The sequence below is a fragment of the Tachypleus tridentatus genome, chromosome 3, assembly GCF_004210375.1.
Source record: "Tachypleus tridentatus isolate NWPU-2018 chromosome 3, ASM421037v1, whole genome shotgun sequence".
In the NCBI taxonomy this organism is placed as follows: domain Eukaryota; kingdom Metazoa; phylum Arthropoda; class Merostomata; order Xiphosura; family Limulidae; genus Tachypleus; species Tachypleus tridentatus.
In genome coordinates, this window is record NC_134827.1 from 39,170,678 (window position 1) to 39,747,393 (window position 576,716).

A 576,716-nucleotide genomic window follows, 5' to 3' on the forward strand; every position below is an offset into this window, starting at 1 on the left:
TAAACAAACTGTAGATTATTATTTTATGGAACACTTGGATTAGGGTAAACAAACTGTAGATTATTATTTTATAGAACACTTGGATTAGGGTAACCAAACTGTAGGTTATTATTTTATGGAACACTTGGATTAGGGTAAACAAACTGTAGATTATTATTTTATAGAACACTTGGATTAGGGTAACCAAACTGTAGATTATTATTTTATGGAACACTTGGATTAGGGTAAACAAACTGTAGATTATTATTTTATGGAACACTTGGATTAGGGTAAACAAACTGTAGGTTATTATTTTATGGAACACTTGGATTAGGGTAAACAAACTGTAGATTATTATTTTATGGAACACTTGGATTAGGGTAAACAAACTGTAGATTATTATTTTATGGAACACTTGGATTAGCGTAAACAAACTGTAGATTATTATTTTATGGAACACCTGGATTAGGGTAAACAAACTGTAGGTTATCATTTTATGGAACACGTGGATTAGGGTAAACAAACGTGCTGGACTAGACATTATTTTACATACAATCTCTGTCTCAGCTAGGAACAAGTAGGATATTACATTCGGAGACATTGACCCTTCTTTGTCACCAATAACCTGTTACTGAACAAATCATTTCCAGTTATTTACTGATTTATTATAACCATCTGTTCTGTCTATCACAGATGAGACTGTATTCAATCTGTCATGAAATGTAGCAAGTGTCAGTAGTAATGTAATTATTTATACGATATTCAAATAAACTTTACGATAATTAATCACACCCATCTTACATTATTCTGACTACATATGCAATACCTGATTTAAAATGTTAATAATAAACAATTCCAGGTGATAACATGAAAAATATTTTATTCAAGCAAAAACTTGTATTACAACTTATTACATTTTTGACATATCTACAATAAAAGATCTTTTCAAACCTCATTCATTCCCATTTCATTAACTGTCTACCAACTTACCGGTCGGTTTGCAAGAGAACAGACACAAAATATGTTGAGAATATTATGAAAATTGATGCTTTCAATTGAACTAGAATAACTACTGGATGCCTAATAGAAAGTTTGAAAAGTGAGTGGACAATGGAGATTATCAAAATATCAGAGCTGATAGTAACCATGACGAGTCAAAACATTAAATGAATTAAACCAAGGACGAAACCCCTCCTAAAATGGTATTTCTTGAATCAGCAATGGTAGTGATAAACTGCCACGGTGGAATGGAAGACAGTCTTATCTGCCACTCCTAAAGTGAAGAGAAAACCCATGACATTGTGCACCTGGGGTTGGAGACAACTCTAAGTCGAAACAAAATATTTGGTAAACCACAGGTCTAAGAAAAGCTATTTAACAAAAACAATGGAAAGATTAGCGGATGGAACTTAAACTATACAATCATCTGCAACACATTTCTAACCAGAATTCAGCTTAGTCCTTTTAGAAATTCTACCATCGACATAACCTGTGCACATATTAACATCTTGAACATTTGGTTATGTGTAAAACATATGAAACCTCAAACTACAATCAATAAAAGTACATACATCTTGCAGTACAATTCTGATGATCATGCTTGATTTTAGAGTTTCAATTCCATCATAATCTACTCTCAGTAACATCAAAGAATAAATAAAATTGATTATTCGTCTTCACCCTGCTATACTTGCTGTTACGTAGGAAGTTAAGACATCTGCAAAATCTAAATTTATTTTAAACATAAGAAAAATGATGAATCCAGAGTTTCATCTATACAGATAAGAGTAACTCTAAGTTACATACAACAAAATCCACTTGAGTAGTGAAGTAACAGTTGTCAAGAGAAACTCCAAAACAGAATTTATATCATGTTGTAATCCAAATCTTTTACACTGAATTAGCAAACAAAACACGTTCATTTTCACAAACTATGAAAATATTAAATATTTCATAATATGTACATGTTTACAAAGTGTAGATGGCAATATAGCATTTCAAATGCCTCTTTTTACTTGTATAATTCATAAAGAAACATCTTTAAAATAAGAAACCTGACAAATGCCACAAATCATTACATAACACTAACTTACATTAACTGGCACAATAAAACCTGACACAAGCCTATTTAGAAAGAAAACTTATTGATAAAACACCTATCTGATGTTTTTAATTTCTTACAGCTAACAAGCACCAACTTACAGGCCTTAATGGTAAATATTCTACAATGTCAGGAAACTCCCTTCTACCACATGTTTATGTTAAAAGTTAAATCTTCTAAAATCTTTCAAGTTAACACTGATAAAAAACACTGATTACAAGTAGAAACATGTGACTACGATGAACTGTAAATTTTCTTTATTAAATATTTGAAAACTTGAAGAAATTTCTAAGCCTTTAACAAAACTTTTAAATTCTTTTATATTAAACTTTGTACCAAGATGTTCATGGGCAATTTACACAAGTTTTATACCCAGAGGTCAGTGGGAAACTTACATGTTTACCAAACAATATGTCCTGTCACAATTTACCCCAGTTTTAAACCCAGATGTCTGTGGAAAACTTACATGTTTACCAAACAATATGTCCTGTCACAATTTACCCTAGTTTTAAACCCAGATGTCTGTGGGAAACTTACATGTTTACCAAACAATATGTCCTGTCACAATTTAACCTAGTTTTAAACCCTGTAACCAGGATGTTTGTGGACCACTTGTATTAGTTTTCAATAATAACTCATAATAAAACAATCAGATACAAAACACACATAATAACATCAGATTTCTCCCATCTTTCAACTTAAAAAATGTAATAAACATAGTATTTATCATTATCCTACATCATTGAGATTTGTAACAATGTTTTTATTTTAATGTCTGTTGATGTCAACTATTATCATGTTAACCAAATTATTCATTATAATCTTCTGATACTTGTGTATGTCCATAAGTTGACAGTAATTTTACTAACTTTATCTGACAATTCTGTCTGTTGGACAGTAGTTCAGGCTGTATGTTAAGTCTTCTTTGATACATCTGTTTGTTGGACAGTAGTTCAGGCTGTATGTTAAGTCTTTTATGATACATCTGTTAATTGGACAGTAGTTCAGGCTGTATGTTAAGTCTTTTATGATACTTGTGTTTGTTGGACAGTAGTTCAGGCTGTATGTTAAGTCTTCTTTGATACATCTGTTTATTGGACAGTAGTTCAGGCTGTATGTTAAGTCTTTTATGATACATCTGTTTGTTGGACAGTAGTTCAGGCTGTATGTTAAGTCTTTTATGATACATCTGTTTGTTGGACAGTAGTTCAGGCTGTATGTTAAGTCTTTTATGATACTTGTGTTTGAAAACATTGTTACTTGAAACATCACTCTCACCAAAATATGCAAAATATGATTAAACCCACAAACTACGAGACATCACATAAATAAGGACTCAATGGTGATGACCTAGTTTTTCTTTCAATACAAGGAAAGATGTTCACAAAAGTGTCTAACATTTCATTCTACAAAAGACAAGACTTGAGGTGTCTCTAAAATACTAAACATCCAAATAAAATCAAATAAAAACAAACTAACAATATAAAGACAGTAAACTATATGTACAAATAATTATCTATGTTCTAAAGTATCTTCTGTGAACATAGATCACATATGAAGAACAAAATTGGATTTTTTCACTCATTTTAACGATGCATCTTGCTCGTTACAAAATAATAAGTTTAGCCACTAGAAAGACTCATTAAGAAAATGTTAAACAGATAATGTGGATACAAAAAGTGTAGTTTTGGGATGGTCAACAAAAACATTTTAGAATTAAAATGATGTTTAAAAAAAATAAATTTTAATTTCATAAATGATTAGGCTTAGCATTAGACTTCCCTTTTCACTTCCTCTTGTTCTCCATCTTGAATTCAGTAAGCTGTTTTTAATATCACTCCTGTGAGAGTTATGTGTCATGTGAAACATGCTTTCTATTTATGTGGATTACTACACAACGAGAACCTGCTTACTTTTACCATCATTTCTGGACTTCTGAGAATAAAACTGATACAGGACTAAATTAAGCACAAGCAACAACCATTATTATTAAACATTTAAGATTGCAACCTATAGTGCAGAGAAGGCAGACAGTTACAGGAACAATGGTAGACCATTTCTTTGTGATGAAACTAAATCAGTGTAGGAGGGTGATTGATCTGAATAGTACCCACAAGACAACACAACAAAGAGACTATAGATGTAGCACTTCTATTAGCCTATACCTGTTCACCACAAAACATCAGCATCAAATGGAGGACATAACAGTGCATCAAGAAAAAGTACCCAAAGAACAAGTCAACAGAGTTACAGATATCAGACATATATCACATCGTAACTAATGCAACCTACTCTTCAAGTCAACAGTTACAGATATCAGACATATATCACATCATAACTCATGCAACCTACTCTTCAAGTCAACAGAGTTACAGATATCAGACATATATCACATCGTAACTCATGCAACCTACTCTTCAAGTCAACAGTTACAGATATCAGACATATATCACATCGTAACTCATGCAACCTACTCTTCAATTCAACAGTTACAGATATCAGACATATATCACATCATAACTCATGCAACCTACTCTTCAATTCAACAGTTACAGATATCAGACATATATCACATCGTAACTCATGCAACCTACTCTTCAAGTCAACAGCATTACAGATATCAGACATATATCACATCGTAACTCATGCAACCTACTCTTCAATTCAACAGTTACAGATATCAGACATATATCACATCGTAACTCATGCAACCTACTCTTCAAGTCAACAGTGTTACAGATATCAGACATATATCACATCGTAACTCATGCAACCTACTCTTCAAGTCAACAGAGTTACAGATATCAGACATATATCACATCGTAACTCATGCAACCTACTCTTCAAGTCAACAGAGTTACAGATATCAGACATATATCACATCGTAACTCATGCAACCTACTCTTCAAGTCAACAGAGTTACAGATATCAGACATATATCACATCGTAACTCATGCAACCTACTCTTCAAGTCAACAGCGTTACAGATATCAGACATATATCACATCGTAACTCATGCAACCTACTCTTCAATTCAACAGTTGCAGATATCAGACATATATCACATCGTAACTCATGCAACCTACTCTTCAATTCAACAGTTACAGATATCAGACATATATCACATCGTAACTCATGCAACCTACTCTTCAAGTCAACAGTGTTACAGATATCAGACATATATCACATCGTAACTCATGCAACCTACTCTTCAAGTCAACAGAGTTACAGATATCAGACATATATCACATCATAACTCATGCAACCTACTCTTCAAGTCAACAGAGTTACAGATATCAGACATATATCACATCGTAACTCATGCAACCTACTCTTCAAGTCAACAGCGTTACAGATATCAGACATATATCACATCGTAACTCATGCAACCTACTCTTCAATTCAACAGTTGCAGATATCAGACATATATCACATCGTAACTCATGCAACCTACTCTTCACGTCAACAGAATAGATGTAGGAATTCTCTAGTAGGTTATTGCTTCCCTAATCTTTGATTAAAAAGTAACTAGTAAAACCAGTCTATCAAAATAAAATATAATTAACTAGAAATGGTGACCTAGAAACAAAACATAAAGCTAATTTAATAAAATAAAGAGCACATATCTTACTTGAAAAGCCACTTAAGGTAATAGGAAGTCAAAATAAAACTTCCAATGAGAATATTTCAGTATAGTAACAGTACGAGTTATATTTCAAAGTGCAGGGTCTGGTGGAAATCTTCATTACCATTTTCAGCTATATTCATAGAGCAGTACACTACGGTAACTAAGAAAACAACATTGACTGTGCAAGTAATAGGAGTGAGAAGATAACAACACATATAAACATAACTTGTATGGTGCAAACACACGAGGTGACCAAAGTCCAAGCAATCATAGCTGAATAACAACACACAACCCTCACCAGACACAGAGATAAACTGAATCAAGCAATCACAACCATATAACAACATACACAACACACAGCCCTCACCAGACACAGAGATGAACTGAATCAAGCAATCACAACTATATAACAACATACACAACACACAGCCATCACTAGACACAGAGGTGAACTGAATCAAGCAATCACAACTATATAACAACATACACAACACACAGCACTCACCAGACATAGAGATAATCATGTTTTGAACAATCTACCAATGACCGATGACTATGGTTAACAATCTTTGGTCAAAAAAATAATGTCAACTATAAAAATAAAAGCAGGTAAAGAGAATATCTGTCAGATTTGTTTAAAGATTTAGTCAGAAAGATTACACAATAACAAGGATTACTGGTCACACAAACAGGCTTAATCAATTTTAGAACTGTTGGTATGTTTGTTTTATAACAAAGCCACATTAATCTATCTGCTGTATACACCATGGGGAATTGAACCCACAAAGGAATCATTTAGGGAAGAGCAACCACAAAAAAATCATCTATAGGAGAATAAGCCAAAAGGAAATCCTCTAGGGGAGAATAACCACAAAGGAAATCCTCTAGGGGAGAATAACCATAAAAGGAAATCCTCTAGGGGAGAATAACCATAAAAGAAATCCTCTAGGGGAGAATAACCACAAAGGAAATCCTCTAGGGGAGAATAACCACAAAGGAAATCCTCTAGGGGAGAGTAACCATAAAGGAAATCATCTGGAGGAGAATAACCATAAAGGAAATCATCTGGAAAAGAATAACCATAAAGAAAATCATCTGAAGAAGAATAACCATAAAGGAAATCACCTGGAGGAGAATAACCATAAAGGAAATCCTCTAGGGGAGAGTGACCATAAAGGAAATTCTCCAGGGGAAAGCAACCATATAAGAAATTCTCTAGGGAATAGTAGAAAATCTTATGAAAATTTAAAGTATGTCTTAGTGACACTTAGAAATTCATAATTAATAAAATCTTGGTTTGAAAAAGAAACATGAAAAACAAAAATGAAGTGATACTAGACAACTAGAAGAAGGAAGACTTAATATATCAAAACAACAATAATAACAGGTTTTTTAAAAATGAATATTCATTTCATTATATTTTTATTATAAATTTATTATTATTACATTGTAATTGTAGACAATATGACCAAACCTCAGATAACACATACAAACATACAGTTATAATTTTAAACTACATCAGTTGTTTGTGTTAAGACTGGGCATCTGTTTGATAAATGTTTACCTCTTGATAAAGTAAATAATTTCTGTTTATTTCTTTTCTTTAAACATCCCAAAACTCTAGTCAACATCAAACAACTAGACTTCTACAGCATTAAAATCATGTTAAAATACTGTATTTCAATTATTAAGTAACTGCAAAATTAAAACCTCCCAAATCAAACTGACACACGATTTCTACAAACTAAACAACCATAGAGAAAATAACTCTTTCAAAATTTAAAATCATCTGGCTGAAAACAAAATGAATATAAACATATAGAAACAAGCAAATCGATAAAGTATGGTATGGTGAAGAAATGGACAAGGAACCAGTTATAGTATTTATTTATGAAAACAATAACTTTCTCTTATTTCGATACAGTGATACCGGAATATTTTCCAAAGTTTTTACATAACAGAACTTTTCCTGCAGTTAATTCACTAAATACAAAATAACCTGTAATATAAATAACCTAACTGTAATATTAGATATTATTACTTCACACTGAAGCCAGAATCATTTATAAAAACATTATTTATATTGCATTTAACATGTTAAAGCTACTGAGGCTTACAGATACCATCCATGATTTTGAACTATTAACAAAACAGAAGATAGGCAGTTAAATAGCTAACATTTTCGTAATGCACTGATAACTTAAAAGTTTGGGTAACGTCTTGTGGTATCAAACAAATTCTAACATAGCTCTCTAACTTCTAATCCAGAGTTTAACTGAAGGAACATCTCCTCTTGTCTGTAGTTAGTCAAGTGAGAGATGAAGCAGAGTGGACAGTACTGAAGAAATAAGGTGTTCATATGTTAATAAAATACTAATATACTCTGTAGTTAGTCAAGTGAGAGATGAAGCAGAGTGGACAGTACCAAAGAAATAAGGTGTTCATATGTTAATAAAATACTAATATACTCTGTAGTTAGTCAAGTGAGAGATGAAGCAGAGTGGACAGTACTGAAGAAATAAGGTGTTCATATGTTAATAAAATACTAATATACTCTGTAGTTAGTCAAGTGAGAGATGAAGCAGAGTGGACAGTACTGAAGAAATAAGGTGTTCATATGTTAATAAAATACTAATATACTCTGTAGTTAGTCAAGTGAGAGATGAAGCAGAGTGGACAGTACTGAAGAAATAAGGTGTTCATATGTTAATAAAATACTAATATACTCTGTAGTTAGTCAAGTGAGAGATGAAGCAGAGTGGACAGTACTGAAGAAATAAGGTGTTCATATGTTAATAAAATACTAATATACTCTGTAGTTAGTCAAGTGAGAGATGAAGCAGAGTGGACAGTACTGAAGAAATAAGGTGTTCATATGTTAATAAAATACTAATATACTCTGTAGTTAGTCAAGTGAGAGATGAAGCAGAGTGGACAGTACTGAAGAAATAAGGTGTTCATATGTTAATAAAATACTAATATACTCTGTAGTTAGTCAAGTGAGAGATGAAGCAGAGTGGACAGTACTGAAGAAATAAGGTGTTCATATGTTAATAAAATACTAATATACTCTGTAGTTAGTCAAGTGAGAGATGAAGCAGAGTGGACAGTACTGAAGAAATAAGGTGTTCATATGTTAATAAAATACTAATATACTCTGTAGTTAGTCAAGTGAGAGATGAAGCAGAGTGGACAGTACTGAAGAAATAAGGTGTTCATATGTTAATAAAATACTAATATACTCTGTAGTTAGTCAAGTGAGAGATGAAGCAGAGTGGACAGTACTGAAGAAATAAGGTGTTCATATGTTAATAAAATACTAATATACTCTGTAGTTAGTCAAGTGAGAGATGAAGCAGAGTGGACAGTACCAAAGAAATAAGGTGTTCATATGTTAATAAAATACTAATATACTCTGTAGTTATGACTAAAACTATTGTTGTATCACATTCCAAGATATCTAGATAAATTAGAAAGATCCATAAACTCTCTCATCCGTTATTTAATCAGCTATTTTCTTTGGTATTCATAGATACAATGCACTCAACTTGAGTCAGAGCATTGTTAGGAGTTGTCATCTGTGACATGTTAGGACCTGTTATCTGCTACCCACATATTTGTAACAATTTCATAACACCACTAACCAATCTTGAATTTAAAGAGAACTGTATCTAAACTGAAATTACTAGACACTGAATGACATACAATCTTTAAACAATATATAAACATCAGTATGGCAACCATCGGTGACGAATTTAAAGTTTCAGAATCTTGGAAGTATCAACTATTTTACAAGAACCAATTTCTGTGTATCAGCTTTCTGGATAAAACCCACTGACTACAGAGCTATAATAAATGGTATTTGAAAGACATGTGCTTGTGATTACAAATCTATTCACTGTGAAGACAATTAAAGCAGAAATACACAAATTCAATAATGTTACTTCTTTGTACATCAAAGTTACTAATGTTATAAAAAAATAGTCGGTAGACGTATCCGTTTGCACAAAAAAAGTGATTCTTGCTCTAACCTTTAAGTAGATCACCAGTTCACTTATTCATCAGCAATCTACTGACAGGGCGTTTTGGTTTAATTTGCAACCCTCAGTGTAAAGGTGAAGGTGATGAAATATTAAACAGTGTGTTACTAATATCCCAGGAAGAGCTTCTAGAAGAATAAGTCTATTTCAATACATGTCACTTACTACTACACTTGAAGAAAACAAAGTTCACTGAACTTATCGGAGAAACCTCTATAGAAAATAATAGTATTTTATGTTTCCAAAGTATAAAAATTATCTTATCAACAATAAAACATCATAACATGTTTTAAAAACACCAAGATATTACTAAATAAAAATGGCATGCTATGAATATATTTTAAAAACATCAAGATATTACTAAAGGGAATTGGCAAACTACTCATAAATTTTAAAAACATCAAGATAAAATTGGTAAGCCACAGAACCAACAGGTTTCAGCTGTTAACAAACAATCATATAAATTAATTTTTGATTTAAATAAAAGTTCAGGAAAAAATAACAGAGCACATGTAAATAGAATAAAATCTAAAACATCTGAAGCATGTGACAGTCTAAAGTATCCGTGGGCTCACAACTATATCATCAAAACAATTACTTGTAAGACAATTTACATTTTCAGTTTTATCACTTACAAGATACACTTTATTGTTTTTTGAATTACAAGCTACATGGAATACTATAGCAGAAATAAAAGAAGTTACAAATATAATAAAGCATAGACATTAAAAACTATTATATACACTGTTATGATTATACACCGAGTGACGTAAACTCTCCCACGGAATAAGTGTTTCCATTTACTGTGCATTATCTCTGTTCAATGTTTATCAACAGCTGCTCATCTGTATTATACTCTCCACCCCCACACGAGGATTGTTTTAAGATAAAACATTAACAAAATGTACTCTTGAACTCAAAGTGAACTTAAAGAAAATCCAATCTTTTAATAGCCATTAGCCAGCTTGGCTCTCCTCTGCCTAGCCACATCTCGCATGTTGGGAGAAACTGTCTCACTTTTAGAAGCATGTCGTGGTGTTCTACCATCCATCTGAGCTCCTTTCTTATAATCAGACTTGTAAAACTCACTTTTAGTGTTTACTTTCAGGTATCTTTTCTGTAAAGTATACAAAACAGTTAATATTTGTTTCTACGATTGATAATCTTGTTTATTTCCAGCTCTCTAGAGCACAGAAAATATGGACAAAGAATATACAGTAACATTTCAATTATCATACATATGTATATATAAATTATTCCTATTTAGAAATAAATTATTAAACTTATTTTTCTTAAAATATAGAACAATAAACCAAGAAATAAAGCAAACAATTATCTCTTCTCGGTACAACCTTTGTACTCGGTTGTTGTTGGACATAGGTTGCTAAGCCTTTTAAAATTTCACACATGGAAGATATCAAAATTTTGTTTAGGTTTTATATATACAGATAAATAACCAAAAGATCATGAATAACTAACTGATACCATAGAATTCCACTGTAATTTATTAACCTTCGTAACTAAAGTTTTTCTCAGATTTTATAAAATATGAAACTTTGAGCAGACTAAAGACACAACCTACCTCATTGAAAACATGGATCGAAAATGTATGGAAGTCTTTTCAAAGATTAAAATGGTGGGAAAAACCACTCTGTGGACACTTTAAACTATTGACAGGTTAATCACATGTCACATACTGTGGTAAGAGCATATAAGAAACTGTTTCAAAAAATTGAAAGAAATGAATGGGGCCATTGTGTTTGATTCAATACATAAGCCATATCTCAGTAAATGATATAAGGTACTTATTTTATATTACACCTTGTAAATATTGGTAATTTGAGTTCCTGACTTCTACAAAATTATAAATTTGACACCACTACCATCTAATTTTAAACAGCTCTGCATTAAGTGTACCACGTGATTCATTAAAATCTACATTTAAATGTGTTCTTTGAATACTTACTTTTAAATTAATAAATTAATTCATATATAATATTAAAGGTTGAATTAGAATCCACAGTTTGATTCCAAACTTACATGAAATTGTAAAATGGTAGTTCAATAAAATTTTGAACGCAAGTCAACAAATATGATGACATGACATTTGAACCCTGACCTGTCATGAAAGGGTTAACAGTGTTTTGATGCATCAAATTTTCTTTAACTATTTTGCTTGATATCCCTTCCCAAACTTCACTGAAGTAAACTTTCCCTGGTATCCTGAGGATCTCTTATGTAAGTCCTGGGAGATCCTGATGAATTTGTTTCCTTCTGTGTTGCTTCTGAATGGATCGGATATGTTTGGTCTCATACCCTACTGAATTTTGTTCACTTTTAGTAAAATATGTCAATTTTTCACAATTTTATGTTCATTCCAGCACATTTTTTGAATATCTCTTTATTCAACAATATTTAACAGAAAATCTCCATATACTGTTAATTAATTAACATATTTAATTGATTAATTAAGAATTGGAAGATGATGATACTGTCAAGAGATATTCAGGAAACAAAATTATGGGACTTAAGGACTATAGGGCAATTTTTGGGTCAAATCTAGAAATAATACACAGACGCACACCCTCAAGGTCTCCTTCATATCCTTAAAAAGTTTCGGGTCTCTAGGTTCTTTCCTCTTGCAGCTATGGTGGTCACACATGCACACACATACTTTTATTATTATAGATGGTACTGTTCCTCATTTGTCCTTATAACTGTATTCGTACTTTTTATAAATATCTAAAAGGTTTATTGCAAATAAGATAATAAAAATATAAGAAAATAAATACAGCAATTTAAAAATTAATATATCATATTGACTCAACTGAGATTTGAATAAGAGACTTCAAGATGATGGTCGAGCCCATTAATCATTGCGACCACCCAAGTTTTGTAACCAATTATTAACAAACAGTACAAATCTTTATTGTAAACTATCATGTCACTTAGGTTTTTCCTAACATTTTAGTGTCTTTCTCTAAACATAAGAAATTAATAATTTTAAAACAAGTTACAAAAAATCTCCACTTGAGAGTGACTTTAACAAGATTCTATCAATCCAGAATCAAACATTACTGATGAAGAGAGCATTACAGACAGATAGGTCAATTCAAATATATTTCAATAATAAAATATTGTCTTCTAAAACAAAACAAAAAGGAAGGCTAGCTAGTAGCTGTTAGATAACTTGCTTCCCCAAAGGAAGGCTAGTTAATAGTTGTTAGATAATCTGATTCACCAAAGGAAGGCTAGTTAACAGTTATTACATAACTTGGTTCACCAAAAAGGAAGGCTATTTAATAGTTGTTAGATAATTTGATTCACCAAAGGAAGGCTAGTTAACAGTTATTACATAACTTGCTTCCCCAAAGGAAGGCTATTTAATAGTTGTTAGATAATCTGATTCACAAAGGAAGGCTAGTTAACAGTTATTACATAACTTGGTTCACCAAAAAGGAAGGCTATTTAATAGTTGTTAGATAATTTGATTCACCAAAGGAAGGCTAGTTAACAGTTATTACACAACTTGGTTCACCAAAAAGGAAGGCTATTTAATAGTTGTTAGATAATTTGATTCACCAAAGGAAGACAACCTGAACACAAATTCAGAAAAGGGTTAATCCAGAATAAATATAGTATGAAACGGTAAAAAACAGAGACGACACTTACCTCTTGCTGTTGTTTGGAATACAACACGCATCCATAAACACAGAGCACACTTAGCAGCATCTACAATCAAAAGCATACAGCAAATAAACATCTTGAGAAATTATAATCAGTGATGTCGAGAAAACCCACTTGTAGAGAAATATATATGCAAAATCGGCCCGTTTGGGTTGAGATAATATTTTACATAGAAGAGCAAACAACGTTCATATAACATTATGATCAACTATAAACTTTGTGTCACAACCTTCGTGATTGGGACCCTTAAGAAAATATTTTACATAGAAGAGCAAACAACGTTCATATAACATTATGATCAACTATAAACTTTGTGTCACAACCTTGGGACCCTGATTGGGCACCCTTAACATTATGAAACTATATTTTACATAGAAGAAAATATTTTACATAGAAGAGCGAACAACGTTCATATAACATTATGATCAACTATAAACTTTGTGTCACAACCTTCGTGATTGGGACCCTTAAGAAAATATTTTCCTGACTAATTTGATGCCACTATACACAACTTTCAAATACAAAACTAAAACATGCATTAATTATAAAATTAGCAAAGTTTCAGTGTCTTAACTATGAACAATTATGACTCACCAAGTTACCAGTGAAAACTTACAGTGTGGTTACAATACTTATATTACTCACCAAGTTACTAGTGAAAGATTACAAAGTGTGGTTACAATACTTATATGACTCACCAAGTTACTAGTGAAAGATTACAAAGTGTGGTTACAATACTTATATGACTCACCAAGTTAAAAGTGAAAGATTATAGTGTGATTACAATACTTGTATGACTCACCAAGTTAATAGTGAAAGATTACAAAGTGTCGTTACAAGACTTATATGACTCACCAAGTTAATAGTGAAAGATTATAAAATGTGGTTACAAGACTTATATGACTCACCAAGTTGATAGTGAAAGGTTATAAAATGTGGTTACAAGACTTATGGCTCACCAAGTTACCAGTGAAAGATTATAAAGTGTGGTTACATTATATGACTCATCAAGTTACTAGCAAAAGACCTCAAGGTTGGCTAAATAGTGCCACACACTTTTAAGAATATAAAGGTACAGGCAGTCATACTATGCCCACCAGTAGTAGCATGAATACAGTCATGGCCTCCATGACTGAAATATTTGTTGACTGGTCAGTAACACACACAAAAAATCACAACACTTCACATTTCACTGGAAGTTGTATGTAATACTCTGAAGAAAGTACATGAAACTGTTAATAATGGAAATAGAGGTGCAAATCTAAAAGTTTCCAAAAATGATACCACATGTTTAAAATGGAATATCAAATGGTCAAATCCAGATACTACCAACATTGTTGTAGTAAATATGGGTGCGAATGTTATCTCACGTACAGTAACAGGCACGTTAGCAGAGAGATATCAGTGGAAAGGTAGATATTTGGAAACACTACTAATATGAGGTACTTGTTCTCCAACAATCAATAGCAGTTTGTTTGATGGTAGAGAGAGAAATAGTATCACACTCATTGTACATGTACATTCAAGCAAAGTAGAGGACCAGTACAACATAAGAGTGCACTTCAAATGATGGCAGTTTGACTGCAAAACGTACAGGCAGGTTCTACTCCATAATGATATACCCACATGAATACAACTCATCAGATAACAATTCCAGCAAGAAAATAACCCCAAGCAAATGGAAAATGTGGTGAAATAAAATCTTCAAGATAAAAAGCCCAATGGAAAACTCACCACCATTGCTTGGCTTGCCCAAAGACTTCAGATGAACATTGTTTGTGCTAATTAGGCTTAAACAAAAACTTAGATACTCAAAAGGAGACCACAATGTGGCTGAATACTAGGGAGTAATGCAGGTAACTCATAGTGGTATTCAACAATCATACTTTATTATTATATCTGTGATGATGCTGTGTACCATCTACACATCCAACATTAGCTCCTGTTGTTTACAAAACACATCCAACATTAGCTCCTGTTGTTTACAAAACACATCCAACATTAGCTCCTGCTGTTTACAAAACACATCCAACATTAGCTCCTGTTGTTTACAAAACACATCCAACATTAGCTCCTGTTGTTTACAAATCTTTCATGTGCACTGCGAGTTTCTACAATTATTTCTATTATTTCAAGATGATTAAAAAAATTCATAGATTAAACCTTAAATGTTTTAATAAAACATAAAATAATTCATAGTAATAGGTCTATTACAGTATTATATGATATTCTACCTAAAATTATTTTCAAAACCATTTCTCATCATAGTGTAATGTAAGAGGTAAATAAACAGATAAAATGAAGAACAACCTTAATATAGATAAATAATCATTCAGGAGTTTGGTCTCACCTGAATAAGGAGCCACAGGAGCATGTTTTTTATTTGTGTCTGGGCAAAAAGTTCAGAACCAAACTTGATACAAATTATTGCTTCAGTCATCATAATAGCACTAGAATAGAAAAAAAAAAACAGAATGGTCACAAGTGGCCCTATGAACATCTATTTCAGCTATTAATATCAAACACGTTTTTACATAAAAAATGCTTTTGATGAGTATAAGGGCTGCATCTCCTCGTTATAACAATATTTTATTTTTAATGCTATGTACTTCTGATATGACCTACAAACCAATTTCTAAGCAGTACTAACTTTATTATAGTGCTGGTGTTAAAATTATATTCAAATTTCACAAGAACAGATTTGTTTTATGTTGAAAGTCTGCCCTTCTTAACCCCATTTGCTTATTAAGTTAATGAAAAATTAATACCTCTCAGTGCTTACTGACACAACTAACCTAGGCCTAAGAAACAGAAGCATAAGTTATAATTATTGAACCAAATTTAACTATAAAAAACAGCTCTCTTTGCACTTAGAAGTTGAAGTGATATAATTAAAGGATAATCAAAACATAGTATTGTCATCCAACTTCTCACTAACCAGAGTTACTTTCAAAAAACAGAATTCTTTAAAACTTATCTAACTTAACAACATGCTAAACAAATGAATTAATTGGGTTAAACTTTTAATGATGGATAAAACTGACATATACAACCTTCTGGTTCACTATAAAATAACCAAATGGACACCACTTGACTATTTTTTAATACTTAAGTATTCACTTACCAAACTGGTTATAAATATTTAATTGTTTTATTACGAGGTCTCTGATGATCCACATAACAAGTGAAATAAAAATATTAAAAACAACACATAAAATTAATAACATTAATCATAACACCCCGATATTTTTAATACAGAAAATAAGGAATTTGATGTAATATTTAGACTGTTATTTATTATGAGTACTGAACCACAACATAATATAACATTAGTAGTAACCTGCATGAAAACAAAATGATGATTTGAGGGATAATTCATCAAGTTACATATTTTACACAAAAAAACAACTGTTCTCTGTCATATCAAGCACACTTCAAAATGTTAAACCAATAATTATCTGACATAACAGCATAAAACATCAACAAAGGTGGACATTAGGAATACGAAAATAACACTATATATATTATCACAAAGCTACCATTTATCTAATATCACTGACAAAAAGGTAACATATCTTATTAACATTTCTCACTAGTTGTTAGACTATACTTACCATTCAACTACCACAATATATCACATTAATCACAAGTTGTTAGTCTGTATTTACCATTCCATTCAACTACTACAATATATCACATTCTACACAAGTTGTTAATCTGTATTTACCATTCAACTACTACAATATATCACATTCTACACAAGTTGTTAGTCTGTATTTACCATTCAACTACTACAATATATCACATTCTACACAAGTTGTTAGTCTGTATTTACCATTCAACTACTACAATATATCACATTCATCACAAGTTGTTAGTTTGTATTTACCATTCAACTACTACAATATATCACATTCTACACAAGTTGTTAGTTTGTATTTACCATTCAACTACTACAATATATCACATTCACACAAGTTGTTAATCTGTACATTCAACTACTACAATATATCACATTCTACACAAGTTGTTAGTTTGTATTTACCATTCAACTACTACAATATATCACATTCATCACAAGTTGTTAGTTTCTATTTACCATTCAACTACCACAATATATCACATTCTACACAAGTTGTTAGTCTGTATTTACCATTCAACTACTACAATATATCACATTCTACACAAGTTGTTAGTTTGTATTTACTATTCAACTATTACAATATATCACATTCTGCACAAGTTGTTAGTTTGTATTTACCATTCAACTACCACAATATATCACATTCATCACAAGTTGTTAGTTTGTATTTACCATTCAACTACTAAAATATATCACATTGTACACAAGTTCCATACTACAAGTTGTTAGTCTGTATTTACCATTCAACTACTACAATATATCACATTCTTCACACTACAATATATCACATTCTTGTTAGTCTGTATTTACCATTCAACTACTACAATATATCACATTCATCACAAGTTGTTAGTTTGTATTTACCATTCAACTACTACAATATATCACATTCTATCACAAGTTGTTAGTTTGTATTTACCATTCAACTACTACAATATATCACATTCTACACAAGTTGTTAGTCTGTATTTACCATTCAACTACAACAATATATCACATTCTACACAAGTTGTTAGTCTGTATTTACCATTCAACTACTACAATATATCACATTGTACACAAGTTGTTAGTCTGTATTTACCATTCAACTACTACAATATATCACATTCATCACAAGTTGTTAGTTTGTATTTACCATTCAACTACTACAATATATCACATTCTACACAATTTGTTAGTTTGTATTTACCATTCAACTACTACAATATATCACATTCTACACAATTTGTTAATTTGTATTTACCATTCAACTACTACAATATATCACATTCTACACAAGTTGTTAGTCTGTATTTACCATTCAACTACTACAATATATCACATTCTATACAAGTTGTTAGTTTGTATTTACCATTCAACTACCACAATATATCACATTCTACACAAGTTGTTAGTCTGTATTTACCATTCAACTACTACAATATATCACATTCATCACAAGTTGTTAGTCTGTATTTACCATTCAACTACTACAATATATCACATTCTACACAAGTTGTTAGTTTGTATTTACTAATCATCTAGTATGATATATCCTACATTTGACCAACAGTCAACACACTACTTGAATAAATTTATAAATCAATATTATCTTACCCAAACATCCAACACTGGGTACCAACTCTTTTGCATCGTGTATCCGTAACGTAACTGTAGTACTGCCTGGTAGAACAATAAGACATTTTTATATTAATTTCAAGGTTAATGCTGCATTACTTAAAGCTACCTATCTAAATATACATTAAAACATATACCAACCATTCATACCAATGAAATGTTTTCCAACTTAAGTAATACTGATCAGATTGACAAATAACAGGAAATCCAACTGCAAAAATGCCATTACTAGTACAAGGTGTAAATAACATTTCTAGGATAGTCCATTTCTGTTTTGGTTTTTCATTGTCAGAACTCTCCAGAAATCAGGTACAGAGTGGTTATAAAGTCTAGCTCCTGACTCAAAGGGATGTAGCTAAAACTTGACTTTACAGATGGTGTTGAAATTCAGAGGGTGTGATTTTCATATTTCAAGGAATCATGCACCAAAGCCAACCCGACAGGAAATTTATTTTTTTCACCATTACCCACACATGAAGAGGTCATCTCCTGTGAATTTCAACTTCATCTCAAACAGATTTAAGTCTTTACTGCCATTCTGTCCTTGACTGAAGTACCTATTAATTAAACAACTTGAGATTAAACAAAAGTGTTGAAACAATAAACTCCTGGTATTCTTGATACATTGTTTAGGCAGAGTATTCAAGATGAAACTTTGTAGAATGGAGTGCCTGTTGTAGAGACACAAGTGCAGAGGATGGCATTTTTCGAACGTCTTCCCCTTTTCGTTATCGTCCACCTGAAAACGAAAGACAGAAGACTTTCAAAACGTCATCTCTTCTCTACAACACACAGTTGCCGTCCATTCTACAAAGATTCATCAATAAACTCCTGCTTCTGCATTTTGAGCATTTCAAAACATCAACGGATAAGAATGATTAAAACAAGTTTAGTTTAAAATCAGTATCATAATCTCAATACCTAAGTGTTGGAGCCACAACCATTCCTATGAGACATATCCTTCCCACACTCAGAGCATGTCCAGGAGGTATTTCAAATATGTGTTTCAGAAAGAAAGTGTTCAATTCTGTAACCTGAAAAGGAGGCAGCTGTCTTAGGGTAGCATAGTATAATTTAAAATGAATTTCTGAAGTTATAAAATGAATTATTAATTAATTACATTAATTAGAAAAGGTTTTAGTTTTTTACCCAAACTTTGTTATAAATACATATCTGTAACAATAACCAAAACTACAAGGAATCAAATGATATCTGATGAAGTACAGATACGTTAACTTTTTTTTTTTATATAGTTTGATATATAGAATGTGATCAATACGTCCTCATTATGAGTAACAGTTAAATGACTGCAGTGGATTACATCAGAACTTCTAGAAAACTTCCTTATCCACTCATGGCTTTGGGAAGAAATTTTCTGAATTTCCAGAGATTTCTATACGGTTTTTTTATTAAGTGGTTTACTGCTCATAACTTAAAGTGTCACAAGTCGGCTAACAGACGTATAATATATTATAAATAATACACAAACACACATCTACATAAATTGTTATGTAAATTAAACAACAAATAAACTGTTTGCAAACAAATAACCAAAAATAGGAGGAGCAGAAAGTGTTCATACAGTTCAGAACGTGTGAAAAAAGTAATATTCCTGTAAAAAGTTTGTTTAGTTTGGCAAATAAACTACATTATACCATTGCAGAACTAGACACTGGGTTCATAATTATTGGAATTTAGCCAGCAAAAAAATGTACTTCCAGTAATTTAGCGCCGTCTCCGTCATTATCAGCTTGGTCATCATGGTGAACAGGAAACAACTGTCCAGTGATTTAAAAAACTGGATTATTGTAAAATACAAGTCTCGTGTGTCTCTTTCCGGTATTGCTACACAACGTAATGTGCCGAAATCTACTGATCAAAACATAATTGCCAAGCTTAAGCTTACAGGATCAACTGCTAACCTCCCTCGTTCCGGACGCCCCACTAAAATTCCAGAGAGAACCAGAAGGAAGGTTCTCAGACAAGTTAGTAGGAACCTTCGTTTAACACGTAATGACATACAGAAACTGGTAAGGGTAACTCAAGTTGAAGTAAGCACCTTAACAGTTACGAACATGTTATGCTCTTCTAAATTCAAAGCAGGCCGTCCTCGTAGAATTCCATATTTAAAGCCTGTTCATTTAGAAAAACGATTGAGGTATGCAAGAAAGCATGTAGATAAACCCTTTACCTATTGGAAGAGTATTCTTTGGTCAGACGAGACTAAAATCGAGCTTTTCAGCCACAATGATGTTCGCAATATTTTCCGTAAGAAGGGGGGAACAAAATCTTCCAAAGAACACCGTCCCTACAATTAAACACTGAGGTGGCTCAATCATGCTATGGGGTTCCTTCAGCTCTTCTGGTGTAGGCAGCCTTCACCGCGTCAATGGAATCATGAAAAAAGAAGAGTACGTTGATATATTAGGTACTTATATCAAGAATGATGCTCGGAACTTGCAGCTTGGGCATCGTTGGATCTTCCAGCATGACAATGATCCCAAGCACACATTGAAATATGTGCAATCCTGGTTGCAGAGGAACCATATAAGCGTTCTGGAGTGGCCATCACAGTCACCCGATCTCAACCCAATTGAAAACGTTTGGCATGAGTTGAAGACCAGGGTTCATCATCGTCATCTGAAAAAAACTTGCAAGAGTTGGAAGCCTTCTGTAAAGAAGAATGGAAGAAAATACCAGTCGAGTACTCTCAAACGATCATGGAGGTCTATGAGGAAAGATTGCGCCAAGTAATTCACCTGAAAGGCTACACAACTGACCATTAAAGTAGACGCACAAACACTTTCTGCCTTTCCTATGTTTGGTTATTTGTTCATAAATAGATTATTAGTCATTCAATTTACATACAAATTTATGTAGATGTGTGTTAATATAATATTTATAATATACTATACTTTCATTACCCTAATCATGATACTTTTTAAGTTATGAGGAAGAAAACTATTCACAATGCAGAGGTACGAACACTTTCTGTCGTAACTGTACTTTTAACAATGCTTTAGCTTTCAACAAATATTCTATGATTAGAATAGATTGGGAACAACTGATCTAACACAAGTAATAGACACATGCATTTCTTCCTGTTTGAAAATGTATAATGACTGTACACAGTCCTAGCCAAACAGCCCACATTGGCTAAGCTGATGCCATATACCGATTCTCTGTCAACACAATTGTGCAATAAAAGTAAATATGTACTGATTATGTTCTACTGCTTCGTTGTAAACAAGAGAATTTCCCTATCTAGTTTGAGACACATCACTGAACTACAATGACCTCCACTCAATACAGCAACCACTGCTAGTCTAAATCTCCTAACAGTTATCCAAATTTGTAATTTAAAGTTTAAAACACTGGCTTAGAGTTTTAGTTGCAAATATCTGACATCCATATGCAGCAACATATTATAAAAATATCATACTACAATGTATATATGCTAGTTTAGGCCAACTGAAATTAAAGTAGTGGAGCTACAGTAGTCAAAAGGGTCACACAAAGTTGTCAGCTTGTCTGTGTGTATAAATAACAGCTCACTGTGTGGCCAGTGCATTGGCAAATAACAAGATCACAATTCAAAACTAATAAATATAGAGGGCCATTAGTGGATCCAAAACAGCAGGGGTTGTGACAGACTTAACAGTTGCACTAACAAGCTCTAGGAAAACTCATTTTATGGATGCTTTCAAGTAACAGTGTAACAGCACCAATTAAATGTGAAGGATATATATGGATACATTTCATTCAGTGTAATGATCTAATTAAAATGCAGTTAATAAAAGAAAACTTTATTTGTAGTATACATGTGGTTTAGTTCTTTGTTTTTACTGGTTTTAACTTGTGAAATATTAATGGTTTGTTCTTATATTGTATACAATAAAAAATAATCTAACACACAAATCAATATTAACTAATTAAATTTGTTATAAGCCTTGTCAGTAGTATCATTCACTGTAGTTTGATATACTTATAAAGAATAATATTTGATATATATTTTACACTCAGATGTCAGACATATGCCGTAATTCAAATCACAATCTAATCAAAGATTTTGATTCATATGAACATGAACACTTACTTGCCAAAAAATCACAAGTTCAGACACGGCCAAAAATCTCATGTAGGTACAGTTTGGATCTAACCACCTGACATGGGTCCAACTGCAAACGAAAACTTGATCTATTTGCACAGTATTCTAACACAGTAATTTAAACTTGTTGCATCAAAAATATGTGTGTGTATGTATGTAATTTACTATCCAATTAAATTTGCATTAGAAATCCTGAAATTAAATATTAGCTTGTTTAAAGACTGATTGATTTTGCCAAGAGATATTAACATAATATTAATCATAATACAGTTATACAACAAAAACAGTTAAAGCAAAAGTGGTGCAATACCCTGAATTACTGTTATACAAGAGTTGAAAGATAGTTCAGCCCTCTGGTGGTGAAACATACAATGAGAAAATAGAAAATTGAAATAATATAATCAAATAAAAATGTAATAAAAATTACAGAAATTAGGATCTTTCATTTATTCCCTTTTGTGTATTTATTCTGATTTGTGTATTGTAGCCGGTGACATACATCTTTTACTATCAAATAAGCAATATTTACCATACAACATCCTCTTATTAATACTGTGTCATCTGATGTTTCCTTCTTGTTTCACTTTCACATCAACCATCTTAATTGTACAAAATTATTCACACTTATTAATACTTCACAAAAGAAACATAAATATTTAAACTGAGAAGTTACAGTCCTTACATCAAAGTACACTTATCTCAGTCTATGTTACAGTCCTTACATCAAAGTACACTTATCTCAGTCTGTGTTACAGTCCTTACATCAAAGTACAATTAGCTCACCTTATGTTACAGTCAGTACACTTATCTCAGTCTATGTTACAGTCCTTACATCAAAGTACACTTATCTCAGTCTGTGTTACAGTCCTTACATCAAAGTACAATTAGCTCACCTTATGTTACAGTCCTTACATCAAAGTACACTTATCTCAGTCTGTGTTACAGTCCTTACATCAAAGTACACTTATCTCAGTCTGTGTTACAGATCTTACATCAAAGTACAATTAGCTCACCTTATGTTACAGTCCTTACATCAAAGTGTACTTATCTCAGTCTATGTTACAGTCCTTACATCAAAGTACACTTACCTCAGTCTATGTTACAGTCCTTACATCAAAGTACACTTATCTCAGTCTGTGTTACAGTCCTTACATCAAAGTACACTTATCTCAGTCTGTGTTACAGTCCTTACATCAAAGTGTACTTAACTCAGTCTGTGTTACAGATCTTACCTCAAAGTGTACTTAACTCAGTCTGTGTTACAGATCTTACATCAAAGTACAATTAGCTTACCTTATGTTACAGTCCTTACATCAAAGTACACTTAGTTCAATCTATGTTAAAGGCCTTACATCAAAATAGTTATCTCAGTCTATTATAGTCCTTACATCAAAGTACACTTAGTTCAATCTATGTTACAGTCCTTACATCAAAGTGTACTATGGTATGAGAAACTTCATAATTTCCAGTATAATAAGTGTAAAGTTTTGTTTCTGAGACACTTATAAATAAAAAAGACACTGAAATTACACATGCTCAGTAACACTATTTGGTTATGTAAGTTAAATTCTAATAAAGCCAATGATGTAACCTACACGTCTTACATCGTGGAGAGACATTGATGGGTCAAATTTGCCAATCATAAATTTCCTGCGGCCACTTCAATTTCTGTTGGTTAATGGTTATATTTTCCATGACACAAATCGTAAACTAAGAGCAGTTTAGTATTAGTAGGTTTTATGTTTAAATACAATCAGTTAACAAATTAAAGAGTTGATATAACACCATCAACATGTCTACTAAACTGTAATCTTAGCTTCAAAACTATTTCTATAGATCTCACAACTTAAGACTTAGAAAACCTTACCTTTCTTTCACAGACCGCATGGTACTAACCCTTTGCATACATGTGAGGTCAAAGTACATTTGACATTTCGTTTTACACAGTGTAACTGAACATGGTACGATATTATGAATTTGATGTTACAGTTAGACTATTCATTTTACCCTACATTACTGATTTTGCAACAAGAGTAGAAATCAGATACAATATAAAGTGATACTGAAAAAAAAATGCAGATATATTTTGAATGTTCTAGAGGTTATACAAATGCACTCTGTACAATTGACAAAAGTACTTTTCACGTGGACATAACCCTGTATTCAAACTTGCCAAAGTCCGAGTGAAACTGACATTGTCAATTCCTAACAATCCTTGAGAATAAATATTTTTTATAACATGTTTGAGTTTTGTGTACAACAGACATGCACTTTTGTCTAAAAGCTCACCACGCTTTATGTACATACACACAGTAAACTTAGAACTACATGTCAAAATTCTTTCTCCAGTACATGACTGGTCCATTGGACTAACCCCTTATTGATATCAAATTAAGCAAAACACTGACACATAATATTCAAGGTTTACTTTCAACCTAATGTAGGTGCAGAACCTTCAATATTTTAGTACAATAATATGGATGTGTCGTGCAGCTACACATGATAGATATGTAGTTTTCATTGACTAAGACCAAACTGTCATTCTGAAACAGCTTGAAATGAAATACTGTTGAATAATATCTCAAGAAATGGTAACTTTTATCTTTATGCTAAGGTCAGTAAATGTCCACAAATAATATTCAGATTGTGTTTTTTGTATTTCTTATTAGAACTGATCACTTGACTTGCACACCTGCATATCTTGTAAAACATTTCTTGGTTGTTTAACAAGTTAGAGCAGCAGAACAATAAAAACCATATGAAGTACACATGGCAAACATGAGACAAAGGAGCGAACAGAAACTTAATCAGTATTGAGAAATTAAAAAAACAGAACCAATTATAGTTCATGTGTACTAGCAACTAAATAACAGGTCAAACTGATTTTCTCTAACATGTATATAATACTTAGAGTGACCTCAAAGCTCTGAAATTATTAATTTTCATCCTATTTCAGCTAAAACTGGTTCTCAGGTATAATAAATTCTTCAGAAATGGGGAAAAATAAAACTTAAATATAAAAAGTATAAAGTAATAATAATAATAGAAGTGAAACTGAACTAATTTTAAACAAACTAACCTTGCAGGGGTAAACTGCAGAGCAGCACGGCGAATTTTCCCTGTTGTTGTTTGAATGTCTCTGATGAAATAAAGAAAACAGACCACTTGGTAACAGAAAAAAATATTTACTCAGGATATGAATGGTTTATAAAATAAAGGTTGAATGAACTGTAGTATAAATAGAAAAATAAATTTTCTAAATTATGCATAAGGAAATAACTTAATCTCAAGTGATGAATCCACCTTAACAACTTTCAAAATACAAATAATATGAAATTATTCTTACAACTCAATAAATATACTTCAAAATTACATGTTTGCTTAACATTTCAACAGAGAGACATCACAAAACAGAGAGACATCACAAAACAGAGAGACATCACAAAACAGAGAGACATCACAAAACAGAGATACATCACAAAACAGAGAGACATCACAAAACAGAGATACATCACAAAACAGAGAGACATCACAAAACAGAGATACATCACAAAACAGAGAGACATCACAAAACAGAGAGACATCACAAAAGTTTGAGTAATTTATGCTAAACTATGCACAAACTAAAACTGGAGAAATACACTCCAATAAAGTGTAATCCAAATACACTCCAATAATGTGTAATCCAAATACACTCCAATAAAGTGTAATGCAAATTTTTGAATACATTGACTGAAAAGTAAATTTTGTAAAATTTGCAGCATTTTAAATATATTAAATTTGATCTGCAGTAGGTGTAAACAAAACTTGAATATATCTTTACTCAAGAGATAAGTTTTAATTTATTTTCAGTCAACACTCTGATGTTTAGTTTTCTTAATTTCAATATATTTTAAACATCAGTGTATCTAAACCATAAAGGACATAGTTACCAACACCTAGATTACTGAAAATCAAAGTTTTGCACTATATTTCCAGCTACATATTCTCAAACTTAGAAGTAAAACTGTAAAGTGGTCCGAGTTACATCTCAATTCTTTAGTACAAAAGTTAACATTTTTTTAAATTGAAAATGTGTTTCCAACAAGACCTACTTCCCCTCACACTACAACTGTTACTTAACTGCTAGAATTTCTTCCTTTGCCCACGGGTCTGATTCTTTTCTTCCCCACTACACTACCCATGACACTCTCCACCTAAGTCAATGCACCCTCTATCCTCAGTCAGATGATGTTGTCACTTTTTCAAGACTCACCCAATCCACAGTTTCTTATCAACATGAGTAAAGCTCAAGGCAGGATCCCTTTATGCTTTACTTATCATAGTCCACAAGTGGTGGTCCAGCACAGTACAGTGGATCTGTCTCTAGGTGGGTCTGATAGAACATATCACTTCTACAGAGCCTGTTGCAATCCACAAGTATATTGTGTTAATGGTTACTAGTGTGGAATTGGTTTGACTAAAGCACACCTGCCTAAGCAACATTTCCCACAGAGTGGGATTCTATGAAAAGAGATAAGGGACACTGGAAAGTAAAGACAATATTACTAACAGACACTCACATCTCCTTGTCACCTAGCAGACATGGTTAAGATAGCTACAGAAGACTGTTTAAAAAAAAAACCCTAATAAGAAAATAATGACATAAAAATATTGGAGGAGGTCCACATACTGGCCTACACAATGTCCTCCCAGCAGGTTATTCAACCAGGAGGATAAGGACATAGAAATGTGATGAATCTGATGAGACATGACTTGCAGAAATGTCTTCACCTCCAAAAAAGTCCAGAATATGCAATATGGATTTTTTTACCCACTTCAACAAATTAACTATGAATAAATCACTGTAAATTGAAAGATCCAATAAACAAAAAGTCACTGTTTAGCATTAGTATGGACAGTGTAACACTTCACTGGACTTAACTAATTATTGGTATCCTATCAAGTACTATGCTGAGAAATAGCAGATGGGTGAATCAGTGAAAAAAGATCTGTCCCTTCCCTGGCTGCTAGTGTCTTGGGTAAGAGTGACGTGTGTAGATATATGAGGATTTAGGTATAATAAATAAAGTGTCCTGGCACATACAACTCTGACTTGTGATGTTCACAAGCCAGCAGTATAACCTTAAGGGTATGTTTAGCTAACAGATCAAACAGATGTTGAAAAAGAGTGCTCAATACCACCTTAACAGTCCAGTTAGATAACTGAAAAGGTCATTTGGGGGTGAAGGATCCAGAATGACTTGTAGAAAATGAAGAGCACTGGGGACTCAAGTCATTTTGTGTCAACTCTCTAAAGGCAGCCACATCATATAAGGTGACTGTGAAAGATGTGAAACTCTTATCAGAAAGTCAGGTCAACAACAAGTTATGGTTAGCACTTTGCATATGAAGTGAGCTCAACATCTCAATACACCATTGTCTGTGTGTTTGCCATTTCCATTGAACTATGCAAAGACTTAAACAGATACTTGGCAACCTCAGAAGTTAAATCTCACTGCTGTAGAAAGAACTAAATAAATTCCATACATGAAACTTGAGAATCAGGATGGCTGGGTGTAAGACGTCAGATCACGGCTACTGCAACAGAGATAGATCAAGAGAATTGGAAGAGGTGGGTACCCCTGGAGACACCACAGAAGCAGAAACAAGGATTGAGCTGACCAATCAGTGTTATCAACAGGGGTTTGAATGGAACATATCAAGTGCTCTGTATAACACATAAATCTGTGGGAATGAATACAAGTGCAACCCTGTCCAGACCTAAGTGAATGAATCTATTGCCCATGACCTGAAGTGAGGTAGCCAAGATCAAGATATCAACAGTTAAGTGTTCCAGTGAGGGACAAATACATTAATCTCCATTGTCCAAATCAAGTGCAAATCCAACAGAAAACCTTGTGATGCAGCATCCATTCTGTCAGGGTTAAGACATCTGATCTGCCACCAACTTCATCAACCCCAGAACATGGCAAGTTAGCAGGATGACATAATGGAAGTTGCCCCAATAAAGAAGATCCAAGTTTCAAACACAAAGAAACTTGTACCATGTGTTCTCTTCATGGAAAATGTAAGATACTGCCATGGAACAGCTGAAGTAAAATATCATAATATTTCCCCTTAATAAGTACAGCCCTAGAGACATTATTCTTTAAAGGGTAAGAAGTTCTCAACCGTTTTGTAGGGAAGTGTAGTTCAAATAGTGGTGAAACTATGACTCCTTGTAGAAACTGAGGAATGTCAAGAAGCTAACAACAACAGGGATGAATGCAGACAGAGGGCACAAGATTTTGATCTGAAAGATTCTAGAATACCTGCCAAAAATCAAGGATAAGAGAGAAGGGGCTTCACGTAAGTCACGGAGGGCAACGGCAGATAGAATAATGCCCTCCACCAATGCATTTCTACTCCACAAATAAGTGATAACCAGCCAATTGACTAGCAAAAGTGCAGAGAGATGACAATCAAACCAAGGAAGATGTTAACAACGGTCCAAACTCATCGCCATAAAGAAGCTGATAATTAAACCAAGGTAGATGTTAACAATGATCCACACTCATCATCATGAAGAAGCTGATAATTAAACCAAGGTGCATGTTAACAATGGTCTCAACTCATTATCATGAAAAAGCTGATAATTAAACAAACGTAGATGTTACGAATGGTCCAAACTCATCATGAAATTGAAATGGCAATCACTTAGAGGCTTCCAACAACAAAGTTGAAAAGATAAATATCGCAGCACCAAAGTTAGACAAATCCTAAGAAAAATGTGATGAATTCAGTTTCATCAGACTCCCTTCTGAATTCCCAAATGTCCAGGAGCAATTCTATTATTTATATATAAAAACAGCTCATTTGGTTTGAGAAAATGTTTTACATAGAGGAACAAACAATGTTTTGACCTTCTTCGGTCATCGTCAGGTTCACAGAGACAGAAAGAGGTAACTGACCGGAAGCTGACTACATGTTTGAAAAGGGTTGTGTAACTAAGTGTTGGAATGTAGAGGGCGCGCTTAGATGTTTGAATACATAATTTTATATTATCTATTATATTATTTTTAATATACGTATAAAGGTGTTCCTTTGTATTGGTTTATTTTGGGTTTGAGTTGTTGTATAAGTAAGGCTTCTTTAATTTATGTTTGTTTCTTTATTTAGTATTTGAATGTTTTCTATGGTTATGTTGTGTTTATTTGACTTGCAGTGTTTGAAAACGTGTGAAGGTGACATTTTATGTTCTCTGAATCTGGTTTCCATTTTTCTACTTGTTTTTCCAAAATAGAAGTTGTGGCAGTTATCACATTGTATTTTATAAATAATGTTGGTGTGGTGTTTGTCAGTGGAGTTTTTACATAGTATAGACCTCAGTTTTGTGCCTGTTTTTTGAATAAATTTGGTATTAACTGGAGTGTCATATTTTGTTACTAGTTTTTGCCAAATGTTGGTTATTTGTCTGCTGATGTCGGAAATTAAAGAAGCCTTACTTATACAACAACTCAAGCTCAAAATAAACCAATACAAAGGAACACCTTTATACCTATATAAATAAATATAATAATAATAAAATAAATAATATGAAATTATATATTCAAACATATAAGCATGCCCTCTACATTCCGACACTCAGTTACACAACTCCTTTCAAACACGTGGTCAGCTTCCGGTCAGTTACCTCTTTCTTTCTTTGTGAACCTGACGATGACCGAAGAAAATCAAAACGTTGTTTGCTCCTCTACGTAAAAAATTTTCTCAACCCAAATGAGCCGTTTCTACTTATAGATTTTTCTCTACAAGTGGGTTTTCTCGACATCACTGATTAAGTCTATTATTTGAGAGTCTAAATAAACAACCACCTGACAGTGGCGAACTAAAGCATGTTGTTCTAACAAAGATGGCAGACTAGACATAGTAGTCCCTTCATATAATTAAACAGTGAACCTTCCTGCTTGATCCACAACAACAGGGGCTAAAGGAAAAGAACTAAATATTCGATCTCAGATGTTACTGCCATCATGAAAGATACACACTCAAAAGGATCAAGGAAAAGACACCAAACGACACACAGTTGGTTTGTCAATTAAAGAAAATGAAGCCAGAAGGGGATTATTTCAATTTGGCCTCTTAAAAATCCAATAAAGCAAAGTAAGGCACTGGAAAAAGCAAAGCACCCGTGAATTGATTATATGTCAACATCTCATAATGAATCAAGTCACACACAGATTCAAATGAGAGTGAACACTCATCCCCTCAAATTTTGAGTGAAGCTAGATGTCAGAAGTGGGATAGAAGTCTGATTAGCCTCCATGCTGGAAACAATAATACACATATCAGCTAGCCAAGCAAACAGGGGGAAAAATAAATTTTTTAATGAAAAACAACTAGGTAATGTTAAGAACACAAACTATCTCCATCAGCTGTAGTACAGAGAAACCCATTACTGAATGCTTTGTTGAGAAAAAGTTATAATGTTATCTGAATGAGGTGCTTATATATAGTACCAAAACAGAGAGCAACTGACCTAGATGGAGAGTGTTATGAAACAGATGTGAACAAGGACAATTGATAGGGGAATAAAAGACTGGAGCAAGTGAGAAAAAATTACACCAATGCTTAGATGGGCAAAGGAAAAAAAAACCCAAGCAATCAAGTAATAGCTGTAGTGTAATAAGAGGTAAGTATGTTTTGGAATACATGCTGTAATGTATTAGTGAACATGCACTACTGTTATAGATACAAAACCTGTGTCAGTGAACATGCAGCACTCTTACACGTACGACACCTGTACATGTACTGGTGTTATACATGTTTTGGTGTTAAACTCACTTGATGCTTTCCCAGTTGTAGGTTCTCATTTCTAACTTCCTACAGATGAACATTCCAAACCAGATCCCCAAACCATTACATAACAACACATCCAGAATCAAAGCATCCCACCAACATTCAATAAAGTTGGGTAACAAATGAGCAAAAAATACCTGCAATCAGAAATATATACAGATATTTTAATAAATATCATAAACCACCACTATACCAGTTCTCTAGCTATACCTAATACCAGATATAATAAGTACTCTGTTCAAATTTTGTGGTAAAACTTCCTTGTCAATCAACACAAATCTTCTTTAAGTATAGGTTTTCACCTTTTTATCACCATATTACTCTTTTTACCTTTACCATAAACTTGTCTTATGTCACTGACAGCAGTTCTTTTTTCAATACTAGGTTACAAAATTTTTACCTTCCATTACCACAATACTCACAATTTCTCTGTAATGTTACTTCTGACATACCACACTCCAAAACTGCCCACTATCTAAATTGTGATACTCACTTCTGTTATTTCCCATGTAACACTGATTGTCCAGCAAATTCCATAGTTTCTCACTAACATGGCTTTCATAGCCCAGCCAAAAAAGTGACCAAAAGCAAATACATCTACGTGGCTCCAAATCCTCTCTAATGTGACATCTGAGCAGTTCACTCCATATTCCTTTAATAAAAAAAATGGTCTATTAAAAAGTAAACAAATTACAAAATTATTGCAGAAATGCTTCTAAAGACATGATTAACATATGTAAATTAAAATACTTCATATATAACTTCAAGATTTATAATTTTCATACACTGAAAATGTATTTCTAATAGTTACTTACTTCCTCTCACATAAATAGATATTTTTGTTCAGTTTTACCCTCTATATGTAAAAATATTTTCAAGCACGCCACAAGCTTTCTGCTTTTTCTTTCCTCCATTGGAAATGATTCATTCCAATGTGTCTCTCATACAAATTATCCAGTGATATTCCTTCACCAATGAAAGTGTCATACACTCCTGTTATGCATTGGACTCTCTCAATTGAATTATATCAAACTATCACTTCTTGTTTTGGTAAAAAATGGGATCACTGGTTTCATTGTGGAAGAAGTGTGACTGCAGATAAATATCTATCAGAAATACATTTTCAGCACATGAAAATTATAACTTCTGATGTGGAACGTCATCTCCCTCACGTAATTAGCTAGAATCCCACAGTAAACAGTTGGAGGGGCAGATGTTAAGGTAGACAAGAAGTATCTTTCAAAATCACCTGAAGGACAAACCTTTACATGAGACAGTCAGATCTGAAAATCTGATGTGAGGTGAGGATCATACCAAGTTTAAGAGAATGGAGGGTGAGACCCCCTGATTCTGGAACAGGGCACATGTTAAGAACAGAAAATGAAATGTACTGAACTGGAAGCCTGACATCTGGTATCAAAAGTTGAACCCAACTGGTGAAGTTGAAAGGAGAAATACCACAAACAGAAGATGGTTGCCAAAGGATAACAAGGCAGGAATGAACCCCATGGATGGATCAGGCCAGGGATACAAGTGGAAAATGTAAGGAAAACAAAACTGGCAAAAAGGAGTTACTCTCTGTAGCTGCCAAGGTTTGAGGGAGGAAAAAAATAATCCAGATAAAGGATGAGAAGATGTGCAAGAAAATAAACAGTACATGAAACATGATGATAAGTAAATCACATTCCATAGCCTAACATTACATGAAACATGATGGTAAGTAAATCACACAGACAACTTCCATAGCCTAACAGTACATGAAACATGATGATAAGTAAATCACACAGACAACTTCCATAGCCTAACAGTACATGAAACATGATGGTAAGTAAATCACACAGACAACTTCCATAGCCTAACAGTACATGAAACATGATGGTAAGTAAATCACACAGACAACTTCCATAGCCTAACAGTACATGAAACATGATGGTAAGTAAATCACACAGACAACTTCCATAGCCTAACAGTACATGAAACATGATGGTAAGTAAATCACACAGACAACTTCCATAGCCTAACAGTACATGAAACATGATGGTAAGTAAATCACACAGACAACTTCCATAGCCTAACAGTACATGAAACATGATGGTAAGTAAATCACACAGACAACTTCCATAGCCTAACAGTACATGAAACATGATGATAAGTAAATCACACAGACAACTTCCATAGCCTAACAGTACATGAAACATGATGGTAAGTAAATCACACATAGCCTAACAGTACAACTTCCATAGCCTAACAGTACATGAAACATGATGGTAAGTAAATCACACAGACAACTTCCATAGCCTAACAGTACATGAAACATGATGGTAAGTAAATCCACAACAGCCATGACTTCCATAGCCTAACAGTACATGAAACATGATGATAAGTAAATCACAGAGCCAACTTCCATAGCCTAACAGTACATGAAACATGATGGTAAGTAAATCACACAGCCAACTTCCATAGCCTAACAGTACATGAAACATGATGGTAAGTAAATCACAGAGCCAACTTCCATAGCCTAACAGTACATGAAACATGATGGTAAGTAAATCACAGAGCCAACTTCCATAGCCTAACAGTACATGAAACATGATGGTAAGTAAATCACAGAGCCAACTTCCATAGCCTAACAGTACATGAAACATGATGGTAAGTAAATCACAGAGCCAACTTCCATAGCCTAACAGTACATGAAACATGATGGTAAGTAAATCACAGAGCCAACTTCCATAGCCTAACAGTACATGAAACATGATGGTAAGTAAATCACAGAGCCAACTTCCATAGCCTAACAGTACATGAAACATGATGGTAAGTAAATCACAGAGCCAACTTCCATAGCCTAACAGTACATGAAACATGATGGTAAGTAAATCACACAGCCAACTTCCATAGCCTAACAGTACATGAAACATGATGGTAAGTAAATCACAGAGCCAACTTCCATAGCCTAACAGTACATGAAACATGATGGTAAGTAAATCACACAGCCAACTTCCATAGCCTAACAGTACATGAAACATGATGGTAAGTAAATCACACAGCCAACTTCCATAGCCTAACAGTACATGAAACATGATGGTAAGTAAATCACACAGCCAACTTCCATAGCCTAACAGTACATGAAACATGATGGTAAGTAAATCACACAGCCAACTTCCATAGCCTAACAGTACATGAAACATGATGGTAAGTAAATCACAGAGCCAACTTCCATAGCCTAACAGTACATGAAACATGATGGTAAGTAAATCACACAGCCAACTTCCATAGCCTAACAGTACATGACACATGATGGTAAGTAAATCACAGAGCCAACTTCCATAGCCTAACAGTACATGAAACATGATGATAAGTAAATCACACAGACAACTTCCATAGCCTAACAGTACATGAAACATGATGGTAAGTAAATCACACAGCCAACTTCCATAGCCTAACAGTACATGAAACATGATGGTAAGTAAATCACAGAGCCAACTTCCATAGCCTAACAGTACATGAAACATGATGGTAAGTAAATCACAGAGCCAACTTCCATAGCCTAACAGTACATGAAACATGATGGTAAGTAAATCACACAGCCAACTTCCATAGCCTAACAGTACATGAAACATGATGGTAAGTAAATCACAGAGCCAACTTCCATAGCCTAACAGTACATGAAACATGATGGTAAGTAAATCACAGAGCCAACTTCCATAGCCTAACAGTACATGAAACATGATGGTAAGTAAATCACACAGCCAACTTCCATAGCCTAACAGTACATGAAACATGATGGTAAGTAAATCACAGAGCCAACTTCCATAGCCTAACAGTACATGAAACATGATGGTAAGTAAATCACACAGCCAACTTCCATAGCCTAACAGTACATGAAACATGATGGTAAGTAAATCACACAGCCAACTTCCATAGCCTAACAGTACATGAAACATGATGGTAAGTAAATCACACAGAGCCAACTTCCATAGCCTAACAGTACATGAAACATGATGGTAAGTAAATCACACAGCCAACTTCCATAGCCTAACAGTACATGAAACATGATGGTAAGTAAATCACAGAGCCAACTTCCATAGCCTAACAGTACATGAAACATGATGGTAAGTAAATCACAGAGCCAACTTCCATAGCCTAACAGTACATGAAACATGATGGTAAGTAAATCACAGAGCCAACTTCCATAGCCTAACAGTACATGAAACATGATGGTAAGTAAATCACACAGACAACTTCCATAGCCTAACAGTACATGAAACATGATGGTAAGTAAATCACACAGCCAACTTCCATAGCCTAACAGTACATGAAACATGATGGTAAGTAAATCACAGAGCCAACTTCCATAGCCTAACAGTACATGAAACATGATGGTAAGTAAATCACAGAGCCAACTTCCATAGCCTAACAGTACATGAAACATGATGGTAAGTAAATCACACAGACAACTTCCATAGCCTAACAGTACATGAAACATGATGGTAAGTAAATCACACAGCCAACTTCCATAGCCTAACAGTACATGAAACATGATGGTAAGTAAATCACACAGCCAACTTCCATAGCCTAACAGTACATGAAACATGATGGTAAGTAAATCACACAGCCAACTTCCATAGCCTAACAGTACATGAAACATGATGGTAAGTAAATCACACAGCCAACTTCCATAGCCTAACAGTACATGAAACATGATGGTAAGTAAATCACACAGCCAACTTCCATAGCCTAACAGTACATGAAACATGATGGTAAGTAAATCACAGAGCCAACTTCCATAGCCTAACAGTACATGAAACATGATGGTAAGTAAATCACACAGCCAACTTCCATAGCCTAACAGTACATGAAACATGATGGTAAGTAAATCACACAGCCAACTTCCATAGCCTAACAGTACATGAAACATGATGGTAAGTAAATCACACAGCCAACTTCCATAGCCTAACAGTACATGAAACATGATGGTAAGTAAATCACACAGCCAACTTCCATAGCCTAACAGTACATGAAACATGATGGTAAGTAAATCACACAGCCAACTTCCATAGCCTAACAGTACATGAAACATGATGGTAAGTAAATCACAGAGCCAACTTCCATAGCCTAACAGTACATGAAACATGATGGTAAGTAAATCACACAGCCAACTTCCATAGCCTAACAGTACATGAAACATGATGGTAAGTAAATCACAGAGCCAACTTCCATAGCCTAACAGTACATGAAACATGATGGTAAGTAAATCACAGAGCCAACTTCCATAGCCTAACAGTACATGAAACATGATGGTAAGTAAATCACATGAGCCAACTTCCATAGCCTAACAGTACATGAAACATGATGGTAAGTAAATCACACAGCCAACTTCCATAGCCTAACAGTACATGAAACATGATGGTAAGTAAATCACACAGCCAACTTCCATAGCCTAACAGTACATGAAACATGATGGTAAGTAAATCACACAGCCAACTTCCATAGCCTAACAGTACATGAAACATGATGGTAAGTAAATCACACAGCCAACTTCCATAGCCTAACAGTACATGAAACATGATGGTAAGTAAATCACACAGCCAACTTCCATAGCCTAACAGTACATGAAACATGATGGTAAGTAAATCACACAGCCAACTTCCATAGCCTAACAGTACATGAAACATGATGGTAAGTAAATCACAGAGCCAACTTCCATAGCCTAACAGTACATGAAACATGATGGTAAGTAAATCACACAGCCAACTTCCATAGCCTAACAGTACATGACACATGATGGTAAGTAAATCACACAGCCAACTTCCATAGCCTAACAGTACATGACACATGATGGTAAGTAAATCACAGAGCCAACTTCCATAGCCTAACAGTACATGAAACATGATGGTAAGTAAATCACAGAGCCAACTTCCATAGCCTAACAGTACATGAAACATGATGGTAAGTAAATCACAGAGCCAACTTCCATAGCCTAACAGTACATGACACATGATGGTAAGTAAATCACACAGCCAACTTCCATAGCCTAACAGTACATGAAACATGATGGTAAGTAAATCACACAGCCAACTTCCATAGCCTAACAGTACATGACACATGATGGTAAGTAAATCACACAGCCAACTTCCATAGCCTAACAGTACATGACACATGATGGTAAGTAAATCACACAGCCAACTTCCATAGCCTAACAGTACATGAAACATGATGGTAAGTAAATCACACAGCCAACTTCCATAGCCTAACAGTACATGAAACATGATGGTAAGTAAATCACACAGCCAACTTCCATAGCCTAACAGTACATGAAACATGATGGTAAGTAAATCACAGAGCCAACTTCCATAGCCTAACAGTACATGACACATGATGGTAAGTAAATCACACAGCCAACTTCCATAGCCTAACAGTACATGAAACATGATGGTAAGTAAATCACAGAGCCAACTTCCAGCCAACTTCCATAGCCTAACAGTACATGAAACATGATGGTAAGTAAATCACACAGCCAACTTCCATAGCCTAACAGTACATGAAACATGATGGTAAGTAAATCACACAGCCAACTTCCATAGCCTAACAGTACATGAAACATGATGGTAAGTAAATCACACAGCCAACTTCCATAGCCTAACAGTACATGAAACATGATGGTAAGTAAATCACACAGCCAACTTCCATAGCCTAACAGTACATGAAACATGATGGTAAGTAAATCACAGAGCCAACTTCCATAGCCTAACAGTACATGAAACATGATGGTAAGTAAATCACAGAGCCAACTTCCATAGCCTAACAGTACATGAAACATGATGGTAAGTAAATCACAGAGCCAACTTCCATAGCCTAACAGTACATGAAACATGATGGTAAGTAAATCACACAGCCAACTTCCATAGCCTAACAGTACATGAAACATGATGGTAAGTAAATCACACAGCCAACTTCCATAGCCTAACAGTACATGAAACATGATGGTAAGTAAATCACAGAGCCAACTTCCATAGCCTAACAGTGGTAAGTAAATCATGAACACATGATGGTAAGTAAATCACACAGCCAACTTCCATAGCCTAACAGTACATGAAACATGATGGTAAGTAAATCACAGAGCCAACTTCCATAGCCTAACAGTACATGAAACATGATGGTAAGTAAATCACACAGCCAACTTCCATAGCCTAACAGTACATGAAACATGATGGTAAGTAAACAGTCACATGATGCCAACTTCCATAGCCTAACAGTACATGAAACATGATGGTAAGTAAATCACAGAGCCAACTTCCATAGCCTAACAGTACATGAAACATGATGGTAAGTAAATCACAGAGCCAACTTCCATAGCCTAACAGTACATGAAACATGATGGTAAGTAAATCACAGAGCCAACTTCCATAGCCTAACAGTACATGAAACATGATGGTAAATCACAGAGCCAACTTCCATAGCCTAATACATGAAACATGATGGTAAGTAAATCCAAGCCAACTTCCATAGCCTAACAGTACATGAAACATGATGGTAAGTAAATCACACAGCCAACTTCCATAGCCTAACAGTACATGAAACATGATGGTAAGTAAATCACAGAGCCAACTTCCATAGCCTAACAGTACATGAAACATGATGGTAAGTAAATCACACAGCCAACTTCCATAGCCTAACAGTACATGAAACATGATGGTAAGTAAATCACAGAGCCAACTTCCATAGCCTAACAGTACATGAAACATGATGGTAAGTAAATCACACAGCCAACTTCCATAGCCTAACAGTACATGAAACATGATGGTAAGTAAATCACAGAGCCAACTTCCATAGCCTAACAGTACATGAAACATGATGGTAAGTAAATCACACAGCCAACTTCCATAGCCTAACAGTACATGAAACATGATGGTAAGTAAATCACAGAGCCAACTTCCATAGCCTAACAGTACATGAAACATGATGGTAAGTAAATCACACAGCCAACTTCCATAGCCTAACAGTACATGAAACATGATGGTAAGTAAATCACACAGCCAACTTCCATAGCCTAACAGTACATGAAACATGATGGTAAGTAAATCACACAGCCAACTTCCATAGCCTAACAGTACATGAAACATGATGGTAAGTAAATCACACAGCCAACTTCCATAGCCTAACAGTACATGAAACATGATGGTAAGTAAATCACAGAGCCAACTTCCATAGCCTAACAGTACATGAAACATGATGGTAAGTAAATCACAGAGCCAACTTCCATAGCCTAACAGTACATGAAACATGATGGTAAGTAAATCACACAGCCAACTTCCATAGCCTAACAGTACATGAAACATGATGGTAAGTAAATCACACAGCCAACTTCCATAGCCTAACAGTACATGAAACATGATGGTAAGTAAATCACAGAGCCAACTTCCATAGCCTAACAGTACATGAAACATGATGGTAAGTAAATCACAGAGCCAACTTCCATAGCCTAACAGTACATGAAACATGATGGTAAGTAAATCACACAGCCAACTTCCATAGCCTAACAGTACATGAAACATGATGGTAAGTAAATCACAGAGCCAACTTCCATAGCCTAACAGTACATGAAACATGATGGTAAGTAAATCACAGAGCCAACTTCCATAGCCTAACAGTACATGAAACATGATGGTAAGTAAATCACAGAGCCAACTTCCATAGCCTAACAGTACATGAAACATGATGGTAAGTAAATCACAGAGCCAACTTCCATAGCCTAACAGTACATGAAACATGATGGTAAGTAAATCACAGAGCCAACTTCCATAGCCTAACAGTACATGAAACATGATGGTAAGTAAATCACACAGCCAACTTCCATAGCCTAACAGTACATGAAACATGATGGTAAGTAAATCACACACAGCCAACTTCCATAGCCTAACAGTACATGAAACATGATGGTAAGTAAATCACACAGCCAACTTCCATAGCCTAACAGTACATGAAACATGATGGTAAGTAAATCACAGAGCCAACTTCCATAGCCTAACAGTACATGAAACATGATGGTAAGTAAATCACAGAGCCAACTTCCATAGCCTAACAGTACATGAAACATGATGGTAAGTAAATCACAGAGCCAACTTCCATAGCCTAACAGTACATGAAACATGATGGTAAGTAAATCACACAGCCAACTTCCATAGCCTAACAGTACATGAAACATGATGGTAAGTAAATCACACAGCCAACTTCCATAGCCTAACAGTACATGAAACATGATGGTAAGTAAATCACACAGCCAACTTCCATAGCCTAACAGTACATGAAACATGATGGTAAGTAAATCACAGAGCCAACTTCCATAGCCTAACAGTACATGAAACATGATGGTAAGTAAATCACACAGCCAGCCTAACAGTACCAACTTCCATAGCCTAACAGTACATGAAACATGATGGTAAGTAAATCACAGAGCCAACTTCCATAGCCTAACAGTACATGAAACATGATGGTAAGTAAATCACAGAGCCAACTTCCATAGCCTAACAGTACATGAAACATGATGGTAAGTAAATCAGCCAACTTCCATAGCCTAACAGTACATGAAACATGATGGTAAGTAAATCTTCCATAGCCTAACAGTACATGAAACATGATGGTAAGTAAATCACCTAACAGTACATGAAACATGATGGTAAGTAAATCTTCCATAGCCTAACAGTACATGAAACATGATGGTAAGTAAATCACACAGCCAACTTCCATAGCCTAACAGTACATGAAACATGATGGTAAGTAAATCACAGAGCCAACTTCCATAGCCTAACAGTACATGAAACATGATGGTAAGTAAATCACACAGCCAACTTCCATAGCCTAACAGTACATGAAACATGATGGTAAGTAAATCACAGAGCCAACTTCCATAGCCTAACAGTACATGAAACATGATGGTAAGTAAATCACACAGCCAACTTCCATAGCCTAACAGTACATGAAACATGATGGTAAGTAAATCACAGAGCCAACTTCCATAGCCTAACAGTACATGAAACATGATGGTAAGTAAATCACAGAGCCAACTTCCATAGCCTAACAGTACATGAAACATGATGGTAAGTAAATCACACAGCCAACTTCCATAGCCTAACAGTACATGAAACATGATGGTAAGTAAATCACAGAGCCAACTTCCATAGCCTAACAGTACATGAAACATGATGGTAAGTAAATCACAGAGCCAACTTCCATAGCCTAACAGTACATGAAACATGATGGTAAGTAAATCACATAGCCTAGCCAACTTCCATAGCCTAACAGTACATGAAACATGATGGTAAGTAAATCACAGAGCCAACTTCCATAGCCTAACAGTACATGAAACATGATGGTAAGTAAATCACAGAGCCAACTTCCATAGCCTAACAGTACATGAAACATGATGGTAAGTAAATCACACAGCCAACTTCCATAGCCTAACAGTACATGAAACATGATGGTAAGTAAATCACACAGCCAACTTCCATAGCCTAACAGTACATGAAACATGATGGTAAGTAAATCACAACTTCCATAGCCTAGCCAACTTCCATAGCCTAACAGTACATGAAACATGATGGTAAGTAAATCACCTTCCATAGCCTAACAGTACATGAAACATGATGGTAAGTAAATCACACAGCCAACTTCCATAGCCTAACAGTACATGAAACATGATGGTAAGTAAATCACAGAGCCAACTTCCATAGCCTAACAGTACATGAAACATGATGGTAAGTAAATCACAGAGCCAACTTCCATAGCCTAACAGTACATGAAACATGATGGTAAGTAAATCACACAGCCAACTTCCATAGCCTAACAGTACATGAAACATGATGGTAAGTAAATCACACCAACTTCCATAGCCAACAGTACATGAAACATGATGGTAAGTAAATCATTCCAGCCTAACAGTACATGAAACATGATGGTAAGTAAATCACACAGCCAACTTCCATAGCCTAACAGTACATGAAACATGATGGTAAGTAAATCACACAGCCAACTTCCATAGCCTAACAGTACATGAAACATGATGGTAAGTAAATCACAGAGCCAACTTCCATAGCCTAACAGTACATGAAACATGATGGTAAGTAAATCACACAGCCAACTTCCATAGCCTAACAGTACATGAAACATGATGGTAAGTAAATCACACAGAGCCAACTTCCATAGCCTAACAGTACATGAAACATGATGGTAAGTAAATCACACAGCCAACTTCCATAGCCTAACAGTACATGAAACATGATGGTAAGTAAATCACACAGCCAACTTCCATAGCCTAACAGTACATGAAACATGATGGTAAGTAAATCACAGAGCCAACTTCCATAGCCTAACAGTACATGAAACATGATGGTAAGTAAATCACACAGCCAACTTCCATAGCCTAACAGTACATGAAACATGATGGTAAATCACAGTAAATCATGAAACATGATGGTAAGTAAATCACACAGCCAACTTCCATAGCCTAACAGTACATGAAACATGATGGTAAGTAAATCACACAGCCAACTTCCATAGCCTAACAGTACATGAAACATGATGGTAAGTAAATCACAGAGCCAACTTCCATAGCCTAACAGTACATGAAACATGATGGTAAGTAAATCACACAGCCAACTTCCATAGCCTAACAGTACATGAAACATGATGGTAAGTAAATCACAGAGCCAACTTCCATAGCCTAACAGTACATGAAACATGATGGTAAGTAAATCACACAGCCAACTTCCATAGCCTAACAGTACATGAAACATGATGGTAAGTAAATCACAGAGCCAACTTCCATAGCCTAACAGTACATGAAACATGATGGTAAGTAAATCACACAGCCAACTTCCATAGCCTAACAGTACATGAAACATGATGGTAAGTAAATCACACAGCCAACTTCCATAGCCTAACAGTACATGAAACATGATGGTAAGTAAATCACATGATGGTAAGTAAATCACAGAGCCAACTTCCATAGCCTAACAGTACATGAAACATGATGGTAAGTAAATCACACAGCCAACTTCCATAGCCTAACAGTACATGAAACATGATGGTAAGTAAATCACAGAGCCAACTTCCATAGCCTAACAGTACATGAAACATGATGGTAAGTAAATCACACAGCCAACTTCCATAGCCTAACAGTACATGAAACATGATGGTAAGTAAATCACACAGCCAACTTCCATAGCCTAACAGTACATGAAACATGATGGTAAGTAAATCACACAGCCAACTTCCATAGCCTAACAGTACATGAAACATGATGGTAAGTAAATCACAGCCAGCCAACTTCCATAGCCTAACAGTACATGAAACATGATGGTAAGTAAATCACACAGCCAACTTCCATAGCCTAACAGTACATGAAACATGATGGTAAGTAAATCACACAGCCAACTTCCATAGCCTAACAGTACATGAAACATGATGGTAAGTAAATCACACAGCCAACTTCCATAGCCTAACAGTACATGAAACATGATGGTAAGTAAATCACACAGCCAACTTCCATAGCCTAACAGTACATGAAACATGATGGTAAGTAAATCACAGAGCCAACTTCCATAGCCTAACAGTACATGAAACATGATGGTAAGTAAATCACACAGCCAACTTCCATAGCCTAACAGTACATGAAACATGATGGTAAGTAAATCACACAGCCAACTTCCATAGCCTAACAGTACATGAAACATGATGGTAAGTAAATCACACAGCCAACTTCCATAGCCTAACAGTACATGAAACATGATGGTAAGTAAATCACAGAGCCAACTTCCATAGCCTAACAGTACATGAAACATGATGGTAAGTAAATCACACAGCCAACTTCCATAGCCTAACAGTACATGAAACATGATGGTAAGTAAATCACAGAGCCAACTTCCATAGCCTAACAGTACATGAAACATGATGGTAAGTAAATCACACAGCCAACTTCCATAGCCTAACAGTACATGAAACATGATGGTAAGTAAATCACAGAGCCAACTTCCATAGCCTAACAGTACATGAAACATGATGGTAAGTAAATCACACAGCCAACTTCCATAGCCTAACAGTACATGAAACATGATGGTAAGTAAATCACACAGCCAACTTCCATAGCCTAACAGTACATGAAACATGATGGTAAGTAAATCACACAGCCAACTTCCATAGCCTAACAGTACATGAAACATGATGGTAAGTAAATCACACAGCCAACTTCCATAGCCTAACAGTACATGAAACATGATGGTAAGTAAATCACACAGCCAACTTCCATAGCCTAACAGTACATGAAACATGATGGTAAGTAAATCACACAGCCAACTTCCATAGCCTAACAGTACATGAAACATGATGGTAAGTAAATCACAGAGCCAACTTCCATAGCCTAACAGTACATGAAACATGATGGTAAGTAAATCACAGAGCCAACTTCCATAGCCTAACAGTACATGAAACATGATGGTAAGTAAATCACAGAGCCAACTTCCATAGCCTAACAGTACATGAAACATGATGGTAAGTAAATCACACAGCCAACTTCCATAGCCTAACAGTACATGAAACATGATGGTAAATCACACAGTTCCATAGCCTAACAGTACATGAAACATGATGGTAAGTAAATCACACAGCCAACTTCCATAGCCTAACAGTACATGAAACATGATGGTAAGTAAATCACACAGCCAACTTCCATAGCCTAACAGTACATGAAACATGATGGTAAGTAAATCACACAGCCAACTTCCATAGCCTAACAGTACATGAAACATGATGGTAAGTAAATCACACAGCCAACTTCCATAGCCTAACAGTACATGAAACATGATGGTAAGTAAATCACACAGCCAACTTCCATAGCCTAACAGTACATGAAACATGATGGTAAGTAAATCACACAGCCAACTTCCATAGCCTAACAGTACATGAAACATGATGGTAAGTAAATCACAGAGCCAACTTCCATAGCCTAACAGTACATGAAACATGATGGTAAGTAAATCACAGAGCCAACTTCCATAGCCTAACAGTACATGAAACATGATGGTAAGTAAATCACACAGCCAACTTCCATAGCCTAACAGTACATGAAACATGATGGTAAGTAAATCACACAGCCAACTTCCATAGCCTAACAGTACATGAAACATGATGGTAAGTAAATCACACAGCCAACTTCCATAGCCTAACAGTACATGAAACATGATGGTAAGTAAATCACACAGCCAACTTCCATAGCCTAACAGTACATGAAACATGATGGTAAGTAAATCACAGAGCCAACTTCCATAGCCTAACAGTACATGAAACATGATGGTAAGTAAATCACAGAGCCAACTTCCATAGCCTAACAGTACATGAAACATGATGGTAAGTAAATCACAGAGCCAACTTCCATAGCCTAACAGTACATGAAACATGATGGTAAGTAAATCACACAGCCAACTTCCATAGCCTAACAGTACATGAAACATGATGGTAAGTAAATCACAGAGCCAACTTCCATAGCCTAACAGTACATGAAACATGATGGTAAGTAAATCACAGAGCCAACTTCCATAGCCTAACAGTACATGAAACATGATGGTAAGTAAATCACACAGCCAACTTCCATAGCCTAACAGTACATGAAACATGATGGTAAGTAAATCACAGAGCCAACTTCCATAGCCTAACAGTACATGAAACATGATGGTAAGTAAATCACAGAGCCAACTTCCATAGCCTAACAGTACATGAAACATGATGGTAAGTAAATCACAGAGCCAACTTCCATAGCCTAACAGTACATGAAACATGATGGTAAGTAAATCACACAGCCAACTTCCATAGCCTAACAGTACATGAAACCATAAGTAAATCACAGCCAACTTCCAAGCCTAGTACATGAAACATGATGGTAAGTAAATCACACAGCCAACTTCCATAGCCTAACAGTACATGAAACATGATGGTAAGTAAATCACAGAGCCAACTTCCATAGCCTAACAGTACATGAAACATGATGGTAAGTAAATCACAGAGCCAACTTCCATAGCCTAACAGTACATGAAACATGATGGTAAGTAAATCACAGAGCCAACTTCCATAGCCTAACAGTACATGAAACATGATGGTAAGTAAATCACACAGCCAACTTCCATAGCCTAACAGTACATGAAACATGATGGTAAGTAAATCACAGAGCCAACTTCCATAGCCTAACAGTACATGAAACATGATGGTAAGTAAATCACACAGCCAACTTCCATAGCCTAACAGTACATGAAACATGATGGTAAGTAAATCACAGAGCCAACTTCCATAGCCTAACAGTACATGAAACATGATGGTAAGTAAATCACACAGCCAACTTCCATAGCCTAACAGTACATGAAACATGATGGTAAGTAAATCACAGATGCCAACTTCCATAGCCTAACAGTACATGAAACATGATGGTAAGTAAATCACAGAGCCAACTTCCATAGCCTAACAGTACATGAAACATGATGGTAAGTAAATCACAGAGCCAACTTCCATAGCCTAACAGTACATGAAACATGATGGTAAGTAAATCACACAGCCAACTTCCATAGCCTAACAGTACATGAAACATGATGGTAAGTAAATCACAGAGCCAACTTCCATAGCCTAACAGTACATGAAACATGATGGTAAGTAAATCACACAGCCAACTTCCATAGCCTAACAGTACATGAAACATGATGGTAAGTAAATCACACAGCCAACTTCCATAGCCTAACAGTACATGAAACATGATGGTAAGTAAATCACACAGCCAACTTCCATAGCCTAACAGTACATGAAACATGATGGTAAGTAAATCACACAGCCAACTTCCATAGCCTAACAGTACATGAAACATGATGGTAAGTAAATCACAGAGCCAACTTCCATAGCCTAACAGTACATGAAACATGATGGTAAGTAAATCACACAGCCAACTTCCATAGCCTAACAGTACATGAAACATGATGGTAAGTAAATCACACAGCCAACTTCCATAGCCTAACAGTACATGAAACATGATGGTAAGTAAATCACACAGCCAACTTCCATAGCCTAACAGTACATGAAACATGATGGTAAGTAAATCACAGAGCCAACTTCCATAGCCTAACAGTACATGACACATGATGGTAAGTAAATCACACAGCCAACTTCCATAGCCTAACAGTACATGAAACATGATGGTAAGTAAATCACACAGCCAACTTCCATAGCCTAACAGTACATGAAACATGATGGTAAGTAAATCACACAGCCAACTTCCATAGCCTAACAGTACATGAAACATGATGGTAAGTAAATCACAGAGCCAACTTCCATAGCCTAACAGTACATGAAACATGATGGTAAGTAAATCACACAGCCAACTTCCATAGCCTAACAGTACATGAAACATGATGGTAAGTAAATCACAGAGCCAACTTCCATAGCCTAACAGTACATGAAACATGATGGTAAGTAAATCACACAGCCAACTTCCATAGCCTAACAGTACATGAAACATGATGGTAAGTAAATCACAGAGCCAACTTCCATAGCCTAACAGTACATGAAACATGATGGTAAGTAAATCACAGAGCCAACTTCCATAGCCTAACAGTACATGAAACATGATGGTAAGTAAATCACACAGCCAACTTCCATAGCCTAACAGTACATGAAACATGATGGTAAGTAAATCACACAGCCAACTTCCATAGCCTAACAGTACATGAAACATGATGGTAAGTAAATCACACAGCCAACTTCCATAGCCTAACAGTACATGAAACATGATGGTAAGTAAATCACACAGCCAACTTCCATAGCCTAACAGTACATGAAACATGATGGTAAGTAAATCACACAGCCAACTTCCATAGCCTAACAGTACATGAAACATGATGGTAAGTAAATCACACAGCCAACTTCCATAGCCTAACAGTACATGAAACATGATGGTAAGTAAATCACACAGCCAACTTCCATAGCCTAACAGTACATGAAACATGATGGTAAGTAAATCACACAGCCAACTTCCATAGCCTAACAGTACATGAAACATGATGGTAAGTAAATCACAGAGCCAACTTCCATAGCCTAACAGTACATGAAACATGATGGTAAGTAAATCACAGAGCCAACTTCCATAGCCTAACAGTACATGAAACATGATGGTAAGTAAATCACACAGCCAACTTCCATAGCCTAACAGTACATGAAACATGATGGTAAGTAAATCACACAGCCAACTTCCATAGCCTAACAGTACATAAATCACAGAGCCAACTTCCATAGCCTAACAGTACATGAAACATGATGGTAAGTAAATCACACAGCCAACTTCCATAGCCTAACAGTACATGAAACATGATGGTAAGTAAATCACACAGCCAACTTCCATAGCCTAACAGTACATGAAACATGATGGTAAGTAAATCACACAGCCAACTTCCATAGCCTAACAGTACATGAAACATGATGGTAAGTAAATCACAGAGCCAACTTCCATAGCCTAACAGTACATGAAACATGATGGTAAGTAAATCACACAGCCAACTTCCATAGCCTAACAGTACATGAAACATGATGGTAAGTAAATCACAGAGCCAACTTCCATAGCCTAACAGTACATGAAACATGATGGTAAGTAAATCACACAGCCAACTTCCATAGCCTAACAGTGCATGAAACATGATGGTAAGTAAATCACACAGACAACTTCCATAGCCTAATAGTACATGACACATGATGGTAAGTAAATCACACAGCCAACTTCCATAGCCTAACAGTGCATGAAACATGATGGTAAGTAAATCACAGAGCCAACTTCCATAGCCTAACAGTACATGAAACATGATGGTAAGTAAATCACACAGACAACTTCCATAGCCTAATAGTACATGACACATGATGGTAAGTAAATCACACAGCCAACTTCCATAGCCTAACAGTACATGAAACATGATGGTAAGTAAATCACAGAGCCAACTTCCATAGCCTAACAGTGCATGAAACATGATGGTAAGTAAATCACACAGACAACTTCCATAGCCTAACAGTACATGACACATGATGGTAAGTAAATCACACAGCCAACTTCCATAGCCTAACAGTACATGAAACATGATGGTAAGTAAATCACAGAGCCAACTTCCATAGCCTAAAAGTACATGACACATGATGGTAAGTAAATCACACAGCCAACTTCCATAGCCTAACAGTACATGAAACATGATGGTAAGTAAATCACAGAGCCAACTTCCATAGCCTAACAGTGCATGAAACATGATGGTAAGTAAATCACACAGACAACTTCCATAGCCTAATAGTACATGACACATGATGGTAAGTAAATCACACAGCCAACTTCCATAGCCTAACAGTACATGAAACATGATGGTAAGTAAATCACAGAGCCAACTTCCATAGCCTAACAGTACATGAAACATGATGGTAAGTAAATCACACAGCCAACTTCCATAGCCTAACAGTACATGAAACATGATGGTAAGTAAATCACCTTCCATAGCCTAACAGTACATGAAACATGATGGTAAGTAAATCACCTTCCATAGCCTAACAGTACATGAAACATGATGGTAAGTAAATCACACAGCCAACTTCCATAGCCTAACAGTACATGACACATGATGGTAAGTAAATCACACAGCCAACTTCCATAGCCTAACAGTACATGAAACATGATGGTAAGTAAATCACAGAGCCAACTTCCATAGCCTAACAGTATATGAAACATGATGGTAAGTAAATCACACAGCCAACTTCCATAGCCTAACAGTGCATGAAACATGATGGTAAGTAAATCACAGAGCCAACTTCCATAGCCTAACAGTACATGAAACATGATGGTAAGTAAATCACAGAGCCAACTTCCATAGCCTAACAGTACATGAAACATGATGGTAAGTAAATCACAGAGCCAACTTCCAAAGCCTAACAGTACATGAAACATGATGGTAAGTATATCACACAGCCAACTTCCATAGCCTAACAGTGCATGAAACATGATGGTAAGTAAATCACACAGCCAACTTCCATAGCCTAACAGTACATGAAACATGATGGTAAGTAAATCACCTTCCATAGCCTAACAGTACATGAAACATGATGGTAAGTAAATCACAGAGCCAACTTCCATAGCCTAACAGTACATGAAACATGATGGTAAGTAAATCACACAGCCAACTTCCATAGCCTAACAGTACATGAAACATGATGGTAAGTAAATCACCTTCCATAGCCTAACAGTACATGAAACATGATGGTAAGTAAATCACACAGCCAACTTCCATAGCCTAACAGTACATGAAACATGATGGTAAGTAAATCACACAGACAACTTCCATAGCCTAACAGTACATGAAACATGATGGTAAGTAAATCACCTTCCATAGCCTAACAGTACATGAAACATGATGGTAAGTAAATCACACAGCCAACTTCCATAGCCTAACAGTACATGAAACATGATGGTAAGTAAATCACCTTCCATAGCCTAACAGTACATGAAACATGATGGTAAGTAAATCACCTTCCATAGCCTAACAGTACATGAAACATGATGGTAAGTAAATCACAGAGCCAACTTCCATAGCCTAACAGTACATGAAACATGATGGTAAGTAAATCACCTTCCATAGCCTAACAGTACATGAAACATGATGGTAAGTAAATCACACAGCCAACTTCCATAGCCTAACAGTACATGAAACATGATGGTAAGTAAATCACCTTCCATAGCCTAACAGTACATGACACATGATGGTAAGTAAATCACACAGCCAACTTCCATAGCCTAACAGTACATGAAACATGATGGTAAGTAAATCACACAGCCAACTTCCATAGCCTAACAGTACATGAAACATGATGGTAAGTAAATCACACAGCCAACTTCCATAGCCTAACAGTTCATGAAACATGATGGTAAGTAAATCACAGAGCCAACTTCCATAGCCTAACAGTACATGACACATGATGGTAAGTAAATCACACAGCCAACTTCCATAGCCTAACAGTACATGAAACATGATGGTAAGTAAATCACAGAGCCAACTTCCATAGCCTAACAGTGCATGAAACATGATGGTAAGTAAATCACAGAGCCAACTTCCATAGCCTAACAGTACATGAAACATGATGGTAAGTAAATCACAGAGCCAACTTCCATAGCATAACAGTACATGACACATGATGGTAAGTAAATCACACAGCCAACTTCCATAGCCTAACAGTACATGAAACATGATGGTAAGTAAATCACAGAGCCAACTTCCATAGCCTAACAGTTCATGAAACATGATGGTAAGTAAATCACAGAGCCAACTTCCATAGCCTAACAGTTCATGAAACATGATGGTAAGTAAATCACACAGCCAACTTCCATAGCCTAACAGTACATGAAACATGATGGTAAGTAAATCATCTTCCATAGCCTAACAGTACATGAAACATGATGGTAAGTAAATCACAGAGCCAACTTCCATAGCCTAACAGTTCATGAAACATGATGGTAAGTAAATCACACAGCCAACTTCCATAGCCTAACAGTACATGAAACATGATGGTAAGTAAATCACACAGCCAACTCCCATAGCCTAACAGTACATGAAACATGATGGTAAGTAAATCACACAGCCAACTCCCATAGCCTAACAGTACATGAAACATGATGGTAAGTAAATCACACAGCCAACTTCCATAGCCTAACAGTACATGACACATGATGGTAAGTAAATCACACAGCCAACTTCCATAGCCTAATAAGAGAAGAAAATAAGTCTCAAGAGAAAGATGAATCATGAAACACGTGGAAAGAGGTTCAAACAGAGACAATGGAGGACCACATTAACATCCAAGTTTGGAAGAACAGACCACCACAGAGGACGGCAAATCCAGAAGGAATGTATCAACAAGGAGAACATAGAAGAGATAAATATCCTAGAGTATCTGGAAAAACCAAAAGGTGTGGGATAAAGCCATCTGATAATCAGTAATCAAGGAAATATACAATTCCTAATCAAAAAAGCCTATCAAGAAAATCAGTAATACAAGGAACAGTAAGACAATCAGCTGAAAATTCTTGACACAGAGACCAATAGCAGAAAACAACTTATTTACACCAATAAACTTCCATGGAGGAAGAGTGAACAGACCAGACAAGAAACAAAGCTATGCACAGGAAAAGTCAAGGCAACCATGTTTGAGCCAGCTGGCAAGGAGTAATAAGTACTTGACACTGGAAGGAATGGATGATCAAAATCATCCAGTGACGAAGGTAAATGGGAGGATAAACATTTTAGTATTTGTTGGTCCAATCCTAGTTGAAAGTACTAACAGTCAGGGTAAGAGGATGAGGGGCTGAAGATGAAAACATGGGTAATTTGTGTTGAGGTGTGTGGCGAAAGCAGTGATGTAAGGAATACCCCATTGAAAGCAACACCACTGGAAAACATGAAGATTGAGAAACCACTCTGTCAGATAGATTTTGTCTCTATGTGAAAGATAATCCACAGCAAGACTGAAAGAACCCAAAATGTGAAAGGCAATGATGTAAATATCTTTCAAGTGAACCGAGAAAATGAAGTTCCAACATATAAAAACAAAATTGATCAAGAATGGGTGCCACCCTGCTGATTGAGATAAGGAACCACTGTGGAATTGTCAGAATGACTTATTACTAGATGATGGTGGATGGAATGATCCAATTCCTGAAGTGCAGCTAGAAGCTCCAGAGCATTGATACAATAAGACTTTTTATCTGCAAACCAACACTCTGAAGCCTTCTGTTAATCGACCCATTCCCTCTAGCTCTAAAAGGTAGCATCCGTGAAAGTGTGTAAATCTGGACAGGGATGAGGAAGCAGGATACCCACCAAAGTGTAAATCTTGTCCAATCACCAACTCAGATTGTCAATTATGTTAGGAGGAAGGGTAATAAGAGCCTGCAAAGAATCCCATACAAGATTCTACTAGTCATGAAGAACTCCCTGATGAGCACAACCTGAGAAGACAATTGTGGCCATAGAATATCACATCCATAAAAGCAATAAAACCTCACAAGCTGTAAGAATATATTGAACTGAAAGCTAAGTTAAATGAAGTCAAAGAGAAGGATGAGCCCAACTGACACTCATGTTGAAAAAAACACCCAAATGGATCAGATATTGGGTAAGTTGAAGGAAAGGCTTTTTGATTAACCAGTCCACTTGAATTGCCTCCCAGAACAGCTGAAGAGTATCACAGGCAAATTCCTGTTTAAAACAAGCTAACAGCAGCCAGTCATTCATATAATAATGAAAATGCATCAATAGAACATGAAGATAATGAAGAAAAGTCCAAACCACTCAGCAAAAACCATATGGGGCTAAAGCAAGCCCAAAAAGTAAAGCACAAAACAAAGATAAGGTTGGGACTGCCAAGCTATTAGGATATGTAAGTAAGCACTTGCAACATCCATCTTGATGATCTAAATGCCTGGAGAAAAGACCTACCTGAGGGTGAGAAATGATTCTGTGATAAAATGAGGGAGATTAACAAATTGAATGAGGTGGGGCAAATCTATGATAGGCTACTAGTCTCCAGTTTTCTTGAGGATAACAAACAGCCTGGAATAAAAGCTAGGAGAAAAATTATTCACAAATCTGACAGCCTGTTGAGACAGAAGGTATTAAGCTACCTCCTACTGACACTAGCTGGTAATGGGATCCTGAGTCAGAAGGAAGGAAATCAGTACCTATGACAAAACATGTGGAATGGAATTGTGGGACAAGTCCATCTGATAGAACCCAAAACAACCCATTGATCTGTGATGAAAGATTGCCAAAAAGGGACAAATTTGCACAATCAAGTATTCACCTGTGCTTCTGGTATTGTGCCGATCTACATTGAAGAAAATAATGAGATAATAAACCAAGGAACAGGTAAGGACTGAGAAGGACTAGGATGTGGAATGGAAATAGGTGATTGTTATGGTTCCAGTCGAGACAAACAAACTACCAAAGAAGAAAGGAACATGGCTAAAGAAAAGGAATTATGCACAATCCCTAAAATAAGTAGGCAGCAAATAACCCAGATCCCAACAACACAGAAACCACATGTGTAAGACAAGAGCTAAGGATGACAAGTGAGCAAATGTGGAAGTAAGAAGAGAGAGATGCACAGCCTTAGAAAGGTAAATAAATACTACAGAATTGAAGTAAGAGTAAGAGAGAGGCACAAAAACTGGGCATGGGTTAAACATACCACAAAATCAAGGAGTGCCTCTTCCCCTCAAACTGACAAAATAGACTCCAATTGCTGAAAATCTAGAAACTGACAGTCAGCTTGATGGTAAGCCAAAGCAAACTTAACCATAACCAATGGGGGCAAGGCATGCTAGTCCCCTCAACCAATTGGGAAACAAAATGCTTGGCATGAACCCAAAATATCTGAGAAAGAGTGGAAGACTAAATAAGAAGTCACACGCAACAAAGAAAGAAAGGAATTATAAGAGATCGGGACAAAACATTACATACCTCAGAAATCATGTCTAAAAATGCCTCATTAGGCCTAGCAGACTCTGCAGGTGGGACATGGGAAGACACAGCAAAATCCAATGATGGAAAAAGGATATCAAAATTGTTATCACACTGAACAAGTTTGGCTTGTTCTTGAAAAAAAAGTGGGCAAGCTATGGAAACAGTGGTTGACCCATCTAACAGTCAATATCTTAGCAAATAATCACAGATATATCTAACAATGGGTCACCCCCACCTGCCACCAGTGGAAAAACACTTGTAGGAGGCACTTCATGATGAATAATAAATCAACAAAATGTGTCAGAGAGACACCATAATGATAATAAACATCTAAACCCACACACCATGAAATAAGAAGTGATACCCTGGTACAACTGAAGGAGTCACATGCATAATGAGAATGCCTGGTACTCTTGTCGGTGGAGAGTTTTAACATAATAATTTACATGAGATACACATTGGAATGGCGGTCTCATTGGCCAAGGTTTGTCACATAACTTGCATGAAACAGACACTGGAATGCATCATTTCCAACAGAGGACAACACTTGCAAGTAACTTTTAAAGTAACTGGCAAACATCTGGCAATGGACAAAGAAGTCAGTAAAAACTTCAACATATTTTCACACTGATTTCAATACTTCACTAGTTTCTAGTTAGCTTACTGTAATACTTCACTAGTTTCTAGTTAGCTTATTGTGTTACTTCACTAGTTTCTAGTTAGCTTACTGTAATACTTCACTAGTTTCTAGTTAGCTTATTGTATTACTTCACTAGTTTCTAGTTAGCTTATTGTAATACTTCACTAGTTTCTAGTTAGCTTATTGTGTTACTTCACTAGTTTCTAGTTAGCTTATTGTATTACTTCACTAGTTTCTAGTTAGCTTACTGTAATACTTCACTAGTTTCTAGTTAGCTTACTGTAATACTTCACTAGTTTATAGTTAGCTTACTGTAATACTTCACTAGTTTCTAGTTAGCTTATTACTGTCACCCATGCATCTTTATTACTCTTCAAATTTTACTCATCAAATGTTATAACGGGTCACTTTAGCTTTGTTTCACCATTGTTATGACGGGTCACTTTAGCTTTGTTTCACCATTGTTATTAAGGGTCACTTTAGCTTTGTTTCACCATTGTTATGACGGGTCACTTTAGCTTTGTTTCACCATTGTTTAGGGCTTTAATAAGTTAATTAAATCTAATAAAATACCAAGTTATGCTGATGTTATGCAAATTTAACTGAAATCCCAAAAGCAATAAGAAATAATGTATCTTCCAGGTTTTAACAAAATGATTACAGAATGATCAGTTTTAATGTTTATTATATTAAACTTATTAAATATTATTGTTGTAAATAATAAACACAGTTTATGATAATTTTAAACATAATAAAAAAGGTGACTGCATACCCTTTAACAATAACAAATTAACTAAATGTTTAATATTATAATATATAGGTTTATATACATGTTTGTACATTTGTGAATATGAATCAAAATCAACTTATAAGATCATTTATTGAATAATAATAATATCTCTATAGAGTTCTGTTATAAAAATGGTCTTGTAATAAGACTTACAACTGTAAAAACAATGAGTTATCTACGTTGCTGTATAGAGAAATAATTACCAAACTGTCCTTCTATAGTCCAGTGTTTTATTTGGTTATTAGAAATATTAATATGAACTTCTGATCAAAACAACATAACTACACAAGTTAGAACTGTAAATCTACCCAGTAATTAACATTCTGTTCTTGTGTTCTTACTAGTAACGACTAAAATTCAGTGTTTCCTAAGTTGGATATCCTCATCTATTAGCACTATTCTCAGATGTAATCCTGAAACTATTAAGCAACATTTAGCTAGCCTAGGAAATTTACATCAGTCCTATATCCACACACTACATTTAAAATAGAAAATAATAATTTAATTAATAAAAACAAATTTGTGAAACACTATAACGAACACTGTGAATGAATGTAACATCAAGTGTACATAAACAACAGTGAAATGGGGAGCATCTACCTAATTCAGAGTAACATTTGTGAACAAAGTTTAAGAGGATTAATCTACAAAAGTAACTCAAATTTTGTAAATTATTCAAACAAGACTTTCTATACAAGTGTTAGCTGAACTAAGTAGATGCTCCCCACAGCACATTTGTTTATTCATTGTGACAACTATCTAAGTCATATATAAAGTATATATTTGTATGTAAGTACATCTGTGTCTGAATACATGTCATTAGAATATCACTTGACGACATAAATACTTGTAATGTTTTGTCACCAGTTCGGGGTTCAATGTATCGTTCACTATCTTACCTTCTCAGAGTCTATCTTGAATGTAACAAGATCTGGATAAAACCAATACATAATTGACTTAACGGTCTTGTAGTTTTGAAACAGAATGAACAGCAGGCTCATTAAGTAGAGAACACTTAATCCTGATAAACAGAAATAAAATAAATAAACAATTTATAACATCTTTTTTTACAGATGTAATTTACATATTAATAAATGAACACTTAATCCTAATAAACAGAAATAAAACAAATGAACAACTTATAACATCTTTAGTACAGTTGTAATTTAGATATTAATAAATGAACACTTAATCCTAATAAACAGAAATAAAACAAATAAACAACTTTTAACATCTTCAGTACATAAGCAATTTACATATTAACAAATGAACACTTATTCTTGATAAACAGAAATAAAGCAAATAAACAACTTACAACATCTCTAGTACAGATGTAATTTAGATATTAATAAATGAACACTTATTCCTGATAAACAGAAATAAAGCAAATAAACAACTTATAACATGTTTAGTACAGAAGTGATTTTGTTGTTGACTAACATCCTTCAAAAAAAATTCCTGATAAAAATGTTTTTATAATTGAGACCATAATAAACACAAAATATCACAAACACAATTTGTGTTCTTCAGGAAATTTAAAAGGAAAATACATAAATCTTGGTTTTCACTTTAACTAAAGTTTCAACTTAAACAAGATAACACTTGAATCCACCAAATAACCCATGTCATTCTGGATCACCTCAACATCCTTACTACATTTAGAACTAGAATTTAAGAGAATGAACTGAGCTCGTACAGAAGTGATACTGACCAAATTTACTAACTGTATCTCTATGAAAGTAAGGTTTTATTAAAGAAGAAGTGATACTGACCAAATTTACTAACTGTATCTCTATGAAAGTAAGGTTTTATTAAAGAAGAAGTGATACTGACCAAATTTACTAACTGTATCTCTATGAATGTAAGGTTTTATTAAAGAAGAAGTGATACTGACCAAATTTACTAACTGTATCTCTATGAAAGTAAGGTTTTATTAAAGAAGAAGTGATACTGACCAAATTTACTAACTGTATCTCTATGAAAGTAAGGTTTTATTAAAATGTCTCGAGTACACACAAGTCACATACTTAGTTTCTGTAGTGCATATTGATCTACAAAAAACTTATTAATACTAGAAATAAATGAACTTATAACACCTAAAGAATCCGTAATGCCAAACATTGGATGTTTAATTAAATACCAACAATATTTGGGTGTTAGAAGGTTGTTTATTTCTAGTGTTAACTCATGTTTGTCACTAAAGTTACGTCTGTCAACTAAATAGTCAGTGTTTAACTCTGACAAGGACAGACAAACTGGAGTTAAAGCTTGTCTTGGTACAAAGAACAAGCATAACTTAGTCTATTGTACCATTAATATAAAGTTTTTAAATAACCTTTAGAGCTTTAAAAACATGCGTCAACGGTTTTCTTCAGTGTTCCTCTATATTGTACCTGATATTTACTCTCTTCCACCCGAAGTGTTGCTAAATCAAAAACATGAAGTAAAATGAACAGTTGATAACTCTGGAATAAGATACTTAATACTGTATTAAATTTCATCCTGTAAACATTTGTACAATGTGCACTTTGACCTCACCTGTGTTTACAGGGATAACGTTAAATGTGTTAGTCACTGAATAATTATTAAACATCTAATACAAACCTGCTAACATTTTTGATAAGAAACTCAACATAGAACATACAAGAAGAAAAAAATCCTAGCTAATATTTAAAGACAAACAAACTGAATTTATCATAAAATGTTTAAACGTCACGGTCTTCAATACTCACCAAACACCATTCTCCATATTGCTGGATGTGGCCTTGTAAATGGACCTTTAACAAATAAAGAACAACCAGTTACTTAACATTTATAGTAAACTAAAACTGAATCATATCTGTGAAGATGGAAAATCAACAGTTTGTCTCAAAGTTTCCCAATAACTACACCTAACCTTGGTGAGAATTGTGAAATAAAAAGAAAACTCTACATGTAATACAGAACATCATCCTCAAATCTTTGTCACTAAATTTTAGGACTATCACTTAATGTCCACTCAACAACACTATTTTAATTATGTTTTTACTTTAAAGTTATTAAATTTTATTCTGATACAGAAATAAGTGTGAAGACAAGCAGTTTTCTGAGTAACATTAAGTTGTTTAATTTAACTTATGATTGACTTATCAAATTAAACTGTATCTGAAATAAAACACCTACAACTCATTACGATGAGGAACAGAGAATTACATAATGGTTTGTCACCACTCTGACTCGACCAACATTGGTTCCAATACAACCAGTCATTAGGGCTAACAGAAAATAATCTATCCTTAGACTTTTCACAGTTTAAAAAAAGAACACAGAGAAGGAATTTAGATAGATTTATAAGTAATAAGGGTACTCAAGTAGCTTTTATGTTGTTCAGATATGATTTGAATAGCATCAAATTAAGTTATATTATGAAGACATTATTTGAAAAGCATCTAATTAGGTGTTATATTCTTAAGACATGATTTGAACAGCATCAAATTAGGTGTCATGTTGAACAGCATTGAAGTAGGTGTTATATTATTAAGATTGATATAAACACCACTGAAGTGGGAGTTGTATTATTAAGACTTGATTTAAACAGTAATACAGCAGGTATTGTGTTGTTAAGAAATTATTTTAACAGTAATACAGCAGGTATTGTGTTGTTAAGAAATTATTTTAACAGTAATACAGCAGGTATTGTGTTGTTAAGAAATTATTTTAACAGTAATACAGCAGGTATTATGTTGTTAAGAAATTATTTTAACAGTAATACAGCAGGTATTATGTTGTTAAGAAATTATTTAAACAGCACTACAGTAGGTATTGTGTTGTTAAGAAATTATTTAAACAGCACTACAGTAGGTATTGTGTTGTTAAGAAATTATTTTAACAGCACTACAGTAGGTATTGTGTTGTTAAGAAATTATTTAAACAGCACTACAGTAGGTATTGTGTTGTTAAGAAATTATTTTAACAGTAATACAGTAGGTATTGTGTTGTTAAGAAATTATTTAAACAGCACTACAGTAGGTATTGTGTTGTTAAGAAATTATTTAAACAGCACTACAGTAGGTATTGTGTTGTTAAGAAATTATTTAAACAGCACTACAGTAGGTATTGTGTTGTTAAGAAATTATTTTAACAGTAATACAGTAGGTATTGTGTTGTTAAGAAATTATTTAAACAGCACTACAGTAGGTATTGTGTTGTTAAGAAATTATTTTAACAGTAATACAGTAGGTATTGTGTTGTTAAGAAATTATTTTAACAGCACTACAGTAGGTATTGTGTTGTTAAGAAATTATTTTAACAGTAATACAGCAGGTATTGTGTTGTTAAGAAATTATTTTAACAGTAATACAGTAGGTATTGTGTTGTTAAGAAATTATTTTAACAGTAATACAGCAGGTATTATGTTGTTAAGCCATTACCTGAACAGCACTACAATAAGTGTTGTTAAAATGTTATATGAGCAGCACTACAGTAGATGTTATGTATTTAAGATATGATCTAAACATCACTACAGTAGGTGCCATATTATTAAGACTTGATTTAAACAGCACTACAATAGGTGTTATGTTGTTAATGCCAGCCATGTAAGAGCTTTTTGTATATAATGTAATGTTTTTATTAGAATAAAAGTTTTAATACCCATACCAGTAATCTTTAGAATACATAAAGGACAGTCTGTTTTATATAGATGGTTATTAAAGGACAGTCTGTTTTATATAGATGGTTATTAAAGGACAGTCTGTTTTCTATCGATGGTTATTAAAGGACAGTCTGTTTTCTACAGCTGGTTATTAAAGGACAGTCTGTTTTCTATAGATGGTTATTAAAGGACAGTCTGTTTTCTATAGCTGGTTATTAAAGGACAGTCTGTTTTCTATAGCTGGTTATTAAAGGACAGTCCGTTTTCTATAGCTGGTTATTAAAGGACAGTCTGTTTTCTATATGTAGAAGAAACCTTCCTTCTGGAAATGAGAAAATAATTTTCAATGTAGAAAAGCTGAGAAACAAAATACTAGACCTGTTTATAACCAAGTGATGAAAATTACCTCGAATTATATCTGGAATTCCCTTCATCTGTGAAAAACTAAACAATAAAACATGTGAGAAATATCCACATGGTCTTAGAGTTAAACAAAAAACAACAAAACTGAAACCACAACGGAAGGTAGAACCACGAGAAATATAAACTACATGTTTCACAGGACCAATAATTTCATAAGCTGAAGGGTGATAAAATTGTCCTGCAAATCTCAGAAACATATCATCAGAAACTGATGAACCAGAACAACAGACATTAAACTTAACATATTGGAATTATATTTTTCATGTACCAAAAACAGAAACAAATAAATTCAGTTTACTAAAAGCTAAGTTAAATGTAAGATAGTAGTTATATTTATCAGTCCATTACTAATTTTACATACAAATACATCAACAAGCACATGAGAAGTAACAACACACCTGAAATGAACTTACCGTTTGGAAACGTTAAAACGCTGATGATGAGGAAGAAAAACACGACACAGGAAATACCACTCCAGATATTATCTTCCAAACTTTTTTCATCATCCCTGAAGAAATAAAATTTTCATTATCTTCAACAACATATGATGTAACATTGGTTGATAAAATATTCAAGTACAGATATAATCAAATACAACAAGAGTAAAAAAAAATTGATGTAACACACATCAAGGTTATACCTATCACAAATTATTATCAATGCAATGTTTTGTTGTTATAACAAAGTATTTCATTACAAGTATTATTCTATTCACCTTCCACGTCTAGGATACACAAACATCTACATTCATCATTCATATCTAGGATACACAAACATCTACATCCGTCATTCATGTCTAGGATACACAAACATCTACATCCATCATTCATGTCTAGGATACACAAACATCTACATCCATCATTCGTGTCTAGGATACACAAACATCTACATCCATCATTCATGTCTAGGATACACAAACATCTAGATCCGTCATTCATGTCTAGGATACACAAACATCTACATCCATCATTCGTGTCTAGGATACACAAACATCTACATCCATCATTCATGTCTAGGATACACAAACATCTACATCCATCATTCGTGTCAGGGATACACAAACATCTACATCCATCATTCGTGTCTAGGATACACAAACATCTACATCCATCATTCGTGTCTGGGATACACAAACATCTACATCCATCATTCGTGTCTGGGATACACAAACATCTACATCCATCATTCGGTGTCTGGGATACACAAACATCTACATCCATCATTCGTGTCTAGGGATACACAAACATCTACATCCATCATTCGTGCCTAGGATACACAAACATCTACATCCATCATTCGTGTCTAGGATACACAAACATCTACATCCATCATTCATGTCTAGGATACACAAACATCTACATCCATCATTCGTGCCTAGGATACACAAACATCTACATCCATCATTCATGTCTAGGATACACAAACATCTACATCCATCATTCATGTCTAGGATACACAAACATCTACATCCATCATTCGTGTCTAGGATACACAAACATCTACATCCATCATTCAATAATAAAGATGTTATACTTAGACTGGTTTCACACTGCACTTTCCACTTGAAGAATGGGTAATTTCACACTTCTCCTGACTACATGAAAATTACAAACTGGGTCACATTTTGGAGTCTCTATGAACTAGAGATTTGTTACTGCGGTAAAGCCTGTTTCACATTGTCGGTTGTTCAGGTTGCACACATGTGTATCAATGTATATAATTAAAAGAGAGCAGACTACATTAATTCGAATGCTAGAAGTCTTTAGCACAAATACAAGGAACATCAGACATTAAAAATCCACTGTCCTTATAGAGTTGGTAAACTCGCTGGATTGCAACTGTATACAGCCACCCAAACAGTAGTTTCAAATTATTTTGCAAGCCAGCAATGTAAGTGACCTGTACGTATTGGTAACCACTCTACCCAACTTAAACTGGTACACCATAACAGAGAAAAGGTTTCACTCTGATTCCTTCACAAATTAATTTCCAAGTCAAGGAATACTGGTGAAAACATATCATTATAGTGACACAATATTATCTTCAATGTTTATGATGTACCTAGGTTTCTCCTATAGCTGGTAATCACAGTTAAATAGGGTTGGTGGAAACATGACCATACAAGTCTATGTATGACTTGATGTATGATGCAACATTTCATAGACCTGCTTATGACTAAAATTAGTCATTAATTATAATTCAGTGAGAGTAAAGGATGATATGAAAGCTTTATAGTCTACCAAATATTTTACATGTCATAAATAACTACCTCCCCAAAGTAAAGCTGGTGTTTACTGAATAAAGAAAGATAAAACTCTCCACTAGAGGGCACTCATTGATCTCTTTGTATTACCTAGCCATTCTAACAGTGTTTAGTGAAGTCCCTCAGTTACATGGACTGTTATGGATTAGATGGCTAATGATAACACAAGCAATATTTTTCAAATTTTTTTACACCAAGACAAAATCATCTTACTTTAGTTGGACATATATAAAGTTGAAACGAGCGAAAGGCAATACAACCACTTTACAGGATTGTGTAAGTACAAACCAATCAACACATTGTGTATCATATGAACACCCTTCATACAGCAAGAAATACCCACAAATTTAAGGGCATTTTAAAACTTTACTAATTCATTATTTATGGTCTTATCTGTATCATTAATGTATATAAAACAGAGTAAAGACCAAAGCACTGAACCGTAAGGTATTCTACTTCTAATATAAAAACAGGTTTAATCTAACTGAACTCAATATCTTTTTTCTCCAATTCACCCATCCTAAATTCTAATTCACTAGTTTTCCCAGCCTCTGCCAATAAGATTTTCTTAGTTCATCTTTTGTGGCCACTGTATTAAAGGTTGTTTATTTAAAGTGGTTATCATCCTTCCATGACTGCTACAACGTTTAACATTCAGCAAAACTTTTCCTTTATATAATATTTAACTGCATGATTTTACAAATCTTAAGTTTCTATCAATTTTCCTCACAACAGAAGGAAGATTAACTCATCTACAATTTCTAGAACATTCTCACATTTCTCAAATAAAAATAGGAGTAACAGTGGTGATTATCCAATTCTTTACCATCAGCCCACTGTTTAACAACTTTCCAAAAATGAGAGAGGTTTGGACGTCTGATGTTTGATCCTTCTAAAACCTCAGGAGAAACACTGCTTGGTTTTGGTGCTTTATTTAATATCAGTTCTTCACCTTACCACCAGGTGGGTAATATCTACATTATTCAGCCCCAATATTCAACTTACAATGCTTAATGGTGAGAAAACTTCATTAGTAACATCATTAAAAAAGAAAAATTGAAAACCTCCACCCTCTCAGTGTTCAACTAATATCTTGTGTTTAGCAACCTTTAATCTACATTTCAACATTTTGTTTCCCTTTTCTAACATGCTTAAACATTCTTCATGTTAACCTACTTTTAACATTATCTACAAGCTAGTTATCATATGTCATTCTAAATTTTCTAACGTATTTTTTAACAACATTCCTTTCTTTCCTATAAGTTTTTAAATCTTCTGTCTTATCTCCCAATCCAAATCTTTCAAATGTACAGCATTCATTCTCAGTTTTCTTTATTTTTAACATGCAAGTTAAGTGTGATCCTCCAAGTTATCAGTTCTCTCTTTATGAACATGTCTATCTTGATCTCAAACCAATTTATTTTTTACATTTTCACATCTGTTCCATATCACCTTTGGACTGATTGCTCCAATTCTCTTGTAATAAATCTTGTATCGTGGACTCATAATTGGCTTTGTAAAAACAAGGAACTGCATTTCTTGTTATCTCAAATTGCAAACAGATACGCTGCCTAAAACTGACTGGTCAAAAAAAGTGCACTAGTACTAATAGTTTAATATTATTCTTATGTACAACAATCAGTACTATATTAGCTATTATTATTATTAAATTAAAATACATTATCAATACATATGAATATCATAATCCACAGTCACTATATTATCATTAAGGAATATCCAATACTACTGTTGTATTTGCTAAGTACTTAACTAAAGAAATAATACATGCAAATTTATAAAATAGTAAATAAATCGCCACTACTGAAGTCTCACTGCGGTTTCCTTCATTAGGCCTAACGCCTTACTGATATTAATATACACTAATAGTAATACCGCACCAGATAACTCCTAAAACGATGTTTACAATTACATAAAAATTTGATGCTTACCTTGTAAACGCAAAATATAAAAGTGCTCCTACTGAAACTGTCAAAAGTGTTATCGTATGTGGTTTATAAAAGAATCCAATTGAAATATCATCAACAGGTCTTTCGTTTATTTCGGTAAAATGATCTGATACATCAGATCCGGTACTGTAGCTTCTCTGTCTACCAGCCATGTTTTCTTCTTCCACTCCAAGTACCATAATTTCCCTCCTTCAGCCTATTATCACGCTATACAAACGCTCGCACTCTCTTATGCCCTACTGCTAAACGACGGAAGGAATTGTTCACGTTGCTGTTTTGCGTCTATGGAATCCTACCTTAGGCCTAGGCGTTATTACTCAAGATGTAAAAACGATATTCTGATTTCTGCTTTGCAAAAAAAAAAATTAGAATATAAAAATGTTTTCCAAATATTGTAAACATTTATAGTGGTTTATATTCTTTTACAAAATACGAAACTAAACGTTTTATGTTTTTTGTTGTTTTTTTTATCATGTACGCACCATGACGCATGATACTGCATGAATATCTAGCTGCTCACACTCTTAGGCTTAATGAAATATACTGTAAGATTAAAAGTAAAAAGAAACAACAGAAAATCTGACAGTATAGGCACCGCCAAGTAACGTACACTGTTCTAAAACCCATCTTTCATATTTATATTAAACATATATGTGTGATATATATATATATACATCTCAACTTGAGTTGTTGAAACAGTCACACACTGTTGCCATGGTGATTCTATTCCAAAGATTTCTCCGAATAATCTTGTTAGATTTGTGGGGCCTGGCATGGCCTAGCGCGTTAAGGCGTGCGCTTCGTAATCTGAGAGTCGCGGGTTCGCGCCCGAGTCGCGCCAAACATGCTTGCCCTCCCAGCCGTGGGGGGCGTTATAATGTTACGGTCAATCCCACTATTCGTTGGTAAAAGAGTAGCCCAAGAGTTGGCGGTGGGTGGTGATGACTAGCTGCCTTCCCTCTAGTCTTACACTGCTAAATTAGGGACGGCTAGCACAGATAGCCCTCGAGTAGCTTTGTGCGAAATTCCAAAACAAACAAACAAACAGACTAGCTGCTTTCCCTCTAGTCTTACACTGTTAAATTAGGGACGGCTAGTGCAGATTGCCCTCGTGTAGTTTTACGCGATATTGAAACTAAACCAATCAACTCTTATTAAATTATTTATGGAACCGTTCGGCACTGTTAAAGTAAAATAAAGATGGCGTACACAATATGTACATAAAAATTCAAGATGCAACGCCTGTAGACTTCTGATTGCAAAATCGGTCAATGGGAAACGCGTTGTCCTTGCACACTAGATGGCTTATGGAAATCAAGTTGGAAGAAATGGTGTCTTTTTGACATGAAACTCTTACGACAGTTTTTTCAATAGAAACTGTGGTGCATGGTAGAATGTGGCGACAGTAAAGCTCAAAAAACTGATAACCAAACAACTTCTACAGTTCGAGTTAAAGGAATAAATAAAACTTTAACCAATCAAGAAACGTTATTAGAAGAAAGTCCATAGTTTTTCAATCATTTAGCATTATCTACCAACATCAATCTCACGTGATATATTTTTCTGTACACGTTTATCTGGAAACGAACAAATTATACAAGACGTCTAGCAGGCAAAAACCATGGAACCACACCAGATAATATATGTATAATAAAAATGTACAAAACATACATACGTCCGGCCACAGAATATGCATGGCCGTCATGGATCAACATAGCACCTAAATACTTAATTATATTACAAACAATTCAAAACTCATTGCAAACAGCAGCCTACAAAACACCACAAAGAACATCTACATTTGTGTACAATTGTACAAACATGCAAACTATTGCCGATAGACTCTTGCATATTCCATCGGCGTAGCAAGCTTTCAATGAGTTTGTACAGATATTCCTGAGTGATTGACTGCCATCTTTCTTTGAGTACTTCAAAAGGTTCATCTTCCGTGTTTGGTTTGCGATCTTTCATTATTCGGTTTAATTCAACCCATAAAATTGTCAGTCCGATTGATACCATATAATCGACTTGGCGATTCTATAACCTCCATTCTATTATTTCTGGCCCAACATGGCCAAGCGTGTTAAGGCGTGCGACTCGTAATCTGAGGGTCCCGGGTTCGCATCCCGGTCGCGCCAAACATGCTCGCCCTTTCAGCAGCGGGGGCGTTATAATGTCACGGTCAATCCCACTATTCGTTGGTAAAAGAGTAGCCCAAGAGTTGGCGGTGGGTGGTGATGACTAGCTGCCTTCCCTCTAGTCTTACACTGCTAAATTAGGGACGGCTAGCACAGATAGCCCTCGAGTAGCTTTGTGCGAAATTCAAAAACAAACAAACAAACAAAAAATTATATTATTTCTAATACATCTTTTAACCACTCTACAATTGCAGAGAAACTTGTTTGATCATTTTGTAGGATAACTGGAAAAAAAAAAGATCTTCAAAACTACAGCAGATGCACAAAACTTTTTATGAGAAAATGTAGCTAAAATCGTGAAAAGTTTACGAAAGCCAGTGTTAAAATTAAGATTTTAGATCCATTTTGGACAAACCTCGTCGAATGAGTTGTAAAAACTTATAGTTTTACGTATTTTTCTGTTATCTAATAAAATATACAACAAATTAACAACATTTTCAAGAGGGCCTGTTTTTCGCCTGCCTCTGTATGTGTTGTAAAATGAGTCAATTAAATGACCTACATCGTAACTTTGATAATAGACGTCATATAACACATTACAAAGCAGAAAGCCATTGGACGTAATACTTATAACATTAATATAAAACATGAAAACTCTTTTTCAAATAAGACTTGTCTTTCAAACTAAGTGACACATCATATACTCTTCAAAAAAAGAAACGCAAAAGGGATATTTTTGTTAATTTAAAGAGAAATATATGTAATAACGTTACAAGCTCAGAGTATGTGATGTTACACGTGTTAAGGCACTGATTGTCAGACCAAAATGACAATAAAAGTTGTGCACTTTGAAAACGGAGGAAAACATCGGATTTTTCGCCAAAACGCATTCGTGTCCAATAAATTTGTTTGAGAGATCTGCATGTTCTGCAGGTGCAACATGTGCAAAATCCTATAAAAGTGACGGGTTCTCGGTTTCCATAGCTCAGTGGTAAGCCACCGACACGCAATACAGTTACGCCAAGACTGACTGAAGCACAATGCAACAACGCCATTGGTCACTTGGAAGCAGGCGAATCTCGATCAGATGTTGCCAGAGCTGTGAATGTCCACCCAAGCACCATCACAAGGCTATAGAATCGTCACCAACAACATGGATCAACTTGTGACCGTCCACGATCTGGCAGACCTCGTGTGACCACGCCCGCAAAAGATCGTTACATCCGGTTACGTCACCTTCGGGATAGGACCACCACTGCGACGTCTACTGCCTCAACCATACCAGGGCTGCGTAGGATTTCCGATCAGACCGTACGCAACCGTCTACGAGATTTTTAGGCCCCATGTGCAACCCATCATGGTGAACGTCAACGACGTTTTCAACATGACAACGCCCGTCCTCACACAGCCCGACTCACCACTGTCTTCTTGAGACACTGCAACATCAACGTTCTTCCCTGGCCCTCCAGATCACCAGATTTAAACCCCATCGAACATCTTTGGGACGAGTTGGACCGACGTCTGCGACGGCGACAACCTCAACCGCAGACTCTACCTCAGCTTGCAGCAGCTTTGCAGGCTGAGTGGACTGCCATTCCACAGGATGTGATTCGTCATCTCATCGCTTCCATGGGCAGGAGATGCCAAGCAGTTATTAATGCTCACGGGGGGGCATACTTGTTATTGACGTTGAGTGACGTTAAACTTCAACTAGTGAGCGTGGACTTCACCTTTGCAGACTTTGGATGTTCAGCAGTGAATGTGCAAAGTTTCACACATGTCATACAGAACTACCCAGAATAAACTTGTTAACAATATGTCTCAAATTTTGCCTTTTGCGTTTCTTTTTTTTGAAGAATATATGTCAGAAAAATGTTTAATGATGAATAACAGGACACCGTAGCAACAACGAATATTTGATGTTCAGTAACAAACATTTAGTTCTTGGACTTTCGGAATATACATATTGTACATCTCGTATTACAAATTTAAGGAACATTTGTAGTGTCATATACCTTAAGAGTGTCATACAGAACACCATACAAACCTTATAATACATTATCATTGTACATGAGACAATAATATCATAACGAAGACTATACAAACCATACGACACATAATTATTGGGCCCACCGCTAGTACAGCGGTATGTCTTCGGATTTACAACGCTACAATCAGGGGTTCGATTCCCCTCAGTGGGCTCAGCAGATAATTGGATATGGCTTTGCTATAAGAAAACACACACATAACTATTGTGCGTGTACAACAGTGCCATATAGAATACCGTATGAACAAAATAACATATAACCATGGTATAATACTGTCATATATGAAACCATGTAAAACATTACCACCGTACATGGTATAACATTGCCATATAGAAGCCTGTACAGATCGTACATTGCACATGATGCAACAATATAATATAGAAGTCCATATAACACATTAAGTATAACAATATTATATAGAACTCCATATAAACTATATAACACATTACCATCGTAGATAGTGTAACAGTGTTATTAGCAACCCATTCAAAACGTATAGCCCATTACCATTGTAGATAGTATAACAGTATTATATAGAAGCCATACAAACCACATTAATATTGTACTTGGTATAACCATTCCATACTCGAAAATAGCATCAAACCAGCAATAACGTATTCTAGTTTTAACACCAGATTATACCACTATGTAAACTTTGATTTTTGTCTACCACCGGAACTATATTCTAAACGATGTTATTACAGGTTAAGACCGGGCAACGTAAGGGCGCAGATTCTTGTGGCTCCAGTTTGCCACCAGTCAAGCTATCGCTGGTCTATGATTATTAAATACAATCCGTCAATATCTGTTGCTTTATGTCACATACCTTATCTACGAATCAGTTCTGTTGTTTTCCTCTGCGATCACTTTTCGAACAATATAATACCAAACATGACTTTTACAGTGTAATGTAGCGTATTAACGTCTATACAATACCTTACATGTGGAGTAACATTAACATGGCCATGTGGTTAAGACGTTCGACTCGTAATCTGAGGGTCGCGGGTTCGAATCCCTGTCACATCAAACATGCGCGCCTCTTTTAGCCGAGGGGCGTTATAATGTGACGGTCAATCCCACTCTTCGTTGGTAAAAGAGTAGTCCAAGAGTTGGCGGTGGGTGGTGATGACTAGCTGCCTTCCCTCTAGCTTTACACTGCTTATTAGGGACGGCTAGCGCAGATAGCTCTCAAGTAGCTTTGCGCGAAATTAAAAAAAACAAACAAACAGTGTCCCCTAGTGGCACAACGGTATGTCCGCAGACTGAACAACAGTAGAAACCAAGTTTCTATGCTCGTGGTAGGCAGAGCATATTGTGTAGCTTTGTGCTCAACTTCAAATAAACAGGCAAAATGACTTTCAGTGGTTATACAGCGCCGCCTACATTCTAGTTAAAGTATTAATATTTTATGCCTACTTTTACAGGAAATTACGTGATATGACAGAACAAATACTTATTTTTTCAGGCAAGGTTTTACTGCGTGAAATAGTTGTTTATTTTGTCACAATGGTTCACGAGATTTACCTGACATCATGAGATGTTATACAACAATCGACATGTTAACCGATAACGTAACAAATTTCATAAATAAAGAAACACACTGAAGAGGACAAGCAGAAGTTTTGTTATTTGTATAATAAATTTCGTGTTCTTCTGTAGTAATAGTGGTTCTAAAGTTTATTTCACAGTTCTCTGTATTTGATAAGCATTTTGTTTAAGTCGAGTTTTTAATGAATTGCATTTTTTAGTACTAATTGTTTTCTCTAATTAGTGCTATTTCTACTTGGAACGTCGTGAGTGTGAAATATGTTTATCCGGTGAGAACGGGTTAGTGTAAAGTTATGGCTGTATTAATTCTTCAGTTGTCTTAAAACTTGTTATTATTCGTTCTTGAATTGTGTTGAGTTTATTATTTTGTTCTATGTTTAAGTGTTGAAATTTGTAATTTTCATACGAAGAGTGGGGAACTGGTGTAAGATAACAGTTGAACTCTACACCGAAGAACAACTCGAAGCTATTTTTAAGTCCTAGACATGGTAACGTGCTAAATGTTTTGGTATAATTTGCCAAGTAAAGCTTGAGATACATAGAGGTTAGAGACATATATTCAACGCGTCTGTTGATGTTGTGCCAACTACTCAGTACATTAGTAAAACTAGCTCGGAATCGGAAAACAACGCACGAAGTGGATTGTGCAACATCGTTTATGACAAGTCTTTCTTTTGCAAACAGGTTTTCATATTGCGTTTCAGAAGATACTGTCTGCGGTAAGATTTCGAAATTTTCAGTATTAAATCATAAAATACACATTCAATACTTGGTTAATCAATTACCACACTCGGTGAGTTTTCAAGGCACGCGTATAGTTTGGCCTAAGATTAACACAAAGTAAATGTGGTGTTTAGGGATGCTTGAGTCGCAACCCGTAGGGACTTTATAATGTAACGTTCAATCACACTTTTCATTTGTAAAAAGTAATCCGAGAGTTGATGGTCGGTCGTATTTACTAGCCGCCTTTCCTTCAGTCAATCTTTTCTGAATCAGGGAAGGCTAGCTTTAGAGTAATTTTTCCACAAAGTACAGCGAAAGAATCAAATAAATTAGCAGGCTTAAAATTCGTTAATAAGTGTAGGATTATCGCCGCCATAAATATAATTCAACAGTCACCATGATGAAAGTAGATATTAAACGAAGTGTAGTTTTTTGTACAAGATTCGTTTTTTTTTGTTTCACATAAAATATCAGACGTGAAAGATCTCTAAAATGCAAGTCTTGTTGTACAACTACAAATTATTTTGCTACATTATCTCTCATACGACTTTCTCTTCCCTACAACATAAGCTGAATCACTTTTCCCAAAATACAAATAAAAGTAGGAAACCTGTTTCCAAATATGACAGAACATCGAGTTGTTTTGGCAAATAATCGAAGATGGTTCTTTATTGAAACAATTATGCGTCAAAATGTCAGTAAGTCACATCCACACTTAACAAACTGTCGTGTAAGAAATACACACGGTCTTTGTACAGTTTTGTTGTTGATACGACAGAAGGTCTATATTGGGTCCAATAAACAGAAATTATTGACTGTATGAAAGCAGGTACAAGTTTAAGCTCCATGACTGAATCGAATGTACCTGAAAGTGCCTCACGTGAGTGTGACGTAGTCTTCATTTCAAACTATTTCAGTATCTTAGCGACAGCCAATGACGAACGTAGCAGGTTTGCTGGTTATATAACTGAAGTCAGAAATCAACATATCATACAGTTTTGTTCGGTGGATTTTGATATACATATAATTAATTGTCATGTAGTTAGACACATGCACCAGTGGAACCAGAGAAGTTTTATCACAGTTTCAAGATGCAATAGAACGTGTAATCACTTAAGCTAATCGAACACTCACGGCTACTGAGTGCAAATGTTGCACAACGAGAAAAGAACTGGTTGCGCAACTGTTTTTCCTACAACTCTTTTGGCGCTACGTGTGTATCAGATAGTTTACTGTTCAAACATACTGTGTATCACAGAAATAGTTGAACTTTGAAAACACCAAAGGTATATTCATACATTACCACGAGGTTCACAACACGGAAGTGCAGATGAATTGTCTCGCCAGATGGCTAGATCCTATCCATTCAGTGAATGTTCTGATCCTGGACACCATATGAGAGCTGAACCTGCTTCTCCTATAATAACGACAAGCCCTGTCTTAGGAAACTCTGCTAGTGGATGGATACCATGATTAATGTTTTAGGAGTTGCAGGAGAAGCAACTGAAGGTCTCACGTATAGCTAGCATACTCCTTGTTATACAGCAAGATAAAATAGTTCTGATTCAGATTGAGGAAAGTAAAGTTATGTTAAAGTAAAGTAATTACGTTAGATGAAACCATTGTATTATTCTACTCCAACAAAGGTGGAGGTAATAAAGTTAGATGAAACCACTGTATTATTCTACTCCAACAAAGGGAGAGGTAATAAAGGTAGATGAAACCACTGTATTATTCTACTCCAACAAAGGGAGAGGTAATAAAGTTAGATGAAACCACTGTATTATTCTACTCCAACAAAGGGAGAGGTAATAAAGTTAGATGAAACCACTGTATTATTCTACTCCAACAAAGGGAGAGGTAATAAAGTTAGATGAAACCACTGTATTATTCTACTCCAACAAAGGGAGAGGTAATAAAGGTAGATGAAACCACTGTATTATTCTACTCCAACAAAGGGAGAGGTAATAAAGTTAGATGAAACCACTGTATTATTCTACTCCAACAAAGAGAGAGGTAATAAAGTTAGATAAAACCACTGTATTATTCTACTCCAACAAAGGTGGAGGTAATAAAGGTAGATGAAACCACTGTATTATTATAGTCCAACAAAGGTGGAGGTAATTAAGTTAGATAAAACCACTGTATTATTATAGTCCAACAAAGGTGGAGGTAATAAAGGTAGATGAAACCACTGTATTATTATAGTCCAACAAAGGTGGAGGTAATAAAGGTAGATGAAACCACTGTATTATTCTACTCCAACAAAGGTGGAGGTAATAAAGTTAGATGAAACCACTTTATTATTCTACTCCAACAAAGGGAGAGGTAATAAAGATAGATGAAACCACTGTATTATTATAGTCCAACAAAGGTGGAGGTAATAAAGGTAGATGAAACCACTGTATTATTATAGTCCAACAAAGGTGGAGGTAATAAAGGTAGATGAAACCACTGTATTATTATAGTCCAACAAAGGTGGAGGTAATAAAGTTAGATGAAACCACTGTATTATTCTACTCCAACAAAGGTGGAGGTAATAAAGGTAGATGAAACCACTGTATTATTCTACTCCAACAAAGGTGGAGGTAATAAAGTTAGATGAAACCACTTTATTATTCTACTCCAACAAAGGGAGAGGTAATAAAGATAGATGAAACCACTGTATTATTATAGTCCAACAAAGGTGGAGGTAATAAAGGTAGATGAAACCACTGTATTATTATAGTCCAACAAAGGTGGAGGTAATAAAGGTAGATGAAAACACTGTATTATTATAGTCCAACAAAGGTGGAGGTAATAAAGTTAGATGAAACCACTGTATTATTCTACTCCAACAAAGGTGGAGGTAATTAAGTTAGATGAAACCACTGTGTTATTATAGTCCAACAAAGGTGGAGGTAATTAAGTTAGATGAAAACACTGTATTATTATAGTCCAACAAAGGTGGAGGTAATAAAGGTAGATGAAACCACTGTATTATTCTACTCCAACAAAGGTGGAGGTAATTAAGTTAGATGAAACCACTGTATTATTATAGTCCAACAAAGGTGGAGGTAATAAAGGTAGATGAAACCACTGTGTTATTCTACTCCAACAAAGGTGGAGGTAATAAAGTTAGATGAAACAATGTATTATTCTACTCCAACAAAGGTGGAGGTGATAAAGTTAGATGAAACCACTGTATTATTCTACTCCAACAAAGGTGGAGGTAATGAAGTTAGATAAAACCACTGTATTATTATAGTCCAACAAAGGTGGAGGTAATAAAGGTAGGTGAAACCACTGTATTATTATAGTCCAACAAAGGTGGAGGTAATTAAGTTAGATGTAACCACTGTATTATTCTACTCCAACAAAGGTGGAGGTAATTACGTTAGATAAAACCATTGTATTATTCTATTCCAACAAAGGGAGAGGTAATAAAGTTAGATGAAACCACTGTGTTATTCTACTCCAACAAAGGGAGAGGTAATAAAGTTAGATAAAACCACTGTATTATTCTACTCCAACAAAGGGAGAGGTAATAAAGGTAGATGAAACCACTGTATTATTATAGTCCAACAAAGGTGGAGGTAATAAAGGTAGATGAAACCACTGTATTATTATAGTCCAACAAAGGTGGAGGTAATTACGTTAGATGAAACCACTGTATTATTCTACTCCAACAAAGGTGGAGGTAATAAAGTTAGATGAAACCACTGTATTATTCTACTCCAACAAAGGGAGAGGTAATAAAGGTAGATGAAACCACTGTATTATTCTACTCCAACAAAGAGAGAGGTAATAAAGTTAGATAAAACCACTGTATTATTCTACTCCAACAAAGGTGGAGGTAATAAAGTTAGATGAAACCACTCTATTATTCTACTCCAACAAAGGGAGAGGTAATAAAGTTAGATAAAACCACTGTATTATTCTACTCCAACAAAGGTGGAGGTAATAAAGTTAGATGAAACCACTGTATTATGCTACTCCAACAAAGGGAGAGGTAATAAAGGTAGATGAAACCACTGTATTATTCTACTCCAACAAAGGGAGAGGTAATAAAGGTAGATGAAACCACTGTATTATTATAGTCCAACAAAGGTGGAGGTAATAAAGGTAGATGAAACCACTGTATTATTATAGTCCAACAAAGGTGGAGGTAATTAAGTTAGATGAAACCACTGTATTATTCTACTCCAACAAAGGTGGAGGTAATAAAGGTAGATGAAACCACTGTATTATTATAGTCCAACAAAGGTGGAGGTAATTAAGTTAGATGAAACCACTGTATTATTATAGTCCAACAAAGGTGGAGGTAATTAAGTTAGATGAAACCACTGTATTATTATAGTCCAACAAAGGTGGAGGTAATAAAGGTAGATGAAACCACTGTATTATTCTACTCCAACAAAGGGAGAGGTAATAAAGGTAGATGAAACCATTGTATTATTATTGTCCAACAAAGGTGGAGGTAATTAAGTTAGATGAAACCACTGTATTATTATAGTCCAACAAAGGTGGAGGTAATAAAGGTAGATGAAACCACTGTATTATTCTACTCCAACAAAGGTGGAGGTAATAAAGGTAGATGAAACCACTGTATTATTCTACTCCAACAAAGGTGGAGGTAATAAAGTTAGATGAAACCACTTTATTATTCTACTCCAACAAAGGGAGAGGTAATAAAGATAGATGAAACCACTGTATTATTATAGTCCAACAAAGGTGGAGGTAATAAAGGTAGATGATACCACTGTATTATTATACTCCAACAAAGGTGGAGGTAATAAAGTTAGATGAAACCACTGTATTATTCTACTCCAACAAAGGGAGAGGTAATTAAGTTAGATGAAACCACTGTATTATTCTACTCCAACAAAGGGAGAGGTAATAAAGTTAGATGAAACCACTGTATTATTATACAACAACAAAGGGAGAGGTAATAAAGTTAGATGAAACCACTGTATTATTATACAACAACAAATGGAGAGGTAATGAAGTGAAATGAAACCACTTTATTATTCTACTCCAACAAAGGGAGAGGTAATAAAGTTACTTAAAGCTACTCTTTTACTTTATAACGGCCCCATGGATAAAAGGGCAAGCATGTTTGTCGTGATAGGAATTTGAACCCGCGACCCTCGGATTACGAGTCGAGTGCCTTAACCACCTGGACATGCCAGACCACATCTGGAGAATGTTGGATGACATCTATTGGATCAACACATTTCATATAACATATAGTGTATCAACAGTACGTACAACTGATAGCTAAAATTTCAAAAACTACGTTTCTAAATTACTTTACAAGCTAAAGAGTGATTTTTTCCAAGAAATATATCACATTCATTTCACAAGAATCCTACACTTGATCTATTTGAGTGGCTAGAACTCTATAATATCACATAATCCTCACAAGATAATTTTCTTGTACGTCTGACACGCATCATACCAGTTTATACTGGTATACAATATAATAACAGTACAAATATTGATCATTACTTTTAAAAATTTTAGCTGAAAAATCTCAGTTCAACTGAGTTCTGTCAGTGATAATTTATTTTTTTTACACCAAAAGGAACTCATGAGTTTAACGGCTCACAGATAGCAGCACATTACTTGATGAGAGTTCCTGGCCCTTATGTTCAGAAAGGGTTAAACCCAAAGGGGTTAAAAGGTAATGTGAACAGTAACAAAAGGCACTATTTTGTAATCCGTTATTGTATATGTTAATATTTAAAGGAGTTAAATATATTTGACAATCTGCATATCTAAATAAATACATGTATGTGTCTGACACTTGTGTAAAAGCACTAATTGAACTAATTGAGGAGTTTTGTATAATACTAATAGACAGGGGCGTAGATCCTGAGGGGGATGGGGGATACTCCCCCTTTCATTTTAGGTGGGGGTATGGTGCATACAATCATCCCCCCTACAGTTTGGTCTGTTGAATTGTTTTATTGCATCACAGGCCTACAAAGTGTTTGTTCTTGTGATTCTCGTGTTCTTACCAATCGAATTACATAATTAAGCCTAGATATAGACTTTTTCAGTAGCCGAAGTATACATCTTTAATATAGGCGTGCTTCTAAGCTTTTCGATCCAAGCGATAGTTCGTAAGTATCAGTCAGTAGGCCTAAGTATACATCCAACTATCGTGGCAACAAGATTACTCTGTGATTGCATGTTTACAGTTTTCAGGTTCACGTAATCAGAGATTACCAATTTGCAAATTGAACAGTCCACATAAGTGGTTTCAAAATCATCCCCCCCCCATCGGGTGTAAGAAATCTACGTCCCTGCGAATAGATCAGTTGCACGAGAAACAAGTCAGTTAAGCCATTTATGAAGAGAAATAAGTATTTGAACTAATGTTAAGACTTAGTGATATCAAGTTAGTTGTAATTACTGACCTGTAAAGATTCAATGTTCATATTATTTTCATTAATACTCTTGAGATAATGTTTCAATTTCGACTCTGAACTATTTATTAAAGCGCACGGATTTGTAAATATTTTCTTAACATTGTTTCAGTACAAGATGCATGAATATTCAGGCTATAAGTGAAACTATCTAAGCAACACCGTTGTTAGTATTAAATTTATAAATATAATTTCCCTAAGGAAAAATAATGAAAATGTCGGTGAATCATAAAGGTTAGCATTACTTAACCTAATTTAATAAATGTGTGTTGGATTTAGCTTTACTGTCTCTACCATTTTCATGGCTGATGTCTGCATAACAACCAGGCAGTAGTGGAATAAACTGGAGGTGTAAGCATGTTGTCCATTGTTACAGGAATGACACACAAGGGCGGTAAACCTAACGGGGTACTAGTCACGTGGAGACCCAGTACTAGTCACGTGAACACCCATTACTAGTCAGTGAAGACCCATTACTAGTCATGTGAAGACCCAGTACTAGTCACGTGGAGATCAGTACAAGTCACGTGGAGATCAGTACTAGTCACGTGGAGACCCAGTACTAGTCACATGAAGATCAGTACTAGTCACATAAAGATCAGTACTAGTCACGTGAAAACCCAGTACTTGTCACGTGGAGTCCCAGCACTAGTCACGTGGAGACCCATTACTAGTCATGTGAAGACCCAGTACTAGTCACATAAAGACCCATTACTAGTCATGTGAAGACCCAGTACTAGTCACGTGATGATCCAGTACTAGTCACATGAAGACCCAGTACTAGTCACGTGGAGACCCAGTACTAGTCACGTGGAGACCCAGTACTAGTCACGTGAAGACCCAGTACTAGACACGTGGAGTCCCAGCACTAGTCACGTGGAGACCCACTACTAGTCATGTGAAGACCCAGTACTAGTCACATAAAGACCCATTACTAGTCATGTGAAGACCCAGTACTAGTCACGTGATGATCCAGTACTAGTCACATGAAGACCCAGTACTAGTCACGTGGAGACCCAGTACTAGTCACGTGAAGACCCAGTACTAGACACGTGGAGACCCAACGAAGTTCACAGTTGCTAGAGATATTAATGATCAGAGCATGTTACTTTATCTAGGTAGTCTGTAAATTATTCTGTCTATAAAGGTTGTTTCTGGAGAGAAATAATGGTCGTAACATGACAGCTATGGTCCCCATTCAACGTACACCTAGCTGACTTTTTGACTAATTGAATTTCACTAACTTTGCGTTATCAGTCTAGGCTTTTACTATTTAGGATCACATTGTGAACCAAATTGGCCATTAGGTCTTCTGTGAATCAGTGATGATCTCCGTATTATATACTGAAGCCCTTTTTATTTCACAGATTACAGTGGAAGGAAGTAACTACCATGATAAACAACAGTGTGCTTAAAGCATTCGTAACTACCATGATGAACAACAGTGTGCTTAAAGCATTTGTAACTACCATGATGAACAACAGTGTGCTTAAAGCATTCTCCTCATTGAGGAAAAAAATATTTGAGGGTAGTCCCCAGGAGCCAAGAAATACCCTCACAATCGATGTGGCGATGTCTATAGATGAAGATGTGTTATTTATTGGTATATTTAATAGAAAACTTTGCAGTCACTGTTGTTTGGCTACCTCTGAAATCTCCAGGGGTCAGGCAGCCCATGTAAAATTTTGACTAGCCAAAGGAAACCAAATCAGTCTTGTAGATACCCATTTTGCAGACAAGCACAACAACTGTGGACGTTTTCAACACTTTACTTTTGAAGAAGCTGTCGAAACAACAACATCCATCTATTCATTATCCAGTGTACAACATCCATCTATTCATTATCCAGTGTACAACATCCATCTATTCATTATCCAGTGTACAACATCCATCTATTCATTATCCAGTGTACAACATCCATCTATTCATTATCTAGTGTAGAACTACTTTGACAAAATATCGTCAGATATATATACCCCTCTCCAATGGAACCATTACATTTAAAAGCCAAGAAAGATGGTTCTTGAGCTAAAGTCGACTGGATGGTAGTATTGGTTCCAGGAATGTGTTTCAAAGTTGAGGGACAAATATTATGCCACAGTCTTAGAGACTTTAATAATCACTACTGGTAGAGTAACCAACCGTCACATATCAGTGATCCAGTCTGACACAAACAAAACTAAACAAAGTGTCAGGTGAAAGAAAGAACCTCTATCTCGTTGGAATTTAAACCATCACCACTCAAAATGACTCACTCACTAGTGTATTTGTACAACTGACTTTACAGCAGGTTTCAGTATCAAGACACCATTGTTAGGAGATAAACTGAAAGTGGACAGTATCTTAGTTCTTATACAGTCACGAGGAAGACTAGTTGCATCGATGGAGCACTTTGTCTTCCCAACTGTAAGTAGTTTACCAGTTATGTGCAGAACAGCCACGGCCTCAGGAAACTTTGACTTAAGTCAGAGACATCACCTGCAACAATTTGGCTACCAGTCGTAGGCTAGTTACTGGTTTGGAGTTTCAAGATTGAGTGAGGGCAGTTTGACCTCGTATTTACCATTGAGTGAATATATATTTATAGTGTTTTATTATTTTTGAAACTCAATTAAAGTGCTACAGGAGCAGATGTAAATATGCTTTTCTTGTTATATGATTTCTTTCATTCTACGTTTCATCATTATTTTTGAGGGTATACTGTGGTATAGTCATTCAAAAGAGAGACTTACAATATGGCTTATATTCAGTTCCTATAACGAGTTTTGTGTATATACACACATACAATGTACTATGTTTTGTAAGATATAACAAAATTTGGATTTGTATTGTGATTCCCTCTGTTATATATGTTACAGGGTTTTACTTATCCTTTAACACAGACCCGGTAATCAGTAGTACTGTGATCTGAGTTAGAGGATATCTTGTCATCTGTTATATATGTTACAGGGTTTTACTTATCCTCTAACACAGACCCGGTAATCAGTATTACTGTGATCTGAGTTAGAGGATATCTTGTCATCTGTTATATATGTTACAGGGTTTTACTTATCCTCTAACACAGACCCGGTAATCAGTATTACTGTGATCTGAGTTAGAGGATATTTTGTCATCTGTTATATATGTTACAGGGTTTTACTTATTCTCTAACACAGACCCGGTAATCAGTATTACTGTGATCTGAGTTAGAGGATATTTTGTCATCTGTTATATATGTTACAGGGTTTTACTTATCCTCTAACACAGACCCGGTAATCAGTAGTACTGTGATCTGAGTTAGAGGTTATTTTGTCATCTGTTATATATGTTACAGGGTTTTACTTATTCTCTAACACAGACCCGGTAATCAGTATTACTGTGATCTGAGTTAGAGGATATGTTTTCATCTGTTATATATGTTACAGGGTTTTACTTATCCTCTAACACAGACCCGGTAATCAGTAGTACTGTGATCTGAGTTAGAGGTTATTTTGTCATCTGTTATATATGTTACAGGGTTTTACTTATCCTCTAACACAGACCCGGTAATCAGTAGTACTGTGATCTGAGTTAGAGGTTATTTTGTCATCTGTTATATATGTTACAGGGTTTTACTTATCCTCTAACACAGACCCGGTAATCACTATTACTGTGATCTTACATCTCTTTTAAAGGGTCTCTTTTTTTCTATTCACACGTATCATTATGTTAGTCTGTGCTTACACCTATTTTGAAGGGTCTCTTTTTTCTATTCACGTATCATTATGTTAGTCTGTGCTTACACCTATTTTGAAGGGTCTCTTTTTTCTATTCACGTATCATTATGTTAGTCTGTGCTTACATCTCTTTTAAAGGGTCTCTTTTTTTCTATTCACGTATCATTATGTTAGTCTGTGCTTACACCTATTTTGAAGGGTCTCTTTTTTCTATTCACGTATCATTATGTTAGTCTGTGCTTACACCTATTTTGAAGGGTCTCTTTTTTCTATTCACGTATCATTATGTTAGTCTGTGCTTACATCTCTTTTAAAGGGTCTCTTTTTTCTATTCACGTATCATTATGTTAGTTTGTGCTTACATCTCTTTTAAAGGGTCTCTTTTTCTATTCACGTATCATTATGTTAGTCTGTGCTTACATCTCTTTTAAAGGGTCTCTTTTTCTATTCACGTATCATTATGTTAGTCTGTGCTTACATCTCTTTTAAAGGGTCTCTTTTTCTATTCACGTATCATTATGTTAGTCTGTGCTTACATCTCTTTTAAAGGGTCTCTTTTTCTATTCACGTATCATTATGTTAGTCTGTGCTTACACCTATTTTGAAGGGTCTCTTTTTTCTATTCACGTATCATTATGTTAGTCTGTGCTTACATCTCTTTAAAGGGTCTCTTTTTTTTCTATTCACGTATCATTATGTTAGTCTGTGCTTACATCTCTTTTTGAAGGGTCTCTTTTTCTATTCACGTATCATTATGTTAGTCTGTGCTTACACCTATTTTGAAGGGTCTCTTTTTTCTATTCACGTATCATTATGTTAGTCTGTGCTTACATCTCTTTTAAAGGGTCTCTTTTTTTCTATTCACGTATCGTTATGTTAGTCTGTGCTTACATCTCTTTTAAAGGGTCTCTTTTTTCTATTCACGTATCATTTCTATGTTAAAGACATTTCTGTTATGTATTTTGTTCCTTGTTCATAAATAAGTTTATATTAATTCTGTACTATACTTCGTAATTAAAAGATTTTTGATTATATAAGGGTTTTATTTGTTTTGGGGCTGTGATGTATTTGTGGTAAGTAAATGTTTCAGGAGAGAGAGATGGTTAGTAAACTCCTTGATCGGAGTGAGAGTTTCAAATTTATTGGTTTCAAGGTGAAAGTTAATTGTTATATTGTAAACAGTCTTGAATTAAGGAAAACACGAATATGGTATATGAACATATAAAGCATTTCTACCTTCTATTATTTGTTCTATAGATATGCACGCGGTCTGGAAGACCATCAAACTGCTTTCTTTCTACCTACCATTGCTCCTTTGTTGTTCTCGAACTGTACAACGCCTGTTCCACCCATGATGGGTATTGTTCAATACTGCATATTGTGTAAGAATGTCTATAATAGTCTCCCTCAAAAATTGTTAGATGACATCTCTACTGCTGTTCTGATGAGAGTGGCCATTCATGTGACTAGTGCTGGTCGTCCTTGGTAAATGTGAGGTTATTTGCAAGTTAAAGTATGTTGCATTTAGTTAGCCTAGTCTGAATCAGAATCCTAAATAGCCAATCACTGAAGATATTTAGCCAAAGCAGTAGTACATTACGCTCATTCAAACACTGTGTTTGTATTTAGTGTATGGTAAATATTGTACACTATGTGTTATACTTTGTGTCCAACCTTATTACTCCATTTTAAATCAACACAGTTGGTAGAGATTTAGTGTTACTTTGAAATCAGTACAACTATTTTTCAGGCAAGCGAAACGTTTCTGCAAATATCAACTGATTACTTTAGAAACGTTTTTAGCTTAAACTGAAACATGTAAAGACATATCATTTTAACAATCACAACCTATTTAAGCTGGGCTAAAACGATGAATCTCATCTAACAATACCTAACTCAAGTATCACCAGATTCTATCTGCAGAATTGTACATCGCTTTGTGGCACAATGGATTTGTATTTTTGTTTGTTTTGTAACCTTTTGTTTAAGTAAATTATTTGAAAACTGTATATTTTTAAAATAAGATTCAAGCATATGTTCTTTTTTAGATACAATGGCTGCCATACCTTATGCAGTTCATAATGTGAAAAAGATCCGAGAATGTTTAAAACATCAAAAAAATAAACAAACCACTTTCTCTGAAAATGAACCAAAAGAACTCGACTGGAATGATCAAAGTTTAAATAATGGTATGTGACTTGGTCCTAAGTTATGTAGTTTTAAATTAACGTTTCTTAAGTTATTTTTAAACAATCGTGGTTACATGCTTTCTTTGTCAGATGTCAAAAACCCGGAGCTCATCAGCATCGAGTGTTTTGTCAGTAGATCGGTCCAATCACAGTTCGTTACACGATTTAGCTCTTTCTTCAGCTGCCAGTAAGTCCTCACTTGTTGACCATCAGTCAATGTTGTTCAGTAAGCAAAACCACATTAAACTATCTGCTATGTCCACCATGGATAAGTTTAGCATTGTAAATTCGTAGACTTACTACCGTCACACCCATTGTAAATCTGTAAACTTACTACTGTCACGCCCATTGTAAATTCGTAGACTTACTACCGTCACACCCATGGTAAATCTGTAGACTTACTACTGTCACACCCATGGTAAATCTATAGACTTACTACTGTCACACCCATGGTAAATCTGTAGACTTACTACTGTCACACCCATGGTAAATCTATAAACGTACTACTGTCACACCAGGGAACTGTTGGACATCATCTGACTTTATAATCCTTTTCTTCTTTTTGATCTTCTCCCAGAGATCCTTCCTCCTGTCATCTCCTTCATGAGGCCATTCCTCACAACACATTCCTAATATATATGTTCACAAATATTGACTAAATCCGCACTTCTAAACCTTCTAGTCTCTTCATGTCTTCTTTACATATCGTCCACATGTATACACTACCATTCTTCATATGTAATTCATTTTCAGTTAGATCTTCAGTTTTCTCTCAAAACATTTATTAGTATTTTATTTTTATATTCTGGAGGTTTTTTTAACCATCACAGTTACAATTCTCATTTCTTTAGAACACCAACCCTGTGATGTCATAAGGCTACTTATGTAGTAAAACTTTTTGTCCTCTTTCAACTTTTACCTTTGACAGGAATGTTAAGGATCGTACCTTCTTTTCTTGCCACCCGTATCACTTCAGCCTTTTTCATGTTCATTTTCATTGCATAATATTTTGTTGCTTCGTTTAGTTTCGTAACTGAAATTCGTAACCCTTATTCTACATTAATCAGCACTGCTTTTTCATGTGTAAACATGTAAGATATTACACTTTGTCCTCCAATAATTATTCCTTCAGTCAATGTTTTCTCATTGTTCCTTCACCATTATCTCTACTTCGAAGTAAAAAGTGTTGATGACAATATGTACTTACACCTCTTCTGGTTACTTCAATGTCTAATTCATCTTCACCTATTCTTACTGTTGCTGTCTGACTCGTGTGAAAAGCCACAATCAGTCTTCTATTTTCCAGTCCATACCAACAATTCTGAGTACATTGAACAAAATATTCCAGTTTACTCTTTCAAGTGGTTCTTCAAAATTTGTGAAATAGATAAATACATCTCTGTTAAAGCCTAAATCTCATTCCATAAATAGTATACATTACTCTTGTTTTACGTCATTTCCAAAGCCTAAATCGATTTTCACTATGTATGTCTTTGCTTTGTTTTTAAAATAATTGTGATATATATGTTTTCAGATTAATTATTCTGAAATTTTGGAGGTCAGTTTCGATTGATTTGTTTGAAATTGTTATCACTACCAATTTCATAAAGTCTGATGATTATACATTTCTTTGGTACATTTTGTTGCAGAGTGCGATGGATTCACTTATTGTTCCTTCTTCAAATAATTTTGTACTTTTTCAATGAATTTCGTCAATACCTTCTGCCATCCCGGTCTTCATACCGTTAAACGATGTAGTAATTTAAATCTTAAGCCTAACAGAATCTTTATGTTTTAGTCCACCCTTTCTACCTTTTCTATTTCAAGTCTGTCTAACTTTTCAATACTTTTCAACGTACTCTTTCTGCCTTTCTTTTCTTCTTGAGTTAGGTTGTCGTAATTTGTTTCACTGTTTTATACAGTAAATTTAATCTTTTTTTTTCTGTATTGCTTTAACTGCCAGAATTCCCTTACCACCATATTGTATTTTGTTTGAATTGTTTTTATTCTCATTTCATTGTTCTTCTCTCTGGATTCATTTTTTTTATTAAATAAACGTTTTTTCATACCTTTACATTAGCAGTTTTTTTTCATACCTTTACATTAGCAGTTTTTCGCTCCTTTACATGAACAGTTTTTCGCTCCTTTACATGAACAGTTTTCGCTCCTTTACATAAACAGTTTTCGCTCCTTTACATAAACAGTTTTTCGCTCCTTTACATGAACAGTTTTTCGCTCCTTTACATAAACAGTTTTCACCTTTACATAAACAGTTTTTCACTCCTTTACATAAACAGTTTTCATTCATAAACAGTTTTTTCACACATAAACAGTTTTTCATTCCTTTACATAAACATTTTTTCATTCCTTTACATAAACAGTTTTCCTTTACATAAACATTTTTTTCATTCCTTTACATAAACAGTTTTTTCTTTTACATAAACAGTTTTTTCATTCCTTTACATAAACAGTTTTTTTCATTCCTTTACATAAACAGTTTTCGCTCCTTTACATAAACAGTTTTCGCTCCTTTACATAAACAGTTTTCGCTCCTTTACATAAACAGTTTTTTCATTCCTTTACATAAACATTTTTTTCATTCCTTTACATAAACATTTTTTTCATTCCTTTACATAAACATTTTTTTCATTCCTTTACATAAACATTTTTTTATTCATTCCTTTACATAAACAGTTTTTTTCCTTTACATAAACAGTTTTTTTCCCTTTACATAAACATTTTTCATCATTCCTTTACATAAACAGTTTTCATTCTTTCTTTTTTTTCATTCCTTTACACAGTTTTCCTTCACTTGTCTTTATCCCTAATGTTATAAACAACAGAGAACTCGTTCATTGCCCATTTTTATTTCATCACTGCATATTTAACCTGTTCCATGATTGTTCCTTCTTTCTGTCTGGCCCTGCATGGCCAGATGGATTAAGGCGTTGGACTCGTAATCTGAGAGTTGCGGGTTCGAATCCCTTCACACCAAACATGCTTTCCATTTCAGCCGTGAAGACATTATAATGTGACACTTAATCCCACTATTCGTTGGTAAATGAGTAGCCCAAGAGTTGGCAATGGGTGGTGATGACTAGTTGTCTTCTCTCTAATCTTACACTGCTATATTTGGGACGGGTAGAGCAGATAGTCCTCGTGTAGTTTTGCGCGAAATTCAAAAGAAACCAAAATTCAAACAGTTTTTCACGTTTTTCATTTCTAGTTCCCTGACTGTAACCACCATTATCTTTACCATCTCTTCCTTTTCCTACAGCTACATTCCAATCTTTACCATCTCTTCCTTTTCCTACAGCTACATTACAATCTTTACCATCTCTTCCTTTTCCTACAGCTACATTACAATCTTTACCATCTCTTCCTTTTCCTACAGCTACATTACAACCTTTACCATCTCTTCCTTTTCCTACAGCTACATTACAATCTTTACCATCTCTTCCTTTTCCTACAGCTACATTCCAATCTTTACCATATCTTCCTTTTCCTACAGCTACATTACAATCTTTACCATCTCTTCCTTTTCCTACATAGCTATACATTACAACCTTTCACTTATCTTTTCCTTTTTTCCATATAGCTACTTATCCTTTTATCTTTCTCTTTTCCATAGTTACATTATAACCTTTAATTTATCTTTTCCTTTTCCTAGCTACATTATAATCCTTACTTTCTTTTCCTTTTTTCCTATAGCTATATTCCACCTTTACCTATTCTTCCTTTTTTCCTATAGCTATATTCCATCTTACTTATCTCTTCCTTTTCCTATAGCTACATTCCATCTTTACTTATATCTTTCCTTTTTCCAGCAGCTATATTAACCTTTACCATCTCTTCCTTTTTTCCTATAGCTACATTATTAACCTTTACTCATCTCTTTCCTTTTCCTATAGCTACATTATAATCCTTATCATCTCTTTTCCTTTTCCTACAGTTACATAATCTTTTACCTTTATCTCTTTCCTTTTTCCTATAGATACATTATATCTTTACCATCTTCTTCCTTTTTCCTACAGCTACTTATCTTTACCATCTTTTCTTTTCCCATAGCTACATTCCATCTTTACTTCTTCCTTACATAGCTACATTCCATCCTATCTTCTTCCTTTTCCTAGCTACATTCTTCCATCTTTTTTTCCTATATAGATTCCATTTACCATCTTACTTCCATTTTCCTATAAGCAGATTCTTTTTCCATATATTACATTACTTCTTTACTATCTTTTTCCTTTTTCCTACAGCTACATTATATCTTTTACATATATCTTTCCTTTTTCCTACAGCTACATTCCAATCTTTACCATCTCTTCCTTTTTCCTATAGCTTATTACAATCTTTACTCTTTCCTCTTTTCCTATAGCTATATTCCATCTTAATATTATCTTTCCTTTTCCTACAGCTATATTCCATCTTTTTTTATCTTTTTCTTTTTTCCTATAGCTATATTTCCTTTTATCTTCTTCTTTTTCCTATAGCTATATTCCATCTTTATTATCTTTTCCTTACAGATACATATCTTACTTATCTTTTCTTTCCTATTTCTACATTCCATCTTTACCTATCTTTCCTTTTCCTATAGCTACATTAACCTTTATTTATCTCTTTCCTTTTTCCTACAGCTACATTCTCTTTACTTCTCTTTCTTCCTTTTCCTATAGCTATATATTATATCCTCCTTTTATCTTCTTCCTTTTTTCCTATTTTAGCTAGCGTTACATTATACATCTTTTTTCTTATTTTTCCTATAGCTACATTATAATTTTAATTATATCTTCCTTTTTTCCTATAGCTACATTATAATCTTTACGATCTTTTCCTTTTCCTATAGCTACATTACATCTTAATTATCTCTTTCCTTTTTCCTATAGCTACATTACACCTTATCATTATCTCTTCCTTTTCCTATAGCTACATTCCATCCTTTACCATCTCTTCCTTTTCCTATAGCTACATATTCCATCTTTAATAGATCTCTTCCTTTTCCTATAGCTACATTCCAACCTTTATTTATCTCTCTTCCTTTTTCCTACAGCTACATTCCATCTTTACGATCTCTTCCTTTTTTCCTATAGCTACATTACAAACCTTTACCATCTCTTTCCTTTTTTCCTATAGCTACATTATTAACCTTTACTCCTTCTTCTTCTTTTTCCTATAGCTACATTATCTTTTAATTTATTACTCTTTCCTTTTTCCTATAGCTACATTATAATCTTTACTTTATCTTTTCCTTTTCCCATAGCTACATTATAACCTTTACCTATCTTCTCCTCCCTTTCCTATAGCTACATTATTAACCTTTACCATCTCTTCCTTCCTTCCTATAGCTACATTATAACCTTTACCATCTCTTTCCTTTTCCTATAGCATTATAACCTTACCTTTATCTCTTCCTTTTTTTCCTATAGCTATATATTCCATCTTTACGATTCTCTTTTGCCTATCATAGCTTATCTCTTCCTTTTTCCTATAGCTACATTCCATCCTTTACTTGATCTTTTCCTTTTTCCCAGCTCTTATCTTACCATCTTTTCTCTTCCTATTTCCTATAGCTATATTATATCTTTACCATCTCTTCCTTTTTCCATAGCTAATATTCCATCTTTACCTTCTTCCTATAGCTACATTCCAATCTTTACCATCTTTTCTTTTTTCCTAGCTAGCTTACATATCCACCTTATTACCATTCCTTTTCCACAGCTACATTTCCTATAGCTACATATCCATCTTTTATCTTTCCTTTTTCCTAAGTTATCATTCCCCTTTTACCATCTCTTCCTTTTTTCCTATAGCTATATTAATCTTTACCTATCTCTTCTTTTTCCTATAGCTATATTCCTAATCTTTTATCTTTTCTTCTTTTCCTATTATCCTATATTACTTATTACCTTATTACTTATCTTTCCTTTTTATAGCTACATTATAACCTTTATCATCTCTTCTTTTTCCTATAGCTACATTCCACCTTAATCTTTAATCTTCTTCTTCCTTTTCCTATAGCTACATTATTCCTTAATCTTTTCTTCCTTTTCCCTATCTTCTTCTTTTTCCTATAGCTATATTATAATCTTTACTCATCTCTTCCTTTTTCCTATAGCTACATTACATCTTTAATCTTTCCTTTTTCCTATATCTTTTTTTTCCTTCTTTTCCTTAGCCTATAGCTACATTATATCTTTTACTTATCTTCTTCCTTTTTTTCCTTCTATTAGCTATATAATCTTTACCATCTCTTCCTTTTTCCTATAGCTACATTAATCTTTACGATTCTTTCCTTTTTCCTATAGCTACATTATTACATCTTTACCATTATCTCTTCCTTTTTTTCCTATAGCTACATTACATCTTTACCATCTCTTTCCTTTTTTCCCTAGCTACTATTACAATCTTTACCATCTCTTCCTTTTTTCCTATCTAGCTACATTTACATCTTTCCCTTTTCCTACAGCTACATTCCATCTTTACCATCTCTTCCTTTTTCCTATAGCTACATTACATCTTTACCATCTCTTCCCTTTTCCTACAGCTACATTACATAACCTTTACCATCTCTTTTCCTTTTCCTATACAGCTACATTACATAATCTTTACCATCTCTTCCTTTTCCTACAGCTACATTACAACCTTTACCATCTCTTCCTTTTCCTACAGCTACATTACAATCTTTACCATCTTTTCCTTTTTCTACAGCGACATTACAATCTTTACCATCTCTTCCTTTTCCTACAGCTACATTACAATCTTTACCATCTTTTCCTTTTCCTACAGCTACATTACAATCTTTACCATCTTTTCCTTTTCCTACAGCGACATTCCAATCACCAAAAATAATCATGTAACTATTTCCATTTTCTGCATCAAACTATATTTATCACCTTCTCATTGTGGATAGATGTGGGCATTAGACCTGAATGATCAGAACGTTTTCCTACATATATCCTTTGCTGTCGTCTTATCAGGCACTCCACCTTCTCCTCCATGGCTTTCTTACACTCCAGCATAGATGACTCTTACACCATCACTGTCGAAATCTTTCACCCATCTGCTGTACATCACAGAGTCCCAAAATGTCCATTTGGATGTGCATAGTTTATTTCTTGGTACTTCCTAATTACCCCCCACCCTCCACATTGTTCTAACGTTCCGTGTTCCATGATTAATGAAGGTTTATTTCTGTTTGCTCCTGGAAGAATTTCGTTTCTTGACGACCTGGAGAGTTTTATTTCTTCTCCTACTAGATGCAACTCCCTCTACGAGCAAATTGGGATATTGCGTTTATTTCAAAATTATTATTCCTGATATGTGTCGTACTGGAATCTTTGACAGTGTTCTCAAGGAATTAAAAAGTAATGACAGTGGAACAGCTCTCTAAATACAGGATTTTGTAATAACGAGATAAAGAGAACTGTTTCTATATACACCAAATATTATGAGAAATACTTACACGGACATTGACCTGAAAGGGGTCACAAAAGCGCGGGTTACTCTGATCTCATGCAGTGATTATTTTAACATTATCTTGTAACTGCGACCACTTTACCGAGACCATTATGATCTGCAATGATAGAGAAATTGTTTGGACGCACCTGACTCTTTCTGGTTTTTAAGACTTAAGACCCAACAAGGGAAGTGTATGTGTCATATTAGATAGTGTTCAGACAGTTTTCGCTTCCTTTTCTCAAAAAACTAAACTAAACTAACGTGGCAGGGGTTCAGTTTAGAGAGAGAGAAATCAGAAGAGTTCTCTCTCCAACTGGGGTGTTCAGGAAATTTGTAGTTCCTCTTCGTCCCCTTACGTGAGAAATGTTTTAAAATATCCATGGAATTTTTACTTTATTTTTAACATTTCAAAAATATTTGTGAGTGAGAGGAAGGACGGGAGAACTGAACGAAAGCAGCGAAAGTGAAGTGAGCCAGACCTTGGCTCGAGGATGGAGAACCCTGGCGGCTGGCGAATTGGTTTTTAAAATTTACTGTAATTGATTAGATACCCTTGACTGGGTAAATGGCCCTTTTCCGAATGAGGCTGGGACTTACAGGTCCGATGCCAGAGATTTTGCTGTGGGGAGGGGGGGAATGGGAGTACCCCGAGAAAACCCACTTTCACGGCCTGGGCGCCGAATAATCTACCCAGACCGTGCCCGGAAGTAGCTGGGAAGAAAAAAGAAAAAAAAAAACAACTGATGAACTATGTTGGTGGTATACTTGGAAACTGTTAGCTGCAGTCTTCTAGATCGGGTGGTAACTTCATTATGAACTTGTTTCCACACTTGAAGCCCATTGGTGCAACTGAGAAACGTGGTCTTGGTGGTGGAACTACTGGCTGTTCTTCCGTGAGTTGTTCTTCGCTGGTCTGTGATGCTTTGTTTCTTCTCGAGATTTTGGTTTGAGTTTTCTGCGTGGAGGTAGATTGTTTTCAGTTTGTGCTGTCGAAGATGGTTATCTTCGTAATGGTTTGAGTCTGGCTGGTTGTTAAATTCTGTGGAACTAGGATTGAAGTCTGGCAGGAACTGTCCTTTTTCTTTCTTGAACTGCTGGAACTTGGCGTGTTGCTAACAATGGGTGTTGTCGTCTTCTGAGTTGGGTTGTCTGAATCCGTCTTCATGTTTCTTTTAATACGGTCTTGACTCGGCGGAATTTTGGTATTTTCATGTTGGAAGATTTCCGTTGGTTGTTTGCGATATCTGGGTGCTTGGTTTGAACCATTGTTGAGTGGTCGTCGATGTGGGCGTTCGGCTCTAAAATGAAATATATGATAATAACAGCCATCTCGTAAAATACAGTCGGCACTGTACTTCGATGTTGTCACTATCTTCATGAAGTGTGTGGGATGATTACTGTTCTTAGAATAAATTCGATGAACTGCGTATACCTTGGCTTGAATTTGGGGTTCTATGCTTTGTCTAATTTCTTCTGGTTGAATTGATGGGTCGACGCCCCTGAGGAATACAGAATAAAGATTGACTGGACTTTTAGTAGGGGAACAGCTCACTTTCAATTCAGTGTTCCATGGCTGGCACAGATAGGTTTGGTCTGCAGTAGTGGCTGGTTGGATGAGGATTCCTCCCCGGCGTAAAATACGGGTCCTGGACGGTTCGATGTTCGCCCCAGGCTTGGCTCGGGCGATAAACGTGGCGACTTGGTACGGCGTGAGGTTCGGCGGTAAGCCGTCGACGATTACAGGCGGCACTAACGGCCTGACTGGCGAGGATGAACGTTTCGTTCTGAATAGCATATTGGCACGTCTGACTTGCTCGGTGACTAGCTCTGGACTCTCTCCCCTTTTCTCAATAGATGAGCTGAACCTTATATCCAGAACATAACTAGCGCTATCTGATGGGAAATAATTAATGTTTCAAATTTAAAAGAAACATGAAATGTATATTTAATTATTACAATCTAATCTAACGTTTTTAGTACTGATAACGTTACGATATTGTTATAAGCTGTTTTTTTTATGTTGTAATTTGTTAATTAACTAGAGGGCGTTGAAAGAGAGCGTAGAACAACTAGAAAGTTTTAAACAACCCAAGGTGTTCTGGCATGGCCGAAGCTGTATTATAAATATAAGACAGTTCTGAAGTGTGTAGAATGATGTTAAGATAGATAATTGAATCAGTCATGGTGTTTTAGGGTAGTATTTGAGCCTGTCTTTGCTAAAGCATATGAGTTGCTTTGTACGAGTGAGCTGATATTCGCTTTGCATTAATTAACGTAATATGTAACGTTGGCCTACAACAAGCCACGACAGTGTACTAATGTTTACATTTGTCGAAACATTAAAAAAGGAAATAAATAAGTTCACTATACCATGGTTTACGTGGACCAGACTTCGAATTATTTTCATCAGGTAATGATAAAAAAGGCCGCCGACGAACGAACGCCATAATAATATTTATTTAGTTGTGAGCACTTTTTTTTAAGCTAGCGCGCGTGTATGTGTTTTTCTTATAGCAAACAGCGCGGGGAATCAAACCCCTGATTTTAGCGTTGTAAATACGTAGATTTATCGCTGTACCAGCGGGGGACTTTTTAAGCTAGTGAAGCATGATTGTAATTAACTGTACTTGCTATAAACACCAGTATTACTCTTATTAAAGCTACACGAGGGCTATCTGTGCTAGCCGTCCCTAATTTAGCAGTGTAAGACCAGAGGGAAGGCAGCTAGTCATCACCACCAACCCTTGGGCTACTCTTTTACCAACGAAGAGTGGGATTGATCGAAACATTATAACGCCCCCACGGCTGGGAGGGCGAGCATGTTTGGTGTGACAGGGATTCGAACCCGCGACCCTCAGATTACGAGTCGCACGATTTAACACGCTTGGCCATGCCGGACCGCTATAATACTACTCTTAGGGCTTTGACAATGGTGCATGAGGTTGTTATTTAAGTAATTTTGAAATTAAAAGTTTCTAAAATCAAACACGCACAAATTATCTTCATTGCAAGGAATAAACATAAAACTTCAGCTATATAATTAGTAAGTGTTTACGAAAGCGATTCTTACCGAACAGCTGATAGTCATTACCTAACAACAAAATTATTGGGTAATTTTCCATTTTCTCCAAGATCCGAGACATAAAATGTAAAATCATGTTTTAAAAAGATAAAAAAATAAATTCTTACGTTTTCTTTCTCTTAAGAACAGAAAATGGTATTTGTAGGTCATTCTGTCACACTCCTTGCACACGGTTATCGATATATTTGTAGGTCATTCTGTCACACTCCTTGTACACAGTCATCGGTATATACTCTTCAAAAAAAGAAATGCAAAAGGGATATTTTTGTTATTTTAAAGAGAAATATATGTAATAACGTTACAAGCTCAGAGTATGTGATGTTACACGTGTTAAGGCACTGATTGTCAGACCAAAATGACAATAAAAGTTGTGCACTTTGAAAACGGAGGAAAACATCGGATTTTTCGCCAAAACGCATGCGTGTCTAATAAATTTGTTTGAGAAATCTGCATGTTCTGCAAGTGCATCATGTGCAAAATCCCTATAAAAGTGACGGGTTCTCGGTTTCCATAGCTCAGTGTTAAGTCACCGACACGCAATGCAGTTACGCCAAGACTGGCTGAAGCACAACGCAACAACGGCATTGGTCGCTTGGAAGCAGGCGAATCTCGATCAGATGCTGCCACAGCTGTGAATGGCTACCCAAGCACCATCACAAGGCTATGGAATCGTCACCAACAACATGGATCAACTCGTGACCGTCCACGATCTGGCAGACCTTGTGTGACCACGCCCGCACAAGATCACAACATCCGGTTACGTCACCTTCGGGATAGGACCACCACTGCGACGTCTACTGCCTCAACCATACCAGGGCTGCGTAGGATTTCTGATCAGACCGTACGCAACCGTCGACGAGATTCTTAGGCCCCATGTGCAACCCATCATGGTGAACGTCAGCGACGTTTTTCAACATGACAACGCCCGTCCTCACACAGCCCAAATCACCACTATTTTCTTGAGACACCGCAACATCAACGTTCTTCCCTGGCCCTCCAGATCACCAGATTTAAACCCCATCGAACATCTTTGGGACGAGTTGGACCGACGTCTGCGACGGCGACAATCTCAACTGCAGACTCTACCTCAGCTTGCAGAAGCTTTGCAGGCTGAGTGGACAGCCATTCCACAGGATGTGATTCGTCATCTCATCGCTTCCATGGGCAGGAGATGCCAAGCAGTTATTGATGCTCACGGGGGGCATACTCGTTATTGACGTTGAGTGACGTTAAACTTCACCTAGTGAGCGTGGACTTCGCCTTTGCAGACTTTGGATGTTCAGCAATGAATGTGCAAAGTTTCACACATGTCATACAGAACTACCCGGAATAAATTTGTTAACAATATGTCTCAAATTTTGCCTTTTACGTTTCTTTTTTTGAAGAGTATATTTGTACGTGATTCGGACATGTTTGTTGCACAAAATGATCAATATTATAATAAACCTGATTCAGAACAGAAAGAATAACAAACGTGAAAATTTTATAGCGATTACTTTCTGAAAGTGTTACATAAATTAACGGGATATGAGATTCTTGTAAAACGAACATTTATATCGATACCTGAAAAACAAAGGTTTATAATTGTGAGTGCATAGAGATGTTTAAAAGTCTGTTGGTGAGCTAATCCTATCAAAACTAACAAATCTGATCCTTACTAGAGAGCGCCTCAGCAGTATGTCTACTGACTTATAGCACCAGAATCCGGGTTTCGATATCAATGGTGGACAGAACACAGATAACTTATTGTATTTCACTACAAACAAATGTTAATGGAGAAATTTTTTTAAGTTCTATCAAAATCTTCTTTTTGCGTTAGTTGCCGAGCTGTATAATCTTAGATAAATTACATCACGTGACACTTTGTTCGTTAGACCTTATAATATTAACTGGAGTATTTTTGTTGTTATAAATTATAGATTATTAGCTGTCGGAAATTATGTAAATTTCTAATCAATAATGGGTTATCCAAGGTTATGAAAAGTTGCTTCCATCATATGTAATTGTAAAATACGCAAAAACGCTCGTAAAAACGAAAACACAAAATATGAAACCGCAAGTGTTCATTTATCCTCTCACGGATAAAAAAAACAAAAAAACCCTTCATTCCAAATATGGCGAAGAATCGTCAACAAGGAACTGTAAAAAACGCATCCATCTACCCCCTGCGAAATAGTTACATAAATATGTATTAGAGAGTTATAGCTATTTAAATAAAGCGTATTGATAAAGACGCAATAATGAACCGTTAATTAAATTAAATAAATTATTTGTGGAGTGTTATGATCGTTTCTATTCATAATAAATTATTAGATAATAATTTATAACATCTATTGATGAAAATATACATGTACGATAACCTGTGTCAAGTTTTGCAGTTCACGTCACCTAATTACAGTGACAAGATGATGAACAGTATCTGGGGTCTTTACAACAGATTAGCCTCTCATTCCTTCCAGAAAAACATAGAAGAAATAGTTTCCAACTTGGACTTGACTACTGTCTCCCAAAGAAGGTAAGTTTACCGCTTAAAAACATGAAGTGACAAAAAATGTAAGTATTATTTAATATTTTCTATTCTCGTTGAAAGTTTTCTTTAAACTTTGTATCTGTTGCTTCATTCATTCAGTTGGGGCCCGGCATGGCCAAGCGCGTAAGGCGCGCTACTCGTAATCCGAGGTTCGCGCCCGCGTCGTGCTAAACATGCTCGCCCTCCCAGCCGTGGGGACGTTATAATGTGACGGTCAATCCCACTTTTCGTTGGTAAAAGAGTAGCCCAAGAGTTGGCGGTGGGTGGTGATGACTAGCTGCCTTCCCTCTAGCCTTACACTGCTAAATTAGGGACGGCTAGCACAGATAGCCCTCGAGTAGCTTTGTGCGAAATTCCAAAACAAACAAACAAATCATTCAGTTGGATAACAAAGATTTTTAAATTCCATAATTTCAGCTAATAATATGCTACTGTCCTTACAACTCTATTATTTAATGTGATGATTAAGAACCCACTTTTCAGAATACAAAAGAAAAATTTGAAGACAGCTCGAATGATGGTTATATTATCTTGTTGAAACGTTGTACATATGTTTTATTTATTATCTATTCAAGCTGGCTTTAAACTTTTGTATCCATTTGAGTATTTTCAAGAGAGGTTTTCAGGCTTTACAAATTTCTTTGCTAGGACGACTGTTATCAGTTAGGCTTAATGCACTAGGCCTGGCTTCTGATAAGTTTAACTGAATGATGAAAACAGACCAGAAACGTTCCTGTAGAAGTATATTTTTTGTTTTTCTGTTTGGATGTAGAAGGATTCTTTCATATTTCCTTTCCTCCTCGGATGTAAAAAAAACAACATGATTTATTTTTTTATATAGCATTAATCCAGTTTCTTGTATAGTCAGATATCGTGGGTTACTGCTGATAAGTCAGTAGGACTGAGTATTTCACTCGCCTGTTGAAATTTAATTTTTAAATTCTATATTCTTTCTTCAGTTTACAAATGATGTAAGTTGTGTTTTCTGTTCCTTGAATCTAAGTATTAATATTTGTATTAACTTGATTCACCATACTTTTGTTTTGTTATAGTTTACATTATTTCCTCTAGTGCGGTGGTTCCCAACTAGGGATAAGAGATAGCGTTCCAGGGGGTGTAAGATAACATTTGTTTTGACCACCTTCATTCTTAAATAAATAATTACTGTGAGGTGTGCGAGAACATATTAAAATGTTTCAGGGGTGCAGGGCATAAAAAAGGTTGAGAACCACTGTTCTATATTAGTCTACATATCAAATAAAAAGAAACTGAAACGATGCTTTACATATGTGTAATTTAAAAATGGTTTCACAATCAAGGTTCCTCACAAGATAGGGTTTAATAGTAACCAAATGAAAGCCACTATTTTAAATTATAATTATACTAGTGTGGAGACTTGTATTCTCTCATTTAAAAAATTCAACTTTCTAATTTACAAATAACCTGAATAAAAAAGAAATTTTGATAAAATTATTTGAAGTCTTTAACTTTTTCAAACCAATTTTGATTCCTCATGCCAAGAACACTGAATATTCACCAATTTAAGTGTTTATGGTCCCAAAGATAATTTTGAAGTCCATAAAATGTGTTTTCGGTATAGAAGATGGCAGTTTCACAAATATACTGAGATGTATATAGAAACACAACCACCAATACATAATTCTATAAAAACATTAATATCTTTTTAGGTTTCTTTTTTACTGATATTAATCAGAAATAAAACTGTTGTTCTGATTACATGTTTGAAGAGACAGACCAGTTTAAATATGTGTAAACTTTTACAGGTTTCACTGAACTCTAAACCCTGAGTGTGGAACAGATGTATGGATGTTTCATGTGAAACATTATTGGTGTTGAAAGAAGATATTGACTGTAATTAACTTTTCAGGGATTCGGTTGTTTGCAACTTAGGTATATAAGTATCTTAACTTATTTATAAAACAGAACTGAAAAACAAACATTAGCATGGTGTACTTCACAGTTTAGTAAGTATGATTCTAATTCATATTATCTTTATATAATCAGTGTAGATATGTGGTTCACACTATACTATTATAAATCAAAATGTACATACAGAGCATTTTCTCAATATACACCCACACAGTCAGCTTAAATATACATTAACAAAACCAGTTAACACATAACTCATACAGTCAGTTTGAATATATTTACAGAATCGGTGCAACCCAGTCTGACGTGAATTACAATTAGTCTGTACTATCCATGTCCTGAGTATAAAGTCTATCATAAGAGATACATTAAACCAACTTAGTCTGTGTATATTTTAACCATGTTTCTGGGAATGTTCAAGGTTATACACTTCAGTATTACCTTTTGACAGTACCACTTATACAGTCAGTTAATAAGAGAAGCATATTTCTAGCTTCTCACAAACTATGGCTTCAGTACTCATACTGAATATGTATCTTAGCTAAATTGTGAAGAACTTATCACCTAAATAACCACTGACACTGGTGCTACATACATAATACATTTAACAGCTTACTAAAATGTTACCTAGCAAGGAGGAACCTTGGATGTTTCATACAAAACTTTTTAAAACGCCAAGACACACACACGTGTGACATTTATAGTGAGGCCTACTGTGATTGAAGTCATTACCAAAAAGTGGATGTTTTTATTTATATGTTTTTTAACGATAAAAGTCTGTTCTATTTTGTTGTTAATATTTATGTATCGAATGATTTAAATAAAAATGAAGACTGTTTACTAACAGAAAACTTGCATTTTCCATAAAGGAGATTATATCTCTAAACAACATTCATCATGACTGTCCTCTTGTTTTCAGTCTACTAGTAACTATAATAGTTTTACCTGTCGTTTAAGAACAGTTTAAAGTTAATTATGGTACTAGTGAAACCATTACAATAACACATACAGTCATCTTGACACTTGTGTACGAATGACTTGGTTTTACAGTAATGTACCATGTAATTCACATTTGAGTGACACATTTTGTAAAATTCATGTTAAGCACATTATTTAATGTACTATAAATTTGTAAAGAGCCAATTAAATGTGGTTTGTGAGCTTTCTTCATGGTTTTAAAATAATGTTTAGGTAGAAAAACTTGTATACATATGTATTATATCACAATACAAAACGTGATATCTATACATATTACAAGAACATTTAAAATGTAAATCTTTGTCAAAAACGTTTTTTACTTCTCAACGGGGTTATTTATTACAAAAAATATACCACTTGTTAGAACAAAAACAAAAGTGACATAATTCTGGAAGTAAAGGGACTTTCATAAAGGTTCATGTCACTCATTTTTTGAAATTAAAAAAAAAAGAAACGTGGTCAGCTTCCGGTCAGTTACCTCTTTCTTTCTCTGTGAACCTGACGATGACTGAAGAAGGTCGAAACGTTGTTCGCTCCTCTACGTAAAATATTTTCTTAACCCAAATGAGCCGTTTTTACATATATATAAAAAAAGACATTTATACCTATTAGCCATGAATGTGGCAGAAAAACTATTTGATATAAAACAAAGTTCGGCTAATATGAAATTCCACAAACATAACATTGGGAGCAAATGTGTTAGATGTGAGGAACATCTAGAAATGTATTTTTTAATGGAGACATGCCACATTTTGTAACTTGATACTTCGAGTTGAAACACGAGGATCGTGTACTACTGTTTAGTGACCAATCTTGTTACGGTATGATGTATCTACCAAATTGTGTTTCGTTAAACTACCAGTAAACAGGATTAGGTTTTGATTTAATTGTGAAACAGATGTTTCCTTTTTTAAAACTAGTTCTCAAACTGAACACTTGAAATTTAAATAAGTTAATAATGAGATTCAGGAAATTAGGAAGACAGAAGTTAACTTTCACAGAAAAACTTTGAAATATTTATATGAATCAGATGTTATGTAAACCAAAGTATACTAATTCTGGAGACACCAGTCTATATCACCATATCAAGCCATGCATCATCTAATAATCATACACCTTGACAATAAGCTTGGTTTCCACTGCACAAGAATCTGCTATAAGACTTGTGTTCAAATCACACTACTCCTCTAACAATGCACCTAGGTTATGAGGAAAATGGTGTCGACAGTCTAATCCACAGAGACTTCACCATAATATCTCCACATGGAACAACGCGAACATCCAGCTCTCTGGTGTGTGATGGTTAAACAGAAGGTAAGAATGGAAGGTCTATCTTTATGAAATCATGCCCTATTGGTCTAGCCTTCATCTGGATAATTTTAGTTATTGTAGTACATTTATCGCTGACTGTTGTATTTGTACAGCTGAGATATGAGTTATCGAACATCTCTTTGATGGTCCAAGTCCCTTAAGTTGATCAGTATTCCTTTATTTTCCAATGCCACTGTGGATAAAGGTTTCCCCAATACTGGAAATTCTACACCCACAATCTGAAGTACATAAATGTGTGAATATTCTGGGTCAGAAAGTTCTGATACATACCCTTTCCAAAAACAATATCTGATTATACTAATGTATCTCAGAATGGCTGGTATGGGTATCAACACTGTTAAAGCAGAAAACAACTGGTTATACCACTTTCATATTGTTACTTTATATTGTTTGTAGTCACACGACTTGCTGGTTTATGTATTTAACCCCTGTGGTATAAATTCATAGGAAGTCAAACTTCAGAAGACTTTAGCCAAAACCATAGATACAAGCTGTATAGTCTTAAAATGTTACATTTTTGTATGTAGCATTTACTTTAACAATTTTAGGATTATTCAAGATGCTGTTAAAGATATTCTATGAAAATATTGGTGACTGATAAGAGGTGTAAAGTTCTAATTGAAACAACTGGTAGGGTTGAAAGTTTACCTTCTTGGAAATCAGTGTGATGAAACTATCACCCGTAAGACATTTCCACCCTCCACAGAATGCTTTCTGTGGAATATTTAGAAACTAGTACAATCATAAGACATGATATATTTTTTTGATTAATAGAGACACTTTCACACAAACACACCACAAAGGTTCTTCCTTTACTAACCAAATGTATAACAGTTACATCTGTCACACTCTACAGCCACTAAATTATAAACCACACATGCATCCTACATTACTGACATGATATAGAAATTAAATATAAATTTCTACTTAATGCTGCTATTAAGAGACCATAGGACTCAAGTGTACACATCTTTTTGAAGATGTTATTTAATGTCCTTTTATAAAATATAACATCTTGAGAATCAACTACCATAGGAGATAAACACGTTTTGACCAAAATAACATTAAAACGTCGCTGACTCTTTTCTTCGTTTAATTTTTTTTATTCCTGTTCTCCGATACTCTGATCGTTCGTCTAAATATTCCTCTGTGCACTTTTTCCGAAATTCAGTGTCGTTATACCTGAACAAACCAAACGAAAACACCATCTGGTGACTAACAGTATATTTCAGGTACTGTTTTGTTATTCACAGTAAGTTTATGATTCATTCTTTAATAAGTTATTTTAGAAATTATATTTTCTTAAATACATGTTCCAATAATTCATTTTCCTATCATTCAGTCTCTCTAAAACAGAGTTCAGGATGTATTACACAACATTTGTTAATTACTCTGTAACAAGTCACAGTATCCTGATAAACTGATGCTGTTTAAAACAATTAAGTTTGGTCCATTTTAGTTTAGAGTAGTTCAGTATTTTTGTAAATCAAATGATTTGTTTGTTGTTAAACACAAAACTACATAACCTATCTGGAGTTGTGTTTACCACAAATATTAAATATTTAACATCCTAAGTCTCTCGACTTCCAGGTGAGCCATTGGTGTACAGATTGATGAATGAATGTTAGCATTCATCAGGGAAACTAATCTAATACAAGAAAGATGACTTACCATTTTGTGAGACAAGACAGGGAAACTAACCGAATACAAGAAAGATGACTTACCATTTTGTGAGACAAGACAGGGAAACTAACCTAATACAAGAAAGATGACTTACCATTTTGTGAGACGAGACAGGGAAACTAACCTAATACAAGAAAGATGACTTACCATTTTGTGAGACAAGACAGGGAAACTAACCTAATACAAGAAAGATGACTTACCATTTTGTGAGACAAGACAGGGAAACTAACCTAATACAAGAAAGATGACTTACCATTTTGTGAGACGAGACAGGGAAACTAACCTAATACAAGAAAGATGACTTACCATTTTGTGAGACAAGACAGGGAAACTAATCTAATACAAGAAAGATGACTTACCATTTTGTGAGACAAGACAGGGAAACTAATCTAATACAAGAAAGATGACTTACCATTTTGTGAGACAAGACAGGGAAACTAACCTAATACAAGAAAGATGACTTACCATTTTGTGAGACAAGACAGGGAAACTAATCTAATACAAGAAAGATGACTTACCATTTTGTGAGACAAGACAGGGAAACTAACCTAATACAGGAAAGATGACTTACCATTTTGTGAGACAAGACAGGGAAACTAACCTAATACAAGAAAGATGACTTACCATTTTGTGAGACAAGACAGGGAAACTAACCTAATACAAGAAAGATGACTTACCATTTTGTGAGACAAGACAGGGAAACTAACCTAATACAAGAAAGATGACTTACCATTTTGTGAGACAAGACAGGGAAACTAACCTAATACAAGAAAGATGACTTACCATTTTGTGAGACGAGACAGGGAAACTAACCTAATACAAGAAAGATGACTTACCATTTTGTGAGACGAGACAGGGAAACTAACCTAATACAAGAAAGATGACTTACCATTTTGTGAGACGAGACAGGGAAACTAATCTAATACAAGAAAGATGACTTACCATTTTGTGAGACAAGACAGGGAAACTAACCTAATACAAGAAAGATGACTTACCATTTTGTGAGACGAGACAGGGAAACTAATCTAATACAAGAAAGATGACTTACCATTTTGTGAGACGAGACAGGGAAACTAACCTAATACAAGAAAGATGACTTACCATTTTGTGAGACAAGACAGGGAAACTAACCTAATACAAGAAAGATGACTTACCATTTTGTGAGACGAGACAGGGAAACTAACCTAATACAAGAAAGATGACTTACCATTTTGTGAGACCAGACAGGAAACTAACCTAATACAGGAAAGATGACTTACCATTTTGTGAGACAAGACAGGAAACTAACCTAATACAAGAAAGATGACTTACCATTTTGTGAGACAAGACAGGAAACTAACCTAATACAAGAAAGATGACTTACCATTTTGTGAGACAAGACAGGGAAACTAATCTAATACAAGAAAGATGACTTACCATTTTGTGAGACAAGACAGGGAAACTAATCTAATACAAGAAAGATGACTTACCATTTTGTGAGACAAGACAGGAAACTAACCTAATACAAGAAAGATGACTTACCATTTTGTGAGACAAGACAGGAAACTAATCTAATACAAGAAAGATGACTTACCATTTTGTGAGACAAGACAGGAAACTAACCTAATACAGGAAAGATGACTTACCATTTTGTGAGACAAGACAGGGAAACTAACCTAATACAAGAAAGATGACTTACCATTTTGTGAGACAAGACAGGGAAACTAACCTAATACAAGAAAGATGACTTACCATTTTGTGAGACAAGACAGGGAAACTAACCTAATACAAGAAAGATGACTTACCATTTTGTGAGACAAGACAGGAAACTAACCTAATACAAGAAAGATGACTTACCATTTTGTGAGACAAGACAGGAAACTAACCTAATACAAGAAAGATGACTTACCATTTTGTGAGACAAGACAGGGAAACTAACCTAATACAAGAAAGATGACTTACCATTTTGTGAGACGAGACAGGGAAACTAACCTAATACAAGAAAGATGACTTACCATTTTGTGAGACGAGACAGGAAACTAACCTAATACAAGAAAGATGACTTACCATTTTGTGAGACGAGACAGGAAACTAACCTAATACAAGAAAGATGACTTACCATTTTGTGAGACGAGACAGGGAAACTAACCTAATACAAGAAAGATGACTTACCATTTTGTGAGACAAGACAGGGAAACTAATCTAATACAAGAAAGATGACTTACCATTTTGTGAGACAAGACAGGGAAACTAATCTAATACAAGAAAGATGACTTACCATTTTGTGAGACAAGACAGGGAAACTAACCTAATACAAGAAAGATGACTTACCATTTTGTGAGACAAGACAGGGAAACTAATCTAATACAAGAAAGATGACTTACCATTTTGTGAGACAAGACAGGGAAACTAACCTAATACAGGAAAGATGACTTACCATTTTGTGAGACAAGACAGGGAAACTAACCTAATACAAGAAAGATGACTTACCATTTTGTGAGACAAGACAGGGAAACTAACCTAATACAAGAAAGATGACTTACCATTTTGTGAGACGAGACAGGGAAACTAACCTAATACAAGAAAGATGACTTACCATTTTGTGAGACGAGACAGGGAAACTAACCTAATACAAGAAAGATGACTTACCATTTTGTGAGACGAGACAGGGAAACTAACCTAATACAAGAAAGATGACTTACCATTTTGTGAGACAAGACAGGGAAACTAATCTAATACAAGAAAGATGACTTACCATTTTGTGAGACAAGACAGGGAAACTAACCTAATACAAGAAAGATGACTTACCATTTTGTGAGACGAGACAGGGAAACTAACCTAATACAAGAAAGATGACTTACCATTTTGTGAGACGAGACAGGAAACTAACCTAATACAAGAAAGATGACTTACCATTTTGTGAGACAAGACAGGAAACTAACCTAATACAGGAAAGATGACTTACCATTTTGTGAGACAAGACAGGAAACTAACCTAATACAGGAAAGATGACTTACCATTTTGTGAGACAAGACAGGAAACTAACCTAATACAAGAAAGATGACTTACCATTTTGTGAGACAAGACAGGGAAACTAACCTAATACAAGAAAGATGACTTACCATTTTGTGAGACGAGACAGGGAAACTAACCTTATACAAGAAAGATGACTTACCATTTTGTGAGACGAGACAGGGAAACTAACCTAATACAAGAAAGATGACTTACCATTTTGTGAGACAAGACAGGGAAACTAACCTAATACAAGAAAGATGACTTACCATTTTGTGAGACACGACTGTAATTCCTCATTCACCTTTTGACATTTCACAACCATCGACACCCCTGCTTCTTTACAACAACTCTCAAAAGCTGTAAAAAAAGTTCACATAAAAATTGATAATAAATAACAAGACACATAATATATGACAAAAGGCCTTTAAGACATAGAAATGATAAAGTTGTATCTTCTTTCATCCAAAGTGTTATATATCTATTACGTATAGTCTAGTCATCACTTAATTTACACTAGACAGGCTTAATAGTCTGAAATTATGCAAATATTGAAAGATATTCTATAAAATCTTTATATCAATTTGTAAGATCTCAAAATTATCTCTACCATGGATTATACTTATAATAAGAGTAAATTACTTTATATCCATCAAAAACTGTTTTTCATTTTTATGCCAATAAACAGCAACAAGTTTCAAAAGTTAAGACTTGACTCGTGTTTAATAGAAACTAGATCACTCTACAAACAAAATTAAACCTTAACAGAATGTTTCCTGTTCCTGAGCAGTTTTAAAACAGTTATAAAAATAGTCCAATTACCGAATAGGCACAAAACAAGCTAACAATTTGAAAACACTAAAGATTTATAAAGCTCTGTTTAATTCTATATATAGATTTTAAGTATCTAACATTAATCAAACATGATATTTTTACTACAGTTGAAAACAACTGCTACTGACTTTATATTTTAATGTTTTATTTGAATAAAATAACAAATAGAATGGTCAAAGTTGCTAAAATATCACACAATTTATTTATAATTTTTTAAACTTATGTTTCTAAAGCTCCTGTAAAAATTCTATATGTTCAAGAAATGGACTGGAAGAAAATCCTTAAAAAGGAACATAACCGAGTTAGGTTTTATATTTAAGCACAAGTGGAGTGAATAATAGAACAACAGCAGATGTATGTCTACAAATTAATTTACAGAAATGAATATAAAAGAAAAGCCAGTCTGTAAGTTACCTTAACTGAATGAGACATTAAAAAAAAACACAATGTTAGTTTGTAAACTGATGCAAGCTTTCTACAAACATCTCAGTTGTTGTGTCTAGACACATGCTGATGTCTCAATGTATCTCGTGTAAACAAACAAGGGTACCTTTCACTACTTCAACACAATTTTCTCTTTTCGCTTTCTCTCGCATCTTCTGTGGAATGAGAATCTCTTGCTCGACATGTCTTAGACTTCGATCGTTTGGATCTCCTGAACAAGAGTATAATAGTCTTATTTCACATCTCTTACTTTTAAACCTGCACAATAACATGTGAAAATTATTCAATGCAAAGTACAAAATTGTATATTTTGTTATAAGACTGCACTAGAGCTATCTATTGTTTTTTTCATGTTATAAAATACTTTGGTATAATTTATTGTGTTCTAGGTACAATAAAATCGAATGTTTTTAGTTTTACCAAAACTGAAGATAAAAAACAGAATTTGATGATTTGATTTTTAAAAAAATGATCAAATTATTTTACATGTACATTTTACAAACTAATCTCACATTTGGTCTTTCCAATTCTAAAACACAGAAATCCTCATGTGATCCTTTCCCAACAAAACAGTACCACAAGAAAGGAACAAATCACACGTTACTTATAAATAATTAACAATTTTTTGGACTTTGTAAAATGAGTGATATATAAAGACCAAAAATCACACCTTAACCACAAGTTACCACTACACCACATAAAGATGTAACTACAATCATATTAAGCTGCAATTTACACCCCTTTTTACAAATTTTCAGTGGAAGCAGGCAGTGATGCTTTAAAACAATTCTAAAGCATGACATAAATTATTATTATTTTACTTCCTCTATGCTATATCTAGGGTTAGACATAGGCTAATATTAGTTATAATAAACTATCCAAAGAGCAGATGGTTACACTGATTTCAACATGAAAGTTAGATCTGAGGTACTTAATGCCTTATGTGTTGTGTTACGACCTTCAGTCAAGTTGCATAGCTTTAAAGTTACACTAACTATAAAACTTACTAATGAAACAAAAGAAGAATCTAGAATATGTCAACCACACCATTATATCTAGTATCAGTCAGGCCTATCACACAATAACAAGGTTCATCAGGCCAGTTGGGAAATGCAGGAATGACTGATTTGTGTTACCCAACTACAATAACAACTTTTATATTGTGTTAATTAAGTGAAGTGTAATTATTCCAATTTAATGTATTTACACATTAGAATTATGATATTATTTATTTATTATTCCAATTTAATATATTACTCTAATTTTGGGTAGAGTTGTCCCAAAACTAGAAGCTAGTTCATTCTTACTTTTCAAAAGTTCTATTAGAGAAGCTTTACAAAAAATAATTTATTGAAATGTAACAGAATGTGAACACAGATTAACCAATTTTACTTTACTTAGTATTCAAGGAATTTACCTGTTATCTAAATAACAGAAAATGTGTGGACTGAGTAGAATTATATTTTAAAAGGAATGTATCACACAAACATTTAGCTACAAAATCTACACTAACAGTGTTGGAAAAATCTAGTTAATTGTAGTTAGGGTGACCTGACTCTTTGGGGTCCTGGTGTTCATTTCTGTCAGTAATCTGTAACATGTTTATACTTTTATTCAGTCATTTCAAATTGTGAATGAAGAGATACTGGTTTTCTATTGGATGAATGAACTGTGACTCAGTTAAAAATAACACAATACATTCTGTTATTTCCTCCAAAGCTGGTTCTATGTTTGTTGGATATATCAATAATAAAGTGGTTTCACACATACAGACAGTTGAATGCAGATGGGTTTCACACTCAGTATTCACTTTTTCAAATTGTGAAATATTTAAAATAACTCAAAGGTGAATATGAGTGACAACTGCTCACTATTTTATGTCAAACTCCTAGCCAAAAACAAGTTACCCAAACTTCTTGTAAAGATATTTTTGTAGAAATGTGGATTCTTATCTCATGGTAACTCTTGCTTGTATGTCAAACTCCTAGCTAAAAACAAGTTACCCAAACTTCTTGTAAAGATATTTTTGTAGAAATGTGGATTCTTATCTCATGGTACCTCTTGCTTGTATGTCAAACTCCTAGCTAAAAACAAGTTACCCAAACTTCTTGTAAAGATATTTTTGTAGAAATGTGGATTCTTATCTCATGGTACCTCTTGCTTGTATGTCAAACTCCTAGCCAAAAACAAGTTACCCAAACTTCTTGTAAAGATATTTTTGTAGAAATGTGGATTCTTATCTCATGGTACCTCTTGCTTGCATAACACGAGTTCATAATTTTCTCTTAGAAAAATGAGGTATTCTAGTTCTGAGACCTCAAACTTTAAGGTTTGCAAATCTGTTCACCCTAACTGTAGGGTGGTTGGATGTGTGAAGTCACACTGGACTTTTGTTATTTGTTGAATAGCCCAGGAGTGACCTTTGTTTTGTCACATTTACAGTAATGATATTAATAGTAATAAATGATTCAAGTTTACTAATAAGGTTAAACTCAAGTCTGTGAATGGTCAAAGGTCATGGTCTATCCCGTACGTTTTCACACTTGAAGGTGGTACACTCATTTTCTGGGTAATAAGCTTAACAGCAAGTGATTTTAACATTCTGAGGTGTAATTCGTCTCAGCAATTGACACTGACAAGAAAAAAACAAAACCAGGTGGACACAATATAACCTTTGTTTAGACAGTGGCTGGTAACATTACTACTGCAAACATACACTGACTTTCTATTCAACTCCAGTGGTATATCCAGTACATCCCTGGTTGCATTTCACATGTGCAAACTTGCACACAAATAAAGTACCTTGTATTTAAAGTTGAAAAGTTCTTTTAACCTGGACTGTTTCTAAAGACACATCTTATCTGAACATGCAAGTAGAGCTGTTTGATAATTTTATGTTAATCATGCTTGAAATAGTGCTTAAGTACGATATTGCTAAAGTCTCCATTTTGATTCCCAAATGGACAGATTAAGAGAAATTTGAAAAGAAACATCTACAGTTTCTGTGATTTTTATTACAAATGTTAGGCCTACTAGTTTCTAATGTTTTACTAGCTTTCTGCAATTAAAACACAAGTTTTAATAGTGTGTAATGCATGTATAAATAACACTTCAAGTAATCTTGCATCCCTTGTCATCAGGCCCAACTGTTTATTCTGGTACTGAGACAAAGGTCTCAAGTTGTGGAAGAAGAAAAATAGATGTAAATTGCCATTTTTAAAACATTTGATTCTGAGTTAAAAATTAAAAGACTGTGAAGGGTTTGTAGTTTATGGGTTTTTTTCATAACATACAGAATATCAGTTGTTGTTAGGATTATTATATTTAGAAACAACAATGGAAAACAATTTCTTTTAAACTTGTTTTTAATGTTCTCACTTCTGGTTTGAAAAAGTTAAGATCTGTTGTTATTACTCCTTGAAGTTAGCTTTCTTACAAATAATTTGGTATTCTTTTAGAAAGTTTAAATCCAGAGTAAAACAGAAATTACTGCCAACAACACACGAACATCAGATGAGAGTAACATGTACAAACTCAATGCTTTGTACACTATACAACTGATGAACTTAGAAAGCCAACCTCTGGGTAAGAACAATCAATACAGATAATATTAACTTTTATTCCACACATTTGTAGAATAATTACCTTAAAAGACACAAAGGTTTATTTATAGCAATGTTATAGAAATGTATGTTTTATTCAAAATGGCTGCTTTTCTTGTAGTACAATTTCACACTTGTTAAATGGGGGTTGTGCCTTAATCTAGGCATACATTTGGTTATTACTATTCATTATATATAGAGAACTTAGTTACAGAGAAACTACAAATACACTATATTCCCAAACAAATCTTCAGCTGCAGCTTAACATTTTACATTTCAAACTAATGAGATCAAATAGTCAAAAGCTACAGTAAATCATCATGAACCATTATCAGCTAGCTACTAGCTAAGTTTATTATCACTACAATGTATAAAGTTAGCTACCATATTAGGTAATTTTTTGCTCATAGTTAAACATAAAAAAACCAGCAAACAAGATAAATGCAAATTTGGGAATTTAAAAACCTATAAATAGGGATTATAAAGTAATCAATCAAACCTGGACATTGAACATTCTGTAGACTTAAACTACAGATCCTTATTTTGACTCCTTGCTGTTACAATACATTTGGTGGAGTCAAAGTTTCCAAATTTTTATCTTGTATTAAATAAACATAGTGAAAGGAACAAATACTTCTTTCATCCATCATTCTCAAAGCAACAGTAATATTGTTCTCTTTCAACTTTTATAATCGGTTCATATGGAATTAGCCGATGATAATGTTACTACCAAACCTTTACTTATTTCAATAATTTACCAAAATTGTATTTCTTGTAGATATTCAAAACAAGTAAAATTTAACAAAATAATGCCACTTATCTCAAGGTACAAAAAGCAGTAATAGAGAAAAAATATAATTTATAATATCCAGGATTTAATACCTTGGTTTTCAAGTACAGTAATATATCACTGACTCTCACTGGTCTTCATTTTTTGTAATGAAAGTTTACAAGAGACCACAGGTGAACAATTCTTACTATGGTAGGTTCCGAGTCTTTAAGTAGTGTAGATTCCTACATCTCAACTCTATTATTAATTTTCATCACTTTTATAATCAGTAACCTACACCCTGAATATTTAACAAAAAATGTGAATTTTAACCCTTTACTTATGTAAAAGGACTAGAGCTGATATAACAGCAGTTGATATATATGTAGATATTGATGTCATGATAAAATACATATCTAGATACAGAACCTTTACAAACAGTTTGTTGTAAAATTTAATCAGAAACAGATGTATAATGTTAAGAGCTTTAAATTATTAATGTAAGCAAATGTCTCATACAATATGAAGTAATTCTAGAAAGAAAAAAAGGATAATTTTGATTTATTTTATACTATTGATGGTGATTACAAGGCTGGTCAAATTGACCAACTTCACAGAAAATTAGGGTAGTGAATACAGTAAATAAAATATGAAGATTTATTGAAGAAAAAAAAATCTGTTACTTTTTTGGATGCTCAGAAGTATTTTTAATCTTAACATGAAAATCTTGTTATACTCCGAACAGTGACTACTTTGACTTCACATCTTAAAACATCATTTTCTAGAAAAAGTCTGAATTTTTTTCTGTACAAAAGATTTGTGTTTACTGAAAGCTTGTCAAATGTCATAAACCATTAGGAAACAATGTATCTATACAACAGCATCACAGATTCACAAAACAATCCTTATATCTTATCACCACTCCTATAGAAAGGACTAGAGCATGTTTCTAATGAATAAAAATGTTTTGCAAATATCTGACTTTAAAGTTAAATATTTCAGGCAGAGGCAATAGTTACATGGTAACCTCAGTTATAAACCTTTACAAAGAGGTTTTGCTCGCCGAGTGAGACATAAACCAGAGCTATATTCAAAGGTTCATTAACTAGTCGAGCATTTAAAGATAGCTCTAAATATTCAGAGGTGGCATTCGAGCAGTGTGATTTTTTTGTTTCTCTTGTTAACAGAAACAGTTTGACAACATCTGGATAGTAAATATACTTCAAATGTCACTGACATGGAAATTGAATCTTTTAATTTGTGTAATGCACCCACTATGTAAAAAAATTGTTGTAATGAAACAACAAAGCAAACTTTATACGGTTCCTTCCATACATTGAAGCAGAACATTATGGTAAATCACATGGAGGTTAAATTAATTGGTTGCATTGCTTTAATAGAATGTCTGAATCCCTAGTGTACAAAATATAAGAGAAGTGTTACGGTAGAATGTAAAACCTAAAATATAAACTAATGTTAATAATTTTATGTTAAAAAAAATTGTGAATGTTAACCTGATGGAAACATTAACCGTAATAAAAAGTTGTATTGTTTAAGTCAGCTGCATTTTAACTGGCTGCAGGATAGTGTTGTCAAGTTATACAAGTATCACACATAGTACTGATTATACATAAACCATGTTCATTTGTTATCTACTTATAACCTGAAACAAGACTACTGTTCCATATAACATATTTTAATCTACACGTGAATGTTTCATTTCATCTATATGGATTACCTATACGATAAAAGTGTCTTTGATCAAATATAAACTTTCATCAATAAATTATTCAAATTACTACTACCGAAGGGTCAAAACTTTGTTCAATGAGGTAATGTGACCCTTCGAAGGTCAACATTTATCTTCACTACAGACCTAATATACAGAAACATAATTTTTAATTATGATTTAGTAATGTTTAACCCTATGAAATTTCAAAATACAATTATACTTTTACTTGCATGTATAATATATAAATATTGTATCACAAATAAGTAACACAGTGAATAGTATGGTGAAGTTACAAGGTTTGAACTACTTCTTGTATAGGTGGATTAGAAAAGTCCTAGGCTTACAGAGAAGTGTGACCGTAAACTGGAAATATTAAAGAACCCCACACTTAATGCAATACAGGACCATGGTATTTGTCTGTACAAGTCTATATAATCAGTCTAATTTTGACTAGGCATAGTCTAGATACATTTTACAAGGTTTAAATATTTGACTTTTCTTATTGCTTGTACAGTAATTCCTACTGATTAAATAGTCTGATTAATAGCTAGTTAAGACTTCTTAAGTTCAGTCAACCAGATTTTCAAATTATAAAACTGAGATACGATCAGATTTACAAAAAAAATATAAACAACTGTGTAAGTAATATAGTTTATTAAGTGAAGAATATTATATTACTCTTGTTACAAATACATCTCTAACAAGATAATTCTTCATGGCCAGAAATTTGTTGTAAATATCTTAGCAGCTGTCACTTGGGGTTCACCTTTCAATTACACTGACTTTACATTTGCATTCAGTTGTTTCCGTTTGTCGGGTACGAAATCTTTTGCTCAGTTATAGATGTAACAGTCATCACATCATCCTGTAGCCAACTTCAAAGGAAACAGCTACATCAAGTCATTCCAAGCTGTGTGATAATTAACCTGCTTGGTTAAACACCATTGTATTAAGTTATGGTAGTCAGTTACTCAAAGTATTGAATAAACCTGGTCACACAGATGTCTTCAAAGGGCACACCTAAATTCTAGAACATTCTAAAAACCAGGACCATACCAACCAAAGTGGAATTTCATAAAAATAAGACAAACTGTTTTGATGGTAATATTTCTACAATTAATTCCAACAATAACATCTACTTAATATTTGAAATTAAACATATATATATATATATATTATTACTTGAGTAAGAGTTGCAGTTTGTTTAATTTTTATATCTCTACATAACCATTGCCTAACGAGAAATTTTACGATGCTTCATTTCAAACTGTTTGCTACATAAACACTGGTTAATGACCTTCAGAAGCATATATCCGATTTAAATTAAATATACAAGTTTAAGTAACTCAGAAGACAGTTCTACTTTATTCAATATTGAGTGTTAGTAACAATAATAATAATACCTAACAATTCAACTAGATAGGAAAACTCAATTTATTATTACTTCACTAGTTGTAAGTTACATACTGTGTTTTAGCAATGTAGTGTTACTACATATCTAAGCCTTAAATCTTAATTTAAAAATGTTTAGATTACGTTAGCGCTAAGGCCTACATTAGTCTGTAGGAAAACAACGATAAATAGTTAAAATATTTACTTGTGAAATAGTCGTTTTTTAAAAACATTTACCTAAACCCATTGGTCCTCCAGAAAACTGAGGTGGCAGTACACCTTCTCTGTAATGTTTAATTTCTTCTCTATCAGTTTTATTTTCATCTACGTTAGCCATATTTTCGTTTAAAATTTTCATGTTTCATACTGTTATATCCTCTATAGTTCCAGTATGTTTACTAGAGGGAGATGTTGGTTGTAATGATGACGCAACAATCGAGAGCTTCATCCCAATATTTGAAAACAAAGGAGTTATAAATGAATCCTACAAATGTAAGCAAACTTGCAGTATGTTTTCGATTAGAAAAGTACCGGTTATTCAGCGAAGAATTTAGTTTCCGTAAAGCGTTCGTGTCAGTATTAGTTGTCGCATATATTTCGTTACTCGATCTATTAACCGTGAAATTGCACAAGTTTATTTCTACGTTAGTCGTAGCAATGTAAGGGAGTAAATCTTTCTTGAAAGTGAAAACCTTTCTGGTTTTCTTACAACATATATAAATGTGAAAGTAGCCTGGTGTAAACATGTTTTACAAGGAACTGTTTAATTTGTTGTCTCAAGATGGACTAAACTTGGTCTACCCCCTGCAATAAAAGAAGAATGGTACTATACTCTTACATCAAAACGTTGGTTCCACACAAATTCACAAGTTGGGCTTCAACATTAGCTATGCTCGGATTTTGCAACTAGAGAATCAGCTTGTCCCTTCAGTCTGTGGCAGTCACTGTTTCTGTATTTCAACTTACATATTGTCCCCTCACCATGGGTGCCTTACATACTGACAAAAAATTACATATTTCCATTTCAGTGTTATTTGTCTTAACCCAGGATAAGGAAAACCTGTGACCCCGTGTTTCTTTTATAATTTAACAAAATGTGGTAAAACATTGGCTTATTTTGGAAAAGAAAAGAAATCTTCATTGGAAGCTTTTTATTTCAACTCTGATGTCTCATAGGCCTTTAAACTCATGATACAAGATCTTTTACACTCACCTGGCCGTAATTTCTGAAAACTTTATGCTTTTGGAATCCTCTCCAGTTGCCATCTATGACAAGACTAGTAAGTTGGAATTTGTGGATGAGGAAATGAGGGAGTTATTTTGCCAGAAGAAAAGGCCCGTGAAAAGCATCTCTTCTAACCAAGATGGGCTTGATATAGCTTTCTAAGAATGCCACTTAACAAGCAGATATTTAGAATACTAGTAAGTTACCAAAACGGTAAAGTCTAATCCCAGAATGATGGGGCTGGACATTGGCTGAAGAAAATTTATCATGTCTTCCATCCAGTTGGGAAGATTCTACCAATAGCATGTAGTAAACTGTTAAATTTCATATGTAAAACTTATAATGAATTCAGAGGAAGACACATTTGTTAGAAGACATGCTGAAAGGTACAGAACTCTTTACTTATAAGTGTGAAAAATAAACAAACCTAGAAGTAGTTATTATGTGTTTCATAGCTTCTCTTATCAACGAGAAACCATCAAACTGTTTAGCTAAACTTAAATACAAACGCAGATCTAGCATACACATTGTATACTATCAGCCTGTTTTTGCACCATAAATGTGTTAGTTATACCGCGATGTCGAAAATTTTCCAAATGAAAATTAATTATTTTTGTAAGTTACATAAAGACGAGTTTTGTTAAAATTTTATCCTTTCTCTCTGTTATTATTTTTATCATAAACATAAGAAATGTCAGTATTCATACTCTTTCACCTCGTGAATTATGGTAAAAAATTGGCACGTGACATATTAAGGAGCCCGAGCCCTCTACGACGGGTCATATTAAAATAAGTGAGAACAATCTGAGTCGGGCTCGGCATGGGCAAGCGTGTTAAGGCGTTTGACTCGTAAGCCGAGGAACGCGGGTTCGAATAGCGGTCGTACCAAACATGCTTGCCCTTTAAGCCGTGGGGGCATTATAATGTGACGGTCAATCCCACTATTTGTTGGTTAAAGAGTAGTCCATGAGTTGGCGGTGAGTAGCAATGACTAGTTTCTCTCCCTTAAGTCTTACACTGCTAAATTAGAAACTGGTAGCGCAAATAGCCTTCGTGTAGTTTTGCGCGAAATTCAAGCCAAACGAAACTCACCAGTGTACAACTTCTGAGTAGACACGTGTTGTGATTAAAGTACACACTATATTTGATGTAAAAACATCTTATTAAATGGAGCAGAAGAATAGTTTGGAAGAAACACTGATGAAAGGGACTCGTGCTGACAAATGTTAATTAAACAGATTTAGGGCTAAAGTAAGTAAAATAAAACAAATAGACTGTGTTTTGTGGAGATAGAATTATATTTAACAGTGAAATTAAAAGTAGCAGCGAAACTGAAACAAGAACTTGAAGCACACACAAAATGTTACTCCGAGAAACCAAACTGACGATATTTCAAAGTTCATCCTCGGACCTTCACAATTAAACCAGGTCGTCCTGAAAATGTTGAAACTTATTTCACGGTCTGCACTATTTTAATAGCAAATTATTTGGAAAAAATTAATCATTAATAGTCTAGACGTATCCCTGCTTCACGTGACATAATTTCACTCACTGAGAATGACATCTGCCACCAGCCAATGTAGAGGAGCACCACATAGGGCTGAATTAGCATATGGCGGAATTACTAAATCCTATTTGGCTTGGCGTGGCCAGGTGGTTAAGGAACTCAACTCGTAATCCGAGGGTCGCGAGTTCGAATCCCCGTCACACCAAACATGCTCGCCCTTTCCGCCGTGGGAGAGTTATAATGTGACGGTCAATCTCACTATTTGCTAGTAAAACAGTAGCCCAAGAGTTGGCGGTGGGTGGTGATGACTAGTTGCCTTACCTCTAACTTTACACTGCTAAATTAGGGATGGCTAGCGCAGATAGTCCCCGTGTAGCTCCGCGCGAAATTTAAAAACAAACAAACAAACAACTCCTATCTATAACTCAAAACAGTTTAAAGGGTTTCGTTAATATAGTAAAATATGTGCTATAGGAGAGTCAGATGTATGATGTTTTTTGCATAAAAATTTAAACACATGTTCACCTGTATATTCTACTGAAACATTCTAACGGGATGTTAGAAGTATAGTAGGGATTACTATACTTTTGCCATTTCTTTCCATTCGGAATTATTATTTTATTTCGTCAAAACATCTACAAATATCTGTATATGTTCGTGTGTCATACATGTGGTTTTACTGCTTTCATGTGCCTGTTTTAGTATTGCATGAGGGCCGAGTGTGGCCCTGAGGCTGGAGTACGCAAACAAAAAATCCGAAGATTAAAAGTTCGCGTCCCTGCCACAAAAATTCGCTTCACACGCTGTGAATGCGTTATAAGAGTGACGGTTAAGTCCCACTTTTCGATCAGACAAGAGTTGGCGGTGGGTGCTAGAATGTAGTTGTTCTTTCTCTAGTCTATCAATACAAAGTTAAGAGCGACTATGTGCAGATAGCCCTTTGTGTAGCTGCACGCTATAATTCTAAAAGAAACAAAGTATTGTATGTAAATTTAATGTGATAAAGCTGGGCACGGTCTTGTAAGCCCTTTTTTTAACTCAAGAGAGAAACGCGCCCTTTGCAGTTCAATCCGTTGAAGTGATTTATCTGAACGGCTCAGATCAATTTCAAGGAATTTTTAAGCACTCTAAGAATATTTTAAACACATTTCGGAAGCTAAACTCTATATTAAAACCAACAGAATTTGTCTAAATATATTTTAAATTCCTATTTATCTGTTCAACATATAAATGTAGACTATAAAGAAAAACATGGCTTTGTTTATTGTGCTCGCTCAGCAACATTATTATTTAAAATTATTAAATTATTTAATATTATTAAAATTAGATATATCGTATTTTGTTACCATAATAATTTCAAGTACTTAAGAAAATAAAAAAGACCCCTTTCAAGAACTTTTAACTTCTTGAAATTTCATCTTCAATGTCAAGGACTTAATAGGATACATATACACTCTGGGTATAACTGTTGTCCGTTTGAGGATTTTGACTTTCTTGTACTACAGGTTGAAGTGACTTCAATTTGATGTAAAGTTTAAGTAATATGATAAAGAATTATTTTTTTCTGTTTGAAAAAAACGAAACCTAAAACAGCAGTGTATCGTAGCAAAATCGAAATATTACTGAAAGTTCTGTATGGTTAGAATTTGTATACAGTTAGTAGAAATACGATGCAATTGTTTTAATAATCATTATAATTGTTAATTACGAATTGCTCCCTTTCTCCGGTAAAAAAATGAATAACGTCGCTGCAGTGGTGGACGTCTGAGTAACGCAATATAAGCTGTGACTCGTGTATTTTCAGGCTAACGATTGGTGTTCTGTGAAATTATGTCCGGTAATTATTTTAAGTCTTTGTTTTCTTTATATTTATATATATTCTTTGACGTGTTTTTATTACATATTCACAGGCGTAGAATGCTAAATCAAGTACCTCCATTTAAGCTTTCGTAAGATACAGTGAAGAGAATCACGTTTTAATTGGTTGAAGAGACTACATAAGAAAAAAACTTAAATCTATAGGATTTCAAGCCTGCTTCACGCGAGTCATTCTTGAAATCTGAATTACATTAATAAATGTTTAAAGTCCGAAATATATATTTACAGTTTATTACAGGGTATTCTGAATTAGGTTTAAAGTTGTAAAAATGTTAAGACTGCTACACTCTTGTAAAGATAAATATTTTTATTTAAAAAATAAAAAATTGTGAGAGATAATCAGAGATGCCGGTTCTACAAATCACGTGATTAGCACCACTTTCTGCTAATACAGTCCTCTAATTTCAGGTCAAAGAAGCGAACGCAGACTAAACCTTTTCCTCAAATTTCAATTGTGTTTATTAAAGAACATTAAATACAGCGACTAACTTCAATGCCTCGTTGGTGACCTGTTCAACATCGTTTATTCACACTACATCAAAAGGTTCCCAACCTTTTTTATGCCACGCACCCCTCACAGTAATTATTTATTTAAGAATAAAGGTGAAGGTGGCCAAAACAAATTTTCATAATTAGTTTTTAATGATATATAAACAAAAACGAAACATTTGGAAAAGAAAAAATATTACAACAAACTAAAAGTTGCGTAAACCCTACATGGCCTACAAAAAATAAATTTTCATCCATACATGAAATGAAATTTCTTTGAATTTGAAATGTTCAAATGTTCATAAGCCAACTTAAATTTAATGACTCTTTTGTTCCTGTTTATTTCTTACGAGTTTTTCAAAGCGTGGCACTTTGTTGCTGACAGCTATCTGCAAGTCTACCTGTGCACCCAAGTGATTTCTAGATTTTGTCTTGATTTACAAAAGAGCACTAAATCCAAACTCACATAAGTATGTCGTCGGGAATGGGATGAGCACATTTAGTGCTTTTTCACAAAGTCTTGGAAACGTGTCCATTGCCGAACACCAATATTGTTCCGAAGCTTTGCTTTCAAACTGCATTTCAAGAACTCGATTTGTGTACAGTTCAATAAGATCTTCCTTCAGTTCTTCATCATCCGACATATTATCCAAATTGAAGGAATATGGATTCATAATCCATTCTTCAGAAGTTTCCACTTCTCCTCCAAAATATCCATCAAATGACTTTGATAGTATTTCCAAATGATCCACAATTTCTTCACACACACATGGACTCATCCTCACCTACCATTTCTTTATGTGATGGAAAATTTGAAAGATTCCCTCTTTTAACTCGTCGATACCAAAGATGTAACTTTTCTTTGAAAGCATTTAACTTTTTGCAGCATTTTAATATGTTTATGTTTTTCCCTTGAAAAGATACACTCAGGTCATTCATACGAGTGAAAATATCACTCAAATAGGCTAGCATTTGGTTGAATTCTTGTGATTCTATTTTTCCGGGCAGATCATAGTCACGTCCCTTCTGAAAAGTTTTGACTTCTTCTCGCAGTTCAAAGAAGCGCGTTAAAGCTCTCCCACGTGACAGCCAGCGGACTTCTGTGTGGAAAAGCAAAACTGAATGCTCACTTCCTAAATCTTCACAAAGCGACTTGAAGAGGCGGTGGTTCAGAGCACGATCCCTAATCCAGTTGATGATCTTCACAGAAGTGTCAATGACCTTTTTCAACTTTGGAGGCAGTGTTTTTCATGCCAAAGCATGTCGATGAAGAAAACAGTGAGTACCTTGCAAGTGCGGAATCTCTTGTTTCATCAGTGCAAGAAATCCTGATTTATTTCCTAGCATAGCAGGGGCAACGTCGGTACACATAGAACCAATAATTTGGATATCTAAGTGATATTTCACAAAGAAGTCCTTCACACACTGGAAGACATCTTTGTTTTCAGATCTTCACAGGACAGGAAATCTTCCATCATGGCACCATCATGACATACCTCACTAGTGCAATGAGTTGATTGCAATTTGCAACATCAGTTGTTTCGTCCAACTGGAGAGAGATTTTCAAGGGACTAGCCCTGATACCTGCGATAACTTGGTCCAAAATGTCCGAACTCAAATCACCAATTCGGTTTTGAATAACATTATTTGATAACGGCACTAATTTAAGTTTGTTTGAGGCTTCTTTTCCCAGAACAATTGTTGTCATTTCTAATGCACACGGTTTTATCACCTCTTCTGCAACTGTATGGGGCTTCTTTGTTTTGGCTACTTTATACGCCACGTGGTATGAAGCCATCAGCAATGGTTTGTCAGCAGATATAAAACCTAATTTTGGAAGAGTTGCTCGAGAGTTAAAGCTGGCCCTTCTTCCTTTCAACGATTCAACATCATGGCCTGCTCCACAGCTGCTCCACCATGCCTGTTGCTGAAGTGTTCCTGCAGCTTAAATGGCTTCAAATTTGTATTTAAAAGGACAGCGTCACAAAGCATGCACTGGGGTTTTTGCAGATCCTCAGTTGTTCCGATGCAAGTGAAACCAAACTTCACATAATCATCATTCTATTTCCTTTTCTTTGACATAATGAAGTTTTTTTGCACGAACACAGAATCAACAATGCACTGACTACCATAGCATCATGCATTGGTTTATATACTCTGCGAAACTTTCTAGAACATTCTCGAACATACGTCACATGACGTCATCGATTAATTCTGGATACCTCTAGAAGTTTCTCGAGTCACGATCATGTGAATACATAACATAAATAAATAATAGATACTTTAAGACGGCGTTCACGAACGTAACCTAATTAGTTGTGCCGAGTATTTAGGTCACGTTTACGTTTCGTGTGTTGTTTGTTTACAGTTGTACATTAAGATTTCGGTCTGCGCCGGTGACGGTAGAAACGATATTTTATCGTAACAAAAAGCTACGTCTGTAACAAGAAAAATAAGAAATAAAAGTCGAACGTAATTTTTTAATATATAGGACAGCACTCTTAATATAAACAAAACTGAAATGTTATCTCGCACACCCTGGAACGCTATCTCGCACCCCTGGTTTGAAATCATTGTACTACATGTATATCCAACCTCCCATCACTCTACCCCAGAGTTAGGTTTTCTTTTACCTTAAAGTGTTTTGCTTTTGGAATTTTCCGCTAAGCTACACGAGGGCTATCTGCGCTAGCCGTCTCTAATTTAGCAGTGTAAGACTAGAGGGAAGGTAGCTAGTCATCACCACCCACCGCCAACTCTTGGGCTACTCTTTAACCAACGAATAGCGGGATTGACCGTAACATTATAATACCTCCACGGCTGAAGGGACGAGCATGTTTGGTGTCGCCTTAAGGTATCAAATCACTCTATCTATCAGTTGTTTACTTGTTCTCTTGTGGATCAGATGTAAGTCAGTTTGCTTATAAGGCTAAAAGTCGTATGTTTATGAGTAGCACAGATAACCAATTGTGTACGTTAAGACTAACAACCATTTTATTTTTTAAAAGTTATACATTTAAATCAACCTTATCAGGTGTTACTATCTGTCAGCAATTAAAAAGAGGAGTTAAAACTAATATATGCAAAGTATAACAGAACATATGTAAAAACGGCTGGTATGGGCAGAGAAAACTCTTAATATGTCAGAAAGTTTACCCTAATATCAAGGTATAATGCTTTTATTTCGTTATACTGGTGACCTATAATAACTTACGTATATGCACTGCTAGTTAAAAGCGACAAGACGAGTCCAAAAATGTTTTCTTATCATGAGTTTATAATGTAGACGAATATATACTTAAGCCTTGAAACTGAATAATGCACGACAGTAGATTAATAAATAAATACAAATATAAACATGAGAGAAAAGTAAGTCAATATATCCCGAAACAGTCCTACTTTGTCTGGTGTTTTTGGTCGCTAGGATATGAATGTGGATACAGCATCATTAATATGTAAATAGCTGATGAATTTTTATAAAAGAAATGGCGCCACATGAAATGACGTGTTTGTTGAGAGTATAAACCAAAGTATAAATTCATCAATGTGGATAAAATGAAGAATTACACAAAGGTTGATAACGGCCTTCACAATATCCATTGAAAGAGTCATTATCGTCTGACACGTCCAATGCACTCCATCCTTTCTGCAAACTATCCATCAGTCATCTAGTGTGCGAGAACGACGGGTTTCCTCTTATAAAGATCAACAAGTACTACAAACGTGTCAGAGTATTGCTTTGTTGAAGTAACATGAATACAAATTTCACTCTCTAGGTCATTCATGTGTAGGCAAAGACTGAACAGACACATTCTAGACGCAGTTTGTGAACCTGACTTGTGTCACTTTGTTTAGATAACATACGTCTTGAGTATGTTGCATGCTGTTACTAACACTGCTATTACTCCCTAAGCAGTAACCACCAATGAGTGTACCCAGTGTCATAAACAACACCATTAACAATATATGTTTAATAACCATCAACACGGTATAGGTAGTGTCGTGACTAACACCAGTATTATATAATATCTAGGTAGTAACCATCAACACGGTATAGGTAGTGTCGTGACTAACACCGTTATTATATAATATCTAGGTAGTAACCATCAACATGGTATAGGTAGTGTCGTGACTAACACCGTTATTATATAATATCTAGGTAGTAACCATCAACACGGTATAGGTAGTGTCGTGACTAACACCAGTATTATATAATATCTAGGTAGTAACCATCAACACGGTATAGCTAGTGTCGTGACTAACACTAGTATTATATAATATCTAGGTAGTAACCATCAACACGGTATAGGTAGTGTAGTGATTAACACCAGTATTATATAATATCTAGGTAGTAACCATCAACACGGTATAGGTAGTGTCGTGACTAACACCAGTATTATATAATATCTAGGTAGTAACCATCAACACGGTATAGGTAGTGTCGTGACTAACACCAGTATTATATAATATCTAGGTAGTAACCATCAACACGGTATAGGTAGTGTCGTGACTAACACCGTTATTATATAATATCTAGGTAGTAACCATCAACATGGTATAGGTAGTGTCGTGACTAACACCGTTATTATATAATATCTAGGTAGTAACCATCAACACGGTATAGGTAGTGTCGTGACTAACACCAGTATTATATAATATCTAGGTAGTAACCATCAACATGGTATAGGTAGTGTCGTGACTAACACCAGTATTATATAATATCTAGGTAGTAACCATCAACACGGTATAGGTAGTGTCGTGATTAACACCAGTATTATATAATATCTAGGTAGTAACCATTAACACGGTATAGCTAGTGTCGTGACTAACACCAGTATTATATAATATCTAGGTAGTAACCATCAACATGGTATAGGCAGTGTCGTGACTAACACCAGTATTATATAATATCTAGGTAGTAACCATCAACATGGTATAGGTAGTGTCGTGACTAACACCGTTATTATATAATATCTAGGTAGTAACCATCAACATGGTATAGGTAGTGTCGTGACTAACACCAGTATTATATAATATCTAGGTAGTAACCATCAACATGGTAAAGCTAGTGTCGTGACTAACAGCAGTATTATATAATATCTAGGTAGTAACCATCAACACGGTATAGGTAGTGTCGTGACTAACACCAGTATTATATAATATCTAGGTAGTAACCATCAACATGGTATAGGCAGTGTCGTGACTAACACCAGTATTATATAATATCTAGGTAGTAACCATCAACATGGTATAGGTAGTGTCGTGACTAACACCGTTATTATATAATATCTAGGTAGTAACCATCAACATGGTATAGGTAGTGTCGTGACTAACACCAGTATTATATAATATCTAGGTAGTAACCATCAACATGGTAAAGCTAGTGTCGTGACTAACAGCAGTATTATATAATATCTAGGTAGTAACCATCAACACGGTATAGGTAGTGTCGTGACTATCTACCAGTATTATATAATATCTAGGTAGTAACTACCAACGTTATTAGACTGTGGTCTTTAAGTAGTAAGTAACACATTTTTAGATTTAAGTGGATAATTAAACACAAGTTTAGCTGCACTGTGGTAAAGTGATCATGATAACATTGAATCTTATATACTCCCGCTGTTTCCCATATTATCCACTCTTGTAGAGAGATTGTAATGTTCAAGTTAATGACTTTTATTCCTTGTGTCTGGTGACATAAAACTCCAAGTAAACATGTAGTTGTAGGTTCATACCCTGCTTTCAATGAAGCTTATTTATTGTTTTAAAATTCTGTTCGTTCTTTTAAAAATTGTAATAAAGTTTTCTTTTTGTCAATGTGTAGACAGACTGAACGTTTTAGGGTGGATACTTTAGAATTATCTTTATTGCTATGTATTTCACGTTTGGTGGATAGGTGTCGCTGTTTAATTAGTTTGAATGTCATTTACTTAGCCTTACCTTTTTTAACGTGGTTATTTCGTACAGTGTTATAATATGTCGGACACGCTACGTGAAAAGCCTTTTATGAGAACTGCAGTGAAAATTAGTGGTAGTTAAGATTACCATTAAAGAGAAAAAAATGAAACAGTAATTGAAATTGTAGATTTGGACAGAAAGGTTCAAGGCACGAGTTGCTTGTTTGCACCTAAAGTTTTATGTTTTTAGAATAAACCTGTATAAATAATAAACGCTACAACTTTCTGGTTTATTTTTTATTACATTCAATATCGACTGAGGTGCCATCTATACATTATACCAAAAACTAATATTTCTCCACAAAGTTTGTACGCTTTCATTACTAACATTGTTCTTCATAGAACCGTATAACAAATGTTTGTAGCTATTAGTCATTAGTTTATGACAAAATACAGATAACATCTCCCACATAAATAAGTGAAAACATTAAGTTATGGCTTTTAAGCTAATAACAATAAAGTTTTTAGCATTCGTCGGAACTGGATTAGTGAGAAACACGAAAATAAACTTTAAAAAAATTACCAGTTCTTAAGTTTCTCGTCTGATTTAACAAGAAGGTCATTTGAGAGAACTAATTCATTATTTATTATTTGAGTTTTTAAATCTATAGAACGTCAGATTTTTATGTGTTTTTTTTTTAAAGGAAAAGATTTATATTAAACCATAGACAACATTTTCATAAAATGAACATATAACATTACACACACACATATATATATATATGTTACACGTAAAATCGAAGATAGAATCTGTGACGGAGTGACCTAATGCTTTCTTTTGATTGGTCGCACCCATTGCTGTGAGCTACATTTTTATCTTTTCGAGGGTCATCAACACAGCTTGGACAGGCAAACAAAAGAAATACAGTTAGGCCTCTTATAACAGTACATCTGTACATGATGTTTATGTGTTTTTTGTTATTAACATTATTTAAAAACCTAAGTTATTTTCGGTTATTTTATTGGTGGTTATAAAGAACTTTAAAACCACATTAATAACATATACTATTGTTGATCAGGCAGTCGCAAAGTGCTTACACTTAGCAACGAATTTTCATTTGGATTCTACTATTTTGACAATTTAGCCCAATCACAAATGTCTTATTTCCCTCTGCCAATGGCCCGGCATGGCCAAGCGTGTTAAGGTGTTCGACTCGTAATCCGAGGATCGCGGGTTCGAATCCCGGTCGCGCCAAACATGCTCGCCCTCCCAGCCGTGGGGGCGTTATAATGTTACGGTCAATCCCACTATTCGTTGGTAAAAGAATAGCCCGAGAGTTGGCGGTGGGTGGTGATGACTTCCCTCTAACCTTACACTGCGAAATTAGGGACGGCTAGCGCAGATAGCCCTCGAGTAGCTTTGCGCGAAATTCAAAAACACACAAACAAACAAACCTCTGCCAATTTCCTTCATAATCTAAAGGAGCAGCAGATAAACATTTGAAACTGAGACTTCTGCACGTATTGTCATATTTAAGTACAAAATACATCATCACTACACATTATCTGTTAGTCAACTCAAATCAGTAACTTTACAAAATCACAAAGCCATGCATGGAAAACTGAGTTGCAGACGTCTTAGCTAAGCCTGAAATGTAAATTAATTTTCTAAACTCTATTTTTTTTTATTAAATTACTCTTAAGGGATTCATAGTGATAAATATCGTATTTCTAGAGTGAAATATTCCACTGACTTCTGTTAAATTTCTTATCAGTTTAACAATTCTTGCAAATCCACGTTCGATTTAACAGATAACACGATCAAAAATGTTATCGGAAAATGAAAGTAAATACGTATTTCTTAAGACATCAGTAGTGACAGTCAAATTATCGAAACTGTATTTCTTAAGACATCAGTAGTGACACTCAAATTATCGAAACTGAACAATGATTCCAAATTCTACAACTTACACAGGAAATAGCTTTGTACAGATGAGGATTCTGTTTGAAATAGTATCTATCAGCCTCCTGTATCGTAGTTAGAGAATATATTATCGCTACTCTCGGCGTAGTGAACATAAAAGTACTCGTTGTCAGGGGGAAGCCTGAGTTGGTGTTCGTTAAAAGTGGTGAATATGTTAGTTGTACTTAAACCTGTCACAATTATACATATTATTACAGGAACGCAGTTTCGTGTTTGTTTTTAACACTGACAATGTTTACAAATATATAATAACATGATAAATAAATCTCTAAATGTTCTCCTTCTTTATAACAAGATTGTGAAATTTGGAATTTTTTTAATAATTAAAGTTTCAAAACCAAAACGTTCGAGAAATTGTGCATTTCATCAACATGAAGACATTTATCTTCATACGTACGATATAATATATAGAGAGATAATACAGAAAACACATTTTAAATTTATAGAACAACTAGCATGGTCAACTTTTAACTTAAATAGTATTTCTTTGTTAAACTAAAAACCTACACAATGGGCTATCTTTACAGTGCCCACAGCAAGGATCGAACCTTCAAAATGAAAGTTTATCTCTTGAGCTTACCGCTGAGCCATCGGGTTGGGGGGCACATCTTTTACGCATAATGATATTCTTACGGTGGTAAACATTCACGTGCGTGTATAAACTGAAATAGATTAACAGGTGTGGATAGATACTGGTTGACATTTTGTGTCCAGCTTGCATCGTGCTGTATCTGTTCTTTTACATGTTCCATCTCCTTGTCTATCCAGAATATTTGATCTAACGTAAGTCTAACGGCAGAACAAGATGCCAGTTTGAGAACGTGTCACTAGAGTAGGAATACAACGTCAGGATGTCGATTAAAAGTCCATTAAATATCGAATTTTATTATGAATGTTTTTACACGAGTCACAGTGACGTATTACAAGTTACATTGTCTGTTGGTTCCTCAAATACGGAACTGACACGTCAGCTGTGATTTTTTTTATCGACATTAGACATATAACATTCTTTAAAATTATTTTTTATTGGCTTTTACCTGGCAATGAGCCAAATTTTTTAGCACACCCACATGACCAGAAATATGCTACTGACATGGTGTGTTTACGGCACATTATTTGAATATTATTTTTCCGAGTTAAGTTCTAAATAGTTTCAGAATAACTAATAAAAACGATTTAACTTTTTGTAAGCTATTAACACTTTTTTTAATCCAACATTTACTTGGTTTTTCTCCATACGTTCCTACAGTCATCCCAACAAAATCATGTAACGATGAATTCTCACATACTATAACACGGAAAGCGCCACCATACGTCCAGTCTTTGTACTATAACTTTGTAATTTTAAGTGCCGATCGCATTAATATCGTTCTTGTGTTTATGACCAACTATTAAAATATATATTTAAGAGGCAAAAATATCTGTGTAGATAACAAACGTATGTTTTTATATATCCAAAGAGAAAGTTAGGAATTTTTTAAAAAATTATGTACAAAAAATATGTACTCTACTTTGTTCAGTGTGAAATAACGTTTAGCAAAACCTGGAATACATTTATCATTCGGAAATGAGTTAACATTAAGAAGGAAAGTCTCTTTACAAAGTTGAAGGTAAAAGAACAAATATACGTATGAAAAACACTGATCACGAGACAACTATCAGGTACTTTTGTGGTACAATATAATCGTAGCGCGACAGTCAACATGTAGTGAAAACCTAAAACATGTTAAGTCTGCTCGTGATAAAACACCAGTTTGTACGTGGAGAGCATAACTGAAAATCTAAGGCACAGTTTTAGGATGTAACTTGTAGGCACTTTCTGTCATGTGTTAATGCGATCTAGGAATTAATTAGTTTTGAGAATTTCAAGTTTGTAATACAGACTGAAAAGATGTATACATTGTTAAAGAACGAATAAAACACGACATATTACAACAAAAAATATAAGTTTGTAATTAAGTCGACTTTCCACTGTTATATGTTCATCTGAAAATACTTTATGTAAGTCTAGAACCAGTTAGCAAATCTCGTTTGTTCCAATGAATCTGTAATGGCGAAACATTGGCTCAAATAAAAATTATGTTTTCTGGGGTAATTGTTGTTCTTTTTAACAATTGATTATTTACATTCTCAACAAAATCAAGGTTTCAGGAAAGGAGTAACAAACTAATTACTGAATTTTGTTATTATAAAATAACGTTATTTTACTTATTTGATTGTTTTCTCAGCTCAAAGCTACACAGTTCAATTAGCTATGTCCATCACGGTGATTCCCCTCAGTGGACCCAGCAGATAGCCCGATGTGGCTTTGCTATAAGAAAACACACACACACACACACAACACCATCATGGCGAAACGAATGCCAAATTTAGTGTTGTAAGTCCGTAAACTTACCACTGACTCAAAACTATAACGAAATCTGGCCTGCTACTGAGGGCGCCAGGTCAAAACTGTAAATAACGAAATCTAGACTGTTACTACGACTGCCATGTGAAACCTAAACATTTGTAACGAAAACTGGACTGTTACTGAGGCCTTCATGCTAAACCTAAACAACTGTAACGAGAACTAGACTGTTGCTTAGGTCTTCATGCCAAACCTACACAACTGTAACGAGAACTGGACTGTTGCTTAGGTCTTCATGCCAAACCTAAACAACCGTAACGAAATATGAAGTGTTACTTGGGCCACCATGTCAATCCTAGGAAAATGTAACGATTGTTACTAAGTGTCCAACTCTAAACAGTTTCCTATTTCTATTTAGTGACTTATAATTAAGCAACTGAATTCTGTACATATCACACTGCATGATGATTATAATTACAAATAAAACAACAAAAATATTTACAGGTATTCACCATGAAATGCACCAGCTATTATAGACAAGCATTGTTGTCGATTTACTTTCTAGGTTTCGTTCAAAAACACCCTGGATTACACAAATCGAACAGGCTTACCCATTGTATAATAACTAAACTGTACCTAGCTTAAAAATTGAATCAATCGTGGAAAATGTAAGCATTACGAATATAACTCAAGCATCTGAAAAGTGTACAAAAGCCACCTAATTTCTAGTTCAAGATTTAATTGTTATTCTAGGCATAACAAGGTGTAGTAAAGTTCCATAAACAATCAACAGATGGCGACAAAGAACATCAACCACTCTTACGGCTTTGTGTTGTTCAATTCTGAGAATTATATTAATTTTATAGGAGATAAAAATTACTAAAATTAAAAATTCACGTTGAGAGAATATAAAAACAAACGAAAACCGGAAAGTTAATTGACTTTCCAAAAACTTAGAAAATATAAATTTGTTTTATGTAAACTTATACTGTCAACTAGTAGTAAATAAGTTACCTTATACACTTAAGTAACGTTACAGTCATATCCTTAAAATAAGTACACCTAACGGAAGAAGACGTATCTGACACATCGCTAATGGCGAGTACGTATGAATGGTTAAACAGTTACATCACAAATGATCAAAAAGACGTTCAATGTAGGTTGACAATACAAACTAACGTTCGTACGAGAGGTGATAATATAAATGTGTATCATTCAGCGAGGGGTGGACTACATCATTGATAATATGTTAATTTTATCTTATTTATCATTCAGCGTGGGGTGGACTAAATCATCGTTAACATGTTAATTTTATCTTATTTATCATTCAGCGTGGGGTGGACTAAATCATCGTTAACATGTTAATTTTATCCTATTTATCATTCAGCGTGGGGTGGACTACATCATCGTTAACATGTTAATTTTATCTTATTTATCATTCAGCGTGGGGTGGACTAAATCATCGTTAACATGTTAATTTTATCTTATTTATCATTCAGCGTGGGGTGGACTAAATCATCGTTAACATGTTAATTTTATCTTATTTATCATTCAGCGTGGGGTGGACTAAATCATCGTTAACATGTTAATTTTATCTTATTTATCATTCAGCGTGGGGTGGACTAAATCATCGTTAACATGTTAATTTTATCTTATTTATCATTCAGCGTGGGGTGGACTAAATCATCGTTAACATGTTAATTTTATCTTATTTATCATTCAGCGTGGGGTGGACTAAATCATCGTTAACATGTTAATTTTATCTTATTTATCATTCAGCGTGGGGTGGACTACATCATCGTTAACATGTTAATTTTATCTTATTTATCATTCAGCGTGGGGTGGACTACATCATCGTTAACATGTTAATTTTATCTTATTTATCATTCAGCGTGGGGTGGACTACATCATCGTTAACATGTTAATTTTATCTTATTTATCATTCAGCGTGGGGTGGACTACATCATCGTTAACATGTTAATTTTATCTTATTTATCATTCAGCGTGGGGTGGACTACATCATCGTTAACATGTTAATTTTATCTTATTTATCATTCAGCGTGGGGTGAACTACATCATCGTTAACATGTTAATTTTATCTTATTTATCATTCAGCGTGGGGTGGACTACATCATCGTTAACATGTTAATTTTATCTTATTTATCATTCAGCGTGGGGTGGACTACATCATCGTTAACATGTTAATTTTATCTTATTTATCATTCAGAGTGGGGTGGACTACATCATCGTTAACATGTTAATTTTATCTTATTTATCATTCAGCGTGGGGTGGACTACATCATCGTTAACATGTTAATTTTATCTTATTTATCATTCAGCGTGGGGTGGACTACATCATCGTTAACATGTTAATTTTATCTTATTTATCATTCAGTGTAAGGTGGACTATTTCATCGTTAACATGTTAATTTTATCTTATTTATCATTTAGCGTGGGGTGGACTACATCATCGTTAACATGTTAATTTTATCTTATTTATCATTTAGCGTGGGGTGGACTACATCATCGTTAACATGTTAATTTTATCTTATTGATCATTCAGTGTAAGGTGGACTACATCATCGTTAACATATTAATTTTATCTTATTTATCATTCAGCGTGGGGTGGACTACATCATCGTTAACATGTTAATTTTATCTTATTTATCATTCAGAGTGGGGTGGACTACATCATCGTTAACATGTTAATTTTATCTTATTTATCATTCAGCGTGGGGTGGACTACATCATCGTTAACATGTTAATTTTATCTTATTTATCATTCAGTGTAAGGTGGACTACATCATCGTTAACATGTTAATTTTATCTTATTTATCATTTAGCGTGGGGTGGACTACATCATCGTTAACATGTTAATTTTATCTTATTTATCATTCAGCGTGGTGTGGACTACATCATCGTTAACATGTTAATTTTATCTTGTTTATCATTCAGCGTGGGGTGGACTACATCATCGTTAACATGTTAATTTTATCTTATTTATCATTCAGAGTGGGGTGGACTACATCATGGTTAACATGTTAATTTTATCTTATTTATCATTCAGCGTGGGGTGGACTACATCATCGTTAACATGTTAATTTTATCTTATTTATCATTCAGAGTGGGGTAGACTACATCATTGATAACATGTTAATTTTATCTTATTTATCATTCAGTGTGTGGTGAACTACATCATGGTTAACATGTTAATTTTATCTTATCAACTTAAGGCCATATTATTGGATCCTGGCTTCTTGTGTGTGAGCTTCAGAAAGATACGGGATATGATAAACACCAGGGGTTATTCCGTGAAGAGGCTGGCCGAGATGATAGGCATAACCCGTGAGAGGCACGTAAGGGTTACCCCCAGGCGCTGTTGTTCCGGTAGGAATCGAATACGTCGCATCCAAACCGTTGGTGAAGTGAGCCGGGTATACTGCTGCATAATCATAAAAGGGCGTTGTAGCAGCCGAAGATAGCGGGGAGGGCGGTGACACCATCAAACCCGCTGTTGCTGAACCAAAGGGGGAAGGAAATAAGTACTGGGTGGGAAAACTGAAATAAAGAAAAAAACATAAAACATAATTGGTGGATATTTTCAATGACAAATTATACAAAACTAGGTACATAGTAAAATCTAATGACAGTATAATAAACTTTTGCAGTTGAATAAAGTGTTTGTTTTGTTTGTTTTCCAATTTCGCACAAAGCTACCCGAGGGCTATGTGCTCCAGCCATCCCTAATTTAGCAGTGTAAGATTAGAGGGAAGGTAGCTAGTCATCACCACCCACCGCCAACTCTTGGGTTACTCTTTTACCAGCGAATAGTTGGATCGACCCTAACATTATAACGCCCCAACGGCCGAAAGGGCGAGCATGTTTGGCGCGAGGGGAATGCGAACCCGCGACCCTCAGATTAGAAGACGCACGCCTTAACACGCTTGGCCATGCCGGGCCTTTGAATAAAGTGCAAACGTCTTAAGTTACCTGAACAAACTGTGGTATTATTGAAAATATTAAGTTTATTGTATCTTACATGAACACAACTATCCGTGTTTCTAGCGAGTTTAAGAAAACGGGATTTTTAAAAACAGCTTCTAACAGCTCCACTTCGCCGTAATTAATATCACGGTGTCTTTTGGTATAGCAAGTAATTAGCTGTAAACACAATGGTTGTTTGTGCCGGAGTTCATGACGTCTGAAACTTAGTTTGGAAGACCTTATACATTCATATTCGTTCTTCAGTTTTGTACTGGCACACACACAAACGTCAGTTTGTACTTGTGTGACGTAAGCTTGGTCAGTAATATGATTTGCTCAAGATACTTAATATTTTTGTACAACTACCCAATAGTTAATTTGTCTAATAAAACATCCACAGAAGTGTTATAATATTCTTTAATAGATTGTTTAGGCAGAGTATTCGTGGTGAAACTCTGTAGAATGGACGGCAACTGTCTGTTGTGGAGACACAGAGGACGATTTTTCAAAAGTCTTCCACCTTTCGTCTTCAGAAGACTTTCGAAACGTCTTCCTCTACACTCGTGCCTCCACGACAGGCAGTTGCCGTCCATTCTTCAAAGTTTCATCAGTGTTCAAGTCCCCCGCTAGTACTGCGGTATGTCTGCAGGTTACATCGCTAAAATCAGGGGTTCGATTCCCCTCGATAAACTCAGCAGATAGCCCAATGTGGCTTTCCTATAAGAACACATATATAATAGTGTTCTAATATTGTTGTAACGGTTTCTATCGTTGGGCGGGTTCTTTCTGATTATTCTGTACAAAGTTGAGTTCCCTTAACGAAAGAATAAATGTAAGGAAAGCGTTTCATTTCTTCATATTCTGTGACGTAACTAACGATAACAAAGAAATAGGCCTCGCTTCAAAATAAATAACAATTGTCTCTAACTTTCTAACATATGCCCTGTATCTAGAACTTCACTGCTTTGTTTAAACAAAAATTGGAAGTTTATGACCTAAACTAACACAAATTAAATACACATTTAACAATGTACTACAAATAACTGAGCTACGTTATCAAACTGTTAAAAAATAGAGCCTGTAACAACATACATGGTTTGAAAGGACGTGTTGTGTTTTATGTTTCGAAACATGTATTTCTTATTTTTTAGATAAATATTTCACACTTAATATGAAAAATAATCCGATGTGTGAAACTTTCTTTAGAAAACCAATATGTAGATTAATATTACTTCTATATTTAAATGTGTAAATGTAGTGATCTGTGGGAACTGGAGCCAAATAACACACTTTATCAACATCAGGATACGGTTAACACCCACTAAAATTAGGGGTTCGATTCCCCTCGGGGGACTCAGCAGATATCCCATTGTGGCTTTGCAAAAGGAAAACACACACACAGGCACAATATTTCAATCGCCCGCTGGTACAGCAGTAAGTCTTCGAATTTACAACCCTACAATCAGGGGTTCGATTCCCCTCTGTGGACTCAGTAGATGGCCCAGTGTAGTTTTATCATAAGAAAACACACTAGCTGACACATTCATAAACACAAAATAATAACACTGAACAGACCAACCCCTGAATCACTCAATATTCGCTTATAGAGGTGATTGTTAGTTTTATATATTGTAAAGTAAGTAACTTAATTTTACAAACACAATCCAGTCAAACGGAAGTTACTGTTTAACGTGCATCATCAAAAGTAATTGTTGTAGCCTTCTGTTTACGTAAACAACGTGGCATAGCTTTAACATAACAGACTTATAATGTATTTAAAACATCGCTTGTTTATAACCTATAGAATTTTGTCCATCGCTGCGTGAGCTTGTTTTTTAAATTTCGCGTAAAGCTTCACGAGGGCTATCTGCGCTAGCCGTCCCCAATTTAGCAGTGTGAGACTAGAGGAAAGGCAGCTAGTCATCACCACCCACCGCCAACTCTTGGGCTACTCTTTCACCAACGAATAGTGGGATTGACCGTCACATCATAAAATAAAAACAATAGAGAAGGTTAAACATAAACAAATAAAACAAAAACTATAGAGAAGATTAAAAATATACAAATAAAACAGTAGAAAATATTTTTTAAAAAGTGGGAAAATAGACAAACGAAGTGAGAGACAAAAGGTAAAGGAAATGAAAGCATAATATATTACATAATGTACAACGAAACAACTGGTCATGAAAGAACAAAATCTTCAGTAATAACAAACGAAGCTACTCGAGCGCCACCTGTGTTAACCGTCTCTCATTTTGAAGTGACAGACAAGAAGGAAGGAAGTTAGTGAACTTCACCCACTGTCAACTCTTAGGCTGTTCTTTTTATCAGTAGATAGTGGGATTGACTGTAACATATAACGCCCTCATGACTAGAAGGGTGAGCAGATTTCGAACTCGTGACCCCCACTGGGGTATGTCAAGGTAAAATAAAGTTTAAAAAAATGCACTAATATATACACGTATTTGTAGGTAGGTTTACTGTTTCATTACATTCTGTTTACATGTGAAAGTCGAATTTTCGATTTTTATCTTAGTTTCATTTCAATCGACTGATATTTTCACATAAAATATCTTCAGTGTCAGAGGAATGTGTGTTTTTCTTATAACAAAGCCACCTCGGGCTATCTGCTGTGCCCACAGAGGGGAATCGAACCCCTGATTTTAGTGTTGTAAATCCGTAGACTTACCGCTGTACTAGCGGGTGGCAGTATCAGAGGAATCACAAGAGACTTGCAGTAAATAAATTCAGCGAAACAGGTGAAGTAAAACGAGCACAGGCCCGGCACGGCCACGTGGGTTACGGCACTCAACTCGTCATCTGAGTGTCGCGGGTTCGAATCCCAGTCGCACCAAACATGCTCGCCCTTTCAGCCGTGGGGGCGTTATAATGTGACGGTCAATCCCACTATTCGTTGGTAAAAGAGTAGTCCAAGAGTTGGCGGTGGGTGATGATGACTAGCTACCTTCCCTCTAGTCTTATACTGCTAAATTAAAGACGGGTAGCGCAGATAGCCCTCGAGAAGCTTTGTGCGAAATTCAAAAACAAAACAAAACAAAACGAGCACAGCAATCATTTTTAAAATGCCTGAAATTAGATAGATAAGTTAAATCAAAATAATGTTCGAATTTTTGTCTGGAATTTTGAACTTAAATAAATCGTGTAGTTTCGTTACGTCTCTTTATGCACCCAAGGACATGAAACAGATACGATTTATTCTTCACACTGTAACAGTTGATGATTGACCAGCTTGTTAATATAAATAGTAGGCCCTCAAAGACTTCTGTGTTGTCGTATTGAAGCTGGATCAATGAGTGCTGGAACTAGGCGAAAAGCTTCGTCGGAAGTAGGTATAACTAATATGATGTGGATTAGGATTCAGACAGGCCTTGGCCTGAAGTTTTCTACCAGGCCTATCAAGATCGTGACTAAAAAACAACAACAAAAAATTGGACCTCATAAAGGGCCCTTTTTGAGCCCGAGGTCTGAGATTACAGGTCGAATCCATCCACCCTTTTAAATGTTTAAATAGTAACACACACATATGTATGAGTGTGGATTGCGCGTTCTCATTGAAATAAGTTTATAACATGCGTTAGACAGTAGAGGGAAGGAAATATTTCGAGAAGCCCCCGGCCCCCCACTAGTACAGTGGTAAGTCTACGGATTTACAACGCTACAATCAGTGTTCGATTCCCCTCGGTGGGCTCAGCAGATAGCCCGATGTGGCTTTGCTCTAGAAAAACACAAATAAACAAACACGATTTCGAGAATTATAAGGAACTCGGGGTATATAGAGAAAAAGCGAATATTTAGTACTGGTTGTTTATATACGTTTTAGTTGAGTACTTTGAATAAAATGTGATTTGGAAAAAGTACTGACAGAGATGAATAAAACCCTACAACCCGAACGCTTCCGAAAGGTGGACCTTCCTTCTTCAGGGGCAGATTGGTAATCTGTTTTGTCCCTGAAAAATAAAGGTCCATCTTTCGGAAGCTATAAATATAGGGTTTTTATTGATCTCTATCAATATTATTTTAATCTACATGTTTTTCTAACATCAACACTATAAGAAATATAGTCAACATTGTTCTAAACGTTCTTAAGTAGCGGGGAACTTGCGCCTTTTTTACGAGATCTGAACAAAAATGACGTCACAATAATATCGCCTGATTACAAAACTGTACTGTTAGTTTGTGGGAAAACAAACAATTGTGGAACATATTGACTTTACCAACAGGCCGGTTCTGTTACCTTAGAACTCTGGTTTCAACTTTAGTGTCAACATTCTTTTAAAATTTGGTAATCTAATAACAAGATGCACGCGCACGCAGCTCGCGACACTGTTACATTCCAGGTTGAGATAACTGTCACCAAAATAGACGCTAGCCAGTCGCCAGCAGAAGGAAAACAAAAAGTAGGAAGTAGTTTAGCACGAGTGTTAGCAGTACGTGGCGACTGAAACAAAACTTTGGGAAGACTCACCTAGAGGGCGTTAGTTACCACTTAAATACAAGAATAAAGTGTATTTTTCAACTAAACCTCCCGGGAGTAAATTACTTACATAGTGGTGTATACCCTCGTGAAACAACATTTTATGCCCTGAATTAGAGCTATTTAAGGTACTATGCCGCAAATAATTATCTAGATCTGCGACGTCTGGAAACATTTACATATTCTACAATATCTCCTGTATGCTAAATCCGAAACCAAAACCCATTTTTTCTCCATCACGTACCTATTTTTCACAAAACACGATATGTACTTTTACATTTTCATTGAAATAGTGTCATATTTTGTTACGATTAAAATGTTGACAACCACTGGCTATAGATTTCTCTAGACCAATCACGACGTGAGTCTTGCCGATCGTTCTAGAACCCACAAGAAACACACCTATAGTATATAAACGGTTAACATACCTGATGACGTGTCATTTATAGAAAATATTTGTGCGTGAACTCTGCCATTAAACTTTTCTTTTCAATATTATTCATTCGTCACTATGGCAACAAAAGGTTGGGTAAATGGCCCACACATATTCCGTTATAGTTGTGGTAAATTTTGGTTAGGCCTCAGGTTAAAAAACTGAGTTCGGATGGACAGTGCGAGAGGACAATGAGAAAAATTAAACAAAGAACAATGGATTGTTTTTATAGTTGTTATTTACAAATATTTAGGAAACAACATGGACCCAAATTACGAAAATACTGTCAATTATGCTTGATAACCTCAAACAGTTGGGCTGTAATATGAGCTTGGAAGTTCATTTCTTACATTCATATTTACCTGAATATCACGTGATATGAGCATTTCATATGAAAAGTACTGGTGGCTATATCATATGGACACTTCATATAAACTGTCCTGATGTTTAAACTATTAAAGCGTGTTCAACAAAAGAGAAGTACACATACATACAAATAACCAGTTTTAATAACAAACTGTGTATTACTGACAGTTCGTAACCATGGAAACAGTAACAAAGAACGAGCATCTCATTACTTCAACTTCTGGTTTTCTCGACTCAAATCTCACGTTAACACAAATAAATTGGTTTGCATAGTTTCAATTCTATTGAACTGGATGTATTTGAACAGTTGTTAGTATTTTCTACCTTTGAAACCCATATCAGAATTTGAAAAAAATAAATAATTGTAACATGTTTATACGCCACATAGCGGACGTTGTTGTAACTAGTTTATTAATTCATATTTCTACCATTCTGGTAAGGCCGAACTTGGGCCAACAGTTAGTGTGTTGAACTGTAGATATGCGGTTCAGTGGTTCGCGTCCCGTTATTACAAAACAAAAAACACCCTCCACAGTCTGCGGCCATCAATGTGTTAGAAGAATAACACTCAAATTCCACTATTTGATCTTAGAAAAATATTCAAAAGTTGGCTACCTAGGTTTTAGTCTATCATTTCAAACTAAGAGCTGACTATAAACACAGATAATACTCGTTTAGTTTTACATGAAATTCAACAAAAACAAACTATTATGGTATGGTTGAGTTTCTCTCAGTTCTATGACACATCAAATCAGCATATGTGTCAAGATTTATACATACATATGTTTATTACGGATTAATCTCATGGATTAATAGTAAATGTACTGATAACCCTTTGGTGGTTTGTGACTATAGCAAATGTATTGATAACCCTTGGATGATTTGTGACTGTAGTAAATGTATTGATAACCCTTGGATGGTTTGTGACTATAGTAAATGTACTGATAACCCTTGGATGGTTTGTGACTGTAGTAAATGTATTGATAACCCTTGGATGGTTTGTGACTATAGTAAATGTATTGATAACCCTTTGGTGGTTTGTAACTATAGCAAATGTATTGATAACCCTTTGGTGGTTTGTGACTATAGCAAATGTATTGATAACCCTTTGGTGGTTTGTGACTATAGTAAATGTATTGATAACCCTTGGATGGTTTGTAACTATAGTAAATGTATTGATAACCCTTGGATGGTTTGTGACTATAGTAAATGTATTGATAACCCTTTGGTGGTTTGTAACTCTAGTAAATGTATTGATATCCCTTGGATGGTTTGTAACTATAGTAAATGTATTGATAACCCTTGGATGGTTTGTGACTGTAGTAAATGTATTGATAACCCTTGGATGGTTTGTGACTGTAGTAAATGTATTGATAACCCTTGGATGGTTTGTAACAATAGTAAATGTATTGATAACCCTTGGATGGTTTGTAACTATAGTAAATGTATTGATAACCCTTGGATGGTTTGTGACTATAGTAAATGTATTGATAACCTTTGGATGGTTTGTAACTATAGTAAATGTATTGATAACCCTTGGATGGTTTGTGACTATAGTAAATGTATTGATAACCCTTGGATGGTTTGTGACTATAGTAAATGTACTGATAACCCTTGAATGGTTTGTGACTATAGTAAATGTATTGATAACCCTTGGATGGTTTGTGACTATAGTAAATATATTGATAACCCTTGGATGGTTTGTGACTATAGTAAATGTATTGATAACCCTTTGGATGGTTTGTAACTATAGTAAATGTATTGATAACCCTTGGATGGTTTGTGACTATAGTAAATGTATTGATAACCCTTGGATGGTTTGTGACTATAGTAAATGTACTGATAACCCTTGAATGGTTTGTGACTATAGTAAATGTATTGATAACCCTTGGATGGTTTGTGACTATAGTAAATATATTGATAACCCTTGGATGGTTTGTGACTATAGTAAATGTATTGATAACCCTTGGATGGTTTGTGACTGTAGTAAATGTATTGATAACCCTTGGATGGTTTGTAACTATAGTAAATGTATTGATAACCTTTGGATGGTTTGTAACTATAGTAAATGTATTGATAACCCTTGGATGGTTTGTAACTCTAGTAAATGTATTGATAACCCTTTGGTGGTTTGTAACTCTAGTAAATGTATTGATAACCCTTGGATGGTTTGTAACTATAGTAAATGTATTGATAACCCTTGGATGGTTTGTAACTCTAGTAAATGTATTGATAACCCTTGGATGGTTTGTAACTATAGTAAATGTATTGATAACCCTTGGATGGTTTGTGACTGTATCAAATGTATTCAGATCTCTGAGCTTGTTGTCACTGTGGTAAATGTATTCAGTGTGTCTTTTGACAGTTGATAAGAAAGCTTTAACTGCATATGTGTAAGAACTAACAAAAGGGCACCGTCTTAGAAAACACCATAAGACTGTTCTCGATCTCAGATAATCCTTTATTCTGGCCATGCACAATAAAAGAGTTAACCATCTTGTTGATTGTCAGTTGAAATGTGATGATCTGGACTTACTGATTGTCAGTTGAAGTGTGATAATCTGGACTTACTGATTGCCAGTTAAAATGTGATGATCTGAACTTGTTGATTGTCAGTTGAAATGTGATGATCTGGACTTGTTGATTGTCAGTTGAAATGTCATGATCAGGACTTGTTGATTGTCAGTTGAAATGTGATGATCTGGACTTATTGATTGTCAGTTGAAATGTGATGATATGGACTTGTTGATTGTCAGTTGAAATGTGATGATCTTACTGATTGTCAGTTGAAATGTCATGATCTGGACCTACCAATGGCACCTACATTTATTAGGATGATTACATAAAAAGATTCATTGACAAGAACCTCGACTATGAAAACTTGCGAGGCACAAAATGTTGGTGTTTCATAAGAAGAAGTATATGAAACGTGTCAGTAAAAGAAAAAGAACGATATGATTTGTAGGACAGAAAAAATAGGCTACTCCAGAAACCGGCAAAAGTAAGAACATTAAATAGTTTTGTTTTACCTGAAGTAATAAGAAATACAAAACTTGTAACATCTTTTACAGAAAAGTTACGTGGATTAGTTTCTAATGTCTTTTGGAGAGACAAGGAAACCTATCTCCACTTAACGTTTCCATTAGTTTCTAATCAAGAATGTAGCACTGGAGTTTCTTTGCTTTAGAAGATGATTGACAAAGTTCAAGGTTCCAATGAAAACCCGCTTTAAATCACTTAAATACAATATTCCTCTAACAGCAGTTGTTTTATTTTCTGATTTATTATATCACATAAGAAATGAGGCATGTAGTATTCATTAAGAATTACTTCAAGTCTTCCACTTTACTTTAGAGTCGAAGACATCACAAGTTGTTAATTTTGTGTATCAATCAGATTGCTGCACTTAAGAAAGCATTCATAACTGCAAGTAAGTTTTAGAGTGATGCCATAGTTATTTTGGCTTGATCTCAACATGTGGGTTAGATATGACAAGTGTTCATGTTATTGGTCACCGTATATAGCCAGAAAAAGGTTTCAAAGGTTTATGTACTGAAAAGCATCCATTGTATTTTAAATTACACCTCTTCCATCACAGAGATTCAATTTTGTTTTAATACTTCAAGTATTTTTACTTGGTGATGTATAATTTTAAGGACTTAACAACATATACAAGTATCTTGAGGCCAATCATATATTTTGTTACAAGAAACAGTTAAGGGAAGAGCCTTAAAACTGATCAAATCATTTGTTACAAGAAACAACTATGGGGAGAGTCTTGAGGACAATCAAATCTTTTGTTACAAGAAACAACTGTGGGGAGAGTCTTGAGGACAATCAAATCTTTTGTTACAAGAAACAGCTGTGGGGAGAGTCTTGAGGACAATCAAATCTTTTGTTACAAGAAACAGCTGTGGGGAGAGTCTTGAGGACAATCAAATCTTTTGTTACAAGAAACAGCTATGGGGAGAGTCTTGAGGACAACCAAATCAATTGTTACAAAAAACAGCTATGGAGAGAGTCTTGAGGACAATCAAATCAATTGTTACAAGAAACAACTATGGGTAGAGTCTTGAGGACAATCAAATCAATTGTTACAAGAAACAACTATGGGGAGAGTCTTGAGGACAATCAAATCAATTGTTACAAGAAATAAAGAAAATTAAATATTTTGTTACGGAAACAGCTCGACAGGGGCGTTCTAAAGGAAATCAAATACTTGTCCTTATGAAAGTCCTAAAGAATCACATGTTCATCCATGATAGTTAAATTCCAGCGCATCAAATGTTGAGGGACTTTTCATGTATTTCGTTAAACAATTATTTTGACAAGGGAATCATTTAAGATTTTTTTTCCAGCAGCAAAAACTGAAGACAAGAAATATTTATTTGACTCAGGGGTTAAATGTGTGACGAGAGAAGTTATCGTGGGTAATCAATACATTTTTATGTTGGTGATGGTCTAATATAAAGAAGAATTTCCAGTTGCTTAAACTGGTACCTGGTGACACCATAAAGTTGTCAAAACATTGTACCTTTGTAATAGTTTCTTTCAAGTTACCTCGAAACTTTAGTTTATAAAATATAAGTTCCACCTTATCAAATTTGAATTAACCATAATAAAGAATAATTTCATCACAACTATTCATTATAACACGTTTTACCATTTTGAATAAATGATTCAGTTATTCCATGTTTACAGCCCTAAGCTACTTTGCTCTATAAAGTTAAAGTTCCTACAACCTTCTAAATCAGCGAGAATTGTGTATATATCGACAAATGTGACAACAGAACTGAAACTTGAGAGTATTTTCAAACACAAATAAAACTGTTTAGAGATGATATCATCAAAAACTCTTTTTAACCACCTGGCGGATGAGGCCCTCAACTAGGAAGTTCAAGACCTCAAGACCAAGATGAGGCCCTCAACTGGGAAGTTCAAGACCTCAAGACCAAGGTGAGGCCCTCAACTGGGAATTTCAAGACCTCAAGACCAAGATGAGGCTCTCAACTGGGAAGTTCAAAACCTCAAGACCAAGATGAAACCCTCAACTGGGAAGTTCAAAACCTCAAGACCAAGATGAGGCCCTTAACTAGGAAGTTCAAAACCTTAAGACCAAGATGAAACCCTCAACTGGGAAGTTCAAAACCTCAAGACCAAGATGAGGCCCTTAACTAGGAAGTTCAAGACCTTAAGACCAAGATGAAACCCTCAACTGGGAAGTTCAAGACCTCAAGACCAAGATGAGGCCCTCAACTAGGAAGTTCAAGACCACAAGACCAAGATGAGGCCCTCAACTACGAAGTTCAAGACCTCAAGACCAAGGTAAGGCCCTCAACTGGGAAGTTCAAGACCACAAGACCAAGATGAGGCCCTCAACTACGAAGTTCAAGACCTCAAGACCAAGGTAAGGCCCTCAACTGGGAAGTTCAAGACCTCAAGACCAAGGTAAGGTCCTCAACTGGGAAGTTCAAGATCTCAAAACCAAGATGAGGCCCTCAACTGGGAAGTTCAAGACCTCAAGACCCGACATTTACACAGTTTTTTAAAATTGAAGCCAGACAATACCAATATTTTATTTTATATTAAATATGGTTTCAGAACGAATGTTTACCAAAGTTGTTTTGTTTTTATCATTTATCTACCTATAATATTAATGATAAAATCACAAAATTCAATGTCGTTCTGACATCAGTGGTTTATTTAATTAGGATTTTTAATTATATGTTAATCAAAGCGATTGGACGTTTCTCAATTTGTATAACATGCACTCATCTTCCAGAAGAACGTTTGGGAGAAACGTTATGACAACTGTTTACATAATATAACCAACGTTTACCTAGCCCTATTCTGTAATATAATCAACCTGTATAGTGTTAGATCAAATGAGAAAATTTGGCTAAATGAACACCAGTACTCGAATAGTTGAATTTGACCGGCACTCTTATGGCCCAATAGTGCGAAATTCAATTATGTGTCAAAGTAACGCGAACCATGAATTATTGGATTCAGAGTCCGGTACGGTAACCACTGGTCCACGGCCGTTCCTTAAGATTAGCTATTTTCACTATTCCGTGAACGGTAAATTTCGTAAGCCCACCGGTACTTCAGTTACTATTATTCAAGTCCAATCTACTCTTTAAGGCAAAACCATGTTTTAAATCATTGTAATGACATGTATAAATCTCTCGGTTCGATTGATATATTCGAGTTTTCTATGCACCAGCAACTTGTGTGTACTCAGCTGATTGTATTGTAACAATATCGTATAGAAAATAATAGTTTTATAAAACCATTGTTTCCAATGAAGACGATTTTCCTTCGTAGAGAGAGTTTCGGTAATTTTCAACCTAAATAAACATTGTTGGGTAAATACATTATACAGACAGCATGTTCATAAATAAAACAATTTCTCATAACATATTGGAAAGGACAGATAATTTATGTAAAGACATACATCCCTCGTTTTTATTTAACTGGCATCGCAAATTACGAGTCTTTATTGTAAACGTTCTGTAAATAACTAATTGGGTCGGAACGAAAATTGTTCAACTACAACAAACAGCTAAATAAATGTTCGCTTGTATAACTCGCGTATAAACAACAAACATACAAACAAAACAAGCTGACTTAAAGAATGAATCAGTGAATTTGAATAACCTGGTTAGAACATCTACTGTACGCGAACGAAAAGAATAAAAAAAGACAGTTTAGAGGTTTTGTTTTTATTTGAATTTCGCGCAAAGCTACACGAGGACTATGTGCGCTAGTCGTCCCTAATTTAGCAGTGAAAGACAACAGGGAAGGCAGCTAGTCATCTCCACCCATCGCCAACTCTTGGGCTATTCTTTTACCAACGAAGAGTGGGATTGACCGTCACATTATAACGCCCCCACGGCTGAAAGGGCGAGTATGTTTTGGCGCGACGGGTATTCGAACCCGCGACTTCCGGAGTGCGAGTCGAGCGCCCTAACCGCCTGGCCTTGCCAGGCCCAAATTCGACAGAGAAGAGAATGAACGCACGTGACTACAAGAACTGTAACACGTTGGAGACGTTCCAGGTCTTTTTAATACAACGTGGTCTCAACCTCTTTAGTTTCATTTTAAAATAAAAACATAGTTACGATCAGATAACACTTTATCTTCTGCTGTTCGTCTAAACAGTGTCTTACTTATGTATCCACCTTTACCTGATTTTCTCTTAAATACGTGTCTAACAACCAATAACTTTCTCCATCTTTTGTTTGTTCCTTTTTGTCTCTTGTTTTATCCAATAAAAGAAAACATATATTTTAGTGCCAAAGTACTATTGGTTTGTGTTGAAAACATTAATTACAACAGACAGTTGGTTAAACCTACACTAAAAGTCTGAATCATGTAATGTGTGATCGATCAGTTAGATCTCAGTATAAATGACATAAAACATTATAATGTAGCTTTTCTGTAAACACGACGACACATTTCCAGACTATAAAAGCAATCTGTGCACAAAAAATACAATAAACCAGCAACATCTCCACCAATTTTTTATAGAATAATAAAAATTAACTAGATGGGTGTGTGTTGTTATAACAAAGCTACATCGGGCTACCTGATGCGTCTATCGATGGGAATCGAACCTTAATTTTATCATTGTAAATCAAAATACTTACCGCTGTCCTACCGTCGGACATGAAGTAGATAAGAATCATGTAGTGATTAAAGAAATATTCACATTACTAGATGTCTAAAAATATTATATATTTTATAACTTTGTAAAATTCATTAAATTACAATCAACCAGTAAATAATATTTGTGTATTCAACCAGTAAACAATATTTGTGTATTCAACCAGTAAACAATATTTGTGTAATCAACCGATAAACAGTATTTGTGTATTCAACCAGTAAACAATATTTGTGTATTCAACCAGTAAACAATATTTGTGTATTCAACCAGTATACAATATTTGTGTAATCAACCAGTAAACAGTATTTGTGTATTCAACCAGTAAACAATATTTGTGTAATCAACCGGTAAACAATATTTGTGTAATCAACCGGTAAATAATATTTGTGTAATCAACCGGTAAACAATATTTGTGTACTCAACTGGTAAACAATATTTGTGTAATCAACCAGTAAACAATATTTGTGTAATAAACAAGTAAACAATATTTGTGTATTCAACCAGTAAACAATATTTGTGTAATCAACCAGTAAACAATATTTGTGTAATAAACAAGTAAACAATATTTGTGTATTCAACCAGTAAACAATATTTGTGTAATCAACCGGTAAACAATATTTGTGTAATCAACCGGTAAACAATATTTGTGTAATCAACCGGTAAACAATATTTGTGTAATCAACCAGTAAACAATATTTGTGTAATCAACCAGTAAACAGTATTTGTGTATTCAACCAGTAAACAGTATTTGTGTATTCAACCAGTAAACAATATTTGTGTATTCAACCAGTATACAATATTTGTGTAATCAACCAGTAAACAATATTTGTGTAATCAACCAGTAAACAGTATTTGTGTATTCAACCAGTAAACAATATTTGTGTAATCAACCGGTAAACAATATTTGTGTAATCAACCGGTAAACAATATTTGTGTACTCAACTGGTAAACAATATTTGTGTAATCAACCAGTAAACAATATTTGTGTAATAAACAAGTAAACAATATTTGTGTAATCAACCAGTAAACAATATTTGTGTAATAAACAAGTAAACAATATTTGTGTATTCAACCAGTAAACAATATTTGTGTAATCAACCAGTAAACAATATTTGTGTAATCAACCGGTAAACAATATTTGTGTAATCAACCAGTAAACAATATTTGTGTAATCAACCAGTAAACAGTATTTGTGTATTCAACCAGTAAACAATATTTGTGTATTCAACCAGTATACAATATTTGTGTAATCAACCAGTAAACAATATTTGTGTAATCAACCAGTAAACAATATTTGTGTAATCAACCAGTAAACAATTTGTGTACTCAACCGGTAAACAATATTTGTGTAATCAACCGGTAAACAATATTTGTGTAATCAACCGGTAAACAATATTTGTGTACTCAACCGGTAAACAATATTTGTGTAATCAACCGGTAAACAATATTTGTGTAATCAACCAGTAAACAATATTTGTGTAATCAACCGGTAAACAATATTTGTGTACTCAACCGGTAAACAATATTTGTGTAATCAACCAGTAAACAATATTTGTGTAATCAACCGGTAAACAATATTTGTGTAATCAACCAGTAAACAATATTTGTGTAATCAACCAGTAAACAATATTTGTGTAATCAACCGGTAAATAATATTTGTGTAATCAACCGGTAAACAATATTTGTGTACTCAACTGGTAAACAATATTTGTGTAATCAACCAGTAAACAATATTTGTGTAATAAACAAGTAAACAATATTTGTGTATTCAACCAGTAAACAATATTTGTGTAATCAACCAGTAAACAATATTTGTGTAATAAACAAGTAAACAATATTTGTGTAATCAACCAGTAAACAATATTTGTGTAATAAACAAGTAAACAATATTTATATAACAATATTAAATAAGCGTCTGTTGAGTAAACACTTATAGGCACGCTAAACAGTTTTCACAGAAATATGAAAAGTGCCCCTGGTGGCAAGTCTGAGGGCTAACAGTTTTCTTTTTTATAATCCTATTTAGAAGAGCAACAATATCCCACTGTTTAGCTCTCGGCTTGAGAACAAAGATTCAAAGTTGGATGGTTAAGACTGTTTCTCTCTGTATTTAAACCTAAAAAAAAATAATCCATCTGAGCAGCACCGTCTGGTGGCGATTTCAGCGTCATTCGACATTAAAAATCAGGGTTTGATAACATAAGATAGACACAACACAGGTAGCTCTATATTTATTTTAGTTTTGTCCTTAAAAGAAAAACAACTTACCTCAGTTGACCTGGGAGTAGTGTGGGGTAACCAGGCCTGATGGGCACAGAGAAGTCTACATAAAGATGGAACAAACCAGTCAGGATTATATGAAACCACTTTCATAATTGGTGTAGAAAAACGAAGTACTTCAAACAATTTATATTCCTTATCTAATACAATGCTCTGCAACAGTAATTTATACAATTAGTTTATCTATCTTACTTATCTTCCCATTATAAACAATATATGTATGTTTCAGAAGTCAACACAGAATGGTTGAGATTTGGAAGATGCTCTTTATATCAGTTTCCAGGCTGAAGAAGTAATGGTTGAGGTATTACTATTATATCAGTAATAACACTAGGTAACACAATTTTTACTTTTTCTTGTTTCTGGACAGAAAGTGTTATTTCCCAATTCCTTATGCCTAAAGTAAATGGAAAAGACCTATTTCTCTCTTCAAACTTTGCTTTTGTGACCTGGGAGTGTATAACAAAAACATGATGGGAGACTATATTAGGGGGCTCATACGTGAAAGTGATTTACATTATAGTCACAAATCTCGAAAAACTACTCACTTCTAAACATTTTTGTATAACTTTAGTATAAATACATGTAAATCTTGATTCATATGTTGTTTCATTCAGACCTTATGTAAATGAAAATGTGCAAATTTGCCTGTTTTTACATATAAAATAGGTTAATTTCTAAATTTCATTATCCAGATCACAAAAGCAAAGTTTGAAGGGAATAATGGCCATTTTCTGTACTTTTACAACATAAGTAATTAAGAAATAACACATACTATCCAGAAACAAAATTTGTGTTACATAGAGTAACCAGAGCTGTCGTAACACCCAATGTAAAGAAGACAGAACAATATAAAAGAACTGGAGGGAAGAGGAAGGGAAGGGTGAGGGAGGTATATCTTTGTTTCGGTGAATTACTAAAGACAAATATTATGTTTTATTTGAAGACAGAACAATATAAAATAACTGGAGGGAAGAGGAAGGGAAGGGTGAGGGAAATATATCTTTGTTTCAGTGAATTACTAAAGACAAATATTATGTTTTATTCAGAAGAGAGAGAACAATATAAAATAACTGGAGGGAAGAGGAAGGGAAGGGTGAGGGAGGTATATCTTTGTTTCAGTGAATTACTAAAGACAAATATTATGTTTTATTCAGAAGACAGAACAATATAAAATAACTGGAGGGAAGAGGAAGGGAAGGGAGAGGGAAGTATATCTTTGTTTCAGTGAATTACTAAAGACAAATATTATGTTTTATTCAGAAGAGAGAGAACAATATAAAATAACTGGAGGGAAGAGGAAGGGAAGGGTGAGGGAGGTATATCTTTGTTTCAGTGAATTACTAAAGACAAATATTATGTTTTATTCAGAAGACAGAACAATATAAGGTCACTGAAGAGAATATTTTTAGTTGTTAGAAATAAAACATGACACTTACAAGTAAAGAGACTGAAAGAAATACAGAATAAAGAAAAATATCCAAGTGTTAAATGTTACTACACAAAAGTAGAGTCTGACATTAACAATGAAGAATACTGAGAACAAGTGTAGTCTGACACTAACAATGAATGATACTGAGAACAAGTGTAGTCTGACATTAACAATGAAGAATACTGAGAACAAGTGTAGTCTGACACTAACAATGAATGATACTGAGAACAAGTGTAGTCTGACATTAACAATGAAGAATACTGAGAACAAGTGTAGTCTGACACTAACAATGAATGATACTGAGAACAAGTGTAGTCTGACATTAACAATGAAGAATACTGAGAACAAGTGTAGTCTGACATTAACAATGAAAGATACTGAGAACAAGTGTAGTCTGACATTAACAATGAAAGATACTGAGAACAAGTGTAGTCTGACATTAACAATGAAAGATACTGAGAACAAGTGTAGTCTGACATTAACAATGAGGAATACTGAGAACAAGTGTAGTCTGACACTAACAATGAGGAATACTGAGAACAAGTGTAGTTTAACATTAACAATGAGGAATACTGAGAACAAGTGTAGTCTGACATTAACAATGAGGAATACTGAGAACAAGTGTAGTCTGACATTAACAATGAGAAATACTGAGAACAAGTGTAGTCTTACACTAACAATGAGGAATACTGAGAACAAGTGTAGTCTTACACTAACAATGAGGAATACTGAGAACAAGTGTAGTCTTACACTAACAATGAGGAATACTGAGAACAAGTGTAGTATGACATTAACAATGAGGAATACTGAGAACAAGTGTAGTCTTACACTAACAATGAGGAATACTGAGAACAAGTGTAGTATGACATTAACAATGAGGAATACTGAGAACAAGTGTAGTCTGACATTAACAATGAGGAATATTGAGAACAAGTGTAGTCTGACATTAACAATGAAAGATACTGAGAACAAGTGTAGTCTGACATTAACAATGAAAGATACTGAGAACAAGTGTAGTCTGACATTAACAGTGAGGAATACTGAGAACAAGTGTAGTCTGACATTAACAATGAAAGATACTGAGAACAAGTGTAGTCTGACATTAACAATGAGGAATACTGAGAACAAGTGTAGTCTGACACTATCAATGAGGAATACTGAGAACAAGTGTAGTCTTACACTAACAATGAAAGATACTGAGAACAAGTGTAGTCTGACATTAACAATGAAAGATACTGAGAACAAGTGTAGTCTGACATTAACAATGAAAGATACTGAGAACAAGTGTAGTCTGACATTAACAGTGAGGAATACTGAGAACAAGTGTAGTCTGACACTAACAATGAGGAATACTGAGAACAAGTGTACATTAACAATGAAAGATACTGAGAACAAGTGTAGTCTGACATTAACAATGAGGAATACTGAGAACAAGTGTGGTCTGACATAAACACTGAACAATACTAAAACATGTAGAGTCTGATATGAGCATCCACAGGTGTTTAAAATTTATAAGGCGATATGAAAACTAAAATACACAAGTGAAAGTGTCTAACTTGATCTGAATAAAGATATAAATTAACCAGTAAAGGCAGTTTGTTATGAACAGTACAAGAAATCACGTAATAAGTGGATCAGAACATAAACCATGAACTAGTGCTGTCTAACATTAAAATATGTAAACACAGCATCTACGAAACTTTCAGGCTTAGCATTTATTCACCATTCGTTAGGCTTCCTCGCGGTTTAGCCCCTAGGTACGCGAGATTCACATTGGCCTTTCTTCCATCAATGATTGGATTGGCATCTCTTACAGCCCGTTCAGCTGACTTCCGGTCAGCCATGGTCACCTGTGACAGGACAAAACCATAAAGTTTTTAGATTAATTTAAACAACTACGAACAGTTGCTAAAATTGTGGGATTAAGGTAGTCTGTATTAACTTTACTATTATAAACAGTAGTTAAAATGGTAGGCTTAAGGTAGCCTGTATTAAGTTTACTATTATAAACAGTTGTTAAAATGGTAGGCTTAAGGCAGTCTGCATTAACTTTACTATTATAAACAGTTGTTAAATGGTAGGCTTAAGGTAGCATGTATTAATTTTACTATTATAAACAGTAGTTAAAATGGTAGGATTAATGTAGCATGTATTAAGTTTACTATTATAAACAGTAGTTAAAATGGTAGGCTTAAGGTAGCATGTACTAACTTTACTATTATAAACAGTAGTTAAAATGGTAGGCTTAAGGTAGCATGTATTAATTTTACTATTATAAACAGTAGTTAAAATGGTAGGATTAATGTAGCATGTATTAAGTTTACTATTATAAACAGTAGTTAAAATGGTAGGCTTAAGGTAGCATGTACTAACTTTACTATTATAAACAGTAGTTAAAATGGTAGGCTTAAGGTAGCATGTATTAAGTTTACTATTATAAACAGTAGTTAAAATGGTAGGATTAAGGTAGCATGTATTAAGTTTACTATTATAAACAGTAGTTAAAATTGTAGGCTTAAGGTAGCCTGTAGTAAGTTTACTATTATAAACAGTGGTTAAAATGGTAGGATTAAGGCAGTAATGAAGCTAGTAGAACATAAACATATAAACATTACTGGCTACATGTGAAAAGCTATGAAACGTAAGTCTCACAAAGTTGCACGTAAGTTTATTAAGAAGTCAAGCTTGTAATGTAGAAATTCACCATACAAGTTTCTGTTTGTGATATTTATTTTCTAACTAACAATATCGTCTGTATTTCAATTAATAACACTAATTTTGTATACAACGAAAGGAAAACGACTATCTGAAAAAAGAATTTTCTTCTACAACTTAGAAGCAAAATAGAATTCACAATTTTTTTTATATGGCACGAAAGTTATATGATAGGCAAGGTTCCAAGAGGGTGTTCAGAGAAAACCTTTTTTTCTGTTTTTACACGCGGTGTTGAGAACGAGACTGTTGATTTTTCTCAGGTTTAGGAATGGCGTGTTACTTAGTGGACAAAGACGTTCAGTGAAGCCTAATAGGTCTTTATTATAAGTGTTAAAAACTGTTGTGTCTCAGCACTGAGCTTTTAACAAGTCGATAACTTTTTGTAGTTGAGTGTTTAGGTTTCCCAACACCAATGACCAGATTGTCACCACTAGTAATTAGGATTATTTTCTGTGATGGGATAATCACCTAGACAACCGAAGATTATAGGGTTTCACGCTGTTCGACTAGCAACAGACTTATACCCTACACTCGCTTCGCTTCCAGCAGAAAAATAACAAAGTGATCGAAACAATATCAGTGTAAACGTAGGCTTAACTACAACTAATTTGTCATGGGGAGGGTGGCGTTTATGAAATCCTCAAAATGTATGCATGAGTTTCGTTCCATAAGACTTTCTGTGAATAAAGATCTTTAATAGCATATATTTAAATTTCTGTTGTTTTTATTATGTTTAAAGAAACAACAAAATTTAACATTTGGAAATGATCAGGAACTTGGAGAATTACTTCAGTGTTTTTTCTTTGTTGTAAAGACTATCTGCGCTCTTCTCGTAGTAGGTATCGATAGCAAATTTTTAGGGTTAGAAGCCCTCGAAATTACAGTTAAATTACCGGAGAGTTGGGGTGGATTTAATATCGCTAGAAGTCTGACGAGCAGTAGAATTAAAATCCAACGGTTTAATTTAAATTCACAATCAGTCAAGACATTTATACAGCAGTCTTGTTTTTGTTGGCGTTCTAAACCTTCACCTGCGCACGTGTGGATTGTGTTACACACAATACGTGTGTGCATGCGCTATACACAGAACTCTTTTGTTTGTTTTTGAATTTCGCACAAAGCTACTCGAGGGCTATCTGTGATAACCGTCCCTAATTTAATAGTGTAAGACTAGAGGAAAGGCAGCTAGTCATCACCACCCACCGTCAACTCTTAGGCTACTCTTTTACCAACGAATAGTGGCATTGACCGTCACATTATAACGCCCCCACGGCTGAAAGGGCGAACATCTTTGGTGTGACGGGGATTCGACCCCGCGGCCTTCAGATTACGAGTCACATGTCTTAACACGCTTGGCCATGCCGGGCCTACACAGAACTCTCGTAAAATCTTTAGCTAAAGAAACGTTACAACATAAATTCCGGTACGGATTTTTTGAGTTTTGAGAGATACCTAAGATTTATGTGAAAAACCTGCTACATCAATGCAAACAGGTGTTACAGGTAGTATCATAGTAGCTTAGACTGACATGGAGTGTAGCTTTATAATCTCTTACAATAATATTCAGTGTAATTTTATAACCGTTTAGAATATTCAGTATAGGTTTATAGCTGTCCAGAATACTGTTCCTTATAGTGCTATAACTCCTTGGAATACTATTTTGTGAAACGTCTTACTGCCAAAGTCGAAAACATGATGGGAGACTATATTTGGGGGATAATAGGTGAAAGTGATTTACATTACAGTCGCAAATCTCGAAAAACTACTCACTTCTAAACATTTTTGTACAACTTTAGTATAAATACATGTAAATCTTGATTCATATGTTGTTTTATTCAGACCTTATGTAAATGAAAATGTACAAATTTGCCCGTTTTTACATATAAAATAGATTAATTTGTAAATTTCATTATCCAGGTACAATACTGTACAATACGAAACCAGTTCAAGTTTGGTTTACAATATTGTACTATACGAAACCAGTTCAAGTTTGGTTTACAATACTGTACTATACGAAACCAGTTCAAGTTTGGTTTACAATACTGTAGTACAAGAAACTACACATTTTTTTTCTGTTATTTTTACAATTATGAATATGAAATTATTAAATATTTCTTTAAGGTCTAACTAATTGAAATAAGTAAAGGTTTGATTTATATTTAAATCAATTATACTGCAATATCTGTAACAATAACGATGTAGAACATTAGTGATTGTATTGAAGGTAAAATCAATATAAAATATTTTATTGATTCTGTGACTCCAATGGTTGCCTACTTTAGCCCCGCCTATTATCACCTGATAACCAATCAGTGAACTAAGCGCGCCAGAAATTGTCACCATCTCTAGTTGTCTAAACACTTAACTAGTAACAATCCAGCAGACCGTCTACATATACTTTACAATCCATTTGATGGATCGTTATTAATGCTGGGACTATTTAAGGTTCCACGAATATAGTAAGAGTTGGACATAATTTGATTGTAATTTTAGTTTATCTACACGCATCTATCTCGTGTGAAAACAAAATAAACGTGTTTCCATTTGTTTCTAACATCCCAAATATCCTCAAAGCTAAAATTACAAATACCTTGAGTTGAAAAAAACAACAAAAAACACGTTAATTGTGAACAGAAAGCAGTTTACTGACACAAAAAGAATCATTTTTATGAGCTACAATGTGGATTATTGTAAATATCCGTCATGACGAGAAACCCACTTGAAATAAAAATGTATCTCAGAACGACTGGTATGGGTATTAACAGTTTTACTGATAAGCAGAGAACAACGTTTCGACCTTCCTAGGTCATCTTGAGGTTAAGAAAGAGAGAGTTTGCAAATATCCATTGTCGGTTCAAATAACTGAAACTACCTACATATAAATGGCCTAAGTATAGGGAATCCCGTGTCACCAGTTCTAGCCAACATTTTTATGACATAGATTGAATCTCAAGCGATCAGTTCAGCCTTACACCCACCATTATACAGGTATGTTGATGATACAAATGCTGGATTCCTATTTACAGAACACACAGTTTTTCAACCACGTTATCTCGATACAACCCAACATTAAGTTCACCTGTGAACAGGAAAAAAATAACCAAATATCATTTCTTAACCTCAAGATCACTAGAACTGATACACAATACAAAACAGAAATCCACAGAAAAATAACCCATACTGGACGATACATTTCCTGGGACTCAGCACATGAAACAAAACAAAAACTGAACATATTAAGAAACCAAATAAACAGACACAAAACTATGTTCACCTGATAAAATTAACAATGAAATCAACAAAATAAAACAACACTTCATCAACATCAACAAATCTCCTTAAAAAACCGTGAAAAACATTATACACACACCTAGACCAACAACAAACAAACAATAAATCCCAAGATACAACAAACCACAAAACTTTATACTGTTGTATACCATATGTTCCCGACATCAGTGGAAACATAACCAACATTTGGAAAAAAAAACTTATAATAAAACACAACATTCCGGTAAACACCAAATTTATTCAAAAAACCAGGCACAAAACTAAGGTCTATAATATGTAAAAACTACACTGACAAACACCACACCAACATTATTTATAGAATACAATGTGATAACTGTCACGACTTCTATATTGGAGAAACAAGTAGAAAAATGGAAACCAGATTCAAAGAACATAAAAAGTCACCTTCACACGTTTTTCAAGACTGTAAATCAAATAAACACAACATAACCATAGAAAACTCCCAGACACTAAGTAGAGAAACAGATATAAACAAACGCAAAATCAAAGAAGCCCAACTTATACAGCAACTAAAACCAATATACCTATATCAATTCATAATATAACATTTAACTGCAACGCCCCATACAATCCCGTAACCGTTTATACTCTCATCTCTAACATATGTGTCCGGCAACGGTCACTTGCAAACTCTCTCTTTCTTAACCTGAAGATGACCTAGGAAGGTCGAAACGTTGTTCTCTGCTTATCAATAGAAGTTAATACTCATACCAACCGTTCTGAGATACATTAGGCCATCTTGTTTTTTAACCTAAAAATGACATAAGAAGGTCAAAACGTTGTTCTGTACTTTATTTTGATTAATGTTTTAATATCCATACCAGCCGTTGTAATAATATACTGTTACAATATCTTAGTGTGTATAGATGAATAAATCGAGAATGACTCAATAAGGTCCTATTTTGTATAGTTAATACATTAAGTATGACTCTTATAAAGTTCTAGTATGTATACTTATTCACGTCGAGTGTGACTCGTACAATGTTCCATTATGTGTTATTAAATACGTCGATAATATTCTAGTATGTATAGCTAACTACATCGAGTATGATTCTTATAACGTTCTAGTAAGTATAGTTAAATACGTCAAGTATGATTCTTATAATGTTCTAGTATGTATAGTTAAATACGTCTAGTATGATTCCTATAATGTTCTAGTAAGTATAATTAAATACGTCTAGTATGATTCTTATAATGTTCTAGTATGTATAGTTAAATACGTCTAGTATGATTCTTATAATGTTCTAGTATGTATAATTAAATACGTCTTGTATGATTCCTATAATGTTCTAGTATGTATAGTTAAATACGTCTAGTATGATTCTTATAATGTTCTAGTATGTATAGTTAAATACTTCTAGTATGATTCTTATAATGTTCTAGTATGTATAGTTAAATACGTCTAGTATGATTCCTATAATGTTCTAGTATATACAGTTAAATACGTCTAGTATGATTCTTATAATGTTATAGTATGTATAGTTAAATACGTCTAGTATGATTCTTATAATATTCTAGTATGTATAATTAAATACGTTTAGTATGATTCTTATAATGTTCTAGTATATATAATTAAATACGTCTTGTATGATTCTTATAACGTTCTAGTATGTATAGTTAAATACGTCTAGTATGATTCTTATAATGTTCTAGTATGTATAGTTAAATACGTCTAGTATGATTCTTATAATGTTCTAGTATGTATAATGAAATACGTCTAGTATGATTCTTATAATGTTCTAGTATGTATAATGAAATACGTCAAGTGTGATTCCTATAATGTTCTAGTATGTATAGTTAAATACGTCTAGTATGATTCTTATAATGTTCTAGTATGTATAGTTAAATACGTCTAGTATGATTCTTATAATGTTCTAGTATGTATAGTTAAATAGTCTAGTATGATTCTTATAATGTTCTAGTATGTATAATTAAATACGTCTAGTATGATTCTTATAATGTTCTAGTATGTATAATTAAATACGTCTAGTATGATTCTTATAATGTTCTAGTATGTATAGCTAAATACGTCTAGTATGATTCTTATAATGTTCTAGTATGTATAGCTAAATACGTCTAGTGTGATTCTTATAACGTTCTAGTATGTATAGTTAAATACGTCTAGTGTGATTCTTATAACGTTCTAGTATGTATAGTTAAATACGTCTAGTATGATTCCTATAATGTTCTAGTATGTACAGTTAAATACGTCTAATATGATTCCTATAATGTTCTAGTATGTATAATTAAATACGTCTAGTATGATTCTTATAATGTTCTGGTGTGTATAATTAAATACGTCTAGTATGATTCTTATAATGTTCTAGTGTGTACAGTTAAATACGTCAAGTATGATTCTTATAATGTTCTAGTATGTATAGTTAAATACGTCAAGTATGATTCTTATAACGTTCTAGTATGTATAGTTAAATAGTCTAGTATGATTCTTATAACGTTCTAGTATGTATAATTAAATACGTCTAGTATGATTCTTATAATGTTCTAGTATGTATAGTTAAATACGTCTAGTATGATTCTTATAATGTTCTAGTATGTATAATTAAATACGTCTTGTATGATTCCTATAATGTTCTAGTATGTATAGTTAAATACGTCTTGTATGATTCCTATAATGTTCTAGTATGTATAGTTAAATACGTCTAGTATGATTCTTATAATGTTCTAGTATGTATAGTTAAATACTTCTAGTATGATTCTTATAATGTTCTAGTATGTATAGTTAAATACGTCTAGTATGATTCCTATAATGTTCTAGTATATACAGTTAAATACGTCTAGTATGATTCTTATAATGTTATAGTATGTATAGTTAAATACGTCTAGTATGATTCTTATAATATTCTAGTATGTATAATTAAATACGTTTAGTATGATTCTTATAATGTTCTAGTATATATAATTAAATACGTCTTGTATGATTCTTATAACGTTCTAGTATGTATAGTTAAATACGTCTAGTATGATTCTTATAATGTTCTAGTATGTATAGTTAAATACGTCTAGTATGATTCTTATAATGTTCTAGTATGTATAATGAAATACGTCTAGTATGATTCTTATAATGTTCTAGTATGTATAATGAAATACGTCAAGTGTGATTCCTATAATGTTCTAGTATGTATAGTTAAATACGTCTAGTATGATTCTTATAATGTTCTAGTATGTATAGTTAAATACGTCTAGTATGATTCTTATAATGTTCTAGTATGTATAGTTAAATAGTCTAGTATGATTCTTATAATGTTCTAGTATGTATAATTAAATACGTCTAGTATGATTCTTATAATGTTCTAGTATGTATAATTAAATACGTCTAGTATGATTCTTATAATGTTCTAGTATGTATAGCTAAATACGTCTAGTATGATTCTTATAATGTTCTAGTATGTATAGCTAAATACGTCTAGTGTGATTCTTATAACGTTCTAGTATGTATAGTTAAATACGTCTAGTGTGATTCTTATAACGTTCTAGTATGTATAGTTAAATACGTCTAGTATGATTCCTATAATGTTCTAGTATGTACAGTTAAATACGTCTAATATGATTCCTATAATGTTCTAGTATGTATAATTAAATACGTCTAGTATGATTCTTATAATGTTCTGGTGTGTATAATTAAATACGTCTAGTATGATTCTTATAATGTTCTAGTGTGTACAGTTAAATACGTCAAGTATGATTCTTATAATGTTCTAGTATGTATAGTTAAATACGTCAAGTATGATTCTTATAACGTTCTAGTATGTATAGTTAAATAGTCTAGTATGATTCTTATAACGTTCTAGTATGTATAATTAAATACGTCTAGTATGATTCTTATAATGTTCTAGTATGTATAGCTAAATACGTCTAGTGTGATTCTTATAATGTTCTAGTATGTATAGCTAAATACGTCTAGTGTGATTCTTATAACGTTCTAGTATGTATAGTTAAATGCGTCTAGTGTGATTCTTATAACGTTCTAGTATGTATAGTTAAATGCGTCTAGTATGATTCCTATAATGTTCTAGTATGTACAGTTAAATACGTCTAGTATGATTCCTATAATGTTCTAGTATGTATAGTTAAATACGTCTTGTATGATTCTTATAATGTTCTAGTATGTATAATTAAATACGTCTAGTATGATTCTTATAATGTTCTGGTATGTTTTATTAAATACGTCTAGTATGATTCTTATAATGTTCTAGTATGTACAGTTAAATACGTCAAGTATGATTCTTATAATGTTCTAGTATGTATAGTTAAATACGTCTAGTATGATTCCTATAATGTTCTAGCATGTATAGTTAAATATGTCAAGTATGATTCCTATAATGTTCTAGTATGTATAGTTAAATACGTCAAGTATGATTCTTATAATGTTCTAGTATGTATAGTTAAATACGTCTAGTATGATTCTTATAATGTTCTAGTATGTATAGTTAAATACGTCTAGTATGATTCTTATAATGTTCTAGTATGTATAGTTAAATACGTCTAGTATGATTATTATAATGTTCTAGTATGTATAGTTAAATACGTCTAGTATGATTCCTATAATATTCTAGTATGTACCGTTAAATACGTCTAGTATGATTCCTATAATGTTCTAGTATGTATAGTTAAATACGTCTTGTATGATTCTTATAACGTTCTAGTATGTATAGTTAAATACGTCTAGTATGATTCTTATAATGTTCTAGTATGTATAGTTAAATACGTCTAGTATGATTCTTATAATGTTCTAGTATGTATAGTTAAATACGTTTAGTATGATTCCTATAATGTTCTAGTATGTATAATTAAATATGTCAAGTATGATTCTTATAATGTTCTAGTATGTATAGTTAAATACGTCAAGTATGATTCTAATAATGTTCTAGTATGTATAGTTAAATACGTGAAGTATGATTCTTATAATGTTCTAGTATTTATAGTTAAATACGTCAAGTATGATTCTTATAATGTTCTAGTATGTATAGTTAAATACGTCTAGTATGATTCTTATAATGTTCTAGTATGTATAGTGAAATACGTCTTGTATGATTCTTATAATGTTCTAGTATGTATAGTTAAATACGTCAAGTATGATTCTTATAATGTTCTAGTATGTATAATTAAATACGTCTAGTATGATTCCTATAATGTTCTAGTGTGTATAGTTAAACACGTTGATTATGATTCTTTTAATGTTCTAGTATGTATAATTAAATACGTCAAGTATGATACTTATAATGTTCTAGTATGTGTAGTTAAATACGTTTAGTATGATTCTTATAATGTTCTAGTATGTATAGTTAACTACGTCTTGTATAATTCCTATAATGTTCTAGTATGTGTAGTTAAATACGTCCAGTATGGATCTTTTAATGTTTTAGTATGTATAGTCAAGTATGACACTTGTAAAGGTCTAGTATGTGTTGTTAAATACGTCGAGTATGACTGTTATAATGTTTTATTATGTATAGCTAAATACGTCGAGTATGACTGTTATGTTTTATTATGCATAGCTAAATACGTCGAGTGTGACTGTTATAATGTTTTATTATGTATAGCTAAATACGTCGAGTGTGACTGTTATAATGTTTTATTATGTATAGCTAAATACGTCGAGTGTGACTGTTATAATGTTTTATTATGTATTGCTAAATACGTCGAATATGACTGTTATAATGTTTTATTATGTATAGCTAAATACGTCGAGTATGATTGTTATAATGTTTTATTATGTATTGCTAAATACGTCGATTATGACTGTTATAATGCTTTATTATGCTTGGCTAAATATGTCGAGTGTAACTGTTATAATGTTTTATTATGCATAGCTAAATACGTCGAGTGTGACTGTTATAATGTTTTATTATGCATAGCTAAATACGTCGAGTGTGACTGTTATAATGTTTTATTATGCATAGCTAAATACGTCGAGTGTGACTGTTATAATGTTTTATTATGTATAGCTAAATACGTCGAGTGTGACTGTTATAATGTTTTATTATGCATAGCTAAGTACGACGAGTGTGACTGTTATAATGTTTTATTATGCATAGGTAAATACGTCGAGTGTGACTGTTATAATGTTTTATTATGTATAGCTAAATTCGTCGAGTGTGACTGTTATAATGTTTTATTATGCATAGCTAAGTACGTCGAGTGTGACTGTTATAATGTTTTATTATGTGTAGTTAAATATGTCTAGTATGTCTGTTATAATGTTTTATTATGTATAGCTAAATACGTCGAGTGTGACTGTTATAATGTTTTATTATGCATAGCTAAGTACGTCGAGTGTGACTGTTATAATGTTTTATTATGCATAGCTAAATACGTCGAGTGTGACTGTTATAATGTTTTATTATGTATAGCTAAATACGTCGAGTGTGACTGTTATAATGTTTTATTATGCATAGCTAAGTACGGCGAGTGTGACTGTTATAATGTTTTATTATGCATAGCTAAATACGTCGAGTGTGACTGTTATAATGTTTTATTATGTATAGCTAAATTCGTCGAGTGTGACTGTTATAATGTTTTATTATGTGTAGTTAAATATGTCGAGTATGACTGTTATAATGTTTTATTATGTATAGCTAAATACGTCGAGTATGACTGTTATAATGTTTTATTATGTGTAGTTAAATACGTCAAGTAAGACCCTTATAATGTTTTAGTATGTGTAGTTAAATACGTCGAGTATGACTGTTGTAATATCCTAGTATGATTCTTATAATGTCCTTGTATGAATAGTTAATTTCTTCGTGTACGGCTAGGTCAACTTCAAGTCATGACAATACCAAACTTTGGGTGAAGTACGTCTACCTATTTGTTCCATTATTTGTTCTAAAAACCAGCTTTACGTAAATACAAAATTGTTGTTATCAGTCTGCCTAGCAGGGCTTAGTCTAGTAATCGTTGTACAGGCGTTCTTCACATATGTACCATACATATTAGGCCAATACCGGTGTGGTAACTACCCCACATCAAGTTGGGCTGTCTGTCCATCTGTGCACGCATTTCTTCCTAAACGAGTCGATCAATCCAGACCAAACTGGATAAGCTTGGTTGTTCAAACCTAAACATAACTCATATTATAGTTTCACATATATTGGAAAATGTAAATTTTGTTCAGAATAAACTAGTATATCATTGCTGCAGAAACTCTTGTAAATAGTTGAGATTGAATAAAACTTACACAAAAAATTATAAATACATTTCTCATTACTTTCGCTTGTTTCTCATGATAATCAAAAGACACGACAATAAAACATTTAGCAACTGTAATGCTTTACACAAGTATTTCACGTCATTAGGATATTCTTTACGTAGAATATAGTTTTCTGTGGAACCAATACTCAAGATTATTATTATATTTCATGCATTAAGTGTATGCAGTTCAGGTAGTAGAAATCTTGACCACATCACTACTGTCAAATAGGCTGCTTTGAAGGAGAACTGACGTAACTGCTTTGCCATTACTGCCAAGTTTCTCGACTCGACTGTTACATCCCATCCTTTTTTCATCTGTTTTCCTCCTCTTGCAGTATGGAGAATGAACGCTTCTGAATATCCTCACAGAGAATTCGCTCTCTTTTTTTTGCCAACTTGTTCGAGTTTTTTCATGTTTTCAAGAGAAAAGAAAGACAGAGGTATGCAGTCTACTCAAAATAACCTAAAAATGTTTAAGTAAGTACATCACAAGAGCTTGAAAAATAAAATCCATTATAGAATGAGAGTTGACTTTTACTTGTAGACTGTCACAGGATCTGTTTGGATTACACCAAAGGTGGGACTGGGAACAAAACATCTCTGCTTAATTTTAAGATGGATCATCTAACGGATGCCGTAAAGAAGTGAATATTTAGTTCTACTACTGGAAAACATCACTATTATTTGAAATCTCAATCTTACAGAAAGTATGCCACGAGGTAATAACTAAAGAGTACATTCTATATTTGTTCTAAGTGAGGGTTTCTCATAATATGGCACTGTCTACCTTGTCTCATTAATATAAAACCTTTATTAATTTGTATCATTTGTCTTTTTTCACAACGATCTATAATTTCACACACGTTTGTCTAATATAAAAGAATTTAAATAGAATGAATCCATCAAGGCAACTCAATTTCTATATTCACTACAGCTTATAACTCGAAACTTTAAGATAACGCTGCTCTGCACATTGATTGAATTACGACAATTTTCTCCCATGTTCTAACCAATAGAGTTCATTTGTGCGTGTGTTTGAAGCACAGTGGACTATGAGAGATTGGAATGGAATTTGGATGTTTTTCCTTCTCCAATCAATTACCAATTTCGTATTTCCTAACAACTCTTTCAGCCATCTTTTGTAGTCATAAGAATCTAGTTTGATACAAAGCACATAAAAAGTCTTTAGGTTTGAGAAGTTACGTGTACGCAAAATATGCAGAGTAAACGAAGTCTAGTCTTACACTGCAGTTTTATAGCTAGTTTTAACTTGTAATAACAATACTTTCACAAATCCACTACTATTATTCATCTTCAGCTTTTCTATGTTGAAATGTTGTATTTTTGAAATAATATTACATAGGTTTAATATAGTGTTATTGTTGTAACGTGGTCTATTGTTGGAAGGGTATTTCTGGAGTGCTTGGTAAAAATAAAGCTAAAATTAATCCACGTAACATTGAATATTACTTTAGCTTTTCAGTTATGTTTACTGTAGAATACATTCACTGGTAGGCCTAGCCTCAGAAACAACATTTCAACAAGAATTCCGAAACTAATTTACGCCTAACTTATAAATAAAGTTACATGCAGCACGTGTGCTCACTAATCAATGAAAAACAGCAAAGACTATGTACATCTCACTGACTAACTAACTGAACCAAAGACGAAGAGATTCAACAACTTTCATAACCTAACTCAATAACTAATTAACTCAAATCAAAGATTAATTAACTTTTTTAATACGAACATCTAAATTAAAATATAAAAATATAGCTTGAACTATAACCGTGGTACTACACTTTACTTACATATTTTGACCACATTACACGCTTTCTGTTCGACACGAAACAAGGTCGTGAAAAACAAAAGTAAGACACTAGGGCACGAACAAAATGAAAAACATTTAACTATGTATAAGACAATGTCACAAAAACTGGACAAATTATGGTTATAAATAACAGTAAAATAGAGAGAAAGAAGACGTTATCTCAAGTATCGAAATTCTGTTTATTATGACTCGGTCATGGCCAGATGGTTAGGGCACTCGACTCGTAATCCGAGGGTCGCGGGTTGGAATCCCGGTCGCACCAAATATGCTCGCTCTTTTAGCCGTGGGAGTGTTATAATGTGACGGTCAATCCCACTATTAGTTGGTTAAAGAGTAGCTCAAGAGTTGGTGGTCTTACACTGCTAAATTAGGGACGGCTAGTGCAGATAGCCCTTGTGTAGCATTGCGCGAAACTCGAACTAAACCTGTTTATATAAAATGTAAGTAAAAAGATATTTACTTTTACCTAATAAATCGCGTCACGAAAGTACAAGGAATAAGAGTTAATTTATAAAAATACAAAACACAACATCAACTAACACTATTCTGAAGATTACAAAGAAAAGCGATTGTTTGAGATACGTCGCGCAATATATTCTGTACATATGAAATTTGTTTATAAAACTCCACTTGTTATACGAGTCAGTAAATACATCACTGCTTTTTCATTTTTTTAGTTCTCCAACAGATATTTTTTATAGATGTTCCGTACGACTACAGGTAAGTTACTCTGATGATTAGCCTAATGTCTGTTTTGTTTTCAAGAAACACAAGTGGTCACCGCCTTATCGGACAGAAAAATTCATGGATATATACATTTGGTTCTGATCTAACAAAGAAGCACATGTGCTGAGTCAATAACAAGCCCGACAACGGAATGAGCCATGATACACAAATGTAGTCCACTAAACTTACAGACTTTTCTGAAAAGACAAAACGTCAAGATGAGAACAGCTTTTATTGCCGTTTCAGTTCCTCCAATTTTATTACTTTCTATATCCATTTCTTTGAGGTTATTGCCTCAAGGTGACGCTTCTGTTTCGTCTTGTCGATGTAGTACACATCACTTCTTGTCCGTTTTATTGTTTGTTTCTGAAATCTTGCACAGAGCTACTCGAGGGCGATCTGTGCTAAATTAGGGACGGCTAGCACAGATAGCACGGCTAGTAAGACTAGAGGGAAGGCAACTAGTCATCACCACCCACCGCCAACTCTTGGGCTACTCTTTTACCAACGAATAGTGGGATTGAGTGTAACATTATAACGCCCTCACGGTTGAAATGATGAACATGTTTGGTGCGACCGGGATTCGAACCTGCGACCCTCGGATTATGAGTCAAACGCCTTAACACACTTGGCCATGCCGGGCCTCTTGTAGTCCCCCGCTGATACAGTGATAAGTTTTCGGATTTCAGCACTAAAATCAGGGGGTTTAATTCCCCTCGGCGGACTCAGCAGATAGCCACTTGTGGCTTTGCAATAAGAAAACACACACACACGCTCATTGTAACAATGCTTGAAAAGCTAACTCATGAAGTGTTCTATGACTAAACTAATAATAAACAAAAATAAATTAATTCTAAATGTCAGAGCTAACAAAATTATTTTTGGTCTGACTTTTCCAAGTTTTTATTTCAAAAGTAAGAAAAATACTCAATGCTTAATAACAGTTTCAATTAATACTGTGACAGGATAATATGAATTATTAATTTAAAAACAATGCTAAGTCCACATTCTGAGAAGCAAAACGTTTTACTTCTTCAACAAGTTTTATCAATTACACTGTTTCACGAAATAACGATAAGCCTAACATCACAAAATAACGATAAGCCTAACATCACTAAATAACTATGTCTAACTTCACAAAATAACGATAAGCCTAACATCACGAAATAACGATAAGCCTAACATCACGAAATAACGATAAGCCTAACATCACAAAATAACGATAAGCCTAACATCACAAAAAACGATAGGCCTAACATCACGAAATAACGATAAGCCTAACATCACAAAATAACGATAAGCCTAACATCACTAAATAACTATAAGCCTAACATCACAAAATAACGATAAGCCTAACATCACTAAATAACGATAAGCCTAACATCATTAAATAACGATAAGCCTAACATCACAAAATAACGGTAAGCCTAACATCACAAAATAACGATAAGCCTAACATCGCGACATAACGATAAGCCTAACATCACAAAATAACGATAAGCCTAACATCACAAAATAACGATAAGCCTAACATCACAAAATAACGATAAGCCTAACATTACGAAATAAGGATAAGCCTAACATCACAAAAAACGATAGGCCTAACATCACGAAATAACGATAGGCCTAACATCACGAAATAACGATAGGCCTAACATCACGAAATAACGATAAGCCTAACATCACAAAATAACGATAAGCCAAACATCACAAGTAATGCTACTTCATTTATTTCCTCATTTTACAGAACGTCACTTCTTCCCCAGATAAACTCAATATTTATGAAACTAAAGTAACAAACTAACCAATTCATTAACTAATCCATCTCTGATAAATATTCAGTAAATCAATCAACAATAGAATCTCGCGCTTTGTTTGCGCCTAACACGCATCTGACAAACTGAAATACAGGCTTTCGGAAAGTTTTAAACTGTTAATTGTAATGGAAAACTTCTTATAAACAAACAATAATACATATATATAATTACAGATAGTCGCTTACAACACTATAACCGGCCCGGCATGGCCAGGTGGGTTAAGGCGTTTTCCTCGTAATCCAAGGGTCGCGGGTTCGAATCCCCATCACACCAAACAAGCTCGCTTTTTTCAGCCGTGGGGACGTTATAATGTTACGGTCAATCCCTCTATTCCTTGGTAAAACAGGAGCCACTCACCACCAACTCTTGCGCTACTCTTTTTACCAACGAATAGTGGGATTGACTGTCACCTTATAACGACCCCACGGTTGAAAGGGAGAGCATGTATGGTGTAACGGGAATTCGAACCCGCGACCCTCGGATTACGAGTCGAGATCCCTAATCACCTGACCATGCAGGACCTAAGTATCACCATATTAATATAAATAAAATATGAATATAAATAAACTGAACATAATCAAATTAAACGTTTCAAAGGAATAAACAGTTCAGTGTCTCATGTGGAAGTACACGTTTAATACTGAGCAGTTTTCAAATGTCCATTATCAATTTGTGATATCCGTACGTTTCACATCATCATTTATGGTCGCTTCGTGTGAGAACTAATGGATTAACTTCATCAAACTATCCATTTAAAGTGTGACTTGATTATCGTCTCTTTGTGAGAAAACTAATGGATTAAGTTCATCAAACTATCCATTTGAAAGTGTCACTTAAAAGTGTAAGACAAGAGGGAAGGCAACTAGTCATCACCACCCACCGCCAACTCTTGGGCTACTATTTTACCAACGAATAGTGGGATTAAACGACACCTCATAAAAACGCCCCCAGGGCTGAAAGGGCGATTATGTTTAATGTGACAGGAATTCAAAAATGTGAACCTTAGATTGCGAGTCGATAATAGTAACCAACCTCCCATGCTGGATAAACGTTTCACTTGATGATTAACCTTGCTGGTTAAAGGTCAAGGTCAGAAAGTTACATTTCTATTTCCGGAACGGAAAACAAGTTCAAGATGGTACTGATAGATGTGTCACAATGTCAAAGATACAACTTTAAGCTTTGATATTTGACCCCTAAACAAATTATTCTTAGGGCACGGTGAACTATTAAACATCTAATTGTTAGTGAAAAGCAATGGCTTTATTTTTTATCTCTTGATAATAAAAATTAGTAAATTTTAAAAGCTATGACAGTGAACCTATATATGTATACTTAACTTGTATGTTTTACATTTAATTCGGTTTTGCTGAATTATCGCAATATCAAAGTACCCACCATAAAACATTACAGAGCCTAGTCTATATCGAATCTAACACTAAAAGAGGTTACCTGATGTTCTTTACTGCGTGTTCTACTGGAATAGTAACAAAGTTAGAAAATTTGAAAATAATTCCTTTCCCAGTTAAGTCCACCTTTATTAAATTGGTTATTCACTTGGAAATATTCTAAGATAGATAAACTGAAGTGATTTTTAACTTGAAAATGTTAGGGCACTCGACTCGTAATCCGAGGGTCGCGGGTTCGAATCCCCGTCACACCAAACATGCTCGCCCTTTCAGGCGTTATAAGGTTACGGTCAATCCCACTATTCGTTGGTAAAAGAGTAGCCCAAGAGTTGGCGGTGGGTGACGATGACTAGCTGCCTTCCCTCTAGTCTTACATTGCTAAACATAGGGACGGCTAGCGGAGACAGCATTTGTGTAGCTTTGGGAGTGAATTCAAAACAAACAAACTAGAGACGTTATGTCTCGTGTGTGAAGGGACGTGACTCAGCCTCATGTGTAGAAAAGCGGTATTTTTATTAGTTCCGTGGGCTTAAACTCAACTCGAGGGTTATACGGGCAATGAACATGTCGTTCTTAATTTTGAGGTGAGAGACTAGCTGGAAAGAGCTAGTCAGCGCCATCTACCGCCAACTCGTAGGATACTCTAATCGAATAAAACGATATCAGGTCACTTTTATAACACACCTACAATCTCAGTGTATACTTGTGTGTGTGTGATAACGGGTTGCGAACCACAGAACCACTGATTGACAGCCCTATCTAGGCGTAGTTCTGTGCTTTTAAGCCTCAGTTTTGGCTCAGTAAATGTAGTTTCCGCGTCTGTCTTTCATGTACACGCATGAGCAGGGGGCGTAGATTCTGAGGGGATGGGGAGTATATATCCCCCCTTCATTTTAGGTGGGGGGTATGGTGAATACAATCATCCCCCCATACAGTTTGGTCTGTTGAATTGTTTTATTGCATCACAGGCCTACAAATTGTGTGTTTGTTCTTGTGATTCTCGTGTTTTTACCAATCGAATTACATAATTAAGCCTAGATATAGACTTTTTCAGTAGCCGAAGTATACATCTTTAATATAGGCGTGCTTCTAAGCTTTTCGATCCAAGCGATAGTTCGTAAGTATCAGTCAGTTGGCCTAAGTATACATCCAACTATCGTAGCAACAAGATTACTCTGTGACTGCATGTTTAGTTTTCAGGTTCACGTAATCAGAGATTACCAATTTGTAAATTGAACAGTCCACATAAGTGGTTGCAAAAATCATTCCCCCCATCGAGTGTAAAAAATCTACGTCCCTGCGCATGAGACATGCCACGACTACACAGGTTACTCGGACATTTGTTTAAGAACCTGTCTCACATTTACTGGTACTTTGGTTAAAAGAATAGCTACACTAAAATTTGTTTACGTTCACATCAAATCGGTGGACGACACACCAACTTTAAATATCTGGCGTTACTCACTACCTTTCTAAACCACATGTTCCACAAACTCGGTGAGGCACATGACAGGCTTAACATATCTCTGTTAAGTATTTTGCAACTGAAACGTTTTGGAAAAATTAATCATGAAAAAACACGATTAAACTATACGAATAACGCACTTGCAAATATATTTTGAAACAAACTGAGGCAGATACAATAGAACCATTACGCAAGACGCTAGGCAGTTTAAATATTTATCGGGCAATTTTAAACGTTAGGCCTAGAGTATATGTTGAGTTTTGCGTGTCTCTTTAATTATCCATCTCAACCGTGTTGTCGTAATAAAACTATATATATTATAAATATCACAAACTAAAAATACGTTTTTATAATCGTATGCGTTAGGATAACCTTTCTTCACACTTAAACTTTCGTCTGATGGTGTGATAAATACATACTACACTGGGTTTATCCATCACGTGTCTATTATCTCCAAGTGATAATAAAGCCACAGTACACTGGGTTTATCCATCACGTGTCTATTATATCCACGTGATAATAAAGCCACAGTACACTGGGTTTATCCATCACGTGTCAGTTGTCTCCAAGTGATAATAAACTTACGATACACTGGGTTTATCCATCACGTGTCTACATCTCCAAGTGGTAATAAACCCACGGTACACTGGGTTTATCCATCACGTGTCTATATCTCCAAGTGGTAATAAACCCACGGTACACTGGGTTTATCCACTACGTGTCTATGTCTCCAAGTGGTAATAAACCCACGGTACACTGGGTTTATCCACTACATGTCTATATCTTCAAGTGATAATAAACCCACGATACACTGGGTTTATCCATCACGTGTCTATTATATCCAAGTGATAATAAAGCCACAGTACACTGGGTTTATCCATCACGTGTCAATTGTCTCCAAGTGATAATAAACCCATGGTACACTGGGTTTATCCATCACGTGTCTATTATCTCCAGGTGATAATAAACCCACGGTACACTGGGTTTATCCATCACGTGTCTATATCTCCAAGTGGTAATAAACCCACGGTACACTGGGTTTATCCACTACATGTCTATATCTTCAAGTGATAATAAACCCACGATACACTGGGTTTATCCATCACGTGTCAATTGTCTCCAAGTGATAATAAACCCATGGTACACTGGGTTTATCCATCACGTGTCTATATCTCCAAGTGATAATAAACTCACGATACACTGGGTTTATCCATCACGTGTCTACATCTCCAAGTGGTAATAAACCCACAGTACACTGGGTTTATCCATCACGTGTCTATATCTCCAAGTGGTAATAAACCCACGGTACACTGGGTTTATCCACTACGTGTCTATGTCTCCAAGTTGTAATAAACCCACGGTACACTGGGTTTATCCACTACATGTCTATATCTTCAAGTGATAATAAACCCACGATACACTGGGTTTATCCATCACGTGTCTATTATATCCAAGTGATAATAAAGCCACAGTACACTGGGTTTATCCATCACGTGTCTATATCTCCAAGTCGTAATAAACCCATGGTACACTGGGTTTATCCATCACGTGTCTATATCTCCAAGTGATAATAAACCCTCCAAAGATAATGATTACAGTGTCACCAGTAAGTCGTCACTAAAACCTTTTTCCTCCCTGACACCATGGTCTCCTTCATATGGTTCTACTAAATAAACTTTGCATTCATTAGTTTAGTGGACAGCTGTGAGAATCACATTGTTTGCAACCATCACACACTTCCCTTTGATTCTTACGACATTTTCTGGCACATTATTTTCTCCACTGCAAAGATCCCCGTTGTGCAATCTATATTATAGATTCAGTGTCAGGTCCCAAGATAATAGAATATCCGTTGAAAGGTTTTGAAACTTTAGAGGATTTGGCTGCTAACTTGCCTACAAAATTTAAGCCAGAAAAGTGGAAATGGTGAGGTTAAGTTAGTACTTAAGTCGACTGATGCGAAAGCTTATAAGCTCAATCAGAAAAGTTAGGGCTAACAAAAGACTTTGGACGAGAGCTAAACGAACGATGCTAAATCTATTTAACAACATAAACATTACAGCGATAGTTCAACCACAAAGGTTACTACAGATACAGAGAACTGTGCTCGAATTTTATAAACGTTGTATTCGTAGACATAAATATTGCTAAAGAAACAAGCATCTGGATTCAACACTCTCACAGACAGTTTTGGTTGTTATTACGTGTATATATATTTATATATACAAATATTGTTTAATATACATAGACTTCAACACTATATACCCTGATGCTTTTACTTGTTCATATATAGTTCAAGATATACAATTTAACAGTGGTTTGGACTGTGCACAGGATATACGGTGAGGTTCTATGTTATATATGGTAGCATTCTTCTGTGGCAGCTTCTACAGATAGACAGATAGTTTTCCTCTCAATATGCGTGAAATTAGCTGTCTCATTTGACAGACGAATCTTAACTACTGCGTTTTTTGTTAGTTTACACCTTATTATAACAGCCTGTCTCTGAAGTTGTGGAAATGGAGAGATATGTTTATGTCGGTCAGATTACCTTCCTAGAATATAAATATTTATTTCTTTAACAAAAGACATGTTTCTTGCGTATATCTGTAGGTTTTACGTCTGTTGTCACTTTACTAAATAACACAACACTACCTTGCATTAACAACAAAAAACAATACGTACAAAACCGTAACCTCGACTTTTTCCTGTCTGTCTGTCTGTTATGACAACAGCCTCTTCAATTTTCCCGAAGACTTCAAAGAACTGTCGGAGAGATTTGTCTGTGGTGTGATAAGGCAACCCTCCGACGAAAATTTTAGTGTACGTGGTGTCAACGGCTTCATTGACGTGTTCTTGTAATGGGGTTTCCGACATGCTGTCTTGTAACCGTTCACTGGACGAAGTAATGATCTAAACTGTTTTACACTCGTTATCGGTTATATTTTCCCGGGTACAAATACTTGTCTAGAAAGTTTGGCCTTGGTGCTCTAAAGATCTAACTAGATGGCTGGCTAGTTAATTGAAATGTGACATCATAATACATCAGGGACAGTACGAAGGCACTTTTACTCGAGGCCTAAGGCCACAACAGCAACATCACCACTTAACACTGATTCTCAATATGTAGTAACAGTAACTCACACCGTGAGCCTTTTAGCGGTACTTTAATCCCGCCCTACCACGCTCTCGACATCTGGACCTGTCCTATCACATATCGCCACGAAATCGAAATTTGGCGGCAGAGTCACGCGCTCACAGTTCGTGCGGGAAGCGAGAGCTCCCGTGTCACGCTGTAAATAAAGAAATCAATATGTCATTCTAAAAAACAAACAAACAGAAATCTAACTTAGAGACTAGCGTTAAAATTTAATATAAAGTAAGTATGCCGTCAAACTATCATTTTGTTATGTTGGATGTCCTATGAAGTTACAGATAGTCTAAAAGTAACTAATTTAGACAGCAATTGTTCAATTAACATACGTGTGTGTGTGTTATCTACACGTGAAGCCCTCTCCCAATATTTTAAAAGTAAACTAAGTCGAGATTGGTTGACATTCTCACTAACAGCAGTATGGAAACACCCTCCGTCAACCACCAAGTATCTTTGTTTTATTTCATAGTAACAAAGTTTGGTAAATTATTAAATGATAGATATGGACGTATGAGCGACAACAAGTTGAGAGGCTAGGACTAGTTTCTGTAATCCGTAACAAGTATAGGCCCAAGTAAAGAGTGATTCAGTGGAAGTTACATCGTACAAGCAATGATCATGTTGTAACAAAGAGAAACGTCAATAAACGAGAGGAGAGATATATACGTGAAATTATAACGGCACGTTCGGCTGTTAAGAAATCGATAGATTTTTATGTTCAGCGAGTAAATTAGAACCGTTTGCTAAACAACCAGAACAACTAGGAATGAGATTATGGATCTGGTGTGATGCTGAAATTATCATTGGCCTAACATTCCTCATCCTAATAAAGAGGTTGCACATATTATTCTCTACATTCCGGACAGCAGTCCAATATCAGAATTACTCTATCGCAGTGAAGTCTCTTTGAGTTGGAAATTCAATGTTTACAAATTACGGGGAATTTGGACACATTTACATGTCTGTACAGTGTAATTCAGTTTCTTAGTAATTAGGTCCAATTACTGCGTTCGTCGTGGTGTCTTCAGAATGCGAAATGTTTCACATGACAGCCATGTAATTACTGTAAAACAGCAAAGTTGACAGGAAAGTTACTGTCGTGACATTTGGGATTTTTTTTCTTCAAATATATAATTATATTTATTTAGATATTTGATATCAACACTATTAAAATGGATTGGAAATTTCCTATCAATTTGTAATATTTATTGTATCAGCGCTTTGTATATGATATAAAACAAGAACCATGTGTGATACTGTGTCACGTTACTGATACAATATTAATAACCGGAACAGTTAAAAAACAACAACCACGTGTGATACTGTGTCACGTTACTGATATGATATTAATAACCGGAACAGTTAAAACACAAGAACAACGTGTGATACTGTGCCACGTTACTGATATGATATTAATAACCGGAATAGTTAAAACACAAGAACCACGTGTGATACTGTGTCACGTTACTGATGTGATATTAATAACCGGAATAGTTAAAACACAAGAACAACGTGTGATACTGTGTCACGTTACTGATATGATATTAATAACCGGAATAGTTAAAACACAAGAACAACGTGTGATACTGTGTCACGTTACTGATGTGATATTAATAACCGGAATAGTTAAAACACAAGAACCACGTGTGATACTGTGTCACGTTACTGACGTGATATTAATAACCGGAATAGTTAAAACACAAGAACAACGTGTGATACTGTGTCACGTTACTAATATGATATTAATAACCGGAATAGTTAAAACAAGAACAACGTGGGATACTGTGTCACATTACTGATGTGAAATTAATAACCGGAACAGTTAAACCACTAGAACGACGTGTGATATTAATAACCGGAATAGTTAAAACACAACAACAACGTGTGATACTGTGTCACGTTACTGATGTGATATTAATAACCGGAATAGTTAAAACACAAGAACCACATGTGATACTGTGTCACGTTACTGATATGATATTAATAACCGGAATAGTTAAAACACAAGAACCACGTGTGATACAGTGCCACGTTACTGATGTCATATTAATAACCGGAACAGTTAAAACACAAGAACAACGTGTGATACTGTGTCACGTTACTGATATGGTATTAATAACCGGAATAGTTAAAACACAAGAACCACGTGTGATACTGTGTCACGTTACTGATGTGATATTAATAACCGGAACAGTTAAAACACAAGAACAACGTGTGATACTGTGTCATGTTACTGATATGATATTAATAACCGGAATAATTAAAACACAAGAACCACGTGTGATACTGTGTCACGTTACTGATGTGATATTAATAACCGGAATAGTTAAAACACAAGAACCACATGTGATACTGTGTCACGTTACTGATATGGTATTAATAACCGGAATAGTTAAAACACAAGAACCACGTGTGATACTGTGTCACGTTACTGATATGATATTAATAACCGGAATAGTTAAAACACAAGAACCACGTGTGATACTGTGTCACGTTACTGATGTGATACTAATAACCGGAACAGTTAAGACACAAGAACAACGTGTGATACCGTGTCACGTTACTGATATGATATTAATAACCGGAACATTTATAACACAAGAACCACGTGTGATACTGTGTCACGTTACTGATATGATATTAATAACCGGAACAGTTAAAACACAAGAACCACATGTGATACTGTGTCACGTTACTGATGTGATATTAATAACCGGAATAGTTAAAACACAAGAACCACGTGTGATACTGTGTCACGTTACTGATGTGATATTAATAACCGGAATAGTTAAAACACAAGAAACACGTGTGATACTGTGTCACGTTACTGATGTGATATTAATAACCGGAATAGTTAAAACACAATAACAACGTGTCATACCGTTTCACGTTACTGATGTGATATTAATAACCGGAATAGTTAAAACACAACAACAACGTGTGATACTGTGTCACGTTACTGATATGATATTAATAACCGGAATAGTTAAAACACAAGAACCACGTGTGATACTGTGTCACGTTACTGATGTGATATTAATAACCGGAATAGTTAAAACACAAGAACCACGTGTGATACTGTGTCACGTTACTGATGTGATATTAATAACCGGAATAGTTAAAACAAAAAAAGAACCATGTCTGATACTGTGTCACGTTACTGAGTTAACTGGTTTAGTTTTAATTTAAACTAAATTTCCTTTCAAAATATTCGTTTAACTCTTCCAGTTTCCTCTTCATTATTGGTTTAGCTGGAAAGTCACAATGACCAACCAGTCTTCATTGTATTATCGCAACTGGTTGAGTAAAGCGTGACATTGGCCAGTTTTTACTTCCTTATTCTAATTAGTTTAGCTTTTGCATGACATAAATCAGTTCCCACTCATCAACTGATTTAATTCGAGTGTAACATGGGTCAGTCCTCACTCCATCCAATCAATTCATTTAACTGGGGGAAATGTCATTAACCAGTCCTCACTTCAGCATGTTAAGCAGGGCTATGACACTAGAGTCCTCATCTTGATAACTGCTTTAGATCAGGATATAGCAGCCAGTTCTCACTTCATCGCGATAACTGATTTAGATCAGGATATAGCAGCCAGTTCTCACTTCATCGCGACAACTGATTTAGATCAGGATATAGCAGCCAGTTCTCACTTCATCATGACAACTGATTTAAATCAGGATATAACAACCAGTTCTCACTTCATTGCGACAACTGCTTCAGATCAGGATATAGCAGCCAGTTCTCACTTCATCATGACAACTGCTTTAGATCAGGATATAACAACCAGTTCTCACTTCATCCTGACAACTGGTTTAGACTTGTGGTAATTTCTCGGAAGAAAACTTAACGATAAAACAAAACAAGAAATCGTAATTCACATTATCAAAGTATTTCTACTGGGTGTAGATGACTAATTTCCATGGGCAGGACATGTAGTAATACAGATACACAAGGCCACTAGTTCACAACCAACTGGGTGTAGATGACTAATTTCCATGGGCAGGCCATGTGGTAATACAGATACACAAGGCCACTAGTTCACAACCAACTGGGTGTAGATGACTAATTTCCATGGGCAGGCCATGTGGTAATACAGATACACAAGGCCACTAGTTCACAACCAACTGGGTGTAGATGACTAATTTCCATGGGCAGGCCATGTGGTAATACAGATACACAAGGCCACTAGTTCACAACCAACTGGGTGTAGATGACTAATTTCCATGGGCAGGCCATGTAGTAATACAGATACACAAGGCCACCAGTTCACAACCAACATTTTATTTTAAACTTCAGGTAAGGATAATAAATGTCTAATTTTACAAACCAATCTATCTAATAGCTACAATAAAATTAACATGACTCCTTACGTCGTCTCCTACACCTATAATAATGTCTATTTATTCATCCTTGGCGAGATCCTGACGTCACTTCTCTTACAGAAAATGCAAATTGTTATCAACAGACCAGCTTCTCGCCCAGTATTGTTCCTTGGTGTTAATAAATGACATCTACTTTTTTTACACACTTTATTTTAACAACACATTACAGTGTTTTCACAGGCCTATCTCTATCAGTGAGATTACAAAAATCAGAAAACTATATATACTTACTAATTATTCCACAACACTTCAAGAATTTAAGTATTGCATGTACTGGTATTAAAATTAAACAATATCAGACTTTTATTTTACTTTGACAGAAAATTATATATCTAATTACCTGACAGATTAATTTTGTAAAATATGAACCATACGAATAAATTGACAGAGCTATGAGAAGCATAGCCCTCTGGCGCGGGAAAGTGGAGTTATAAATATTGTTTAGTTTTAATTACAAACTGACGACGAAAATATAATATGAAGTTATTTTTATTATTTATCATGAAAGCTAGGTGGAAACACCTTTATCACATTAAAAACCACACTGTCACAAAAATTAAAATCTTAAGATGAAGAGAGAGAAAAAATATTTTAACGTAACTCAAAACTCTAATATCGTACCTAACTTTAAGAATAGTGTGAACGTTGAACCTCGTAAATATTGTTAGAACCCCATCTGGTGGCACTTCATTTGTGTAAACAGATGAACAAAAACTTGAAACAAATCAACTACACACATCTTAACGTTTCACATCAAACATGAGAAACTTACAGTTATCAGGTTGCATAAAAGCGACCTCTGGTGAACCGAAGAGGTATAAATCCACAAAAATTGTTTCTTACGTGAATTAGTATGAACTGTTCTCACACGAACAGCTCTGACAATATTTTTACCGAGTTTTTTAACGGATTTATGAACTGTACTTTTAAACTGACATAAATATTCGTACAATTAGGTTTTTTTATAAACATTTTCTATATTTCACCGATACACAAAAATAGAAAAAATGACACATCTTTGTCCTGTTAATACATCAGTAAGACAGTGTAAGGTTACATGGTTTCAATAAATGCTTAAATTATATTTATATGTTTTGGTTCTTTACTTTCCGTCCATTTCTTCACAGCCGACACTGTTTGAACTCTGTACAAACAATGCCCAGAAGACACGCTCGACACTGTCTGAACTGTGTACAAACAATGCCCAGAAGACACGCTCGACACTGTATGAACTGTGTACAAACAATGCCCAGAAGACACGCTCGACACTGTATGAACTGTGTACAAACAATGCCCAGAAGACACGCTCGACACTGTCTGAACTGTGTACAAACAATGTCCAGAAGACACGCTCGACACTGTCTGAACTCTGTACAAACAATGCCCAGAAGACACGCTCGACACTGTTTGAACTCTGTACAAACAATGCCCAGAAGACACGCTCGACACTGTTTGAACTCTGTACAAACAATGCCCAGAAGACACGCTCGACACTGTCTGAACTGTGTACAAACAATGCCCAGAAGACACGCTCGACACTGTCTGAACTCTGTACAAACAATGCCCAGAAGACACGCTCGACACTGTCTGAACTCTGTACAAACAATGCCCAGAAGACACGCTCGACACTGTTTGAACTCTGTACAAACAATGCCCAGAAGACACGCTCGACACTGTTTGAACTCTGTACAAACAATGCCCAGAAGACACGCTCGACACTGTTTGAACTCTGTACAAACAACGCCCAGAAGACACACTCGACACTGTTTGAACTCTGTACAAACAACGCCCAGAAGACACGCTCGACACTGTCTGAACTCTGTACAAACAAGACAGTCAACTTAAAAAGTACAATGTATTAATATTTTATGTTTGTAATGTACACTTTCTAGGCCATACACATTTATATTTAATGTGATCAAACACTTGGAACGTACTTCATGTATATACATAATACGCGCACACACATAAAGAAACTCAAATTTCCCAGTGCACAAAAAAAAACAACCTCAACAAAAACTCGAAATGATTTTCAAATTTGGGAAAACTTGTGATAGTATATTTCTTAACTATTAGATATTTATACAAGACATATCTGTTTAAAGCCAGTGAACCTGAAATCGAGGTACTGTGCATTATATACAAACAACTGTGTGTGTGTTACAACTACATTGTTAAAGTTATTCCGACATGTTAGTTTGGAGAGTTACTAAGTTAGGACTGAAAATCAACACAAACAATGCTATCACAGTTTATCAGACTTGGTGCTTGAAACATATTACACTTTACGCTGTGTTCTTCCGCCGGCACTACTTGACAATTATGAGCAACCCAATATCCTAAATAAAAACTATAAGCACAAAATACAGGGTCGGAGGAAAGCGAGTGGGTGGAAAATAGCAAGACATAAGAGGAAAAGTTGCAAGAAGAAAAGATGCGATCAATCTGTGCTGGCCATCCAATTTATTGGTTAGGTAAGTGTTCATGTGGTACAAACAGTTATTAATCCATTTTGATATTACGGTAGATGTAACGCACAAACTGCAAAGAAGCGAAGAAGGACACAGTTCCAAGTGCTAAAAAAAACACGTAACAGATTAGAAGCGTGTTGCCGAAAAACTGGACAGCCTGGAGTGTTCCGTCCATGTTGGATCTACGGAAGTAGTAGAACATAGCGTATATAAAAACAAATACAGCTGTGGACCTGTAAAAAACAAGACAAAGAACTTATCAGTTACTGTTGAATATACAGTTATCTAACTGATAGAACTTATCAGTTACTGTTGAATATACAGTTATCTAACTGATAGAACTTATCAGTTACTGTTAAATATACAGTTAACTAACTGATAGAACTTATAAGTTACTGTTAAATATACAGTTATCTAACTGATAAAACTTATCAGTTACTGTGGAATATACAGTTATCTCACTGATAGAACTTATCAGTTACTGTGGAATATACAGTTATCTAACTGATAGAACTTATCAGTTACTATTAAGTATACAGTTATCTAACTGAAGAAGACGTCAAGAACTTATCAGTTACTGTTAAATATACAGTTATCTAACTGAAGATGTCAAGAACTTATCAGTTACTATTAAATATACAGTTATCTAACTGAAGATGTCAAGAACTTATCAGTTACTATTAAATATACAGTTATCTAACTGAAGATGTCAAGAACTTATCAGTTACTGTTAAATATACAGTTATCTAACTGAAGATGTCAAGAACTTATCAGTTACTATTAAATATACAGTTATCTAACTGAAGATGTCAAGAACTTATCAGTTACTGTTAAATATACAGTTATCTAACTGAAGATGTCAAGAACTTATCAGTTACTGTTAAATATACAGTTATCTAACTGAAGATGTCAAGAACTTATCAGTTACTGTTAAATATACAGTTATCTAACTGAAGATGTCAAGAACTTATCAGTTACTATTAAATATACAGTTATCTAACTGAAGATGTCAAGAACTTATCAGTTACTATTAAATATACAGTTATCTAACTGAAGATGTCAAGAACTTATCAGTTACTATTAAATATACAGTTATCTAACTGAAGATGTCAAGAACTTATCAGTTACTATTAAATATACAGTTCCACTACTGATGTTTCTATTAAATAACAATTAATTAAAAATTAAATTGAAATCGCACTACTTATGTCACTAAGTGTAAAGGCAACCAATGAAAATGCATTTTTCAAACTAATAATACCATTAGCAGATGTGGTGAAGCCATGTTTTCAGAACCGATGAATGTATGTTTTTAGAAGTAAACAATACTAAGTTGTTAGAAGCGATGAAGCTTTGTGTTTAGAACCGATAAAGGTGCATGTTTAGAACAATTAGAAATGAACAGTGTCACAAATTGTAAACAGGTGAGACAAACCCACCTGCTCCACGATATGAATGACTTTTGAAGCTGTGCTAACACGTCTTGTAACTGAATAACAAAGATACTGTATACACACAAAGGAAAAATATGGTAAGTACTGACACACAAAAATAACTTCAAAGGTAAATTAAAATATTCCATCAGTAAAAGAAATTGAAAAGGTCGAAGTTGAACTTATAGGAGCTGGAACAACGCATGTGTAATAAGTGTTAGAGTAGATGCAGTGGGCCTGTAAGCCTGTGATTTAAGAAAAATATATGAACATGTGCAAAGGTTGGTTGTTTGAAGGTAAACACAAAGGTACACGGTGGGCTGTCTCTACTCTGAGCAGATGGACCACAGAGAGTTAAATTACTAGAAAGAAAAACACACAACTGACCACAACAACTATGTCAAAACTGTTTACATAAAAATAAAAACATTAACTTATTCTTTTATAATAAAGGAATGGATGAAGTACAGCAACCACGTACAGCAATCAGCGTGTAACTCTAATGTACTGCTATTTCAGAGTTTCATTCTGACCTGTCCGAAGTCACTAGTTTCATTCTAAACTGTCCAAGGTCATTAAACAGAGAAAAACAGATAACTAAAGACAAGAAATACAATAAACCAATTTAATAAACATAATGGTACAGACATACACTGAACGTTTCATTAAAGTATAACAGAAACGTTTATTTGTAAAATTAACAGAAGGCACCGAAACGCAAGGCCATTGTCTAACATCCTGGATATTACGATTGTTGTTGGTGGTGTTTTTTGTACAATACTGTACACTTCAGGATTTTATATTCAAGATACTTTTAATTCTTTATAATATACAAATAGAACCTTTCAGCTGAAATGACCACGAAACCAATTTAAAATAAAATAAAATTATTGGGTTACTGATACGTTAAACCGCCTCACTTTGAATCACTGCTTTAGTATCAATGCGCTGATCCAACACAGATATTGAGAATAACAGTTTGCACAGAAAGAACACTTTGGAAAGACAACCAAACACTACAGTCTTATTACTGCTACTGACGCCTTACCTTCTTACTATAATTAAATTTTCCACAGACTTCAAAACTATTTTTTAAAGAAAGTAACTGAATCACAGATTTGCTTTGTGATTGGCTAGTGAAAATACTGTCTGGTTACGGTGTTTGTTGTTCCTGACTGTTTTGAAGTGTAACATTAACATCTATATAACATTCACACACTCTAAACACCTCACAACAGAAACGACTATCTCTAACCGTCTAATTTTACTTCATGAAACCAAAGCGCAATGCCAAAAGAGTGACAACTCCATAAATCTCTTTGTTATACCGAACAGATAACTAATCAAGTGCCACGCCCACACCACTGGATGTTCACATAGTGAGGTTCATAATGACAAATTTATTTTACACTATCCTGAGCTGACCTTGTATAATCGTACAGAAGTCAAAGCTGTTTATTACATTCCTATTGGAGCGTCAGAAGTCACCCTGACGGCTCCCATTGTAAAGACACAGAGATATTGGGAAAATGTCACAGAAGACAATAGGAATAACATCCGACTGTTTTCTGTGGCTCGCCGCCAGGATTCCATTTTCTTCTTTCAGCTAAGAAAAATATTCCGAGTAACGTATTATCGTCCAAGTTTATAAAAACTATTTACAGACGAAAATAAAAGCAGCACACTATAAAGTGAGCGGCAAACGGTAGTCTGGCAAGTGAAGAGAGTAGTAAAAAAATCACCCTATATCCCAGCGGCAGGGGTTCGACTATACAAAACACCATACTGACGACAACATGAGAAAACCTTGTTACGTACCAGCACGTGCGTGTCAGTTTATTTCTTAAAAGTAACAGACACGAGATCGCGGGTAAACCATACTTAGCTAGTTAATCACCTGAGAGGCAGGACCTTCTAAACACTGTAGTTAGTCGTAAAGAGAACAGCTGGACAACACACCACAGGATCTTCTAAACACTGTAGTTAGTCGTAAAGACAACAGCTGGAGAACACACCACAGGACCTTCTAAACACTGTAGTTAGTCGTAAAGAGAACAGCTGGACAACACACCACAGGAAGTTCTAAACACTGTAGTTAGTCGAAAAGAGAAGAGCTGGACAACACACCACAGGATCTTCTAAACACTGTAATTAGTCGTAAAGACAACAGCTGGACAACACACCACAGGATCTTCTAAACACTGTAGTTAGTCGTAAAGAGAACAGCTGGAGAACACACCACAGGATCTTCTAAACACTGTAGTTAGTCGTAAAGAGAACAGCTGGAGAACACACCACAGGAACTTCTAAACACTGTAGTTTGTCGTAAAGACAACATCTGGACAACACACCACAGGATCTTCTAAACACTGTAGTTAGTCGTAAAGAGAACAGCTGCACAACACACCACAGGATCTTCTAAACACTGTAGTTAGTCGTAAAGAGAACAGCTGGACAACACACCACAGGAAGTTCTAAACACTGTAGTTAGTCGTAAAGAGAACAGCTGGACAACACACCACAGGATCTTCTAAACACTGTAGTTAGTCGTATAACTACTGGTATAACGATGACAAGATGACAACCATACCTGAAGTCTACCTACTGGTATAACAATGATATGATGACAACCATACCTGAAGTCTACCTACTGGTATAACAATGACAAGATGACGACCATACCTGAAGTCTACCTACTGGTATAACAATGACAAGATGACAACCATACCTGAAGTCTACCTACTGGTATAACAATGACAAGATGACGACCATACCTGAAGTCTACCTACTGGTATAACAATGACAAGATGACAACCATACCTGAAGTCTACCTACTGGTATAACAATGACAAGATGACAACAATACCTGAAGTCTACCTACTGGTATAACAATGACAAGATGACGACCATACCTGAAGTCTACCAACTGGTATAACAATGATAAGATGACAACCACACCTGAAGTCTACCAACTGGTATAACAATGATAAGATGACAACCATACCTGAAGTCTACCAACTGGTATAACGATAAGATGACAACCATACCTGAAGTCTACCTACTGGTATAACAATGACAAGATGACAACAATACCTGAAGTCTACCTACTGGTATAACAATGACAAGATGACAACAATACCTGAAGTCTACCTACTGGTATAACAATGACAAGATGACAACCACACCTGAAGACTACCAACTGGTATAACAATGATAAGATGACAACCATACCTGAAGTCTACCTACTGGTATAACAATGACAAGATGACAACAATACCTGAAGTCTACCTACTGGTATAACAATGACAAGATGACAACAATACCTGAAGTCTACCTACTGGTATAACAATGACAAGATGACAACAATACCTGAAGTCTACCTACTGGTATAACAATGACAAGATGACAACCATACCTGAAGTCTACCAACTGGTATAACAATGATAAGATGACAACCACACCTGAAGTCTACCTACTGGTAAAACGATGACAAGATGACAACCACACCTGAAGTCTACCAACTGGTATAACGATGACAAGATGACAACCACACCTGAAGTCTACCTACTGGTATAACGATGATAAGATGACAACCACACCTGAAGTCTACCAACTGGTATAACGATGATAAGATGACAACCACACCTGAAGTCTACCTACTGGTAAAACGATGACAAGATGACAACCACACCTGAAGTCTACCAACTGGTATAACAATGATAAGATGACAACCATACCTGAAGTCTACCTACTGGTAAAACGATGATAAGATGACAACCACACCTGAAGTCTACCAACTGGTATAACGATGATAAGATGACAACCACACCTGAAGTCTACCTACTGGTAAAACGATGACAAGATGACAACCACACCTGAAGTCTACCAACTGGTATAACAATGATAAGATGACAACCATACCTGAAGTCTACCTACTGGTAAAACGATGACAAGATGACAACCACACCTGAAGTCTACCAACTGGTATAACAATGACAAGATGACGACCATACCTGAAGTCTACCAACTGGTATAACAATGATAAGATGACAACCACACCTGAAGTCTACCAACTGGTATAACAATGATAAGATGACAACCACACCTGAAGTCTACCAACTGGTATAACAATGATAAGATGACAACCATACCTGAAGTCTACCAACTGGTAAAACGATGACAAGATGACAACCACACCTGAAGTCTACCTACTGGTATAACGATGACAAGATGACAACCACACCTGAAGTCTACCTACTCGTATAACAATGACAAGATGACAACCACACCTGAAGTCTACCAACTGGTATAACAATGACAAGATGACAACCACACCTGAAGTCTACCAACTGGTATAACAATGACAAGATGACAATCATACCTGAAGTCTACCTACTGGTATAACAATGATAAGATGACAACCATACCTGAAGTCTACCAACTGGTATAACAATGATAAGATGACAACCATACCTGAAGTCTACCTACTGGTATAACAATGATAAGATGACAACCACACCTGAAGTCTACCAACTGGTATAACAATGATAAGATGACAACCACACCTGAAGTCTACCTACTCGTATAACAATGACAAGATGACAACCACACCTGAAGTCTACCAACTGGTATAACAATGACAAGATGACAACCACACCTGAAGTCTACCTACTGGTATAACGATGACAACCATACCTGAAGTCTACCTACTGGTGACAAGATGACAACCACACCTGAAGTCTACCAACTGGTGACAAGATGACAACCACACCTGAAGTCTACCTACTGGTATAACAATGATAAGATGACAACCACACCTGAAGTCTACCAACTGGTATAACAATGATAAGATGACAACCACACCTGAAGTCTACCAACTGGTATAACAATGATAAGATGACAACCACACCTGAAGTCTACCAACTGGTATAACAATGATAAGATGACAACCATACCTGAAGTCTACCTACTGGTAAAACGATGACAAAATGACAATCATACCTGAAGTCTACCAACTGGTATAACAATGATAAGATGACAACCACACCTGAAGTCTACCAACTGGTATAACAATGATAAGATGACAACCACACCTGAAGTCTACCAACTGGTATAACAATGATAAGATGACAACCATACCTGAAGTCTACCTACTGGTAAAACGATGACAAGATGACAACCACACCTGAAGTCTACCTACTGGTATAACAATGACAAGATGACAACCACACCTGAAGTCTACCAACTGGTATAACAATGACAAGATGACAACCACACCTGAAGTCTACCAACTGGTAAAACGATGACAAGATGACAATCATACCTGAAGTCTACCAACTGGTATAACAATGACAAGATGACAACAATACCTGAAGTCTACCTACTGGTAAAACGATGACAAGATGACAACCACACCTGAAGTCTACCAACTGGTATAACAATGACAAGATGACGACCATACGTGAAGTCTACCTACTCGTATAACAATGACAAGATGACAACCACACCTGAAGTCTACCAACTGGTATAACAATGACAAGATGACGACCATACGTGAAGTCTACCTACTCGTATAACAATGACAAGATGACAACCACACCTGAAGTCTACCAACTGGTATAACAATGATAAGATGACAACCACACCTGAAGTCTACCAACTGGTATAACAATGATAAGATGACAACCATACCTGAAGTCTACCTACTGGTAAAACGATGACAAGATGACAACAATACCTGAAGTCTACCTACTGGTATAACAATGACAAGATGACGACCATACCTGAAGTCTACCAACTGGTGACAAGATGACAACCACACCTGAAGTCTACCAACTGGTGACAAGATGACAACCACACCTGAAGTCTACCAACTGGTAAAACGATGACAAGATGACAATCATACCTGAAGTCTACCAACTGGTATAACAATGACAAGATGACAACAATACCTGAAGTCTACCTACTGGTAAAACGATGACAAGATGACAACCACACCTGAAGTCTACCAACTGGTATAACAATGACAAGATGACGACCATACGTGAAGTCTACCTACTCGTATAACAATGACAAGATGACAACCACACCTGAAGTCTACCAACTGGTATAACAATGACAAGATGACGACCATACGTGAAGTCTACCTACTGGTATAACAATGACAAGATGACAACCACACCTGAAGTCTACCAACTGGTATAACAATGATAAGATGACAACCACACCTGAAGTCTACCAACTGGTATAACAATGACAAGATGACAACCACACCTGAAGTCTACCAACTGGTGACAAGATGACAACCACACCTGAAGTCTACCAACTGGTATAACAATGACAAGATGACAACCACACCTGAAGTCTACCAACTGGTAAAACGATGACAAGATGACAATCATACCTGAAGTCTACCAACTGGTATAACAATGACAAGATGACAACAATACCTGAAGTCTACCTACTGGTATAACAATGACAAGATGACAACAATACCTGAAGTCTACCAACTGGTATAACAATGACAAGATGACAACAATACCTGAAGTCTACCTACTGGTAAAACGATGACAAGATGACAACAATACCTGAAGTCTACCTACTGGTATAACAATGATAAGATGACAACCACACCTGAAGTCTACCAACTGGTATAACAATGACAAGATGACAACCACACCTGAAGTCTACCAACTGGTATAACAATGACAAGATGACAACCATACCTGAAGTCTACCTACTGGTATAACAATGATAAGATGACAACCACACCTGAAGTCTACCTACTGGTATAACAATGATAAGATGACAACCACACCTGAAGTCTACCTACTGGTATAACAATGACAAGATGACAACCACACCTGAAGTCCACCAACTGGTATAACAATGACAAGATGACAACCACACCTGAAGTCTACCAACTGGTAAAACGATGACAAGATGACAATCATACCTGAAGTCTACCAACTGGTATAACAATGACAAGATGACAACAATACCTGAAGTCTACCTACTGGTAAAACGATGACAAGATGACAACCACACCTGAAGTCTACCAACTGGTATAACAATGATAAGATGACAACCACACCTGAAGACTACCAACTGGTATAACAATGATAAGATGACAACCACACCTGAAGTCTACCAACTGGTATAACAATGACAAGATGACGACCATACGTGAAGTCTACCTACTGGTATAACAATGACAAGATGACAACCACACCTGAAGTCTACCAACTGGTATAACAATGACAAGATGACAACCACACCTGAAGTCTACCAACTGGTAAAACGATGACAAGATGACAATCATACCTGAAGTCTACCAACTGGTATAACAATGACAAGATGACAACAATACCTGAAGTCTACCTACTGGTAAAACGATGACAAGATGACAACCACACCTGAAGTCTACCAACTGGTATAACAATGACAAGATGACGACCATACGTGAAGTCTACCTACTCGTATAACAATGACAAGATGACAACCACACCTGAAGTCTACCAACTGGTATAACAATGACAAGATGACGACCATACGTGAAGTCTACCTACTCGTATAACAATGACAAGATGACAACCACACCTGAAGTCTACCAACTGGTATAACAATGATAAGATGACAACCACACCTGAAGTCTACCAACTGGTATAACAATGATAAGATGACAACCATACCTGAAGTCTACCTACTGGTAAAACGATGACAAGATGACAACAATACCTGAAGTCTACCTACTGGTATAACAATGACAAGATGACGACCATACCTGAAGTCTACCAACTGGTATAACAATGATAAGATGACAACCACACCTGAAGTCTACCAACTGGTGACAAGATGACAACCACACCTGAAGTCTACCAACTGGTAAAACGATGACAAGATGACAATCATACCTGAAGTCTACCAACTGGTATAACAATGACAAGATGACAACAATACCTGAAGTCTACCTACTGGTAAAACGATGACAAGATGACAACCACACCTGAAGTCTACCAACTGGTATAACAATGACAAGATGACGACCATACGTGAAGTCTACCTACTCGTATAACAATGACAAGATGACAACCACACCTGAAGTCTACCAACTGGTATAACAATGACAAGATGACGACCATACGTGAAGTCTACCTACTCGTATAACAATGACAAGATGACAACCACACCTGAAGTCTACCAACTGGTATAACAATGATAAGATGACAACCACACCTGAAGTCTACCAACTGGTATAACAATGACAAGATGACAACCACACCTGAAGTCTACCAACTGGTGACAAGATGACAACCACACCTGAAGTCTACCAACTGGTATAACAATGACAAGATGACAACCACACCTGAAGTCTACCAACTGGTAAAACGATGACAAGATGACAATCATACCTGAAGTCTACCAACTGGTATAACAATGACAAGATGACAACAATACCTGAAGTCTACCTACTGGTATAACAATGACAAGATGACAACAATACCTGAAGTCTACCAACTGGTATAACAATGACAAGATGACAACAATACCTGAAGTCTACCTACTGGTAAAACGATGACAAGATGACAACAATACCTGAAGTCTACCTACTGGTATAACAATGATAAGATGACAACCACACCTGAAGTCTACCAACTGGTATAACAATGACAAGATGACAACCACACCTGAAGTCTACCAACTGGTATAACAATGACAAGATGACAACCATACCTGAAGTCTACCTACTGGTATAACAATGATAAGATGACAACCACACCTGAAGTCTACCTACTGGTATAACAATGATAAGATGACAACCACACCTGAAGTCTACCTACTGGTATAACAATGACAAGATGACAACCACACCTGAAGTCTACCAACTGGTATAACAATGACAAGATGACAACCACACCTGAAGTCTACCAACTGGTAAAACGATGACAAGATGACAATCATACCTGAAGTCTACCAACTGGTATAACAATGACAAGATGACAACAATACCTGAAGTCTACCTACTGGTAAAACGATGACAAGATGACAACCACACCTGAAGTCTACCAACTGGTATAACAATGATAAGATGACAACCACACCTGAAGACTACCAACTGGTATAACAATGATAAGATGACAACCACACCTGAAGTCTACCAACTGGTATAACAATGACAAGATGACGACCATACGTGAAGTCTACCTACTCGTATAACAATGACAAGATGACAACCACACCTGAAGTCTACCAACTGGTATAACAATGACAAGATGACGACCATACGTGAAGTCTACCTACTCGTATAACAATGACAAGATGACAACCACACCTGAAGTCTACCAACTGGTAAAACGATGACAAGATGACAACAATACCTGAAGTCTACCTACTCGTATAACGATATGATGACAATCATACCTGAAGTCTACCTACTGGTATAACAATGATAAGGTCATGAATAGTGCCCACAGAAAACATACAATGATACGACCCAAGTCAGCAAATGGGAGTGTGGTGAAAACATGGTAAACAAAATAAATCAGGAACTACAAGTATGGTAAAACGGTGGTAATCATATTTACCTACAGATTAACATAATTTTACAGTATTAGATGAAACACAGTCCGTGTAAGGTGGGAAAATCCTATAGTCAAATGAGAGCTTATTACAAAACAAACGTATTATGTTGTTTGTATACAGAAGAGGTCGAATACTATAAGAAAAGATATTACGTACAATAGTATTAAAACCATTTACAATACAGTTGGTTGTTCGATTCCTTCAGAGCAAAGCCACTGTTGGGTTTACCAAGCCCGGGACATCTGTGTTGTAAGTTCGTAGATTTACCACTGTCTTATCGAGGGACAGAGCTTTTACCTCTCACTCAACATAGTGAACCTACATTTTAAAAACACTTAGCGCCCCCATTAGTAATTTATTCTTAGGAATTACTTAAAAACCTCGTCTACCGAGATAAAAACGATTTATCACACACTACAGTAATTTTGGGGGGGGAATCCAACCCTCACCAGTAACCATCTCAAACAGTATTTCGAAATTAACCCAACTTTATATAGTAAGCACGTGGCGACTTCACTTTCTAGACAGTGAACTACCACGTGACGTCAAGGTGGTCACCAGCACTATAAGTTAATTACCAGTAAGTGAACACATAAAAAGTTCCTTTAATTTTAAAACTGTTTAACAACTGTATAATTAAAAGCTTGAAAACGCACATCTGAGTGGAATACCTGTAACAGAAGGTAATATATTATTAAAAACTTGTAGAGACATTACTGTGAGTTTACACACGTATATATATACACAAAAAACTACGGTGAGAAGTGACGTCACATTTCTGTTACCCTCATACAAACTATTACGTGGTCGGTTGCTAAGTTCCCTAGAGACACACAAATCCATTTAATCCAACTTGTTGTTTCTATTTATGTATCTTACAGATCACTAGGTGTCTCCAACGCTGTTCAGAATAAAGACATAAATCGTGTTAACAAAGTTTAATGAGTATTCATCCACGCCTTGCTAACCAACACGTCGCCATTACACATAAAACAAACGTGCTCTTTTGCAATTACTTTCTAACACTAAACTAGTAAAATGTCATGTCCATACACGAGTACTTATTTTCTCTAGAAAGAGACCAAACGGTTTTAAAACTTTGAAGCTGTTTTACAACGACCTACCCGCCTCTTTGTTAGTTATATCAGTACAGAACTAAAAAGAGGAAAATACCTTTTATCATGAGATCTTTTCTAAAACCATTTCAATGGAGAATTTTAAAAGTAGCTGGTTCTATATCTTACATCAGACACGTTCTTTAAATAAATGTTACTGTTAAACGTTAAATAAAAGCTACTCAAAATGACCAGTGTTAGACCTAGTGTGAATAAGTCATTTTTTAAATGGACATCTCTGATGGACTGTCTTTGATGGCAACTGGCATCCAGTCTCATGGTAAAACCATTAATGATTTTATGTTCCAATATTTTGCATCTTTTGTGATTGATGACCTGAGTGGTTTCGTCTTGCACTGTATTTTCTTATCGGGCACTGACCACAAGTGTCCAAGGAAGTCATGACAAAGATTAACTGTCGGCATGGGACATTATACTGGTTCTATACCAATTTCAATATATTTTGTTCTACAGAAATGTACATCTCCAAGCTTTTCATATTTTGAGGACCTTTCGATTCGGATGATGAAAGACAATTTGTCCCTTCAACAAAAACCAACATCCACCTCTAACCAACGATATACGACTTCAATCCTAATTTTTCCTCGGATGTTACCTTCACGATACATTTCTATACATTACCATTACGCAATTACGAACGCCAACATTAAGTAAATACTGGGGTTCCAAAGAGTTTCGATGAGATTTGCAGCTTTGATATAAGGATTCGTCTGAAATGATAACCGTTACCATGGTAATAAGAATTAGATATGCACGTTGTTATGATGACCATCACGTAACATACATTTTTCATGTTGTTCGACTCTTATGTTCAGTTTCAGAATAAAACTACTAAAAAATTAAAAAATATTCCCAAAAGTCTCATAAAATAAATCAATTTGAAGTATCCAACTTGGACTGTCATGAAAATAGCAAATGTGACATTTAAGTTATTATTTTTTTATTGTTTTATACAACAATAGCACTTACACTGTTTCGTAAAGTAATACACGTCTTTATACACTGAACGTCAAAAACGTCTGAGACTCTCTGGTATTTTTAACCACTGGACAGCATCAAAAGAATTTTGCCTTGGGTTTTTTTAAAACGAATTAAATAACTGAATTTTAACTTTTATAATACGCCCACAACTGAAAGTTCTGAACGTGTCTCGAACCCAAAATTCTTACGTCGCCAGTCTTGTAAACTTAGTCATCAATCAAAATACTAATAAAAAAGTATTCTACCAACAGCTGTTGATAAATAAATCAGTGCAACAGAACAGAGAATATTTATAGACAACTTTTGGTAGCAAGAACATGAAATAATTACGCATGCGCATAAACTTGTAAATGTTCTTCGATACAAAAGGCTTTGATTTAAAAAATCAAAATATTTTTAGTATAATTAAAAATGTAAAACAAACGTTGGCTGGGTTACTGCGGATCAGTTAAAAATAGTCAACAACCTGCTTTTGACGGCTTCGAGACAAAGATTCCTCGTCTCTTGCACCAAAAGCACTGTTAAAAACACGCGAGTACTTCACGTGGTAGCATAGCAACTAACACGGTGGCACAGATTGGGTTAAGTAATCCAGGTCGCCAATGGAACCCGTATTTTGATTAATGGAAAGTGCTATTTGTGTGCTGTTACCGAAAAGGAGTTTTTTTTTTTTTTTCGTGTTAAGTTTTGAGGCCAATATAGCGGAAGCATGTATCTAGTTAACAATCGGTTTCTTCACCGAATCGTAAATACTGACGTGAATCTAACAGAAGAGACTCTTTGTGCAATTTCTTAACATTTGAAAGACCTAATGTGCAATTACATACTTACGATAATTCTCCATACCGGAAGTCTGCCTACAGCACGAGCTACCAGACAAGTGTAACAAATTGCTCAGTGGCAATGGGCCAGTTGAATATTTGGTCGAACACAAATCGTCTTTAATTATCAGACGCAGCCCTTCTTTATTTGGCAAATCGCCAGATAATAATACAATGTCGAGCTGCCAGCTCCACGTGTTAAATAATAGAAAAATAGCAGAAACTGTAAACTTTAGTCATTTGAATATGCGACGCACTTTTTAAAGTATACAGCGACCTCTTTTCCGGAGTAAAGGAAAATTAAAACAAAAATACCTTAAATTTTATTTTATATATGGCGCACGATGGCGCTTTACGTAAGTCATGTTGTGCTTTCACAAAACATCTTTTAATAGATTCTGCAACCAGCAATATATTCACTTAAATATAGTGCCATCTTAGTTTTACGTCTGGTAAATACGAACAATAATAAAGTTCCTTTAATTTTGGCGACCGAGCCTTAAAAAATAGACCGGTCCGATTTTTCTCCCCACAATTTCATCCATTTTTGTTTTCACAAAACAAAATGACCATCCTGGTCATTTCACAACATTGACCTTTCCTTTTCCAAACGTTACTTGTAATTTTAGGATTGCTTCTAAATTATATAAAAATCAAGAAACATTTTCTACAAAACATATAGACGACTTATGGGACTGTTTACTTCCATTAGTAATATACTTCCGGCAAATGCGTGTAGGGATATGCGTAGTGAACGTAACCATGTGAGCCTTTTCCGGTACGTTGAGTAATGGCGCCGCCATCTTCTAAGAAAAGTGGTCTAGTTTTATGATGCTGTGTTTGTTTTTGAATTTCATGCAAAGCTACACGAGGGCTATCTCCGATAACCGTCCCTAATTTGGCAGTGTAAGACTAGAGGGAAGACAGCTAGTCATCACCATCCACCGCCAACTCTTGGGCTACTCTTTTATCGAGGAATAGTGAGATTGACTGTCACATTATAATGCCCCCACAGCTGAAAAGGCGAGCATGTTTGGTGCGACTGGGACTCGAACCCGGGGCCCTCAGATGACGAGTCGAACGCCTCAACTCCATGATGCAGTGTCACTGATACTACAGGTATGTGAAATTTATTTATAAAAAGGTTACCACAGGATATGACCCCAGACCTCTTCTGAAGAGATTCCTTTGTCAATTGTTACTGCTGGCAACCTGAAGGAAAACGTATCTTACCTACTTTTCCCGTACTACAGAGCAGGTAAGATGAAACAAGGTTCGATCTAATGAACAACGAGTGAAATAAACTTTTAATATGGAAAAGAATTAATATGATTTCCATATCACTCACAGTTGGTCCACGTACAGCCCGTTTTTAAGAGAGTATTGACGAGTCGTGTTAATTTACGACTACAGCCGGGTTAGCAAAATTAGTGTCACGGTTGCTGTCCTGTAAGGATTTCGTAGAAGTTCACTACACGAACGGAAATAATGAAATGTGTAAACTTACGATACTCAAAGGAATTAAAACAATGGACCTCACAAACTTACGATACTCAAAGGAATTAAAACAATGGACCTCACAAACTTACGATACTCAGAGGAATTAAAACAATGGACCTCACAAACGTACGATACTCTGAGGAATTAAAACAAAGGACCTCACAAACTTACGATACTCTGAGGAATTAAAACAATGGACCTCACAAACGTACGATACTCTGAGGAATTAAAACAATGGACCTCACAAACTTACGATACTCAGAGAAATTAAAACAAAGGACCTCACAAACTTACGATACTCAAAGAAATTAAAACAAAGGACCTCACAAACTTACGATACTCAAAGAAATTAAAACAAAGGACCTCACAAACTTACGATACTCTGAGGAATTAAAACAATGGACCTCACAAACTTACGATACTCAAATGAATTAAAACAATGGACCTCACAAACTTAAAATACTCAAAGGAATTAAAACAATGGACCTCACAAACTTTAGATACACAAAGGATTTAAAACAATGGACCTCACAAACTTACTCTCACAGGAATACAAAAAAAAAAAACATACCAAAAAACCTGAGCATGAAGTCAGTGAGAAAACATGAAAATAATTGTGGAACCACACACCTGAAATATCTGTCATAAAAGTTCTATATACGTATATATATTATAATCATGTTTAACATAGCTAGAAGATCTGATTTTCCACATATATGCTATTGTGAGAAACCACGTGCTACCAGAGTACATTAAATTAGTTCGAAGCGTCACGTAATCTTATTATTTTTTATCAAGTGATGTTAAAAACTTAATATAATATGCTGTGGGAGTACTGCAGATTTAACGTGTTGGTTGGAGTACTGCAGATTTAACGTGCTGGTTGGAGTACTGCAGATTTAACGTGCTGGTTGGAGTACTGCAGATTTAACGTCCTGGTTGGAGTACTGCAGATTTAACGTCCTGGTTGGAGTACTGCAGATTTAACGTGCTGGTTGGAGTACTGCAGATTTAACGTGCTGGTTGGAGTACTGCAGATTTAACGTGCTGGTTGGAGTACTGCAGATTTAACGTGCTGGTTGGAGTACTGCAGATTTAACGTGCTGGTTGGAGTACTGCAGATTTAACGTGCTGGTTGGAGTACTGCAGATTTAACGTGCTGGTTGGAGTACTGCAGATTTAACGTGCTGGTTGGAGTACTGCAGATTTAACGTGCTGGTTGGAGTACTGCAGATTTAACGTGCTGGTTGGAGTACTGCAGATTTAACGTGCTGGTTGGAGTACTGCAGATTTAACGTGCTGGTTGGAGTACTGCAGATTTAACGTGTTGGTTGGAGTACTGCAGATTTAACGTGTTGGTTGGAGTACTGCAGATTTAACGTGTTGGTTGGAGTACTGCAGATTTAACGTGCTGTGGGAGTACTGCAGATTTAACGTGCTGTGGGAGTACTGCAGATTTAACGTGCTGTGGGAGTACTGCAGATTTAACGTGCTGTGGGAGTACTGCAGATTTAACGTGCTGTGGGAGTACTGCAGATTTAACGTGCTGTGGGAGTACTGCAGATTTAACGTGCTGTGGGAGTACTGCAGATTTAACGTGCTGTGGGAGTACTGCAGATTTAACGTGCTGTGGGAGTACTGCAGATTTAACGTGCTGTGGGAGTACTGCAGATTTAACGTGCTGTGGGAGTACTGCAGATTTAACGTGTTGTGGGAGTACTGCAGATTTAACGTGCTGTGGGAGTACTGCAGATTTAACGTGCGGTTGGAGTACTGCAGATTTAACGTGCTGTGGGAGTACTGCAGATTTAACGTGCTGTGGGAGTACTGCAGATTTAACGTGCTGTGGGAGTACTGCAGATTTAACGTGCTGTGGGAGTACTGCAGATTTAACGTTCTGTGGGAGTACTGCAGACTTAACGTGCTGTGGGAGTACTACAGACTTAACGTGCTGTGGGAGTACTACAGACTTAATGTGCTGTGGGAGTACTACAGATTTAACATGTTGGTTGGAGTACTGCAGATTTAACATGTTGGTTGGAGTACTACAGATTTAACATGTTGGTTGGAGTACTACAGATTTAAGATGCTGTAGGAGTACTACAGACTTAATATGTTGTGGGAGTACTAGAGACTTAATATGTTGTGGGAGTACTACAGACTTAATATGTTGTGGGAGTACTACAGATTTAACATGATGTAGGAGTACTACAGACTTATTAAGCTGTGGGAGTACTACAGATTTAACGTGTTGTGGGAGTACTACAGATTTAAAGTGTTGTGGGAGTACTACAGATTTAACGTGTTGTGGGAGTACTACAGATTTAACGTGTTGTGGGAGTACTACAGATTTAACGTGTTGTGGGAGTACTACAGATTTAACGTGTTGTGGGAGTACTACAGATTTAACGTGTTGTGGGAGTACTACAGATTTAACGTGTTGTGGGAGTACTACAGATTTAAAGTGTTGTGGGAGTACTAAAGATTTAAAGTGTTGTGGGAGTACTAAAGATTTAAAGTGTTGTTGGTTGGAGTATTAAAAATTTAATGGATTAGAAGATGGTCAAAAATTAGGTTATTTAGGGAAAAGTTTGAATCCAAGGGCTGACTGACCACTGAACAACTTCCTTCATTTTCAATAAATATAATAGTTACACCTTTCACTCATCTTTTTAACATGTTCAAATTCTTTCGGTTTGTTTGTAGTTAAGCACAAAACGGCAGAATCTGTACTTTTCCCACCTCGGGCAGCGAAATCCAGCTTCCACCATTATCAGTTTGCAAACACATTGTTGTGACCCTGGGGCATGTTTGACAAGTAACATACTTGAAATGTTGAAAGAAAGAATAAAAAATGAATTTAAAAAAACATTAAAAACTTATTGTTCATTCTTGTGTTACTTTGGAGCAAAGTGTCAAAAAATTGTCGTTTTTTATGTTGTTATACTTAGCACATTAAAATATTGTTCCTTTTACACTTGTGTCGTTTTGGAGGAATGTGTTGTAAACATAATTACACCCTTCATTAAATCTTCATTATTACAGTATTTAGTAACTGAAGTCTATACACGAGCTAGAAACTAGCCTTATCAGTATGGACCCTTATGTTTTTGTTTTATTTCATATAAGTAGGAAACAGATGTGCTACTCTGGTCACATAATTTGTTTGTTTGTTATTGAACTTTAAATGAAGTTATTCCAAGCTTACCTGAACGAGTTGCATATATCTCAGCAAGACAGAGAAGACAGCTAGTCAACATTACCAACTGCCAATGAATAATGGAATTCACCATTATGTTATAACACCCACACAGCTGAGAAGGCAAGCATGTTCTCGGACGGCATTTCAACCTACTCTCCTTAGACTGTTAGTTTGAGTACCCTAGTCATTAGACTAAGTGTATAGTTATATAGTAAATCTGACAGGGATAAGTCAACCGAAGAAGAGACTCACTTGATACGATGAGATTGCAAAGTGGTTAATGCTAGCATTAACAAGGCTATAGTATGTAGTAATGAACAACAGAAAATTAATGGTCACAATTGTGGACTTTTAAATTATTTATATTACAAACTATTTTTGGGTTCATTACTTTGTTGATCACGGGTCCTCAAGTGGGTTCATTACTTTGTTGATTACGGGTCCTCAAGTGGGTTCATTACTTTGTTGATTATGGGTCCTCAAGTGGGTTCATTACTTTGTTGATCAAGGGCCCTCAAGTGGGTTCATTACTTTGTTGATCACGGGTCCTCAAGTGGGTTCATTACTTTGTTGATCACGGGTCCTCAAGTGGGTTCATTACTTTGTTGATCACGGGTCCTCAAGTGGGTTCATTACTTTGTTGATCACGGGTCCTCAAGTGGGTTCATTACTTTGTTGATCACGGGTCCTCAAGTGGGTTCATTATTTTGTTGATCACGGGTCATCAAGTGGGTTCATTATTTTGTTGATCACGGGTCCTCAAGTAGGTTCATTATTTTGTGTATTACAGGTCCTGAAGAATGTTAAAAAAAGCCAGTTTCCAGGAGCCCATATCAGAGTTGTATGTTCTTATAATGACTAATTTACAGCCTACTACAACTGTACAGCTATAAATATTTATTTACAGCTTTTAGTAGAATTTTGGACCTCTTGATATCTGCTGGGGTGTATTCTGTTAAAGTGTTGTCTGCATTCTACTTAATACAATGTTAACAATGTAGGTTTGAGACACTTCCTGTTACTGTTTAAATATTCCACCGATATTTTAGGCTTAATCCAACCAGTAAAATAAATACCTTACATAGCTGAAGATGAAGTGATTTTACGATAAAATGGTTATAGCTTACTGTCACAGATACTTGTACAAATGATCTGTTTTGCCCGAGCAAAGAAAAAAAATGTACTTTAAAAGAAACACTTTACCATATCAATACTGCAGATCTGTTGCTGTAAGTAAAATATACAGCACATTATGGAATAGATGGCACTCTTATGAACAGCCTGTTTAAGTAGATCAACATCATTGAAGGATGACCACATCCTGTAGACAAAAATGCTGACTAAAAACTGGAAAATAAAGGTTAAAATTATTCAAATGTTAACTGAACATGTTAAAGAAAGACATTCCAAGTTATGAAAAAGAAATAATGGTCTGTATACTGTAAAGATGCAGACAAAACTGTGTAGGGAATGAAAGGTGTTACTTAACCCTGAAACAAGAACTTGATACAAGTCATGTAAGGATTAAGAATTTCAGTTTTCATATTGAATAAAAATGAAAATAATCTCTCATGGAGAAAAAAAAATCATGAAAACAGGGACTATTGTTCAATATCACGACCCCATTCGAGAGAGAGAGAAGTCATGAAAACAGGGACTATTGTTCAATATCACGATCCCATTCGAGAGAGAGAGAAGTAACGAAAACAGGGACTATTGTTCAATATCATGATCCCATTCGAGAGAGAGAAGTCACGAAAACAGGGACTATCATTCAATATCACGATCCCATTCGAGAGAGAGAAGTAACGAAAACAGGGACTATCGTTCAATATCACAATCCCATTCGAGAGAGAGAAGTCATGAAAACAGGAACTCTTGTTTAATATCACGATCCCATTCGAGAGAGAGAAGTCATGAAAACAGGAACTATTGTTTAATATCACGATCCAATTAGAGAGAGAGAAGTCATGAAAACAGGAACTATTGTTTAATATCACGATCCCATTAGAGAGAGAGAAGTCATGAAAACAGGAACTATTGTTTAATATCACGATCCCATTAGAGAGAGAGAAGTCATGAAAACAGGAACTATTGTTCAATATCATGATAACAATCAAGACAGAAGAGTCACAATCCCATTCGAGAGAGAGAAGTCATGAAAACAAACAGTTACTTTTAGGTCTGTTAACGACATTTCTTGAAGGGAGTTTGATCCTCTGAATCCTTATCTTTATGAGACTGGCAGTTTCTGTTAAACATACATCAAGAAATGTCAATCAAAACTCAATTTTGCTTTTAAGACAGCACGACATTAGATTCACAATTGTCTGACTTAACAAAATGTAAGTTTTTAGAATCTTTTTAAAAACTTGCACAATTTAGTTACTGATTCTTCTGTATTTATATATTGGTCTAAACGTCATTCAGACGATGGCCATCATTAGAAATTCCACCAGCAAATGTTCATTAATGTTCTATTACAACATGATTAGGCCCAGCATGGCCAGGTAGTTAAGTCACTCGAGGGAAGCAGATTCATATCCCTGTCACACCAAACATGCTCGCCTTTCAGCTGTGGGGGCATTATAATGTGACAGTCAATCTCACTATTCCTTGATAAAAGAATAGCCCAAGAGTTGGCAGTGGGTGGTGATGACTAGCTTCCTTCCCTCTAATCTTGAGCTGCTACATTAGGGACAGCTAGCACAGATAGCCCTCATGAAGCTCTGTGCATAATTCAAACCACACAACATGATTAATTTATCAATGATAAAATTTTCTTTCATCTTGGATAAATTTCAAAGTAGTTTGGAGAGAGTAAAAGATTCTCGGATGGCATTATCCAAGTTAGGCAGTTCTACAATAGCTGTGTAAACAATGGTAAAAGTGTCACAACTACTGAGCCAATGAAGTAATTTCTTCAAAATTTACAATTTTAATAAACTTTGGACATGAGTTGGTCCTCTAGTAGACCTTTGGATTCTTCACACCTGTGAAATATCATGAAATATTCTCCCAGACTTTAAGCTTTTGGAACATTGTAAAAATAACAATCAATCCCTTAACAGAGACTGTTGGTGACAACGGGCTGTTGACTGGCTGCCTTCTCTCTGGTGCAAACTTCAAAATTAATGATGTTAGTAGATAACACTGCTGTAAACACAAATTATTTGCTTTATATTTATCTACATTTGGTACTTTTCTTCTGTGAGCTAAAGTTCACACTCAAGTTTATTACAATAAATGTTATTTAAACGAGATAACTCACCCAGCAGAACAGATTGAACGCCACCACCAGCGATAGTCTTCTGCTGACAGCTGGAAGTAAGTGAGGGCAATAGAAATGCAGCCTGTAACACTGATTAAGATAATGGACACGATAAACAAGACCCCGTACAAGGTGTACGGCTCTCGACCCCAAACTGTAGCAAAGATGTAGTACAGCTCCACTGATACAGCACTGAAATTTAAACACAAAAGAGAAGTGAATTACTTGTTTAAACATCTGTGTCATACAAAATGGATTTTATTCTGGGAAGTTTGACACACTGGATTGTTACATACAAAGCCAAAATACAAAAAGTAAAATGTTTACATTGTACTGTGACTCCTATATGACTAGTCACATAGTAATAAATTCAACTGGTTATTATTCATGTGATTAAATGCTAAGAAACTATGTAGTACACAATAAACAAGACAATCTCTCATTTACAATCCTTAACCTTTCAAGACTGGTACAACAATATTAACCTGTAATAACGAATAGCTGGAGCCCAATCTATTTAAATATATGCACACAACCCAAATTACATGATACCAAAGTACTTATCAGAAAACCTACCTTACAAATGACTAGTCACAGATGATACATGTATTATAGGGTTTATACTAGATTCACTTAATATATAAAAAGTTATCTTTTTCAAATAGTTCATGTACATTCAAGATCTTCTAACTGAGCTATTTGTCACCAAGAAATCTGTCATATTTTATTGTGGAGGATTTCTACCCTTCAGTTACTCACCAGGAGAGATACAAATCCTCCAATAGCACAATGTGACATAATTGTTTAGTAACAAGAACTTTCACTTACTGACCTGAAGGGTTAAAAATCCTCCAACAGCACAATGTGACATAATTGTTTAGTAACAAGAACTTTCACTTACTGACCTGAAGGGTTAAAAATCCTCCAACAGCACAATGTGACATAACTGTTTAGTAACAAGAACTTTCACTTACTGACCTGAAGGGTAAAAATCCTCCAACAGCACAGTGTGACATAACTGTTTAGTAACAAGAACTTTCACTTACTGACCTGAAGGGTTAAAAATCCTCTAGCAGCACAATGTGACATAATTGTTTAGTAACAAGAACCTTCACTTACTGACCTGAATGGTTAAAAATCCTCTAGCAGCACAAAGTGACATAATTGTTTAGTAACAAGAACCTTCACTTACTGACCTGAAGGGTTAAAAATCCTCCAACAGCACAATGTGACATAACTGTTTAGTAACAAGAACCTTCGCTTACTGACCTGAAGGGTAAAAATCCTCCAACAGCACAATGTGACATAATTGTTTAGTAACAAGAACTTTCACTTACTGACCTGAAGGGTTAAAATCCTCAACAGCACAATGTGACATAACTGTTTAGTAACAAGAACCCTCACTTACTGACCTGAAGGGTAAAAATCCTCCAACAGCACAATGTGACATAACTGTTTAGTTACAAGAACTTTCACTTACTGACCTGAAGGGTTAAAATTCCTCCAACAGCACAGTGTGACATAACTGTTTAGTAACAAGAACTTTCACTTACTGACCTGAAGGGTTAAAAATCCTCCAACAGCACAATGTGACATAACTGTTTAGTAACAAGAACCTTCGCTTACTGACCTGAAGGGTTAAAAATCCTCCAACAGCACAATGTGACATAACTGTTTAGTAACAAGAACCCTCACTTACTGACCTGAAGGGTAAAAATCCTCCAACAGCACAATGTGACATAATTGTTTAGTAACAAGAACTTTCACTTACTGACCTGAAGGGTTAAAAATCCTCCAACAGCACAATGTGACATAACTGTTTAGTAACAAGAACCCTCACTTACTGACCTGAAGGGTAAAAATCCTCCAACAGCACAGTGTGACATAACTGTTTAGTAACAAGAACTTTCACTTACTGACCTGAAGGGTTAAAAATCCTCCAACAGCACAGTGTGACATAACTGTTTAGTAACAAGAACTTTCACTTACTGACCTGAAGGGTTAAAAATCCTCCAACAGCACAGTGTGACATAACTGTTTAGTAACAAGAACTTTCACTTACTGACCTGAAGGGTTAAAAATCCTCCTACAGCACAATGTGACATAACTGTTTAGTAACAAGAACCCTCACTTACTGACCTGAAGGGTTAAAAATCCTCCAACAGCACAATGTGACATAACTGTTTAGTAACAAGAACCTTCACTTACTGACCTGAAGGGTTAAAAATCCTCCAACAGCACAATGTGACATAACTGTTTTGTAACAAGAACCTTCACTTACTGACCTGAAGGGTAAAAATCCTCCAACAGCACAATGTGACATAACTGTTTAGTAACAAGAACCTTCACTTACTGACCTGAAGGGTAAAAATCCTCCAACAGCACAATGTGAAATAGCTGATCGGTACCAGGATGTTGAGGGAATCTCTCGGGGAAAATTCTTTGTTCGACAAGAAGCATCAAAAGAGCCCGATAAATTTTTCCCAAATATTGCTCCTAACACTGTGAGTGGATAACCAACTACAGACAAACAAATGTAACTAAATGTTAATACAAACAGTTTTTGTTAAATATGAACTTTTACCAGATAGTGAGTGACCTGATGCTAAAAATTACGATACAACATTACATGGATTTTAGAACAATCAATATTTTGTTGATGTACGGGTTATTCAGACATAACAGTGTGTGAAAAACCGTAAGTGTTGAAATGTCTCGAACCTAATCCTGAAAAACTGTCTATCAATATACGAAGATGACATTTTCCCAACCACTAATAATATATATCTAATTTTAAAAACACACATGTACTGTACTCATAATAACTCAAATATATTCTTAAAAATTTAAGTATTATAACCAATGAATTCAAATGAACCATTGTTTTTTGGTCATTAACAAATTATAAATGAAATAAACATCACTGTGTATATATACATATTCACACACACATTGATTATCTACTTTCTAGCAACAACGCAACTATATTCATGATGACGAGAAATCCACTTGAAGTAAAAATGTATTCTCACAGTCTTCAGGTCAACCTAAAGATGACCCAAGAAGATCAGAACATTGTTCTGTTCTTTATTTTAATTAGTTATAATATCCATACCAGCTATTTTGATAATACATCTCTAATGATGCCTACTACTAGCTTGCTTTATGAAACAAACATTTGGAATAAATATTTTATATGTTTTTAATAGAAAATATTACACTGTACTTCTATTAAACTTATTGCACTCTGGACTCCTTTCAGATGTTAGTTTGTTGGTCCAACTTAATGGACTAATGCTCCACCTACAACAGGTACTTCATTGTTACAGATATAAGCTTTCCAACTCACTGCTTAGGTCCTATGGGAGGAATAGGGCACCTTTTAGAAGTTATGTTTCCAAAAGAACTCTACTAGTTTTTAAGGGCATGATGGGGGGTAAAGTTCCCATAAAACTATTGATTTCAAAGTTTACCAATGGATTTTTTTTTTAGAGCAATTGTTAGTTTAAGAAAGTAGGAAAACCACTAATATTAACGTGTTACCTTCACATAACCTGACAGGCTTAAGAAAGACATACAATTCAATAGAATTTCAGGAAAAATAAAACAAGAAATGACAGCTCTACGACAATGAGAAAGAAAAATCTCACAAGTGAAATCAGTAATTCTGTTACGTCTACATGTTTAGAAATTGTACAATAAAAATACATTAAGTTTAGCTTTTAATATCAAACTGCAATTTTCACCATTTTCAAACATGACAAAAACAATTAACCAAACATTTGAAAAAAACAAAACAGGTTTTCTATTATGTTTTATCATTACAAACAGGAAGTCTGCTCTCATAAATAAAATTCACAACCTGAGGGTTAAAATGAAATACAGAAGTTTGGAGTTTTCTTTTTATCAAAGTAAGTGTTAAAATCATATCAAAACAATATACTAACTTTAAATATCTAAGTCCTTATTTTATTTAGCAGATTTGAAAAGGATGGGATTAGTTTTGTCCCATACCTTCATAACTACATAAAATAAAGGATGGAAAAACATTATAAAACCAAAGCTTAAGATACAAACAAGTCTATACCAAAAACCTTAGCTATGTATCTTTCACTGGGACAAAATCTCAATGTTTTCACTTACTATAGCTTTCCTACACTAAAACTTTAGTTCCATTTAACAAATATTTTGTAAGAATTACAGATTTATGGAACATTTTTACAGGTAACTGATTAAATTGTAACAAGTTTTGATTTTCGTACAAAGCTACACGAGGGCCATCTGCCATCTATAATTTAGCAATGACTGACAGACTAGAGAGAAGACAGCCAGTCATGACCACTCACAGTCAACACTTGGACTAATTTTTTTACCAATAAATAGTAGGATTGCCTGTCATGTTATAATGGCCACATGACTGAAAATATGAGTGTGTTTGGTGGGACAGGGATTTGAACCTGTGACCCTTAGAATGAGGGTCAAGTGTCCGAACGACTTGGCTATAATGGGCCAATTGTAAAAAGTAAGAATGCAGGAAAATCTTGCACTTTCATGTAAGTGGCTTAAAACCATTTGTAATATGTGTCCACTAGGTGGAGCCATGTGTAACATTTCTTTACTATTTATCCAAATAAATTATGCTAAAAAATTTGTTTGCAACTTACCAAAAATCCATATTGCCAGCAGAAGGATTATAGTTGTATACGGTAAAGCCTGTGTGGAATTATAAGCCCATGCTATACTGTTTTGCACACTCCAAATAACAAAGAATGGAACTGTAAGAAAATAAATATATAGACATACAAAACTAAAACATTAAATTGTACTCTGTTATTTTATTAAAATGTTTATTCAGTATTTAGTGGAAATTATTTTAATGAATATTTCAACAAAATATTTACTTGATACAACAAAAACACAATGTGTACCACACTGAGGTTTTTAGTGTTGAAATGTCTTCAAAGTCACTTTTGGGATTAAAAAAAAACAAAAAACATACAATAAATTGAGTAAAACCAATATACTAGATAATATACAGAACCCAACCAACCAATACCCAGTATATTATCAAACCAATATACTAGATAACATACAGAACCCAACCAACCGAAACACAGTATGTTAAACCAATAAACTAAGTTATACAAAAATCTTACCTGCAAAAACACAACAGGTTAAATGTACGTTAGACACCCATTTATCTTCTCCCATCTGCTTGTACATTTTTGCAGATATGTAGCCAGCAATACCTACAAGGAAAATAAAAAAAACAAAAACATCCCATACTACCTTAACATTCATTGATACAAACTGTCAACATAGAAACTATTACCAAGCAATGTGACAGTGAACTATACATTATTATTAGATTAGAAATACACATAGAACACTAAATTATAATGGACCATAAGGACAACTACTTACATGACGTAAAGGCATACAACAAACAAGCTGCTGTGTTCATAGATCCATGATGGTGGACATTGAAGATGTCAAACAAAGCCATCACCATGATTCCAAATGCTATGGCCAAAAACTGAGACCCAACTCCTACAGAAAAAAAGAAACCATTCAAATTCTTTATAGCTTTTTTAAGTATACTGTGTAATAACAGGTAGAGTTAGTTGTAAGTTACTATTAATACAGTCTTACACTTTTACAAAATAATACTTAAAATCATATTTTTAACTTTTCCAGAATGGAATCGTTACTTATTAAAGTTTTACACAATCTTTCAAACTGTCCATTTATCTTAAAATTAAGATACATCAAGCATTTTAACAGTCTTTTAAAAAACATAAATGCTGAAACCTAATTTATCAAAATGCATTTGTAATGAAATACCTTCAAGATTGTTGAGTCATTCGAATAGTGTCATCACTCATTGTAAACATGACTAACAATATTAAGAAGCTTTACTGCATGACTAGTGTGTGGACTATTGTAGGAGATGTCTGCATAATACACTTAATAATTTATTATTATCCATGTTATCAAATAAGTACACATGTTGCACAACCAGAGTAGCATACTAGTCCATTATATTCACTGAAATAATCATTTTATTGAAACCAAAGTCTTATCTAAAGAATACTAAATGCATTCATTGGTTTTTTGCATAAACCAACGTCGCATTTCAATCACGTTGTTATTCATACGTATCTTAATTTTAACACAAATTTAACACAGGTCACTCCAAGAACTTCTGGATAGCAGTTATACTTAATAAAAAAAAAATCTCTTGTGCAAGGTCATTCTCAAAATAATTGTTGTAAACTAGCGCTTACAGTGAGTAAAGGTGCTTTATGGTCAGTAATGATCACCTCTTTTCACATCCTGTTTGACCCCTAATTGATCCTCTAAAGTTTTCGTACAGACTATTGCATAATGCAACCATATGAAATGCACATAACAAACAGACATTCAGATTCAATGCACAAGCACTCAGGTAAATGATTAGATTTGTCTTAATGAAAAGCCATCCTAATTAACAATCCAGATTGTTAATATTCGCACCACATGTTTATTTCTACAGTAGAAACAAGTTTCTTATAGTTTTCCAAGCTGTGTATTTACATGTTAAGGTTACTGGTATCTGTGGCAAAACTACTAAAGTCACATGTTGCCATCACTTGACCGAAAGGAAGGCACACATTCTGCGGGACTTTACAACAAACCATCTCTGCAATAAAACTACAGACTCTCGCCTAGAGGGCACACAAATCTACAGACTCTCGCCTAGAGGGCACACAAATCTACAGATTCTCACCTAGAAGGCGCACAAATCTACAGATTCTCACCTAGAGGGCACACAAAACTACAGATTCTCGCCTAGAGGGCACACAAAACTACAGATTCTCGCCTAGAGGGCACACAAAACTACAGATTCTCGCCTAGAGGGCACACAAAACTACAGATTCTCGCCTAGAAGGCACACAAAACTAGACTGTTGGAAATATGTTGTGATATGACAAATCTGAGTTTGTCTTATTCCTGTTATCAAAATCTCTAACACAGGTCAATCCTATGCTCTTAAGGTTTAGTTAATTTATATTTCCCAAGGGTCACACATTAATTAAACAACCAACAGTATTTCATGCTTCAACATTTTCATCAATATTTAATTTACTTTAGTTACATAATCTAGTTTCCTTTTTGTCCATTAGAAAGTTTTAAGACCACTGAAAGTAGTAGTAAGTATAAAGATAGTGTTCCAACTCGAGTAAAATTATTGTTGATAGAGTTTGTCTTGCTGAGTTTAAATCAAAGTGCAAACAATTTCAGGAAATATATACTACAATGAAAGTCTAACTTAATAATAACTTTAAACAAAATTTGAATGGAAAATGTTTAATGGTGCTCTTAACTCCAGTGTTTTATATAACACGATGTGTGATTTTGTCATCTTTAGATCTCACATAAATGTACGATGTTTTAAACAGCACACCACGTGACGGTATCATCTTCACAGAAGCACGTTTTATACAATACACTACGGGTTTCGTTACGTTTAGTATTTCTTACTGAAACGTATCATGTTTGTTTTGCTTTTGTTGCTTTATTGTTTAGTTCTAAAAATCTGTTTACGAGACAGACCTACAAGTTAATGAAATAAAACTCAAGTTCAGTAATTTAGAGTAAAAAACTTGAATTTACTAAACTAAATTTTACATGCAATTTTATTTTGTAACATTACAAACACTGACATCTGATACAACTGAATGTCACAGTTATTCACGAACGTAACAACGATACAAATTAGGCATCTTTATTTGGTCTTAGTTCAAGACAATGCCAACATATTATCTTACATACACAATTAACACAGCTGCATGAATAGACATCCAATTAACTTTACATGTACAGAACTGGCACATTAGACCAAGTCTCTACTGAAAAATTAAGGCTGGCTATAACTTTGAGCGTACCTCTAGGATATTTGGCAAACTAAGTAATTACTGAAAGTTCGTTGCTTAGAAAAAGAAATTGATTTTTCAATAAAGTTCTTTTTATTAGTCAATTGTCTAGAAATTCAAGGAGACACTCTGACTAATCTGATTGCAAGGTGATTTTTCTGTTAAGAATAAAAAAAATATTTTGCTCTCCTAATTTAATATATATAGTTTTTAATATTTTATCCATTTTTGTTTCTATTTTTCTACCCTAATATAAACTATAATGAAATTAGGAAGACAGAGTAAAATGAATAGCTGATAAATACAAAATAAGTCTAAATTATTATAGGTTTGTTTTCTGGAACTACATATTTTAACAAAATATTATACACCAAGTTATTACTACACTCAAATCTGAATTCATACGGGTTTATTGTTTCACAGCTGCATCTCAGGACATGTTGAAATCCATTTATCACAGGGGCACAGCTTTGTATAAATAAATTAACAAAGACAGACGTCATGTGCTCATGCTTATCTTGGATAATTTTCTATTTACTTTTATCTATCTAAGTTTTCTTATCTAACCCAATACGTTTATAGTTTTTATAACTTAGTTATTTTTGTAACAATGAATAAATAATTTATTTAAAAAACAAGACACTCACTTCTGTAAACTTGTATTTTTTCTTGACATCGGGATGTCTCAAGGCATTTTAAACCCATCTTTTGTTTTAAATTTCAAATACGCAATTTAGAACACGAAGTTTCTTAAATGACAAAAATAGAATGTCCTAAAAGTTCTATAATTTAATTATATATGTAACCTTTCTTTCTTTGTGAACCTGACGATGACCGAAGAAGGTCGAAACGTTGTTCGCTCTTCTACGTAAAATATTTTCTCAACCCAAATGAGCCGTTTTTACATATATATTTCTCTACAAATGGGTTTTCACGACATCACTGATTATACTTAATTTTCTAACTCAATAAATAAGTTGAGAATGTCCATAAGTTGCCTAAGTGAGTTCATCTCTTAATAAAAATCAGGACAGCTAACACTGTAATAAATTCAGGAAAGTAAATTCTCTTTTTCTATTGGCTAGAAACAATGCAATATCAATTATCAGAGAGAATTACTGGGATTATTTCAAAGATGTGATACGAGAGGTGTTGGATATTGATTTGATTTCCTTGTTAATATTTTATTGAAGGAAGGAATTGGCTTAAAATTATGGTTCAGCAATATTTGTAATATAAGTGTGTACTTTATGCCAAAGTCAGAAAATAATAAGAAAATTTAAAATGGTCAATATGCAACAAAGAAATGCCCTATGATATAAATAAGTGAGGATTTTGTGGCTTAGTTAAGATACATCCAAATAAACAGTTATATCCACTGACTGTGAAATAATAAATTACACCACAGCTACTAAAAAAAAAAAAAAAATTTTCTTTCACTGCAACGTGGGAACATTTTCCTATAACACGTATGTGCTGCCATCTGTGTTTTACACCATGAAATCTGGATGTTTATTGATTTATATTTGAGTAATTTATTGGAGAACACCTTTTGTCTAATTATCCACAACTGTTTAACTCGTTATTTCTCACTATCAAGTATAGTTTTCAAGGAATATTACTGTCAGATATAGAAAATATATCTTCTTTCAATACTGAAAAACTATTACAAAGGGTCATATTAATAATTTTATTTTTTGACAAATAATTGACACATTTTTGGGGAATCACCCTGAAAATTAATTGCACAGTGAAAATGTTAAATATTTTGTTTTGAAATTAACACTTCTATGATACTAAAATATAATTTTATAAACTACATTTTCATGCAAACTTTGCTAACATACATTGATAATAAAATTACATAACTAAATTCTAAACACAACTCTGTGAAAAGATTGGTTAAATGCACACTTTGACTCACCCAGGTCTTGTTAGGATAATTAATTTAAATACTTTGACTCACCCAGGTCTTGTCAGGATAATTAATTTAAATACTTTGACTCACCCAGGTCTTGTCAGGATACTTAATTTAAAACTTTGACTCACCCAGGTCTTGTTAGGATAATTAATTTAAATACTTTGACTCACCCAGGTCTTGTTAGGATAATTAATTTAAATACTTTGATTCACCCAGGTCTTGTGAGGATAATAAATTTAAATACTTTGACTCACCCAGGTCTTGTTAGGATAATTAATTTAAATACTTTGACTCACCCAGGTCTTGTCAGGATAATTAATTTAAATACTTTGACTCACCCAGGTCTTGTCAGGATACTTAATTTAAAAACTTTGACTCACCCAGGTCTTGTTAGGATAATTAATTTAAATACTTTGACTCACCCAGGTCTTGTTAGGATAATTAATTTAAATACTTTGATTCACCCAGGTCTTGTGAGGATAATAAATTTAAATACTTTGACTCACCCAGGTCTTGTCAGGATACTTAATTTAAAAACTTTGACTCACCCAGGTCTTGTTAGGATAATTAATTTAAATACTTTGACTCACCCAGGTCTTGTTAGGATAATTAATTTAAATACTTTGATTCACCCAGGTCTTGTGAGGATAATAAATTTAAATACTTTGATTCACCCAGGTCTTGTGAGGATAATAAATTTAAATACTTTGACTCACCCAGGTCTTATTAGGATAATTAATTTAAATACTTTGACTGACCCAGGTCTTGTCAGGATAATTAATTTAAATACTTTGACTCACCCAGGTCTTGTCAGGATACTTAATTTAAAAACTTTGACTCACCCAGGTCTTGTTAGGATAATTAATTTAAATACTTTGACTCACCCAGGTCTTGTTAGGATAATTAATTTAAATACTTTGATTCACCCACGTCTTGTGAGGATAATAAATTTAAATACTTTGACTCACCCAGGTCTTATTAGGATAATTAATTTAAATACTTTGACTCACCCAGGTCTTGTCAGGATAATTAATTTAAATACTTTGACTCACCCAGGTCTTATGAAGTTAATGCATGTCTAAGTTAACAACATAGTTGTTGCATGCTACACTAGACTGTATTATTGAACTTCCAGAACACAGTGAGGGGTAAATAAATACAAAACTATAAATATTAAAAAAACAATAATTATAGATAATTTGTATAAACATTGTACATAAAGGTCTATGTAACTCTTGTAGAAATGCCTTTCATAAAGATACTGTTACCTAATACAGCACAAAACAAGCTTTTATAGGGTGGAAAACGAAAGACATCTGTATAAATAATCTTCCATCCGTACTCATCAGCATCCATTTCTTTGTCTTCGGTGTTGTAACGAGCAAAGTCGTTCTTCAATATTCGAGTCTGGAATAATCAATACCAAAAACCATCTAATTAACACTTGTAATGTTACATGACAGAGATCCAAATATGGAACAATCACTACCAACTCATCTCATGTAACACTTGTAATGTTACATGACAGAGATCCAAATATGGAACAATCACTACCAACTCATCTCATTAACACTTGTAATATTACATGACAGAGATCCAAGTATGGTAAAATCACTACCAAATAATCTCATTAACACTTGTAATGTTACATGACAGAGATCCAAATATGGAATAATCAATACCAAAAACCATCTAATTAACACTTGTAATGTTACATGACAGAGATCCAAATATGGAACAATCACTACCAAATCATCTCATTAACTCTTGTAATGTTACATGACAGAGATCCAAATATGGAACAATCACTACCAAATAATATCATTAACACTTGTAATGTTACATGACAGAGATCCAAATATGGAACAATCACTACCAACTCATCTCATTAACACTTGTAATGTTACATGACAGAGATCCAAGTATGGAACAATCACTAACAAATAATCTCATTAACACTTGTAATGTTACATGACAGAGATCCAAGTATGGAACAATCACTACCAAATAATCTCATTAACTCTTGTAATGTTACATGACAGAGATCCAAGTATGGAACAATCACTAACAAATAATCTCATTAACACTTGTAATGTTACATGACAGAGATCCAAGTATGGAACAATCACTACCAAATAATCTCATTAACTCTTGTAATGTTACATGACAGAGATCCAAATATGGAACAATCACTACCAACTCATCTCATTAACACTTGTAATGTTACATGACAGAGATTCAAATATGGAACAATCACTAACAAATAATCTCATTAACACTTGTAATGTTACATGACAGAGATCCAAATATGGAACAATCACTAACAAATAATCTCATTAACTCTTGTAATGTTACATGACAGAGATCCAAATATGGAACAATCACTACCAAATCATCTCATTAACTCTTGTAATGTTACATGAAAGAGATCCAAATATGGAACAATCACTACCAACTCATCTCATTAACACTTGTAATGTTACATGACAGAGATCCAAATATGGAACAATCACTAACAAATAATCTCATTAACTCTTGTAATGTTACATGAAAGAGATCCAAATGTGGAATAATCAATACCAAAAACCATCTAATTAACACTTCTAATGTTACATGACAGAGATCCAAATATGGAACAATCACTACCAAATCATCTCATTAACTCTTGTAATGTTACATGACAGAGATCCAAATATGGAACAATCACTACCAAATCATCTCATTAACACTTGTAATGTTACATGACAGAGATCCAAATATGGAACAATCACAAACAAATAATCTCATTAACTCTTGTAATGTTACATGACAGAGATCCAAATATGGAACAATCACTACCAAATCATCTCATTAACTCTTGTAATGTTACATGAAAGAGATCCAAATATGGAACAATCACTACCAACTCATCTCATTAACACTTGTAATGTTACATGACAGAGATCCAAATATGGAACAATCACTACCAAATTATCTCATTAACACTTGTAATGTTACATGACAGAGATCCAAATATGGAATAATCAATACCAAAAACCATCTAATTAACACTTGTAATGTTACATGACAAGAGATCCAAATATGGAACAATCACTACCAAATCATCTCATTAACACTTGTAATGTTACATGACAGAGATCCAAATATGGAACAATCACTACCAAATCATCTCATTAACACTTGTAATGTTACATGACAGAGATCCAAGTATGGAACAATCACTACCAAATCATCTCATTAACACTTGTAATGTTACATGACAGAGATCCAAGTATGGAACAATCACTACCAAATAATCTCATTAACTCTTGTAATGTTACATGACAGAGATCCAAATATGGAACAATCACTACCAACTCATCTCATTAACACTTGTAATGTTACATGACAGAGATCCAAATATGGAACAATCACTAACAAATAATCTCATTAACTCTTGTAATGTTACATGACAGAGATCCAAATATGGAACAATCACTACCAAATAATCTCATTAACACTTGTAATGTTACATGACAGAGATCCAAATATGGAACAATCACTACCAAATCATCTCATTAACACTTGTAATGTTACATGACAGAGATCCAAGTATGGAACAATCACTACCAAATCATCTCATTAACACTTGTAATGTTACATGACAGAGATCCAAGTATGGAACAATCACTACCAAATCATCTCATTAACACTTGTAATGTTACATGACACAGATCCAAATATGGAACAATCACTACCAACTCATCTCATTAACACTTGTAATGTTACATGACGGAGATCCAAATATGGAACAATCACTAACAAATCATCTCATTAACACTTGTAATGTTACATGACAGAGATCCAAGTATGGAACAATCACTACCAAATTATCTCATTAACACTTGTAATGTTACATGACAGAGATCCAAATATGGAACAATCACTAACAAATAATCTCATTAACTCTTGTAATGTTACATGACAGAGATCCAAATATGGAACAATCACTACCAAATCATCTCATTAACACTTGTAATGTTACATGACAGAGATCCAAATATGGAACAATCACTACCAAATAATCTCATTAACACTTGTAATGTTACATGACAGAGATCCAAATATGGAACAATCACTACCAAATAATCTCATTAGCACTTGTAATGTTACATGACAGAGATCCAAGTATGGAACAATCACTACCAAATCATCTCATTAACACTTGTAATGTTACATGACAGAGATCCAAATATGGAACAATCACTACCAAATTATCTCATTAACACTTGTAATGTTACATGACAGAGATCCAAATATGGAATAATCAATACCAAAAACCATCTAATTAACACTTGTAATGTTACATGACAAGAGATCCAAATATGGAACAATCACTACCAAATCATCTCATTAACACTTGTAACGTTACATGACAGAGATCCAAATATGGAACAATCACTACCAAATAATCTCATTAACACTTGTAATGTTACATGACAGAGATCCAAGTATGGAACAATCACTACCAAATCATCTCATTAACACTTGTAATGTTACATGACAGAGATCCAAGTATGGAACAATCACTACCAAATAATCTCATTAACTCTTGTAATGTTACATGACAGAGATCCAAATATGGAACAATCACTACCAACTCATCTCATTAACACTTGTAATGTTACATGACAGAGATCCAAATATGGAACAATCACTAACAAATAATCTCATTAACTCTTGTAATGTTACATGACAGAGATCCAAATATGGAACAATCACTACCAAATAATCTCATTAACACTTGTAATGTTACATGACAGAGATCCAAATATGGAACAATCACTACCAAATCATCTCATTAACACTTGTAATGTTACATGACAGAGATCCAAGTATGGAACAATCACTACCAAATCATCTCATTAACACTTGTAATGTTACATGACAGAGATCCAAGTATGGAACAATCACTACCAAATCATCTCATTAACACTTGTAATGTTACATGACAGAGATCCAAATATGGAACAATCACTACCAACTCATCTCATTAACACTTGTAATGTTACATGACAGAGATCCAAATATGGAACAATCACTAACAAATAACCTCATTAACTCTTGTAATGTTACATGACAGAGATCCAAATATGGAACAATCACTACCAAATCATCTCATTAACACTTGTAATGTTACATGACAGAGATCCAAGTATGGAACAATCACTACCAAATCATCTCATTAACACTTGTAATGTTACATGACTGAGATCCAAATATGGAACAATCACTACCAACTCATCTCATTAACACTTGTAATGTTACATGACGGAGATCCAAATATGGAACAATCACTAACAAATCATCTCATTAACTCTTGTAATGTTACATGACAGAGATCCAAATATGGAACAATCACTAACAAATAATCTCATTAACTCTTGTAATGTTACATGAAAGAGATCCAAATGTGGAATAATCAATACCAAAAACCATCTAATTAACACTTCTAATGTTACATGACAGAGACCCAAATATGGAACAATCACTACCAAATCATCTCATTAGCTCTTGTAATGTTACATGACAGAGATCCAAATATGGAACAATCACTACCAAATCATCTCATTAACACTTGTAATGTTACATGACAGAGATCCAAATATGGAACAATCACAAACAAATAATCTCATTAACTCTTGTAATGTTACATGACAGAGATCCAAATATGGAACAATCACTACCAAATCATCTCATTAACTCTTGTAATGTTACATGAAAAAGATCCAAATATGGAACAATCACTACCAACTCATCTCATTAACACTTGTAATGTTACATGACAGAGATCCAAATATGGAACAATCACTACCAAATTATCTCATTAACACTTGTAATGTTACATGACAGAGATCCAAATATGGAATAATCAATACCAAAAACCATCTAATTGACACTTGTAATGTTACATGACAAGAGATCCAAATATGGAACAATCACTACCAAATCATCTCATTAACACTTGTAATGTTACATGACAGAGATCCAAATATGGAACAATCACTACCAAATCATCTCATTAACACTTGTAATGTTACATGACAGAGATCCAAGTATGGAACAATCACTACCAAATAATCTCATTAACTCTTGTAATGTTACATGACAGAGATCCAAATATGGAACAATCACTACCAACTCATCTCATTAATACTTGTAATGTTACATGACAGAGATCCAAATATGGAACAATCACTAACAAATAATCTCATTAACTCTTGTAATGTTACATGACAGAGATCCAAATATGGAACAATCACTACCAAATAATCTCATTAACACTTGTAATGTTACATGACAGAGATCCAAATATGGAACAATCACTACCAAATCATCTCATTAACACTTGTAATGTTACATGACAGAGATCCAAGTATGGAACAATCACTACCAAATCATCTCATTAACACTTGTAATGTTACATGACAGAGATCCAAGTATGGAACAATCACTACCAAATCATCTCATTAACACTTGTAATGTTACATGACACAGATCCAAATATGGAACAATCACTACCAACTCATCTCATTAACACTTGTAATGTTACATGACGGAGATCCAAATATGGAACAATCACTAACAAATCATCTCATTAACACTTGTAATGTTACATGACAGAGATCCAAGATTTGGAACAATCACTACCAAATTATCTCATTAACACTTGTAATGTTACATGACAGAGATCCAAATATGGAACAATCACTAACAAATAATCTCATTAACTCTTGTAATGTTACATGACAGAGATCCAAATATGGAACAATCACTACCAAATCATCTCATTAACACTTGTAATGTTACATGACAGAGATCCAAATATGGAACAATCACTACCAAATCATCTCATTAACACTTGTAATGTTACATGACAGAGATCCAAATATGGAACAATCACTACCAAATAATCTCATTAACACTTGTAATGTTACATGACAGAGATCCAAGTATGGAACAATCACTACCAAATCATCTCATTAACACTTGTAATGTTACATGACAGAGATCCAAGTATGGAACAATCACTACCAACTCATCTCATTAACACTTGTAATGTTACATGACAGAGATCCAAGTATGGAACAATCACTACCAAATCATCTCATTAACACTTGTAATGTTACATGACAGAGATCCAAGTATGGAACAATCACTACCAAATAATCTCATTAACACTTGTAATGTTACATGACAGAGATCCAAATATGGAACAATCACTACCAAATTATCTCATTAACACTTGTAATGTTACATGACAGAGATCCAAATATGGAATAATCAATACCAAAAACCATCTAATTAACACTTGTAATGTTACATGACAAGAGATCCAAATATGGAACAATCACTACCAAATCATCTCATTAACACTTGTAATGTTACATGACAGAGATCCAAATATGGAACAATCACTACCAAATCATCTCATTAACACTTGTAATGTTACATGACAGAGATCCAAGTATGGAACAATCACTACCAAATCATCTCATTAACACTTGTAATGTTACATGACAGAGATCCAAGTATGGAACAATCACTACCAAATAATCTCATTAACTCTTGTAATGTTACATGACAGAGATCCAAATATGGAACAATCACTACCAACTCATCTCATTAACACTTGTAATGTTACATGACAGAGATCCAAATATGGAACAATCACTAACAAATAATCTCATTAACTCTTGTAATGTTACATGACAGAGATCCAAATATGGAACAATCACTACCAAATAATCTCATTAACACTTGTAATGTTACATGACAGAGATCCAAATATGGAACAATCACTACCAAATCATCTCATTAACACTTGTAATGTTACATGACAGAGATCCAAGTATGGAACAATCACTACCAAATCATCTCATTAACACTTGTAATGTTACATGACAGAGATCCAAGTATGGAACAATCACTACCAAATCATCTCATTAACACTTGTAATGTTACATGACAGAGATCCAAATATGGAACAATCACTACCAACTCATCTCATTAACACTTGTAATGTTACATGACAGAGATCCAAATATGGAACAATCACTAACAAATAATCTCATTAACTCTTGTAATGTTACATGACAGAGATCCAAATATGGAACAATCACTACCAAATCATCTCATTAACACTTGTAATGTTACATGACAGAGATCCAAGTATGGAACAATCACTACCAAATCATCTCATTAACACTTGTAATGTTACATGACTGAGATCCAAATATGGAACAATCACTACCAACTCATCTCATTAACACTTGTAATGTTACATGACGGAGATCCAAATATGGAACAATCACTAACAAATCATCTCATTAACACTTGTAATGTTACATGACAGAGATCCAAGTATGGAACAATCACTACCAAATTATCTCATTAACACTTGTAATGTTACATGACAGAGATCCAAATATGGAACAATCACTAACAAATAATCTCATTAACTCTTGTAATGTTACATGACAGAGATCCAAATATGGAACAATCACTACCAAATCATCTCATTAACACTTGTAATGTTACATGACAGAGATCCAAATATGGAACAATCACTACCAAATAATATCATTAACACTTGTAATGTTACATGACAGAGATCCAAATATGGAACAATCACTACCAAATCATCTCATTAACACTTGTAATGTTACATGACAGAGATCCAAATATGGAACAATCACTACCAAATAATCTCATTAACACTTGTAATGTTACATGACAGAGATCCAAGTATGGAACAATCACTACCAAATCATCTCATTAACACTTGTAATGTTACATGACAGAGATCCAAGTATGGAACAATCACTACCAACTCATCTCATTAACACTTGTAATGTTACATGACAGAGATCCAAGTATGGAACAATCACTACCAAATCATCTCATTAACACTTGTAATGTTACATGACAGAGATCCAAGTATGGAACAATCACTACCAAATCATCTCATTAACACTTGTAATGTTACATGACAGAGATCCAAGTATGGAACAATCACTACCAAATAATCTCATTAACACTTGTAATGTTACATGACAGAGATCCAAATATGGAACAATCACTACCAAATCATCTCATTAACACTTGTAATGTTACATGACAGAGATCCAAGTATGGAACAATCACTACCAAATCATCTCATTAACACTTGTAATGTTACATGACAGAGATCCAAATATGGAACAATCACTACCAAATCATCTCATTAACACTTGTAATGTTACATGACAGAGATCCAAGTATGGAACTATCACTACCAAATCATCTCATTAACACTTGTAATGTTACATGACAGAGATCCAAATATGGAACAATCACTAACAAATCATCTCATTAACACTTGTAATGTTACATGACAGAGATCCAAATATGGAACAATCACTACCAAATCATCTCATTAACACTTGTAATGTTACATGACAGAGATCCAAGTATGGAACAATCACTACCAAATAATCTCATTAACACTTGTAATGTTACATGACAGAGATCCAAGTATGGAACAATCACTACCAAATCATCTCATTAACACTTGTAATGTTACATGACAGAGATCCAAATATGGAACAATCACTACCAAATAATCTCATTAACACTTGTAATGTTACATGACAGAGATCCAAATATGGAACAATCACTACCAAATAATCTCATTAACACTTGTAATGTTACATGACAGAGATCCAAATATGGAACAATCACTACCAAATAATCTCATTAACACTTGTAATGTTACATGACAGAGATCCAAGTATGGAACAATCACTACCAAATCATCTCATTAACACTTGTAATGTTACATGACAGAGATCCAAGTATGGAACAATCACTACCAACTCATCTCATTAACACTTGTAATGTTACATGACAGAGATCCAAGTATGGAACAATCACTACCAAATCATCTCATTAACACTTGTTATGTTACATGACAGAGATCCAAGTATGGAACAATCACTACCAACTCATCTCATTAACACTTGTAATGTTACATGACAGAGATCCAAATATGGAACAATCACTACCAAATTATCTCTAACACTTGTAATGTTACATGACAGAGATCCAAATATGGAATAATCAATACCAAAAACCATCTAATTAACACTTGTAATGTTACATGACAAGAGATCCAAATATGGAACAATCACTACCAAATCATCTCATTAACACTTGTAATGTTACATGACAGAGATCCAAATATGGAACAATCACTACCAAATCATCTCATTAACACTTGTAATGTTACATGACAGAGATCCAAGTATGGAACAATCACTACCAAATCATCTCATTAACACTTGTAATGTTACATGACAGAGATCCAAGTATGGAACAATCACTACCAAATAATCTCATTAACTCTTGTAATGTTACATGACAGAGATCCAAATATGGAACAATCACTACCAACTCATCTCATTAACACTTGTAATGTTACATGACAGAGATCCAAATATGGAACAATCACTAACAAATAATCTCATTAACTCTTGTAATGTTACATGACAGAGATCCAAATATGGAACAATCACTACCAAATAATCTCATTAACACTTGTAATGTTACATGACAGAGATCCAAATATGGAACAATCACTACCAAATCATCTCATTAACACTTGTAATGTTACATGACAGAGATCCAAGTATGGAACAATCACTACCAAATCATCTCATTAACACTTGTAATGTTACATGACAGAGATCCAAGTATGGAACAATCACTACCAAATCATCTCATTAACACTTGTAATGTTACATGACAGAGATCCAAATATGGAACAATCACTACCAACTCATCTCATTAACACTTGTAATGTTACATGACAGAGATCCAAATATGGAACAATCACTAACAAATAATCTCATTAACTCTTGTAATGTTACATGACAGAGATCCAAATATGGAACAATCACTACCAAATCATCTCATTAACACTTGTAATGTTACATGACAGAGATCCAAGTATGGAACAATCACTACCAAATCATCTCATTAACACTTGTAATGTTACATGACTGAGATCCAAATATGGAACAATCACTACCAACTCATCTCATTAACACTTGTAATGTTACATGACGGAGATCCAAATATGGAACAATCACTAACAAATCATCTCATTAACACTTGTAATGTTACATGACAGAGATCCAAGTATGGAACAATCACTACCAAATTATCTCATTAACACTTGTAATGTTACATGACAGAGATCCAAATATGGAACAATCACTGACAAATAATCTCATTAACTCTTGTAATGTTACATGACAGAGATCCAAATATGGAACAATCACTACCAAATCATCTCATTAACACTTGTAATGTTACATGACAGAGATCCAAATATGGAACAATCACTACCAAATAATCTCATTAACACTTGTAATGTTACATGACAGAGATCCAAATATGGAACAATCACTACCAAATCATCTCATTAACACTTGTAATGTTACATGACAGAGATCCAAATATGGAACAATCACTACCAAATAATCTCATTAACACTTGTAATGTTACATGACAGAGATCCAAGTATGGAACAATCACTACCAAATCATCTCATTAACACTTGTAATGTTACATGACAGAGATCCAAGTATGGAACAATCACTACCAACTCATCTCATTAACACTTGTAATGTTACATGACAGAGATCCAAGTATGGAACAATCACTACCAAATCATCTCATTAACACTTGTAATGTTACATGACAGAGATCCAAGTATGGAACAATCACTACCAAATAATCTGATTAACACTTGTAATGTTACATGACAGAGATCCAAATATGGAACAATCACTACCAAATCATCTCATTAACACTTGTAATGTTACATGACAGAGATCCAAGTATGGAACAATCACTACCAAATAATCTGATTAACACTTGTAATGTTACATGACAGAGATCCAAATATGGAACAATCACTACCAAATCATCTCATTAACACTTGTAATGTTACATGACAGAGATCCAAATATGGAACAATCACTACCAAATAATCTCATTAACACTTGTAATGTTACATGACAGAGATCCAAGTATGGAACAATCACTACCAAATCATCTCATTAACACTTGTAATGTTACATGACAGAGATCCAAGTATGGAACAATCACTACCAACTCATCTCATTAACACTTGTAATGTTACATGACAGAGATCCAAGTATGGAACAATCACTACCAAATCATCTCATTAACACTTGTAATGTTACATGACAGAGATCCAAGTATGGAACAATCACTACCAAATAATCTCATTAACACTTGTAATGTTACATGACAGAGATCCAAATATGGAACAATCACTACCAAATTATCTCATTAACACTTGTAATGTTACATGACAGAGATCCAAATATGGAATAATCAATACCAAAAACCATCTAATTAACACTTGTAATGTTACATGACAAGAGATCCAAATATGGAACAATCACTACCAAATCATCTCATTAACACTTGTAATGTTACATGACAGAGATCCAAATATGGAACAATCACTACCAAATCATCTCATTAACACTTGTAATGTTACATGACAGAGATCCAAGTATGGAACAATCACTACCAAATCATCTCATTAACACTTGTAATGTTACATGACAGAGATCCAAGTATGGAACAATCACTACCAAATAATCTCATTAACTCTTGTAATGTTACATGACAGAGATCCAAATATGGAACAATCACTACCAACTCATCTCATTAACACTTGTAATGTTACATGACAGAGATCCAAATATGGAACAATCACTAACAAATAATCTCATTAACTCTTGTAATGTTACATGACAGAGATCCAAATATGGAACAATCACTACCAAATAATCTCATTAACACTTGTAATGTTACATGACAGAGATCCAAATATGGAACAATCACTACCAAATCATCTCATTAACACTTGTAATGTTACATGACAGAGATCCAAGTATGGAACAATCACTACCAAATCATCTCATTAACACTTGTAATGTTACATGACAGAGATCCAAGTATGGAACAATCACTACCAAATCATCTCATTAACACTTGTAATGTTACATGACAGAGATCCAAATATGGAACAATCACTACCAACTCATCTCATTAACACTTGTAATGTTACATGACAGAGATCCAAATATGGAACAATCACTAACAAATAATCTCATTAACTCTTGTAATGTTACATGACAGAGATCCAAATATGGAACAATCACTACCAAATCATCTCATTAACACTTGTAATGTTACATGACAGAGATCCAAGTATGGAACAATCACTACCAAATCATCTCATTAACACTTGTAATGTTACATGACTGAGATCCAAATATGGAACAATCACTACCAACTCATCTCATTAACACTTGTAATGTTACATGACGGAGATCCAAATATGGAACAATCACTAACAAATCATCTCATTAACACTTGTAATGTTACATGACAGAGATCCAAGTATGGAACAATCACTACCAAATTATCTCATTAACACTTGTAATGTTACATGACAGAGATCCAAATATGGAACAATCACTAACAAATAATCTCATTAACTCTTGTAATGTTACATGACAGAGATCCAAATATGGAACAATCACTACCAAATCATCTCATTAACACTTGTAATGTTACATGACAGAGATCCAAATATGGAACAATCACTACCAAATAATATCATTAACACTTGTAATGTTACATGACAGAGATCCAAATATGGAACAATCACTACCAAATCATCTCATTAACACTTGTAATGTTACATGACAGAGATCCAAATATGGAACAATCACTACCAAATAATCTCATTAACACTTGTAATGTTACATGACAGAGATCCAAGTATGGAACAATCACTACCAAATCATCTCATTAACACTTGTAATGTTACATGACAGAGATCCAAGTATGGAACAATCACTACCAACTCATCTCATTAACACTTGTAATGTTACATGACAGAGATCCAAGTATGGAACAATCACTACCAAATCATCTCATTAACACTTGTAATGTTACATGACAGAGATCCAAGTATGGAACAATCACTACCAAATCATCTCATTAACACTTGTAATGTTACATGACAGAGATCCAAGTATGGAACAATCACTACCAAATAATCTCATTAACACTTGTAATGTTACATGACAGAGATCCAAATATGGAACAATCACTACCAAATCATCTCATTAACACTTGTAATGTTACATGACAGAGATCCAAGTATGGAACAATCACTACCAAATCATCTCATTAACACTTGTAATGTTACATGACAGAGATCCAAATATGGAACAATCACTACCAAATCATCTCATTAACACTTGTAATGTTACATGACAGAGATCCAAGTATGGAACAATCACTACCAAATCATCTCATTAACACTTGTAATGTTACATGACAGAGATCCAAATATGGAACAATCACTACGAAATCATCTCATTAACACTTGTAATGTTACATGACAGAGATCCAAATATGGAACAATCACTACCAAATCATCTCATTAACACTTGTAATGTTACATGACAGAGATCCAAGTATGGAACAATCACTACCAAATAATCTCATTAACACTTGTAATGTTACATGACAGAGATCCAAGTATGGAACAATCACTACCAAATCATCTCATTAACACTTGTAATGTTACATGACAGAGATCCAAATATGGAACAATCACTACCAAATAATCTCATTAACACTTGTAATGTTACATGACAGAGATCCAAATATGGAACAATCACTACCAAATAATCTCATTAACACTTGTAATGTTACATGACAGAGATCCAAATATGGAACAATCACTACCAAATAATCTCATTAACACTTGTAATGTTACATGACAGAGATCCAAGTATGGAACAATCACTACCAAATCATCTCATTAACACTTGTAATGTTACATGACAGAGATCCAAGTATGGAACAATCACTACCAACTCATCTCATTAACACTTGTAATGTTACATGACAGAGATCCAAGTATGGAACAATCACTACCAAATCATCTCATTAACACTTGTTATGTTACATGACAGAGATCCAAGTATGGAACAATCACTACCAACTCATCTCATTAACACTTGTAATGTTACATGACAGAGATCCAAATATGGAACAATCACTACCAAATTATCTCATTAACACTTGTAATGTTACATGACAGAGATCCAAATATGGAATAATCAATACCAAAAACCATCTAATTAACACTTGTAATGTTACATGACAAGAGATCCAAATATGGAACAATCACTACCAAATCATCTCATTAACACTTGTAATGTTACATGACAGAGATCCAAATATGGAACAATCACTACCAAATCATCTCATTAACACTTGTAATGTTACATGACAGAGATCCAAGTATGGAACAATCACTACCAAATCATCTCATTAACACTTGTAATGTTACATGACAGAGATCCAAGTATGGAACAATCACTACCAAATAATCTCATTAACTCTTGTAATGTTACATGACAGAGATCCAAATATGGAACAATCACTACCAACTCATCTCATTAACACTTGTAATGTTACATGACAGAGATCCAAATATGGAACAATCACTAACAAATAATCTCATTAACTCTTGTAATGTTACATGACAGAGATCCAAATATGGAACAATCACTACCAAATAATCTCATTAACACTTGTAATGTTACATGACAGAGATCCAAATATGGAACAATCACTACCAAATCATCTCATTAACACTTGTAATGTTACATGACAGAGATCCAAGTATGGAACAATCACTACCAAATCATCTCATTAACACTTGTAATGTTACATGACAGAGATCCAAGTATGGAACAATCACTACCAAATCATCTCATTAACACTTGTAATGTTACATGACAGAGATCCAAATATGGAACAATCACTACCAACTCATCTCATTAACACTTGTAATGTTACATGACAGAGATCCAAATATGGAACAATCACTAACAAATAATCTCATTAACACTTGTAATGTTACATGACAGAGATCCAAATATGGAACAATCACTACCAAATCATCTCATTAACACTTGTAATGTTACATGACAGAGATCCAAGTATGGAACAATCACTACCAAATCATCTCATTAACACTTGTAATGTTACATGACTGAGATCCAAATATGGAACAATCACTACCAACTCATCTCATTAACACTTGTAATGTTACATGACGGAGATCCAAATATGGAACAATCACTAACAAATCATCTCATTAACACTTGTAATGTTACATGACAGAGATCCAAGTATGGAACAATCACTACCAAATTATCTCATTAACACTTGTAATGTTACATGACAGAGATCCAAATATGGAACAATCACTGACAAATAATCTCATTAACTCTTGTAATGTTACATGACAGAGATCCAAATATGGAACAATCACTACCAAATCATCTCATTAACACTTGTAATGTTACATGACAGAGATCCAAATATGGAACAATCACTACCAAATAATCTCATTAACACTTGTAATGTTACATGACAGAGATCCAAATATGGAACAATCACTACCAAATCATCTCATTAACACTTGTAATGTTACATGACAGAGATCCAAATATGGAACAATCACTACCAAATAATCTCATTAACACTTGTAATGTTACATGACAGAGATCCAAGTATGGAACAATCACTACCAAATCATCTCATTAACACTTGTAATGTTACATGACAGAGATCCAAGTATGGAACAATCACTACCAACTCATCTCATTAACACTTGTAATGTTACATGACAGAGATCCAAGTATGGAACAATCACTACCAAATCATCTCATTAACACTTGTAATGTTACATGACAGAGATCCAAGTATGGAACAATCACTACCAAATAATCTGATTAACACTTGTAATGTTACATGACAGAGATCCAAATATGGAACAATCACTACCAAATCATCTCATTAACACTTGTAATGTTACATGACAGAGATCCAAGTATGGAACAATCACTACCAAATAATCTGATTAACACTTGTAATGTTACATGACAGAGATCCAAATATGGAACAATCACTACCAAATCATCTCATTAACACTTGTAATGTTACATGACAGAGATCCAAATATGGAACAATCACTACCAAATCATCTCATTAACACTTGTAATGTTACATGACAGAGATCCAAGTATGGAACAATCACTACCAAATAATCTTATTAACACTTGTAATGTTACATGACAGAGATCCAAATATGGAACAATCACTACCAACTCATCTCATTAACACTTGTAATGTTACATAACAGAGATCCAAATATGGAACAATCACTACCAACTCATCTCATTAACACTTGTAATGTTACATGACAGAGATCCAAATATGGAACAATCACTACCAAATAATCTCATTAACACTTGTAATGTTACATAACAGAGATCCAAATATGGAACAATCACTACCAACTCATCTCATTAACACTTGTAATGTTACATGACAGAGATCCAAATATGGAACAATCACTACCAAATCATCTCATTAACTCTTGTAATGTTACATGAAAGAGATCCAAATATGGAACAATCACTACCAAATCATCTCATTAACTCTTGTAATGTTACATGACAGAGATCCAAATATGGAACAATCACTACCAACTCATCTCATTAACTCTTGTAATGTTACATGACAGAGATCCAAATATGGAACAATCAGTACCAAATCATCTAATTAACACTTGTAATGTTACATGACAGAGGTTTGATTTTAATCAAACTGGCATGGTTAGCTACAAGTGAATACAGTTGTAAGTGAATGCATCTGATAGTATATAATACTCTATACATGTATGTAAGTTCATAGATCACAATAAAGAGCAGAGTTTCTTCAAACACAGTTGAAAATGTTCAATCAAGTTGTGTAACATCCGTAACTGTAAACACATCTATATATGAACATTGAAGTAAAACAATAAATCTGGTTTGTTACAGTTATGTTTACAGAATCTTGTAGTCGACATTCACTGCAAGCCAAACTTGAGAAACTAAACAGTTTTTAGTGAAGGTCCTCTTACTTCGCTCCAAAAATACGACAAGCAGTAGCAATGTTCAATAAAACAGAAAGACTTTATCAAGTTAGACCCCATACTTAAATCATGACCAAGATATATCTCTCTGTCTCCACATAACAACCAGAACAGCCTTGAGAAGAGATATTCAGGTTCAAAGAGAAGATTTAATATCTGTGGTTTATCACAGGACCATTAGTTCTAATAACATTAAGTCTCAGAAATTCACTAAATATAGCAACAAGAAATAAACACTCCAAGAAATAACAGATGACTTCAGGTAGCATTAAAATACAGTGACATATGCACATACTTACTAAAATACAGTGACATATGCACATACTTACTAAAATACAGTGACAAGACACACATACTTACTAAAATCACAGTGACAAATCCAATCAACAAAACCACCAGCACTGCTGAATTCATAATAGAAAGCCAATGAATCTGCAAGATAACAAATAAATTAGAAATAAACGTTCATTCATAGTATGCCTTACTAACAGCATAAATAAAACTTTGAATAATACTTCTCAATTTCATTCATAATATTATGTTCTCAAATTTGAAAGTAACTGTATGATTCACTGTTTCCTTAAATATGCACCTCTGAACTCTGCCACAGTGTTTGTTTTTAATTGAATTTCACACAAAGCTATATGAGGGCAATCTGCACTAGCCATCCCTAATTTAGCAGTGTAAGACTAAAGGAAGGAAACTATCCATCACCACTCACTGATAACTCTTGAGCTACACTCTTATCAAGAAATAACGAGATTGACTGTCACATTATAATGCCCACACAACTGAAACGGCGAGCATGCTTGGTGTGTTGGGGATTCGAACCCACAACCCTGAGATTATTAGTTGAGTGCCTTAACCACTTGGCCATGCCAGGTCCTGTCACAGTGACAGAGAAGTGGAAGCTATATTCAGAATTCAGGATAATTTAACTTTATTCTGATATAATTTGTTTGTTTTAGATACTTGTGCAATGTTACTGAATGACTATCTTTATACACCATTACTAATTAGGAACTGATAGACTAGGAAAAGCAGCTTGTCAGCTCTATCTACCACCAACTTTTAGGTTGCTCTAAGTTAATGATATAATTTGACTGCCATTCTTATAATACATGTACAACAGTCTAACACTGTACCCTAGAAATCCTCAGTGACATAAAATGAAATGTATTTCTATGATAAATCCCATGCCTTAGTTAGATGTGAATTGAAATGTGGAATTAATCAGCCTTCACATAAACTTTATCAATATTTACATACCAGAGTTTACAAGGTTGTATTAAACTATGTCTACACTTATAATATTTACATACCAGAGTTTACAAGGTTGTATTAAACTATGTCTACACTTATAATATTTACATACCAGAGTTTACAAGGTTGTATTAAACTATGTCTCCACTTATAATATTTACATACCAGAGTTTACAAGGTTGTATTAAACTATGTCTACACTTATATTTCTTGCACCAAATTCTGTGCACAGTTCCTAACTTCTATAAATAGTTTTCATATCATGAATAATATAGTAATTATTACACTTATATAAATTTAACAAAAATATCCAGTTAGTTGTAGTAGTTGCAAAGGTGTCACAAAATATTATCTAGTTAGTCACTACACTTTTGGGTAATTAGAACACTAAAATAATGAAAGTAAATGAACAACGATCAGTTTTAAATTGCCGGAAAAAGCAGAAATGTACCATCATAATCATAAAAGTTAAATGTCTGTTAGTTAGTCAGGCAGTCACGCTCAATTTCTTGAGTCTAATTCTACTTTTTCTTCTATTGTACTTTATTTTTTCATTGGCCGTTCCAAGTTTAGTTGAATTAAATTGGTACCATAGGAGTGAACAGCAACTAAAGTTTGGCACTTTTCACACCACATAAAAACTAAAGGTTTATTTAGTACCGATTGGTACTTTTCACACTACATAAAAACTAAAGGTTTATTTAGTACCGATTGGCACTTTTCACACTACATAAAAACTAAAGGTTTATTTAGTACCGATTGGTACTTTTCACACCACATAAAAACTAAAGGTTTATTTAGTACCGATTGGTACTTTTCACACCACATAAAAACTAAAGGTTTATTTAATACCGATTGGTACTTTTCACACCACATAAAAACTAAAAGTTTATTTAACACCGAGTGAAATTAATTTGTTAAGTGAAGAAGCTCTCAGTGATGATAAAGTATGTACAGTTAATGTGGTTTTAATAGGACTACTGCAGTTATACAATTGATGTGATAAGATACAAAGTGAACAGTAACTGCTGGGACAGGTATCAGTAATGGAACCAACCACTCTTTAGGTAAAGCAGATACTGTTAACAATAATTTTTGGTATCCCGAGTTTAAAAGGCCTTTATTTTTCTTATATATGTTTAGGGTGGCAAAATTGTAAGTGCACATTAGAGGATTGAAACCTACAAGTTTTGGTTTCCCTCCATTTTTTATATGCTTTTATACCAGTCATATATAAAACTTGTATATTCCTCTACATAACTGATAGAAGCTGTTCTGCATCTGTAATGACGTACCTCTAACGTTTAGGGAAGAAGTCGTTGATAATGAAGCTTCCTTGATTTTTTCTGCATAAGTCAATCTAAAAAATACACACAAACAGTCTTTTAAACAATTTGAAGACAACTTTCATCACAAGCAAAACAGAGTAAATTATTACTATACAACATTAACACGTCTGTGTATTTTACATAGAAGGAAACACACGTATGTATAAGTACTAAGTACTGTTTTTTATTCTGTATGAATACATTCTTTTTACGTTTAGGTCAATACTAAATTCTTTTACAAAGAGATGTGGTAAAATACATTATTACAAAAAATATATATTAATTTTATTAAATAAAATATTGTTTTTTTTTATTACAATGTGTGAATTAATTTCAGTTTTACATAGGTGTTCATTAGTGTTTTAGAGTATCTGGTGATAATTTCTAGAACTGATCCAAGACTTTTCATTTTATATCTAGTGCAACATTCAGTATATACATAAAATATTAACCTTAATATTATATATATTTTGCAATTTTTTACTTGTCTAGTGGTTTTGTGTATCAACAAAAAATAATTTAAAGGAAAACAGTCTATTTTGATACAATTCAGTATATTGTGTTAGGTAAACTTAAATCCATAATTAAACAAAACAGCCTACCCTGATACAATACAGGTCACCGTGTCTTTGGTAAACTGGAGTCCAGATTAATTAAACACTGCTTACTGTAATGGGATCCAGTTCACAGAATAAATGTGTGGTAGGTAAACTGGAGTCCAGATTAATTAAACACTGCTTACTTTGATGGAATCCAGTTCACAGAATACGTGTGTGTTACATCTACTGGTGCCTCCAAGTTGTCTAGCGAGAGAGGAGAATGATCCTTTGTTGACACATTAGCTCCAATAATCTGAAAATAATATTAAAACATTAAAATTGGACTCTCAAGAATTCATTCTCCGATGATTCTCTTATATATCATAGAAACAAGTTCCTTCCATAAAATCAAGGAGGAGAGAATAATGTTGGTCAAGACACAACTTCTGCTATGTAATCAGGAGAGAATAATGTTGGTCAAGACACAACTTCTGCTATGTAATCAGATTTTTTTTATATCTCATGGGTATACACTTGTTAATGTTAATAGGGTCTGTATGAGATTAGAACTTGTTTATAGTTATTTTTAAGGTAACATGTTTAACAGTTGCTAAATAATGACCATTACTAGGCAGCCATCACTACGGTACAAGAAACATGTTGATAGCAACAGGAAACAGAGTTTACTACAATTGCAATGATTGTAATGTTGGAACTAGCATTACATAAAGTTTAAATGTAACCGAGAACCTTGGTCTCCTACCTGACATTCCAGAGTGTAATCCTAATCACCAATTTTTATGATAATCAGTTTTAATTACCTTAAAATGTGAATTCGTCTTTTAAATTAATTAACGTGTGTCTTAGTTTTGGATCAAAAAATATCCTCACACATGAGTGAATTCATCATCTTTCTGTCATCCAGATTAACCACACAAAAAAAGATTGTTTGTTTGTTTGTTTTTGAATTTTGTGCAAAGCTACTTGAGGGCTATCTGTGCTAGCCGTCCCTAATTTAGCAGTGTAAGACTAGAGGGAAGGCAGCTAGTCATCACCACCCACTGCCAACTCTTGGGCTACTTTTTTACCAACGAATAGTAAGATTGACCGTCACATTATAACGTCACCATGGCTGGAAGTGTGAGCATGTTTAGTGCAACGGGGATTTGAACCTGGGACCCTCAGATTATGAGTCGAACGCCTTAACCCACATTGCCACAAAAGAAGAATTTCACCTTAATTGTACAAGGTTTTATTAACCCAAAATACGACCGATGAAACGATATTTACGTACATCTGTACACATAAGGAAATCTAATTCTTATAAAGATTATAGAAGTACACCAGAAACAGACACTTTTATTGCTTGCAATGAAACTTGTAGTAAAATCAGATGACTTTTATAGGTTTGTAAATTTAAAAAAAATTAAAATGAAGACAATGGAGTACGATTTACATCAAATAACAATTAACGTACCTCGTTCTCATTGTATTCAAATTGATGTACCTCGTTCTCATTGTATTCAAATTAACGTACCTCGTTCTATTGTATTCAAATTGACGTACCTCGTTCTATTGTATTCAAATTGACGTACCTTGTTCTATTGTATTCAAATTGACGTACCTCGTTCTATTGTATTCAAATTGACGTACCTCGTTCTCATTGTATTCAAATTGACGTACCTTGTTCTCATTGTATTCAAATTGACGTACCTTGTTCTCATTGTATTCAAATTGACGTACCTCGTTCTATTGTATTCAAATTGACGTACCTCGTTCTATTGTATTCAAATTGACGTACCTCGTTCTATTGTATTCAAATTGATGTACCTCGTTCTCATTGTATTCAAATTGACGTACCTCGTTCTCATTGTATTCAAATTGACGTACCTCGTTCTATTGTATTCAAATTGACGTACCTTGTTCTCATTGTATTCAAATTGACGTACCTCGTTCTATTGTATTCAAATTGACGTACCTTGTTCTCATTGTATTCAAATTGACGTACCTCGTTCTCATTGTATTCAAATTGATGTACCTCGTTCTCATTGTATTCAAATTGACGTACCTCGTTCTCATTGTATTCAAATTGACGTACCTCGTTCTCATTGTATTCAAATTGACGTACCTCGTTCTCATTGTATTCAAATTGACGTACCTCGTTCTCATTGTATTCAAATTGACGTACCTTGTTCTATTGTATTCAAATTGACGTACCTTGTTCTATTGTATTCAAATTGACGCACCTCGTTCTCATTGTATTCAAATTGACGCACCTTGTTCTATTGTATTCAAATTGACGCATTCAAATTGACCTCGCTCTATTGTATTCAAATTGACGTACCTCGTTCTCATTGTATTCAAATTGACGTACCTCGTTCTATTGTATTCAAATTGACGTACCTCGTTCTATTGTATTCAAATTGATGTACCTCGTTCTATTGTATTCAAATTGATGTACCTCGTTCTCATTGTATTCAAATTGACGTACCTCGTTCTCATTGTATTCAAATTGACGTACCTCGTTCTATTGTATTCAAATTGACGTACCTCGTTCTATTGTATTCAAATTGACGTACCTCGTTCTATTGTATTCAAATTGACGTACCTCGTTCTATTGTATTCAAATTGACGTACCTTGTTCTATTGTATTCAAATTGACGTACCTTGTTCTCATTGTATTCAAATTGACGTACCTTGTTCTCATTGTATTCAAATTGACGTACCTCGTTCTATTGTATTCAAATTGATGTACCTCGTTCTCATTGTATTCAAATTGACGTACCTCGTTCTCATTGTATTCAAATTGACGTACCTCGTTCTATTGTATTCAAATTGACGTACCTCGTTCTCATTGTATTCAAATTGACGTACCTTGTTCTATTGTATTCAAATTGACGTACCTCGTTCTCATTGTATTCAAATTGACGTACCTTGTTCTATTGTATTCAAATTGACGTACCTCGTTCTATTGTATTCAAATTGACGTACCTTGTTCTCATTGTATTCAAATTGATGTACCTCGTTCTCATTGTATTCAAATTGATGTACCTCGTTCTCATTGTATTCAAATTGACGTACCTCGTTCTATTGTATTCAAATTGACGTACCTCGTTCTATTGTATTCAAATTGATGTACCTCATTCTCATTGTATTCAAATTGACGTACCTCGTTCTATTGTATTCAAATTGACGTACCTTGTTCTCATTGTATTCAAATTGACGTACCTTGTTCTCATTGTATTCAAATTGACGTACCTTGTTCTCATTGTATTCTATATTGAAAGTAAGATGAGTCCACAGGTGTAACTTGTGGGTATGTGGTAAAAAACCCCCTTCTTCCAAGTGTCCAATAAATCCACGAAGTGGAAGATCATCTATAAGTAATTTTTTAAACTAAGTTTTCAAACAAAATATTTTAAACTATTTTGATACAGTAGTTACAAAACAGAAACTGAAGTGTAAATAGAAAAATCTGATTAAATATTTTTTAACTTGATTAATAAAACAGTTCCTGCTACTTTCTTAAGCCAGTTTGAACACCAGCCAATATGAATTTATAAAAGAAGCTTTTGAATAAGGAAAACTTGATTTTAAGATAAGAATTATAATTTTAAAGATAAGAAGATAATTCTGGAGAAATGAAGAAATAATAAAGATGAATGAGCTATAAAACTAATTAATTAATGACTGAAAGATATTTACTCTTATTAAGTGAGCTCCATTATAAAGGTATTGGATGAGTGAGATTATAAACTGTTACTCATTACATTCAGATTTAATGAAGGTTATGTTGTACTGATGTTATTTTTTTGCTTCACCTAACTCTAATGAGCCCAATTTTACTAATTTACAATATATCATTTGTGAGGTTAATAAAGTAGCTTTTGTATTTTATATTATGATGTAATAAAGTTAGCTAAATGCTAGTTGCAATTTTAAAATTCACCAATATGGCTTATTTCATAATTTGTCATACCTATAAATTATCATTATGTTATTTATAAATTTATTCACAATGAAGCCAACATGTTCAACAGACGGATTGCATTACTCAACAATTATATCAGTTTATTATAATCATTTTGTCCAATTATATATGTTAATTATTTGAACATAAAAATACATATCTTCAAGGATTTGGTTTTTAACTGTCAACTTAATATCCACACACAACTAACTGACTGCTGAGAACATTGAAGATTTGAAACCCACACCCAAATTATTGTATTTAACTCAGAAATATACATACAGAAAACTTGTTTAAAATAAGGAATAATCACTTCTATAGAACTTTAATCACAAACAACTGGTGAATAACAAACCTATGTGAAGACAACAACTGCTGTTTTTATAAACATTTTTATTATACTATCCACAATCCATGACTGGAGTGACAAAATTAGATACAAGCTCCTACTCACATTACAAAGTCACCAGATATTATAGTGGATGCTACTTGTTATAGAGTCCTAATACAAATTTAAATTTATTCTTAGAAGGTTTTGAGACATACTAAACAGCAGTTTCATTCTGATGTCAAGTGTACAATTTGTGGTGATCTTAATGCTGTTATATTCTAAATGGATTATGAACACCTCTACACTTAAACTTTGCCCAAAACATGTTGAGAGAGATTAACATTTTCCATATCAGAGTTATCAAATATAATTCAGTTACTGATCACTTATTTAGGGTGTAACCAGGTATAATTATTGCAGTCAACAGTGTCCACTTCTCTTATTTAAATAATCCTATATAATAAAAGATATTTGGATTTTAAAAATTAACAGAGAAATATTTGGAAGCAAAATATACATAGTACAAAATGTATACTGGTAACAATGAATTATTTTGTTGGTTTTTTTTATATATGTGTTAAACATTTTATTCATATAAACTTGAGTATAATCCTTATATACAAGAAAACATTATACAATCTACTAAACCTAAACATTTATATAATTAAAAGAGTAATGCGTAAAGCTTTTAAAACTAAGTTATGCAAACATGAAATAAGGAACAATGGAATGAATCACCACATGCACTGGGTACTGGGAACTGATCTGTTAAGTTAAGAGTTTTAATATCTCATTCAGTACTCAGATTTTGATAGTGATAGTATCATTAGACCAAGTTTCTCTTACAAGATAAGACATTCACTTTGTCATTTATATCACACCATTTGGCTCAGAGTATCTTTTGAACTAGAGATATTTGGTGTGTATCATGTGTTGTAGATTAGGCTTAACCTTGTAGTCACTGAGACATTCCATATAATCTTCACAGAACTCTTTGTACTTAAACCTCATATTCAAGTAGTTTAGGTAGGGCAACAGAATTGATTCTTATTGGTTTCACATTTTTAAACTTCATACATTCAAACAGAAAACATAAAAACCAAAGAAATATTTTGTACGTGAAGCATAAGTCCCCCCCCATATGTTATTGAGGTTGTCAAAACACAAAACAAAAAATAATTACAGTGGTACCTCGGTTCTCAAACAATTCGGTTTTCGAGTATATTGTTTTAGAAAAAAATGTCTCAGTTATCAAACATAAACTCTGTTCCCGAACCAAGCTGTCATGGCCCGAACCCCCGAAATAACCCTAACGACCCTTCAACTATTTTCAGCCCAAGCCAAGCTTGCCCAAAACATTTTACCCTCACCTGTCGCTCAGTCCACACTCCCGCTAAAATCTGCTGTGAACGATCTCATTTTGGTTTTTTTCTTTTTCTAAATATTCTGATTAAATAAGCAACCATGGGGTCAAATAAGGATAATGAAAGCAGCAAACCAAAAAGAAAAGTTGTTAGAACCACAATAGAGGTGAAAAAAGATCTCACAGCAAAGCATGAGAATGGAGTTCACGTGTCTGACTTTGTTACACAGTTTGGTATGGTGAAGTCTACAGTCTGCACTATACTGAAAAATAAAGAGTTCATCGAAGGAGCTGATGTTGCAAAAGTAGTGACAGTGCTTACGAAACAAAGATCACAAACAGTGGAAGAGGTAGAAAAACTGTTGTTGATTTGGGTAAACATAAAACAGTTAGCTGGTGATAGCATTTCCAAGACCATCATTTGTATGAAAACAAAACAGTTGCATGCTGACCTCCTGAAAAACACCCCTGGAATGAGTGCTGATACAAGTGATGCCTTTAAGGCTAGTAGGGGGTGGTTTGAAAAATTTAGGAAGAGAAGTGGCATACATAGTGTGGTGAGACATGGGGAGGGTGCCAGTTCTAACAAAGACGCTGCTGATAAATTTGTTAGGGAATTTAAGGACTATGTAAAAGCTGAAGGTTTTATTCCCCCACAAGTGTTCAACTGTGATGAGACAGGCCTCTTTTGGAAGAAAATGCCAAAGAAGACCTACATCACCAAGGAGGAGAAGTCACTGCTAGGACACAAGCCAGTGAAGGACAGGCTAACTCTATTGTTATGTAGTAATGCAAGTGGGGACTTAAAACTTAAGCCTTTGCTTATGTACCATTCTGAGAACCCGAGGGTTTTTAAGAAAAATAATGTCTTGAAAAGTAAACTAAATGTCATATGGAGGGCTAATAGTAAAGCACGGGTAACCAGGCAATTATTTATGGAGTGGGTCCATAAAGTGTTTGCCCCAAATGTAAATAATTACCTTAATGAAAAACAGTTGCCACTCAAGGCCCTTCTTGTGATGGACAATGCACCTGCTCACCCACCAGGCTTGGAGGACGGTTTGGTGGAGGAGTACAGCTTCATTACGGTGAAGCTCTTGTCCCCTAACACGACTCCTCTCATTCAGCCCATGGACCAGCAGGTCATATCAAACTTTAAGAAACTACAACAAAGCACTGTTTCAAAGGTGCTTTGAAGTGACCTTTGACACAGAGTTAACCCTCAGAGAGTTATGGAAAAATCATTTTAATATCCTCCATTGCATGAGGATCATAGACAAAGCCTGGAGGGAAGTGTCTTTGAGAACCATGAACTCAGCCTGGAAGAAATTGTGGCCAGACTCAGTAATAGAGATTTTGAAGGCTTTGAGGCTGAGCCTGTTATCGAGGATATTGTCTCACTAGGCAAGTGTATGGGTTTGAATGTGAGTGGTGATGATGTGGAGGAGTTGGTGGAAGACCACAACGCTGAGCTCACCACGGAAGAACTCCAAGACCTTCAGAAGAAGCAGCAACAGAAGGCAACTGAGGAAGTGTCTTCAGATGAGGAGGAGGGAAGGGTGGATGTTCCTAGTCCACTAATCAAGGAAATGTGTGGAAAATGGGGAGAGTTACAAAGTTTTGTGAAAATATTTCACCCTGACAAAGCTGTAGCAAACTGCAGCATAAACCTTTTAAATGACAATGCCATGTCTTACTTCAGAAACATTTTAAAATGCAGGCAGAAATAGGTCCAGTGAGTCTCAAGCAGGTTGTAGCAGTGCAAAGAGACAGAAAGAACCCCAGAAGGAGAGTCATCTGACATTTTTATGGAAGGTGACTCCCCTTCCAAACAATAATAACCCTCCTACTCTGCACATTCCTAACCACCTTTCACTTATGCCATCAGCTCTCCTCAGCACAGGTAAAGTACAGTTAAATTTTCATTTATTGTGTTTATAGTTTTTGTGGTTGACTTTATGCATGCAAGTATTATTATACAGGTATAAATAAGCAATATTTTTACTTAAAATGCTTCATAATGTGTAATTTTTGGAGGTCTGTAACTGATTAATTTAATTTACAGTATTTCTTATGGGAAAAACTGATTCAGTTTTCAAACAGCCTTCTGGAACAGTTTAAGTTTGAGAACCAAGGTGCCACTGTACTTGCAGTTTAAAGAAACATCAAAACAAGTTATTACTCTGAAGTTAACAAAAATTATTCACAATGAAACAGATGTACAAATTTACTGTAACACTCAAACTACAAATTCAGAAGATGTGATTGGTGGGTTGATTCTTAAATAAAACTTCCCTATACTCTAAGTTCTTAAAACTTATGAAAAAACATCTGAGCTCTTCTGATATTTGAAATTTAAATTAGATACCCATGTGTAGCATGAAATTCAAACAGATTTTAATGAACAGCTATAAATCAATATAAGCCAACTGATATCAAAGCTTAAGAAACACATACAGTATATGAACATAGAATAAAAAAATCTCCAAGATCTATAATGACTAGAATGCACTGAATTATCAGTTGAGTGTTATCACTATTAACAAAATTTCAACAAATACTGGCTGTTCCAAGTAAAAGGTGTACAGAAACAATTCTATCTTGTAGCCACAAATTATGTTCCAAAAATGATGGATAGTTGCAAAAATCCTATTTTTTTTTTATAAAGGTGTGCTTTAAAAAAAGAAACAAAAAAAAAATACAACAAATGGAATGTAAAAAATAGTTCATTCATTTAAATATACTTCTTAAAATTTGTTCATCAAAACCCTTTGTCAGACTTTGCTATATCCAGTTTCTCCAAAGATTTTATGTAAATTAAATAATGAATAAGACTTCATGTATCTCAATTGATTCTTGCAAGAAGATTAAAATATCTGGTCCCATTTTTTAACCCATTAGTAGCAGATGCAGCAAAAAAAGCATTCAGAAGGTTATAAAGCTGTCACTGCATTCTTTTTTAAACAAAAAGTTGATCACAACTTAACAAATCACAAAACAACGGTTGATCACATCTTAACAAATCACGAAACAACAGTCGATCACATCTTAACAAATCACGAAACAACAGTCGATCACAACTTAACAAATCACGAAACAACAGTCGATCACAACTTAACAAATCACGAAACAACAGTCGATCACAACTTAACAAATCACGAAACAACAGTCGATCACATCTTAACAAATCACGAAACAACAGTCGATCACAACTTAACAAATCACGCGAAACAACAGTCGATCACAACTTAACAAATCACAAAAACAACAGTCGATCACAACTTAACAAATCACTAAAACAACAGTCGATCACAACTTAACAAATCAAATAAAACAACAGTCGATCACAACTTAACAAATCACTAAACAACAGTCGATCACAACTTAACAAATCCGCGAAACAACAGTCGATCACAACTTAACAAATCACTTAAACAACAGTCGATCACAACTTAACAAATCATTTAAACAACAGTCGATCACAACTTAACAAATCACGAAACAACAGTCGATCACAACTTAACAAATCACGAAACAACAGTCGATCACAACTTAACAAATCACGAAACAACAGTCGATCACAACTTAACAAATCACGAAACAACAGTCGATCACAACTTAACAAATCAATTAAACAACAGTCGATCACAACTTAACAAATCACGAAACAACAGTCGATCACAACTTAACAAATCACGCGAACAACAGTCGATCACAACTTAACAAATCACTTAAACAACAGTCGATCACAACTTAACAAATCATGAAACAACAGTCGATCACAACTTAACAAATCACGAAACAACAGTCGATCACAACTTAACAAATCACGAAACAACAGTCGATCACAACTTAACAAATCATGAAACAACAGTCGATCACAACTTAACAAATCACGCGAAACAACAGTCGATCACAACTTAACAAATCAATCGCGAAACAACAGTCGATCACAACTTAACAAATCACGAAACAACAGTCGATCACAACTTAACAAATCACGAAACAACAGTCGATCACAACTAAACAAATCACGAAACAACAGTTGATCACAACTAAACAAATCACGAAACAACAGTTGATCACAACTAAACAAATCACGAAACAACAGTTGATCACAACTTAACAAATCACGAAACAACAGTTGATCACAACTTAACAAATCACGAAACAACAGTTGATCACAACTTAACAAATCACGAAACAACAGTTGATCACAACTAAACAAATCACGAAACAACAGTTGATCACAACTAAACAAATCACGAAACAACAGTTGATCACAACTAAACAAATCACGAAACAGTTGATCACAACTAAACAAATCACGAAACAACAGTTGATCACAACTAAACAAATCACGAAACAACAGTTGATCACAACTAAACAAATCACAAAACAACAGTTGATCACAACTTAACAAATCACGAAACAACAGTTGATCACAACTAAACAAATCACAAAACAACAGTTGATCACAACTTAACAAATCACAACAACAGTTGATCACAACTTAACAAATCACGAAACAGTTGATCACAACTTAACAAATCACAAAACAACAGTTGATCACAACTTAACAAATCACAAAACAACAGTTGATCACAACTTAACAAACCACAAAACAACAGTTGATCACAACTTAAACCACAAAACAATGGTTGAACATGACTCAAGATATAAAACAATAGTTGATTACAACTCAATATATTATTGCAGTGGCTGTCCATGACTCAAGAATTATTGTATAATGGTTTAACAGGACTCAAATTATAGCACAAAAACTAAACACTCTACACCACGAGAAATGAACACTCCTTCCAAGAACTGAGAAGTACATCTTATCTCTCCACAAGTCAGCACAGCCTATGTCATACCTATCACACAAAATTATGAATCCCATTTTTCTTTAACCAAATGTATAAGAAGTCATCCAATGGATGGAGTACTGACTATAATTCTGAATTTATATATTTACAAGAAATGTAACAAGTTTGTTATTAAAGTGTACAGTTCTGTTGTACATAAAAAAAATACGTATTACAACAGCACTGTCCTTAAAGTATGCAATGTATTTCTGAACTGGTAACATCAGTCTGAATCTGAAACCAACAAGGTGGACTGCAAGATGATGTTAAGATAAAGTTACTTTTGGCTATCATGCACTTTACACTCATGTACTCCTTTGGTAAACTGACAATATGGAATAAAATGAATAACTGATACTTCTGACATAAAACTCTGTTGAACTGCACTCTGTAAAAGATTATGACATGTGCACTTTGACCCCACCTTAATACACACAGGGTTAAAACTAATTATAATGTGAACTGCAGTAATAAAAATAAAATCACTATCAACAGAAATATAATGTGTTAAATGTGTTATGCAATAAACACTAAGATATAAATTTTAGCCTGATTCTGGTATAAAATACACTCTTACGTAAACCTTGGAAAGATGACTCTTTTGTTCTCTGGTACTCAAGCAAAATACAGTAGAACATTACAGCTGGACTGAAAATCACCAAACTTACTGGTTAATCATACTTACCAAGAACAAATTCAAAGTAATAGAGTTCTTCCACTGCACTTCTGATTTTCTCCAAATCCTTGTGGTCCATGCGGACTGTGCACAACTTTGCATCCACAATAGGAACTGTAACAAAATTTTTTGATGGTTACTTAAATAGTTAGTAGTTCATTAGGCACGTTTTGTATCACAATATCAGCAAATGGAATGAAATCTGGAGTAAACAGGTAGGAAAAAAAATGACCAAATCTTTTATTTGGAACCATCACTATTATTATAATTACATTTGGGGATGATATGTTAGAGATAAAAGTGACAATTCAAAAATAAATTTTTTGTTTGGGTATTATTCTGCAGTATCCTCTTTTGTACTCCCTTATATTGCTGTCATTAGGATGGATACGTCTGATAGTATTTATAATATACACAAATGACTGGTAAAGAAATATGTAAAAGTAAAAACAAATGTTTATATTCTATTATTTTATGTTAAGATTATCTTTAATTATTCCCATACTAATTTTGGTCAGTTAAGATAACCACAAGTTTTGTAAATTTGATATAAAAGGACTCATTTTGTAAATGACAACAATAACTTGGCATGCTATACATACACACACACATACAAAGTATATACCAACTTATCACTCTATAGATAAAAAATATCTATTTCAATCTTTACTTTTATTGAAATCACATTATTATTTGAATTGAAACTCACTTTACTATAAGTTTAAGTTCAATTTGTTCCTCAACTGAATATTAATATTGGGAATGTATCATCTAACGTTAAAAACAGAATCACTTTACAACAGTATCATTATTGTTTTGTTGCATGTATCAAGGATTCTCTCATTTTCTGGTTACTCCCATATGCTGTACCTCATTCAGAAATGTACATATAGATAATTATTGTAAGGCAGTCTTTAACAATGAGTGCTTTCTTTAAAGTAGAGGTCATGGTCTGGAGATCCTGTGGTCATGACCGAGAAATCATTAAATGAAATATTGTTACCTGTGGTTTCAGAACATGAATAAATGGACGAGTGGCAGGATTTTGGTAGTGGAATGTTGGTTCTGTTGGATATTCTAAATTATCACTGACTCTAATTTTTAAGTGGCATTTTCTTCTGTCAATGTACGAGACCTTACAGTCACTAAGTGTATATTTATAACAACCCAAGACTGTAGAAGCTAAGGTACTAAGGGTAAGTCTGTACACTATTATAAGCTGAATTTGAGAATGGAAGTTTTTGTTTTAATTTGAGAAGGGAATTGTTTTTTTTAATTGGTAGGGAATGAGAACCCATTAAAAGAAAGAAAAGAATTAGGGACAATGTGTACATTGGTTGATGGCTAGAAGTAGGGAATCTTTAGGGACAATGTGTACATTGGTTGATGGCTAGAAGTAGGGAATCTTTAGGGACAATGTGTACATTGGTTGATGGTTAAAATTTGTTGTTTGGGAAATTAGTGTAATCTCCAGAAAATCAGTCGTACCCATTATTTGACATCTACCTATGTAGAAGGGAAAGCTCTTCGTGTGAAATGAAACAATTAGAACAAATATTAAAACATCTGTTTAATAATGATATAACCAGATTACATTTGAAGAAGCAGGGGATAAAACTATTGAAACTAGTGTACAAGCAAGTAAAAGTTATTTTACGATAACGAGAGACAGAAAAATGTTTACCTTCTACTGGTAATCCTGACACCTGAAAAATGGTAAAGAATCACTCTCCAGGAGTTCAGATAAGAATCTGATATTGCAATGTTGGGAGTTAAAGTAAGATAGAAACTTGGAAATGTGGCTTGATTGTCAAAATAACAAGTGTCATCAATATGGCATTCATAAAGGACAGGTTTAATTCACATGGAGAGTTTTCTAGCCACTTGTGTTCATGAAAGCACAGAAAACTGTTAGCTATCATCAGATACAGCAGGGATCCCAATGGCAATTCCATCTACCTTGGTCATAAATGACATCATTAAAGAGGAAATGTTTTACCTCTGTGGAGAGGACAAGAATTTCCAGGAATTGTTTATAGGTGAAACCATGATACTGTTCAGTGACAGTGGGAAAGAAAAGGTCCATGGTTAAATTTGAAGTTTCACCACAAGATATATTGGAAAATAAAGATTCATTATCAAAACTGGCCATAATATGTTCATCAGCAAAGGTAAGAGTCAGTAACTCTAATTTAGTTCAAGGTGAGGAGTTTCAGGTTAGGAATAATAAATTTGGACAGGTACCCAGTTTTGTGTACTTTTGGTAGGACAAAAAAATACCAAGTTTGTTGTTACATAGGGCAATTTGTTGAAAGTCATTTCACCTCTAATATTTTGACTTTTTTTGCATCTTCATGAATATAAAATCTTATATTTTCTCTCAAAGGTAGTTATAAAAAGTCTATTTTTTTTTAAATTTACTAAGCTGATGGTTTATTTTACCAATATACTCAGGTTTTTCATAATGGCAATATTTGTCTGGTTTAATGTCATTGTTTTTAAAACAGAGTTCAAAGGTTTATAGTTCAACATCATTTCTGACCTACGGTTTTCTTTCCATAAATCCATAGCCAGATAATTACAACAGTAGCCTTAACCCTTTCAGCACGGTTGCCGACCACAGTCAACTTGAAGGCTCAGTGCAGCAGGCGACCTTCCTTTATTCCTGTTATTCATATGTATTAAATTTAACATATATAGTATTGGGTACAATCACTGAACATTTCAGGGACTTTTGTTGAGTTATTGCTGAGATATCATGCTTTTAGTACTGATACCGTAATTAGTTGAAGTATCAAACATATATATTCAGCACTATGCCAAACATTAAAATGTGTTATTCAGTGCTGAAAGGGTTAAGCCTTAATGTAATTACTTTAATAACATGAATAATTCTATCTGTCAAGTGTACAGATGTAAAAGAACTAACCAGTATCCCAATACAAAATTCAATGAACTAATTAACACAAACCTGTATCCCAATACAAAATACAATGAACTGATTAACACAAACCTGTATCCCAATACACATAAAATAAATTGTTTCTTTTCTAATTTAACCCACCTGTCAAAACTTTACTTTTTTCAAATCCATAAAACAATTTTTTTTTGGTATCACAAGCTCAAGAGGTTGTATACTTTCACATGATCAAAATTCAAGTCCACTATTGGTATTCAACACATTAACCAGATATAATATTGTTTTATACAGGCATTGTGGAAAGATTTAATAAGATAGATGTTTTGATGCATATGATAATTTATTTGTGTAAAGTTAATTAATAAAAGCTAAACAACTCTACATGTTTCAGTCTTGTGAAGACTGAAGATGTGATAAAAAAAACCCATCTGAGCAGCTTCTTGAAGTAGGAAGTGATGTGAGTGACTGACTAGGATCTTGTCCAATGTGATAAGAAACCCCATCTGAGCAGCTTCTTGAAGTAGGAAGTGATGGGAGTGACTGACTAGGCTCTTGTCCAATGTGATAAGAAACACCATCTGAGCAGCTTCTTGAAGTAGGAAGTGATGCAAGTGACTGACTGGGCTCTTGTCCAATGTGATAAGAAACCCCATCTGAGCAGCTTCTTGAAGTAGGAAGTGATGGGAGTGACTGACTAGGATCTTGTCCAATGTGATAAGAAACCCCATCTGAGCAGCTTCTTGAAGTAGGAAGTGATGTGAGTGACTAACTAGGCACAGAAAGAAGCAAGCAGAAACCTTCCATCCACGAAATCATGAGTCGTAAGACCCAGTAAATGAACAACTCGTATAAACTCATTGCACATGAGTATACCTATGGAGAGTAAGTAATACACACTAAAAAACTAACTACAGATCTCCTGGGGAAAATGGACAATACCTCACACCTCTCAGATTATGAAAAAGCACCACAGAAAGAAACTTTACACATTAGATTCATTCTACCTCAGTAAAATTGTAACTTTAAAGGATAAAATTGTTGGCCGAACATAGTACATGTTAACTATAGCTTGTGTTTCATTTGCAGACATCAATGACCCTGAGAAATGGGACAAGTGTCAAACTAAGTGTTAATCACCTTCCATATTAAATTTTGAATTCATATGAACAAAGGATAATTCAGAAAGCAAACATTTAAAAAACAATGGAAATGAAGTACAAAGTAAAGCTTGAAGTCAATACATATTGAACTATAATGGTAAAGATCTACACCATTATAGATGGTACAGTATGATTGGTCGAGCATAGTCACATCATCAAAACATGGCAAAAAAAATATGAAATGATATGAAAAGACTGATGAGCTGTTGAAAGTTTTAACAATACTTGGAGATCAAATCAACGTAGAGAGAGTTTTCAGTGAGTAAGATGGTACTGTTTTGGAAGTACACATTATTTGAAACATAGTAACTTATTTGCTTAATATTACTGCTTTGGTAATTCAACAAAAATTGAAATATTAACTTAAGAAGAAAGATCACAAACCTAATATCTTGTTCACTGGGTAAAAACAAAACGATTGTTTCATTATGTTCCTAAATTGCTAACTTTAAACATTAACAAAAGTAATAATTTATCAACTTTCCAGGCATTTTATGAAATTCTTAAGCATTACAATGTGAAATAAGTATGTTAGCTATTTAGCCTGTAGTTCAGTGTTACAATGTAGTAACTATGTGTATTAAAATATTGTAACTATTCTGGAATATTTCATAATAAAAATTATTCTTACATTCTACACATTAATTACTTGGACCATGAACTTACCTTTAAATTTTATATCATAATTAGAAAATGCCATTCTGTCACCATCAAGAACTTCCCCCAAAGTTAAGCTCTTGTGCTGAATCTATGAGTGGTTAAACAAGAAATACAATTATATGTCACCTTCCTGAACAAGGAATACAATTATGGTTTACCTTACTGAACAAGGAATACACTATACATTACATCAGTCAAGACACAAAAATAAATCCCAACTTTTAAAGCAATAAATATACAGAATGTTTTTATTATTAATTGTTATCATACATGAAAGGAATGCCATGCTAGCAGAGACTGTTATCATACATGAAAGGGATGTAAAACTGGTGGAGGTCGTTGTGAGATTCAGAAGCAATGTAAAACTGGTGGAGGTCGTTGAAGGAATGTATGGTCAGAAGGAATGTAAAACTGGTGGAGAAGGAATGTAAAACTGGTGGAGGTCGTTGTTACATTCAGAAGAAATGTAAAACTGGTGGAGGTCATTGTTACATTCAGAAGAAATGTAAAACTGGTGGAGGTCGTTGTTACATTCAGAAGGAATGTAAAACTGGTGGAATTCGTTGTTACATTCAGAAGGAATGTAAAACTGATAGTTTCTTATTATATTTAGAAGTAATACAAATATAGATGTCATTACAGTAAATATAGTTTCAATTGTTATTTGAATGAACATGAAACTCATGCAAATTGTTATATGTAAATATGTTATATGTAAATAAGCAGAAAACCAACCCATGTTGTTATTTTATTTAAAGTAAACCATGCTCAAATTATTAATATTTTTGGATTAATGTAATCCTAATTTGAATGTTTTTTTTTATTTGTTTATTTATTCAGGTGAAAGTAGACCAAGCTCAAGTTATCATATTTAATGCAATCCTAGTCTGAATTATTACATTATATTAAATGTAGCTTTAATAGTTATTAATTCTGCTAGAATTACTATATTTAGAATACAAAACTTCCTTGAATTGTCCTATGTTTAAATGAGAGTAAGTACAGGCTGAATTTTTATTATATTTTAAATGAAACTATAATTGGTTTAAGATATTAGATAAAAGGCCTCATACAAAAAATATATTTATACTAATATAACTTCAATTTTTTGTATTTAAAGTAATTATAGTTGAAATTATTACTATATTTAGAAAACAGCAAGTTATTCTGCTGAAATGAAAGATGATGGGAGGCAACAAAGAACTTGTATAATCAATTAATTAATTAACGTTCTTATAAACATAATAAACCATCACAGTACAGCATTTAACTATGATGTACATTCATAATGCATCACAGACAGTTTAAAATGTACATAACCAACATGTCTGATCATTGGGTTGTGATAACCATTTCAAACAGGTGAATCAATAAATCACTCAAGTTTTATTACATCAGGCTTGTGATAACCATTTCACACAGGTGAATCAATAAATCACTCAAGTTTTATTACATCAGGCTTGTGATAACCATTTCACACAGGTGAATCAATAAATCACTCAAGTTTTATTACATCAGGCTTGTGATAACCATTTCACACAGGTGAATCAATAAATCTCTCAAGTTTTATTACATCAGGCTTGTGATAACCATTTCACACAGGTGAACCAATAAATCACTCAAGTTTTATTACATCAGGCTTGTGATAACCATTTCACACAGGTGAATCAATAAATCACACAAGTTTTATTACATCAGGCTTGTGATAACCATTTCACACAAGTGAATCAATAAATCACACAAGTTTTATTACATCAGGCTTGTGATAACCATTTCACACATGTGAACCAATAAATCACACAAGTTTTATTACATCATTAAAATCAACGTCTTGTCTTTAAGTAATGAACTTACAACAACTACCTAGAAGTTGTAACTATGGAAATACAAGTTTAATTTGTTGATGATTAATCTCTCAATGATTAGTTGTCTTGAAACTTCTCATTGGCTGTGGAGCATTATACATAGCATTGTTACATTCTCAGCTCTGAAACACAGTATCATGGTTCCTATGTCAATTATAGACAGAATTTTCTCCACCAGTGGAATAAAATATTATATAAACTTGAATACTGAAACTATGGAAGTTACACAAAGTTAACCTTGATAGTTCCATCAGCTACTTAGTATTAAAGGTTCAGTTATTAAATATGTCCTACAGTTTCATAACCCCATAACAATGAAAATTTAACTAAGAAATAACAAAAAACATTCCATTTATATATACAGAAAAATAAATGTTTAGTTATACACAAATGAATCCTGAAACAGATGTCCTTAAACCATTCAAATACTATATTTCTTTAAAGCTACATAAGGTAGTTAAAACAACAAACAGAAAACTGCACAATTTCAGTTACTAGCTTTCTGTAATGCATAAATAGTTACTGGATGTTTCTTTCCTTCAACACATATGGACAGTTGTACTATTTCTGTCTCAACATCTGTTCTAACGTAGTGTTCTTTATTACACACCCACACCAGTATATGTCAAGTATCCCGTCTGTAAGTTTATCCTCAGCGTTACACTACAGCAAGTATAATCAATTAACACTTTTTTCATGAAGACTAATCAGTTTCTGTGGTACATCATGACGTGCTAAGTTTCACGAGTACAAAACTTTCTAACGAGTTAATCTTGGCCACAAGATGAATAACCATTTAACAGTTCTATGACTCAACCACTTTAGCACATGTTTCAAGAATCAGATACGTTACACACTAAATCTCAGATTTTAAAGTATGATGCCCTCCAATGGCTTAGCATAACAATGAATAGAAAAACACTAAACATCAGGTTTCAATATTTACACCGAGCACACAACTCAGATAGCCCATTGTGCAGCTTTGTGCTTAACAAGACAAATAAATATTATGATTTTAAAGCATTATTAATTTTCTGTTTGAGATGTATAACAACAAATAAAAGGTGATTCATTTTCTACAATTATATCTTCCATACATAAGTTCAATTCATCGTTAATGTTTCCAACAAAGAAAGTCTAACCCAAAATTCAATCTTTATTAACACGAGTACATGATGGAATATATCTTTCCTTTAAAAACATTAGGTTGTAAATAACAAAACCTTTAGTGAACAGTTTATAGTATTTCAGGATGAAATCAATCATATTTGCTTGTTTGTAATATTTTAAAGCATGGACTACTGGTCTTGAAATTGGTTATTTTTGTGGACTTTAAAACTTACTAACCTTTAGCAATAATAAAAAGGTCCATATATACAAAACATGTCCATTTGGATAAACTTTAAACAAATTTCATTAAATGTTTCTGGTGAGAAGTGCCAGTAAAACCAGAATATTTATTATGCAGTTCTAACTAAATCTTTTACACAAAATATTAAACTGTTTGTTGTTATTCAGGACTAAAAAGAAAGAACCATATGCTTCATCTACAAATTGTACAGACTTGAATAGGCACATTCAGAAATATTGTTGACTTTTAAAAGCTCAGAAATTATTCTTTGGTTGTGAATTACACACACACTCAATATCTCAAGACTGTGAATGACAAAACTTTGGTTACTAAGCAACTAGACAATGATATCAGCCCATTTCAAATACATTAGAATATGGTATGTTTGTAGAAATGATATCACTTTTAAATGATGTGCAATGAGAGTACAATGTAACAATAACACATTTACTCTCACCAACAGTGTGTTCCTGGAATAATGTAAATTAAAAAATACAACACTTCCACGTTTATCAGTTTCTTTTAATATTACTATAAACACTTTTCCAAACAGTTTCAAGTTTCTCAACTTATCTCTTTCACCAAAGAAATGTTTTTATAATGTTTCTCAAGTACCTTAGGTTATACTTAAATGTTTGCATCTGGTTTACAAACTGTTCACCACATAATATAATAAACAGAATTTTGATAGATAAAAAAATTCTTGCCTAAGGAAACTAGCACTTGTTATCTGTATTGAAAGATTAACACTTTTCCATAAAAATTTCTTTTATACTATAACAAAATGACTCAACTTCTGTGTATAGATATCAGAATAAGTAACGTCTTTCAATCGTGAAAAATTTGATTACAAATTCAAATGATAGGATCCCCTTCCTGAAATGGAATTTTTGAAGACATTTATATTATCCTAAGGGACACCCCATGTGATATGCATATCCTTCAACACATAACTTGCAATAACAGCCACATTCAAAATGTTTGAACAATGCCAAAGCTGTACAACTGACGAGTCAATTCTAACAATTACAGTCCATCTTCAGCCAAGTTTAACAGCAGTTATTCCATTCATCCTGAGCCTGTGAGAAAATATTGATAAAACATTTTAAACTGGATTTCTTTCCTCCAGGGTAGTAGATCACCTGTTCAACCCAGAAGAGATAAATCTGTACCATGTGCTGAGACCAGCAATAAATGTATTTTAATGTGTACACATCCACAGCAGTAACCTACAATTGTTGAAATAGGCAGAATTTTCATTGGGTTTATAAATAAATTTATTCCACTGCAACCTACTATCGTGTCTCCTTTCAGCTGCAGTCACGTAACATGAGAAGAATAGAGCCCTATCAATCCAGACTTTATCAGTGAGCCACCCCCCAGTCATTATGAACAGATTACTGGAGGGCTAGATTTGAATATTAATGTTTCTGTATGAGGGCCTAGATATTGGTAACATCACATTGCTATGATCATTTTATGCACAGCTAGTTTATCAACCTCAGGAAAAGGAAAAAAGGAAGTGACAATGTCGTGCTACCATCAACCAGTGTACAATTTATACATACACATCTACTAGAGTGAGGAACTCACAATGTACATACCATAATACTTAAGAGTAGTTGCATCTTTAAATAACTCCATCAAGCTAAACTCATATCTCCTCTTTACATTCCCGACCTTTTAACTCGTTAAGATTAGCTAGTTTAAAATTAATGGCCCGACATTCTTACATTCCCAGCATTTTAACTCATTAAGATTAGCTAGTTTAAAATTAATGACCCTACAAAGCACTGAAATCAGCCATAAGTCTTATTTATCGTACAACTTCTCCCATTACAGTCATAACGTTTCACATATTTTTGAGAGAAGTTACCAGCACAGACTGTCAAATGATTTCTATAACTACTTTCTTTTCAAAGTATTCCTAAATCGAAATAGGAAAAGCAGTCTCTAATTCTGCTCCCTTGTAGATAAACTTCAATTACACACTGAGTGAGATACGAGGAAACCATTTTCCCTTACTCTTAGGTAATTACAATAATAATCATTTCTTGTTAAGCAAAAACTCTGACAAGCTGAAACAAAGTTTTCTATCTCTAGTTTTCACCACTAATATCATCCACAATATATTAAGGAATGATTATAATGATATAACATATGGTTCAGAAAACTATACCAATTAATGCATTAAGATATACCACTTTACAAGTTTTACTTTCATGTTATATCAAACACCAAAAACAGTGTTTCAGTTAAATAATACTTCCTATTGTTTGTGAAATAATTATTTGTATTATTTTCACCAGAAGTTCTTTACATATACTTTTACCAAGATACTTGATGAATATTATTTCATCTCAATTTCAATAATCATTTTAGAAAAATTGGCATTTATTACACATTTAATTCAGTTCAGAATTAGGATTTTATTTTAGATTACAGAACACACCAGAGACATGTTTAAGTGCAGCTTGCATAGACTGCAGGACAGACCAGAGACATCTTTAAATACAACTTCCATAAACAGCAGGATACACTTGAGACATATTTAAATACAACTTCCATAAACAGCAGGATACACTTGAGACAGATTTAAATACGACTTCCATAAACAGCAGGATACACTTGAGACAGATTTAAATACAACTTCCATAAACAGCAGGATACACTTGAGACAAATTTAAATACGACTTCCATAAACAGCAGGATACACTTGAGACAGATTTAAATACGACTTCCATAAACAGCAAGATACACTTGAGACAGATTTAAATAAGAATTCCATTACTGAAAATGAGTGAGCTAATTTTCAGAATAAACCATAGAATCCTCAAAACATTGTAATTCAAGTTATATTTGTGTGCTGTTGATAATTAGGTAATCATCAAAAAATATAGATTATAATCAGATTTTTTTCTTTTAAACTAAGAGCTTACCTTATCTGGTCGACAAACAGGGAGTTGGTAATAATGGTAGGTTTCATGGTTGTTGAAGTAAGGCCCCACTTTGTTTACATACAAAATAACCTGAAAAAACAATGCAAAACAAAAGATCTACATTAACACAAAACATTTTAATTTATTTAAATATTCATGAAATAATTGTTTCAAATAAATTTACATGTTCACTTGTTCAATTATATATTTTATTTATGCAATATTGGGATTACAGTTAACATTTTCTTTTATTATCAATACAATTAATGACATGACTATGTTATAGAAGTTTTTAGTTTAGGAATGCGACTGGTGGTCAACAGACTGTTGTCCTCAATGCTTTGAATTTGTTTAAAAAATATAAGTACTCAATGTCACCCAGTAAAAGCTAATATGTTCTGAAGCACATTATATCCCACATGTAATATACACAGAAGATTCAGAGCTTTCAATTGTTTAACCATGAGAAGTCTAAATTTTGATGCACAAATTCAGTCAATGACTTGTTTTTCATACTGTTATAGGTCCACCATGTAGCTCAATCACAGTTCACTGATGTTTTGGTAAGTTATTGATAGTTCCACCATGTAGCTCAGTCAAAGTTCACTGATGTTTTGGTAAGTTATTGATAGTTCTACAATATAGTTCAAACACAGTTCACTGATGTTTAGGTAAGTTATTGATAGTTCCACCATATAGCTCAGTCAAAGTTCACTGATGTTTTGGTAAGTTATTGATAGTTCCACCATGTAGCTCAGTCAAAGTTCACTGATGTTTTGGTAAGTTATTGATAGTTCCACCATATAGCTCAATCACAGTTCACTGATGTTTTGGTAAGTTATTGATAGTTCCACCATGTAGCTCAATCAAAGTTCACTGATGTTTTGGTAAGTTATTGATAGTTCCACCATGTAGCTCAATCAAAGTTCACTGATGTTTTGGTAAGTTATTGATAGTTCCACCATGTAGCTCAATCAAAGTTCACTGATGTTTTGGTAAGTTATTGATAGTTCCACCATGTAGCTCAATCAAAGTTCACTGATGTTTTGGTACCATGTTATTGATGTTTTGGTAAGTTATTGTTCCACCATGTAGCTCAATCAAAGTTCACTGATGTTTTGGTAAGTTATTGATAGTTCCACCATGTAGCTCAATCAAAGTTCACTGATGTTTTGGTAAGTTATTGATAGTTCCACCATGTAGCTCAATCAAAGTTCACTGATGTTTTGGTAAGTTATTGAATGTTCCACCACGTAGCTCAATCACAGTTCACTGATGTTTTGGTAAGTTATTGAATGTTCCACCACGTAGCTCAATCACAGTTCACTGATGTTTTGGTAAGTTATTGAATGTTCCACCACGTAGCTCAATCACAGTTCACTGATGTTTTGGTAAGTTATTGAATGTTCCACCACGTTTCCACCATATAGCTCAATCAAAGTTCACTGATGTTTTGGTAAGTTATTGATAGTTCCACCATGTAGCTCAATCAAAGTTCACTGATGTTTTGGTAAGTTATTGATAGTTCCACCATGTAGCTCAGTCAAAGTTCACTGATGTTTTGGTAAGTTATTGATAGTTCCACCATGTAGCTCAGTCAAAGTTCACTGATGTTTTGGTAAGTTATTGATAGTTCCACAATATAGCTCAATCAAAGTTTACTGATGTTTTGGTAAGTTATTGATAGTTCCACCATGTAGCTCAGTCAAAGTTCATTGATTATTACTAAATTATATATTTTTTGTATAACCATGGTAAAACATTTATAAGATAAGGAATATTCTATCAAAAATAGAGAACATTTCTGATAGTAATTATTATAAAAATATCTCATGTTTTTAGTATTAGTGTAGAACAGATATTATATTAGTTAGCAATTTCCACTTGATATGCTTTCTATCAGTATATACGAACTGTATTTTATATTCCAGAAGTAATAAACTGGTGTAAATTTTTAAGTAATTAAAAAAAAAAAGACAGAAGTAAAAAATTATGGTTTTACAACTCAAAGTAAGTACTTGACTCTATAATATAAATATATTACGAGCTGTAACATTATTTGGGGACTGTTGGACTGCAAGTTTGTCACCCTACTTTAAAAAATCTTTAATACATCCACACTACAAAAGGACATTTTTAAGCTGTTGATGCACAATAACATAACTTGGTTTTTCAAGGACAGAAAAACTATCACGCAGGTCAAAACCAAGCCATCTGTTAAGCCAAGTATATAAATAGATGGTTTATGATATACTCAGTCCAGGTGGCCTACAGCAGATTGAAAAACCACAAGATGTGTAAAAATAAATGAAAAACCTTTATGAAAAGAATCTGTCCTAAACAGGTTTTGAATCTCAGACCATCAGCTTACAACAGTGTTCTAATCTACCAGGTCTCATGTGCTCTACAGATAAATCCGCTGTCATAAGTACTATGTATTATTACAAAGTAAACTTAAAAGCAAAATGTTATTTCATATGCAAATAATTTTAATACACCAAGACAATGTTTCAACACTTTTTTTGTAAAGAATACTCAATCTTCAACTCCAGGCAAAAGCTTCTGATCTCCTTATATTTTAGGCTAAAACAAGGATTACTGAATGAAGTAGCATATACAAATAGCTACCATTTCATGTAGGCTTTCTTGTAACTGTATTCTTTCTAGAGAACAAGCTACCCGATCTTTGTTACAAACAGGTGTTCAGTGTATGGACAACAGAGGACTATTTGGTTCTTGAAGAGTGTCTTTACAAACCCACACTTGACAAAAGAAATATTTATACCCATATTTTTTCAGGAAATCATAAAATATTCTCTTAAATCCTGTGAAGTACTCATTTTTATTACTGCTGACAACAATCCAGCACCACCTTAGAAAAATAAAATTTGTCTTAACAAAAGCCTAGCATGTATGTTGGAAATCTTAAACTTGGGTCCTCTCCTTCTGTTATCCTCAGAATAACAGTCCAAAGAAATCAGAGCCTTTATCCTACCAATACCTTTCAGTAAGATCTCAAGAGAAAATATCAGATCCTAATCTGTCCATGAAAGATAATCTTTTCATTTCCAGAATCTTCCTCTGAAGATTTTTCCAATAAATCAATATCTTTTTCTGGATAAGGACAACAAACCAACACTGTGCTCCAATGAAGCCTAACTAGTTATTTTTAGAGGAATAATTATCTTTTTTGACATATAATCAAAATATACACTATTAGTTTAAATACTAACAACACAGCACTCCACTGATAGCTGAAGTGATTTACAGCTACAAATAAGATTTGTGGGCTTGAATATTTAGCAGCTGTTCCTCAAAATAATAACAATAATAAATGTAATCTCATTTATGCAAGATAGAACCGAAGCACTGAGAACCAAATACAAGGTGTAGGCCCCATGCACCAGTGTCCAGCAATGCCCCCTACTAGTTCCTAAAGGTATTTAAGATAAAATTTAAAAGAAAATTAAAGCAAGTTATTGAGTTAACAATTAAAAATACTAACGTATCCAAACTTAATTCTCCTGATACACACAAGTTATCTGCTTGTTAAATATCGTTACAATTTACTTTGAAACAGCATTAACAAGTTTTATGCATATTTGAAAAATTTTACAAAAGTTACTTAAATGCTTTAAAAATATGCAACCCTTAAAAGGTTTTAGAAAGTGGACCTGTCTTCATCAGGGCAAACCAGTTTACATATGATGAAGAAAACTCCACCTTTCAAAAACACTCATGTTAAAGGTTTTGTATCATTTGTTTTATATTTTGTGCAAATCTACAAAGGGTTATCTGTTCTAGTCACCTCTAATTTAGCAGTGAAAGACTAGAGGGAAGGCAGCTAGTGATTACAAATTTGATGCAGAGTTATTACCTTTTCATGTTATCCTAACTTACTGATTTTGTAAAACTGTATGTATTAAAGAAAATACCAGACAAAACATATATATTGAAAACACTTTAGATATGCATTTAGGAGGTTGGAACAGTTCTGTGAATAATGTAATTTGAAAACTGACAGTGGATAAAACCATTTTCATTATTCTCATGAAAAATATCCTACACCCCAATTTGCTACAATCCAAGTCAGACTAATGTTTGACTCTCACAGACATTTATCTTTTAATTTTATTGTGTATAATATATTGTACTGTTTATCAAACACTTATCACATTTTATGAGGTTAACTTAGTAAGTTCAGAACCAGTAAATACTATTTTACCAATATATGGTCAATTTGACTGACTGAACACGTGAACAGTACTTAACAAATAAATGTAGTTTTAACAACATAAAGTTAGAAAACCTCACAAAAAAACAAATTAGCTGAAAAGACAAGTTGGTAATTTACCTACTGACAACAAATATTTAAATAATTTTTATATATTAATATTTGGTTAAGAAATTTTAGCTAGAAAGTCGTGTCTACTGTCCATAAAATGTAGTAAACTTAGATGATTTGATACACATAATAGTGTTCCAAATAATATCAGAGAATACAAGTAAGATGACAATATTTTGTACCCCCAAACAATTGGTGGTAAAGAATGAATGCCACAGAAATAATTATAAATAAAAATTAGTTCTAAAAAATTGAATTAAAAGGTACTAAAAAATTTGGATTTAAAACACAAGAGCATGAGGCTGGATAAGGCATTGTTTACTAATGGCATTCTGGAATATGTTCCAAAATGGTCACTTGTACTTTTAAGTGTTTTTGACACTGACACAATATGATACTTATAAGTGTAAAGTAATAGAAAATGTAGAAGGAGGGGGGGAGGGGAGGGGGGATCATCAAATAAGTAATCTATATCCTCAGTTGGCTTGTGTGTGGCTTTAAGTCTCTTTAGTAAACAGTATGTGTATACATAAACCTCCCTGGCTGTTGACTTGTATCTTCCTGCAAGTTAGTACCAAATTCTCTAGCTAATTAGGATATTAAACAGAATTAAAATATTATTTAAATCTTCAAGGTATCAGAAACAAATAAAAGCTGTACCAATGACTGGTGTTTAAATGTTTCTCACCAATAATCACAATGATAATATCAGAGACTATAAAACTGGATTTTCTTATCTGTATTGTAGATAAAAATTAAGTATTTAAAATATTAACTTCCTACTCTTAATCTCTTCCATGGACTTTTTTTTTTTCAAAAAACTGGTAGATGTCATAGATACATAACAAATGTTACAGAATAATATACCAATACTTTACAATTTAAATTTTGTGTTTTTATCTGTAGTTTACATTTATATACATTTAATAATTTTGAAAATCACTTCATAAAATATAGAAATTTACACTTTTATCTCATTAATTTTAACTTAAATGCAATTGTTAATTCACACACATACATTGCAAAAAATATACCTGAAATAAATTACAAACTTAAGATAATTACTCCTTAAGTTACACTGCAAAGAAAAAGAAAAGATTAATGCATATTTGCATAACTTCTAGTTTTAATATTCAAGTCACTATTACTAATCTTAACAATCCTGAAATATAAAACAATTTATGAAAATCTCAATGTATTAATAAAAAACTAAATATTAACATTTGTGCTTTGAGTCCATTTTAATGTTTTTTTCCATTAATTATAAAAGTTAAATGCCACTACCAATCAATCAATGTCAATACTGAACTTTTAACTCAAAGTGCCTTATTTATGAGGAATTTGGTTGTGTCTGCACACCTTCTCATGATAAACTTTAACAAAATGTTATATTTTCTTGTAACTTTACACAGTTTCCCATACATCTTGCAGGATAATTCATTCTACAACCCATTTAAAAACAACCAATAACAAACTTTAGTTACCACTCTCAAGATACTTCATATTTATCAAGTGTCTCTGAAACCACAACTAGTTACTGAATAAAGGTGTATTTTCCTATTTTACATATGGCAGTAATATAAAAATAAATATGTATTATTACTTACAATTATTAAAACTGGAACTAAACCACACAGTAACGAATGTTTATAATGCTGTTGAACATTTCTGACAAGCTTGTGATCATATTTTTCAAGGTGTTAAGGAACAAAAGGTTAAAGTTGAAATTACAGTTTTAGGTAACATTAAACAACATCAATATCTGACACAATATATAAATTAAACTAATGCATTTAATTATCACATTTCAATAACTTTCTGGAATAAACACAGATAATTAACTCATTTTTGAGTTCAAATTAAAAAATGAGCAAAAATGTGAAATGAGTCAAATATGAAGGGATGCATTCACTTTCCTTGATGTGTTTCAGATGTAAATATTTCATTTACTTGTTTTGTTCAACATTTTTCACATTCTCTTCTTATATATTTATATATTTGCACTCTTGCATTTTCATTGTCTCAGTCACTAATGAAAGATATTATGAAAAACACGTATCAACATTTTACACTGACAAAGAAGTCACATTAACATATTACTATAATTTATTAGTTTTAGATTCTCACTTCTTGATCCTCAGAATAAATCGCTGTGGCAGATTTGAGTTTTTAGTTACATTAAACTGGATTTAGCCTAATAATAATAATATGCGTTACTTTACAGATTGATAGTAATACAACTGATATTCACCCGCTAAAAAATAGAAAATGCAATTATATATATATATCAAACCTTACTTCTACATTACTAATACCAGTAGAGCAAGAGACGCACTATCCGAGTGTCACTATCACTGTATCAGTATAAGATTCCGAGTAGGCTTAGTTGTAAATAATAATACAATAATGTATTTCACGTATATTAACAGACTAGCAAAATTTTGTTAAAGTACAATACCTTCTCTCCATCTTTATAAGTAGAACCATTAACTACTGAAACACCTATAAAAGAAAATAATAACATCAATTGCACAAAAGTACGGCTTTTAAATCCACTAGTTCTCACACCCTCCATTGCCAAACACAACATGAGGCATACTCGTCAGCATAACCTCAAACCCCCTAAGATTTGGTTTGTAAGTCGAGAGTATTCATTTTCTCTCTTATATTCTTACGCCTGAATTTTAAAAAAATATATCATATTTCAACAATTCCTGTTACAGTAATATCGAATTAATATTAAGTAGAGTTTGGGATTGTTTCCATGTTTCTTAAAAGTTTATGGATTTATACATTTATAATTATTAAGTGAATCCCTTTTCTATGCGGATGTATATATCAACATTCACTATGTGGAAGAAGCTGTCATTCAGCGGTTGAATGTACGATGGGGAAAACGGTGGTATAAGTTGCATGTGATAATCGTAATGTAAACATTATTAGAGATTAGGAGGTCGGAGTCAGACGATGGATTTTCAGTCCGCAATGGAAACGTTTGCAGAAGCGTGGGTTGCGGCTAATACTCAGACCCCTTTAACAGAAGCAGCAGTTGAAGCTCAGGTGAGAACCCAGACTCAAAGAAAAAAGTACTTAGTAGCCTAGCTTGTGAGCCATTGGCTTTGTACAAATGAAACGTTAGTTCAGACTTCAGTAGTTACACGTTCAGTTGGGCCTAGCGTTATATTACTTATAATGATTAGGATATTATTGATGTGGTCAGTGTGTAATAAATTTATACTTTATTTCTAATATTGCCCATATGATAAAACTAATTGTATATGGCACTAGACTTGTAAATTTAAGTAAAAATTTGATGTAATTAGCTTTCCACAGTATTATTAGTAATATTAGTAACAAGTTACATATTACTGTAGTTGTACGTGCCGTTACAAACTTAGTGGTATAGAAATTAGAAACGTATGTTTCACAGCCAATGTAGTCTACAAGCTCACAAACCTACAGTTTAATTGATTCTTAGTTTTACAAATCAAATTGTAACTCTTAGAACTTACTGGTTTTTCAAACTGATGTTGATTTATTATTTAGTACGATGCATTTTATCACATGTTTTATTAGATTTTGTAGATTAAACTATTATCTATGCTATAATTTTAATATTCCATTACATAGTAGATAACATTTCTGCCAAGTAACTAATCTCAAGATAATTGATTTTTGCCAATTTGCAAATCTGGTTATTGAAATTTGTTCAAACTGAGTTGTTGTAGCCAATGTGCAGATGTTAAATATTTGAGTTGAAACATTGATGTGCTTAACTTTAAGCAGTAAATAATGAAATAAGCAGTAACAGTGTTATAGGTAGAGTGTATGAAACGTACATATCGTATTAACTTTATTCTGTATGGTTATAGTTGATCTAACATCTTAACTAAACCACGTTTGACGAATCACAGTAGATTAATTTTAGAAATGTATAGTTTTGACTACGAACATAATAATAAACAATACAACGGTCTAAACAGTGAATATAACACAAGCTAATCGTAATCTTACATGTTCATGGTCTTCTCCAACAACAGTAGGAAAACACTTAAATTAGCACTATACCTATTTCACAGCTGTCACCCCAACAACAGTGTTGTAACTTTTGTGCAACAATGAGATTCCTTCTAGATCTCATTTGTTTCCACTGATATTTTAAATCCCTTTTCCAGAGTTCATCATTCCAAAACTTAAATATACTTTCAATTGGCAGGTTATTTGTTTTCAAGTACATAAGAATTTAAGTTAATTTTTAAGCTACAATGTTACTTTAACACTGCTTATATTCTTTCTATAAAAAGGGTATTATGATTAAACACTGTACTGTGAAAAGAGAGAGGCTTTTCTGTTCTTAGGTAGGTAATTATGATTGGTTAGAGAGACTGTTAGCTCTTTCAATTTACATGTTGACTGAAAGTGTGAAGCTTTATCAGTGTTCACAGCCTGTCAACACTGCCTGCCTTCCTCTCAAGTAAGAACAAAACTTTTTCTGTATTTTCATATTACAAGTTTACAGTTTTACGTTTTTTTATAGTAACTTATTAGTTCTCTAACTAAATCAGTTTGTGTAAATTCCAACTAAATTTTGTTTCACAAAATTAGTTTCTAAGCAGTTTACCACTTTCAGTGATTGTGAATGTTTGTTCTTGGAAAGCTGCTGAGATTGTTGATATAAATAATTTGTTAAAACTTACAAAAGATATCTTAGTGTCAAAGGTTTGAGAACTTTAATGAACTGCAGCTGCCTGTTAAATAAAAGTGGGATGACATTTTGGTCTTCTACGGAAGATATTGGTGTGAAAGCAAAAATGTTGTGTTGTTATAATTCCACGGGCAGTTGCAGTCCATTAAAGTTCCAATGAAATAACATGTTCCAGAGTCACTTTGATGACTACTCACAGTGATGCCCAATGTAACTTAGTATGGATCTGTATATTCTGTAACAGTTTGGTTACTGTTAAGAAGACATATGGTAGACAAAACTATCTGTAAATTTTAAGTATTTTTTTAGCTTAAATCATCGTAACTATGTATTCTAGTAGCTTGTCTCTACACTCCAGTTTACAATAAGGGGACTAAAATTTCTTGTCATGCTCTAAATGAGGTTTCCCCAGAATCTCATAAAATGAGTGAATTGTTCTCAAACTGTAGGTTGCTTGAGGCTCTAAAGAGGTTTTCAGGAACATTGGCAAGATGCTCCAAATCTCTTTTCAAAGGTTTTTTGTTTAGATACTGATATATTTGTAGAGGGTCACTTCATTTTTTCAACCTCTTCTCTCGCTCTGATTATTTTTCAAGGAATGTATTTCACCTTTTCCTAAATTCATTTTTAAATTTGTGTAAAAACCTACATAAGTTTATCTGTACATAGCTATCCTGATTTTGAACTTAAAAATTAGATGGAAATCAGTCACACCTACCCACTGTTGTTTCACTGAAAAGTGGAATTAGACTCACTCTTATGGATGTACTTGCAGCCCCAGACAACAAAATGTTTATGCAGCAGCTGGCTGTGAACCATGAATCTTTGATTATACAGTCTAGGCTCACTAACAAACTGACCAAAGAAGGTCGAAACTTTGTTTGCTTCTCTACATGGTGCTTTCTCCATTCATACCAGCCATTTTTACATATAAACTTTGCCACATCTGGCTCTTCTCTTTAATACTCTACAGTGTTTTTAAAGTCATGAAGAAACTGTTATAATTTATTGCTTTTAGATGTAAATTTCATACAAGTAAAACACAAAACTGTTTGTTGTAACTGAATACTTAGTTGAAAACTTTTGTCAATAATCACAACTAATCTCCCTCCTTTTGCACAGCAGCAGTATTTCTCTGCGACAAGAAGTAAATCCTTTACAAATTTAACAATTCCCCTTCCGAAGCACATGACTTTATATTTCTTGACATTTAAAGAGTGATGCACAATCTTATTGTCACTTGCCTTACCTTGAGGAAAGAAGGGTACGAGGTGGTGTACAAGATTATACAGGAGATCTAAAGGATATAGACAATAGGATAAGAGGGCACAAACTTAAAGTTTGGAAACAGCACTCTAGTCTCCAGTTAAGACTGTTTTGCTGCTCCAAGATATTAGAGAATAAGTTGACATGGACAGTAGTGAAGGCTGGCACCTTGTCAGACGAAGGGAATTGGTGAATTGTTTTCTTCGGGAAAGGTTGTACAAGAACTTATTTTTTATATGTTTATTTGTTCCAGTTTCTAACAACTTTTTAATAAATTAAACATTGTAATGGAATCAATGTCTCTCAGTGTCTTTAAAATTGTTAGTAATGAATTTGGAAACACTGCTATATAAGAAGCTGTGAAGGGTCTGGCAAAAGCTTTACAAAGTCAGTTGGTGAAATATAAAAGAAACCCACCATAGATTCACCAGGAAGAAGTGTAACATATCTTTTTGGATGATGTAAAGTATTTTGGAAGGTACTGCACTATAGGTTAGCTGAAAAAATCGCTTTGGTAGAGGTTTAGGAAAGAGTAGTTTTATACAATTGATTGGTGATTAGATGAGGGGAAAGTAAAAATGTTACAGTAAATGGAGTTCATTCAAGCTAGATGCTTGTTGTTTGAGTCAGGGGTCAGTGTTTGGGCCTTTCCTTTTTCATATATACATTCATGATACTGCTGTAGTCATAACTAGTAAATTAGTTATATGTGTTGATGACATCAAACTTTGGATATTTCTTACATCTATATCACAGAATGACTTGGACATGACTTAACAACATCTTAATTATAGTATTGCAAGGTGATACATTTGGGTCATCATAGAGAAATATGTGTGGACTGAGGGTGTCTCTCTGGGAGTTTCAGAGGTGGCTTTTGCAAGTGACCTGGGAACAAGTAGTTTGAATTTCGACTAACTTTTTCTGGTTTGTTTGTTTAGTAAGTCGGCTGCAATAGAGGATCATTTTTAGCAGCCATCCCCAGCCATTTTTCTTCAGTTAGTTAATAAAGTTTGTGAGATTTTTGGAATCTTCTATTGTATTTAACCCTACTCCTTTCTTGTTAGCATGAAGAATGGCAGGAGAGTACTTGGCTTTTCAGCCTTTTACTGAAAGATTTGCTGGTCTGTTATGCAATGGGATAGATATGCCTTTTCCCCCATGCTCATCAAATCAGCATCCTTTAGCTTGTTACCACCAGATGGAGGCCTGTTTAGATTCTCAGTGGATGGAACCCCTTTTGGACCTGTGATCCATGATCAGTTTAAACAATCAGTTTTCTTGCATTGATCTTATGCTCACAACTGCCCTGAGATATTTTTCTTTAACTTTTGCTTGAATCTTGTAAATGTTCCCCTCAGCAATTTGAGGATAAGTTGCTAACTTTTACTTTAGTCAGACTTTCTTCTTCCATTCTTTCTTTGGTTTTCTGGCTGGTCTGTTGTTGGGATTTATTGGTAAAGATGCTTTGTTAGAAAGTGTTCATTTATCATCTTCTGGTTTTGGGAAGTTACAAGAAGCTCCTTTTCTCTATCCCATGTTATTTGTTGGAGTTCCAAAGACATTGAGACTTTAGAATCCTGAATTGATACTGGCAACTTATATTCTTCTCTATTATCCTTGGCTTCTTTCTGGTTCTAATTTAGGAACACATGACCATATTGTTTCCAATCCTTTTCCTTTGGTCTCTATAATATAGTCCAGCCATATTCTTGAGGGTTTTTAACTCTAGCAAGCCAATGGTAACAGGGGTGATGACCATTCTTGGGGCAGGGGAGCATGATTATATCACTTCCAGGCCAAATGGAGCTCTTTTACCAGGGATCCATGGGTACTCCAGGTTCTGGTTTCAGGCTTGGTCATTTAGTTTACATCATCTACACCATTGTCTGCTCAATCTGTTTTTACCTCCAACAGATCCATGGCTTGTTGAGTTCCAGTCTCGGCCCAAAAGAGAGTTGTTAGTCAAAAACACAGAGGGTTGATCCCATTCTTCCAGGATGTCATTCACATTTATATGTGAAACTAAAGAAGACAGGAGGTTGATGTACAATCATTTGTCTATCTTGACTCAACCAATTTTTAGATCCACCTCACTTCACTGTAGAATCTTTTCTCACCCTATGATAGCACTTTGCGCCAGGTCTCTGGATGACCAAGTTCAATGTTAATGACACTTATTTCCAAATTCCCATAGCAGAATCTTACCAAATATTACTCAGGCTTATGCACAAGGGTCAGGTGCTACAGTTTAAGACTCTTTTTTTTTTCTTGCATCTGCACTTTGTTTTTTCTGTGGAGTTGTGCTTGTTACCTGTACACAAATCATTATGTATGAATACTTTCTTCTGGCTCCATTCTGTCAATTAGCAGAACTGCACTCCATATTCTCCTTTTAGAAGCCACAAAAGCAGGCTTTCTTATCAGACTGGAGAATTCTACTTTGTTAATGATGCAACATCTTGTCCACTTGGATGTGTTTTTCAATACTTATTTAAATCCCACTCAACTAACCTCTTTCAGGCTTCAAGCCATGGAAAGAGCTGTCAGGCTTTTACTTCTGTCTCCTACTGTACAAGTGGTTCTTTCTCCTTTGTGGATGCAAGCATCCTTTGGGAGGAGCCCATACGAGACTCATTGACTGGGTGGTTTGATCGGAGCAATACTATTATTGGGGTACTCATTCCACCCCCTCATCTCAAGAGCAATTATTGGGATGAATTGTTTGTGTATAGTACTTAGAGAGAGGGAGCATTGAAGTTAGTGGAGAAATTTGTAAATTAGAATTTGTCTATGGCAATAGGATGGAGACAAAGCATTCTTAATGTTTAGATGGGTAAAGGGTGAAAACCCTCGAGGTGAAGAAATTGTTTGTTTGTTTTTTATTTCGCACAAAGCTAAATGAGGGCTTCTACACTAGCCGTCCCTAATTTAGCAGTGTGAGACTAGAGGAAAGGCAGCTAGTCATCACCACCCACTCTTGGGCTACTCTTTTACCAATGAATAGTGGGATTGACCATCACATTATAATACTCCTACAATTGAAAGGGTGAGCATGTTTGGTGCGACAGGGATTTGAACCTGTGACCCTCAGATTATGAGCTGAATGCCTTAACCCACCTGGCCATGCTGGGCCTGAGGAAATAGTTATAGTGTCAGTAGTGGTGAGTATTATTGGAAACACATGTTCAGTTTAGGCAAATGTTAACTTGTACTGTTAGGTTAAGATCTTTTAACATATTCTCTCTTGAGCAAAGAAAGGTGAGAAGTGACTTTATTGAAATTTTTTGATTATCCATGTGATTAATTAATAAAATCCTCAAATTTATTTGCTGTATTTTGAAGATGAACACATAAGTTTAAGTGTTGGAAATGTAAGTTCCAGATAAGATAACATGGTGACTGACTTATGGAGTTTAAGAGAGGAATTGACCTCAGGAAAATTGAAAATTCAAGGTTAGGTGAACGAGAAGAGTCTAGTAAGATGAAATCGTATATGTTGTCCATATGTTTGGTTAAAATTAATAATAAACAACAAAGTTCTAAGATAGTTCCATGAAAGACTTGTATTGCATTCTCTAAATTAGAAATGTATCCATTTGTTACATTTTTTTTTTATGACTAATTTTTTATTCATATTTCAGCTCTCAAAAATGAAAGTAATTTGATTCATGTATTTGAAATTCATACAGGATTGGTCAGTTTTTTTTTAAAGAGGGGATTGTTTCACTGGTCAAATGGAAAGGTTGAATGATAAAACTGTAATATCAGAAGCAACAGATTAAATATTTGTGAACCTAATGTAGATTTGCTTTTAAAATTGTTTTTATTATAGATGTAAGTTTATAATTAGTGTTTGAATGATGTGGTTTTCACTGTTATTTTAGTTTGTGAAGTGTTACATTATTGAGATTGTTATACATATGTGTAGTACTGTGTTATGTATATGTTTGTGAAGGGCTCTATTGTATTTACATTTTGTTTATTTATTACTTGGAGTTCCAGATTAGGGAGTTGTTACAGGTTAGATGTGTCTTCAATACCTATTGGTCATATTGGTTTGTTTTGAATGACATTCCATATGTGATACTGGGAAGTGAAACTTCAATACAGAAGATGTTCTTAAGTTTATGGATCTTTATTATGTAGATACTTGTCACCAAAACATGTTTTATTTTAATGTCTTTGCCTCACTTTTATTTGCTTGTTTAGTTTGACTTCATCTGTTCGAATTATCTCTGAAAATAATACTGACTGAAGTGTAAATTGTTAAACACCAGTATTAAGTTGTTTAAACATAATGATAGTATTAAAGTTCAGATAGCACTTGTGTAAATTGTTAAACACCAGTATTAAGTTGTTTAAACATAATGATGGTATTAAAGTTCAGATAGCACTTGTGTAAATTGTTAAACACCAGTATTAAGTTGTTTAAACATAATGATAGTATTAAAGTTCAGGTAGCACTTGTGTAAATTGTTAAACACCAGTATTAAGTTGTTTAAACATAATGATAGTATTAAAGTTCAGGTAGCACTTGTGTAAATTGTTAAACACCAGTATTAAGTTGTTTAAACATAATGATAGTATTAAAGTTCAGATAGCACTTGTGTAAATTGTTAAACACCAGTATTAAGTTGTTTAAACATAATGATAGTATTAAAGTTCAGATAGCACTTGTGTAAATTGTTAAACACCAGTATTAAGTTGTTTAAACATAATGATAGTATTAAAGTTCAGATAGCACTTGTGTAAATTGTTAAACACCAGTATTAAGTTGTTTAAACATAATGATAGTATTAAAGTTCAGGTAGCACTTGTGTAAATTGTTAAACACCAGTATTAAGTTGTTTAAACATAATGATAGTATTAAAGTTCAGGTAGCACTTGTGTAAATTGTTAAACACCAGTATTAAGTTGTTTAAACATAATGATAGTATTAAAGTTCAGATAGTACTTGTGTAAATTGTTAAACACCAGTATTAAGTTGTTTAAACATAATGATAGTATTAAAGTTCAGATAGCACTTGTGTAAATTGTTAAGCACCAGTATTAAGTTGTTTAAACATAATGATAGTATTAAAGTTCAGATAGCACTTGTGTAAATTGTTAAGCACCAGTATTAAGCTGTTTAAACATAATGATAGTATTAAAGTTCAGATAGCACTTGTCTAAATTAAACACCAGTATTAAGTTGTTTAAACATAATGATAGTATTAAAGTTCAGATAGTACTTGTGTAAATTGTTAAACACCAGTATTAAGTTGTTTAAACATAATGATAGTATTAAAGTTCAGATAGCACTTGTGTAAATTGTTAAACACCAGTATTAAGTTGTTTAAACATAATGATAGTATTAAAGTTCAGATAGCACTTGTGTAAATTGTTAAACACCAGTATTAAGTTGTTTAAACATAATGATAGTATTAAAGTTCAGGTAGCACTTGTGTAAATTGTTAAACACCAGTATTAAGTTGTTTAAACATAATGATAGTATTAAAGTTCAGATAGCACTTGTGTAAATTGTTAAACACCAGTATTAAGTTGTTTAAACATAATGATAGTATTAAAGTTCAGATAGCACTTGTGTAAATTGTTAAACACCAGTATTAAGTTGTTTAAACATAATGATAGTATTAAAGTTCAGGTAGCACTTGTGTAAATTGTTAAACACCAGTATTAAGTTGTTTAAACATAATGATAGTATTAAAGTTCAGGTAGCACTTGTGTAAATTGTTAAACACCAGTATTAAGTTGTTTAAACATAATGATAGTATTAAAGTTCAGGTAGCACTTGTGTAAATTGTTAAACACCAGTATTAAGTTGTTTAAACATAATGATAGTATTAAAGTTCAGGTAGCACTTGTGTAAATTGTTAAACACCAGTATTAAGTTGTTTAAACATAATGATAGTATTAAAGTTCAGATAGCACTTGTGTAAATTGTTAAACACCAGTATTAAGTTGTTTAAACATAATGATAGTATTAAAGTTCAGATAGCACTTGTGTAAATTGTTAAACACCAGTATTAAGTTGTTTAAACATAATGATAGTATTAAAGTTCAGATAGCACTTGTGTAAATTGTTAAACACCAGTATTAAGTTGTTTAAACATAATGATAGTATTAAAGTTCAGGTAGCACTTGTGTAAATTGTTAAACACCAGTATTAAGTTGTTTAAACATAATGATAGTATTAAAGTTCAGGTAGCACTTGTGTAAATTGTTAAACACCAGTATTAAGTTGTTTAAACATAATGATAGTATTAAAGTTCAGGTAGCACTTGTGTAAATTGTTAAACACCAGTATTAAGTTGTTTAAACATAATGATAGTATTAAAGTTCAGGTAGCACTTGTGTAAATTGTTAAACACCAGTATTAAGTTGTTTAAACATAATGATAGTATTAAAGTTCAGATAGCACTTGTGTAAATTGTTAAGCACCAGTATTAAGTTGTTTAAACATAATGATAGTATTAAAGTTCAGATAGCACTTGTGTAAATTGTTAAACACCAGTATTAAGTTGTTTAAACATAATGATAGTATTAAAGTTCAGATAGCACTTGTGTAAATTGTTAAACACCAGTATTAAGTTGTTTAAACATAATGATAGTATTAAAGTTCAGGTAGCACTTGTGTAAATTGTTAAAAGTTCACCAGTATTAAGTTGTTTAAACATATTATGTTTATAGTATTAAAGTTCAGAGCACTTGTGTAAATTGTTAAACACCAGTTGTTGTTTAAATAATGATAGTATTAAAGTTCAGGTTAAATTGTTATAAAGTTGTTTAAACATGATAGTATTAAAGTTCAGGTAGCACTTGTGTAAATTCTTAAAGTATAAAACTTCTTTTTAAAATTACAGTTTAATAAATACTCAGTTTAATGACTGTTGTATATAATAAATCATTATGTTTTTATAATAATTTTTACTATGATAGTAATGGTTTGACAGTTTATGTTTAATATGTTATTAAAAAGAAATTATAAAACTAAGAATATTAAAACATTTTGAAGATAACTTGTGAAGAAACATGTTTTTGAAATGTATGTTTATTCTGCAACTTTTATGATTGTTACACATGATATGGTTGTACAGTGCATACATGAACTCAAAACATGTGTATCCATATCTGTTGTTGTAGCTTTGGTTGTACATGTTTCGTGTAGAAAACTTAACACTTCAAGTCTTATGTTATTGTTTCTATTCAGAAACAATGTGTAGCACAAACAGATCGAGTAATAATTTTCATGGCCTGATCTGTTGATAACAATCTGAATTCTCATGATATTTGTTTGTATACTGAATATTGTCTTCAGTATTTTCCTTCTGTTAAATAGGATTCGGTAGTATCTAAAATTTGGTTGTGGTTGACTGTGAGGTCTTTCTCTACCTTATCCTATTCTATAGCTATTACTAGCATACAGCATAAATAGATCTTTGCAGTTTTCTTTCAAGTGCTATATATCATTTCAGTTAATAAGCTGTTCATATATTTATATTACACCATAATGATAATGCCTGAGAGAAACCATTTGATAGATTGCATCATAATTGTGGTGTTTTATAAGTTGGGTTAGATATCTGTGAGCTGAAGTAACTTGAATACCACAGCCACTCATTGTACTTCAACATGTACCCCCCTTCCAAACCATCATCACTTTCATGAGAACCCCATACCTGAACAGCTGATTTATAAAGTGAATAAAAGCAGTTATTGACATGAATGAGCAAGTTAGTCAAATTTTAAAATGTTTTAATTTAACAACAGTTAAATGTTTTCTGTTTTTAAAGATAATTTGATCTTACTTTCACAAACCATCTTTAAAAGAACACTGGGTGTCCATGAACTACAGGTAGAGAACCACTGCTGAAAACCAGCATTTCTCATTCTAGCTCATCACCCCCTTTTATAAACTGTCATGGACCACTTAGCAGCAAGTAGAAGAAAATCCATTAAGATTGAAATATGAATATTTTGTTAGTTTTTGTGAAGTCCCATAGACTGAGCAGGTGCTATTTCATGGACTAAATGTTGAGAAAAACTACTCTATCGGATATCTTAGATTGCTCTAAACGTAAAGAAACTACTCTATCGGATATCTTAGATCGCTCTAAACGTAAAGAAACTACTCTATCGGATATCTTAGATCGCTCTAAACGTAAAGAAACTACTCTATCGGATATCTTAGATTGCTCTAAACGTAAAGAAACTACTCTACGTAAAGAAACTACTCTATCGGATATCTTAGATTGCTCTAAACGTAAAGAAACTACTCTATCGGATATCTTAGATTGCTCTAAACGTAAAGAAACTACTCTATCGGATATCTTAGATCGTTTTAAACGTAAAGAAACTACTCTATCGGATATCTTAGATCGCTCTAAACGTAAAGAAACTACTCTATCGGATATCTTAGATCGCTAAAGAAACTACTCTATCGGATATCTTAGATCGCTCTAAACGTAAAGAAACTACTCTATCGGATATCTTAGATCGCTCTATCGGATATCGTAAAGAAACTACTCTATCGGATATCTTAGATAGCTCTAAACGTAAAGACACTACTCTATCGGATATCTTAGATAGCTCTAAACGTAAAGACACTACTCTATCGGATATCTTAGATTGCTCTAAACGTAAAGTACTATATTACTATTACTACTTGATTTATCAGTTTGTTTCTTTTCTGTGATGGGATAGCCAATTAATGTTTTGACAAAAAGAAATCATGTGACCTGACTTGTTTATCTTTATGGCTGTACATTTTAACAGATTAGTCATATGTGGAATATACAGTTTACATGCACTTAATCTCGGCAAGATGCAAATAACCAAGATTTCTTTTGTATATTCATAAAATGTGTACTTCATTAACCCTTTTTAGGTAGGTGCATATGACAGTTTCTACTTTAGGTAACAATTTTTGCTAGCACAAATATTATTTAGTTTTGTGCCTTATGATAATTAATTAAAAATGTTCAATAAGATAGTTTTTCATGTCAAAATTTTGACTTGAAACAATGAGACAGAGGCATATGTATATATTTTGTGTACATACTATAGAGATGTCTGATATCACAGTAGTAGGCTTAACTTTACATTATATAAGGTAACAAATGTGTTTTGTTGTGTATTTATTTTCTTTTAAAGATTTTACATTGCAGGCAGTGAAACGTTTGTTAAGATGCTATTGGTCTTCATTGTTGAATGTATAACAGATTATTTCATGACATAATTTTTATTCTTTTTTCTAACAACAAATTACTAACCTAACAACACACTATCACCATTACCATTTGTAATGTCATGTTATCCTTGTATTCAATTAAAAACAATTTGTTCAATTTTATAAAAATCATTTCTCCTTACCCACGTGTTCGTACAGCACATTCAGTGTTTATTTTCATGTTAATTAACATTCTCACGTTATTTTCACGTGACACTTTCATTTAGTTTTAGGTTTGTGAATGTTGTTAATAATGCCCTCGCACAGCTCAACTCTCGTTGTATTCAGGTGGAAACACTGAAACGGCTGAACATAATTATTTATCCATTTAAACTCCATCTTGGAGGAAGGGAAGTCCATTTAAGTTCTTTTAATCACATTTCATCAAAACCAGTTTCTTACAACAACTTGTGATACAAGATATGTATCACATAAGTACAGATTATACAAAATACATACCTGGAGATACTTTTAATTACATGGAAACAAAATTAGTGTGTACGAAAGACAGTAGAGGGCATCAAGATTTGAGTACTTGATTTTTTAAAATTTTTAATGTTTGTCCAATTAGTCACCTCCATGTTGACAGACATCACACACTTGTGTAATATGAAAGTTAATGGGTCTTACAAAAGCAATATTTAAGTAGCATAACTTCTACTTTGATATTTGTTTCTTTGACCAGTTGAAATTAGCACTTGTTTTGTAATATAAACTTTCAATCAGAGCAGACTATGTACTTGGCTAAAAATGGACCTGGTAACCAGTATGGTTGATTTAATATATTTTTTGTGTATCTACTAATAAAGATTAATTATGACCTATTTCATGTGTTGTGCCTGTTTGGTAACAGTGCTTTCAGTCATAATGCCAGTTGTGATTTGTACTGTTTATCAAACTGAGATTTGTGATCCATGTTTTACTCTCTTTACTCAATAGTTCCACCAAACTGTTTTATTTTCCTTCAAGTGATCAAATGAAACTTTATTCAAGTAGCTTCTGGAATATTTACACACATTATCAGATCAGGAATATTTACTTTTATTTTTTCTTTCTTTTTTCACATATGAAATAATAAAACATCCCATTGATAGTTAGTTAAAGTAATGATTGTTTTTCTTTTTATGTCAACAAAAACTCTCTGTGATAAAAATTATGTGGATATCTGCAACTATTAGTTACTTGGCTAGTGTTTACTGGCTACAAAAATATACTAATTTCAAACATTTAAAGGTGAGTTTACATAGTTCCTGTTACAAACTAATGTATTTTATAGCCAACATATTCCTACAGTGGATGTTGATTGTATGTCATTATCTATGTAAGTAACCAAAACTTGTCACTGTCTATTGAAAGGCACTACAAACAAAAATTCATAAAGATTTGGCTATTCAAGATTCTAGCAATAACAAAACTAATTGTGGTATGTATAACAACCATTTCTTTATAACAGAACATAACATGAAGTAAAAATTCTATCCTCTCAGCAGTAACACAACTTCCACTAGGACTGTATGTAAGGTTTTGATTCTATCTTTATTGATGTCATTTGTTTATGTTGCATTGGGGAACTGGAGTTCTTAAAATGTTTTGTTTTCAGTAAATATACATATTGCAGTTTATATTGTTAACATTTATGAAAGTTTTTAGCTCAGAATCATTTTGATACATCACTAAAGAACAAGCTGAATATTTCCTGTATTTTCCAGAAATTCTTCTGTTTTGTGACATATTTTTTTTTATGAGATTTATCATTATAATTAGTAGTAATTGGTAAAAACAACCACCCTTAGGGATGTGATAGTATGCGAGAGTTCTTGTGGTTTTAACTTCAACACTTTTTTTTTTCCCTGCATTAAAAGGGAACCAAACATTTTAATATTTAAGATACATGTTAAAGTAAATGTTTTGGTGAGAGAAATGTATATTTTTATGTAATGCATACTTTTGAAATTCTGAACAAAAGACCTAGAAGTAATTATGGTAACATGTTTAGCTTTTGTTTTGGAATTTTAGTGACCTACAGTAGCTTGATTAATCATTGTATATGTATTTCAGATCAGGATACTATAAATGTAAAAGAAACTTAATAAAAAAGACCAGACATAATGTATATAATGGAAGTGGTAGGTTTATATTTACATTAAGGTTGAAGTTATGTTTGTGACATCATCATTTAGTGTATTTAAATGTTGTGTCAAGTGCCTAGTGGTTGGGAAAATTTGGCATATTTTAATGTTGTGTCAAGTGCCTAGTGGTTGGGAAAATTTGGCATTTGGGGTTGGGAAAACTTTGTATATGTTAATGTTGTGTCAAGTGCCTAGTGGTTGGGAATACTTGGCATATTTTAGTGTTGTGTCAAGTGCCTATATTTTAGTGTTGTGTCAAGTGCCTAATGATGCAAAGTTAATGGTGAGTATGTCTTTGTTTTAGTTGTTTGTCATTTTAAACATGAATGCATGTTAAAACTGAATGTGTAAGTGAAGCATGATTTATGAATATTGAAAAATCCAATATATATTTTGCTACTTGTAACTATCCAACAGTTGGCTGTGATTCAGCTTTCTCACTGTATGTTTCTTTGTTTTAATGTCCCACATTAAATATGAAATCATGAATGTGTCATGGTGCATATTTTAACATCCAGAGTTTCAAATATTATGTATGAATCAGTCACCTTGAGGATTATGTTACTGATTTTGTTATGAGGGAAACCAGGTTGTCATATTTGGTTTTCTTTTGATGAGGACATGACATTGTACATGCTGTAATTACATATGATTTTAATTATTTTTCTTTGTGTTAGGGTGTGTTAGGTAACCAGGTAACAACGGGTACAGCCCACCACAATGGTCCTACAATGACCCTTCAAGACTTAAGTGAGAGACGAGAACATGTCCAGGAGGGTAGTGAAAGTGGAGGGTCATCAGGTCTTCGTAGTCCATCAAGTCATCTGCCATCTTCAAGTGTGTTTGGAGATTTTCGTTCTTCTCATCATTCCAGAACACCGTTGCTTGGACCAGGTATTTATTACCTCCATACAGTATACTCTTTATATACCTTTGTTTCTGAATTAAGCAATAATCTGTTTGGCATGTCTTAGGAAAAATTGGACACACATTTGAGTTACTTCAGTTTGTAGTAGTGTTGTGGAATTCAGTCACTTTATGGAGGAAGAACTGTTACAGAAATGTTGGATTTCGGTATAAATAATGTAATATTAAAGGACAAGAATGGATCTTTTGGTGCATCTAAGCTGATGTATATACTAAATTGAATCTTTAGAAAAAATTCTAAAAGCCAGCCCATATAATTGAAATATTTATTGTTTCCTTTCAAACTCTTTCAAGTTCACTGTATCTGAAGGCAATCTGTTCTTAGCTAAACATAACTCGTTTATATTTTTGACCCATGTTCTACTGTTTTCACCATTAAGTATGAAAACAGATGCATTAAGACTACTAATTCCTGAACAATCTTAATCAGATCTCTAACTCTTAGTCTTTCAAGAGAAAATAAGTTCAGATATCTTACCCTATCCTAGTAGTCCTCTAAACCATTTCAAACAATTCAATGTGTCCTTTGAGGTCTGGAGATTTGTATCCATTTCATCAAAGTAACAAAAGTAATTGTATTAAGTTCAAGATGTCACCAGATGTATATGTGTACAATGATAGGTATTTTAAAACGTGACTCAACACACATCCTATTAGATTTACTTTTATGATTTAGGTAACACTGTATAGAAAAGATTAGCTGGTAGTGTTTCATAAGTATCATTTCTGTTACCTACAGTTTTATACAAACCTTGGAGCAGTTAAGACTATTGTGTATTTCTTTTTTTTCAATATTTATCAGTAAAATCTCATGAAAGATAACATATGTAGATAGTAGAGATGAAAATACCTTTTGTGTAAATGAAGCCAGGTTTTATTTATGAAACTGACTAGAAACAAATGTTGTAAATCAGTAGACACGCACACAAAAAGGAGAAAATCAGTAATGATTACAAAGCATTAAATCATCATTTGCTACCCCTTACTGCTACTAATATTTACAACCATAATCCCAGTAATGTCTCGTGGGGTTTGGCCAGCTTAGGAGATTAAGGGCAGTTCTGCTTATTGATGATGCTGTTACACAACTGTTGACAGTTATGGAACTGAAGAGTGAAGTCATGTGTGATACAGCTGGCAAGTTTGATGCTTACTGTTGAACTTGTGCTATGCACCTTTTGCATATCTTACTTATCTGTGTGTTTTAATATGTTTAGAGCTTGAGATTACTGTTTGCTACAGGATAATTTGTAAGTTTTGTGTCACAAATAATTATTTTAGAAATGAGAATGTTACAAGTTAAAGTGAATTTTGATAGGTTAAATTATTCCCTTAAATGGTTGGATGTGTCAACTTAATGTACCTGCTGTATGGTTTGTTTATATATATATACTGGATAGTCATATAAATGTGAATGAACCTTACTGAGTATGTATCTTCTGAAAAATAAAATATTTTGTGTGTGATATTCACATGAATTAGGAGCTTTGAAAAGATCAAATTTTTCAATGATACATTAAAAGAAACATTTAGAAATGTTTACATTTCGTGATATTGTAGCTAATTACATTTATATTCTAGATTCTTTAAGGTTTTCCATTAAACTTTTTTAATTTTATAAAACTATTTACAATCACTAGCATATAATAAATGTTTAACCAAAATGTTTCATTTATAAAAAATTTAAACCCACTTCTGTATTTTCATTTGGTATCTATTTAGTTAACATTTATGGAGACTTTCTGTTTTGCTCACTCATGCATTCACTTCGGCCAATAATGCTTAATGTAAATGTGGCAAAACAATAGGCAACCATCTTGTTAGAGCAGAACTAGACACAAGCATGTGTGATCTGACTAAGCCTACCTCATCTCGTTCCACAAAAACTTTCTTTTCCTGTCCAACTGGAACATTAAAATTATGTATAAAATTAGTTTTTCATAATCTACACAAACATCAGGACTGTACTTCTGGCAGAACCTGTTCACAAACGTCCTTTCTCAGAGAAGCACATAGCCATCCTAAACTTTACCATTTTTTTCTTGTACCACTGAACTAAAATCCATAATTGGCTTTATCAATTGAAATAAAAACACAAAACAAAATGTTCATTAAATATTTAGGTCATTACACTTCTGGCCAAAATTTTAAGGCCAATGAACAGAAAGAAAAAATATGCATTTTGCTTTGTTAGACTTATTTAAGTGAGTAGAGCTTCGAAAGATGAAAATAAGAAAAGGAAAAATGAAAACAAAAAACTTTTTTAGCATTTAATAGGGAAAATGTGAACACTATGAAATTAGCCTAAATACTAGCTGGTCAAACGTTTAACACCATACCAAAAAGAAGTCCTAAACGGGGTAGGAAATGCCCAACAAGAGGTTTCAGTAATGACTTGCACGGCCGTCATTGTGAATAACTTCAAACATTCACTTTGGCATGGTCGATATAAGCGTTTGCGGAAGGCTGGCTGGAATGTTATTCCAAGTGGTGAAGAGAGCTTCACGAAGATCATGCACTGTTTGGAACTGACGTCCATTTCTCTAGACTTCCCATGCCATTCACTCCCAAACATTTTAAATGGGGTTCAGTTCGGGCGAACAAGCTGGATGGTCTAAAAGAATCACGTTATTCACCATGAAAAAGTCCTTTATTCTGCAGGCATTGTGGAATGCAGCATTGTCCTGCTGAAAGATCCAGTCATTTCCACACAAGTTAGGAGCTTCAGTCAATAAGGATGCTCTCTCCAACATGTCAATGTAGCAAGCTGATGTTTAATGCCCCTGTATCACCTGAAGCTCCATTGTTCCATGGAAGGAGAAATCACCCCAGATCATGATGGAACCTCCTCTACTGTGTCATTTAGAAAATGTCTCCAGTGGGATATCCTTATCATGCTATTAACATTGGAAGCCATCTGGACCATCCAGGTTAAATTTTTTCTCATCAGAGAACAAAATCTTCATCCACTTTTCTACGTCCCATGTTTAATGCTTCTCAGCAAAGTTTAACTGAGCTGTTTTGTGGTGTAGAAGAAGGCATAGCCTTTGAAGATGTTTACGGTTTTTAAAGCCTTTCTCTCGTATATGCTGTCTTATTGTTCTTGAGCTGCATTCTGTGTCCGTAAGGGCCTTAATCAGGTTCACGATCAGTTGGTGTCTTGCCGGACAACCCGTCAAATCCTCCTACTCAATGCGCGTAAAATTTTCTTGGACCAACCACATGAAATTCTCTTTCCATATCCCTCAGGGTCTTTTAAGAAATTTGGAACAGCAGTTTTACTACGCCCAATCTCACCAGCGATGACACGTTGAAAGAGATTTTGCTTTTGCAGCTCGACAATTCTGCCACGTTCAAACTCTGTCAACATTTTAGCCTTTGCCATGTTTTTACCCAATGTAATACAGGAGATGTCAGTGGGAGATGTTGACAATGCTAATGCTTGAACACAAATGACTAAATTTAGTTACGTGTTTACTGATTAACACTTCGTTTCAGTACGGTCTTAAACTTTTGACCAGCTAGTATTTAGGCTAAATTCATAGTGTTCACATTTTCCGTATTAAATGCTAAAAGGTTTTTTATTTTTATTTTCCCTTTTCTTATTTTCATCTTTTGAAGCTCTGCTCAAATAAGTGGTTGAGTCTAACAATGCAAAAGGCATATTTTGTCTTTGTTTATTGGCCTCAAGATTTTGGCCAGCAGTGTATTTTATCCAAGCAATTACACTTGCACTGACTTTGTTACAAGCTCTGCTCAAATAAGTGGTTGAGTCTAACAATGCAAAAGGCATATTTTGTCTTTGTTTATTGGCCTCAAGATTTTGGCCAGCAGTGTATTTTATAACTGTTTGAAACTGAGATCCAAGCAATTACACTTGCACTGACTTTGTTACAAGGTCCAAATTAGGACTATTTTGTTCAGAATTATTTAAACTTTCCTCTTAGGTTCAGGAGTTGATTGGGACTGTCGAGTCACTGAACAAAATCTCAGTGGACCAGTGCTACTGACTAACCTACTGTACATATATATATATATATTAGTATTTGCCCAGGTCATTTTAGGTTCCCAGTCTGCTAATGTTCAGGGGACTGTGAGTGCCATATTGAACGTACTGATACATAATGAAATCAACCAAAATTACTTTGTTATGTTGAGAACAAAATTGTGTGAAAATAAAATTTTTGTCTGTTGAATAATTTTATTCTCAAACCCATGTTTTTTGTGCAAGTCATTACATAAGCTATTCTGTTATGTCCCCAAATTTTCCACCAGTTTTCTTCTGCAGTATCTTTCAGTTTTTTAACAGAACCTAGCATGGCTGAATGGTTAGAGCAAATAACGTGTAACCTTTGGCTACAAGTTCAAATGCTGTCACTGAATGTGCACCACCTTTCCTCTGGTGGGGAACTGTAATATGAGAGTCAATTCCACTTTTCATTGGTAAAAATCAGTGTAAGAATTCATTGTGTGTAGTTTTGACTTGTTGTATTTTGTAAATTAGGCCTAGCATGGACAGGTGTTAAGTAGTTTTAGACAAAATTTAACTAACAAATAATTCTTCATAGGGTCATTTTTCAATAACTACTACTATAACATGTGATCTATATATATACACACACACACACACACACACACACACACACACACCAGTTACTGATGTCGTTCCTTTGTTGGGAACTGTATCATCTGTAGTGATTCTTATTGGTAATGTTTTTGCTTAAATTTTATCCTACTAACTCACTTTATCAACAATATTTTAAGGAAACTTCAATCCTTTTAAAGCAGAACCTATCCCTAACACTGTAATTATGGTGAAACTTATCCTGAACTTAATCTCTTCTCTGTCAGAAGTTTTTTAAGTCTCGAGTTTATCACATCTTTGTTTCTACATTGTCCAGTTTTCTATGTTTAACATGCTGCGAAGTCATTAAGGTGTTTTAAATTAGCCCTGTTTTTCTAACTTCAGGGAAAACTTGCTGTTTTTCATGACTTGATTTTTTACAGTGACGATCTGATTTCTGTTCCTATTTCTCCATCTACACAATATTTATATTTCTCATTAGGTGGTTTTATTTCATCTGAAAATCTATCGTAAGAATGTTGCCAACTTGCTATCCTTACCAGGACGAGCATCGTCCGTCTTTGTGGGGGTTTCTTTATTATTGCAATCTATAGTCTCCTTGAATTAGTCAGTTTTCTACAGCAGCTTATGTACTTGTGATTTATGTTTGTTTCTCTGTTAAACCTGTATTTTAATTATAGTTCTGAGAGTCAGTGCTGTCTCTGTCCACTCAAAACTAATACTTTTGTTTCCTACATCTCTAGTATAAGAGTTTTTATTATATTTCTAGATCTGTACAATAATTTTAGAATTAAAATCAAATTTGTTAAGTACTCATTAAATACAGACGTCCGTATAGACTTCTCATTTAATGAGAGTTTTGTCTCCACTGTTAGTAATGTGTTGTCTACAAAAATTCTCTAGAACTGGTTGTTAATTGTAAATTTATTTTTATCTTTCCTTCTTTAAAAGTCATTAAGTAAACACAAATTAGTCAAACTGGATTGTTTCAAATTAACTAACCAGAATAAATAACCAGAAACAAACTGGATTGTTTCGAATTAACTAACCAGAATAAATAACCAGAAACAAACTGGATTGTTTCGAATTAACTAACCAGAATAAATAACCAGAAACAAACTGGATTGTTTCAAATTAACTAACCAGAATAAATAACCAGAAACAACATGGATTGTTTCAAATTAACTAACCAGAATAAATAACCAGAAACAAACTGGATTGTTTCAAATTAACTAACCAGAATAAATAACCAGAAACAAACTGGATTGTTTTGAATTAACTAACCAGAATAAATAACCAGAAAGAAACTGGATTGTTTCGAATTAACTAACCAGAATAAATAACCAGAAAGAAACTGGATTGTTTCGAATTAACTAACCAGAATAAATAACCAGAAAGAAACTGGATTGTTTCGAATTAACTAACCAGAATAAATAACCAGAAACAAACTGGATTGTTTCAAATTAACTAACCAGAATAAATAACCAGAAACAAATTGGATTGTTTCGAATTAACTAACCAGAATAAATAACCAGAAACAAATGGATTGTTTCAATTAACTAACCAGAATAAATAACCAGAAACAAACTGGATTGTTTCAATTAACTAACCAGAATAAATAACCAGAAACAAACTGGATTGTTTCGAATTAACTAACCAGAATAAATAACCAGAAACAAACTGGATTGTTTCGAATTAACTAACCAGAATAAATAACCAGAAACAAACTGGATTGTTTCGAATTAACTAACCAGAATAAATAACCAGAAACAAACTGGATTGTTTCAAATTAACTAACCAGAATAAATAACCAGAAACAAACTGGATTGTTTTGAATTAACTAACCAGAATAAATAACCAGAAACAAACTGGATTGTTTCGAATTAACTAACCAGAATAAATAACCAGAAAGAAACTGGATTGTTTCGAATTAACTAACCAGAATAAATAACCAGAAAGAAACTGGATTGTTTCGAATTAACTAACCAGAATAAATAACCAGAAACAAACTGGATTGTTTCAAATTAACTAACCAGAATAAATAACCAGAAACAACATGGATTGTTTCGAATTAACTAACCAGAATAAATAACCAGAAACAACATGGATTGTTTCGAATTAACTAACCAGAATAAATAACCAGAAACAAACTGGATTGTTTCGAATTAACTAACCAGAATAAATAACCAGAAACAAACTGGATTGTTTCAAATTAACTAACCAGAATAAATAACCAGAAACAAACTGGATTGTTTCAAATTAACTAACCAGAATAAATAACCAGAAACAACAAAAAATGTAGAGCACCATGGAGTGAAAAACTTGCTTAGTATTATTTCTCGGAGTTGGTAGTTTGAAATGACAAGAAAGAACGAAACTTGGTTCGAAAATTCAGGGAAGACGAATGGAGTACAATTTAATTGAAACAGATGAAAATGTAATAGATTTTAAATTGATGAAACTAAATAACCTGGCTGAATTATTTAAAAAACAAAAGTAAAATTAAACATAGAGCAAGCTGGATTTAATTACATGAAAACTGGAGTACATATAAGAGTGTAATTTAAAAGAAGTGGATTATAACCTTAGTTGTGTTTCCACAGAGAGACATGCTGTCTTTGTTCTTCTAAACACTTTTTAGTTGATTGCTATTGTTGGACTTCATGATGAATTGACTTTAAACTTGCCTAGACCTTGATTCAGTATGCTCGGACCCCTTTTTGACTTTAAACTTGCCTATACCTTGGTTCAGTATGCTCGGACCCCTTTTTGATTTTAAACTTGCCTATACCTTGGTTCAGTATGCTCGGACCCCTTTTTGACTTTAAACTTGCCTATACCTTGATTCAGTATGCTCGGACCCCTTTTTGACTTTAAACTTGCCTATACCTTGGTTCAGTATGCTCGGACCCCTTTTTGACTTTAAACTTGCCTATACCTTGGTTCAGTATGCTTGGACCCCTTTCTGAAATTATTTTAATATATGAATCATCTACAGGACAGTTTAGTATATAATGGCCATTTACACACTGCCAAGAAGGAATTTGATGGCTCTGTTGTTTGGTGGATAGTATGACAAGAAACTTTGGTCTTGTGATGTTTGTTAATAGTGGGCTGTTGAATTAATTTGTTATTATATAACACATTTTAATCAAGTGTGTATTTATATCCTTCACTGAGATTTCTTATTGACAATAGAAAAGTGTTTTTATTTCCTCTCTTAAGTTGATTTCAGTTAGCAGTGTTTTAAATCTCAGCTGTCAGTCGAGCGATGCGCAAATGAGAGATAAACCCTTTGAGCTGTAATAGTTGATTTAAAAAAAAAAAAAAGTGATTATCCAGAAAAATAGTTAACTTCAGAATACTATGTACTTTGTAACTTAACAAGATGTTTGTGTAAACATTAGAAACTTGTAACAAGAAGACAAAGTAGAAAGTGTAGCACTTGGCAACTAACGTGATAACTCAATCTAAATACTAGTGTGAAATAACTGGAAAATGTGGCAAATTGTAAAATTTGTAATGACAAAAGTATAATGTGTTGTCGTGACGGCTTACATTTCTTACAGCATATATTTGATGATAGTCATATATTCATGGTATACTGTAAAACATACGATGAAGATTGAATTATAGTTACTGAATATTTTAAAGATAAAGACTTGAAAATATCACCATAATAGGGTGGAGGGAAATCCACATAAAGTAGTGGGTGTTTGTACAAGTAATTTGGCGAAAACCTTAAGTGGCCGAAATGTATTTAATTCAGCACAAACTTGGCACACAATGAAATTATTGGTGATTACGAGAAACCAACTTGAAGTCAAAATGTATCTCAGAATAATATGGGTATTAACACTGATTGACAAGCAGAGAAATATGTTTCGATTTTCTTGGGTCATCTTCTGATTAAAGTGAGTTTGCAACTGATCGTTTTTGTCGGGCACGTCTTCGTAACCTAACATATATTGCAACGCCCTCTACAATCCCGTACCCATTTACAATCTCGTCCCTAAGGCATGTGCCCGGCAATGGTTAGTTGCAATCTCTGTATTAACCTGCAGGTTACCTAATAAGTTCAAAACGTTGTTCTCTTCTTTATTTAAATAAAAGTTTTAATACTCAGACCAGCTGTCCTGAGATGCAATGAAATTATAACCACGTGGTTATATTTTATCACCAGATGGCAGTAAAAACTAAAATACCGTTTGCAGGGATATACTATACCCCGAAACATTTTAACGTTTTCTTTCAGACTTCCTTTTTTCTTCATAATTATGATATACGTTTCTGACTGCACATATTTTAAACTAAACACACATATATATAGTTTTATCGGTGTACGTGATCAAAAGCTTAAAATATCTGATCTGTATAGAAAATGTCGTATATAGTAAAGATTTAAAACCGTGTAGTTTTACTGTACCGCGGATGAAGTGAATTCCGGCCTACCTTTTATACACCCAGTTTTGTACCTGTTAAACATAAAACGAATATGATTTATCTTTTAGTCGCCTTACCCGCCACCTGTTGAGTTCTAATGGCTTTAAACAAATTAAATCGCGAGATTAATGTATTTCAGACATCAGAATATTAGAGATAAGGTGGAAAGTTTAGTAGAAGAATATAACGCATTCTCTTTTGTGTTTATTAAAGAACATACCATGAATAATGACGTCATAGCTGTTATTTATAGGTTTGATCCCTTTTTCATATTTTTTTCCCTCCCAGTTCGAAGTAGAGTGGATTAGTTTGGGGTGGAGAGTATTTGGTGAAATGCATGATCTGTTATAATGTGCTCTTAAATATTAACATTTTGTTCTGTTGTCGGAGTTAGACTTTCAGAAACAGTTATTTTAGGTTTACTGTTGAAGTATTGAGTTTCACACCCACTGGATAATAGTTTTAAAAAGCTTGTGTGAAGCCAACACAGATAAAACTGTAGGCTTTAAACCGCGCGCGTCCTGTTTTGTTGTTAGGTTTAGGGAAAAGCGTGTTTGTAACATGTAAATATGGCGGGACACTAGTTCCTACAAACGTGATGAACGTTTTTAATATTCGGAAGACGAATACAAGCTGGTTCCGCTGGTTAATACAAGCTGGTGGTGTGACAGGTTCCTCTGGTTTTAGTGTGTCAGTAAATATATATATTTTGGATCTTGGTTTGATTGAGGGTCCATCATTTTTCTTGTGATTTTTGTTTATTAGTAATTAGTATTTTGACCGACGATTTTTATGCTTGTAACCACGAGTGAAACGATCTGAAATACACTCTGGTACTGTGGTGGTCTGCGTGTGGCCAACAAGGATTTTGGTGCACCGGTGATGTCTATAAAATACCCGTCCCGCTTCTGAACATGAAGTGGGCTGTTTTTGTCTTCCATCGCTCAAATTTACGCGCAGTAGCATTATATCCCTGATAGGGAATAGAAGGCCGTATCCGAGGGGTCACGGGTTTCAACCATTCTCCTCACAATTTAATAGTGTGTTGTCTGTTGGTCAACATTAAAATGGCTTCACATAAGGGAAGTTTAACGTTGTAATTTCTACGGTCGTGACGTCAGTAAAACGTGCACATGCCACGAATCACGAGAATAGTTATGTATTACGTAGGCTACAAAATGACACGTGAACTTTAAAACCAAGAAATAAAAATAATTTTGATTTTATTTACTCTCGAAATAAAACAGTTTCGAGGGCCCTGCGGAAACCCATCTATTAGTAACATATATTGTGTAACAACTGTGTGTGGGGTGAAGATTGGTGCAATTGATCAAAATTAACTACGAAGTAACAAACTGACATTAACTCCTGATTCCAGGATAGTGGCCCTCTATAACTGGACAATACTTTATCCTATCAGTAACAGAAGGAATCGGGTAATTCATGTTTATTTTTTATTTATATTTTGTAGTTGTTGAAAATCAAAAGTTTATATGTAACAAAACATTTTTATCCCATCCATTCGGTGTCTTGGGTAGTTGACATTTTTACGCTTTTATTTGATTAGAATACCACATCTGTGTTATGAACATAATAAAATAATAACAGAAAACCCAATCATGGTGTGGTGAAATAACATGGTGGACATTATCATGATATAAAACACTATTTAGATTAGGTATTATTACTTATTTTTTGAGGGAATATTTTATGACTGTTTAGTTCTGCTCATAACAAGAGTCAGAAGCATTTATTTTAAAGTAAATGTTATGACAAGTTACATAAATTGGTAAGAGACATTCGTGGTGTATGTGACTCATTGATGTCGAGATTATTGAACCTCGCATGAAATTTATTGATGTCGAGGATATATAGCGACCGAGCAGACGATTGAGTACTACAGAAAAGTAATGAGATGAGCGGGAAAAGTAGACAGAGCAGACATGGAGTAAAGTTACAAGAAGGCCAGAGAAAAGTTAAACGGAAAGTTAATCGTCACAGATTTGGAAGGCCTAACGGCTCGTATATTAGAATGAAAGAGACTAAAAGAATATTTCATGAGAGAAAGTTTTGAAGTAACCTTCGTGGACTTCAACAAAGGAACAGATGATTCCAGACTATTTTAGAGCTGTAAGATACAACCATGGTACCAAGACGATAAAATAAGAAAGTTGTGTCCGGATAGTTTGGCGACAATAACAGAGAAAAATAGTTGGGATTATCAACTGAAATTCTAAAGTAATTGAATAGTCCTAAATGGACTTTTGACAAGAAGAAGAGGAACTATGTAGTGTTTATGACATGCGTATGATATCTATTATATAAATAATGTTGTATATACGTTTAGATAGTTCCGAATATAATATTTTGAAAACAGGTGTGGAGTGAGTGTTGTTCATTGATTTTTGAATTTATCGCCAACATATCACAGACACCCACTGTAGAAGAATTCTAAGCCCAACAACATAGTGTATGTATTTTATAATATAAAAAAAGTATCAGTATGAACCTTTAATTGCCAGTTTGCGAACATAACGTATTACAGACGTGTTGACACCTCTGATGCCAAGTCTCAACATGTCCTTCAGGTTACATTGACCAACTTAAGGCGTGGCGTGACTTGTTTTTTTGTTTGGAGCGTTCTGTGTACTCTATGTTATGACTAAATTTGTTCAAGTAGTTTGTGATTTTAGTAGATTCTCAACCACTATTATGTTGTACCCCAGTCCATCTGATGGACTATGGTATTTAAAGAGAGGCCTAGTTTTTATAAATAAGGAAAGCAACAGAGATAGGTTTGTTTGTTTGTTTTTCACCGCTTTAGAAGCCTACGAATTATAACCCCGGTTTTTCACCGGTTTAGAAGCCTACGAATTATAACCCCGGTTTTTCACCGGTTTAGAAGCCTACGAATTATAACCCCGGTTTTTCACTGGTTTAGAAGCCTACGAATTATAACCCCGGTTTTTCACCGGTTTAGAAGCCTACGTATTATAACCCCGGTTTTTCACCGGTTTAGAAGCCTACGTATTATAACCTCGTTCGTTTCTATTAAATTATTGTAGTCTGCCCTGGAATATGAAGTTTTTGATTAAGTTCAATGGAGTAAAATTACCATTACCATAAATTAAGGTAACCTGGTTAAATATTTGATAGTTAATATAAAATAATGTTTAGTGTTTACTTTCTAGTTGCTTAGTTGATAGGCATAATTAATAAAATTTATGATGAAGTACATTGTAACAAACAGACCCACACCTTCCAGATGTGTATCAGAGAAAATACCCAAAGGTAAAAACAACTCGAGTTACACTTGTAAGGCACAATGCACCGTACACAGATACAAGTTTCTTGGTAGGAACACAATCGTAAGGCACAGCACATCATACACAGATACAAGTTTCTTGGTAGGAACACACTCGTAAGGCACAATGCACCGTACACAGATACAAGTTTCTTGGTAGGAACACAATCGTAAGGCACAGCACATCATACACAGATACAAGTTTCTTGGTAGGAACACACTCGTAAGGCACAATGCACCGTACACAGATACAAGTTTCTTGGTAGGAACACACTTGTAAGGCACAGCACATCATACACAGATACAAGTTTCTTGGTAGGAACACAATCGTAAGGTACAATGTACTGTACACAGGTGTTTCCTAATAGGGACACACTTGGAAGATGTAGAACATTGTGCAGAGATGGTCGTTTTCCAGTACATTAGTTTTTGACTACTTACGTGAAATAACAATCTTCTAGTGGAATAAAATAACGGCTTTCACATTCTGACTGTTCGTTGTTAAACTGAGAATATATGACCTTTCGTGGTACCACAGAAACATCGTTTCGAGTGTTAGCATGTCCAAAGTGGTTACCAACTTTACATGTTAGGACTTGTCTAGATAAGTAACCAATTGTAACCTCATGTTATCGCGAGCGGCTCCAGAATGATTTCGGACTCTTGTTTCATGGTTGGGAATCTTTGAAACATTTCTCTAATGTAGCTTGGTGATTATGCTCAATTCAGTTTTCATTGTTAAAAAAAAGTAGCCCAATAGTTGGCGGTGAGTGATGTTGACTAGTTACCTTGAGTTTGTAAATTTGCTCGTGAAACACCGACTATGCTTCAACAACGCAGTTTCAACAACTGTTGTAAGGACTAAACAATAACAAAAAACAAATTTATTGTCGTTCGCCCAGAATTATTCCTGAATATTGTTTAATTGTTTGGCATCTCTGAAACAAATTACTAGCTGCAGTTTCGTATTATAGTTAGTCCAAAACAATTTCTTATTATTATTTTACATCTTGAAACAAATAATTAGCTGTAATATAATATTGTTCAACCCACACTGTTTCTAACTATTGTGCTATCATTGGAAATCTCTGAAACAAACTGACATCTGTGATATTAATGTTCCTCCGGTGAGTTCTCTCACTCACCATCCCATATTGTGTCTTCCCGGATGAGTACAGTGATAAGTTTACGTTCATTTAAAAATGCTTTCCATTGATAATGTGTATGTTTGTTAATAACAGTATTTTCTAAATAACCACTAGTGATAATCTGTAGGTTTCTCGTACCTTTCAGTAATAGCGTGAAACCTTTGTCTAATCAGGATCTTAACACTGATTATTTCGTCTATAACACCGGTTTCATAGGAACATATTGTTGTTTTCTATTTTTTTTTCTGATTTTTACACAAGGAAAGGAGATTATTTACTGGAGTTTGAAGGAAAGTTTTGTTGTGAAGATTCAGGTTGAGGAAACATCCATCGTACTGTTACAAAAGCTTAATGTTTTGTTGTGAAGATCCAGGTTGAGGAAATATTTATCGTACTGTTACAAAAGCTTAATGTTTTGTTGTGAAGATCCAGGTTGAGGAAGTATCCATCGTACTGTTACAAAAGCTTAATGTTTTGTTGTGAAGATCCAGGTTGAGGAAACATCCATCGTACTGTTACAAAAGCTTAATGTTTTGTTGTGAAGATCCAGGTTGAGGAAATATCCATCGTACTGTTACAAAAGCTTAATGTTTTGTTGTGAAGATCCAGGTTGAGGAAATATCCATCGTACTGTTACAAAAGCTTAATGTTTTGTTGTGAAGATCCAGGTTGAGGAAACATCCATCGTACTGTTACAAAAGCTTAATGTTTTGTTGTGAAGATCCAGGTTGAGGAAATATCCATCGTACTGTTACAAAAGCTTAATGTTTTGTTGTGAAGATCCAGGTTGAGGAAATATCCATCGTACTGTTACTAAAGCTTAATGTTTTGTTGTGAAGATCCAGGTTGAGGAAGTATCCATCGTACTGTTACAAGAGCTTAATGTTTTGTTGTGAAGATTCAGGTTGAGGAAATATCCATCGTACTGTTACTAAAGCTTAATGTTTTGTTGTGAAGATTCAGGTTGAGGAAATATCCATCGTACTGTTACTAAAGCTTAATGTTTTGTTGTTTAGTGCTTGAAAGAAATGAACTGGATGTTTATGCAACACCAACATATAAATAACGTATAGTTGTTTTTAAGGTGTGTTGACGAATGAATTAATATCTATTTATCAATGTCTGTGTCTAAATGGTTTATTATTGTCAAAGCTTCTTAGTTCAGTCGGGAAGCAGCACCAGCTACTTTCTGCAGGAAATAAACTCTACATTTCTGAGGAACAGTAAAGTATGTAGAAAACTGGCTTAACATTAAACAGGATTAGTTTGGTGCAGGGGAACGACATCGGAGACAACCTTCAGGCTCGAAATGTCCATTGTCTTCCCCTGCCATGCATCTGATATTAATTCACCCGCTGGATTAGGAAGTTGATCTGTCAGTCTTACACGGAAGATTTCCATCGAATACCGTAGACTCCTCAGGTTTAAGGTTTTTCTTTCTGCATCAACTGCTTTAATTTCAACATTTATTGTAACTCTGCGATTCCAGGTTTCACGTTTCGTTGCTATAGGCCAGATGGTTAGGGAACTCAACTTGTAACTTGTGGTCGCGGGTTCGAATCTAGTTCCACCAAACATTCTCGCCCTTTCAGCCGTGAGGGCATTATAATGTAACAGTCAGTTCCGTTATTCGTTGGTAAAAGAGTAGCCCAATAGTTGATGGTGGGTGGTGATGACTAGCTGTCTTTCCTTCTAGTCTTACACTGCTAATTTACTCTGGTGTAGCTTCGCGCGAAATTCAACAAACAAACGAAACTTTGAAATCTGATCAAAAGAAATCAAACCGTTGCTGTAAAATCACGTTGTTTGTTTTGAGTCCGTTATGAAATTCATCTTATTAAAATATTTCGATGAGAGAACACCGAAAGATGCGTATTCTTTCTATCCCGTAAGGTCAAAATAGGAACGGCTAACAAAGATGACCCTTGTGTAGCTGTACTCAAATATCTGAAACACATTAAATACCAGTCAGAAGTTGATACCATTATGAATGAACAAGGACGTTATGATAATACCCGATAGCAATAGAGCAGTTTTATTAATGTTGTGATCCTGGTGGTCGTTGAAGAAATTTATACCAAGGTCAAAAGGTAAGTAGACATTGTGATGAACCCTAGCAACTCCAACTCCGTGTGCATATGTGTGTGGGCGTGTACGTATGTACATATCTTATTGTGAAATGTTTTCATCCAATATCTTGGGATGAATACTACCAATATTTTAAGATAGATGTAAAGGAACTAACTGCTACGTCAGATCACGTAATAACTATAACAAACATTGTTTGTGAATTTAAATGTTTACGTTCTCTTGACTCGTAAATGCATGTACGTTTTCTTTGAGAAAAAAAACACCATGTCGCTTTATCGTAAAAAATGCTGAAATTAAAACCCGCGTTAATTGCGCATGCGTATAGTAAACGCATGAGAAAGGTTAATTATAAAACTGGTATTTCAGACGGAGTACTTTTCTAATAATAATAAAAAAAAAATCTGATGAAAAGTTACGAGTTTGAGCAGGGCACGTGATACTGGAGTATTCATCGTTTAGTTTATTAAAAAAAAGTTTTATGTACAATCATACAAAATACCAAAAATAGCGTCATGGAAGTATCGTTCTTATAACTGATTTTCTCCAAAACGTTTTCATTTCTTCGCTCAGATCACGTTTATGTGTATAGTACTCGAGCCAGACCAAACAAAGCGTGCTTGTTTCTATTCTTCGATTACGAAAGACGCCTCATATGTACAACTATGAACAAGCTCAAACCATGTTTGCCTTAGTTATAGCTGAAGAATAATTTCATCAAGTTTTATCTAATGTGTAGATGTTTCTCTGCTTTGATTACGCAACCATATTTGACGTAAAGGTGTAATATTTTTTGGACCTGTATTGATTTCCAAATAACGAACTACACATGGCAACCTGGGAAAGCACGTGGTTACTGTAACTGAAACCGTTAGCCCTGTTGGTTCTTTTTGTTATAACCGTGAGGAATATGCTAAAAAACAAAACAACAACGGAATAATTATGCGTCTCGGAACAGCTGGTATGGGTATTAACACTTTTATTGACAAGCAGAGAACAACGTTTCGACCTTCCTAGGTCATCTTCAGGTTAACAGTGAGTCTCTATACAGTAATGTAATGTCTGTCGTGAGGGCCGCCTCCTTGAATAGTTTCTAAGCAACTGTTTATTTTAGGACCGCATTTTTATTTCAAGTGGGTTTCCCGTCATCAAGATAATAATTAATCGCATTACATTTCCTTTCAAAATAAATATAATAAATTACGATAGTAACTAAGTTATAAGTTCATAAAAAGTACTATGCTAAGAGACGCGATACGCTAACCCTTGGTCACTTGAACTAGCTGTAAGTTTTAAACATATGTTAAATGTATTGTGATATTTATTTGTGATTTACGCGTAAAACAAGAGGAAATCCTCAGTAGCCGCGGCTGTAATTAGATCTAAAATCGGCCAAGAGATGGAGGTATGAGAACTTTCTACTAGAAAAAACAAACTCAGAGGCCGTACTGTGATCTGCTGCTAATTAAAATAGGGTGTCATGGTACATTGTATTCTCAGTGTTTATTGCTAATTATCTGTGATATTAATTAAAATAATGGCATGATATGCTAATTTGCATTATTTATTGTTAATGGCCCCTGTTTTATTAACAATTAAAGTAATGTCATGATATGCTGGATTAACAGTGGACTTCAAGCTTGTGATAAGTGGTTATTATGACATCATAAGATATAACGTATTATTGGACTAGCTTATCTCGGCTTTTAACTTTGAACGAGTTATATCTGTGTTGTGTGTAATATCAAGTGTTATCCACATTACAACTATGTATTGGTGTGGAAATTGATGTTTTATCAGTGTTTTAACATCGTTTTGTTTTCACCATTATTTCCTTTCTTATATTACCATTTTACCACATAACAAATGTGTATTGGTTAGTGTTTTAACATCGTTTTGTTTTCACCATTATTTCCTTTCTTATATTACCATTTTACCACATTACAACTATGTATTGGTTAGTGTTTTAACATCGTTTTGTTTTCACCATTATTTCCTTTCTTATATTACCATTTTACCACATTACAGCTATGTATTGGTTAGTGTTTTAACATCGTTTTGTTTTCACCATTATTTCCTTTCTTATATTACCATTTTACCACATAACAAATGTGTATTGGTTAGTGTTTTAACATCGTTTTGTTTTCACCATTATTTCCTTTCTTATATTACCATTATTACCACATTACAACTATGTATTACATCGTTTTGTTTTCACCATTTTTCTTATATTACAATTTTACCACATTAGAACTATGTATTGGTTAGTGTTTTAACATCGTTTTGTTTTCACCATTATTTCCTTTCTTATATTACCATTTTACCACATTACAGCTATGTATTGGTTAGTGTTTTAACATCGTTTTGTTTTCACCATTATTTCCTTTCTTATATTACCATTTTACCACATTACAACTATGTATTGGTTAGTGTTTTAACATCGTTTTGTTTTCACCATTATTTCCTTTCTTATATTACCATTTTACCACATTACAACTATGTATTGGTTAGTGTTTTAACATCGTTTTGTTTTCACCATTATTTCCTTTCTTATATTACCATTTTACCACATTACAACTATGTATTGGTTAGTGTTTTAACATCGTTTTGTTTTCACCATTATTTCCTTTCTTATATTACCATTTTATCACATTACAACTATGTATTGGTTAGTGTTTCGGCTGTTGGCTAGAGTAGAATGTACTTTGAATGACTTGCTAACAGCTGGTGTTAAAATGATGTTTGATGGTTGTGCTGTAAGAGGTTGAAAGTTTCACCGTTTATTCGGTAATAACAACATCAGAACATAATGTGTAGGAACAGTTTATCTGAGATAAGGGTCCTGACTGGTTTCTAGTCTTATCTGAAAGTCTCTGAGCTCGGTTCTTTAATGTGATCCAAGACAAATAAGTACAGTTGTACAGGTAAACCATCACAACCTCTGTGGACGGGGTGAAATATTGAGCCTTGCACCAGAGAGGGTTCTGTAGGGCAAAGCTTAGATTTAGTGGAGCTTAACTCCTCCAGGCTGGTGACTTCAGCCACCAGCAGATAACACTTGTAGTGTCAGTGATTAATTCAGCTTTAATGACCATATTCGGTATTGGTAGATACACCCAGCCAATAACCAGAGATCAGAATCCGGCGGACAAGTGCGTCTTGGGCTCAACGCACAGCAAAGTACCTCGTGACATCCCGTAAATCATACAGATGGGTTGTAATCTCACCATCGCAGCCCGTGTAATGGGAAGTCTTTTTAACACGAGCTGTCCACCATTCTGGAAGTCTGCCGAACGTAGTTAGTTGGCGACTTATCTTCCGCTCCGATCATATGACTTTTCTCCTTGGTTTTGACAGGTGAACAGCACCCTAATCCACGCCCGCTGATCTGCGTAGTCGGAAGGCTTTTCTTTTTTCCTGCTTATCACTAGGTCGGGCTTTGGTGCTCAGATCTCGGAAAATTAACTTTCAGCAATTTTTAAGATTTTTCTTCGTCGGTTGATGACTTTAAAATACTCCAGCATGAACCTTGTAACATCAAACCCTCACTTGTCTCATCCTACTTAATGCCTGCAACGCCAGCTCCAATGTTAACGTGACAGTTATAAAGAAATCTATCCGTTATCGCTTGTTCTACAATAAAACTTGTATTTGTTTCTCTAGAACCGAACACGTGGTGAATAATGATAATAAAGACACATGTTACTTGTTTGTATTTCCCATTTACTGAATTTAAGTTATTATCTGTGAAAGATTAGCAAATGTATTTCTTTGAAAGTGTTTTCCAATGTTTTATGACCGCTGTGTCCGTGCTCGTTTCTAAACGGATCTGTTTTTACATTTCACAACAAAGTCTGCAAGTGAACGAAACGCCACGTGTCTTCAAACCACACTATTTTAAACAATTTATTACCACACCTTAATATTAGAGAGTACCTTTAATGTAGGTTACACTTAGATGTACACCAACAAATATGAGTCCTCAATCCACGAGGTTACTGGTTCGATATTTCTCCTTTATTCCATAAGATTTAATCTAGCTTGACACACTGCTTGCTATTTATTGTAGGACAGATCTATATTATGTTGAATAAATAATCTACATAGTTCCGGTTATTTGTTACAGTACAGTACTATATTACATTTAATAAATAAATTAATATACATAGTTCCGGTTATTTGTTACAGTACAGTACTATATTACATTTAATAAATAAATTAATATACATAGTTCCGGTTATTTGTTACAGTACAGTGCTATATTACATTTAATAAATAAATTAATATACATAGTTCCGGTTATTTGTTACAGTACAGTACAGTACTATATTACATTTAATAAATAAATTAATATACATAGTTCCGGTTATTTGTTACAGTACAGTACTATATTACATTTAATAAATAAATTAATATACATAGTTACGGTTATTTGTTACAGTACAGTACAGTACTATATTACATTTAATAAATAAATTAATATACATAGTTCCGGTTATTTGTTACAGTACAGTACTATATTACATTTAATAAATAAATTAATATACATAGTTCTGGATACAGTACAGGACCATATTACATTTAATAAATAAATTAATATACATAGTTCCGGTTATTTGTCACAGTACAGTACTATATTACATTTAATAAATAAATTAATCTACATGGTTTCTGGTTACAGTACAGGACCATATTATATTTTATAAATAAATTAATCTACATGGTTTCTGGTTACAGTACAGGACCATATTATATTTAATAAATAAATTAATCTACGTGGTTCTGGTTACAGTACACTACCATATTATATTTTATAAATAACTTAATCTACGTGGTTCTGGTTACAGTACAGGACCATATTATATTTTATAAATAAATTAATCTACGTGGTTCTGGTTACAGTACAGGACCATATTATATTTTATAAATAAATTAATCTACGTGGTTCTGGTTACAGTACAGGACCATATTATATTTTATAAATAAATTAATCTACGTGGTTCTGGTTACAGTACAGGACCATATTATATTTTATAAATAAATTAATCTACGTGGTTCTGGTTACAGTACAGGACCATATTATATTTTATAAATAAATTAATCTACGTGGTTCTGGTTACAGTACAGGACCATATTATATTTTATAAATAAATTAATCTACGTGGTTCTGGTTACAGTACAGGACCATATTATATTTAATAAATAAATTAATCTACGTGGTTCTGGTTACAGTACAGGACCATATTATATTTTATAAATAAATTAATCTACGTGGTTCTGGTTACAGTACAGGACCATATTATATTTTATAAATAAATTAATCTACGTGGTTCTGGTTACAGTACAGGACCATATTATATTTAATAAATAAATTAATCTACGTGGTTCTGGTTACAGTACAGGACCATATTATATTTAATAAATAAATTAATCTACGTGGTTCTGGTTACAGTACAGGACCATATTATATTTAATAAATAAATTAATCTACGTGGTTCTGGTTACAGTACAGGACCATATTATATTTAATAAATAAATTAATCTACGTGGTTCTGGTTACAGTACAGGACCATATTATATTTAATAAATAAATTAATCTACGTGGTTCTGGTTACAGTACAGGACCATATTATATTTAATAAATAAATTAATCTACGTGGTTCTGGTTACAGTACAGGACCATATTATATTTAATAAATAAATTAATCTACGTGGTTCTGGTTACAGTACAGGACCATATTATATTTAATAAATAAATTAATCTACGTGGTTCTGGTTACAGTATAGACCATATTATATTTAATAAATAAATTAATCTACGTGGTTCTGGTTACAGTATAGACCATATTATATTTAATAAATAAATTAATCTACGTGGTTCTGGTTACAGTACAGACCATATTGTAGTTAATAAATAAATTAATCTACGTGGTTCTGGTTACAGTACAGACCATATTGTAGTTAATAAATAAATTAATCTACATGGTTTCTGGTTACAGTACAGACCATATTATAGTTAATAAATAAATTAATCTACATGGTTTCTGGTTACAGTACAGGACCATATTATATTTAATAAATAAATAAATTCCATTTTATGCAGTTCTTATTACAAATTTCGCATCCACCAGTCCATAAAATATTGGTCTCAATATTATGATTGCTTTATCTGGAATTATTTGTTGTTCACATTTTAAATATTTTAAAGTAACCTCAATACTTGAATGAAGATAACTCTCTTATCCATTTCATTATTAGCATATGTCTTTTTATGATAATTTTGAGTAATTCATAAGTTTTATAAAGGTAATATAGCTTTGTTGGCTTAATGTATGTATCGAAGACTGGCCTACATCTTGAAAATTAGCTTATTACGTGGACATAGGGCTAGCCTGTATTTTGAGAGAGAGCTTAGTACGTGGACATAGGACTGGCTTGCATCTTGAGAGACAGCATCACTTCATAGGAATTATAAGTAATATTTTAAATCAGAGCAAATTGTGTATGTGTATCGAAACTGAAAGTTGACCTAGCCTCCAGTATAGCTAACTCAGCACACCTTTTTACTTGTAAAGATTAGAATACATCTGTTAGAGATACCATCACTGTTAATAACGTTTTCAGCCATAATCCCATTTTGTGAGATTAGAAGTGTCATGTTAATACTAAACATATATTTTAATCTAACAACACAAAACAGTCTTAATAATAACAATTTAGAAATTATCATTAAAACTGATTACATTCAATATACTAATTAACATAATCAGTACTCTTAACGATTTATAAGGCTTAGTATATAGGTTGATGAGTAACCCACGTCTTGTAAGTTGGCCGCAAAATCACGAACATCTTACGTTTCAGTTTTCTTGTTAAATGTGATGTATAGTAGTTCTAACTCTGTTAGTGAAATTATGTACATGTTGTGAAGTTAGCTTATTTTACTTACGGAGTTCCTAATACTTACGTTATTGGTTTACGTGATGGCTGTTAGTTGTTCTGACAATAGTCCATTGTTTGTTTGAAGATTCAATCTGAATTGTATTTATATTTTTGGCCCGGCATGGCCAGGTGGGTTAAGGCGTTCGACTCGTAATCTGAGGGTCGCTGGTTCGAATCCTGGTCGCACCAAACATGCTCGCCCTTTCAGCCGTAGGGGCGTTATAATGTTACGGTCAATCCCACTATTCGTTGGTAAAAAGAGTAACCCAAGAGTTGGCGGTGGGTGGTGATGACTAGTTTGCCTTCCCTCTGGTCTTACACTACTAAATTAGGGACGGCTAGCACAGATAGTCCTCGAGTAGCTTTGTGCGAAATTCAAAAAACAAACAAACAAACATTTATATTTTTCGTACCACCAACTCGTGACAGTAAGTTGTTCAGTTCAATGTCGTAAAGAAGTATTTGTCATTGACGAGGGACACAGAGAAGAGTGTCGTAATGAAATATTTATGTCATTTGACTAGTGACACAGAGGAGAGTGTCGTAATGAAGTATTTATGTCATTTGACTAGTGACACAGAGGAGAGTGTCGTAATGAAGTATTTATGTCATTTGACTAGTGACACAGAGGAGAGTGTCGTAATGAAGTATTTATGTCATTTGACTAGTGACACAGAGGAGAGTGTCGTAATGAAGTATTTATGTCATTTGACTAGTGACACAGAGGAGAGTGTCGTAATGAAGTATTTATGTCATTTGACTAGTGACACAGAGGAGAGTGTCGTAATGAAGTATTTATGTCAGTTGACTAGTGACACAGAGGAGAGTGTCGTAATGGAGTATTTATGCCATTTGACTAGTGACACAGAGGAGAGTGTCGTAATGGAGTATTTATGCCATTTGACTAGTGACACAGAGGAGAGTGTCGTAATGGAGTATTTATGCCATTGACGAGGGACGCAGGGCAGAGTGTCGTAATGGAGCATTTGTGATATTGACGGGAGACAGTGTTTGATTAATTGACTTGTTATAAAGTGCTATGTTTGACGACGTTATTTGTAAGTACTGATATTTGGATTGACGGTGACAGTGTAATTTTGGTAACATACATATTAAAACAGCTGGGTGTTTAGGTATGTGAGAAACTGAAGTCAAGATAGAAAGTGTTTAATATAATAATCACAGCGCCATGTTGTGTGAAAGTTACGTCCTGTATGTTTCATCGAATTGATAAATTGACGCACACAAAGCAGGTAATCCTGGAGATGTGTACGCCGTTTCACGCGCGCTTTGAACGACCGGGAATGGTATCTTGGCTGACAGATTGGTGAAGTCCCAAGTTTGAGACGCTACAATCGCGCTTGTAAGCCTTTATTCTGATATGTGTATGTGTGACAGTTATTAGAGAAAAACATTATAGTCAGGTTAGGTATTTCAACAGGTAGACTGAAATAGTCATTTTATGTTGGTATTATTGCCGGCCTATTAAATAACATAGAAAAAGGGTTGGCCCCGGCATGTCCTGGTGGTTAAAGCTCTTGACTCGTAGTCTGATCGAATCCACGTCATACCAAACATGCTTGCACTTTCAGCCGTGGGGGCGTTATAATTGGACGGTCAATCCCACTATTCGTTGGTAAAAGAGTTGCCCAAGAATTGGTTGTGGGTGGTGATGACTAGCTGCCGTCTCTCTAATCTCGCATTGCTGAATTAGGGAGAGCTAGCGCAGTGTAGCTGTGCGCGAAATTCAAAAACCAAACCAAAACCTTAGAAAACGTGCTTTTGTAGCAGCAGCATGCCAAACAACTGCGCGCTGTTTCGGCTGTGGAGAAAATCGCCACATATCTCAATGTACCAAACTAAACCCCAAAGGGGAAGAACACACGGCAAATTATAAAGGATGTCAAAGATACAAATCAATTAAGGCATACGTATATGAACTTAAAAATGTAAACATGAACAAGCCACAAACAAACAAAATCCAAGAACAATCAAAATCAACTACTATTCAAACACCACAAAACACAAACAAACTCATGTGCTGCAGTAGTCAAGAAAACATCATTCATGCAAGAAAAACCATCATCAAGTTATGAAGATTTACCTAAAACAACTAAAGACACACACAAAACAACTATGAATATTGAAAACGCACTAACCAATACCATTACTTCTACCTTCTCTGAAATATTGACAGAATACACAAATCCAAACAATGAAAACAGTTTAACAGATATAATCATTAAAATAGTTATGAAAAACATCGAAAAATGCCTACCCAAACACTAGAGGAAGGAGGAAGAGGTCTGGTGTACCTGACCCTCCTGGGTATAAACATATACCCATACACTAGAGGAAGGAGGAAGAGGTCTGGTGTACCTGACCCTCCTGGGTATAAACATATACCCAAACACTAGAGGAAGAGGTCTGGTGTACCTCACCCTCCTGGGTATAAACTTGTACCCAAACACTAGAGGAAGGAGGAAGAGGTCTGGTGTACCTGACCCTCCTGGGTATAAACATATACCCAAACACTAGAGGAAGAGGTCTGGTGTACCTGACCCTCCTGGGTATAAACTTGTACCCAAACACTAGAGGAAGGAGGAAGAGGTCTGGTGTACCTGACCCTCCTGGGTATAAACTTATACCCAAACACTAGAGGAAGAGGTCTGGTGTACCTGACCCTCCTGGGTATAAACATATACCCAAACACTAGAGAGAGAGAGAGAAAACGTGCTTTGTCTTCATAACTATGAGGGTGGTTAACTTGTGTCGTGTGGTTAACTTGTGTCATGCTCCTTTTCTGTGAACGGTGTGACATTTGCTTTTTTACTTCATTTATTGCTGTTATTGCGTTTCTTAGCCCTCATCCAGGAAAAAAAACAACTCCGACATTGAACGCTCAGTAAAAGCAAACTGTTTCTAAGAATCAATGATAAATTAGATCTCTATTTTTTAATGTATCCCATGTCCGTAAGTGAATGTTTCCGAGAGCTATCATTTAATGGAAAGGGGGGATATTTTGTGTCACTTTGGACCCAGTGGTGAAAGCCCTGAATAATTTTAATGTGTTAAAAAAAATAAAACATCAAATTATGCGTTTTCTGAACAACTTTGTCATACGGAAATGAAATAATATTTCTAAACATTGACCAAAGCTATTCAATCTTGTAATATTATAATTCGATCACTTAAAGGTAGATTTCTCATCTTCAGTTTATGGAATGGTCTTGAAAGTAGAATCTGTGTATTTTAAACTAGTCTTCTTTCTCAGGCCATCAGCTTCAGCTTCTTAGCAATTTCAGTCATTGGAACCTAGGATACTTTTGTGTAGCTTTTGGAATAATGGTGAATGTCCATTGAAAACTAGGTTTCTCTTCTGTAGCTTGTGGAGTAATGGTGAACCGTTGTCCATTGGAAACTAGATTTCTCTTCTGTAGCTTGTGGAGTAATGGTGAACCGTTGTCCATTGGAAACTAGGTTTCTCTTCTGTAGCTTGTGGAGTAAATGGTGAACCGTTGTCCATTGGAAACTAGGTTTCTCTTCTGTAGCTTGTGGAGTAAATGGTGAACCATTGTCCATTGGAAACTAGGTTTCTCTTCTGTAGCTTTTGGAGTAAATGGTGAACCATTGTCCATTGGAAACTAGGTTTCTCTTCTGTAGCTTTTGGAGTAATGGTGAACCGTTGTTTATTGGAATCTAGGTTATCTTCTGTAGCTTTTGGAGTAATGGTGAACCGTTGTCCATTGGAAACTAGGTTTCTCTTCTGTAGCTTTTGGAGTAATGGTGAACCGTTGTCCATTGGAAACTAGGTTCCTCTTCTGTAGCTTGTGGAGTAATGGTGAACCGTTGTCCATTGGAAACTAGGTTCCTCTTCTTAAGTGTATGAAGTGATGGCGAAGTGTTGTTCAGTGTTTGGGTGAATATTATCTGAAACGTATTCTCTGTTTAAAAGACAATTCCCTGATCTTTTGCACTTGTTTCATTTGAACCCAGAAACATAAACTTTATTTCAATATTGTATATTTTTCCGTCTCCTATGGGTAGCATGATACTTTCAGAAAGTGTTTTATCCGTCTCCTATCGGTAGCATGATACTTTCAGAAAGAGTTTTATCCGTCTCCTATCGGTAGCATGATACTTTCAGAAAGTGTTTTATCCGTCTCCTATCGGTAGCATGATACTTTCAGAAAGTGTTTTATCCGTCTCCTATCGGTAGCATGACACTTTCAGAAAGTGTTTTATCCGTCTCCTATGGGTAGCATGATACTTTCGGAAAGTGTTTTATCCGTCTCCTATCGGTAGCATGATACTTTCGGAAAGTGTTTTATCCGTCTCCTATGGGTAGCATGACACTTTCAGAAAGTGTTTTATCCGTCTCCTATGGGTAGCATGACACTTTCGGAAAGTGTTTTATCCGTCTCCTATCGGTAGCATGATACTTTCGGAAAGTGTTTTATCCGTCTCCTATCGGTAGCATGATACTTTCGGAAAGTGTTTTATCCGTCTCCTATCGGTAGCATGACACTTTCGGAAAGTGTTTTATCCGTCTCCTATCGGTAGCATGACACTTTCGGAAAGTGTTTTATCCGTCTCCTATCGGTAGCATGACACTTTCGGAAAGTGTTTTATCCGTCTCCTATCGGTAGCATGACACTTCAGAAAGTGTTTTATATTTTTCTGTTAACATGCAGTGTTGTACACGCACTCTTTTTGTCAAATACATTATTCGCGGATTTCTTCAGCTAAAGGTGACATTTTATTTATTAATCTGTCTGTTTGGGAGGTCTGTTACATGTGATATGCTATTTCTTATCTCTACTACAGTCACGCGGCCATCAAGAAACGACTTATTTTCGTTTTGTTTTGGGGAACACATTATTCCTCCAATAGTTGCCCTCGATAAGACTTGGCGAGTTAATGTGTAAATATTCCTTGTTGGTAATGTATCACAGTAGTTTTGTGTTTGACAAACCTACTAAAACATATCTGCCACTGTCCATAATTTCTTAACTACTCACCAGAGGGAAGGTAGCCAGTGAGCAGCACTTTTCCAGTCACTATCTATAGTAGGAGTTAACTGTTAATTATGGAGAATGCTTTGATATCGCACAAATTTAAATCAGGCTTGCCAGCTGCGACGTTCGGAGCTCTGTAACAAAGCCAATCCGTGTGCACTATATCACAGAATAATTCTGACAATGTATTTGAGAAATGTAAGATACAACAAAAAAATATCTTATTTCTAAATGAAGTTATACTTAAAATACGTGAGAAAATATTTATGTGATCCAGCATGTGGTTAAGGCATTCAACTCGTAATATGAGGGTTGCGGGTTCGATTCCCTCTGGTCTTAAACTGCTAAATTAGGGATGGCTAGTGCGAAATTCTAAAACAAACTTATTTCCCCCTCTCTATTGATCTAGCAATGATGTAAGCAAGTCGGGATCAGTCGTTTCTCTCTGTTGATGTAGCAATGATATAACAAGACGGGATCAGTCGTCCCTGTCTGTCGATGTAGCAATGATATAACAAGACGGGATCAGTCGTCCCTGTCTGTCGATGTAGCAATGATATAACAAGACGGGATCAGTCGTCCCTGTCTGTCGATGTAGCAATGATGTAAGTAAGTCGGGATCAGTCGTCCCTGTCTGTTGATGTAGCAATGATATAACAAGACGGGATCAGTCGTCTCTCTCTGTTGATGTCGAAATGATGTAAGCAAGACGGGATCAGTTGTCCCTCTTTGTTGATGTAGCAATGATGTAAGTAAGTCGGGATGAGTCGTCCCTCTCTGTGGATGTAGCAGTGATGTAAGCAAGTCGTGATGAGTCGTCCCTGTCTATCGATGTAGCAGTGATGTAAGCAAGACGGTATCAGTCGTCCCTCTTTGTTGATGTAGCAATGATGTAAGCAAGACGGTATCAGTCGTCCCTCTTTGTTGATGTAGCAATGATGTAAGCAAGTCGGGATCAGTCGTCCCTCTCTGTTGATGTCGAAATGATGTAAGCAAGACGGTATCAGTTGTCTCTCTCTGTTGATGTAGCAGTGATGTAAGTAAGTCGGGATGAGTCGTCCCTCTCTGTTGATGTAGCAGTGATGTAAGCAAGTCGTGATAAGTCGTCCCTGTCTGTTGATGTAGCAGTGATGTAAGCAAGTTAAATATCTGGATATGAATGAAAACATTCATGCTGAAAGGTGGGTGTTAATATTATAAATCTATTTAAAAGTGGACTTTAATTTTCTTTTTCAATCGCTGGATAGTGAGCTGGTTCTGTCAGGCTACGTATCAGAATACATTTATCTAATGATAGTGAGCTGGTTCTGTCAGGCTGCGTATCAGAATACATTTATCTAATGATAGTGAGCTGGTTCTGTCAGGCTGCGTGTCAGAATACATTTATCTAATGATAGTGAGCTGGTTCTGTCAGGCTACGTATCAGAATACATTTATCTGATGATAGATAGTGAGCTGGTTCTGTCAGGCTACGTATCAGAATACATTTATCTAATGATAGATAGTGAGCTGGTTCTGTCAGGCTACGTATCAGAATACATTTATCTAATGATTGTGAGCTGGTTCTGTCAGGCTGCGTATCAGAATACATTTATCTAATGATAGTGAGCTGGTTCTGTCAGGCTGCGTATCAGAATACATTTATCTAATGATAGTGAGCTGGTTCTGTCAGGCTGCGTATCAGAATACATTTATCTAATGACAGTGAGCTGGTTCTGTCAGTCTGCGTATCAGAATACATTTGTCTAATGACAGTGAGCTGATTCTGTCAGGCTACGTATCAGAATACATTTATCTGATGATAGATAGTGAGCTCGTTCTGTCAGGCTACGTATCAGAATACATTTATCTGATGAAAAACAAAACAAAATCTGATTTCCAACGCCCTTTATTGTTTCATCGTTAGTTGTATGTAGAAAAAATACCTTGAAAATATAGTCCATTATTTTCTTAAGAACAAAAGTATAGTCTTATAAATGTCGGGGTTTCGTTTTTAATGTCGAAGAAACGTCAACACTTCTAATCGTATTTTTGTGCCCTTTTCGGCTTTTTGTTTTTAATATCAAAGTAACAGAAGTACTTCCACTAATATTTTTGTGCCCTTTTCGGGTTTTGGTTTTTAATATCAAAGTACCACCAGTACTTCTACTAATATTTTTGTGCCCTTTTCGGGTTTTGTTTTTGATATCAGAGTACCACCAGTAGTTCCACTAATATTTTTGTGCCCTTTTCGGGTTTTTGTTTTTAATATCAAAGTAACAGAAGTACTTCTACTAATATTTTTGTGTCCGTTTCAGGTTTTTGTTTTTGATATCAGAGTAATGTAAGTACTGCAAGTGTGGAAGTTTGTATCTTCTCTTCTACCTCTTACGTATTTCAGTCGCATCGCTCTGCGTCGACTCTTTTAATGCGATATATCCTAATTTTTTTGTTAAGTTTAACTTGTGATGAAAAAACTACTTACATAAATCAAACAATTAACACAGTTATGAACATAGCTAATTTCATATACCGCTTTACCTAGTTTTGTTACAATGCATTCATACATAAATTGTTAACAGTGCCTTCGACCATAATCCCACTAATATCTCACAAAGTTAAGCCAGTTAAGATATTTTATATTGTTCCTAAGCCCATATTCTGAAATAAAGCAAAATAGCTTCGTAATGTAACCAGTATTATTAAGGAAACTAGTATTAAAGAAGGTATTTTACAGTATTAAATAATGTTTGACTCTTTTGTGATTGGTGGTATTTTTCGTGTTTCCATACGATTGTGAACAATGTTTCGACCCTACTTCAATTATAGCAGTGTATATCTTACTGTCAAATAGTTTCGTTCATTACATCGTTATGCCCGCCATGGCCAGGTTGGTTAATGCGTTCGACTCGTAATCCGAGATTCGCGGGTTCAAATCCCCGTCGCACCATACTTGCTCGCCCTTTCAGCCTCTACTCGTTGGTAAAAGAGTAGCCCAAGAGTTGGCGGTGGGTGGTGATGAGTAGCTGCCTTCCCTCTAGTCTTACACTTCTGAATTAGGGACAGGTAGCGCAGATAGCCCTCGAGTAGCTTTGCGCGAAATTGAAAAACAAAAACAAACCTTACATCATTACTATGTGTACATCTGTGGGGGGAGGAGCTTGTTTATGACAATGTCTATGATTTCACATTTCAGTGTCAAGTCTTATGTAATTAGATTGATTTCCTGTGTAGCACGTCTACTTGTACTTTGGTGCTTGTCTGTAATCTAACAGACTGTACACCCTGATTGTATTTGACTGTCTGCATGTATTTATCTCTACATATGGCGTGGAACATTGATATCGTTCCTTCGAGCGTTAGTCAAACCTGGGTAAATAATTTCCACCTTTACAGATAACTAGCTTCAGGTAGTTACGACAAGATTCCGTGATCTGTAATCTAAACATGCGTGAAGAAAGGATAACTTGCTGTGTCTCTTGTGTCAGCAATCTGTTAGAGACGGTGGTGTTAACCTGTACACCGGCGCTCTATTATTAGAGACGTTTAAGTTTTTCCAGTCCACGGCCCCATTTGTGGACATTTAATGAACTAATAATTGCGAATAAATTCATAAGCAGGGTTTAGCTTAGAGCACAACCTGTCAGTGAAGCAACCTATTTATAAAATCCTTGGCAACCACCAGCTTGTGGTAGAGAAAACTTGTTGAGCCCACTAGAATTGGTTGTGGTTCTGAAAGGGTACGTGACTTGTATAAACCCAAACAAGTGATTATCTTCAAAACGAAAGTTGGCCTGGTATCTGTTCTTTTGTCGTATCGTTGACAAGAAAGTTGGCCTTGCATGTGTTCTTTTGTCGTATCGTTGAAAAGAAAATTGGCCTTGCATGTGTTCTTTTGTCGTATCGTTGAAAAGAAAGTTGGCCTGGTATCTGTTCTTTTGTCGTATCGTTGAAAAGAAAGTTGGCCTGGTATCTGTTCTTTTGTCGTATTGTTGAAAAGAAAGTTGGCCTGGTATCTGTTCTTTTGTCGTATTGTTGAAAAGAAAGTTGGCCTGGTATCTGTTCTTTTGTCGTATCGTTGAAAAGAAAGTTGGCCTGGTATCTGTTCTTTTGTCGTATCGTTGAAAAGAAAGTTGGCCTGGTATCTGTTCTTTTGTCGTATCGTTGAAAAGAAAATTGGCCTGGTATCTGTTCTTTTCTCGTATCGTTGAAAAGAAAGTTGGCCTGGTATCTGTTCTTTTGTCGTATCGTTGAAAAGAAAATTGGCCTGGTATCTGTTCTTTTGTCGTATTGTTGAAAATAAAGTTGGCCTGGTATCTGTTCTTTTCTCGTATCGTTGAAAAGAAAGTTGGCCTGGTATCTGTTCTTTTCTCGTATCGTTGAAAAGAAAGTTGGCCTTGTATGTGTTCTTTTGTCGTATCGTTGAAAAGAAAATTGGCCTTGCATGTGTTATTTTGTCGTATCGTTGAAAAGAAAGTTGGCCTGGTATCTGTTCTTTTGTCGTATCGTTGAAAAGAAAGTTGGCCTTGCATGTGTTCTTTTCTCGTATCGTTGAAAAGAAAGTTGGCCTGGTATCTGTTCTTTTGTCGTATCGTTGAAAAGAAAATTGGCCTTGCATGTGTTCTTTTCTCGTATCGTTGAAAAAAAAATTGGCCTTGCATGTGTTCTTTTGTCGTATCGTTGAAAAGAAAGTTGGCCTTGCATGTGTTCTTTTGTCGTATCGTTGAAAAGAAAGTTGGCCTTGCATGTGTTCTTTTGTCGTATCGTTGAAAAGAAAATTGGCCTTGCATGTGTTCTTTTGTCGTATCGTTGAAAAGAAAATTGGCCTTGCATGTGTTCTTTTGTCGTATCGTTGAAAAGAAAGTTGGCCTTGCATGTGTTCTTTTGTCGTATCGTTGAAAAGAAAATTGGCCTTGCATGTGTTCTTTGTCGTATCGTTGAAAAAAAGTTGGCCTTGCATGTGTTCTTTTGTCGTATCGTTGAAAAGAAAGTTGGCCTGGTATCTGTTCTTTGTCGTATCGTTGAAAAGAAAATTGGCCTGGTATCTGTTCTTTTCTCGTATCGTTGAAAAGAAAGTTGGCCTGGTATCTGTTCTTTTCTCGTATCGTTGAAAAGAAAGTTGGCCTGGTATCTGTTCTTTTGTCGTATCGTTGAAAAGAAAGTTGGCCTTGTATGTGTTCTTTTCTCGTATCGTTGAAAAAAAAATTGGCCTTGCATGTGTTTTTTTGTCGTATCGTTGAAAAGAAAGTTGGCCTTGCATGTGTTCTTTTGTCGTATCGTTGAAAAGAAAGTTGGCCTGGTATCTGTTCTTTTGTCGTATCGTTGAAAAGAAAGTTGGCCTGGTATCTGTTCTTTTGTCGTATCGTTGAAAAGAAAGTTGGCCTGGTATCTGTTCTTTTGTCGTATCGTTGAAAAGAAAGTTGGCCTGGTATCTGTTCTTTTGTCGTATCGTTGAAAAGAAAGTTGGCCTTGCATGTGTTCTTTTGTCGTATCGTTGAAAAGAAAATTGGCCTTGCATGTGTTCTTTTGTCGTATCGTTGAAAGAAAGTTGGCCTGGTATCTGTTCTTTTCGTATCGTTGAAAAGAAAGTTGGCCTGGTATCTGTTCTTTTGTCGTATCGTTGAAAAGAAAGTTGGCCTGGTATCTGTTCTTTTGTCGTATCGTTGAAAGAAAGTTGGCCTGGTATCTGTTCTTTTGTCGTATTGTTGAAAGAAAGTTGGCCTGGTATCTGTTCTTTTGTCGTATCGTTGAAAAAAAAGTTGGCCTTGCATGTGTTCTTTTGTCGTATCGTTGAAAAGAAAGTTGGCCTTGCATGTGTTCTTTTGTCGTATCGTTGAAAAGAAAGTTGGCCTTGCATGTGTTCTTTTGTCGTATCGTTGAAAAGAAAATTGGCCTTGCATGTGTTCTTTTGTCGTATCGTTGAAAAGAAAATTGGCCTTGCATGTGTTCTTTTGTCGTATCGTTGAAAAGAAAGTTGGCCTTGTATGTGTTCTTTTGTCGTATCGTTGAAAAGAAAGTTGGCCTTGTATGTGTTCTTTTGTCGTATCGTTGAAAAGAAAATTGGCCTTGCATGTGTTCTTTTGTCGTATCGTTGAAAAGAAAGTTGGCCTTGCATGTGTTCTTTTGTCGTATCGTTGAAAGAAAGTTGGCCTTGCATGTGTTCTTTCGTATCGTCGTATCGTTGAAAATCGAAAATTGGCCTTGTATGTGTTCTTTTGTCGTATCGTTGAAAAGAAAATTGGCCTTGCATGTGTTCTTTTGTCGTATCGTTGAAAAGAAAGTTGGCCTTGCATGTGTTTTTTTGTCGTATCGTTGAAAAGAAAATTGGCCTTGCATGTGTTCTTTTGTCGTATCGTTGAAAAGAAAATTGGCCTTGCATGTGTTCTTTTGTCGTATCGTTGAAAAGAAAATTGGCCTTGCATGTGTTCTTTTGTCGTATCGTTGAAAAGAAAGTTGGCCTGGTATCTGTTCTTTTGTCGTATCGTTGAAATGAAAGTTGGCCTAACTATTGCTGTTTTTTTTTTTTTGTTGATATATTTATTAAAATGTCGAAGTCGACACTGCTTTCCTGTCACGTGGTTATGTAACAGGTGTTCTGTCGTGGGAATGAACGAAAGATGATGAAGATAACAATTACGTTCGATTCATTTAAAACTCAGTCGCAAGTGTGTATTTTGAATTATACAGAAAAATTAAACATTGAGTAACACTTGGAGGCTTATAATGAGTATAAAAAAATTAATAACATTACGTCACTTATATGTAGTAGCTTCCACACAAATCGGCAAAATATAAGGAACTGTACAAAGTTTGTATGCACACAAACCTCACTTACGCTTAATCTTGGTAAGGAAGACGCAAAAACAGTGGATTTTATTTAAGATAACTTTATGGACTATGGATGATGGTTTATAATTTCTAGATGACTGTTGTTCATATTGTACAGTTATGTGTACGTTGCTGAAACGTGGAAGAGCCACCTGGTGATTGTTGTAAGGATGTCAAATCCATAAGCTTCGTCTCTAGGCTTACTACACTAAAAATCGGGTTTCGATACCCGTCATGGGTAGAACACAGATAACCTTTTGTGTAGGATGGAGGTTAGAAACCTTTATTTTCGTATAAAGACCTTCACAGAATCAAAACGTTTATACTTTTTAAGTGATGGACCGTTGTGATTGTCTTTAGTAACTTGTGAAGGTTTTCATCAAAGAACAACAACTTTACCACCAAATAGGTAGTAAAAGAATTTCATCTGTTTGCATATCTGTCGAAAGAACTGTTTTTGAAGATTCCACAGGACTATCTAAGAGGCAATCAGTTTTGATTAAACGAACTTAGTAAAATTGTCTTCACAATTCTGCAGATTTACAAATAGATTGATTACTCGTATAATCATGGTTACAGTATCGGTCGTTTATAGACAGTTGCAAGCTATTTACCAGTATTAAGTAATTTACAGTAAGTAACCTAAGCATTGTCGTTGTAAGGGCTTTATATTGGGTTGAATCTGATGCGACAACTGATTGTTTGAACACTAGTCAACATCCAAATCTAATGACGCTGTGTAACTTTGTTTAAGCCTTTTGACACGTGTGTTGCGATTGGAAATTCTTCTAATTGAGCGAGTTTTGTTAATGTATCGTTTTCATGTATGTAAGAATATGAAAAAGTATGGGAACCTAAATTAACAGATGGGTCATTCTTATTTGTAGTATTTATAATAAAGATGGACTAGTCAGTTTTGTTTGTTCGACAGAAATAGCCTCTGTGGACTTGTTAGTTGTTCCTAATGTTTTATATCCTTCCAATATATTGGCTGTAGATTGAAAGCTGGCCTAACTTGTGATGTTTCATCATGTCCGGGTCAGACAGTTATCTAATATTGACACGTAAGTTTGTCATACGTTTGTTGTATGACAACGCACATACCCAATGGTAGTAACTTCAGAGAGATTAAAATAATAACACACAACGTTAGAATAGATACGCACTTTAAAATATTTTAATGATTCCAATCTGTGGTATTCACTCCACGTTTCTACGTGTTTTTGTCAAGATGATGACGCGGTAAACGTCCAAACGTGTGGTCAACATCTGAGACCTAATTGACTTAAAGTAAAATGTCGTTGTGTATTTATTGTAACGTTGTGTGGTTTTATGTTACAATTATACATAAGTGTTGAGAAAACTTCTAAAGACTGCTTTTGTTAAGAGTTTTGGAATTTTCAAATGTCGAGTTCAACGTGAAGCCTAGCCTTATGGATAACAATGTAATATTACTGACTTTTGAATCTTATACAAAACACAAGTCAGTAAATGTATTGTTAGCTAACAGTTTATGGATCAGAGTCGAACTTTTTCACATTAATAAACGAACTGTACAAAAAATATTTCTGAGACAGGTGTTTAAAATGTTTGACATTTAAATAACACTCGCCTTTGGTTAGGAGACGAGGCTTCATAAATATGGAACACTGTTAAATTACCCTAAATCTTGCATGTTATTTCTGGGCAGAACTTTCAAATCGTTGTACTTATGAATTCTATAAAGTGTCTGGTAACCTGAAGATGACCTAAGAAGGTCAAAACGTTGTTCTCTGCTTTATTAGTAAAAGTGTTAACAACCATGTCAGCTATTCTGAGATACATAAATGTTGTTCTCTCATTGTTGTACTAATGCAACGTGGTGTGTCTGGTAGTAAGTGTTGTTCTATCATCGTTGTACTGATGCAACGTGGTGTGTCTGGTAGTAAATGTTGTTCTATCATCGTTGTACTGATGCAACATGAAGTTTCGAACACTTTTTCGCATTATTGTTGAAGGTAAACATTTATTCAGAGCAGATGTTCGCCACCTATACTTTGGTAATTTGAACTTTCTCTCTGGCAGTTTGTCACTTTAATGGAGGAAGATTTAAAATGCTGCATTTCTTGGATTTATGGGGATCCCCACAGTAAGAAGTATCTGGATCTTGAAACAACCTCCGCTCGTGACATTATACCCTCATTCCGAAGGTTTATTAACATTTCACGAGCTGGAGGAACTTGTTTATATACTCGCACGATTTAAGTGTGTGTTCTTATTAGTAAATAAAGCCCACGACATTCCTGTATTTTGGGCTTACATGCTGCAGGTTTTCTGTTAGTCTCTGCCCGGCAGCAGATAACAGGATTACAGTGTATGCATATAGTTTGGTAGACGAGTTAGCTGTAAGTTATTAATTTGTTGAAGACACGGTTGATAAAAACCTTCCTTGATCCAGATGTCTTGTCACAGGAAAAGCGGCTTCGCTCCAAGTACTTGTCAAACTTTAATCCCCCGCCAGCAGTTCGGGTGGCTTCCCTGCAGTTCCTGTCAGCCGTCAGGGCCCAGACCGGATTACCGCCGCTCCTCGCAATTACAGCGACCCGCGGATTTCATTTCCCAGGGATTACCCAGAGAAGCCTGGCTCGGCGGCTACCTTGCTGTTTTTTATTCCATTCGATATGCTAAGATAACGATATCGATTCGTTTGCATACTATTAATACACACGCACGTGCACATACCGTTAAAGAAGAATCCAAAACCAAACGTAATTTTTTAGTAGATCAGCAAGTAATTTACGACAAAGAAAAATTCCTTTTATGTACTCCTAAGTCTTAATATTTTAGATCTTTTATCTCGCTCGTGCCAACAGTTTACATTCTATTAAATTCATGAGCTACTGTTTTACGGTTGCAACTTTGATAACTTCGTGCGCCGTCAGTTTATTGTCCACATTAAAGAAAAACCGAGTTGTTGTTTCAATGTATGTGTCCAATACTAGGACTCTTTAAGGTTTCCAGCAAACTTTTAAAGCGGTTTTCAAACAAGAGAGATTTCGACATTATGGGTTGGCGTCATCTGTAGATTTAAAGAAAAACACTTGACCGCTTTCATCTCTTCTTCGAGTTCACAGAGATGTCCGATTTTGCACATAATTCACCAAGTACGCTCGCTATATTGTAGTTTTAGTTCTGGACGCACCTGGTGATGCTAAAGGTCATCTCGTGATTTAAGTGCATTAATCAGTTAGGTTGCTCTGTGTCTGATTGCGCAACGAATTAAGAAAACATCAGTTGTAGGGGCCCAACCCCTAATGGAACCATTATATTTCGGTGTGTTGCTTTACGTGCTTATGGTTCTTGTTTCACATCCCGTTGCTGTAAAATTGCGCTCCACGTTTCAGGGTGCGTCATAGTAGTAACTGTCAAATCCCATTCGTCGATTATAGTCCCCTAAGAGTTAGCGGTGGGTTTCGTTGACAAGCTGCCTTCCCTGTAGTTTATCAGTTCAAAATTATATATATATAGTTTCGCTTGAATGTCCGAAACAAATACATTTGGAAATGGTCGGTTTTAGCAGTATGTTACTTTGGTAGCTAGCTTATTCCCAAAACGTACTTTATCTTTGAAAAGCTGTCACGTAGAGACCCCTGGTAGCTTTATGGCAAGTTGGTCATGTTTGTACCGGATTTCGATACTCGCTGTGGGAAGAGCACATATAACACTAAAAATCTGGTTTCGATACCTGTTGCGAGCACAGCACGTGTCGTCCATTGTGTAGCTTTGCGTTTAACAACAAACGCAAAAATGGGCCGATGAGTTGATTCTGTCAAGGCTGTGTTTATGTGAGAATCAAGTTAGAAATAGTGTTTTATTACTCGCTCGCGTTGTGAAATGAACATCTGACACTTTGAATTGAAGAGAGGACAGAAGCTATTTATTTTAAAACTACTGTGGATGATGAATTACCGATGAAGCGAGAAGTCTTCATGGTAAGGACACATCAGTGGTCTACGGCAACAAACATGCAGGCCACGTGCAAGTTATATAACGTCAGTAAAATTTGTAATTATATTTTCTTAACATATAATTAATCTGCTTTATGAGCTGTGAATTTACTTAGTGCTGCCCCTATTTTGGAATTTATCGCAAGGAATCAAGTTTCGATACCGGCAGTGGACATAGCGTAGATAGCTTAGTCACTGTAGTTTTTGTGATTAACAGCAAAGAAAGACGCATTAGTTTTGGGAAATTGTAACTATCGTCGTTGGAAGTACATGTTTGATAAGATGTAGTGACTACTAGCGTCCTCTATACGGGTGTACGGAAACTTCATTTTTCCATTAAATACCTTTATTTTAAAATGTGTTCTTTCTGAGAGAATAGGTTTTGATTTTCTTTTAGCAAAAAGTTTACCTTCACCATTAAAGGTGACATAGGTAATGTTTTTTGCTACCTGTGTGTTTTTGTCAAAGATTTTTCCAAAACGGCTGAAGGAATTTGGACGAAAGTTGGCATACGTAAGGACAAGTGACCATTTTCAGAAGTGATTGGCATACGTAAGGACAGGTGACCACTTTCAGAAGTGATTGGCATACATAAGGACAGGTAAGGACAGGTGACCACTCTCAGGAGTGATTTAGTTTGGAGAATCAATGTCACGAAAATCCAAGAAATTCCTAGCGTTATTGGGAAGCGGTTTTTTCATACTATATTTGCTTTATTACTCGGGCAGAAATGATCGCGTTTTGAAGGAACTTTGGTGGACGTGTAGGTTCTTATAATTCATTTCTCTGCCAAAAATGGTGCGTGACCGTTGATAACGACACATTTTCGTACTTTTAAATTAAAGCAGTGTGGCAGAAGTATGCGCACTGTCGAGTGAGTACTCCCTGCAGTTATTCCTTTGTTGTTCAAGTTGCATGTTTACTTCTAGTGTGCGCACGGCTAAGTAATCTGTCGGTTTTATTCATCTGACCTGGTAGCTCGACTCTCAAATCTACGGATCATGGTTTCGAATCCCATCACCAAACATACTCGCTTTTTAAGCCCCGGGGTGCGATATTATGTAACAGCTAATCAACATTATTCGCTGGTAAAGAGTAGTCCAACAGTTGGCGGTGGGTGGTATGGACTAGAAATCTTCTGTCCGTTCTAAATTAGTGACAGCTAGCGCTGATAGTCCTTATTCAACAAACGTATTTTTATTTCTTCTCTTACAAGGAGTTAAAGGACAACTGTGTTGTAGTCCACTGATTTTCACTCTTTTGTCCGAGGACCACTTCGGAAGGACAAAAGACTTTACTGACCACCTACCAATGCTTTCCCAACTGTGCTGTACTGTCGTGAGGCCTCGACCGGGACCAGGCGCTCAAACCATTTTCTGTTATTAACGGTTATTTTTAGATAAATGAATTTTGTATTATATATGCACATTTCGGTTAAATTTTACATTTAATCCCAGCACGTAAACAAATATTTACGTGTTTCCGGGGTATTGGTTATGCGCATAAAATGAACAACAGAAAATATAATCCGTAAGAACTACCATAAAGAATCTTTTGATGTAGAAACTGTCCCAAAGGACCACTGTTGTGTTCTAAAGGAATTAAACATGGTTTGTTCTCATCAGACATTTTTATTATCTTACTTTTCTTTAGACTGTAGGGAAATAAACCTTAATGTATGTATGTACTGACGTAAGTATATTTGACTGAGAAAAACACGCGAACCTAATGAAAATAGCACATTTCTTATGATGGTTCGTATCTTTATATATTTAAAACTGTTGTTCTTTCTCAGCAGAAAAGTGCCTTTTAAGCTGGTTATCGCAAAGTGAAAACTGGTTAACGTAATTTGTGAACTCGCACAAAATTCTTGCTAATGGGTTTATTATGAAAAATAAATACGTTATAGAAGGGCTGACGTATCGCTCATAGCTTTATGTATCCAGATGGAAGCTGTGCCACAGTGAGCTGCCAGTTCCGATTTTTTTCTTTTAATAAAGATCCTCTCGTACTTTAATTGTTTTGTTTCCAGATCGGTTTAAGTTTGTGAAACTGGAAATAAATTAGCAAAACAACAATTAAAAGTAATTTCTTTCTTTATAGAAAAGCGACCTCTTTCAGAATTAAACACAAAATAAGTTCGTTACTTCAAAGCAAAATCATAACTCGTTTGATATCGGGTTCTATTTTAAACGTCGAAGTTCCACTGTTAAAATGCAACGAGCGAACAGACCTTCCGAACTGACCATCAGCGATCGTTTATAAGTCAGTAGAAGATGTATTCACCCCGTGGGTGGAATTTGTATTTTCAATTTCCCCAAAGCTACACGAGGGCTATCTGCGCTAGCCGTCCCTAATTTAGCAGTGTAAGACTAGAGGGAAGGCAGCTAGTCATCACCACCCACCGCCGACTCTTGAGCTACTTTTACCAACGAATAGTGGGATTGGCCGTCACGTTATAACGCCCCCATGACTGAAAGGGCGAGCATGTTTGGTACGACCGGGATTCGAATTCGCGACCCTCGGAGTACGAGTTGAACGCCTTAACACACTTGGCCATGCCGGGCTCCCGTGGGTGGAAACAAACGAATTACTCCATGCTGAGAATAGAAGACAACGTTTTAAATAAAGTGTTTGAGCACTTAAAAGTGCTCAGTTTACACAAATTATCATTTAAACTTTGTGTATATTACAGATGGTAATAAGAAAACGTGGGTACGTTTTAGTATTTAGGCTTCAGTACTACATATCTAAGAAAAGTTTCGAACATATTTATAAAACGGCCGATATCCAGTTGTTTTTCCACCCCCAGTGGTACAGCGATATGTCAGTAGACTTACAACACTAAATCGGGTTTCGATAACCGTAGTGGGCAGAGCAGAGATAGCCCATTGTGTAACTTTGTTCAGAACACTACCGCCATCTCACGAGAAGTTCGGAGTGGGAGGTACAAACAAAAGGTTGCCATAGTAACTGTTGATAAATTTTATACGGTAAATTGGAATAAGTAATTATTTCAAACTAACCATTCAGTTGACCAACGGTTGTTATCCATAAATCGTGAGCTCGTGCTTAACGTAACAGTCGTGACGTAGTACGTCTAAAATGTCTTTACCTGATGCACACATCGCTCCACCACTTCAGCTACTGCTGTCAAAGAGAGTTGGAAATGCGGAGGAATATTTTCAGCACACCAGATGTAGGGTTAACAATTCAGTTAAACTTGGTTATCCAATTATCTTGCTGATTGTAAAGAAGAAAAAATTATATAACTGTTTCATTACATTTAGTAGTTATGAAACAATTTGAGCAAGAATATGTTTACCGCTTCATAAAAATGCTTGTTTGTGACTTGTGCGAACGTGTTATAGACACACGACATTTGTACCGTAAAAGTCCACTGCTCCTAATTGGTCAGTGGCATAGCTACAAATCTATGAAGGGGTGGTAATAAACAAAATAATAAAACAGTTAATTTTCATTGAAAATACTGTTAATAAATACAGTCATAGTTACTAGAATATTGGTTAATAAACGCAGTCATAGCTTCTAGAACATTGGTTAATAAACGCAGTCATAGCTTATAGAACATTGGTTAATAAACGCAGTCATAGCTTATAGAACATTGGTTAATAAACGCAGTCATAGCTTATAGAACATTGGTTAATAAACACAGTCATAGCTTATAGAACATTGGTTAATAAACACAGTCATAGCTTATAGAATATTGGTTAATAAACACAGTCATAGCTTATAGAATATTGGTTAATAAACACAGTCATAGCTTATAGAATATTGGTTAATAAACACAGTCATAGCTTATAGAATATTGGTTAATAAACACAGTCATAGTTTCTAGAACATTGGTTAATAAACACAGTCATAGTTTCTAGAACATTGGTTAATAAACACAGTCATAGCTTATAGAATATTGGTTAATAAACACAGTCATAGCTTATAGAACATTGGTTAATAAACACAGTCATAGCTTATAGAATATTGGTTAATAAACGCAGTCATAGCTTATAGAATATTGGTTAATAAACGCAGTCATAGCTTATAGAACATTGGTTAATAAACGCAGTCATAGCTTATAGAACATTGGTTAATAAGCGCAGTCATAGCTTATAGAACATTGGTTAATAAGCGCAGTCATAGCTTATAGAACATTGGTTAATAAACGCAGTCATAGCTTATAGAATATTGGTTAATAAACAGTCATAGCTTATAGAACATTGGTTAATAAGCGCAGTCATAGCTTATAGAACATTGGTTAATAAGCGCAGTCATAGCTTATAGAACATTGGTTAATAAGCGCAGTCATAGCTTATAGAACATTGGTTAATAAACGCAGTCATAGCTTATAGAATATTGGTTAATAAACAGTCATAGCTTATAGAATATTGGTTAATAAACACAGTCATAGCTTATAGAATATTGGTTAATAAACACAGTCATAGCTTATAGAATATTGGTTAATAAACACAGTCATAGCTTATAGAATATTGGTTAATAAACACAGTCATAGCTTATAGAACATTGGTTAATAAACAGTCATAGCTTATAGAACATTGGTTAATAAGCGCAGTCATAGCTTATAGAACATTGGTTAATAAGCGCAGTCATAGCTTATAGAACATTGGTTAATAAGCGCAGTCATAGCTTATAGAACATTGGTTAATAAGCGCAGTCATAGCTTTTAGAACATTGGTTAATAAGCGCAGTCATAGCTTTTAGAACATTGGTTAATAAACGCAGTCATAGTTTCTAGAACATTGGTTAATAAACGCAGTCATAGTTTCTAGAACATTGGTTAATAAACGCAGTCATAGTTTCTAGAACATTCGTTGATTAGCGCAGTCAATAGTTTCTAGAACGTTGGTTAATAAACGCAGTCATAGCTTCTAGAACGTTGGTTAATAAACGCAGTCATAGCTTCTAGAACGTTGGTTAATAAACGCAGTCATAGCTTCTAGAACGTTGGTTAATAAACGCAGTCATAGCTTCTAGAACGTTGGTTAATAAACGCAGTCATAGCTTCTAGAACGTTGGTTAATAAACTCAGTCATAGCTTCTAGAACGTTGGTTAATAAACGCAGTCATAGCTTCTAGAACGTTGGTTAATAAACGCAGTCATAGCTTCTAGAACGTTGGTTAATAAACGCAGTCATAGCTTCTAGAACGTTGGTTAATAAACGCAGTCATAGCTTCTAGAACGTTGGTTAATAAACGCAGTCATAGCTTATAGAACGTTGGTTAATAAACGCAGTCATAGCTTATAGAACGTTGGTTAATAAACGCAGTCATAGCTTATAGAACATTGGTTAATAAGCGCAGTCATAGCTTATAGAACAGTAGTTAGTGAGCACTTCTCTGTATTTAGAAAACACAGTTTTAATTTAATACCTTTTGATAGACATACTGCAGTGGAAACAAACCACGTGTTTCAGTAATTGTATCACAAATCCAGTGTTTAAATTCGTCTGTTTACCAAGCTGGACACACATACTTTGTCACGATAGTCAGGCTTGAATAATATAACAGAAATCTGCGTCTTGACCATTTTCACCCAGAAGTCTCGAGGGAAAATTACTTTCTCTCTAGTTGTGGTTCTGTGTGGCTAAACCTGGTTCAACCTCCAATCACAGGATTTGTTCAGGCATAGCAAGAGTGTCCGGTTCTGGTTTCAATCCGCTGTGGATAATACAAGACTTCTTTATATATGGCAACGTCATCTAGTTATGGTTCAAGTATCTTTAACGATCTACAGGGCAGACTTAGCCACTTCTACGTGACAAGGTTTCCTGGGCTATTCTGTTCTCGTGTTTAAAGATACATGTGTTTGTTTCAACTAAAATTTTAAAAATTGTTTTTAACATAGGATGATACTTACTTTTTTTTTAACCCATCCACCAACCCTCCTTTGAGGATTTCTTGTCCTTCTTATGTGAGGAGTTAAATATTTTACCCTCCACCCCGGTATGTATAGGTTCGTACTTTGTAGAGAGCAGTACCCTCACTTCAATGTTAAATACACTGGTTGAAACATGTGCACACAATGCTTCTAACTTTCTAATTATCATAATTAATAAAATTCGATTTTTGACGACAGTGTTGTTAATTTGTTATTTCTATTAAGATAAAGTAAAAATTACATTACCTTCAGTAAGTTAGTCATCACCAAGCGCTGCAGTTGGACACACTGGATAATTTGTCTTGGGGAAGATTTCTTAGATTTAAATTGTATTTGTCGGATGTTATGGTAACAGTGAAACGTTTTTCAGTTATCCATGATTATCAACCATTCTTAGTGTATATATTTCTACTTTTGACACGAATTTCACCACTGCAAAGAACTCTTTCAGGTTGCTGAAAAAAAAAGGCATACACGTCCTTCTTTACCATCAACACACTGGCCACGACACGTCTTATAAACATCTGTTTTATACACCCTGAAGTTTTAAACTTACAACTTTCAACAATATGCTTCCCAAGTTTGTAGTTTTAAACTTGCAAGTTTCAACAATAAGCTTCCCAAGTTTGTAGTTTTAAACTTGCAAGTTTTAACAATAGGCTTCCCAAGTTTGTAGTTTTAAACTTGCAAGTTTTAACAATATGCTTCCCAAGTTTGCAGTTTTAAACTTACAGGTTTTAACAATAGGCTTCCCAAGTTTGTAGTTTTAAACTTGCAAGTTTCAACAATAAGCTTCCCAAGTTTGTAGTTTTAAACTTGCAAGTTTTAACAATAGGCTTCCCAAGTTTGTAGTTTTAAACTTACAAGTTTTAACAATATGCTTCCCAAGTTTGCAGTTTTAAACTTACGGGTTTTAACAATATGCTTCCCAAGTTTGCAGATTTAAACTTACAAGTTTTAACAATAGGCTTCCCAAGTTTGTAGTTTTAAACTTACAAGTTTTAACAATATGCTTCCCAAGTTTGTGGTTTTAAACTTGCAAGTTTCAACAATAGGCTTCCCAAGTTTGTGGTTTTAAAGTTTCACCCAGGGGCTTTGAAAGTTAATATCTTGAACTCTTAATATCTTAAAATAAATGTAGGAACAGTGTGGAACATTTTGTTTTCATTCTAAGTCCTCTCTTTCTCTCTCTTGCAACTAAGTTAAAATTATTGGGCAAAAAAAAATGTCTGTTTCAGAATGGTTAAACAAATTACTGTATGTGTCGGTTGAGATTGATTTGAAGTCACGTTTCTTGAACACGTATTTAAATGAAGAATCTAGATGTTTTTGCTTATGATGCTGAGGTGTAATTGGCTCACCGGGAATATGAGAGATGTGACATGCGTACCGATGATTAGGATTTACTCCGGGAGAAGGCTTGATGTACCGTCTGGATTAAGAATCTACGTCGTAGAGACAGGCCATTCGTTTCTCGGCGACCGATCACACTAATCTTTCCCCTGGATTAGGACCTAAGAATGCAAGGAGGGATTAGGTGAGAGCGAGCTATCGTGGCAGGGGGTATTTGTTTTAATCCGTGTCTCTTTTATGCAGAGTTGCGCAGCTGGCACTGTGCCAATAATCTCCCCAGTAGAACGCAATATCAGAGACTGGAGTACAAAGTTCCTGGTAGGATTATGTCGGGTTTTGTGGATGTGTGCAGAGACTAAAACCTCTCTAACTTCTTTGGTCTCATTAGTTCTAGTTTTTGGATAAATTATGTTTAAATTTCCGGCTGGATTATAAAATAAAAATATAGTCTTCTTTACATAGATATCTCTTACACATATTACTCTGCAGTCAGTGTCGGTACCTGTAAAGAAAAAAAAACACAAGTCAGAAATTATGACGTGAAAATTCTTTCTTCCGAACGATAAATCTTAGAGGCACAAACAAGGGATTGTCCTTCAAAGCTGTAGATAGAGGTGAAAAGCGTTTGTTCCTTCCTCAGTAGACACCAAGGGAAGAAATGTGAACAGCTAGTTTGAAATTAGGTGTAATGGCTGTTAATTACAGATATAATAACAAAGAACAGTTGTCTTTTATTGAAATTGGCTGAAAAGGTGCCTGGGCCAAGGAACTCTGTGGAAACCAGTAGTGTTTTGTGTAATGTACCTGGACAGAAGAGGGTTTTGTGTCAGGACGTGTGTTCTCTTACTCTGTGTAATGTACCTGGACAGAAGAGGGTCTTGTGTCAGGACGTGTGTTCTCTTACTCTGTGTAATGTACCTGGACAGAAGAGGGTCTTGTGTCAGGACGTGTGTTTTCTTACTCTGTGTAATGTACCTGGACAGAAGAGGGTCTTGTGTCAGGACGTGTGTTCTCTTACTCTGTGTAATGTACCTGGACAGAAGATGGTTTTCTGTCAGGACGTGTGTTCTCTTACTCTGTGTAATGTACCTGGACAGAAGAGGGTTTTCTGTCAGGACGTGTGTTCTCTTACTCTGTGTAATGTACCTGGACAAAAGAGGGTCTTGTGTCAGGACGTGTGTTCTCTTACTCTGTGTAATGTACCTGGACAGAAGAGGGTCTTGTGTCAGGACGTGTGTTCTCTTACTCTGTGTAATGTACCTGGACAGAAGAGGGTTTTCTGTCAGGACGTGTGTTCTCTTACTCTGTGTAATGTACCTGGACAGAAGAGGGTTTTCTGTCAGGACGTGTGTTTTCTTACTCTGTGTAATGTACCTGGACAGAAGAGGGTCTTGTGTCAGGACGTGTGTTTTCTTACTCTGTGTAATGTACCTGGAATGAAGGAGGGTCTTGTGTCAGGACGTGTGTTCTCTTACTCTGTGTAATGTACCTGGACAGAAGAGGGTTTTGTGTCAGGACGTGTGTTCTCTTACTCTGTGTAATGTACCTGGACAGAAGAGGGTTTTCTGTCAGGACGTGTGTTTTCTTACTCTGTGTAATGTACCTGGACAGAAGAGGGTCTTGTGTCAGGACGTGTGTTCTCTTACTCTGTGTAATGTACCTGGACAGAAGAGGGTCTTGTGTCAGGACGTGTGTTTTCTTACTATGTGTAATGTACTTGGACAGAAGAGGGTCTTGTGTCAGGACGTGTGTTTTCTTACTCTGTGTAATGTACCTGGACAGAAGAGGGTCTTGTGTCAGGACGTGTGTTTTCTTACTCTGTGTAATGTACCTGGACAGAAGAGGGTCTTGTGTCAGGACGTGTGTTCTCTTACTCTGTGTAATGTACCTGGACAGAAGAGGGTCTTGTGTCAGGACGTGTGTTCTCTTACTCTGTGTAATGTACCTGGACAGAAGAGGGTCTTGTGTCAGGACGTGTGTTTTCTTACGCTGTGTAATGTACCTGGACAGAAGGAGGGTCTTGTGTCAGGACGTGTGTTCTCTTACTCTGTGTAATGTACCTGGACTGAAGGAGGGTCTTGTGTCAGGACGTGTGTTCTCTTACTCTGTGTAATGTACCTGGACAGAAGAGGGTTTTGTGTCAGAAAGTGTGTTCTCTACTCTGATGCTGGGTGAGGGTTTTACGATCCAACTGAGGGGAGGGGTGGTGGTCACTCTATCCTTATTTCAAAAATATCGTATTTTCATCTTTCTTTAAAAGTGTATTGTCTAACTGTATTTTTACAATATTTAACATAAATACGTACACAATGTTTAAACAAGTAAAATGAATATTTAACATAAATACGTACACAATGTTTAAACAAATAAAATGAATATTTAACATAAATACGTACACAATGTTTAAACAAGTAAAATGAATATTTAACATAAATACGTACACAATGTTTAAACAAGTAAAATGAATATTTAACTTAAATACGTACGCAATGTTTAAACAAGTAAAATGAATATTTAACTTAAATACGTACGCAATGTTTAAACAAGTAAAATGAATATTTAACTTAAATACGTACGCAATGTTTAAACAAGTAAAATGAATATTTAACTTAAATACGTACGCAATGTTTAAACAAGTAAAATGAATATTTAACTTAAATACGTACGCAATGTTTAAACAAGTAAAATGAATATTTAACTTAAATACATACGCAATGTTTAAACAAGTAAAATGAATATTTAACTTAAATACGTACGCAATGTTTAAACAAGTAAAATGAATATTTAACTTAAATACGTACGCAATGTTTAAACAAGTAAAATGAATATTTAACTTAAATACGTACGCAATGTTTAAACAAGTAAAATGAATATTTAACTTAAATACGTACGCAATGTTTAAACAAGTAAAATGAATATTTAACATCAATACGTACGCAATGTTTAAACAAGTAAAATGAATATTTAACATAAATACGTACGCAATGTTTAAACAAGTAAAATGAATATTTAACATCAATACGTACACAATGTTTAAACAAGTAAAATGAATATTTAACATAAATACGTACACAATGTTTAAACAAATAAAATGAATATTTAACATAAATACGTACACAATGTTTAAACAAGTAAAATGAATATTTAACATAAATACGTACACTGTTTAAACAAGTAAAATGAATATTTAACTTAAATACGTACGCAATGTTTAAACAAGTAAAATGAATATTTAACATAAATACGTACGCAATGTTTAAACAAGTAAAATGAATATTTAACATAAATACGTACGCAATGTTTAAACAAGTAAAATGAATATTTAACATAAATACGTACGCAATGTTTAAACAAGTAAAATGAATATTTAACATAAATACGTACGCAATGTTTAAACAAGTAAAATGAATATTTAACATAAATACGTACGCAATGTTTAAACAAGTAAAATGAATATTTAACATAAATACGTACGCAATGTTTAAACAAGTAAAATGAATATTTAACATAAATACGTACGCAATGTTTAAACAAGTAAAATGAATATTTAACATAAATACGTACGCAATGTTTAAACAAGTAAAATGAATATTTAACATAAATACGTACGCAATGTTTAAACAAGTAAAATGAATATTTAACATAAATACCTACGCAATGTTTAAACAAGTAAAATGAATATTTAACATAAATACCTACGCAATGTTTAAACAAGTCTAGATAGACGGCGCTTTGAGTCGATTATTGGTTTAGATTTAACAGAATATTTGAGAAGTGTGAAATAGATGACTGTTACGGACCACTAAATGAGTGGTCGAACTGTTGTTACAAAGTATTGTAAAGAATCTGTATCTCTGCCTTAAAGTATACAGTGGGTTTCCTCTCGCCATAACAAAGAAAGAATCTGTGTGAAATGAATGTATTTCTGGTTTTTTAAATGCTCTTTAGGTAATTCGTTTTAGAATAATATGCCTTATCTGTGTACGTACTATCTTCGACATAGTTTAGTTTGTACATACGTTTTGTGTGTTTGTGCCTTCCAACAGAAAGCAAGGTTTTGTGTTTGACGGAATACGGATAAATACATATATTTAACGTGCGTGTGTGTGTGTGTGTGTAGACCTACATTATAAAACTTCGGGTTCCCTGCAAGTTTGTCACAAAGTCAAAAACAGATGTTGCAGTTAATTTGTTGATTAAAACAAAGGTTACAATTGATTTACTATTAAAACAAAGACGGAAATTGATCTAGAAAAGGGAAAATTCCTACTTTACTGTAAATGGGAATTGTCAGGGCGATGAAAACGGATAGTTTCTGTCACCCTAGGGTAAAAATGTCGTTTGATTACTGGTATTGTCACGTGTGTATAGAAATACTTCCTTTCAGAACTTTGCTTTCCTCCCCTTGAGGTGACTGAATATGTAAGAAACTTGATTGTGAGTTCTACGATATAAACAACCGTCATGTATGTCGCAGTTGACTTTCATTTATCTTTTCTGTTTCATCTTATTCTGAAGTCTTTTATATATCAAAACCTCCTTATGATCCATTCTCTTTACATCTGGTAGTGATTATATGAGCTTCTATATTGATTGTGTAAACAGATAGGCTTAATTTTAATCGAAAGGGCAAAGAAAATATTTCTGATAAAAAACAAACAAACATTATTTCTGGTTTCGTGATCTATGTTGAGAATTTGCATACCTAGAACCTATCTTTTTTTTATATATAAGTTGTTTATATAGTGTAAACTTGTGATAATATTACTTTAAACTATAAGTTACGTCCCGTGCTCAGAAGAGGTCTTCGGGAAATGTTTTGTGGTGTATATCGCTAAGTAGATGTTAAGGGTGCTGTGAGGGCAAGCGATATGTGGAAAAACGTGCGTTATGTGTGCACACCCGTCAAATCGTAAAACCTAACCCATATAAACACACAAACAATAAGTACAGAAATAAAAACAAATGTCAAACACCTGTAAGGTCATAAATGCTATAGAACTTCTTACAAGTATTCAAACGCTGTTGAAACGACTTCGTGTCTTCAGTTACGGACCTCGTGCCAAGAGAATGATTGTGACGATCTTGGTAATTTCCAGAATGATCTAATTTATAAAACACAATTTTCGCCGCACTTCAAAGGTTTTATTCATCCGGTTTCGTAATATTCGATAATTACGTTTAATTCGAACTTCTGTATCAGTTAATGCTGTACAGAGTGGCCCGTATGTCCTTACCCATCCATATATCTTATGTATCCAGTTTATCCTGTACTTTGCAAGACCGATAATTAAAAGCTAGGAAGATTTGTATTTTTATTATTCAGTAGCGAATTCCCTAGAACTCAGTGTAATAACTTTTTCGTATGTATGTAACTATAGAGACCAACTACAATACTTCTGGTGTTCAATTTTAAAAAATAAACTTCCTATTGCAAAGTGGCTAAATATTATTATTTCACGTATAGAATTTTAACTTACTACGAGTGTAGCAGTTAAGTAAACACCTTCACATTTCACTTTGTGCTACGTAGATTAGATAAATAAATATGCACTTAACGTAACTATTAAAGTACACAATGAACCGGTTTCTTTGTCAACATGTGATAGAACCGTGATGTATAAGTATCGTTGTTTCTGTTATGGTGTTGATAAAAACAGTTGCATGCTATACCATGTATAAAGTCCCCTGTATCATGGCACCTCAGATTTTAGTGAAGTAGCACATAGCACCTACAAAGTCCCCTGTATCGTGGTACCACCAATTTTAGAGAAGTAGCAATAGCACCTACAAAGTCCCTTGTATCGTGGTACCACCAATTTGGGAGAAGTAGCAAGTAGCACCTACAAAGTCCCCTGTATCGTGGTACCCCCAATTTTAGAGAAGTAGCAAGTAGCACCTACAAAGTCCCCTGTATCGTGGTACCCCCAGTGTGGGAGAAGTAGCACGTCCAAGGCCCCCTGTGTCGTGGTACCATCACTGTTAATTGTACTGAGACTCCACCAATCACCATAACAATTATCTCATTTAACTGGACCGATACCATGTGTACTGAACATACTGTATCGTGTTATCTTGTTTACAGTCAGGTGTTTCGTCATCACACTGTTCACTGTAAGTAGATCACTTGAGACACTGTGACAGTTTTTACAGTGGTTCTCAGACCGCGGAGTTAGTTCTTTGTTTATCAGTAATTGTTAACTGTGTCGATATTTAAATATCCGTGGAAGAAAACCTTTGACACGAGAGTATTTTTAATAGTAATGATAAATAATTCGTTTTCGTTTATTCCGTTACCTTGGTAACGGTATCTTACCGGTATCAGTTCTCTGTTGCTGTTTAGAAGAAGTACATTATTTTGCCATTTTCTTCACTGTTGTTATCGGGTATTGTGGTTGTTAATCTTTGTAATGAACACGTTGTAACAGTACCAAACAAGCTTAGATGAACACTTTATAATGATACAAATCAAATTGACTTTCAAACATGTTTTAACACTACCAAACAAGACCCACTAGAAAGCAGATAGGAGCTATACGGTGAAAATGTAAATATGTAATTTAGAGAAATAGACAACTTGGAATTTCTTGAGCTAAACACGTGTTCAGATATCAGCTGTTCACCCAGTAGATGTAGAACGACGTAATTATAGAGCAGGTAATTTACCCATTCGGAATTATGTTCATGTGACATGAGATTGTTATTAAATAATAAAAACAAGTTCACTGTTATGTAAACTGAGAAAAAAAAATTGTTTTCCATCAAATACACAGTATAATATGTATAGTAACATTTTAATTATCTGGTGAAACTTTGTAAGCGTGCGTGTGTATTCAATAATAAATAAGTTTACATTCTAAAACTATATGAATGAATAAAAACCCTATAATCCGAGGGGTTTCGAAAAGTCTAACTTTCGAAAGCGCTCGGGTTATAGGGTTTTAAGTTATTTGTCTCGAGACTTCTTGAACCCACGTGTTTTTTTCTTTTAATCATGAATTATGAAATTGTACAATGTGGGTGATGATAGAAGTGGAACCATAAATAAAATACGACATAAGCTGTTACAATAAGTAAACATCTTTAGTGTATACCTTTGAATAATATATACAATATTATTGTAATATTCTTCCTTTGCTGTGCTAGTTTCTTTAAATTATTTGATCAGTATACCATGAAGTACAGTCCACGTAACGGTGAATCAGTTTCTTTCTACCATTACTTGTTCACAACCCTGGATTAAGGCATGGGCGTAACGGGCTGAAATTCAGGGCTTCACACTAATCAGTGGCCTTCAAACTATAACTGTAAATGTATTGCACGTAGATGCTCTGTCTAGAGGGGGTTTCTGTTATGTGTAAAGCCTAGGGGGCCAGTAACACCCCTAATCCGGCCTTTCTTCAACACAGTTGAAAGCCAAGCTTCACGAATAACATTTACGATTTGAGCTTTTAACAGGAATTTACTCGCTAGTGGTAGTATAACTAGCGTACAAATATAACCTGTGATAGTATAACTAGCGTACAAATATAACCTGTGATAGTATAACTAGCGTACAAATATAACCTGTGATAGTATAACTAGCGTACAAATATAACCTGTGATAGTATAACTAAGCGTACAAATATAACCTGTGATAGTATAACTAAGCGTACAAATATAGCCTGTGATAGTATAACTAGCGTACAAATATAACCTGTGATAGTATAACTAGCGTACAAATATAACCTGTGATAGTATAACTAGCGTACAAATATAACCTGTGATAGTATAACTAGCGTACAAATATAACCTGTGATAGTATAACTAGCGTACAAATATAACCTGTGATAGTATAACTAGCGTACAAATATAATCTGTGATAGTATAACTAGCGTACAAATATAACCTGTGATAGTATAACTAGCGTACAAATATAACCTGTGATAGTATAACTAGCGTACAAATATAACCTGTGATAGTATAACTAAGCGTACAAATATAACCTGTGATAGTATAACTAAGCGTACAAATATAACCTGTGATAGTATAACTAAGCGTACAAATATAACCTGTGATAGTATAACTAAGCGTACAAATATAACCTGTGATAGTATAACTAAGCGTACAAATATAACCTGTGATAGTATAACTAAGCGTACAAATATAACCTGTGATAGTATAACTAAGCGTACAAATATAACCTGTGATAGTATAACTAAGCGTACAAATATAACCTGTGATAGTATAACTAAGCGTACAAATATAACCTGTGATAGTATAACTAAGCGTACAAATATAACCTGTGATAGTATAACTAAGCGTACAAATATAACCTGTGATAGTATAACTAAGCGTACAAATATAACCTGTGATAGTATAACTAAGCGTACAAATATAACCTGTGATAGTATAACTAAGCGTACAAATATAACCTGTGATAGTATAACTGGCGTACAAATATAACCTGTGATAGTATAACTAAGCGTACAAATATAACCTGTGATAGTATAACTATAGCGTACAAATATAACCTGTGATAGTATAACTAGCGTACAAATATAACCTGTGATAGTATAACTAGTGATAGTATAACTAGCGTACAAATATAACCTGTGATAGTATAACTAGCGTACAAATATAACCTGTGATAGTATAACGAGCGTAAAAATATAACCTGTGATAGTATAACTAGCGTACAAATATAACCCTGTGATACTAACAAATATAACCTGTGATAGTATAACTAAGCGTACAAATATAACCTGTGATAGTATAACTAGCGTACAAATATAACCTGTGATAGTATAACTAGCGTACAAATATAACCTGTGATAGTATAACTATGTACAAATATAACCTGTGATAGTATAACTAGCGTACAAATATAACCTGTGATAGTATAACTAGCGTACAAATATAACCTGTGATAGTATAACGTACAAATATAACCTGTGATAGTATAACTAAGCGTACAAATATAACCTGTGATAGTATAACTAAGCGTACAAATATAACCTGTGATAGTATAACTAAGCGTACAAATATAACCTGTGATAGTATAACTAAGCGTACAAATATAACCTGTGATAGTATAACTAAGCGTACAAATATAACCTGTGATAGTATAACTAAGCGTACAAATATAACCTGTGATAGTATAACTAAGCGTACAAATATAACCTGTGATAGTATAACTAAGCGTACAAATATAACCTGTGATAGTATAACTAAGCGTACAAATATAACCTGTGATAGTATAACTAAGCGTACAAATATAACCTGTGATAGTATAACTAAGCGTACAAATATAACCTGTGATAGTATAACTAAGCGTACAAATATAACCTGTGATAGTATAACTAAGCGTACAAATATAACCTGTGATAGTATAACTAAGCGTACAAATATAACCTGTGATAGTATAACTAAGCGTACAAATATAACCTGTGATAGTATAACTAAGCGTACAAATATAACCTGTGATAGTATAACTAAGCGTACAAATATAACCTGTGATAGTATAACTAAGCGTACAAATATAACCTGTGATAGTATAACTAAGCGTACAAATATAACCTGTGATAGTATAACTAAGCGTACAAATATAACCTGTGATAGTATAACTAAGCGTACAAATATAACCTGTGATAGTATAACTAGCGTACAAATATAACCTGTGATAGTATAACTAGCGTACAAATATAACCTGTGATAGTATAACTAGCGTACAAATATAACCTGTGATAGTATAACTAAGCGTACAAATATAACCTGTGATAGTATAACTAAGCGTACAAATATAACCTGTGATAGTATAACTAAGCGTACAAATATAACCTGTGATAGTATAACTAAGCGTACAAATATAACCTGTGATAGTATAACTAAGCGTACAAATATAACCTGTGATAGTATAACTAAGCGTACAAATATAACCTGTGATAGTATAACTAAGCGTACAAATATAACCTGTGATAGTATAACTAAGCGTACAAATATAACCTGTGATAGTATAACTAAGCGTACAAATATAACCTGTGATAGTATAACTAAGCGTACAAATATAACCTGTGATAGTATAACTAAGCGTACAAATATAACCTGTGATAGTATAACTAAGCGTACAAATATAACCTGTGATAGTATAACTAAGCGTACAAATATAACCTGTGATAGTATAACTAAGCGTACAAATATAACCTGTGATAGTATAACTAGCGTACAAATATAACCTGTGATAGTATAACTAAGCGTACAAATATAACCTGTGATAGTATAACTAAGCGTACAAATATAACCTGTGATAGTATAACTAAGCGTACAAATATAACCTGTGATAGTATAACTAAGCGTACAAATATAACCTGTGATAGTATAACTAAGCGTACAAATATAACCTGATGATAACTAAGCGTACAAATATAACCTGTATAGTATAACTAAGCGTACAAATATAACCTGTGATAGTATAACTAAGCGTACAAATATAACCTGTGATAGTATAACTAGCGTACAAATATAACCTGTGATAGTATAACTAAGCGTACAAATATAACCTGTGATAGTATAACTAAGCGTACAAATATAACCTGTGATAGTATAACTAAGCGTACAAATATAACCTGTGATAGTATAACTAAGCGTACAAATATAACCTGTGATAGTATAACTAAGCGTACAAATATAACCTGTGATAGTATAACTAAGCGTACAAATATAACCTGTGATAGTATAACTAAGCGTACAAATATAACCTGTGATAGTATAACTAAGCGTACAAATATAACCTGTGATAGTATAACTAAGCGTACAAATATAACCTGTGATAGTATAACTAAGCGTACAAATATAACCTGTGATAGTATAACTAAGCGTACAAATATAACCTGTGATAGTATAACTAAGCGTACAAATATAACCTGTGATAGTATAACTAAGCGTACAAATATAACCTGTGATAGTATAACTAAGCGTACAAATATAACCTGTGATAGTATAACTAAGCGTACAAATATAACCTGTGATAGTATAACTAAGCGTACAAATATAACCTGTGATAGTATAACTAAGCGTACAAATATAACCTGTGATAGTATAACTAAGCGTACAAATATAACCTGTGATAGTATAACTAAGCGTACAAATATAACCTGTGATAGTATAACTAAGCGTACAAATATAACCTGTGATAGTATAACTAAGCGTACAAATATAACCTGTGATAGTATAACTAAGCGTACAAATATAACCTGTGATAGTATAACTAAGCGTACAAATATAACCTGTGATAGTATAACTAAGCGTACAAATATAACCTGTGATAGTATAACTAAGCGTACAAATATAACCTGTGATAGTATAACTAAGCGTACAAATATAACCTGTGATAGTATAACTAAGCGTACAAATATAACCTGTGATAGTATAACTAAGCGTACAAATATAACCTGTGATAGTATAACTAAGCGTACAAATATAACCTGTGATAGTATAACTAGCGTACAAATATAACCTGTGATAGTATAACGAGCGTAAAAATATAACCTACATGTAAGATAGTATACTCTTCAAAAAAAGAAACGCAAAAGGCAAAATATGAGACACATTGTTAACAAGTTTATTCCGGGTAGTTTTGTACGTCATGTGTGAAACTTTGCACATTCATTGCTGTACATCCAAAGTTTGTAAAGGCGAAGTCCACGCTCACCAGTTGAAGTTTAACGTCACTAAACGTCAATAACAAGTATGCCCCCCGTAAGCATCAATAACTGCTTGGCATCTCCTGCCCATGGGAGCGATGAGATGACGAATCACATCCTGTGGAATAGCTGTCCACTTAGCCTGCAAAGCTGCTGCAAGCTGAGGTAGAGTCTGCGGTTGAGGTTGTCGCCGTCGCAGACGTCGGTCCAACTCGTCCCAAAGATGTTCGATGGGGTTTAAATCTGGTGATCTGGAGGGCCAGGGAAGAACGTTGATGTTGATGTGTCTCAAGAAGACAGTGGTGAGTCGGGCTGTGTGAGGACGGGCGTTGTCATGTTGAAAAACGTCGTTGATGTTCACCATGATGGGTTGCACATGGGGCCTAAGAATCTCGTCGACGGTTTCGTACGGTCTGATCGGAAATCCTACGCTGCACTGGTATGGTAGTAGACGTCGCAGCGGTGGTCTTATCCCGAAGGTGACGTAACCGGATGTTGCGATCTTGTGCGGGCATGGTCACACGAGATCTGCCAGATCGTGGACGGTCACGAGTTGATCCATGTTGTTGGTGACGATTCCATAGCCTTGTGATGGTGCTTGGGTGGACATTCACAGCTCTGGCAACATCTGATCGAGATTCGTTTGTTTCCAAGCGACCAATGGCGTTGTTGCGTTGTGCTTCAGTCAGTCTTGGCGTAACTGTATTGCGTGTCGGTGGCTTAACACTGAGCTATGGAAATTGAGAACCCGTCACTTCTATAGGGATTTTGCACATGTTGCACTTGCAGAACATGCAGATCTCTCAAACAAATTTATTGGACACGAATGCGTTTTGGTGAAAAATCCGATGTTTTCCTCCGTTTTCAAAGTGCAAAACGTTTATTGTCATTTTGGTCTGACAATCAGTGCCTTATCACGTGTAACATCACATACTCTGAGCTTGTAACGTTATTACATATATTTCTCTTTAAAATAACAAAAATATCCCTTTTGCGTTTCTTGTTTTGTAGAGTATATAACTGGCGTATAAATAAAACCTACATGTTCAGTTTCACGCCTAACTGAATAAGTAAAATTATCGATAACTAACACTGATATCTTTCTTCATATTTCTCAACTTCTCTTGATCACTAACATTCATAAGCACTCTAGGTATTCTGGGATTACTTCTATAATTATTTTTACATCTAGCGTTATTACGTTAGTAGCTTTCTTTGCTACACAACTGAATTAGAACGTTAAAAATACTGCTTACATTGCCACCTGGTGGGACAGCGGCAAGTCTCTGAACTTCTAAGTCTAAAATCTGGAGTTCGATTTATCGCTATAGGCACGGCGGATAAGCCCAGTTGCTTAGAAAACAATTAGAGGCGACCCTCCCGACAGGCACAGTACATAACTGTATACTGACTCCCTTTCTTAACCTCAAGTTGACCTTAGGAAGTTTGAAACGTTGTTCTCTGCTTATCAGTAAAACTGTTAATACCCACACCAGTCGTTCTGAGATAGATTTTTATTTCAAGTGGCTTTTCGTCATCAAATGTATTTAGAGACTGAGTAGAGACTGATATACGCAGTGATAAATCGCTAGCTTTCCTTAGCAGTGAAAACTTTCGGTCTTTTTATAAACTGTTTTAAAATATGCTTTATTTTAGTAATGAGTTTTCCAACCTCATGGGTCTGTAAAGTGTACTGTCTGTAGCTGGATACATCTCCGAAGATTCCAGGTTTAAGCACGGAGTTTTTGTCTTCGTTTAAGAGATGGGAGCTTTCTAAATGTCCGTCTTGATTTGTGTTTCCGCAGTGGTAGAAGGGTGAATAAACGGTCATTTTGTGTAGGAATTTCACCACCAGAGGTCAAGTTCATACGTGTTCCAGATACGAGGACCTCCGGTATGTACCTTGTGAAGATAATTCGCGAGATGGTTAGAAGTGATTGTTGTTTTTATGTCTGTTTTAGCGAAGTAACCCGAGTAAGGTAGTGTATCTATTTTCTATTATTTTTTTATATTTCTAGTTGAGGAAAACTGCTGAAATTTATATTCCAACTAGGCTTAATGAGAATTTAAAAAAATGAAATTGGAGAACATCTCATAATTAACAGAGGAGTACATATTACCTCTGTAGACGAATCTACATTGATTTTACACGAGATTCGAAAGCTCTGTCAATTTATTCGTGTCACTTGAGATTTCTGTTTATCTAACACTAACACGTGCTAGGATTCCCTCTGTTTCTGTTGATATTTAACGTGAACAACATGTATGTTGGGTTTCTTATGTGAAGTCTCTACAGAGGCGGATGTACTATTGATAAAGTCGAAACATTCTGTCGGTCATTCTGTCTGGTGGGGTGGGGTGGAAGAGCTGTCAAGTTCTCTAGAATAGTTTCACATTTAAATACTTTTTAAATTATATAGTGAGTTGGTGATTTGTTCGTTTTTCTGCCAAAGGTTTTTCTGACAGTTAAGTTGCAGGTTATGTTTTCAGTTAATTTAGTTTATCGTATCAGTTATTTGCTACTACAGTATTGCATACCACATTTCAATCCTAACTGACGGTTACACCTGCCCTAGTTTAATTTACATTTTTCCTCTTTGATCAATCAATTTAAAATCTTACATGTTGTTAGATAACTTAAAGTTATCAGGTAACTTACGTTTATTTTCTGTATAAATGTTTCTTACTGTCAGCTAGCTTCTACTTCATCACAATAAACGTAAACTTCAGTTCTCGCTGTAACTTGATTTTTTCCTGCAGTCGTTTGATTTGTAAATCTTTTATTGTCTTAGCTTAGTTTTTGTTTAATAAGATAACTTGCTGTCCTGCAATCACGTGCCAAACTTCCCTGACCAATATGAAGGAAGACTTACGATCTTGTGTTTGGTTGTCTATATGGGGGTGAAAACAAACTCTTTTGTATATACCGTCCAGTGGTCAGTGATGTTCTGGTTAATGTCGTGTTACATGTACTGGAATCAACACTACCAACACAGAAAATAGACAAACTATATCTTAATCATGAAATACGTTCTTCAAAGTTTTATATTTACTAACAGTAATTTCTTGTTAGCTATAAACTAAACTTTCTTAGGTTGGAGTCTGTCGGTATTGTAATAATATGTAGACGTTCAAGCGGTAAGAGATTTGGGATTTTGTGTAGACTTTGGATATCAATTGTTTAGAGAAAATTAAAAAAGAAAGGTTTACGATGTGTAATTTCTGTTAAAGTAAAGATAGACTAGTCCCTGATAAGCACTGTTCTATTTATTTCTTTAGTTTTAATTAAGTTTGTTTCAGAGAGATTTATTTTACGCTGTGGTTAAAAACGGGTTCTTAAGTCTCTTGTTGTTTTCACTTGTTAGGGGAATGTATTTATAACATGGTTGTGGTAACGTTTATGGTTTCTGTACAGCTCTAATTACTGATGGGTTTGTATATTACAGTTGTACAGTCGATCAATCAAGTACACTTTACCTTAAAGTGTTGAGCTCCAGAAAAATGTTTGTTTTTAAGATTGTGCTTTGTGTTTGACGTAGTGTTCTCTGGAAAAACAAAACACTTTATAATTATATATATCTTTAAGCATCATGAACTTTAAAATAAAACGTGTGCTTGAGTTTATAGATGATTTACCTATAACTCCTGTCCCAACACAAGTTTGTGTTTTTCTTCTTATTTAAGTGTAATTTAAATATGGCCTTGTTGGTGTGGTCTGTATGTCTTCTGGGAACCCTATTCAACTTTTCGTAATTGTAGGGTTCGAACCTGGATCTCGTTTATTTTCACCTGTAATAAAGTGTATGAAAAATTATTTGTAGAAACTCTTATTACCAGTGCGTATAAAATATTGATATATATACCTGTAGTTCGAAACCTATCTAAATCCTCTTGGAAGATAATTAGGTATTTTTACTTATGTTTTTTTTTTTTTTTACATTTTAGGGTCCACTATTGTGAGTGTGTGTGGGGAAGTAGAATGTTTGAAGACATAAACTATTATTTAAAGTATTTAAATATCAAGAACTCGATGTCTTTTCTATGTTCAGTTGGCAAAAACGAATAACGTTTTCATTCATACATATAATCTTATGATTACTGGGTCCCGGCATGGCCAGGTGGGCCAAGACACTCGACTCGTAATCTGAGGATCGCGGGTTCGAATCCCTGTCGCACCAAACATGCTCGCCCTATCAACCGTGGGGGCATTATAATGTGACAGTCAATCCTACTATTCGTTGATAAAAGAGTAGCCCAAGAGTTGGCGGTGGGCTGTGATGACTAGCTGCCTTCCCTCTAGTTTTACACTGCTAAATTAGGGACGGCTAGCGCAGATAGCCCTCGAGTAGCTTTGCGCGAAATTTGAAACGAACCAAACAAACCACACTATGTTTACTGAATCTGTAACTTGGAATTTATTGTACTTCGAAAACAAACGACTCGTGCGCTTCCCTTACAAAGCTGTGGATTTTTTTTTCCTTTTTAGGTAAAGCTCTCCCAGTCCACTGTGTGGTTGAACAAACACCTGTCCAGCACAGTAGCTCCTGTAGTGAATCGACTCAACTGCCCATTGAACTGGACAGCTATGCCATAGTCCCTACCTGCACGTTGTTTACAGAACTCATCAGGACTGCCCTCATTAAGCTGGGATACTCAGCTTCTGAAGCGGTTGGTGCAAAAGGTAATTAGTTCACTTGTTCCTCTATTGTTGAATATCTATTAATCCAACACAGAGAACTAGATTAAGTTACTGATCCAATGTTGCTGTGTGAGGCTTATTGTATGTCTCATTTAAGCATCAGATGAAGCTTGTGTTTATTAAGACAACTTGTATAACCCATAAAGGTTATGGTTATTAACCCTGTGTGAATGGAGAGGGTCAAAGTGCTCATATAAAGACCTTTTACACAGTGTCATTTAATATGCTATTATGTGTTTGTCAGAATTGTCATCTCTTCATTCTACCCAACACAACTGATTTAATAATAGTTCATGACGGGGACAGTAAACATCAGGTAAACAGAAATAGTGAAAACTGTAGAAACGTATTTTTAAATACACAATGTTTAAACTGTAAGTGGACGAAAATATCTTTATGTTCTCATGAACACCACGTTCTATTCAGATTTCTCAGACCGTTATAAATTCACAGACAAACTATATTGAACTTATTAATGTAATTCTCAGATTTCAAACAAAATAGTTTGATAATGTTAGCTTTTCAATTATCTTTTAACAATGTCAACTTTTAAATCCGTTTAAACTGTTTAAAAACACCAACTTTCAAACACTGTTCAATAACACCAACTTTCAAACCCGTTTAAACAGTTTAATAATTTTTAACGTGTAGCGAGTTTTGCATAAATATATTTTAACTCGCCGTATATGTATATTGTATCTTTGTAAATAAATCTGTTATTCGACGTAATGGTAGTAGAGGTTAGTTAACATGAACTATTGTAAAATATCATTTCTGTATAATAAAGATAATTAATGTAATTAAATAATTATAAACTCATTTCAGGTACAGCTTCCAACTGTTTAATGTTTTTGTACTAAAACTAAAGAGATTAAACAAGCGTTTATTTATTTAAACACGTAATAATATATTTACATGTATACCCAGTAAAAAGAAAGAAGAATAAAAAAGAGAACAGCATACAAGCTGTGGAAACATGGTGTTTACAGTTTCCTTGAATGTTGTCGAATGTTGACATAATTTATTCATTCATATTAGAGATTACTTGAAAGTATGTTTGTAATAACAATGTAAAAACTCAGTACTTATCTGTGCTTTACCGTTGTGTACATTGTTTGTTTGTTGTTTTTTTTGACACAGTAGGAAGTTCGTTTAGTTGGAACTCGTGTCATGAGAGAAGCTATTCAGCTTCTTTGGAATTTGTAATAAGCTTTAGGGCTTCATTGCTAAGGCCCATACCACCCACGCTAATCTGGAATTTATTATGAACTAAAATATCGTTCATGTAGGCTTGGTGTTCTTGTTACAGATTTTTGTCTTATTAGGCGATGGAAGCCAAGAAATCTTCTTACGGTGCATACGAAATAGCAGTTTTTTGTTTTGTTTCATTTTTTCCCCTGAATCTTAGCCTTCCTTCACGCTAATCCCATCGCTTCGCTAAGCCCATGAAACCTCTGAACTAAGAGCCAACCAGAATTCTCTATTCTTTCGTTAATCTGATATGCAGCCCGCCAGCACAGCTTATAAGATTAGTCGACATCTACGCACCAACGCTGACGCACTAGACCGTGTAGTTTTGCATATTTTTTCGAACAGCATGGGGAATCTATCTGCATATTAGGTACAGGGACGAGGCTTGCAAAACTTTTAATCCGCCTACTTTCTTTATGATTAATAAAACGGAAGTTTGTTTTTTTCCCAAGCACCGAGGTTGCTAGAAACTCGTAAAGCCCTGAGTGTTGCGAGATTCAGAAATAAGGTTTTATTTAATTCTAGATTAATGTCGAAACTCTGCCGCAGTCTATCAAGTCCAAAAATCAGGACTTCACAAGCTGGAGGTTTTGAAGTAAGAGGATTAGACCTCATCTCTTGAGGCAGGCCACTCCGAAATGCATGCCTGACTGGTTTGTCCTGTCGTACAGAAATGTAGAAATGTAAGAATTGTCATTTAGAAACCATGTATAACCCTCCCACGTGAGTGCACGTGTATTCTAATTACTGAGAGAGAAAGAGAGAAAAAAAGAATAAGTGTTTCAGTCTATCACTGTACCACCGTTTATCTAAGATGTTCTAATTCTTACTTTGTTAGCGATGTCGTAGCAACAGCATGAAGCACTTGTTTTGTAACACGTCTTAGCAAGAACTCGTAATCATTTGACAACTGATGAACTAGCTGGTTAGGTGCTCACTTAAATCTGTCGTATAATCTGTGGATTCTATATCTACATCACTGGTTCTCAGTGAGTGTGTAATTGTTAAAAATACGATTGTTAAAGCGTGGTTCAGTCATGTGAAATACTGATAATATACTGTACAAAGAAAAACACTGCTTAGCATAAATTCTCTCGACTTTGCAAAACTAATACTTTATGCCTCGATAAACAAACAACGTGTAATGGCTTTGGTAGTTACATTCAAACTACAGTGTTGCCAGTCCAGAACTCTCCCTTCGTTACAGAAGTGTTTTGGAAAAACTACAAGGGATAAGACTGGTATGTATATGGAGCCAATCAGAAACAGGTGTTACGGAATAGAATTGTTTTAACTGTGCAGTTGATTGTTGACTGAGCATATATTCACAAGTAGGTTTTCTTCAGTGGTTAACATAAAGTTGGTAAGAGTCTTGTTACAGCGAAAGTAAATACTCTATAATGCCTTTAAAATGGAATTACTACAAACCTACAAACAGAGCTTTATTGGCTATTTCTCTCCCTATGAAATGGAATAAGTCACTAGTAAAAAATATAAATATATTTCTGCTGTACTCTAACATTTATGTATCAAAACCTACTAACATCAGATACACCTGTTCCTTGGAAAATGTTCCGTCATCGTCAGTACCTGTCATAACATTAAATAATATTCATCCGATCGTCTACAGACAGTATCCGTCAACCTTTACTGCTACAACATTAAATAATATTTATTTAATCGTCCACAGACTGTATCCGTCAATATTTACTGCTACAACACTAAATAATATTCATCCAATCGTCTACAGACAGTATCCGTCAAGCATTACTGTTACAACACTAAATAATATTTATTTAATCGTCCACAGACAGTATCCGTCAATCATTACTGTTACAACAATAAATAATATTCATCCGATCGTCTGCAGACAGTATCCGTCAATATTTACTGTTACAACACTAAATAATATTCATCCGATCGTCTGCAGACAGTATCCGTCAATATTTACTGCTACTTCTGAAACTCTGTACAGACTTGTGGTAGAGCTCTTCAACTTCTGACGCTCTGTACAGACTTGTGGTAGAGCTCTTCAACTTCTGACGCTCTGTACAGACTTGTGGTAGAGCTCTTCAACTCTACACATTCTTCAAAATCAGTGACCTTTATTTCTTTAGTTTCAGAATTGTATTTCTTAAAGTGGATAGAACCTTCTTTACCATTGTTGTGCTGGTTCGACCTCAACAGTTTACCAAGGTGTTATCTTGAGTCCTTAGGGCCTTATCAATTCCCTAAGCTGACACTGTAAAGTTGGAGAAGTTTAATGTTGAATACTATCTCGAGGTTAATACGATGCTAATATGTCATCGTGAGGTTAATATAATCTTGACAGTTTACCAAGTTCCTCTGACATTTAAGACGAATCTTTTCTAATCGTGTACCGACACATCTCAACTTGATGTGTATAGAACTATGTGTATTCGAGTCACATGACAAGCTTCTGGTTCCTCATGGTAGTAATACATTACTCTAGTTTTGTTCATTCTCTTATATCTAACTACTATATGTGTATTTATTTTCTGTCTGGTGAGGTGCACAGTATCCATTGTGTTGATCTGGTACTACTGTATGGTGAGGTGCACAGTGTCCATTGTGTTGATCTGGTACTGCTGTATGGTGAGGTGCACAGTGTCCATTGTGTTGATCTGGTACTGCTGTATGGTGAGGTGCACAGTGTCCATTGTGTTGATCTGTTTCTAGCATCTGTAAACAGGCGACATTAATTCTGTTTTACAGTAATTTGTACAACATATCAGTCCTGGCTATAACCTCCGTGTCTGTAGTTTGTCACCAAAACGTGGCAGCCATTGGAATTTAAAGTGTTTGTAGTTTATGGTATTCTTGTAACCATAAACCGGGAAGCCATGTTCCGTGGTTTATAGATGATATTTTTTTATGAGATTCTATATAAACAATGTTTTTGATATAGTTAACTCCTTCAGTGTAGGTGGTTTCGGTAGGTGGAATGAATACTAAATATTAGTACGATTCTACATACATCCTTGGTGTGCTTCAAGTTGTAGCAAGTGTTACGTTATATAACACGATATTGGTAAGATAAACACATTATAATCTGTCACCGGGTCTGGTCGGGTTCTGTCTGACAACATTGCATCTTTATAAATAACCTTGCGACGTAATTTGTTACCCTGTGGGATAGTGGTAAGTCTTCGGATTTACAACGCTAAAATCAATGGTTCGATTCTCCTCAGTAATTACAGCAAATAGCCCCATGTGACTTTGTTACAACAAAACACACACATACGGCGTAGTTTCCATTGCAGAAAGATCCGTCTTAAGAATGTCATGTCCAAAACGGATACTTCTCCCTGAGAGCTCTCCAAAATCCATTAAGTACATGAATGAAGACGAACGGTAACCTAGCGTCTATTTCAACAGTCTAATCGTCCAGACATTTACAAGCCCTGCATTCGGCGTCTTGATAGTTGTGTTTTCAAATGGAATACCACGAAAACTCGTTTGTTCACCAGCCTCTCAGAGTATTCGACAATTGAACAGATATGAGAGTGAGCAACTTGTGTAAACGGTTTTATCAGACGAAATTGTTCTGGCATGACCTGATACTTATTGTATGAGAGTCACGGTCCAACCTCACTAATGGTTGGTAAAGAGTTGATAGTGAGTGGGTGGTTAGACCAACTAGCTGCCTTCCTTCTAGTCTATCACTTTATAAGTAGGAACAACTAGCGCAGATCGTCCTTGAGTATTCTTGCGCGAAATTGAAAACAAACAAATAATCCACATGAGAATTCTCAATCATATTATGTACTTCTCGCTTGGGGCACGTGGACGACTTCTTTTTTTTTTCCACTGTCCTTTCTTTTTGTCGATTTTCACGTGTTATAAGACACCATACTTACCTCGACACTTCGTAAGTCTTTCTGGATGGTCCTTCTGGCTCCAAGTTCATCCGTAATCTTTTATTTTCCAATGATTCTTGGAAGTTGTGATCTGAGTGTATAAATATTTTGTGTCGCAAACGGCTGGGCCCGTCATGACCAAGCGTGTTAAGGCGTTCGACTCGTAATCTGAGGGTCGCGGGTTCGCATCCCCGTCGCGAGCATGTTTGCTAAATTATGGACGGCTAGCTCAGATAGCCCTCGAGTAGCTTTGTGCGAAATTCAAAAACAAAAAAAAAAAACAAACGATTGTTACGTTCCTTTTCTAACAACCCATCGTAATTCAGTAATGTCACACAACCTACAAACAATATCAGTGTACTTTTGATACGTGACGTCCCACTGCGACTCTCAGTGGTTCGTCCTTGTCACGTGATTTGTTAATTTTGATATTCAAAATAATTTTATTATACTCTATACAGCACTAGATAGAATATTATAAAAAATAGGAGCTTCTACTTAGAAGATTGATACAAATGAAAGGTATACTAAACATCTATTATCCTGTTAAATGACTGTTTGGCGATTCAACAACAGTAAAACATTCTAGCCCGGCATTGTCAGGTCGGTTAAGGCGTTCGACTTGTAATCTGAGGGTCGCGGATTCGAAATCCGGTCGCACCAAACATGTTCTCCCATTCAGCCGTGGGGGCGTTATAATGTTTCGGTCAATCCCACTATTCGCTGGTAAAAGAGTAGCTCAAGAGTTGGCGGTGGGTGGTGATCACTAGCTGCCTTCCCTTTAGTCTTACACTACTAAATTAGGGACGACTAGCGAAGATAACCCTCGTGTAGCTTTGCGCGAAATTCACAACGAACTTTCTCCTAGTGTAGGAAAAAACAGCAGCATAATCGAGTACAAGAACCGTTCTGCTTCTGCATAAACAACAACAGAACCTGTACAAGAACCTTACAGAGCACTTGTTTCGTGAGGTTAATCTGTTAGTAGGTCTTGCATAAATATTCCCTTAACCGTGTGATATAAAACGTGCTTATCTTAGTTCGAGGTATTTAAATTTTAAAGCCTATTCGATAACTCGAAACAAAAGTGGCAAAACAAATTAACTGGTAGGTTTGTGAGTTTGTCCACTTGCGATGATACATTTACAGAATTACTGTTCGAACTGCTTAACGAACGTGTTGACCAACTGTTTACCGTTTCGATTTAATGAAGAAAACATTATTAAAATATAATCCACATGATACAATAAAGGTAATACTAATATATATAATGTATGTTTATGTTACTTAGACTGAGACGGGAAATAGAACATGTTTCTAAAATCAGAAAGAAAGTATACGCTATCAATCCACCGTTGCTTTATTGTTTTTTGGTGTGTTTCTATGCGTTTCAAAGTTGGAACATTTTCTTACGAAACGGCCGCTTAGTAGAAATATAGCTGTGATGAGAGAACTTGTAATAGAAGAACGCGTGTACATTTTTAACCCAGCCGACGGGTGGAGAAGTCATGTTAGTGGTATGTCTAAATCATTATTGTTTGATATCATATTTAACACGTGTTATCGTGAAGAAAGGAAGCGAACGTCAGTTGTCTGTAGACTCTTCCATCTGCACGTGCAAGCATGCCGTTGTTATACAATAATTCTGTTTTTATACAGCTATCTCTCGCTGTGTGTCGCCACTATACTAACAAGTATGTCGAATGGTTACATTTCAGGTTATCTGGTTCTTTGCTTAGTACACTCGGCCTTCGTGCGAAGATTATCCAGAGCTAAGAACTGACGCACGCTGGCTACGTCTGGGATAGGAAATACCTGTTATAAAGTAATACATTTCATTCATTATGAGTGGTGTGTAGTAGTTGAACCAGCAAGCGAATATTTTCTCTCTTCCCTCTTGTGGCAAAACACATTTTTAAAATTGGATTTTATTCTATGTGCAGAAAAGAATCGAATTATTAACAGTGTGTTTTGTGAGGTGTATTCGACAGTTGTTAGACTAATGAATATTATAGACCGTTATTCTGAACCATACAATTATATGTATTCATAGCATGTAACCGGAATCTTGTAGCCCCAGATGGCAGGTGTGGGTGTTAAAACTTTTGTTAAAATAAAGAACAACGTTTCGACCTTCCTAGGTCACCTTCAGGTTAACGGATAACCGGAACCTTGTTCCTAGATCTTTAATAATGCACGTTTTATATACATTCAGTTATCGAGGGTTAGTCTAGAGCACGTATTGAAGTAGGTTTATCCCAGCCGCAGGTACAATAAGGTTAGTTTTCTGTTGTTAAAGATGGTTTGCTTGTCATGGGCTAGTGGGTGAGGCGTCGGGTTGAGTGTAAAAGAATCTATGGCTGAATCCCTGACGACGTTAAACACGCCCACTACTTTGTGGGTGCGTTATTGATAACTTGTTAATTGACTCGAAGAGCAGGAAGGAACTATTGTGGAAAATGGATACTAACTTCCTTCTGCCAATTTGTAAAAATGGAAGACTGCGGATGCCACCTTCCTTATGTCAGTTTTAAAAACGGAGGACAGCGGATGCCACCTTCCTTACGTCAGTTTTTAAAAACGGAGGACAGCGGATGCCACCTTCCTTACGTCAGTTTTTAAAAACGGAGGACAGCGGATGCCACCTTCCTTATGTCAGTTTTTAAAAACGGAGGACAGCGGATGCCACCTTCCTTATGTCAGTTTTTAAAAACGGAGGACAGCGGATGCCACCTTCCTTATGTCAGTTTTTAAAAACGGAGGACAGCGGATGCCACCTTCCTTATGTCAGTTTTAAAACGGAGGACAGCGGATGCCACCTTCCTTATGTCAGTTTTAAAACGGAGGACAGCGGATGCCACCTTCCTTATGTCAGTTTTTAAAAACGGAGGACAGCGGATGCCACCTTCCTTATGTCAGTTTTTAAAAACGGAGGACAGCGGATGCCACCTTCCTTATGTCAGTTTTTAAAAACGGAGGACAGCGGATGCCACCTTCCTTCTGTCAGTTTTTCTGTCAGTTTTTAAAAACGGAGGACAGCGGATGCCACCTTCCTTCTGTCAGTTTTAAAACAGGACAGCGGATGCCACCTTCCTTCTGTCAGTTTTAAAATGGAGGACAGCGGATGCCACCTTCCTTCTGTCAGTTTTTAAAAATGGAGGACAGCGGATGCCACCTTCCTTCTGTCAGTTTTTAAAAATGGAGGACAGCGGATGCCACCTTCCTTCTGTCAGTTTTTAAAAATGGAGGACAGCGGATGCCACCTTCCTTCTGTCAGTTTTTAAAAATGGAGGACAGCGGATGCCACCTTCCTTCTGTCAGTTTTTAAAAATGGAGGACAGCGGATGCCACCTTCCTTATGTCAGTTTTTAAAAATGGAGGACAGCGGATGCCACCTTCCTTCTGTCAGTTTTTAAAAATGAAGGACAGCGGACGCTACCTTCCTTCTTTTTTTATATACGTGTGTTTGTCACATGACAGCGACAACACAAAAATATGTCTCGGAACGGATGGTATGAGCAGTTAACATTTTTACTAATAAACAGAGAACAACGTTTCGACCTTTTTAGGTCATCTTCAGATTAACAAAGAACATCGTTAAGAAGGACGACAACACAGTTTATATGTATGTACCTCGAGTGGATCCATTCACTTAACCATTCCAGTAAACTGTGATGCGGTGTCTGTGTGTGTGTGAAGTAGTAAGGTTGGTATGTATATATTTCAAGTTTTGGTAAGGCTGTCTGTATCGTACGAGGCTGAATTAACACGATTCCAGGTTTCACAAAACAATATTGTGGTAAAGTCGAACAAGACCACGTGCTTTACATAGCAGTATTTTTTTAGGTTGAACGACACCGTGTGTTTTACGTTCCCCAGGGTTCAACTGTATCACTGTGTGTGTGTGTGTGTGTGTGACAAGACATTATTTCAAGTGTCAGGTTAACAGTAGATACAGTCAGAGCTGCAAGGTGAGATTTGTTTCGTGTAAAACAAAACTCGAGCGTAGACGCCAACGTTATTGTATATTTTCATGAACTAGACACTTTGTGAATAGACACGTGTGATTATTACGATAACTGGACCACGTTTCTGGTTTGAATCCTACAACAAGAGAGTACTGCTTCTGACTGGATAACAATTTCAACTTGTCTAAACATAGATAAACATGTTATGTAAACCAGTCGAGACAGTTGTAAACGTTCTAACAATTAGCTTGTTTTCACTGGTCCAGTGACGGCGACTCGTCATAGTATCCATTTAACTCTCTTAAGTCGGAAGATGGTCCTTGAAAAATTCCCGAAAGATGGCGAAAGCGTGCATTAGACTAAAGCTGGGCACTTCTCTCAAGACTTGGGTTACCTTTTATTGATCTGTAAACCTAACTGTACAGTGTTCGTTTAATAGATTCCTAGACTTAAGTACTTATTTACACGCGAACTGGAGTTACTCTTATAAAGAATAAAAAGCTGCGTTTATCCATGCGCACTGCGTTATTTTTAAAACAAGTATTGTATATAAATGGAGGGTGGGAGCATTGTGACCAGTTTAAAATATCGGCCTTTTTTTTTTCTGCTTCGGTTAAGTGTTGGAAGAATTACTTTAAATGATAAAGTTGGCAAATGTATGTTGAAAGATATGATTTCCTTTTAATTTACTACTAATGGTTTTAGCTTTCCTGCATGACAATAGGCTTACCACGTAAAGCAGTTAGCAAATAAGTATGGGAAAGATGGATTTAAAACTATTGCCCTCTATAAAAGGACTTCAGAATATTATTTGCCCTTACCCCAGCCGACCTATTCCATGAAACAACAATAAATTTCTAGACTTACAACATTAAAACCTGGGGTTCGATTTCCTCAATTGGAACGTGTGCAGATAACGCATTGTTTACATTTGCACTAAATGAACAACCACATAATTAATGTGCAATCGAGAAGAAACATGACGTCACTAAATACACGGTGTTACATGAGGCATTAGCATTTGTCGGTGAGAAGTCACTTTAATATTCTCGCTCATTGGTTTAACCAGTTCAATGCCGTAGACGAGATAACTCGTCCAAGCCAATCGGTAGCACAGTGTCACGGACGAGTTAATTCGTTCTCAGTAATACCCAACTTCGACGCTGGATGTCAGCACCATACATGCATTTGACCTACTTTCAAATTGTTTCACTTTCGATCCAAAATGGCGTCACGAAAAAGTTACAAAGTGAAGAAGCATTAGAGTTGTATTTTGAACTTGGTTCGGAGTTTGAAGGTAGCAGTGGCGATTCAGAAGATTCAGATTTTGAAGATTCTTTGAAAAATACGGAAATACAAGGCTCAGATCTTAGTGAAGATGATGAATGGCCATCAACCAGCCACTGGTAAACGGGCGATAACACCAGGGAGTTGTGAAATGTTTTGAAGCAGGGGTCAACACACGAAAGTGAATTATTAAATGTGTCATTAATTTCAATACCCAAAAATGACATTTTGTGCATTACTGTATCATGTTTTGTACATGTTTCTTCCTTTTGGGTACTACTATAAGTTTGGCTTAGAGAAGAAAATAGTATTTGCTGCTTATTTCCTTTGTTTTAAAACTGAAGTACTTGGCAGTCAACAGGTTACACCCAAACATAATGGTAAAGATTCGTGACGACGAGAAACGCACTTGAAATAAAAATGTATCTCAGAAGGGCTGGTGTCAGTGTTAACACTTTTACTAATAAAGCAGCTAACAATGTTTCGACCTTCCTGGGTCATCATCAGGTTAACAAAGAGTTTGCAACTGACCATTTCCGGGCACGTGCCAGTTTCAAACTCCATATGTTAACCTGAAGATGACCTGAGAAGGTTAAAACGTTGTTCTTTGCTTATGAATAAAAGTGTTAACACCCACACCAGCCATTCTGAGATACAGTAACGGTGCCAATGGGGGGACTTGGGGATGCTTGAGCCCCCCCAAATGAGCCAAGCCCCCCTCACTCCCCAATATTGTTACCTACATATATTCATAAAATATGAAAAACACAATTGTCGTTGTTGCTTAACAATTAACATCAAAGAGACATAGATCTGTAGAACTCAACGTCTTCATTAAGATGAAAGATAGTTAGCCTGATAGTGACCTTACTTTTCCTCAGAGTGTATTAACTTCACATGGGATAACTCGTTTCTGCTATGTAAACTGTGTCTTTATATTTCTTTTGATTTGTAGCTTTACTCTTAATGGTATATTAAATGTTCAATCTAAGTTAATCTTGATTTTCTTTATTATTATGTATTACCTTGGGTGGAATTTAGGTGAGCTTCCTCTTTTACATATACGCATATTTTCATAAACAGATTATTTATAATTTATAATAATGAATTATTAATCAGAGTACGAGTTTCCAATGAAGACTGCATTGAAAACGCAGTTCAAAATAGCACACCTTTCTGAAATGTACCTTGGTATTTACATCATTATAATTTACCATCTATACTTCATATTGATGGCATTTTGGGAAGCCCCTCCACAGTTTACCTGCTGAGATACAATGGAGAAAACCTGATGTAGACATTCAGACCAAACATTTATTGTAAACATCATTTTTTATCCTTAATATATAGCATATAAGATTTGTTTCTTGTAAGTTAGACACAGTGTAAAGTGAAAACGTGGTCAGTAGAACCGATATTTTGGACAAATCTTAAGTCTTGCTGAGATTTACACGTTTTAATTTGAACTTAAAACACAATCCCTGCGTTCTGATCTACACAATAAAGAGGGTTAAAAAATACTCATAGCTTGAATGTGACACTATTGATGTTTTGAAAGAAGGATTTATTTAAGTTTACAGTAATACATGGAAGTATTTAAAGTTAAGTTATACAAGAGGATTCTGGTGGATCCTGCGATGTTTCATTTTTCTTTCCTTTTCTAAGGCCAAAGCTATAGAACATCAATGACCAATTTACCTGGCATGACCAGGTGGGTTAAGGCGTACACTGAGGATCACGGGTTCGAATCCCCGTCGCACTAAACATGCTCACACTTCCAGCCATGGGGACGTTATAATGTGACGGTCAATCCTACCATTCGTTGGTAAAAGAGTAGCCCAAGAGGTGGCGGTGGGTGGTGATGACTAGCTGCCTTCCCTTTATTCTTACACTGCTAAATTAGGGACGGCTAGTGCAGGTAGCCCTCAAGTAGCTTTGCGCGAAATTCAAAACAAACCACATACCAGTTTACCAGTGAATAATTAATTTATTGACAAATATTTAGTTATTAATAGATTAATTATTTCTAGAAAGAAATAAAAACAAATCTAAACTCCCATGAACAGAGTAGAATGAACAGGTTTTAAAACTTTAATGGACTGCAAGTGTCTGTTTGGCTTCTACACTGGAACATTCGTTGTCTTTCCTTTCTTTCAATAACCAGTTGGAACCAATTGAAGTTTTATAACCTTCTATCAGTACTGTCCCTTTGTGAGATAATTGGTATACATTCTATTTAGAGAAAGAAAAATTTCCCATTCATACACAAGGAACAAGTGACTCGGAGGTTCTGGTCAACCAACAGTTATTTTTCTTATTAATGTATTTACGGGTTTTCTAAAGGATAAGTAGAGAAGAGTTTTGAGGTATATATTTTAGAGAAACTCTCTTCTTTGTCATACTAACAAACTGTTGTACACAGTTTATTGGTTACAGAATGTGACATCTGGATGTCATGCAAATACTTTTTTACATTTGAAAATCCAGTTTTGGTCTTGGTACAAACCTCGTGTCTCTCATTTTAATTGTATGGTATTTATATATATCTTGTTATTAATACATCTTTCAGTCCTAATCTGAGCTTCTGTCTGATGCTTTCCTGAAATTTCTGTTTTTGCAACTTCCAAAGATTCGTGGTAAACGGGCTCGAACGTTTTATTTTCTTTGTCAACTCAAATAACTCATAATTAACGATAAACTGAAATAAGTCGTCACTGACAACTCAAATAACTCATAATTAACGATCAACTGAAATAAGTCGTCACTCAAATAACTCATCATTAACGATCAACTGAAATAAGTCGTCACTCAAATAACTCATAATTAACGATCAACTGAAATAAGTCGTGACTGTCAACTCAAATAACTCATCATTAACGATCAACTGAAATAAGTCGTCGCTGACAACTCAAATAACTCATCAATAACGATCAACTGAAATAAGTCGTCACTGTCAATTCAAATAACTCATAATTAACGATCAACTGAAATAAGTCGTCGCTGACAACTCAAATAACTCATCATTAACGATCAACTGAAATAAGTCGTCACTGTCAACTCAAATAACTCATAATTAACGATCAACTGAAATAAGTCGTCACTGTCAACTCAACTCATCATTAACGATCAACTGAAATAAGTCGTCACTGACAACTCAAATAACTCATAATTAACGATCAACTGAAATAAGTCGTCACTCAAATAACTCATCATTAACGATCAACTGAAATAAGTCGTCACTCAAATAACTCATCATTAACGATCAACTGAAATAAGTCGTCACTCAAATAACTCATCATTAACGATCAACTGAAATAAATCGTGACTGACAACTCAAATAACTCATAATTAACGATCAACTGAAATAAGTCGTCACTGTCAACTCAACTCATCATTAACGATCAACTGAAATAAGTCGTCACTGACAACTCAAATAACTCATAATTAACGATCAACTGAAATAAGTCGTCACTCAAATAACTCATCATTAAAGATCAACTGAAATAAGTCGTCACTCAAATAACTCATCATTAACGATCAACTGAAATGTCGTCACTGTCAACTCAAATAACTCATAATTAACGATCAACTGAAATAAGTCGTCACTGTCAACTCAAATAACTCATAATTAACGATCAACTGAAATAAGTCGTCACTCAAATAACTCATAATTAACGATCAGCTGAAATAAGTCGTCACTGTCAACTCAAATAACTCATCATTAACGATCAACTGAAATAAGTCGTCACTCAAATAACTCATCATTAACGATCAACTGAAATAAGTCGTCACTGTCAACTCAAATAACTCATCATTAACGATCAACTGAAATAAGTCGTCACTGTCAACTCAAATAACTCATCATTAACGATCAACTGAAATAAGTCGTCACTCAAATAACTCATCATTAACGATCAACTGAAATAAGTCGTCACTGTCAACTCAAATAACTCATAATTAACGATCAACTGAAATAAGTCGTCACTGACAATTCAAATAACTCATAATTAACGATCAACTGAAATAAGTCGTCGCTGACAACTCAAATAACTCATAATTAACGATCAACTGAAATAAGTCGTCACTGTCAACTCAAATAACTCATCATTAACGATCAACTGAAATAAGTCGTCACTGTCAACTCAAATAACTCATCATTAACGATCAACTGAAATAAGTCGTCACTCAAATAACTCATCATTAACGATCAACTGAAATAAGTCGTCACTGACAATTCAAATAACTCATAATTAACGATCAACTGAAATAAGTCGTCGCTGACAACTCAAATAACTCATAATTAACGATCAACTGAAATAAGTCGTCGCTGACAACTCAAATAACTCATCATTAACGACCAACTGAAATAAGTCGTCACTGACTAAAGGTCGTCATTTTTCTGTACAATTAAAACAAAACGTTTTGGGTTAAAATTTATGTACTACCTGGTCATTATGCATCACGACCATCTGTATCGTGAACTGAGTCATACTTACGTCAGTTCCGTGAACTGAGTCAGACTTCACGTCAGTTCCGTGATAATTTTTCACAATCTTTGTAACTTTCCACTTCGTTGATTTCTGAAACACCACTAAAATATCAATTGATTTGATGAAGAACTTAACTGACAACACTGCAGTCTTTTAGTAATCCTCTTGCTAACAACCAGAAATGTCTGGATACCCTCCTCTGATTTTCCTTCTCATTTGTTTTGCTCGTCTTTTGTACGCACCTGATTTGCAATGATAAAATTGGCTAGACTTGAAATGAACAAAAAATTAATTGTAAAGCTTGTGTGATGAAAACATTATCTATAAGAATGCAGTTGAGATTGTTTTAACCTAGCATTAGATGGAACATGAAAAATTAATTTGATAACATGTTCAAAAAATTTTGTAAAAAAAGGACCAATAGGTGATTCCTTTCCTTGGTATGGCCCTTTTACTTTGTAACCTCACCTCCTGCCCCAGAGGATTTCTTTATATTTTGGTATCTAACTTGATATACCCTTCCCTCCTGCCCCAGAGGATTTCTTTATATTTTGGTATCTAACTTGATATACCCTTCCCTCCTGCCTCAGAGGATTTCTTTATATTTTGGTTTCTAACATGATATCCCCTTCCCTCCTGCCCCAGAGGATTTCTTTATATTTTGGTTTCTAACATGATATCCCCTTCCCTCCTGCCCCAGAGGATTTCTTTATATTTTAGTATCTAACTTGATATCCTCTTCCCTCCTGCCTCAGAAGATTTCTTTATCTTTTGGTTTCTAACTTGATATCCCCTTCCCTCCTGCCTCAGAGAATTTCTTTATATTTTGGTTTCTAACTTGATATCCCCTTCCCTCCTGCCTCAGAGAATTTCTTTATATTTTGGTTTCTAACTTGATATCCCCTTCCCTCCTGCCTCAGAGAATTTCTTTATATTTTGGTATCTAACTTGATATCCCCTTGCCTCCTGCCTCAGAGGATTTCTTTATATTTTGGTATCTAACTTGATATATTCTTCTCTCCTGCTTCATAGGATTTCTTTATATTTTGGTATCTAACTTGATATCCTCTTCCCTCCTGCCTCAGAGAATTTTTTTTATATTTTGGTATCTAACTTGATTCTTTTTATTAACATATGAACAATTTGTATTCATATTGAAATCTTGTTTTGTGAATAATGTTGGGTCAGGAAGAGGTCAAAGGTTATTCTTATGGTCAGACAAGAAATATTACATTACAATACTCAAAAAATAATGTGTCGGTGAATTGGAATTTTAAAGAAACGTGACATTAAAACTGGGCTTCTGGTTTTGAGAGAAGAGAAGGCCATACATACTTGTTGATATTGTAAGTTTATGTGTAGTTTTATAACGCGACACTAAAATTAGACTTCTGGCTTTGAGAGAAGGCCATATGTGCTTGTTGATGTAGACATAATTTCGCTACAGGAGTACCAACTGATAACGTTGTTATTGTGAACCTTCCTACACTTGTGTTATTGTAGCAAGCTTTACTAACAACAAACATAAAGATGTTACTTGGTATGGTCCATTTAATTGGTCAGTTCTTTTGTCAAAGTAGAACATTTGATCTCTTTACTTCTCTTACTGAAAACTGCCTAGTTGGCCTTCTGCCAACTGTCAAATTCCATTAGCTAGACTGAATCCATAGCACTCTAAAGTCTACCTGTAATGCTATTTAAACACAGTACATAAAGGTAAATGTTAATTTTAAAGCACTGAACTTAGAAAACATTTAAATTATCTACAATATTGACATACAATTTCACATCCAGGTTTTTCTTAATTATTAAGTCAGCCTGCTATGTATTAACGAATTGTGTATTATTGTTTTTTAGTTCTAAGATTATTCAACCAACAAATTTCCCATTATTGTAAGCATGACTTCCTTCATCACACTGCCATCTATATTTTGGATCCTTAAGTAAGAATGCTTGTATGATTATTAATTCACAATTAGCATGTAACAATTGTGTTTTCATTCTTGTTTCTTAAATAGCATTCTTACACTTGTATCAATGTTTTTCATTATAAATATGCTTGGACAGTATGGTTTTTCTCTGTTTTAAATATAGGAGCCATACAATTAAAGAACTGGAAACCACTGAGTTTTGAACAAATCACTGATTCATCTGAAGTCACAGTTGGAGAAATTCTGGGTGACGTAGCAGCAATAGCCACACTTAGGATCCGGTTATCCAGGTGGGTTTTACTTTAATCAATAGCCACACTTAGGATCTGGTTATCCAGGTGGGTTTTCCTTTAATCAATAGCCACACTTAGGATCTGGTTATCCAGGTGGGTTTTCCTTTAATCAATAGCCACACTTAGGATCCGGTTATCCAGGTGGGTTTTACTTTAATCAATAGCCACACTTAGGATCCGGTTATCCAGGTGGGTTTTACTTTAATCAATAGCCACACTTAGGATCTGGTTATCCAGGTGGGTTTTACTTTAATCAATAGCCACACTTAGGATCTGGTTATCCAGGTGGGTTTTATTTAAATTTTTTGTTAAAATTTTTTTTGATGTGAACCTGACTTTACCAAGAGAACAATTATTGTTTAATATTGTAGTCGATCTTTCAGTCAGTATATAGTTGTGGCATGTTGAGGTCAGTTAGGGCCTGCTAACTGTGGGTTGAAGGATGTAGATTCTCCTCAGTCACTAACCAAGTTTGGCATACAGAAGGAGTTGGTAAAGAAATGCACCAGTCCAACAAAAAGTTCATTAACCACTCAAAACAAACATGAGTGTGTCCAGTGGATATATTAAAGAAGTTAGAGATATGCAAAGAAACTGTTTTTTTGCTACTTCATTGTGCTCTCTCATAATTCACATTAAAATCAAGTTGAAATAACAAAAACATTTCCAGCATGTTCAGCTGAAAGGAGACTAAGATAAAATTAAACAGTCCAAATGTTTAACCTACCAGTTTAAAGCAAATCTTAACCTCGGAAGTTATGGCCTGTAATATTTTGAAATGCAGTAAAGCCTGCTCACTAAACGCGAGTGTTAAAATGAAAGAACAAGACACAATTGAACAATCCTGAGAAAATTCTTAATCTTTCTAAAGTCTAATTTTGCCTGCTTACTTGGAGAAATCCTGATTTTAAATTCAAGGAAACTAACATTGGAGAAAACCAAGTCTGTACACAACCCTACATTCTGCCAGTTGTCTCTATGCTTACAGAGTGTCTGGTAGACCCTGGCTATCATCTGATGTGACAAACAGATGAACAAAAACGCAACATTACCAGAATCGTAAGAAAACACTAACTACTTAGCGAACATGTGTGTTCTGTACACACTAAATAAGAAAGTAACAAAGTTAATAATACTACTTTGAATTACATTATGTATTTTGGCATCAGAAGTATATATTTTTTCAACTAATGTTAAATATGTTCCAAGCACTGTGCATTCCATAACATTGCAGAGAATACCAGATTTCTATTTTATTTACTAGTGAAAGTTCCCATGTGATGAACAGTGGGAGGTTTATGTAATACAAATGTCTTCCAGCTTATAATATGATTTCTCCTAAATATACAACTAGTGATTAAGAGTCCATAAACTATAGGTAATGAAAGAAAAAACAAGAGAAATTCCATTATTTCTCTGTTGGCCTCCCTCATTATCAGATGTGTATTTAACCATCACTGAAGTCTGTGTATGTTGTCAGATGTGTATTTAACCATCACTGAAGTCTGTGTATGTTGTCAGATGTGTATTTAACCATCACTGAAGTCTGTGTATGTTGTCAGATGTGTATTTAACCATCACTGAAGTCTGTGTATGTTGTCAGATCTGTATTTAACCATCACTGAAGTCTGTGTATGTTATCAGATGTGTATTTAACCATCACCGAAGTCTGTGTATGTTGTCAGATCTGTATTTAACTGTCACCGAAGTCTGTGTATGTTGTCAGATCTGTATTTAACCATCACTGAAGTCTGTGTATGTTGTCAGATCTGTATTTAACCGTCACCGAAGTCTGTGTATGTTGTCAGATCTGTATTTAACCATCACTGAAGTCTGTGTATGTTGTCAGATCTGTATTTAATCATCACTGAAGTCTGTGTATGTTGTCAGATCTGTATTTAACCATCACTGAAGTCTGTGTATGTTGTCATATCTGTATTTAACCATCACTGAAGTCTGTGTATGTTGTCAGATCTGTATTTAACCATCACTGAAGTCTGTGTATGTTATCAGATGTGTATTTAACCATCACCGAAGTCTGTGTATGTTGTCAGATCTGTATTTAACCATCACTGAAGTCTGTGTATGTTGTCAGATCTGTATTTAACCATCACTGAAGTCTGTGTATGCTGTCAGATGTGTATTTAACCGTCATCGAAGTCTGTGTATGCTGTCAGATGTGTATTTAACCATCACCGAAGTTTGTGTATGCTGTCAGATGTGTATTTAACTATCACTGAAATCTGTGCATGTTGTCAGATCTGTATATAACCATCACTGAAGTCTTGAAGTCTGTGTATGTAAAAATAATAACTTCTAGACATGTTATGAGTCATTCATAGTCGATTAAACCAAAGTCGACAGGTCCAAATACAGCCAAGGAGGAATTGTAGAAGTTGTGTGCCACAATATATAGTGTAGCTCTATACTAATTATTAGTAGGGTGTGTGTCATTATAAATGGTGTAGCTGACCTATAATGTTATTAGTAGGGTGTGTGTGCCATTTCATGTGGTGTGGCTGACCTATAATGTTATTAGTAAGGTGTGTGTGTGCCATTTCATGTGGTGTGGCTGACCTATAATGTTATTAGTAAGGTGTGTGTGCCATTTCATGTGGTGTGGCTGACCTATAATGTTATTAGTAGGGTGTGTGCAACATTACGTGTGGTGTGGCTGACCTGTAATGTTGTTAGTAGGTTGTGTGATATTACCTTTGGTGTGAGTGACCTGTTTTACAGTGAAATGTGTCACAGTAATATTCTGATATTTTAATTTTTCCTACATAGTGTAGACACTATTAATTTGTCTTTTTGTTGTAAAGAATTCTGTTTGAATATGTAAAGTGTAACTTACATTAGAGTTTGAGAACTACAAATATCCTCTGGTTTGGTTATTATTAGCAATAAATAATTGTATTAATATAAAATATGTCATCTTACTTGTCTAGTTTTACCAGTAGGTTTCTGCAGCTATTTTTGTTTTGTGGAAGAACCGTCTAGAAGTTGTTTTTATATTACAGCTTTAACACTGTAAACATAATATCACATGTGTATAACAAACAGTGTAAACATAATACCACACGTGTATAACAAACACTGTACACATAATACCACACGTGTATAACAAACACTGTAAACATACCACATGTGTATAACAAACACTGTAAACATAATACCACTTTGTGTATAACAAACACTAAACATAATACCACATGTGTATAACAAACACTGTAAACATAATACCACATGTGTATAACAAACACTGTAAACATAATACCACATGTGTATAACAAACACTGTAAACATAATACCACACGTGTATAACAAACACTGTAAACATAATACCACACGTGTATAACAAACACTGTAAACATAATACCACTTTGTGTATAACAAACACTGTAAACAATGCCACATGTGTATAACAAACACTGTAAACATAATACCACTTTGTGTATAACAAACACTGTAAACATAATACCACACGTGTATAACAAACACTGTAAACATAATACCACACGCGTATAACAAACACTGTAAACATAATACCACACGCGGTATAACAAACACTGTAAACATAATACCACACGCGGTATAACAAACACTGTAAACATAATACCACACGCGGTATAACAAACACTGTAAACATAATACCACGCGGTGTATAACAAACACTGTAAACATAATACCACACGCGGTATAACAAACACTATAAACATAATACCACACGCGTATAACAAACACTGTAAACATAATACCACACGTATAACAAACACTGTAAACATAATACCACACGCGTATAACAAACACTGTAAACATAATACCACACGTATAACAAACACTAAACATAATACCACACGTGTATAACAAACACTGTAAACATAATACCACACGTGTATAACAAACACTGTAAACATAATACCACACGTGTATAACAAACACTGTAAACATAATACCACTTTGTGTATAACAAACACTGTAAACATAATACCACACGTGTATAACAAACACTGTAAACATACCACACGTGTATAACAAACACTGTAAACATAATACCACACGCGTATAACAAACACTGTAAACATAATACCACACGCGTATAACAAACACTGTAAACATAATACCACACGTATAACAAACACTGTAAACATAATACCACACGTGTATAACAAACACTGTAAACATAATACCACACGTGTATAACAAACACTGTAAACATAATACCACTTTGTGTATAACAAACACTGTAAACATAATACCACATGTGTATAACAAACACTGTAAACATAATACCACTTTGTGTATAACATGCTCATTTTTCTGAGACTTAACTTGATTTAGTTGTCCTTGTGGCAAAGTGTTTGCAGACTTATAATGCTAGAACCCAGGTTTTGATACCTGTGTTGGGCAGAGCACAGACAGCCCATTGTGTAGTTTTGTGTTTAACTTAAACAACATGAAGAACTTGGTTAAATTTCTTGTTTGCTGTTTATGAAACAGAAGAATAATGCCAACACATTAAAGTCAGGAACTTTTAACTGTTGACTAAATTTGGACTAAGTGAACTCAACTGCTATATTAACAATAGACAGTGATAACATTTTTGCTGGAGACTATCACCCTAGAGATTATCAGAACTTTGTTGCAGGGGTCAATTTAAACAGGATGGAAAGCTTCCATTGATAATCACTAGGAGGTGTAAGCCAGCTTTTACCATGATGGTGCAAACTCTGTACCAAGTGTAAGTATTGGATCATTGTGGTGATGCAGTTTGGGGAGTGAGAAATGAGAAAGTGATACAAGTTATGGACATCAGAATTAGGTGTAACTTGATAGGAAAGAAGTTTGACTGAAATCAGTTGTTGACACTTGAGTTGGTCAGACTGACCTGGCAAAGAAGTTCCAAGTCAAGCTTAGAAAGTACAAGTTCATAATGAATACATGTTTAGAACCATTGGAGTGAGGCGTAACACATTTCACAAAGAACTACATCAATGTATATATGTGAAAAGTGAAACACTGTAAATGTTTGATGGTATCTACACTTCTGTTTTATAGATAGTTTTTCTAATGTATTTATACAACAAACTGTTTATGTACCCATGCCTTGATTGATCATAAGGTGACTAATAACATATGGATCACCCAAGAGAATGTAAATTAATACACAGTCAATGATAGATCAGATCTGTTGACTACTCTTGGATTTCCTGTATGTTTTTCTAAGACAATTAATGGTGCCACCTAATGTTATTTACAGTAAGTGTTGTAACAAGCAGAAACATAACTTTATGAGTGCAGTGATTTCATTTGTAGTGAACAGTATAAAACTAAGTTGGTGATAAGAGAGTTTAGAGATATCTGTGAAGTAGATTATTAAACATATCTTTACAAGGTTCCTTGACTTATGGATCTGTCATAACTCAACTGACAAATAACACTATGTAACAAAATTGTTACTTTTTCTTGTTCCTGGGCAGAAAGTGTTATTTCCCAATTCCTTATGCCTAAAGTAAATGGAAAAGACCTATTTCTCTCTTCAAACTTTGTTTTTGTGACCTGGGAGTGTATAACGAAAACATGATGGGAGACTATATTTGGGGGCTGATACGTGAAAGTGATTTACATAACAGTCGCAAATCTCGAAAAACTACTCACTTCTAAACATTTTTATATAACTTTAGTATAAATACATGTAAATCTTGATTCATATGTTGTTTTATTCAGACCTTATGTAAATAAAAACGTGCAAATTTGCCCGTTTTTACATATAAAATGGGTTAATTTTTAAATCTCATTATCCAGGTCACAAAAGCAAAGTTTGAAGGGAATAATGGCCATTTTCTGTACTTTTACAACATAAGTAATTAAGAAACAACACATACTATCCAGGAACAAAATTTGTGTTACATAGTGTAATCAATCAGGAATTAGCAAGTTGTTTAGGAGTTGGGAAGTTGAAGAACATGTGATTTGGTTATGAAATTAAAGTTGTAAACTTTGTATATATGTGTTTATTGCTTACAAGTTGTTCAGTAAGTAGTAAATCATTTAAGAACAGAACTTGAAGTCAAGGGAATACATGTTATTTAATCTTATTATTATAAGGTTTAGGTTGTTTTACTGACTTCCTGTTAAGGAAGGTTAAGACAAAATGTTGGCACCACACTGAGATCTGATGTCAATAAATAAATCAGACAGTTTTAAACACACAATGGTATAATTTAGTCATATGTCACTCTAAGGTTAGTGTGTGTTCTAATCACAAAGTTAACTACATGTTCTGTTTCAGTCGACCAAAGATGAATGTGACATTTGATGTCAAGGAGAAACTACTTCAAGTCTTGTTGGTCCAATCACAAAACCTGCTGACCACTTCTGGATGTCCCATTGACCAAGTGAGTCTCAGATACCAACATTCAGTTGAAATACTGACTGTTTTGTTCTTTTTAACTGTCACCATTAGAACGTTAATTTGTTATCTGTAAGACTGTGGTTGATGGTGATGTTGTTGGTAATTGTCAGCATTAGAACATTAACTTGTTATCTGTACAACTGTTGTTAACACTCCTACGAAAAGACGTTTCTAGTCCTGATTTCTCCAAGCCCGTTCCCCTGGCTGTGGTTTCGCTAGATAGTAGATAGGGACAGTGGGAATCTCGTTAATCCATTCATTAATGGATTTAAATGGCAATTTCATTTAAAAACAAAATTATTAGCCTAATATTAATAACCTTTCAAGTTGCTCTGGGGCCTATTAGGCCCCACTTTTTGTAGGAGTGTTAAAGATACATTCCTGTCTACCACGATGCAGTTGTTTTAAATATCAGGTCATCCCTTAAGTAATGTCTAATTTTATGTTCAGAAAAAGAGAAAGGACTTAAAATTTTTTAATGTTATTTAATCAAAAATGTTTGAACACTGGAAATCAAATAACCATAGAAAACACTCAAATACTAAATAAAGAAACATACATAAACAAATGCAAAATTAAAGAAGCCTTACTTGTACAACTCAAGCCCAGAATAAACCGATACAAAGGAACACTTTTATACCTATATTAATAAATATAATCAAACATCTAAGCACGCCCTCTACATTCCTACACTCAATTGCACAACCCCATTCAAACATGTGGTCAGATATTGGTCAGTTACCTCTTTCTTTCTTTGTGAGCCTGTTGATGACCGAAGAAGGTTGAAATGTCTGCTCCTCTACATAAAGATTTTCTCAACCCAAACAAGCTGTCTTTACCTATATATTTTAATCAATAATGTTTGTTCCATTATTATTATTAATTACTTCTTGCCAATGATTCACAAGCTTCTGAATGCCACTTCTATTAAATTCTTGGGGTTTGGAGGAAAAGAATGTAGAGAGGGTAGTTTTGAGATCTTCGTGTGTTCCAAGCTCTTTTCTGTCAAGATAGTTCTGGAAACTTCAGAATAGATGAAAATCAGATGGGGCAAGTTGTGGAGAATAAGGTTGATGTGGAAGTTTTTCCCAGTTTAGCTCTTCAATCTTTGCAGATGTGATCCTTGCTGTATGCATTATCCTGGTGTAACAAACACTTATGATTGATCAAAGCAGGCCTCTTTTCTCTCAGTACAACATTCAGTTGCTCTAACTATTGACAATAGAAGTCTGATCTAATCATTACATTGAGTGCCAGCAACTCGAGTGGATCACACCACAATATTCCACCAAATGCTGAACAAGGCTTTCCTAGGGTGGAGGTCCATTTTGGGCTCCCTCGGTGTAGATTCCTGTACGTGGTGAGGGGACCTCCCGGGGAAGGTTCTGTTCTTTCAGTCTCTGGGATCTAAACATCCACCCATGTGTTTGCCATGTGTGGCGACCCGTGAAGGTGAGGAAAGGATCCTGGTGGTTCCAACCCTAACACACCACTTTGGCCTAGAATTATTGTAGACGGGCAGCCTTTGAGTGGTCCCCTTGGGTCAGTCGGCTGGTCCACTTGTGCTAGAGTCAACCAGTCAAGTACCAGTGTTGGAAGTTCTCAACGGGTGTTGTGGACATTGTGTCTGATGCTGGTGTTTGGGTATAGTGCTCACGAAACCCTGGCATTGCTGCAATGTCTTAGCATGACATTGGAGTGCATCCCCTCATTGGGCTCCATGGTGGGTGGGGTCAGTGGGTACCGAAATTTTCCTTTTTTTCTATGGATTCTCCTACAAAAAATTTAAATAAAATAGTGAAAAAACAGTCAATAGGTAAACGACCACGTCTTGAAGACTCTGAGCAGTAATCTTCAACATCTGTAACACCTGTACCCAATTTTCCTATATTACATTCTCTTTTCAGAAAAACCTTTAGGGCAAATGACCCCCTTTTTTATTCAGAAGGGACTTGAGGGTCTTGCTGGCTCTCCAAAATCAGTAAAGAAGCTTCGATCTGGAGACATATTGGTTGAAACATCCACTTCCCAACTCAGTGAACTCCTCTTAAATTCAAAGGCAATTGGGGATGTACCTATTGAGGTTACCCCTCATGCTACCTTGAATTCTTCATGAGCTGTTATTGTTGAGAGGGATTTGAAAAACGTCCTTGAATAAGAGATTCTCGCTGGTCTCTCCACTTAAGGAGTTTCTGCAGTGAGGTGCATCTCCACTCGCACAGATGGAGTTACACTGCTGACAGATATCCTTGTTTTGACATTTACATCACCACGTGCACCTGTCACCATCAAGGCAGGTTATCTAATTTGCAGGGTACGGCCGTACATTCCAAACCCTCTTCGATGTTTCCAATGTCAGAGGTTCGGCCACTCAAAGACGTCCTGTCGTGGTTCCCTGACTTGTGCTTGTTGTGGTGGCAAGGACCACGATGCTTATGAGTGTCACACAGACCCACATTGTGTCAACTGCAGTGATTTTCACCCGTCCTACTTTCGTTCTTGCCCAAAATGGTTGGAGGAAAAAGAGGTGCAACATTTGAAAACGACTCATAACATTAGTTATCCTGAGGCTCGGAAATTGCTGTCCGCCACTCCATCTCGGACATATGCTGCTGCACTTCATTCCACAACTACAGTGGGAATGCAGATAGATCTCTCTGTGCCTCCAAAAGAATCGTTTTCAAAACAAATGAAAAGCCTTTTGACCTCCGTGGTTAAAAAGGTTGATGAATCGACTTCTACACCCATCTCTGTTCCTCCCATATATTCCAAAAAAACCTCAAGATCCACATCCTTTGGTTTCAAATACAGGCATTTCTTCTGATAAATCTTTTTCTCCCACCCCATGATGCAAAACAATCATTCGTTTGCGTCCTCAGTCACTGGAATCCCCTTCCAACAACAAAGACCTGCCCAATCAACCAGGACAGGATCCATGCAGGTCGATAGACCTCCTCCGAATAAGGACAGTAAGGAAAAAAGACGTGGTCGTAAACAGAAGGGTTCTCCAGCCACTTTGCCTACCTGTCATTACAAATGGCCACCTTGATACAATGGAACTGTCGAGGTTTATGTTCAAATCTGGATGATATCAAAACACTGATTGCTTCCTACCATCCTGTATGTTTTTCCTTAAAAGAAACATTTCTAAAACCTGCTGATACAGTCACCATTCGGCAGTTTTCTCTGAACAGAAATGACAGGCTGTGTGATGGACGAGTACGTGGAGGGGTGGCACTATTGGTTGATCAGCATGTGCCCACCCTGTCTTTGTCACTCAACACACCCTTGGTGGCCATAGCCATCTGTGTTTCCTTGGGTCATACCATCACTGTTTGTTCTCTCTACCTGTCCCCTGGAGAGACATATGAGCAATCAGACCTTGATGCTCTTGTTGAACAGTTGCCGTCTCCCTTTCTAATCCTGAGGGACTTTAATGGACTGTGCTGTTATTGATAGGAGGGGTTGCTCTGTAGAGCATATGCTCTCTGATCACAATCTATCTCTTTTCAATGCTGGTTCTTCCACTTATTTTCACGCACCTAGTCGGTCCTTTACTACTATTGATCTCTCAATTTGCTCACCTTCATTATTCTCCCATTTTTCATGGAGGGTTGACAATAATCCACAACGCAGCGATCATTTTACTATAAATTTCAGAGAAATCGACCGTGGTCGATGCCACCCTACCCACGTGCCCCAGTGGAAGCTGGATCAGGCAGACTGGTCCACTTTCACTGCTCTTGCAGAACTTGGTTCTGCCATCGTGAATCAGCCATCAATAGACAACTGTGTGACAGCAGTAATTGACTGTATTATACAAGCAGCTGCTCAGTGTATTCCTAAAACCTCAACACGTTTTCCATGATATCCTCATCCATGGTGAATTCCTGTTTGCCACTTGGCATGAAAGGCTCAAAAACGGGCCTTGGATACTTTCTGTAGATATCCCACACTTTCGAACCGCATCGTTTTCCAATGGGCCTGTGCACATGCTAGGTGGGTAAGACGTCAAAGCCAGAAGGAATCTTGGATTAAGTTCACAACTAGCATATCTTCTACCACCAGTTCCAAGGTCATATGGGACAGGATTCGAAAGGTCAGTGGGCACTACAATTCTGTCCCCCTCTCCATCTTACTCTCTGATGGCCAAGAGGTAGCTGATATCCGGAGCATTGCCGATACTCTAGGTGAAATCTTTTGCTGGGTATCTAGCATTTCTGCTTGTTCCTCCACCTTCTTGGCCATCAAGATTCGGGCAGAGCGTTCACCTTTTTCCTTTCGAACTGACTGTCTCTTTGACTATAAATGTCCCTTTACACTGGTGGAACTGAAAATGGCCCTTCATTGGTCTGGCAGTACATCTGTTGGACCTGATGATGTACACTATGACATGCTGCGCTATCTATCTATCTCCTGCTTCTCTTGATGTCCTTCTAATTGTCTTTAACCGGATCTGGCAGGAGAATGTTTTTCCTGATGCCTGGCACCAGGCTATTATCTTACCTTTCTCTAAGCCTGGGAAGGATCCCAAGATTCCTTCAAACTACCATCCAGTTGCTTTGACGAGCTGTCTCTGTAAGGCCTTAGAGAGGATGGTTAATGCTCGTCTTGTTTGGTTCCTTGAATCAAAATTCTCCTCTCGCCCACCCAGTGTGGGTTTCTACGACATCACTCCACCATGGACCGCCTAATTTGACTTGAAACATCAATTAGAGAAGCCTTTCTCAAACGCCAACATCTTGTATCAATATTCTTTGACATTGAGAAGGCTTATGACACAACATGGAGTTATGGCATTTTGTGAACCTCAATATATATGAGTTATGTGGCCATTTACCCATGTTTATTAAGTTCCAAGTTCATGTGGGTTCGACACTTTCCCCGTTCTTTTGTACAGGAATTTGGGGTCCCTCAGAGCTGTGTTTTGAGTGTCACACTTTTCAGTAGAAAGATAAATGCCATCACTGAACAACTCCCTCTCACTGTTGCAAACGGGCTCTATCTGACACGGGATGTGAAAGTTGTCGAACATGAGATATATATTTAGCGGCAACTACAGACTGCCCTCCATCGTGTACTGAAGTGGACTACGGTGAACGGCTTTAATTTTTCTGTCTCTAAAACTGTTTGCATGCACTTTTTCTGCCAACAGGGTATTCACCCTGATCCTGAACTCTGTATTGGTGAAGTTTCACTGCCAGTGGTTCCTGAGACCAAGTTCTTGGGGCTTATCTTTGACCGTAACCTGACCTTTATACCACACTTAAAGCAGCTACGGGTCAAATGCACAAGAGCACTGAACATCCTCCATGTCCTCTCTACCGCCAGTTGTGGAGTGGATCAATGTTCTATGTTAAAGATATATTGTGCTCTTATTCATTCAAAACTTGACTATGGATCAATGGTCTATGGCTATGTCAGACCCTCGGCCTTAAAGATGCTGGACCCCATTCATCAACAAGGACTTTGACTCTGCACTGGGGCTTTATGCACCTTCCCAGTTCAAAGCTTATACGTAAAATATTATGAACCTTTTCTGCACCTTTGCAGTTTGCAACTGTCTTTACTAGATTCTTCGAAACTTCGTTCCTTACCAAAGCATCCCACCTGGGGATGTGTTTTCCTTCCTCGGTGGGCTATACTTTTTTCAGACCAGATGATCTGCCATTGCTCCTTTTGGCCTTCGCATCCAGGTGCCGTTAGGTGAATTGGGTCTGTCCTTGGATAACATTGCAGAATCCACTGGTCAGCCCATCCCTCCATGGCTTATTACAGCCCCCAAATGTGACCTTTCTTTAAGTCATCTGAACAAAGCAGATACTCTCGATTGGAAGTACTGTCTTTTATTTACTGAACATCTTTCGAACAATCATTCCATTCCAATTTATACGGATGATTCCAAATCAGGTACTTCTGTGGGCTCTGCCATGGTTTGTTGTGGTTCAGTGGTTACATGCAGAATCCCTTCTACAGCTTCTATGTTCACTGCTGAAATGTACACCATATCTCTTGCCCTGGATCACATTGAAGCTCAGCAGTACTTTAACTGCACTATTTATACTGACTCGCTTAGTTCTATACTGGCCCTGGAATCGCTTCATGTTGGCTCATACCCTGTTCTCGCTGATATTCAAAACCGACTGGCACATTTCTCATTAACACTTGCTTCCATCCAGTTTTTTTGGATACCAGTCTATGTTGATATCCGCGGGAACGAGCTTGAGGACACGGCAGCTAAATCTATCTACTCTGGCACTATCACCACTGTGCCTATTCCATACATGGACTATGGTCCTGTATTCAAGGCTCGGCTCCGTGCCAGCTGGCAGTCCACTTGGAGTGAACAACATGACAACAAGCTTTTTCAAATAAAACCCTCTATTGGGCTTTGGCCGTCTAGCTTCCGTAAGGTTCGGAAAGAGGAAGTTGTTCTAACTAGACCAGGCATTGGTCACAGTTTTTTAACTCATTGTTTTCTTTTATCTGGAACTGTTGCACCAGTGTGTGGTTTGTGTAACACTCAAATCACTGTAAGCCACATTTTACTTTCTTGCCATCATTACGATTCTCAACGACGGCAATATTTTAAACATCTTTTTTCCCAGGGTTTATCTGTAACATTGGACAGTGTTATTGATGATGGTGACTCTGTCCACCTTGATAATTTTTTTAATGGCCATTAATCTTTTTAATCTCATTTAAGTATTGCATATTTATTCATTACACCTTTTTAATTGTGGTTCCTTTTTTGCAGTTTTAATCTCTCTTCTTCAATTTGACATTGGACAATGGCCAGAACATTAAATAACTCGACACCAAGGTGACTAACATTGCTGTTTGAACTATCTGTTAGTCGTCCTGGCGAGTTGTTATTACAGTTTTGCTGCATGTCTTTTAACACTTTTATTACTTTACCTTTTAGTACTGGTCATAATGACACATTACCCGGAACCAGGACTGGAAAGACCAACTTCAGGTGACTGACGGTGGTTCTTGTACTTATCTGTTAGTCTTCCTGGCGGGTTATGATCATTACCTTTCTGCTATAGAAGTTCTTTACAACTTCTCTTACTCTGCTTTCTCTCTTAACATTGTACACTAGATGTCAACATTGGTTTTATACTTTTTCTGTTTTTCAATGATGTTTTGTTTTACCTTCATTTCCTTTTATGCATTTTACTACATTTAATTTATTTTTACCTTTTTACCGGACGTTTGGTGCAGATAGCCTCGCTGCTTTGTGCCATAAAACACTAAATCAATCAATCAATCAACCATGTTGGGCTGTGCTAAAGTTTAGCCAGTTTATCTCCACTGAGCTATTGTCTGCAGCACTTAACATTTTTATAATATATCCATTTTTATCTCCAGTCACTAACCTGTGTAAAAAAGATAAGTTACGTTCACGAGAATGCAGAGAAGTGCAAATGTCCACTCTTGTTCTAAGGTTGACTTCTGTCAAATCATGGGGACCAGTGTTTCAAGTTTTGACACCTTTCCAAGCTGTTGCAGATGACGGCGAACTGTTGAATGGGTTGAATTAAGCTGCTGTGCTAGTTCTTCAATTGTTACAGCACAATCTTCATCAAGTGCAGCCAGCTGCAAGTCATCATTAAACTCAACAGGATGACCTGAACATGTTGCATCATTTAAGCTGTAGTCACCTGATCTGAACTTTTGAAACTACATATTTTCATCATTAAAACCTTTTACAAAGACAGAAATAATGATGCACTTTCTGTATTAAATTTTTGGACATTACTTATGGGATGACCTGATATATCTTAATACAACTGACCTACTTTGTGATCTGTTAATACAGAGAACTCAGGCTTGGTATCTGGATGTAGTGAATCACTCACAGGTTCTGTAGTGACAGTTGTTTTGATAATATCCTTACGACGAAACCTGAAATCAGACGTATACTGAATTACAGTGGTTCCTTGTTCTAGTACAGCTACCAATAGATAAACTCATCAGTTCTTCTTTCCTTTTCTTCATAGTTGTGAAGCTAAGAGCATATCTGATGGTCTAAGTGCATACACAAAGAACGTTCATCTCTATATTTTAATGTTTTAAAATTGTAAACACACGTAGGTTTTGTATCTTACATGAATCTAACTAAAATAATTCCTTATATTCATTTTCTGTGCAGGTAAAAATATAATTATTACAAAGTTTCAATTTATATTTAAAACCATCTATTTCACATATGAGTATCAACAGTATTTCTCAAGATTTCTATCCACAATACCAGTTTATTATCCACAATACCAGTTTATTATTGTTCTTTATAACAACACAAGTACTTCAGGTTCAGCTGACTTGTGTGAAGTGATCCAAATCCTAAAAATTCTCACCTCGGATACAAATGTTGAAGTGTTAAACTGAATATTGACAAGGAATTTTGTTTGAGTATCTCTGTGTTGTGGTTTCTCAGGTAGGCTTCAGCCACAAATGGGTTTAAGGTTTCCTGGCCAGTTGAACTGTTGTGAAGAACAACAGCTTACAATCATCATTCAGAATAATTATATATCACTATTCTTTGTTGTTTTATTTTTAGACCAATATTGTACTGTTTGTGTTGAAAGAAGTTTGTTGATAGGGATCATATTGGTGTTGTGCTGTTTATATTGGTGGAATGTTACAGAGATTGACCAGACCAGTATTGTACTGTTTGTGTTGAAAGAAGTTTGTTGATAGGGATCATATTGGTGTTGTGCTGTTTATATTGGTGGAATGTTACAGAGATTGACCAGACCAGTGTTGTACTGTTTGTGCTGAAAGAAGTTTGTTGATAGGACCATATTGGTGTTGTGCTGTTTATATTGGTGGAATGTTACAGAGATTGACCAGACCAATGTTGTACTGTTTGTGCTGAAAGAAGTTTGTTGATAGGATCATATTGGTGTTGTGCTGTTTATATTGGTGGAATGTTACAGAGACTGACCAGACCAATATTGTACCGTTTGTGCTGAAAGAAGTTTATTGATAGGATCATATTGGTGTTGTGCTGTTTATATTGGTGGAATGTTAGAGATTGACCAGACCAATATTGTACTGTTTGTGCTGAGAGAAGTTTGCTGATAGGACCATATTGGTGTTGTGCTGTTTATATTGGTGGAATGTTAGAGACTGACCAGACCAATATTGTACCGTTTGTGCTGAGAGAAGTTTGTTGATAGGATCATATTGGTGTTGTGCTGTTTATATTGGTGGAATGTTACAGAGATTGACCAGACCAATATTGTACCGTTTGTGCTGAAAGAAGTTTGCTGATAGGATCATATTGGTGTTGTGCTGTTTATATTGGTGGAATGTTACAGAGATTGACCAGACCAATATTGTACTGTTTGTGCTGAGAGAAGTTTGTTGATATGGATCATATTGGTGTTGTGCTGTTTATATTGGTGGAATGTTACAGAGACTGACCAGACCAATATTGTACCGTTTGTGCTGAAAGAAGTTTGTTGATAGGATCATATTGGTGTTGTGCTGTTTATAATGGTGGAATGTTACAGAGATTGACCAGACCAATATTGTACCGTTTGTGCTGAGAGAAGTTTGCTGATAGGATCATATTGGTGTTGTGCTGTTTATATTGGTGGAATGTTACAGAGATTGAACAAACCAATATTGTACCGTTTGTGCTGAGAGAAGTTTGTTGATAGGATCATATTGGTGTTGTGCTGTTTATATTGGTGGAATGTTACAGAGATTGACCAGACCAATATTGTACCGTTTGTGCTGAAAGAAGTTTGTTGATAGGATCATATTGGTGTTGTACTGTTTATATTGGTGGAATGTTACAGAGATTGACCAGACCAATGTTGTACTGTTTGTGTTGAGAGAAGTTTGTTGATAGGATCATATTGGTGTTGTGCTGTTTATATTGGTGGAATGTTACAGAGATTGAACAAACCAATATTGTACTGTTTGTGCTGAGAGAAGTTTGTTGATAGGATCATATTGGTGTTGTGCTGTTTATATTGGTGGAATGTTACAGAGATTGACCAGACCAATGTTGTACTGTTTGTGCTGAAAGAAGTTTGTTGATAGGATCATATTGGTGTTGTACCGTTTATATTGGTGGAATGTTACAGAGATTGACCAGACCAATATTGTACTGTTTGTGCTGAAAGAAGTTTGTTGATAGGATCATATTGGTGTTGTACCGTTTATATTGGTGGAATGTTACAGAGATTGACCAGACCAATGTTGTACTGTTTGTGCTGAGAGAAGTTTGCTGATAGGATCATATTGGTGTTGTGCTGTTTATATTGGTGGAATGTTAGAGAGACTGACCAGACCAATGTTGTACTGTTTGTGCTGAGAGAAGTTTGTTGATAGGATCATATTGGTGTTGTGCTGTTTATATTGGTGGAATGTTACAGAGATTGACCAGACCAATATTGTACCGTTTGTGCTGAAAGAAGTTTGTTGATAGGATCATATTGGTGTTGTGCTGTTTATATTGGTGGAATGTTACAGAGATTGACCAGACCAATATTGTACTGTTTATGCTGAAAGAAGTTTGTTGATAGGATCATATTGGTGTTGTACTGTTTATATTGGTGGAATGTTACAGAGATTGACCAGACCAATGTTGTACTGTTTGTGTTGAGAGAAGTTTGTTGATAGGATCATATTGGTGTTGTACTGTTTATATTGGTGGAATGTTACAGAGATTGACCAGACCAATATTGTACCGTTTGTGCTGAAAGAAGTTTGTTGATGGGGATCATATTGGTGTTGTGCTGTTTATATTGGTGGAATGTTACAGAGATTGACCAGACCAACGTTGTACTGTTTATGCTGAAAGAAGTTTGTTGATAGGATCATATTGGTGTTGTGCTGTTTATATTGGTGGAATGTTACAGAGATTGACCAGACCAATGTTGTACTGTTTATGTTGAAAGACGTTTGTTGATAGGGATCATATTGGTGTTGTGCTGTTTATATTGGTGGAATGTTACAGAGATTGACCAGACCAACGTTGTACTGTTTGTGTTGAAAGAAGTTTGTTGATAGGATCATATTGGTGTTGTGCTGTTTATATTGGTGGAATGTTACAGAGATTGACCAGACCAGTATTGTACTGTTTGTGCTGAAAGAAGTTTGTTGATGGGGATCATATTGGTGTTGTGCTGTTTATATTGGTGGAATGTTACAGAGATTGACCAGACCAATGTTGTACTGTTTGTGTTGAAAGAAGTTTGTTGATATGGATCATATTGGTGTTGTACTGTTTATATTGGTGGAATGTTACAGAGATTGACCAGACCAGTATTGTACTGTTTGTGCTGAAAGAAGTTTGTTGATAGGATCATATTGGTGTTGTGCTGTTTATATTGGTGGAATGTTACAGAGATTGACCAGACCAGTATTGTACTGTTTGTGCTGAAAGAAGTTTGTTGATAGGATCATATTGGTGTTGTGCTGTTTATATTGGTGGAATGTTAGAGATTGACCAGACCAATATTGTACTGTTTGTGTTGAGAGAAGTTTGTTGATAAGGGATCATATTGGTGTTGTACTGTTTATATTGGTGGAATGTTACAGAGATTGACCAGACCAATGTTGTACTGTTTGTGGTGAAAGAAGTTTATTGATAGGGATCATATTGGTGTTGTACTGTTTATATTGGTGGAATGTTACAGAGATTGACCAGACCAATGTTGTACTGTTTGTGTTGAGAGAAGTTTGTTGATGGGGATCATATTGGTGTTGTGCTGTTTATATTGGTGGAATGTTACAGAGATTGACCAGACCAATATTGTACTGTTTGTGTTGAGAGAAGTTTGTTGATGGGGATCATATTGGTGTTGTGCTGTTTATATTGGTGGAATGTTACAGAGATTGACCAGACCAATATTGTACTGTTTGTGTTGAAAGAAGTTTGTTGATAGGAATCATATTGGTGTTGTGCTGTTTATATTGGTGGAATGTTACAGAGATTGACCAGACCAATATTGTACCGTTTGTGTTGAGAGAAGTTTGTTGATAAGGATCATATTGGTGTTGTGCTGTTTATATTGGTGGAATGTTACAGAGATTGACCAGACCAATATTGTACCGTTTGTGCTGAAAGAAGTTTGTTGATAGGATCATATTGGTGTTGTGCTGTTTATATTGGTGGAATGTTACAGAGATTGACCAGACCAATATTGTACCGTTTGTGCTGATAGAAGTTTGTTGATAGGATCATATTGGTGTTGTACTGTTTATATTGGTGGAATGTTACAGAGATTGACCAGACCAATATTGTACTGTTTGTGCTGAAAGAAGTTTGTTGATAGGATCATATTGGTGTTGTGCTGTTTATATTGGTGGAATGTTACAGAGATTGACCAGACCAATATTGTACTGTTTGTGCTGAGAGAAGTTTGTTGATAAGGATCATATTGGTGTTGTACTGTTTATATTGGTGGAATGTTACAGAGATTGACCAGACCAATATTGTACTGTTTGTGCTGAGAGAAGTTTGTTGATAAGGGATCATATTGGTGTTGTACTGTTTATATTGGTGGAATGTTACAGAGATTGACCAGACCAATGTTGTACCGTTTGTGGTGAAAGAAGTTTATTGATAGGGATCATATTGGTGTTGTACCGTTTATATTGGTGGAATGTTACAGAGATTGACCAGACCAATATTGTACCGTTTGTGCTGATAGAAGTTTGTTGATAGGATCATATTGGTGTTGTGCTGTTTATATTGGTGGAATGTTACAGAGATTGACCAGACCAATATTGTACTGTTTGTGCTGAAAGAAGTTTGTTGATAGGATCATATTGGTGTTGTGCTGTTTATATTGGTGGAATGTTACAGAGATTGACCAGACCAATATTGTATTGTTTATGCTGAAAGAAGTTTGTTGATAGGATCATATTGGTGTTGTACCGTTTATATTGGTGGAATGTTACAGAGATTGACCAGACCAATGTTGTACTGTTTGTGCTGAGAGAAGTTTGTTGATAGGGTTCATATTGGTGTTGTGCTGTTTATATTGGTGGAATGTTACAGAGATTGACCAGACCAATATTGTACCGTTTGTGCTGAAAGAAGTTTGTTGATAGGATCATATTGGTGTTGTGCTGTTTATATTGGTGGAATGTTACAGAGATTGACCAGACCAATATTGTATTGTTTATGCTGAAAGAAGTTTGTTGATAGGATCATATTGGTGTTGTACTGTTTATATTGGTGGAATGTTACAGAGATTGACCAGACCAATGTTGTACTGTTTGTGCTGAGAGAAGTTTGTTGATAGGATCATATTGGTGTTGTACTGTTTATATTGGTGGAATGTTACAGAGATTGACCAGACCAATATTGTACTGTTTGTGTTGAAAGAAGTTTGTTGATGGGGATCATATTGGTGTTGTGCTGTTTATATTGGTGGAATGTTACAGAGATTGACCAGACCAATGTTGTACTGTTTGTGTTGAAAGAAGTTTATTGATAGGGATCATATTGGTGTTGTGCTGTTTATATTGGTGGAATGTTACAGAGATTGACCAGACCAGTATTGTACCGTTTGTGCTGAAAGAAGTTTGTTGATAGGATCATATTGGTGTTGTGCTGTTTATATTGGTGGAATGTTACAGAGATTGACCAGACCAGTATTGTACTGTTTGTGTTGAAAGAAGTTTGTTGATAGGGATCATATTGGTGTTGTGCTGTTTATATTGGTGGAATGTTACAGAGATTGACCAGACCAATATTGTACCGTTTGTGTTGAGAGAAGTTTGTTGATAAGGGATCATATTGGTGTTGTGCTGTTTATATTGGTGGAATGTTACAGAGATTGACCAGACCAATGTTGTACTGTTTGTGGTGAAAGAAGTTTATTGATAGGATCATATTGGTGTTGTACCGTTTATATTGGTGGAATGTTACAGAGATTGACCAGACCAATGTTGTACTGTTTGGGCTGAGAGAAGTTTGTTGATGGGGATCATATTGGTGTTGTGCTGTTTATATTGGTGGAATGTTACAGAGATTGACCAGACCAATATTGTACCGTTTGTGCTGAAAGAAGTTTGTTGATAGGATCATATTGGTGTTGTACTGTTTATATTGGTGGAATGTTAGAGAGATTGACCAGACCAATATTGTACCGTTTGTGCTGAGAGAAGTTTGTTGATGGGGATCATATTGGTGTTGTGCTGTTTATATTGGTGGAATGTTACAGAGATTGACCAGACCAATATTGTACTGTTTGTGCTGAAAGAAGTTTGTTGATAGGATCATATTGGTGTTGTGCTGTTTATATTGGTGGAATGTTACAGAGATTGACCAGACCAATATTGTACTGTTTGTATTGAGAGAAGTTTGTTGATAAGGGATCATATTGGTGTTGTACTGTTTATATTGGTGGAATGTTACAGAGATTGACCAGACCAATGCTTGTACTGTTTGTGCTGAGAGAAGTTTGTTGATAGGATCATATTGGTGTTGTACTGTTTATATTGGTGGAATGTTAGAGAGATTGACCAGACCAATATTGTACTGTTTGTGTTGAGAGAAGTTTGTTGATGGGGATCATATTGGTGTTGTGCTGTTTATATTGGTGGAATGTTACAGAGATTGACCAGACCAATATTGTACCGTTTGTGCTGAAAGAAGTTTGTTGATAGGATCATATTGGTGTTGTGCTGTTTATATTGGTGGAATGTTACAGAGATTGACCAAACCAATATTGTACTGTTTGTGCTGAAAGAAGTTTGTTGATAGGATCATATTGGTGTTGTGCTGTTTATATTGGTGGAATGTTACAGAGATTGACCAGACCAACGTTGTACTGTTTGTGCTGAAAGACGTTTGTTGATAGGATCATATTGGTGTTGTGCTGTTTATATTGGTGGAATGTTAGAGAGATTGACCAGACCAATATTGTACCGTTTGTGCTGAGAGAAGTTTGTTGATAGGATCATATTGGTGTTGTGCTGTTTATATTGGTGGAATGTTACAGAGACTGACCAGACCAATATTGTACTGTTTGTGCTGAGAGAAGTTTGTTGATAAGGATCATATTGGTGTTGTGCTGTTTATATTGGTGGAATGTTACAGAGATTGACCAGACCAATATTGTACTGTTTGTGCTGAAAGAAGTTTGTTGATAGGATCATATTGGTGTTGTGCTGTTTATATTGGTGGAATGTTACAGAGATTGACCAGACCAATATTGTACCGTTTGTGCTGATAGAAGTTTGTTGATAGGATCATATTGGTGTTGTACTGTTTATATTGGTGGAATGTTACAGAGATTGACCAGACCAATATTGTACCGTTTGTGCTGAAAGAAGTTTGTTGATAGGATCATATTGGTGTTGTGCTGTTTATATTGGTGGAATGTTACAGAGATTGACCAGACCAATATTGTACTGTTTGTGTTGAGAGAAGTTTGTTGATAAGGGATCATATTGGTGGAATGTTACAGAGATTGACCAGACCAATGTTGTACTGTTTGTGGTGAAAGAAGTTTATTGATAGGGATCATATTGGTGTTGTACTGTTTATATTGGTGGAATGTTACAGAGATTGACCAGACCAATGTTGTACTGTTTGTGGTGAAAGAAGTTTGTTGATAGGGATCATATTGGTGTTGTACTGTTTATATTGGTGGAATGTTAGAGAGATTGACCAGACCAATGTTGTACTGTTTGTGTTGAGAGAAGTTTGTTGATGGGGATCATATTGGTGTTGTGCTGTTTATATTGGTGGAATGTTACAGAGATTGACCAGACCAGTATTGTACTGTTTGTGTTGAAAGAGGTTTGTTGATAGGGATCATATTGGTGTTGTGCTGTTTATATTGGTGGAATGTTACAGAGATTGACCAGATCAATATTGTACTGTTTGTGTTGAAAGAAGTTTGTTGATAGGGATCATATTGGTGTTGTGCTGTTTATATTGGTGGAATGTTACAGAGATTGACCAGACCAATATTGTACTGTTTGTGTTGAGAGAAGTTTGTTGATGGGGATCATATTGGTGTTGTGCTGTTTATATTGGTTTATAGAGATTGACCAGAGCAATGTTGTACTGTTTGAATCTTGTTGAAAAGGGCCATAGATGTATAGATCTTCTCGCACCAGTTTAATCTCATGGAGTATAACCTTACCAATGTTGTACTGATGGAATCTGTGTGAGAAAAACCATATCCTTGTCAGCATCATAATCCTCCATAACATACCAAATGCCACGTCCAGCAACAGTTTGAGTCAAAGAAAACCATATTTATGTCTTGATCAGTTCAAACATCCCAGTTTAATCAATTTGAACTATTTTGTTTTGTTTTAACCATCTGAAGAACTAAATAAGAGGACTCTTATTTTGAGTGGACTTGAAGATATTTGTGAAAGAGTTTATGGTCCATCTGACATGTATCATTTCTTGGTAAGAAGCACGAGTGACATTACACTATGTAACAAAATGTTTACTTTTTCTTGTTCCTAAACAGAAAGTGTTATTTCCCGATTACTTATGCCTAAAGTAAATAGAAAAGACCTAATTGTCTATTCAAACTTTGCTTTTGTGACCTGGGAGTGTATAACAAAAACATGATGGATGACTATATTTGGGGGCTGATTCGTGAAAATGGTTTACATTACAGTCGCAAATCTCGAAAAACTACTCACTTCTAAACATTTTTGTATAACTTCAGTATAAATACATGTAAATCTTGATTCATATGTTGTTTTAATCAGACCTTATGTAAACGAAAATGTGTAAATTTGCCCGTTTTTACATATAAAATAGGTTAATTTGTAAATTTGATTATCCAGATCACAAAAGCGAAGTCTGTACTTTTACATCATAAGTAATTAAGAAATAACACATACTATCCAGGAACATAACTTGTGTTACGTAGTGTTATAGTTCTGATTACTGCCAGAAAATGTGCTCATTCCTTACATAAACAGCGCCACGTCATCACATGGTAGCCAGCACCATCGTGTGACAGATACATCCATGTTAAACATCAGTGTTGCTTTCTGCTAAGACTCTAGGAAGCGTTAAGAGTTTGGATAAATGATGATAGGTTTTTGAATGATTTGATTTTACAGTAATTGTAATCAGTGATGTAGTAGGAAGAGTTAAACCTAGATTGAAATCGGAATATTAACCAGTGTACATATTGTTATGGGTTTCTTATTCTATGATGATGAAGTTAGTTTTGGATAAATGTATTGAGTCGTGACATGTTTGAACTGATTTGTTCCAAGTCCTCCTGGTGTCTGAAATATCTCTGCGTTCATTGATAAGTAATGAATGAAGGTATTTTTGAATGTGGTGGAAAACAACCGTAGGAAACCAGTTTAGAAACACCAGAAAAAGATATGTAATATTGTTGGTTTTTTGTACTTAAAACGTTGTCTTTAGTTGAGATATGGCTATTCTAAATATTTACCGTTAAAACTTTCAGCGTACACTGTGTATTCGTGTAAAATGTGTGTCACGTGCTCATTATGGATAATTAGATGTATAGGTATTGCAACTTGCACAGTTTTAACAGTGGTGTACCTACAATGAGTACGAGTCATCTCATTACAACGTACACCGATAAGAGGAATGGTAGATGAAAACATCGCATGTTTCCGAACTTCATTTGATCAAGATATTCTTATCGCATGTGGGAATCCTGCCGCTTTTCGGTGTGATTACGGATTTTAATATCATTAGCGGATCCTTCTGTATCTACACGGATATATTGGTGTTGTTAATCTAGACGATAGTTCGTGTTTGTGACCAACCCGTTGGCTGCAGTTACTGTCATGTAATCTTCATTAGTTGGCTTTATTCAGCTGGTAACAATGGTAGTTTCTGTGGCAGGTGTAGCTAGCGGAACGTTTCATGTGGTGCGTCTAGGTACATCAAAGATTCAGCGCCCTTCACAAGGAAGTTAATAAAGTGTTTCCCGAATCGCTTTGATGTACAAACCGCCACGAAATCCTGTGTGGCGAGGCTTTCTCTGCACGAGCCTGTCACAGTGGGGCCGGCTTATCTCCGATATCCATTAACATCTCAACAACGGCAGACCACTCTTGTACTTTGTATGTCCTTTTCCATTTGCTAAAAGTAATTAAACCAAATTTTCATTGGCCTAACGTAAGTGACCACTGTATATGTTTAATATTACTTGTTTATCCCGCCGATGTTACTTAAAGAATTAATTAAAAGTCCAATACAGCAAGTTTAGAATAACTGTGTAATATGTACGCTTTAAAGCAACTCGGTGTTGATATTGCGCGCCTTATTTTAATAAGGTTCTGGTTTATCTGAAACAATCCCCTGTTTTAACAAACACCACTCTGTGAATTTAGCCAAACGTGTTTACAGTTCTTTGTTGACTTTATTATACATGTTCATATTTTTAGTAAGTTTCGAGTCGTGGTTTTTGTACTTTTTTCTTGAGTCTCATCACGTGATTTTTGACGCTTTTGTTTTTAGTGTCATCGCGATTTTTGACGTTGTGTTTTTAGTCTTATCACGTGATTGTTGACGTTTTTGGTTTTAATTAGTCTCATCACGTGATTTTTGACGTTTTTGTTTTTAAGCAGTCCCATCACGTGATTTTGACGTTTTGGTTTTTAAGCAGTCTCATCACGTGATTTTGACGTTTTTGTGTTCAAGTAGTCTCATCACGTGATTTTGACGTTTTTAGTTTTAGTCTCATCACGTGATTTTTATTGTGTTTTCAATTAGTGTCATCACGTGATTTCTGACGTTTTTGTTTTTAGTCTTATCACGTGATTTTTTATTGTGTTTACAATTAGTGTCATCACGTGATTTTTGACGTTTTTGTTTTTAAGTAGTCTCATCACGTGATTTTTGACGTTTTTGTATTCAAGTAGTCTCAACACGTGATTTTTGACGTTTCTGTGTTCAAGTAGTCTCATCACGTGATTTTTTTGACGTTTCTGTGTTCAAGTAGTCTCATCACGTGATTTTTTGACGTTTTTGTATTCAAGTAGACTCATCACGTGATTTTTGACGTTTCTGTGTTCAAGTAGACTCATCACGTGATTTTTGACGTTTCTGTGTTCAAGTGGACTCATCACGTGATTTTTGACGTTTCTGTGTTCAAGTAGACTCATCACGTGATTTTTGACGATTCTGTGTTCAAGTAGTCTCATCACGTGATTTTTTGACGTTTCTGTGTTCAAGTAGACTCATCACGTGATTTTGACGATTCTGTGTTCAAGTAGTCTCATCACGTGATTTTGACGTTTCTGTGTTCAAGTAGTCTCATCACGTGATTTTTTGACGTTTCTGTGTTCAAGTAGACTCATCACGTGATTTTTTGACGTTTCTGTGTTCAAGTAGACTCATCACGTGATTTTTGACGTTTCTGTGTTCAAGTAGTCTCATCACGTGATTTTTTGACGTTTCTGTGTTCAAGTAGACTCATCACGTGATTTTTGACGTTTCTGTGTTCAAGTAGACTCATCACGTGATTTTTGACGTTTCTGTGTTCAAGTAGTCTCATCACGTGATTTTTTGACGTTTCTGTGTTCAAGTAGACTCATCACGTGATTTTTTGACGTTTCTGTGTTCAAGTAGACTCATCACGTGATTTTTTGACGTTTCTGTGTTCAAGTAGACTCATCACGTGATTTTTTGACGTTTCTGTGTTCAAGTAGTCTCATCACGTGATTTTTTGACGTTTCTGTGTTCAAGTAGTCTCATCACGTGATTTTTTGACGTTTCTGTGTTCAAGTAGACTCATCACGTGATTTTTGACGATTCTGTGTTCAAGTAGTCTCATCACGTGATTTTTTGACGATTCTGTGTTCAAGTAGTCTCATCACGTGATTTTTGACGTTTCTGTGTTCAAGTAGTCTCATCACGTGATTGACATAGTTTTCAGTGAGTTTTAGCAAGTAATTTTGACGTTCTAGTTTTATGTGAAGCCAAAGTTATATTACTATGTTTTGTTTTAACGTTCTAGTTTTATGTGAAGCCAAAGTTATATTACTATGTTTTGTTTTAACGTTCTAGTTTTATGTGAAGCCAAAGTTATATTACTATGTTTTGTTTTAACGTTCTAGTTTTATGTGAAGCCAAAGTTATATTACTATGTTTTGTTTTAACGCTCTAGTTTTATGTGAAGCCAAAGTTATATTACTATGTTTTGTTTTAACGTTCTAGTTTTATGTGAAGCCAAAGTTATATTACTATGTTTTGTTTTAACGTTCTAGTTTTATGTGAAGCCAAAGTTATATTACTATGTTTTGTTTTGACGTTCTAGTTTTATGTGAAGCCAAAGTTATATTACTATGTTTTGTTTTAACGTTCTAGTTTTATGTGAAGCCAAAGTTATGTTACTATGTTTTGTTTTAACGTTCTAGTTTTATGTGAAGCCAAAGTTATATTACTATGTTTTGTTTTGACGTTCTAGTTTTATGTGAAGCCAAAGTTATATTACTATGTTTTGTTTTGACGTTCTAGTTTTATGTGAAGCCAAAGTTATGTTACTATGTTTTGTTTTAACGTTCTAGTTTTATGTGAGGCCAAAGTTATATTACTATGTTTTGTTTTAACGTTCTAGTTTTATGTGAGGCCAAAGTTATGTTACTATGTTTTGTTTTGACGTTCTAGTTTTATGTGAAGCCAAAGTTATGTTACTATGTTTTGTTTTAAGTAACGCACACTTCGGATCATACCATATCTACTTTATACGTTACCATTCGTTACTTAATTAAGTCTGTTTGGCCTTTGTGGAATTCTTTTATGTACCTTCAGCAAAACAAACACAGAGTGATATATTAAACCATTGTCCACGTTGTATTCATATAATTGTTTTTGTGTGCAGTTCAGTGAATTATCTGAATATAACCAATTAAAACTTGAGTAGGTAAAAGTGATAATGCTGTTTCATTCAGTGTTATCCTTCTTGTCATAGGATGGGTAGGTTACGTGAAAACTGTTAAATAAGATTCTGGGTCATCATGTGCTCATCCATAGAATGGGTTAAATGGAGATGTGAGAGACCACTTGGGCTCAAGTGTAGCCATCTTTAGTTTTGAACTGCTGAACAGAGGAAAAGACGACTAGTTGGTAGCACTTGTCACCACAAGGGTTGCTTCTAACCAAATTCTGGAAATGAATATCACTGTTGTAATCCACCATAGCTGAAGCTTGTTTCAGTAATGTTTCTTGAATCCAGATCCCTCAAATCTGAATTGTCTGGTATACTAACCTTTGAACCAAGTCCTGACCATCATGTAGTAACTAACTTTGATTTGAGAAAAGTTTGGCTGAGAGTAGTATCTACCTGCTGTAAATTAAAACTGCTTTAGTTTCATAAACTTAGTTTTGAGCTTGCTGGAAAGAAAAGAAGTGTTTGGTTCTTATATGCAACTAATTATGGAACATGTCGGTTTTTCTAAAAGGCAGTTATGAGCAACCATATTGATTATTTCCAAATTCTGGCTCAGAAGTAGAAAACAGTTTTACATTTATGTGGTCATGTGTAAGGAAGACTATAGGTCTCTTAACAAACCTCGTGCACAAGGTGAAGACTGTGTGAGTAACTACATGTTTAGTCCTTGGTGTCTGTTCACTCCAATTCTTAATATTTTTTTTCACTGTAGTTGCAAACAGTTACCTAAGTTTTTGTGACACGATACAGTACTGTAGTTTTACTTTTTATTGTGTTATAGCATTCATAGGAGTATAATTCACATCCAATTATTGGAAATAAAAAATCGCTAGACCAGTGGATCTGGTCTAACAATGACAGTCAAACCTAACTACCATCTTTGACAAGAGTGTTAACTGAGGATGTGATGACTAGCTGGCCTTTTCCTACTCTATCACAGTTAACTCTGATGTTCTTCAAATAGCTTTGAATGAAAGTCAGTAATATTAAGTAAGTCTCAAGACTTGTTAGCTGTGCTTTATATGCAAGACTTGTTAGCTTCATATGACACAGCTGTTGTTGTAAATAATGTATTTGAGATTAAAGTTCCTCTACTAAGTTTTAAGTCCATTTTAGATCATATCATTTCTCGTATATTGTGGATTGGAACTTCTTAAATGAAATCATTTTCTGCTCAATACTTTTTAAATCATTTCTGAATATTTCTTTCTTTATTTGAAATGCTGTTGACGTTTCATGTAATATTAACTGTTAATATAAAGGTTAAGACATTCTGTAACATTTATTATTTAACATTTGATTTGAGTTTGTACAATCCAACCAGTCCACTACTGGTACAGCGGTAAGTTTTCAGATTTACAACCCTAAAATCAAGGGTTCGATTCCCCTTGGTGGGCTCAGCAGATAGCCCAATGTGGCTTTGCTATAAGAAAACATGCATGCACACAAATAAACTGACCATATAGTGTATCTCTTCCTTGCTGAAAGAGTGTGGCATATCCCTTCCTTGCTGAGGGAGGAGTGTGGCGTGTCCCTTCCTTGCTGAGGGAGGAGTGTGGCGTGCTCCTTCCTTGCAGAGGGAGGAGTGTGGCGTGTCCATTCCGTGCAGAGGGAGGAGTGTGGCGTGTCCATTCCTTGCTGAGGGAGGAGTGTGGCGTGTCCATTCCTTGCTGAGGGAGGAGTGTGGCGTGTCCATTCCTTGCTGAGGGAGGAGTGTGGCATGTCCATTCCTTGCTGACGGGGAGGAGTGTGGCGTGTCCCTTCCTTGCTGAGGGAGGAGTGTGGCGTGTCCCTTCCTTGCTAAGGGAGTGTATTAACATTCTTTCTGGATATAAAAGGTAGCATTGGAGCAAACAAGTTAATTAGTTGAGATATCTGTCATACCATTACAATTAATTTTCCACAATTATTCAGTCGAGAAAGTAGTTACTTGTTAGATTACAAAATGAATAAGATGAATAGTGGAAGCATCAAGTGTTCTTTTTCATACTTTTATAATTACTGATTTACATTGTATGTGAAAATCATTTTGTACTCTACTTTGTTCAGATCTAAATTTATGTGAAAATCATTTTGTACTCTACTTTGTTCAGATCTAAATTTATGTGAAAATCATTTTGTACTCTACTTTGTTCAGATCTAAATTTATGTGAAAATCATTTTGTACTCTACTTTGTTCAGATCTAAATTTATGTGAAAATCATTTTGTACTCTACTTTGTTCAGATCTAAATTTATGTGAAAATCATTTTGTACTCTACTTTGTTCAGATCTAAATTTATGTGAAAATCATTTTGTACTCTACTTTGTTCAGATCTAAATTTATGTGAAAATCATTTTGTACTCTACTTTGTTCAGATGTAAATTTATGTGAAAATAATTTTGTACTCTACTTTGTTCAGATCTAAATTTATGTGAAAATCATATTGTACTTTACTTTGTTCAGATCTAAATTTGTTTCTTTTTTCCTTAACAAATAGTAATAATAACAGTTAACATTATTTTAGAAAAAAATGCCAGGACAAATAATTTTATTGGTTGTGGTTTTATTGTTTATTGTTTATTCTTACTGTTGTTTAGTGTGCAAATTTATTGTTCGTGCCCTCTCTCACTGATTGAACCTGTTGGATTTGTTTATAGGAATTTATTTGATTTCCTATTTCTATTCATAGTCCATCCTGTTAGCCCTATCTAAAGGTCGACTTGAATGTGACATATCCGAGGAAACAAGAAAGAAGTTTGACCATTGGTACTTGCAACAGGTTTTCCAGCATTGCCGACAGGTGGCGTTGCTCCACAAGCAAAACATGCATCAACAACAACAAACCAGGATTAATCATTTAGATCAGTTGCCAATAGATGGAGCTGCAGTCATATCCAACAAACACCATCATGTGCATGGACATGGGGTTGTTTTCACCAGTCCACCTCAAGGAAGGACCCGTATCAGAACGTCTTTCGACCCCGAGTTGGAACTGCCAAAATTACAAAGATGGTTTGCTGAAAACCAACACCCTTCACGACACCAAATCCAACAGTATGTTAAGGAACTAAACGCATTGGAATCCCGAAGAGGGCGTAAGCCTCTAGATATCAATAACGTTGTTTACTGGTTTAAAAATGCACGTGCTGCCTACAAGAGGGCAGAACAAAGGTACTTTGTAGACCCTAACGGTTCTCGTAGCCCAAGTGGTGACTACTGTGAAGACAGCAACCCTCATGAAGCAGATAACAGTACTAGTGACGGGTACTACAAGAACAGTGTAGACTGCTCTAAACAACGTAAGATTGACTTTTGTAGCCCAAAAAACGGTTTCAAAATGGACTTACAAGGCTCAGACAAGGAAAATCCTGATAACATTGATCACACATTGGATTTGTCAGTGCGTCGAGAGACCACAGATACAAACAGCGCTAGTGGTCAGTCAGTACAGCGAGATCTTGTGGATATGAATAATAGCATTGGTCAATCTGTACGACAAGAGATCACTGACACAAACAATAACAGTGGTGACCATAGCTCCAATGTTTCACCATCCCACCATAAAAGAATGGAACAGGCAGAAGTCAAGGAAGAGCTTCCTGAAGATATTACAGATAATTCAATAGACTCCTGTGTTTCAGGTGATGAAGACCAGGATATAGATGTTACAATGATAACCAGTGAAAGTTGGGAGAAGTCAGAAAGGAATAAAACTCCAAGAGAAAGTTTATCTCATCAAGACTTTGAAAATAGAGACACTACTTCATCTGGACCAAGCCATCAGATGACACCCTCTGCTTCTGTATCTCCTTACAATATGGAAGAGAGAAGGAAAAGAAATCGCACTTTCATTGACCCAGTGACAGAGGTACCCAGGTTGGAACAGTGGTTTTCTATCAACACTCACCCTTCACATAGTATGATAGTACGTTTCACTCACGAGCTGAATGTCATGCCTTACCGCCAGAAGTTTCCCAAGCTTGAGCAAAAAACATCCAGTTCTGGTTCAAGAACCGCCGTGCTAAGTGTAAGCGACTGAGTTTGGCAGCAGTCAAAGACAGTGGACCAACCATGGACAGATTAGCATTTCAGCCACTAAGGTGAAAACTGGACATGGACAGAATGATGTTACAGTAGTTTCAAACTACCTGGCTGTATAATTTAGTTTCCAGCAGCTCAGAATAAAAAATATCTAGTTTAAGATGTGTTGGACAGATTGAACAACCAAAGGAATATTAGATTAACAAGGTCAAGCCAGAGAAAGCAACTTGCAAAAGAATATATTGCAAAGTCAGCAGCTCGAAAGGAAGATACGATGAACGTGAAGACATTACAGAGAGAGTGAAAAAATAAAAGATATGAACAAGATTAAGATATTACTGTGAAGAACTTGTAAAATTAGGTATAAGAGTCAGCTTGTGGTTATGATGGTCAATGTGGTTGGTCAGCTTGACTGAAATGGATCAGCAAAATAGTCAGAAATAGATTTAGGCTACTTAGATTTAAATGTGCAAGTGAATATAGATTTGGTGAAATAAATCTGATTAACTAAGGATCATAGGTTAAAAGAAAGAAGTCAGAACTAGTGTTTAGTTACTCAGATGAAACATCCTAGGTTTAGCAGATGAAGGGAAGTTAGGCTTAGCTAAGTATCACTAAATCAGTGATTTGTGAAAGAACAAAATGGGACTTTAGCAGGTGAAGGGAAATTAGGCTTAGCTTGGTATTGCTAAATCAGTGATGTATAAAAAAAAAACAAGATGGGGATTTCGTGCATAAAGGAAAGTTAGGCTTAGCAAAGTATTGCTAAATCAATAAAGTATGGAAGAACAAGATGGGACTTTTATAAGTCTTGGAATGCTCTCTTAACTTAGACCATTTTTGAAGTGACTCTGACGTGGTTATAGAAAACAAATGTTACCAACTCTTAAAACTCCTATGTAAGAAGGAGTTAACATTTGCCTCTAATTGTTCGAGGTATAAATTATTTAATAATTTTGCATCATCTAAGTATTAAATAGTTTAGAACATGAAAATCACTTAGCTGGGTATCAGAATGCACACCTTACTTTTTTTGTTGTTATTAGATTGAAAAATGTATTATTTAAGCAGTTTGTAACTGTTGGTTACATCAAATGTAAGATGATGTGCAAGTTTCATGTCACCTTGATGTTTCTGGAGCTTGCATGGCTTGTGGTTAGCATGGGAGACTGTTGATTGGAAGGTGCTTGACGTGAATGCTCCACCATCAGAGTAGAATTATACTTTACACTATTAAGACTGTGATTGGATTACAGGACTGCATTATATCCAACTATTTTATTTAGAGTATTTGTTGGTGGGTGCTGTGAACTAGCTGCCTTCCATCTAGTCTATTAGTTCAAAATTCAGGAGAGCTGTGAGAAATGTTGCACTGTTTGTTATGACATAGGATTTACTACTTTACTATGTTACCTGGACAGTTGCATCCCAGCTGGTTATCCACAACATAAGTATAAACAGAGGATATGAAAGTGAAGCACACCATTTTAATCTATATTATTTTTGTCCAACTCAATAAAAATAATCCAGTTTATTGTCACAATAACCTTCTTCATAAGTTAACCACCATAATTAAGAACAATAGACTAGAGTTTTCAGTTGTTAACCACTTAAACTTCATACATACACTTTAATTGTGATGGTTAACATTATGTTTGTTAACATTCTCTTTTGCATACTGTTTACTGTAATGCATGACACCTGGCTTGATATTTTGTTTGTGCATTAATTGATGTGGTTCACCTTTGAGACCTTAGAGGGCTTCATGGGTGTCTTCTCATGTTATTAGTAATAGAAAGAGAGAAACGTAATTCTGTAGGAAATTGATCACAGAGCAGTCCAGTTAAGTTAAATACCAGGAAACAACTTTCCAAAATCAGCAACTACTATAAAAGAATCTTGCAATTCCTCATCCAAGAATTTTTATCAAAGGTTCATAAAATATAGTTGCCCAGGGTAAACAGTTGCTTGTCTTGGCACGCAACTTCATTACTTTTGGTACTTACGTTTAAGTTATGTAGACTCTTGGAACAGTTAAACTCACCATTTCAACATTTCATTGTGTATATTCTTATATCTTATTAAACGCATTCTTTGTCTTTGTATCAAACAGTTCATCAACACTGATTTACTGATGACATTTTGTTTTTGTATCAAACAGTTCATCAACACTGATTTACTGATGACATTTTGTCTTTGTATCAAACAGTTCATCAACACTGATTTACTGGTGACATCTTGTCTTTGTATCAAACAGTTCATCAACACTGATTTACTGGTGACATCTTGTCTTTGTATCAAACAGTTCATCAACACTGATTTACTGGTGACATCTTGTCTTTGTATCAAACAGTTCATCAACACTGATTTACTGGTGACATCTTGTCTTTGTATCAAACAGTTCATCAACACTGATTTACTGATGACATCTTGTCTTTGTATCAAACAGTTCACCAACACTGATGTACTGATGACATCTTGTCCTTGTATCAAACAGTTCATCAACACTGATTTACTGATGACATCTTGTCTTTGTATCAAACAGTTCACCAACACTGATGTACTGATGACATCTTGTCTTTGTATCAAACAGTTCACCAACACTGATGTACTGATGACATCTTGTCTTTGTATCAAACAGTTCACCAACACTGATGTACTGATGACATTTTGTCTTTGTATCAAACAGTTCACCAACACTGATGTACTGATGACATCTTGTCTTTGTATCAAACAGTTCACCAACACTGATGTACTGATGACATCTTGTCTTTGTATCAAACAGTTCATCAACACTGATGTACTGATGACATCTTGTCTATGTATCAAACAGTTCATCAACACTGATTTACTGATGACATCTTGTCTTTGTATCAAACAGTTCACCAACACTGATGTACTGATGACATCTTGTCTTTGTATCAAACAGTTCACCAACACTGATGTACTGGTGACATCTTGTCTTTGTATCAAACAGTTCATCAACACTGATGTACTGATGACATCTTGTCTTTGTATCAAACAGTTCATCAACACTGATGTACTGATGACATCTTGTCTTTGTATCAAACAGTTCATCAACACTGATGTACTGATGACATCTTGTCTTTGTATCAAACAGTTCATCAACACTGATGTACTGATGACATCTTGTCTTTGTATCAAACAGTTCATCAACACTGATGTACTGATGACATCTTGTCTTTGTATCAAACAGTTCACCAACACTGATGTACTGATGACATCTTGTCTTTGTATCAAACAGTTCACCAACACTGATGTACTGATAACATCTTGTCTTTGTATCAAACAGTTCACCAACACTGATGTACTAGTGACATCTTGTCTTTGTATCAAACAGTTCATCAACACTGATGTACTGATGACATCTTGTCTTTGTATCAAACAGTTCACCAACACTGATGTACTGATGACATCTTGTCTTTGTATCAAACAGTTCACCAACACTGATGTACTGATAACATCTTGTCTTTGTATCAAACAGTTCACCAACACTGATGTACTAGTGACATCTTGTCTTTGTATCAAACAGTTCATCAACACTGATTTACTGATGACATCTTGTCTTTGTATCAAACAGTTCATCAACACTGATTTACTGATGACATCTTGTCTTTGTATCAAACAGTTCACCAACACTGATGAACTGAGTTGGGTTATAACATGTCCCATCCCTCTAAGAAATCCAAATGTGGATATTTATTGTGGAACTTCTTTACGTGTGTTTCTTCAATATCTTCCTGGTACTAACTACGATACTTTTAATTCGTCTTATGTCGGTATTTCGTCTTGTATTGTCACATGTATTCTGATTTAGAATATTAACCCCTGTTACATTCGAACACAGATCAGACAGTATGTTTTGTGGGTTTCCGCTTAACAATAAAACAGTTAATGGTTTTATTTTTAATTTACCTACCTTTACATGACTTATAATAGTTTACTGAAACTTATCGGTTTCATATAGCTTACAGTGATATTTGTGTGTGTACCAGTTTGCTCACGCCTGTTTCTTTCAGTTTTCAGTGAAATGTGTATCTCTAATAATTGACATCTATTGATTTCTCATAGCCGACCGTGCAACATGTATATATAATAAAACAGATAGTGACGTCATATTGTCTATTATGCTCACAGTATCTAGGGCCAACGGTTCTAGTATTTAAAGAAATTCTATATTGAAAAACAATTAGAAACAAACGATAACTTTTTCATTTGTTGTTGTTTTTTTTTTTTTTTGCTTTTCTTATCTTATTACTTTCTTATTAATTACTATTAATTTTAAAAGAAAATAACGGACAAAAGTCCAGCCTACACGAAGTAACAGAGTTGATACTCCGTTACATACAAAAGCTGCAATTCTAGACGCCATGTTTGGCCTAGCTAAAACGTCGACATGAGCAGGCCCATTGTGTTATGCTAACAAGAAGTAACGACTGCAATACGAATTATTGGAACTTCCAGGAAAGATGCTGCCGTTCATGTTAACGTTGGTCGGACTGAGTAATACACAGAGAGAGGATGTTCATGTTGTTTTATACATGTTAATGTGATGTGACATGCGATAAGGCTTTTCACGTGAATAAAACACGAACTTGTTTTATAGACTTATGATGAATGTTTTTTTTGTGTTTTTTTTTATAGTGAAGATGTTTCTTACGAATATTCCATTATTAAAATGGCCAAGTGTTTTTTTGTGTATTAATAGGTAATATATAGTTAGGTGAGAACGGAGCAGTATTCCTGTTTCTGAGTCTTGTAAGATAGTGTCTTTGTTAAAGGGGATCACTTTTGTATATATCATTAGCTGGACATTGTTGTACAGTTTCATATTATTCTACACCCCTGTTTCTGTACGATTAGTGTTAATTAACCCATCGTAGTTGGAAAATGTATAAACTCTTGTATATATGGAATAGCTATGCTAAATGTTATTTCAGACAATGATAGTTGCTGATTTGTAAAAAACAAACAAAAAAACAACGTTACCGTGAGTGCTTTAAGTGTGTAATAAGAGTAACAAGCACAGAATAAACCAACCAGGTAGTAAAGATTTATCTGTACAAGAAAAATGATTTGGAAAATCGTATGGCCTCAAACATTAGAAAAGTTTTAACATGTTTATACCTGAATCAAACGGCATGTCTGTTACATTCGAAGTTGGCTAAGCCTTATTTTGAATAATTCAGCTAATTTACTGTAATAATGGTGAATTTCGGAACGCTCCTTATGTAATATCGTAAAATCAGCGTTTTTATTCTTTGGGAAGTAATTAAGTTAACTTAAGCTACTTGTAATTATCCATTATGGACAATGGAAGAAGGTGGTTTTCAGAGCAGGCATTAGCAACCATGGTTAATTGAATGTAATCAGTTTGTTTCAGCAACAGTTGAAAGGTTTTAATATAATCTTTCGGTTTCTTTAATTTTGTGCACATCATAAGAGACGTGACGATATGTTTGTAAAATGTCATTATGTTAGATTTGGTCCTTACGTAACTCTGCTCCTGTATTATATACGTAAAACTTTATCTCTCGTGTTTCCCGTTGGGAAAGTCTTGAATATTGTTATGTATTAAGAAATGATGTTTAACGAGAATTCCGCTAGGGATTTGTTTGTCCGATAAAGAAAGAAGCGTCTAATTAGGTACTCTGTTAGAGTCTAAAGCCGAGATTTTACTAATTTCTGTTATCCATACACGTGTTGTAAGCATGAAATGCTTCTAATAAAATGTCTTGGGTGTACATAGAAACTTTCTATGTTTAAATAAAGGTTGTTTTCAACTCTTTAGTCCATATATGTTTATCTTTTTGAAGCCCTCTGGTGGGTCACCAGAAAGGCTGAAACTTACTATTCTCAAAATTAGGTTCTGACACTCGTGATGGAGAGAGCGCTGATCGTAATCTGAGGGTCGCAGATTCGAATCGCCGTTCTACCAAACACGCTCATCCTTTCAGCCGTGGGGGCGTTATGATTTTACGGTCAGTATTGCTGTTCGTTGGTAAAAGAGTAGCCCAAGAGTTGGTGGTGGGTGGTGATAATTAGCTGTCTTCCCTCTAATCTTACACTGCTTAATTAGGGACGGCTATCGCAAATAGCCCTCCTGTAGCTTTGCGCAAAACTCAAAAACAAACCACTGATGGTCGATTGCTTAGCTTTGGGCTCAACAACAAATGATTTGGAGTGGGCGTTGCCTAGTAGATAGCGTGGATCTGAGGATTCATGGCTTACTTCCCGTTATCTACAAATCACTCTTCGCACTTCAGGTACGATATGAAAATTGCGATCAAATCCCTCTTGTCAGATACAACTTTTGTTGGATGCTTTTCACTAGCTGTTCCCTAGTCCGTCAGTTCGAAATTAGAGACGGTTAAGCGCTTACAGACTTTGTGTAGCTTTGCACAAAACTCTGATATAAAGTTATTATAAAATTATCGACACCCATGTAAATAATTCCTTCTCGTAAGCTGTGAAACCAAGACAACAGTAAGATAATTTGGAGTAACATTAAACAAAAACGACATTGCTTGGTATCGGTGTGCTATTTTTATATATCATTATGCCTGTAGGTTACAGAAATCTCTGAAGGTATATCTCGGGCGAGTCTACTTTCAACACTCTAACAATGGACTCCAAATCCTGACGGCCGGGCGTGGCCAATTGCTTAGCGCGCCGGACTGTGAATCCAATCCTTGGATACGTGATGTTGTATACTGTAATAACTACAGCAGATTGAAAGCAAGCGTGGGAGAAGTAGAAAATCACCTGTTACTACTATTACACACCTTTTAACTAAACAAACAATCTCGCCCTAACCAGGGCGGATGACAAGAACAAAGCTCTGCTTTTCCACCAGGGATATCAAAACTTGCCTCAAACGTTCCGCTGAGCCACTGAATGGGGACAGGTTGAGACTGAATTTCTTTATCTCTTGTATTTTCCATTATTAAATGTTATTTTTAATTTTTAGACATTTAACTATCTATATATATATATAGGTTGCAAAGGTAGCCTAAAAGACAATAAGTGATATAAACTTACAATGTAATCTCTTATCTGAGGAGACACGTTCGAATTTCGAGCGGAAATTGCAATATTATAAAGAAACTTAACTTTAGGCTTAACATTCTCGTATCTTGTCTGTATATTACCTAGTCTTTCTTACCCTTTGCTTAACCATCTTTTCTGATTATTTGATAAGTTGGAAAGGAGTAACTTAAGGACATTTTGTAAAATAAAAGTCGAACGCTACGTGCGATCAATATTTGACAAATTACGTGATGTGAGAGACCTGATTTTCACCGTGAGCTAATCTCGAACGTACTCATCGTATTCGTTTGTGCGCTCGTGGTAGTAACTTTTACCCCAAAACTTAACTGTATTTCACTTCATATAACAAATGGAAGTTGTATATTTGTTGCATTACACGCTTCTGTATGTTTACATATATGGGATGATTACGAATTGTAGCTTATCACGTATTATCGAAGAAATTTATCTCTCCCGAACATATAAAAGTTTCTAAAAGATGGCAGCACAGTCAGTTGTCTAGAGTATGCAACTGAAGTTTTTTCTCGAAATTCGTGTATATACGTTTACTAAACCCTAATGAAATGCAAGCAATGTAAACCGGATTGTAAATGTATTAATGAAAGATACTTCACGTAACAAAATTATTAGACGTGTAGAGTGTCATAAATGAGTATAAGAAGAAAGTGAAACTCATTCAAAAAGCAGCGAATCATTAACATGAATACCTAAATGTGTACCGTAATACCATTAACATCTAATGAAATTCAACCACCTCATGGATTTAAGTCATTTCTAGATCTCGGAAAACAAAGAAATAACATGACGCCGATAGAACTCTACATGTAAAGTTTGTTTAAATTGTTTCCTGACTTTAAAATGATCATTCACAAAATTTTAATATTAATATAAAAAGTGGGCTGACTATAGTATAGTAGTTAATTTGAACTGTCTAAATGAAATAACCGCGTAGATACATTCAAGGTTCAATAACGAAAAACAATTTATTCACAATAACAATTCTTATAAAAACTCAACACTTAGCAAAGAAATGCCTGGCCAGAACTGCACACCAATATTAATAAAAAAACTAATTCCAAAGAAAAATACAATAACTTTGAAACGATAGAAAGAAAGAAATGAAGCGATATGCACAACCATAATTATAACAAACAAACAAATCTTTTTTACAGGCTGTGAACCCAAGGATAAATGGCACGCGTCTCTTTGTGGAAAACAAAACACATTATTAGAGTGACAGTCAAGTTTCACTATATATCTAGATAATAGCAGCCTCAGAACGAACGGTGGGTGTTATCTGCTAGCTTTAGTAATCAGTTCTAAACTATGAATAGTTATGAGGAAATATCCCTTGTCCGAAGATCTCGAATCCATTAAACGGAAATTGAGATAAACAAGTGACTATCTTTGAATAAATCAATATTAACAAACCACCAGAAAATTATTTTTTTCACCAGGTCGGGGTTCACGACCGAACCCCGGATTTTAGTGTTGTGCAACCTTCCACTAACACATTAGACCGTTCTAAATCAACAGTGCAAAGTAATATTTTTATTATTATTCCTAATAAGTAGGTATGATTATTTCAGGTTCTGAACAGTTGACTAACAGAGGTACACTTTAAAATCTTTGAATAACTAGTTATTACTTGCTCAGATGTCACTGGATTAAGTAGGATAATAAGTTTCACTCGCGTGTTTCTTCCTACCCCACTTCCTGTAGTAACTTCCTACTTGATTATGCTGTTTCTTCCTACTCCACTTCCTGTAGTAACTTCCTACTTGGTTATGCTGTTCCTTTTTACCACACTTACTCTAGTAACTTCCTACTTGGTTATGCTGTTCCTTTCTACCTCACTTACACTAGTAACTTCCTATGTTATGCTGTTTCTTCCTATCTTACTTCCTGTAGTAACTTCCTCTGTTCAGCTATGCCTTCCTATCCATCTTCCTGTAGTAACTTTCTACTTAGTTCTGTTATTTCACCCTCCTTTACTTCCTACTTGTTACTTTGTACACTACTTCCTGTAGTAACTTCCTACCCATTTCTGTTATTTCTTTCCACTCGACTTCTTACTTCGTTCTAGTGTTTCTATCTATTGGACTTCGTATGAAAGTTACCTGGTAGCTCTTAGTGCTACATTATGTTACTAACTCCAAATGTAATGAGTTTACTTCATAATAGGTTTTGAATCTTTCTCAAACTTTCATGTTAATATACTTTATTTTTGGTTTCATCAAAGGTTTCCCCAAGAGTGGTTAGAAGATATGATGTCTTTCTGAAAGACACAGGTTTCACATTGTTTATCATGGTTACTCATACGCCTCCAAAAAGCCAGCTCTGTTCAGTAATAATGTTTTATCATAAGAAAAAACCGACTGAATTTCAAACCGTATATTTCTCATTTCTTGATATAAGACCATATTCTAGGTCTCTTTATCTAAATTTATTTTTGTGAACTATGGATAAATGAATTACAGTATATAATTGTATATTAAAGCATCCGTAGCTGGGTAGCTGTGTGACACTTACTGATAATTGTATTACACAACATATTATTGAAAGTGTGATCTGTTGATGGGTAGTTTGTGTGACACTTCTGATAACTGTGTTACACAACATATTATTACATATTGTGTTCTGTACATGGATAGTTTGTGTGACACTTACTGATAATGGTATTACAGAACATATTACAAAGTGTGATGTGTAGATAGGTTGTTTGTGTGACACTTACTGATAATTGTATTACACAACATATTATTACAAAGTATGATGTGTAGATGGGATGTTTGTGTGACACTTACTGATAATTGTATTACACAACATATTATTACAAAGTGTGATGTGTAGATGGATAGTTTGTGTGACACTTACTGATAATTGTATTACAGAACATATTACAAAGTGTGATGTGTAGATAAGTTGTTTGTGTGACACTTACTGATAATTGTATTACACTACATATTATTACAAAGTGTGATGTGTAGATAGGTTGTTTGTGTGACACTTACTGATAATTGTATTACACAACATATTATTACAAAGTGTGATGTGTAGATGGGTTGTTTGTGTGACACTTACTGATAATTGTATTACACAACATATTATTACAAAGTGTGATGTGTAGATGGGTTGTTTGTGTGACACTTACTGATAATTGTATTACACAACATATTATTACAAAGTGTGATCTGTAGATGGATAGTTTGTGTGACACTTACTGATAATGGTATTACACAACATATTATTACAAAGTGTGTTCTGTACATGGATAGGTTGTGTGACACTTACTGATAATTGTATTACAGAACATATTACAAAGTGTGATGTGTAGATAGGTTGTTTGTGTGACACTTACTGATAATTGTATTACACAACATATTATTACAAAGTGTGATGTGTAGATGGGTTGTTTGTGTGACACTTACTGATAATTGTATTACACAACATATTATTACAAAGTGTGATGTGTAGATGGGATATTTGTGTGACACTTACTGATAATTGTGTTACACAACATATTATTACAAAGTGTGATGTGTAGATGGGATGTTTGTGTGACACTTACTGATAATGGTATTACAGAACATATTACAAAGTGTGATCTGTAGATGGGTAGTTTGTGTGACACTTACTGATAATTGTATTACACAACATATTATTACAAAGTGTGATCTGTAGATGGGTTGTGTGTGTGACACTTACTGATAATTGTGTTACACAACATATTATTACAAAGTGTGATGTGTAGATGGGATGTTTGTATTACACAACATATTATTACAAAGTGTGATCTGTAGATGGGTTGTGTGTGTGACACTTACTGATAATTGTATTACACAACATATTATTACAAAGTGTGATGTGTAGATAGGTTGTTTGTGTGACACTTACTGATAATTGTATTACACAACATATTATTACAAAGTGTGATGTGTAGATGGGTTGTGTGTGTGACACTTACTGATAATTGTATTACACAACATATTATTACAAAGTGTGATGTGTAGATGGGTTGTTTGTGTGACACTTACTGATAATTGTATTACACAACATATTATTACAAAGTGTGATGTGTAGATGGGTTGTTTGTGTGACACTTACTGATAATTGTATTACACAACATATTATTACAAAGTGTGATGTGTAGATGGGTTGTTTGTGTGACACTTACTGATAATTGTATTACACAACATATTATTACAAAGTATGATCTGTAGATGGATAGTTTGTGTGACACTTACTGATAATGGTATTACACAACATATTATTACAAAGTGTGTTCTGTACATGGATAGTTTGTGTGACACTTACTGATAATTGTATTACAGAACATATTACAAAGTGTGATGTGTAGATAGGTTGTTTGTGTGACACTTACTGATAATTGTATTACACAACATATTATTACAAAGTGTGATGTGTAGATGGGTTGTTTGTGTGACACTTACTGATAATTGTATTACACAACATATTATTAAAGTGTGATGTGTAGATGGGATATTTGTGTGACACTTACTGATAATTGTGTTACACAACATATTATTACAAAGTGTGATGTGTAGATGGGATGTTTGTGTGACACTTACTGATAATGGTATTACAGAACATATTACAAAGTGTGATCTGTAGATGGGTAGTTTGTGTGACACTTACTGATAATTGTATTACACAACATATTATTACAAAGTGTGATCTGTAGATGGGTAGTTTGTGTGACACTTACTGATAATTGTATTACACAACATATTATTACAAAGTGTGATCTGTAGATGGGTTGTGTGTGTGACACTTACTGATAATTGTGTTACACAACATATTATTACAAAGTGTGATGTGTAGATGGGATGTTTGTATTACAAAGTGTGATCTGTAGATGGGTTGTGTGTGTGACACTTACTGATAATTGTATTACACAACATATTATTACAAAGTGTGATCTGTAGATGGGTTGTGTGTGTGACACTTACTTATAATTGTGTTACACAACATATTATTACAAAGTGTGATGTGTAGATGGGTTGTGTGTGTGACACTTACTGATAATTGTGTTACACAACATATTATTACAAAGTGTGATGTGTAGATGGGTTGTTTGTGTGACACTTACTGATAACTGTATTACACAACATATTATTACAAAGTGTGATGTGTAGATGGGTTGTTTGTGTGACACTTACTGATAACTGTATTACACAACATATTATTACAAAGTGTGATGTGTAGATGGGTTGTTTGTGTGACACTTACTGATAATTGTTTTACACAACATATTATTACAAAGTGTGATGTGTAGATGGGTTGTGTGTGTGACACTTACTGATAATTGTGTTACACAACATATTACAAAGTGTGATCTGTAGATGGGTTGTGTGTGTGACACTTACTGATAACTGTATTACACAACATATTATTACAAAGTGTGATGTGTAGATGGGTAGTTTGTGTGACACTTACTGATAATTGTGTTACACAACATATTATTACAAAGTGTGATGTGTAGATGGGATGTTTGTATTACAAAGTGTGATCTGTAGATGGGTTGTGTGTGTGACACTTACTTATAATTGTGTTACACAACATATTATTACAAAGTGTGATGTGTAGATGGGTTGTGTGTGTGACACTTACTGATAATTGTGTTACACAACATATTATTACAAAGTGTGATCTGTAGATGGGTTGTGTGTGTGACACTTACTGATAATTGTGTTACACAACATATTATTACAAAGTGTGATCTGTAGATGGGTTGTGTGTGTGACACTTACTGATAACTGTATTACACAACATATTATTACAAAGTGTGATCTGTAGATGGATAGTTTGTGTGACACTTACTGATAATTGTATTACACAACATATTATTACAAAGTGTGATCTGTAGATGGGTTGTTTGTGTGACACTTACTGATAATTGTATTACACAACATATTATTACAAAGTGTGATCTGTAGATGGGTTGTGTGTGTGACACTTACTTATAATTGTGTTACACAACATATTATTACAAAGTGTGATGTGTAGATGGGTTGTTTGAGTCACATTATGACTGACAAGTAAAATATGTTTTTTGTAAAATATTTAATTCACACAAATTATCAAACCTGTTTTGTTGCTTTATTTTTCTCATGACATCAATTGTAAAACATACAGAAATTTGTAAATGTTCCGTTTTGATGTAAGTAACTTTAATCATTTTATCACAGACCATTTACAGAGTGCACAGTTTTAAACATAATAATTGTGTATCATTCCATGACATCATCATCTTTCATCCAATCAGCTAGCAGAAAAAGATATTTCAGAAAAACATGTCTTCATAGCCAGGAGGAGGAAGATTATCTGGGTCAGGCCTAGTAAGAACAAAACATTTTACCAATTAAGAGTATTCTTACTTAACTAATGAATAAATAAACAGTGAATAGATCGAGTTATTATAAATCTTTCAACTGTTGCTCACTTTTCCATAAATCTAAAACCTAATTTAAATATTTCATATTTGGTCCCCCCTACTGAGTATAGGCTTTGAAAGATACCCCAGTTCCTACTGACTACAGAACTTTAAGCCCCCCACTAGTACGGCTGTACGTATACAGATTTACAATACTAAAATGAGGGGTTCGAATCCCCTCGGTAGGCTCAGCAGATAGCTCAATATGGCTTTGCTATAAGAAAACACACAAACACAGAATTTTGAAAGATAACCCAGTTCCTAGTCACTACAAGTTTTTAAAATAAGAACTATATAATTAAGTGTGCAGGCAACAAAGAACAAGTCAAACAATCACCAAGTTTTTATATTGTGAAATGATGACATTCGTAACATTGTACAGTTGCAATTAAAGGTATACTTGCAGAGTGTTTTTAAGTCAGACCGGAGATTTCTCTGTAACATTACACGTTATACATAAACATGACATCTTGTACGTGAATATCAGAAGTCAAGAAAATATAACACAGATTAACATTGAAACTGAAACATAACACAGAAAAAAAATGAGAATCTATAGGGAAGAAGAGGTTATAGAAACCAGATGGTTGTAGAGTCCCCAGATTGTAAATTAATGTCCTTTTAAATCATTCTGTTTTGTGAATATTTGTTGGAGCACAAAGAAGTCCCAGAATAAAACTTGCTGATAGCAAAATGTTTGTGTAGGGGTGTCTCTTTACTGACCGGTTTATAATGGTTTAGATGCTCTAGTGGTCAATCAAAAAGCTGGTGGCTTGTTTCTCCAGTGTATGAACTGCATATTTTGCTAACTATGCAGTCAATGATATAATTATTACATCAATAATTATATTTTTGTACAATTAGTGGTAGAAATGGAGGAATGTCTTATATTTAAAGGTGTGTCTTTTATCTCATGTATATGTGGTGCAGTTTATATATGGACACACCTCTTTCAGTTAACCTATTCTTTAATTTTTACATGCCTTTAAAGACGCACCAATCCCCGTGGACTAAAAGTAACTGTTTAGTTACTTGTACCATGCAGAGTTGTCCACACTACATAATGGAGACAATAAGATAGCTTAAGTACATTAAAAGCCATAACATTTTAGAAGGATTACAAACACCCTCAATAAATATAGTACCTCCCTCCCTCCCCTTTGTAAACACTTAAAGAAAATTATGAAAAATACCTCATTGTGTGCAACTAATACATAAAATAATCACAAACCTGCTGAATCTGTCTGGATCTGGAGCTGCAGGTCCATAGTGGTCAAACCTAGCACCAGGTGGCACTGCACATCTGTACACCAAAATATTATAAAAGCTTTACAAAAACACAAAGAAAAAACACATTCGATGCTTTCTTTTACAGAAATGTAATGCATGTATCTCTTGATAATGAAAGTTATAAAACATGAGTTATCTGTACAGAGTTCTCAAAACTAGTTTACCAAGTCCTTAACACATTCAGTATTAAACATGGTTATAGTAGGTTCCCGATGACTAATTATTGCTTTATTTCACAGCAACAAAACAAATAAGGCCAACACTACTGACAGAGTATAAAACAGCACAGACCAAATCAACTATTGTATTCCTAAAATACCTCCAGGCAAAGTAAATCGTAACTTAATATAATTTTATGACTGCAAAACTAGATATTAGTACTTTTCAATGTCATCTTCCAAGACATTAGTATTTGATAGTTAAATGATGCCAAACACACAAATGCCTAATGTACACTCAAAACTAGTCATAATTGTGGACGTAAGTCTCAAAAATTTAAACACAGATTCTCAGCTGTGATATAGAACCAATCACGGAAAACAAATATACGTCCAAATAAAAAAACTTGTATCCACAAAAAATGCTTTCTGATGAACAAAAAACCAACTCGAATAAGTCCTGGTACCAGTACTGACTTAAGGAATAAGTCCTTGTACTATTAATGTCCTAAAGATTAAGCCCTGTACTAGTACTGACTTAAGGAATAAGTCCTTGTACTATTAATGTCCTAAAGATTAAGCCATGTACCAGTACTGCCTTAAAGATTAAGCCCTGTACCAGTACTGACTTAAGGAATAAGTCCTTGTACTATTAATGTCCTAAAGATTAAGCCCTGTACTAGTACTGACTTAAAGAATAAGTCCTGGTACTATTAATGTCCTAAAGATTAAGCCCTGTACTAGTACTGACTTAAAGAATAAGTCCTGGTACTATTAATGTCCTAAAGATTAAGCCCTGTACTAGTACTGACTTAAAGAATAAGTCCTGGTACTATTAATGTCCTAAAGATTAAGCCCTGTACTAGTACTGACTTAAGGAATAAGTCCTGGTACTATTAATGTCCTAAAGATTAAGCCCTGTACTAGTACTGACTTAAAGAATAAGTCCTGGTACTAGTACTGCCTTAAAGAATAAGTCCTGGTACTATTAATTTCCTAAAAATTAAGCCCTGTACTAGTACTGACTTAAAGAATGAGTCCTGGTACTAGTACTGCCTTAAGGAATAAGTCCTGGTACCAGTACTGCCTTAAAGAATAAGTCCTGGTACTATTAATGTCCTAAAGATTAAGCCCTGTACTAGTACTGCCTTAAAGAATAAGTCCTGGTACTATTAATGTCCTAAAGAATAAGTCCTGTACTAGTACTGACTTAAAGAATAAGTCCTGGTACCAGTACTGCCTTAAAGAATAAGTCCTGGTACCAGTACTGACTTAAAGAATAAGTCCTGGTACCAGTACTGACTTAAAGAATAAGTCCTGGTACCAGTACTGACTTAAAGAATAAGTCCTGGTACCAGTACTGACTTAAAGAATAAGTCCTGGTACCAGTACTGACTTAAAGAATAAGTCCTGGTACCAGTACTGACTTAAGGAATAAGTCCTGGTACCAGTACTGACTTAAAGAATAAGTCCTGGTACCAGTACTGACTTAAGGAATAAGTCCTGGTACTATTAATGTCCTAAAGATTAAGCCCTGTACTAGTACTGACTTAAAGAATAAGTCCTGGTACTATTAATGTCCTAAAGATTAAGCCCTGTACTAGTACTGACTTAAAGAATAAGTCCTGGTACCAGTACTGCCTTAAAGAATAAGTCCTGGTACCAGTACTGACTTAAGGAATAAGTCCTGGTACCAGTACTGACTTAAGGAATAAGTCCTGGTACCAGTACTGCCTTAAGGAATAAGTCCTGGTACCAGTACTGCCTTAAGGAATAAGTCCTGGTACCAGTACTGCCTTAAGGAATAAGTCCTGGTACCAGTACTGCCTTAAGGAATAAGTCCTGGTACCAGTACTGCCTTAAAGAATAAGTCCTGGTACCAGTACTGACTTAAAGAATAAGTCCTGGTACCAGTACTGACTTAAAGAATAAGTCCTGGTACCAGTACTGACTTAAAGAATAAGTCCTGGTACCAGTACTGACTTAAAGAATAAGTCCTGGTACCAGTACTGACTTAAAGAATAAGTCCTGGTACCAGTACTGACTTAAGGAATAAGTCCTGGTACCAGTACTGACTTAAGGAATAAGTCCTGGTACTATTAATGTCCTAAAGATTAAGCCCTGTACTAGTACTGACTTAAAGAATAAGTCCTGGTACTATTAATGTCCTAAAGATTAAGCCCTGTACTAGTACTGACTTAAAGAATAAGTCCTGGTACCAGTACTGCCTTAAAGAATAAGTCCTGGTACTAGTACTGACTTAAGGAATAAGTCCTGGTACTATTAATGTGCTAAAGATTAAGCCCTGTACTAGTACTGACTTAAAGAATAAGTCCTGGTACCAGTACTGACTTAAGGAATAAGTCCTGGTACCAGTACTGCCTTAAAGAATAAGTCCTGGTACCAGTACTGCCTTAAAGAATAAGTCCTGGTACCAGTACTGACTTAAAGAATAAGTCCTGGTACCAGTACTGACTTAAAGAATAAGTCCTGGTACCAGTACTGACTTAAGGAATAAGTCCTGGTACCAGTACTGACTTAAGGAATAAGTCCTGGTACTATTAATGTCCTAAAGATTAAGCCCTGTACTAGTACTGACTTAAAGAATAAGTCCTGGTACTATTAATGTCCTAAAGAATAAGCCCTTGTACTATTAATGTCCTAAAGATTAAGCCCTGTACTAGTACTGACTTAAAGAATAAGTCCTGGTACCAGTACTGCCTTAAAGAATAAGTCCTGGTACTATTAATGTGCTAAAGATTAAGCCCTGTACTAGTACTGACTTAAAGAATAAGTCCTGGTACCAGTACTGACTTAAGGAATAAGTCCTGGTACCAGTACTGCCTTAAAGAATAAGTCCTGGTACCAGTACTGCCTTAAAGAATAAGTCCTGGTACCAGTACTGACTTAAGGAATAAGTCCTGGTACCAGTACTGCCTTAAAGAATAAGTCCTGGTACCAGTACTGACTTAAAGAATAAGTCCTGGTACCAGTACTGCCTTAAAGAATAAGTCCTGGTACCAGTACTGACTTAAGGAATAAGTCCTGGTACTATTAATGTCCTAAAGATTAAGCCCTGTACTAGTACTGACTTAAGGAATAAGTCCTGGTAGTGATTACCAGCAGGATTTTACCACCTGATCAGAATATTTATAATTAATATAAATATTACTTGGGTCCTGAATAAAAAATAATATTCCACAATTTTTCCTTTAAATGAACAAAATCTAATGTAATGAATGAAAATGCTTTAAGCCATGGTATCAAAACATTTTAAACATTTCAAGGCCACAAGGAAAATAACATGGGTTTCCTCATGTTCGGATATTATGTACCATTACACATGTGAGCACATCTACCACGCACAATTGACAGAATGCTTTATGATCAGGTTATCAGTGACGTTAATATATATGTAACTGGTCAGAACTGTCACGTAAGTATCAGCAAGACAGTGATTAGTTCACACATTCTATGGTTGTACAGAATAAAAACACAAGGACTTATACCTTTGTGTGCACCTTCAAGTGAATAAAAACCCAGAGAAAATTTTACGAATTTTGTGAAAGCTATTCAACAATATCCTGTCTTAACCAATGGAAGAATTCCATTGGGATCTATGAATATCTTTCCTGTAAACACAGATCTGTCATAGTCTTCTTCTAAATACAAACCTAACAATACCTTCATGTAAATACAAACCTAACAGCACTCTTCCTGTAAATGCAAACCTAACAGCACCCTTCCTGTAAATGCAAACCTAACAGCACCCTTCCTGTAAATGCAAACCTAACAGCACCCTTCCTGTAAATGCAAACCTAACAGCACCCTTCCTGTAAATGCAAACCTAACAGCACCCTTCCTGTAAATGCAAACCTAACAGCACCCTTCCTGTAAATGCAAACCTAACAGCACCCTTCCTGTAAATGCAAACCTAACAGCACCCTTCCTGTAAATGCAAACCTAACAGCACCCTTCCTGTAAATGCAAACCTAACAGCACCCTTCCTGTAAATGCAAACCTAACAGCACCCTTCCTGTGAATGCAAACCTAACAGCACCCTTCCTGTGAATGCAAACCTAACAGTACCCTTCCTGTGAATGCAAACCTAACAGTACCCTTCCTGTGAATGCAAACCTAACAGTACCTTCCTGTGAATGCAAACCTGACAATACCTTCCTGTGTATGCAAACCTGACAATACCTTCCTGTGTATGCAAACCTGACAATACCTTCCTGTGTATGCAAACCTGACAATACCTTCCTGTGTATGCAAACCTGACAATACCTTCCTGTAAATACAAACCTAACACTACTCTTCCTGTAAATGCAAACCTAACAATACTCTTCCTGTAAATGCAAACCTAACAGCACCCTTCCTGTAAATGCAAACCTAACAGCACCCTTCCTGTAAATGCAAACCTAACAGCACCCTTCCTGTAAATGCAAACCTAACAGCACCCTTCCTGTAAATGCAAACCTAACAGCACCTTCCTGTAAATGCAAACCTAACAGCACCCTTCCTGTAAATGCAAACCTAACAGCACCCTTCCTGTAAATGCAAACCCTAACAGCACCCTTCCTGTAAATGCAAACCTAACAGCACCCTTCCTGTAAATGCAAACCCAACAGCACCCTTCCTGTAAATGCAAACCTAACAGCACCCTTCCTGTAAATGCAAACCTAACAGCACCCTTCCTGTAAATGCAAACCTAACAGCACCCTTCCTGTAAATGCAAACCTAACAGCACCCTTCCTGTAAATGCAAACCTAACAGCACCCTTCCTGTAAATGCAAACCTAACAGCACCCTTTCCTGTAAATGCAAACCTAACAGCACCCTTCCTGTAAATGCAAACCTAACAGCACCCTTCCTGTAAATGCAAACCTAACAGCACCCTTCCTGTAAATGCAAACCTAACAGTACCCTTCCTGTAAATGCAAACCTAACAGTACCCTTCCTGTAAATGCAAACCTAACAGTACCCTTCCTGTAAATGCAAACCTAACAGTACCCTTCCTGTGAATGCAAACCTAACAATACCTTCCTGTGAATGCAAACCTAACAATACCTTCCTGTGAATGCAAACCTAACAATACCTTCCTGTAAATACAAACCTAACAATACCTTCCTGTAAATGCAAACCTAACAATACCTTCCTGTAAATACAAACCTAACAATACCTTCCTGTAAATACAAACCTAACAATACCTTCCTGTAAATACAAACCTAACAATACTCTTCCTGTAAATACAAACCTAACAATACTCTTCCTGTAAATACCAACCTAACAATACCTTCCTGTAAATACCAACCTAACAATACTCTTCCTGTAAATACCAACCTAACAATACCTTCCTGTATACACAGATCAATGCTCTTCATATAGACACAGATCTACCAACAGATATTTTAAAGTGACAGTGCAGTAGGTGTGTGGAAGGCATCACATGTAAGGTGAGCACATCATGCTGTTGGTTGATGATCTGCATGAGAGACATGCTATAAGAAATTCATTTCAATAGGGGGGCTCACAGCAGGCATAAAGAAAATGTTTACATGTAGAGGGCAGCACTGCAAGATAATAGTTAATATGGTGAAAAGGAGATAATACCACATCAGAATTTAGTGCTGTATGAGCACTTTTATTATCTGTGTTATCTTGAAGTCAGGTTCTTCCTGAGTACAAATAGTAATGTTACTAATAGTTCCATAAAGTACCATAACTATTTACCTTCCTGATATTTTATTTAAAATGTTTTACCATTGAGAAATTATCTATTTTTCTACTTCCACATGACTTATTGTGGAAGTATCAACAGCTACAATATAAGCTTTGCTTTCCTGTCATAAGTTTGTTTGTTTTTTGAATTTTGCGCAAAGCTACTCGAGGGCTATCTGCACTAGCCGTCCCTAACTTTGCAGTGTAAGACTACAGCAGAGAAATGCAACTATTTCAAATGACTAAGCGTAATGATTGTAGACAGAGCCCGTTATCATTTGCGACTACTAGGCCTGACCAATGTCTCTCAGCTGTTTATCATTATAACTATTATTATTTATTACTGCTATAGATTGCTCATTTATGACTGTGTTTTGTGTATTTAATAAATAAATTTTAAAAAATTATTTTGGAATTACGTCGTTTTAATTAGTTCAGAGTAACAAACATACTGGTAAAACAACATTGAACATGTACAAACAGAAAGCAGAAAAAACCTTTGTGTAAGGACTAGTTTATATCATGTTTATGACACTTATTGTAATAGTTCTGCAGCTGTTGCAGACTTTGCTTTAATGACAATGTCTCTGGATGGTTGGGAGCTATAACAACATTGTCCATTCTACTAAATACACCTTGTGTGTTACAATACTGCTCAAAACTGAGGTGCTCAAGTTTGGTCTGAACTTGCTTTTGTTTTTAGTCCATGGATATCGACAAAAGGTATCAAAAACTGATATTGTTTTTTTTGGAAAGATTTCATTCATACAAAAGTAGCAGAAACAGAAAGAAACTGAAGTCGATAAGAAATCTCATGTACGTATAAATAAAACAAAAACGTGTTGATGTCTGAAAGTTGTCACCTCAATGTTAGTAACAAAGTTAAACATATCTTCAGAAAAAAGAGAACTGAGTGGACTAGTTGTGAAGGTAGAAACTGAAGACAAGACTCAAGTCATACAGAGGACCATGTCTGGAAAAGAAACTGAAGACAAGACTCAAGTCATACAGAGGACCATGTCTGGAAAAGAAACTGAAGACAAGACTCAAGTCATACAGAGGACCATGTCTGGAAAAGGAACTGAAGACAAGACTCAAGTCATACAGAGGACCATGTCTGGAAAAGAAACTGAAGACAAGACTCAAGTCATACAGAGGACCATGTCTGGAAAAGAAACTGAAGACAAGACTCAAGTCATACAGAGGACCATGTCTGGAAAAGAAACTGAAGACAAGACTCAAGTCATACAGAGGACCATGTCTGGAAAAGAACCGAATAAACAATAGGGAAAACAACAGTGTACAAGTTCTGTAGCAAAAGTAAAAAACACTTTGTAGTCTTCAAGACTGATTAAACAGGCATGCAAAGTTAAACATCATAAAAGTTGTTTTGGTTTTAATAATGGATTTTTTATAATTCAACTTTGAAAATAATATTCATTTTTTAAAATCATGTACAGATTTTTTACAAATCAGGAAGAAAAAAACTTACCAATTTACTACAGATATATAATGTTTGGTTCACTTACATTACCTCTTGTTGCCATAGAGACAAATAACGTTGAAAAGAAAACTAACGTCAAAGTGGATGCACACACAAATACTATCCACAAATGACACCTGTTAATTGTTCATATACTAGTGATGAGTTTCTCATAGGTTCTAGAATGATCGCTACGATTCTCATGTCGTGATTGGTCCAGAGAAATATACAGCCAGTGGTTATACTATTTTAAGTATAACGAAATATGATCTGATTTGAATGAAAATGTAAAAGTACGTATGATATTTTGTGAAAAATCTGTACTTGATGGGAAGAAATGGATGCTAATTTAACATACAGGAAACAGTGTAAAAATATCAAAACAATAAAACCACTGCAGACCTGTGTCATTACTGTGATATACAAAAATGAGATAAGACATAAAAGAATTGGAGTAGGACAAAATCCACAATGCTAAAAGAAAGATCAGTAATTCTGATAGACTTCCAAACAGGAACATCTGTAAGAATAACATTTTAGCTGTTCAAGAAAAGCCAGTTTCACTAACAGAGAACTACATACCAACCAGCCATAAAACTGAAGGTGGCAAAAAGCATTACAGATGGAGCAAAGATAATGAAGTATGATTCCTCTGAGACAGACAAGAGGAATGGACAACATGGGGGAAACAGACCAGTCTAGGATGGACAGTGACACCAAGTGACTTTTGTTATAGTTTGATAAAGAGGACAAGGAAGGTAGCCACAGGATTTCTTACCTCAATGGACTCAAAGTATTCACCATTGCAGAAGTCGAACCTGGGACCAAGTAAAGAATTAGAAAACGATGCAGAATTCATCAAGCAACAGAACCAACCAACAAAATATCAACTGAGAATAAGATGTGAACCATAACAAAACTACAGCAAGAAGGTGAGCAACTCTCACCCAGCTTGTTGATACAAGTCATCTCTGTCCAAATAGGAATACAAGAATACAGTGGTATGGTTGCAAGGGCATGAACTCCCAACCTGCACATGGCACAACTACAATCTCCTCTGAATGTAATAGAATATGGAAAACACTAAAGATAACAATATCACAATCCACAGGAAATGCTACTCTAGTTTAAAACCATCAAACCCACATCAGAGGATATGTCTGACAGATAAGAAAGTGAGTGTATTCAAAACCTCTAGAATTGCAAAGCCCAAGAAGATGGGTGAAGAACTTAACATAAAATGACAAACCAAAATCTCATATGAACAAGATATTGAGTTGGTACAATCTAAAAATCTGACTCGTGAACAATCTAATACAGAAGTGAGAAGAGGACAACAACAAAGTGTGAGGGAACTTTTGACCAAGAATCCTCTATCCATCCATGTCAGAATGACATTGAAGAACATCTAAAAGATGTGTGAATCAGTGTGTATAACTAACAACGGAGATAATCATTGGAAAGAACATCATAGCAACATTAAAAGCACGAATGCCAACAAAAAGTCTAACATATGTCAAGAAACTGTAGCTTGTATAGAATCTATTGATGCATGCAAGTATAAGGTGGAGAGTGTTATGGTAATTTTACAATACAGAAATACGTCAAATACTTTTGGAATCCTGTTGTTCACGACATGGATTTAAACCTAACATGACAAGGTTTTTAGTGTTTCATATGGCAATCTGCCTGATTTCTTTCTTTTACAGTTTCACTCAAAGTTACATAAGGGCTACCTGCATTAGCTACCCCCAATTTAGCAGTGAAAGACTAAAGGTTGAGCAACTAGCTAGTCACCACTACCCACCACCATGTTTTGGGTCACTCTTTTTTACTGATGAATAGTTTGACTACTTATTACATTGTAACACCCCCACAGCTGAAAGTTCGAGCATCATTGACGGGACAAGGACTCGAACCCACAACCCTCAGAGTGCAAGTTAAGTGCCCTAACAACCCTGCCATGCCAGGCTGCTTGATTTAAATCTATAATTATATATGTAAAAAAAATTAACTTGACAATGAGCGAAGAAGGTCAAAACATTGTTCGCTCCTTTACAAAGTGCTTTCTCTACCCATACCAGCCATTTTTTACAAATATAATTTTCTCTACAAATAGGTTTTGTCATCGTTACAAAATCTATAATTGTTAGTTCAAACTCCACAGTCAACTCAATACTGTGAAGGTTGCACTTTTGTTTTTATAACTGTTACAGTTTCAAAATACCCATCTAGGATTAGCTATAGCTTTACAGTAAACTCAATGCTGTATATTGTACCCTTACTTTTATAATTGTTAGTTTCAAAACACCTACCCAATAGGAAGACACTGATCCATGTTCAGTTCCTTCATTATATACTTGTTTACTGTCTAGTCACATTATTAGAACATAAGGAACTGAAAACTGATTTAAATTGATTCATTATAATTACAAACCTTGGCAATCTTCCAGGAAATCCTGAACTTATGGGTGGTGGTCCAAAAGGACCACCTGGTGTTCTGAAACGGCTAGGATCCATCAGCATTCCACCACCAGCACCCCCTCCAAAGGGGTCTAAATCACCTCTTCCCACTCCAAAGGGATCTCGATCTGTCATCCTGTAAGGAAGAAAATTAAATGGAAACTTGTGAAGACCCAAGCTTACTTTTTGTTATAACGAATCACATTAACCAACTTATGGCAAAGACATGCATGATGTCAGCTGCTTGTATAAAACCATACAGACCATTTAAATAAAAACTTATTTAAATAAATGCCAAAACAGCTTTATTTTATTATTTAACTACAGTTGAGCCTTACAAAATCTGTAAGCCATCGGTGTCGCTACACCAACAATAGCCAGCCATCGGTGTCGCTACACCAACAATAGCCAGCCATCGGTGTCGCTACACCAACAATAGCCAGCCATCGGTGTTGCTACACCAACAATAGCCAGCCATCGGTGTTGCTACACCAACAATAGCCAGCCATCGGTGTTGCTACACCAACAATAGCCAGCCATCGGTGTTGCTACACCAACAATAGCCAGCCATCGGTGTTGCTACACCAACAATAGCCAGCCATCGGTGTTGCTACACCAACAATAGCCAGCCATCGGTGTTGCTACACCAACAATAGCCAGCCATCGGTGTTACTACATCAACAATAGCCAGCCATTGGTGTTGTTACACCAACAATAACCAGCCATCAGTGTTACTACATCAACAATAGCCAGCCATTGGTGTTGTTAAACCAACAATAACCAGCCATCAGTGTTGCTACACCAACAATAGCCAGTCATCAATGTACCAGCTATCAACAGATGAAGTTTTAAATCTTTAATGGAAAGGAATAAAGAACTTGGCTAAATAAAACAATAAAACTTGATCAAAGATGAGTCACTTTGTCTCAGTCCAAGTGGCAACATTCTGTACAAGCTTCTCTCTGAATACACTGCTGAAAGGTAGGAATCATTATAAAACTTTTTACACTAGAAGATAATCTTTCTTTTAACTTTGAAATTTATTCACAGCTGTTTCAGATGAGTAAAGAACAAAGTGGTTTTAACATTTACAGTTAACCAATTTGCAGGTTAACTATATGTAAAATAAAACTCAAACCTCTCACAGTTTATCTTCAAAACTTATGCCAGTCAACGTCAAAAGCTGACAAAACATTTCAAACCAACAGACCAGACATGAATAATATTTGTCTGCTACAGATTTCAAGTTTCAAAAGATATTTTGCTAAATGCATAAATAATGTTTCAGTTAAGACATTTGGTTATTGTAAACTGGCCCACCTAATGGCTTCTAGTATGGAATGAAAACCAACCACACAGTGACTTGAGAAAAATAAAATTAATAATTTTCATACATCTTTGTAATGAAAAATTTAAGAGGAACATGGAAAAAAAAACCCACATGCAAGCTATTGTGATTTGTATTGGAACATTAGATCAACTGAGTTTTGCCTCTGTGTATCTTCCAACACCAACATAATTCTCAATGTAGCTATTCAACAAATTATTACCTTCAAGCACACGTATTAAACCATAAAATAATCCTTTCATTCTTATTACCATCCACACAATTTAACTATGAGAAGTTTAACATAGAAATACAAAGAGACCTGGAGCTCTTCACTCTGAACAGTTTCAATTTGCATACAACCCACAGACTTTCCTTTAATAACATATCCCTTAATATCCAAAACACACAAACAAAAGGTTTACCAATCGGTTAGTGGCTGACGTTCCGTGCCTGGAACACGAAGTGGGTCTTCATTTTCAAGTTTGGATTTGTTTACCTTTTTGTCACACTTCTTTTCATCACTGGTCGATGCTGCTGTTGTCGGTTTATTCACTTCACGCATTACTTCCTCTTTAAAGCTGTCTACAAGTTTGTCGACGTCTTTAAATGCACTAACAAAATTATAGCACCTCGTCAAAACAATGATGTACGTCTCACTTTCTGAATAAATACATCTGATGTCTTAGGTAAGTAGGAATACAAGATAAGTACTTTTCACTTTATAGAGAAATAAAAACACAGTGTGATTCACCCTTAATCTACACATGTATTTCTTTCCTGAATATTACAATAATCAAGAAATAAAACTAAAGTTACTCACTTACAACAATCGTATAACACTGATATAACAGTTATATAGGAAATAACTAATGTTATTCACTTTAAACAATCGTATAACACTGATATAACAGTTATATAGGAAATAACTAATGTTATTCACTTTAAACAATCGTTATAACACTGATATAACAGTTATATAGGAAATAACTAATGTTATTCACTTTAAACAATCATATAACACTGATATAACAGTTATATAGGAAATAACTAATGTTATTCACTTTAAACAATCATATAACACTGATATAACAGTTATATAGGAAATAACTAATGTTATTCACTTTAAACAATCATATAACACTGATATAACAGTTATATAGGAAATAACTAATGTTATTCACTTTAAACAATCATATAACACTGATATAACAGTTATATAGGAAATAACTAATGTTATTCACTTTAAACAATCATATAACACTGATATAACAGTTATATAGGAAATAACTAATGTTATTCACTTTAAACAATCATATAACACTGATATAACAGTTATATAGGAAATAACTAATGTTATTCACTTTAAACAATCATACACTGATATAACAGTTATATAGGAAATAACTAATGTTATTCACTTTAAACAATCATATAACACTGATATAACAGTTATATAGGAAATAACTAATGTTATTCACTTTAAACAATCATATAACACTGATATAACAGTTATATAGGAAATAACTAATGTTATTCACTTTAAACAATCATATAACACTGATATAACAGTTATATAGGAAATAACTAATGTTATTCACTTTAAACAATCATATAACACTGATATAACAGTTTTATAGTAAATAACTAATGTTATTCACTTTAAACAATCATATAACACTGATATAACAGTTTTATAGTAAATAACTAATGTTATTCACTTTAAACAATCATATAACACTGATATAACAGTTATATAGGAAATAACTAATGTTATTCACTTTAAACAATCATATAACACTGATATAACAGTTTTATAGTAAATAACTAATGTTATTCACTTTAAACAATCATATAACACTGATATAACAGTTTTATAGTAAATAACTAATGTTATTCACTTTAAACAATCATATAACACTGATATAACAGTTTTATAGGAAATAACTAATGTTATTCACTTTAAACAATCATATAACACTGATATAACAGTTATATAGGAAATAACTAATGTTATTCACTTTAAACAATCATATAACACTGATATAACAGTTTTATAGTAAATAACTAATGTTATTCACTTTAAACAATCATATAACACTGATATAACAGTTTTATAGTAAATAACTAATGTTATTCACTTTAAACAATCATATAACACTGATATAACAGTTATATAGGAAATAACTAATGTTATTCACTTTAAACAATCATATAACACTGATATAACAGTTATATAGGAAATAACTAATGTTATTCACTTTAAACAATCATATAACACTGATATAACAGTTATATAGGAAATAACTAATGTTATTCACTTTAAACAATCATACACTGATATAACAGTTATATAGGAAATAACTAATGTTATTCACTTTAAACAATCATATAACACTGATATAACAGTTATATAGGAAATAACTAATGTTATTCACTTTAAACAATCATATAACACTGATATAACAGTTATATAGGAAATAACTAATGTTATTCACTTTAAACAATCATATAACACTGATATAACAGTTATATAGGAAATAACTAATGTTATTCACTTTAAACAATCATATAACACTGATATAACAGTTTTATAGTAAATAACTAATGTTATTCACTTTAAACAATCATATAACACTGATATAACAGTTTTATAGTAAATAACTAATGTTATTCACTTTAAACAATCATATAACACTGATATAACAGTTATATAGGAAATAACTAATGTTATTCACTTTAAACAATCATATAACACTGATATAACAGTTATATAGGAAATAACTAATGTTATTCACTTTAAACAATCATATAACACTGATATAACAGTTTTATAGTAAATAACTAATGTTATTCACTTTAAACAATCATATAACACTGATATAACAGTTTTATAGTAAATAACTAATGTTATTCACTTTAAACAATCATACACTGATATAACAGTTATATAGGAGATAACTAATGTTATTCACTTTAAACAATCATATAACACTGATATAACAGTTATATAGGAAATAACTAATGTTATTCACTTTAAACAATCGTACACTGATATAAGTTATATAGGAAATAACTAATGTTATTCACTTTAAACAATCATATAACACTGATATAACAGTTATATAGGAAATAACTAATGTTATTCACTTTAAACAATCATATAACACTGATATAACAGTTATATAGGAAATAACTAATGTTATTCACTTTAAACAATCATATAACACTGATATAACAGTTATATAGGAAATAACTAATGTTATTCACTTTAAACAATCATATAACACTGATATAACAGTTATATAGGAGATAACTAATGTTATTCACTTTAAACAATCATATAACACTGATATAACAGTTATATAGGAAATAACTAATGTTATTCACTTTAAACAATCATATAACACTGATATAACAGTTTTATAGGAAATAACTAATGTTATTCACTTTAAACAATCATATAACACTGATATAACAGTTATATAGGAAATAACTAATGTTATTCACTTTAAACAATCATATAACACTGATATAACAGTTATATAGGAAATAACTAAAGTTATTCACTTTAAACAATCATACACTGATATAACAGTTTTATAGGAAATAACTAATGTTATTCACTTTAAACAATCATATAACACTGATATAACAGTTATATAGGAAATAACTAATGTTATTCACTTTAAACAATCATATAACACTGATATAACAGTTATATAGGAAATAACTAATGTTATTCACTTTAAACAATCATACACTGATATAACAGTTATATAGGAAATAACTAATGTTATTAACAAAATATCAAAAACAGTTCATGAAGTGATAAACAGACAGATTACATCATGATCTAAGACGTTTGAAGTGATAAACAGACATAGATTACATCATGATCTAAGACGTTTGAAGTTAAAAAGAATCAGTAATTGAACATTTCTATTTCTTAAAAGGTTTCATTCTGGATGTAAGATGAAGATATAAAACTATCGTCAAAATCTTATATAAAAATTTTAATTCCAATTTAAGGGGTCAATGCAGTAATCAATCAGTTTAAAAGATTTGAGTGTACACACGGAGTGTGTACGATATGAGATCACAATAGAACAATTATTAATTGGATGTAACCTAGCAACATATGTACGATATGAGATCACAATAAAACAATTATTAATTGGATGTAACCTAGCAACGTATGTATGGTTGTACAGGTTACAACCACTGAATTTATTAGACCATACAACTGTTAATGTTATATCAGTATATTCAGTAGACTTGTCACACTGGGTTAAATAAACACTGACTTTAGATAATTACATATATAGGTACTCTGTTAATGTTATATTCAGTAGACTTGTGATACCAGGTAAAATAAACACTGACTTTAGATAATTACATATATAGGTAAACTACATCACTCAATTAATGTACACTGAGATACTGAAGAACACTGGAAGCTGATTTTCTTACACAAACACAACAATTTTACATGAATATAAACTGGGCTTTCTATATAATTTAAAGTCTACAATAACACATTGTAGAGATATGAACTTTCTTCAGTAAAGATATGTATATATCATAGTCTAAAACCTACACTACTGGAACAATAACAAACCTAGTTTTAACATCTGATTGGCTGTCATCTTTACTACATCTGATTCGCTGTCATCTTTACTTTAATGTACTTATGAAATGTTTCCATTTAAATTTGGTTTTGGTCCATTATTGTCTGTAAAGGCTTCACTCTAACTTACTTTGAACTGTATTGTGTATCTGCTTACTATATATTTCATCTCAGCAACATTTCATTAGTAAGGTATTAAAATGTTTACAACATAGTTCCAGTCTTGTACAAGATATCTCAAAATGTTTTAGATACCTCTTAAAATCCCTGAAAGAATCAGTCACATAATCGTCAGTTTTAACCAAAATCCCGCCAGCTTTTTTCCTTTTCCATGTTCTAAAACAGATTATTGTGCAATTTATTAACAACCATACTTTACTTGCTTGTTAAAATACACTATGTATGACTTCAAAACCTATCTAATGAAGCAAATTTTTGTTTTGTTAGATACAAATAGAACAGAATGGAACTACAGTTTTGAATTGTTTTATTTTCAGACCAGCACAGGGTACAAATTGGTTAAAGAAATCCATAAACTGTCATCAGTGCTGGAGAAATGTACTTCACTTGTTTGGACACAAAGCCTGTTTTTTAATCTATTAAAAACTGAAAGTCACTATCTTTAATAAAAAGGTATAATTACCAAAAAAACATACCAGAATGTGGTATACAGTTAAATATCTTAGAACATACCACAGTGTGGTATACAGTTAAATATCTTATAACATACCACAGTGTGGTATACGGTTAAATATCTTATAACATACCACAGTGTGGTATACGGTTAAATATCTTAGAACATACCACAGTGTGGTATACGGTTAAATATCTTAGAACATACCACAGTGTGGTATACGGTTAAATATCTTAGAACATACCACAGTGTGGTATACGGTTAAATATCTTAGAACATACCACAGTGTGGTATACGGTTAAATATCTTATAACATACCACAGTGTGGTATACAGTTAAATATCTTATAACATACCACAGTGTGGTATACAGTTAAATATCTTATAACACACCAGAATGTGGTATACAGTTAAATATCTTAGAACACACCAGAATGTGGTATACAGTTAAATATCTTAGAACACACCACAGTGTGGTATACAGTTAAATATCTTAGAACACACCACAGTGTGGTATACAGTTAAATATCTTAGAACACACCACAGTGTGGTATACAGTTAAATATCTTAGAACACACCACAGTGTGGTATACAGTTAAATATCTTAGAACACACCACAGTGTGGTATACAGTTAAATATCTTAGAACACACCACAGTGTGGTATACAGTTAAATATCTTAGAACACACCACAGTGTGGTATACAGTTAAATATCTTAGAACACACCAGAATGTGGTATACAGTTAAATATCTTAGAACATACCACAGTGTGGTATACAGTTAAATATCTTAGAACACACCAGAATGTGGTATACAGTTAAATATCTTAGAACACACCAGAATGTGGTATACAGTTAAATATCTTAGAACACACCAGAATGTGGTATACAGTTAAATATCTTAGAATATACCACAGTGTGGTATACAGTTAAATATCTTAGAACACGCCAGAATGTGGAATACAGTTAAATATCTTAGAACATACTACAGTGTGGTATACAGTTAAATATCTTAGAACAGACCACAGTGTGGTATACAGTTAAATATCTTAGAACAGACCACAGTGTGGTATACAGTTAAATATCTTAGAACACACCACAGTGTGGTATACAGTTAAATATCTTAGAACACACCACAGTGTGGTATACAGTTAAATATCTTAGAACACACCACAGTGTGGTATACAGTTAAATATCTTAGAACACACCAGAATGTGGTATACAGTTAAATATCTTAGAACACACCAGAATGTGGTATACAGTTAAATATCTTAGAACACACAAGAATGTGGTATACATTTAAATATCTTAGAACATGCCACAGTGTGGTATACAGTTAAATATCTTAGAACACACCAGAATGTGGTATACAGTTAAATATATTAGAACACACCAGAATGTGGTATACAGTTAAATATATTAGAACACACCAGAATGTGGTATACAGTTAAATATCTTAGAACACACCAGAATGTGGTATACAGTTAAATATCTTAGAACACACCAGAATGTGGTATACAGTTAAATATCTTAGAACACACCAGAATGTGGTATACAGTTAAATATCTTAGAACACACCAGAATGTGGTATACAGTTAAATATCTTAGAACACACCAGAATGTGGTATACAGTTAAATATCTTAGAACATACCACAGTGTGGTATACAGTTAAATATCTTAGAACATACCACAGTGTGGTATACAGTTAAATATCTTAGAACACACCAGAATGTGGTATACAGTTAAATATCTTAGAACACACCAGAATGTGGTATACAGTTAAATATCTTAGAACACACCAGAATGTGGTATACAGTTAAATATCTTAGAACACACCAGAATGTGGTATACAGTTAAATATCTTAGAACACACCAGAATGTGGTATACAGTTAAATATCTTAGAATATACCACAGTGTGGTATACAGTTAAATATCTTAGAACACGCCAGAATGTGGTATACAGTTAAATATCTTAGAACACGCCAGAATGTGGTATACAGTTAAATATCTTAGAACACGCCAGAATGTGGTATACAGTTAAATATCTTAGAACAGACCACAGTGTGGTATACAGTTAAATATCTTAGAACACACCACAGTGTGGTATACAGTTAAATATCTTAGAACACACCACAGTGTGGTATACAGTTAAATATCTTAGAACACACAAGAATGTGGTATACATTTAAATATCTTAGAACATGCCACAGTGTGGTATACAGTTAAATATCTTAGAACATGCCACAGTGTGGTATACAGTTAAATATCTTAGAACACACCAGAATGTGGTATACAGTTAAATATCTTAGAACACACCAGAATGTGGTATACAGTTAAATATCTTAGAACACACCAGAATGTGGTATACAGTTAAATATCTTAGAACACACCAGAATGTGGTATACAGTTAAATATCTTAGAACACACCAGAATGTGGTATACAGTTAAATATCTTAGAACACACCAGAATGTGGTATACAGTTAAATATCTTAGAACACACCAGAATGTGGTATACAGTTAAATATCTTAGAACACACCAGAATGTGGTATACAGTTAAATATCTTAGAACATACCAGAATGTGGTATACAGTTAAATATCTTAGAACATACCAGAATGTGGTATACAGTTAAATATCTTAGAACATAACACAGTGTGGTATACAGTTAACTATCTTAGAACAGACCACAGTGTGGTATACAGTTAAATATCTTAGAACATACCAGAATGTGGTATACAGTTAAATATCTTAGAACATACCAGAATGTGGTATACAGTTAAATATCTTAGAACATAACACAGTGTGGTATACAGTTAAATATCTTAGAACAGACCACAGTGTGGTATACAGTTAAATATCTTAGAACACACCACAATGTGGTATACAGTTAAATATCTTTATCTTAGAACATGCACAGATAGCCCTTGAGTAGCTTTGCGCGAAATTCAAAACAATTACCTTAGAACACATCAAAATGTGGTATACAGTTAAATACCTTTACCACAGAACACACCTCAGTCTGTTATACAGTTAAATATCCTTATCTGGGACATACCACAGTTATTTATGTAGAGAACATTCTGCTTTATGTTACATAATACAGTCTCATGACACACTAAAATATGTACATAATATTCTAGGGTATATTACAATATGATAAACAGTAAAATACTTGTAGGATATGTTACCTTTTGACATATATGTGAAATACAAGTACTCTACATCTACTAAAGAGTACATTACCTTTTGACATATATAAGAAATACTTGTACTCTAAGGTACATTACTGTTTGGTAAGTATATATAAAATGTACTTTATGGTATGTTAGTGTTTGGAAAACAGAATATACTCTGAGGTGCATTACTGTTCAGTATATATACATGTAATGTACTCTAGGGTACATTACTGTTTGGTACATATATAATGTACTCTAGGGTGTACTACTGTTTGATACATATATATAAATAATGTACTCTAAGGTACATTACTGTTTGGTACACTTGAACCCATGTTGCATACATACCATTATTTTGAAGTCAGTGACTTATCACACAGTAACCACATTAATCCATGTTGCATACATATTATTTTGGAGTCAGTGACTAATCACACAATATCCACTTGAACCCATGTTTCATAATGCACATTATTTTGAAGTCAGTGACCAATCACACAGTAACCATATGAATCCATGTTGCATACATATTATTTTGGAGTCAGTGACTAATCACACAGTATCCACTTGAACCCATGTTGCATACGTACCATTATTTTGAAGTCAGTGACCAATCACACAGTATCCACTTGAACCCATGTTGCATACATACCATTATTTTGAAGTCAGTGACTTATCACACAGTAACCACATGAATCCATGTTGCATACGTACCACTATTTTGAAGTCAGTGACCAATCACACAGTATCCACTTGTACCCATGTTGCATACATACCATTATTTTGAAGTCAGTGACTTATCACACAGTAGCCGCATGAATCCATGTTGCATGTGTACCATTATTTTGAAGTCAGTGACCAATCATACAGTATCCACTTGAACCCATGTTGCATACGTACCATTATTTTGAAGTCAGTGACTTATCACACAGTAACCACATGAATCCATGTTGCATACATACCATTATTTTGAAGTCAGTGACCAATCACACAGTATCCATTTGAACCCATGTTGCATACATACTATTATTTTGAAGTCAGTGACCCATCACACAGTATCCACTTGAACCCATGTTGCATACGTACCATTATTTTGAAGTCAGTGACCAATCACACAGTAACCATATGAATCCATTTTGCATACATATTATTTTGGAGTCAGTGACCAATCACACAGTATCCACTTGAACCCATGTTGCATACATATTATTTTGGAGTCAGTGACCAATCACACAGTATCCACTTGAACCCATGTTGCATACATACCATTATTTTGAAGTCAGTGACTTATCACACAGTAACCACATGAATCCATGTTGCATACATACCATTATTTTGAAGTCAGTGACCAATCACACAGTATCCATTTGAACCCATGTTGCATACATACCATTATTTTGAAGTCAGTGACTTATCACACAGTAACCACTTGAACCCATGTTGCATACATATTATTTTGGAGTCAGTGACCAATCACACAGTATCCACTTGAACCCATGTTGCATGCATACCATTATTTTGAAGTCAGTGACCTATCACACAGTATCCACTTGAACCCATGTTGCATACATACCATTACTTTGAAGTCAGTGACCTATCACATAGTATCCACTTGAACCCATGTTGCATACGTACCATTGTTTTGAAGTCAGTGACCCATCGCACAGTATCCACTTGGACCCATGTTGCATACATACCATTATTTTGAAGTCAGTGACCTATCACACAGTAACCACATGAAAAATAAGGTGGATGTGGAAGTTTTTCCCAGTTTAGCTCTTCAATATTTACAGATGTGATCCTTGCTGTATTGGACCGAACATTATCCTGGTGTAACACAACACTTATGATTGATCAAAGCAGGCCTCTTTTCTCTCAGTGCAACATTCAAGTGCTCTAACTGTTGACAATAGAAGTCTGATGTAATCATTACATTGAGTGCCAACAACTCAAAGTGGATCACACCAACAATATTCCACAAATGCTTAACAAGACTTTCCTAGGGTGGCGGTCCATTTTAGGCTGCGCTTTAACCAGTTTACCTGCACTGAGCCATTGTCTGCAGCACTTAACATTTTTATAAAATATCCATTTTTCATCTTCAGTCACTAACCTGTGTAAAAAAGATAAGTTACGTTCACGAGAATGCAGAGAAGTGCATATGTCCACTCTTGTTCTAAGGTTGACTTCTGTCAAATCATGGGGGACCCATTTTCCGAGTTTTGACACCTTCACAAGCTGTTGCAGATGATGGTGAACTGTTGAGTTGAGTTTCTGTGCTAGTTCTTCAACTGGTACAGCACAATATTCATCAAGTGCAGCCAGCAGAAAATCATCATTAAACTCGACAGGATGACCTGAACGTGTCGCATCATTTAAGCTGTAGTCACTTAATCTGAACATCTGAAACCACCTTCCACATTTTCTTTCATTAAGAGACTCTGCACCATAAACATCTTGAATGTTTTGTCTAGTTTTTACCACACTATTGCCTTTTTTAAAATTCAAAAAGCCTTACATGCCTAATGTGCTCCTCAGACACATCCATCTTCATGAGGGTTTATTTGATTAATGATGTGAAAAAGTGGAGTTGAGTTAGTTTCTTTTATTTGTCTGAACGTTTGTATGCACATCTTACTACATATTGTAGTCATTAAAGCCTTCTACAAAGACATAAATGATGATGTGCTTTCTTATTAAATTTTCAGACATTACTTGTGGAATGACCTGATATAAGAATTTCTATACAAAGGAACAAAAATATAATGGAAGATGGAACACAGAAAATAGTACCCATGAAATCCTATTCTGAGGGGGTTTGGTTAATAAGGAACTCTCATCTCATGGTCATGTTAAATACCCTAAGATGGGGTGTTTGTATTCAAGGAACTCTCATCTCATGGTCATGTTAGGTGTCCTAAGATGGAGTGTTTGTATTCAAGGAACTCTCATCTCATGGTCATGTTAGGTGTCCTAAGATGGGGTGTTTGTATTCAAGAAACTCTCACATTATGGTCATGTTAGGTGTCCTAAGATGGGGTGTTTGTATTCAAGAAACTCTCACCTTATGGTCATGTTAGGTGTCCTAAGATGAGGTGTTTGTATTCAAGAAACTCTCACCTTATGGTCATGTTAGGTGTCCTAAGATGCGGTGTTTGTATTCAAGAAACTCTCACCTTATGGTCATGTTAGGTGTCCTAAGATGAGGTGTTTGTATTCAAGAAACTCTCACCTTATGGTCATGTTAGGTGTCCTAAGATGGGTGTTTGTATTCAAGGAACTCTCACCTTATGGTCATGTTAGGTGTCCTAAGATGGGTGTTTGTATTCAAGGAACTCTCACCTTATGGTCATGTTAGGTGTCCTAAGATGGGTGTTTAATTCAAGAAACTCTCACCTTATGGTCATGTTAGGTGTCCTAAGATGGGGTGTTTGTATTCAAGAAACTCTCATCTCATGGTCATGTTAGGTGTCCTAAGATGGGGTGTTTAATTCAAGGAACTCTCATCTCATGGTCATGTTAGGTGTCCTAAGATGGAGTGTTTGTATTCAAGGAACTCTCATCTCATGGTCATGTTAGGTGTCCTAAGATGGGGTGTTTGTATTCAAGAAACTCTCACCTTATGGTCATGTTAGGTGTCCTAAGATGGGGTGTTTGTATTCAAGAAACTCTCACCTTATGGTCATGTTAGGTGTCCTAAGATGGGGTGTTTGTATTGAAGAAACTCTCACCTTATGGTCATGTTAGGTGTCCTAAGATGGGTGTTTAATTCAAGAAACTCTCACCTTATGGTCATGTTAGGTGTCCTAAGATGGGGTGTTTGTATTCAAGGAACTCTCATCTCATGGTCATGTTAGGTGTCCTAAGATGGGTGTTTAATTCAAGGAACTCTCACCTTATGGTCATGTTAGGTGTCCTAAGATGGGTGTTTAATTCAAGAAACTCTCACCTTATGGTCATGTTAGGTGTCCTAAGATGGGGTGTTTGTATTCAAGAAACTCTCATCTCATGGTCATGTTAGGTGTCCTAAGATGGAGTGTTTGTATTCAAGGAACTCTCATCTCATGGTCATGTTAGGTGTCCTAAGATGGGGTGTTTGTATTCAAGAAACTCTCACCTTATGGTCATGTTAGGTGTCCTAAGATGGGGTGTTTGTATTCAAGAAACTCTCACCTTATGGTCATGTTAGGTGTCCTAAGATGGGGTGTTTGTATTCAAAAAAACTCTCACCTTATGGTCATGTTAGGTGTCCTAAGATGGGGTGTTTGTATTCAAGGAACTCTCATCTCATGGTCATGTTAGGTGTCCTAAGATGGGGTGTTTGTATTCAAGGAACTCTCACCTCATGGTCATGTTAGGTGTCCTAAGATGGGGTGTTTGTATTCAAGGAACTCTCACCTTATGGTCATGTTAGGTGTCCTAAGATGGGGTGTTTGTATTCAAGGAACTCTCATCTCATGGTCATGTTAGGTGTCCTAAGATGGGTGTTTAATTCAAGAAACTCTCACCTTATGGTCATGTTAGGTGTCCTAAGATGGGTGTTTGTATTCAAGAAACTCTCATCTCATGGTCATGTTAGGTGTCCTAAGATGGGTGTTTAATTCAAGAAACTCTCACCTTATGGTCATGTTAGGTGTCCTAAGATGGGGTGTTTGTATTCAAGGAACTCTCATCTCATGGTCATGTTAGGTGTCCTAAGATGGGTGTTTAATTCAAGAAACTCTCATCTCATGGTCATGTTAGGTGTCCTAAGATGGGTGTTTAATTCAAGAAACTCTCACCTTATGGTCATGTTAGGTGTCCTAAGATGGGGTGTTTGTATTCAAGGAACTCTCATCTCATGGTCATGTTAGGTGTCCTAAGATGGGTGTTTAATTCAAGAAACTCTCATCTCATGGTCATGTTAGGTGTCCTAAGATGGGGTGTTTGCATTCAAGGAACTCTCATCTTATGGTCATGTTAGGTGTCCTAAGATGGGTGTTTGTATTCAAGGAACTCTCACCTTATGGTCATGTTAGGTGTCCTAAGATGGGTGTTTAATTCAAGAAACTCTCACCTTATGGTCATGTTAGGTGTCCTAAGATGGGGTGTTTGTATTCAAGAAACTCTCATCTCATGGTCATGTTAGGTGTCCTAAGATGGGGTGTTTAATTCAAGGAACTCTCATCTCATGGTCATGTTAGGTGTCCTAAGATGGAGTGTTTGTATTCAAGGAACTCTCATCTCATGGTCATGTTAGGTGTCCTAAGATGGGGTGTTTGTATTCAAGAAACTCTCACCTTATGGTCATGTTAGGTGTCCTAAGATGGGGTGTTTGTATTCAAGAAACTCTCACCTTATGGTCATGTTAGGTGTCCTAAGATGGGGTGTTTGTATTCAAAAAACTCTCACCTTATGGTCATGTTAGGTGTCCTAAGATGGGGTGTTTGTATTCAAGGAACTCTCATCTCATGGTCATGTTAGGTGTCCTAAGATGGGGTGTTTGTATTCAAGGAACTCTCACCTCATGGTCATGTTAGGTGTCCTAAGATGGGGTGTTTGTATTCAAGGAACTCTCACCTTATGGTCATGTTAGGTGTCCTAAGATGGGGTGTTTGTATTCAAGGAACTCTCATCTCATGGTCATGTTAGGTGTCCTAAGATGGGTGTTTAATTCAAGAAACTCTCACCTTATGGTCATGTTAGGTGTCCTAAGATGGGGTGTTTGTATTCAAGGAACTCTCATCTCATGGTCATGTTAGGTGTCCTAAGATGGGTGTTTAATTCAAGAAACTCTCATCTCATGGTCATGTTAGGTGTCCTAAGATGGGTGTTTAATTCAAGAAACTCTCACCTTATGGTCATGTTAGGTGTCCTAAGATGGGGTGTTTGTATTCAAGGAACTCTCATCTCATGGTCATGTTAGGTGTCCTAAGATGGGTGTTTAATTCAAGAAACTCTCATCTCATGGTCATGTTAGGTGTCCTAAGATGGGGTGTTTGCATTCAAGGAACTCTCATCTTATGGTCATGTTAGGTGTCCTAAGATGGGTGTTTGTATTCAAGGAACTCTCACCTTATGGTCATGTTAGGTGTCCTAAGATGGGTGTTTAATTCAAGAAACTCTCACCTTATGGTCATGTTAGGTGTCCTAAGATGGGGTGTTTAATTCAAGGAACTCTCATCTCATGGTCATGTTAGGTGTCCTAAGATGGAGTGTTTGTATTCAAGGAACTCTCATCTCATGGTCATGTTAGGTGTCCTAAGATGGGTGTTTGTATTCAAGGAACTCTCACCTTATGGTCATGTTAGGTGTCCTAAGATGGGGTGTTTGTATTCAAGAAACTCTCACCTTATGGTCATGTTAGGTGTCCTAAGATGGGGTGTTTGTATTCAAAAAACTCTCACCTTATGGTCATGTTAGGTGTCCTAAGATGGGGTGTTTGTATTCAAGGAACTCTCATCTCATGGTCATGTTAGGTGTCCTAAGATGGGGTGTTTGTATTCAAGGAACTCTCATCTCATGGTCATGTTAGGTGTCCTAAGATGGGGTGTTTGTATTCAAGAACTCTCACCTCATGGTCATGTTAGGTGTCCTAAGATGGGGTGTTTGTATTCAAGGAACTCTCACCTTATGGTCATGTTAGGTGTCCTAAGATGGGGTGTTTGTATTCAAGGAACTCTCATCTCATGGTCATGTTAGGTGTCCTAAGATGGGTGTTTAATTCAAGAAACTCTCACCTTATGGTCATGTTAGGTGTCCTAAGATCGGGTGTTTGTATTCAAGAAACTCTCATCTCATGGTCATGTTAGGTGTCCTAAGATGGGTGTTTAATTCAAGAAACTCTCACCTTATGGTCATGTTAGGTGTCCTAAGATGGGGTGTTTGTATTCAAGGAACTCTCATCTCATGGTCATGTTAGGTGTCCTAAGATGGGTGTTTAATTCAAGAAACTCTCATCTCATGGTCATGTTAGGTGTCCTAAGATGGGTGTTTAATTCAAGAAACTCTCACCTTATGGTCATGTTAGGTGTCCTAAGATGGGGTGTTTGTATTCAAGGAACTCTCATCTCATGGTCATGTTAGGTGTCCTAAGATGGGTGTTTAATTCAAGAAACTCTCATCTCATGGTCATGTTAGGTGTCCTAAGATGGGGTGTTTGCATTCAAGGAACTCTCATCTTATGGTCATGTTAGGTGTCCTAAGATGGGGTGTTTGTATTCAAGGAACTCTCATCTCATGGTCATGTTAGGTGTCCTAAGATGGGGTGTTTGTATTCAAGGAACTCTCACCTTATGGTCATGTTAGGTGTCCTAAGATGGGGTGTTTGTATTCAAGATAGAAAATATTTTTATAACTTTTCAATCTAAACAAAACTTATTTTACTGAGTTCATTATTGTAACTTTTCAATCTAAACAAAACTTATTTTACTCTGAGTTCATTATTGTTTTTACAACTTTGAGAAAAACATGAATCACCACATACAGTTGCGTAGCTAGGGTTTTCAGTGCCCGGAAACGAAGTCATTTTTCGCACCCCCATGTGACAAAATGTAAGCCATAATTCCTAATTATGTAACATCAATTTGGCATCCTCCCACCCCCTATGCCTTGAAGGGGGACCGATGTACCCCCTTGTCCTCCCTAGCTATGCCACATACCTCATACAGTAACAAATAACTGGGATGTGGTGAGAGGTGGAACCCGAACATATTTTTAGAAAATAAATATGTGAAGAACCCAAAAAGAAAACCCAATCTTGCCATGGAGTTGAAAGGTTCCATACCTAACAGGAATCAACATATCTTGATTTCTGGGATTCTGTGACAAAAGAAACTGAAATTCTACAATGCCTAGCATACAGTCATATATGCTGGAGTGCTACTCACCAGTTTCCAGAATTGTAGTGTTATAGATACTTCAACAGTAACATTTCTAAGTGACACAACTCACTTTCTTCCTTTTTATCTTATCATATTCCCTCCCTTGGTGTGTTACTTTGTAGCTTTAATTCCACATTTAAATATGTAATATATTATTCACTAGATACTATACTATTTTATCCTTTGATTTTGAAGCTTCATATGTAAAGAAAACAATGAAAATAAATTTACCATTTTGGACACCAGTTTATGATGGAATCTCAAGTGAACTTTCACCTGCAACTGAATGCAATGTTCAAAATACAGTATCATGATATCTTTCAATCTGTTGTATCTCCAATTACACACAGAATTTAAACCATTGAGATATATTCACATAGTAAAGAAATAGCTTGAAAATGTACAAACAAACTTACCACAAGGTTTATCAGAATCGAAGGACCAACCTTAATAACCTTCAACAAAAAAGATCCCAGTCTGGACTTATTCCTGTATCTTAGTAAATACACTTCTTGGTTACTGTTCCAGTTCGGTGGTAAGAGTTCTGATACATTATCTTCATGACTTGGCCACTATGGATTAACAAAACATTCTGTGTAGCAAATTTAACAGCATGTTTAAATTTATTTATTTATAACAGACAAAATTAGATCTATGTACATATTAACCACAATTTGCAGCTCAACCATATATTTAAAATAATATCCATTTTATTATTTTTATCATAACATCATCTACCATAGATATAACAGAGTTATTATAAACATTACTGTCTAGACAGCATATACAGTCAACCACAAATCATTTTTATTCTTATTTTAAATGTCATTGTAGAATCAATAATCTGTCACCAAATATATGGATACTACGGTGACAAGTTAGTAATGAAAACGACCATCGTTATCACAGGATAATCAGGACAATTACTACTTGAATTTAAGGGGCAGAAGGGCATGCTGGAGATTAGAAATCATTACTAAAATAAACTACAGTAAAAATTCACACAGCTGTAGATATCTAACCCTTGATGGAACATTGAGTATATTAAGGATTTATTTATCTCCAATTTGTTTCAACAACCATGGAAATGGTTATACTTGTCTTAGAGTAACCATGAAAATGAACATCTTCATCCTGTGGAAATTCTATGGCAAGAGATATGTTTATTGAAGTGTATATTATTTATCAGGAACCATTCTTACAACATAGTTGGCCATTGGTAATGTAAATGCTCAACAAGTATATTATATAACAAGAAACATTCTTATAATACTGACCACTAGTTAACAACACATACCATGAGTTCTTAGATTACTTTATTTCATTAGTTGGATCTGACCACTAGTTAACAACATGCACCATCAATTCTTAGATTACTTTATTTCATTAGTTGGATCTGACCACTAGTTAACAACATGCACCATCAATTCTTAGATTACTTTATTTCATTAGTTCGATCTGACCACTAGTTAACAACATGCACCATCAATTCTTAGATTACTTTATTTCATTAGTTCGATCTGACCACTAGTCAAAATGTACCATCAATTCTTAGATTACTTTATTTCATTAGTTCGATCTGACCACTAGTCAAAATGTACCATCAATTCTTAGATTACTTTATTTCATTAGTTGGATCTGACCACTAGTTAACAATGCACCATCAATTCTTAGATTACTTTATTTCATTAGTTGGATCTGACCACTAGTTAACAACATGCACCATCAATTCTTAGATTACTTTATTTCATTAGTTGGATCTGACCACTAGTTAACAACATGCACCATCAATTCTTAGATTACTTTATTTCATTAGTTGGATCTGACCACTAGTTAACAACATGCACCATCAATTCTTAGATTACTTTATTTCATTAGTTGGATCTGACCACTAGTTAACAACATGCACCATCAATTCTTAGATTACTTTATTTCATTAGTTGGATCTGACCACTAGTTAACAACATGCACCATCAATTCTTAGATTACTTTATTTCATTAGTTGGATCTGACCACTAGTTAACAACATGCACCATCAATTCTTAGATTACTTTATTTCATTAGTTGGATCTGACCACTAGTTAACATGTACCATCAATTCTTAGATTGTTTATTTCACTAGTTCAATCTGACCACTAGTTAACAACATGCACCATCAATTCTTAGATTACTTTATTTGATTAGTGGCAATTATAGAGTACTTTTATTATGGATCCATTTTCCCAAGATGTATAGTGTTATTCTGTGACAATGTGATGCTAACTATGGATCCTCCATTCAGCACACCAACCACAGGGCTACACCCAACTCAACGTTCAATGTGAAAACAATTATGATTCCTACCTAAACTCAGCCAATCAAATAATGCAATTGTCTATTTCTGATAAGAACAAAATGCAGACCTGTCAAATGTCACGCACTCAGCATGAGACTGTTACATTTACATACTGTGATACATAAATCTCATGCATCTGATGCAACTATGTCAAAAATATTTTTTAATCAATTAAAAACTCAAGTTGAGGGGTTATGGAGCCCCCTCCAGACACACAGATGACTGCCTCGTGCTTACCTGTCATCAAAGAATCTCACTCTTTCCAAGATCAACTACTTGAGAGTTGTGTAAATGTCATATTATGAGTATGAGATTATTTTTGTAAGTTTTTAGTTATGTACTGTCAGGTAATATAGATATTTGATGAACACGGTATCTGACTGACTTAGTCAGTGTTTTCTGTAAACACTATTATAGTAAGAAAATCCTGAAGAATCAAATCGTATTCTTTAAATGAAAATTCAAACCTAAATGAAGGGTATTTATTTTTATATAAAAAAAGAAGACATAAACAAATGACTAATAATGACCAACATTATTAGACTTCCTCTGTGGACATTCTGAGGTCAAGGGTAAGGCCAACCAAAGCTAGAAAGGTTACAGCATTCAACAGATAGGATATCAGTAGCACTAGTCTATGAGTTTCTCAGTAGAAGTCAAACACTGAAGATACGGTAGAATAAGTAGATGTCTCAGAATATCATGTGTCTATACAAGTATGTTTCAATAAAGAAAATATGTCACCTAAATTGAGCTAACCCTACAAACAATGATACTGGAATAAACAGTGTAACGTGCAATATTTCTTTAATTTACATGTTAAGCTAAAAGCTAACTGGTTAACACCAGAAGCTGACAAACCAAAACAAAAGTATTAACAAAGAAAGAAAAATTAACATCAGATGTTACTCATGAAAGTTAAATTACTTGACAATTCAACCCATGGAAGGAAGAGAAATAAATACATTCAGTAAATCAGAGACCACTGTTAATGTGTTAGACCACAACACAACGGATAACGACAACTAGGACATCAGATTTTTGTTTTTTTCTCAACGAATTATATGGTATTAATTAAGAAAACTGTTTGAGAGAAGTTAACAGTTTCAAATCATATTAATTTTCTGAAGTGGTTAGTAGATCATGTTGTATACAACCACTTCTACAATCAAGAAACTCTACAGAAAGCTCAACATCATTTGCAATAGCATTTATCTTAACAATTAAAATAAACTGACATGCATACATATATTTTTTTCATTACTTGTTTGCACCCATTGAAATACTGAATTTCATTATTAGAATGAGCTGTTCCAAATCATAATGTATAGCTTGAAACTTTAAATAAAATTATAATTGAACAACATAGTGAGTAAAATTCTGTTGTGTTTTGCTGTTTATAATTCTTCAAAAGAAGTTGTAATCAGCAAAGAGCTGTTCTAAGTTTGTGAAATTTAGTTACTTGTATATCTGCAAGTATATTTCACAGACCACAATTAACAGCAGATTTCAATGAAGTCTAGTAATAGTAATACCAGTCACATAAACTAAATAAAGACTGTGGTAAAGTATTCTGCTTGTAGTTAATTTCGATTTAAAATAAACATGAAAATTAAGTTGTTACCTCATCTCCTATACCATGACATTTCATCCCATCGCTAATTAGAATCCAATGAATTACAGAAACTAAGGCATCTTCTTTACTTGTCAAACTGGAAGACACTTGATGATGAAGAATTTCAAATCCTGGTAATACACTTGACATGTTTCATAAATTTTCGGTTACTTTCCTAAATAAAACAGAGTCCACAAAAGAATAAAATCTTAAATTTAACACAACCTTTACAGCATTAGTAAAACAGGTCTTAAATAAATATAATGTTGTCAAAAGTTTATATACATACGAGTTTTATTTAATTTCAACACCAGGACTAAAAGCATCAATGTATTTTTAACACAATCTAACGATTACCTGAGTGCCACCTGCATTGTATTCGTTTATTTTATTTATTATTATTATAAATCAGAAGCAGCAAAGTAAAATATGGTTATAAAATAACAATACAAACACAATAATATTGTAGTTTTATTCCATCTTCAAGTTGAGGTTAATTACATGAGAAGTTTTTATACATCATAATAGTATATATTTACGTTAACCTATATATGTGTTTAAATGAAAGCATAAAGTGAAGTTATCGAACACCTCAAACAGTTTTATCGGAATTTTATTCTTTTCTCAAGCTTGGTTTCGTTTAATGAGAGTTTTATCCATGAATATTTTACTGCTTTAGGAGATATTTTACAAATATTTTGTTTTGTTTTTCACTTTAATATTCGTTATTGAAGTGTTTGAAGTTTCAACATTAGACGTCACTGTTAATATAATACTTTATATTTAAACATTTAATTGCTTTTTTTTTTAATTTCTCGCAAAGCTACTCGAGGGCTGTCTGCGCTAGCCGTCCCTAATTTAGCAGTGTAAGACTAGAGAAAAGGCAGCTAGTGATCATCGCCCACCACTAACTCTTGGGCTACTCTTTTACCAACAAATAGTGGGATTGACCGTCACGCTATAACGCCCCCACGCCTGAAAGGGCGAACATGTTTGGTGCGACGGGGATTCAAACCCGCGACCCTCAGATTACCAATCGAACGCCTTAACCCATCTGACCATGCTGGGCCTAACCATTTAATACTCCTGTCTGTTGTACGTCCCTGTAACTAACTACTTTGGAGAGTGTATGTGGATCTTCAGCGAAATTGGTATGAAGGTTCATTAGGTCCATGAGGGGGTACATACAACTCTTTCGTTTTGCTGTTTTTATGGTTGTTTTGCATTTTTACCACTACTTCTCTCCATATTGATAGATTACCATCAAACATAACATGAAGTTTGTTGGGTATCTGGAAAGATATATATATAAATTTGAAGTTTCACATTTACCGTTTAACAGCTTTTATGGACTTTTTGTACATTTACAATCGGAAGGAGTACAAAAAGCTCCCCCCAGAAAGTCTTGTTGATTTGTTATATGTTTTATTGGATAACAGAAAAATATGTAAAGCTATGTTTTCAGAAAGCACTCCACAAGGTCTCTCCAAATATAATCTCAACTCTTATTTATAACACTGGTTTTTGTGAGTAGTGAACTTTTCATAATTTTAGTTACATTTTCTCACGAAATTTTTGTGCACATGCTGTAGTTTATTAGTTCTTCTTATTCCAATTAACCTATAAAATTAGCAAACAAGTTTCTCTGCAACTGTGGAGTCGTTAAAACATGTATTAGAAGTAAGAGAATGGTTTGTTTGTTTTTAAATTTCGCGCAATGATACACGAGGATTATCTGTGCTAGTCGTCCCTAATTTAGCAGTGTAAGACTAGAAGGAAGACAGCTAGTCATCACCACCCACCGCCAACTCTTGAGCTACTCTTTTACCAATGAATAGTGGGATTAATCAAAACATTATAACGCTCCCACGGCTGAAAGGGCGAGCATGTTTGGTGTGACGGGGATTCAAACCCGCGACCCTCAGATGACAAATCGAACGCTTTAACCGAGCTGGCCATGCCGGGCTATAAGAGAATGGAGGTTATAGAATGGCCAGGTCAATCACATGGTATCAATCTGACCGAAAAATTTATGGGCTGAATTAAATCTATAAATGATGTTTTTGATGTACTCAAAGATAGATGGCAGTCAATTACTCAGGAATATCTGCACAAATTTATTGAATAGAATTGTTATAATTTCAAACGTGCTGCACCTACCACAAAATGCTTGTTTTTGGAAAATTCTAATTGCTTAAGACTAAATCATTACACACAACATAATGCAAATAAACAGGCGCTACTGGCTTTTCGTGATGTGGTGTGAACAGTTTACTGGATATTATAACGCCTACATTGTTTCCTATCCTTTTGAGTAAAATGTTGATGATGCATTCTTAACCTAACTCTTTTTGCAACAATCAGTTAACTGTAATCTATGAGACTTGTCATAAAACTATAATATTGAGGTTACTGTATTTTTAATACTACAACCTTTGATCTGTCTATTATACTTTTCCAGAAAAACACTGTACAATGATATTTCAACTATACAGTGACTACAAAGTCTATTATCAAAGTTCATCTGAGTGGTTGGGATACGAGAAACATTGCACTGGTCCGAGCGAAACGCCATGTGTATAAGTCATTTTTAGAATAATATCTGTTATTGTTATTGTGTATAAACTTCTTTGCTAGCGAAACGTGGATATAATACGATAATAGTAGTCTTAGTTCTATTCTGTGACCTCTGGTATTGTACGAAACTTGTCGTCAGCAATGGATGTTGTGTGGTTACAATACTGTTATACACTTCTCTTTTCGAAAAACTCTAAGACCCCGAATTAATGTTTAGAAATGGGTTGAGCTTGAACTACCGTTTCGTTGCAAATATAGTTAATTATAATCACGCTTTGTCTGCAAAGCTCACTCCATAATAATTGATAAACCATAGTCTGTTTGAATGAAAGAGGAATCTAATGTCCAATATTGTGGGTTTCCCTTGAGATCAAACCAATAAATTGATTCGTTTGGAACCAGTGAGTACTAGTGTTATTGTGGGTAACACGCGTAGCTGTTTTGGAATACTTCTCACATTTCACAGCTGAAGATATGCCGTCAAGTAATTTCTGGATAACTGAAAATTCAGAAAATATTTCACATTTTTGATATAATTTATCCAATTGGATACATTATATCTAATGCTCTTAGGCTAGAAAATATGTAAAAAGAGATCTTGCTATCAAGATGGTGTTATATTTCTGATTTGAATATTCGGTTAATTTTTCATCTCTATATGAAGATCCAGTCTGGTTAACACCTGATCTCTATATGATTGTTTGTTTGTTCTGAATTTCGTGCAGAGCTACTCGAGGGTTATCTGCGCTAGCCGTCCCTAATTTAGCAGTTTAAGACAAGAGGGAAGGCAGCTAGTCATCACCACCCACCGCCAACTCTTGGGCTACTCTTTTACCAACAAATAGTTGGATTGACCGTCACATTATAACGCCTCCACGGCTGAAAGAGCGAGCATGTTTGGTGTGACGGGGGTTCGAACTCACGACCGTCGGATTACGACTCGAACGCCATAACCCACTTGGCCATGCCGGGCCTTATTCACAACATGATTCTCATCTTTAGATTCCTGGAAAATCTTTGCCTTCTTACAACGCACATGGTAAATAAACAGTCAAAAGTATTGTTGTTAATTTAAACATCCAACAGTTAGAAACATAAACAATCAAAAGTATTGTTTTGAAACCTCCAACAGTTACAAAATAAACAGGAAACAGTTAGAAACATAAACAATCCAACACTTATAAACATAAACAGTGAAAAGTGTTGGTATAAATATAAAACCTCAATAATTATAGACATAAACAATCCAGATAATTATTGTTAATATAAACATTCAACTGTTACAAACATAAAGAATTAAGAATATTGTTATAGTTTAATACCTCCAACACAATACACATAAACAATAAAGAGTATTGTTACAAATGTAAAACCTACAATCATTATAGACGTAACCAAACAAGATTACTGTTGTTAATTTCATACTTCCAACAGTTATAGGCATCAACATTCAAGAATATTGTTAAAAATGTAAAACTTCAATAATTATAGACGTAGATAAACAAAAGTATTGTTATAATTTTAAACCTCCAACAGTTATTCATATCAACAATAAAGAATATTGTTAGAGATGTAAAATAATTATAGACGTTAAGAGTCAAGAATATTGTTACCAATGTAAAACTCCAGTAATTATAAACGTAAACAAACGAGAGTATTGTTATTAATTTAAACATCTAACAGTTACATTTATAAACAATCAAGAGTATTGTTATAATTTAAACCTCAAACAGTATGTATATGTTTATTCCCACAGATTGTTTGTTAATTCTAACATTTGTAAACTTATGACTATTTTGTAACATTTCAGTTGTTTGACCCCTACTTCTGGATTATATAATGAACGAAAGAAGCAGGTTGATCGTGATTGGCTGTATTTTTTAATGAATGTTGTTCAAGCTGCTTTGTCGTGTTTGGGGGAACTTGAAGGGGTAAGTTTTTTAAACAATTAAAGATGGTATATAACGTGTATATTTTATATTTTGAAAATAATAGCAGTTAGAAATGTGTGTTGATGTGTGTATTTCAAAGCTTAATTTTTTATTGTAATTTGTCTCTTCATTTAATATCATAAATTTGTGTTCACAGGAAATAATCAAAGATTTGTTTGGAAAGGTAGTGTTGACACTAGCAGTGTTGGCCATTATTAATCAGCCGTAGTATTTGTAATTTGTCAGTTGTTTTCATTTAGTTTATGATTGGTTCCATTAGACAGTGTTATCTGTTTTGTTTAAAACATCTTTTGTTCTGTTTACTGTATTTTTTCTCTGTTTATATAAATATATAAAATTTCAAATATTTTTTAGATTGTATATATACAGAGGAATGATTAACCTGATAAATGTCACGTATGTAGGGCATTATTTGCCCTTCTAAATATTGCACGCGGATAGTAACCGTGTTACCGAAATTCGTCTACCGAAACATCTAGTTTTGTCTTTAACGAGCCAAAAGATGCAGTTTTTATCGTTTACTTTTAAAATTCAGTCGCACAGTAATCGTGATGAAACTTAAGTAATTTAGAACTTTTCTTTTAAAGACAATTCATCCTGAAATTATTAAACCTGGATAAATTCCTGCTGATGAGAACAAAGTGTTGTTTGATGTAGTTTATTAGAACAAAACTGAATTACAAGTGGAACATTGTACATATAACGATCTCAAGAATTACGTGAAGAATAAACAGTACGAGAGGATAATTAGAATGTTTCCAGCCATGTTTTGTTTTAGTTTATTATTTAAAAGGGTTGGTTATCTGAAACTGAAACGTTTCTATTCGTTTTTTGCAGTGTAACACGTACTCTCCACATCAGTGTTGCGATTGCCTAGTGTGCTCTTCGAATTTGCCTTTTCACAGTATGGACGCTGTGTTCCGCAGTTTTATGGGTAAATTCCTGACTCTTAGCGACATCTACCGTTAACATCAATATGATCCTTTTATTTTTATTCAAAATTTGTACAATTTTAATGATATAATTTTGTCAGTTAGAATTCCAGTTTCAACTTACTTAAGAAAAGAAGAAATGATTTGGTATATTTGTTATTAAACTAACTTATGGGTAGAATTATTCATGAATGAAAAAGAAAATTAATTATTTGTGTGCTCTTACAGAACTGATTTACAATTTCAATTTTATGGATAGAAATTGTGATTAGCTAAGACTACTTGGGAACATTATTAAACTGTTTGTTTTTCGCTTTATTAATTGTTTGTTTGTTTGTTTTGGAATTTCGCACAAAGCTACTCGAGGGCTATCTGTGCTAGCCGTCCCTAATTTAGCAGTGTAAGACTAGAGGGAAGGCAGCTAGTCATCATCACCCACCGCCAACTCTTGGGCTACTCTTTTACCAACGAATTGTGTGATTGACCGTCACATTATACGCTTTATTAATACATTTACTATATTTACTTGAGTATTGAAATGACAGCAGATTATTTGCAAAAACCCGAAAACTGTAGTTTTGAAAATGATACTAATAATATTATAATATTAGGCTTAGTAATTATAATAAAAAGTATACAAACATTTTCCTTTCCATATTTAACAGGATCTAAATTCCGCAACTATCTTGCTACAGAACAATTTCGTGAACGACCGTTTGTTCGACAAATATAAATTCATTAAAAACACCGAGGTCGTTTCTTGCAGTTTTATTGAATATGAGTTAACTATTAGATCCCAGACTACTTTATGAAGGTTTTTACTTCGCATAAGACACAACTATAATGCTAATCTAACAATTAGAGTAAAGACTTTGATCTCATGTGCTATTAATTTGCATCAGAATTTCAAATACAGACGTGAACACAAGGATTGAAAACAATGGATCAGTGACTACGGCATCATTATCTTCTTGTCTTTGTCTGAAAATACCTTTATAAGGCTTACATTGTTTAAATACATCTTATAATCTTTACCTTAAAATAACTATATGAGGCTTACATTGTTTAAATAAATATTATAATCTTTACCTTAAAATAACTATATGAGGCTTACATTGTTTAAATAAATCGTATAATATTTACTTGAAAATAACTTTATAAGGCTTACATTGTTTAAATAAATCTTATAATCTTTATCTGGTTTCAAAATCCCTTGTTGATTTTGCAAAAACAAACAGATTACACCCTAAAAACAAAATATCAGCAGGAAAAAATTACACAATTTTGGATTCAAATGGCCATGGAATACTTTGAAATAAACAACAGTTTTGAAAATTTGATGCGTTTTTCAACAACATATCTTGGTGAGCAAACACGTTCACTGTACACAGTTACAAAGACCAAATTTACAAACAGGCTAAATATTGAAGATTATTTGGACTTACAAGTAACAACCATAACTCCAAATATTGAACTACTTTGTGAACAAAAGCAACACCATCCGAGCCACTAGTACTAGTGTATTAGTAGATAAATAAATGCACTGTACTTTTACTGTTATAAATATTTTAACAAGTAAACATTTTACTTTAAATACTGATATTTTTAATAAATTTAAATTCTAAATACTTGAAGTAAACTTTACCTGGTGCTTGTGGCCGATTGTTTTTATTTTTAGTGTATTTTTTATTGAGGCTCCGAAACGTTATTTCTTTCTTGTGTGAAGCTCTGCAGATCTAAAACGTTTGGAACCTCTGGTCTAATGGACCATGGTAACACGGTATAGCTCTGATGCTAGTGTCCAATTAGTATTGAAAGGTCCTTATTTATTGATAATAGAATTGATTCTTAGACTACCTTGTTTAATGTCTGATAGAATTGATTCTTAGACTACCTTGTTTAGTGTCTGATCAGATACTATTATAGCTTTACAACAGTTAATGAAGATGTGGTGAGCAGATGGCTTCTGATGGAAACCTTTTGATCAAAATACTGTCAAAACTTTTCTCAGTGTCCACTTTTATCTGTATTTTATATACTCAATCTGTAAAATAGACTCTGTTATCCTGGATATCATTCGTCTTTTATTGTATTTTTACAAGACTTGTCGTCTTCCTTCCATGGGTCTAAAGGTCTTCTCACGTACATGGGATACACCATTAAAGGTTTATCCATTTAAAGACTTGATAATTTATGCTTGAATATTTATTGGGTAAAACGACCATAACGTTTCAAGTTTCTCTTAGCTACCCTCGACCCTCCTTAGTTAACTTATAATTACTCCTTTTCATTTATCCTCAAAATAATGTTTAACATTACTCGTTAAGGGTATGTGTATCTTCATTGGGTCTCTAATTATAATAAATTTTAGAGTTGTAGGCACTATAGTCAGGATTAATTTTTTTGCAGTTTTTTTGTTTGTATCCCTAAATAGTTAAGTGGATTCTTGTAGAGTTTGTGAAAAAAGTGTGGGGTTGCTATCCTGCCATCATGGTCTAAAAATAATGTAGGAGTTAGTTGTACCCTGGATGAATCTGTAGGATGTTTATAGTTTCTTAACATAAATTATTGATGATTCTAAGGATATTTGGTATCAGTAGGTTGTGTGGTTTGATATATAAGTGAAGACGATCATTAATACAACAATATTTTGTTATCTTAAAGAAGGTACTCTGAGTATCACTTTTTTATCAGTACTTCTATAAACATGTGAGTTCCATAGAACTTGGTGGGGTACTAGAAGCCAGATAAATTATCATAAAAACACCACTAATATAATCTGCGACTTTGGACCTCAAATAACTAATACAAAAAATTGGTTTTTCCCAGAGGAGGTTAATCCAATGGTCTATCCATGGCCAGATAAGGATCACAATGATTCTAATACAGAACAGTTATATTTTGTCTCTGACCTCTCAATGAGACTGTATAGTCTGGTAGTATTAGCTGATCAGATTTACCAGAGATGTCACATGTACCAGATGTATCAGATGTCTGCTGGAATTCTAAAGACAAAAAGTTCCAGGTCACAAGTTCTTTACTTGTTTGTAGAAGTTATTTAGGACCATGCATGGTCTACTAAATTATCAGGGACTGTTAAATATTCATTTGAATCTAAGATTATTGTTAATTTTCTGTAAGACAATTACCTCAGCTGATCTACAGAGGTGCTACAATCCAGGCCTTACGAGAGGAAGAGGTCAGGGGGAGCTACAGTCTTGTCCGGCGTTAATTAGGGTGCCCAGGATTATATGAGATAAAATATAATGCATTCTCATTTTCATAATACACATAAGGAAGTATTGCCGAACTGCGGAAATCGCTTTGCCTCAAAACATGTAAGTTCTCAACCCATTTGGCTTCAGTCCACTAAAAAAATAAATAAATCATACGCCCATGAATGTTCCACAAACTTCAAAAGGGCCCCGGGGACATAATTGTTCCTGGTCCGACCTACCTTTCGACGCCCCTGCTTCATTCTCTCATGATTAGTAAATGAACAATGACTCTGAAATGGTGTTTTGATAAAGCAGAGTGACTTTCAACAGACATTTGTGAAACGTTATTTAAAACAATTCTGGTTGCTTCCAGAAACAAATACGACTTTATTTGTGTAGAACCTACCAATGTCTACTTTTAACGTGTGTTGTTCCAAGAGAAAATAATGGAGGAATTTTTACTGCATAAGAACAGTCATTTGTTCACAATAAATTAGAAATATGTTGAACTGTCTTAGAACATAAATTTAATCACAATAAATCAGTGATATATTGTATTACGTTACTACAGTCGTTTCATATAATAAATCAGTAATATATTGTATTACATTACTACAGTCGGTTTACATAATAAATCAGTGATGTATGGTATTACATTTCTACAGTCGTTTTACATAATAACTCAGTGATATATTGTAATACATTGCTACAGTCGGTTTACATAATAAAACGGTGATATATTGTGTTACATTACTACAGGTATTTTACATAATAAATCAGTGATATATTGTATTACATTACTACACTCGTTTCACGTAATAACTCAGTGATATATTGTATTACATTATTACAGTCGTTTCACATAATAAATCAGTGATATATTGTATTACATTAATACACTCGTTTCACATAATAAATCAGTGATATATTGTATTACATTACCACAGTCGTTTCACATAATAAATCAGTGATATATTGTATTACATTACGACAGTCGTTTCACATAATAAATCAGTGATATATTGTATTACATTACTACACTTGTTTCACATAATCAGTGATATATTGTGTTACATTACTACAGGTATTTTACATAATAAATCAGTGATATATGATATATTGTATTACATTATTACATCGTTTCACATAATAATCAGTGATATATTGTATTACATTACTGCAATCGTTTCACGTAATAAATCAGTGATATATTGTATTACATCACTACACTCGTTTAATAAATCACATTAATAAATAAATCAGTGATATATTGTATTACATTACTACAGTCGTTTCACACAATAAATCAGTGATATATTGTATTACATTAATACACTCGTTTCACATAATAAATCAGTGATATATTGTATTACATTACCACAGTCGTTTCACATAATAAATCAGTGATATATTGTATTACATTACTGCAATCGTTTCACGTAATAAATCAGTGATATATTGTATTACATCACTACACTCGTTTCACATAATAAATCAGTGATATATTGTATTACATTACTACAGTCGTTTCACATAATAAATCAGTGATATATTGTATTACATTACTACAGTCGTTTCACATAATAAATCAGTGATATATTGTATTACATTACTGCAATCGTTTCACGTAATAAATCAGTGATATATTGTATTACATTACTACACTCGTTTCACATAATAAATCAGTGTTATATTGTATTACGTTACTACAGACGTTTCATATAATAAATCAGTGATATATTGTATTACATTACTACAGTCGTTTCACACAATAAATCAGTGATATATTGTATTACATCACAACAGTGGTTTCTCACAATAAATCTGTGACGCGTTGTACTAGAAAACTCTGTTTATCGTTTAACTGCTTCCAGAACTTTTAGCTCAGAAGACGCCTCGTTGTTAAAGTTATGAATAATATATCTATAAAAGAGTAAAAAAAAAACGCTTTTTATTCCGTATGTTGTGTCATAAAAGCATTATTACTAAAAAGTTAGTTGTTTGATTTTAGGAAACCGCCAAGAGTTGCAGAGATGATAGAAAGACATCCGCCTGTCTCAGCAAGTGGAACGGAAGGAGGTGGAAGGAAGTTCACACCTATTTCTGCGTACGTTATTTTACTGTCTCCCGACAGTTTCACAGAGATCTGGAACCAGACCTGGTCTAGCAAGCAGGTACTAGTTGGCAAAGCTAACTTAATTTACTTTTAATGAGAAGTTATTATTAGGTGCACTTAAATAAATGTAATGCCCTTGGAAATAAATACAAATAATGAAGTGATGGTTGGTAATTGTTATTAGTGAAGAATAATTGGTTGAGAAATGTAATTAGTGAAGCTGGATTAGTTGATAATAGTTGTAAGTTAAATATAATCAGTTGATAATAGTTATAAGTTAAATATGATTAGTTGATAATAGTTATAAGTTAAATATGATTAGTTGATAATTAAACGACTTGTGACTTGAAATCAAGCTATTGAAAATCACATATGTGACTAAAGAACGAGATATTTTTAAACCGAATGGTAATTTAAACAAGAAAATAATTGAGTAAGGAAAGAGAAACATCGAACGTTTCGAAAATTCGTAAGCGGGAAAAAATTTCTGTATTTTACACAAAGTGTGTTTTATTACGTTCCAAAGGAAATATTGCTTGATGTGGCCTAGTGGTTAATGTGCTTTTAACATATTTAAGGCCCTAAGTTCAAGCTGCAATTTGTCTCTGAACATCCTAGACATTTTAGATTGTGATGGACGGGGAGGTAACGACACCTCTTATTCAAATTAAAGAAGTTTTTTATGTTTTTTTTTTTAATTTCACGTAAAGCTACTCTTGGGCTATCTGTGCTAGCCGTCCCTAATTTAGCAGTGTAAGACTAGAGGGAAGGCAGCTAGTCATCACCACCCACCGCCAACTCTTGGGCTACTCTTTTACCAACAAATAGTGGGATTGACCGTCACTTTATAACGCTTTCATGTCTGAAAAGGCAAGCATGTTTGGTGCGACCGGGATTCGAACACGCGACCCACGGATTACTGGTCGAACGCCTTAACACGCTTGGCCATGTCGGGCCAAAATAATAGGGAAAAATGTCATCATAAACTTAACCGATTTGATTAGCTTTTGATACAGATTGACTCTGTGAAAGATGCACTCGGTTTATCAGATAAAGATTATCAGATATCTGAACGATAAAATTTTGGTTTCAGATTTTTGAGAATTTAATTTAATATTATTTTCTGACAACTATTTTTTCTTACATCTGGTTAATGACAAATTATTACATCTGTTATCTGAAACTCGCAGGTCCATAACTAATTATTACATCTGTTATCAGACACTCGCAGGTCGATAACTAATTATTACATCTGTTATCTAAAACTCGTATGTTCATAACTAATTATTACATCTGTTATCAAAATCTCGCAGGTCCATAACTAATTACTACATCTGTTATCTGAAACTCGCAGGTCCATAACTAATTATTACATCTGTTATCTGAAACTCGCAGGTCCATAACTAATTATTACATCTGTTATCTGAAACTCGCAGGTCCATAAGTGATTATTACACCTGGTTAATACACTAACAGGCGCATAATAACAAGTAGAATGGATCGTACTGAAGTTCTCAGGGTCTTTCAACATTGCATTGTCCTGGGATGCCAACCTTCCAACAAGTGAGTTCTTTAAATTTCTGCCTTGCTAGGGCTGCCCCGGTCATCCGTAAATGCTGTTATTGTAAAGTGTAAATGTTCGAGAGTAACAACAGCTCAGCCACGAAGCGGTAGGCCACACAACCTCACAGAACGGGTCTATCGAGTGCTGAAGTGCATAGCGCGTAAACATCGTCTGTCACAGTTGTAACACTGACAACCGAGTTCCAAACTGCTTATGGAAGCAACGCCAGCACAAGAACAGTTCGTTGAGAGCTTCATGAAATGGGTTTCCACTGCCGAGCTGTCACACACGAGCCTAAGATCAGCATGCGCAATCCCAAGCGTGGTGTAAAGCACACCGCCATTAAACTCTGAAACAATGGAAACGCGTTCTATGGAGTGATTAACAACTCTTCACTATCTGGCAGTTTAACAGACCAATCTGGGTTTGGCAGATGCCAGGAGAACGCACCAGCCTGAATGCACAGTGTCAACTGTAAAGTTTTGAGGAGGAGGAATAATGGTATGGGGCTGTTCTTCATGGTTTGGGCTGAGCCCTTTAGTTCCAGTGGAGAGACATTCAGGAGAATTGTGTGCTTCCTACTTTGTGGACACAGTTTAGGAGGGCCCATTTTCGTTTGAACATGATAATGATCCGTGAACAAAGCGAGGTGCATAAAAACATGGTTTGCCGAGGTTAGTGTGGAATAACTTGACTGGCTTGCACAGAACCTTGACCTCAATCCCATCTAACACCTTCGAGATGAATAAGAACGCCGCCTGCGAACCAGGCCTCACTGATGCCTTGTGGTTGAATAGGAGCAAATCCTTGCAGCCATGCATCCTTCCTAATCTAGAGAAAAGCCTTCTAGGAGAGTGGAGGCTGTTATAACAGCAAAGGAGGAACCAACTCCATATTAACGCCCATGATTTTGAAATGGTTGTTCAACAAGCCACGTAATGTATATACTAGTAATTTGATGACTAATTATTATATCTGGTATACATATATATGTATACCAGTAGGTGTTACATCTGGTATATATATGTAGATTGATGATTAATTATTTCTTCCTTTCAACCTCAGTGTGAAGACAATACATTTTCTTCAATATCTGGAAGAAGACCGAATAGTGTGACGTCATGAAGTGGCAAACTACCCTTCTTCTGATTGGCTGTCTTCTTTTAATGGGCGAAATAACAACGGAGGCTTATGTTAGTTGTCTGTTTCGTGGTGCAAGAGTAAGTTTTTATTTGTACACTCCTACATATATTATTATATTATATTATATATATAGAAACTACATTTTATGATATTTGTACAAAACTATATGTTAACATATTCTGTGCTTACAAAACTACGTATAAACATATTCTATATATATGAAGTACGTACCAAGATGTTCTACATATATAAACTACAACTAAACATATTTATTGCACATAAACTACATCTTAACGAATTCTGTCCAACTAAACTAATTCTTAACACAATTTTTACATACAAATTACAAATTTACATTATTCACATATCTGGTATAAAGACCTGGTTATTCAACGTTGTGATTATTGCGGTTAAATTAACATCTGGAAAATCGGTTTTTAATTTAAATATGTCGCAACACGTCATATTTAGGGTAGAGATGACTTAATACTGTACTACAACACGTCAGAGTTAGGGTAAAGATGACTTGACACTGTACTACAACATGTCAGAGTTAGGGTAAAGATGACTTAATACTGTACTACAAAACGTCAGAGTTAGGGTAAAGATGACTTAATACTGTACCACACCATGTCAGAGTTAGGGTAAAGATGACTTAATGCTGTACTACAAAACGTCAGAGTTAGGGTAAAGATGACTTAATACTGTACTACAACACGTCAGAGTTAGGGTAAAGATGACTTAATACTGTACTACAACGCGTCAGAGTTAGGGTAAAGATGACTTGATACTGTTCTACAACACGTCGAAGCACTATAATGCATCTGTATAATTTGAACATAAAACTGTCGTGTTGTGAATCGTTACTGTTTAGAGGCTGTTGACCCTACGATCGAGCCCTGTCATCAAACATACTTGTTATTTTCTACTGTTCTACTACCTCAGAACAAGAGACAACATCCATAATTTTGTGCAAAATTCAAAGAAATTTCTACTGGTTGCCAGAAAAAAACCCAACAAAAAAACAGATTAAGGAATTTTTCATACACGTGTGCCCCCTAGTGGCTAAGTGGTATGTCTGCGAACTTACAACGCTAAAAACCGTGTTTTGATACCCAGAACGAAGGTGGGCAGAACGAAGATAGCCCATTGTGTAATTCAAAATAACAACAACATACAAGTGTGCCGTGGAGTCGCTAGTATTTAGTAGAACGAATCTCATTTCTCGGGTGTTTTTTTCTTGAAATGTCGACTTCATACAAATTATAATATTTTATCTCTGTCTTACCAGTGTCGAGTCTACAGTGGAAGAAGCTGTTGTTTCGGGTATTACTGTCGTAGGGATTTCCCAGGGTCCATTTTCGGAACATGTTCAAGGAGAAATTTCGGGTAGCCCCTTCCTCTTTCCAAGGACGACCTGACAATAAACCTTTTCTCTTGCTATGAAGAAAATTCGGTTCTAATTTAGCTGGGTTAATCAGTTATTACTTTATAGATTTTTCTCTATAGTATCAGCTTACGACTAGATTTTTGCTGTTTTATATTAATAATTAGATGTTATTTCTTTCTATGGCTAGTGTCAAGTGTGTATCATTTTTAAACAATAAATACTGGTGTTTTGCTATCCCAAAAGTGTCCGTTGTTTACGTCAACACAAGACCAACTGGTATCCGACTTTACATATGGAATAACTGACAACTATTGTAATATATTAATATGCTCATGTTGGAACATGAAAATCATTTTGTAGATTCTTCGAGGTAATTTTAGTAATATTCTGTTATGCAACTCACTCTGTACTGTTAGTAATATTGTAAAGTGATATAGAACACGATGTGACATGGTAACAACAAAACTAACTGAATATTTTATGAGATGAAATGAAAAAAACAGACTAAACCCCTACAACAACAGGTGGTTAGTTCGTATGTAAATCAAATATTCACGTATCAGGGTTAAAAACAACAATATAAAAGAAAAATGAAGTCAATTGAAAGTATGTTAAACTATTTGTTTACAATTCATGAATACATATTTGTAATGAATAAAAATCACTTGTTTTGGACTTTGTGGCGACGTTGAAGACACATGATAATTATCAAATTATCTTCCTGAGGAAAATGGCTGAAATGAAAGATAATCCATTTGGTAAAAAAACAGACACTGAATAAAACGGAAGGCAATTTTTATCACTAGGAAAACATTCGTTATAAGAATAAAACAACGTAAGCGTAACATCAAGTTCGAACGTTGGAATACCGACTAACAATATATTAATGAGGTTAAAGTCAAGCGATGAATAGAAAGAAATTCAGTAAAAGTCGATTATATGAAGGTAAGTTATTAACTTGAAGATATCTCATTCGTTTAAAGTAACTAAAAACGGAAAATAAATACAGAGGAAAGAGAAGTACCATTGTAGTGGGTTATACTATAACCTGAAACTATACAAGTAGTGGGTTGTATTGTAACCTAAAACTATACAAGTAGTGGATTATATTGTAACTTAAAACTAAATAAATAGTGAGTTATGTTGTTATCTAAACCTATACAACTAGTGCGTTACTTTGTAACCTAAAATTATGAAGTCGTGGATTGTATTGTAACCTAAACTATACAAATAGTGAGTGAAATTATAATCCAAAACTACAAAATTACTTGGTTATATTGTAACCTATAACTATGCAAGTAGTGCGTTATATCGTAATCTAAAACTAGATAAATAGTGGGTTATATTGTAACCTATAACTATGCAAGTAGTGCGTTATATCGTAATCTAAAACTAGATAAATAGTTGGTTATATTGTAACCTATAACTATGCAAGTAGTGCGTTATATTGTAATCTAAAACTATACAAGTAGTAAGTTATATTATAATCTAAAATTAAACAAATAGTGCGTTATATTGTAATCCAACACTATACAAATAATAGTTATATTATAATCTAAAATTATGCCAGTAATGGGTAATATTGTGGACCAAAGCTATACCAAATAGTGGTTATATTGTAACCTAAAACTATACAAGGAGTGGAAAGTACTGTAATCTAAAACTTTTGAAATACTGGGTTACATTGTGATATAAAACTACAAATAGTAAGTTATATTGTAATATAAAACTATACAAATAGTGGGTTATATTTTGATCTAAAACTACACAAGTAGTGAGTTATATTGCAATCTAATACTATACAAGTACTTGGTTATATTTTAACCAACAACTATACAAGTAATGGGTTATATTATAATATAAAACTATACCAGTACGGGGTTATATTGTAATCCATAGCTATATATATAGTGGATAATATTGTCATCCGAAGCTATACAAGTAGTGGGTTATATTGTAATCTTAAACTATACAAAATAGTGCATAATATTGTAATATTAAACTATGCAGTCAGCAGCATTGTTAGAAATGTAATCGCTCAGGTAATTATAGATCTTAACAAATATAAATATTCTTATAATTTTAAACCTTCAACAGCTAAACACATCAACGTGTCAAGAGTATTGTTACAAATGTAAAACCTTCAATAATTACAGACGTAACCAAACAAGAGTATTGTTACAAATGTAAAACCTCCAATAATTACAGACGTAACCAAACAAGAGTGTTGTTACAAATATAAAACCTCAAATAATTACAGACGTAACCAAACAAGAGTGTTGTTACAAATATAAAACCTCAAATAATTACAGACGTAACCAAACAAGAGTATTGTTACAAATGTAAAGCCTCCAATAATTACAGACGTAACCAAACAAGAGTATTGTTACAAATGTAAAACCTCAAATAATTACAGACGTAACCAAACAAGAGTATTCTTCCAATTCCAAGAGTTATACAGATCGACAGTCAAAAGTATTGATAGGTAAAACCTTTAATAATTATCAAAGACATAAACAAACGAGGACATTGTTGAAATTTTAAACCTCCAACAGTTACAAAAATAAACAGTCAAAAGTACTGTTGTTAAATTAAACATCCAACAGTTAGAAACATAATCAATCAAAAGTATTGTTATAGTTTGAAACCTCCTACACTTATAAACATAAACTGTGAAAAGTATTGGTATAAATATAAAACCTCCAATAATTATAGACATAAACAATCCAGATAATTATTGTTAATATAAACATCCAACTGTTACAAACATAAAGAATTAAGAATATTGTTATAGTTTAATACCTAAACACAATACACATAAACAATAAAGAGTATTGTTACAAATGTAAAACCTACAATCATTATAGACGTAACCAAACAAGATTACTGTTGTTAATTTCATACTTCCAACAGTTATAGGCATCAACATTCAAGAATATTGTTAAAAATGTAAAACTTCAATAATTATAGACGTAGACAAACAAAAGTATTGTTATAAACCTCCAACAGTTATTCATATCAACAATGAAGAATATTGTTAGATATTTAAAATAATTATAGACGTAGAGTCAAGAATATTGTTACCAATGTAAAAACTCCAGTAATTATAAACATAAACAAACAAGAGTATTGTTATTAATTTAAACATCTAACAGTTATATATATAAACAATCAAGAGTATTATTATAATTTAAACCTCCAACAATATGTATATGTTTATTCCCACAGATTGTTTGTTAATTCTAACATTTGTAAATTTATGACTATTTTGTAACATCTCAGTTTTTTGACCCCTAGTTTTGGATTATATAATGAACGAAAGAAGCAGGTTGATCGTGATTGGCTGTATTTTTTTAATGAATGTTGTTCAAGCTGCTTTGTCGTGTTTGGGGGAACTTGAAGGGGTAAGTTTGTTAAACAACTAAAGATGGTATATAACGTGTATATTTTATATTTTGAAAATAACAGCCGTTAGAAATGTGTGTTGATGTGTGTATTTCATAGCTTAATATTTTATTGTAATTTGTCTCTTTATTTAATATCATAAACTTGTGTTTACAGGAAATAATCAAAGATTTGTTTAGAAAGGTAGTGTTGACATTAGCAGTGTTGGCCATTATTAATCAGCCGTAGTATTTGTAATTTGTCAGTTGTTTTCATTTAGTTTATGATTGGTTCCATTAGACAGTGTTATCTGTTTTGTTTAAAACATCTTTTGTTCTGTTTACTGTATTTTTCTCTGTTTATATAGATATATAAAATATCAAATATTTTTTAGATTGTACATATACAGGGGAATGATTGACCTGATAAATGTCACGTATATAAGTTTTATCGTTTGCTTTTAAAATTCAGTCGCACAGTAATCGTGATGAAACTAAGGTAATTTAGAACTTTTCTTTTAAAGACAATTCATCCAGAAATTATTAAACTTGGATAAATTCCTGCTGATGAGAACAAAGTGTTGTTTCGTGTAGTTTATGAGAACAAAACTGAATTACAAGTGGAACATTGTACATATAAAGATCTCAAGAATTATGTGAAGAATTTTGTTTGTTTGTTTGTTTGTTTGTTTTGGAATTTTGGACAAAGCTACTCGAGGGCTATCTGTGCTAGCCGTCCCTAATTTAGCAGTGTAAGACTAGAGGGAAGACAGCTTGTGATTACCACCCACCGCCATCTCTTGGGCTACTTTTTTACCAACGAATAGTGGGATTGACCGTCACTTTATAACGCTTTCACGTCTGAAAAGGCGAGCATGTTTGGTGCGACCGGGATTCGAACACGACCCTCGGATTATTAGTCGAACGCCTTAACACGCTTGGCCATTTCGGGCCCAAATAATAGGAAAAATGTCATCCTAAACTTAACCGATTTGATTAACTTTTGGATACAGATTGACTCTGTGATAGATGCACTCGGTTTATCAGATAAAGATTATCAGATATCTGAACGATAAAATTTTGGTTTCAGATTTTTGAGAATTTAATTTAATATTATTTTCTGACAACTATTTTTTCTTACATCTGGTTAATGACAAATTATTACATGTGTTATCTGAAACTCGCAGGTCCATAACTAATTATCACATTGACCGTCACATTATACACCCACACGGCTGGGAGGGCGAGCATGTTTAGCGCGACGCGTGCGCGAACCCGCGACCCTCGGATTACGAGTCGCACGCCTTACGCGCTAGGCCATGCCAGGCCTATATGTGAAGAATATACAGTACGGGGGGATAATTAGAATGTTTCCAGCCATGTTTTGTTTTAGTTTGTAATTTAAAAGAGTTGGTTGTCTTAAACTGAAACGTTTCTATTCGTTTTTTGCAGTGTAACACGTACTCTCCACATCAGTGTTGCGATGGCCTCGTGTGCTCTTCGAATTTACCCTTTTCACAGTACGGACGCTGTGTTCCGCAGTCTTATGGGTAAATTCCTGACTCTTAGCGACATCTGCCGTTCACATCGATATGATTCTTTTATTTTTATTCAATATTTGTACAATTTCAATGATATAATTTTGTCAGTTAGAATTCCAGTTTCAACTTACTTAAGAAAAGAAGAAATGTTTTGGTATATTTGTTATTAAACTAACGTTTGGGTAGAATTATTCATTAATGAAAAAGAAAATTAATTTTTTGTGCTCTTATAGAACTGATTCAGAATTTCAATTGTATGGATAAAAAATTGTGATTAGCTAAGACTACTTAGGAACATGATTAAACTGTTTTTTTTCGCTTTATTAATTGTTTGTTTGTTTGTTTTGGAATTTTGCACAAAGCTACTCGAGGGCTATGTGTGCTAGCCGTCCCTAATTTAGCAGTGTAAGACTAGAGGGAAGGCAACTGGTCATCACCACCCACCGACAACTCTTGGGCTACTTTTTTACCAACGAATATTGGGATTGATCGTCACATTATACGCTTTATTAATACATTTACAATATTTATATGAGTATTGAAATCACAGCAGATTATTTGCAAAAACCCGAAAACTGTAGTTTTGAAAATGATACTAATAATATTATAATATTAGGCTTAGTAATTATAATAAAAAGTATACAAACATTTTCCTTTCCATATTTAACAGGATCTAAATTCCGCAACTATCTTGCTACAGAACACTTTCGAGAACGACCGTTTGTTTTTACAAATATAAATTCATTAAAAACACCGAGGTCGTTTCTTGCAGTTTTATTGAATATGAGTTAACTATTAGATCCCAGACTACTTTATCAAGGTTTTTACTTTGCATAAGACACAACTATAATGCTAATCTAACAATTAGAGTAAAGACTTTGATCTCATGTGCTATTAATTTGCATCAGAATTTGAAAGAATACCCAGAATTTCAAATACAGACGTGAACACTAGAATTGAAAACAATAGCTCAGTGACTACGGTATCATTATCTTCTTGTCTTTGTCTGAAAATACCTTTATCAGGCTTACATTGTTTAAATAAATCGTATAATATTTACTTGAAAATACCTTTATAAGACTTACATTGTTTAAATAAATCTTATAATCTTTACCTTAAAATAACTATATACGGCTTACATTGTTTACATAAATCTTATAATCTTTACCTTAAAATAACTATATAAGGTTTACATTGTTTAAATAAATCGTATAATATTTACTTGAAAATACCTTTATAAGGCTTACATTCTTTAAATAAATCTTATAATCTTTACCTTAAAATAACTATATGAGGCTTACATTGTTTAAAAAATCGTATAATATTTACTTGAAAATACCTTTTTTAGGCTTACATTGTTTTAATAAATCTTATAATCTTTACCTTAAAATAACTATATGAGGCTTATATTATTTAAATAAATCGTATAATATTTACTTGAAAATAACTTTATGAGGCTTACAATGTTTAAATAAATCTTATAATCTTTATCTGGTTTCAAACTCCCTTGTTGATTTTGCAAAAACGAACAGATTACACCCTAAAAACAAAATATTAGCAGGAAAAAATTACACAATTTTCAAATGGCTATGGAATATTCTGAAATAAGTAACAGTTTTGAAAATTTGATGCGTTTTTCAACAACATATCTTTGTGAGCAAATACGTTCACTGTATACAGTTACAAAGGCTAAATTTACAAACAGGCTAAATATTGAAGATTATTTGGGCTTACAAGAAACAACCATAAAACCAAATATTGAACTACTTTGTGAACAAAAGAAGGACCATCCGAGCCACTAGTAGATATATAAATACACTGTACTTTTACTGTTATAAATATTTTAACAAGTAAACATTTTACTTTATATACTGATATTTTTAATAAATTTAAATTCTAAAAGCTTGAAGTAAACTTTACCTGGTGCTAGTGGCCGATTGTTTTTATTTTTAGTGTATTTTTTATTATTTCTTTCTTGTGTGAAGCTTTGCAGGTCTAAAACGTTTAGGAACCTCTGGTCTAATGGGCCATAGTAACACGGTATAGCTCTGTTGCTAGTGTCCGATTAGTATTGAAAGGTCCTTATTTATTGATAATAGAATTGATTCTTAGACTACCTTGTTTAGTGTCTGGTCAGATACTATTATAGCTTTACAACAGTTAATGAAGATGTGGTGAGCAGATGGCTTCTGATGGAAACCCTTTGATCAAAATACTGTTAAAACTTTTCTCAGTGTCCACTTTTACCTGTATTTTATATACTCTATCTGTAAAATAGACTGGATATCATTCGTCGTTTATTGTATTTTTACAAGACTTGTCGTCTTCCTTCCATGGGTCTAAAGATCTTCTCACGTACATGGGATACACCATTAAAGGCTTATCCATTTAAAGACTTGATGAATTTATGCTTGAATATTTATTGGGTAAAACGAGCATAACGTTTCAAGTTTCTCTCAGCTACCCTCGACCCTCCTTAGTTAACTTATGATTACTCATTTTCATTTATCCTCAAAATAATGTTTAACATTACTCGTTAAGGGTATGTGTATCTTCATTGGGTCTCTAATTATAATAAATTTTAGAGTTGTAGGCACTATAGTCAGGATTAATTTTTTTGCAGTTTTTTTGTTTGTATCCCTAAATAGTTAAGTAGATTCTTGTAGAGTTTGTGAAAAAAGTGTGGGGTTGTTATCCTGCCATCATGGTCTAAGAATAATGTAGGAGTTAGTTGTACCCTGGATGAATCTGTAGGATGTTTATAGTTTCTTAACATAAATTATTGATGATTCTAAGGATATTTGGTATCAGTAGGTTGTGGGGTTTGATATATAAGTGAAGACGATCATTAATACAACAATATTTTGTTATCTCACAGCAGGTACTCTGAGTGTCAATTTTTTATCAGTACTTTTATAAACATGCGAGTTCCATAGAACTTAGTGGGGTACTAGAAGCCAGATAAATTATCATAAAAACACCACTAATATAATCTGCGACTTTGGACCTCAAATAACTAATACAAAAAATTGGTTTTTCCCAGAGGAGGTTAATCCAATGGTCTATCCATGGGCAGATAAGGATCACAATGATTCTAATACAGAACAGTTATATTTTGTCTCTGACCTCTCAATGAGACTGTATAGTCTGGTAGTATTAGCTGATCAGATTTACCAGAGAAGTCACATGTACCAGATGTATCAGATGTCTGCTGGAATTCTAAAGACAAAAAGTTCCAGGTCACAAGTTCTTTACTTGTTTGAAGAAGTTATTTAGGACCATGCATGGTCTGCTAAATTATCAGGGACTGATAAATATTCATTTGAATCTAAGATTATTGTTAATTTTCTGTAAGACAATTACCTCAGCTGATCTACAGAGGTGCTACAATCCAGGCCTTACGAGAGGAAGAGGTCAGGGGGAGCAACAGTCTTGTCCGGCGTTAATTAGGGTGCCCAGGATTATATGAGATAACATGTAATGCATTCTCATTTTCATAATACACATAAGGAAGTATTGCCGTACTGCGGGAAATCGCTTTACCTCAAAACATGTAAGTTCTTAACCCATTTGGCTTCCGTCCACTAAAAAAATAAATAAATCATACGCCCATGAATGTTCCACAAACTTCAAAAAGGGCCCCGGGGACATAATTGTTCTCGGGTCCGACCTACCTTTCGACGCCCCTGCTTCATTCTCACATGATTAGTAAATGAACAATGACTCTGAAATGGTGTTTTGATAAAGCAGAATGACTTTCAACAGACATTTGTGAAACGTTCTCTAAAACAATTCTGGTTACTTCCAGAAACAAATACGACTTTATTTGTGTAGAGCCTACCAATGTCTACTTTTGACGTGTGTTGTTCCAAGAGAAAATAATGGAGGAATTTTTACTGCATTAGAACAGTCATTTGTTTACAATAAATTAGAAATATTTATATTGAACTGTCGGTTTAGAAATAAATCAGTATATATTTAATCTACAGTCGGTTTACATAAATCAGTGATATATTGTATTCCATTACATAATAAATCAGTCGGTTTTCACATAATAAATCAGTGATATATTGTATTACATTACTACAGTCGTCGTTTACATAATAAATCAGTGATATATTTTATTACATTTTACTACAGTCGTTTTACATAATAAATCAGTGATATATTGTATTCCATTACTACAGTCGTTTTACATAATAAATCAGTGATATATTGTATTCCATTACTACAGTCGTTTTACATAATAAATCAGTGATATATTGTATTACATTACTACAGTCGTTTTACATAATAAATCAGTGATATATTGTATTACATTACTATAGTCGTTACTACAGTCGTTTCACATAATAAATCATGATATAAATCAGTGATAATAAATTGATATATTGTACTCCATTACTACAGTCGTTTTACATAATAAATCAGTGATATATTTTATTACATTATTACTGTCGTTTCATATAATAAATCAGTGATATATTGTATTCCATTACTACAGTCGGTTTACATAATAAATCAGTGATATATTGTATTACATTACTACAGTCGGTTTACATAATAAATCAGTGATGTATTGTATTACATTTCTACAGTCGTTTTACATAATAAATCAGTGATATATTGTATTCCATTACTACAGTCGTTTTACATAATAAATCAGTGATATATTGTATTACATTACTACAGTCGGTTTACATAATAAATCAGTGATATATTGTATTACATTACTACAGTCGTTTCACATAATAAATCAGTGATATATTGTATTACGTTACTACAGTCGTTTTACATAATAAATCAGTGATATATTGTACTCCATTACTACAGTCGTTTTACATAATAAATCAGTGATATATTTTATTACATTATTACTGTCGTTTCATATAATAAATCAGTGATATATTGTATTCCATTACTACAGTCGTTTTACATAATAACTCAGTGATATATTGTAATACATTACTACAGTCGGTTTACATAATAAAACGGAGATATATTGTGTTACATTACTACAGTTATTTTACACAATAAATCAGTGATATATTGTATTACATTACTACACTCGTTCTACATAATATACACTCGTTCTACATAATAAATCAGTGATATATTGTATTACGTTACTACAGACGTTTCATATAATAAATCAGTGATATATTGTATTACATTACTACAGTCGTTTCACACAATAAATCAGTGATATATTGTATTACATTACTACAGTCGTTTCACACAATAAATCAGTGATATATTGTATTACATTACAACAGTCGTTTCACACAATAAATCAGTGATATATTGTATTACATTACTACAGTCGTTTCACACAATAAATCAGTGATATATTGTATTACATTACAACAGTCGTTTCACACAATAAATCAGTGATATATTGTATTACATTACTACAGTCGTTTCACACAATAAATCAGTGATATATTGTATTACATTACAACAGTGGTTTCTCACAATAAATCTGTGACGTGTTGTACTAGAAAACTCTGTTTATCGTTTAACTGCTTCCAGAACTTTTAGTTCAGAAGACGCCTCGTTGTTAAAGTTATGAATAATATATCTATAATAGAGTAAAAAAAAAACGCTTTTTATTCCATATGTTGTGTCATAAAAGCATTATTACTAAAACGTTAGTTGTTTGATTTTAGGAAACCGCCAAGAGTTGCAGAGATGATAGAAAGACATCCGCCTGTCTCAGCAAGTGGAACGGAAGGAGGTGGAAGGAAGTTCACACCTATTTCTGCGTACGTTATTTTACTGTCTCCCGACAGTTTCAGAGCGATCTGGAACCAGACCTGGTCTAGCAAGCAGGTACTAGTTGGTAAAGCTTAACTTACTTTACTTTTAATGAGAAGTTATTATTAGGTGCACTTAAATAAATGTAATGCCCTTAGAAATAAATACAAATAATGAAGTGATGGTTGGTAATTGTTATTAGTGAAGAATAATTGGTTGAGAAATGTAATTAGTGAAGCTGGATTAGTTGATAATAGTTGTAAGTTAAATATAATCAGTTGATAATAGTTATAAGTTAAATATGATTAGTTGATAATAGTTATAAGTTAAATATGATTAGTTGATAATAGTTATGAGTTAAATATGATTAGTTGATAATATTTATAAGTTAAATGGAACTAGTTGATAATTAAACGATTTCTGACTTGAAATCAAGCTATTGAAAATCACATATGTGACTAAAGAACAAGATATTTTTACACCGAATTGTAATTTAAACAAGAAAATAATTGAGAAAGGGAGAGAAACATCGAACGTTTCGAAAATTCGTAAGCGGGAAAAAATTTCTGTATTTTACACAAAGTGTGTTTTATTACGTCCAACTATGAAATATGGCTTGATGTGGCCTAGTGGTTAATGTGCTTTTAACATATTTAAGGCCCTAAGTTCAAGCTGCAATTTGTCTCTGAACATTCTAGACATTTTAGATTGTGATGGACGGGGAGGTAACGACACCTCTCATTCAAATTAAAGAAAACTCATAAGTTTTTTGTTTTTTTTAATTTCACGCAAAGCTACTGTTGGGCTATCTGTGCTAGCCGTCCCTAATTTAGCAGTGTAAGACTAGAGGGAAGGCAACTAGTCATCACTACCCACCGCCAACTCTTGGGCTATTCCTTACCAACGAATAGTGGGGTTGACCGTTACATTATAGCGCCCCTACGGATTAAAGGGCGAGCATGTTTGGTGCGACGGGGATTCGAACCCGCGACCCTCAGATTACGAGTCGAACGCCTTAACCCACCTGGCCATGCCACAAATACTTTAAGTGTATATATAAATAATTATTGTAAAACACCTTAATAAAGAAAACAAATACTTTAAGTGTATATATAAATAATTATTGTAAAACACCTTAATAAAGAAAACAAATACTTTAATTGTATACATAAATAATTATTGTAAAACATAAATAATTATGGTAAAACACCTTAATAATGAAAACAAATACTTTAAGTGTATATATAAATAATTATTGTAAAACACCTTAATAAAGAAATCAAATACTTTAAGTGTATATATAAATAATTATTGTAAAATACCTTAATAAAGAAAACAAATACTTTAAGTGTATATATAAATAATTATGGTAAAACACCTTAATAATGAAAACAAATACTTTAAGTGTATATATAAATAATTATTGTAAAACACCGTAATAAAGAAAACAAATACTTTAAGTGTATATATAAATAATTATTGTAAAACACCTTAATAAAGAAAACAAATACTTTAAGTGTATATATAAATAATTATTGTAAAACACCTTAATAAAGAAAACAAATACTTTAAGTGTATATATAAATAATTATGGTAAAACACCTTAATAATGAAAACAAATACTTTAAGTGTATATATAAATAATTATTGTAAAACACCTTAATAAAGAAAACAAATACTTTAAGTGTATATATAAATAATTATTGTAAAACACCTTAATAAAGAAAACAAATACTTTAAGTGTATATATAAATAATTATTGTAAAACACCTTAATAAAGAAAACAAATACTTTAAGTATATATATAAATAATTATTGTAAAACACCTTAATAAAGAAAACAAATACTTTAAGTGTATATATAAATAATTATTGTAAAACACCTTAATAAAGAAAACAAATACTTTAAGTTTATATATAAATAATTATGTTTTTCATGTACACTAAGGCAGTTTCCGCGCCCTCTTCAATAGATATGGTTTCTTGTATCTCAGAACGGCTGGTATGAAACTTAACACTTTTATTTATAAGGAGAGAACAACGTCGAAATTGTGTTCTCTCCTTATAAATACAAGTGTTAATATCAATTCCAGCTATTCTGAGATACATTTTTATTTCAGTAGGTTTCTCGTCATCAAGAGATGTGGTTTCTTGTGTGTCCCTCCTTTGTTGTTTATAATAAGTGAATGAGTCACGGATACACATTAAATGTTGTAAGTTAATTGTAGTTATTAATTATTAAATTAATGAAAAACGTAGAGAAACAATTAATTTTAAGTTATTGCTCACACCACAAAGAAATTATTTGTTATTTCTACAATAAGCAGTTGTTGTCTGTTTAACTTAGTTTCACCGTCAACACTACCTCAACAACCTATTAAATAATAGGACTGTTTGTTTGTTTTGAATTTCGCGCAAAGCTACTCGAGGGCTATCTGTACTAGCCGTCCCTAATTTAGCAGTGTAAGACTATAGGAAAGGCAGCTAGTCATCACTACCCACCGCCAACTCTTGGGCTATTATTTACCAACGAATAGTGGGGTTGACCGTTACATTATAGCGCCCCTACGGATTAAAGGGCGAGCATGTTTGGTGCGACGGGGATTCGAACCCGCGACCCTCAGATTACGAGTCGAACGCCTTAACCCACCTGGCCATGCCACCTGGCCATGCCACAAATACTTTAAGTGTATATATAAATAATTATTGTAAAACACCTTAATAAAGAAAACAAATACTTTAAGTGTATATATAAATAATTATGGTAAAACACCTTAATAATGAAAACAAATACTTTAAGTGTATATATAAATAATTATGGTGAAACACCTTAAGAAAGAAAACAAATACTTTAAGTGTATATATAAATAATTATTGTAAAACACCTTAATAAAGAAATCAAATACTTTAAGTGTATATATAAATAATTATTGTAAAATACCTTAATAAAGAAAACAAATACTTTAAGTGTATATATAAATAATTATGGTGAAACACCTTAAGAAAGAAAACAAATACTTTAAGTGTATATATAAATAATTATTGTAAAACACCTTAATAAAGAAATCAAATACTTTAAGTGTATATATAAATAATTATTGTAAAATACCTTAATAAAGAAAACAAATACTTTAAGTGTATATATAAATAATTATGGTAAAACACCTTAATAAAGAAAACAAATACTTTAAGTGTATATATAAATAATTATTGTAAAACACCTTAATAAAGAAAACAAATACTTTAAGTGTATATATAAATAATTATTGTAAAACACCTTAATAAAGAAAACAAATACTTTAAGTGTATATATAAATAATTATTGTAAAACACCTTAATAAAGAAAACAAATACTTTAAGTGTATATATAAATAATTATTGTAAAACACCTTAATAAAGAAAACAAATACTTTAAGTGTATATATAAATAATTATGGTAAAACACCTTTATAAAGAAAACAAATACTTTAAGTGTATATATAAATAATTATTGTAAAACACCTTAATAAAGAAAACAAATACTTTAAGTTTATATATAAATAATTATGTTTTTCATGTACACTAAGGCAGTTTCCGCGCCCTCTTTAATAGATATGGTTTCTTGTATCTCAGAACGGCTGGTATGAAACTTAACACTTTTATTTATAAGGAGAGAACAACGTCGAAATTGTGTTCTCTCCTTATAAATACAAGTGTTAATACCAATACCAGCTATTCTGAGATACATTTTTATTTCAGTAGGTTTCTCGTCATCAAGAGATGTGGTTTCTTGTGTGTCCCTCCTTTGTTGTTTATAATAAGTGAATGAGTCACGGATACACATTAAATGTTGTAAGTTAATTGTAGTTATTAATTATTAAATTAATGAAAAACGTAGAGAAACAATTAATTTTAAGTTATTGCTCACACCACAAAGAAATTATTTGTTATTTCTACAATAAGCAGTTGTTGTCTGTTTAACTTAGTTTCACCGTCAACACTACCTCAACAACCTATTAAATAATAGGACTGTTTGTTTGTTTTGAATTTCGCGCAAAGCTACTCGAGGGCTATCTGTACTAGCCGTCCCTAATTTAGCAGTGTAAGACTATAGGAAAGGCAGCTAGTCATCACCATTCACCGCCAACTCTTGGGCTACTCTTTTACCAACGAATAGTGGGATTGACCGTAACATTATAACGCCTTCACGGCTGAAAAGGCAAACATGTTTGGTGCGACCGGGTTTCGAACACGCAACCCTCGGATTACGAGTCAAACGTCTTAACACGCTTGGCCATGCCGGACCCAAGTAATAGGAAAAGTGCCATCGTAAACTTAACCGATTTGATTAACTTTTGGATTCAGATAGTCTTTGTATGTGATAGATGCACTTGGTTTATCAGATAAAGATTATCAGATATATAAAATTTGGGTTTCAGATTTTTGAGAATTTAATTTAATATTATTTTCTAACAACAAATTTTTGTTACATCTGGTTAATGACTAATTATTACATCTGTTATCTAAAACTCGTAGGTCCATAACTAATTATTACATCTGTTATCTAAAACTCGTATGTTCATAACTAATTATTACATCTGTTATCTAAAACTCCTAGGTCCATAACTAATTATTATATCTGTTATCTAAAACTCGTAGGTCCATTACTAATTATTACATCTGTTATCTAAAACTCGTAGGTTCATAACTAATTATTACATCTGTTATCTAAAACTCGTAGGTCTGTTACTAATTATTACATCTGTTATCTAAAACTCGTAGGTCTGTTACTAATTATTACATCTGTTATCTAAAACTCGTAGGTCCATAACTAATTATTACACCTGGTTAATACACTAACAGGCGCATAATAACAAGTAGAATGGATCGTACTGAAGTTCTCAGGGACTTACAACATTGCACTGTCCTAGGATGCCAACCTTCCAACAAGTAAAGTGTATATGTCCGAGAATAACAACAGCTCAGCCACGAAGTGGTAGGCCACACAATCTCACAGAACGGGACTATCGTGTGCTGAAGTGCGTAGCGCGTAAACATCGTCTGTCACAGTTGTAACACTGACAACCGAGTTCCAAACTGCTTATGGAAGCAACGCCAGCACATAAACAGTTCGTCGAGAGCTTCATGAAATGGGTTTCCACTGCCGAGCTGTCACACACGAGCCTAAGATCAGCATGCGCAATCCCAAGCGTGGTGTAAAGCACACCGCCATTAAACTCTGAAACAATGGAAACGCGTTCTATGGAGTGATTAACAACTCTTCACTATCTGGCAGTTTAACAGACCAATCTGGGTTTGGCAGATGCCAGGAGAACGCTACCAGCCTGAATGCACAGTGTCAACTGTAAAGTTTTGAGGAGGAGGAATAATGGTATGGGGCTGTTCTTCATGGTTTGGGCTGAGCTCTTTAGTTCCAGTGGAGATAATTCTTAAAGCTACAGCATACACTGACATTGTAGAGAATTATGTGCTTCCTACTTTGTGGAAACAGTTTAGGAAGGCCCTTTTTTGTTTGAACATGACAATGATCCGTGCACAAAGCGAGGTCCATAAAAACATTGTTTGCCGAGGTTGGTGTGAAATAACTTGACTGGCTTGCACAGAACCCTGACCTCAATACCATCGAACACCTTTGGGATGAATAAGAACGCCGACGGCGAACCAGGCCTCACTGATGCCTTGTGGTTGAATAGGAGAAAATCCTTTCAGACATTTTCCAAAATCTAGTAAAAAGCCTTCCAGGAGAGTGGAAGTTGTTATAACAGCAAAGGAGAAACCAATTCCATATTAACACTGATGGTTTTGAAATGGTTGTTCAACAAGCACACATAGGTGTGCTTTACTTTTAGCCACATAGTGTATATAGTAGTAAGTTGATGACTAATTATTATATCTGGTATATATATATACTAATAGGTATTACATATGATATATATATATATACCAGAAGTTATTACATCTGGTATATATATATATACCAGAAGGTATTACATCTGGTATATATGTATATACCAGCAGGTATTACATGTGGTATACATATGTATACCAGTAGGTATTACATCTGGTATATATATATACCAGTAGGTATTACATCTGGTATATATATATGTATACCAATAGGTGTTACATCTGGTATATATATGTATACCAGTAGGTATTACATCTGGTATATATATGTAGATTGATGATTAATTATTTCTTCCTTTCAACCTCAGTGTGAAGACAATACATTTTCTTCAATATCTGGAAGAAGACCGAATAGTGTGACGTCATGAAGTGGCAAACTACCCTTCTTCTGATTGGCTGTCTTCTTTTAATGGGCGAAATAACAACAGAGGCTTATATTACTTGTCTGTTTCGTGGTGCAAGAGTAAGTTTTTATTTGTACACTCCTACATATATTATTATATTATATATATATAGAAACTACATTTTATGATATTTGTACAAAACTACATGTGAACATATGCTGTGCTTACAAAACTACGTATAAACATATTCTATATATACAAAGTACGTACTAAGATGTTCTACATATATAAACCACAACTAAACATATTTATTGCACATAAACTACGTCTTAATGCTTTCTGTCCAAATAAACTAATTCTTAACACAATTTTTACATACAAATTACATATTTACATTATTCACACATCTGGTATAAAGACCTGGTTATTCAACGTTGTGATTATTGAAATTAACATCTGGAGAATCGGTTTTTAATTTAAATAAGTCGCAACACGTCAGAGTTAGGATAAAGATAACTTAATATTGTACAACAACACATCAGAGTTAGGGTAAAGATGACTTAACATTGTACTACAACACGTCGGAGTTAGGGTATAGATGACTTAAAACTGTACTCCAACACGTCAGAGTTAGGGTAAAGATGACTTAATACTGTACCACAATACGTCAGAGTTAGAGTAAAGATGATTTAACATTGTATTACAACACGTCAGAGTTAGGGTATAGATGACTTAAAACTGTACTCCAACACGTCAGAGTTAGGGTAAAGATAACTTAATATTGTACTACAAGACATCAGAGTTAGGGTAAAGATGACTTAATATTGTACTACAACACGTCAGAGTTAGGGTATAGATGATTTAAAACTGTACTCCAACACGTCAGAGTTAGGGTAAAGATGACTTAATACATTACCACAATACGTCAGAGTTAGGGTAAAGATGATTTAACATTGTATTACAACACGTCAGAGTTAGGGTATAGATGACTTAAAACTGTACTCCAACACGTCAGAGTTATGCTAAAGATGACTTAATACTGTACTACAACACGTCAGAGTTGGGGTAAAGATGACTTAATACTGTACTACAACACGTCAGAGTTAGGGTATAGATGACTTAAAACTGTACGTCAGAGTTAGGGTAAAGATGACTTAACATTGTACTACAACACGTTAGAGTTAGGGTAAATGTGACTACAACACGTCAGAGTTAGGGTAAAGGTGATTTAATACTGTACTCCAACACGTCAGAGTTAAGGTAAAGATGACTTAATACTGTACTACAACATGTCAGAGTTAGGGTAAAGATCACTTGCCACTGTACTACAACACGTCAGAGTTAGGGTAAAGATGACTTAATACTGTATTACAACACGTCAGAGTTAGGGTATAGATGACTTAATAGTGTACTGTAACACGTCAGAGTTAGGGTAAAGATGACTTAACATTGTACTACAACACGTTAGAGTTAGGGTAAATGTGACTACAACACGTCAGAGTTAGGGTAAAGGTGATTTAATACTGTACTACAACACGTCAGAGTTAGGGTAAAGATGATTTAATACTGTACTACAACACGTCAGAGTTAGAGTAAAGATGACTTAACATTGTATTACAATACGTTAGAGTTAGGGTATAGATGACTTAAAACTGTTCTCCAACACGTCAGAGTTAGGGTAAAGATGACTTAATACTGTACCACACCATGTCAGAGTTAGGGTAAAGATGACTTAATACTGTACTTGAACACGTCAGAGTTAGGGAGAAGATGACATAATACTGTACTGCAACAGGTCAGAGTTAGGGTAAAGATGACTTAACATTGTACTAAAACACGTTAGAGTTAGGGTAAATGTGACTACAACACGTCAGAGTTAGGGTAAAGATGACTTAACATTGTACTACAACACGTCAGAGTTAGGGTATAGATGACTTAAAACTGTACTCCAACACGTCAGAGTTAAGGTAAAGATGACTTAATACTGTACTACAACATGTCAGAGTTAGGGTAAAGATCACTTGCCACTGTACTACAACACGTCAGAGTTAGGGTAAAGATGACTTAATACTGTATTACAACACGTCAGAGTTAGGGTATAGATGACTTAATACTCTACTACAACACGTCAGAGTTAGGGTAAAGATGACTTAACATTGTACTACAACACGTCAGAGTTAGGGTATAGATGACTTAAAACTGTACTCCAACACGTCAGAGTTAAGGTAAAGATGACTTAATACTGTACTACAACACGTCAGAGTTAGGGTAAAGATCACTTGCCACTGTACTACAACACGTCAGAGTTAGGGTAAAGATCACTTTCCACTGTACTACAACACGTCAGAGTTGGGGTAAAGATCACTTAACATTGTACTACAACACGTCAGAGTTAGGGTAAAGATGATTTAAAACTGAACTACAACACGTCAGAGTTAGGGTAAAGATCACTTTCCACAGTACTACAACACGTCAGAGTTAGGGTAAAGATGACTTAATACTGTATTACAACACGTCAGAGTTAGGGTATAGATGACTTAAAACTGTACGACAACACGTCAGAGTTAGGGTAAAGATGACTTACCACTGTACTACAACACGTCAGAGTTAGGGTAAAGATGACTTAACATTGTATTACAATACGTTAGAGTTAGGGTATAGATGACTTAAAACTGTTCTCCAACACGTCAGAGTTAGGGTAAAGATGACTTAATACTGTACTACAACACGTCAGAGTTGGGGTAAAGATGACTTAATACTGTACTACAACACGTCATAGTTAGGGTAAAGATCACTTACCACTGTACTTGAACACGTCAGAGTTAGGGAGAAGATGACATAATACTGTACTGCAACAGGTCAGAGTTAGGGTAAAGATGACTTAACATTGTACTAAAACACGTTAGAGTTAGGGTAAATGTGACTACAACACGTCAGAGTTAGGGTAAAGATGACTTAATACTCTACTACAACACGTCAGAGTTAGGGTAAAGATGACTTAAAATTGTACTACAACACGTCAGAGTTAGAATATAGATGACTTAAAACTGTAATCCAACACGTCAGAGTTAAGGTAAAGATGACTTAATACTGTACTACAACATGTCAGAGTTAGGGTAAAGATCACTTGCCACTGTACTACAACACGTCAGAGTTAGGGTAAAGATGACTTAATACTGTATTACAACACGTCAGAGTTAGGGTATAGATGACTTAATACTCTACTACAACACGTCAGAGTTAGGGTAAAGATGACTTAACATTGTACTACAACACGTCAGAGTTAGGGTATAGATGACTTAAAACTGTACTCCAACACGTCAGAGTTAAGGTAAAGATGACTTAATACTGTACTACAACACGTCAGAGTTAGGGTAAAGATCACTTGCCACTGTACTACAACACGTCAGAGTTAGGGTAAAGATCACTTTCCACTGTACTACAACACGTCAGAGTTGGGGTAAAGATCACTTAACACTGTACTACAACACGTCAGAGTTAGGGTAAAGATGATTTAAAACTGAACTACAACACGTCAGAGTTAGGGTAAAGATCACTTTCCACTGTACTACAACACGTCAGAGTTAGGGTAAAGATGACTTAATACTGTATTACAACACGTCAGAGTTAGGGTATAGATGACTTAAAACTGTACTACAACACGTCAGAGTTGGGGTAAAGATGACTTAATACTGTACTACAACACGTCATAGTTAGGGTAAAGATCACTTACCACTGTACTACAACACGTCAGAGTTAGGGTAAAGATGACTTAATACTGTATTACAACACGTCAGAGTTAGGGTATAGATGACTTAAAACTGTACTTGAACACGTCAGAGTTAGGGTAGATGACTTATGACATAATACTGTACTGCAACAGGTCAGAGTTAGGGTAAAGATGACTTAACATTGTACTAAAACACGTTAGAGTTAGGGTAAATGTGACTACAACACGTCAGAGTTAGGGTAAAGATGACTTAATACTCTACTACAACACGTCAGAGTTAGGGTATAGATGACTTAAATTGTACTACAACACGTCAGAGTTAGGGTATAGATGACTTAAAACTGTACTCCAACACGTCAGAGTTAAGGTAAAGATGACTTAATACTGTACTACAACATGTCAGAGTTAGGGTAAAGATCACTTGCCACTGTACTACAACACGTCAGAGTTAGGGTAAAGATGACTTAATACTGTATTAGAACACGTCAGAGTTAGGGTATAGATGACTTAATACTCTACTACAACACGTCAGAGTTAGGGTAAAGATGACTTAACATTGTACTACAACACGTCAGAGTTAGGGTATAGATGACTTAAAACTGTACTCCAACACGTCAGAGTTAAGGTAAAGATGACTTAATACTGTACTACAACACGTCAGAGTTAGGGTAAAGATCACTTGCCACTGTACTACAACACGTCATAGTTAGGGTAAAGATCACTTTCCACTGTACTACAACACGTCAGAGTTGGGGTAAAGATCACTTAACATTGTACTACAACACGTCACAGTTAGGGTAAAGATGATTTAAAACTGAACTACAACACGTCAGAGTTAGGGTAAAGATCACTTTCCACTGTACTACAACACGTCAGAGTTAGGGTAAAGATGACTTAATACTGTATTACAACACGTCAGAGTTAGGGTATAGATGACTTAAAACTGTACTACAACACGTCAGAGTTGGGGTAAAGATGACTTACCACTGTACTACAACACGTCAGAGTTAGGGTAAAGATGACTTAATACTGTATTACAACACGTCAAAGTTAGGGTATAGATGACTTAAAACTGTACTACAACACGTCAGAGTTGGGGTAAAGATGACTTAATACTGTACTACAACACGTCAGAGTTAGGGTATAGATGACTTAAAACTGTACGTCAGAGTTAGGGTAAAGATGACTTAATAGTGTACTACAACACGTTAGAGTTAGGGTAAAGATGTTAGGGTAAAGATGACTTAATACTCTACTACAACACGTCAGACTACAACACGTAGATGACAGAGTTAGGGTAAAGGTGATTTAATACTGTACTACAACACGTCAGAGTTAGGGTAAAGATGATTTAATACTGTACTACAACACGTCAGAGTTAGGGTAAAGATGACTTAACATTGTATTACAATACGTTAGAGTTAGGGTATAGATGACTTAAAACTGTACTACTCAGAGTTGGGGTAAAGATCAACACGTCAGAGTTAGGGTAAAGATGACTTAATACTGTACTACAACACGTCAGAGTTGGGGTAAAGATGACTTAATACTGTACTACAACACGTCATAGTTAGGGTAAAGATCACTTACCACTGTACTACAACACGTCAGAGTTAGGGTAAAGATGACTTAATACTGTATTACAACACGTCAGAGTTAGGGTATAGATGACTTAAAACTGTACTTGAACACGTCAGAGTTAGGGAGAAGATGACATAATACTGTACTGCAACAGGTCAGAGTTAGGGTAAAGATGACTTAACATTGTACTAAAACACGTTAGAGTTAGGGTAAATGTGACTACAACACGTCAGAGTTAGGGTAAAGATGACTTAATACTCTACTACAACACGTCAGAGTTAGGGTAAAGATGACTTAACATTGTACTACAACACGTCAGAGTTAGGGTATAGATGACTTAAAACTGTACTCCAACACGTCAGAGTTAAGGTAAAGATGACTTAATACTGTACTACAACATGTCAGAGTTAGGGTAAAGATCACTTGCCACTGTACTACAACACGTCAGAGTTAGGGTAAAGATGACTTAATACTGTATTACAACACGTCAGAGTTAGGGTATAGATGACTTAATACTCTACTACAACACGTCAGAGTTAGGGTAAAGATGACTTAACATTGTACTACAACACGTCAGAGTTAGGGTAAAGATGACTTAATACTGTACTACAACACGTCAGAGTTAGGGTAAAGATGACTTAATACTGTACTACAACACGTCAGAGTTAGGGTAAAGATGACTTAAAACTGTACTACAACACGTCAGAGTTAGGGTAAAGATCACTTAACATTGACTTAGGGTAACTGATCTCTACAACACGTCAGAGTTAGGGTAAAGATGACTTAATACTGTACTACAACACGTCAGAGTTAGGGTAAAGGGTAAAGATGACTTAATACTGTACTACAACACGTCAGAGTTAGGGTAAAGATCACTTACCACTGTACTACAACACGTCAGAGTTAGGGTAAAGATGACTTAATACTGTATTACAACACGTCAGAGTTAGGGTATAGATGACTTAAAACTGTACTACAACACGTCAGAGTTAGGGTAAAGATGACTTAATACTGTACTACAACACGTCAGAGTTAGGGTATAGATGACTTAAAACTGTACGTCAGAGTTAGGGTAAAGATGACTTAACATTGTACTAAAACACGTCAGAGTTAGGGTAAATGACTTAACTACTACAACACGTCAGAGTTAGGGTAAAGGTGACTTAATACTGTACTACAACACGTCAGAGTTAGGGTAAAGATGACTTAATACTGTACTACAACACGTCAGAGTTAGGGTAAAGATGACTTAACATTGTACAACACGTCAGAGTTAGGGTAAAGATGACTTAACACTGTACTACAACACGTCAGAGTTAGGGTAAAAAGATGACTTAACACTGTACTAAAGATCAACACGTCAGAGTTAGGGTAAAGATGACTTAACACTGTACTACAACACGTCAGAGTTAGGGTAAAGATGACTTAATACTGTACTACAACACGTCAGAGTTAGGGTAAAGATGACTTAATACTGTACTACAACACGTCAGAGTTAGGGTAAAGATGACTTAACATTGTACTACTGTACTACAACACGTCAGAGTTAGGGTAAAGATGACTTAATACTGTAGAGTTAGGGTAGAGATGACTTACAACACGTCAGAGTTAGGGTATAGATGACTTAAAACTGTACTCCAACACGTCAGAGTTAGGGTAAAGATGACTTAATACTGTACTACAACACGTCAGAGTTAGGGTAAAGATCACTTGCCACTGTACTACAACACGTCAGAGTTAGGGTAAAGATGACTTAATACTGTACTACAACACGTCAGAGTTAGGGTATAGATGACTTAATACTCTACTACAACACGTCAGAGTTAGGGTAAAGATGACTTAACATTGTACTACAACACGTCAGAGTTAGGGTATAGATGACTTAAAACTGTACTCCAACACGTCAGAGTTAAGGTAAAGATGACTTAATACTGTACTACAACACGTCAGAGTTAGGGTAAAGATCACTTGCCACTGTACTACAACACGTCAGAGTTAGGGTAAAGATCACTTTCCACTGTACTACAACACGTCAGAGTTGGGGTAAAGATCACTTAACATAATACTGTACTACAACACGTCAGAGTTAGGGTAAAGATGATTTAAAACTGAACTACAACACGTCAGAGTTAGGGTAAAGATCACTTAACACGTCAGAGTTAGGGTAAAGATGACTGTACTACAACACGTCAGAGTTAGGGTAAAGATGACTTAATACTGTACTTACAACACGTCAGAGTTAGGGTATAGATGACTTAAAACTGTACTACAACACGTCAGAGTTGGGGTAAAGATGACTTACCACTGTACTACAACACGTCAGAGTTAGGGTAAAGATGACTTAATACTGTATTACAACACGTCAAAGTTAGGGTATAGATGACTTAAAACTGTACTACAACACGTCAGAGTTGGGGTAAAGATGACTTAATACTGTACTACAACACGTCAGAGTTAGGGTATAGATGACTTAAAACTGTACGTCAGAGTTAGGGTAAAGATGACTTAATAGTGTACTGTAACACGTCAGAGTTAGGGTAAAGATGACTTAACATTGTACTACAACACGTTAGAGTTAGGGTAAATGTGACTACAACACGTCAGAGTTAGGGTAAAGGTGATTTAATACTGTACTACAACACGTCAGAGTTAGGGTAAAGATGATTTAATACTGTACTACAACACGTCAGAGTTAGAGTAAAGATGACTTAACATTGTATTACAATACGTTAGAGTTAGGGTAAAGATGACTTAATACTGTACTACAACACGTCAGAGTTGGGGTAAAGATGACTTAATACTGTACTACAACACGTCATAGTTAGGGTAAAGATCACTTACCACTGTACTACAACACGTCAGAGTTAGGGTAAAGATGACTTAATACTGTATTACAACACGTCAGAGTTAGGGTATAGATGACTTAAAACTGTACTTGAACACGTCAGAGTTAGGGAGAAGATGACATAATACTGTACTGCAACAGGTCAGAGTTAGGGTAAAGATGACTTAACACTGTACTACAACACGTCAGAGTTAGGGTAAAGATGACTTAATACTCTACTACAACACGTCAGAGTTAGGGTAAAGATGACTTAATACTCTACTACAACACGTCAGAGTTAGGGTAAAGATGACTTAACATTGTACTACAACACGTCAGAGTTAGGGTATAGATGACTTAAAACTGTACTCCAACACGTCAGAGTTAAGGTAAAGATGACTTAATACTGTACTACAACACGTCAGAGTTAGGGTAAAGATGACTTAACACTGTACTACAACACGTCAGAGTTAGGGTAAAGATGACTTAATACTGTACTACAACACGTCAGAGTTAGGGTAAAGATGACTTAATACTGTACTACAACACGTCAGAGTTAGGGTAAAGATGACTTAATACTGTATTACAACACGTCAGAGTTAGGGTATACATGACTTAAAACTGTACTACAACACGTCAGAGTTAGGGTAAAGATGACTTAATACTGTTCTACAACACGTCAGAGTTGGGGTAAAGATGACTTAATACTGTACTACAACACGTCATAGTTAGGGTAAAGATCACTTACCACTGTACTACAACACGTCAGAGTAAGGGTAAAGATGACTTAATACTGTATTACAACACGTCAGAGTTAGGGTATAGATGACTTAAAACTGTACTTGAACACGTCAGAGTTAGGGAGAAGATGACATAATACTGTACTGCAACAAATCAGGGTTAGGGTAAAGATGACTTAACATTGTACTAAAACACGTTAGAGTTAGGGTAAATGTGACTACAACACGTCAGAGTTAGGGTAAAAATGACTTAATACTCTACTACAACACGTCAGAGTTAGGGTAAAAATGACTTAATACTCTACTACAACACGTCAGAGTTAGGGTAAAGATGACTTAACATTGTACTACAACACATCAGAGTTAGGGTATAGATGACTTAACACTGTACTCCAACACGTCAGAGTTAAGGTAAAGATGACTTAATACTCTACTACAACACGTCAGAGTTGGGGTAAAGATCACTTAACATTGTACTAAAACACGTTAGAGTTAGGGTAAATGTGACTACAACACGTCAGAGTTAGGGTAAAGATGACTTAATACTCTACTACAACACGTCAGAGTTAGGGTAAAGATGACTTAATACTCTACTACAACACGTCAGAGTTAGGGTAAAGATGACTTAACATTGTACTACAACACGTCAGAGTTAGGGTATAGATGACTTAAAACTGTACTCCAACACGTCAGAGTTAAGGTAAAGATGACTTAATACTGTACTACAACATGTCAGAGTTGGGGTAAAGATGACTTAATACTGTACTACAACACGTCAGAGTTGGGGTAAAGATGATTTAATACTGTACTACAACACGTCATAGTTAGGGTAAAGATCACTTACCACTGTACTACAACACGTCAGAGTTAGGGTAAAGATGACTTAATACTGTATTACAACACGTCAGAGTTAGGGTATAGATGACTTAAAACTGTACTTGAACACGTCAGAGTTAGGGTAAAGATGACTTAACATTGTACTAAAACACGTTAGAGTTAGGGTAAATGTGACTACAACACGTCAGAGTTAGGGTAAAAATGACTTAATACTCTACTACAACACGTCAGAGTTAGGGTAAAAGTGACTTAATACTCTACTACAACACGTCAGAGTTAGGGTAAAGATGACTTAACATTGTACTACAACACATCAGAGTTAGGGTATAGATGACTTAAAACTGTACTCCAACACGTCAGAGTTAAGGTAAAGATGACTTAATACTGTACTACAACATGTCAGAGTTAGGGTAAAGATCACTTGCCACTGTACTACAACACGTCAGAGTTAGGGTAAAGATCACTTTCCACTGTACTACAACACGTCAGAGTTGGGGTAAAGATCACTTAACATCGTACTACAACACGTCAGAGTTAGGGTAAAGATGATTTAAAACTGAACTACAACACGTCCGAGTTAGGGTAAAGATCACTTTTCACTGTACTACAACACGTCAGAGTTGGGGTAAAGATGACTTAATACTGTACTACAACACGTCATAGTTAGGGTAAAGATCACTTACCACTGTACTACAACACGTCAGAGTAAGGGTAAAGATGACTTAATACTGTATTACAACACGTCAGAGTTAGGGTAAAGATGACTTAACATTGTACTAAAACACGTTAGAGTTAGGGTAAATGTGACTACAACACGTCAGAGTTAGGGTAAAGATGACTTAATACTCTACTACAACACGTCAGAGTTAGGGTAAAGATGACTTAACATTGTACTACAACACGTCAGAGTTAGGGTATAGATGACTTAAAACTGTACTCCAACACGTCAGAGTTAAGGTAAAGATTACTTAATACTGTACTACAACACGTCAGAGTTAGGGTAAAGATCACTTGCCACTGTTCTACAACACGTCAGAGTTAGGGTAAAGATGACTTAATACTGTATTACAACACGTCAGAGTTAGGGTATAGATGACTTAATACTCTACTACAACACGTCAGAGTTAGGGTAAAGATGACTTAAAACTGTACTCCAACACGTCAGAGTTAAGGTAAAGATGACTTAATACTGTACTACAACACGTCAGAGTTAGGGTAAAGATCACTTTCCACTGTACTACAACACGTCAGAGTTAGGGTAAAGATGACTTAATACTGTATTAGAACACGTCAGAGTTAGGGTAAAGATCACTTTCCACTGTACTACAACACGTCAGAGTTGGGGTAAATATCACTTAACATTGTACTAAAACACGTTAGAGTTAGGGTAAATGTGACTACAACACGTCAGAGTTAGGGTAAAGATGACTTAATACTCTACTACAACACGTCAGAGTTAGGGTAAAGATGACTTAACATTGTACTACAACACGTCAGAGTTAGGGTATAGATGACTTAAAACTGTACTCCAACACGTCAGAGTTAAGGTAAAGATTACTTAATACTGTACTACAACACGTCAGAGTTAGGGTAAAGATCACTTGCCACTGTTCTACAACACGTCAGAGTTAGGGTAAAGATCACTTGCCACTGTTCTACAACACGTCAGAGTTAGGGTAAAGATGACTTAATACTGTATTACAACACGTCAGAGTTAGGGTATAGATGACTTAATACTCTACTACAACACGTCAGAGTTAGGGTAAAGATGACTTAAAACTGTACTCCAACACGTCAGAGTTAAGGTAAAGATGACTTAATACTGTACTACAACACGTCAGAGTTAGGGTAAAGATCACTTTCCACTGTACTACAACACGTCAGAGTTAGGGTAAAGATGACTTAATACTGTATTAGAACACGTCAGAGTTAGGGTAAAGATCACTTTCCACTGTACTACAACACGTCAGAGTTGGGGTAAAGATCACTTAACATTGTACTACAACACGTCAGAGTTAGGGTAAAGATGATTTAAAACTGAACTACAACACGTCAGAGTTAGGGTATAGATGACTTAAAACTGTACTCCAACACGTCAGAGTTAGGGTAAAGATGATTTAAAACTGTACTACAACACGTCGAAGCACTATAATGTATCTGTATAATTCGAAAATAAAACTGTCGTGTTGTGAATCGTTACTGTTTAGAGGCTGTTGACCCTACGATGGAGCCCTGTCATCGAATATACTTGTGATTTTGTACTGTTCTATCACCTCAGAACTACAGACAGCATCCAAAAATTTGTGCAAAATTCAAAGAAACTTTTACTGGTTGCCAGAAAAAAAAAAAAAAAAACAGTGTAAGAAAATTTTCATACACGTGTGCTCCCTAGTAGCTAAGTGGTATGTCTGCGGACTTACAGCGCAAAAACCGGGTTTTGATACCCGTGGTGGGCCGAACACAGATAGCCCATTATGTAGCTCTGTGCGTAATTAAAAATAACAACATACAAGTGTGCCGTGGAGTCGCTAGTATTTCATAAAACGAATCTCATTTCTCGGGTGTTTTTTTCTTGAAATGTCGACTTCATACAAATTATAATATTTTATCTCTGTCTTACCAGTGTCGAGTCTACAGTGGAAGAAGCTGTTGTTTCGGGTATTACTGTCGTAGGGATTTCCCAGGGTCCATTTTCGGAACATGTTCAAGGAGACATTACGGGTAGCCCCTTCCTCGCTCCAAGGACGACCTGACAATAAACCTTTTCTCTTGCTATGAAGAAAATTCGGTTCTAATTTAGCTGGGTTAATCACTTATCACTTCATAGATTTTTCTCTATAGTATCAGCTTACGACTAGATTTTTGCTGTTTTATATTAATAATTAGATGTTATTTCTTTCTATGGCTAGTGTCAAGTGTGTATCATTTTTAAACAATAAATACTGGTGTTTTGCTATCTCAAATGTGTCCGTTGTTCACGTCAACACAAGACCAACCGGTATCCGACTTTACATATGGAATAACTGACAACTATTGTAATATATTAATATGCTCATGTTGGAACATGAAAATCATTTTGTAGACTCTTTGAGGTAATTTTAGTAATATTCTGTTATGCAACTCACTCTGTACTGTTAGTAATATTGTAAAGTGATATAGAACACGATGTGACATGGTAACAACAAAACTAACTGAATATTATATGAGATGAAATGACAAAAACAGACTAAACCTTTACAACAACTGGTGGTTAGTTCGTATGTAAATCAAATATTCACGTATCAGGGTTAAAAACAACAATATAAAAGAAAAATGAAGTCAATTGAAAGTATGTTAAACTATTTGTTTACAATTCATGAATACATATTTGTAATGAATAAAAATCACTTGTTTTGGACTTCGTGGCGACGTTGAAGACACATGATAATTATCAAATTATCTTCCTGATGAAAATGGCTGAAATGAAAGATAATCCATTTGGTAAAAAAACAGACACTGAATAAAACGGAAGGCAATTTTTATCACTAGGAAAACATTCGTTATAAGAATAAAACAACGTAAGCGTAACATCGAGTTCGAACGTTGGAATACCGACTAACAATATATTAATGAGGTTGAAGTCAAGCGATGAATTACAAGAAATTCAGTAAAAGTTGAATATATGAAGGTAAGTTATTAACTTGAAGATATCTCATTCGTATAAAGTAACTAAAAACGGAAAACAAATACAGAGGAAAGAGAAGTACCATTGTAGTGGGTTATACTATAACCTGAAACTATACAAGTAGTGGGTTGTATTGTAACCTAAAGGTATACAAGTAGTGGATTATATTGTAACCTAAAACTAAACAAATAGTGAGTTATGCTGTTATCTAAACCTATACAACTAGTGCGTTACTTTGTAACCTAAAATTATAGAAGTAGTGGATTATATTGTAACCTAAAAGTAAACAAGTAGTGGGTTATATTGTAACCTAAAACTAAACAAATAGTGGGTTGTATTGTAACCTAAAGCTATACAAGCTGTTATATTGTGACCTAAAACTGAACAAATAGTGAGTTATGTTGTTATCTAAACCTATACAAGTAGTGCGTTACTTTATAACCTAAAACTATAGAAGTAGTGGATTATATTGTAACTTAAAACTAAATAAATAGTGAGTTATGTTGTTATCTAAACCTATACAAGTAATGCGTTACTTTGTAACCTAAAACTATAAAATTCGTGGATTGTATTGTAACCTAAACTATACAAATAGTGAGTGAAATTATAATACAAAACTACAAAATTAGTTGGTTATATTGTAACCTATAACTATGCAAGTAGTGCGTTATATCGTAATCTAAAACTAGATAAATAGTTGGTTATATTGTAACCTATAACTATGCAAGTAGTGTGTTATATTGTAATCTAAAACTATACAAGTAGTAAGTTATATTATAATCTAAAACTAAACAAATAGTGGGTTATATTGTAATCCAACACTATACAAATAATAGTTATATTATAATCTAAAATTATGCCAGTAATGGGTAATATTGTGGACCAAAGCTATACCAAATAGTGGTTATATTGTAACCTAAAACTATACAAGGAGTGGAAAGTACTGTAATCTAAAACTTTTGAAATACTGGGTTACATTGTGATATAAAACTACAAATAGTAAGTTATATTGTAATATAAAACTATACAAATAGTGGGTTATATTTTGATCTAAAACTGCACAAGTAGTGAGTTATATTGCAATCTAAAACTATACAAGTACTTGGTTATATTTTAACCAACAACTATACAAGTAATGGGTTATATTATAATATAAAACTATACCAGTACTGGGTTATATTGTAATCCATAGCTTTATATATAGTAGGTAATATTGTAATCCGAAGCTATACAAGTTGTGGGTTATATTGTAATCTTAAACTGTTGAAAATAGTGTATTATATTGTAATATTAAACTATGCAGTCAGCAGTATTGTTAGAAATGTAATCGCTCAGGTAATTATAGATCTTAACAAATATAAGTATTGTTATAATTTTAAACCTACAACAGCTAAACACATCAACGTGTCAAGAGTATTGTTACAAATGTAAAACCTCCAATAATTATAGACGTAAGGAAACAAGAGTATTGTTATTATTTCAAACCTCTAACAGTTATACACATAAAGAATAAACATTATTATTAGAAATGTAAATTCACCAATATCTATAGGCGTAAATAAGGAAATGTATAGTTTTTAATTTGAAAAGTCAAACAGTTATACACGTAAAGTATCAAGAGTACTGTTACAAATGTAAAACCTCCAATAATTATATACATATTTAAACAGAAGTATTGTTTTTAATTTCAAACCTTCATCAGTTGTACACTTAAATAATAAAGAGTATTGTTACAAATCCAAACCACCAATAATTATAAACGTAAACAAATATAAGTATCGTTATAATATTAAACTTCTAACATTTATATACTTCATCGTGTCAGTAGTATTGTTACAAATATAAATACTCCAAAATTATAGACATAAACAAACAATATTATTGATATAATTTTAACCCTCAGCATTTATACATATCATTAGTAAAGAGTATTGCTAGAAATGTAAAACCTCCAATAATTATCAAAGACGTAAACAAACCTGAATATTGTTGTAATTTTAAATCTCCAACAGTTACAAAAATAAACAGTCAAGAGTATTGTTGTTAATTTAAACATCCAACAGTTAGAAACATAATCAATCAAAAGTATTGTTATAGTTTGAAACCTCCTACACTTATAAACATAAACAGTGAAAAGTGTTGGTATAAATATAAAACCTCCAATAATTATAGACATAAACAATCCAGATAATTATTGTTAATATAAACATCCAACTGTTACAAACATAAAGAATTAAGAATATTGTTATAGTTTAATACCTCCAACACAATACACATAAACAATAAAGAGTATTGTTACAAATGTAAAACCTACAATCATTATAGACGTAAAGAAACAAGATTACTGTTGTTAATTTCATACTTCCAACAGTTATAGGCATCAACATTTAAGAATATTGTTAAAAATGTAAAACTGCAATAATTATAGACGTAGACAAACAAAAGTATTGTTATAATTTTAAACCTCAAACAGTATGTATATGTTTATTCCCACAGATTGTTTGTTAAATCTAACATTTGTAAACTTATGACTATTTTGTAACATTTCAGTTTTTTGACCCCTACTTTTGGATTATATAATGAACGAAAGAAGCAGGTTGATCGTGATTGGCTGTATTTTTTAATGAATGTTGTTCAAGCTGCTTTGTCGTGTTTGGGGGAACTTGAAGGGGTAAGTTTGTTAAACAACTAAAGATGGTATATAACGTGTATATTTTATATTTTGAAAATAACAGCAGTTAGAAATGTGTGTTGATGTGTGTATTTCATAGCTTAATATTTTATTGTAATTTGTCTCTTTATTTAATATCATAAATTTGTGTTCACAGGAAATAATCAAAGATTTGTTTAGAAAGGTAGTGTTGACACTAGCAGTGTTGGCCATTATTAATCAGCCGTAGTATTTGTAATTTGTCAGTTGTTTTCATTTAGTTTATGATTTGTTCCGTTAGACAGTGTTATCTGTTTTGTTTAAAACATCTTTTGTTCTGTTTACTGTATTTTTCTCTGTTTATATAGATATATAAAATATCAAATATTTTTTAGATTGTACATATACAGGGGAATGATTGACCTGATAAATGTCACGTATATAGGTTTTATCGTTTACTTTTAAAATTCAGTCGCACAGTAATCGTGATGAAACTAAAGTAATTTAGAACTTTTCTTTTAAAGACAATTCATCCAGAAATTATTAAACCTGGATAAATTCCTGCTGATGAGAACAAAGTGTTGTTTGATGTAGTTTATTAGAACAAAACTGAATTACAAGTGGAACATTGTACATATGACGATCTCAAGAATTACGTGAAGAATAAACAGTACGAGGGGATAATTAGAATGTTTCCAGCCATGTTTTGTTTTAGTTTATTATTTAAAAGGGTTGGTTGTCTTAAACTGAAACGTTTCTATTCGTTTTTTGCAGTGTAACACGTACTCTCCACATCAGTGTTGCGATGGTCTAGTGTGCTCTTCGAATTTGCCCTTTTCACAGTATGGACGCTGTGTTCCGCAGTCTTATGGGTAAATTCCTGACTCTCAGCGACATCTGCTGTTAACATCGATATGGTCCTTTTATTTTTATTCAATACTTGTACAATTTTAATGATATAATTTTGTCAGTTAGAATTCCAGTTTCAACTTACTTAAGAAAAGAAGAAATGTTTTGGTATATTTGTTATTAAACTAACTTATGGGTAGAATTATTCTTGAATGAAAAAGAAAATTAATTTTTTGTGTGCTCTTACAGAACTGATTTACAATTTCAATTTTATGGATAAAAAATTGTGATTAGCTAAGACTTCTTAGGAACATTATTAAACTGTTTGTTTTTCGCTTTATTAATACATTTACTATATTTACATGAGTACTGAAACGACAGCAGATTATTTGCAAAAACCCGAAAACTGTAGTTTTGAAAATGATACTAATAATATTATAATATTAGGCTTAGTAATTATAATAAAAAGTATATAAACATTTTCCTTTCCATATTTAACAGGATCTAAATTCCGCAACTATCTTGCTATGGAACACTTTCGTGAACGACCGTTTGTTTTTACAAATATAAATTCATTAAAAACACCGAGGTCGTTTCTTACAGTTTTATTGAATATGAGTTAACTATTAGATCCCAGACTACTTTATCAAGGTTTTTACTTTGCATAAGACACAACTATAATGCTAATCTAACAATTAGAGTAAAGACTTTGATCTCATGTTCTATTATTTTGCATCAGAATTTGAAAGAATACCCAGAATTTCAAATACAGACGTGAACACTAGGATTGAAAACAATAGATCAGTGACTTCGGTATCATTATCTTCTTGTCTTTGTTTCAAAATACCTTTAAAAAGCTTACAATGTTTCAATAAATCTTATAATTTTTTATCTGAAAATACCTTTATAAGGCTTACATTGTTTAAATAAATCTTATAATTTTTATCTTAAAATAACTTTATCAGACCTAAATTGTTTAAATAAATATTATAATCTTTACCTGAAAATACCTTTGTAAGGCTTACATTGTTTAAATAAATCTTATAATTCTTACCTGAAAATAACTTTATCAGGCATACATTGTTTAAATAAATCTTATAATCTTTACCTTAAAATAACTTTATAAGGCTTGAATTGTTTAAATAAATCTTATAATACTAATTTGAAAAGACTGAAAAGTGAATCATTAAAAACGTGAAGGAAGAAAACCAGTTTTCGCCAGAAGGTTACTTTCAGTAATAATATAGTTTTGCACAAAGTTTGTTGAAATTATATTTCATTAAATATATAACACTTAGTCATTAAGTTGGTATAATATCAACACCTCCTATTAATTTTGGGTGTTAAACTCTTCGCTACAGTTGTTTTAGCTCCAGTCTATTCAGTGGATTATGTATGTTTTGTCTACCACTGGAACGGAACCTCGAATTATAGCATTGTGATAATATTACTTTGTTATTATTAGCTGGTATTGTATCTACAATCTGTTATTGTTCTCTTAAATAACTTTGACTATTCACATATATTTTGTTAGAGGGGTCGCCTTTAGATAAGACAATACTTCTTCACACATATCGAAACATCTCATTAAGTTATCCAAAACCATTTTTATCATTTCAGTGTGAACACTTCTTGTAGACTTATTTAGGGGTTTCCAGACGTTTCAGACCAGCAGAGCTTCACACCAGAAAGAAATAACATTTCGGAGCCTCAATAAAAAATACACTAAAAATAAAAACAATCGGCCACTAGCACCAGGTAAAGTTTACTTCAAGCTTTTAGAATTTAAATTTACTAAAAAATATCAGTATATAAAGTAAAATGTTTACTTGTTAAAATATTTATAACAGTAAAAGTACAGTGTATTTATTTATCTACTAGTGGCTCGGATGGTGTTGCTTTTGTTCACAAAGTAGTTCAATATTTGGAGTTATGGTTGTTACTTGTAAGCCCAAATAATCTTCAATATTTAGCCTGTTTGTAAATTTGGTCTTTGTAACTGTGTACAGTGAACGTGTTTGTTCAAAAAGATATGTTGTTGAAAAACTCATCAAATTTTCAAAACTGTTACTTATTTCAAAGTATTCCATAGCCATTTGAAAATTGTGTAATTTTTTCCTGCTAATATTTTGTTTTTAGGGTGTAATCTGTTCATTTTTGGAAAATCAACAAGGAATTTTGAATCCATGGTAAACTTTCTAAATGCGGAGAGAAGTACTCCACAGTTGTTGTACACAAATCAGATTTGTTCTGCACGACTGAAACTTTTGTATCTTCACTTGAGGAAATTTCATTCGTAAATAAAAACCACTGAGATTTTTGAAGCAATCAAGCCCGAATTTTATACGTGCCACTGCGACTAAAGGTTTTCCAATCATAGCTGCAGCTCCATCAGTGCAAATACTTGAGCAAAGCTGTCATTGGATCTCATGTTCTTCCATAAATAAATCGATCAGTTTAAATGATTTCTCGTCTGTTGTTTGACTGGACAAAGGTTTGCAAGTTAGCATGTCTTCTTCAAAACTAGTTTCGTGAATATAGCGAACAAACACAAGCAACGTCGTATAATGTGTGACATCTGTTGATTCATTCATCTAAAGCGAAAAAATACTGGACTCTCTTTTACTCGCCGTATTTAGTCAATTAAGCAATTTGCTGACATATCCTTAATTCTTCGAGGTTTGGTATTTAAATGACAGTTGGCATCCTACCCAGATTTGACCGATGTTTTGTACGAAAAGTACCAGCCTCTCTTGAATCTCTAATAACGCATGCAATCTTGAGATGGCGCCATATCTATTGGCAACCAGATGTGCCATAGTCGATATTAATTATATTATATTAACAATTTCACCGCTAAAACTTCCCCTAAACTAAATAAAATCGTCTGGCGTTATGCAGAATAAAATATTAAAAGGCCCAATACGTGATAAACATGTTATATTAAAGATATATTTTACTTTTTTGTACAGCGTAATCTGATTCAATTTTATAGTTTTAGGAAAAAAATATTAACATTCTAAAATTGCCTAGCGGGCCGAGAGAACTATGGTGGAGCCCAAGGGATCCACAGAGCATAGATTAATAAACCATGGTTTTATCCATATTGTTGTTTTATATCCCGTATCGATGTGTATCTTTATTTACTGTTTATGTATATCTTTACCACATATTAGTTACTTCTCTCTTCAGAAACCTCTACTTTCATTTCTCACGTGTCCATGGGTAATTTGTGGATAGTTTTGTGACTGATCACACCTTATTTGAACGGGTCACTTCTCTGAAGATTGGGGTAACTTGCGGATAGTTTTGTGACTGATCACACTTTATTTGAACGGGTCACTTCTCTGAAGTTTGGGGTAATTTGTGGATAGTTTTGTGACTGATCACACTTTATTTGAACGGGTCACTTCTCTGAAGTTTGGGGTAATTTGTCGATAGTTTTGTGACTGATCACACTTTATTTGAACGGGTCACTTCTCTGAAGTTTGGGGTAATTTGTGGATATTTTTGTGACTGATCACACCTTATTTGAACGGGTCACTTCTCTAAAGTTTGGGGTAATTTGTGGATAGTTTTGTGACTGATCACACCTTGTTTGAACGGGTCACTTCTCTGAAGTTTGGGGTAATTTGTGGATAGTTTTGTGACTGATCACACTTTATTTGAACGGGTAACTTCTTTGAAGTTTGGGGTAATTTGTGGATAGTTTTGTGACTGATCACACTTTATTTGAACGGGTCACTTCTCTGAAGTTTGGGGTAATTTGTGGATAGTTTTGTGACTGATCACACTTTATTTGAACGGGTCACTTCTCTGAAGTTTGGGGTAATTTGTCGATAGTTTTGTGACTGATCACACTTTATTTGAACGGGTCACTTCTCTGAAGTTTGGGGTAATTTGTGGATATTTTTGTGACTGATCACACCTTATTTGAACGGGTCACTTCTCTAAAGTTTGGGGTAATTTGTGGATAGTTTTGTGACTGATCACACCTTGTTTGAACGGGTCACTTCTCTGAAGTTTGGGGTAATTTGTGGATAGTTTTGTGACTGATCACACTTTATTTGAACGGGTAACTTCTTTGAAGTTTGGGGTAATTTGTGGATAGTTTTGTGACTGATCACACCTTATTTGAACGGGTCACTTCTCTGAAGTTTGGGGTAATTTGTGGATAGTTTTGTGACTGATCACACCTTGTTTGAACGGGTCACTTCTCTGAAGTTTGGGGTAATTTGTGGATAGTTTTGTGACTGATCACACCTTGTTTGAACGGGTCACTTCTCTGAAGTTTGGGGTAATTTGTGGATAGTTTTGTGACTGATCACACTTTATTTGAACGGGTAACTTCTTTGAAGTTTGGGGTAATTTGTGGATAGTTTTGTGACTGATCACACTTTATTTGAACGGGTCACTTCTCTGAAGTTTGTTTGTTTAAGTGCGATGCTACACAACGAATTATCTGCGCTTTGCCCAACATAGGGAATTGAACCTCTGAATTCAGCTTTGGAAGTTCGTAAACTAATATATAGTTTAGACCGCTTGAAAACAAAACTAGAAAACAATCAATTGCAAAGTTTAAATAATTTTCAAATTTATTATTTTGCTTTTTTTAATCCATTCATATTTTAATCTTATATCCATTACCCAATCAGCAATTTTACAAAACTCAACTAAAATCAAGTGTGTACGTAGGCCTAATCTGCCTATTAACGTAACATCAAGTGTGTACGTAGGCGTAATCTGCCTATTAACGTAACATCAAGTGTGTACGTAGGCCTAATCTGCCTATTATCGTAACATCAAGTGTGTACGTAGGCCTAATCTGCCTATTAACGAAACATCAAGTGTGTACGTAGGCCTAATCTGCCTATTAACGTAACATCAAGTGTGTACGTAGGCCCAATCCGCCTATTAACGTAGGTAGTTTGTTCTACCAGGTTCTCACACAGCGGTATGGTTACAGAATACAACTCTAGAAACCGAGTTCGAATACCAGTGGTGGGCAGAGCACAGAGAGCCCAATGTGTAGCTTTATGTTTAACTTGAAACAATGAAATAAATTGTTTTATCAAGCCCAGATATTACAAATTGTTTTATCAAGCCTAAATGTTACAAATTGTTTTATCAAGCCTAAATATTACAAATTGTTTTATCAGGCCCAAATGTTACAGTTGTTTTATCAGGCCCAAATGTAACAGATTGTTTTCTTAGGCCCAAATGTTATAGATTGTTTTATCAGGCCCAAATGTTACCAATTGTTTTATCAGGCCCAAATGTTACATATTGTATTATCAGGCCCAAATGTTACAGATTGTTTTATCAAGCCCAGATGTTAGAGATTTTGGGAAAGGTTAATGGCGCATGTGTCGAAAATAGAAAAAAATAAATCGGAGTTGAAGTGAAAAACACAACACAAGTCTTATAAACACAACTTGTTAAGAATAATAAACTTTGAAGCTGCTACAATATGGCAGACTTTGTCAGACTTTCCAAATTCATCAACAACACACAATAAATGCACTTGAAATGTATCAGACATTCCACAGATATAAAATACATAACAATAAATGCACTACGTACCAAATAAGTAACAAGCCACTGTTAAACTAAGAATACAAAATCCATAAAGCACCTGATTATGAAAACAGAATTAAAATAACCTACGTGGATTTCGTTTAAAAACAGATAATTTTAAAAACATACTCCAATAATCTACCAAAGTGTCATCTTAACATTCGAAAAATATACTTCCAAAGGTTTATGTCTACCGTTATTTTAAAATCTGAATTATATAAATGTTTTTCTAACGATGCATAAACAGCAGAAATAACTTTTCTGTTAACCCTTTAAACAATTCTCTGACATGCCAACAGTCGCTATTTTAACAAAATAGTCCTCAGTGACGTTTTCTTGGGCTAAACTGCATAAATGCACAATATTTAAAAGCTGTCTGCATCATGTTTCTTTTTATAATCACCAAATTTTCATTGTTCAAACTTTACGATTCAGGCCTAACGTTCACATACAGCACACAGCTTTGTGCTTATACGAATTTTTTGACATTTTCTTCAGAACGATAGAATCCTCTAGCTTGTTGTTACACCTAGGTCGTAGCCCTCTATCGGGGAAAAAGTACTCAAAAATAAATTCGAAAACGTTATCCACATTTTGTCCAGTCTTGCTTGACGTCTCGAAGTAAGGAATGATGTCTCTACAAGTCTGGTTTACATTAACTTCGGCTGCTAACTGCTGGCCTTCCTCGGGCGCCACCTGGAAGGAAAAATTTTAAAATCATTGTCAGAAAGAGAAACAAATGTATAACAAATATTCATCGTATGTTTGAAATTCAAATTTTGTGCAATAATCTTACAAATACTAATATTTTTCTGTTCAGTAAATTTCAGCTTTAAAGGTAAAGACAGAAAATGTGTTCACGAACAGGTTCAATAAGATATTTTAACAACGGACATCCGCATGTGAGAGACGTGGTTGTTTAGGGTCTTAAGGGTTACGAACAGAACACTCGTTGATAAAAATCGAAACGAAACAAATGAATATGCCAGCAACATCCTCGCATAAATATACAGTGTTAAAACCTAGCAAGCAGATGAAAATTAAAAAAAAAAAATCGTCATATGTACAAGACACAGAAATAATAAAGCCACACGCCCCAGAGGATAAACACCGAGCACAATCAGACATGTCTGCCCTCGAAAACTTGTAAACGTAAGATAATTTGGACCTATCTGATGCTGTGCAGCCAAAATGTAAGAGATATCTGTTGAAAAGCAGGATAAATTAATGGGAAGATAACATGTTAACATCTTAATCAGTGGTTAATTAAACTTTCTCTTTCCCTTTTACTTGAATTTCCCACATTATTTTATCAACATTTCTCCTGTAGTTACAGAACTGATATTAGATCACTTGTATATTTTATCAACATTTCTCCTGTAGTTACAGAACTGACATTAGATCACTTGTATATTTTATCAACATTTCTCCTGTAGTTACAGAACTGATATTAGATCACTTGTATATTTTATCAACATTTCTCCTGTAGTTACAGAACTAATATTAGAATACTTGTATATTTTATCAACATTTCTCCTGTAGTTACAGAACTGACATTAGATCACTTGTATATTTTATCAACATTTCTCCTGTAGTTACAGAACTGACATTAGATCACTTGTATATTTTATCAACATTTCTCCTGTAGTTACAGAACTGACATTAGATCACTTGTATATTTTATCAACATTTCTCCTGTAGTTACAGAACTGACATTAGATCACTTGTATATTTTATCAACATTTCTCCTGTAGTTACAGAACTGACATTAGAATACTTGTATATTTTATCAACATTTCTCCTGTAGTTACAGAACTGACATTAGATCACTTGTATATTTTATCAACATTTCTCCTGTAGTTACAGAACTGACATTAGATCACTTGTATATTTTATCAACATTTCTCCTGTAGTTACAGAACTGATATTAGATCACTTGTATATTTTATCAACATTTCTCCTGTAGTTACAAAACTGACATTAGATCACTTGTATATTTTATCAACATTTCTCCTGTAGTTACAGAACTGATATTAGATCACTTGTATATTTTATCAACATTTCTCCTGTAGTTACAGAACTGATATTAGATCACTTGTATATTTTATCAACATTTCTCCTGTAGTTACAGAACTGACATTAGATCACTTGTATATTTTATCAACATTTCTCCTGTAGTTACAGAACTGATATTAGATCACTTGTATATTTTATCAACATTTCTCCTGTAGTTACAGAACTGACATTAGAATACTTGTATATTTTATCAACATTTCTCCTGTAGTTACAGAACTGACATTAGATCACTTGTATATTTTATCAACATTTCTCCTGTAGTTACAGAACTGACATTAGATCACTTGTATATTTTATCAACATTTCTCCTGTAGTTACAGAACTGATATTAGATCACTTGTATATTTTATCAACATTTCTCCTGTAGTTACAGAACTGATATTAGATCACTTGTATATTTTATCAACATTTCTCCTGTAGTTACAGAACTGACATTAGATCACTTGTATATTTTATCAACATTTCTCCTGTAGTTACAGAACTGACATTAGATCACTTGTATATTTTATCAACATTTCTCCTGTAGTTACAGAACTGACATTAGATCACTTGTATATTTTATCAACATTTCTCCTGTAGTTACAGAACTGATATTAGATCACTTGTATATTTTATCAACATTTCTCCTGTAGTTACAGAACTGATATTAGATCACTTGTATATTTTATCAACATTTCTCCTGTAGTTACAGAACTGACATTAGATCACTTGTATATTTTATCAACATTTCTCCTGTAGTTACAGAACTGATATTAGATCACTTGTATATTTTATCAACATTTCTCCTGTAGTTACAGAACTGATATTAGATCACTTGTATATTTTATCAACATTTCTCCTGTAGTTACAGAACTGACATTAGATCACTTGTATATTTTATCAACATTTCTCCTGTAGTTACAGAACTGACATTAGATCACTTGTATATTTTATCAACATTTCTCCTGTAGTTACAGAACTGATATTAGATCACTTGTATATTTTATCAACATTTCTCCTGTAGTTACAGAACTGACATTAGATCACTTGTATATTTTATCAACATTTCTCCTGTAGTTACAGAACTGACATTAGATCACTTGTATATTTTATCAACATTTCTCCTGTAGTTACAGAACTGATATTAGATCACTTGTATATTTTATCAACATTTCTCCTGTAGTTACAGAACTGACATTAGATCACTTGTATATTTTATCAACATTTCTCCTGTAGTTACAGAACTGATATTAGAATACTTGTATATTTTATCAACATTTCTCCTGTAGTTACAGAACTGATATTAGATCACTTGTATATTTTATCAACATTTCTCCTGTAGTTACAGAACTGACATTAGAATACTTGTATATTTTATCAACATTTCTCCTGTAGTTACAGAACTGACATTAGATCACTTGTATATTTTATCAACATTTCTCCTGTAGTTACAGAACTGACATTAGATCACTTGTATATTTTATCAACATTTCTCCTGTAGTTACAGAACTGACATTAGAATACTTGTATATTTTATCAACATTTCTCCTGTAGTTACAGAACTGACATTAGATCACTTGTATATTTTATCAACATTTCTCCTGTAGTTACAGAACTGATATTAGAATACTTGTATATTTTATCAACATTTCTCCTGTAGTTACAGAACTGATATTAGATCACTTGTATATTTTATCAACATTTCTCCTGTAGTTACAGAACTGACATTAGATCACTTGTATATTTTATCAACATTTCTCCTGTAGTTACAGAACTGATATTAGTATACTTGTATATTTTATCAACATTTCTCCTGTAGTTACAGAACTGATATTAGATCACTTGTATATTTTATCAACATTTCTCCTGTAGTTACAGAACTGACATTAGATCACTTGTATATTTTATCAACATTTCTCCTGTAGTTACAGAACTGACATTAGATCACTTGTATATTTTATCAACATTTCTCCTGTAGTTACAGAACTGACATTAGATCACTTGTATATTTTATCAACATTTCTCCTGTAGTTACAGAACTGATATTAGATCACTTGTATATTTTATCAACATTTCTCCTGTAGTTACAGAACTGACATTAGATCACTTGTATATTTTATCAACATTTCTCCTGTAGTTACAGAACTGACATTAGATCACTTGTATATTTTATCAACATTTCTCCTGTAGTTACAGAACTGATATTAGATCACTTGTATATTTTATCAACATTTCTCCTGTAGTTACAGAACTGACATTAGATCACTTGTATATTTTATCAACATTTCTCCTGTAGTTACAGAACTGATATTAGAATACTTGTATATTTTATCAACATTTCTCTTGTAGTTACAGAACTGATATTAGATCACTTGTATATTTTATCAACATTTCTCCTGTAGTTACAGAACTGACATTAGAATACTTGTATATTTTATCAACATTTCTCCTGTAGTTACAGAACTGACATTAGATCACTTGTATATTTTATCAACATTTCTCCTGTAGTTACAGAACTGATATTAGATCACTTGTATATTTTATCAACATTTCTCCTGTAGTTACAGAACTGACATTAGATCACTTGTATATTTTATCAACATTTCTCCTGTAGTTACAGAACTGACATTAGAATACTTGTATATTTTATCAACATTTCTCCTGTAGTTACAGAACTGACATTAGATCACTTGTATATTTTATCAACATTTCTCCTGTAGTTACAGAACTGACATTAGATCACTTGTATATTTTATCAACATTTCTCCTGTAGTTACAGAACTGACATTAGATCACTTGTATATTTTATCAACATTTCTCCTGTAGCTACAGAACTGACATTAGAATACTTGTATATTTTATCAACATTTCTCCTGTAGTTACAGAACTGATATTAGAATACTTGTATATTTTATCAACATTTCTCCTGTAGTTACAGAACTGATATTAGATCACTTGTATATTTTATCAACATTTCTCCTGTAGTTACAGAACTGACATTAGATCACTTGTATATTTTATCAACATTTCTCCTGTAGTTACAGAACTGATATTAGATCACTTGTATTTGTATAGTGAGTGATTATTTCGATCCTAATCTCAGTACCAGTACGATAAATCATAAACCTATCTAGATATACAGGGTGTTCGGAAAGTCACTGTGCACTTGTATACTTATTAACAGACATGTTTCAATGTACAATACAGGAGGTAAATATGAATGACAATTATAAACAATGTTAAAAGTGACCCTCGTTGGTATCAGTACAGGCCTGAATCCTTCTTATTTTGTTTCTAAACACCGCTACCAGTTGCTGGCTTGAAATAAACTGAATAGATATATGATTACAAAACTGCACAGTGACTTTCCGAACACCCTGTATTAGGGGCCGATGTGGGTATTGGTTCTGTTTCCCCTAGAGAGTAAGTTCTTGAAACACAGTTATAAGACAGATGTTCCTTAGATATAGGTGTCACTATTTGTAGCCTGTACTACCGTACACTTCAGAGAAGGAGTTAACATATACGTATTAAAAATGAATTTTTATACAATGTAGACAAGTTACCCTCTTCAGCTCAGTACTTGAAATGTTCAACACATCTCTCTGTATACATACTGCGTAGACCATTAAAACCAACTTATTCCTAATGTGACGTGCCTTGTAATGTTATTATTTGTTGTAAAAAATATATACAAAGAACATGAAATTCAAAGTATACCTGTCTTGGAAAATTTGATATTAGGTCCAGTTTTGTACCTGCTACAACTTTCACCGAAACTTGTTCCATAACCTCCAACAAGGGTATGTAGCGCTGCCTGTGGAAACACAGGTATATAACATAGATTATTGACTGTTCCGTAGTTACTAATTCATAACTACGCATATATCATACAGATTACTGTCTGACTGTTCGGTAGTTACTGATTCGTAACTACACCTATATCATACAGATTACTGTCTGACTGTTCTTCATTCATAACTACACCTATATCATACAGATTACTGTCTGACTGTTCTTCATTCATAACTACACCTATATCATACAGATTACTGTCTGACTGTTCGGTAGTTACTGATTCGTAACTACACCTATATCATACAGATTACTGTCTGACTGTTCTTCATTCATTACTACACGTATATCATACAGATTACTGTCTGACCGTTCTTCATTCATAACTACACCTATATCATACAGATTACTGTCTGACTGTTCTTCATTCATAACTACACCTATATCATACAGATTACTGTCTGACCGTTCTTCATTCATAACTACACCTATATCATACAGATTACTGTCTGACTGTTCTTCATTCATAACTACACCTATATCATACAGATTACTGTCTGACTGTTCTTCATTCATAACTACACCTATATCATACAGATTACTGTCTGACTGTTCTTCATTCATAACTACACGTATATCATACAGATTACTGTCTGACTGTTCTTCATTCATAACTACACGTATATCATACAGATTACTCTCTGACTGTTCTTCATTCATTACAACACGTATATCATACAGATTACTGTCTGACTGTTCGGTAGTTACACATTCATAACTACACGTATATCATATAGATTACTGTCTGACTGTTCTTCATTCATTACTACACGTATATCATACAGATTACTGTCTGACTGTTCGGTAGTTACACATTCATAACTACACATATATCATACAGATTACTGTCTGACTGTTCTTCATTCATTACTACACGTATATCATACAGATTACTGTCTGACTGTTCTTCATTCATTACTACACGTATATCATACAGATTACTGTCTGACTGTTCTTCATTCATAACTACACGTATATCATACAGATTACTGTCTGACTGTTCTTCATTCATTACTACACGTATATCATACAGATTACTCTCTGACTGTTCTTCATTCATAACTACACGTATATCATACAGATTACTGTCTGACTGTTCTTCATTCATAACTACACGTATATCATACAGATTACTGTCTGACTGTTCTTCATTCATAACTACACGTATATCATACAGATTACTCTCTGACTGTTCTTCATTCATTACTACACGTATATCATACAGATTACTGTCTGACTGTTCGGTAGTTACACATTCATAACTACACGTATATCATGCAGATTACTGTCTGACTGTTCTTTATTCATTACTACACGTATATCATACAGATTACTATCTGACTGTTCTTCATTCATAACTACACGTATATCATACAGATTACTGTCTGACTGTTCGGTAGTTACACATTCATAACTACACGTATATCATACAGATTACTGTCTGACTGTTCCGTAGTTACACATTCATAACTACACGTATATCATACAGATTACTGTCTGACTGTTCGGTAGTTACACATTCATAACTATACATATATCATACAGATTACTGTCTGACTCTTCGGTAGTTACACATTCATAACTACACGTATATCATACAGATTACTGTCTGACTGTTCTTCATTCATAACTACACGTATATCATACAGATTACTGTCTGACTGTTCTTCATTCATAACTACACGTATATCATACAGATTACTGTCTGACTGTTCTTCATTCATAACTACACGTATATCATACAGATTACTGTCTGACTGTTCTTCATTCATAACTACACGTATATCATACAGATTACTCTCTGACTGTTCTTCATTCATTACTACACGTATATCATACAGATTACTGTCTGACTGTTCTTCATTCATAACTACACGTATATCATACAGATTACTGTCTGACTGTTCTTCATTCATAACTACACGTATATCATACAGATTACTCTCTGACTGTTCTTCATTCATTACTACACGTATATCATACAGATTACTGTCTGACTGTTCGGTAGTTACACATTCATAACTACACGTATATCATACAGATTACTGTCTGACTGTTCGGTAGTTACACATTCATAACTACACGTATATCATACAGATTACTGTCTGACTGTTCCGTAGTTACACATTCATAACTACACGTGTATCATACGGATTACTGTCTGACTGTTCCGTAGTTACACATTCATAACTACACGTATATCATACAGATTACTGTCTGACTGTTCCGTAGTTACACATTCATAACTACACGTGTATCATACGGATTACTGTCTGACTGTTCCGTAGTTACACATTCATAACTACACGTGTATCATACAGATTACTGTCTGACTGTTCTTCATTCATAACTACACGTATATCATACAGATTACTGTCTGACTGTTCTTCATTCATAACTACACGTATATCATACAGATTACTGTCTGACTGTTCGGTAGTTACACATTCATAACTACACGTATATCATACAGATTACTGTCTGACTGTTCGGTAGTTACACATTCATAACTACACGTATATCATACAGATTACTGTCTGACTGTTCGGTAGTTACACATTCATAACTACACGTATATCATACAGATTACTGTCTGACTGTTCCGTAGTTACACATTCATAACTACACGTGTATCATACGGATTACTGTCTGACTGTTCCGTAGTTACACATTCATAACTACACGTGTATCATACAGATTACTGTCTGACTGTTCTTCATTCATAACTACACGTATATCATACAGATTACTGTCTGACTGTTCTTCATTCATTACTACACGTATATCATACAGATTACTGTCTGACTGTTCTTCATTCATAACTACACGTATATCATACAGATTACTGTCTGACTGTTCGGTAGTTACACATTCATTACTACACGTATATCATACAGATTACTGTCTGACTGTTCTTCATTCATAACTACACGTATATCATACAGATTACTGTCTGACTGTTCTTCATTCATAACTACACGTATATCATACAGATTACTGTCTGACTGTTCTTCATTCATAACTACACGTATATCATACAGATTACTGTCTGACTGTTCGGTAGTTACACATTCATTACTACACGTATATCATACAGATTACTGTCTGACTGTTCGGTAGTTACACATTCATAACTACACATATATCATACAGATTACTGTCTGACTGTTCTTCATTCATAACTACACGTATATCATACAGATTACTGTCTGACTGTTCCGTAGTTACACATTCATAACTACAGGTATATCATACAGATTACTGTCTGACTGTTCGGTAGTTACACATTCATAACTACACGTATATCATACAGATTGCTGTCTGACCGTTCGGTAGTTACACATTCATAACTACACATATATCATACAGATTACTGTCTGACTGTTCTTCATTCATAACTACACGTATATCATACAGATTACTGTCTGACTGTTCCGTAGTTACACATTCATAACTACACGTATATCATACAGATTACTGTCTGACTGTTCTTCATTCATAACTACACGTATATCATACAGATTACTGTCTGACTGTTCCGTAGTTACACATTCATAACTACACGTATATCATACAGATTACTGTCTGACTGTTCTTCATTCATAACTACACGTATATCATACAGATTACTGTCTGACTGTTCTTCATTCATTACTACACGTATATCATACAGATTACTGTCTGACTGTTCTTCATTCATTACTACACGTATATCATACAGATTACTGTCTGACTGTTCTTCATTCATAACTACACGTATATCATACAGATTACTGTCTGACTGTTCGGTAGTTACACATTCATAACTACACGTATATCATACAGATTACTGTCTGACTGTTCGGTAGTTACACATTCATAACTACACGTATATCATACAGATTACTGTCTGACTGTTCGGTAGTTACACATTCATAACTACACGTATATCATACAGATTACTGTCTGACTGTTCGGTAGTTACACATTCATAACTACACGTATATCATACAGATTACTGTCTGACTGTTCTTCATTCATAACTACACGTATATCATACAGATTACTGCCTGACTGTTCGGTAGTTACACATTCATAACTACACGTATATCATACAGATTACTGTCTGACTGTTCGGTAGTTACACATTCATAACTACACGTATATCATGCAGATTACTGTCTGACTGTTCCGTAGTTACTTATTCATTACTACACGTATATCATAACTACGGAACAGTCATACAGTCATCTGTGTGATATACGTGTAGTTATGCATGAGTAGCTACACTACATGGCCAAAAGTATATGGACACCTGACCATCACATCCATACGTGCTTGTTGAACATGTCATTCGAAAACCACGGGTATTAATATGGAGTTTGTCCTCCCCCCCCTGTGCTGTTATAACAACCTACACTTTTCTGGTAAGGTGTTTCACCAGATTTTGGAACATGGCTGCGTGGATTCGCTCCTATTCAGCCACAAGAGCATTAGTGAGGTCGGGCGCGAAGGACTGGCTGGCAGTCGGCGTTCTTATTCATCTCAAAGGTGTTCGATGGTATTGAGGTCAGGGTTATGTGCAAGCCAGTCATGTTCTTTCCCACCAACCTCGGCAAACCATGTTTTTATGGACCTCGCTTTGTACACGAGTCATTGTCATGTTCAAACATAAAAGGGCCTTCCTAAACTGTTGCCACAATGTAGGAAGCACACAATTCACTAGAATGTCAGTGTATGCTGTAGCATTAAGAATTCTCTCCACTGGAACTAAAGAGCTCAGCCCAAACCATGAAGAACAGCCCCATACCATTATTCCTCCTCCTCAAAACCTTACAGTTGACACTGTGCATTCAGGCTGGTAGCGTTCTCTTGGCATCTGCCAAACCCAGATTGGTCTGTTAAACTGCCAGATAGTGAAGAGTGGTTCATCACTCCACAGAATGCGTTTCCATTGTTTCAGAGTTTAATGGCGGTGTGCTTTACACCACTCCAGCCATTAGAATCCCATTTCATGAAGCTCCCGACGAACTGTTCTTGTCATGACGTTGCTTCGATAAGCAATTTGGAAATAGGTAGTGAGTGTTGAAACTGTGGACAGACGATTTTGACGCGCTACACGCTTCAGCACTCGACAGTCCTGTTCTGTGAGATTGTGTGGCCCACCGCTTCGTGGCCACATTCGGACATTACACTTTACAATAAATTATTTACGGATGATCGGGGCAGCCCTAGCAAGGCAGAAATTTAAAGAACTCACTTGTTTGAAGGTTGGCATCCTATGACAGTGCCACGTTGAACGTTGGCATCCTATGACAGTGCCACGTTGAACGTTGGCATCCTATGACAGTGCCAAGTTGAAAGTTGACATCCTATGACAGTGTCACGTTGAAAGTCCCTGCGCTCTTCAGTACAACCCATTCTAATGTCAATGTTTGTCTATGGAGATTGCACGGCTGTATGCTTGGTTTTATGGAACTGTTAGCAATGGATGTGGCTGAAATAGCCGATCCCACTAATTAGAAGGTCCACATACTTTTGACAATGTAGTGTATGAACCAGCTGTATATGAATGTGTTGCTTTAAGTTGATCACTTTTGATAATTCATTAGTTGTTTCTGTAGGACTTTGTCTTGTTTATCTATTTCATTAGTTAATCAAAGTTTCTCTTGTTATACACTTTTATTCATTCTTTCTGACGCTTCATCTACGACACTTTATGTTCTATCATGGAGAGAATGTCTGAATAGCATATGGGTTGATACTACATAGAACAAAACAAACATCTGTATCAGGTTATTAACACTGGGAGCACCACAACAAAACAAACATCTGTATCAGGGTATTAACACTGGGAGCACCACAACAAAACAAACATCTGTATCAGGGTATTAACACTGGCAGCACCACAACAAAACAAACATCTGTATCAGGGTATTAACACTGGCAGCACCACAACAAAACAAACATCTGTATCAGGTTATTAACACTGGCAGCACCACAACAAAACAAACATCTGTATCAGGGTATTAACACTGGCAGCACCACAACAAAACAAACATCTGTATCAGGGTTATTAACACTGGCAGCACCACAACAAAACAAACATCTGTATCAGGGTATTAACACTGGCAGCACCACAACAACACAAACATCTGTATCAGGTTATTAACACTGGCAGCACCACAACAAAACAAACATCTGTATCAGGGTATTAACACTGGCAGCACCACAACAAAACAAACATCTGTATCAGGTTATTAACACTGGCAGCACCACAACAAAACAAACATCTGTATCAGGGTTATTAACACTGGCAGCACCACAACAACACAAACATGTGTATCAGGTTATTAACACTGGCAGCACCACAACAAAACAAACATCTGTATCAGGTTATTAACACTGGCAGCACCACAACAAAACAAACATCTGTATCAGGTTATTAACACTGGCAGCACCACAACAAAACAAACATCTGTATCAGGTTATTAACACTGGCAGCACCACAACAAAACAAACATCTGTATCAGGTTATTAACACTGGCAGCACCACAACAAAACAAACATCTGTATCAGGTTATTAACACTGGCAGCACCACAACAACACAAACATGTGTATCAGGTTATTAACACTGGCAGCACCACAACAAAACAAACATCTGTATCAGGTTATTAACACTGGCAGCACCACAACAACACAAACATGTGTATCAGGTTATTAACACTGGCAGCACCACAACAAAACAAACATCTGTATCAGGTTATTAACACTGGCAGCACCACAACAAAACAAACATCTGTATCAGGTTATTAACACTGGCAGCACCACAACAAAACAAACATCTGTATCAGGTTATTAACACTGGCAGCACCACAACAACACAAACATGTGTATCAGGTTATTAACACTTTGGCAGCACCACAACAAAACAAACATCTGTATCAAGTTATTAACACTTTGGCAGCACCACAACAAAACAAACATCTGTATCAGGTTATTAACACTGGCAGCACCACAACAAAACAAACATCTGTATCAGGTTATTAACACTGGCAGCACCACAACAAAACAAACATCTGTATCAGGTTATTAACACTGGCAGCACCACAACAACACAAACATCTGTATCAGGTTATTAACACTGGCAGCACCACAACAAAACAAACATCTGTATCAGGTTATTAACACTGGCAGCACCACAACAACACAAACATGTGTATCAGGTTATTAACACTGGCAGCACCACAACAAAACAAACATCTGTATCAGGTTATTAACACTGGCAGCACCACAACAAAACAAACATCTGTATCAGGTTATTAACACTGGCAGCACCACAACAAAACAAACATCTGTATCAAGTTATTAACACTTTGGCAGCACCACAACAAAACAAACATCTGTATCAGGTTATTAACACTGGCAGCACCACAACAAAACAAACATCTGTATCAGGTTATTAACACTGGCAGCACCACAACAAAACAAACATCTGTATCAGGTTATTAACACTGGCAGCACCACAACAACACAAACATGTGTATCAGGTTATTAACACTGGCAGCACCACAACAAAACAAACATCTGTATCAGGTTATTAACACTGGCAGCACCACAACAACACAAACATGTGTATCAGGTTATTAACACTGGCAGCACCACAACAACACAAACATGTGTATCAGGTTATTAACACTGGCAGCACCACAACAAAACAAACATCTGTATCAGGGTATTAACACTGGCAGCACCACAACAAAACAAACATCTGTATCAGGTTATTAACACTGGCAGCACCACAACAAAACAAACATCTGTATCAAGTTATTAACACTTTGGCAGCACCACAACAAAACAAACATCTGTATCAGGTTATTAACACTGGCAGCACCACAACAAAACAAACATCTGTATCAGGTTATTAACACTGGCAGCACCACAACAAAACAAACATCTGTATCAGGTTATTAACACTGGCAGCACCACAACAACACAAACATGTGTATCAGGTTATTAACACTGGCAGCACCACAACAAAACAAACATCTGTATCAGGTTATTAACACTGGCAGCACCACAACAAAACAAACATCTGTATCAGGTTATTAACACTGGCAGCACCACAACAAAACAAACATCTGTATCAGGTTATTAACACTGGCAGCACCACAACAACACAAACATGTGTATCAGGTTATTAACACTTTGGCAGCACCACAACAAAACAAACATCTGTATCAGGTTATTAACACTGGCAGCACCACAACAAAACAAACATCTGTATCAGGTTATTAACACTGGCAGCACCACAACAAAACAAACATCTGTATCAGGTTATTAACACTGGCAGCACCACAACAAAACAAACATCTGTATCAGGTTATTAACACTGGCAGCACCACAACAACACAAACATCTGTATCAGGTTATTAACACTGGCAGCACCACAACAAAACAAACATCTGTATCAGGTTATTAACACTGGCAGCACCACAACAACACAAACATGTGTATCAGGTTATTAACACTGGCAGCACCACAACAAAACAAACATCTGTATCAGGTTATTAACACTGGCAGCACCACAACAAAACAAACATCTGTATCAGGTTATTAACACTGGCAGCACCACAACAAAACAAACATCTGTATCAGGTTATTAACACTTTGGCAGCACCACAACAAAACAAACATCTGTATCAGGTTATTAACACTGGCAGCACCACAACAAAACAAACATCTGTATCAGGTTATTAACACTGGCAGCACCACAACAAAACAAACATCTGTATCAGGTTATTAACACTGGCAGCACCACAACAACACAAACATCTGTATCAGGTTATTAACACTGGCAGCACCACAACAAAACAAACATCTGTATCGGGTTATTAACACTGGCAGCACCACAACAACACAAACATGTGTATCAGGTTATTAACACTGGCAGCACCACAACAACACAAACATGTGTATCAGGTTATTAACACTGGCAGCACCACAACAAAACAAACATCTGTATCAGGGTTATTAACACTGGCAGCACCACAACAAAACAAACATCTGTATCAGGTTATTAACACTGGCAGCACCACAACAACACAAACATCTGTATCAGGTTATTAACACTGGCAGCACCACAACAAAACAAACATCTGTATCAGGTTATTAACACTGGCAGCACCACAAGAAAACAAACATCTGTATCAGGTTATTAACACTGGCAGCACCACAACAACACAAACATCTGTATCAGGTTATTAACACTGGCAGCACCACAACAACACAAACATGTGTATCAGGTTATTAACACTGGCAGCACCACAACAAAACAAACATCTGTATCAGGTTATTAACACTGGCAGCACCACAACAACACAAACATGTGTATCAGGTTATTAACACTGGCAGCACCACAACAAAACAAACATCTGTATCAGGTTATTAACACTGGCAGCACCACAACAAAACAAACATCTGTATCAGGTTATTAACACTGGCAGCACCACAACAAAACAAACATCTGTATCAGGTTATTAACACTTTGGCAGCACCACAACAAAACAAACATCTGTATCAGGTTATTAACACTGGCAGCACCACAACAAAACAAACATCTGTATCAGGTTATTAACACTGGCAGCACCACAACAAAACAAACATCTGTATCAGGTTATTAACACTGGCAGCACCACAACAACACAAACATGTGTATCAGGTTATTAACACTGGCAGCACCACAACAAAACAAACATCTGTATCAGGTTATTAACACTGGCAGCACCACAACAACACAAACATGTGTATCAGGTTATTAACACTGGCAGCACCACAACAACACAAACATGTGTATCAGGTTATTAACACTGGCAGCACCACAACAAAACAAACATCTGTATCAGGGTATTAACACTGGCAGCACCACAACAAAACAAACATCTGTATCAGGTTATTAACACTGGCAGCACCACAACAACACAAACATGTGTATCAGGTTATTAACACTGGCAGCACCACAACAAAACAAACATCTGTATCAAGTTATTAACACTTTGGCAGCACCACAAGAAAACAAACATCTGTATCAGGTTATTAACACTGGCAGCACCACAACAACACAAACATCTGTATCAGGTTATTAACACTGGCAGCACCACAACAACACAAACATGTGTATCAGGTTATTAACACTGGCAGCACCACAACAAAACAAACATCTGTATCAGGTTATTAACACTGGCAGCACCACAACAACACAAACATGTGTATCAGGTTATTAACACTGGCAGCACCACAACAAAACAAACATCTGTATCAGGGTATTAACACTTTGGCAGCACCACAACAAAACAAACATCTGTATCAGGTTATTAACACTGGCAGCACCACAACAACACAAACATCTGTATCAGGTTATTAACACTTTGGCAGCACCACAACAAAACAAACATGTGTATCAGGTTATTAACACTGGCAGCACCACAACAACACAAACATCTGTATCAGGTTATTAACACTTTGGCAGCACCACAACAAAACAAACATCTGTATCAGGTTATTAACACTTTGGCAGCACCACAACAAAACAAACATCTGTATCAGGTTATTAACACTGGCAGCACCACAACAAAACAAACATCTGTATCAGGTTATTAACACTGGCAGCACCACAACAACACAAACATCTGTATCAGGTTATTAACACTTTGGCAGCACCACAACAAAACAAACATCTGTATCAGGTTATTAACACTGGCAGCACCACAACAAAACAAACATCTGTATCAGGTTATTAACACTGGCAGCACCACAACAAAACAAACATCTGTATCAGGGTATTAACACTGGCAGCACCACAACAAAACAAACATCTGTATCAGGTTATTAACACTTTGGCAGCACCACAACAAAACAAACATCTGTATCAGGTTATTAACACTGGCAGCACCACAACAAAACAAACATCTGTATCAGGTTATTAACACTGGCAGCACCACAACAAAACAAACATCTGTATCAGGTTATTAACACTGGCAGCACCACAACAAAACAAACATCTGTATCAGGTTATTAACACTGGCAGCACCACAACAAAACAAACATCTGTATCAGGTTATTAACACTGGCAGCACCACAACAAAACAAACATCTGTATCAGGTTATTAACACTGGCAGCACCACAACAAAACAAACATCTGTATCAGGTTAATTAACACTGGCAGCACCACAACAACACAAACATGTGTATCAGGTTATTAACACTGGCAGCACCACAACAAAACAAACATCTGTATCAGGTTATTAACACTTTGGCAGCACCACAACAAAACAAACATCTGTATCAGGTTATTAACACTGGCAGCACCACAACAAAACAAACATCTGTATCAGGTTATTAACACTGGCAGCACCACAAGAAAACAAACATGTGTGAAAGGTTATTATTATTTAGGAAGAACCACAACAAAACAAACATGTGTGAAAGGTTATTATTATTTAGGAAGAACCACAACAAAACAAACATGTATTGAAGGTTATTATTATTTAGGAAGAACCACAACAAAACAAACATGTATTGAAGGTTATTATTATTCAGGAAGAACCACAACAAAACAAACATGTATTGAAGGTTATTATTATTCAGGAAGAACCACAACAAAACAAACATGTATTGAAGGTTATTATTATTATCTACGGCCTTCTTGGAAGTGACTGTTATGAATCGTGTTTGTAGCTTTACAAACATCGTGTTGTGAAACAAGTTTCTCAACCTAACATCGTAATTAAGTATCATATATTCATGTTGTGAACATGAATTACTTAGCTCTAACATTACTATTTATCATGACAGCTTCATGTTGTGAAACATGTTGTACAATTTTACTTGACTACTGTTCATGGGTCGTGTCAAGTTCGTGTTATGTAACATGTTTCCCAAGTCCGTATTTCTACTTATCATTCAAGTCACGCAACATCAAGTGAATGTAACATAATTCATATTAACACAAGCTATGTCCACATGACAGTAAGTAAATCCAAACTGAATGTTTTACAGTTTTAAACACCATATCAAGTTTTGAAAAGAACATTTATATTAAATCTTCATCTATAATACTAACATTATTTATTTCTTACCTTAAAGTTTCTATGGACTTGTAACGGGTTAGGTCAAAGGTCAGGACAGCTGCTGCAGCATTTCGGCAATAGAAAGAGCTCAAACCGGAATATTTTTCCGCACCAGCCGTGTCCTGAAAAGCCAGAGTCAAAAACCAACTGTCACTGGTACAGACACACCATTTTCACATAAGAAAGCAACATTCAACATAAAATGAAGGAACACATACAGGTTGATAGGCCTAACATTTCAGTGTATGTACCTCTACAAAGCAACGTTTAATCGCTAACTTCGCTAATAAAGTCCAGTTAGTCCAGATTTTAAAGTACACAAAATAAGCATTAACCCACCGGAACATCAGTTAATAAGTAAAGAGTAGCGAATGGACCTAACTTTCTTGGACTTTCCAAAATGGATGAAATATAATATCATAACCTTATGACTGAGAGTATATTTTCATGGTTGAACGTGTTATTTTTATTCCACAAATTAACCCTAAAAGCTATTACGTTGTTTGATACTTAAACAATAAGTGTCCAAATAAGTGCATTTAAAAAGCGTACACTTACATTAAAGCGTTTACTGATAAACTTACTCCACTTACGTTAAACCCTTTAGTAATAAACTTACTATACTTACATTAAACTGTTGACTAATAAACATATCCCTAAGAATCTTAGTTTGGCATTCATCTAAGCAACGGATAGAAAGAATGGTTACACAGATACACAAACATTTTGATAGTAACGATAGAAAGGGCAGATAATGACATGTGCATGAATTTTGATAACATGAATAGGAATAATACATAAACACGTGAACAAACATTTTAATAATATGAATAAAAGTATAAATACATACAAAACATTTTGACAACATGGAGAAAAAGGATAAACACGCGTACAAATACTTTAACAACACTAACAAGGACAGATAAACACATATACAAACACTTTAACAATACTAATAAGGAAAGATAAACACGTGTACAAACACTAACAATACTAATAAGGACAGATAAACACGTGTACAAACACTAACAATACTAATAAGAACAGATAAACACGTGTACAAACACTAACAATACTAATAAGGACAGATAAACACGTGTACAAACACTTTAACAATACTAATAAGGACAGACAAATAGGTGTACAAACACTTTAACAATACTAATAAGGACAGATAAACACGTGTTCAAACACTTTATCAGTACTAACAAGGACAGATAAACACGTGTTCAAACACTTTAACAATACCAATAAGGACAGACAAATTTGTATACAAATATTCTGATTACACAGAAAGGAAAATAGACAAACACGTGTACAAACACTAACAATACTAATAAGGACAGATAAACACGTGTACAAACACTTTAACAATACTAATAAGAACAGATAAACACGTGTACAAACACTTTAACAATACTAATAAGGGCAGACAAATTTGTGTACAAATATTCTGATAACACAGATAGGAAAATAGATAAACATGTGTACAAACACTTTCACAATACTAATAAGGACAGACAAATAGGTGTACAAACACTTTAACAATACTAATAAGGACAGATAAACACGTGTTCAAACACTTTAACAATACTAAAAAGGAGAGACAAATTTGTGTACAAATATTCTGATAACACAGAAAGGAAAATAGATAAACAAGTGTCCAAATATTCTGATAAAACAGAAATGAAAATAGATAAACACATGTACAAACACTTCGATAACATGGATATAAAGAATAGATAAACACATGTACAAACATTTCGATAACCTGGATAGAATAGATAAGCACGTGTACAAACGTTTCGATAACATGGATAGAATAGATAAGCACATGTGCAAACGTTTCAATAACATGGATATGAAGAATAGATAAACACGTGTACAAACATTTCGATAACATGGATATAAAGAACAGATAAGCACGTGTACAAACGTTTCGATAACATGGATAGAAAGAATAGATAAGCACGTGTACAAACGTTTCGATAACATGGATAGAAAGAATAGATAAGCACGTGTACAAACGTTTCGATAACATGGATAGAAAGAATAGATAAGCACTTGTAAAAACGTTTCGATAACATGGATAGAAAGAATAAACACGTGTACAAACATTTCGATAACATGGATAGAAAGAATAGATAAGCACTTGTAAAAACGTTTCGATAACATGGATAGAAAGAATAGATATGCACGTGTACAAACGTTTCGATAACATGGATAGAAAGAATAGATAAGCACGTGTACAAACGTTTCGATAACATGGATAGAAAGAATAGATAAGCACGTGTACAAACGTTTCGTTTCGATAACATGGATAGAAAGAATAGATAAACCGTTGTACAAACATTTCGATAACATGGATAGAAAGGATAGATAAACTCGTGTACAAACATTTCGATAACATGGATAGAAAGAATAGATAAGCACTTGTAAAAACGTTTCGATAACATGGATAGAAAGAATAGAAAAACACGTGTACAAACGTTTCGATAACATGAAGAGAAAGGATAGATAAAAAGTGTACAAACATTTCGATAACATGGATAGAAGAGATAAGCACGTGTAGAAACGTTTCGATAACATGGATAGAAAGAATAGATAAGCAGGTGTACAAACATTTCGATAACATGGATAGAAAGAATAGATAAACTCGTGTACAAACATTTCGATAACATGGATAGAAAGAATAGATAAACTCGTGTACAAACGTTTCGATAACATGGATAGAAAGAATAGATAAGCACTTGTAAAAACGTTTCGAAACATGGATAGAAAGAATAGATAAACTCGTGTACAAACATTTCGATAACATGGATAGAAAGAATAGATAAACTCGTGTACAAACGTTTCGATAACATGGATAGAAAGAATAGATAAGCACTTGTAAAAACGTTTCGAAACATGGATAGAAAGAATAGATAAACTCGTGTACAAACATTTCGATAACATGGATAGAAAGAATAGATAAACAGATTCATTTGTTACTGATCATTTTCTTATTTGCGACGTAGGTTTTTAATTTATCTTACTGTTATTTGATATTTAATTTATATATGCACCCTACGTGATCGCGTGCACAGTAGTCGATAACAAGGCTGGAGAAATACAGACATATAATTATTTACGCCTCCAAAATTGACCTCATGACACGCGCACATCTTGACCTTTTTTTCTATATTCTACGTAAGCACCAGTTTCGTGTGTCTTAGAAATATATCGTACATAAATCAAGTTAAACAACCAGTTGGCTCCCCTGAGGGCTTATAAGTTTAAAATATCAAAGCTCGATTTTTCCCTGTGGGCAAAGCACAAACAGCCCATTATGTTGCTTGAAGCTTTAAAACAAATAAGTAAATAATGATATTAGATTCTTTCGCTGTCTAGTGTGAAATGGTTTATTTACTTTCAAATAATCAATAGTGACAGAGCCTTATATTTTTAGACAAATAAAACCGGTCACGACATAATAGCACCAATGTTTTTCCAGTGTACTTGTATGTCTCATAAGAATTGTTCTGAAAGTGATGCCTGTTTCTAACACGAATACAGAGATCTGTTACGCACATGAGTCAACGTAATAAGTTGAATTTCGTCTGATTGATGTATAATATTACGACATTTGTCTTTTTACTTTAATATAAGTTATTAAAGTAACTGTTGCAGTTAAACCCCGCAAGTATATGTTTTGTTTTAATTTCGCCCAAAGCTACACGAGGACTATCTACGCTATGTGTCCCTAATTTAGCAGTGTAAGATTAGAGGGAAGGTAGGTGGTCACCCACCGCTAACTCTTGGGCTATTCTTTTACCAACAAATAGTAGGATTCACCGTCACGTTATAACACCCCTACGGCTGAAAGGGCGAGCATGTTTGGTGTGACATGGAATCGAACCTGCGACCCTCAGATTGCGAGTCGAGCACCTTAACCACCAGGCCTTGGTAGGCCACTTATTCGGTCAGACAAAAGTAACTCTAGAATCGACGGCGAGCGCTTTTGAATATTCACCTTCTCACTAACTCATCAGTACAGATAGCTCCTTGTGTATCTTTGCACTATCAGACAAAAGCAAACAATAAAAAAGGCCCAAAGAGCCCTTCATGTGGAGTTTCACTAATATTCTGAATAGATACTTTTTTTATCAAATCAACATTGAATGTTACAATCAAATTCCATTGTATTACTTTTGTTACCTACTGAATGCTGAGAGGTTGTGACGTAGTCAGTAAACACTGTAACGATGATACTTTTAAGATAATTTCAAAAAACTAATTATCTCTTCAGAGAAAAGAAACACAGCAGTTTTTCATTGTCCCCAACAGAGGTCTCTAGATGAGATAACGGTGAGTCTGCGGCTTTCCACTAGAACAGGCCCGGCATGGACAGATGGTTAAGGCAATCGATTCGTAATCTGAGGGTCGTGGGTTCGAATACTTGCGACACCAAACATGCTCGCCCTTTCAGTGTTATAATGTGATGGTCAATCTCACTATTCGTTGGTAAAAGGTAGCCCAAGAGTTGACGGCGGGTGGTGAAGACTACCTGTTTTCCTTCTAGTCTTACACTGCTAAATTAGGAACAGCTAGCGCAGATAGCCCTCGTGTAGCTTTCCCCGAAATTAAAACAAAACAAAACAAAAAATAATCCTCTGAAACACAAAACCCACCAGAAGGATAGAACCTGAAATTTTAACGTTGTGAACCCTCAAGTTTACCGCTGAGTTACTGAAGATACGAATAGTAGACACAATAAAATAATAATTGCGAAATATCTTGCTTTGAGATAAAATGATTTGAAAGTATTCCAAAGCAAATACCATTGTGTTTGTGATTTACTATAAACAGGGTAGACGTAACATTTTAACCGATGTGATGTTGTACAAAGTTACTATACGACAAGACTCGAAATCTGGTTATATCAATATCATGAGACAACACTCGGAGTTTGGTGTTATTCACGACAACACTTGAAATTTAGCGTTATCCATCTTAGAAGACAACAGTTAAATCCATGTTATAAGATAAGACCCCAGGTTGGGCGTTACTTCAACTTGTCAAACAAGACTTGAAATTTGTTCTTAGAACAATTTCTGAGGCAGAAACTGAAAGTCACAAATTGTATTTAATATTATTTCTTAAAATTCAGTTTCAACAGTTGTTCCTGGGGAAGGGGGGTCATAGGTTAAAATACGGAGTAAAAAGGCTTCAGAAAACCTGTTGTATGATCCTTAGTTTTAAACAATTGAACATTACTTTAAACCATTTGTAATTTTGAATTAACAAAAACGTCGAGTGTCGTTCACGCAATGTTGTTACAATTGACAACATATGTCAGAAAAATACAAAATATAAGAAAAACAGAATATATAATATTTAAAACAAAAAACGTAATGGTTGATAATTTTAAATACAAAAATTCTCAATAAACAAGAATATATAATTTACGATTCACTAAAGTTCCTAAAACTGTTTCTTAACTTGTTCACTTACCCATATTGCTATATTGTAATTACCCCACTGCTTCAGTAAGAAAGATGCGCCAATAGTCTGTAAAGAACAGTTTAAAAACGTTTGTAAAATAATAGCCATAAATACATAATGTTATAAAATATGTACAGTAACTGTGTACCATATAGTAAACTTGTTGAAACAAACACGTAGAGCCCAAACAATATACACCCTGTAATATAATGTGGAAACAAGGTTTGAAGCCTAAAGAAGTTATACAGATTAACAACTAAAATAAACGTATCATTTCTTAAGATACAACACTTTGTTAAAAATGCTGGCGTTATTGAAAAACGTTCAATATAACACATTAAACACGTACATAAATACAATACCATAACACTATTCTCATAACGAATTTATATTCTTAAAAGGAAAACTACATAAACTGGGATAAACAGCAACATGGAAAAACGTTCCAAACAGGACTTAAAGTACACTTTATAAAATTATTATTGAAGCATCTAAAATAGTTACGACCGAACCTAACAATGTCACGACTAAAAACCATTTAAAACAGACAGTACTATATAGAAGATTAGGATAATAAGAGTGAAGGTTATCTTAGACAAACAGTACTATATACAAGTTTAAAATAACACGAATGAAGACTGTTTTTATATAAACAGTACTATATACAATATAGGGATAACATGAATGAAGACTACTGTACACAACAGTACTATAAACAAGTTAAAAATAACATGAATGAAGACTTTTATACAAACAGTACCGCATACAAGTTGAGGACAACATGAGTAAAGACTATTTTATACAAACAGTAAGTAATATATAGAAGTATAAAATAATATGAATGAAGACTATTTTATATGAACAGTACTATACACAAGTTTAAAATAATATGAGTGATGACTCTTTCATACAAACAGTACTATATACAAGTTTAGGATAACATGAAGGAAGCCTATTTTATACAAACAATACTATATATAAATTTGGGATAACGTAAATGAAGACTGATATAAACAGTACTATATACAAGTTTAGGATAACATGAAGGAAGCCTATTTTATACAAACAGTGCTATATATAAATTTGGGATAACGTAAATGAAGACTTTGATACAAACAGTACTATATACAAGTTTAGGATAACATGAAGGAAGCCTATTTTATACAAACAGTACTATATATAAATTTGGGATAACGTAAATGAAAACGTTGATATAAACAGTACTATATACAAGTTTAGGATAACATGAAGGAAGCCTATTTTATACAAACAGTACTATGTATAAATTTGGGATAACGTAAATGAAGACTTTGATACAAACAGTACTATATACAAGTTTAGGATAACATGAAGGAAGCCTATTTTATACAAACAGTACTATATATAAATTTGGGATAACGTAAATGAAGACTTTGATACAAACAGTACTATATACAAGTTTAGGATAACATGAAGGAAGCCTATTTTATACAAACAGTACTATATATAAATTTGGGATAACGTAAATGAAGACTTTGATACAAACAGTACTATATACAAGTTTAGGATAACATGAAGGAAGCCTATTTTATACAAACAGTTACTATATATAAATTTGGGATAACGTAAATGAAGACTTTGATACAAACAGTACTATATACAAGTTTAGGATAACATGAAGGAAGCCTATTTTATACAAACAGTACTATATATAAATTTGGGATAACGTAAATGAAAACGTTGATATAAACAGTACTATATACAAGTTTAGGATAACATGAAGGAAGCCTATTTTATACAAACAGTACTATGTATAAATTTGGGATAACGTAAATGAAGACTTTGATACAAACAGTACTATATACAAGTTTAGGATAACATGAAGGAAGCCTATTTTATACAAACAGTACTATATATAAATTTGGGATAACGTAAATGAAGACTTTGATACAAACAGTACTATATACAAGTTTAGGATAACATGAAGGAAGCCTATTTTATACAAACAGTACTATATATAAATTTGGGATAACGTAAATGAAGACTTTGATACAAACAGTACTATATACAAGTTTAGGATAACATGAAGGAAGCCTATTTTATACAAACAGTACTATATATAAATTTGGGATAACGTAAATGAAGACTTTGATACAAACAGTACTATATACAAGTTTAGGATAACATGAAGGAAGCCTATTTTATACAAACAGTACTATATATAAATTTGGGATAACGTAAATGAAGACTTTGATACAAACAGTACTATATACAAGTTTAGGATAACATGAAGGAAGCCTATTTTATACAAACAGTACTATATATAAATTTGGGATAACGTAAATGAAGACTTTGATACAAACAGTACTATATACAAGTTTAGGATAACATGAAGGAAGCCTATTTTATACAAACAGTACTATATATAAATTTGGGATAACGTAAATGAAAACGTTGATATAAACAGTACTATATACAAGTTTAGGATAACATGAAGGAAGCCTATTTTATACAAACAGTACTATATATAAATTTGGGATAACGTAAATGAAGACTTTGATACAAACAGTACTATATACAAGTTTAGGATAACATGAAGGAAGCCTATTTTATACAAACAGTACTATATATAAATTTGGGATAACGTAAATGAAGACTTTGATACAAACAGTACTATATACAAGTTTAGGATAACATGAAGGAAGCCTATTTTATACAAACAGTACTATATATAAATTTGGGATAACGTAAATGAAGACTGATATAAACAGTACTATATACAAGTTTAGGATAACATGAAGGAAGCCTATTTTATACAAACAGTACTATGTATAAATTTGGGATAACGTAAATGAAGACTTTGATACAAACAGTACTATATACAAGTTTAGGATAACATGAAGGAAGCCTATTTTATACAAACAGTACTATATATAAATTTGGGATAACGTAAATGAAGACTTTGATACAAACAGTACTATATACAAGTTTAGGATAACATGAAGGAAGCCTATTTTATACAAACAGTACTATATATAAATTTGGGATAACGTAAATGAAGACTTTGATACAAACAATTACTATATACAAGTTTAGGATAACATGAAGGAAGCCTATTTTATACAAACAGTACTATATATAAATTTGGGATAACGTAAATGAAGACTGATATAAACAGTACTATATACAAGTTTAGGATAACATGAAGGAAGCCTATTTTATACAAACAGTACTATGTATAAATTTGGGATAACGTAAATGAAGACTTTGATACAAACAGTACTATATACAAGTTTAGGATAACATGAAGGAAGCCTATTTTATACAAACAGTACTATATATAAATTTGGGATAACGTAAATGAAGACTTTGATACAAACAGTACTATATACAAGTTTAGGATAACATGAAGGAAGCCTATTTTATACAAACAGTACTATATATAAATTTGGGATAACGTAAATGAAGACTTTGATACAAACAGTACTATATACAAGTTTAGGATAACATGAAGGAAGCCTATTTTATACAAACAGTACTATATATAAATTTGGGATAACGTAAATGAAGACTTTGATATAAACAGTACTATATACAAGTTTAGGATAACATGAGTAAAGTAGTATTTGATACAAACAGTGCTACTACATGTTCAGATAAAATGGTACTTACACTCACACTTCCTTGAAATTTCCTGTCAATGTACCGTCTTACCAACGATGTTTTTCCAACGTGAGCGTCTCCAAGAAGAACAACTTTCAAATCTCTAGAAAAGTAAAGTAAAATTGTTAATATGATATTTACACCATGTCTACCGTCTGGTGCAGTGGTTCTTAACCTTTTTCAGTGTTTGCACCCCTTTCAAATCAGTAATCATTTCTCGCACCCCCTGGAGAAATATAAAGCATACTCTTATGTAAAAATATACATTTGATTTAATTATTCATGGGCATCCTCGCACCCCTTGGGAATCATCTTCGCACCCCCTAGGGGTGCGGGCACCCCTGGTTAAAAACCCCTGGTCTAGTGTGTTGTGTCTATCTAACACAAAACAATCTAGTGTACCGTGTCTATCTAACACAACTCAGTATAGTGTACCGTGTCTATCTAACACAACACAATCTAGTGTACCGTGTCTATCTAACACAACACAATCTAGTGTACCGTGTCTATCTAACACAACACAATCTAGTGTACCGTGTCTATCTAACACAACACAATCTAGTGTACCGTGTCTATCTAACACAACACAATCTAGTGTACCGTGTCTATCTAACACAACACAATCTAGTGTACCGTGTCTATCTAACACAACTCAGTATAGTGTACCGTGTCTATCTAACACAACACAATCTAGTGTACCGTGTCTATCTAACACAACACAATCTAGTGTACCGTGTCTATCTAACACAATCTAGTGTACCGTGTCTATCTAACACAACACAATCTAGTGTACCGTGTCTATCTAACACAACACAATCTAGTGTACCGTGTCTATCTAACACAACTCAGTATAGTGTACCGTGTCTATCTAACACAACTCAATATAGTGTAATGTGTCTACCTGTCACAACACAATCTAGTGCACCGTGTCTATCTAACACAACTCAGTATAGTGTAATGTGTCTACCTGTCACAACACAATCTAGTGCACCGTGTCTATCTAACACAACACAATCTAGTGCACCGTGTCTATCTAACACAACACAATCTAGTGTGTTGTGTCTATCTATCACAACACAATCTAGTGTGCTGTGTCTATCTATCACAACACAATCTAGTGTGTTGTGTCTGTCTATCACAATACAATCTAGTGTGTTGTATCTATCACAATACAATCTAGTGTCCCGTGTCTATCTATCTCAACACAATCTAGTGTGTTGTGTCTATCTAACACAACTCAGTATAGTGTCCCGTGTCTACCTGTCACAACACAATCTAGTGTACCGTGTCTATCTAACACAACACAATCTAGTGTGTTGTGTCTATCTAACACAACTCAGTATAGTGTATTGTGTCTATCTATCACAACACAATCTAGTGCATTGTGTCTATCTATCACAACACAATCTAGTGTACCGTGTCTATCTAACACAACACAATCTATTGTACTGTGTCTACCTATCACAACGCAGTATAGTGAACTGTGTCTACCTATCACAACACAGTATAGTGTACTGTGCCCACCTATCACAACGCAGTATAGTGAACTGTGTCTACCTATCACAACACAGTATAGTGTACTGTGTCCATCTATCACAACACAATATAGTGTACTGTGTCTACCTATCACAACACAGTATAGTGTACTGTGTCCATCTATCACAACATAGTATAGTGTACTGTGTCTACCTATCACAACACAGTATAGTGTACTGTGTCTACCTATCACAACACAGTATATAGTACTGGTCACTCCTAATATTGATAAAATTGTCAAGAGAACTATAGCTTCCTAATAATTTAATTATTTTGTTTTAATGTTAATTATTCTTTTTAATTAATTATTTTAATTGTATTTTTGAGACTAATTATTTTCAACGATACACACACTGAGGCCGAAGAATATTTAAACAAGTATGCGAGGGGAACGTCACGATCACTGTCCTAGTTTAGTGTAACACTGCCCTCGATCTGAGTAAACAGTTATGTTAAGAACTAGGTTACTACTGGTGTTTGCTGTACCCTCTCATTAAAAGCTCAGTTGATAGCAACGAGGAAAACAAAAAGTCCACATTGTAATATTTGAAGTTATTACACCAGTTGGACCAACTTGCGAGGCACAACTGCAATCGAATTCTTACACCCCCCATAAACATGATACCTATAAACTGAGATAAGTTTCTTTATTTTACAGAGGGTGAAACCATTTGTCTACTCTGAAGTGTTCACGTGTTTTGCACTTAAAAAACGTAAATAAAGTGGAATAAACATAAAGAGATGGCCGGCATAAAAGTGTCGTCTGTATTGTTATATAATTCTTTACAAAGCCTTATTTAGTCGATAAAACTACACAGATGACAACCCCACAGATGGCAACCCCACAGATGACAACCCCCAGTCGTCTTTACTATAAATATATCTTTTATACTCCTGGGAATGTTTCCTTCTAGCACGTGCACATTTCACAGACCCCCAGAATATTTATTTACACTCTGCCAAGATGTTTTTTTTTGTTTTTTTTCCAAGTTTTGGTCTTACGGAAAGTGGATCACAAATTTACAATAAGGATGGAAAGTTTTATGAGAGTATATTCCAATTTACAATATGAATACATAATGTTATGGATAGTATATCCTAGATCCAAACTACCAACAGGGATGGGCAGTCTTATGGATAGTAGATCCTAGATCCAAACTACCAACAGGGATGGGTAGTCTTATGGATAGTAGATCCTAAATCCAAACTACCAACAGGGATGGACAGTCTTATGAATAGTAGATCCTAAATCCAAACTACCAACAGGGATGGACAGTCTTATGGATAGTAGATCCTAGATTCAAACTACCAACAGGGATGGACAGTCTTATGGATAGTAGATCCTAGATCCAAACTACCAACAGGGATGGGCAGTCTTATGGATAGTAGATCCTAGATCCAAACTACCAACAGGGATGGACAGTCTTATGGATAGTAGATCCCAGATCCAAACTACCAACAGGGATGGACAGTCTTATGGATAGTAGATCCCAGATCCAAACTACCAACATGGATGGACAGTCTTATGGATAGTAGATCCTAGATCCAAACTACCAACATGGATGGACAGTCTTATGGATAGTAGATCCTAGATCCAAACTATCAACAGGGATGGACAGTCTTATGGATAGTAGATCCCAAATCCAAACTACCAACAGGGATGGACAGTCTTATGGATAGTAGATCCTAGATCCAAACAACCAACAGGGATGGACAATCTTATGGATAGTAGATCCTAGATCCAAACAACCAACAGGGATGGACAGTCTTATGGATAGTAGATCCTAGATCCAAACTACCAACAGGGATGGACAGTCTTATGGATAGTAGATCCTAGATCCAAACTACCAACAGGGATGGACAGTCTTATGGATAGTAGATCCTAGATCCAAACAACCAACAGAGATGGACAGTCTTATGGATAGTAGATCCTAGATCCAAACAACCAACAGGGATGGACAGTCTTATGGATAGTAGATCCTAGATCCAAACTACCAACAGGGATGGACAGTCTTATGGATTGTAGATCCTAGATCCAAACTATCAACAGGGATGGGCAGTCTTATGGATAGTAGATCCTAGATCCAAACTACCAACAGGGATGGACAGTCTTATGGATAGTAGATCCTAAATCCAAACTATCAACAGGGATGGACAATCTTATGGAAAGTTGATACCAAACCACCAACAGGGATAGACAGTCTTATGGAAAGTAGATACCAAACCACCAACAGGGATAGACAGTCTTATGGAAAGTACATACCAAACTACCAACAGGGATGGACAGTCTTATGGATATTGTTTTTCCTCTCTCCTTGTATTAAAAATCTGCTAAAGTCTGTACAGGAACGTAAATCAACCTTATTTATAACGTCTACATAGCTAGATGAATAAAATTATTTATATCAGTTTTTGTTTGTTTTTTAATTTCGCGCAAAGCTACACAAAGGCTATCTGCGCTAGCCATCCCTAATTTAGCAGTGTAAGGCTAGAAGGAATACAGCTAGTCATCACCACCAACCGCCAACTCTTGGGCTACTCTTTTACAAACGAATAGATTACGAGTCGAGCGCCTTAACCCACCTGACCATGCCGGGCCTTTTATATCAGTTAATGTCGTAGCTTGGTAAGTATGAAACTTTAACACGCTATTTAGTACAATACACATTTGACTTAAAACATATTGTCCCATTCGTCTCTTACTTTCTTTTTCCTGACAGATCACTGAAACTACCTCTCCAATGACTCAGCGGAACCTTTGTCGGCTTAACACGATAAAAACAGGGTTTCAATACTCGTAGTGGGCGAAGAATAGATTGTCTACTGAATAACCTTACATTAATTGACAACCAAATTCTCCTCACTTTACTTGATATTACATATTTTCTATGTTACACACTAATGAGCCTGTGTGTACAGTCTTTCAACTAAAAGTGTGAGTTAGCACTTAAGTTTTAATTTAAGCGTGATGTGAAAATACTTATATTAGAAAACTGTAACAACTGTTCCTTATTGGATTTATGGACATTAAACTTATTTTCTCTGGTACATGGTACACTGCCGTTCTCCATCTTTACTCTATAATTTATAAAATTATTTTTATATATACATTTAGAGATTGTCGTTTCGCCCAAATTATTTTACAATTTTCGAAAACATTTTTAAAAAACTTTTACTCGCAACTTACTCGCCTACGGATTTACAACGCTAAAATCAGGGGTCCGATTCCCCTCGATGGACTCAAGAGATAGCCTGACGTAGCTTTGCTATAAAAAAGAAACACGCACACTCTCTTTGCAGCACAACGGTACGTCTGCGGACTTACAACATGAGAAATCTGATTTTCATGCCCATGATGGGCACCAGACAGATAGCCCATCTTGTAGCTTTGTGCTTAGTTACAAAGAAACAAGAATACTACTTAATAATTTGTTTTCAACTAATGTTGACAATCAGTAATATGTCTGAATTGTTACGTTACATTTCATTATTGTTCGTAACTTTAACTTTTCATTTATACAGAAACAAAGTAAAACATATTAATCTATGGTTCCTCACTTTCGGATCCCCGGTGATTAAGGCACTCGACTCATAATCCGAGGGTTGTGGGTTCGAATCCCCGTCACACCAAACAAGCTCGCCCTTTCAGCCGGTTGGGTATTATAATGTGACGGTCAGTCTCACTATTCGTTGGTAAAAGAGTAGTCCAAGAGTTGGCGGTGGGTGGGGCTGACTAGCTGCCTTCCCTCTAGTCTTAGAACGCTCCTAAATTAGGAACGGCTAGCGCAAATAGCCTTCGTGTAGCTTTGAGAGAATTTCAAAAACAAACACTTTCGGATCAGATCCCTGTATCATGGACTAACAGAAACTGGATTATATTTTGATAACTATATTGATAAAGATATTTATTAAGAAAGGTATTTTTAAAAGGTATGAATGTAGCTTTTATCTAATTTCTTGTGCGTTCGACGAAAAAGTTTGAGAAAGTGGCTGACAGACGATGTAATTTGGTCATAAGTTCAACAAGAGACTGAAGGAAAGAGAAGAACATTATGTGATTAATGTCAGATCTAATCAAGAACAAAGTGACCAAGTTGTGATTGGAAGTTTAAATATTTCAAAATAATTTCTGCGAATCAACAACCTCTGAGTCTACACAGATTGTTAACGCTTACGAGTTTTAAAGTAGAAAATTGTGAGAGTACTGTATACTCTAATAGAACCAACTGATTAATGCCTAAAAATAAATATGGAATCGGCTAAAACGTTTTCATCTCGAAGGAAAAGCAACCTTGAATTACAGTTTATATACACATTAATTTTACAAAATGTAATATAGAGAGTCCTAAGTAGTCAATACAGCGCGCGCTCCAAACTGATACACAACCATTTAGCGAAGAACCTTGTGACGTGGGCTGAACAAATAAATTACCAAACAACTACTTGACGCAATTGTTTGTGGGCGTTGTGCTTCTTTTGAAAGTTGTCTTGTTAAAGATTCTGGTTTATATCTACTAACAATGAAAACATTTGGTGACAGAATGACGGGGTATAAAACTGGGCTCACGTGTGAATGTAGTAAACACTGATGACTACTAGAAGGTGAGGGCGGGTGTTCACGTGACCTTGTTAACTCGATAGCCCAAAGTTGTGGGTCGTATTCGATTAGCCAGAATGTATCTACTAATTGAAATCCCAGCAACTAGTTGTGATTGACTAAGTAAGGTGGGGCGGTTGAACTTGCAACATTTACTATAGAATGCCGTACAGTTACTTCAAAAGGTGTAAATTTCATGTCTACAAATATATTAAAATCGATATTACCCAGAAAATAGGGCAGTAGATGAAATATTACACTCGCAATGCATCATGGGATGGCACAATTGAACGTTTTTTTTTTTTTATTATGTTTCCTTTCTAGCTTCCTATTGCGGTCGAAATATAATAAAAAGAGTTGGTTTTGTGAAAACCTATGTTTTTGTACCTAATTTTTAGGGGTAAGTCAGTAATTTAGTGCTACCACAGTAGGAAAATCTGAACACCATTCATATAACGTACAGAGTACAGCGACAACGGGTACGAAACCTCGAATTTACTAACCAACTTACCACTAAACCGTCCTCTAGTGGCACAATGCTAGAAACTGGGTTTCTATACTTCTTGAGGACGGAGAACAGATCGCCCACTAACAAACAAACATAACGAAATGGTACGTGATGAACATAGGCTAACTTTCCACACAGCTGTTGCTTCATTGGTTCTCTTTGTGAAGTATGGCTAATTAACCTATAACAAAGGAAGCTGGCATCTCAATTAATGCACACGGCAGCGTGTTGTGTGGCCAAAATAACTTGTGTAGGACACAATGTATTACTAACATGAGTACCTCGGATTGTGGTAATATAAGCTATCACGGTGGATGTGATCTACTGGATTATTACTTCAAATTTGAAGGCAATCCACTAAGTAATACCTGAGGTTTCTATATCTTCAACTTTAATTGAGTTTCTTACAATTTTTCGTATCAAAGTACTAGAAATATTTCGTACAATAACATACTTAACTTTCATGCATATTTTTCGAATCTGGTGCACTGATAGATCTTCATAACCTATGGTTAGGAGTCTCATTTGGTGTAAATACAAGTCACATGTGAGTTATTGGTCTAAGATCATTACTACAGCTTCACCCAACAGTAAAAAGTGGATTGTTTTTATCATTACAGACCGCTGATTTAGAGCAGCAAAATTATAAGGTAAAAATACGTGAATTAAATACGTTATTTAACTAATATGTTAAATAACGTATTAATAACACAATTCATGTACAAAGAAAGAAAACTAATATGTTAAATAAAGTATTAATAACACAATCCATGTACAAACAAAGAAAACTAATATGTTAAATAACGTATTAATAAAATAATCCATGTACAAACAAAAAAAACTAATATGTCAAATAACGTATTAATAACACAATCCATGTACAAACAAAGAAAACTAATATGTTAAATAACGTATCAATAACACAATCCATGTACAAACAAAGAAAACTAATATGTTAAGTAACGTATTATTGACACAATCCATGTACAAAGAAAGAAAACTAATATGTCAAATAACGTATTAATAACACAATCCATGTACAAACAAAGAAAACTAATATGTTAAATAACGTATTAATAAAATAATCCATGTACAAACAAAGAAAACTAATATGTCAAATAACGTATTAATAACACAATCCATGTACAAACAAAGAAAACTAATATGTTAAATAACGTATTAATAACATAATCCATGTACAAACAAAGAAAACTAATATGTTAAATAACGTATCAATAACACAATCCATGTACAAACAAAGAAAACTAATATGTTAACTAACGTATTATTGACACAATCCATGTACAAACAAAGAAAACTAATATGTTAAATAAGGTATTAATAACACAATCCATGTACAAACAAAGAAAACTAATATGTTAAATAACGTATTAATAACACAATTCATGTACAAACAAAGAAAACTAATATGTTAAATAACGTATTAATAACATAATCTATGTACAAACAAAAAACTAATGTTAAATAACGTATTAATAACACAATCCATGTACAAACAAAAAAACTAATATGTTAAATAACGTATTAATAACATAATCCATGTACAAACAAAGAAAACTAATATGTTAAATAAAGTATTAATAACATAATCCATGTACAAACAAAGAAAACTAATATGTTAAATAACGTATTAATAACACAATCCATGTACAAACAAAAAACTAATATGTTAAATAACGTATTAATAACACAATCCATGCACAAACAAAGAAAACTAATATGTTAAATAAAGTATTAATAACATAATCCATGTACAAACAAAGAAAACTAATATGTTAAATAACGTATTAATAACATAATTCATGTACAAAGAAAGAAAACTAATATGTTAAATAACGTATTAATAACACAATCCATGTACAAACAAAGAAAACTAATATGTTAAATAACGTATTAATAACACAATCCATGTACAAACAAAACAACTAATATGTTAAATAAAGTATTAATAACACAATCGATGTACAAACAAAAAAACTAATGTTAAATAACGTATTAATAACACAATCCATGTACAAACAAAAAACTAATATGTTAAATAAAGTATTAATAACATAATTCATGTACAAACAAAGAAAACTAATATGTTAAATAACGTATTAATAACACAATCCATGTACAAACAAAGAAAACTAATATGTTAAATAAAGTATTAATAACATAATCCATGTACAAACAAAGAAAACTAATATGTTAAATAACGTATTAATAACATAATCCATGTACAAAGAAAGAAAACTAATATGTTAAATAACGTATTAATAACACAATCCATGTACAAACAAAGAAAACTAATATGTTAAATAACGTATTAATAACACAATCCATGTACAAACAAAACAACTAATATGTTAAATAAAGTATTAATAACACAATCGATGTACAAACAAAAAACTAATGTTAAATAACGTATTAATAACACAATCCATGTACAAACAAAACAACTAATATGTTAAATAAAGTATTAATAACACAATCCATGTACAAACAAAAAACTAATGTTAAATAACGTATTAATAACACAATTCATGTACAAACAAAAAAACTAATATGTTTAATAACGTATTAATAACATAATCTATGTACAAACAAAAAACTAATGTTAAATAACGTATTAATAACACAATCCATGTACAAACAAAAAACTAATATGTTAAATAACGTATTAATAACATAATCCATGTACAAACAAAGAAAACTAATATGTTAAATAAAGTATTAATAACATAATCCATGTACAAACAAAGAAAACTAATATGTTAAATAACGTATTAATAACACAATCCATGCACAAACAAAGAAAACTGATATGTTAAATAAAGTATTAATAACATAATCCATGTACAAAGAAAGAAAACTAATATGTTAAATAACGTATTAATAACACAATCCATGTACAAACAAAGAAAACTAATATGTTAAATAACGTATTAATAACACAATCCATGTACAAACAAAACAACTAATATGTTAAATAAAGTATTAATAACACAATCGATGTACTAACAAAAAACTAATGTTAAATAACGTATTAATAACACAATCCATGTACAAACAAAACAACTAATATGTTAAATAAAGTATTAATAACACAATCCATGTACAAACAAAAACTAATGTTAAATAACGTATTAATAACACAATTCATGTACAAACAAAAAAACTAATATGTTTAATAACGTATTAATAACATAATCTATGTACAAACAAAAAACTAATATGTTAAATAACGATAATATAACGTGAAACCATGACGTAATGAAACAGTTCTTCCACTAATTTATTAACATTTTAAGGCATTTGTTTTGTTGTAATCATTCTCTGCAGTGTGTTATGGGCACTTTCAAAGTGTGTGATAGGTATTTAATATAAGAGAAAGGGTACACGTGATGACCCTAATGTCTAACTCCCTGGATCACTCTACCTAGACTAAACCAAGGCTGCCTTTGAAGTATGGTAGAGATCAAGTAAACAGCACAAGCAACATGTGAGTGGTCAGTATAAAGGAGTCACACCGAACGACAGCCCTCAATGTGTCGGAGTGACCCGAAGGTATAGGTGAAGTTCGGGTTCGAACACACAGCCAGACAGATACAGGGAGTCAGATTCAAACACCGATTGTTATTACTCTCGTAGGATTTCCCAGGATGGATGTTAAGTACAGTTGAGATGCTTCAAAGAAATGAGCAGGAACGGAAAGTGGACACCAAGACATACAGAAAAATTTAAAGTTAAATATAAGAATGGTATAACGTTTTTTAGGCACATGGTGCTGATATATTATAAGTAACAATTACAAATAAGAATGGATTTTGGCACAGAAATAAGTAAAATTATAGCCAACTAGTTTCGCGCTAACACCTTTCCATCATCAGGTGTTCGTTCGTTAAGTCAGGGTGTTTAAATATAATCTTATCTTTCATGACGACTTTCCTTTAGTTCTTTAATTTTATAACTATCTTAATGTTTTACTATTGTAATATCTGGTTCTATTTGTTTTGCTAGTGATCTAACCAATAATATGGATATTTTAATCTCCATGTAAAGCCCTGCATGGCCAGGTAGATATAGTCTAAACATAACCTAAGAATACTCGAGAGCTATCTGCGCTAACCATCCCTAATTTAGCAGTGTAAGATTAGAGGGAAGGCAGCTAGTCATCAACACCCGCCGCCAACTCTTGGACTACTCTTTAACCAACAAATAGTGGGATTGAACGTTGTATTATAACACACCCACGACTGAAAGGGCGAGCATGTTTGGTGTTACGGGAATTCGTACTCGCGACACTCAGATTACGAGTCGAGTGCTTTAACCACCTGGCCATGCCGGGCCTTAAGTGATTTCTATAAACACATAACGGATTCTACAGAAATTATATCTCAAACAAAGAAATGGTAAAAACATCTGTAAAGCCAAAATAAACTCTGTTCAAAGAAACAACATATTAACCAGTGTTCAGTGGCGTATTTAGGTAATGAGCAGCCCCAGGGCCCATGGTCTTAATGGGGGCCCGTTGATAAATGTATTCTATGTAAAATTACATGAGATGTAGAACCTACAAAAATTATTAGCCCTTGGGCCCACACAACCTTAAATCCGCCACTGCCGGTGTTCTAAAGAGATTGGGACCCAGTAAATGTACTGTATTGTCTTATGTTTATTCTCTAGATGACTCCACATTTGCCTAAATATTTGAATTTTGAGAAAAAAAAAACTGGTAAGATATTTTTTGACTATTACTGCAGTAACAACAAACGAAAAACTGAAAATTCGTCATGACGAAAAACCCACTTGAAGTGAAAATGTATCTCGGGACGGCTGGTGTGGGTATTAACAGGTATGGGTATTAACACTTTCACCAAAATATGGCAGAGAACAACGTTTAGACCATGTTTCGTTGACCTGAAGATGACCTAAGAAGGTCGAAACGTGTTAATAACCATACCAGCCGTCCCGAGATACACGAAATATTAAAAATGTGAGCATTTGTGTTCAGGCGTGACCTGGGAGGTCAAGTGGTAATTAGACCTCTTTCTCCAAACTGTCAGCAACATCAATGTAGAGTGCGATTGTAAATTGTTGCGAATAGAGTGAAACACTGTTGCTGTGACATCTTCAGTCACGTGATTAGTGCGAAATTGTTATTAAATGTGGATTTAAACACCAGTTTAAATTTATTCAGTTTATTTTTAAAACTTGCGCGAATATTTATCTCAACGTAATTTATTCACTGAGTGCAGCTTTCAGCGATGTACACGTATTAAAATACGAATGGTTTGTTTTTGAATTTCGCGCAAAGCTACACGAGGGCTATCTGCGCTAGCCGTCCATAATTTAGCAGTGTAAGACTAGAGGGAAAGCAGCTAGTCATCACCAAACATCGCCAACTCTTGGGCTACTCTTTTACCAACGAATAGTGGGATTCACCATCACATTATAATGCCCCCATGGCTGAAAGGGCATCTTTGGTGTGATTGAGATTCGAACCCGCGACCCTCGGATTACGAGTCGAGTACCTTAACCACCTGGTCATGTCGGACCAAATGGAACGACCTCAAAGTAAATTCTGGTCGCAGCAAAGTTTTATTCATATTCAAATAAACATTCATTCTCTTGGAGACCTGTAGACATGTCAAATGAGAGATTTGTTTTACTTTGAACAACAACCACAGAGATGTCAAATGAAAGATTTGTTTTACTTTGAACAACAACCACAGAGATGTCAAATGAAAGATTTGTTTTACTTTGAACAACAACCACAGAGATGTCAAATGAAAGATTTGTTTTACTTTGAACAACAATCACAGAGATGTCAAATGAAAGATTTGTTTTACTTTGAACAACAACCACAGAGATGTCAAATGAAAGATTTGTTTTACTTTGAACAACTACCACAAAGATGTCAAATGAAAGATTTGTTTTACTTTGAACAACTACCACAGAGATGTCAAATGAAAGATTTGTTTTACTTTGAACAACAACCACAGAGATGTCAAATGAAAGATTTGTTTTACTTTGAACAACAACCACAGAGATGTCAAATGAAAGATTTGTTTTACTTTGAACAACAACCACAGAGATGTCAAATGAAAGATTTGTTTTACTTTGAACAACAACCACAGAGATGTCAAATGAAAGATTTGTTTTACTTTGAACAACAACCACAGAGATGTCGAATGAAAGATTTGTTTTACTTTGAACAACAACCACAGAGATGTCGAATGAAAGATTTGTTTTACTTTGAACAACAACCACAGAGATGTCGAATGAAAGATTTGTTTTACTTTGAACAACAACCACAGAGATGTCGAATGAAAGATTTGTTTTACTTTGAACAACAACCACAGAGATGTCAAATGAAAGATTTGACTAACTAATTGCATGCACAGCGCGTGTTCGCCATGCTCGAAAGGTTGAAATTTCTTTTGAAGTGTCCCGAAATAAGTGTTACAATTTACAAACATTACTGGTTACGGCCCTAATGTGTAACTACTCTTAATGTTTGTGTTAATTAAGAATGCAACGTGTCTGTTAACGAACCTGTGATGGAAGAGGTTTGAATAGCACTTGACTTTGCCAGGTCACGAACAACACAGTCAAACACTAACACCAAAACAGGTGTTTCCTGAGAAAAGACCCGAGATTGAAATATGCGTTTTATGTGTTGTTTTTTTCAAACGTTTGGCCATAAAATATTCATGCACAATTTATAAACTTATTAGTAAATGTTTGCAACAGATAATAAAGCAAAATATTGTGCGAATTATTCGGATTTCTTTTTCATTTGTTTGTTCTTTTAGTGCAAAGCCACACAAGTGGCCTCTGTGCTCTGTCCACCGTGAAAAATTAAACCGCGGATTTTAGTATTTTAAATCCATGAACTTACTACTGACCAGTTGGTTGGTCCATAAACTGACAGTTGACCCGGACGTTCATAAATTTACTACTGACTAACCGGTTCGTAAAGTGACAGTTGACCTGGACGTCCATAAATTAACTACTGATCAACCCGTTCGTAAACTGATAGTTGACCTGGACGTATTTACTACTGACCAGCTGGTCCGTAAATTGACAGTTGACCTGGACGTTCATAAATTTACTACTGACCAACCGGTTCGTAAAGTGATAGTTGACTCGGACGTCCATAAATTTACTACTGACCAAGTGGTCCGCAACTTACTGTTAAGATTGTTCCCGTTGGTTAAGAGGTAAGATTAACGGATAAAATCAGGGATTCTTATTTCCGCAGAGGACACGGCTCTGTTACCGCACTCTATGGCTTATGTGTTTAGAATAAACAAACATAGCCGCTACACTGTCTAAAGATAAAAGTACACCCATTCGTGATGACGAGGAACCCGCTTGAAGTAAAACTCCAATACCAGCTGTGTTAAGAATACAACTGTAGACCCGGTGAATTATGTATGTGGGTCATTCACACATCTGTTAAAGTAGATGGTTTATCGTTGAAAAACAGAGTCCATCTGCTTTCCTTATTTCAATATTTCATCTACACGACTAACACAAGCATGTGACTTGAAAATTCTGTTTTTGCTAGATTTCCAGGTATATACTTGGTGAAGTTGTGCTTCAGGAAAGAAAACTCTTAGTCAAACAATGTAGACGTACTTTATTCAAAACGTCCAGAATAAAAAAATAACAAAGTCTTCTTGAGAAAATTAACACAACAATTCATACTACTGTCTTTCTGTATCAGGAACTTTTAACACAACAATGTAAACTACTGTCTTCCTGTATCAGGAACTTTCAACACAACAATGTAAACTACTGTCTTCCTGTATCAGGAACTTTTAACACAACAATGTAAACTACTGTCTTCCTGTATCAGGAACTTTTAACACAACAATGTAAACTACTGTCTTCCTGTATCAGGAACTTTAACACAACAATGTAAACTACTGTCTTCCTATATCAGGAACTTTAACACAACAATGTAAACTACTGTCTTCCTGTATCAGGAACTTTTAACACAACAATGTAAACTACTGTCTTCCTGTATCAGGAACTTTTAACACAACAATGTAAACTACTGTCTTACTGGATCAGGAACTTTTAACACAACAATGTAAACTACTGTCTTCCTATATCAGGAACTTTTAACACAACAATGTAAACTACTGTCTTCCTATGTCAGGAACTTTTAACACAACAATGTAAACTACTGTCTTCCTGTATCAGGAACTTTTAACACAACAATGTAAACTACTGTCTTCCTGTATCAGGAACTTTTAACACAACAATGTAAACTACTGTCTTCCTATATCAGGAACTTTTAACACAACAATGTAAACTACTGTCTTCCTGTATCAGGAACTTTTAACACAACAATGTAAACTACTGTCTTCCTATATCAGGAACTTTAACACAACAATGTAAACTACTGTCTTCCTATGTCAGGAACTTTTAACACAACAATGTAAACTACTGTCTTCCTGTATCAGGAACTTTAACACAACAATGTAAACTACTGTCTTCCTGTATCAGGAACTTTTAACACAACAATGTAAACTACTGTCTTCCTATATCAGGAACTTTTAACACAACAATGTAAACTACTGTCTTCCTGTATCAGGAACTTTTAACACAACAATGTAAACTACTGTCTTACTGGATCAGGAACTTTTAACACAACAATGTAAACTACTGTCTTACTGGATCAGGAACTTTAACACAACAATGTAAACTACTGTCTTCCTATATCAGGAACTTTTAACACAACAATGTAAACTACTGTCTTCCTATGTCAGGAACTTTAACACAACAATGTAAACTACTGTCTTCCTATATCAGGAACTTTTAACACAACAATGTAAACTACTGTCTTCCTGTATCAGGAACTTTTAACACAACAATGTAAACTACTGTCTTACTGGATCAGGAACTTTTAACACAACAATGTAAACTACTGTCTTACTGGATCAGGAACTTTTAACACAACAATGTAAACTACTGTCTTCCTGTATCAGGAACTTTTAACACAACAATGTAAACTACTGTCTTCCTATATCAGGAACTTTTAACACAACAATGTAAACTACTGTCTTCCTGTATCAGGAACTTTTAACACAACAATGTAAACTACTGTCTTACTGGATCAGGAACTTTTAACACAACAATGTAAACTACTGTCTTACTGGATCAGGAACTTTTAACACAACAATGTAAACTACTGTCTTCCTATATCAGGAACTTTTAACACAACAATGTAAACTACTGTCTTCCTATGTCAGGAACTTTTAACACAACAATGTAAACTACTGTCTTCCTGTATCAGGAACTTTTAACACAACAATGTAAACTACTGTCTTCCTGTATCAGGAACTTTAACACAACAATGTAAACTACTGTCTTCCTATATCAGGAACTTTTAACACAACAATGTAAACTACTGTCTTCCTGTATCAGGAACTTTTAACACAACAATGTAAACTACTGTCTTCCTATATCAGGAACTTTTAACACAACAATGTAAACTACTGTCTTCCTATGTCAGGAACTTTTAACACAACAATGTAAACTACTGTCTTCCTGTATCAGGAACTTTTAACACAACAATGTAAACTACTGTCTTCCTGTATCAGGAACTTTTAACACAACAATGTAAACTACTGTCTTCCTATATCAGGAACTTTTAACACAACAATGTAAACTACTGTCTTCCTGTATCAGGAACTTTTAACACAACAATGTAAACTACTGTCTTACTGGATCAGGAACTTTTAACACAACAATGTAAACTACTGTCTTACTGGATCAGGAACTTTTAACACAACAATGTAAACTACTGTCTTCCTATATCAGGAACTTTTAACACAACAATGTAAACTACTGTCTTCCTATGTCAGGAACTTTTAACACAACAATGTAAACTACTGTCTTCCTATATCAGGAACTTTTAACACAACAATGTAAACTACTGTCTTCCTGTATCAGGAACTTTTAACACAACAACGTAAACTACTGTCTTACTGGATCAGGAACTTTTAACACAACAATGTAAACTACTGTCTTCTTATATCAGGAACTTTTAACACAACAATGTAAACTACTGTCTTCCTGTATCAGGAACTTTTAACACAACAATGTAAACTACTGTCTTACTGGATCAGGAACTTTTAACACAACAATGTAAACTACTGTCTTCCTGTATCAGGTACTTTTAACACAACAATGTAAACTACTGTCTTCTCAAAATAGGAACTTTTAACACAACAATGTAAACTACTGTCTTACTGGATCAGGAACTTATAACACAACAATGTAAACTTCTGTCTTCCTGTATCAGGAACTTTTAACACAACAATGTAAACTTCTGTCTTCCTGTATCAGGAACTTTTAACACAACAATGTAAACTACTGTCTTCCCAAAATAGGAACTTTTAACACAACAATGTAAACTACTGTCTTACTGGATCAGGAACTTTTAACACAACAATGTAAACTACTGTCTTACTGGATCAGGAACTTTTAACACAACAATGTAAACTACTGTCTTACTGGATCAGGAACTTTTAACACAACAATGTAAACTACTGTCTTACTGGATCAGGAACTTTTAACACAACAATGTAAACTACTGTCTTACTGGATCAGGAACTTTTAACACAACAATGTAAACTACTGTCTTACTGGATCAGGAACTTTTAACACAACAATGTAAACTATTGTCTTCCTGTATCAGGAACTTTTAACACAACAATTCATACTGCTGTCTTCCCAAAATAGGAACTTTTAACACAACAATGTAAACTACTGTCTTACTGGATCAGGAACTTTTAACACAACAATGTAAACTACTGTCTTACTCGATCAGGAACTTTTAACACAACAATGTAAACTACTGTCTTCCTGTATCAGGTACTTTTAACACAACAATGTAAACTACTGTCTTACTGGATCAGGAACTTTTAACACAACAATGTAAACTACTGTCTTACTGGATCAGGAACTTTAACAAAACAATGTAAACTACTGTCTTACTGGATCAGGAACTTTAACACAATAATGTAAACTACTGTCTTCCTGTATCAGGAACTTTAACACAACAATGTAAACTACTGTCTTACTGGATCAGGAACTTTTAACACAACAATTTAAACTACTGTCTTCCTGTATCAGGAACTTTTAACACAGCTATTCAAATTACTTTCTTCCTGTATCAGGAACTTCTAACACAGCTATTTAAAGTACTTTCTTCCTGTATGAGGAACATTAATCTAACTATACACATATTAAACGCATGATCTTTACTTCTTAAAATGACAATAACAAGTAGACACGTATTCAAACTTAATTAATTTCATAAAGAAGTGACAATATCAAGTATTTATAAGGAAGCAACTTTGTGGTTATCTTAGGTTCAGTATCTATTCTTAACTACTATATAAAATTATTTCTGTGAGTTAGTGGAACTTCAATGAATATATATATTTCTGTCTATCCCTTTGTGGCACTTCAATGAATATATATATTTCTGTCTATCCCTTTGTGGAACTTCAATGAATATATATATTTCTGTCTATCCCTTTGTGGCACTTCAATGAATATATATATTTCTGTCTATCCCTTTGTGGAACTTCAATGAATATATATATTTCTGTCTATCCCTTTGTGGAACTTCAATGAATATATATATTTCTGTCTATCCCTTTGTGGCACTTCAAAAAATACACATTTCTCTCTACTCCAAGCTACCATGTTTATAACAATATAAATTTGTACCCTTCTCGAACAGACGTTTTTGTAACTTCTGGTCAATGATATTTAAGTAATCTCATGAGCACACACACTACATGTCAAGAATAGACCACTTTGAAGTGATGTCTTTACGTTAGGGTTAGTCAATATCCTTAAAAAAGGAGAAATCATACAAGCGCAAAATATGTGTCAAGTAAGACAAGTTGGACAAACATTGGCAAATACAGTTTACAGTTCTTCCGTGTTTACTTTCTAAACACGTGGATTATTGACACGTGGTTGTGACATCTGTCGTCCATCGGCTTTATAACCTAATTCTCACATACATAAGTCAATCAGTGCCCACGGTAACTAACTGTCGATACATATTACAACTGATTCGATTCACTAAAACACAATCAAATGATTTTCGTACAGCGAATTTTGCGTCAATTTTAAGAAAGCTACTAAAGCTGACATTCAACGTGAGGGGGTGAGAAACTCGTTATAACAACAAGTATCTGACTGACAGGATAAGACATAACACAACCAGTTACAACAACAGGTATCTGACTGACAGGAAAAGACATAACACAACTAGTTATAACAACAGGTATCTGACTCACAGGATAAGACATAACACAACTAGTTATAACAACAGGTATCTGACTCACAGGATAAGACATAACACAACAAGTTATAACAACAGGTATCTGACTGACAAGATGAGATATGTAACACAATATTTCACGGTGAGGGGATAGATGAGACATATATACTAACAAAAGGATATAGGATTAAGGGACTGAGATATACATTCTAATAACAGATATGAAAGTTCAGTGGAGAGACACAGTTTGCATAAAATAACTGGCATCAGGACAGTATTGCCATCGAAATGTACTGACTGACCCATAAATGTTTAAAAAAACAAAAATAAAACTAGTTTGTGAGAAAAGTGATATAATTCGTGTTTGTCACGTGCCTTAATATTCATATTTAAGTTTAATTAATATTTTAAAATTGTTAAACTAATTTCAAAGAAAACACAGAATGTTTTCAAGTCAACAGATGTCTGTTGGTTTTAATGATTTGAATTTTGCGCAAAGTTACACGAGAACTATCCGCGTTAGCCGTCCCTAATTTAGCAGTGTACGACTCGAGGGAAGGCAGCTAATCATCAACACCCGCCGCCAACTCTTGGACTGCTCTTCTGCCAACGGGTAGTGGGATTGACCGTCATCATCATAACGCCCCCATGGCTGACAGGGCGAGCTTGTTTGGTGTGATGAGGATTCGAACCCTCGACTCTCGAATTACGAGTAAAGTGCCTTAACCACCTGGCCATGCCAGGCCTTTCTTAGGAGAAGGTTTCATTATACTTTGTGTGTGCATTTCATTAACAATTTTACGATTATATATTTGTAATTGTCAAAAGTCCCTTCATGGTTAATTATGGAAGTTTCAGTTTAATGTAACATTGTTTTACATATATAATTTTCTCTACAAGTGCGTCTTCTCGTCACCAGGGTAACATTGTTTTATTTGTGTAATAGGATTGTTTAAAGGTCTTTACAAATATGGGAAGGGGCACAGTTGTCCGCTAGGTTATTATTATTTTTTAATTTAGACATTTGCATTGTTGTGTTAGCATAATTTTTACATCGCGCGAAAAGCTCGTGTCATGCAACAATAAAAACCATTACAACAGTAACAGAAATGGTTAGACGTTCATAAAAATACCAAAATAAAAAGTAATAAATACAGACCGAAAACATACAAATGGATTTAGGCTACATATGAACACCTCAGACCTGGAGTGACTAATAAAATCTCTTATCAAACTTCATGGCTGATACAACAATCCACAACAAAGATATGAGATTTTACAGGGCCTGATAAGAACTTCAGCCATTATACTAGACTGACTGGTGAATAATCCAACCTCCCTACCAGATTTAACAAAGGCTGATACAAGAATCCACAACCAGAATACCAGACTTGATAGAGCCTGATATAAACCTCGACCAAGGTACAAGACTGAATTGTGTATAATCCAGCCTCCTAGCCATAATCCAAACCCAAGTTAAATTTAAGGTCACTAATTTAAATGTGTATCTGACCAAAACCCATGTTACTGTGCTAAACTTAAGGCCACTTATTCAAATTTGTAAATGATCCAAACCCAAGTTATTGTACTAAACTTAAGGTCACTTATTCAAATTTGTAAATGATCCAAACCCATGTTACTGTGCTAAACTTAAGGTCACTTATTCAAATTTGTAAATGATCCAAACCCATGTTACTGTGCTAAACTTAAGGTCACTTATTCAAATTTGTAAATGATTCAAACCCAAGTTATTGCACTAAACTTTAAGTCACTGATTCAAAGCCCATCCGTGACACCATACTTAAACTAGACTGAGCTGAGTCCCGACAATGACATTAGACCTAGGTGTCTTTTATAAACATACGAGACTTAGCAGGACTGTTTGTAACTCCTAGAGGGATGAAACACGACTTAAACTGGTTTATTTAAAAGTACTACTTTTAATATAACTAATTAAAATCGCAGCCATGATTTCAAACTTCAGGTGGCCAATCAGGTGACCAATACCCATTCCAAACAGAATATCGAACTTCAAAGTGATGATTTCAAACTTCAGGTGACCAATACCCAAACAGAATATCGGACTTCAAAGTGATGATTTCAAACTTCAGGTGGCCAATACCCATTCCAAAGAGAATATCGGACATCAAAGTGATTCATACAAACCTACGGTCATGGTACTAAACTAAATTATCAGATATCTATCCACGATACTAGATAGGTAATTAATCCAAACCCCAAGACGTTGCACTAGACTTAAAGTGACTGATCTAACCCCCTATCAGGATACCATATTTAAAGTGGCTTATCCAAATTCAGCCATAGTGCTAAATTTAACAACGAGTGACCCAAACATACTGCATTTATTGTGGCCGATCCAAATCCAAGTCTTGGGACAAGACGTAACAGTGGTAAATCCAAACTCATGGTTATCATACTACAGACCGGATTAATATCCAGCTAAAATACCAAACCCCCTAATTAGTAATACCAAACTTAATAATGACTGATGGAAGTCATTCAGCCTTTATACCAGACATTATGGTGGATAATCTAGTAACTAAAGAAAACCGTGTTGCTACAGTATTAACAGAAACAAATCTAGTAATTAGAGAAACCATGCTGCTACAGTGTAACACGAACAAATCTAATAATTAAAGAAACCATTCTGCTACAGTGTAACATGAACAAATCTAGTAATTAGAGAAACAATGCTGCTACAGTAACACGAACAAATCTAGTAATTAAAGAAACCATGCTGCTACAGTGTAACACGAACAAATCTAGTAATTAAAGAAACCATGCTGCTACAGTGTAACACGAACAAATCTAGTAATTAAAGAAACCATGCTGCTACAGTATTAACAGAAACAAATCTAGTAATTAAAGAAACCATGCTGCTACAGTATTAACAGAAACAAATCTAGTAATTAAAGAAACCATGCTGCTACAGTATTAACAGAAACAAATCTAGTAATTAGAGAAACCATGCTGCTACAGTGTAACACGAACAAATCTAGTAATTAAAGAAACCATTCTGCTACAGTGTAACATGAACAAATCTAGTAATTAGAGAAACAATGCTGCTACAGTAACACGAACAAATCTAGTAATTAAAGAAACCATGCTGCTACAGTGTAACACGAACAAATCTAGTAATTAAAGAAACCATGCTGCTACAGTGTAACACGAACAAATCTAGTAATTAAAGAAACCATGCTGCTACAGTATTAACAGAAACAAATCTAGTAATTAAAGAAACCATGCTGCTACAGTATTAACAGAAACAAATCTAGTAATTAAAGAAACCATGCTGCTACAGTATTAACAGAAACAAATCTAGTAATTAAAGAAACCATGCTGCTACAGTATTAACAGAAACAAATCTAGTAATTAAAGAAACCATGCTGCTACAGTATTAACAGAAACAAATCTAGTTATTAAAGAAACCATGCTGCTACAGTATTAACAGAAACAAATCTAGTAATTAAAGAAACCATGCTGCTACAGTGTAACACGAACAAATCTAGTAATTAAAGAAACCATGCTGCTACAGTGTAACACGAACAAATCTAGTAATTAAAGAAACCATGCTGCTACAGTGTAACACGAACAAATCTAGTAATTAAAGAAACCATGCTGCTACAGTGTAACACGAACAAATCTAGTAATTAAAGAAACCATGCTGCTACAGTGTAACACGAACAAATCTAGTAATTAAAGAAACCATGCTGCTACAGTGTAACACGAACAAATCTAGTAATTAAAGAAACCATGCTGCTACAGTATTAACAGAAACAAATCTAGTAATTAAAGAAACCATGCTGCTACAGTATTAACAGAAACAAATCTAGTAATTAAAGAAACCATGCTGCTACAGTATTAACAGAAACAAATCTAGTAATTAAAGAAACCATGCTGCTACAGTATTAACAGAAAAAATCTAGTAATTAAAGAAACCATGCTGCTACAGTATTAACAGAAACAAATCTAGTAATTAAAGAAACCATGCTGCTACAGTATTAACAGAAACAAATCTAGTAATTAAAGAAACCATGCTGCTACAGTGTAACACGAACAAATCTAGTAATTAAAGAAACCATGCTGCTACAGTGTAACACGAACAAATCTAGTAATTAAAGAAACCATGCTGCTACAGTATTAACAGAAACAAATCTAGTAATTAAAGAAACCATGCTGCTACAGTGTAACACGAACAAATCTAGTAATTAATGAAACCATGCTGCTACAGTGTAACACGAACAAATCTAGTAATTAAAGAAACCATGCTGCTACAGTGTAACACGAACAAATCTAGTAATTAAAGAAACAATGCTGCTACAGTGTAACACGAACAAATCTAGTAATTAAAGAAACAATGCTGCTACAGTGTAACACGAACAAATCTAGTAATTAAAGAAACCATGCTGCTACAGTGTAACACGAACAAATCTAGTAATTAAAGAAACCATGCTGCTACAGTGTAACACGAACAAATCTAGAAATTAAAGAAACAATGCTGCTACAGTGTAACACGAACAAATCTAGTAATTAAAGAAACCATGCTGCTACAGTGTAACACGAACAAATTTAGTAATTAAAGAAACCATGCTGCTACAGTATTAACAGAAACAAATCTAGTAATTAAAGAAACAATGCTGCTACAGTGTAACATGAACAAATCTAGTAATTAAAGAAACAATGCTGCTACAGTATTAACAGAAACAAATTAGTAATTAAAGAAACAATGCTGCTACAGTGTAACACGAACAAATCTGGTAATTAAAGAAACCATGCTGCTTCAGTGTAACACGAACAAATCTAGTAATTAAAGAAACAATGCTGCTACAGTGTAACACGAACAAATCTAGTAATTAAAGAAACCATGCTGCTACAGTATTAACATAAACAAATCTAGTAATTAAAGAAACAATGCTGCTACAGTGTAATACGAACAAATCTGGTAATTAAAGAAACCATGCTGCTACAGTGTAACACGAACGAATCTAGTAATTAAAGAAACAATGCTGCTACAGTGTAACACGAACAAATCTAGTAATTAAAGAAACCATGCTGCTACAGTGTAACACGAACAAATTTAGTAATTAAAGAAACCATGCTTCTACAGTATTAACAGTAACAAATCTAGTAATTAAAGAAACAATGCTGCTACAGTGTAACACGAACAAATCTAGTAATTAAAGAAACAATGCTGCTACAGTATTAACAGAAACAAATCTAGTAATCAAAGAAACAATGCTGCTACAGTGTAACACGAACAAATCTGGTAATTAAAGAAACCATGCTGCTACAGTATAACACGAACAAATCTAGTAATTAAAGAAACCATGCTGCTACAGTGTAACACGAACAAATCTAGTAATTAAAGAAACAATGCTGCTACAGTGTAACACGAACAAATCTAGTAATTAAAGAAACCATGCTGCTACAGTGTAACACAAACAAATTTAGTAATTAAAGAAACCATGCTGCTACAGTATTAACAGAAACAAATCTAGTAATTAAAGAAACAATGCTGCTACAGTGTAACATGAACAAATCTAGTAATTAAAGAAACAATGCTGCTACAGTATTAACAGAAACAAATTAGTAATTAAAGAAAGAATGCTGCTACAGTGTAACACGAACAAATCTGGTAATTAAAGAAACCATGCTGCTACAGTGTAACACGAACAAATCTAGTAATTAAAGAAACAATGCTGCTACAGTGTAACACGAACAAATCTAGTAATTAAAGAAACCATGCTGCTACAGTATTAACATAAACAAATCTAGTAATTAAAGAAACAATGCTGCTACAGTGTAACACGAACAAATCTGGTAATTAAAGAAACCATGCTGCTACAGTGTAACACGAACAAATCTAGTAATTAAAGAAACAATGCTGCTACAGTGTAACACGAACAAATCTAGTAATTAAAGAAACCATACTGCTACAGTGTAACACGAACAAATTTAGTAATTAAAGAAACCATGCTGCTACAGTATTAACAGAAACAAATCTAGTAATTAAAGAAACAATGCTGCTACAGTGTAACACGAACAAATCTAGTAATTAAAGAAACAATGCTGCTACAGTATTAACAGAAACAAATCTAGTAATCAAAGAAACAATGCTGCTACAGTGTAACACGAACAAATCTGGTAATTAAAGAAACCATGCTGGTACAGTGTAACACGAACAAATCTAGTAATTAAAGAAACCATGCTGCTACAGTGTAACACGAACAAATTTAGTAATTAAAGAAACCATGCTGCTACAGTATTAACAGAAACAAATCTAGTAATTAAAGAAACAATGCTGCTACAGTGTAACACGAACAAATCTAGTAATTAAAGAAACAATGCTGCTACAGTATTAACAGAAACAAATCTAGTAATCAAAGAAACAATGCTGCTACAGTGTAACACGAACAAATCTGGTAATTAAAGAAACCATGCTGCTACAGTGTAACACGAACAAATCTAGTAATTAAAGAAACCATGCTGCTACAGTGTAACACGAACAAATCTAGTAATTAAAGAAACCATGCTGCTACAGTGTAACACGAACAAATCTAGTAATTAAAGAAACAATGCTGCTACAGTGTAACACGAACAAATCTAGTAATTAAAGAAACCATGCTGCTACAGTATTAACAGAAACAAATCTAGTAATTAAAGAAACCATGCTGCTACATTATTAACAGAAACAAATCTAGTAATTAAAGAAACCATGCTGCTACAGTGTAACACGAACAAATCTAGTAATTAAAAAAACCATGCTGCTACAGTGTAACAGAAACAAATCTAGTAATTAAAGAAACCATGCTGCTACAGTATAACACGAACAAATCTAGTAATTAAAGAAACCATGCTGCTACAGTGTAACACGAACAAATCTAGTAATTAAAGAAACCATGCTGCTACAGTGTAACACGAACAAATCTAGTAATTAAAGAAACCATGCTGCTACAGTGTAACAGAAACAAATCTAGTAATTAAAGAAACCATGCTGCTACAGTGTAACACGAACAAATCTAGTAATTAAACAAACCATGCTGCTACAGTGTAACAGAAACAAATCTAGTAATTAAAGAAACCATGCTGCTACAGTGTAACACGAACAAATCTAGTAATTAAAGAAACCATGCTGCTACAGTGTAACACGAACAAATCTAGTAATTAAAGAAACCATTCTGCTACAGTGTAACATGAACAAATCTAGTAATTAGAGAAACCATGCTGCTACAGTATTAACAGAAACAAATCTAGTAATTAAAGAAACCATGCTGCTACAGTGTAACACGAACAAATCTAGTAATTAAAGAAACCATGCTGCTACAGTGTAACACGAACAAATCTAGTAATTAAAGAAACCATGCTGCTACAGTATTAACAGAAACAAATCTAGTAATTAAAGAAACCATGCTGCTACAATATTAACAGAAACAAATCTAGTAATTAAAGAAACCATGCTGCTACAGTATTAACAGAAACAAATCTAGTAATTAAAGAAACCATGCTGCTACAGTATTAACAGAAACAAATCTAGTAATTAAAGAAACCATGCTGCTACAGTATTAACAGAAACAAATCTAGTAATTAAAGAAACCATGCTGCTACAGTATTAACAGAAACAAATCTAGTAATTAAAGAAACCATGCTGCTACAGTGTAACACGAACAAATCTAGTAATTAAAGAAACCATGCTGCTACAGTGTAACACGAACACATCTAGTAATTAAAGAAACCATGCTGCTACAGTGTAACACGAACAAATCTAGTAATTAAAGAAACCATGCTGCTACAGTGTAACACGAACAAATCTAATAATTAAAGAAACCATGCTGCTACAGTGTAACACGAACAAATCTAGTAATTAAAGAAACCATGCTGCTACAGTGTAACACGAACAAATCTGGTAATTAAAGAAACCATGCTGCTACAGTATTAACAGAAACAAATCTAGTAATTAAAGAAACCATGCTGCTACAGTATTAACAGAAACAAATCTAGTAATTAAAGAAACCATGCTGCTACAGTATTAACAGAAACAAATCTAGTAATTAAAGAAACCATGCTGCTACAGTATTAACAGAAACAAATCTAGTAATTAAAGAAACCATGCTGCTACAGTATTAACAGAAATAAATCTAGTAATTAAAGAAACCATGCTGCTACAGTATTAACAGAAACAAATATAGTAATTAAAGAAACAATGCTGCTACAGTGTAACACGAACAAATCTAGTAATTAAAGAAACCATGCTGCTACAGTGTAACACGAACAAATCTAGTAATTAAAGAAACCATGCTGCTACAGTATTAACAGAAACAAATCTAGTAATTAAAGAAACCATGCTGCTACAGTATTAACAGAAACAAATCTAGTAATTAAAGAAACCATGCTGCTACAGTATTAACAGAAACAAATCTAGTAATTAAAGAAACCATGCTGCTACAGTATTAACAGAAATAAATCTAGTAATTAAAGAAACCATGCTGCTACAGTATTAACAGAAACAAATCTAGTAATTAAAGAAACAATGCTGCTACAGTGTAACACGAACAAATCTAGTAATTAAAGAAACCATGCTGCTACAGTGTAACACGAACAAATCTAGTAATTAAAGAAACCATGCTGCTACAGTATTAACAGAAACAAATCTAGTAATTAAAGAAACCATGCTGCTACAGTATTAACAGAAACAAATCTAGTAATTAAAGAAACCATGCTGCTACAGTATTAACAGAAACAAATCTAGTAATTAAAGAAACCATGCTGCTACAGTGTAACAGAAACAAATCTAGTAATTAAAGAAACAATGCTGCTACAGTATTAACAGAAACAAATCTAGTAATTAAAGAAACAATGCTGCTACAGTATTAACAGAAACAAATCTAGTAATTAAAGAAACAATGCTGCTACAGTGTAACACGAACAAATCTAGTAATTAAAGAAACCATGCTGCTACAGTGTAACACGAACAAATCTAGTAATTAAAGAAACAATGCTGCTACAGTATTAACAGAAACAAATCTAGTAATTAAAGAAACAATGCTGCTACAGTGTAACACGAACAAATCTAGTAATTAAAGAAACCATGCTGCTACAGTGTAACACGAACAAATCTAGTAATTAAAGAAACCATGCTGCTACAGTGTAACACGAACAAATCTAGTAATTAAAGAAACCATGCTGCTACAGTGTAACACGAACAAATCTAGTAATTAAAGAAACCATGCTGCTACAGTGTAACACGAACAAATCTAGTAATTAAAGAAACCATGCTGCTACAGTGTAACACGAACAAATCTAGTAATTAAAGAAACCATGCTGCTACAGTGTAACACGAACAAATCTAGTAATTAAAGAAACCATGCTGCTACAGTGTAACACGAACAAATCTAGTAATTAAAGAAACCATGCTGCTACAGTATTAACAGAAACAAATCTAGTAATTAAAGAAACCATGCTGCTACAGTATTAACAGAAACAAATCTAGTAATTAAAGAAACCATGCTGCTACAGTATTAACAGAAACAAATCTAGTAATTAAAGAAACCATGCTGCTACAGTATTAACAGAAACAAATCTAGTAATTAAAGAAACCATGCTGCTACAGTATTAACAGAAACAAATCTAGTAATTAAAGAAACAATGCTGCTACAGTGTAACACGAACAAATCTAGTAATTAAAGATACCATGCTGCTACAGTGTAACACGAACAAATCTAGTAATTAAAGAAACCATGCTGCTACAGTGTAACACGAACAAATCTAGTAATTAAAGAAACCATGCTGCTACAGTATTAACAGAAACAAATCTAGTAATTAAAGAAACCATGCTGCTACAGTATTAACAGAAACAAATCTAGTAATTAAAGAAACAATGCTGCTACAGTGTAACAGAAACAAATCTAGTAATTAAAAAAACCATGCTGCTACAGTATTAACAGAAACAAATCTAGTAATTAAAGAAACAATGCTGCTACAGTATTAACAGAAACAAATCTATTAATTAAAGAAACAATGCTGCTACAGTGTAACACGAACAAATCTAGTAATTAAAGAAACCATGCTGCTACAGTGTAACACGAACAAATCTAGTAATTAAAGAAACCATGCTGCTACAGTATTAACAGAAACAAATCTAGTAATTAAAGAAACCATGCTGCTACAGTGTAACACGAACAAATCTAGTAATTAATGAAACCATGCTGCTACAGTGTAACACGAACAAATCTAGTAATTAAAGAAACCATGCTGCTACAGTGTAACACGAACAAATCTAGTAATTAAAGAAACAATGCTGCTACAGTGTAACACGAACAAATCTAGTAATTAAAGAAACAATGCTGCTACAGTGTAACACGAACAAATCTAGTAATTAAAGAAACCATGCTGCTACAGTGTAACACGAACAAATCTAGTAATTAAAGAAACCATGCTGCTACAGTGTAACACGAACAAATTTAGTAATTAAAGAAACCATGCTGCTACAGTATTAACAAAAACAAATCTAGTAATTAAAGAAACAATGCTGCTACAGTGTAACATGAACAAATCTAGTAATTAAAGAAACAATGCTGCTGCAGTATTAACAGAAACAAATTAGTAATTATAGAAACAATGCTGCTACAGTGTAACACGAACAAATCTGGTAATTAAAGAAACCATGCTGCTTCAGTGTAACACGAACAAATATAGTAATTAAAGAAACAATGCTGCTACAGTGTAACACGAACAAATCTAGTAATTAAAGAAACCATGCTGCTACAGTATTAACATAAACAAATCTAGTAATTAAAGAAACAATGCTGCTACAGTGTAATACGAACAAATCTGGTAATTAAAGAAACCATGCTGCTACAGTGTAACACGAACGAATCTAGTAATTAAAGAAACAATGCTGCTACAGTGTAACACGAACAACTCTAGTAATTAAAGAAACCATGCTGCTACAGTGTAACACGAACAAATTTAGTAATTAAAGAAACCATGCTTCTACAGTATTAACAGAAACAAATCTAGTAATTAAAGAAACAATGCTGCTACAGTGTAACACGAACAAATCTAGTTATTAAAGAAACAATGCTGCTACAGTATTAACAGAAACAAATCTAGTAATCAAAGAAACAATGCTGCTACAGTGTAACACGAACAAATCTGGTAATTAAAGAAACCATGCTGCTACAGTGTAACACGAACAAATCTAGTAATTAAAGAAACCATGCTGCTACAGTGTAACACGAACAAATCTAGTAATTAAAGAAACAATGCTGCTACAGTGTAACACGAACAAATCTAGTAATTAAAGAAACCATGCTGCTACAGTATTAACAGAAACAAATCTAGTAATTAAAGAAACCATGCTGCTACAGTGTAACAGAAACAAATCTAGTAATTAAAGAAACAATGCTGCTACAGTATTAACAGAAACAAATCTAGTAATTAAAGAAACAATGCTGCTACAGTATTAACAGAAACAAATCTAGTAATTAAAGAAACAATGCTGCTACAGTGTAACACGAACAAATCTAGTAATTAAAGAAACAATGCTGCTACAGTATTAACAGAAACAAATCTAGTAATTAAAGAAACAATGCTGCTACAGTGTAACACGAACAAATCTAGTAATTAAAGAAACCATGCTGCTACAGTATTAACAGAAACAAATCTAGTAATTAAAGAAACCATGCTGCTACAGTATTAACAGAAACAAATCTAGTAATTAAAGAAACAATGCTGCTACAGTGTAACAGAAACAAATCTAGTAATTAAAAAAACCATGCTGCTACAGTATTAACAGAAACAAATCTAGTAATTAAAGAAACAATGCTGCTACAGTATTAACAGAAACAAATCTATTAATTAAAGAAACAATGCTGCTACAGTGTAACACGAACAAATCTAGTAATTAAAGAAACCATGCTGCTACAGTGTAACACGAACAAATCTAGTAATTAAAGAAACCATGCTGCTACAGTATTAACAGAAACAAATCTAGTAATTAAAGAAACCATGCTGCTACAGTGTAACACGAACAAATCTAGTAATTAATGAAACCATGCTGCTACAGTGTAACACGAACAAATCTAGTAATTAAAGAAACCATGCTGCTACAGTGTAACACGAACAAATCTAGTAATTAAAGAAACAATGCTGCTACAGTGTAACACGAACAAATCTAGTAATTAAAGAAACAATGCTGCTACAGTGTAACACGAACAAATCTAGTAATTAAAGAAACCATGCTGCTACAGTGTAACACGAACAAATCTAGTAATTAAAGAAACCATGCTGCTACAGTGTAACACGAACAAATTTAGTAATTAAAGAAACCATGCTGCTACAGTATTAACAAAAACAAATCTAGTAATTAAAGAAACAATGCTGCTACAGTGTAACATGAACAAATCTAGTAATTAAAGAAACAATGCTGCTGCAGTATTAACAGAAACAAATTAGTAATTATAGAAACAATGCTGCTACAGTGTAACACGAACAAATCTGGTAATTAAAGAAACCATGCTGCTTCAGTGTAACACGAACAAATATAGTAATTAAAGAAACAATGCTGCTACAGTGTAACACGAACAAATCTAGTAATTAAAGAAACCATGCTGCTACAGTATTAACATAAACAAATCTAGTAATTAAAGAAACAATGCTGCTACAGTGTAATACGAACAAATCTGGTAATTAAAGAAACCATGCTGCTACAGTGTAACACGAACGAATCTAGTAATTAAAGAAACAATGCTGCTACAGTGTAACACGAACAAATCTAGTAATTAAAGAAACCATGCTGCTACAGTGTAACACGAACAAATTTAGTAATTAAAGAAACCATGCTTCTACAGTATTAACAGAAACAAATCTAGTAATTAAAGAAACAATGCTGCTACAGTGTAACACGAACAAATCTAGTTATTAAAGAAACAATGCTGCTACAGTATTAACAGAAACAAATCTAGTAATCAAAGAAACAATGCTGCTACAGTGTAACACGAACAAATCTGGTAATTAAAGAAACCATGCTGCTACAGTGTAACACGAACAAATCTAGTAATTAAAGAAACCATGCTGCTACAGTGTAACACGAACAAATCTAGTAATTAAAGAAACAATGCTGCTACAGTGTAACACGAACAAATCTAGTAATTAAAGAAACCATACTGTTACAGTGTAACACGAACAAATTTAGTAATTAAAGAAACCATGCTGCTACAGTATTAACAGAAACAAATCTAGTAATTAAAGAAACAATGCTGCTACAGTGTAACACGAACAAATCTAGTAATTAAAGAAACAATGCTGCTACAGTATTAACAGAAACAAATCTAGTAATCAGAGAAACAATTCTGCTACAGTGTAACACGAACAAATCTGGTAATTAAAGAAACCATGCTGCTACAGTGTAACACGAACAAATCTAGTAATTAAAGAAACTATGCTGCTACAGTGTAACACGAACAAATTTAGTAATTAAAGAAACCATGCTGCTACAGTATTAACAGAAACAAATCTAGTAATTAAAGAAACAATGCTGCTACAGTGTAACACGAACAAATCTAGTAATTAAAGAAACAATGCTGCTACAGTATTAACAGAAACAAATCTAGTAATCAAAGAAACAATGCTGCTACAGTGTAACACGAACAAATCTGGTAATTAAAGAAACCATGCTGCTACAGTGTAACACGAACAAATCTAGTAATTAAAGAAACCATGCTGCTACAGTGTAACACGAACAAATCTAGTAATTAAAGAAACCATGCTGCTACAGTGTAACACGAACAAATCTAGTAATTAAAGAAACCATGCTGCTACAGTATTAACAGAAACAAATCTAGTAATTAAAGAAACCATGCTGCTACAGTGTAACACGAACAAATCTAGTAATTAAAGAAACCATGCTGCTACAGTATTAACAGAAACAAATCTAGTAATCAAAGAAACAATTCTGCTACAGTGTAACACGAACAAATCTGGTAATTAAAGAAACCATGCTGCTACAGTGTAACACGAACAAATTTAGTAATTAAAGAAACCATGCTGCTACAGTATTAACAGAAACAAATCTAGTAATTAAAGAAACAATGCTGCTACAGTGTAACACGAACAAATCTAGTAATTAAAGAAACAATGCTGCTACAGTATTAACAGAAACAAATCTAGTAATCAAAGAAACAATGCTGCTACAGTGTAACACGAACAAATCTGGTAATTAAAGAAACCATGCTGCTACAGTGTAACACGAACAAATCTAGTAATTAAAGAAACCATGCTGCTACAGTGTAACACGAACAAATCTAGTAATTAAAGAAACCATGCTGCTACAGTGTAACACGAACAAATCTAGTAATTAAAGAAACCATGCTGCTACAGTATTAACAGAAACAAATCTAGTAATTAAAGAAACCATGCTGCTACAGTGTAACACGAACAAATCTAGTAATTAAAGAAACCATGCTGCTACAGTGTAACAGAAACAAATCTAGTAATTAAAGAAACCATGCTGCTACAGTATAACACGAACAAATCTAGTAATTAAAGAAACCATGCTGCTACAGTGTAACACGAACAAATCTAGTAATTAAAGAAACCATGCTGCTACAGTGTAACACGAACAAATCTAGTAATTAAAGAAACCATGCTGCTACAGTGTAACAGAAACAAATCTAGTAATTAAAGAAACCATGCTGCTACAGTGTAACACGAACAAATCTAGTAATTAAAGAAACCATGCTGCTACAGTGTAACACGAACAAATCTAGTAATTAAAGAAACCATGCTGCTACAGTGTAACAGAAACAAATCTAGTAATTAAAGAAACCATGCTGCTACAGTATTAACAGAAACAAATCTAGTAATTAAAGAAACGATGCTGCTACAGTGTAACACGAACAAATCTAGTAATTAAAGAAACCATGCTGCTACAGTGTAACAGAAACAAATCTAGTAATTAAAGAAACCATGCTGCTACAGTGTAACACGAACAAATCTAGTAATTAAAGAAACCATGCTGCTACAGTGTAACACGAACAAATCTAGTAATTAAAGAAACCATGCTGCTACAGTGTAACAGAAACAAATCTAGTTATTAAAGAAACCATGCTGCTACAGTGTAACACGAACAAATCTAGTAATTAAAGAAACCATGCTGCTACAGTGTAACACGAACAAATCTAGTAATTAAAGAAACCATGCTGCTACAGTGTAACACGAACAAATCTAGTAATTAAAGAAACCATGCTGCTACAGTATTATCGGAAACAAATCGAGTAATTAAAGAAACCATGCTGCTACAGTGTAACAGAAACAAATCTAGTAATTAAAGAAACCATGCTGCTACAGTGTAACACGAACAAATCTAGTAATTAAAGAAACCATGCTGCTACAGTATTAACAGAAACAAATCTAGTAATTAAAGAAACAATGCTGCTACAGTGTAACACGAACAAATCTAGTAATTAAAGAAACCATGCTGCTACAGTATTAACGGAAACAAATCTAGTAATTAAAGAAACCATGCTGCTACAGTGTAACACGAACAAATCTAGTAATTAAAGAAACCATGCTGCTACAGTGTAACACGAACAAATCTAGTAATTAAAGAAACCATGCTGCTACAGTATTAACAGAAACAAATCTAGTAATTAAAGAAACCATGCTGCTACAGTATTAACAGAAACAAATCTAGTAATTAAAGAAACCATGCTGCTACAGTGTAACACGAACAAATCTAGTAATTAAAGAAACCATGCTGCTACAGTATTAACAGAAACAAATCTAGTAATTAAAGAAACCATGCTGCTACAGTATTAACAGAAACAAATCTAGTAATTAAAGAAACCATGCTGCTACAGTATTAACAGAAACAAATCTAGTAATTAGAAAAACCATGCTGCTACAGTGTAACACGAACAAATCTAGTAATTAAAGAAACCATGCTGCTACAGTGTAACACGAACAAATCTAGTAATTAAAGAAACCATGCTGCTACAGTATTAACAGAAACAAATCTAGTAATTAAAGAAACCATGCTGCTACAGTATTAACAGAAACAAATCTAGTAATTAAAGAAACCATGCTGCTACAGTATTAACAGAAACAAATCTAGTAATTAAAGAAACCATGCTGCTACAGTATTAACAGAAACAAATCTAGTAATTAAAGAAACCATGCTGCTACAGTATTAACAGAAACAAATCTAGTAATTAGAGAAACCATGCTGCTACAGTGTAACACGAACAAATCTAGTAATTATAGAAACCATGCTGCTACAGTATTAACAGAAACAAATCTAGTAATTAAAGAAACCATGCTGCTACAGTGTAACACGAACAAATCTAGTAATTAAAAAACCATGCTGCTACAGTGTAACACGAACAAATCTAGAAACAAAAAAACCATGCTGCTACCGTATTAACAGAAACAAATCTAGTAATTAAAGAAACTATGTTATTTAACACAAACAAGTTTATCGACTAAAGAAAGCCACGTTGCTACAGTATAACATAAAGCAAATGGAACGGTTAAAACAAACCAAGGTATTGCAGTGTCTCACAAAAATAAATACAAAACGAAAATAAACCCTAACTGGTCCTACAATGTAATTTTAACATTAGGTCTTGACTATGAAATCATTTAAAATTCAATTGGGGGCGGAACTATCGGTCAGTGACGCAAATATACAAGGACAACAATTATTTTACGATTCCGTGTTATTGCTATTGTTGAACGATACCTATTAACAGCTAGCACTAACATTGATTATGTTAGGCCTACTGCTTTGTACATTACCTAACATTAAGCACTGGAAGTGGCTGGTTTTACTGGTATTATACAGGTACTAGCACCTGACAATCTGCGGCACTTTGAAGTGTCTTCGACAGATAAATCAACGGCTGTAATAGCACTTATCAAAGAAATAGCAAACAAAAAATACTACTGTAGTCTGCTTAGGAGACGAAAAAAACATTTTTACACGAACTTTGTACAGCGTTCATGAGGCTGCTCTGGGCGGTCTTGACTATAATAACAAACTTCGTTCGTTTTTACATTCGATAAAACGAGAAGTTTAACCTGCTAAGTTCAGGGAAAGAATATAACACTTTTAAAACCTGATCATATCACAAGATGTAGCAGATGTGGGAGTCACCATTTCTATTGTGTTTCCAAGTTTATACACACCACGTTCCATGTTAAAATAGAACATTTCTTATATCTGTGACCATCAACCAGACAGTTAAGAGGTAGCGCTGCGGTAAAATAAGGCGGTTTCTTAGCTATTTGTTCTAAAATTGAAAGAAAGAAAAAAGTAAATTATGTGACAAATGTTATTTAGAAATGTCAGTTACGAAGGAAAAAATTATACGAAGTGATTACAAAAACATAGCTGTGAAAACACACCAACAACATAAAGTTGTCTTATTTAATTTACAAACCAAATTAGATATTACAGTTTGTCCAATACGTAAATATAAATCTAAGACGTTCTTTCTCCTTGAAGACTTGACACGGTATGGTGGTTAGGGCACTCGAATCACAATCAATTGGTCACGGGGTCGAATCCTATTATCGAATGTAATCATCATTTAAACTGTGTGGGCGTTATAATCTAGAGTTAATTTCACTAGTCGTTGATGAAGAGTACCGCGAGAGTTAGCGGTGGGTGGTATTGACAAACTTTTCACTCTATTCTATCACTCTAAAATTTAAAATGGCCGTCAAAGATAACACTAGTAGCTCAACAAACAAATATACCTTACTCCTCATGTTTCCTGGCTGAACTTGCTTTAGACAGACATGTTTCCGCACTTAGCCTTCACGGAAATAGTAAAGTTCCACAGTTTTTTCGTTTACGACAGAGAAAACAAACAAGAGAGACGGCGTGAAGACTCGTACAGGATGACTTAGAAGAACCATGATTTGTAGTTTACAAAAACGTATAGTGCAGTTATAAAAAGTAATTAACGTAATGGTATAGCTAGTACCTGTATTAATATAAACCTTAGATGGATATAATAAAGTCACACTCACTGAAAAAACACAAATACTAAATATAACACGGAGGGAGAAATGTGTGCGAGTAGCCTAAAAAGTAAAATACAATGTTCTAGGTATATTGCGTGTAATTAGAGGGCGCTACCAAAATATTTTAGGATAATTTACTGACATGATCTAAAAATGTAAATCAGTTAAATTTATTTCACTTATATATTAAGATTAGATTGATATATGCTGTTTTTACTTTAAATGTGTCGGCTGGAAAAAGGACACAACAACAGGTTTTAGAGATTACGATAAAAAAAATAAATCCAGCCGAGTGCAATAAGACGTAACACTAAAAATTCGATGTTTTCGTCCAAATGTTAGCATATTATAAGACTGATATGAACAGTACAGAAAGGTTATATTTTAAAGACAAGATTTGACAATAACACTCCAATGTGAAATTATGTGAAACCATCAAACAAACACAATGATCGCTCTTTTTTGTATCTGTTATAAATGTTTGTTTACAGGTTTCACTTGATAGTATTTTAGTAATTACTCTGGACAAACATTTAATACATGTCTCGCAGCTAAACGTGGGTTTATTACACTGGATAAATATTTCATACATGTCACGTAGTTGAACGTTAGGTTTATTACACTGGACAAACAAGTCATACGTGTCACACAGTTAAAAATTGGGAGCGTTACACTTAGAAAACATTTTATGAGTAATATACACGTGAACATTGTTATTCCCAAGTGGCACAGTGGTATGTCTGCGGACCAACACCACTAGAAACTGTCACGTGGTGGGCAGAGCACAGATAGCCCATTATGTAAATTTGTGCTTAATTCGAAACAAAAAAAAACAATTGAACATTGTTGTCAGTATAAAACAATACACAAACATTTCATAAATGGTACACACACACACAGCAACATTGTAGTTAATATATACACTGAACAAACATTTCATAAATGGTACACACACACACAGCAACATTGTAGTTAATATATACACTGAACAAACATTTCACAAGTGGTACACACACACACAGCAACATTGTAGTTAATATATACACTGAACAAACATTTCACAAGTGGTACACACACACACACAGGAACATTGTGGTTAATATATACACTGAACAAACATTTCACAAGTGGTACACACACACACACAGGAACATTGTGGTTAATGTATACAATGAACAAACATTTCATAAGTGCTACACACACACACAGGAACATTGTGGTTAATGTATACAATGAACAAACATTTCATAAGTGCTACACACACACACACGGGAACATTGTACTTAATATATACACTGAACAAATATTTCATAAGTGGTACACACACACACACAGGAACATTGTGGTTAATATATACATTGAACAAACATTTCATAAGTGGTACACACACACACACAGGAACATTGTGGTTAATATATACACTGAACAAACATTTGATAAGTGGTACACACACACAGGAACATTGTAGTTAATATATACACTGAACAAACATTTCATAAGTGGTATTTTACACACACACAGGAACATTGTGGTTAATATATACACTGAACAAATATTTCATAAGTGGTACACACACACAGGAACATTGTAGTTAATATATACACTGAACAAACATTTCATAAGTGCTACACACACACACACAGGAACATTGTGGTTAATATATACACTGAACAAACATTTGATAAGTGGTACACACACACAGGAACATTGTAGTTAATATATACACTGAACAAACATTTCATAAGTGGTACACACACACACACAGGAACATTGTGGTTAATATATACACTGAACAAATATTTCATAAGTGGTACACACACACACAGGAACATTGTAGTTAATATATACACTGAACAAACATTTCATAAGTGCTACACACACACACACAGGAACATTGTAGTTAATATATACACTGAACAAACATTTCATAAGTGCTACACACATACACACAGGAACATTGTAGTTAATATATACACTGAACAAACATTTCATAAGTGGTACACACACACACACAGGAACATTGTAGTTAATATATACACTGAACAAACATTTCATAAGTGCTACACACACACACACAGGAACATTGTAGTTAATATATACACTGAACAAACATTTCATAAGTGCTACACACACAGGAACATTGTAGTTAATATATACACTGAACAAATATTTCATAAGTGGTACACACACACACAGAAACATTGTAGTTAATATATACACTGAACAAACATTTCACAAGTGGTACACACACACACACACAGGAACATTGTGGTTAATATATACACTGAACAAACATTTCATAAGTGCTACACACACACACAGGAACATTGTAGTTAATATATACACTGAACAAACATTTCATAAGTGCTACACACACACACACAGAAACATGGTAGATAATATATACACTGAACAAACATTTCATAAGTGCTACACACACACACACAGAAACATTGTGGTTAATATATACACTGAACAAACATTTCATAAGTGCTACACACACACACAGAAACATTGTGGTTAATATATACACTGAACAAATATTTCATAAGTGCTACACACACACACAGGAACATTGTGGTTAATATATACACTAAACAAACATTTCATAAGTGCTACACACACACACAGAAACATTGTGGTTAATATATACACTGAACAAATATTTCATAAGTGGTACACACACACACAGAAACATTGTGGTTAATATATACACTGAACAAATATTTCATAAGTGGTACACACACACACACAGGAACATTGTAGTTAATATATACACTGAACAAACATTTCATAAGTGCTACACACATACACAGAAACATTGTGGTTAATATATTCACTGAACAAACATTTCATAAGTTCTACACACACACACACAGGAACATTGTAGGTAATATATACACTAAACAAACATTTCATAAGTGCTACACACACACAGAAACATTGTGGTTAATATATACACTGAACAAATATTTCATAAGTGGTACACACACAGGAACATTGTAGTTAATATATACACTGAACAAACATTTCATAAGTGCTACACACATACACAGAAACATTGTGGTTAATATATTCACTGAACAAACATTTCATAAGTTCTACACACACACACACAGGAACATTGTAGGTAATATATACACTAAACAAACATTTCATAAGTGCTACACACACACACAGAAACATTGTGGTTAATATATACACTGAACAAACATTTCATAAGTATTACACACATGAACATCTTAGTCAATATATGCACTGAACAAAAATTTCATAAGTGCTACACAAACGAACACGATTGCTTGTCAATATGTATATACAGGAACCTTAAGTAACTGTATTTATTCATTGTTTTCCTTTGTATAAAACGAGAGAGTTCTTTGTTGAACAATTTAGTATATTTTCGACGAGTACAAAGTTCAACTAATGTCATCACAGACTGGATGATGGCTCCGGTTTTGGAATGGGACAATGTTAAGGCATACGTCCTGATTCGTATATCAAAGCTTGACTTGTTGTTTTAGAGTTTTGAGCAAAGCTATTCAGAGGGCTATTAGTACATAGCAATATTTATTTCTAAACCGATAGACAAGAGGGAAGGCAGTTAAACAATGGAACTTATCGCCAACTTATTTTTGACCAAATGGTTGGATTTCATCACCACTCTTAGGACACAACCACTCCAAACACATCACTACCAATCTTAGGACATAACCACTACAAACACATCACTACCAATCTTAGGACACAACTACTACAAACACATCGCTACCAATCTTAGGACACAACCACTATAAACACATCACTACCAATCTTAGAACACAACCACTACAAACACATCACCACCACTCTTAGGACACAACCACCACAAACGCATCACTACCAATCTTAGGACATTACCACTACAAACACATCACTACCAATCTTAGGACACAACCACTACAAACACATCACCACCACTCTTAAGACACAACCACTACAAACAAATCACCACCACTCTTAGAACACAACCATTACAAACAAATCACCACCACTTTGAGAACATAACCACTATAAACAATCCCCGCCACTCTTAGAACACAACTACTACAAACAATCACCACGATACTTAGAATACAATCACTGCAAACAATCACCACCGCACTTAGAATACAACCACTGCAAACAATCACCACCACCCTTAGAATACAACCACTACAAACAAATCACCATCACTCTTAGAATGTACCCACGAATTCAAAGTAGAAACCAAGCTACGTCAACAATGAACTCAAATTACAAATCGTTGGATTCAACATAAAAAGAAACACAAAGATGTTCTGAATAAATGTGTAAAAATAATTATACAGATCTGAGCCTATACTATACACCAGCTATACAGATAGTGCAAAACAGAATGTTCTTGACAGTGTCTCTAAGTCAAGGTTTGAATTCAATAAGAACAAACACATTTAAAATCTATCTTCCTTCTCATATTTGTAAGATTAGAATGTATTCGAAATCAAGTCAAATACACTCTACAGTTCTCTCTCTACTCACATTTATCATGAAGCCAGGAGACCAGCAGTAAATAGTGGTCCACGTTTGAAACCTGTTCAATCGAGTCTTTCACATGATTCAAACGGACACCTATTCATAACTCAATTCCACATTACTCTGTGAAACAAAAGGACCTACTGCATCCCAGAACTAAGTGGACATAACAAATAGAAACAAACAAACACGTCACACTAAGTGGACAGAACAAGAAGAAACAAACACATCACACTAAGTGGACAGAACAAGAAGAAACAAACAAACACATCACACTAAGTGGACAGAACAAGAAGAAACAAACAAACACGTCACACTAAGTGGACAGAACAAGAAGAAACAAACAAACACATCACACTAAGTGGACAGAACAAGAAGAAACAAACACATCACACTAAGTGGACAGAACAAGAAGAAACAAACAAACACGTCACACTAAGTGGACAGAACAAGAAGAAACAAACACGTCACACTAAGTGGACAGAACAAGAAGAAACAAACAAACACGTCACACTAAGTGGACAGAACAAGAAGAAAAAACAAACACATCACACTAAGTGGACAGAACAAGAAGAAACAAACAAACACATCACACTAAGTGGACAGAACAAGAAGAAACAAACACATCACACTAAGTGGACAGAACAAGAAGAAACAAACACATCACACTAAGTGGACAGAACAAGAAGAAACAAACAAACACGTCACACTAAGTGGACAGAACAAGAAGAAACAAACAAACACATCACACTAAGTGGACAGAACAAGAAGAAACAAACAAACACATCACACTAAGTGGACAGAACAAGAAGAAACAAACACATCACACTAAGTGGACAGAATAAGAAGAAACAAACACATCACACTAAGTGGACAGAACAAGAAGAAACAAACAAACACGTCACACTAAGTGGACAGAACAAGAAGAAACAAACACGTCACACTAAGTGGACAGAACAAGAAGAAACAAACAAACACATCACACTAAGTGGACAGAACAAGAAGAAACAAACAAACACATCACACTAAGTGGACAGAACAAGAAGAAAAAAAACAAACACGTCACACTAAGTGGACAGAACAAGAAGAAACAAACAAACACATCACACTAAGTGGACAGAACAAGAAGAAACAAACAAACACGTCACACTAAGTGGACAGAACAAGAAGAAACAAACACGTCACACTAAGTGGACAGAACAAGAAGAAACAAACAAACACGTCACACTAAGTGGACAGAACAAGAAGAAAAAAACAAACACATCACACTAAGTGGACAGAACAAGAAGAAACAAACAAACACATCACACTAAGTGGACAGAACAAGAAGAAACAAACACATCACACTAAGTGGACAGAACAAGAAGAAACAAACACATCACACTAAGTGGACAGAACAAGAAGAAACAAACAAACACGTCACACTAAGTGGACAGAACAAGAAGAAACAAACAAACACATCACACTAAGTGGACAGAACAAGAAGAAACAAACAAACACGTCACACTAAGTGGACAGAACAAGAAGAAACAAACACGTCACACTAAGTGGACAGAAGAAGAAGAAACAAACAAACACATCACACTAAGTGGACAGAACAAGAAGAAACAAACAAACACGTCACACTAAGTGGACAGAACAAGAAGAAACAAACACGTCACACTAAGTGGACAGAACAAGAAGAAACAAACAAACACGTCACACTAAGTGGACAGAACAAGAAGAAAAAAACAAACACATCACACTAAGTGGACAGAACAAGAAGAAACAAACACATCACACTAAGTGGACAGAACAAGAAGAAACAAACAAACACGTCACACTAAGTGGACAGAACAAGAAGAAACAAACAAACACATCACACTAAGTGGACAGAACAAGAAGAAACAAACACGTCACACTAAGTGGACAGAACAAGAAGAAACAAACAAACACATCACACTAAGTGGACAGAACAAGAAGAAACAAACACATCACACTAAGTGGACAGAACAAGAAGAAAAAAACAAACACGTCACACTAAGTGGACAGAACAAGAAGAAACAAACAAACACATCACACTAAGTGGACAGAACAAGAAGAAACAAACAAACACGTCACACTAAATGGACAGAACAAGAAGAAACAAACACGTCACACTAAGTGGACAGAACAAGAAGAAACAAACAAACACGTCACACTAAGTGGACAGAACAAGAAGAAAAAAACAAACACATCACACTAAGTGGACAGAACAAGAAGAAACAAACAAACACGTCACACTAAGTGGACAGAACAAGAAGAAACAAACAAACACGTCACACTAAGTGGACAGAACAAGAAGAAACAAACAAACACATCACACTAAGTGGACAGAACAAGAAGAAACAAACAAACACGTCACACTAAGTGGACAGAACAAGAAGAAACAAACAAACACATCACACTAAGTGGACAGAACAAGAAGAAACAAACAAACACATCACACTAAGTGGACAGAACAAGAAGAAACAAACACGTCACACTAAGTGGACAGAACAAGAAGAAACAAACAAACACGTCACACTAAGTGGACAGAACAAGAAGAAAAAAACAAACACATCACACTAAGTGGACAGAACAAGAAGAAACAAACAAACACGTCACACTAAGTGGACAGAACAAGAAGAAACAAACACGTCACACTAAGTGGACAGAACAAGAAGAAACAAACAAACACATCACACTAAGTGGACAGAACAAGAAGAAACAAACAAACACGTCACACTAAGTGGACAGAACAAGAAGAAACAAACAAACACATCACACTAAGTGGACAGAACAAGAAGAAACAAACACATCACACTAAGTGGACAGAACAAGAAGAAACAAACAAACACGTCACACTAAGTGGACAGAACAAGAAGAAACAAACACGTCACACTAAGTGGACAGAACAAGAAGAAACAAACAAACACGTCACACTAAGTGGACAGAACAAGAAGAAACAAACACATCACACTAAGTGGACAGAACAAGAAGAAACAAACACATCACACTAAGTGGACAGAACAAGAAGAAACAAACAAACACGTCACACTAAGTGGACAGAACAAGAAGAAACAAACAAACACATCACACTAAGTGGACAGAACAAGAAGAAACAAACACATCACACTAAGTGGACAGAACAAGAAGAAACAAACACATCACACTAAGTGGACAGAACAAGAAGAAACAAACAAACACGTCACACTAAGTGGACAGAACAAGAAGAAACAAACACGTCACACTAAGTGGACAGAACAAGAAGAAACAAACAAACACGTCACACTAAGTGGACAGAACAAGAAGAAACAAACACATCACACTAAGTGGACAGAACAAGAAGAAACAAACAAACACGTCACACTAAGTGGACAGAACAAGAAGAAACAAACACGTCACACTAAGTGGACAGAACAAGAAGAAACAAACACGTCACACTAAGTGGACAGAACAAGAAGAAACAAACACGTCACACTAAGTGGACAGAACAAGAAGAAAAAAACAAACACGTCACACTAAGTGGACAGAACAAGAAGAAACAAACACGTCACACTAAGTGGACAGAACAAGAAGAAAAAACAAACACGTCACACTAAGTGGACAGAACAAGAAGAAAAAAACAAACACGTCACACTAAGTGGACAGAACAAGAAGAAACAAACACGTCACACTAAGTGGACAGAACAAGAAGAAACAAACACGTCACACTAAGTGGACAGAACAAGAAGAAACAAACAAACACGTCACACTAAGTGGACAGAACAAGAAGAAAAAAACAAACACGTCACACTAAGTGGACAGAACAAGAAGAAAAAAACAAACACGTCACACTAAGTGGACAGAACAAGAAGAAACAAACACGTCACACTAAGTGGACAGAACAAGAAGAAAAAAAAAACAAACACGTCACACTAAGTGGACAGAACAAGAAGAAAAAAACAAACACGTCACACTAAGTGGACAGAACAAGAAGAAACAAACACGTCACACTAAGTGGACAGAACAAGAAGAAAAAACAAACACGTCACACTAAGTGGACAGAACAAGAAGAAAAAAACAAACACGTCACACTAAGTGGACAGAACAAGAAGAAACAAACACGTCACACTAAGTGGACAGAACAAGAAGAAACAAACACGTCACACTAAGTGGACAGAACAAGAAGAAACAAACACGTCACACTAAGTGGACAGAACAAGAAGAAACAAACAAACACGTCACACTAAGTGGACAGAACAAGAAGAAAAAAACAAACACGTCACACTAAGTGGACAGAACAAGAAGAAACAAACACATCACACTAAGTGGACAGAACAAGAAGAAAAAAACAAACACGTCACACTAAGTGGACAGAACAAGAAGAAACAAACAAACACGTCACACTAAGTGGACAGAACAAGAAGAAACAAACAAACACGTCACACTAAGTGGACAGAACAAGAAGAAACAAACAAACACGTTATAACACTCTGTTATAAACATAACAATAAAACAGACACTGACCGTGCTATAAACATAACAGCAAAACAGACACTGATTATGTTATAAACATAACAATAAAACAGACACTATGTTATAAACATAAAAATAAAACAGACACTATGTTATAAACATAACAATAAAACAGACACTGACCGTGCTATAAACATAACAATAAAACAGACACTGACCGTGCTAGAATAACTAAAATACAAACAACAGAGAATGTTCTCTACACCACCAAGTCCACCTGAAACAGGTTGGAAGTTTCCTGTTTGTGAGTACAGGTTTCTTTCGTGATTTTTTAAAATAACCAGCTGTTTCGTGTTTTACGAGTTCTGATTCCCCGTACCGTGTGGCGGGACACTGTTGTGAGTACTGACCACACAGAAAAGACTACTGGTGACACTAAACATACTAATCTCCATCACGTCACATAAGTAGCAGGACCATTTCTAAATATTTTACTCTGACAATAGAGGGAGTTGTTGAGAACACCCAGACACCTAGGTTTTGGTTTGCTTGGAATTTCCCGCAAAGCTACAAGAGGGCTATCTGCGCTAGCCGTCCCTAATTTACGAGGGTAAGACTAGAGGGAAGGCAGCTATTTATCACCAACACCCATCGCCAACTCTTGGGCTACTCTTTTATCAACGAATAGTAGGATTGACTGTCACACTATAATGCCCCCATGGCTGAAAGGGCGAGCATGTTTGGTGTAACGGGGATTCAAACTCGTGACCCTCGGATTACTAGTCGAGTACCTTAACCATCTGTTTATGCCGGACCTACATAATTAGGTCCTGAGAAAAGTTGTGGTGAAACAAAGGGTTCCAAGAAGTTTGATATTTCACAACGTTATCAGAAATAACATTAGACACGGATTTCACACATCATTATGAGAAGTCACAAGAAAGATGGAATTTACATCATTAACAAATGTCCCATAAAAGTCATATTATAAAAGATCCAACTAAGACACGAGTAGCAACTGAAAGATGTACAAAGTTATTATATAAAGATCCAACTTAAACACGGATAGGAACTGAAAAATGTACAAAGTTATTCTATAAAGATCCGACTTAAACAAGGGTAGGAACTGAAAGATGTACAAAGTTATTCTATAAAAATTCAGCTTAAACACGGGTAGGAACTGAAAGATGTACAAAGTTATTCTATAAAGATCCGACTAAGACACGGGTAGGAACTGAAAAATGTACAAAGTTATTCTATAAAGATCCGACTTAAACAAGGGTAGGAACTGAAAGATGTACAAAGTTATTCTATAAAAATTCAGCTTAAACACGGGTAGGAACTGAAAGATGTACAAAGTTATTCTATAAAGATCCGACTAAGACACGGGTAGGAACTGAAAAATGTACAAAGTTATTCTATAAAGATCCGACTGAGACACGGGTAGGAACTGAAAGATGTTCAAAGTTATTCTATAAAGATCCGACTGAGACACGGGTAGGAACTGAAAGATGTTCAAAGTTATTCTATAAAGATCCGACTGAGACACGGGTAGGAACTGAAAGATGTACAAAGTTATTCTATAAAGCCCCAACTAAGACACGGGTAGGAACTGAAAGATGTACAAAGTTATTCTATAAAGATCCGACTGAGACACGGGTAGGAACTGAAAGATGTTCAAAGTTATTCTATAAAGATCCGACTGAGACACGGGTAGGAACTGAAAGATGTTCAAAGTTATTCTATAAAGATCCGACTGAGACACGGGTAGGAACTGAAAGATGTACAAAGTTATTCTATAAAGCCCCAACTAAGACACGGGTAGGAACTCAAAGATGTTCAAAGTTATTCTATAAAGATCCGACTAAGACACGGGTAGGAACTCAAAGATGTACAAAGTTATTATATAAAGATCCAACTTAAACACGGATAGGAACTGAAAGATGTACAAAGTTATTCTATAAAGCCCCAACTAAGACACGGGTAGGAACTGAAAGATGTACAGAGTTAATGTATAAAGCCCCAACTAAGACACGGGTAGGAACTGAAAGATGTACAAAGTTATTCTATAAAGATCCGACTGAGACACGGGTAGGAACTGAAAGATGTACAAAGTTATTCTATAAAGATCCGACTGAGACACGGGTAGGAACTGAAAGATGTACAAAGTTATTCTATAAAGCCCCAACTAAGACACGGGTAGGAACTCAAAGATGTTCAAAGTTATTCTATAAAGATCCGACTAAGACACGGGTAGGAACTCAAAGATGTACAAAGTTATTCTATAAAGATCCGACTAAGACACGGGTAGGAACTGAAAGATGTACAAAGTTATTCTATAAAGCCCCAACTAAGACACGGGTAGGAACTCAAAGATGTACAAAGTTATTCTATAAAGATCCGACTAAGACACGGGTAGGAACTGAAAGATGTACAAAGTTATTCTATAAAGATCCGACTAAGACACGGGTAGGAACTCAAAGATGTACAAAGTTATTCTATAAAGATCCGACTAAGACACGGGTAGGAACTCAAAGATGTACAAAGTTATTCTATAAAGATCCGACTAAGACACGGGTAGGAACTGAAAGATGTACAAAGTTATTCTATAAAGATCCGACTAAGACACGGGTAGGAACTGAAAGATGTACAAAGTTATTCTATAAAGATCCGACTAAGACACGGGTAGGAACTCAAAGATGTACAAAGTTATTCTATAAAGATCCGACTAAGACACGGGTAGGAACTGAAAGATGTTCAAAGTTATTCTATAAAGATCCGACTAAGACACGGGTAGGAACTGAAAGATGTTCAAAGTTATTCTATAAAGATCCGACTAAGACACGGGTAGGAACTGAAAGATGTTCAAAGTTATTCTATAAAGATCCGACTAAGACACGGGTAGGAACTGAAAGATGTACAAAGTTATTCTATAAAGATCCGACTAAGACACGGGTAGGAACTGAAAGATGTTCAAAGTTATTCTATAAAGATCCGACTAAGACACGGGTAGGAACTGAAAGATGTACAAAGTTATTCTATAAAGATCCGACTAAGACACGGGTAGGAACTCAAAGATGTACAAAGTTATTCTATAAAGATCCGACTAAGACACGGGTAGGAACTGAAAGATGTACAAAGTTATTCTATAAAGATCCGACTAAGACACGGGTAGGAACTGAAAATGTACAAAGTTATTCTATAAAGATCCGACTAAGACACGGGTAGGAACTGAAAGATGTACAGAGTTAATGTATAAAGCCCCAACTAAGACACGGGTAGGAACTGAAAGATGTACAAAGTTATTCTATAAAGATCCGACTAAGACACGGGTAGGAACTGAAAAATGTACAAAGTTATTCTATAAAGATCCGACTAAGACACGGGTAGGAACTGAAAGATGTACAGAGTTAATGTATAAAGCCCCAACTAAGACACGGGTAGGAACTGAAAGATGTACAAAGTTATTCTATAAAGATCCGACTAAGACACGGGTAGGAACTGAAAAATGTACAAAGTAATTCTATAAAGATCCGACTAAGACACGGGTAGGAACTGAAAGATGTACAGAGTTAATGTATAAAGCCCCAACTAAGACACGGGTAGGAACTGAAAGATGTACAAAGTTATTCTATAAAGATCCGACTAAGACACGGGTAGGAACTGAAAGATGTACAAAGTTATTCTATAAAGATCCGACTAAGACACGGGTAGGAACTGAAAAATGTACAAAGTAATTCTATAAAGATCCGACTAAGACACGGGTAGGAACTGAAAGATGTACAGAGTTAATGTATAAAGCCCCAACTAAGACACGGGTAGGAACTCAAAGATGTACAAAGTTATTCTATAAAGATCCGACTAAGACACGGGTAGGAACTGAAAGATGTACAAAGTTATTCTATAAAGATCCGACTAAGACACGGGTAGGAACTGAAAAATGTACAAAGTTATTCTATAAAGATCCGACTAAGACACGGGTAGGAACTGAAAGATGTACAAAGTTATTCTATAAAGATCCGACTAAGACACGGGTAGGAACTGAAAAATGTACAAAGTTATTCTATAAAGATCCGACTAAGACACGGGTAGGAACTGAAAGATGTACAAAGTTATTCTATAAAGATCCGACTAAGACACGGGTAGGAACTGAAAGATGTACAGAGTTAATGTATAAAGCCCCAACTAAGACACGGGTAGGAACTCAAAGATGTACAAAGTTATTCTATAAAGATCCGACTAAGACACGGGTAGGAACTGAAAGATGTACAAAGTTATTCTATAAAGATCCGACTAAGACACGGGTAGGAACTGAAAGATGTACAAAGTTATTCTATAAAGATCCGACTAAGACACGGGTAGGAACTCAAAGATGTACAAAGTTATTCTATAAAGATCCGACTAAGACACGGGTAGGAACTGAAAGATGTTCAAAGTTATTCTATAAAGATCCGACTAAAACACGGGTAGGAACTGAAAGATGTTCAAAGTTATTCTATAAAGATCCGACTAAGACACGGGTAGGAACTGAAAGATGTTCAAAGTTATTCTATAAAGATCCGACTAAGACACGGGTAGGAACTGAAAGATGTACAAAGTTATTCTATAAAGATCCGACTAAGACACGGGTAGGAACTGAAAGATGTACAAAGTTATTCTATAAAGATCCGACTAAGACACGGGTAGGAACTGAAAGATGTACAAAGTTATTCTATAAAGATCCGACTAAGACACGGGTAGGAACTGAAAGATGTACAAAGTTATTCTATAAAGATCCGACTAAGACACGGGTAGGAACTGAAAAATGTACAAAGTTATTCTATAAAGATCCGACTAAGACACGGGTAGGAACTGAAAGATGTACAGAGTTAATGTATAAAGCCCCAACTAAGACACGGGTAGGAACTGAAAGATGTACAAAGTTATTCTATAAAGATCCGACTAAGACACGGGTAGGAACTGAAAAATGTACAAAGTTATTCTATAAAGATCCGACTAAGACACGGGTAGGAACTGAAAGATGTACAGAGTTAATGTATAAAGCCCCAACTAAGACACGGGTAGGAACTGAAAGATGTACAAAGTTATTCTATAAAGATCCGACTAAGACACGGGTAGGAACTGAAAAATGTACAAAGTAATTCTATAAAGATCCGACTAAGACACGGGTAGGAACTGAAAGATGTACAAAGTTATTCTATAAAGATCCGACTAAGACACGGGTAGGAACTGAAAAATGTACAAAGTTATTCTATAAAGATCCGACTAAGACACGGGTAGGAACTGAAAGATGTACAAAGTTATTCTATAAAGATCCACATATAATTTACATTGACTCGAGTACTTACGTTTGGATCATTGATGTTGAGTGCTGTGGCACAGCCACAATTTAAAATGGAATTACTTTAACTGTTCCTGTATGAGTTAAGTATTGCAGCTTGTAACTAAAGTGACCATAAAACGTTTTGCTCCTAACCTTGCTATTTAAGAAACAAAAAATAGAAAAACTAAAATATTTTATCATGATTTATTCACTTCACACACTCGAATATTCATGGATACGGATAATAAAAACACCCCATGACACGAGAAACCCACTTGAAGTAAAAATGTATTTTAAAGACGGTTGGTATAGGTATTAAAACTTTTACTAAAATGAAGTTCAAAACAACGTTTGGACCTTCTTGAATCATCTTCCATTTAACGAAGAGAGTTTGCAACTGACCGTTGCTGGACACATGTTTTAGAAATTTAGAAACGAGCGTATAAACGGGTACAGGATTGTAGGGGGCGCTGCAATAAAATGTTAGGTTATGAATTATTATAGGCATAAAGGTGTTCCTTTATTTGTTCAGTTTTGATGTATGTTTTTTGTTGTTTTATAAGTGTTTTCTGTTTGTGTAGAATAGATCATAAGTCTTCTGGATACGTCTTTCAAATAGGCTTGCATTTCGATGGATGGTTTGTTGTTGTGGCGGACCTTGTCACTCTTACTGTTGTTTTAACTGATGTTACGTTGTATGAGTCCATAAATGTCTGGTTGATGGTCTGGATTGTTTTATTTTAAATCAACCAAATCAACCAACACTTCATTAACATCAACAAATTTTCTTCAAAACCGTTGAAAAAATTACACACACACCTTGATCAATAACTTAGTCAACAACAAACAAACAACAATAAATTCCAAGAAAGCAAACTATAAAACCTTACACTGCTGCATACCATATATTACTGATATTAGCGTGTTTGTGTGTGTGTGTTTTCCTACAGCAAAGCCACATAAGGCTAGCTGCTGAGTCCACTGAGGGGAATCGAACCCCTGATTTTGGCGTTGTAAACCCGGAGACTTACCGCTGTACTAGCGGGGCCAAAAATATGGGTGTGTGTTTTCTTACAGCAAAGCCACATAAGGCTATATGCTGAGCCCACCGGGGGGAATCGAACCCCTGACTTGGCTTTGCAAATACGGAGACTTACCGCTGTACTAGCGGGCTGATATTAGCAAAAAAAATAACCAACATTTGGAAAAAAAGACTTGTAACAAAACGCAACATTCCAGTAAACACCAAATTTATTCAAAAACCAGGTACAAAACTATTATTATGAACCAGGTCCATACTATTTAAAAACTACACTGACAAACACAACACCAACATAATTTTATAAAATACAATGCAACAACTGCCGCGACTTCTATATTGTAGAAACAAGCAGAAAAATGAAAACTAGATTCAAAGAACACAAAAAAGTCACCTTCACACATTTTTAAACACTGCAAATCAAATAAACACAAAATAACCATAGAAAACATTCAGATATTAAGTAGATAAACAAACAAACAAACGCAAAATCAAAGAAGCCTTACTTATACAACAAGTAAAACCAAAATTAAACAGATATAAAGAAACACCTTTATACCTATACTAATTAATAACGTAACATCCACCTGCAATCCCGTACCCGTTGTACTCTCGTCTCTAAGACATGCGCCCATCAACGGTCAGTTGCAAGCTATTAACCTGAAGATGACCTAATAAGGCCTAAACGTTATTCTGTACTTTATTTTAATTAAAGTTTTAATAACAACACCAGCCGTCTTGAGAATTAAAACTCTCGAGTGTCACAGCCACATAAATAAATTATTATTACTAAACATGGATATTAAAACCTGGTTTTTAGCAGTATAAATCCACAGACATACCACTGGGATCGAAGTAGATACTGAAACCTGTTATGAAAAGTACACGTAAGTAGGTAGAGCAAGAGATACCAAGTTCAAGCTTCCTTATCATCAGCTGGTTTCCACACAACGTGTTTTATGAATAACTCCCCCTGAGGTTAAACTCACCCAATGGATGTTTCAATTAAAGGGTGTGGCTGAGTAGATTCCTGTAATCCTGGATAACTATAAATAAAATGTGTTTCAGTTTCCTGTTTGTTTGCAATTTAAATAACAACAGCAACATCGACTGGACGAGAAGTGTTGTTGCCTCATTATGAAACCCGCCTTCTTTTATGTCATTCATATCATTGAAATCAATAAATTAATGCATGGTAACGTAGATACATTTCTGAATAACAACTGGTTACGTATAGAAAATAAACGACTTATTCTCGGCCTTGAAGGAATTTTACTTAGGTTAACAAACAAACTCGTATTACAGCAACAAAGAAGATAGATAAATGTTCATTCGTTGAAGAAAATTATACGATGGAAACTAGTTTTTATTGTTTAATGTAAAAATATTATTTAACAAGCACTCGAGTATGGTTAACTGAAACAAAGTAGCCCAAGTTTTATACAATGCTTTATACATTGTATCTTGAGATAAACATTTTTCCACCCTATGATACAGTAATATCTTGAGATAAATTCAAACGTTTATCCACCCTGTGATACAGTAACATATTGAGATAAACTCAAACATTTATCCAACCTGTAATACAGTAACATATTAAGATAAACTCAAACATTTATCCACCCTGTGATACAGTAACATCCTGAGATAAACTCAAACATTTATCCACCCTGTGATACAGTAAAATCTGAGATAAACTCAAACATTTATCCACCCTATGATACAGTAAAATCTGAGATAAACTCAAACGTTAAACCACCCTGTGACACAGTAACATCTTGAGATAAACTCAATCATTCGTATTGTTCTGTTATGTTATAGGTCCGGCATGGCCAAGTGTGTAAAGGCGTTCGACTCGTAATCAGAGAGTCGCGGGTTCGAATCCAGGTCGCACCAAACATGCTCGCCCTTTCAGCCGTGGGAGCATTATAATGTGACGGTGAGTCCTACTATTTGTTGGTAAAAGAACAGCCCAAGAGTTAGCGGTGAATGATAATGACTAGCTGCCTTCCCTCTAATCTTACACTGCTAAATTAGGGACGGTTAGCGCAGATAACCCTCGAGTAGCTTTGCGCGAAATTTAAAAAACAAAAAAAAACTGTTATGTTATATATAACATATATACGAGGTCTGTTCAAAAAATACGCGGACTGTTTGAATTGCGCGGCTCCAGTTGGTTCCAGTGAAATCCGCTTGGTGTCGCTAGGTTCGCACAGATCAGCTGATTACGACGCCATTTTCCGATTGCAGATATCTTCATTTGTGTATCAGCTACGCGGTTTTAAGTGAAGTGCGATTTTTTCGTTTGGCGGATTTCAGAATGAATGACCTGAAGGAGCAACGACTTGCTGTGAAATTTTGTGTTAAACTTGGAAAATCTGCGACTACAACTTTTGCTATGCTTAACACGGCTTACGGTGATGTTGCTATGAAGCGTACGGCATGTTTCAAGTGGCATGAACGTTTTAAGGATGGTCGACAGTCCATTGAAGATGATGAGCGTCCTGGACGTCCTTCCACGTCAACTGACGACCCATACGTCGACAAAATCAACACCCTGGTGTGGGCAAATCGACGTCTGACTGTCAGGGAGCTTGCTGAAGAGTTTGGGATATCAGTTGGATCTTGTTACGAGATTTTGACCGAAAAATTGAAGATGCACCGCGTTGCTGCAAAATTTGTGCATCAGAACTCGTGCATTTTTGGCCAAACACTCGACCACTGTTCTTCCCCACCCCCCTACTCACCTGACCTTGCTCTTTGCGATGTTTTCTTGTTCCCCAAACTGAAAAGACCCTTGAAAGGAAGAAGATTTGAGACGATTCCCGAGATTAAGGTAAATGTGACGAAGGAGCTGAAGGACATTACAAAAGAAGTGTACCAGGACTGTTTCAACAAGTGGAAACACTGTTGGGATAAGTGAGTGCGTTGGGGAGGAGAGTACTTTGAAGGGGTCCCAGACCTGTAATTTCTAAATAAAGTACATTTTGTTTTATGACGTCAGTCCGCGTATTTTTTGAACAGCCCTCGTATGTATTGTTATGTTATGTTATATATATGTATATGTGTGTATCTCTTGTTATCTGTGTCCAGCTGGAAATTATGTAAATTCATGATTAATGAGAAATTCTCTCAGGACATGAAAAGTTACTTTGCTAATATATAATTAAACAAACCAAAACACCCATAAAAAAAGCAACACACAAAATGTGAAACCCTAAATTTGCATGTATCTCCTCATGGATCCCATAAACCTTCATGACAAATTTGGTGAAGATCCATCAACAGGGACAAAGTAGTGGTAAAAAAGAAAACCGCAAAACAACTGTAAAAACCGCAAAACGCAAAATTGAAAATTTGTGTATTTTTTTACGGACCTGATAAGCTTCCATACCAAGTTTAGTGAAGATCCACCCACCCCCTGCGAAGTATTTACATGGACATACAACAGACAGTACTGATATATTTATATAGATGGCGTCAGTGCATTAGATCTGTGTGCAACATTTTCATGACGTCTTATGTGCATCCTCAGAATGAAGAAAAATTAAGTTCTCCATGACAGAGAATGGAGGCGAAACAGGAAAATCGTGACCCTTATTGCAAGTTGACATGCACACAGGATAAAAATGTTGTGAATTTGGTGGTTGCACATTGCTTAATAAAAAGTTTTTCCAGTATGATATAAGCAAGAGTTCAATTATAGCATGATATATCTGTTACAGGAACCCAGAGTAACAAAGTCCCGTGTGATAAACGCCGATCGTTAAAACTAAAAGAATGAAGAGGAAATTATGGGTATCGGAATTTTTATATTTACACATAAAACTGAATAAAAACACGTGAAATTTGATTGATTTTTAATTTTTATTTTTTTTTTATTTTTGATATTTAATTTGTCTCGCGACTGATATTTGATTTTCAAATTGAACCGTAATTTATTCGACACAGTGTTTAAACTACTTGGTTGAGGGCTCCTGGTGCCTAGATTGTATAAGTCTCTAATATTAAACTCTTGACAAAGAGAAGAAAACCATCCAGAAATATTATTGTATTAAAGACTTTTATTCTGTTTTGAACTGAATAATGATATTAACTGGTACTCTTATAATGCAGTTTATAGCTTTCAAATGTGAAAATGTTTTTAAAGAAATCACAACTGATATAAAGACGGTACCTGAAACAGCAACCTACATGTGATACCTATTTTGGGGAACACAGTTAAAATAGATGTAATACCTATGTTTAGGAAGTAAGTTGAAATCAGAAGAAAGAAAAACAAAATCAGAATAATAATCAGTGATGTCGAGAAAACCCACTTGTAGAGAAATATATATATGTAAAAACGGCTCGTTTGGGGTGAGAAAATATTTTACATAGAAGAGCAAACAACGTTTCGACCTTCTTCGGTCATCGTCAGGTTCACAAAGAAAGAAAGAGGTAACTGACCGGAAGCTGACCACATGTTTGGAAGGGGTTGTGTAACTGAGTGTCGGAATGTAGAGGACGGTGTTAGTTAATATATATTAATATAATAAAATAAATAAAATTATATATTCAAACATCTAATACCGCCCTCTACATTCCGACACTCAGTTACACAACCCCTTCCAAACATGTGGTCAGCTTCCGGTCAGTTACCTCTTTCTTTCTTTGTGAACTTGACGATGACCGAAGAAGGTCGAAACGTTGTTTGCTCTTCTACGCAAAATATTTTCTCAACCCAAACGAGCCGTTTTTGCATATATAAAAATCAGAATAAATACTGAATTCTCAGGGTAATTCAAGTGTGTTTTTTTTATATTAAACAACATCAAATCTCTTTATTTACCTATCAGAGCATTATTTTAGAAACCTGTTTATACAAACATTTGTGAAGTATTTGAATCTCTTAGATAACAGTTACATAAGAAACTACAGTCCCAAGCGTGTAAGAAAATGATTGGATCACACAAGTAATCACTATCACACAGGACTAAACTTACCACTTAAAAACAGAACTTGTACAGTGGACAACATAAACGACCATTAAAATAAAATTAAACTTATAACCTGTTCAGTGGACATCATAAACGACAATTGCAACACAAGTAAACTTATAATCTGTTTTGTGGACAGCATAAAAAACTATTACTACAAAATTAAACTTTTAATCTGTTTAGTAGACAATATAAAGGACTATTGCTGCACAAGTAAGCTTATAATCTGTTTAGTGGACAACATAGAAAACGTTACAACAGAATTAAACTTATAACCTGTTTTGTGGACAATATAAAAATATTACAACAAAATTAAACTTATAACCTGTTTTGTGGACAATATAAAAAATATTACAACAAAATTAAACTTATAACCTGTTTTGTGGACAATATAAAAATATTACAACAGAATTAAACTTATAACCTGTTTTGTGGAAAATATAAAAAATATTACAACAGAATTAAACTTATAATCTGTTTTGTGGACAACATAGAAAACATTACAACAAAATTAAACTTATAACCTGTTTTGTGGACAATATAAAAAACATTACAACAGAGTTTGTGTTTGTGTTTTTCTTATAGCAAAGCCACATCGGGTTATCTGCTCAGCCCACCGAGGGGAACCGAACCCCTGATTTTAGCGTTGTAAATCCGGGGACATACCGCTGTACTAGCGGGGGGCATTACAACAGAATTAAACTTATAATCTGTTTTGTGGACAACATAAAAAACTATTACAACAGAATTAAACTTATAACCTGACAAATAGGATTAAACGGGTATTTGGAGATTTTTGAAAAGTAAAATGACAAACCTCTTTATCATGGATTAATCCGTTTGGAGCATGGAACACACTATTAAAAAAACTATTTTTCAACCGAGTACTTCTATTCAAAAGCTTAAAACACCCATAAAACATGTATTCTTTTGGCTCATTCAACTTTTTACATTAAACCAGCTGAAAAGATGTGAGGTGTTTGTCTTAAAGAAAAGCCATATTGGGCTAGCTACTGAGTCCCATGACGGGAATCCAGCCCCTGATTTTAGCGTTGTAAATCCTTATATTTACCGCTGTACCAGCGGGGAACCACCTGAAAAGAACTTCTTATACGATTTCTCCAGTTTGTAATCTGGAATCAATACCTTTGTCAACGCGTTCTCACAATTTCAGCTGGACAACCAGCAAAACATCAATGGTTTTAACTGTATAACAGTTCATGATAGGTAACTAGTTGCGTTTATCTTGAATATAAAACTGTCGTTGTGTTAGTAGACTTAAATGATCAGCGTGGTTCCCTCGTTGTTATGTGTGGTATGAAGCCTAAATATGAAACAGTTTTAGCGGGATGAAACTAATTAACTTATTTGCAAATATTAATATATTGTTAAACGTTATGTAAATAATGTAGGTGGCAGCTCGCAATATTTTTTTTCCCAAAACAATATTTGAAATAAACAACTGTTTATTAATGTTCTAACACATAAAATTAATTTAATATGATATTATTGTTTACACCAGCAGAGGGGCAATTATGTTATCATAAAAAAATTGTATGAATAATTATTCAAGTGCATCTATTCTGTTTCCAAATTCAATTTATAATTATAACAAGTTCGTTAAAATGCTCATTCTTCAAATAGTTAAGCCTAATAGAACTTATTGGATTCCACATAATTTTAAGCATTCTTTACAAATC

The 576,716-nt window shown here is 34.5% G+C and overlaps 9 protein-coding genes and 2 long non-coding RNA genes across 21 annotated transcripts in view; 5 read left to right on the top strand and 6 right to left on the bottom strand.

Annotated features, from left to right (window-relative positions):
• Nucleotides 1–842: 842 nt before the first annotated feature.
• LOC143246724 (phosphatidylserine synthase-like) lies at nucleotides 843–66,226 on the bottom strand. Of its 4 annotated transcripts, none has more exons than XR_013026112.1 (14): nucleotides 65,901–66,223; nucleotides 62,102–62,196; nucleotides 59,368–59,412; nucleotides 57,535–57,656; nucleotides 32,138–32,296; nucleotides 31,630–31,781; nucleotides 25,883–25,942; nucleotides 22,792–22,873; nucleotides 19,617–19,729; nucleotides 18,675–18,740; nucleotides 15,786–15,885; nucleotides 13,421–13,480; nucleotides 5,163–10,865; nucleotides 843–5,040 (listed from the first exon to the last, which is right to left on the bottom strand). XR_013026112.1 is itself a non-coding variant. In XM_076493814.1 (13 exons), the coding sequence occupies exons 1-13, from the start codon at nucleotides 66,095–66,097 to the stop codon at nucleotides 10,695–10,697; spliced, it is 1,422 nt and encodes a 473-aa protein (XP_076349929.1). In that variant the 5' UTR covers nucleotides 66,098–66,223; the 3' UTR covers nucleotides 843–10,694. The 4 variants fall into 4 exon arrangements, 2 of the variants coding, with proteins under 2 accessions (XP_076349929.1, XP_076349930.1); XR_013026113.1 differs by having other exon boundaries at nucleotides 843–4,368; nucleotides 4,429–10,865; XM_076493814.1 differs by having other exon boundaries at nucleotides 843–10,865.
• A 5,951-nt stretch (nucleotides 66,227–72,177) lies between these two features.
• On the top strand, nucleotides 72,178–100,483 carry LOC143246725 (uncharacterized). Its single transcript, XM_076493816.1, has 4 exons — nucleotides 72,178–72,371; nucleotides 84,532–84,672; nucleotides 97,583–97,727; nucleotides 99,527–100,483. Exons 1-4 carry the CDS (start codon nucleotides 72,227–72,229, stop codon nucleotides 99,534–99,536), a joined length of 441 nt encoding a protein of 146 aa, XP_076349931.1. The 5' UTR covers nucleotides 72,178–72,226; the 3' UTR covers nucleotides 99,537–100,483.
• Nucleotides 100,484–102,735: 2,252 nt separating this feature from the next.
• Nucleotides 102,736–115,798, bottom strand: LOC143246726 (COX assembly mitochondrial protein homolog). Its single transcript, XM_076493817.1, has 4 exons — nucleotides 115,627–115,798; nucleotides 108,001–108,105; nucleotides 106,886–106,976; nucleotides 102,736–103,124 (listed from the first exon to the last, which is right to left on the bottom strand). The coding sequence occupies exons 1-4, from the start codon at nucleotides 115,745–115,747 to the stop codon at nucleotides 103,007–103,009; spliced, it is 435 nt and encodes a 144-aa protein (XP_076349932.1). The 5' UTR covers nucleotides 115,748–115,798; the 3' UTR covers nucleotides 102,736–103,006.
• Nucleotides 115,799–133,808: 18,010 nt separating this feature from the next.
• On the bottom strand, nucleotides 133,809–175,007 carry LOC143246727 (RNA-binding protein 24-B-like). The gene is made up of 4 exons (XM_076493818.1): nucleotides 174,551–175,007; nucleotides 153,102–153,228; nucleotides 149,935–149,989; nucleotides 133,809–134,277 (listed from the first exon to the last, which is right to left on the bottom strand). Exons 1-4 carry the CDS (start codon nucleotides 174,740–174,742, stop codon nucleotides 133,959–133,961), a joined length of 693 nt encoding a protein of 230 aa, XP_076349933.1. The 5' UTR covers nucleotides 174,743–175,007; the 3' UTR covers nucleotides 133,809–133,958.
• A 4,872-nt stretch (nucleotides 175,008–179,879) lies between these two features.
• On the bottom strand, nucleotides 179,880–264,002 carry LOC143245806 (transmembrane 9 superfamily member 1-like). Its single transcript, XM_076492059.1, has 15 exons — nucleotides 263,818–264,002; nucleotides 257,015–257,104; nucleotides 250,866–250,947; nucleotides 246,129–246,233; nucleotides 238,170–238,288; nucleotides 235,115–235,224; nucleotides 234,347–234,404; nucleotides 232,142–232,213; nucleotides 214,911–215,049; nucleotides 209,230–209,355; nucleotides 208,962–209,054; nucleotides 208,470–208,580; nucleotides 206,163–206,325; nucleotides 203,806–203,997; nucleotides 179,880–182,112 (listed from the first exon to the last, which is right to left on the bottom strand). The coding sequence occupies exons 1-15, from the start codon at nucleotides 263,947–263,949 to the stop codon at nucleotides 181,911–181,913; spliced, it is 1,794 nt and encodes a 597-aa protein (XP_076348174.1). The 5' UTR covers nucleotides 263,950–264,002; the 3' UTR covers nucleotides 179,880–181,910.
• Nucleotides 264,003–264,217: 215 nt separating this feature from the next.
• LOC143246729 (homeobox protein dve-1-like) lies at nucleotides 264,218–395,830 on the top strand. Its single transcript, XM_076493819.1, is given in 7 exon segments — nucleotides 264,218–264,419; nucleotides 279,369–279,585; nucleotides 341,374–341,568; nucleotides 358,558–358,684; nucleotides 364,980–365,085; nucleotides 388,671–389,964; nucleotides 389,967–395,830. Coding segments are annotated over 7 exon segments (2,151 nt in total). The 5' UTR covers nucleotides 264,218–264,326; the 3' UTR covers nucleotides 390,086–395,830.
• A 7,372-nt stretch (nucleotides 395,831–403,202) lies between these two features.
• On the bottom strand, nucleotides 403,203–436,608 carry LOC143246730 (uncharacterized). The gene is made up of 8 exons (XM_076493820.1): nucleotides 436,534–436,608; nucleotides 436,254–436,419; nucleotides 432,711–432,866; nucleotides 420,877–420,957; nucleotides 416,417–416,605; nucleotides 414,639–414,800; nucleotides 404,782–404,853; nucleotides 403,203–403,452 (listed from the first exon to the last, which is right to left on the bottom strand). The coding sequence occupies exons 5-8, from the start codon at nucleotides 416,554–416,556 to the stop codon at nucleotides 403,401–403,403; spliced, it is 426 nt and encodes a 141-aa protein (XP_076349935.1). The 5' UTR covers nucleotides 416,557–416,605; nucleotides 420,877–420,957; nucleotides 432,711–432,866; nucleotides 436,254–436,419; nucleotides 436,534–436,608; the 3' UTR covers nucleotides 403,203–403,400.
• A 4,085-nt stretch (nucleotides 436,609–440,693) lies between these two features.
• On the top strand, nucleotides 440,694–451,378 carry LOC143246731 (uncharacterized). 2 transcript variants are annotated; one of them, XR_013026116.1, is made up of 4 exons: nucleotides 440,694–440,752; nucleotides 446,935–447,107; nucleotides 449,669–449,823; nucleotides 451,038–451,378. It is a non-coding gene; the product is annotated as an uncharacterized LOC143246731 (long non-coding RNA). The 2 variants fall into 2 exon arrangements; XR_013026114.1 differs by having other exon boundaries at nucleotides 446,935–447,097.
• A 528-nt stretch (nucleotides 451,379–451,906) lies between these two features.
• On the top strand, nucleotides 451,907–456,383 carry LOC143246732 (tachystatin-A2-like). The gene is made up of 3 exons (XM_076493821.1): nucleotides 451,907–452,081; nucleotides 454,434–454,540; nucleotides 455,972–456,383. The coding sequence occupies exons 1-3, from the start codon at nucleotides 452,042–452,044 to the stop codon at nucleotides 456,071–456,073; spliced, it is 249 nt and encodes an 82-aa protein (XP_076349936.1). The 5' UTR covers nucleotides 451,907–452,041; the 3' UTR covers nucleotides 456,074–456,383.
• A 5,350-nt stretch (nucleotides 456,384–461,733) lies between these two features.
• On the top strand, nucleotides 461,734–487,407 carry LOC143246733 (uncharacterized). 5 transcript variants are annotated; one of them, XR_013026118.1, is made up of 6 exons: nucleotides 461,734–461,892; nucleotides 468,032–468,186; nucleotides 480,403–481,446; nucleotides 483,994–484,114; nucleotides 484,868–486,700; nucleotides 487,082–487,407. It is a non-coding gene; the product is annotated as an uncharacterized LOC143246733 (long non-coding RNA). The 5 variants fall into 5 exon arrangements; XR_013026119.1 differs by having other exon boundaries at nucleotides 461,746–461,902; XR_013026120.1 differs by lacking the exon at nucleotides 461,734–461,892 and adding an exon at nucleotides 461,909–462,076.
• Nucleotides 487,408–490,364: 2,957 nt separating this feature from the next.
• The window catches only part of LOC143246735 (ras-related protein Rab-20-like), an 86,724-nt gene continuing 372 nt past the window's right edge, over nucleotides 490,365–576,716 (bottom strand). The window contains exons 2-7 of one of the 3 annotated variants that reach the window (XM_076493822.1): nucleotides 571,027–571,083; nucleotides 517,674–517,767; nucleotides 514,032–514,088; nucleotides 508,548–508,660; nucleotides 496,295–496,391; nucleotides 490,365–491,215 (exon numbers count right to left, since the gene is read on the bottom strand). In XM_076493822.1, the coding sequence (XP_076349937.1) occupies nucleotides 490,964–491,215; nucleotides 496,295–496,391; nucleotides 508,548–508,660; nucleotides 514,032–514,088; nucleotides 517,674–517,767; nucleotides 571,027–571,083 (670 nt within the window). In that variant the 3' untranslated portion in view covers nucleotides 490,365–490,963. Of the gene's footprint in view, nucleotides 491,216–496,294; nucleotides 496,392–508,547; nucleotides 508,661–514,031; nucleotides 514,089–517,673; nucleotides 517,768–569,023; nucleotides 569,050–571,026; nucleotides 571,084–576,716 lie in introns of those variants that run through there. The other 2 variants (XM_076493824.1, XM_076493823.1) reach the window with 2 other exon arrangements.

Excerpts from the sequence above, each read along its gene's own strand:
- LOC143246726 (XM_076493817.1), bottom strand. The coding sequence starts at position 115,747 with ATGAAAATTTTAAACGAAAATATGGCTAACGTAGATGAAAATAAAACT. Across the intron at positions 108,106-115,626 it reads TGGAGGACCAATGGGTTTAG|GAGATCCAAACGATCGAAGT; the intron begins GTAAATGTTTTT and ends ACTCTTGTTCAG. Across the intron at positions 103,125-106,885 it reads CAGTCGTGTCTCACAAAATG|GTATAACGACACTGAATTTC; the intron begins GTAAGTCATCTT and ends TGGTTTGTTCAG.
- LOC143245806 (XM_076492059.1), bottom strand. The coding sequence starts at position 263,949 with ATGTTGTGTTTGGCAATGGAGGGTGTGAGAACTAGTGGATTTAAAAGC. Across the intron at positions 209,356-214,910 it reads CTTGTTTTGTGCTGTATTAG|GAGTTGGGTCTCAGTTTTTG; the intron begins GTAACAGTATCT and ends TTTTTTCTGTAG. Across the intron at positions 208,581-208,961 it reads AACCTGTTGTGTTTTTGCAG|TTCCATTCTTTGTTATTTGG; the intron begins GTAAGATTTTTG and ends ATTTTCTTACAG.
- LOC143246727 (XM_076493818.1), bottom strand. The coding sequence starts at position 174,742 with ATGTCGGAAACCCCATTACAAGAACACGTCAATGAAGCCGTTGACACC. Across the intron at positions 153,229-174,550 it reads AAAGTCGAGGTTACGGTTTT|GTGACCATGGCTGACCGGAA; the intron begins GTACGTATTGTT and ends GTCCTGTCACAG. Across the intron at positions 149,990-153,101 it reads GCGAGGAAGCCTAACGAATG|ACTTCTCTGTGCCCATCAGG; the intron begins GTGAATAAATGC and ends ATCTTTATGTAG.
- LOC143246732 (XM_076493821.1), top strand. The coding sequence starts at position 452,042 with ATGAATAGAAAGAAATTCAGTAAAAGTCGATTATATGAAG. Across the intron at positions 452,082-454,433 it reads TAAAAGTCGATTATATGAAG|TTTTGGATTATATAATGAAC; the intron begins GTAAGTTATTAA and ends TTTGACCCCTAG. Across the intron at positions 454,541-455,971 it reads GTTTGGGGGAACTTGAAGGG|TGTAACACGTACTCTCCACA; the intron begins GTAAGTTTGTTA and ends CGTTTTTTGCAG.
- LOC143246730 (XM_076493820.1), bottom strand. The coding sequence starts at position 416,556 with ATGCGTGAAGTGAATAAACCGACAACAGCAGCATCGACCAGTGATGAA. Across the intron at positions 414,801-416,416 it reads CGTCAGCCACTAACCGATTG|GATGACAGATCGAGATCCCT; the intron begins GTAAACCTTTTG and ends TCTTCCTTACAG. Across the intron at positions 403,453-404,781 it reads GATCCAGACAGATTCAGCAG|GCCTGACCCAGATAATCTTC; the intron begins GTTTGTGATTAT and ends TGTTCTTACTAG.
- LOC143246724 (XM_076493814.1), bottom strand. The coding sequence starts at position 66,097 with ATGGTACTTGGAGTGGAAGAAGAAAACATGGCTGGTAGACAGAGAAGC. Across the intron at positions 18,741-19,616 it reads GTTGTGGCTCCAACACTTAG|GCAGTACTACAGTTACGTTA; the intron begins GTATTGAGATTA and ends TTGTTCTACCAG. Across the intron at positions 10,866-13,420 it reads ATTCCAAACAACAGCAAGAG|AAAAGATACCTGAAAGTAAA; the intron begins GTAAGTGTCGTC and ends TATACTTTACAG.
- LOC143246725 (XM_076493816.1), top strand. The coding sequence starts at position 72,227 with ATGTTGTGCCAACTACTCAGTACATTAGTAAAACTAGCTCGGAATCGG. Across the intron at positions 72,372-84,531 it reads TTCAGAAGATACTGTCTGCG|ATACAATGGCTGCCATACCT; the intron begins GTAAGATTTCGA and ends GTTCTTTTTTAG. Across the intron at positions 84,673-97,582 it reads TGATCAAAGTTTAAATAATG|TTTTGCAGTTCACGTCACCT; the intron begins GTATGTGACTTG and ends ACCTGTGTCAAG.